The sequence below is a fragment of the Uloborus diversus genome, chromosome 7 (assembly GCF_026930045.1).
Source record: "Uloborus diversus isolate 005 chromosome 7, Udiv.v.3.1, whole genome shotgun sequence".
NCBI lineage: Eukaryota > Metazoa > Arthropoda > Arachnida > Araneae > Uloboridae > Uloborus > Uloborus diversus.
This window is the reverse complement of record NC_072737.1, coordinates 101,523,165-101,961,845: the sequence shown is the minus strand read 5'-3', so window position 1 is coordinate 101,961,845 and position 438,681 is coordinate 101,523,165. Positions and strand designations below refer to the sequence as shown.

The following is a 438,681-nucleotide window of genomic DNA, read 5'->3' as shown; positions in this document are numbered from 1 at the left end:
AAAAAAATCTTGTATTTCTTTAACATTTTGGACAGAAAAAAAAGAAAAAAAAAAAAAGAAAAAAAAACAGAACAAAACATACATGACCACTTAAAAAGAACTGATGTAGCATTATACTTTTTTGGACAAATTAGCTTAAGATCATTTGGTGCAGAGTTTAAATTAAAAGAAAATTTTCGACAGGATTTCATTCAATGTGATTTTACAATCAACATTGCATTAAGGACCGCGATTTGTAACTGCTTCATCGTTAAGGGCCGGGGAAACATAAGATAGCGTTGCTTCAGAGCAACAGTAAACGCCTACAGTAAGCTATCCTATTTTTGCTTTGATGCGATGATATAGGCAGTAATTATTCCTGATTTATTCAATTCTCATGAAAATGCTTAAACTACTCCTACCAACATGAAAATGCTTAAACTTTAGCTGTGCTATTTATTTAAAATTTCAAATGCATGAAAATGCTTGAATGACTTTCAGTTTAAGCATTTAGCTTTATGTTCTGTCACTGCAGAGAGGCTAAATATCTGCATGTGTGGGGACAACGAGGCAGCTGTCCTGTAAATGGTATTGCCAGGGCCGGATTTAAGGGAAGGCAGGCGTGTCCCGGGGCCTCCACAACATAGGTGCCCCCACAATAAAATTTTTACAAAATATCCTAACTTTCACGGGTTGAAAATATCTGATATATACATATATATCAAAGTATCGAGTATTTTCGAACCCTGATTAAGGGCCTCCACTCCTTCGTTACGCCGGGGCCCCCACACTTCCAAATCCAGCACTGGGTATTGCTCTATTCAAAATGGGACTGTTCCGTCCAAAACGGGATGTATGGTCAGGTCACCTCAGGGATGACTGGGAAGAATTTCTTTTTCAGAAATTTTGCTTTTCAGTTATGAAACAATGTTCCTACAAATATTCAAACCATAAGTTACATGCAAGTAGTTATATTTGTTCAGTTTGCTGTCATTTTTACTAGCATAAATTTTTATTTAGTGCATGTGATTTTTGTTTCCCATGGTCCTTGAAGGAGGGAGGGAGAGAGGATGAATGAGATTGGAATAGGGAAAAAAGGTAGGATTCAAAAAGTAAAAGAAAAGTAAATTTAAAGTGTTTTTGTTTTGAACCAGGGGTGATTAACCTATGGCCTATGGGCCACATCCGACTTGCAATCCTGATCCGTGTGGATCATTTTATGGAAATGTTACTTATTGAAAAGAAAATTTGATGACAATGTTACAAATTTGGAGCCAAATATTTAGATATATTTATAAATAAATGTAAAATTCAAAACATTAAAGCTTTAGATTAGCTATAGCCAATCGCTAATGGGTGACCATTTCATTGAAAATGGCTACCAAAAAATCAAGTCTTAGACGCCAAAAGTGTCTTTATTTGTTTAAAATTATATCGTATGTTGTGATACGACAACACATTTCCAATCCTGAGACGTTCAGTGCATCCGTCATTTCCCCTTTTTTAAAAAATGGCTACCATTTCTTTTCACTAGTTTCCTGGTCTAGAGCTTTATAAAAACAGCATGATATTGTGAAATTAGTTTTGAATATTTAAACATTTTTAATACAATTTTTAGTAGTATTTATTTTGATTTTTAATAATAAATTTTGCTAGCAAAATAGCTAACGAGGAATGGATCTACCTTCTGTGTAAATGCATGTAAACTTAATTTGATTTTTGAAAGTCATTTAAAATAACGACATTCAACAAAATTAGAGTTTATTGTTACAGATATAAAACTCCTAAGAATTTGAATTACAAATTTCATTCTTGAATAGAAAATATATTTTAAAAAAAACAAAAAACAAATACTTATGAACTTTGGTTGACAGCAATGCTGTCAACAAAAGTTGCTATCACAGCATTCATGTCACTAATAAGTGAATCTCTAGACTAGTTACACAAATTCCTATTCCTTTGATTTGTAATACTTTCTTTAAGGCCCCCGTGACCCAGGAAATCTTCTTCAAGTACTTTTAGTAACTTTCTTTCAATATCGCAACATGGTTCAGATAGGAGGCTTCTTTTCCATTCCACTCGGAACACAACCACGAACCTCCATCTCCAACGAGCAAGTGAGTCAAAACGGAGAGGTTCTTTTGGCACTCAATTCATTTTATATCAGGTCCTGAGTTATGTCACACTAAACATTTGCATACACTAAATATAAGGAAATATTGTGTTAGTGAATGAAATAAAGGCATGCGGCTAGAAAAAATGTTTTTTCGAATTATCTAGCCGCAACCAAACTGCCGGGGATAAATTTAGAATTGAAATAAGCTGGATTTTTTCCCCATCTGCTGGAGGGACAAGAACGAAATATTCGCTAACAAATTTAATGAAGTATTAACTAATCAATTGATTTCTGAATTAAAATCAAGGGAAACTAAGACCAAAAATTGCATTCATAAAATTTTACAAATTTACAACTTAACTCTCAATGTCTCTCAAAATAAATGAAGATTTCTGTCAACTTTTGTTGTTGAGCTAAAATACATTTCTTGTCTTTCTAAAAAATGGCAAACTATGCATGGACAAACATTGGAGTGCAAAATAACACATTTCTGGAGAATCGGCTTGCTGTGCTTTAATATTTATAAATTAATTATCTTTACAGTTTGCAGAATTAAAGAAGAAAAAGTCTAAAAAAGTTAAAGTTAATGCTGTTTCTCAGTCTGATGTTTCTTCAAATGTACAGGAGAAAACATATCCTGTTGATCCTGGGGTAAGGTTCCTTATTTTTTCTTCAAATTTATTTGTTTTTACTGCATTATATTTTCTGCAGTATGAAAATACAGCTCTGCCAGGAGCAGGTAAAAGGTAGTAACTGCAAATATTTAATGTTTTTGCATTTTTGTCATCTATTGCAAATTAGCTTTATTGCACAAGCTTGCTTATTTGGTTCCTGCTGATTGTTAGTATTGAACTAAAACATGTTTCTTCAAATTTCCCAAGGGCAGATTTCTGCAGGTGCTGCCCATTAAGGAGTCCACTCCCTATTTTTCGAACTCTCCAAACTTGTGGCTTAATATTTTAATGTTAAATAGAACTGAATTTCACAGCAATGTTTTATTGCGAAAGTCTGGCTAACATTTTAAGAAGTTGTTTAGGCAGGATTAAATTTTTCTTTACTGCTGAAATATATTCAGTAAAGTAATGAAAATGACAGAAAATGTTTACTGTAAGAATTTTCAACCAGCAATAATAGGCTGGTAGACATTTATGTCCTACAGTCTCTGCCTGTCATAACCAGGCTCTCAGTATTCTGCAGGTAGCTCTGCCTTAGTAGCGATAATGTACTGCTTATCTCCTAAGCTTTTACCTTTAGTTTACAAGTTGAACCACGCCATTGCTTGGGAACTTTCATTGGTGTGCTACCTTAATTTTAGCTACCAGTTTGTTGGTAATCTCTGCTTCAAGGAGAGAACATTTGTCTCTGGCTTGGTTATTGACCAGTCCTGACTGATGAGTCCATAACAAGGATGAAACTTCAGTACCTGGATGTCACATCTAGAATGCAGTGTTTCGTATTTGGCATGTAATTCACTGGTTATTAAAATGAAAATTTTGGTTGAAATTTGATTGAGAAATTTTTTTGAATTCAACGCTTTCTTTACTTAGCACAAGAAAGTAATAAAGAGATTAAATTGCCTTTATTATTTTTCAAAAGCATATCATATTCAAGAAAATAGAAAGAAAAAAAAAGCTTTTTTATTTATTTCAATAGGGAGAAATTAGAGTAAAAGAAGATGCTTCAAACTCAGAGAGCAGTAGTACTGTGAAAGATGATTCTCCCACTTCTACTGAAAGCATAATGAGTCTAGGAAATTCATCCTCCAGTATTTCAGATCTGGTAATTTTGCTTCTTTATTTCAGGGTTGGCAAGGTTTTGCACACTAGGGTAAAAACCACGGTAAAAACCCTGGTTTTACCGTCCTGTCCAAAACTGTCCGAAAGTGTCCAAAACTATATTTTTAGAGAAATTGTACTTTGTGAGAAAACATCAAAAACACAATAAAATGTATCAAAGTAATGTTTTATATTGAACATTTATTCAATGTGAACATTCAACTTATTTCTGCAGCTGATTTTAATCTAGTGACATATAAGTTGAATTCTTGATTAAAATTTCAATTTGTATGCATGAGTTTATTTATTTATATTTTAAATTGATAATAGTAACTAAATTTCTCTATGTTTATGCATGTGCAAATTAAAGCAGGGTTGGCAAGCTTTTTACCATCCTGTTCAAAACCCTTGTGTCCAAAACTGTCCAAAACTATTTTTTGGCAAACTAAATTTTATGAGAAAATATTACCAAAAAGAACAAAATGTATCAAAATTATATTTAGTTAATATTTTTATTCAATGTGAACATTCAAGTATAAATATATGTGTAACTTATCTATGCAGCTGACTTTAATCTAGTTAAGTAGAAACTAAATTCTTCATAAAAATTTTAATTTGTACCCATGAGCTTTTTCCGCCCCATAAACCAGATTTTTCAACATTTATGCAAAAGAAAGTGTTCAAAATATAGTTCAGTAATTGACTTGAATGCAATAAATCATAATTTTTTGTATTTACAAAATGTATTATATTCAAAATATGAACTAAAAAAAAGAGTAGCATAAGTTTTAGAATATAACTGTTCAATCATCAATTTCTTGTTCTTTAATCTAATTTAAAAAATAATTTTCATTAAAACATCATGTAAAACTTAATTTCAAAAGCCATTAAAAAAATTAAACATTTTTTTTTTTGACCTAAATATTGCACATTTAATAACATTCCTTTGAGTTATAAATAGAACTGAAATTAGCTGTCTTGGTAGTGTCGTAAATTTCCTTTCATAACTCTACCAACAGTTACATAAAGAAGTTTTTATGTAATAGAGTTATTGGCAATTTGTTTAAAGATATTTTTAAATGAACATTTTGGAGATAAATATTACCAAATATTCATCAATTAAACCTCATTAATATCTACTTTTATGCATCATGAATTAACTAGATTACACCCCTTTAACTTTAGCATACTTTTGGACAGTTTAAGACACTTTTGGACAGTTTTGAATGGTAAAAACCACCTGTCCTGTACTAAACCAGTTTTGGACAGTCCAGAACCCAACCCTGCTTTATTTGAATCCTTTTTGTACATGTCACCTAGTTAAACATTTGATAAAACATTTTATTCAGACTATTGATTGCAATGCCAATATACCAAATGGTGGTATTTGGAGCTATTTTGCAATTTTGTAATACCGGTATTTGATGGAGTAGAATACCGGTATTTTCGGTATTAGCTAAAAATAATTAATATTTAATTAAGGAGATTTCAATTGAACTAGTTAGATATCTACTGTTATTTTAAACATAAATTTCTATATCGATGACACAGTTGCAAGATCAGTCAATAGATGTAAAAATTTGGTTTCGAAAGCACAAATTAATAGAATACTAATGAATAAAAGTAGCGGAAAGATTACAAAATGATATTTTCATCATCAAATGGAGTGCTGAATCGTACGTTCGTGAGTTTATGTGAACCACGTTTTTATTTTCTCCATTTCTTTGACTAAATTAATTTTAAGTTTAATACGAATGTGCAGGGCTCCCAAATGGTCCGCTTTTCTTACCAAAGTCCGTTTTTTGAGGTAAAGCCCGTTTTAGACCGCTTTTAAACATTTTGTTCCGATCAGCTCACTTTTATATTGTTTGTACTTAAAAATCAGATTTTAAAAGTTTTCATTACGTTAAAAGATACTCTGTGCTGATGTTTGTTACACCCTAACACGCAGCAGCGGCGCCTTTTTCTATTGAACCTGACTTTCCCGTATTATTTCGCTTCAGATTGACGTCATTACTCCCCCTTCAATCACTGCAGTGTGGAAATCTAGCAAATGGAGAGGTTTGGGGGAGGAGTTATGAGGTCAAATTGAAGCAGGGTGCCACCGATATTTCTCCAAGGTTCGTATTCCCTTGAAAAACCTTGAAAAGTGCTGGAAATAAAAATTTCGTTTTCAAATGTTTGAAAACGTTTTAAAACCTTGAAAAACTATTTGGATTTGCATTACTTTAGATAAGCTTATTTTATGTTTCATTTCAATAGATAATAAACTACTTTTTTTTTTCGGAACCATGGCAACATCAAACTTACTCGGACTTTGCCGAAAATTGCTTGTTGTGTTTGAGATTTCAATTTCTTTGCACCTTGTAAATATTTTGAACTATAGCTTACAAACCTAAAATGTAGTTATCTTATTGATGTCAACTGTGAAAGCCTTAGTTATTATAGATAATGTTACTGTCAGTTAAGTTATCAAAAGATTTTTTAAAACTGTTTTCTAAAATGCAATTCTGATGCTGCTAAAAAATATGCCTTCAGTGCAAGAACATGATAGTATTTTTATTTATTTTGTAAATCTGTTTTTTGAGCTTTGATATTGTTTGAGAAGTTAAAGAGTACATTCACTTTCTACTTCACTAGTTATTAGCATTGTTAATTGGGTGACCTTCCGAAACTAGTTGCTGACTTGGACAGTCTCTTTCATTCACTGTTTTCTCTTTAGGCTGTTTCATTAAAATTTTTAACTGAATCATTTTTCATTTAAAAGTCTTGCTCCGGCGATGTCATTTATACTGGTTATACAGTCGGACTCTGATTTAACAAATTTCGCTATGAATTTTTATTTTCCCCCAACTAAAATGAAAGAAAAAAACCCCTATTGAATGATTAATAAACCCTGAATTAATGAATCATTTCAACAGCCAAAAAAATTTTTTTTGCCAATTTAAGTTAGGAAATATTGGATAGTTTTCTAAATGTTACATCCATATTGTCCGAAGCAGAAAAAGACCTTTCTTGGAATCAGCATTTTTTGATGGGCGAGGGCGAGGGGACAACCAACGAATAGCGATTCTGATGCAGAAAGCGATAATGAAACTCCCATTAAAACTTACTTTTTCAAATGCTTTACATGGCCTGGAAACTGTAAAAACATATTTCATACAAAAAGCTTCAGAAGACACAGTGTTTTCTTCTTTCCATAAGGTTGTGAAAGAACTATTTCCAGTCAAGCATCAAAGAAATTGTCAAAATCTATTACTCAGTGACTTTAAAATTTCGAATTAACTAGTGCGTAATAATTTGTGGAATGCTGAACAAAAAGCGTAGTTTTTTCTTTTGGATATTTATGCGCAATTGCTTAATAGGGTTATAGATAAAGTAAGAGTATTTTTTTTTCACACCCCGATATTACGAATAACTCCGATTTAACTTATAAAAGTTTTAGTCCCAATGAATTTGCTAAATCGGGTTTCAACTGTAACTGTTTATGGGTGATTCCGCAGTATTTGTAGCCTGATATGCTTAGTGGACATGACAAACAGAAGAAATCTTTTTTATTTTTTGTTATAACACTTAAACTTTCTAATTTAACCTGACAGATTAAAGCAAGTAATGTATTTGCATAATTGATGACTAAAAAAACTGCATATTTAGCTTTTGTGTTTTAATATGGGGTGCATTGTCGTTTTAATGAAAAATTTTCGAATTTTTATTTCAACTTTGCAATTCATTGGTATATTTGCTTCATAATTGTATTTTTTCTGTCTGTTCACTATGTTATAGACATGTGATAACTATAAAATTATAATTTTTTAAGTTTAGTTTTCAAAAAAAATTATCATGCCTGCAACATTGTGAACATGACTAACCATGCCTAACATAAAGTGATTTTTCAACCAATAACATTCATTTCATCAGAACACTCGATAAATTTTCCATTTTCATCTTCCCAAAATATGCATCAGAGCACATTATTTTATAAAATATACACTGAACTTGTAACATAAAAGAAATTCTAATCTATTTATAAAATTCATACAGACTCTTTCAAATGCGAGCTTTTCTGTATCATGTCTGTAACACTTGCCATTTTTAAATTTTTTTTTTAAAGGAGTTCAAATTTATTTTAATGCTTAAATATGTTCCGCTCTATGAAATGTAATATGTTCTGACTTCATAAAAAGAAAAAGCATTTATATTGTTCAATTTTTTGCTGATCTATGATTAATCAAAGTTTACAAATGTCATGTCTGCATTCCGCAACGCGTGCAATACTGCAGAATCACCCTTTTAATGTATCAGGTTTGATTTCAATGTATGACTTTTTGTAAAAATTGTTTTCACAGGGTGAGGTAGAGCTAAAGATAGATGCTCCTGCATCTAAAGCTTCCCAGAAGGATTCACCAGTTCCTATTGAAAACACAATGAGCGCAACTAATTTACCTGAAAATATGGCTGAAGCGGTAATTTTGTTTGCAATTGTTTATCATAAAAAATTTGAATGCAAGTTTTTAGTATCAAAAGAAAGAAATATGTGTTTGCATCATTCAGTCCCCTTAACATTATTTCTTGATTTCGTGTAAAAACTTTGCTGTAGAGAAAGTTTGTTAGATAGAAATTTTTAAATTAATTAAAAAAAAATTTTTTCTTTAAGATTTTTTCATACATTTGTAAAGAATAAAGTACCTTTGATTTCGATAAAGTACCTTTTATTTTTATCATTTTTTTAGTATTCTAATCCTGTAGTGTTTAAGGTGTTGCTATATGCTGTAATGATCATATAACTATTGCATGATGTTGTACTTGTCAATAAGAATATATGAGGAGTCCTGTTTTCGACTGGGTCCTAACTACAACCACAGACATGTGTGAAGACATCCTGGACTATGTTGGGGTGATCTCGCATTTTTTAAACCCCTAGCTACACAGGCATACAACAGGATGTTATAGATTGGGATACTCTCTGATTTGATAGATGCGCCCTTTTGTAACTCACTACTGGTGCACTTACAACGCAGCAATACATTAAATGAAATACTGCAACAGTTCACATTATTGTTCATGTTGTGGTTGTAAAAATTGTCCTCCTGGATTTAATTATCAGCAACGTTATGCCCACCCACACATGACTCTTATTGCTATGAGATGTCTTCAAGCTTGCCGATCACTTCCTTTGCCGACTAGGTTTGCCTGATCTCTCTCTCTCTTATTCAGTACATGATACTCACATGAAAAAGGGATTCAGGCCTGGATCTATAAATTTTGGGCCCCTTGCAACAAAATCTGTAGGGCCTCTTCCCAGAGCCCAGCAATGGAAATTTGCAATGTTAATAAGTCTTGTGCTAGTTTTTTTTTTCAACTTCTTGGGCCCTTAAGAAAGTAGCCCCCCTCGCCCTCCCTAGCAGTGTGGAGTCGATGAGCACGCAGATCCGGACCTGGAGGGATTAAAACCAGAATTCGCCAAAATGAGTCCCCATAAATCCTAAGTGGAGTTTTTACGCAGACCCACTTGAAAAACCCACCATCCCTGTAAAGTGTTTTTTTTAATTAAAATTTCTACTTTATATATACTTTGGTATTAATACTAATTTAGTTTAGACCGCAGTCAATACCTTTCACTCTTAAATTTTTAATATTTCAGGTCTGTGATGATCACATATCAATTTTGAATGAAGAATCTGAATTGATGACTTTATATGATCAAAAGGTATGAAGAAAAGATAGAATTCCTATTTTATGTGCTATTTTTTTTTTTTGTTTAAAAAATCATTTTGTCAATTTTTTTTCTATATTTTGTTTTCTATATTTTATAATATGTTCTATGCAAAATGTTAATTGCTATGCAATTCTCTAGCTACAAAAATATCAAGATGCTGTTCTACAAAAAGATGTCCTTATTAAGTTACTCACTGAGCAGCTGGAGTCAGCTGTTCAGGTTCGTAAAGCAGCTGATTCTGCAGATAGTATTGAGATAGAAAACTTGCAACAAGAAATCAAGGTTCTTCATTTACAAATGAAAGAGGTTTGCACCATTTTAGACTTATATTATTGTTTATAAAATTGAATAGTTGTGTATATTAGGCATTTAAATATTTCTATATTCTTTTTTTTTAGGCTTCAGAAATGTTAAAAAATCAGAAAATCAGAAATGAAATTCAGGGACCAGACTCGGTAATAGAATTTTTTAAATACGGTATATGTGTTTTAGTTATTGCAGGGGTCTGGCCAGAGCAAATTTGGGTCCGTTAACCGACGCTTCACAAAAATTCGATCAACCAAAACGGACCTTTCACAAAAATCCGATCAACCAAAATGGACCTTTCACAAAAATCCGATCAACCAAAACGGACCCTTCACAAAATTCAGGTAAACAAAAACGGATCTTTCACAAATTGTTTATTGAAAGAGCAAATCTCAAATGAAAATAATACAGCATATTTAAAGTTAAATTAGAGGAATCAACTTATACAAAATCGGCTAATTTTGCAAAAGGAAAAAAAAAAAAAAAATCGGCACTCTTGTGATGCTCCTGCAAGCCATAAATAATTACTACCGCCAAATAAATATAATGCCTGTTGTTGGTTTCTTTGAAAGAAATTAACAGCTGAAAGTCAGTTTGGTTTATAATTTTGCTTGTTTGTTTTATGCAGCGGTGTTGTTGTAAACTTCTTTGGAAAAGCGTCAACATTCTCTGAATAGGCGTAGTAAGCACTTTTCTCCCCACTCATGATTTAATCATCAATAATATACAGCGAAATGAATTTAGAACTACAAAGGATAGTATGGGTGGGGCAGATGTGATCGCTTCAGATAGGATTACAAAATTTAAACTTATCGCCACTTAGTGTCTGGTGGTGCAATGTTAAACTGTTATTTTGGGAGAAAGTTATATGGGTTTGGTTTTTCGATATTAAAAAGGATAATTAACTTTAAATAAACTTTTATTTACCGTTATTTTTTTCTATAGATGTCTATATTTTGAAAAATGCAATCTTTTTACATCCGATATGAGAATCATATTTTATTCTTTTTTTCATGCTAACTTCGCTTTATTAGGATGCAAATAAATGAAAAGTCTCTTTACTTTTGTAACAAAACTTATTTCAAGTTTTTAAAAGGGAATTCCATTTTCTTTTATGAGTCAATAATTAAAATGCTGAATCGATGGTTTATTTTTTATTTTATTTATTTATTTATTTATTTTTGCTTCAACTGTGTCCAGATATTAATGATATGTTTATCATATCATATTTGTATCAAAAATATTTATTTTACAAGCCGTTTTTATACTTTTGATTCCTTCACTTTGAGGATTGCAATCTCTTTGCATCCGCTATGGAAATCTGATTTTTCGAATTTTCGATGTTTAGTACGCTTAGTTAAGAGGTAAACAAATAAAATATTTTTTTTATTTTTGTGAAAATCACGGAGTTTATAAGGTTTGAACAAAACTCTCTGCTCTTAAACAGTGTCTTGGGTTAAAAAGTTAAATGCTGAACCCCTGCCTAATTTTTTTTCTTACAGTTATTTTAAATACTATACAAAAAACATTTCTAGTATAATTTAACATGATGTAGAATGGTAGATAAATATTGATACTTGAGGGGTGCCCATCTCCTAGGGAGCGATGCCTCCCCCCTCTCTTAAATACTAGAAAAACACTCAAGAATGATATTCTCAACAGAAAAGAGAGAAAACACTCAACTTTAAGTGTCAATGATGCAGTTTCCACCATCTCAAGAGTCTAAACTTTCGTTTTTACAAGAAAAAAAAGTTTAATTATTTGATTTTTCACAAAAATAATTGATTTTTCACAAAAATATTTTATTTTTCACAAAAAATGGACCCTGTGAAAAATCCTGGACAGACCCCTGTATTGATTCCTTTCAAAAAGTTTACACCTGCTTTTTCTTGTGCTTATTTGATGCTGCATTAATGTTTTTTTCTCAGGCAATTTGCTGTATGTAATCTATTCCAATTGGGCCTTTTTTTAGGCTTTTATAGTTTATAAAAAAAAATTCAAATTATTTTCCACTGAAATATATCCTTTCATCTTCATGCAATAAAATTTGCAAAATCATTGCTTCCAAAAGATTTATGTGATACAATGTATCAAGAATTTGGGTTTTAAAAGTTTTTAAAAATCAACTTATTTAATTTTCTTATTATGGATGTTGGTGTGTTTGTGATTCATTTTTGAATTATTTTTTTTCCTTTTTGAGTAAGTTAACGTTTTATTCAATGAATAGCTACATTACTCTTTAAAGTATTTCAATGTTTGGGCTACAAATATTAACTTGGTTTTAATTAATTTTTTTTTCAAAATTATTTGTAACCGATTAGGATTTTATCATCAGAATGATAGTTTTATTAACTAATATTTTAACAAAAGAAAACTATTTGTTAATATCTATGAAATAATGCATAATGCTCAATATATTTTGTAAAGGTAAACATATAATTTTTATGTTACATTCAATGCATTTTTGTAATCTCGTTTTTTTTGGCATGCCGTAAAGGACCTGGCATGGAATATTGAAAACCTGGTGAACCCTGAATTATTATTAACATCCCTCTGATGCGAAGTCATACAGTATTAATGTGGAAATTTTAAAATAAAGTGGCTCCCAAAAGTGTTCGTACACCTACGACTTTCAATGAAATAGGCCATTATCCATTGGTTAGAATTAATATTTCGGAATCGGTATTTTATTATAAGATCTATGATCTATTTTTTACAAAACTACATGACAATTTTTAATAAAACATTAAAACTTAATTTTTTAAAAATCAAAAACCAAAAAGTGCCCGAAATTTTATCTCACAAAAGTCTTCGTACACTTTGAAAAAATGTCAAAAAATTAGTAAATAATCTAACTTTTTACTAACTTATTATTTAGTAGAATATCATTCACTAACAACAACAGCTTTTAAACGTCTGGGAATAGATTTCATTGTTTTTTCTTACTTTTTTTTGTGCAATTTCTGGATTGGAAATTGGCTCACTGACAGGAAGCAAAGAGTAGTTGTGAGAGGAAATCATTCTAATTGGAGTGATGTTTTAAGTGGGGTTCCTCAGGGATCAGTTTTAGAGCCTCTTTTGTTTATTATATTTATGAATGATATCAATGAAAATATTTTTGGAAGCATGAATTGTTTTGCTGATGATGTAAAAGTTATGGGGATTGTCGAAAATGAAGAACAAGTAAAACAGCTGCAAGAGGATTTAGATCATATTACTAAGTGGGCAGATAAATGGGGTATGGCAGTTAATGTAGGGAAATGTCGAGTGCTACACTTAGGTCATGGAAATAAGCGTATTAGATATTGTTTACAGGGTTCAGTCATAAATCAGGCAGAAAATGTTATGGATCTGGGTATCTTTATAAATCAGGATTTCAAGTTTAGTCAACAGTGCAGTATTGCTAGTAACAAAGCCAACAAAATGCTTGGGTTTATCAATAGATCTATTTCAAACAAATCTAAGAAAGTTCTTCTGCCTTTATATAGGAGTTTAGTAAGACCTCATTTGGAGTATGCTGTTCAGTTTTGGTCGCCTTATCTGAAGAAAGATATTTTTGTATTGGAAAGGGTTCAAAGAAGGGTAACTAAATTAGTAAGGGCACTCTCAGATTTAGATTATGATACCAGACTTAATAGGCTTAACATGTATAGCCTGGAGCAAAGGAGAGTCAGAGGGGACATGATTCAGTTATTTAAATTTATCAAAATGAAAGATGTAAATGGATGAAATTTTTGCGGGGAAAGCAGGACAAGGGGTCATTGTTTAAAGCTATTTAAATCTCAGGCTAACTTGGAAATCAGGAAAAACTACTACTTTAGCAGGGTCGTGGGCACTTGGAATAGCTTACCGGAAGAGGCGGTAATGAGCAAGGGAGTGAATAGCTTTAAGAGGGCCATTAATCTTCATTGGGGACTAATTAATTGACTAGGACCAGCCTAGTTGGGCCCAGAGCCTGTTGCTGGTCGTCACATTTGTATTTGTATAAGTGTTCAGCCGCACTACGAGTCTTACTGTTTCTAGTTCGCGTTTCGTTTCAATGATGTATTTTCGTAATCTAGCCACCAAATATCTCCAAATATGTTCCATTAAGTTTAAATCTAGCGATTGAGGAGATATTTCTAAGCTTAAGGACAAATTTTGAGGCACCAAACGCGAACGTGTGCTTCATATCGTTATCTTAATAAAAAACAAAGTTGTTTCCGAATACCAAATTTTGGGCTAATAGTTTAAAATGGTTTTTTAAAATATTTAAATGAACAGCATAATTCATTATTTCATCAAAAAATTCCAAATTTCCAAGTCCTGATGCTGTTGTGCACCCTCACACAAAAACACCTTCACCGTCCTGATTAACTGATCCAGCTAAGTTCTTAAGATTAAATTCCTTATTTTTTCTTCTATTCACAGTTATACAACAATTTAACCCAACATATTGAATTTATTTTCATCTTTAAGTAAGACATTGTTCCAAAACGTTTTGAGCTTATTTATCATTGATTTTACGACGGAAAGCGTAAGCTTTCTGTTTTTCGCACGAACAAGAAAATTTCTGCGGGATGAGGTCCCATTTAATCCAGCTAATCAGAGAACTTGGCGAGCAAATTTAGGTAAAAATTAAATGTAAAATGTTTCATTCAATTCTGCGGAAACTCTTTCAGTTCTGAAATGTCTATTTTTCATATTTTTTTTAACTGTAAACCTCCGATCACGCTTTGTTAACTTTGCCAGTTGACCTTTTCTTACCTTGTTTTCGATCCGATTTTTGTCTTTAAAGCATTTTATCAAGCCCTTCACTATCAAATGGTATAAAGTAACCGATTTAGAGACATTTCAAACCAATTTACGGCTACTGTGAGGGAAAAAAAATCAAATTTCGAATCGTGTTTGTTGTTTTCTACACATACCTGCCATTTTAAATTAATTAGCAGAATATTAGGGAATAAATACACAAAAAAATGAAGGCAAATGACTTTATAGTGTTATTACAATGCAAAAATAATAAAAAAAACACATGATTATTTTAATTATGAATTTATTCGAAAATATTTCTTTGTACGATGACTTTTGTGGCGTATTTTTTCTCTGTCTCTTCGTTTTTTGACAAATTTCAAAAATAAAATCTGGCAATATTTTGAAAAAAAAAAACTACTGGGTCTTATTCAGAACGGTATAGGTATGATGTGAAAAAAATTGGACTTCATATTCAAATTCAGTTTTGTGTTATTTCGGTTTTACTACAAAATTTCAAGGTGTACAAACACTTGTGGGAGCCACTGTATATAACTAAATAAAATTGATCATCAACCTGTACATTTTAATTAAGTCAAAAAAAGTATAAGTACAAGGGATACAACATGAGAATGATGCTATCAATCTAGTAGCATTCTTTTTTTTTTGCAAAATGTTGTTTTCATTTTCTTATCTTCTATTTGTGCATGATCAAAATATATTAATTAACCAACTATCTTTTTCGTTTCATGCAAAAAATTATGTGTGCACTCACAGACTGATGCAGTTGAAAAGTATGAGGCAAGTACTCAGATTACTCCTGATGATGTTGTAACTATTCCAAACAATATTCCTGCAATCGAAGATTATTTTTTCAAACATTTGGATACTTCCCAGTCTTCCCAAAACGTTGCTCTTGACTTGAGTGAAATTTTACAGAAAGTATTACCTGTTGACTGTGTAGTAGAATTAACAAAAAAGTTGAAGCACAAGGTGGATAGTGAAGGAAGTGCACAAAGTGACCTTGAAACGAGCTGTCTTGCAGATTTCATTACAAAACTTAATGAAACTAGTGATTTTTCTCTTACTATGATTCAGGAACTAAGCAGTATTTTAAAAGGTAAATTTTCGAAAAAGGATATCCAAGAGCTTGTGAAGTTATTGACAGGAAATGAAAGTCAGGAGATTCAGTATAATGCAGATGCAAATGTGTCAAATGATCAAAATAGTGTGCTAGAGCTTGAAATGGATAGTGCAGTAAAAAAACTAGCTTCTTTGAACAGGATAGCCAAACTGATTGAGTGTCTTGTTAGCATACCTAGTGGTATAAGTGATTTTGTGCCTGATTTCTCTCCTAGTAAATTCCAGAGTTTTTTCTTGAAGCGCCTTGGTTCTTCTGGGTCTGGAGATTTGCATGATGTTTCAGAGAGTGAAAGTCAAGTTTCTGACATAAATTATGCAGATGATATGTTGTGCCAGATGACTCTAACTGAAGAGCAGTCTTTTGAAAAACTACGAGACAAAAATGTGTCTGAAGATTTTACATTTGTGACGGATTTCCTTTGGAGGGAAATGGAGCAAATATGTTCTCTGACATCTCTCAAAGTTGGACCTTGTGGGGATGCTGTGGATCAGTGTGCTAAAGAGCCCTCTAATGTGCAGCAGATCAGTGATGGAACACCAAGCCATGGACATCGAGAAATCATTTTGCAGAAATCTTATCTTACAGGACGACTGCAGCATTTAAAAGAGCTTGTGAGTATATTTTGAATAGTGCAATTTGTTAAATTTAGTTTAATGTGTTTAACTTCAAATGCTAGTGATCAAAACTTGAGTTTTATTGCAACTAGAGAGATTTTAATGATATCTGACATAGAGAGAAGGAAGAGAGAAAAAAAGACCTAAAATTTTATTTATTTAACAGTTTAATTTTTAGTCAAACAATATAATGTATCATAAGTATGAAGTTCACTTCAAGGGCGCCCATTTGCAAAATTTTAAAGGGGTCCAAAGATTTTCCCCATGTTATAGCAGAATATTTTCTCCATGGAAACCAATTTTAGTACAGATTAGTGACATTAAAATTTGATATTTATAATAACTTATTCATTAATGGTTAGAAGAGAAACTTCTATACATTTTCGCAAAGAAAAAAGCTCTAAAAGCAAGGAAGTTCTCATTTCTAGGGGGGGGGGGGGGTTGAGAACCCACTTTCCCTCCTATATGGGCGCCTATGGTTCACTTCAAAGTATCTTAGAATTTCTTTCCAAGATATTTTGATTCTTTAAATAATCCAGTAGTTTCTTGGATCATTTAAAGAATTGTATCTTAAAACTGAAAAAGCAGTTGGTGTATTAAAATGTTAACTTATTTTCTTTAAAAAATGTATTTTGTTGATTGCTAAGAATTGGTTGTAATGAATTTGGAAAATATCTTTTCAATATTGTAAAACTACCTTCAATATTCATTAGAATTTGCGAAACTGATGTGATATACCCCACCCTTGGCGACATTTTCCTGTTGGCGCCAGGAAAGCGTCGCCAAGAAAACGATGTATGACGACATATGTCATACATCGTTCTTAGCGATGCTTTTTTAGTGCCAACAGGAAAAAATCAGATAAAAAAACATGATCAAAGCACTTCAGAACACAATATATATAAAAACAACAAAAAACATCACGAATATACGCTTCAAAAATACCAGAAACTAGAAAGTTTTTGTACACAAAGAACAATTACTAGAAAGTATTTAAAATGCTTCAATTGACAAATTACTAAAACAGCTCACCAATGAAATATGTACCAATAGAAATAAAAGCTATTTTCCAACATTCATTTCATCGAACAAAAACTTTTCTCATACTCTGCTAAAAAAGAGCAAAGCGATTCTAATTGCGATGTTTAAAGCAGAAAACATCCCCAAAATCAATAACTATTTCAGCCAAAAAAGCGCTTAGTTACTCAAATGTATGATGTATGAAAAGTAAAAATCTCTCAACAGAACCATCCTAAACATAAACAATACAAAAATACCATACATTTATTTGCTATCCAAACATGCTTTCAAAATACCTATTATATTTTACATAAAACAACACCTTTATATTTTTATAAAATGCTGTCAACTTATTTTCAGAAATTCAGTACCTAAAAGAGGCACGTTCATAGAATGTCTAAATAATTCGTGGCATCGATAAGAATTAACTTTTAGAACAAAATAACCGTACTATTTTTGTAAAATTAATTTATATACAGTAAAAATAAAGTTAAAAACTACAAGAACCCCTCAAGGATTTGTAAAAACAAAGAATTTCAAAAGTGAGAGTTTTTTTTTTTGAATTCTAAAATAAAGAACTTACCTTTTTATATGGTATAAATCCTCACACTCAGTCTAAAACAATACATTATATGACAATGGCACGTTACAGATACACACCACGTTGGAGTTAACTTTTAATTAACGTTCAAGTTTGAAGAAACTGGCATTTTCTAATGTTTTTACTTCAAAACACAATTACTGAATTTAAACTAACACAAAATAAGCTTTCCTGTAAGGTATATTGCACGAAACAACACCTATCTCTCCTGCGTGAAACCGAGTAAACAACCCAAGTAAACAAATACACTGCCAGCTCAGTCATTGCCAGCCGAGGACTGCAGTTTCGTGCTTATTAGCACTCATCAGCCCGGCATAGGAAAGTGACCGAGCTGGCGATGGAAAACCTCTTAAGGAAGCCAAGAGTTCGAAACAAACTGGTAGGTAATATAGAATTAACAGACCAGACGAATGACCGAAGCGATGGTTCGGTTCAACTCGAAGATTGAATGCAAGGCAAGGTATATTCAATAAATTACTGCCCAATAGCCAGGGCTAAAGCAGAAATACACCGCCAGCTCAGTCATTTCCTGCCGAGGACTGCAGTTTCGTACTTATTAGCACTCATCAGCCCGGCATTAAGAGGTTCGCCAGCTCAGTCACTTTCCTATGCCGGGTTGATGAGTGCTAATAAGCATGAAACTGCCGTCCTCAACTGGAAATGACTGAGCTGGCGGTGTATTTCTGCTTTAGCCCTGGCTATTGGGCGGTAATTTACTGAATATACCTTGCCTTGCGTTCAATCTTCAAGTTGAATCGAACCATCGCTTCGGTCACTCGTCTGGTCTGCTAATTCTATATTAGCTACCAGTTTGTTTCGCACTCTTGGCTTCCTTAAGAGGTTTTCTATCGCCTACTCGATCACTTTCCCATGCCGGGCTGATGAGTGCTAATAAGCACAAAACTGCAGTCCTCGGCTGGAAATGACTGAGCTGGCGGTGTATTTCTGCTTTAGCCATGGCTATTGGGCGGTAATTTACTGAATATACCAAGTAAAGTTTGAACAAGATTGCCTTCGGGTTGCGAAACACGGGTTAATTTCGCCAGGGATGCCATGCTTAAAAAGTTATCGCCTCATTGGCGAGAAAAATATTTCAATTTTGTGCAAAAAATCGGATGTCGCCAAATAGGGGGGGGGGGGGGTATATCACATCTGTACCGAATTTGCACCTCACTGCTCTAATGTTGACACTAGCCTTGAGCTCAGAAATCTTGTTGACACCATGTCGTTCTGCGTCTCACTAGTTATGAGTAACTTTCCCCCAAGAAGGCTCACTAAAAGTGTGCACAACAGCCTGTTTCTCCCTATTTTTAACTATTTACAAAAAAAAAAAAAAAAAAAAAAAAAAAACCTTCATTTTGCAACAAGAAAGAAAAGGAAAAAAAGACTGCTGGTGTATCACGTATTTCGTGAAAAATAGTTAACCATACACTTGATTTATCCAAGCAGCATGTTTGATTCAGATACCCAGCAGTTTTTCAATGTCAAAGATAGATTTTGTTTTGAGGTTTTAAGGCAATTAACCACACCTGGCGCTCACTGTAATTGATTTTAAACTTAATGTTTATATTCATCTGTTTCGTAATCATGCTACAATTAAAAAAAAAAAAAAAGAAAATATTCAACTGATCAGTATTTCACGTAATAGTGAGTACATATACAACTGCATATGTGACAGTTTGATTTTAAAATGTTCTTTCAATGAGAATAATCAATATATTTACTTTTTATTCATTTTTAGTCAAGAATTTTTTTATTCAGTAAAAAAGTGCAGAAAATGCTATTTTGTCTGGGACAATTTTTTTCTGGAATGGAGAAAACTGGACAACCCTGTATGTAATATTTAACAGTAAAATGTAATGTATGATTATCTGTGGAGTATATGTTAATGAGCTAAGCATTATCTTAAAGTATTAAAATCTTCTGTGTGGACGTTTGTCACCATAAGGCTTGACCGATTTTGATCAAATTTTTTGTGTGTAATTAAGTTGTGGCGAGCATGGTTTAGAAGCGAGATGGATTGAATCAGAAACGTTTTTTTAAATTAATTTAAGCAGACAATGTTTATATCTCCCAAATGATGAATTTTTATTTTACCCTATTGTTGAGCGAGAACTGAAATAAATATTTAACCCCTTGCCAAAGGACAATAAAAAAGCCAGCTCTGCTTTTTATAATGAAATTTCCTACTGGATCGGTGCTTTAGGTTTTCCTAACCAAATGATCAGATAGTACCGTACCTAGCAACATTTGTTTCTCGGCTCAAATCCATCTGAGTTTTGGCACCAATGTCAAGATTACTTTAAGGATTATCAAACTAATGAGTATATTATTAAAGGAAAAGAGGATTTAATTTAAAGACGAAACAAATTTTATTTTCTTCCAGATTAATTGCAACAGGGTAGTTCTGTACACAAAAGATCGGTGTAGTGGAAGATCTTTATCTTTGGTGGAAAGAACAAACTAGGCTATATATGAAGTTTAAAAAGTTTTCGCTCAAAAGATCATACCGCGAATCGGTCAGAGTTAGCTTCGCTCACTGATCGGCTGGATTACTGTAACATGGTGGCTTGGTGACTTTGCTATAAACAATAGAGTTGCTTGATCATTTGTTTGCATTTTAAAGCAACTGTTATTGTAATTTGTTGTATTTTTGTTTGTTTGACGAAATATTTCAAATTGCAAAGAATGGTTTTTTTTATTTTTAAAGAGTGATTAGTCATTTTAGTTGAAGAATATTTATTTTACATTGGGAGGGGGCTTCGCTTATTCAGCGAACTGTTTTTACCTTTATCATTTTTTAAAATGATATCTTTTCGATTGTTTTGTTCTTTTTCATATGGCGGACGTTGCAGCGAGATTTCCCATTTGTTCTAGATGGGTAGTTAGTTTTTTACTCTTAATATCTGACGACACTTTTTATCTTTTGAGTATGGCTAAAGGAACAAACCAACAAGTATGGGAGAAAAAATAAGCAATAAAACAACTGCTCAGTGGGCATTCGATAAATCAAGTTGTAATAAATACTATACGCATTCTGACACCAAGCAGCTTAAAACATTTCCTATTTACTTTTTTTTTCAACCAAACGGTTCAAACACTTGATAGTTTATTGAATTATTTTAACGTTTCAGTAAACAAAGTTTGTACAGAAGAACGTCTTTCGGGTCCTCTGTATGAAAGCATAGCTTTATAAGTGATATATGAAATGAACATATTGATGTATCCCAGCATTCTGTGGACTTTGTTATTTGCTAAGTTACCCTGGTGGCATGATTTTAAGACCTGACTAATTATGGAACACTTAGATCAACTTTTTATTAGCTAATGATAGATCTCTGAAAATAATACCTTGCATGCTTATTTCCATGATCTAAATGAAGCACTTGACATTTGTTAAGATAGAATGACGTATACCATTTAACTGCCCAATTAGAAGTATGATCTCAGGGGTCTGGCCAGAGGATATTTGGGTCCGTTAACGGACCCTTCACAAAAATCCGATCAACCAAAACGGACCTTTCACAAAATCCCGATCAAACAAAACGGACCTTTCACAAAATCCCGATCAAACAAAACGGACCCTTCACAAAATTCTGATAAACAAGATCGGATCTGTCAAATTGTTTATTGAAAGAGCAAATCTGAAAGCAAAATAACGCATAGTTCTGTGTATAAACCGATAATTTTTGGAACCTTTTTTTAAGTCAAATTAGAGGGATCAGCTTATACAAAATCGGCTAATTTTGAAAAAAAAAAAAAAAAAAATCGGCACTCTTGGGATGCTTTTGCAAGAGATAAATAATTGCTACTGCCAAATAAATATAATGGTTGTTTGTTTTATCACAGCTAATTAGCAGCGGTGTTTTTGTAAACTTTTCTGAAAAGGCATTGGTTAGTACTTTTCTCCGCTCATGATTTAATAAACAATAATAATATATATCTGCGAAATGAACTTAGAACTGCAAAGGGATAGTAAGGGTGAAGAAAAAATATGATCGCTTCAGATAGTGTTACCAACTTCAAAATTATCACCACTTAGCGTCTGGCCTTGAACCTTTATAATGACTTGATTAGAAAATATTCTCATCATTTTGCCAGCTTGTCAATATATGCGGTGCGATGTTTAATTGTTATTTTGGGAGAAAATTATATGGGTTTTGATTTTTCGATGCTAACAAGGATGATTAACTTTAAATAAACTCTTTTAATTGCCGTTTTTTTTTTCTTTAGATGTCTACATTTTGAAAAATGCAATCTTTTAACATCCGATATGAGAATCATATTTTGTTCTTTTTTCAAGCTAACTTCGCTTAATTAGGATTCAAATAAATGAAAAGTCTCTTTATTTCTGTTAGAACTCTCATTTCAAGTTTTTAAAGCAAAATTCCATTTTCTGTTATGAGTCAAAAATCAAAATGCTGAATAGATGGTTTATTTTATTTTATTTTTTGGGTCAACTGTGTCCACAGATATTAATGATATGTTTGTCATAGGACTCTAAAATGCAATTTTAAAATAATTTTATCAAAAATATTTCTTTTACAAGCCGTTTTTATACTTTTGATGCCTTCACTTTGAGAATTGCGATCTCTTTGCATCCGCTATGGGAATCCGATTTTTCGAATTTTTAATGATTATTACGCTTTTTTAAGAGGTAAACAATTGAAATATCTTTTTATTTTTGTTAAAATCACGGAATTTATAAGTTTTGAACGAAATTCTGTGCTTTTTAAGAGTGTCTTGGGTCAAAAAGTTGAATGGCTGAACCCTATTCTGAATTTTATTTTATTTATTTATAGTTTTGTTACAATTATTTTAAGTACTGTACAGAAATATATCTAGTATAATTTAACATAATGTAGAATGGTAGATAAATATTGATACTTGAAAGAGCGATGCCCCCCCCCCCCCCGCCAAATATCAGAAAAAAAAATCCAGAATGATTTTCTCGACGTAGAAGAGGAAAACACTCAACTTTAAGTTTAATTGATGCAGTTTGTGCCATCTCTAAATTCTAAAATTTCGTTTTATAACAAATTTTTTTTTTTTTTTTTTTTTGCGAAATTTTTTGATTTTTTTACAAAATTAATTCATTTTTCACAAAATTATTTGATTTTTCACAAAAAACGGACCCTGCGAAAAATCCTGGACAGACCCCTGGATCTAAATTCTCTTGAAGCTTTTTCATTTGATCTCAGGGGCGGGCTTGCCGATGGTCTGATGCGCCCTCAAGTCTGAACACCTTTAATAGAATTTTTTTAAAAATTTATTCTATTTTTTGATGCAACTTCCTTGTTTTTTAATTTTTTTTATCATTATTATCATAATTTCTTTTTTTGCGCTAACAAACCTGTGAGACTTCACTTCCCCTTTTTTTCTTTTCTTTAAGACCGTAAACCTGTCTACCTTTTTTCCCCCTTCTTTTCTTTCTTTCTTTTCTTTTTTCTCTTTTCTTTTTTTTCTCTTTTCTTTTTTTTCTCTTTTCTTTTTTCTTTCTTTTTTTAAAGTTGGTGCCCTCTTGCGAGACCCAGTCCACCCCTGCTTGGCCTTCATCATCAGCAATCCCCAGAGCTTTGACATCATCTGCAAAAATATTCATTGATACTCCTAGAAAGCGACTACTAAAACTGTTAATAAAATGATTTAACAACGACCCTAAAATTGAACCTTGTGAAACAACACTTATACTTTGTGATTAGATATGTATTAAGTTTGAAATCCATCTGTCCTGAAACTCATCATAATTTTTAAGTAAAACAAATTACTTATTTCTCAAAAAAATTTAAGTTGCTTTGATTTCAGCATAAATGTATTGTTTTTAATGTTTTTAGAATGCAGAATTGCAAAAAGGCGAAAGGAATATTCGTCAAAAGTCAGTTGAAAGCGATAATTTTACTAATTCAGAGGATAATTTGTTGATGGAAGAACCTCCCTTATCTAGTGTAAGCCTAATGTCCTTGACAGATAGTGAATACAGAGCTGAATGCATGACAATAGATTCTGAACCCAATCCTAGCAGAAAAACATCACTAGATTTGACTAGGCCATACCCAGAAAGAGAGTTTTGTCCAAAGTGCGAAAGGAATTTCGAGTTAATGAAGGAAAGCTACGAAACCGAATTAATTATTTTTAAAGAGTCTCTAGAAAATTGTGCTAACAATCAAAGAACTGAACTATTAGAAACTATCAAAAAATTAGAATCTGATATTGAAATTTTAAAGCTAGAAAAAGATGATCTTACGGTTCAAATGAATAAGCAAGTCGAGTTTCTTTGTCAAGAGAATGAAATGAAAATTCAACACTTATCTGTTGAAAATGATAAGGAAGTGAAAGAGCTTAAAAATGTGTACAACATGTGTGTGGAAGAAAAAGAAAATGCAATCAAAAAAGCGGAAAATTTAGAAGAGAAATTGTCATCTGCCAATCAGAGAATTGTAGAAATTTTAGACGAAAAAGCTCAAATTGAAAATCAAATTGCTGATTTGGTTCAAGAACATGAGCAAGATCTTCAAGATGTGACTATAAACCATGAAGAGCAATTTAATCAAGAAAAAATTAAATTAGAAAATAAATATGAGTCTGTGATAGAAACTTTGAAAAAATCTCATATTGACCAATTAAATGAATTGAGAATTCAAATGGAGCAAAGGCTCTCTGAAAACGAACATGAGCATTCTAAAATGTTGCACCTCATTGAAGCTGCACATTCTGATGAGTCTGCTACCTACCAGAAAAAGATTGAACAGCTTCTTGAAGAAAAATGTGAACTCTTAACCAGAACTACAGCAGAATATGAGACAATACTGAAAAAGAACCACAAAGCTTTAGTAATTTTGTGCAAACAGCTTCTGTCCAAGATCAATTCAGAAAAAGTTAAAATTTTTGAGACCTCAAAACTGTCAAACAATGGTTTGGACACGAGTTTTTCTGACACATTGAATGAATTAAACCGAAGCATTGAAAACGGCATTGTCAAGTTTTTGAACCAAAGTTACTTTATGAATAATGACAACAGAGAATTCTCAACTGATGATACAGAATATTTGGAACTGAATTTTGGGTAAGTTTGATTTTTTAATAACTGCTATTTCAATGTTTTTGCAAGGAATCTTGTTAAACAAGGGAAACCTTAATGAACCTTTTTAGAACTTGGTTCTTCAAACAACATGCTTATGTCATGAGCAAAAAAACTGAAAGTTCAAAAATTAATATTAACTTAACAAAAGTATTTTTTATCAAAGTTTAAATAAAAAGATTTACGGACAAGTCTTGAAACCTGTCCCTTGTGTAAGTCAAGACTCAATTGTACAGCCAAATGTCAATTGTTCAAACACACTTAAAACAAAACATAACACTATTTAATGTTTTTAAGGTAAGACAAACTAAGTTGAAATTATTTTAAAAGGTTCCTTTGAGTTTGTTTTAGTGGGGTTTGATTGTAAATAATTTATTTTAGTTCAACTATGTATTTAACTTTATCAATAATATCAGTTATCTTGTACAAGAGATTCATCAGATTGCTTTAGTCCTCTGGATGCATTGCATAAAAAATCATTCCTAATGAAAAAATTTATCTACAGGGCAATTCTCGAAAAAATGTCCTGTGAGTAAAGCTAAGTTTTTTATTTTATTCAAGTAACTATTTATTAAATATGTGATTAAATGATATGCTTTGACTGTATATTAAAGCATGTATTATTCCTCAACAGCATTATTTTTTGAAGGCTTTGGTTAGCTGGAAAAAATAAACTTAGCGTTACGCACGGGACATTTTTTTGAGAATCTCCCTACAGTTATATGTGATATTGGGATTTACTAGCCATAGATCCTGCCAGCCTTAAATGACATACAAAGTTTACAAGTAAAACTCAAAGGGCAAGTAACTCTCAGGCATTGACCCTCCAAAAAATATGTTTGCCCCAGAATCTAACTTGGCTTCAGTCAAGAAAATAGTAAAGTTAAAATTGGACATGGAATGATAGTACAATTTATATGTATGCTGTGCTAATTTATTAGTTGTAAACTTTATTGTTTGAAATGTAACAGTAGTAAACAACGCAGAGGTAAAGCACAGGTAAGCAATTAATTGAAGACGCGTTTTTTATACTTTCAATGAACCCCGTTTTCAATGCAAAGAAAAGTGAGCTTAAGGATGTAACGTAAAGCTTACCCTTCTTTGCATTGAAAAAGGGGTTCCTTGAAGTCCCGAAATAGGTGTCCACACTCAACTGCTTCTATCTCTCTACGTTATTTACTACTATTACTTCGTCCCACAAAGGACAAAGGTATTTATTCATTTCCTAATTGAAAAGTAGTTTTTAAGAGGTATGTAAACAATGGTATTTGCTTTTAATATCCGTTTTAAGAGCTCTGTAAGTTTCAATTTGATATTGTTATTTTTGACTGATTTATTTTTGAATTTAATCTCTTAATAGACTTCCTGTATCAGAAGAAGATTTTCCAAACAAAAAATATAAAGTAAGTGAGTTTGGGTGTAAGTTTTTCTTTTCATAAATAAGCATTTTTTTTTTTTTGTTTCTGTTGAACAAGTGGTTCTAAAGAAGAGTGGATCCAGCTTTTGGTTTTAGTTGTGTGAATCTCTGTTACATATATAACTAGCAATACCTGCACAGCGATGCCTATGCAAAAATTCAAAAGAAGTCCGTTGAATAAAAAAAATCCATGTCCCCCCTCCCCCTTGTGATGTGAAAGGATCATTTTTCTTCTACTAAAATGCATACACATCTTTTCAAAAACACCTTTTCTATTAGTCCTATAAGTCTCTTTGGAATTTAAAACTATTCACCAAAGCACATAAAAAGATTAACAGTAGCTTTAAAACTCAAAATAATCCTTTGACTGTATAGTTTATCCCTTAATACGTCAAGCAACCACGCTCTCCTAACCTTGCCCTTTAGCGAGTGAACCCTTTTTTTTTTTCAATTTAAAATGTTTCACCAAATAAACAATACAAAATAGAAACATTATTATAAAGAATAATAACAATTGAATAATGCGACAAATCAAATTGTTTACTTAGATGCGTAACTATCTTCAACTATAAGAACAAAAACAAACAAAAAAGAAATATGGAAAACAAAACCCAATAGAAAAATTGTACAAAATCAAATTATGTACCTGAATATTGATAATAGAACTAAACTTACCCTGCCATCTATTGGAATTTATAGAACTAAACAATTTAATTAAACATTTAATTTGCTATTACAAATATTTCGGTCAATCTGATTTTTTTAAAAAAATAACCTACAGCCTTCCTTAATCTCAGTAAATGGACTATTCAACACAAAAAGAATTTTTCAATTTGAACCAGTAGTTTCTAAGATTAGTGCTTTCAAACGAAGAAACAAACTCTTCAGCTTTATATTATTAGTATAGATTAGGGATGGAAGTTTTAGTTCCTTTCGAGGAACTAGTTCGTTTAGTTCATCTCAACCTTGTGAACTAGTTCAATGAACTAGTTCAAATGAACTATTCAGAGCTTTTTGGCGGGAAAATATAGTCACATGTTGCCAGATAGGTAGTTCTCCCTTTTTAAAGGCCGGGGGGGGGGGGGGATAAATTTTGCAATTTGCCGGGCTGTGGAAATTTGGGCTGATTGAATTTTCGCATATTTATGTATATTTTTTGGCGAATTTCCGCGTATTTATTCATATTTTTCGGTTTAATTATCAAAACTAATATTTTTTAACAATCAGGGGTTCCAACCTGGGGGAGAGGGGGGGGGGTCATGGCACAGGCTGCGCCATTGAAATTTTTAGGAAGAGGGGTAGTAGGGGTATTTTTTCTTTTTTTCGGGGGAGGCTCCTGCTTTGGGGGGATTCGTGATTTTTAGAGGGTTGCGCCTTTGCTCAGAGGGGGGGGGGACCCTTGAGCAATACATTAGTGCATATATACATCTTTACAATTATTTTCAACTCATTTTCTTTTACCATTAAGTATTTATGTTGATTTTTAATTTTTTGCGTCACACTTCATGTTCTGTGTTAAAGTTTCGTCATTTTAGAGATTCGTTGGTCTTGTTACCAAAATTAATGTTTCAGAGTTATTCATTTTTGTTTTCATCCTCACATTTACTGTCAAGAGCATTTTTTAATTCTCAATCGATAGCGTACACAGACTTAGCCCCCCCCCCGCTTATAGAATAGAAAAGTGTGCAGAAGTTAAAATTAAATAATAATAATAATAAATTTTAACATAGTATTATTTCAGAACGTGCGGCCTCCTACCTCTTGCCCTCCCCCCCCTCGCGCCCAGGATTTTTATTTAACTACTCAAGTTATTCTCCCCCCCCCCTCCCTTCATTTCGCCACTAATTCGCTAAGAATATTTACTGGTTCTGCTCTGCAAACAATTCATGGCGACAGAGCTGTATTAACTGAAATGTGTTACTGTATTGATTTTTAATTCAATGTATTTTATGATATGATTGTGTTCCTTTTTCATTTTCTTTTGAATATTTTAAACTCTCAAATATTTTGTTGAAATATTTTGCCTTGAAAGCGACTGTAGGAATTCGGAGGTACAAACTGACGCCCTCTTTTGCCTCAGGCAGCAACTTTTTAAGGGCACCCTCATTTGTGTTTTTCTCGTTGAAACTCCTTATAAAAACTCAAAAAAAAAAAAAAAAAAAAAAAATTAGACAAGGCGCCAGTTTCAAAAGATATACAACGATGACTAGGAAAGATTGTAGAGCCAGCACTGAAAAGTGATAATTTACTTAACACAACCAAAACGATATACTACATGTTAAAAAAAAAATAAATAAAAACTTACGGAGATTAATTCAAAAACTATAAAAAAAAAAAAAAACTTAAGGGGTCAACAAACTTGACTAGTTGCGAAGTTTTCAAAACACATTGAGCAAATGATATTGTACTCATTTTATGAAATATTGTATTTGAAAACAATGATTTTTACGTTGTTGCGGACGTAACACGTACAAGTCAATATTTGTATACTACACAAATTGTTTTTAGAAAGTTGATGCTTCGTTTATGATACATATAAGGGTTCCTTTTATTGGAATATACCACAATAAAATGCCTAAAAATTCCAGGGGAAAACTGCAAATTTATGCGCAAAAATCTCACACCCGTGCAAATGGATTGAGAAATAAAATAATAGTTTAAAAAACTAAAAAAACACGCTTTCGTAGCAAAATGAACTAAAAAGTGAAAAATAATCTTTGGATGATAGTAGTTGACCAATCAATTAATTTTAATGTAATACAAAAAAGCGCGGGGGGGGCTTCTTATCAGTTGTCTTGAATTTCCTCCATTTGTTGTCCAAGTAAAAATGTAAATAGATAGCACCCCACGCTCTTTTGTATTACATTAAAATTAATTGATTGGTCAACTACTATCATCCAAAGATTATTTTTCGCTTTTTAGTTCATTTTGCTACGAAAGTGTGTTTTTTTAGTTTTTAAAACTATTATTTTATTTTTCTGTTTTTTAGTCTTATATGTTGGAGAATTATCAGGCGAAGAAACTATTTATAAAATGAGTGCGAGGTAATATCTTAAAGTTAAGATAAGGGCACCCCGATGGGAAGCTACTGTAAGTCATTGATGTATGTTTGCGGAAATCATATTTATACTTAAAAATTTGAGATGCATTTAAATAAAAGTTTTGTTCATCAATGATCTGATCAGCAATGAATTTCCAATTGAAGGCTTACCTAAATTTTGGCATGAAATTAGTTAAAAACAATTATATTTCATGTTCTAATTACCTTGGAACATTTTGGAACAAATTTTGTCTGATGCAGAAAAATTAAAGGTTTCTGTAGGTATTTAAAAATAATTTTTGCGAGCATTTTTTAATGTATTTTTTTAAATTTTTCCTTTTTCACATTGTTGGATTTATGCCAAAATATAGATTAAAACTGGAGGAAACTAACAATTAAAAGAGTTAATTAATTAATTTAATTATAGAATATTGCATTGTCATCGGGTGTGAGGTCGCGTGCCAAATTTCAAAAGAATCCGATCGCAGGAAGTGGGCGAAATTTGAGCTGCAAGATTCCGTTACAAGATACATACATACATACATACATACATACATACATACATACATACAGGTGAAGCTAATAAAAGCGTGTTAATAAAAATATGAGTTTTAAGAAAGGCAGAACATTTTTATTAGAAAGCACAAAAAAGTCGTTCCTAATTTCTTTTGCACTGTCGGAAGTGGAAAAAAAATTCTTTACAAAGCCTTTTTCTTTTCATTTTAAAGTCCATTTGTGCAATGGAAATAATTTGAAGTTTAAATTAAAAAACAAAATAATAATCTGTCAATTTAATTCTGAAATAAGCGCACCCAATGCATGTGACGAGGCGCACATACTCCGCCTATTTCACTAATCACGCCACATCCATCGTGCATCGCGATTGAATTGAAAGGAAAGTCAAGAATATTCCCGAACTTTCCCCCACCCGCCTCTGCTAAACAATAGCTCCATTGAATCTTGAATGACTGAACGAAAAGCAGATGCACTGCGAGAGACACGCAGGAAAACTGGTCGAACTAGATGCAATACTGAACTAAACAGTCAGCTTTTAGTTCAGGGAACTAGATTTCTAGTTCAGTGAACTAGATGAGGAAAAGAACTACTGATGAACTAGATGCCAAATCGAACTAAAGAAATCGAACTAAGAACTAAACGAACGAACTAGTTGCCAAATCGAACGAGAGAAAGAGAACTAAACGAAATCGAACTAAGAACTAAATGAACTAAGAACTAAACGAACCTAAGAACTAAACGAACTAGTGAACTAGATTGTTTTCTACTGAACTAAAAGCTGAACTAGTTCGATTGAAAGACCCGTTCACTGTGACCGGGTCCGAACTAAACGTTCCATCCCTAGTATAGATGATCTTTTACCCTTAGTTTAAACGTTGACAATTTGTTTACTTTTTCACCTTTTTTTTAAAAAATCTACTTTCAACTGAAAATTGAGTGTACTAGACGAAAAAACTTTTAATATTCCATAAAATGTTTTCTGCTTTTTTATTTAACAGTGAAGATTTTTTTTAAAAAAGTTTTTATAAGTTGGTTCTAAGTCATCAGCAGAGCATGTAGAAGCAATGCAACTTTAAATATTAGTTGACATTTTTATAACTGTTTAATGCTTTGTATTTCAGATTAGCTCTGATAAAACTGACAATAAACTGAACTTTGCTGAAGAACATGTTGTGGAAGCTCCAGATTCGTTAGATCCCCAAGATATTCAAATGATCCATAGTGAGATTAATAAACTTCAGGAGGAATTCCAAAAAGATGTAGCCATGTATAAGGAGGTGAACGACCAACTTCATCAAGAGCTACAGACCTTAAGGAGACAGACTCAAGAGGTACTTTAAGTTTCTGATTACACTAATAAGGCTTAATTATTATTATTATTATTATTATTATTTCGCTCTGAAATCTCACTTATAAACTCTCTTTGCTCTGTCGAAAAATGCTTATTAGGGTGGTGTTATAGATGGTTGTTGATAAATTAGTAGCATTGCCGAATTTAGGACAAAAGGCTGTAAAGTACCGATTTGTATTTGATTTTGCAACACCACCCTAAATTCCAGGGGGGAAAAATCTTAACTTTTTGGGGCAAAAATTTGCATTGATAATAAATGAGCTAGAGTTACAGTGAGATATTTGTAAAAATAATATGAAACTATTTTTCATGGATGTTTTAAATTGAATAGTAAGACATAGCCTGTACGATTACATGAATTGAACTAAGTATCATACTTAAAACTATAAAGAAAGAAATAATTGCTTTAGTTTGGGGGGGCAGCAAATTGATGGTTGAACAAAGGCCAAGGTAATATTAAAATGTCTTTACATTCATCCCTTGCCACTTCTCACTTCGACTTTAGCTGCTTCACTTTATCTTGGTCTTTTCAAATGTATAGGTTTTGGGCTTTCCTAATGGCTTTGTGTTGGCTACTTGTTTCAAAAGATTATCAAAATATTGTTTTTAAATGAGGCAAGTTCTTCTGAGGGGCTGTAATAGAGCTAGTTGTTAGGGGAGGAGTTATAATTGCAAGGGGATAAGTGCATTTTTAAATATTCATCTACTTCTATTTCTAACAGTAAGAGAAATAAAGAATGCAAGGCTAATGGGATAAGGGATATTTACTCATTTGCACTTATTTCATCACCGTACAAATTGTATTATTTTCATTGTTTAAAACAGGGGTTCTCAAACTAGGTGCTTAGGAAGAGGTGAGGGGTGCCGCGAAGGGCTCATAGTATCAATATATTTGTAAGATGAATGTGCCAAATAATGCCCAAATGACCAGTAAAGATATCCTCCATTTTTTGATGCAGTAGAACAAAAATTCACTATTGATCCTCTTTCAGCGTCATCAAAAATCCTAACTGATGATAAAGTGCCATCAAGCCATGTTCAACTACCAGACAGCATTGCAACAGTGTTGCAAATGTTGTTACAGAAGAGTGTTGTCAAAACCAACTGATCTTATTTTACAGCAAATTTTGTTTCTACATGGTTTCTTGAAGCTTAAGTAGAATAAAAGAAGCATACTGTTCTTGAAACCTAAACTATGTAGTTGACAAATTGAAAAAGAAAAATGTTGTTGTGTGTCGTCATTTTCCCTGCACTTTGATAACCTCGAAAAGTAGATTGTAGTACGATAGAACCATGGTTCGCCTTACTAACACGAGTGTCCTTATTATAATATAACACCAGAGCATTTGGGAGGAGGATATGATCCTATGCTGCACATATATGTGCACAAACTGTGCTAATGTGGGAACCCCCTCCCCCCTGAAAATAACTACTTATTAGTTGTTTACATAATAGAGATGGACTAGGGTGCCCTGAGAAAATTCTTAATCTTCAAAGGGTGCCACGAATCGAAAAAGTTTAAGGACCCCTGGTTTAAAGGGTAATGTATAAAACTGTGTGTGTAGTTTCTTACACACTAGTATTTGTAACCTCTAATATGTCTTATTTTCCTATATGGTGTGTAATACATTGAGTAATAGGAGCGCCATGGTGACTATAAAGTGTTATTTTGTGTCTAGTGTTGGCATGTTTAATATTAGCTACTGGAAGTTCAAAGAACTAAAAACGGGAAAGCCAATTAAAATTTGAGGACTTCTGATCTGCCAGAGATAGAAGAATACAGACTCATTTTATTTAATTAACAACAATTATTTAAATCTTTTAATTTAATTCCCTCCAATAAACAAGTGATAAGAAGAGACTTCGTTGCCCCTGAGACCGCTTTAGACAGTGAAAGAATTTAAATTGACGTTTTTGGGAACTAAATGACATTCCTTTAAAAGAAAAGTAGAAAAAATCATTGCATTAAAAAAACACTTGATATACTTAAAGCTAGCCATTCAAATTATCACTTCTCCTAGTGCATCGAAAAACAAGTTTCTCTATGCCACTCAAAAAACATTCGTTTCTTTCTGCATTACCTTACTTTCTGCAAGCCACTTCCGCTTTGGCCTCTTGCCAGTAGAGAAAATGCAAATGCCCTGCTGGTAAAAGCAAAAATGTCGAAAGGAAAAAGTAGCTAAAAGTTATGCCGAGAGAAGAACCAAGAGGAGAAAAATTACGTTTTTGATTAATATCTTAGCTTATTGAAGTCTCACAACTAAAATACATAACTAAACATATAGCCAGGAAGATAATGAATCTATCGATGCCCAGGGAGGAGGGGGGGTTCAATGCTCAGTTTCATGTCGTTCATCAGGGGTAGCAATGACATAGATAGTCACATACAACGATAAAACACAATATTAGATAATCTGTATTATGTTCTTAAAGTTCATAAAAAATATTCAACAAAAGAATAGTATCTTATATTATACAGAAAAAAAGTTAAATGTTCTTGACAATGAAAACTAACTGGCTAAAATTGTTGGTTTAAGTGTTTATGCTTCTTTTTCAAATTTTACTGTACATTATTTTTAATTTTTATAACAAAATTGTGGCTGTAACAAAACTTTCATTGAGTCCCTTCATCTTTCCTTTGCAAAAAATTGCTACATGATAAGTTAAAATTTGTTAAGCATTTTCATGGTTTTGTAAAATGCATTAATAATGTTCCGTGAATTTTTTAAATTTAATTATTAGGCAGAACAATATTACTGCAATAAATTATTTTGTTTGGTTTTAGTTGGAGGATCATAAAGAAAAGCTTGAAATGCAGTTGCATGAGAAAGAGAAAGAATTGGCATCTAAAGAATCACGACTAGCTGCTACAGATTCAACAGCTGTTAAGTAAATATGCACTTTTTGTAGTATATACCTGCATCTTAAATTTAATATTACAATAAATCAGAACCTTGTAGCATATCAAAATGTAATATGTTTTCCTGTATTAAAAAAAAAGAAAGTTAATGATGTGTAGATTATACACTGCCGCGGATTATCTGTGTTTTTTTTTCTTATTAACAATGCATTGCACCTCAATATTTGCAGTAGGATTCACCAAGATGCTGTTACTGCTGTCTATATGTTGCTTATTTTACATAGCTTAAATGTCTTTAGCTGCCGATAGTTTAAATTTTTTTTTTTTAAATAGCTTTGAATGTTCCTGTTACACGATTCAGGGTATGTAAGATAAACAACATACAGTTACAGACAAAGCCTTCATTTGTGGACTAATACAGTGTTCACGCTCAACTATCCGTAACCTGAGTCCCAGGGACCCATTAATGAAACAGATTTGGGTCCTTTAGTGGAAAAAATGAGTCCCTTAAATTTTAAACAGAAAATCTTACCATATAAATGAATAATATAAAAAGGTTAATACTTGGGAAAAAAACTATCCACAGAGTGATTTAAAAAAGTTATGAAATAAACTAAATTGGCTTTATTTTCTCTGATTATCATTGTAAAATTATTTTCAAATAATACACTTGCAAGACTTAGTTATGTGAGAAACTATTTGGTCAGTTACAATGAGATAATCACACTCAAAATTTACTTAAAAAAAAAAGTTGGATTTTACCATAAAATACTAAACAAGTGCGATTGATCAAGCAGAAAGCACTCCCTTTACCTTTATTTTCCTGGAATTTTTTCTAGATGAAAATACCAAAAAGCCCCCTCCCCCCTATCCAGCATGAACTATCATCAATTATCATTGGGAATTACACAGAAATAGAAGAAAAAAATCGCAAGCGAATGAACCCAACGCAAAAATCGCGATCGCAAAAACCGAACCATTCTCTCACATGAGTGTGAAAACTGCTCATTTGCAATCTTAAATCAGTACATTTGACGTAATTTTGACTCTTTTAAAATATCTGTTTTGGCTTTCGTGCTATTTTTAAAATCGCGCCATTTTCAAAATGGCGCGGCCGATTAATACCTGACTTTTGCAAGTCCAAATAAAAAAAACCCATTAAAAAGAGATGAATTACTAGAAAGAGGACAAGCTTGAAGTGCTTTTGTATAAAGTTCAAGTATTCATAAGCAATTTAAAAAGAAAAATGTGTGAAGTTCAGAACTTTGTGTTCAGCGCGATCTTGAAAATGTTCGCCATTTTTTTTTCTCCTATCATGTTATTGGGGATGCATGATTTTCAAAAATAATTCTGGTTACATGAGTGCAAAATAGATATGCTTTTACTGTACAGCTGTCTTGTATTAATCCTGAAGATTACATTGAAACCACACTCTTACTTTTAGTCTTGATTACTGTTTTCAGGAAAGATAAAAGTTGAGGGAGAGCTTGTTCTTAGAATACAGTTTACAGTACAATGGACTATTTATGAACCTGCAATATTTTGCTCCCTGAGCTCAGCCCAGGAGGTCACTGTAAGTTCCAGTCTTATCACTAATAAAACTCCATTGACTGGTCAACAATAGGGGTGTGTTTGAATAGCTGATAAAGAGATAGGGTCATTTTAATTCCTTTCTGCTGATTCTCCTGGTTATTGAAGCTTAAAAGCAATTACTAAATGGATCTTCAGCATTTTCCACATTTTCTTTTTGTTTCTTATCTTTTGGGTTTTCTGGGTCCCCAGGACCCGAATTTTCGCGGAAGTTGCATCCCCTTTCCACGAATTTGCGTAAAAAACCCGCTATAGCGCGTAAACGCGAACCTTGCTAATAAATTGATTCAAACTTGTCTAGCTGAACCCAGAGCCTGCTGCTGGTCGTCACTTTTCTATTTCTATTTAAGCAGAAAGGTTTTCTAAAATGAAGTTTTCAGTTTTTGATCTATGTATTATTCTATTTACTGATTGTGGGTGTAACAAAATTTAATATTTAGATTAGATTATACTTAGAACTAATACGTAAAAATTTTGAAAAAATATTTTTTGAAGAGTGTTTTTTTCTTATGTTTGGTAATAAATTTATTGCTTTCAAGATTAGTACTTTGTAAGTAGGGATATTCACTCTCATTTTATTGCTTGTACTGATTTTTGAAGATGTTTTAAGTTCCTTCAGAATGCTTCCCCCCCCCCCATTAGAGTTTAATAATGCACTAGTTATACAGTTTATTTGGACGTATTTTCAAGAATGAATTTTTGAAATCTTATAATTTATTTTCCCATCAGTTTCAATCACTCTTTTTGAAAGTTCAAGATTGTTTTACTTGAATTTTTTCAGTATACTTTATTAATTTTTAGTTTTGTTGAACTCTTATTACATTTTAATTTCTTGTGCTTTTTGTGCTCATTTTTATCCATGGCTACCTATGTTTTTGCTTCTAGGGGTGGCATATCAGGCTCCCAACTTTCATCCACTGATATTAGATCTTGGCAGGTGTAAGTGTAATGTATTATTTCCCTCTACTGACCCCCTAACAAGTGGAAATCTATTACTTTTGGTTTTCCCTTTTTACTAAATTTTGCTTTTTAACAAACATAATTTTAATTGCTCTTTAACACGTGAGCTATCAAAACTAATTCTTGTAACTAATTTCACTTACTAACAAAACAATTTGAATTTCTTACGCATACTAACAATTTTTTTAATAGTAAGAGCAATTAAAAAAATCCAACATGATGAGGCTCAAATTTACAATGCAAATTCTACACATGTGTTTTTGAAATTTAACAAAGTTTGATTCTCTTTGCATAAAGAGATAACTATGGTAAAAACAGCAAAAAATTTCATACCTTACTTGACCACATTGGATTTCTTTAATTGTTTAGTTGGTACAAAGGTAATCAGTTATTTCTCATTCAAATTCATTATATTTGAATTTCAAAATGTAATTTTCTGTGTCAGCATAATAATTTTAGAAATACTTTGTTTTGAAGTTTTTAATTTTTGTATGAAAAGTTATGGAATTAGGAGAAATGTGATAGTATTTACTTAGAAGGACATGCATGAGCTATGGTCTAAATGGGCATGAAATATCCATTTTGGCCTTTCTCCTTGGCCATTTTGACATTTTTGGTTGTGACGTCCATACATATGTACACAATTATTATGTACACATACATGTACAGTAAAAACCCTGTAATATGGACACTAACGGGACAAAAAATTTTGACCACAATAGAGTGGTGTACGCAGGACAGGGGTTTAATAATGTTATTTACCTTGGAACCAGGGAATTAAAAATTGTTTGCATAAGAGATGTGCCTGCATTTGAGAGGTGTCAGTTAGGAGGGGTTTTACTGTATTATGTATGTATATACAGTCTTACCCTGCTATAGCGAATGAGGGATGTAAAGTCAAGACTAGCAGTCACCACTTGCTAGTGGAAACTGAAAAATGCTTTTTGGCAATGAGAGAATATCATGTCAGTAGCTAAAACTGGTAACCTACATTTTTTTCCCCCTGAACAAATGCATGGGTAGTGTTTTTTTTTTAAGGGTATTTTCGTTGCCGACCGATGTTCACTTAAAGGGAAAATCAGCTCATCTACCTTTAAAAAATCCAATGCCAATGTTTTTTGTTATTGGGGGGGGGGGGGGGGGAATACTGAAAAGTATAAAACCCAGGCTTTTTTACTTATTGTAATCCTAGTGCGACAGCAATGTCAATGCTCAAACAAGGAAGGTTCTTTAGTGGGACAGTAGTTAAACCCCTGCATGTTAGTCTTAGGCTAAATGCAGTGAATGCCAAATTGTTACTATACTGCCTAAGAGTATTGGTTTTTCAATTGTCAGGGGAAATTTTGTGCAAATAATGGGAGATTCTTGCAGAAAATTTAACATTTATTTTTTGTTCTCTTTTTTCTTTCTTTCTTTCTTTCTTGTGCATAATAAATTTTGATTTCCTGTAGGCATGCTGCACAAACAAATTCTCGTCTTCTTCACGTCCTATCTGACTTGGTGAAAACATTCCTTGATATTGAACATGATATTAATACTCATCTTCTAGAGCATGGGCTGATACCTTCACGTACTCCTGTTCTATCTCACCAGGATGATGAAACCGGTGAGAATTTTGAAATTAATTTGGAAGATTACTTTTAATCTAACGTTTATAAAATATTGAATGCATGGTTTCCTTAAAAAGTGCTTCCATTGGATCAGTAAGATGTTTTTAGATACTCAAACTTTTGAGGCTCATTTCTGAAACTCAGATTATTATACAGGGAGGGCAACATTGATGAAGAAAATTAAAATAAAAAAACCCTATTTAAGATTTATGCATACATACAGGGTGGAGCATGGGAAATTCCTTTTTTGAATTTGGCATGCGAAAAATTGAGTATCACAGAGTGATGGGGCGAGGCTCAATGGAAAGTTCTGAATGGAAAGTTGTGTTGCATCATGCTCTCAGTCACCATTATGCTTTGGTCGAGACAGCATTGCAGTCCTACTGTGGAGACGTATTTTTCTACCAACTGATTGATCGGAATGGGGACTTAATCTGGCCTGCATGATCACCTGACTTAGCTCCCTGTGTCTATTTCCTGTGGGGTTATCTAAAGTTGCGGGTGTGTAACCATCGTCCATGAACCCTGGTGGACCTGAAGAACCGCATCCGAGTCGAAACTGCCAATATAGCGATTGACATACTCCAAAGAGTTGACCAAAACTTCTGAGATTGACTGAATCAGTGTATTGGCAGTAGAAGGCAGCACTTACAAGAGATATTGTTTTCAAAACAGTGTCATGATCTCTTATTATGTGGGACAGGAAAAAGATAATAATGAAGAGTTTTTAGGTACGTAATTTTGTAAATTAAATTTTCAAAAAAGAAAGTCTCCGTGCCCTACTCTGTACAGAGTGAGTTTGACCTAATCTGCCACAAGCAAAAACAAAGCACATTTTTAGAATTAATGGTAAATATTTCTATTTAAAATATTTTACTCAAAGTTAGGGTAAGTTGTGTGTAAATCCATATCTGTAGATTTTAAAAAGAAAAAATATAATAAATAACAGTTATTGAGCAAACCTTTAAAGTTGTTCACCAATTGATAGAATAGGAAGTTCATTGTACCATATCTATTTCAGTTCATTGCTATCCAACTTTGAAACATGTTTTGATGATTTAGTTTTTTTTCTTTAAGTTCACAAATGTAAAAATACTTTCTACTATGCAAAAAAAAAAAAAAAAATGAAATTTTGATTTTGGCACCTTAAAAATTATTTGCCAATTTCATCCTTGTAGATATGTTCTTATACATTGTGAAATATTTTTGGACTTACATCCCCATTAAAAATAAATAAAATAGGTGTTTCATTATAACATTCCAGTTTCAATTTTGTGTTTATTATAATTTTATGGAAGACTTGAGATTTCTAGAATAATATGCACTCCTTGGCCCTTCCATGAGAAAGATTAGCTGTAACATTTTCTGAAATCCCTCTTTCAAAATTCAAACTCCTGAGATTGCAGATGATATGTAATAAACTGCCCTTTGCCGTGCTAATAAGCGATCTTGGATCACTGGAGACATTTTTTGAGATTTGTTTCAAAGCTCTTTCCAGAAATAAAATTATTACACTCATACAATTCATAGCTCACTGGAAGAAGAGCTTTTAGAAGTGACAAAAGAGAACAAAACCAACCGGGATACCAACATCGATGACATGCAACTAAAAGCTTTCACATTGGCAATGGCAAATGATCTTTCTGATTTGTTAGCGAAAGAAGATCCTGTGATGGAAATCTCACCTGTGATTATGAATGTTTTAATGTTTACAAATAACAACAGAAAAAAATAGTTGATGATTTCCAAAAAGAATATCAACAACCAGGGTTGTAGTTTTGGCCGGACAAACCCATTTTGGCAATGCCATTGGCAAAAACTGGTTAAAACCAGCCAAACTGGATTTAACCACCATAGAGCTGACCAAAACTGTATTGTATAAAAACACGCTAATATCTGTACATATACAGACTTGCCAACCCTCCGGATTTAGGCCTGAGTCTCCGTACTTTACGTTATTTTCGACACATCTGGATTTAGCGCTGATATCTCCGGATTTTTGTTCAAAAACTTAACAGCACCAAAAATTAATACATTTCTTCAAAAAAATATTCATTTTGATTGAAAAGAGAAAAAAAAAACCGCCCGCAAAGCTCTCAAACAGTTTTTTGGCGTTTTGCCAAACTGCCGAAACGCAGGTGTAGCCTACGAAAATGCAATGCAGCACAGAGGTTAACGGACAGAATTTTCGTAGGCTACGACATGGGACTCTCTTGTTTCTACGGAGTACGTCGTTGATCACGTAGCGTGTCTCATTGGAAGAAACAGGTGAACTAAAATAACTTTAACTTTGACGGTTTTCCTGCTAGCTCACGTGGTCAGAACTTGTTTGTTGTTTGTGTCGGCCGGTGCGAGTGTGAATTGTGTAATGTAAATTGTAAATGTACATGTATGTTGTGTTGCGTGTTGAGTAATATAAATTGTAAAGTGCGAAACGATGTCAAAAAAATATCGGACGGCATTCAGCAAAAGCTACACTGAACAATTTCCGTCAATCAAATCGTCAAGAAAAGGCGAACACTTTGCGTTTTGCTCCACCTGTGCCTGTGACTTCTCCATTTTGCATCGAGGTAAAGCTGACATAGAAAAACATATAAGCACAGAGAAACATACACGGAACTCGGCTAGCTTAAAAAATAATAAAAAACTTGATGCCCTTAAGTCTAATCAAGACTTGAATGTTATCCGTGCGGAAGCTCTTTTTACTACGTTTATTGTGGAGCATAATGAGTAATTATACTGAAAAAAAATATGATCTGCTATGTAAATTTATGCTCTCTCTGCTTACTTTACCACACAGTAATGCAGAATGCGAGAGAATTTTTAGCATGGTAACCAAAACCCACACTCAGTTTCGTTCTCAGTTATCAAATGAAAATTTAGAAAGCTTGCTGACAGTCAAGTCCAAAATGAAAGCTCCTTGCTTCGAAAAAAAGTTTGATGATTTTTTTTTAAAAAAGGCAAAATCTTGCACTTTTAATTCTTTAAAATCATAAAATATTTTTTTTAAAGCAAAATTTTCTTATCAAATGTAATATCTTGACAAGTATATGCTTATTAATTGTTTAGAAATGCTTTAGATTAATAGTATTCATTTTGCTATTATACCTCAACAGTTAATTACTAGTTCTATTAATAAAAGAATAATTAAACTTCAAATTGTTTTATTTCTGTGTATAAAATCCATATTTTCTGTGTAAAAAAATTCGTTTATAACACAATGCCATCATTTTAATCTTAGCATATTATGATTAAAACTTTTCTGTTCTGAAAGTAAGATATTATTGCGATTTTGATATGTCGGTACGTTGATAAATAAAATTGCAGGCTTTATCATGCAAATTGCAGGATTTTTCATTTGTCTAGGTTGGCAAGTCTGCATATATAAGTTGTATGCATAATATTGCACATTTTAATGAATGATTCAAATGTATTTATCATAATTGAAATAATTTTTTTAAATGATTTACGGATAAAATGCAACTTTTCTTTAACATTAAAAGTTATTCACAATGAAGACAAAGGACACTTGTTTGTTAGGACTACTAAACAGCCTACAGCGTAAACTGATAGCTATTCTTCTCAAAACTTGTAACATGTTTTTAATGTATTAAAAAATTAGTAATATACCTTGATTAAATTTGAAATTCATTTTGTATGCTAAAAACCATGAAACAAGTAGGTATATATTGTGATTTTTACACTGTTCAAAACATATTTTAAAAAAATATCACATAATTCTCCTATGAGGTGACTAACCTATTGAAACATGCCGTCATTTATTACTTGCATAGGGTGTAAAATGAACTGTTTACTAAAATAAAGAATAGTGACTGATTATGGGATTGCTGTTTCATGTTTCTTTTATTATGTATTCATTTATTTTGATTTTAAACTTTATTATTTCCTATATTCACGCCCAATGGCCAAAAATGGACAAAACTAATTTTATCCAAGCCGGTTTTAACTGGTTTTATCCGTGGTTAAAACCACCACTGCCCGAAACTCTAACAACCCTGATTCACAACCAGCTCTTTTTTATAAACACTAAGTTAATTCATGTTTTCTTCATGCATGTTGTGCATATGTATCAGAATGAGTACACATTAAGCTTTTTATTTATCACTGGAATGCTTTTTTTTTATCTGTAGAACCAAACTCCTACTTTAACAATACTATTAAGTCTTTCTCATACCTACCAACTCTACTGGTTTTTCCGGGAGATTCCTGGATTTTGATCATTTCTCTTGATTGTGTATATGATGTAAGGAACATTTGGTTGCACTAAGAAGGATCATAAGAAATCCCTTTTCTTCCCTAAATAACAATGAAAAATCTATTGTAATCATCCACTGGATTTCTTAAACATACCTGTCAACATCTACTGGGAAAAAATCCAGTAGATGTTGACAGGTATGCTTTTATTTACGCGGCATTTCCGTGGATTTGAACTCCTGTGTAAAATGAGGGTCTACTGTATCTCAATATGCATGCTAGCATTTTGCATGTTATTTGTTTGTAATGTTATAATTTCCCCCTCTCTGTATGCCTCTTTCAAACTTTTCATGAAGTTAAAGTTTTAGTTATTTGTTTTAAGTTTAATTTATTTTCTTTGGAATTAGGTCAAAGTGTGGGTTCACGTGAAGATTTCACATCACTAAGTTTAGGAGATTGCCCAAATCTTGAACTAACAGAGGATGGACCTGATCTTACACCTCGAGCATGGGACTTATTTTCATCTGTTGGTGCCTATGATACTGACATTGAAGGAGAGGATGTTGTTTTAGGTATGAGGGTCAATCAATAAATGACGAGGCAGAGGTTATAAAACACTTTATTTAATGTTCTTCAAAAATACTGACCGAAACTGTTTAAACACTTATCCCACTGGCAAATTAGTCGCATATTTCCGTGTTCATAAAAGTGCTTTGGCTGCTGCTGAATCCAATTACGCAAGCACTCCTTTACTTCGTCCAAATGAAATTGTTGTCCCTGAAGTGCTTTCTTGAGTTCCCCAAAGATCTGGGATCACATGGGGATAGATCTGGACTATAAGGGTTCAAGAGTTCCCACTTAAATTTCTGCAAAAGTTACTTTTTTGCAGTGGCTGTGTGTGGTCTAGCGTTATCATTCAACAGGATGACAGCATATGAAAGCAAAAAGGGAACTTCTGTAGAAATTTAAGTTGGAAGTCTTGAATCACCTCCCTTATAGTCCAGATCTAGCCCCATATGATCCCTGATCTTTGAGGAACTCAAGAAGGCATTTCGGGGTTAACGATTTCACTCGGACGATGAAGTAAAGGAGTGTGTGCGTAATTGATTCCAGGAGCAGCCAACAGACTTTTATGAGCATGGAATTATGCAACTAATTACCCAGAGGGATAAATGTTTAAACAATTTCGTTCAGTATTTTTGAAGAATGTTGAATTTTTCTGTTTTATAGCCTCTGCCTCGTTATTTATTGACTAAAATATTTCATTTTAAACACAGTTGATGTACTTCCTATAGTACATAAAAACATCCGAGTGTGTTTAAGTGGAAAAGATTATGTACTTTATACCAAAAAAAGTCTATACCGTAGGCAGCTCTTATGGGGGAAGGGCAACTCTGCTGTGGGCAGGTAAAGGGCAGTAAGTACACATTTTTCATTTTTACTTTTTTTTGCATCTTTCTCATCTGTTGTACGTTAGCTTTATTGTATTTATTGTACAAGCTTGCTTATTTGGTTCTTGCTGAAAAAAGGCACGAAAAAATGTCTTCCAACATTTCCTTACTGTTAGTATTGAATCCAACACAATTTCTTCAACTACCTGGAAAGTTCATTTCTGCAGATACTGCCGTTTACCTGCCCACTGCAGAACTGCCTCCTCACTTCCATAATAAAGGAACCTTGTCCCCTCACTTTTCAGAGCTAAAAGTTAACCGCTGATTGAAAAATGATTTTTCACTCGATGAATTGATTGTTTTAACGAAAATAAAAGCTAAAAATTCTAAATGAATGGACTTTTCTCGCGTTGTTTCAAAAAAATTGAACTTTAAATTTGAAGGGGATAGTCTATATCGTCGCCTCATAACAACAGTAGGATATCTTAGTGTTATTCCTGGGATTAGATGTCTTAGTGTTGCTGTGAACCGACGATATGGTGACCATCCATTCTGAATTTTGAGACCCTATTCCACATCTTCTAGAAGTTATTGAAGCATTAATGTTAAAATTCCAAATTGTAGAACAATTTTACGGAGAAAAAAAGCTTTAGGGGCACTCCCTTTACCCGAACGCTTCACACCTCATTGAAACGCCACCCCCTTTCTTTGTGCACCAGCTGCCTGTGGCTCACATTTATTCATCTCTTTTTGGTAATTTATTTTTTGGTGTCAGTAATGCTGCTTATAGCAATCAATTTTGCTTGTCTTCTCATAAAAGTTGCCATGGGTACCTTGGGAGTATTTACATGCATAAAAAAAAATTCTGAAAATATAGTTAAATAATCTTTCTAACTCCATTCAATTAAATGTTTATGAAGCAAACCTTAGAAATTGGCCAGGCGTGTCATTTTGGGGATCAAGAGAAGGCAATTGCTCACCCCTCCCACGGGCTTTGAGAAACAAATGTAGTTACAGGGTGTTCCGTTTTAACCTGCAAGACCTCTATTTTCGTAATTGTTAGTAATAGATCCATACTTCCAATTACAAAAATGTTCAGAATCAGATGCAGATTTTAGGTATTGAAAGTTTAAAGCAAAAATAAAAATGAGTCAAAAAATACAAAATTTTACTTTTTATACGGGCCCTAGGTCCCCTAACTTATATTTAGGGAAATAATCTCCATTGAAAAATACTCTTAACACAAAAAACCTTGACATTTATGCGACCAAAACTCAAGGAGACATTAGAGTTTAAAGTTTTAAGGGACCGTACAGAAGATGAGATTGGAACTTATTGCCCTTTCAGAAGAATGACAGGTTGTCGAAATAAAAGAACAAAGTATTTATATTTTTCAATGCTATGCCAAAATAAATGCAAATGTTATGTAATGATATGCAAAAACTCACTGCAAAACCTCGAACAATTTGAAAAACCACACTCTATGCACACATATAATTTTAAACACTTGTTAACCGCTATATTTCCCCTTAAAAGGTGTTATTGAAGGCAAGTGTAAAGTGGTGTTAGTCACAAAACGCTGCATTTCATATGTGTCGCCCAGTTGCAAAACCGGCCACCTCCAAAAGACTAAATTTTTGGGGAAAGCTATTTTACTATTACATCAAGCATAATCGAGGTCAAAACTGTATCTCTTCGGTTTTTAGTGAAATTAGGGAAGGGTGTTGTAAAACGTTTATGTAAATGATAGTGGTGTGTGGAGGGGGGTATTTACTCATATTTTCATTTTGGATTTGGCCACTTTTGCAACTCATTTTGGAGTTGGCCGGTTTTGCTACTAATTTGAACTTAAAAATTGCTGTACCAAATTTAGATATTGAGATTTTGGGGTACGATATATAACTTTCGAGAATAAGACAATATAATTTGAAAAAGCAAACAAACCAGAACAGATGACCAGAATTATTTTTAAGTATAATAAAATAATATAAAAAATAAAATAATATCAACATTTAAGAACTACAGTCTCATACTCTTGCAGCATTATCGTCTTCAACAGGCTCACACATTTCTTCCTGATGTTCTTCATAACCACTGTTTTCTTCCTCTTCGCCTGTGCTTCCATCACCTTGAGCAGATGACGCCATCAAGATGTTTTTGTAAAAAATCAAGCGCTCGTCAGTCTCCCAGTTTGACCCAAAATTTTTGGTCAGTAAGTTTTGGATATCACGCACTTTCTGAGGCTTCACCACTAAACCTGGAAATACACTCGTAACCTTACTGGTTGCAATGCTTCTCTTAGTTTTCACAACAGACTTTTTTTGCTCCAACCTCAGATCTATAGAAAATCACTCCTTGAACCAGCACCTTATTATTCTGCTTGGTTATGAAAAATCTCTTCGTTGATGCGAATTTGAAATGCCATTCCAATCCTTCCAATCAAGATCAGTGTAGTCTCTTCCTGACTTGTACACTGTTCCTCTTTCTGAGACAACGTCGTCAAATTCTGAAGGCTGAATGAGGGTCTCAATTTTTTTCAACTTCTTCTCAATTTGGGCAAAAACACGATCTGGAGGAATGAAAGAATGACCAGAAATGAGGAAAATGATTTCCACTTTTTTAGATGGGTCAGGTAGGGTGGTCCAAAAAAGACCCTTTTAAAAAAATTCCTGATTTTTATTGGTCCTACCCCTTTATTTGGTTCCATCTGAGTAAAAAATAATTATTGTGAAGTTTCAGCTCATAATTTTAACATTTAGAGGTAGCTCAACAGTCTCCAAGTTCCACATTTTACCATTTTATGCCATAAATGCAGATAGAAATAAAATTGACGCTAGGAAAAGTATATAATTTATTTAATTAAAATTGCCAGCATTTTGTAAGTTAAAAATAGCTACATAATAATAATATTTCAACAGTTATGTATACGACTTTTCTTAAAACACATTACAAACTCTTTTATTTACATCCGGGATAAGCTCGTCAATGTTCTGCGACAACTTGCAACAAGAATTGGAATTGTTCTTCTTTGCATGTAATTTTTCCATTAAACTCTTTTATAAGGGCTATACCCCTTTCAGCATTATCATTAACCACTGAAATTCCTTGAAAAATCCTTTTTGCTTTCTTAAAATCCCCCTGAAGCTCCCAGAGTTCTGGATCTACGTGAATGAAGGTATCAGGTAAACCCATGCTTTGAAAAAATGAAATTGACCCCTTTGTCACAAGTTCTTCAAATTTCATATCCATAAAATGTTTTTGCAAAATCTTAGGGCGCTTCACCACATTATTTTTCTTGTTTACTTCATTCATCGCCTTCACCATCTGTCTTTTAATGCAGTGTGCACTTTATTGGCAAAAAGGGCTAATGCCATGAGCTCTTCTGACAAATACCACAGCTGATTGTCAAATTTCTGCGTTGCAGTTTTGCTTATGTTTTCATCAATCTTTTTATACTTCAATAAAGATTTCATTAAAATCGTTTTCGGTGCATTTTGAGGCATAGAAGCAGTCATCCAAGCCTTTAAATACACACGTACAACAAATATGCTTATTTTTTGAAATCCCTTTTCTTCTATTGATGTGATGGTAAATTGACAGCTAAACATCCATATTTTGAATCAATACAAAATTTCGAGCATCTGTCTAGCATGATGCATAGCCCCAGGTGCTACAAATTTGATACCATGTGGAGGAGCTTTACCGAGAAATATTAAGCATAGTTCAAGACATTCTCGATAATCATCTCTCGCTTGTGTGTCATGTAGTAATCCTTCAGCAAATACTATTGTATCATCCTTTTCATCTGCCACTTGTGCTAGAATGTCCTTATTGTTGATGCTTATGATGTATTTGTCTTTGTCTATAAATTCCCAGCAGGGCTGGAATCGTTTAAAAAGAGGTATGTCTAGTGCGGAAGCAAAACCCAAACATTTATTAAACACTGCACCAATAATTAATTCCATAATGTGATGTCAAAATGGAAAATATAGTAACCTTTTTAGTTTTTGCTCTAATAAAACACGGGTACCCTTGCTTTCCCCGGTATTGACACTCGTTGTATCAAAGCACATTGCAGAAACTTTGTGAGTTAGACCCCAGTCCTGCAAAGCTCACCTTCTTTATTTTTTTGTGTCATTGTACTTCTGCTTTTGGTTTTTTTCAATAACTTCCATTGTTAATTAAGTTTTTCTAACTTGGGGCTGACAGTTTTGGGGTCTTTGTACGGGTATTCTGGCTTTCGGCCAAAATTTTGTTATTTCTTCTATTGTATTTCTTGAAGATTCTCTGACAGTTTTCTTTAATTCAATATGGTTATGAAGAAACATATCCAATGCCATACGAATTGAAGGCAGTTTACTACCTGTCAGCTCACTTATGGTTGAACTAAGAATATAAACCTCTGATTTTGATCTAATTGATGTATTTGCCATGCTCAGTTATTTTAAAGTCAAGAGACATAGGCATTTCAAAAATAAGTACAAACTGCCATTCCAACAGTGGTGAAATCAAATCCAAAACAATTAAGAATACATAAATAAGCAACAACAAGTTGAAAATTTATTCGATCACGACTGTTAAAGGAATAGATTTTATGTATTTACTTGTATTTACAAAAGTATTTTCATAATGGCTATTGTTAAGTCTCTATATAAAATAGCTCCATATAAAGCAGTTGTTTTCTTGTTGATAAAAATAGCAATTGTATTTTACCTTAGTGAGGTCAATGGTCGTGTGTCGTACGCGTTCTATTCAGCAATGATGAAAACTTTATCTGCGTTGAGCTACCTCTAAATATTATCGAAATGTTTTCAAATTTTGTCTGATTTATTTTTTAATACATTGGAACAAAATGGGACGGTAGGACTCAAAAAATTTTCACCTTCAAAATTTTGGACCACCCTAGGGTCGGGGCATAACGAGTCATCCATATTGAAGCATGAACATCATTGTTGCATTTTTGTTTTGGCCCCCACAGCCGTCAAGCAACGCGCACCACTGACCAATATTAAACACGATGACTATAAAGCACAGGGAAAGGTTAACAGATTGCTGCAAGCTGAAAAGGAACATTACAGATCTGGATCGGCAGCACCATCTAGCGGATATGGACATGGCCGGTTTTGAAACTCACAGACAAGAGGATTTGGCAGGGTTTGCAGCACATCATGGTTTTCAAATGCATGTTAAATGAGGATTTTGCCAGTTTTGCAGTGACTTCAGGTATCAAATAGGTGGAACATGTATCTTAGTACCCCAAACACTGAAAAAACATGTTTCCCAAACTTGAGGAGTTGGCCGGTTTTGCGACGACACAACACATATCTAGGTGAATATTGGTTATATTAATTTCTAAGATTTTGAGTTAAAATTATTTTTCAATGGAGATTATTTCCCTGAACATAAGTTAGGGGACCTGGGGCCCATCTAAAAAGTTAAATTTTGTATTTTTTGGCTAATTTTTATCTTTGCTTCAAACTTTCGACACCTTAACTCTGCATCTGATTTTCAACATTTTTGCAATTGAAAGTATGCATCTAGGACTAACAGTTGCAAAAAAAGAGATCTTGCAGGTTAAAACGGAACACACTGTATATCTGTACCTCAGAACCAAAAAGCTGTAAGCCGCACCCAAAAATTGTAACTTTCGGTTTACTTGTACATTGTATGTAGGAGCCAATTCTGCTTCAAGCCATGTGAACGTAATGCTTGAAAAAAATCCTATTCAATTTTTTACTAGGGTTAAAAGAGCATGCACCCCATCTTTTGCATGCGCCAGAAAAAAGTTTTTCCTCTCTCCTGTAAAATCAATATAATGTGTCTCCTGTCCTCCTGGCTCTGAGGTACAGATATGTGGTTGAGGTTTTTGTTGTGTTTCTATGAATATGCATTCGCTTTACCAAGATACCTTTTGATCCCACAAAATTTTTTTTGAATAGATGGGCCTGGAATTTGTCTTTGAATATTTGTTTATTTTTTAATGTATTAATCATTTGACTACTTATTTTTTGATAAATTTATGACTTATTAAATTTAGGAGCAAGTAAGAGGCTTCGTTCAGCGGTTGACCATGTCTTGAATCTTCTAACTAGGACTCTTGATAATCAGCAAAGCCAGGATTTTAAACTACTTTTAAAACGTAATGAGGAACTCTCACAGGAATTACAAGAAGAAAGTCAGAGCAGGGACTCGATTCATATGCAGTTGCTCACTGCAGAAGGTATGGTGTTCAGATTTTTACTTTCTTGATGATTGTTATTCATGGACGTTAATAAATAACTAAACTTTGACTTGTATGTAAGATAATTGCTAATAATGCTTAAAAAGGCAAATTTTATTTTAAGCAGGTATTTCTTTGGTGGTATGTTTTCCTTTCAAAAAGTATTTTATTATCCGTTGATTAAGGTAAAACACCAGTAGTAACCCGTGCTTTAGTAGTGGCCACTTCAAATTTATTTTTGTGCTTTGAAGAAAGAAATGAACAATAAAGATGTGATTTTTTTGTTGGTACTTAATGTAACTATCACATTGAATCAATTTTATTCATTAGTTATTTGAATTTAAAGTAAGTAATGTAAATACTTCGGATGGGAGAATGTCAGATGGCCACTACTGAAATTTTCGGATTTTAGAGTAGCCACTGCTGGATCAAATCGGAGGTTTGAGAACAAATTGAAATTCTGGCATTTTTAGAAATTTACTAGGTTTAAAAAGCTTTGGGCTATAAAACACTCATTGAGCTACAAGAGGGGCAAGTAATATTATAGACCTACAGTTTAAAAATGTACTTCACTGTGACCACAACTAGTGCATTTTAAACCTTGAAGTGGCCACTACTGGTGTTTTACCTTACTTGGGAATAATATATTGAAAATCAGAGCTTTGTACGAGATTTCTATTTAAAAGATTTATATTGTGTGCAACTTCCTTTATCGACTTTTATGCGTGATGCAAGGCAGTAAATATGGTTTGATGTTCCCCCAATTTTTAAATTTGGGGAAAGCTACTTATTATTATTATTATTATTTTTTTTTTTTTGGATACAGCACACATTTGAAAATAGTCTATTACAGAACCTTTTTAGTGTAGCATAATTAGAAATCGGATTTATGCTTTGTTACACAGTTGCAACTAGCTTCCTAAAACAAATGTGTGCAATTAATGTGAATTCATTAAAGGGTCATTCCATACGAAATGAGCAAAATTCACAAAAAAGTGGTGGCCGCATGGTAACAGATTTTTATGAAATTTGGTATACAGGTTCCTTTTATGCCTGTATAAAAATATCTAAAATATTTTTGCTCAATATTTTTTATTTGAATAGTTACATGCGATTGAAAATTGGTCAAATTGAACAGCATTCTCATTAATGCTAAATGTTGCATTTTTGAAGGCTTGTATCTTATTAACTATTTAATGAAAACATGAAAGTTATATGTTGTTGCAATTTATGGAGTAGAGTAATTAATCTGATATCAGTAAAATTTTCAAAGTTATTATAGTTGACTTTTAACCGAGTTCCAAAAACTGAAAATATTTCAGTTTTGTCATAATTAAGCATTTTATTTTCCAATCTCAATCTTTAAGGAATGCATTAGCTTTGCTGAAACTAATACCCAATAATGTGCTTAGTATCATAAAAAAACTACCTTACTTTTGAAGTTGTATTTTAACTCCTTTGTCTTCAAAATCAGTTTTAAACTTAGTGACATTTTGTAAAATGATGATTTTCTCCTTCACATAGACACAAAAATTCAAATGAGGGAAAATTCAGAAAACTTTAAAATTTTGCAAGAATATAGAGCTGTGTTTCTACTATTTGCTTAAAGAAACTCGAAATTGGTTTTCAATTTCCAAACTTAAAATAAAATTCAGAAAAATAGCATTTTCTTTATGTTTTATTGGTCATCCATACAGATTTGACGAGTGCGTGCGCTCGACCATTTAAATTTTTTTTTTTTTTTGAAATTCATATCCCTTAAAGCTGCATATGAAAGATGTTTAAAACCACTTTTATTTTTTCTCTCAACTGGACCTTTGATTTTTTAGAGGTCATCAAAAGGGATTTTCGTAGTCAAAAAAGGGACTTTTTGCATTTTGACCAAAATCTATTTGAATTACATTTATGGCAGTTAATTTAAAGCTTTGATGTTAAAGTGCATAAGTTGATAGTCTTACATGCTGAGTTACGTAGCTGTAAGTTAATAATTAAAATAATAGCAACAGGTTGAAGTTCAAGGTCAAATGTAAAAATTTTACTCATTTCAAAGGGGGATAACTCGCGGAAACACAAAAAGAAATACGGCAAAAACTAGTCACTGGAACCATGTTAATAAGAATATGTAACTGTTGCTGTGTGTTTGTGAGTCCTTTAGAGATTACAGCCCCTCAAAAATCGGAAAAATGACAAAAATGACATTTTTAGACCCCTGTAAACCAAAAGGGGATGAAGTGTATTTCGTCAAATATTCATGGATAAAAACAAATGTCCTCAAACTCATAGCCCAATCTCAAATGCTATTGTGAATTAGACGAGATGGTCCTCTGCCCATATCTTTAAACTTAGTATGTTCTCTAAGAACTATTTTTTTTCCTATATCACGAATGGAGAGGAAAATTCAACACAATAATTAAGGAAACATTTCAGCAAGTACTTCGTAAACATGCTTTTGAGAAAATGAAACACGAAAGAAATGGTTAGTTTTGCTAAACTTACAATAAAAAGTAACTAATGAAATTTTTCCTTAGTTCAAGTTACTCTAGCAACAAAAATACGCTGATACCAATGATTAAAATTTAGTAGCATCTAAAAGACACTTCAATGTGTTACGTAAAAAAAATTGAGTAAATTTAGAGCATTCCCTCATCTTCAAAAAAACATCTAAAATAGAGGAAAAAATGAAATTTTCGGAAATTTTTGATTTTTTAAAGTACGATTTCGTCATCAAGAAATTCATAAACAATTACTAAATTAGAGCAGATAGTTAGTTATAGATAGTTTTTCAATCTGAATCATTTTTACTGTTATGTTTTCATTAAAAGAGCTGATTGATAGAAGAATGATTTGAAATTTGAAGTAAATTAGCAAAATTTCAATATTTGTTAATATCTCAGATTCAAAAAAAGATCCGAATAAATTTTACTTTGCTCTTTCCCAATAGAGATTTGTTTATAGAATATGGAGATATTTATTTTTCAAGTGTATGTTTATAACTTATGGAGTTATTGAGTCACAAACTGTCCGCCATGAACTCTGAAAATTTAGGCTTAGCGTAAGCATCAACTTCTAATTTCAATAACAAAGCAACAAACCGTTTTTAAACTTCCATACTTTGCATTCCCTCATAGATATGCATGGTTTACCTAAATAAAAATTTTCATTGAAATCTGTGACATGTCAGCCACAGCTGATTTGCTCATTTCGCATGGAATGACCCTAAAATGTGTTCTGTTTTCGGAAAATTAGTAGACACAAAGACAACTTGCCCTGTTTTCAAAAATTTGTTTTAGTATTGTTATCTCAAATACCACCTGCACTTTTCCAAAAAATAATCATATGAAATTTGAGTGTAATTGAGCCCTTGATCCTCTGACTACCAATGGAATTTCTATTTGCCAGTCACAAAAACAAACACACACAGAAACACATATTTCAGTGTTGCCAGATGGTCAAATCCAGATTTCCCCAATTCCCTTCCAACTTTTCCCCAAAAAGGGATGTTTTCTACCAAAATTCCCCAAATGCAAAAATTATTTTTCCACTAATATTTTCATAAAATGAATCGACTTCTTCTAATATTTTTGTCTCTTGAAAAAATTTCCCCCCCCCCAAATAGCCAAATTTTCTTATAAAATTCCCCAACTTTTTTTTCTTCACATTTTCTCTTTTTTTTTTTTTTTGTCTTCTTGATCTTTATCTTTACTGATAATAAAGCTGAAAGTCTCTCTGTTTGGATATCTCTCTGTCCGGATCTCTTTCTGTCTGTCAGGATCTCTATCGCGCATATAGCGCCAAGACCGTTCGGCTGATTTTCATGAAATTTGGCAAAGAATTAGTTTGTAGCATGGGGCTGTGCACCTTTAAACGATTTTTTGAAAATTTGATTTTGTTCTTTTTCTTACGGGCAAAGCCGTGCGAGTGCCACTAGTCATAAATACAAGCGCCTGACCAAGAGATAAGAAGTAACCAAATATTTTTTTCTACTCGCATTTACTACTCTGCTTCTCTATGTACATTTAAACTATGATTTTTGTATATATTTATCCAAGAACACTTATTTTTAACTGTTTCACGTATCAACTAGTTACTCACGCAGAACATTAATGGGAATTCCATAGCATAATATTCCACATAATGCGAAATGCGAATTCCATAAAGTTGAGCAAAGTTAACCCAACGCTGTTTGATACACAAACAATGTTCCCACCACTTCTTGACGCGAATTTAAGTACGAAAAAAATCTTTTTTCCCGAGGTTTTTTCCCTCGGGTTTTCCCCAAGGAAAAATGTTTTCCCCAAAGAATTCCCCTCAAAACTCATTTCCCCAAAATTTCCCCAGAGAGCACCAGATTTCCCCAAAATGGGGAAATTTCCCCCAATCTGACAACACTGACACATTTATACATGTTTTATCTATAGTTACCTAGATGGCATTAAAATTTTATAAGTAAAAGTTTCAATACATTTTTTTAGAGTGGGTGATTTGATATGAGTGAACATGTGTCCCAGCATTTACTGTGAGAAAAATGTCTCTTTCTCTTTTAGGTATGATACGAAAGGTTGAAAATGAGAAGCAAAGATTAGAAGACTTAAATCATGAACTAATTGAAAGGGAAGAAAATTTAAAGCGAGAAATTTCATCTACAAGAAACAAGCTTTCATTTGTGGAGCAAGAAAAAGATGCCATATGTGATGAAGTTCGAGCTTTGAAAGAGCAATGTGAATTATTATCTAGTCGGCTTGGTGATCCGGAAAAAAGTAAGCTTTTCACGATTCACACTTCGCTTATAACATTTCTTTCTCATAGTTATATTTTTAAGTTAATGTTTGGAGTGTATTTTTCTTCTTAAAATTCTTTCTGTTTAAAATATTTGGGGAAATTTTACTGTTTTTAGTTTGAATTTTGAAACCTTTCGATTATTCTAAGTACATGTTCATTTAATTATTTGGTATGTGCGAGCCAGCAATGTGTTGCACTGTTTTGCATGGCTTCTTGTCCTTCCTTTCCAACACATGCTCATTTTGAGTTTTGTAATTAGTCTTTACAAAATGGCAACATTTTGTACAGTGTAAAGTTGGTTTCACAAAATTGCAAAAAATTAAGTTTCATTACCAGTGAATGCTATAAATGTTAATGCTAATTTTAAATTATAAAAAATGAAAAGAAAAAAAAAAGTCATGTTGAAAAAAAATTCTAGTATATTATTATTCTTTAAATGAGCAATGAGCATGCTGTTCTACATTCAAAAACAAGATCATTTTCTTTTCCACCTGTATTTATTGATTCTTTATTTTAGCACATCTCATCTCCTGTTATCTTTATGCCTTGCTTTTTAGCTGCACCATGTTTGCATGCATTTTTCAGATTTCTAAAAATTCAATTAGAAAATAAATCAAAATGATGAAAATTGCTTTGTGGGGGAATATAAGTAAATAGAAAAACCAATAGAAATAAAGCACAAATTAGTACAAAAAGTCTGCAAGCAGCTATTTCAAGCTATTTGCAGCATTTAGCAGATCATTGATCTCTATGAAGATGGACAAGCAACTATTTCATAACATTGTCTGTATTCTTAAAAGGAAAAACTGTACATCTTTCAGTTTATTATGGTAGAACGTTTCAAACAATTAAGCTGATGTTCTGTAAGGTATTTTTTATTCTGTGTTGATGTAGGACACAATGATATGTTCTATGATAAGCCTAAGTATATTACAAATGGGTTTAATGTTTTTATATTCTCTGAACAACACATTTTTACCCTTTCCATGACAAAAGGGACATAAGGGAAAGGGAATTGTACATTATTGTGTAGCTACATTTTAAACTTTTTTTCACTTGTGTTCTGTTTCTGTTAAGAAATTAATTTAATATACATTTTTGAAATCATTTTTTAAATTAATTAATCAGAGTACTTGGTACCATCACATACTGCTGTATGATCAAAAGGATTTGAATCTCCCCCCCTTTTTTTTTGAATTCTGCATCCATACAAGCAAGTTCTTTTTTCCCTTCTTTTCTATTTTCCCTCTTTCTTTTTTAGTATTCCTTTTTTAAATGTATTGTTTTTATTTAATGAAATTATTTGTTTTATTATTCTCAAACATTGTAAACCATTTATTCTTTCTCCTAATGCAAAAATGTTTAGGTTTCAAGCATGCACGTTATTATTAAGTTGTATCAAGGTTTTTTCTCCCCAACTTAATATTTAGTATAGATGTAGATCAAGATCATATAATGCTGTATTTCAAAATTTGCTTCATTCTTCATCAAATTTTGTCAATGTCTTGTTTTTGAATTTGACACTTTATAACATATTCATAAAAATTGTACCTCAGAGCCAGCCTAACGTAAGTCATATAATTTCTACTTTACAGGAAAGAGGGAAAACATTTGCCTGATGTATGCAAAGGATGGGACTATTTTAACACTGGTTTCACTTTTTTTTTTTTTTGAATTACTTTCAAATGCCTCAATGTAGAATAGGATTCTGCGTACAATACCTTCGTATTCTACGTACAAAACAGCAAATATTGGACTTACGTTAGTCTGGCTCTGAGGTACAGATACAGTTAAAAAAAAAAAAAAAAAAAAAAACTCAACTATTTTTTTACAAAACAATCCATGTTATGTCATGCATTTCCTACCCTGCTTACATGAAGATATTCATTAATCTTTTTTTTTATAATGTTACTTTTTATGATGAAGCATACAAACACTAATAATATGCTGTAAATTATTGTACAGTGGGACCCTGATTTAACGAACCTCTATTTAACGATTTTGGTGATTTAGCAAATTTTTATTTTTCCCCGACTAAAATGAAAGCAGAAACCCCTATTTAATGAATAATAAACCCCGAATTAACGAATCATTTGAGCAACCAAAGAAATTTTTTTTATTTTGTTAATTTGAGTTAGGAAACATTGGATTGTTTTCCAAATGACATATCCATATTGTCTGAAGCAGAAAAACAATTTTATTAGAATCTGAAATTTTCGAAGGGCGAGGGGGCAACCAATGAATAGCGGTTCTAATGCAGAATGCAATAATGAAACTGCAATTAAAAGTGTTACTTTTTCAAATGCTTTACATGGCCTGGAAACCAAAAATGTATCTCATGCTTCATGTAGCAGGTTGTAAATGACACAGTATTTTCTTCTCTCCATAAAGTCACAAGAGAATTATTTCAAGTCAAGTATCAAGGGAATTGTCAAACATCTATTACTCAGTACTTTAAAATTTCAAATTGTAACTAGTGTGCAATAATTCGTGGAATACTGAACAGAAAGTGTAAGCTTTCTTCTATTGGATATTTATGCGCAATTGCTTATTAGGGCTTATAGATAAAGTAAGTGCAATTTTTTTTCACACCCCGATATTACGAATAACCAGAGTCTGATTACCGGAGGGGCATGTGGGGCACAGGCCCCTCCTCTAAAATTTCTGGGGGGTCCCAAAATCCCCTTAAATTATCATGCTAATTAAAAATAAATAATGATTTCACTCTGGAGTATCAATCTGGAGTACAATGATGTCATTGGTATTTTTGCAAATTCCAAGATAAGGAAAAAATCTCTTATTTGTTGATAAAAATTCCTCTTAAAAATTTGATCTCTTTACAAATCTTAAAACCACAACAAGTTTAGTCAGCATTTACTATTGAAAGTCATATCATGGATAACTTTGATATTTACCGTAAACTGACAAAGTTTAACCACGTCTTATATAATTATCTTATACTATATATCTTCTACTTTTTAAATATTGTGATATGAGGTACCACCAAATTTTGCATAGTTGTGTTAATATGCAAGTATGAAAATATTTTACAGCCTTCAGAATAAGCGGAAATAGAGAGGGAGGGGGGCACAAAATGAATTTCATGCCCAGTGTCTTCAAAAAGCGTAGTCCCCCTAGGGGGGCCCTGAAATAGAAATGTGCCCCATGTCTAATATCAGAATGATCAGGCTCTGCGAATAATCCCGATTTAATGTATAAAAGTTTTGGTCCTGATGAATTCGTTAAATCGGGGAACTACTGTATTATCATTTCAGTAATTGATTTGAACAATTAAAAAAAAAAGCGTTAAAACGCTTTGCATTTAATGATTGGCATTATTTTGCTTATCGTTTGAAATTAAAATTATTGCAAAAATGTTTTTTATTGATAAAAGTAGATTGACTTTGAAGTATTTGCTTTTACGCTATTTAGCATTATATTTCATAAATTACTTTTGAAGCTTTGCATTCTAAACAATAACAATTTAAACAAAATATCCAGTGCATAATTATGCATTTGAGGAATATAGTTAGGATCTACAAAGTTTATTTCCATTGTCAAAGTAATTAGAGTTAAAAATAAATAAAAGAAAAGAAAAACAATAGATTTCATTTAGGAAGCTATGATGTGGGTTTTTTAATTTTCAAAAATTCAGATTTTCTCCTTACTTTATGACTGTCTCAAAATACTGCATGCAATTAACTTTACTAAATTAGTTGCTTTATTAAATTTCTATCCAACTAATTTTCTCTTATTTTTTAGTTTTACTATTTATTTTCTATATTAGCCTAATGATGTGTTTCATGTAGTCAAAGTACATTATCTTTACAAGCTAACCAAAGCTAGGCAGTAAATTTAACTCATAGACTCATGCCATTTTTTTTTAGCTTTAATTTATTGAAATCTAGTAATAAGTTCAAAATTCATGAAATACACCGCCAACTCAGTCATTTCAGCCAAGGACTGCAGTTTCGTGCTTATTAGCACTCATCAGCCCGGCTTAGGAAGTGACTGAGCTGGAGGTGGAGTTCAAGCTGGAGTTGAACCATTGCTTCGGTCACTCGTCTGGTCAGAGCTAATTCTATACTAGCTACCAGTTTGTTTGGCACTATAGGCTTCCTTAAATGGTTCTCCAGCTCAGTCACTTCCTAAGCCGGGCTGATGAGTGCTAATAAGCACGAAACTGCAGTCCTCGGCTGGAATGACTGAGTTAGCGGTGTATTTCATGTATTTCTGCCTTAGCCCTGGCTAATTGGGCAGTAACTTACTGAAGTTCAAAATTGTCAAATTAAAATTATTTTGATTATGAAAAAAAAATTATCCTTTTGATTTTAGGTAAGGCATTTGATAAAAAAATAATAAATAATAATAAAAATAAATAAATAAATAAAAAAGGAATGTATTAATCATTCAGAAACTAAATAGATTGAAATCAATTTTTACCTAATTCAGTAATATTAAGTTGGTGAAGATAATGCAAGTTTTCTTTATTCTAGTTAGTCGAAACATTTCAATCTTGAAAATTACTAGCCTATTTACTAAACTCAATTACATTGTGATTATTATTATTTTTTTTCATAGCTGTTGTCTAAAGAAGATATAATTAAACATGCTTAAATTGCCTTTATTTGCACCAGTACATTTTATTTGTGAATAGTTACCAAGATTTTCAAATTACTAAAAGAGTTTTTTGAAATCATTTGGCAAAAAAAAAAAAAAGAGAAAATAAATGAAAATATTAATTTTCTAACTCTTTTGATTTATTTATTTATTATTAGTCTTTTTTTTTAGTTCATTTTTGAGGTAGACATTTTTTTTCATTAAATGAACTGATTTAATGATGTTAACACTTTTGTTGCTCATTTGTTATGCTTATGGTGGTGGTTCTAAACTGGCTGTACATAACATTAGGATTTAAAAGCTCGCACATTCCTTACTTGAGGCATTTTTTTATGTTCTTACATTTGCTTTCTATTTTTCTTTTCTATGTTTTGTTTTCGGGCGTAATTCAGCTGGAAATGATAAAATGTTGGGTTCATCTGAGATCTGTGTGCATGACAAAACAGGTTTGTTTTTCTAGTTATCTTTTTGCATAACATATTAGTTTAATGTAATTTGCATTGTGTTAATTATACAGAATCAACTTATTTCATTAGGGGTGAACTAGCCTTAAAGTTTCCGTACAGAAAAAGTAGTTTACGGGCCCAGCTCAAGCATAAAAATTTTCTTTATCCACCCACCAATACTACAAGTGAATCTTCTTAAAAGTATGGCGTTTTAAAAATTTACAATACTTTAACCACATACTTACAACACTTTATTTTTCATGTGGAAGTTTGTGTCCTTGTGAACAACAGTATTAATGACATCAGTGGTTGTGCTTAGCTGCCCTCGGGAGAATTTAAGGATAGGCTAACTTTAAACGGTGTTCATAGAATCGCTCTGTCTTCCTGGGTTTTTTTTTTTTTTGAAATTGAGGTTCCAAAAATAAAATTTCAGAGGATGTTTGTTGATGTTACTTAGGGGGCTACTCTGTAGTAAGTTTTCAAAATTGAACTTCTAAGTAGGCTGCAGTTCAGTTTGTTTTCCTACAGCAAGACATTAATAGAAGCTCTACTAGCTACTAAAACTCAGAATACCAGAACTTTGGAAAAACCTTAAAAGATATGAAATAGTCGATCTGAAAATTCAAAAAGCAACAAGGGAAATTTTAGAAAATCACTTGTGGTATATTTCTGATGAATTAGCTTGGATTTGTTTTCAGACTTCTAGCTGTAGAACATAAATTATTACAGGGATTTAGATTTGAAATGTAAGAGTTCTAGCATAGTTAAAATTATTAAATGATGATGCTAACTAACCTTGTAGATTTTGCAAAAACAGTTGAGGCAGTGAGAAGCAAAGGGATGCAAGTGAACTATTTTAAGTTTCGAGTAAAACACGTTTAAAGATCAGATCCTAGGTAGACTTTCATTGATTTTTTTTTTCTAAATCATGCTGTATAGCATCAACTACCAGGGCTACTAGTACAATCTCTTGCTCCACGACAGAGGAGAGGTTCACCTACTATTTGTACTAGTTATCTCCAAATTTTTAATTTTGCCACTTGCATCCCTTTGCTTCTCACTACCTCAATTGAGCATTTTCCTTATATTGAATATTTGAGGGTTTTTTTTTTTTTGCATCTAAGTTTGAAGTTCCTATTTCAAATATTTTATTTAAGGTTTTTAAGTTCAAGTACTCCCAAGAGATTTAGCAGCTAGTGGAGTTTTTATTAATGCCTTGCTATGCAAAAGACAACTTAAAAACAAAAAACTGTACAAATTGTTGTACCTGAGTTTGTTCTCTCATTATTAAATGAAAAACTTCTTACTGGTTTCAGAACTAAATTCAACCTCCCAATGAATGCAAATATAGTATCAACTATGTTACTGGTCTAGAAATAAGTAAAATATGTAAAGAATGATGAATGACACTGCTAAGAGAATGTTCAGCTGATTCAAGAATTTAACAGAGCTTTTTGAAACATTGAGAGCAAAGCAGTTTCTTTTACAAGTTGTTGAAGAAAATCAAAAAGATATAATTAAGACCCTGCTGCCGCAACAAAGCAGTGGATGTTCAAATTCTCTCTGACAAAAAAAAAGCTGAAACTGTAAATTCAGTTATAAAATATTCTAAGTGACTAAATAACGTTAAATGTGTTTAAATATTTTGGCTTTAGTTATAAACTTTTTGCAAATTCCTGTATAAAAACCTAAAAAATACTCAAAATTTGAGCATTATCTTTTCGTATGAGTAAGAGTTTGTAATTTTGCCGGTATGTTAGGATAGATAAGTGTAAAATAAATAGAGTGCATCCTGTCTTTTCTGTGGGGCAAAAAAAAAAAAAAAAAAAAAAAAACTGTGGTTCCCCCCCCCCCCTAGGGCAAAAAAATCCCCCACAGGTTTGTGAACTACCACCCTAATGTACAGGTTTGGAATGTGCACATAAACAGAAAAGCTTTTTTTCTTCTTCTCACTCTTTCTGTACTTTGCATCAGGCTAACACTGTGACCCCCCCCCCTTTTTGAGCTTGAGGTTTCCCAGGGGCCTACGGACACCACTTGAGAAATTCTATCCTAGTGTACATCCCCCCCCCAGGAAAAATTTGAATTGACAGACCTGCTAAATAGGTAATTTAGATCCTTTTGGTCTTTTAACTTGGGAGAATGCGCACTTCATGGGCAAACTTAAGATGCGCAGGGGTCATATTGAATTACCCAGATCAAAACCCAGTCATACGCTAATAAAAGCATCATTTTTCGACTTATTTATCGTCAAAACCCTAACGTCTTATAATTTTTGACATTAAAATTAAATTTTAGATGAAGTGCGATTTAGAAATGCACTTTATATTGCATTTATAATGAAAGGATTTCTACGCTTATTCTATGAATCAAGTTCAAACACATAGCGGATAATAACGCTTTTTGTGAAATTTACAAAATTTATAACAACTATAATGCTGTCAGCTTAAGAAATCAGTAAAAATTCCTACTGGTCCTTTGGACCAGTCAACATGAATGTGTACTGGTCCCCAGACAACATCACTGGTGCATTTTAAATTTGGCAGTAATATGTTTGCACCTGAAGTTATTTGCACATTATGATTACATTTATTAAGTTAAATATAACTTTCATTTTCAACTAATGTATTTAGCATTAAACAAAACACTATAAATTGTGACTATTAATATAGACATAAGTATAGATACTTGAAAGTGCATAGCTACTGTATTATGAATTAAGTTCAAAATGGTGAACTAAAAATGCAAAACAAATAAGCAAAGAGTAAAACATTCTTCTACTGATGAGAATTTTTGAATAAACTTAATGTTTCAAAATTTAAAATATTTTGTTTGGTACAGTTTGGCAATAAAACATTTAAATCTTTTGTCTTAAACAGTGAAGTGTACAGTTTGAAAACGAATTTCATTATTAAGCAACCCTTAAAATTGACTACCAAAAAAATGGCATAATAAATAACCAAACATCGGCTAGACTAATGATTTTGAATTTTTTCTAGCCAATTGTGATCAGAAATAGCCAGCGGTTGGTGGTCCCACAGACCATTGATTATTTTTTATAGTGGTCCGAGGCAAGTTTCACTGGTCTGGGACCAGAGGACCAGCAGTAGTTTCTAACGCTGGCTGTAATTGGTATTTTTGATGCAGAAACTTGTAGAATTAATGATAAAAATGTTTTGATTTTTATTAAGACTAAAGAAAAGAAAAAAATTGCTGCATTCAAGGCAATCTGATCTAACTTTACTCTACTTTACATCATATTTTGCAATAAAAAAATCACAGTTATTCATTTAATTTAAAGTATTTCCATCCTTTTTCAACTCTGTATTATTTTCGCTGAAATTTTCATGATCTAAGAATTTATCTTCTAAAAAATATTTAACTCCATATTCTTCATTGATGAAACAATTATTTCGTTCAATTTCGGCTAAAAGTGTTCGAAGGTTCTTTCTTGTATTGTATTGGCATTACTATTTACATGAAATGACTTCAATATTGATGGGATATAAATAAAGTAACCGTATTGGCCATCCGAAACAGTTGGTCTGTGAAACAAACGGCGGGACAAGCGGGTCATTTTATGACCCCAGTAACTAACAAAACGTATTTTAGTGGAGCATAGGTCCCAAATCCATTCAAACTGCTAGCAAAAGGTAGATGGGTAGACCAAACTTAGCTACTGATATGAAAAGAATGAAATGGTGGCTAGTTTTTTGGCAATTACTACTTGCAGAAGACTTGGGGTCATAAAATGACTCCCCCCCCCCTGCCCATCCTCCCGGGTTAATGAAATCTTGCCAATTTGTCACCCTCAGAAGTTGTTGCACGGGACACAAGCACCTAGATCCACCACTGTAACAACACTGAACAAAATTAAGAGGTCATGAGATAAAAGGAAAAGCTTCAAAGAGTGTTCAATGCTGTGCAAATTTTTAATTGTTAGGAGAGTTTTATTTTTTGAAGAACAAAAATAAGTATGTGTAGAAAGAAAACACATTTGTACTTTTTCTTTGAGCAGGGCTAATGAATTGTCAAGGTGATTTAGCCTCCTTATCCCCCCCCCCCTCCAACTCTGCCCATGATTGTTGCGTACCTTTTAGAACTAATTTGTAGCTTTTTTTGTAGTAATTTTAGTTATTAGTACGTGAGGAAAATGAGCACAATGTGTAGAATGATGATTAACTTTCCAAAAACAATGTGAAGGCATGAGTCAACATATTAATGTAACCCTTAACGAATACGTGAAATACATCATCTGGTCTGCTAATTCTATGTTAGCTACCAGTTTGTTTCGCACTCTTGGCTTCCTTAAGAGGTTTTCCATCTCTAGTTCAGTCACTTTCCTATGCCGGGCTGATGAGTGCTAATAAGTACGAAACTGCAGTCCTCGGCTGGAAATGACTGAACTGGCAGTGTATTTCACATATTTCTGCCTTAGCCCTGGCTAATGGGCGGTAATTTACTGAATATACCTTAAGGAATGGTTTGCTTTTGTATTATTGGAAAAAGGTATGCAAGTAAGTGACCTAATGTTAAAGTGCAAAACAGAACTCGCTGGAAAACTGCCTCAATAATTTCAAAACTGTAGACTATTAGTATTCTTGAAAGAAATGTGACATGACATAAAATTCAAGAAAACACATGGTGGCTAATGGTGCTGAAAAATGAAAATCTATAAAATTGCCCACCTTTCTAAACAATTATCCAGTAGGTGACATCTACATTGGCAACCAAACTGGGCTGTATTATTCTGCTACATGGGACAGCTTCTTACATTACAAACATGTTGCATTCTTTGGCAAGCATCATTTAACTTTCTTGTGACATAGCAGTTATTCCTCCGAATTGTGTTGAAATGCATTACACAATCAGGAAAGCAATGTGATGCTTCTAATTTACCGTAGCAAGTGACTACATAAGATGCATTAACTTTGTTATATTACTTGATACAGAAGGGAAGTGGCGTCATTCCCATTGCTACTCTATATATTTAGCAAGTTGGTTCAGGTGCAACGTGTCAAAAGAATGCAATAATTAATATTGGATAAGTTGACTGAGGTTTAGTAGGATGTTTTTAAAAGTGTACAGGGTCTGTTCAATAAGTATCAGGATTGGTTTCAAAAATACAAATTTATTTCAGGTATGATTACAATTGCTTATTAATCTTCAAAATACATTCCTCCTGCATTGATATATGAAGTTTGGCACGTCTGCCGCTCGTCAAAAGCCTGCTAGAAGTCGGTTTCCCGAATGCTTTTGAGAACCTTTGTCGTCACCTCACTAGCCGTCTTGATGGATTCGAACCAATGTCCTTTGAGCTCCCTTTTCATTTGCGGAAACAAGAAAAAGTCCAGTGAAACCATGTCTAGGCTGTGGAGGCCTCAAGCCTATGCTATCCAAAATTTCCACCTGTGACAGTTTTGTTCCTCACTCAAGACTTTCGCCACCAGATTTGCGCACACTTTCCTCATCGCAAGATCTTCTGTTATAATAATGTGGATGGTTCTGACTGAAAGATTTGTCTACTCATTAATATGTGTGATGGTTAAATGCCTGCCTAAGTCCAAAATTGCTTTCACTTTGACCACCTTGAGCAGTTTGAGCAGTCGGTGATCGTCTTCGACGAGCTCCCAGCCTTCCTTAAATATTTTGTGCCACTTAAAAACTCTTGTGAGGCATGAGGCATCATCCACATAAGCTTATTTAATAAGCTCAAGGGTCTCGGGTCGGATTTCCCGAGTTTAAAGCAAAATTTCATAGCGTTCCATGCTGCCGCGACAACACCATATAAAATATCATGTGTCATAAAAATCCACTCCATGCCCGCAGGCAACTAAATTAAAGTGTGCCTGAGGAGTGGAGGACCCCTTTATCAAGGCCAACGGATCGGAACGCCCTCTACCGCTCTGTTTAGGATACAGCAAGTCAGTCCCGATACTTATTGAACAGACCGTGTGTCATGCTTCTCTTGTTGAGTATTGTGTTGATTTTCTTAAAATTTTCTTTACAACGAATCAACTTTATAAGCTATTTTTTTCATGTTTGTAGTTCATGAAACATGTGTTCCTCTCTATAATCAGAATGAAAAAATGTGTTCTATATATCACACACGGTTAGGCTTTGCAATGCAGGACCTATTTGTGGGTTTGGACCAGCCAGTTATTGGCACCAAAATGAGTACTTACTGATGTAGTCCAATTAATTAGAATCAACTGTAATAGCAATAAATTTGAAATTTTAAGCAACACAGCAACTTCAAATGATAAAAATTCTTCTATAGAATTCTGTATCTATTTCTGTAAAATACATAGTACTATGATTAGTGTAGTTTTTATATTCCTAAGTGTTACAACAAAATGTGCAAGGTATTTTGAGACATCCTTTTTTTTTCTTTTGAGGGAGGGAAGGCGTTTAAATTTGGTACCATTTGAATTGTTTTATGCATAAACATGCTAAAATACTAACAATTTTATTATGTGTAAGAAATAAATCTTATGTGTATGAATTATATATTCAATTTAAATGTTGGACTTATTTTGAATGAACAAAATTGAAAAATCACCAAATACCGTGACACATGGTTCTCTCACAAAAAGCAGAATGTTACGCTTTTTAAAATGTATTATTGTTTTAATTCAAAATATAGCAAATTTCTAAACATAAAATTCAAGGACATTAAATCCTTTTTATCCGTTCAATAATGCTATAATATTTATGAAACATAAAGTGACAGTAATTTAGGTAATAATATAAATTCTGTATCATCTTATTTTAGTTCTTTTTGCATATGCAGAACCGATTGGCAGCTTTCTAAACTGTTGAAATAAAGATAAAGATTGCCAGATTACTCTTTTTGTTCACATTAGTCAGTGATATTTTATGTATTTAGTGTAGTGCTAAATGTAATTGTATAGCATAAAAATATTTCATAGATTTAGTTGTAGTCTGTGTTTTGTATTGCTTAAACTGGAATGAAATTCTTCATGAAACAAGCTTTGCATTAACTCGCTATGTTATAATTTCTATTCATGCTCTCTGCCCCCCCCCCCCCCCCTGCAACTATTCAATTTTGATCCCATACTTGTAGAACTTCTTCAAGAAAACTCAAGGCTATCATCTGAAAAACATGCAGTTCAAAAGAACTTAAGTAGAGAACGCCAATCTTTTATGGATCGCATGCAGGAAATGGAGGTAGAAATAGAAGAATTGAAGGCAGAAAAAGATGATCTAGTTGAAAATAAATGTAAAGAAATTAGAGATTTGAAAGCAGAAATGGAGGCCATGGAGAAGCAGCTACAGTCTAATAGAAAATTTATTGATGTAAGTGACTTTTTCAATACTTTATATGAACTAACTATATTAGCATCAAAATTAATCTAATATAAAATTCTCAGATGACTGATTCCTATCATTTAAGATTGATAAGAAATAAAAATACCATAATGGTATAGGTGTAAATATTATCTTATTATTGTAAGGGTGCAAATTGGCTATATTATCTTTATTACCACATCCTGATTTCCCTTTCTTTTTTGTATAGACATGCCTCATATAACCTAACCTAGAAAATCACCGGTCATAATGTGATGGGTGGGAATTTCTTCTCCATTTCCATTCCATTTGTAGAAACAAGAATCCCAACGTGTTGAGTTTTATTCTCGATTTGAAAAAACATAATTTGAATTCTAGAAGTTAAAACTCAAATGAATACCAAGGGCTGGATGTTATCGTATTTATATATATATATATATATATATATATATATATATATATATATATATATATATATATATATATATATATATATATTTATTTATTTATTTATTGGCTGTTTTTGTAGTTTTAGCTACCAATTCTTCTGATTCACTCAAGAAACTGCTAGATTTTGATGTTTTATCTCAAGCTCTTTAACTAACTATAACTCTCCTGAATCTTTACCAGCAATCAGGAAATTCCCTAAAAACGAGGATTTTTGCAATTTGAAGGAATTTAGGAAAATGATGGAGGGTACAGTAAAACAGTAAAATTTTGAACAAAGGGAAAAAATAAATAAATAATCTGGAAACCTGAAATTATATCTGGAACTTAAAAGCATTTGATGTCTTTGAAATTAACCTTGGGGTGACACATAATTTTATGCATATTTTTTTATTGGAAAAACACCTACTTATTTTATAACAAAAAATTATTATTGTAAATATTAAGGTGTAATTCTAAAAAAAAAAAAAAAAAAATTCATTATCAAATGTTTCATTGTCAAATTCACTAAAATTGCATCAAAATTTTTCTATTATGCCCACCCATAAATGAATGCTGAACAGCTTTTGACCCATATGCAAATGCATATGGGCAACGGAACTATTCACTTTTACCACCACTGAGTTAAATAGTATGAGTATTCTGTGACATCTGTAAGTTCATTTGTATATGAATATATTGCATAGCTCCAAGTCCTAACCTGGTAAAATCACTGTGTGATAGGAACAGCTGGCCCTCGGAGAGTGATGTAGAACAGGGGTCCCCGACCTTTTTTCACCCAAGAGCACATTCTAGAATACCGGCCGGATCGCGGGCAACACTTTTTTTTTAAATATGAGTTCATAATTCGGCAGTATAATTAAACCTATAAAAATTATTGATGGTAATATTTTTGTGTAAAATAAATAATTAATCAATATTTAAGACAAAACCTTTTAAGTATAAATTTTTTGAACTAAAAATTTGAATCTTAGAGTCAATATGAGTTTTTATTGCATTTCATTGGCTGTTACTTCGTAACTGAAATATTTTTATTGTTGTCATACAACGGTGGGTGGGCATACATAAGTGTGTGCCATGGTGCCCATGGGCATAGGTGAGGACGCCTGTTGTAGAAGGTTAGAACTTCATACGCAGAATCTGTGGGGTCTTGTGCTCCACCTTTTGGCAACTTGTCAATGTATCTCTGAAGTTGGAGATAAAAATGAGATGCTGAATTCTCTATTCACCTAATATAATGGCATGCACACAGAAAAAAAAGGCAATTTTTATAGTCAGTAAAGTTTTTCTAATGATATAGGAGAGTTCAATCTGAAATTTAAAAAACTTCAACAATGCCCCCCCCCTCCCAATAACCACTACAGTTGTGAGACACAACAACAACCAACATAATGAGTTTTGTTTTCTACTTCTCAAATATTTCTATATTTTGTATTTAATTTAAAAATCTATAAATTTTCTATTTCAAAACTTTTGCTTATTTAATGAAGCAAAAATTGTGATTTAGGAGCAAGCTGTAGAAAGGGAACAAGAGCGTGAAGAATGTTTGAAAGAAATTAGTAAACTGCAGGAATTTCTCAGAGAAAAAGAAAGAATTCAAAGCAATGAAGCTCAAATGACTAAAGAGGTAAGTTGGACATTGTGACAATTATTTTAAGCAAAGAAAAATATCTTCTTTTCAAGCTAGAGTTGGCAGGTTCCTGCCAAGGTGTTAAAAACCACTGGTAGAAACAGGGTGAACTAATGTCACATTGTGGCAAAAACTGATAGAAACTCAGAAAATAGCATTCAAGTAATTATTAGCGTACAATAGATAATGCTCAGGGCAAATAATTAAATGTTAACCAAAGTAAAATTTATTTGCAATATTATCACCATTTAAAATTAAGAAAATTCTCTCAGTACTGGTTGAACTAACAAGCTTTGTGGTCAAGGAAAAAGCGAAACTTGAAACTTTCATCTATTGCTTAGATTAATAAACTAGGCCACCATGTAGGGACTGCAGTAGTTATAAAACTTGACTGGAAAAATGTTTCAGAAAACAAGCAGGCCCAACTTTTTTTGAAAAGCTATGATTACTTTATTGTGCAAAATCTAGATTACTATTGGCTAGTAAAATTGGCACTTTCTTCTTGACCTTGTGATAATCAAAAAATGTCTTTTTAAACCTGTATAACACTTCTTTTTCATAAGCATCCTTAAGATTCTCCTCCTTTGTTACATTAATCTGAACACATCATTTATCCAGAGATGAAAACAGCCCAAAGTAAAAAAAAAAAAGAAAAATTGCGAGACTTAAAATTTGAATATATATATATATGTATATTTTACATTATGCGAAATTATATTGATACTATACTGTCTTTTAAATATTAATAGATAAATTTTTTTGTTTTTCCTACACTAGGTAGAAATGCTAACAAATGAATAAATAAAATAAGCTTGCATTTATTTAAGATTTTAACAGATATATGAATTTCATCTACCACTTTCAATTTCCCATAGCCCACAAATCTGGTGAAATTAAAACTTTATAATGTGGCATCTAACGCTGTAAAACTTCTATATAATTAAACACTTTATCCAAGCTGAATCATTGGACACTATAATTACGAAATGACGTTATCAGTGTGGCTAACCTTGGAGAAACAATTTGAGGAGCATTTTGAAATTTTGTGGAACAGCTGCGTACATTCTATAAAAATCATTAAAAAGCTAAACCCAATCTGAAACTTTTTGAGCTTTGATGGTCATTTTAAGCACAAACATTAAAAATAAATATTTTTAAATTGATAAAGTTTTAAACACTATGTCATGATTTGAGAATATAAGCATTTTTAATTTCCTATATTTTACATGTTTGTCATAATAAAATAGTACAGTATAATTAAAATAAATTTGAATTTATTAAGATCTTCAAAAGTTATATCTTTGGTAAGCGTGATAAGCATTAAAACTAGATTTGAAGAATGATGTTGGCTTAAATTAACTCGGATGGAATAGGATAAACACTTTTGAACGGCCGTGGCAGTCTTCATAAAAAAAAAGTATAAGAAGGGTTGAAAATATCAGTCTTCAAAAAGGTATTAATGTCTAAGCAGCAGAATAACATAGCAGATAAAAATGAGAGAGTGTTACAGAAGCGGATGCAATTGGATTTCAAAGATTGCACCCACTATCACTCTTCAGCATTTCCCTCTTGACTCCTATTTCACCCTCTTCGCCAACAGTGAAAAATTCCTTACTTCTTCTACTCAAGAAAGAACGTGTGCCTCAGCAAGAATCCTGATGGGAAGGTTGGAGCAGAAGGGAGGTGAGAGGGTATTTACGTGATTAATCGCTAGAAAGTGCCTGTAAAATGGGCGTGGCAAAACAATGCGCGTACAAGTCTTCAGCAAAAAGTAAAATACATACAAGAAGGGTTGAAAATAATAGTCTACAAAAAGTTATAAAGGTTTATAAATGATAGGATGGCATAATAGACAAAAATAAGCGAGTGTTATGGAAATGGATGCAATCGGATTTCAAAATGCATAAACGCTGACGCTTTCTATGTCCTTCTTGAGTCTTTTTCCCTCCCCACCCACCGAAACAAAGTTTCTTTCTTCTTTCTACCTTAGAAAGAACACGCGGGTCAGCAAAAATCCTGACGAGAAGAATGCAATCGCGATCGATCGCTTGAAAACATTCAGCGGCCGTGAAATGAAAAAAAAATACAAAAAGTGGAAAATCACGGATCGGTGAAAGATTTTCATTGAAACTTGGATTAGAAGTCTGCTGAAGAAAAGAAAAACATTAAAACTATATTTTTCAGCCTGGATTCAAACTCATACCCTTCTTATTATAAGCATGATGCTCTATCTTATCAAGCCAACGTATCTTCATTGTCACACGCTATTCATTGAAGTAATATGTAATAAAATGTAGGAAAATCACAGGTCTATTTTTTGTCATTAACCAGCACGATAAGCTTTATAATGAGGAGAAGTCGTGTAATTTGATAAAGGAATCAGAATGATTTTGTGCAGCAACAGGAAAACATGCTAGAGAAATATCTATCATTCATAGCTTGTATAATAAATAAATATGTTACATTTTATAAACTACAGTAGACTCCCGATTATCCACGGGCGGATTATCCGCAAATCAATCAACAATCACGAACATGTATTTTCGCAGTAAAAAGCAGATACCAGTGGCTCTTTCTTTTTTTTTTTTTGAAAAATTGTAAATTTACACTCAGTTGTTTTTGCTTGCTTGATTGATTTGATTTAATTTTATTATTATTAGTATTATTATTATTTTTGTGCGTTCTTCATCGTTCATACACTTGTTTGTTATTGATGTTAAGTTCGGTTGTGCAAAAATACAAAACATTTGTACTGTACTCTATATATATTTTCACTGTTTGCAGAAATTGTTATGCATCAATACAGTTAAGAATTTGAGATAGGACAATTTTTACCTGATTTGTCCCCCATTTTAGTCTTTTTGCGGTTATCCGCGATTTTTATTATCCGTGGCACTTGTGCCACCCAATTCCGCGGATAATCGGGAGTTTACTGTATAGCTTCTGTTAATATGAAAAATTATCTCTGCATAAGATCATAGAAGTGGGTGTTATATGTTTAAATTTATACAAGGTAGGCATTACATTCTAACTAATGTGTGATTTATCAACATTCAAAATATCTCTAAAAATGTTTCTCTGTTTTGTGCTAAATTTAACAAGGGCTAACATAAAAGCAAGGTATATGCAACACTATATTTTTTGTACCAACTCAAGAAAGCCAAAAAAAAAAAAAAAAGGCCTCATTAAAATGTCTAACTTTTATAGTAAGAACACATATATTGTGATATTAGTTTCTACACAAATGTATTTGCTTCTTAGGAACCAACTAAAACAATCTTCTGAACATGTGCTGTGCTTGATTTTACTCAAAATTTATTACATTTTCATTTGGGCTGGAAAGTTTCTATCCCTTTTCTACATTTTTTTTAAACACATATTCAGAAATTTTTTTTAAATCGTGAAACATATGACTTATTTATGCACACAAATTTTTTATGTTTTTGTTAGTTTATTTATTTTTTCGAATTGAAAGCAGAACAGGGCTGAATGTACAATTAATAGATTTTTTTCTCTTTTCTATTTCCTGATTTCAAAAGTTATTTTTCGGTGGTTTTTAGGTTCAATGGTTAAGATAAAATTAAGGTGTTTGATAATGAAAAACTTTCCACAATAATTTAACATTTTGAACAATTGCAAGATCTTTTAAGGCAATGTGCTTTTCTGAGTTGTCAAAACAGTTTGTCATACTTATTATCATGTAGTAGTTTTATAAATGAAACCTATAACTTTACCACTTTTGATCAAATTTTTACCAGAGTAGGCTTATTTTGCATCAGAAGTGAGCAATGTCGTTCTTTTTCATGATCCGTTCATTAGAGGTTCATTCATTTTTTTGATCTGTTCATTCAACTCGTCCATTTGAACGACTTCATTCATTCAAAAAAGTTGCAGGTGATCTCTCTGCACGACATACTCATGTACATCCGAAATGTTTCATTATATCAGTATATTCTTTGAAGGAAAAATAACCTAAGCCATCTAAAAGTAAGATAAGAAAATATGCAATTATAGTTCATTTTGTAAGATATTTCTCAGTTGCGAATGGTAAGCTATGTTTTCCGTTCCAAAAGTCTCAGGTTCCATTTCAGCATGTCAAAAAATTAAGTTATTAATTTTTTCCAGCTACAGCACTGTATATATACATATAGTATTACCAATAGCCAATAGACCACGTATAAATAGAAAAAAGTAACAAGAAATGTATCGGGTTTTTTTTAACCAAGTGTTTTTGTTTCTAACTCAACATATTGCGTTTATTTTACTTTGATAAACTATTATACATTTCACCCCCTCCCCTTGTACCACAGAACTGCAAATTGAGAGAATGAGGGATTATTTTGCCCCATGGTTTGCATATATTTCATTTCTTTCAAGGGGGAAAATATCAAAAATATCAGATGCTATTCCCCTCTCCCATCTGTTCTTCTGCAGCACCTGCTGCACAGCTATTTTTATTTTCTTAATAATTTTATTTTTATATCTTTTTCGCAGACCAGGAATGAATGCAAAAGTTATAAAGTATAGATATAACAAACAGCTTTATATTGAGCATATGTTTTGGCTAACTGTATTTTTTAGAGAAAATTTCTTAGAGTATACCAAGTTTATTTTACCCTTAAATATAGGCAGATCATCATGAAAAGTTTCATTTTTAAGTTAAACTTTCTTTTCTGCACAAGTATGGAATAAAATAATGAAAATTTTAGGAATTTTAGGACAAAACTCAAATTTTTAGGAGTTTTAGGACCAAATTTGAAATTTTAGGAATTTTAGGACAACTCCTATCCCTGGAAAAGTGATAATAGGTGTTTTTAGAAATAATTTTGGCGACAGAAAGCGTGAGAAGGATTTTAGCAGGTGCATGGGACAGGAAGTGGAAAATTCAAACATTTTGTTTGTCTACTAAACAAGTTACCCAAAACATTATTAAAGGATTAATTTGAAAATTGCAAATGAACTGCAATGGTTAAATAAAAATGATGAATAAAGCAGAAAGTAAAAAGATTCAAGATGAATATATTTTACTGCACTGAAAAAAAGAAAATTGAGATTGATTAAGAGTTAAAGATTTGAAGATGAATGTAATTTTTTAAAAAAAAGCGATTTTATCACAAGTGCATCAATGCGATGTTCAAAACTGCTCCCTGTTCAAAAGAATGGCCGATCATTTTTTTAGTGAACGAACAGATCTGTTCATTTTAAGGATTCGTTCTTTTTGACCCGTTCATTCATGAACGACACAACATCTCTATTTTACAAACTAGGCATTAGCCTACATTACGAATAAAAAAAGCATCCATTTTTCAAAGTGTAAAATTGTTAACTATTCTAAAGTTTGCCAGTATTCTAAAAATTTGGTCAGTAAAATCAGTATTTTTGACTTTCCTAAGGGTTTTACCCCTGCATTTCTACTCTTTAAAATTCTGATTTTGTTTATATCTTTTGAGATTTTCTATTCAAATTTTAGATTGAGTCTTTAGAGCAGCTGTTAAGATCTAGAATCGAAGACCACAAGAACACCATGGCGAAGAAGGATGAGCTTGAGAAAGAGCTGAGACAGTCAGTTGACAAAATTCGTGACTTGAGAGAAGTCATAGAAGAATTAGAAAAACAACTTGATGTGAAAACAAGAACTGAGAATGAATTAAAACTGGTTAGTCCATCGTATTTATATCTATTTATATTGCTCACTTCATTGTTACAGATGTGACATTTTTATGCGTATTTGCATGTTAAACCAGGAATTTTAAAACTTTCACTTTTAATTTTATATATTTGAATAGAAGTAATTATTGCATATCTCAACATAATGTATCAATTTACTAAAAAAAGGGGTTTAAAAAATAATTTATATGTCTTTTGTTTTTGACATAAAGTGATACCCAGATCACATAAAATCAATATTTGGATGCTATGATTTCTCCTCCAAAGTTCTACAGTTTAGGGTTAGTCACTTAGCTGACAAAATGGTATTTTAGCCAGAACAGAAATAAAAACTGGAAAATTGGCTGGATTTTAAAGATGTACCAAAGAACAATTTTTTTTATATTAATTCAGCCGAGATTCAAATCAAAACAGACCATTGAAAGTTAATTATATTTTTCATTAATATTAATTTAATAGTTAAAATACTCGAAGAAGACTTGGAAATGGAGGGAGCAGAATTGAACATAACTAAACAATTGAACATAAAAAAATATTGCAATAAAATGAACAATGGATTCTCAATCTGTCAGGCTCTACTCCCCTTCCCCTCCCCCATCAGACCATCATATTTGAACAATACTAGAGTACAAACAAAATTTGAAATTGAAGCCAGTTGGAATAGCTGAAACTGGTTATTAAATTAAGATACAGATTATTTTGTAAACAAAATTAAATAGTACTACACATAACTTTATTTTAAACATATTCTTATTAGAACACATGAAATCAAAGAACTAAATATAAAGAGGTTAAACGTAATCTAGGATCTAAATGAGGTAAGCATGTTATACCAGGCAATGGCATGTTGTAACATCAGGAAGATGATTACCACTGTTTGCGTTTGATACTGTAGCATACATAGACTTAGTGTGCCCCCCCCCCCCTCCTCGCACAAGATTTATAAGTTCCCCCTCCTTCCTCTTCCATATTTTTTAAAAAATTTTCAATGTGTTATTTTTTCAGAGCGTCTCCCACACACCGCCAGGGTTGCCGGGGTGCTATGTTTTAACACATTTTTTAGGAATATGGATAAAAACTTCAAAAACAGTAATAATGTCAAAAATATTTACATGTGACCCCCTTGAAATTCTTCTATGTCTTCTTTGGAAAAGCCCCAAATCGTGAAACTTTTTCTTTCACGAAATAGTTTATTAATAACTATTAAGTCTTTATACATTTACAGAAATTATCAAACATATTTGAGTCTCTTGCTAAACAAGAAAAGAATGTTATTGGTATTGATGATCTAGAAGAATTGAAGAATACACAATTTAATTCAGAATCAATTGAGCAGCTTCAGAACCTACAGGAGCAAGTGGCATCTCAGAACCAAGAAATTCAGACGATGTCCCAAAGTCAGACTTTACTGCATGAACTCAGAGGGCAGGTAAACCTCTTTTATTTGTTTAACTTTAAATGCACTTGCATTGCTTAATTTCCATTTTGCATTTGACTTTCTGTAGGTGAAATAAACCAAAACTGTTTACGTGAATAACATTCATATATTAAACCTCATTTTAGTGAATATTAGCGAACCATTGCTTGCAAGAAACTCTTCAATTAGCTTGAGCTAAACTTTGATTTTTTTAAATGTATCGTTTTATGATTAACTAGCAAAAATACCCGGCGTTGCCTGGGTCTGTAATAGTTATGAGAAACAATCGTTACTTGCCCTTGTTTTCTGTTTTAAGCGAAAGAATTTAAAACAAACCTTTTTGACGTGATTAAAAATCGAGCTTCTTCCTTACTCATTAAACTAAAATAGCAGTAAGTATAAAGAACAAAATAGTATTCATTTAGAAACGAAAGCACGACGTTTAAGCGTATACAAATTTGAAGAATTTCTGAAATATGAAATTAAACTTTACATGTTTAAAAAGATTTATCTGTTAGTACTTTTTTTACATCTAAAACCTTCTCTGTATGGCTATTGATGTACGAACTGTTTTAAAAAATGTAGCCGCCCGTGTTCCCCTTACACTTGCTTTAGTTTTTTTTGGGAAATTTCAATTATTGTGGGCACTTGGTGCGGTTTAAAATGTTACCAAATTTGCGAGAATCATTTTGGGACACCTTCGATAATACTCCCCCCTCTTACTAATTTTTATTATACAAATATTGTCGCCAGATGCAGAGATACTTTTGGTCAAAATAAAATGGCGCTACACGGTTTCAACCGAAATGTTTCCAAAATAAGTAGGAAAATTTGGCGATTGTTTGAAATTGTGCAAAAATAAAAATTTATGGAAGTTATTTTGCTCTTTATGGATTTGCCTTATTTAGTTGCTGGATTATTTTACACAGTAAAAAAAGTTTTTAAAAAAGATTCTTCGATTGGCGATATTTTGTTTAATGCTGTAAGCTGAGAAACATTATTACCTAGCCTTTGGCTTCAAAAACAGCGACAGTTGGAAAAACTACCAAATGCATCAGCTACTGAAGCTTTCTGCAAAAATTTTCGCGATATTTCTGCTGATTGATCGGATAGTGAGTAAGTGTCCAATCGGCATAAATAATAATAAAAAAACCATTAATTACATTTAAGTTTCATTTAAATGGAAAATGTTTAGCCAAATCTATTAATTTTTAGCCAATCTTGTGGAAAAACGTTACTTTAAGATTTGACTTGAGAAAAGCCTCAAAAAGTCAGACGAAACAAAAAAATATTCAACAATACAACAATTCTAGCTATCGACTGGGAGTTGAGATGATACACTAAATAATGAATTGGATTGATGAAAGCCTTCGAACAGGGAACAAAAAAGCTCATTACTCGTTTTTTATACTACTTAGAAACTTTGAACAGATGCTATCTTCAGCAGAAAAATTAGCGCTTTCGATAGACACATAATGTTAATATGTGCCCGTTTTTTTCTACCCCCATATTGGGGCATTTGTGCGAAAATTTGGACAAATTAGAATAAAAAAGGAACTATCAATCGGATTTTTTTCGAACTAGTCTATAAACCTTCCCAATACCAAACTGAACAAACGGTGAAAGTTTCAACCAAATCTGCCTGGTAGTTTCTGAGATCTTAGGGAACAAATTTACCAAACTCCATTTTTATATATATAGATTACCAATAATCAATGTGAGAATATGTGGTATATGTCAATGCAGTTGGGCAATTGTAAAAGATTACAATTGAATTGATCGCTTTCTTAGTGTTGGAAGGGATACTGGAACTGAATTTTTAGAAAAAGATCTTCCAGCACTACCAAAATTGTGTCCTCTCCTCAAATGAACCATTCAATGATGTCAAATCAATCAAAGAAGTTAACTGTGATGATGTAAATAAAAAGATTCTTGTTCTTATACCTAGAGAAGCAAAAAGTTATGCAAATTGAACCAAATAATAACTGGGGATAACTATTACATCAGCAAGCAAATACAGAACAGTTCAGTTACGGCAGCAAGAGGCAGCAGTTTCACCCAGATCCGTAACTAGAAAATAATTTCGGGGAGGGTTTAAAACTTTCATGCGGAGCTTCGCGCTATTTGTGCTAATGTTCAAGTCGTTGGGTTATCTATTATAAAAGTGTTTTATGCAATATATATACATATGAAAGACATTTCAGTTTTGGAACAATATTTTTTGGGAATTTTTAAATATAAACGAACATTTAAATGTCAAACTGAACTTTTCCGAAGGGGGGGGGGGGGTGAACCCTAAGACCCCCCCCTGTATATGGCCCTGATTTCACCCTTATTTTGGGTTTGTCAGTATGGAATACCCATAACCAAATTGCAGGTCAAAAACCTCATATAGAAGCAGTCTACACTCCGTTAGCTAAAAGCATTTTAGCACACCAGTGTTAGGATCTGCAAGAGGGCCTGATTAAAATATAGGGGGCAGGGGTCCAAGGCCAAATGCTTTTGTGGGGTCCCTTTGTATACAAAAATTACAATTTTAGCCATTTGTAGGTCCCCTAAAGGGGCGGGGTGAATGCCACGAATAGTTAGCCTATCCAATAATCAGGCCCTGTTTGCATGCATTGCTGACATATTTTTCAAGAAGTTACATGGAGAACTATCTGGTACTATTCTCACCTTACAACATTATAAGGCATTACTTGTATAGCCTTTAAGCATAAGAATTTTTTTCCCTCAAAAGTCAGGGTTTGTTGATTTTAATCAGCTTGATTTAAATCATGATTAAAATTATAATTTAAATCAAGTGGTTTTTTTTAGAAAAATCATTGATTTGAAGTAATTGATTTAAATTATAGTAAAGTCATATTTTAAATATGATTTGTCAGTCATATTTAAAAACCTTCAGTTTTAATTGAAGCCAACATTTAACAGCAAATAATTGCTATTTAACACCTGTATGCTGCTGAAATAAATTGCATTTTACGTTCTAAATGAGAAACTGTCTTCTGGTCTTATGCGAAACTTATAGGGTACGTTCACTCTGGCCTGCTCAAGAGGTCTCTGTTTTCCTTGTTTTGGCAGCAGTGACCTGGCCACTCTGTAACTCTTACAACATCTCTATGATGATAGTGCCCATCTTACTAGTTTCAATAGCATATTCACATGCCTTTTCTTATAAATATTTTCTATTACAGAAAGTAGCTGACCATTCATTATTTGGATTCTAAAGCTTGTAATCCGCAGTTCATATCCTCCTCCATTATTGTATTCTTTCAGATCCATTTCTTGGAAGCAAAAGTAGACCAGCGAGTTTGTCAGTTGGAATCCTCTCAGAGGACCAGTCCGATACAAAGTGAGGATGCCTCTCCATCCAGCTCCCAAGACAGTGAGTGCTTGCATATCCCTTGCGAGGATGGTTGGGAAATGTCTCCACGATCCGTCCACTGGCTGGAAGTGAGGAGATTAGAAGAAAAAATTGGTCGCTTAATTCATGTTGACGAAGACCTTCTCAGAAAGAATCAAGATTTAGAAGTTCAAATCAAGAAAATAAGGTCATCATATAGTGTGAGTGCTTTTTCAATATTTTTTTAGCTTTTATGTAGTTCTAGTCGGCAAATTTTGGACAATACAAGGTCGTAAAACTTTAGATGTTGAAAACTTGGGGACAATTGGAAAATTTCTGAGAGTTTCAGTTATTGAAATCTTCCTGCAAGTTTATCAAGAATCGGGGTTGACTGAGTAATACATTATGGCCAAGAAGTAGAAGTTGTTGATATATATATATATATATATATATATATATATATATATATATATATATATATATAAAATTAAGCAAACAGAATTTCAAATATTAAACAATTTATATATAATTAATGATGATAAAAAGGAAAATTGCAAACAGCTATTAAATAGGAAAAGATAAAGTATGAATCCAGAGCTCATCAGCCGTGGAGGATTCATTAATTATGGTCAAAAGACCAAAAATTTAACTATGAACTAAAAGAGAATGTTTAAGTTCCCTTACATTCAATATAGAGTGACATTGGGCAAAAGCACCACTTGCTAAACTAAAAACAATAAACTAGAGCTCAAACCTAAAACTAAAAGCAGGGGGTTTCGCCTCGACTAATTAGGAAAACAAGTTCCGATAATTAGCCATCCACGGGACAGTACCTGCCTATAACAAAATTATCTTACCTTGAAATCCATATAATAAGAGCCAGATCCGATGTTCAACCTGATAAAAATCCTTTCCAGTTGTCAACGTAAAAATAAAAATAAAATCATTCAAAAGATCAATCCAGAGACATACCAGTCGCCTGTTTCCCACGTGTAAAATTCATTCACTCTGGTGATTCATAAAAAATGGTTTGTCATGGTTGTATCATACGTTTACACAGTTAAACAGTTTCAAAAGAAGCAAAATGCTCATCAAAGGCTATACTTAAGCAAATGTTTTCAACCAGATTTTTAGGGAAGTTATTATTAAAAAGTATGTTTTTGAGTACTGAAATTTCTTGATTAAATGCTGAAATGGTATTGCAAATTCTTTTTATTCTGATAGCTTGCGAAACAATGATTCCAATAAAAACCTTTTTACTTAAGCAGGAGAAAAAATCTTGTAAGCTGTTAACTGTGAAATTAAATTCGCGCCTTTTATCATAGATTGTAGTGGAACAATTTGAGTCAATTTGTATGTTGATATCCAGGAAATTAAAGCTATTTTGATTCGAACTAGTCTTTTTGAGCGTTAATGAACTATGATAAATAGTTTTGCTAAGTTCAGAAAAATTCGAAAAATTTATACACAAAAGGTCATTGATGTACCTGTAACAAAGAGGTGTAGAGGAAGGATTGTCAATTAAATATTTTTTCTCATAATATAAAAGAAAAAGGTTGGCTAATGTAGAGCTAAAATTAGCTCCCATGGCAATGCCATTAATTTGTAGAAAACATGAATTACCATTTTTGAAAAAATTATTGAAAATACAAAATTTAAAAAGACCAAGAAAAAACAATTCATTAAAATCAAGGGAATCCTTGTCCGAATTAAAAAGTTCTGACACAGAGGAAAAAAGTTCAATGAATGGGATATTGGTGAAGAAGTTTTCAATATCAAAAGTTTCTAAGTTATTTATATCAAGCATATTAAGTAAATTGATCACTTCTACACTATTATTAACAATCCAAAACCAATTCTTTTGTTGAAGTTTAAGTTGTTCTAGAATTTTTTTGAGAAACTGTTCAAGTTTTACACTCAGATTTTTTCCGATGGTGTTGGTGGCAGAGCATATAAAACGAAATCCAACAGGTGTTTTATTAAATTTTGGAATTGCATATAAGTAAGGTAAGTTAACAGAATCAGGACGTGGCAATTTAAAAAGTTTGTAAGCAGCAGCAAATTTTTTTATGATGGAGGATTCATTAAGTTTGGAGGAATTATAAGTGGTGGTTTTTTCTAGTTTATTTTTCAAAATATTAGCATATAATTTTTTGCAGCATATAGAGTAATTAGAACTGGCTTTATCAACAACTGTAAAGACAAAGGCTTTTTTAAACTCATTAATGGCATTATTTTCATCAGCAGAGAGATGGAAGTATGAAGATTCTGTGTTGACAATATCATGTAAACGTGAATTCAATTCAATTAAAAAGTGGTGTCTATATTCAAGAAATGCATTAAGTGGAACATTAAAACTGTAGGAGATTTTTCTTTAAAAATATTCAAGTTCAAATGTAAGCTTATTATAAGCTTTCAGGAAATTAATACGAAAATTAGGCCGATATTTAGTACCCAAACTAAAACGCTTAATGAGTTTCAGACCTCCCAACTCTCCCGTTTTTCACGGGAGACTCCCGTTTTTTACTCCATTCTCCCGGTTGTACGTTTGAGTATCCATTTCTCCCGTTTTTTTTTTATTCTTTTCGGGTTTTTCCTTTTTTTTAAATTAAATTAAACTTAATTTTCTTCCTTAAAATAGTTACTCACAGCCCTAATAGATGGCGTGGCTAGCAGAGCAAACCCGCACTGCTCAGTGAGCTCACGTTCGACGAGCACGACCGGTTAGTTAATCACGTGACAGCTAATGATCATGTGCTCCAATCAACTAATCAACTGCTTAGAATGGTAACAGATGCGGTAACCGGTTGATCATAGAACCCGGCGGTTAGTAACTGGTTACTTTCCGATCGACCGATGAGGTTCGTCGAACGCAAGGTGAGCGGCAAACATCCGATGGGTGCATTCGGAGTGTCGACCGAAATGCTTCCGGAGATGATGTTTTGGTTTAACTCTACGTTCGCACTTCCACTTCTATCTCACGCATGCGCTATTGCCGTTTTCGCGGTATTGTTCAGTTTTCAGACGCATGCTAACTAAGCCGCGTGTTTTCATCTTGATCTACAGCGTGCGTTGTAGTTTAACATTCATCTTTAGTGATGCCTGAAAGAAAGAAATATCTACAAACAAAAAGAGCGATTGTACGAGTGAATTCTCTTTCATGAAAAAATCAAGTAAATACTTGTTATAACAGTGTGTTTTACTTATTATAGCATCGTTTAAAATCTCCCTTTTTCTCCCTTAAAACTTTGACTGGATCTCCCGTTTTTTTTTTTTTTCATAAAGTTGGCAAGTCTGGAGTTTTTTGTTTTGTAAAAAATTTAAATCACCGGTCAGAATATGACCAAGAGTTGAAGAAGATGGAATTAGAGAAATTAGCACAGTTGCAATCAAAGTCCAAATATTTATCAAAATTTTTAGCAACTTCTTGATAGTTTAGAATTTTTTTCGAGGAAGGAGGATTGAATTTGTAGCTGAAGACAAATTTGTAGATCCTTGATGGGAAAAAAATCCAAAAGTTTACTGTGTAGTTTTGAAAATTTTAAATAGTCGAAGGATTTTTGCAAAAAACTAAAAGTACAGTAGTAGGTTTGATGTTGTTGAGTAGAACCCACTTTGTAGATCAGAAGATCATAACAAAGAAATTCAAAGTGTGTATTTTTAAAAAGGTAGTTTGGAAGGAAATTTTTGAGTTTTTTTAGAAATTTAAGTTTTAGACTAAAAAGAAATTTCCTTACATTTTCTGTGTCATAAGAATGACAAAATGAATTTTCAAGCTTATCTAGAATATCAATGGGCGAAAAAATGCGGAAACGAGGAGGAGATTTTCTAGATCCTCTATTAAAATGAGAAGTACTAGTATTATTTCCAAATCTAAACAGTGAATAAATACTAAGATTTTTAGATGAGTTATGGTATGCTGTATATAATTTATTATCAAGGGAAGAATTTAACCCATAAGAGAAAATAGATTTGAATTGCAGAATAAAATGAGATTCTAGTGAAAGTCTCTTCTCCAGAGAGTGTTCAAAACCTAGAATTGAAATCGAAATATTGTCAAAACTGTGAAATTGAAAGTGCTGAAGTTCTTTGTCTTCTTTGTTTTTGAACGAAAGTATATCATGTCTGTGATTGTTGATACGAATATTTAGTGAATTCCTAGTTTGTCCAATATAACAGAGATTTCAAGAAAGACATTTAATAAGATAAACAAGATGATGTTGCTTTCAAAAGTTACCCTCAAAATGAACACTAGCTTCAGTGTCAGCCAAAGATCAAATTTTACAACGATTATTTGTACATAAACCCATAATAAAGAAAGAAGGTGCGGTAAGATAATTTATATAGCAACAGGACAAGTACATCGTGGAATCGACGAAACCCGAAAATTAAAAGAACAAAACAGAAGCACAGCAAACACCCAGTATGCAAATTAGAAGGCGCAAAGCAGCACAAAATTAATTACATACAAGATAATAATGATAATAAAAATAATAAAAGTGAAAAATATTGAAAAGACCACACCAAAAGCCCATAGATGCGCAACGCAGCAAAACTAAAAAGCCAAGTAAATATAAAATTAAGCAAACAGAATTTTAAATATTAAACAAATTATGTATAATTAATGATGATAAAAAGGAAAATTGCAAACAGCTATTAAATAGGAAAAGATAAAGTATGAATCCAGAGCTCATCAGCTGTGGAGGATTCATTAATTATGGTCAAAAGACCAAAAATTTAACTATGAACTAAAAGAGAATGTTTAAGCTCCAGTACATTCAATATAGAGTAACATTAGGCAAAAGCACCACTTGCTAAACTAAAAACAATAAACTAGAGCTCAAACCTAAAACTAAAAGCAGGGGGTTTCGCCTTGACTAATTAGGGAAACAAGTTCCGATAATTAGCCATCCACGGTACTGGAGCTTAAACATTCTCTTTTAGTTCATAGTTAAATTTTTGGTCTTTTGACCATAATTAATGAATCCTCCACGGCTGATGAGCTCTGGATTCATACTTTATCTTTTCCTATTTAATAGCTGTTTGCAATTTTCCTTTTTATCATCATTAATTATATATAATTTGTTTAATATTTGAAATTCTGTTTGCTTAATTTTATATTTACTTGGCTTTTTAGTTTTGCTGCATTGTGCATCTATGGGCTTTTGGTGTGGTCTTTTCAATATTTTTCACTTTTATTATTTTTATTATATATATATATATATATATATATATATATATATATATATATATATATATATATATATATATATATATATATATATATATATATATATATGCATATATATATATATGCATATATATATATGGTTTTTTTTTTCTAAATTTAAAATAAAATAAAAAGGGTTTGAAATAATACCTTCTCTTTTTTGTAACGTAGAGATGACAGTTTTTTTTTTTTTTTTTGGCAGTTTATAGCTTCCAAAATGGTTACTATTCAATTCCAAATTTTATTGCATGTATTGCATATAGGGTAATGAATTAATTGTTTTAGAGCCTAAAAGCCCAAAGTAGTTTGTACTAGACTCTTATATATAATTCTAAAAGAATATTCATGCATTTGTTTTCAGCAAAATATAATCTACTAACGACAAAATGACTCCCTGTCTTGACGAAAACATGTCGCAATGTAAGTAAGTATTTAAAGATCAAGATAAGCTTTGGTTAAGAAGATGAAAACAACTTTAAATGAGAAATTAATGGGTGTTCTAATTATTCCTCAAACTTTCAGTCTTGTGCAGCTTTTTGGGGGTTTTAATATGATGCAAAAATTGAATAAGTATGACATTTCTTCAATAAAACAGTCTCAAGATTAGGATTTTCTTTAAAATTGGAATACAAATCTAAAAGGAAAAAAAAAATCTAGATGAAAGGTACCCTATGTCTTATTCTGCACCCCTACAGCATGTATACAAAATTTCAATGTGATCAGTTGTGTAGTTAAATCGTGAAAACGTAACAAGAAGAGAAGTCACTTTCTCATTTATAATATAAGTAGGAATTTATTTACTACAATAAGTAAATATTTTTATAAAATAACAATGATGCATGATACATTTTTGGAAAAATAGCAGTCCATATTTGAGAGATTTTGATATCGGTAAAAGTCTTATAATCATACTTATTTATTTTTCTTTCAGCTTCATAATTTTATATATTTAGTTCTGACTTCCTGTGTAATGATTCTTCCAATATGATAATTTAGGAATGTGAGCATGAAAACATGGCCCTTCAAGAGAAGTTGTCTCAACAGTTACTTCAAATATCTCGTTTGACCTCACTCATAGATGAACAGAAATATCGAAGTGGCACTCCTCAGAAAAACCCGTTTACTGCTGAGAAGTTGGAAGAGCTCCAGGAAGCATTTGAAAAGCAGCTAGAAATTAACAAGAAAATGATGTCAGAGGTATATGTCTTTTATTTTTGAGAATCAACCAATGCCTCCATAATACGGGGGTTATTAGGTGGTTATGCTTATTGGCCTTTACCGCTTCTGTTTCAGTAACAGAAAAGTTACTGGATCTACTTCAGCCCTGAGTAATCAGATGTATCGTAGTAACCAACTTATGTCTGACACATGATATGCAACTGATTTAGGGTTGACTGGTTAAATTGTGAAGGACGACTATAACTTAAATAACTTTAATATTTACATTAATATTATGAAAGAAAACTAATACAGTGAAACCTGTGTAAGTTGACCACTTGCGGTGCAGTACTTTGGTGGTCAACTTAGACAGGTGGTCAACTTATAAAGGGGGTAATTGTTTTTTTTTTTTTGACATTTCTTGCACCATGTATTCATTTTTCGACTAATTGACACTTACTCTTTCTGTTCAACTCACTTTAATTGTTTAACATTACTTCGAAACAAAAATTTAAAATGTTATTCAAATATTTTTAGAGAATTTCCCCAGAATGACGTATAATGAATGAGTCATGTAAATTTAAAATTTCAGTAAATTGATCAAAAAAAAAACCTTATATCTTATTGTTTATGAAAAGTTACTTATTTGATATTAATAGTTCTTAAAAATCCATAGCTTTTCAAAAATAACAAATTTTTCCCTATTTTTTTCTCATATACATTTATAACCATGACAATCTATTGTTCAACAAAATAATTCCTTATTGAAGTTTGGCGCACTTATTAGACACTAGTTTTAGAATTTCCATATGTGTCAGCTAATTTTCTCTCGATTTCTCCCATTTCAATTAATTTTAATATTTCATACTTTTTATCAATCTCAAGTTCAACTAACTTTCTTTTTGAAACTATTTTATGTAAAACTATAACACAAAGAACAACAAGATGGACTCTCATAGTTCAAAAAGGCAATTGAAAATGAAAATGTCCTATGTCTTAATCCCTTGCGCCAGAAATACTGCAATGCAAGTAACTTTACTCTTCAGCATAATTCCAGTGTTGCCACAAAATATCACAACGGGGAAAAAATACTTTTTACTTTTCTACTGACGCATGTTTAAATTGAACAAATAGTACAAAAGGCCATCTCAAACAGAACAACAAAAGAAAAATAAGTTTGGAGAAAATAAGTGTTCTTAGTAGTTTTCCCATGTGGTTAAACTCACAAGTAGGTTTAGTTATGCTGCTGTTTTATTTAGTTGGTAAAATGCTTGTCTGGCATTGAAAATATTCTTGGAAAGCTATAAAATAAATAATAATGTAAAATAAAATAATTTGCTACATTATGTTTTAAAAAATAAACCAAGTGGTCAACTTACAAAGGGTTTTTTACAATACTACGAACCAAATTTGGTGTACATTAGTGGTCAAGATAGACAGGTGATCAAGATAGAGAGGTGGTCAAGTTACAAAGGTTTTCCTTCATTACATAAGATAGGGTAAATTCCGTTCCTGACAAAAGCGGTCAACATAGACAGGTGGTCAACTTACAAAGGTGGTCAACTTTACAGGTTTTACTGTATTATAATTTTTTTCCTATTATTTCTCATGTGCTATTTTTAAAAAATTGAGAAATTTGTGACCAATGTTATACAAGGAGAATTGTGAGCATTAAAAATGAAGGTATCATTTCCAAAGAAGAGTAAAAGGGAACATCTTGAATAGAGCTTTATTTGCATTCACCACATTCTTTTATAATACATTCTAAATGGCATTTCGGATGCCATTCACAATTACCCCAAAAATCATGCGATTTACAAATCTGTTCCGGGTAATTGTGAATGTCTTATACAATTTTTATTTTTGCAAAGAATTTGTTAAAATTTTGTGTGGTACATTCTAAATGATGTAAAAAATTGAATATAAGTTCTAAAATATTGTAACGGATTCGGTGCGACTTCCACTTTCTTGAAATGAAGACACAGTTCTTGATAAAAACACAGGAGCTTTATTTACACTATGTACAGGAGAAATGGTTAACAACTGCTAAAATAATCATCAGCAATTAAGCAATTATCACACAACACCGTAAACTCAACATTTACACCCGTATTTACTTCCAAATACGAAAACAACACAGCGAAATGCCTCGCAATAAACAGAGCAAATACGCTCTCAGTTCGAAATCTCAATCGAAACTGAACTTTTTATCACGCGGGATCCTTTATAAACATCGAAAGAAATCTCTCAAATATTCCAAACGCTTCTAGAAAATAGTAGACCGTTATCAAATTTTATCAATGAACAAAAAAGAAATAGGGGGGTCGTATACTTTAGCCGAATGAAAAGGGGTTGTATATTCATTACGGGAAACTATTTACAGGTTACGTTACTACAATAATTACTATTTACAGAATTTGTAACATTGCCCCCTTCCTAAGGACTGCACGTCCCGGGCAGTACAATCCCCAGAAAGGGTGTAAACTTCTATCACAAGTTCACAAATACAGACATTAAATAATATCCAATAATGCATAGGAAACACAATTATAACAAGAAATACAGTAGTACCTCCTGTAAGGGACACCTCCGAATAAGGGACACCTCTATTTAAGGGACACTTTTGCTGGTCCCAGTCCCTTTGAATAGAGACTCCAATGTATTTACCTCTCATTAAGGGACACTCTATTTAAGGGACACTTTTGCTGGTCCCAGTCCCTTTGAATAGAGACTCCAATGTATTTACCTCTCATTAAGGGACACTCTATTTAAGGGACACTCAAAGAAACGAAAAAACAAAAATTAATGCATAAATGGATAAAAAATATTGAATTTTCTAGAATTCAAGTTCCACTTTTTCTGAACAAACTAACTGGGGAATAATGGTATAGGTTTCAAAACATGAACAAAGAAAAAGTACTATTATCACACTAAAATGTTAGCTGAAAACTACTCCCAAATGCTTTCCCCATTCATGTGGGTTCAGCACTGACAACTTGAGCACCGACCTTGACATTTTCTATTCATAACAGGAAAGTGCATACTATTGCTCTAGAAGGGGCAAGGGGTGAAATTATCTGCAAGGTGTTTCTTACAAAGTGTGGATCTGGATTACTTCTGGTTGATTTTGCTTTTGTTCTCACCCTCACTCATACTCATCTTTTAAATTCTTATCTCAAGTTTTGAGAATGCCTTTGAAAAAGCTCCACAGGTGTCTCAGAATGTACACTGGTGTATTCAACTCTAAGCAGATTTCACTAGCAAGTCAGGGGGGAGAGGTGTTGTTCAGAAGAGTTTGATAAGGTTTCTTATGAGAAGGAAAAGGCTGTATGCATAGAATGTTGCTTACTAACAATCAAGAATGGAGAAGGCAGGGATTATCTTGACTGATTGGCCTAGTCACTATTCTAAATGGCTAAATTTAGATTCGGTAGGAAAAAGGAGATTTTTTGCTTTTAATGTCCTGTCACCAGTCAGGTAGGTCATATAGAGCTCTGTTGCTGAGAGGAATTTGTTTAGTTTTCAAGCTTTAATTCTAGCCATGGCTTCTAAAAGAAAAAGATTAACTTTGAAAGAAAAGATTGAAGTAATAAATGTGGCAGAAAATGAAAAACTAAGCTTAAGGGATTTAGGTGAGAAATTTAAAATAAGTAAAAACCAAGTAAGTAATGTGCTAAAGGAAAAAGAAGAAATAAAAAGATTGTGGATTACAAATTCAAATGAAAATTCTAAAACTGTTAAGTTTAGGAAAACTGAAGGAGAAGATATTGATCAAATAGTTTTTAAATGGTTTTCGGCTATTAGAGGAAAGAACATTCCAGTTAGTGGAGTACTGTTGCAAGAAAAGGCGAAAGAAGTTGCCGAAAGTTTAGGATTGCAGAACTTTAAGGCCTCTAATGGATGGCTGGAGAAGTTTAAACTACGTCATAATGTTACTTTTAAAACTGTTTGTATGGAAGAAAAATCTGTAGATTTGCAGTGTGTTACAGAATGGCTGGAAATATTGACAGAAATTTGTGAAGGTTATGAAGCTAAGGACATATACAATGCTGATGAAACTGGACTGTTTTTCAGAGTTTTGCCAAATAAAACCTTATGTTTTAAAGGAGAAAAGTGTTCTGGCGGAAAAAGTTCAAAGGAACGGTTAACTGTGTTACTCTGCTGTAACTCGGAAGGAGAATATGAAGTACCACTTGTAATTGGTAAGGCAAAAAAACCTAGATGTTTCAAAAACATTAACCCAAAAACCTTGTCAGTTCAGTGGTATTTCAACAGAAAGGCATGGATGACTCAAAATATAATGATAGAATGGCTAACTGCTCTTGATGACAAAATGTGCAAAACAAATAGGAAGATTTTGTTATTTCTTGACAATTGTAGAGCACATCCACAAAATTTAAAATTGAAGGCTGTGAAATTGGTATTTTTTCCACCAAATGCTACATCTGTGTTGCAGCCTTTAGACCAAAGCATTATTCAAAACTTTAAAGTTGGATATAGGAAATTGTTTTTAAGGCATGTTATTTCGCAAGCTTCCAGTGAAAACAGTGCTCAGCTCGCAAAGTCCGTGAATGTATCGAATGCAATCCAGTGGATCACTAAAGCGGTTTCCTCAATATCCAAAAGTTGCGTTCAGAACTGTTTTAAAAAAGCAGGCTTTAAAATCCAAGATGTAATAGTCAATGAAAGTAACAACGAAGAAAATGAACTCTCCGAACTTGCTCGAGTCACTGGCTGTGATATTCCGATTAACGATTATATAGCGATAGATGAAAATTTATGCACTAATGACACCAATGAGGATATCACTGATTTCATCTCTGAGAAATTTGAAGATGCAGGAGGAAGTCTTCCAGAGGATCTTGAAAGTAGTGAGGAAGAAGAAGAGCCAGAAGAAGATTGCAAAATCAAAAATTATAGTGATGCTTTAAGACATATCACACAGTTGCAAAAGTTTATGTTGATAAATGGTGACAGTGAAGGACTCGGACTCATTAGCGACTTTAGTATACATGTACAGAAAAATGCGTCTAAATTACGTGCTGCAAAACAAACCCTTGTAACAGATTACTTTAAATAAATATCTGTAAGTACTTTTCATCACTAAATTTTTGCTAAAATTAATTTTTTCTAAATAAATAACTTAAAATTCAAAATATTTTCAAACTTTATTTAATACTAGCGCTACCCGGACGACTTAGCCTGTACTAGAAAATTAAAAGGGCATTTTAAAAATTATTATTGAATTCTTATTAATTATTATTGTATAACGTTAATGCTCTATTTAATGTTTGGAAATCTTGATTTTTGTACCTCCGAATAAGGGACACCTCTATTTAAGGGACAAAATTTCTGGTCCCCTTCGTGTCCCTTATTGGGAGGTTCTACTGTATTACTAAACATTAAAAGCAAAAAAAATTATCTACAACTTTTATGTTATCAACCATGGTTGTTTACGTAATACTCATGAACTATGGCCATAGTATGGGGCTAACCGATCATAATGTACAACCCTAGGTTTTGCATTAGGTGGTTTTTGGATCCTCACTACGACGTCATTTAGTCGGTTAAGGACTTTGTAGGGTCCATCCCAATGCGACTGCAATTTGGGTGACAGACCGCTCGTCGGATAGGATTCCATAACCAAACCTTGTCGCCTTCATTGAATTCATGTCCAGTAGACCTTGTGTCGTATCGGGTCTTCTTCTTCTCCGCCGCGATGTTGATTCGCTCTCGTGCGAAGTTATGAACGTCTTCCAACCGGGCCTGGAGATCCTGGATGTACTCCTCAGGCGATGAAGGCGCATCCGGAGGGCGACCGAAGACGAGATCACAAGGTAGCCGAAGCTCTCGTCCGAAGAGCATCTGAGATGGGGCAAATCCGGTAGTCTCGTGGACAGCACTGCGGTAGGCCAGCAGGAACAAAGGTAGCTTCTTGTCCCAATCCTGTTGATTTCTGGATACCATAAGCGAGAGATTATTTAGGATTGTGCGGTTAAATCTCTCCACCATGCCGTCCGATTGTGGGTGTAGTGGTGTTGTCCTAGTTTTCTCAATTCCGAAAATTTGACATAGGCCCTTAAACACAGCAGAGATGAAATTCCTCCCTTGATCGGAATGAATCTGCAAAGGTGTTCCATATCTCGAGATCCAATGTTGGACTAGAGTCTCTGCTACGGTGGTAGCTTCTTGATCTGGAATGGGATACGCTTCGGTCCATTTGGTGAAATAGTCGATGGAAACAAGAATGTATTTGTTCCCATCAGCAGTTCTTGGTAGAGGACCCAGGATGTCGATCCCAATTCGTTCGAAAGGAGCTCCAACGTTGTACAGATGAAGCTTCCCTCTGCTTCTCTTCTTCGGTCCTTTACGAGCAGCACAGGCACAAGAATGGCACCACTTCTCCACGTCATCCTTCGCCTTGCTGCAGAAGAAGCGCTCCCGAACTTTATTGAGGGTTTTCAAGACACCAAAATGTCCTCCAGTCGCACTACTATGTATTTCTTTCAGAACATCTGAAATCCTTGATCGGGGAAGTAGTAACTGCCACCTAGACGTTTTGCCGTCATCAGATTCCCATTTTCGGTACAGTACGCCGTTCCGTAAATGGAGTGAGTTCCATAAAGCCCAGTATCTTTTTGTTGCAGGGCTGAAGATGGAAACGTCCTGCCAGCTAGGGCGCCGACTGTCACTTTCCATGAACTCCAAAATTGGTTTTATGTCGGGGTCTTCAAGTTAATCTTTTCGAACTTGGTCGTCACTCCATGTATCAGATTCTGATGATATTGGAGTCACTGTCACCTGATAGGCGGTAGGGCTAGTCGTTTCATACTGTTTCTCGATTCGGGAACAATAATTGCAGTTCTCAGGACAGGGTCTCCTTGATAAAGCGTCTGCATTACCGTGAGACAACCCTTTTCGGTGCTTGATCTCCATGTCATATTCCTGGAGCCGCTGTATCCACCTGGCTATCTGGCCTTCTGGATTCTTGAAGTTCGAAAGCCAAGTTAACGATGCATGATCTGTCCGAAGCAGAAATTTTCGGCCGTAGAGGTAATGATGGAAGTGTTCTATAGCTTTTACTATGGCCAGTAACTCCTTTCTGGTGACGCAGTAATTTCGCTCCGACTTTGATAAGCATTTGCTCCAGTAAGCGATGACATGTTTATTTCCGTCAATTTCTTGGGATAAAACAGCTCCGATGCCCTCGTTGCTCGCATCAGTGTCCAGGATGAAGGATTTTTCAGGCTGAGGATAGGCGAGGATAGGCGTTGATGTTAAAGCCTCCTTCAGTCGTAGAAATGCATCTTCGCATTCTTTGGACCATTCAAACTTTTGCTTGCTCTCCGTCAGCTTATGCAAAGGTCGTGCAATGTTGGAAAAACCCTTTGCAAACTTCCTGTAGTACGTGCAGAGCCCCAGGAAACTTCGCAGCTGATGGATGTTTTCGGAACGACTCCAACTCTTGGCCGCAGATACCTTTTCTGGATCGGTTTGTACACCTTCAGAAGAGATGATGTGACCAAGGTAGTTCTCTTCCCAGCAGAACAAATTACATTTGGACGGGCTTAACTTCAGATTGGCTTCCTTAAGCTTTTGCAGCACCTTCCTAAGATTTGCCAGATGTTCTTCGAAACTGCGTCCCACGATGATGATATCGTCTAAGTAGACCAGACAGGATTCGTAGGAAAGTCCTCTTAACACTGTCTCCATAAGACGCTCGAACGTAGCTGGTGCATTGCAGAGGCCGAAGGGCATCACTTTAAACTGCCATAAGCCTTGTCCAGTTGTAAACGCTGTCTTCTCTCGGTCATCAGGGTGTATCTCAACCTGCCAGTAGCCGCTCTTCAAGTCCAGGGTCGAAAACCACTTGTGTCCGGAAAGAGTGTCCAAGGTGTCGTCTATCCGTGGAAGAGGGTAACTGTCTTTCTTGGTGATTTCATTCAGCCGTCGGTAATCGACACAAAATCTAGTGGAGCCATCTTTCTTTCGAACCAAGATGATGGGAGAGGCCCAAGGACTGGATGAGGGTTCGATTACATCATTCTCCTGCATTTCTTTCAGGAGGGTCTCAACCTCTTCCTTCTTGGCAAACGGTAGTCGTCTTGGATGCTGTTTAATAGGGGGGTGTTCTCCAGTATAGATCCTATGCTGCGTTAAATTCGTCCGGCCCACATCCTCCGATGTAGATGAAAACAGATGCTTAAAATCATCCACCAATTGTTCCGCAGCAGTTCTTTGATCTTTCGATAATGGCGCACTCCCAATTAACTTCGATGTCAAGGATTCAGAAGACACAGTCTCGGGGGAATTGATTCTTCTAATGATGCAGTTTACTGGAGTACAAGTTGCCAACACTTCACCTTTTCGGATATTCCTTGGCCTTTCACTCACGTTGGCGACTCTCACAGGAATTACATCCAAGAAAGGTCCACAAGCGTAGATGCTACCAGCACTCCTTTTAGGTTATTGCTTAAGTTGGGGTATTCAATGAGTCCAAATCGAAAACTATTGCTTTCTTCAATGGAGCCAGGTATTAATGATTCTGACCTTGAGGGAATCGATAAATCTGTTTGGGCTATTATTTGAGAAGCGGATTTTACATCATTTTCTGTGGGGAAAACGGCTATGTCTTCTCTTATCGAGTGCAGCTCATTAGTCTTGAAGTCGAGGTTGAAGTCATACTTCTTTAAAAAGTCCAATCCGAGAATGAAGGGGTCGGTGATATCAGTAACGAATGCCGTATGATGGTAGGTGGCATTCCCAACACTATTTCTAAGTCCACTTTACCCTCAATCTCAATTTTGTCACCTGTCACAGTCTGTAGACTTATGCGTGGCGATGTCCACAACAGTTTCAATCCAAATTCACGAGCCACATCTGTCCTAACGATTGTCACATTGGCTCCAGTGTCGACAATCAGTTTGCAAGGATTCCCATTTGCATGTGCGTAAATGAAAAGTCCATCACTGCCACTACTAGAAGAGGAAATCTGCAGAGCTCTGGTGGTGGTGTTTTCCTTCCCTCGCGTAGCTTGGCTAGCCGGACAACTCCTTCGCAGGTGCCTTGCATTACCGCATTTCCAGCACTTCTGCTCTTGTTTCTTTTGGGCTGTTATGCTGTTCGCTGTTTTGCCAAGTCACCGAGTTGTCTCTCAAGTTCAGCGAGATGGGACGACCTGGAATCAGACTCCTCAGCTTCCAGAGTCCGGATGGGATGGCGATCCACACGGGTTGCTCCTTGGGCGGCCTCGTATCTCATCGCATACACCAAAGCAGATTTCAGGTCGTTTACATCCGCCATCCGGAGGGCTTTCTGGATTTCAGGATTCCGAACTCCGTCGATGAAGTAGTTGAGTGCTAAGTTGTCTCGAACATCCGCAGGGCAGTCGCAAAAAGCAAGATGAGACAGTCTCTCGATGTCCGCCGCTAGCTCTTGCAGTGTTTCCCCGGTTTTCTATAAACGGGACTTCAACTGGAGTAGGCTGAAATCTTTCTGGCACTTCTCACCGAAGCGAAGCTCCAACGCAGCTGTGAGGGCGGCGAAATCCAGACGCTGGCTGTCCGGAAGGGTCTGAAGAATGTCCGCTGCGTCTCCTCTCAGGGATGCTGCAAGATAGCAGGCCTTGGTAGCAGAGTTCCATCCGTTCCCTTCCGCCACTATCATGAACTGAGTTTTGTAAACCTGCCACGAAGTTTTCCCATCAAATGTGGCAAGTTTAATGGACGGTCAAGCAACAGATGTGGGAGCGCAAAACTGTACAGAGCTGCTTTCCGCGGTCGCCAATCTCCTTTCCATGTCTTTAATTTTCTCATCCACATGATTCTCAACTGTTGCGATACGGTTTTCTACTGTTTCAAATTTTTTATCAAAAGCATCAACTCGATGCTCTATCTCATTAAATTTATTTTCCATCACAGTCTTTACCGAAGTAAGGTCGCTTTTAATTTCCTCTTGGTTAGAAGCTAAATCATTTTTCAGCACCATTAAATCACTTTTCCATTGTTCTTGATTAACCGCCATATCATTTTTTAATTGTTCTTGATTAGCCGCCATATCACTCTTCACAGAGTTGATTGCATCAAGCAGTTGTTTTAATTTGTGGCAACGGCCTTAACTCAGAGAAACAGCGCATGCAAATCTGGCAAAGTTTATTTAAAAGTCTCCAGCTGAGTTGGCAAGCGCGCGGTATCTGGATTGATGTGTTATGTGTAAATATTAGATTATTCCGAGATGGAACTGATTAATTTATATTTATTTCTTTTAATGGTAATGTGTTTTGTTGCAATTTACAATAAATGTTCGCTTTTAACAACTGGATTACCCGTCTCTACATTGGTGACCTGAACACGCAGTTATCAGTTGGTAGCGAAATGATTTCAAGAAAGAATGGGTCGCAGCAATTCGCCGGAAGGTAATTTATTTCGACGAAAAACTTCAATTTTTTTCAACTGTCTTGCTTTTCTGTGCATGTGTCCTTTGAGGTTCTTGAGTGTAGCATTGTGCCTAAGCTATTAGTTGTTTCATGTTAGTATGGAAACAAAAGAGAATTTAAATTTGACTCAAAAGGAAGTAAGTGCTGAAAACTTAAGTTGCAATAGGGTTTCTGTAAAAGTACCTAATTTTTGGCCTAATAATGCGAAGTTATTTTTTGTACAACTTGAAGCTAGTTTTAGGTTAGCTGGCGTTACGGTTGAACAAACGCAATTCGATCATTTGGTTGCGTCGCTAGATGCAGAAACTTTGTCTCATGCTACCGATATTTTATGTCAGCCGCCAGAAAAACCATACACCGCACTTAAAGAAAGATTGTTAGCGGAGTTCGAATTTTCTCAGAGTCGTAAAGTAAAGACATTAATTGAAGACTTAGAATTAGGTGACAAATCTCCATCTATGTTATTACGAAAAATGAAAGAATTAAGTGAGATGCATGTAGATGAAGATTTTTTAAAAAATATTTGGCTTCATAGGTTACCGGTACCAGTGCAAACAATTTTAGCGGTCAGTTCTGAAAATTTAGAAAAGTTAGCGGAAATGGCAGACAAGATTTGCGAATATACTGGGTTGGTTGTAAACTCAATTGATAAGCAAACTTTTAAATACCAAACTGCTAGTACTGAAATTCAGTTGGAACAATTGCAACTGAAAGTAGACGAACTTACTAAAATTGTAAAAACGCGCAGTCGCTCAAGGTCTCCAAATCGATCTCAGGGCCGTAAACAATTTAATTTGAGAGCTGAAAAGCGGAATAATTGGTTATGTTGGTATCATTTTAAATTTAAAGACAAAGCTACCAAATGTGTAAAACCATGCGCTTTTGAAGCGAAATTTTCAAATTTTTCAAAATCGTCGGAAGTTTCTATGACTTTTACTAAAAAAGGATTTAGTCGCAGACTGTATATCACTGATATTTTAACTCAAACGAGCTATCTAATTGACACAGGTAGTGATGTTTCTTGTTACCCAAAATCCTTTTTGAATTTAGACAGCGGAAAAAAAGAATTCACTTTGTACGCTGCAAATGGATCTGGGATTGATACTTACGGTACTAAGTTATTAAATTTAGATTTCGGGTTAAGACGCAGATTGAGATGGCCGTTTATCATAGCTGACGTTACAAAGCCTATAATAGGGGCGGACTTTTTGCAGCATTTTGGATTGCTAGTCGATTTAAAGAAAAGGCGTATTTTAGATCCGGTGACTAAATTTAGTGCAAGCGGTCGATCGATATTTTGCGAGATTCCGAATGTAAAAACAATTTATGGGAATTCTGAATATCAAGAATTGTTAAAGAAATATATTGAGATTACACAACTTAATGTTCTTTCACAAAAGGTAATGAAACATAATACAGTTCATTTCATTCCGACTGAGGGACCCCCTGTTTCAGCTAAAGCGCGTCGGTTACACCCAACGCAACTTCAAATAGCTAAACAGGAATTTGAATATATGCTTGACAAAGGGATTTGTAGACCGTCAAAAAGTAATTGGGCTAGTCCTTTGCATATGGTCCCAAAAGGCGAGTATGACTGGAGACCAACTGGCGATTACAGAGCACTAAATCGTATAACAGTTCAGGACAAATATCCAATTCCTCACATTCAAGATTGTGTTAGCATTTTACACGGGAAGAAAATATTCTCGAAAGTTGACTTAATAAGGGCGTATCACCAGATTCCTGTGAACCCCCCTGATATTCCGAAAACGGCTATAATAACACCTTTTGGGTTATATGAATTTCCGTTTCTAAACTTCGGGTTATGTTCAGCAGCACAAACATTTCAACGCTTTTTGGATGAGGTTTTGAGAGGGTTGAATTTCTGTTTTCCATACCTGGATGACATTTTAATCGCGAGTGAAAATCACCAGCAGCATAAAAAGCATTTAGAAGAAATTTTTAAACGTTTCCTTAACTACGGGATCGTTATAAATGAATCAAAATGTGAATTTGGGAAAGAAACTATAATTTTTTTAGGACATATGATAAACAGTAAGGGGTGTATGCCAGATCCAAAAAAGGTGAAGGCAGTGGTAGAGTTCCCTAAACCCAAAACTATTTCTGAACTTAGACGTTTTTTGGGTATGGTAAACTATTATCATCGCTTTATTCCAGATATCGCCATGATTTTAGCGCCACTTCATAGGTTTTTAATTAAAGCAAAAAAACGAGATAAGAGGGAAATTCCGTGGGATACTGCTTCAGAAACAAGCTTTGAAAAAATTAAAAGTGCTTTAGCGGAAGCGACTTTGCTTTATCACCCTTCTACTAATGCAAAACTTGCTTTAACAACTGATTGCAGTGATTTTGCGATGGGTGGTGTATTGCATGAATTATCCCCTGAAGGTCCCAAGCCTTTAGGTTTTTTTTCAAAGAAACTATCGGCTACTCAATGTAAATATTCAACTTATGATAGAGAATTGTTGGCAGCATATAGTGCAATTCAGTATTTTCGATACATGTTAGAGGCAAGGAAATTTATTTTGTATGTAGACCACAAACCTCTAACTTTCGCATTTCGGCGGAAACATGAAAAATCCTCCCCCCGAACTATCCGTCAGTTGGATTTCATATCTCAATTTACTACGGATATCAGATATTTACCTGGTAAGGGAAATTTGGTTGCGGACAGCCTATCGCGAATATCGGAGATCACATTTTCATCTCTAGATGATATAGAAATGTGGGAAAAATCACAATCTGAGGATGAAGAACTTCAGGACGTTTTAGAGGGACGAATTAAGTACAGTGGTAAATTAGCTAAAGTTCCTATGCCTGGTACCGATAAATCTCTATATTGTGATACATCAGGAAATTATAATAGATTCTTTGTTCCGCAAATTCTAAGGCGTAAAATTTTTGATACAATGCACGGTTTGTCTCACCCCGGCATACGTGCTACAAAACGTCTTATCGATAGCAAATATGTCTGGCCAAATATAAACAAAGATATAACTGCTTGGTGCAGAGCTTGTGTTCCGTGTCAGCAGACTAAAGTACATTTGCATACTAAATCCCCGTTAGTTCAATTTTTAGTTCCGGATGAGAGATTTTCTCATATTCATTTAGACATAATAGGTCCACTAACACAAGTTCAAAATTTTAAGTATTGCTTGACTATAGTGGATAGATTTACGCGGTGGCCTGAAGTTGTGCCAATTACTGAGATAACAGCAGAAACGGTAGCTCGTGCTTTCGTACAATCATGGGTTTCTCGATTTGGTACTCCGCAAAGGATAACATGTGACAGGGGCAGACAGTTTGAATCTGAACTTTTTACGAGTCTATCAAAGATGCTTGGCATAAAATTAGCAAGGACATCGCCGTACAGACCCCAAAGTAACGGTCTGGTGGAAAGATTGCACCGACCATTGAAGCAAGCTTTGATGTGTTACAAATCCGATTGGTTTGAAGCACTTCCATTAGTGCTGTTGGGACTTAGATCTACGTTACGTGAAGACCTTGGCGCGTCCGTGGCACAGCTGACTTATGGGTCAACTCTACGGTTACCTGGACAGTTGTATGAAGAAAAAACTTTATCTAATATGCCTGACTACGTTGCACGTCTTCAAAGACTGATTAGCTCGCTAAGTCCATCTACTCCTATTCGGCATGGTCAACAACGGATTTATATCCCTAAAGATCTGCAAAACTGTACACATGTTTTTGTGCGCTTAGATGCTGTAAAAAAGTCATTGCAGCCGCCATACGAAGGGCCTTATGAGGTCCTAAAGAGAATGGACAAGAACTTTTTGATTTCGGTGAACGACAAGGAAAAGATCGTTCACATCGATCGCTTAAAACCAGCATTTTTAATTGCTGGAGATTCCAATCCAAGGACTCCTGGAGTTACAACAAGGTTTGGCCGCAAAGTACGTTTTCGTCTCCCAATGGTCTTGTGAGACTGGTGAGGGAGTCTGTGGCAACGGCCTTAACTCAGAGAAACAGCGCATGCAAATCTGGCAAAGTTTATTTAAAAGTCTCCAGCTGAGTTGGCAAGCGCGCGGTATCTGGATTGATGTGTTATGTGTAAATATTAGATTATTCCGAGATGGAACTGATTAATTTATATTTATTTCTTTTAATGGTAATGTGTTTTGTTGCAATTTACAATAAATGTTCGCTTTTAACAACTGGATTACCCGTCTCTACAAATTGTTCATCCATTGCACGAGTAATCACCATAAAAATAAAGTCCAAATTTAAAAAGTCTTTATGAAAAAATGTCCAAAGTCACACTTACTGCAAGAAAGTCCTGAAGTAGCCCCACGCTGGGCGCCAATTGTAACGGATTCAGTGCGACTGCCACTTTCTTGAAATGAAGACACAGTTCTTGATAAAAACACAGGAGCTTTATTTACACTATGTACAGGAGAAATCGTTAACAACTGCTAAAATAATCATCAGCAATTAAGCAATTATCACACAACACCGTAAACTCAACGTTTACACCCGTATTTACTTCCAAATACGAAAACAACACAGCGAAATGCCTCGCAATAAACAGAGCAAATACGCTCTCAGTTCGAAATCTCAATCGAAACTGAACTTTTTGTCATGCGGGACGCCTTTATAAACATCGTAAGAAATCTCTCAAATATTCCAAACGCTTCTGGAAAATAGTAGACCGTTATCAAATTTTATTAATGAACAAAAAAAGAAATAGGGGGGTCGTATACTTTAGCCGAATGAAAAGGGGTTGTATATTCATTACGGGAAACTATTTACAGGTTACGTTACTACAATAATTACTATTTACAGAATTTGTAACAATATATTTTTACATTTTTTTTTAAACTTAATAATTTTTCTTGAAAACATCAAAAAACATTCACAATTGCCCCAGTCAACCCTAATTTGCTACTCTTTGCTAAAAATAGAAATTAATTTTGAATATATATGGTTAATAATGTTCTAAATTTCTCAGGAACTGCTGATCACAGCAAAATAAACTTTATAAATCAATGTCAAATTTTTTTTTACTGTTTTGCAGCTATTAAATTTGAAGAAAAGTCATGAGACTTTTACCTTTTGAAAGCAAATTACTGAGTTTTAGGAGCTCCAACAATGAAATAATGCCCTAGCGCATTTCTGGTGTCGCAAGTTTCATTGTTGATGGCATCAGAACATTACTCGATCAGTGATTTTAGCTATTATGTATGTGAGGACGATTAAATTTGAAGCCATTAAAGATACAAGGTTTTAATAGGACCTTTATTTTTATATTTCTTATTGAAGTAGTTCAATATAATATATATGATTATATATATATAAGGTCAAATAAGTGAATAACTTAGAAAAGTGTGACTACAAAGCACAAATGGGAGGGAGTAGGGAGAAGGAATGCCAATATATGTCAAGTTCAGCTCCTTGCTTTATCCTGCACCAAAAATGTGAAAACCATGGTTCTTACCTTTCTGAAACATATTACAAATTTTTTTGACTCACATGTCTTGCTATTTATATAATTCCAAATGCAGTATTTTGGAAATTCTTTTGGTGTTGCTTGCTTTTATCTTACATCTTCTGCATATTGTCAATTTGTTTTGCAAAGAAAAAAATACACTACCTCTATTCCTTTTTGTTTTCTGTCCCACTTGCAACTGAAGAGAAGTTATCATCATGAGAAATCTAAAGTTTTTTTTTCCTTAAGTTTAAAATAGCTGTTTCTAACTAAGTTAGAACGGGAGTGGGAGTGTAAAAATTTACAATCAAGTACTAAAATAACAGACTGGAAAGTACAAATGAAATGAGTTAAATAGTTTTAATGGTTCTAGAGTCCTTGAAAATAATTAGATAAGTTTTTGAAAATCTGAAGCTAAGTTGGGGGCTCCAATTTTATTTCTTATCAAGTATATAAATTATGAGTTGTTCAAATGGGCAGTGTGTTACTCCCTTGTTACCTATTTTCTAAATCTGTAAACCATTCCTTTTAAAGCATATTTTACAATTAAACATTTTATATTTAATTCATTGTTGTATTTGTCGTTGGGTTGGAGCGGTGATAAAAAACTAATTGTACCGAAAGCCAATGTGAACAAGTAACAATGCATTGTCTTTTCTCTTTCTGCGCTCTTCTCTCTGTCAACTGCTATCAATGATTTGTCAAATCAAAAACAAATTTTCTGTGCATTATCTTAATTTGCAAAAGAATATGTAACACTGATGTAAAAAGGACATCAGGGAAAAAACGATCAAAAAAGTGAAATATTACTGTATGTATCAGAGGAAATAGACAAACATAGTAAGGGGGGGGGAATAAAAAATTGCCTCTTACACTACTGACAGAAACATTGTTCTAACTACAAAAGGGGGCACCATACCTTGTATTACTGTAATATTACACAAATATAAAATACAATAATCAAACTTGTCACATGTTGTGCAAAGCAAACATCTATATAGAAAAAAACTCTCAACTAACCCCAACTTGTTTAAGTGGTACTAAACTGAAAAGATGTTTATTCCATCTGGTGAATTTTCCTGGAAGTAACAGGACTGCAGACTGACTCAAGGGAAAATATATCGAAAGCAATCCTTGTTTCAGAAGCCTAAACTTGCTTTAGAAGGGCATTTAATGGAGCTACTGAGCACTTTAGTGAAACATCATGCTAAAGCCAAACGAGAATGGATAGACAAACAATTTATATTTTGTTTCAATGCCATAAATATATCTAAAATCAGCTCTAAAACTCCAGTCACCAAGGAAAAAAACTTTTTTTTTTGTTACTCTGTGTTATTTTTCTGCTAGTATTGTTTAAAATGTATGCAAGAATGTCAGTGTACAATAATATTTTTATTTCTGTTATTAGCTTCAGGATGCAAGAAAAACTATTAGTGCTCTTCAAGATGAGATTTGTCACAAGGAGGATGCCATTGCAGTACTTCAAAAGAGTTTATCAGCATTATCTACACAAAAGTCTAATGAACAGCAAACGGTATGTTCTTATTTCTAAATGAAATTAACTCAGCAGAAGCCAGGGCTGCAGAGTCGGTCAGACTGACCGACACCGCCTCCTGAAATTTTTAAACCTCAGACTTGACTCCGACTCCTTTCCCCCAGAATCAGTCCGACTCTTTGATTTCATAGCTCGTGCAGAGCTATGGATTCTTTGGGATAATAGCGGACACTAACTCTGGCTCCTAGAATGATAAATCGTCGGACTCCAACGCTCTCTACTGGAACTGTAAAATGTCCTATTCCTTTACCCAAAAATCAGTTTGACTCCTACTCTGCAGCCTTAATGGAACCATCTTGTCTGATCTGTTTTCCCTATCCATGCAATGAAATGTGTCTGTCAATGAACCGTTCCTTATATTCCTGCAATTGAATTATTTAAAGAACTGGTTGAGTGTATGCTTTTTCCTCATTTTCGAAAATCAAATTTAAACAAATTATATTACTATTGAAGCAAAAAATTGCAAAATATTGCATGGTGTTTCGTACTAGTAGCCCGGTCAATTTAGACATAAAAATAGTGATCAAATAACAAAAATTCCGGGAAAGCTAAATTTTTGTACAGACCTTGGGTTTAGCATTACAAATAAAATGCCAAAAGTCCCCGTCGATCCCTTGTGCGCTAAAAAAGTTATTTGGGGTCAAAGGTCAAAATTTTAGGTTTTTTGGATTTTTCTCAAAAACGGTAAGTTTTATCGAAAAGTAACTCAGACCAAAGTTGTAGGCCTCAAAATTCTCTATAAAAATGGTCCTCATGATTTTCCTCCAAGACCAAACCATTTCCCAGATATTGCCTACTCTCAAAAGACAGCCAGTCATTTACAAAATCCCCTCTACTCGCATGGCCTTGAATAACATCTGGCTATTCTAGTCCGTGTGGCGTCGTTCACATACCAAGGGATGCCTAACCCACTAAGGGCATGGGAGCACCTCTCAATATCGCGGAGTCCCCCCCAACCCATTCAAAAGCAACAGCCCCCTCTAAAAACTGAGAAAAATACCCCTCAAAACAACCCCTTTTTAAATGTTTTTTGAGCTCTCAAACTGTAACCACATAAAACATAGTTTGGCTGGTGAGTCGCATTATTATCTTGACTCCTGACAATGTTTGGCCTTAGTGATACATTGTGGGTAAGATTTCTGGATTCTAATATGACTCTAAGTAATCTATCTCTCTTGGTTAGACAACAAACCGTGGTTGACGCTTCTTCATCTAATTTTGCGCATCATCTCACTGCTTTAGTATAATGTGAGGTATTGGAAATCATATAATTCAGTAGTTATGCCCTCAAGCACCATTTCTTTTAAAGTTTTATTTGATATTCCTTTTTTAAGAAGATGATCCGAGTTTTCACACTTTTGCTTATAAAAGAACTCAAGTTGAAATCTGGAATTGTAAATTTTCGCTGTACAATCGAATTCTTCAAACTTGCCATCATACTATGTTTCGATCATCAGCTCTCGTTCTGCAAATTGGTTACTTTGAGAATCTAAAAAATATAACACTAGGCATTGCGGATGACCATCATGAGAGAACTTGTTTTGAGACGGATTACGACGACCAGTTCGAAGATGGACAATGAACATTTATAATTCCAGATTTCAATTTTGAAGCTGAGAGTCTACTATGGAGCTCATCGATAAGCAGAAGTGGTAAAACTCGGCAGCTCCCTCTTTCAAAAAGGGGATTTTCGATAAAACTTTGAAAGAAATTGCTTGATGGTGTAACTACTGATTAGTATGGTTTTCAAAACCTCACATGTCATACTAAAGCAGTGAGACGATAGGTAAAATAAGAGAAAGAAGTGTCAGGTACAGTTTGTTGTCTAACACAAAAGGGATGATTTATTCGAGTCCGATTAGAATCTAGAAATATTAAGCCACAATACCATCAAGCCACAATTTCAATCAAGAATGAAAATTATGAGAAGTGTTATAGTTCAACTTGCACGCCAAACTTATGTTTTATTGTAATCAATGTGGTTACAGTTTGAGGGCTCAAAACCCATTAAAATTTCTTAACGTCTTTTGTTTCTAAGGGTGACTTATGTGGGCTGTTGCAAGCATTTTTTTTTTTAATTTTTATACTTAACCTTTGTTCTCTATCATAGGTAAATTTGACATTTTGAGCCAAAGTTATGGGCTAAGTGGAGAATTAACATTTTTTTTTACTAGATAAGAAATGCTTTTATTACTTATTTTTTCCATATCTATGTAAGAATTAATTAATATGAAAGCAAACTTTTACAAATCATAATTTCTAATATTTTTTCTCTAAGTACGGAGCAACACGATGTTATTCAATTCTGACACTATATTCGTCAAATTCAAGATTCAACACATGTGTGGAACTTTAAAATACAGTTTATTATTAAAATGATCTTATGCATTGTGTAATCTACAAAAAAATCTGCTCTTAAGAGCGATAACATCAAATTTATCAAATTTTGATATTTGATGAAATTATTGTAACTTTTTTCAGTTTTAAAGTATTTATGGTCAACTTCAAGGTGCGAGCGACACCTCAAGATATTTTTGCGGTCAAAATCCTTTTGCATAACCAAATATCTTTACAAAAGGCAACTTTTCCGGGCTATTACTTAGCGTTTATCAGATTTTGATTTTCTTCAATCCACCCTAATGAACATGGCCAGTACTTCAAAAGTAAGTCCACCTCGTACTAGAGTGGGATTAAGTGAATCCAGCTTTTGTTGTAAAAAACACTGTTTATTTTGTGGCGAGAAAGCAGATGAAGAGGCTGAGAAGAACAAAACGCAGAATTATCGCAGAAAAATTCATAAATTTTCTACATTTGCATTCAAAGAATCCCTTTTACAATTAGCTAAAGATTGTTCTGAGGTGTGTCAAAAGCTGCTCTTGCACGTTTTAATTTTGAGTATGATTTAGTCAATGCTTTATGAATTTTTCTGCGATGATTCTGTGCTTTCTTCTTCTCAGCCTCCTCATCCACTTCACAGCCACAAAATAAGCAGTGTTTTTAAAAACAAAAGCTGGATTCAAATTCACTTAATCGCGCTATAGTACGGGGAGGACTTACTTTTGAAGTACCGGCCTGTTCATCCTCACGTTGCTGCAGAGATTGAACTTTTCTGGGTATATGATTTTATGCAATCAACGCGACTTGTAACGGACTTTTGACTTCTTAAATAATCAGCATTCTTATAACTTCTCCCGAGCTTGCATCGATTAAAGTTGGCATTCCACGACTGCCCAGCACAACAGTTTCACCTTCAGTCCAAAGTTTATTGCAAATAAAGCAAAATTGTGACATTTTTCTTAAATATTGATCAGCACAAACAACAGTAGACGCTTGTAATAAATACGTTTATTCACTCGAACTGCACGTTTAACTCAAAAAGAAGCAGGTACGTCAGGGGTGCCCACCTAGGAGGGGTCATGGCCTAGGTTGCGACATCGAAATTTTTAGGTAGATTGTTTTGAGTGGTATTTTTTCATTTGGGGGAGGAGTTTTGCTTTTGGGGGGATCTCTGCGATGATGAGGGGGTGCACCTCTACCCTTAGTGGGTTGGGCACCCCTGGGTATGTGAACGACGTCACACGGACTAGAATAGCCAGATGTTATTCAAGGACATATGCGAGTAGAGGGGATTCTGTAAATGACTGGCTGTCTTTTGAGAGTAGGCAATATCTGGGAAATGGTTTGGTCTTGGAGAAAAAATCATGAGGACCATTTTTATAGAGAATTTTGAAATCTACATCTTTGGTCTGAGGTACTTTTCGATAAAACTTACTGTTTTTGAGAAAAATCCAAAAAACCTAAAATTTTGACCTTTGACCCCAAATAACTTTTTTAGCGCACATGGGATCGACGGGGACTTTTGGCACTTTATTTGTAATGCTAAACCCAAGGTCTCTACAAAAATTTAGCTTTCCCGGAATTTTTGTTATTTCCATTGTCTAAATTGACCGGACTATAGTGCAAATCCGATTTTCAGTGCTGCAAATATTTTGACCTTATAATGCTCAACAGCAGTTGTAAAAAATGGTGGTTTTTTTTTTTCACCTTCTATTGCTTCTTTTTCCCCCCCTTTGTGATGGTTGCTTGTTGTTGAAATACCAAAACATTTTGCATTGAAAGACTGAAAGGACTATTCTTTTAATAGATATTAAACTTGACATGAAAAATATTTTAGAATAAAAAAATTTGAAATTATTCTTTATGCTCCTTCAGCTTTGTGTACTTTGCTATGTACCAGCATTGAATCAATTTCTTCTTTGCAAATTTTCGGCTGTTTATCATTTTTGATATTTCAAAGAAAATAAGCCCAACAATGTGAACTACGTGAACTCAGAGCTTTTTCTTTATTTTCATTGCTATGCTAAAAATTTTGGTTAATAAGTCTGTTATTAATCTACACTGTTAAAATCTTAGTGGATTTATCTTTGTATGTACATATGTCATCCTAACTCTTCTAAAATGCCAGAGAATCGACCTTGAATGAAAACAAGTTGAGTAAAGCTTGTTTTTTGATATGATGATTTTTTCATCTTCTCCTGAAAAAGAATGATTTCTGTCCTAAAAGCGTCAATTAAAATTCCTTTCCTAACTTCAGCTGCCTCTGGGGACAAGTATGGGGCGAAGCCTATGAAGTACGCTGCCGAAAATGGTGTAACCACTCACCGTAAGCGGGTCTGCTGTGGGCAGCCGATGTAACTGCCGTTGCGGTTAATAATCTTTACTAATAATAAAGCTCAAAGTCTCTCTGTCTGGAGAATGTCTGGATCTCTGTGACGCACATAGCGCTTAAACCGTTCGGCCGATTTTCATGACATTTGGTACAAAGTTAGTTTCTAGCATGGGGGTGTGCATCTCAAAGCGATTTTTCGAAAATTCGATTTTGTTCTTTTTCTATTTAAATTTTAAGAACATTTTCCGGAGCAAAATGCGGAGTCTTTTAGTATCTTCTCCTTAGCATTATTATATTTTTATCATTACAAATATTCATTTTGTGTTACAAAATAAACAAATAAAAACAAAATAAGTTATTGTTGATTTAAATTTAAAATATGTTTTAAGCGCTGCAATTGTTTAAAAGGTGATTTTTTTTCTATGCTGTTAAATTATAGGTAAATTTGAAAAAAAAAGGAGAAAAGGGGGCACATGTGAACATTTTATGTTTTACAATGATAGCTGGAATCAGAAAATCTTGAAAAATTCTCCAGTGATTATAGTGCTAGTCCTACCTTTTGGCAAAACGTTTAGAGCAAAGGGCCATTTTGGTTTTGTAGTAACAATTTCTTTTACTTAAAATACACCACCAGCTCAGTTATTCCATCCGAGGACTGCAGTTTCGTGCGTTTTAGCACTCATCAGCCCGGAATAGGAATCACATGAGCTGGAGGCGAAAAACCTCTTAAGGGAGCCAAGAGAGCCAAACAAACTGGTAGCTAAACTACTACAAAACTAACTTACTTTATTTTGTAACTTACTACAAAATACCGTGCCTTGCCAACAATCTTTGAGTTGAAACGCACCATTTCTGCGGTCACTCATCGTGTGCTAATTCTACACTAGCTACCAGTTTGTTTGGCTCTCTTGCTCCCTTAAAAGGTTTTTTTGCCTCCAGCTCATGTGATTCCTATTCTGGGCTGATGAGTGCTAAAAAGCACGAAACTGCAGTTCTCGGATGGAATAACTGAGCTGGTGGTGTATTTTAAGTATTTCTGCCTTAGCCCTGGCTTAGGGTGGTAACTTACTACAAAATACCATGCCTTGCCAACAATCTTTGAGTTGAACCGCACCATTTCTGCGGTCACTCATCGTGTGTGCTAATTTTACATTAGCTACCAGTTTGTTTGGCTCTCTTGGCTCCCTTAAAAGGTTTTTCGCTTCCAGCTCATGTGATTCCTATTCCGGGCTGATGAGTGCTAAAAAGCACGAAACTGCAGTCTTCGGATGGAATAACTGAGCTGGTGGTGTATTTTAAGTATTTCTGTTTTAGCCCTGACTTAGGGCGGTAACTTACTGCAAAAAAGACAATTTCTTTTGTTTTAGCAGTTATTGTATGTAATTTCATCCCTGCCTTCTTCAAATGAAGACATTTTAAACTGACTACTAAGCTAAACTTAATCATTGCAAAAAATTGTTTGAACATTCAGGCAAATTTATGATAATTATTTATAATTATTTTTCATAGTCAATTTATAAATTTATTTTTAAAAATCATTTTGAATACAGTATCATAACCTGTATGAAACTTAAAAGCAGTGTATGATAAGAATGATCTTTACATAGTAAAACATTCTTTGTAATACATAGTCTTTTTTTCTCTTTCTCTCTCTCATTTATCTATATCCAGATCAGAACAAACTGTGAAACTTCACTGTCACAGCATAGGTCACAGACCTTTCATTGCAGATAGTATGTGTATATGTTTTGTATCAAAGAGTTATTCTTTCAAATATAATGTCTGTTCTGCTTTTTTTTTTTTTTTCAAGTTTTTAATCTTGTTTATATGTGTCCCCTATAGGGACACATGTTTGTCTGAGCACTGATAAGAAGATTTCCATCCGAAAAGAAGCAAAACATCTGAAAAACTGCAATTTAATCAAATACATTTGAGCTCGGTTAATACAAAATGTCAATAATCCACAAATTTGTTCGTATTAGCCATTATTCGTAACAACCATAAATAAGTGATGCTGTTAAAAAATGAAGAAATACTTACCTGTATTTAAAAAATATTACTACTAATACACACATTGTAACTATCAGTGCATTCAGAAAAAAAAACACTGATTTCTTACAAATGAATGTTTTTGGAAACTATTGAAAAAGGAAGATGATAATCGATAATCACAGAAAGGTTGTAATTCCTGATCTGAGGATGAACAGTTTTATCTCTGAGTAATTTGAAATGTCCGCAGGTAAAAAAATACACGGACTTTTTTCTATACAAAATTTTTTATATTTTCTTTCGATACACAATGGGACTTTGATGACCTAACAAAATGATGAATAATTTCTAAAACAAAAAATTACAGTATTCAACCACGAACATTTCAAGTAATGAGGTCAGACGGTTTTGTTCGTCTCAGCTGATACTTTAAGTTTAATGTATGTATTGTACATGTACATAAAAATTTTAATGTAATTAGACTAACAAAATGATTGTGTTACTGAGATATTGTATTAAAAGTGATTGTAATAAAAGAATTCAACTGTATATTGATATTCTGATATATAACTGATATTCTAAAATGAATCAAATTACATCCTAAACATAGCTCCTTCTTTATCCTTTTTTAATGTATTCAACTCTCTCCAGAAGCCTGAAATGACTCAAAAGGACTTTAATGAAGAAGATTGGCCTGAATGCTTTGAATTACTGTTGGCGGAGAAAAATGAACACATTGATAGCCTCACCGGTGAATTAGAATGTTTGCAGAAAGAATTAGCCCAACTGAAGAAAAATAAAAACGAAGTAGCTGTAAGTTCTTTTCAATTTTTGTCAAAATAATCTTCTCTTTTGAATAAGTAAATGTATTTTGTTTTCCAAACTATAACATATATTAAGGTTTTTTTTTATTTCTGCTCTAATCAAGATCAAATCTTTTCTGATTGCAAAGAAGCAAAATTTCTTGGTTTTAATACAAGCAAATGTTGGTTTAGCCTATAACATCAGCAAAAGCATTGAATTTTAAGCAATTGCAATTGATAAAGATATTTCTTATGAAAAATGTTCAAATATATAATGATAACAAGGTTATCAAAACTTGACAAGAAATCTGGCATGAGATTAAAGTTTCTTGCTTTCAATTTCAAAAAATATCTTGAAAATGTTGCAATATAAAGTGTAGCTAAAGTAGTTTACAGTTTTATAATTTTTTCCTGCATTACATTGCAAAAACAAAATCCTATGTATTTCTCTTCATTTCTTTTGTGTTTTCCTTTGATTACATCAGTATAGTTTATTGTGTTGTTTTTAATATTTGAAGCTGTGAGAAGCAAAGGGATAGTAGTGGACCTTTTTTAGTTTTGACTATAACACATGCAAAGTTCAATCCCTAAGGCTCGTTCAAAAATGATGTCTTTGAGGAGAGCTCCTGAAATTGTAACAGTTAGTGACTATGCAAAGAGACACAGTAACAAGAAGTGTCGTATCACATACTTTTTATAACATTATGTGTGACATGTCACAAAGGGCAGGTTATGAGTTGCAGTGTGACGCTTGTGACAGGAGTGGAGGAGGAGCCAAATATAATGAAAAAAGTTGTGACATTTTTGGAACTTAAGTATACTTTTAGAGATATATTTTTTTCTAAATAGTTCCATATAGCAGTACCTACTGGGGATAGTATTATCATTTCTTGCCCCAAAACACATAAGAGTTTCTCTTACCATTTGTGTACTAGTTACCTTCAAATGTTTTATTTTGGCTCTTGCATCCCTTTGCTTCTATGTGTATCATTTATAATTGTCAAAACTGCATATTCCTTCTTGTCTGGACAGGTAGTAATTGAAAATATGTATAAATAGTGCTTTTCCTTCTTTCTGTACAATGTTGCAAGTGAAAGAAATTTTATAATAAGGATTTTTGTTACTCATAGAATCGGATTCAGCTACATATGGTTAAGACAAGGGAGAACCATAATCTCCCTCGTCAGTATAATTACAAATTCCTTATTACCTTCTAGTAACCAAGCTTTTTTATATTATTACTAGCAAAAATACCCGGCGTTGCCTGGTCAGTAATAATTATGAGAAACAATCGTTACTTGCCCTTGTTTTCTGTTTTAAGCGAAAGAATTTAAAACAAACCTTTTTTGACGTGATTAAAAATCGAGCTTCTTCCTTACTCATTAAACTAAAATAGCAATGAGTATAAAGAACGGAATAGTATTCAATTAGAAACGAAAGCACGACACTTAAGCATATACAAATTTGAAGAATTACCGAAATATGGAATTAAACTTTACATGTTTAAAAAGATTTATCTGTTAGTACTTTTTTTTTAAATCTAAAACCTTCTCTGTATGGCTATTGATGTACGAACTGTTTTAAAAACTGTAGCCGCCCGTGTTCCCCTTACACTTGCTTTAGTTATTTTGGGAAATTTCAATTTTTGTGGGCACTTGGTGCGGTTTACCAAATTTGCGAGAATCATTTTGGGACACTTTCGATAATACTCCCCCTCCTTACTAATTTTTATTATAGAAATATTGTCGCAAGATGCTGAGATACTTTTGGTCAAAAAAAAAAAAAATGGCGCTAAACGGTTTCATCCGAAATGTTTCCAAAAATAAGTAGAAAAATTTGACGATTGTTTGAAATCGTGCAAAAAGAAAATTTAATGGAAGTTTTTGTGCGGTTTATGGATTTGCCTAATTTAGTTGTTGAAGTATTTTTACACAGTATTTTTTTTTTTTTTTAAAGTATCTTTGATTGGGGATATTTTGTTTACATGGTGAAAGTTGAGAAACATTATTACGTAGTCTTTGGGCTCAAAAACAGCGACAGTGGAAAAAACTGCCAAATGCATCAGCAACTGAAATCTTTCTGAAAAAATTCTGGCGATATTTCTGCTGGTTGGTTGGATATAGTGAGCAAGTGTCCAATCAGCATAAATAAAAATAATAAACCATTAATTACATAAGTTCCGTTTAAAAGTAAAATGATCAGCCAAATCCATTTATTTTTAGCCAATCTTGTGGAAAAACGTTACTTTAAGATTTGACTTGAGAAAAGCCTCAAAAAGTCAGACGAAACTTTAAAATATATTTAACAATACAACATTTCTTGGGAGTTGAGATGACACACCAAATAATGACTTGGGTTGATGAAAGCCTTCGAACAGGGAACAAAAAAGCTCATAACTCGTTTTTTATACAACTTAGAAACTTCGAACAGATGCTATCTTCAGCAGAAAAATTGGCGCTTTTGATGGACATATAATGTTAATATGTGCACGTTTTTTCCCACCCCCATATTGGGGCATTTATGCGAAAATTGGGACTAAAATTGGAATAAAAAGGGAACTATCAATCGGATTTTTTTCGAACTGGTCTATAAACCTTCCCAGTACCAAACTGAACAAACGGTGAAAGTTTCAGCCAAATCTGCCGGGTAGTTTCTGAGATCTTAGGGAACAAATTTACCAAACTCCATTTTTATATATATAGATTTCTTGTCTGTATAAATTTGGAACAGCCAGTCTTGAAAGGGAGGTGTGTGTAAGCACACCAAAATGCACTTTGGCATAGCATTTGTATGATTATATACATACTCTTCCTGAAATTGACTCAATTGTTTCAAAAAAAAAATTTAATGCTGCAATTTCATAATAGAAATCTAGGGTTTTGGCCAGAAGAAATTTGGGTCCGTTAACAGACCTTTCACAAAAATCCGATCAACCAAAACGGACCTTTCACAAAATTCCGATTAACCAAAACAGACCCTTCACAAAGTTCTGATAAACCAAACGGATCTTTCTCAAATTCTTTATTGGAAGAGCAAATTTGAAATCAAATTAAAGCATATTTCCATGTATAAACCAATAATATTTAGAACCTTTTTTAAAGTTAAATTCGAGGACCAGCTTATACAGGTGGATCAGCTGTTTTTGCAAAAAAAAAAAAAATAAATAAATAATCGGCACTCCTGTGATTCTCCTGCAAGCGATAGCTATTTTGCAGTGGTATGTTATAAATTTCTCTGAAAAGGCAGCGTTAGCACTTTCCTATCCGCTCATGATTTAAACAGCAATAATAAGAATAATAATAATATATATCAGTGAAATGAACTTGAACTGCAAACTGATAAGGGAAAAAATAGGATCGCTTCATATAGGGTTACCAGCTTTAAAATTATTGCCATTCAGCAGTGTCTGGCCTTAAACCTTTATAGTAACTTTGTTATAAAATACTCCCATCATTTTACCAGCTTGGCAATGTTTGCGTTTTTATGGTGTGATGTTTGAACGTTAATTTGGGAGAAAATGATATGGGCTTGAATTTTTGATTCTAACAAGGATGATTAACTTTTATAAACTTTTTTATTTACTGTTTTTATACTTTTGACGCCTTCATTTAAAAAAATGCAATCTGTTTGCATCCAATATGAGAATTATATTTTATTCTTTTTTCAAACTAACTTCGCTTTATTAGGATGCAAATAAATGAGAAGTCTCTTTATTTCTGTTACAACGCTTATTTCAAATTTTTTAAGCGAAATTAGATTTTCTTTTATGAGTCAAAAATTAAAATGCTGAATCGATGGTTTAATTTTATTTTTGCTTCAACTGTGTCGGTAGGCATTAATTATATGTTTATCATAAGCCTCTGAAATGCAATTCTAAAGAAAGTTTACAAAAATAAGCTCTTTTACAAACCGTTTTTAAACTTTTGATGTTTTAACTTTAAAGATTGCGATCTTATTGCATCATCTATGGGAATCAGATTTTTCGAATTTTCGATGTTTAGTACACTTTGTTAATAGGTAAACAACAAATATATATATATATATATATATATATATATATATATATATATATATATATATATATATATATATATATGTGTGTGTGTGTATATTTTAATTAAAATCACAAAATTTATTAGTTTTAAATGAAATTCTGAGCACTTTAGGAGAATCTTAGGTCAAAAAGTTAAATGTTGAACACCTTTCTTAGTTTTATTTTTTTGTTTCAACTATTTTAAATACTTTACGCATAACATTTCTCAAAAAATGTAACATTATGTGTATAATGGTATAGATTGATACTTGAGGGGCGCCCATCTCTCAGAGAACTCTTCCACCCCCCACCCCCTCAAATACTAGAAAAACTTTCAAGTAAAAGTACTCTCAATGAAAAACAGGAAAATAACCTGTTAACAGTTAGATATCTAATTCTAAAATTTCTTTATGCGTTGTTCTCTTCTTTATCTCTTATATGTTTCTGTTACAATAATAACCTTAAGCAATTATGCAAACACACTGCCATTGCAAGTAGTGTATATATAGGTATCTATATTACTAGATTAATCTATTGAATTTTCCGTCTGATTTTTAGAATCAAGAACTCAGCAAAACTTTGAAATTTGATGTAGAAGCAAAAACTAAAATTCTTGAAGTAGAGGAAGAAAATGAACAACTAAAGTCACAAGTAGATCATTTGAAAAAAGAAATTTCTGGTTTGAAGAATCTCCTTGCAGAAGCTGAAAAGCAGATTGAGGTGGGAAAAATCCAAGTTGATACTATTTGTGAAGAAATGACTGATCAAGCTAATAATATGGTGCAGTATATTTTTCTTGCTTTTACACAAATTTGTTTTACTGTAGCAAGACAGATTTTGTTTTACAGTTGCCCAGTGACATGGCAAGCAGCAGATTAAATTCAAATATATTATTACAAACTAAGAACGGAATGTAAAAATCTCTTACCTTTCCCAATGCTTTCAAAAGGTCAGCCTTGCTCATTGCTCACCTACTCTGCTAAATGTCCAGAAACCATGCCTTTTCTGAGATTTTGACTCGTTGCTATTACTTTCTAGTCAAACTCGCAAGACTAAATTTAAGTGATGAGGAGAAAAGGGTATATACAGATTGATAATTACTTTATTTCACTTACCATGTGGTAATCTTGTTTGAGAAAAAGGTAGAATATTTCATCTAAAATACAATTAAGCATTTTAGTTAATGCATAAAGTAGTAAAAACTACCCCTCCCCTTTCACCACTTAGTAGTTCAAAACTTAAGGACAGTGGTGGCCACTAAGTTTTTGGAGTCTAGTGGCCACCAGCAGCTTAGGAAATTTCTGAGTCTTGGCCCTTACCGAAGCAGCTGAACCATAGCTCATGATTCGGTCAGAACTGAAGCATCTGTGGTATGGCCAAAGCTTCGGCATCGCCAAAACATGATTCCATCTCCACAAAAAAGCACTAGGAAAATATTTCATCATATATGCTTCTGATGGGGCCCTGAAGGCTAAAATTTTAAAATGAATTTTAAAATTACTTTTGAATTTTTTTAAACTACTGATAGTACTACATAATGATTTTTTTTTTTTAAATATTGCTTATATGTTATTTTAGGTCAGAGGTAGGCAATCTAATCCTTACTGCAACTGTATTAAATTGATTTTGATGCTTTTATAGTGTGGTGTAAAATGTTTTGTCTAATGCTAAAACTTTTTTTTAAAACTGAAACTGGATCAGCCCTTATTATTTTTCTATTTCAAAAAAAAAGTTGATGCTATCATATAGTTTAACCTAGTCCTTAAAAAAGCTTATTTTATCCTTGAAAAGTTCTTGAATACTCCGTGAAAACAATTTCCAATTTATGTTACGAACCATAGAGGAGGATGAACTGGAAGTCGAAGATACTCCTTTAAAGGCAAAAAAAAAAGCATAAAATTGAGCCAAAAAGATTCACAAATTTCCAGTATGAAAAAAAACGGTTACAGTCACTTTAGTTAAGACAGGCACATGTATTAATATAACGATGTCAGCCAATTTAGCAAATTTATTTCATGATTTTGATTCATTTTAGTTTATTTGTTCCATATAATTCTATGAAATATGTTTTGTATTTTTGTTGTGTACCTCTGTATGTATATTTTTATTCTTTCATTCCTTAACTGCACTTTTTTTTTTTTTTTTTGACACTTTTTATTCTAAAGTGTAGTTAGTTTATTAAAAGAGCTAATATTTATCTCTGTACCACAGATTGAAAGCAAAGATGTTCAGGTCACCGAAAATGAGACAGTGACATCACGTAATGTGCACTTATTATTTAATAAAAAGTTATCTTTTTATGAAAATCAGTTAAAGGAAAAAAACCTGGAAATTTTAATGCTCAAATCTGCAGTTACAAAACTTGAATCATCTCTCCGAGTTACTCAGAAAGATTTGGAACATGAAAAGGTACTCTTGGAAACCTTGCTTGAGGAACTTGGCAGTTTAACTAGCTATCAGGTACAGGTGGTGGGATTTTTTGCCGCATGTTGCATGGAAGAAATCTTTCCTGCCTGCCAGTGGTGCTAATTTCTAGTTTCCATAACTTGATTTCATTACTGCATTTTAAACGTTTCCTAAATCAAACTTGCTGACGCTAACTGATCTGAACATTATAAGTGCTTATACCAACTAACCTTTTTCTCAGCATAGAACTTTCAACATGGAAATTATCCATTAATACATAGCTTGCTTTCTTCAACATTCAACTGAATCACTAATAGTTCAGTCAATGAGCGCTCAAAAGAGAGGTGTAGCATGCATGGAATATGCGATAATTTTTGACTTCAGAATATTGTTAGGGGTAGATAGTAAGTAAACATACTAAAAGTCCACGACCCTGGGGGTGAGCTAAAGATGGGAGGGAGGGAGAAGAAAATTTTGGGTTTTTCGAGAAAATGTCGAAAAAAGGTGGAAAAAATGCGTTCCAAATATAAATCCAAGCCAAATAAAGTTCCTATAGAACTGCTTCTACACATATTTGTCAAATTTCCAATAATTTTCAAGGTATATGTTATGAAAAATTTATGGTTTTCCGAGAAATTCTCTCTTTTTGTCAAACATTTGCTTCTAGTGCCTCCCAGGATCAGTATTCACAAAAGTTGTCAGTGACGAAGTTGTAGAGCTTTAAATTTCCTTCACTTTGATATGCTACTTTGTTACATTTTATTCAACCAATCAAAAGTTATAGAATTTCAAACGAGCAATTTCATGACAAAAAATGGAACACTTGCCATTTACAAATTTCAATCTGACTCAAAAGGATCGCGCACCTCCTCTTTCCTCAATGAATTCGACAATCCTGATTGACAATGAAGAAGTATTTGAATTACTACAACAAAAATGATGTCATGCTTCCAGGGGAAGGGGGGAGGGTTTGTGAGGGAAGAAATTGTGATTTTGTGACAAGATTGAAGAGTAAAACGATGTGTGACATCAAGCATTTTTTCAATGAAAATATGTTTATGAAAAGTAACTTATGAAAAGTACTTTGTGACTAAGGTGGAAGGGGTCAAAAATGTTGAAAAAAGTGTAACATCATTTATGGCCAGCCCTTTACCAAGAAATCGGATGAAGATTTGCAGAATTACATATATGCAGAATGAATTATCTCCATACCCATGGCATTATTTAATGAAAGAGGACTAAGGAAGTGCAGAAAGTCAGCACTTCCTCCAGTAATAAATTTGTTAGAAGGAATTAATAGGTAAACATTCCGAAAGCCCCAGACCCTGGGGGGAGGGGGATTTAAAAGCAGGAAGAGGTACCAATTTTTGTGGTTTTCGATTATATCTCGGAAACCGGAGAAAAAATGTGTTTCAAATAAAAGTGAAAGTTAACTACATTTATAGTGAAATTTTTTTCATACGTATATGTCACATTTTCACTGGTTTTTAGGTATGCGTTCTTGAAAACCAATAATTTTAGAGCAAAAAAAATGCCTTGTTCTTTTTGTCTCAGAGTGTGTGTGCCAATTGGGCACGCAAGGGATCTGTAATGAGCGTGCATTCATGTGACATAGACCTTCAGTTTTCTGTGTCTCGAAAACCCACCAGCTGAACACTTGAACTGATTCAAATTTGATACCAAAGAAATACAAAATTAATGCCCAATCACTGTGACACCGAGCTGACAAGCAATGAAAAACTATAAATTTCTAACAAGTACACTCAATTTCATTATTCTTATGCAATGAATATGGGATGATATAGCATGATAATGATTAACCACCCTGCAGTATCTCGTCCATTTAACATGTAATCCTGGGACTATCCAACCGCAAGGGGGTTAATAATAAAAATAAGGTAAATGTAATTGACACACAGCACCTCTTTGTAATTATAGTTTTTATTACATTATCACTAATCATATTTTGAAAGTGTTTACATGGAATATGGACTGACACTAATTAGAAAATAAAAAAATCATCCTTTAAATTGACGTCTTGGTTTTATTCTGAGGCGGAAGGGTCGAAGCTCATTCATATCCACCAGCAGTGGAAAAGTTGTTCTAAAAAATTGGTAATGTATTGATGTCATCGTTGTCCCCTTCGTCCTGGATAGATATTTTGATCCCGTTGTTGCAACTGCCTTTGCAATGCAAACATGTGGCAGAGTAGTGTAAGGATGATTTTCTACAAGTGACCTTCCGGTCTCACATCCTTTCTTGCATCGGCTAAAGTCATCTTCAAGATTCCGTCAAGAGCAACATGGCCAGCTTTAGTACTTCAGCCGCCCTAAGTGATAATAATATAAAATAATATATTAATAAAATAAAAAATAATTAAGTGCTTAAAATTAAAGTGAGTTGTAGTTAAATTTTAAACTGGGTTTTGCATATCCAAGCACTGGTACACACTTTAAATTATCCTTTTTAACATTAAAGTATTGCAACTTATAGCACTGAAACAGATATTAATGTTTTCAAAAGACTTATAAATCACGCAATATGCCGCCTCTAAAATTAAATTGAACTTCTTGTGAAATTCCAAGCTATGTTTTGCATATCCAAGCACTGGTACACACTATAAATTATTATTATTTTTAATATTGAAGCAGTGGTGGGCCTGAAGCAACATATCCCATTCCAAGAGATTCAGCACAAGTTGGTCATTCCTCGTTTCTCAAACCCCAATCCGGTACTTCACCATTAAGTTTCTAGCTACAGTTGTACCTGGTGGTACGGGAAAGTTACAGATCAGTCTTTATGTTTGCAGTTACTTTGATAAATGGTTTGTAACAGAACTTGTTGAGGTACTTTTCTGGGGTTGGAGCACCATACCGTGAGAGATACATATGATCCCAGATGCCCTAATGGATTCAGGGGAAGAAGAACTGTTGGTATTTACCTTAGATACATGTTGTGTGATTTTAGATTCCTGGTACATTTTGAGAAGCTATTTTCTCCTGAGATATGCTGCGAATCTTAAGTTCCGCTTCCAGATTTTACCATCAGAATGTTGTGATCAGTTGGAGATTTGGCTATAAGAGAACAACTAGGAAGACTTCTCCTCAAAAAATAACTACCAAAGAATTTTTCCATCTGATGATAGCTGTTTTCTCAATATTAACGTCAGCATCTCCTAAAGCTCGAAGCGTATTTGTCTCGTTTTTCTACAGCTTCATCTTTAACAGATTTGTCAACTTATTATGAAAGTTGGACAGAAACTTTCTTGTTTGACCGTCATTTCAATTTTCTTACTGATGTTGATGTCCACATGGTCAGTTTATACATTCGTCTCTTTTTGCCAAACAGTTTTGTAGACTAGGTATCCTCAGCAACAACAAATTCAAGCTTGATCAAATCAATGTCCTTAAATAGTGTATATAGTACAAGCTTTCTGCACTCACTCAGTCCACTAATTCATACTGCATATATGTAATTCTGCAAATCTTCGTCCAATTCCTTGGTACAGGATTGTCCATAAATGATGTTACACTTTTTTTCAACATTTTGAACTCCCTCCACCTTAGTCACAAAGTACTTTTCATAAGCTAATTTTCATAAACATATTTTTATTAAAATACTTGATGTCACACATTGTTTTACTCTTTCCTCTTGTCACAAAGTTACAATTTCTCCTACCCCCCCCCCCTTCCCCTGGAAGCGTGACACCATTTTTGTTGTAGTAATTCACAAATACTTCTTCATTGTCAATCAGGATTGTCAAATACATTGAGGAAAGAGAAAAAGCGTGATCCTTTCGAGTCAGTTTGAAATTTGTGAATGGCAAGTGTTCCATTTTTTGCCATGAAGATGCGTGTTTGAAATTCTATAACTTTTGATTTGGTTGAATAAAATTTAACAAAGTAGCATATCAGATTGAAGGAAATTTAAAGCTCTACAACTTTGCCATTGACAAGTTTTAAGAATACTGATCCTGTGAGGCAGTAGAAACAAATGTTTGATGAAAACAGAGAATTTCTCCGAAAATCATAGCATATACCCTAAAAATTATTGGAAATTTGAGAAATATGTGTAGAAACAGTCCTATAGGAACTTTATTTAGCTTGAATTTATTTTTAACGAATTTTTCCTCCGTTTCCGACTTTTATTAAAAAACCCCAAAATTTGCTTTCCCCCTTCCTCCCACCTTTAGCTCAGCCCCCCCCCCCCCAGGGCGGGAACTTTTAGTATGTTTACTTACTAACAATATTCTGAAATCAAAAATTATTGCATATTCCACCCAAACTACAATGTGTTCATTCACGGAACTATAAAGCTTTTGTGCTGATTATTTATTTTGAATGTATCTTTTAAACATGTCATAATTATAATAATCAAAATATAAAAATGTGCCAAACAGTTCTGAAATTTTTCATGTGAAATTTTTTATATTGCTCCATGTCCCTGTTACTTGTTTGTGTGTGCAATAAAATATGTAAAAAGTATCTAAATGTCACGAAATTGATCAAACTTATTTTTGTTAAAAATTAATGTTTTTGAATTTTTGATTATTTTATTGGTGTGAGAGAATTACCAGTCAATTAGAAATAGAATTAAAATTTGAGTTTTATTTGTAACATTATTTAAAATATTTATTAAGTTTTGAAGTTTTTGTTATTGATATTAGTTAAAAGTCAGTAACTGTCAAGAATTTGAATTAAATTAAAAGTCTTTCATGTAAATGAGTTTGTACAAAATCCACCCGTAGCTTTCCCTACAATGACCATCGCATTTTGTTATTTGTTTAGTAATGAAAGTTAGAAGACTAAATTTTCTTTGAATCTCACATGTTTCTCTTGTTAGGTGCACTAAAAGCCATAAAAAATTTATATGAACGTCTGAAAATGAAATGAAAATTTTAAGAACATGGACATGGAATTTGAGCCTAAAATTTTTTAATGAGAGAAGAATATCAAAGAAAGAAGTCACTATATTGAAGCGTGAATATGTTGCATTAAGCGAGTGTAAGGAATACAAATTGTGTGGAATTAAAATAAAGAGGGAAATAAAATTTTACTTTAAATTAAGCTGTATTGCAATAATTTAAGTGAACAAGATGGAAATAAATTTTGTGAAGTGCAACTTTATTGAAAGAAAAAGCCTGATTCAATTTGCTGAAGTTATAAAACTTTGGTGTGCTTACTAATAAGACTAGTGTTTTTAATTTGAACATGGCCAATTGTTTTGCATTTCAAGCATTGTAAAATTATGATGCTACATTTTCATTTAAACCGTTAAATTTTTAGTTTCAGAGTGTTTCTTCTGCTTGTTTGAATATCTTTTAATAAAGTGCTTATGATTATTATGAACTATTATGTAAGTTAGAATTTTTATGAGAATATTTTTACTCTGTAGAAACGATTAGAAGAAGATTATAACCTTGTTCAAAGTATGATGCAAGAGAAGGAAAGAGAGCTTGCTACATTACAGGAAGAAACGGATACACAGGTTTGGCACTTAGTCATTGTTTTCTCAGTAACAGTCAAGCTGTTTAGGTGCTAATTATCCTTCTGAAAAATATATCAACTCTAAATTGAATTAAAGTTGGATTAATTTGTTTTCTGTAACTTAAAAAAAAATTAATTATAGCTTCTTTTTTTACTAATATTTTATATATCAGTTCTTTATTTTGCTTTTTGACTTCACATAGTACTTTTTAACTAATGATGTTTTTATTTTTGTGTGATTTATGAAAACATTAATCCGCTGTTCTCGACCTTTTTTGGATTGAGGTACTTTTTCAGAAATTAAGATTTTTCTCATGTCACTCTTTCCCAAGTATGACTAATCATATAACTAAGAGACAAAAATAAATAAAACTTGTATCCCAGCATTTCATATCCCTTATTTATCCTTTTCTCCACTCACCCCTCCTTTTAGCAGATAATCCTTTATACTGCAGCAGGGTCGACGGCAAAGGGAGGATGCTACCCCCCCCCCCCAGTTTTTCAAACGTGGGGCCGCCAATTTCCTTTTAGCAATGCAAGAAACAAAGAAAAAGGGAAACTCTTCGTTGTTTTAAAAAATGAAAGCTGTAATTCTAAATGAACATTTGAAATAATAGTGACAAAAAGTATTTTTTCTGTAAAATGGAAAATGCAATTTCTTAAAATACTATTTGGGAACATCCGTGATTATCTTTTATTAAGGTTATCTAGGTAAGGGCTGCAGAAATGTACACGTCAAACATTTTTTAACACAAAAAAAGTATTCAGTGCACTATTCACAAGGCCGGTATATTTGCCTAGTCGGAAACTATAGATCCGACTCAAATCAAAGTATTGTGCATAGAGTAAAATTACCATAATGGAAGGGAGGACGGGTGACAAAACGCATGCATGCCTTGTCTCTCGGCGGCCCTGGTTATACAAAACCATGCTGCATGGTTCTTCAGTTTTAAAAAAATTGATAAATAAATAGGATGGCTTCATAGGGGCCACTGAAACATTCCCATGTGTAGTTGTTTTCATGAAAAATATTGTCCTGAAAATCGTTGCTAAGTGGAGAAAAATGCATGGGTCGCTGAAATATGTTTGAAACAGTGAGGGGGGAGTGGGGCAGTTTTATGCAGAGACAAAATATTGTAATTAATTTAAATAATCAATTAACCAACATTTTGAAGCACAAAAATTAGAAAATTCTGCAGACGGTACCTTTTACTTTGAAAAAGTATTCCATGATTTTTATTTCAATTTTAAAGAAAATCAAAAATTTGCGAAGATCTCATCGAAAAAAGTCATATTGGTTCGATTTTTGCAGTATGTTAAAGCCCTTGAAAAACTGCATGAGGTGATCTTCACCCGAAGTTCGAGAGATAATTGGAACACCCTCTAATTCGTCATTTTAAGTTGATTTCATAATCCAAAACAAGGCTTATCTTGATTTTTGGACTTATATTCTGAAGTTTTCGCCAGGACAGGAAGAAGTATTTTCATATTACGAGTACAAAACAAGGCTTACCTTGAGTTTTTTTGTATTGCAACGTGTTTTCGCCGAGACAGGTAGTCATTTTGACGCCAAAATAAAATGTTTTGCTTGAAATAAGTGCATGAATATTTTCTTTTAGAATTAAATTCTAGAGTCTGGTACAAGATATTTTTGGCTCTAATTCGTTACCTTGTGTTGCATTAGATATAATATAATTTAAAACCATTTTGAAAACTATAAATCATCAAGAAAAAAGATGAATTGCATAGGTTTGTTGTGCTCCAGATTAATAATTACTGACCGAAACTTCTTTAATTGACTCTTAGGGTTGCCGTTTCACCATTTCTATGAAGGGAATGTCTTCAATTTATATTAAACTTTTTTTTAAAGTATGGTATATCAACACCTTTTGCTTTTTGGTCCATGCTTATTACTGGGTTAACCCTGAACTTCATGGAACTTGCACGAAGATTTCAAAAACAAATTTTTTTGCCAATTTTTCCAGCTGTTGCCAAAGAATTGTTTCATGGCTTTGTTGATGTGTGAAAAAAAAATGATAATTTTCCGAAATTTGCGAACTCAAGTCTCAATTAACCAAATTACATTCCCAGACTTTCAAAAAAAAAAAAAAAAAACCCTAGGAAAATGGTAAATATTTTTCAAAACTTTAAATGGGTTCCAAAAGGACAAGCTTAACATTTTCGATAGAGTGTAAAATAATCCGGTTACTAAATAAAGCAAGCCATCCCTCCCCGCCAACCGCTACGTCAAAAAAAAAAAAATTATTTTTTTCCCCCAAATTTCCAAATAAGAGCAGAACATCCCTTTTGTTTAAAAAAATTATACCTGAACATGCAAATATTTTATGCAGTATCATAAACTTGGCAAGTTTCCGGTGAATGTGTGGTGGTGTAGTTTTCTTGTATATTTGGAAGACTATTTTGCTTTACAGTGCGACTTTAAATGATATACAATTGCAAAAATGGAAAATGGACCTAAACTAGCACTTTTTATTTATTTATGGGACGAGTTACAGTAACGAGGTTGATACGAAAAGTAGAAAATCTTGGTGACCCAGCCTTTTTAAAAGTTTCATTAAAATGGTAAAAAAAATCTGCCAAATCAATTAAGGTAAAAATATTATTAAATTCCATATTAAAGTTTAAGATAATCTGCCAAATAATCAAAATGTTCAAATAATATTTAAAAAATCTATTAAAATGGACAGTACTTGGTGGATGCCAAGTTCATTTTTATTTCCAGTCTTGCCAAGCAACCACTTTAGCTTTTTAGCGAATTGGTGAAGTATTTAAAATTTTTATGAAACGTTTAATGGTCATCTGTGTTTTTGAGGATTAATGATGCCAATTGGAGTTCTGTGGGACTAATGTCCTTATTCTAATGGCGACAATGGGGAATACAGTTCTTATTTTTAAAGGATTTTTTTTTTTTTTTTTTTCAAATTAGAACTTTTCTGGTGAAGATTTTGGGAATTATTCCTGGCAGAATTTTTTGAGGGAGATCATTGTTGTTTGAAAAGGCTGATGTCATTTTTCTAATGGGGATTTTAGGGAACATTTTTCTTTACCTCGTGCAAATTTTTCTGTACTATTTATTGTGCTTACTTAAATGGGAATTTTCAAAAATTGCTGTGTTTATTCTGATTTTAACGGGATCTTTTCTCCGATCTTTTAGATGTTTTGAACAGAACCATTGACGTTATTTCTTAGAAACTGTTGACTTCCTTTTGATGGTTGTTTTAAAGATTTGATGTTCTCACTCTAAAGGGACATTTTAGGATTTGTAGTGACTGCTCACTCTGTTTTGGGACTATTGCCTTAGCAATTTTAGGCATATTTCTCCTTATTCATTCAGGGAGAACATGTGTCACGTGACTTCCGTTCCTTTCTCTGGCAGAAAGTTATTAAACAATTTACATAGCCGGCGTAGTACTGGGCACTCTGACGAAGATCAGGATTTAAGAGAAATGTTGACTTTATTTAAGAACTGTTAACCTTATTTGAATGGGAGTTTTTAAGAATTGCCCATGGCTAACCTCTTTTCTACTCTTATAAATTTTCTTCATTTATATCATGTAGTTTGTTTGTTTTTTTTAGTATTTGACCTCTGCCTATATTGACCTGAATCGATTTACAAAATCTACATCAACGCGAGCAAAGCCGCGGGTAAAAGCTAGTTTAAAATAAAATGAAGTGGCAAAAATAAGACCTAAGGTAGCACAGAAAATTATCACTGTCGTGATTAGGTTACAATTATAGAATAAAAAAAGGATGAAATTAGCCGTAACATTGCGATGTGAAAAACCCAAAAAAACTTAAGTTAAATATTTTTCCTGCTGCAAAAAATTCAGAGGAATCCGGCAGTGACATGCAAAGCACCCAGGGGAAACACATAGATATATTATGAATAAAAGACTTAGTATGTGACTCGTGTGGATAAAACAGGGTGAGCAAACCCAGGACAATTTAGAAATTGCATTTTGAAAACAAAAGATTAAAATAATTTACAGGGGCAAGTTAAAACATGGAAAGGGGCTTTGCAATTATTACCAGGCTCGTTACTGCATGGAGAAGAAAAAAACAAGGGGACACTAAATCAAAGAAAACAAACTCACCCATTTGGCAGAAGTGTTCATTTAATCCGGAGAATTTCACTTGTATAAAATACACAACAGTTGTAGTTCATTAAAAAACGTAAATCAGGTTACACAACGCTAAAAAAGGTCCGTTCCAAAAGGGGGCGACGTACAGGCTTGCATCACCATCCATCCAGGCGAAGGTGCAGGCGTCTTGAAAAAAAGGCCGAAAGCAGTTCATGCGACGCGCAACAGAAAAACATCTTTGGAAGCTTGGTACAACGCATCGGCGGCCATGTCTACCCACGCAGGTCAGCAAAGACGACGAAATTTTAGCGGCGTACTTCAGTGTTGACTCATCCAACTTCGTTAGGGGGCCCGAACCGAGCAAGAGCCGCGGGAGTAGAAAAAACTTTTTTACCGATGCCAATCGACATCGTCCGAAGTCCGTTTCGGGTGCCGGTGACTCCCGTCGCCCGCAGAAGAAAAAGAGATGGAGATGACTCACTGCTGAAAAGCTCTCAAAAGACTTTTTTCCAGTCCGAAGAGTCAGGGCTTTTATAACCTCTCAAAAATCTATAGATGCTGTTGCCACTTTCATCGTTGCTCAAGCAGAAAACAATTAATTTAATCCAAATGTGGGGAAGAAGTGGCATTCGAATGTAGGTCAATCGCCGAAGGCACTTCCTGTTTACAGCGAGTTCACAGCCAAGGTTGGCCAAGGTTGCATTCCAAACTGCTAAAACCCAGCTAAAAAGCGACAGTTATTTTGAAACGGACATGAAAAAGGAACCAACTCAATGGATTTTCCAATTCAGTCTTCTTAAAATCTGGTTATTTGTCATTTAACACATGACTTTTTATGCATATAATATAAAAGCATGATTAATATATTTTAAATAATGAAGGGTATTTTCTTTTTAAAAAAGAAAAGGTATAAGAATGAGTTAATTATAATAAAACATGTCGCAACATTTTAATAAATCATAAAACACGTTGTGACAATCACATCCGTTCAAAATGTTAAAAGTTCTTCTTCTGGGGCCGCAGATGCTTGTGTTTCAAGAAAAAAAAAATATTTGGCTGGAAATTGAGAATTTTACTATGGGAAACCCAAGCAAATAATCACGTTTGTATAAGGAAAACTGGAAGAAAATATTACCCCAATATGTTTGTCAATAATTAAAATTGAGAATGAAAATAAGGACATAGCCAAACTGAGGATAGAGTGAAAAACTCTGAATCCTTTTATTTATGTCACCAAAGCTGTGGCCTCAGAGAAGTTTCAAAACCCGAAACTTCGGTTTTGAAAAAAATCCGAGAAAATGTTCTCAAACCCCATCTGTTGCCATAACGTCATTAAAGATGGCCTACACATGAGTATTTGGGTCTGTACTTTTGAGAAACTATGAGAGTGCATCCAACATAACTCCCGAGAAATGCCCAATTAATCATTCATCATCATTCACGGTCGAATTAATTTCGTCTTTAGAAGACTTTTTTTAAAAAATCTCCCTGAGTTTTCCCGAAGCTGTCCTCCTAATATTACTGAAGATCTTTAAAAGTTTCATTGTTAAGCATTCAGTTCAGAAAATTTTTCGCGGCAGATCTCCCAATTCCTCTAACACTATTGAAAATCGCTTACGGTTGCATTAATTGAACTTCAATTTTGAAAATTTACCAGTGGACGACTCTAAATCTGTCTACTCATTAACATTACCAAAAATCTTCTAAAACTACATTTTCTACAGATCGAAATTCTTTTGAAACAATGCCGCCTCTCTCTCTCTCTCGCCAACATCATCGGAAAATGTTTTAAATCTCGCTTTTAGTGCTTCAAATAGGAAACATTTCTGTGCCCCTTCAAACCCCCCTCCCTCCATTGAAGATTGGCTTAAACTAAGTTTTTGGAGCTTTAATTTCAAGAAACTGGCGGTACATTCAATTTTAAAAATAAGCCTACAACCACATATTTAAGGCTTCAATTTCAAAACATTTCGGGGGGATGGCCCCGCATCTCTCTTCTCCTTAATATCACCATAGATTGTCTAAAACTGCATTTTTCAAACTACAATTTTCAAATTTTTCCCGGGGGGGAAACCTTTGACCCCCCCCCCCCCTCCTTTACCTGTCGCAATCACAAATAATTTCATGATTGCGTGCTTGGAGCTACAAAATTTATCCAGAAATGACCCCCGAGTCTCTTCTTCACTTAACTAGGGCTGGCTTTCTGCCGGCATAAACTAGTTTTTGCCGTGCCAGTGGCAGAAGCTGGTTGTAACCAGTAAAAACTGGCAAAAGCTTGAAAGTGTCTTTAATAATTCAAGTAATTACTAAATGAAACTCATTTAAGTAAACTTAAAAATTAAACTTCATTTCATCATTTTAAAAAATTTAATTCTATGATTTGATCCTATGATTTAGTTTGGAAAAGCAACTTTTCAATTCCATTCCAGATGTTCCTAATATTTACCTACTAATTGTAATTTGCTCGCTTATATGCTTCATCTAAATTGCTTGTGATTGAAATTATCAAGTTCTTCAAGAAGAAAGTGCTAGAATTTTACTTGCCAATATTAACATAGATTTTATATCTAATGTGACAGCTTTGCGAAACAAATTGGCCACATTTCTCAAAACTTAATTTTTCAGTCAAATTTTTGCCACTACTACAGTTACTACCTGGTGAACCAGTTTAAAAAAATTACAAGAGATGAAAGTTTCACGAACAATGCTTGTTCCTTGATGCATTGCCTGCTAGCTCTTCTGTTGTAAGAATATTCTAAAGTTTCTCATATGTGCATAAATTGAGAAACTGTTTAGATTTTAGAAACCACCTTTTCTAAGAGGCAACTGCAAGGTCCAAACAATGCAGCAATTTATTTTGAACTGTGATGATATTGTAATTAAATTGTGCGTTGGTTAACAATTAACTATTTTTTCATGCATTTTCTATTGTATGTCAATAATTAATTTTTTATCATTTTTTGAGTTTTTGCCAGTTTCTGCCGCAAATATGGCAGAAAGTGGATTTTCCCATGCCGGTTCTCACCGGTTTCTACCAGTGGTTTTAACCACCTTGGCAGAAACTTGCCAACCCTGTTCTTAACATTTTCAAAAAGTGTTTCTCAAATAACAATCTTGAAAATTTCCTCTGGGAGAGCTCCCGGACTCTCTCTCAATACATAATCAAATGTAAGTACGATTGTGTTTTGGTAACTTAAATTTAGGGGAGGGGGAGGGATTAACGGGAGTGGCTATCGGACCTCCTCTTTTCTTCCTACCCAACTTAAAAATAGTCTAAAGCTGCGTTTTTATATCTTCACTTTCGAAAAAATGCCAGGAGAAAGCACCCCTATTCCTGACTGAATATTTTTCTTCGGATTAAATTTATATTGCTATTACTAAGGTCTAGAAATATGACTATCCCTGCTAAACCATAAGCTAAATCTTCTATCACTGCATATATGGAAAATGCGTTTGAAACAATTAAAGGGCCGCCAAATGCTTACCCCCCCCCCTCCCAGTTTATAGGTCTAGCGACAGCTCTGTACTGCAGACACATCATGAAATCTCGCTTAAGTTTCCCGAATAATAAGTCTCTACTTATTGAAACTTATTGTAAAATTTTGCTGCCATCCACCGCCCCCTGTGTAGAACTTTAGGCCATCCCAAGGAGCAGCAGCGATTTTTGTTGTAACTGTTTATTGCCTAGTTTTTCTAATAGTAACTTACTATTTAACAATTTAATTTGAGTTGATAAAGACATGCTCCATTGATGCTGATACATTATTTAATATGCAGTGCAATTTGAAATTATTGTTGTTATTTTATGTCTTATATTTTATTTATTTTAAAGTTTTATTCTAATTATATATATATATATATTTGACATTTTATTTAGTTAAAATTAGAAACAGAGTTGGAGTCACTAGAAAATGTTCTGCAAGAGCAAAAAATTTATGTTAAAGAACTTGAGGTCACCATTGAGGAATATAGGAACTCTGCCAGTAATGAAAATAATCAAGCACATATTTTGATGCAAGAAATTGAGAAAGAATATTCTTCCAAAATAGAAGAGTTAGAAGAACAGGTCAAGATTCTAAAGAAGCAGCTTTCGTCAAGTGATAATATTGACTGTCTGGACATTTCTCAAATTAAAGCAGATATAACGGTAGGTTTTATTTGTTGCTGGTTTTCCCAGATTAGCTAGCAGTTTATAGCAGGGTTCGTATGCTCCAGGAAAACCTGGAATAGTTAGGAAAAATGACATAGTTAAAAATGTCAGGGAAATTTCAAGTTTTGCCCCAAAATTTGTTTTCCTTTTTTTTTTCTCAGGGAATTTTGTACCACAAGATCTAATATTTATTTTTGTTGATGTTTCCTGAAATTTTTTTTTAATTTTGAGGTAAAATAACGTTGGCAATAAAAACTTAGCGACGCAAAAAAAAAACTTCCGCAGTCGCCATTTTTGCCCCTCAATAGTTCCCAAGAAAAAATTCCTAAAGTGAACAGGAATTATGCACCAATTCAGCAGGGGAAAAGACAATTTACTGCTTTCGAAGCACGATCTTGAGAATGGGAAGGTTGATGGGAGAAATTGTTTTTGATCGGAAAGCAACGTAACCTCTTTTCAGCAACGTATGAAACGTAGTCGCCTATTTTGGTCATTTACAAGATGGAAGTAGACACAACGCTTAAATGCCTAAGTTTCCAAAAACAGAGCAGAATTGGAATTTTTTTTTTTTTTTGAGAAAGGAAAAAGTTTGTTCTTAAAACTTAATCTTATCTTCATTGCCTTGTATGCAAATGAGCTAAAACCTTTTCAGCTGAATTGTAGTTTCATGAAGATTTATTATTTTAAAATTGTTTTCATGCTACAAACTCAAAAAAATTATTTCTTAATTTTTTTGTGTAGCCGCCATATTTGGTCATTCCCAAGATGGAAGTACACAATGCTTTTTAAATGCCTAGATTCAGTGGCGTAGCTAGACCCGACTTTCCGGGGGGGGGGGGGGTTACTTCCAGGGTTCATACTCTATTTCGATTGAAAAATTCCATGACTTTTCCAAGACTTTTTCATGACTTCAATAAAAATTTTCATGACCTTGTTATACAAAGAGAATAGCACTATTTAATATAAAACTTGCCAATTTCTGGAAATAAGCATTAGCAAAACTTCTACATGAATGCCACTGCCTCATTGAAGCACTTACTCATAGCGGAAAAAATATCAGTTTATACTTAAAAATCTAAACGATTCTTATTTGTCTTCATCATATAAATTTAAGTAAAGTAAAAATGCAGTGAATCGAATATGATGATGCTTAAGATAAACAAATTAAGATAAACTCTGATAAATTCAACAATCAAGTTTTTAAGAGTGATGGAAACGAATTTTGATGCAATTGAATTGCTTTTTTTGAGTGGGCGTAGCAAAACCAGGAACGTGCAAGTTCGCTACTACAGAATATATAACATAAGAAATGTTGAAAATAATAGTAAATTCAAAATGAATGATGCTCAAGCAGTAAAATCACCTCGCAAAAAAAAAAAAAAAGACAAGTGGCTGCGACAGAAGTGGATGTAATGAGATTTCAAAATTCAGATTTGATTTTGGGATCGTTCAATTCTCCACTTTTAATAGCTTTTATGTGTTACTAGCTTTTACCCGCGGCTTCGCTCACGTTGATGAAGTTTTTTTCAATCGATTCAAGTTAACGGTCAACACAAGCAGATGTCAAATAGTTACCAAAAAATGATTTGTCTCCAGTTTCGCTGACATTTCAAATTGCCCGCCCCTTTAAATGTATCAATAAGTATGATTAAAAGTGATAATCAGGGGGAAGGGGGGTAAATGAAATGTCGGCGAAAGTAGGAAGACACCAAAAAAATCACACAAAATAAATCACGCAAACGTTCAGGATTTCTAAATAAGTTAGTTTGGGTAATTCTCAAAAAATCCAATTCAAGTGAGGTCAGCTATTCACAAATAAAGTGAAACAGCTCCATTATAATCCCGATCTCCGTCAAATAATATCCAGCGCTACACCGATTATCTGAATTATTGTATAATGTATAGCTTCTTACCGGAGATATCGTCCCAAAATAGGGTCAACATCACTACAAATCCTGATTCTAATAATGTCCCTTTAGAGTGAGAACATCAAACCATTAAAATCCCCATCAAAAGGAAATCAACTGCTTCTAAATAACGTAAACGGTTCTGATTATAATACCAAAAAGTTCAGAGTGAAAGTGCCATTAATATCAGAGTAAGGACAACTGTTTTTTTAAAGCTCCCATTTAAATAAACACAATAGTACAAAAAACTTCTCATTTCGCAAAGAGAAAAATTCCCAAAAGTCTCTTAGAATGGTCTGTATTAGCGTTTTTAAATAACAATTCCCTCTGATGATCTCAGCCATAATTATTTCCAAAAATCTTCATCAGTACAGGTCCGATAGGATAAAAAACAAATAAAAAAACAAAATAAAAAAACAAAATAAAAGAAAAAAAAAGAAAGAAAGAAAGAACAATATTCTCCATTGTCGCCATTAAAATAGGGACATTAATTCCACAAAATCCTAATTAGCATCATTAACCCTAAAAAATACACAGAAAAGAAAAAAAGAAAATGAAAAGTTTTATAAAAATTTTAAATAATTCGCCAATGCACTAATGAAGCCGCCTGGGAAGACTGGAGATAAAAAATGAATTTGGTGGATTAATTTACATTTTAATAGTAGTTTTAATGTTATTTAAGAGTGTTGTTTTGCTAATTTGGCGGATTAATTTTAACTTCAATACCTCATAGTACTTAATGATCTCTTTACCAAAATTAATTTGGCGGAATTTTTACATTTTAATGCAACTTTTGTAATGTTGTAGCGTTAAAATTTTTGAACACTCGTCCCGAACACGTTATCATAACTCTTCCTAGCAGGGCCGATCCTAGCAGGTGTGCAGAGTGTGCACCGCACAAGGGCGGCCAAAGCAAGGGGCGGCCGAAGGCCGCATCATATAATTCTTATAATCAAGCAAAATTCCTCAAGAATTTCTCACAAGATAACTTATAATAAGTAGAATAAATTATGCTGATTTTTAAATGTTCAATTGTCAAAGTATGTGTCGATTTCCCGACAGCATAGCATAGTTTAAGAAAAATAGAATGTTAGGGAACATTGTGTTAGTTCATTGTCCATTAATATCTACTCTTAACACACATGCTTCATTTGGTTGCAAAGTTTGTGACAAAACCGGTAATCAGACATGGATACAGGGGGAGGGGAAAGGCCCCCTTCTGAAGCATGAAATCGTGCCGTCTAAAAGGAGCACCGAGGGCGGCCACTAATGTCCCTTACCCCCAAGCTTCTATAGACCTAAAAAATGAAGACATATTTTATTTATTAAAAAAAAGTTATACAGACTAAATACTCTCGCAAGCATTTCAAACAACAAACTATGTAACAAACTCTGTGTTTAACAATCGTGGACTCGTATAGAGAAAGTGGAAAATTGCGACTCCCTTGAAAGTAACATATATGAATGACGAACTAAAATGTTGTACTTTTTCCCTTTTACGACAATTTTTCTGATTAAAATCTTGAATGAACTGTAGGTAGGAGGACAGGGCTCTTGCCCCGGGAAGCAAATTTAAATGTAGCTCCAAAAGGATGCCATGACCTCCTTGACGAAACTAAAGAAGGCTTAAAATTGCGTTTCTAGGACTTTACTTTCGGAAAATTTCGCTGGTCGAACCATCGATCTTAAGGACCTAATTAAGTCTCTGATTCACCTCTTCCACCTTAACTTAATCAAACATAGGCAAAAAATGTTGGCTCCAAAATCCAAAACGTGTTTTCAGACGACAGCCCTTCCTATCATCAAACGTCATATAAAATTGCTTTGGCATTTTTCGAAATGTTTGCAGTGGAGGACCCCGAAATCTATTCTCAAACATTACTACCAAAGACAGTCTCAATTAGCGTCTTTAGAGAAGCCCCTAATTCCACCCCCTCTCACTTAACGTGTTGAAAAACAATCTAAAATTGCGTTTTTCAAACATCAGTTTCAAGAACTTTTGGGGAAAGACCCCGGATCCCCCTTTTCTCCAACGCAATCACTATACCTGAAAATTTCGTTTTTAGACGGTTCCGTGGAGCCACAGCTTCCTGCACTAAACTAGCCTGAAATTGACTTCAGTTTCAAAAACACAGTTCGTGAGGGCACACTGAACCCCAGCCCGCTCTTAGTCCCATCGTTATCAAACAAAGCTTAAAATACGATTTTGGGACTTATATTTCTAAAGAATTCCGAAGGAGAACTGCCAGGCTTATGTAATTTTAAGATAATATAAAATTGCGAATTTAGAAATATCCGCTTAAGAGCTCCAAAATCCTTCTTTCCCCAAAATAGCCCCAAATATAATGGATTTCAGTTCCGAAAAATGTTTTGGTTCGGAATATTTTCACGTTTCCCCTATTGTTTTCAAATCTAGCCAAAAACGGCTTTTTGAAAAAAATAATGCCGAGGAATTACCGGAGGATAACCGCCAGATCAACTACCGTCACCAAAGTCGGCCTAAATTTGCGTTTTCTTTATCTTCTTTACCAATAATAAAGCTGAAAGTCTCTCTGTCCAGAGGATGTCTGGATGTCTGTAGGATGTCTGGATCTCTGTGACGCGCATAGCGCCTAGTCCGTTCGGCCTATTTTCATGAAATTTGGCACAAAGTTAGTTTGTAGCATGGGGGTGTGCACCTAGAAGCAATTTTTCGAAAATTCGATGTGGTTCTTTTTCTATTCCAATTTTAAGAACAAAAATATCATAAGATGGACGAGTAAATTCCGAAATTATCATAACGTGGAACCGTAACGTGGGCACAAGCCAATTGCCGAGATACGAAATTATCATAACGTGGAACCGTAACATGGATACAAGCCAATTGGCAAGAAAATTCACCATACATTAATTGTAAATATACAGGCGAACCAAAAGACCTCTTAATTTTTCTATTACGGGCAAAGCCGTGCGGGTACCACTGGTAAACTTATATTTCAATCGTCTCCCATCGAAAGATTTCGAATCTCCCTCCCTCTTGCAACGTCAACAAAGGTAAACCAAAGAATTGCGGGTTTAAAATTTCAGTTTCGGAGATTTTTCGGGAAGAACGCCGATCCTTCCTAAGCTACGGTCTTAAAAAATAGCTTCAAATTGATTTCAATTTTGAAAGAATTTTAGGAAAGAACTGCAACATTACTTTCACCTAAAGTCTCGAAAAAGTTCCTAAAATTGCGATATTTGACGTCAATTTCGAAAATTTCTCAATGCACCTTGAATATACTTGACTCTTTTGTCCTTGCAACCAAACACAACTAAAGATTAACTAAAAATATTTTTCATACGCCAATTTCGATAATTTTCTTGGAGCAATCCTCCTCTCCTGAATCCCTGACACCTCCCCCCACGCTTCCCCTTCTTCTGTCCCTTCTCTGATGTCACCGAAGAAAGACTATAAAATGCGAAAAGTAACAACGTATAAAAAGCACAAATTCGCAGATTATCATCTGCGAATTTGTGCCTTTTATACGTTGTTACTTTTCGTTTCTTTACAACAGCACAAAGGTATTTATTTATCTTACTATAAAATGCGTTTTTACGACTAGTAAATTTTGGTATCTATTACTTTCTTCAAAGATATAAATTGTACCTAAGGAGTTTCTTACACTAAAAATTTCTTCCTTTTTATAAGATCATTCTTCTGTCCCCCCCCCCCCTTTTTAAATTAGAGTTTGGCATAGAAATTTAAAGAAAGATTTATATAGACGTTAAAAATTAGTCAAAATATGCAAATTACTCTTGAGGGGCGGCATATTTTGTCTTTGCGCACGGACGGCCGACACCCTAGGATCGGCCCTGCTTCCTAGCACATAAGTTTTTAAAATGTCATTTTGTTTATTCTCATTTTATACTTTTGCAATTAAAAGCAGCGTTAAAATGTAAAATAATAAATCCAAATCCATTATTAATCGCCAAAGGAACACGATACCATACATTCGCCAGAGACTTGCCAAGTTTATGAATCCTGGCGAAAAATAAATCTTTGTTCGACGGTAACTGGTGGTAGGGGGACTGACTCTGTTTCATAACTTTATTTGGTTACCTGATAATTGTACGTAGCAAACATACCCGGTGTTGCCTGGGTCTGTAATGATTATGAGAAACAATCGCTACTTTTATTCGTTCTCTGCTGTAACTGAAATAACTAAAAACACCGCTTCTACGTGATTAAAAATAAAGCTTCTTCCTAACCCATAAAAAGTAAAATGGCAATAAGTATGAAACACAAAATAGTACTCTTTTAGAAACGAAAAAACGATACTTAAGCATATACAAATTTGAGGAATTTCAAAAATATGAAATTAAACTTCACTTGTTTAAAAAGATTTTATCTTTTTTTTTTTCGAACATAGTCTAAAACCTTCTCTATATTGCTATTGAAGTACAAACTTTTAAAAAACGTAGCCGCTCGTAATCCCTTACTGCGATTTAAAATGTTATCAAATTTGCAGTGATCGTATTGGGATACCTTAAATGAGGTTCCCTCTCCCTACTTTGTAAAACTTCGTGTTACTAATTTTCATCGAAGAGATAGTGTCGCTAAATACTGAGATACTTCTGGTGATTATAAAATGCTGCTACCCGAAATGTTTTCATTGAATAGTAAAAATTTGGCAATTGTTTGAAATTTTGCGCAAAGACAAATTAATGGAAGTTTTTGTGCTGTTTATGGATTTGCTTTATTTAGTTGGCGAATTATTTTACGTGTTAACAAATTTAAAGAAAGAAATATTAAAGAAACGGCGATATTTGGTTACATGGTGAAAACCGAGAAACATTATGGCGTACTCTCACAAACAGCGACAGTTGAAAAAACTGCCAATGATTCCACAAAAAACGTTTGGCTAGATTCCTGCTGATCGATTAAATACCTAGTCAACACAAATAAATAAATGAAAAAAAAAAACGCATTAATTGCCTCAAAGTTGCATTAAAATGGAAAATAATCGGCCAAATCCATGTATTATTTGCCAATCTTGTGCAAAAATCTTTCTTCAAGATTTGACTCGAGAAAAGTCTTGGAACAGTCACGAAAAGCAAAGATAATCAACAATACAACAATTGTCGCTATCTACAGGGAGTTGAGATGATACAATAAATACTGTATTCAGTTGCGGAAAGCCTTCGAACATGGAACTAAAAAGCTCATAACTCGTTTTTTATTCTACTTAGAAATTTCGAGCAGGTGCCATCTTCAGCAGAAAAATCAGAGCTTTCGATGGACATATAATTTTAATATGTGCAAGTATTTTTTCATCCCCATATTAAAGAATTTATATGAAAATTGTTTTATTGCCCCCCTACAGGGGTTTTGCCCCCCATAACGGGACAAAAACTACCCTATGTGTTATTCTGATGCATAAGCTATATTATTGTAAAGTTTCATCAAAATCCGTTCAGTAGTTTTTGCGTGAAAGAGTAACAAACATCCATACATCCATACAGACAAACTTTCGCATATATAATAGTAGTAAGATCCATACATCCATACAGACAAACTTTCACATATATAATAGTAGTAAGATATTGTTAAATCACTCAAGGTTTCTAATGCTCTTTTAATTACTGTTACTTTCTCTTTGTTCAGAACATTTTTCCATGACTTGAAATAAATTTCCATGACCCGTACGAACCCTGTACTTCTTTTATATATATATATATATATATATATATATATATATATATATATATACATATATATATATATATATATATATATATATATATATATATATAAATATATATACATATATATACATATATATATATATATATATATATATATATATATATATATATATACATATATATATAATCGCTTGGAATTTTTTCCTTTTCTTCTTTTTTTTTCTTTCTCTTCTCTCTTCTTTTTCTCTTTTTTTTTTTTTTTTTTGAGACTAACTTTTCGGGGGGGGTGGGGGGGGGGGGGGGGGGGTTTGTCCCCAAAACCCCCCCCCCTTAGCTACGCCCCTGCCTAGATTTCAGAAAATGGCATTGGATGTTTATTGCAATGCAAACTATTGAAAACAATGCAAAATGTGCCTTTTTTCTGGATAATTCATATTTATGTTCTGGAAAAATGCAAAATTTTATCTTCAAAACATTTTTTTTATTCAAATGGATTTAGACGCTTATGCGCTAAAAACTATTTTGTTTTAACTTAATTGTATTTTTTAAGGATTATTAATTATTTATAACTACTTTTGTGCTACAAATATAGAACTCTACTTATTAGCTTAAATTTTTCACTTAGTCACCATATTTGCAAGATGGAAGCAGACAGAAAATTTCCAAAAACAGAATTGGATGTTCATCTCAATGTAAACTATTGAAAATAATCTAAAATGTGCAAAAAATTATGAATTTTTAAAAAGTAATTGTTTTCTAGAAAACAATGATTTAATGTAAGCACCCTTTAATATGCAAAAGAAAAAAAACTGATTATTAGCATTGGCCTATGATTGGCACATATTGATTTTTATTATTATGCTTTGTATGGTATGCCGATCAATGCAACAAGTTAATCATATTTATACTGAAAAATAGCTTTTTATTTTGCTCAATATGTTTTGTGTTATTTATATAATTAGAAAATAAATAGAAGTATTGCAAACCAAAAGCGGATGCTTAAAGATTGCTGCTCAATTACAGCAAAATTCTAATATTACGTATGACACGTGGCATCAAAGAAATACTAAAATAAGTTGAAAGTACTTTGTTTTCAACAAGTAGTAAACAAATGAAAACAATTTTGAACAAAACATTTAAAAAAAGAAAAAAAAAACTTTGAAAGAAAAAAAAATTTCAATTTTTTTTTTTTTTTTTTAAATCTAAGGGGGGAATAGTCTCAGTTTTTTTTGCATTGCTACTTTAAACAATTTTAATTATTTTGAAAATATTGTAATTTAAACTTAATTTTGAATGAAATGAGTAACCTGGAATTTTCTACAAAACAACCTGGAAGTCAGGAAATTTTTTTTTAACCACAAGTGTATAAACCCTTTTATAGTTTGTTGCAGGTTATTGTTTTAATTTTAGTAAGAAAAAGAGAACATGCAAGTGATATTATAACATAGCAGCTGCTTATCGTTTTTTGTACATTTTAAGGTCATTAACTTATTTTTGGAAGTAGAGTTAGGATGGCAATTGATGCGAATTTTTTATTAGTCCCTGTAGTCAATGGCGACCACTAATTTTGCCCTTTGCTCCATTCGCACCCCAGACCCACCAAATCATTGTTTCTTTTGATTCATAACAAATGGCATTGGCAATTAGATAAATAATAAGGCTTTAAATTTATGCTGCATGCAGTTAATTCTTAATTGCTTATCATGTTGTGAGAGTACATCTATGTATGAGACATTTACTTAGCAATTGAGATGGACGCTCTTGATCATATGTTGCAAATAATTAATTCTTAACTGCTTTTCACATTGTTGAGTACAACTATGTACCAGACATTAACTTAATAATTAAGATAATGTTAAAAGCTCCTGGGCAATCACTTTTCATGGATTATATTGCATGATTTGGCAGTTGATTGTTTTGTTTTTTTTATATAATTTGTACTGTAAATTGCTGCTTTTTCTATTATTTGCTTTCGAAGGAGTTATTTTTTATAATTTTCATGAATAATCTTTACAATGGTGTTTGGAAACACAATTATTGGTTGCTGTTCAAATTCCTCTACTGTGAGCAAAATCATAAAATTTTTAATCAGTCATTATTTGTGATAATGATTTGTGATATGAATTTCTTCCTTTTCTTATACAGTTATTTCATTTTCAGGAGGCAGTGAAAGTTTTCCATACAAGTGCTGAAGAGGAAACATTTGAAGAGATTTTGTGTGCAATTTTGAACAAAGCTTTTGGTTTGCAAATAAATCGGTTGGAAAAGCAGCATGCAATGAATGTGAATGAAATAAACCAAAGCTGGGAACAAAGAATTCATACAGAAATCGCTTCAAAAGAGAGCGAGTTCAAGGAGTTGAATGATAAATTGAAAAAAGAAAATTGTTCTTTGAAAAAGAAACTCAAAAAAGAAAGTGAAAAAATTTCTGCTGAAAGAAATAAGTATTGGTTGGACAAATTACAAGTTGTCAAAAACACGCTTCTAAGTGAACAAGAGAGAAACTCAAAACTTACCAAGTGCTTAAAAGAGGTAGAAACCCAAAATGAAAGTCTTAAAAGTTCTCTTGAAGAAACATCGAGAGAAAAATGTTCTTTACAAACAATTGCAAACAACTTGAGTTCTGAAGTTCAAAAATTAAGATCAGAGCAATTAGAAAAACAAAATGAGTGGTTAAATGAATTTGAGAAAAGAAAAGCAGAAATGCAGAAAAATTTACGTTCAAAATTTAAAGAAGAAAAAGATTACATAGAGTCTATTTATAGTGATAAAAATAAGAAATTACAAGCAGATTTGAAACTCAGACTAGAAATGGAAAGAATAACAGAGCTGAGACACAAGGAAGAATTAAAAGCATTGCATAAATATTTGGAAGCAAGATGGGTGAATGAGATTCAAAAAATTCGACTATTTCAGAGTGAAGAACTGAAAAAATTTCAAGATAGTAAGGACAAGAATGTTGAAACTTTTTGCAATCACTTGTTTTCAGAATATGATGACAAGTTCAAGAAAGTTCAACAAGAGCTACAGTTTGCTGAAGAGCAGAATAGGAACTTCTTGCATCACAAGCATGAGTGGGAAAAAGTAATAGAAGCCATGAAGTCCAGATTTGAAATAGAAAAGAAAAATCTTGTTGAAAATAAAGAGAGAGAATTCAAGTTGGCATGCGACTTGCTGAAAGAGAAGTACCAAAAACAGCTTCTTGAGATTCAGAACCTTATCTCTGCCGAAAAGGAAGATGTTGCGAGGGGAAAAGTTCAAGAGAAAAGACAACTGATGGCCCAACATCAGAGAGAAATGTTAAATTTGAAGCAGGAGCTTCAAGAAAAATATGAGAAACAACTTGCTGAAAAAGATGCTGAAGCACAGCGTTTGGAGGAAGCTTGCAGGAAACGGGTTGAAGAAGTTTATGCACTAATAAGAGGTATTTATATTCTACATTTTCTTACTCCTTTCTCTGTGGATGTCTATCATGTGATGAAAAAGAAAAATTGCATGATTGAAAGGAGATAGTCGCAACTTAAGTCTAATATCACAATTTTCTTTCTCTTTTTTCTTTTAATTTTATTTTTTTATATTTTGTGTATGAGTCTGTGTAGTAGGGTGGTTCAAAAAAAAAAAAACTTTTTCAGCTAGAGTTCAGAACACCCCCTATTTTTATAATACTTACAATTAGTATTATGCTGTAAAAGTTTTAGCTTCTTACTCAAATTTTAAGAGGGTGCTCAATGACTCCTTGTTTTAACATTAGCCTTTTTTTTTGTAAATAATTATTTTATTACAATGTATATGCATATTACTAGTGTATACTACAATATGCAGTATTGTTTTTTCAGTTCAATGTATTTTTTTAAACTCCCCCGTTTGAAGTTTGGGGGAGGGGGTTGAGCACCCTCTTTCAGTTAAAATAGGAAGTTGAAATTCTTCCAGTACATTACTATCCACAAGTCTAAAAATATTGAGGGGTCTCTTGTTATCTAGGAGAAACTTTTTTTTTTTACATGTATTTCTGAACCACCTTAGTGTGCAGAGATGCCCATCCCCCTAAGAGCATGGAGGTGCCCCCCTCAAATATCAAGCAGATCCCCTCCCCAAAAGCAAGAGCCATCCAAAAAAGTAAAAAATACCCTTCAAAACACTCCTCCCCCCTAAAAATTTTAATGGCGCAGTCTGTGCCATGAACCCTTCCCCCTTCCCTAGATGGGCACCCCTGGTGTGTGTGTCCCTCAATATTCTTTGTTATTGTGACTGGACTTACTTTCTTCGCATGTTCTCTGAGATTTGCCCTCTATTGTGACAAATACAGGATTTTGTTTTGAGAGGGGCCGAGGTCATAAAAATTTTAAATTCTCTTATTGTTTCTAACTTTCATTTAGGTGAATAAAGGCATTTTTTCTAACAAAGCTATTATGAGGTCAAAAAACTGGGAGGAGGAGCCTGGTATTTAACAACTAACTACTCGATTGTTCCAAACGAATATATATCAACAGAGAGGGATAGAGTTCCAACTTTTGATTTGGGGGAGGGTCATTACTAACATATAAACACCAAGTTGCTCCCAAAAAGATCCTTTAAAAAAAAAATCTTAATTTTTACTAGTCTTACCCTCCTATTTTGTTCCATTTATGTAAAAAAATATTTATTGTGAAGTTAGTTGTCATTATTTTAACTTTTAGAGGTAGCTCATCACCCTCAAAGTTGGTAGTTTTTTCATTTTATGCAATAAGCGCAAAAGAAAACAAAACTCAGACTAGGAAAGCAATGCAATTGAAGGGCTCGGGGCAAGAATGTGATAAGCGACATGATATGAATTTTCAGTAGGCCAATTTCCAACTTTTACAAAATTTTTGTAGAATTTTTCAAAGGTATTATACATCCTATATTCTGCAATACTAAAACCAGATATATTTTTCTCCATTTGACATTATCCATTATCATGTTTATTTTAACTTTAGCTATGGGGAACAAAAATTGTGATCAGAAAGTCACTCCTTGTGGCGTATCACATTTCTGCCCCAAGCCATTCAGTTCTATTACATTTAAATCTTTAGCATTTCGGAAGTTGAAAATTGTAATACAACAATTATATTAAATCACTGAATGTGATTATGCTTACCTTTCAAACTATTTCTCCCTATTGGTATAGGTGTGGCAATATTTTTACCCTCCAAACAATTTCTCGCTATTGGTATAGGTGCCGCAATGTTTTTCGACAACCTGCAATAAGAATTGAAATTAATCTTCAATGTTTAGTATTTTCTCATTAAACTCCTTTTAATACATTAATTCCTTTCAGCAAGGTTATTAACAGCCGCCTTTCTTGAATAATTTTCAGTGCTTTGGGATAATCCTCCCAAAACTCGCAGATTTATTTGATCTCCCAAATTTTGCAAGATAAAATGTATTAGGCAAATTCATTCTTTCAGATAATGAAGCGGATCATATAGTTAGGAGGCCCTAAAATTTCATGATATTTTTGGGCATAATCTCAGGTACTTTGCAGTGTTATTTTTTCATTCAATTCTTTAGCAGTTTTAGCCAATTGTCTTTTATTCAAAACTGGCACTTGACTGTCAAAAAGAGCCATGCAATTTTACTTATTCTTCTTCATCAATATTTTTATATTACACTAGCGAAAGTACCTGGCGTTGCCTGGGACAGAAATAATTATGAGAAACAATCGTTACTTGCCCTTGTTTTCCGTTTTAAGCGAAAGAATTTGAAACAAACCTTTTTGATGTGATTAAAAATCGAGCTTCTTCCTTACTCATTAAACTAAAATAGCAGTAAGTATAAAGAACAAAATAGTATTCAATTAGAAACGAAAGCACGACATTTAAGCATATACAAATTTGAAGAATTTCCGAAATATGAAATTAAACTTTATATGTTTAAAATGATTTATCTGTTTGTACTTTTTTTTTAAAATCTAAAACCTTCTCTGTATGGCTATTGATGTACGAACTGTTTTAAAAAATGTAGCCGCCCGTGTTCCTCTTACACTTGCTTTAGTTATTTTGGGAAATTTCAATTTTTGTGGGCACTTGGTGTGGTTTAAAATCTTATCAAATTTGCAAGAATCATTTTGGGACACTTTCGATAATACTCCCCCTCCTTATAAATTTTTATTATAGAAATATTGTTGCCAGATGCTGAGATACTTTTGGTCAAAAAAAATGGCACTATACAGTTTCATCCGAAAGGTTTCCAAAATAAGTAGTAAAATTTGGTGATTGTTTGAAATTGTGCAAAAAGAAAAATTAATGGAAGTTTTTGTGCGGTTTATGGATTTGCTTAATTTAGTTGTTGAATTATTTTACACAGTATTTTTTTTAAGTATCTCTGATTGGCGATTATTTGTTTATATGGTAACGCTGAGAAACATTATTACGTAGTCTTTGGGCTCAAAAACAGCGACAGTGGAAAAAGCTGCCAAATGCATCAGCTACTGAAATCTTTCTGAAAAACTTCTGGTGATATTTCTGCTGGTTGGTTGGATATAGTGGAAAAAACTGCCAAATGCATCAGCTACTGAAATCTTTCTGAAAAACTTCTGGCGATATTTCTGCTGGTTGGTTGGAAATAGTGAGCAAGTGTCCAATCAGTATAAATAATAATAATAAACCATCAATTACATAAGTTCCGTTTAAAAGTAAAATGATCAGCCAAATCCATTTATTTCTAGCCAATCTTGTGGAAAAACGTTACTTTAAGATTTGACTTGAGAAAAGCCTCAAAAAGTCAGACAAAACGCAAAAATATTCAACAATACAACAATTCTTGGAAGTTGAGATGACACACTGAATAATGACTTGGGTTGATGAAAGCCTTCGAACAGGGAACAAAAAAGCTCATAACTCGTTTTTTATACAACTTAGAAACTTCGAACAGATGCTATCTTCAGCAGAAAAATTGGAGCTTTCGATGAACATATAATGTTAATATGTGCACGTTTTTTTCCATCCCCATATTGGGGCATTTGTGCGAAAATTGGGACTAAAATTGGAATAAAAAAGGAACTATCAATCGGATTTTTTTCGAACTGGTCTATAAACCTTCCCAGTACCAAACTGAACAAACGGTGAAAATTTCAGCCAAATCTGCTGGGTAGCTTCTGAGATCTTAGGGAACAAATTTACCAAACTCCATTTTTATATATATATATGTAGATGTACGAAATTTAGATTTCATTAAATTGAAATCATAGAAGCTGTCACCCAAGATATTAGACAAACACGTTCTGCAAATATATCATATCTTTTGCAATCCAATTTCTTCTACTGAAGTGTTGGTGAACTAGTGGTTAAACATTTATATTTTAAAAGTGCATAGTTTTAACCATTTGTTAAGTATGATGCATAGCTGTACAGCTTTAATACAAACCTATTTTCTACGAGAAGGCAAGGATTTGTTTTATGCAAAACTATTAAAATCAGTTCTAAAAATTCTCGATAATTATCTATTATATGGGAGTCAAACAGCAGTTTTTTTAGCACATTGTAGTTTATTGTCTTTAGATCAGCCACTTTTATTTTTATAAAGTTTTGTACAGTGTTCACCAATGAACTCCCATTAGGCTTGAAATCATTTACAGAGAAGTAGCACTAGTTGGAAGAGAACCCCATAAAGTTATTAAAAACAGCACCAATAAACAATTATATATATATATATATATATATATATATATATATATATATATATATATATATATATATAAATAATAATAAAAGTGAAAAATATTGAAAAGACCACACAAGAGCCCCTAGATGCGCAACGCAGCAAAGCTAAAAAGCCAAGTAAATATAAAATTAAGCAAACAGAATTACAAATATTAAACAAATTATAAATAACAAATGATGATAAAAAGGAAAAATGCAAACAGCTATTAAGTAGGAATAGAAAAAGAGTGAATCCAGAGCTCATCAGCCGTGGAGGATTCATTAATTATGGTCAAAAGACCAAAATTTTAACTATAAACTAGAAGAGAATGCTTAAGCTCCAGTACATGTAATATAGAGTAACAATGGGCAAACGCACCACTTGCTAAGCTAAAAACAATAAACTAGAGCTCAAACCTAAAACTAAAAGCAGGGGGTTTCGCCTCGACTAATTAGGAAAACAAGTTCCGATAATTAGCCTTCCACGGGACAGTACCTGCCAATAACAAAATTGTCTTACCTTGAAATCCGCGTAAACAAATCCTGTCTGTTGTTCAGCCTGATAAAAAAGCCTATCCATTCGTCAACAAAACATTAAAAATATAAAAAATATAAAAACATATCCGGAAATCGGTCCAAAGACATACCAGGTCGCCTGTTTCGCACGTGTAAAACTTATCCACCACGGTGATTCATAAAAAAATGGTTTGTCACGGTTGTATCATACATTTACACAGTTAAACAGTTTCAAAAGAAGCGAAATGTTCATCGAAGGCTATACTTAAGCAGATGTTTTCAACTAGTTTTTTAGGGAAGTTATTATGAAAAAGTAAGTTTTTGAGTACTGAAATTTCTTGCTTAAATGCAGAAATGGTATTGCAAATTCTTTTAATTCTGATAGCTTGCGAAACAATAATGCCAATAAAAACCTTTTTACTTAGGCAGGAGGAGAAATCTTGTAAACTGTTAACTGTGAAATTGAATTCACGTCTTTTATCATAGATTGTAGTGGAACAATTTGAGTCAATTTGTATGTTGATATCCAAGAAATTAAAGCTATTAGTCATAAGAATGACAAAAAGAATTTTCAAGCTTATTAAGAATTTCAAAGGGCGAAAAAATGCAGAAACGAGGAGGGGATTTTCCTGATCCTCTATTAAAACGAGAAGTACATGTATTATTTCCAAATCTAAACAATGAATAAATACAAAGATTTTTAGAAGAGTTATGGTATGCTGTATATAATTTATTATCAAGGGAGGAATTTAACCCATAAGGGAAAATAGATTTGAATCGCAGAATAAAATGAGATTCTAGTGAAAGTCTCTTTTCCAAAGAGTGTTCAAAACCTAGAATTGAAATAGAAATTTTATCAAAACTGTGAAATTGAAAATGCTGAAGTTCTTTGTCTTCTTTGTTTTTGAACGAAAGTATATCATGTCTGTGATTGTTGATACGAATATTTAGAGAATTCCTAGTTTGTCCAATATAACATAGATTTCAGAAAAGACATTTAATAAGATAAACAAGATGATGTTGCTTTCAAAAGTTACCCTCAAAATGAACACTAGCTTCAGTGTCAGCCAAAGATCAAATTTTACAACGATTATTTGTACATATGCCCATAATAAAGAAAGTAGGTGCGGTAAGACAATTTATAGCAGCAAGACTGTACATCGTGGAATCGACGAAACCCGAAAATTAAAATAACAGCATAGAAACAAAGCAAACACTTAGTATGTAAATTAGAAGGCGCAAAGCAGCACAAAAATTAATTACATACAAGATAAAAATAATAATAAAAGTGAAAAATATTGAAAAGACCACACCAAGAGCCCATAGATGCGCAACGCAGCAAAACTAAAAAGCCAAGTAAATATAAAATTAAGCAAACAGAATTACAAATATTAAACAAATTATAAATAACAAATGATGATAAAAAGGAAAAATGCAAACAGCTATTAAGTAGGAATAGAAAATGCAAGCACTAAAATTGTAAGGAAAATCAAATTTTGAAATAGTTTCTCATCTTTCCCTCTTAATTCAAAGCTTTTAAGGGAAAATTAGTACTTACAGTAAATAGAAAATACCAGATGACTCTTGAAAATGCAGCTGTTATGCAAACCATGAAGCTAGCAGACGTGCAGGATAATGCACTTTCTTTTGATTGTGAAACATATTTATTTGTGAACAACTAATTGTAATATTGTTGCTTTAATACTCATTCCAGATAAAACTCATTCTGAAGTGCTAATATATAGATAAATTCTGTATATTAGTTTCAAAATTTGTGAAATGATCTATATAACACAAAAACCTGTATAACGCAAAAGCTCTGGTCCCAAGGTGTGCGTTATAACGGTCTTCTACTGTATATATATATATATATATCTTTACTAATATTATAAAGGGAGAGGGTGGATTTTTGTGTGTTTATATGTTCGATTTAATCTCCGGAACCACTGCGCCTGTTTGAAAAATTCTTTCACTATATGAAAGGTGCTTTCTTACTGAGTAACATAGGCTGTAATTCGAAAAAAATCCGATAAATAGTTCTTTTTTTATTCAAATTTAGGCGCAATTTTCGCGTAAATTGCCTATTATTGGCTATTAAAGGGGTGAAAAGTTACTTGCACATATTAATATTATATATCGTTGAAAAGGGTAGAATTTTCCGCGTTCTAAGCAATTTGTTTCAATGCTCTAACGTCATTACGACAGGAGCAATTTGCGTTTTTATCTCGAACTTTTTTAGGCTTAGCTGAAATTTTAGCAATACTTTCTACATTAATTCTATCAGTAAAAAGTGAAGGAATCGTCCCACAGTTTTCTTTTTGACACCGTTGGAAAAAGCGACATTTTTTACTCCAGAAACATCTCGACCTATGGTCAATACTTGCACATACCTATGGTCAAAAAAGTAACCTTCTATCTCCAAAGGGAAAAAAGTTACAAGCCGTTCAAAATAAAGTTCGAATAAGTCTAATCTCCATTAAAATTACTGATGTTTTGTTTCGCATTGCCATGGTTACGTCTTTTAGCTTCGCTTCATTTTAATTTCTTAAAGGTTCACAAACTTGGCGCCGTGGAATTATAAGCAATGAGGAAATGTTTTCGCCAATTCTGGATATTTTACGATCTATGTTATGATAATTCCCCCAAACAATGTAGAAATTGCGAGAAGAGTTTGAAAACTAGGAGTCTTAGCAATTTTCCCAATTGTCGCCAAATTTGTCGACGCCAAAGACCAAGGGCTAATGTACTTCGGCCATGGCCTTGCTGATAGTGACAGAAGCAAACAATTATAGCCCATAATTGACGATAGCGCCAAGTCCCCAGTTAATAACCATGGAAGGATTGAGGGCCATTGCCTCGAGATTTTGGACTTTTTTATTTATTTACACATAAGACAACATGAGAAAGATTTTCAGCGTAAAGAAAGGAAATACACCACTCAGAGCATCCGAGGTTATCGAACAAACGTTTACCGGCATTTGAAGCGAAGTTTCTACCACAAAGCCACGAAGGCCCCCAACGCATTATGAATGATATAGTTTGCATTTTTCTTTGCCAAAGAAAAAACATCCGCCTCACTTGCAAAAGGTCTGGGTTCCAGTAGCGTGGTCGCTTGGCGCTGAGCAATTCAGTCTAGGATTATTGCTTTAAAGCAACCGTAAATGTAATTCATTGTTTTGGCGATTGGTTTTGGAAGAAAATAAACTTTTGATTTGTTTTTATCCGAGTGAAATGTACGACATTTTCTTCTTTTTTTCTGACGATGATTTTTAAATGTTCCACTGGGTGTTTTTTTTTTTTTTCGTTAGACAGATGGATTATGAGAGCGTGGTTGCTGGGCGAGTTTGGCGATAAACAATAGAGTTGCGGAACTATTTTTACATTTGAAAACTATTTTATCATTTTACATCAGAGGGGGAGGCGTCAATTTTTTTTTATTCAGCGGACTTCCATTAAATTTTTAGCACGGGCATCGCTGTGCGGGTACTGCTAGTATATATATATAACTGTTGTGTTAATATTCCAAAATTAATAATTTCTCTTTTTTTTTCTGTACCAGTAAAACAAGTGCTTTTGCTAATATTGATGCTTCTTCTGTCAAAGCACAACACTTAATCAACTTACAAAGAATTGTACAGAATTGCATAAACTGCAACATCATACCAAGGACGGATATAAGGGTGGGGTGATCGCTCCTCCCATGAGGGACCTATGACTAACAAATTTTTCTAAATTGAAGTTCTCAAAACACAAGTCGAAGTCAGCTTTGACGACATTAAAGGAAGAAATGAGTTCATTAGATTTCCTCCTGTATTTTTTTAAAGTGAAATTCCAAAAAAAAGGGCAATTTCAGACAATTTTCAATCATATTAGAGAAAAGGGGGAGGATTGAAACATTGCCCCTGAATCACTATGAAATTAAAGTTTGAAAACAGTGTCATAAAATAGCAATTTTATTATGTAATTAATTTTTGTTAATGGAAATAGCAATCATTTTTATGATTAGTGTGGTCCTTTGTCAATACACTTGTGTTCAGCTATGATGCAAACTTCATCTGCTTTAGTTACCTCCAAATATTATTGAAATGTTATAAAATTTTGTCACTATTGTTTTCTAATGTACTGAAACCAAATGGGAGGGTAGGACTCAAAAAATTTTCACCTTTACAATTTTGGAGGTGCCACCCTGATGAACATACAAATCAGGAGAATTGCATTACATACATGGAGAAAGAGAATTAACAATATGAACCTATAGTTGTACATGTAACATTGGGGAAGAAAAGTGGGTTCCATGTGCTCTCATCCAGAAAATTTTTAAAACTGTTGTTCTAAAAATGAAATTTAGAGGATTACTAGTAATGTTTAAAAGTAGGAGAAAGTTCATGGACTTTTATGAAGGGTTCGAGTTTAGAGACTCTTGGAAATTTCTCGAAATTGAAGAACTAAAAACAAAGTTAAAGACATGGATTTGTCTGTGAAGCTCCCTAATTTTGCAAAAAGGGAGTCCTAAAATTTGTTGTAGACAATCTTTGATAAGTTAGGGCAAAGAATGGGGGGTTTGGAACTCTTCCCCAGAATGTTTTCAAAATTGAGGTCCTAAAAATGCAATCAAAATTTTTGACGAGTTTTAATGACAAGAGGGGAGGAGGGTTGTGGGCATGTTTATTTGCAATGTTTCAAATGTGCGAAATTACATGTGAATTATATATTAAAAAATGTTTCTCATGTGAAATAATTTAGAAGCAAAGAGTGCAGCTTCTCATGGACATCGATCTGACTCTGGATCAAACAGAACCATGACCCCGTCTTCAGACATCACTTCATCTGATGAAGCTTGCAGTTCCTGCCAAGAAGACATGCTTTTACGAAACAAGCATATTCTAGTCAATAAAATTCATCAGGATGGGAAAAGAGTAAGTTTCTATTCAATAGAATTTTCAAAAAATATTCATCTGAAATAGTAATGAAAGTTTCAGTAGGAGGGAAATTAAAGGAAAGAAAAGTGGGCTCCACTGAACCAAGCATTGCAACTAAAAGTCTAACTAGTCCCCTAGCAGATTTTTCAAAACGGACCATTAGCTGAAGCAAAATTCAGCAAACACCTAATGGGAATGTTGCGAATCGCCCAATATTCTTGCAAATGATGAACATGGTGTTCAAACCTATGGGCCAAAAACTCATGGAGAACACAATCATACAGTATATGAGTAAGTTTCCACGTGAAAAATGCAATCCCTGCAAGTTGGGTCGGTACTTGCATCCATATCAATAGGAGAGAGGAAGAAATACAGTTGGCGTTTCTTTAATTTTTTTATACAAAAATGTAACCCTTTTCATTTTAATTTCTTAATCCTCATATAAATAATAGCCGATGAGAAAGTAACCCGCATGTTTGATAATATGTTTTGGTAATGTTTAACATGCAGACAAATGCTTTATCGTGACAAGACTGAACTCGATCCGGTGACTTTACTGTTTTACTGGTAAGACTCATTTTAGAAGAATAAAGAAACGTCGTAAAAATGGTCAACAATGACAGCTAGCTACTGGAGTTAATGTTTAATCCACTGGAGTTAGGGTTAAACTGCAAAATTTACCTTAAACTACCAAAATATCACCAAACAGGCAATCGCTGCGTTCAAATGTACATAGAAGCAAATTTTCACCCGTTGTACCATGAGGGGCGACTTTCTAGTTTTTGTTAATGGCCATGTTTGGCAGATCCTGATCTGAGGAGATTGGGTGTTATTTAACACCTAATCTCTTCAGATCAGGGTTTGCCAAACTGCACCCAGCCTTGAAACACCTTCTGAGTTTTTGATGATTTGGTAAAATCCCGAAAGTAACCCCCTATCGATTATAGCCCCCCCCCCCCCTTTTTGTGAAAAGTGAAATCATTCTATAATCCCAAATGTACAAATGTCCCAAAAAGGGGGGGAGGGGCCTTTACCTAAAAATTTTCCAATCATCTTCATTTGCCACTCCCTCCAAAAAAAAAAAGAGCATCTCATGACTTACTTTTACTCCAATCTAATGTCATTTTCCCATTACTGGCATTTTTAATGTGATTCAATAGTTTACGCTCTAAATATCACCAACAGTGGCCAAATTAAAACAAATTTAACAAAAAAAAATCTGATAAATTTGTTGCCAAGTTGGCGACCAAAATGGCGATATATCGCCAAGTGTCCGCCAAATTATAACACCACTTGAGATTACATCGAAATTAACAATGATTTCCCCCCAAAAAGGGGCAAAAGACCCTTTAGAAACACCCGATTGCAACCAAAAGGGGAAGTGCAGGACTATACACCACTAGGAGTCTACGTACCAAATTTCAACTTTATTATGACAAGGCTGAACTCGATCCGGTAACTTAACAGTTTTACTTCTAAGATTATGTCATTTCAAGGAAATGTAGAAACGAAAAAGGTCAACAATTAATGCTACTTACTGGAGTTTAGGGTTAATCCACTGGAGTTAGGGTTACAATTACAACTGTCGAAATATCACCAAACAAGAAATGGCTTCATTCAAATGTAGAAGCAATTTTCACCCATCATACCTTGAAGGGCCACTTTCTAGTTTTAAAATAATTAATATTATTCATGTTTATGGTTTATGCTTCCCCCTTTTTTCCGAAACTACATCATATGTTATAAGAACAAACTGCAAAAAAATATATTACTCCATAAAAAGTTTCAGGATTACACGGAGTGCTTTAAAAAATATATTACTCCATTTCGTATTTCCTTGATTCCTTGTGATATTCAATAACTTTCTTTTCAGCAATTAGATTTTAAAAATGCATTATTATAACATTATTTTTGTATTTAGGTACTTTCATTAGTAGAAACAGTCCAAAATCCAGTTGCTCTTGAAAACGAAGCGCGTCTCTGGCTGGAGGAACGAAGCTGGATAATCAATCGACTTAAAGAGGTTACAAAAGAACCGGTAATCTTTATTCATTTATTTGTTTAAAGTAATACTAACAGCAGAATATTCCTCTCAAATTGTTGTATTATGACACAAGATTAAGGAGCGGCAAAAACACTTAGAAGACATCAAAGCACTGAAGAGATTGAAACACAAGATTTTGCAGTATATTCAAAGCTTTTTATAAATTCTGCATCATCATAAACAAAAGCTCATGTTTCCTCCCCCCCCCCCTTTTTTTTTTTTTGAAAATATAACACATTTTAAGAACATGTTTTTCCTAAAAGTTTAAATGTTTTATATCGAGCCAAAAAAAAAAGTCACTAAGCTTTTTAAAAAAATTAAAACCTTTTCATTATACTTTTTCTCTATGCTAATAAATCTTAAAGACTTTTATTAATTTCTCTACTATTCTTTCTTTTTCAGATTAACGATAAAGTGAATTTGAAGAAAGTGATCAATGATTTAATTGAAGAGTTGCAAAAAGAAAGATTAAATTTTAAGCTTTCAACAGATGAAGTGCTTGAATTAAAGACAGCTTATGCTCAACTGAAGCATCAATTTAATATGCAACGTAATTATCAAATTTTCTTATTAATTTTCAGACCTTCAGAATGTTTATTGTTCTGATTTTTCTACAAATATTTCTGTTTGCACCATAACTTTAACAGATAATGCTGAAAGACACGAAATTAATAGAACAAATCTGCTTCCAAGATGGGCCTTGTTAGAAATTTATGATGTGTATAGCAATGTTTTGAGTTTCCAAAATGCATAATAATTTGCACAGTATTGTGTGTAATACAAAGTTATTGACACTCAGAGAATTTTTGTAAAAAATATTCAATCTAAAGAAAGGATTTTTAGAAAATCAAATGAATTTGGCTGCCTGCATCTGAGCAATTGCTTTGCTACCACCTCCCCTTTCTTCCTTTGAGGAAGAAAGGAGAGCTAAATAATTATGTTTAATGTAAATTAATTTAGGATGTATTTATATTTACTTTTCACAAAAGACACAAAAAAAAGAAATACCTTCTATTTAAATTGGCATAAAATAAAAATGCAAATATTACTGTTAATAAATGAATCGCTGATTTTGAAAAGGGCGTAAGTCACCAGTAATTGATTTTGAGAAAACTTGATAAAACCGTTTATCTCAAGTTACAAATTAGTTATTATAAATCTATAGCAGTCGTTCCAAAGGCATTGCTTTTACATATGTTCTGTGACGTTTTGGTTAATTTCTGATTTAATTTGGATCAAATATCGAATTTACAAATTAAATGACTTACGCTCTTTTCAAAATCAGTCGGTTTTTGGCAGTAAAAAAATATTTTATTTGCACTTATTTTAAAGATATTTTTAATTGTATAAATGTTACAAATTGGTTGGCTTTGTTAGAAGCGGTATTTTTCCCAAGAGAGGATCATTTTATAGAATCCATGGTGTTATTCGGGAATGTGAAAGAGGAGCTTTCTAATGTTAGTCAACTTCTTTTCATTGATGGGCACCTGAGATCGGGGATGTTCTTGACTTTCAGAAGTTTGTAACTGTTGTAGTTAAGACCGTCAATCCGGTCAAAAGCAATAAGGATCCTAGGTGTTGAAGAATCAAACACGTACATCTTGTTGCAACTGACCGGAGAATAAATTGTGATAATCTCTCTTCTGGCCCGGGCGGGTCTTTTTCAAAGAGAAGCAGGATTTCTTATAAAACTCTGGCCACTATTGACTGAAATCTTTGACTTCTTTGGGGCGTAGCACTTTGACAGTGAAGGGATCCTTTCTGGTAGCCAGAATCAATGCATGATATTCGTCAGGGACGTAGATGTTTTCTCTGCTGGAATAGTGGTACGTTTTTGTGGGAAGTGATTTAATATACTCCACTATTCGGTGGGCGAAAATCTTAAAAATTTGGTCGAGGAGCTTGAGCGCGCAGTTCTTTTGGAGTGTCTCCTCCTCTTAACAATCCATGTAAACGCCTTAGCTTCTTTTCGGAGACGCTGTGAAGACTGAGAAAAACCTTTTGTCAAACAGATACTTTTTGGGAGCCTTGCATGACATGATAGCTGAAATTGGACTGCCTTACTCGTGGTTTTCTTTTATGGGACAATGTTTTACGACTTCATGGTGATCAACGAGGGATTGAAAATAGACGTCTTGTATTGTCTTTCATTACATAGAGTGCATATTAGCAAGGACACCGTCACGTTTCTCTGAAAAAATGAATCAAAGCATGTTTCTGACTCCTTTTTTTCATTTACTTTGTCCATCATTAATGTTTAAAAAAAATACCTAAGCCAAAACAACGTAGATAATGACAACGTAATATTGGTAAAATAATGATGCAATATTGCGAAATAGTGACGGAAGATTACCCACTACAGTTCATAAAACACTGTAATACAAGAGAAACAAAAAATATCACCTTACACAACCAGAGACATCTATTTGAATTTGCCAATAAGTTTGAAAAGGGCGTAATTTCAATGACTAACGCCCTTTTCAAACTCATCGCAAATTTCCCCTCCATTTTTCTCAATCACTTTTCATACAAACTTATGCCATTTTTAATCTCATTTAGTAGGTTTACGTTCACAGTACCGTTTCCCATTATTATCTCGATTTGTCAAAAATGGTGACTTACGCCCTTTTCAAAATCAGCGATTCAAATATTAATCGAATATTCAGTAAGAATTACATCTGAATTTCAGTATTCGGCAAAGTATGGTGTTCAGTGCATTACTAATTATAATACTGTAAAGCCTTCTTTTTCAAATGAATATTATTTTCTTTTTAGAGTCCAAAGTACATGATTTGTATATACACTTGAACCAACAGAAATCGGCCAATTTCGAACTTGAAACATTGCTGAATAGCAAAACTTCTGAACTGATGGACTTAAAAAGGAGTTTAGATACCGAAAAGCTTTTAGATAATGAAAGGTAAGGCTTTGAAAAAACAAAAATAATATTTATGTGAAGTTTTGCTTATTTTTCCAATGTTCTGATAGGTTTTTTTTTTTTTTCAAACCTATCTAGTGATTTGTTTTGTCAAACTCACTGATACAAATTAATTGCTGATTAAAAACCAATTCTTCTATCATTATTCAGACAGAATCCTAATACAGTTAACAGAATGATGGTTAATTGAAGCAGTGGTTAACTAAATCAACTGCTTTATTGAATCAAATCGTCAAAAACAGAACAAAATCCACGTTATTGAAGTAGCCCAGGGTGGCGACAGATCAAGGAGATCAGGGAAGTTTTATTAGGGAATTTTGAAAAAATAACAAAAACTCAAGAAAAATTGATTAAATGAAAAAAAAATCTGCTTTGCAAAATTAAGTACCCCTATTCTGTATGTGTTCTTCACCAATTATCTGTTAATGAAGTGCAATTATGCACTGCCGCATATTTGTGCATCTTTTTTCCCTCAACGTCAAAGTATTGAATCTTAACTTATCAACCACAGGATGATCTTCCTAAGATTGCTTCTGTCTGTAAAGTTTATTTTACATAGCTTGAATTTTCATTTCATGCGTTCCATGCTATGTAAGATAAACAACCCTACAGGTAAAGAGAAAGCCGTCATGGATGCCTTAGCTTTCTGACCTTTACTCATTGTCTTGAAGGAATTAGCGTACTGTAATTATGATTTCTAGCAGAAATCTTTGTTTTTGAATTAATATTGATAAAAGCTATTACTTCTTTGCGCTTTTAATTTAATTGCTAAAATTGAATGTTAAATCCAAATAAACTTTTTTTAAAAGTTTTTTGGCATTGTATTATTTGCTGTTGCTGTTTGAAATTTCACAAAGGGGTTTTTTTGTTTTTTTTCAGGCTTTAAAAGTTCTTTCTAAAATGTTGTTTGTTACAAAAGTAATCTAAATCTTTTTTCAACAAATAATGAAATGATTTGAAATTGAGTAACGTTGTGTACATAAGTAAATATTTTTATTATTTTTTATTGGTTAAAATACTGTATTCATTTATTAAAACCAAAGTTCTTGATTAGATAATAGCTCAACATGACTGGTTGTTAAAAGGTTTCAATTTGTTTTACATTATTATGTCTATTATTTATGAAAGTTATGTCTATTATTTACGAAAAGTGTTCGTACACTCCTTACAAACTCCTTATAAACTCCTGCTTAAAAAAAAAAAAAATAAGGGCCCTTATTACTCCTGAATTTTGCTATTATCGCCTTACAAACTCATTATTTTTTTTATTCTACATGACCTTAAAGATTTCTTATACCGCCAATCCAATACGAGTAATTATGCTGACGAGTATTATACCAAATTTTACCGGACTTCCGCTGTTTTTTCGTCTGTTAATACTGGAATTCCGATTTTTTGTTAGACTATTTTCTTCCTCACATCCAAATTTTTTTTCCAAATTTCAGACGATTATGTCAATAATTATTAATAATATAACATCTTATAGACTTGTTAAAGTACTAGTTCTAAAGTTTTTTTTTATTTTTTTTTGCTTTAATAAATTCTGTTATTTGCCGTTTTAAGAATTTTGATGCCTTTATTTTGATTAAAGCAATGTCTTTGCGTCCAACATGAGAATCGAACTTTTCTGATTTTTGATGCTTATTATGCTTTTTTGGAGGGCATATAAATGAAATTTCTGTTTATTTTTATAAAAATCACAGTTAAAATTTTCAAGCCAAATTCTGTGCCCTTTATGAGAGTTAAAAATCTAAATCGCTGGTTTAATTTGATTTTTGCTTCAACTATGTCGATTGTTGTCAAAAATACATTTATTGTAGAGCTCTAAAATGCAGTTTGGAACTAATTTACTTTTGCCGTTCTTTATACTTTTAACGCATTTACTTTGAAAATCGCAATCTCTTTACGTCCACCATGGGTATGAAATTTTTTGCATTTATGATACTTACTCTTCCTTGTGAAGAAGCAAGGAAATAAAGTTCATTTGTATTTTCTTTAAAGTCATTAAATTGAAAAGTTTTTAACGAAATTCATGCTTTTTTAAGAGTTGAATGTCAGAAAGTTAAGTATGGAATCGCTAGTTGATTTTTTTTTCTTTTTTTTCAACTTCTTTAAGTGTTTTAAAATCAGGCCCGCTGTAAGCGGGCGTGAAAGGCGTGCGCCGCACGCCTGAGGAGCGCCGAAGTCAGTTTCAACATGCTAAATCAAAGGTAAAAAAATTAAAACAGTTTTGACTTTCCAAAAAATTTTATTTGCTTAAAACAAACCATCCCCCCCCCCCTCCTTCCCTCATAGGAGACCATTCAGTGTGAGAAAATTTAATAATAGCAAGAAAGAGAGCTCTTTTAACTTCACTCTTAGTACCACCTGTGGCCAGTGCTCAATAAAAAGGAGGTGGGAGGGTGTCTCATGACCTTTTCCAATGTTCACTCAACCAGCCCAAGCAGACCAGATAGCCCTGATGTTCTTGGAAGTATATCAAGACAAGAGGAAAAAATAAATGAAAAGCAACCCTCGAGGCTGGAGAGGGGCTCACGGTTTATTCAGTGGCATTTTAGTAAAAACTTGTTCGGTCACTTTGCCGCCCTTGTTGGGACATCAAGCCAAAACGGTAGTGACATGCAGGATTGGGATGTGAAGTAAAATGGCTGGTCTTCTAAAGCCCGATATCTTCTTCCCGTAAAAGCAAGGTAACTTTTAACATAGGATCAAAACAAACCAAAGATCCGAAGAGGGGGGGGGGGGGCGCCAAGAGATGAGAGGGAGAGCCATAAACTGAGCTTCTACTGTGCATTAAAATTTAGTTTTCTTTTTTAATTTTTTATAAAATATTTTTCTTAATCTTAAATAATTTTCAAAATGCTAGCACATTATATTTAATTTTTTGATGCAAAAAAAAAAAGTGATGTGTACAATTATGTTATAATTAAAATCTGATATTATTAACAATTAAAACGCGAAAATATTCGGTACTTTTCCATTATACTCTCACTGTTGTTGTTAGCTTGAGTTTGGCAGCATTAAAATAAGGCCAATGTTTATTGACCACTGGAGTATTTTTGTTTTACGGGTAAAACCAGCTTCCTTTTACGTGTGAGTGTGAGCGTGTGTGGAGCTAACTTAAGGGCCGACTGGTCTTTCAGCCCATTGCGGGGCGGTGCGCCCTTGAACATCACCACCTACACATTTTTTGTGCCCTCTAAACTCTGCGTCCTCGGTTTTTTAGTGCCCTCTAAACTCTGCGCCCTCGGCTTTTTTTTTTTTTTTTTTGAGCTCTTGAATCTGTGTGTCTTTGTTGACTTATTTATTTATTTCTAATTTGCCTGCTTTGTGAGTCAAGGCTGACGCCCTCTTGAGGACCCAGTTCGCCCCTGTATGCACTGTGAGGAAATTAATTTATTTCATGAAATGCATCTGTTCCTTAGCATTAGTTGAGCAATTTATAAAAGCTTCGTGGGAGTGCCTTCGAATTTTGACCGTCTACTGCAATATGCGTTGACAAATATGTATCTTTTGAGCCCCCCTTTGAATTTTGAAATGATGGACATATGTGATACATAAGGTTCGAATTTAATGCAACTTTCCAGGACATTTGCCGAAAATCTGCCCTTCCAGAAGGTCGGGGGGAAGACTTATGTGCTGATTATCCCAGCTCATTGGAGTCCGGGCACCAGCCGGGGATGAGATAAACTGTGTTTCACAATTTCCATAATTCTTTTCCATATCATCTGTGACAAAATGCGGCCCGGATAAGCTTGAAGGGTTGGATAGATGTATGCGTCTGAAAGGATTTCCCTGAAGTTTGGCGGTCCATCCACGGTCCTTATTCAGGTTTGCTGAAAGAAGATGATCCCGTTACCGACTCAAGGCAGTTGAAACGCGAAGGGTCCCCAAGAGAGTCTTTTTCAAAACCAACCCTGTTGTAAAATTTTTGGCAACAATTCAAGTAGTTTCAGCGTTGCAAAAGGCTTCTCAAATTGGCAGCATTTATCATTGAATTTAAAAAGGCATGAAACAAGTGTTTCCCATAATCAAAACGTAAAATCCTGGGTACAAATGAATAAGATGTGAAAAACTAAAACAACCGTAAATCAAATGCAACTGAGGCTATTAGATTCCGAAAAAAAGTATTGGTGCGATGTGCTAGAAAAAATAATTGCAGTCGTCAAATTTTTATCGCGTCAATGTTTGGCATTTCGGGGTTCATCGAAAATTTTGTTTGAACACAATAATGGAAATTTTTTTAAACCAATAGAAGTGATTGCATCTTTTGATTCAATTATGCGGGAACGCATTCTTAAAATTGAATCCTCTAGGTCGGATTCAACTCGTATGGCTCATTATTTGGGAGGCGATGTTCAAAATGAAATCATGGATTTACTCGGCAGGACATTAAAAGGTTATATTTTGGATAAAGGAAGCGAAGTATTTTTCCGTTATTTTCGACTGCACAACAGATGCAAGTCACACAGAGCAAATAACAATAATTCTGAGACATGTTTGCTTAAATAATACAAACAAAAAAACAGAGATATGCGAAAATTTCATAGGTTTTTGTCCGATAACCAGTTCTACTAGCGAGGGTCTGTTAGATTTTGTTTTAAAATTATTTTCAGAGATAAAACTTGATATTCAAAATTTGCGTGACCAAGGATATGATAAGGGCTCTAATATGCGTGGAAAACATACTAGATTACAATAGAGAATTTTAGAAATTAATAGTCGCGCATTTCTTGTTCCTTGTTCAGCTCATACTTTGAATTTGGTAGTCAATGATGCAGCAAGGATTTCGCACGAAACTATTAGTTTCTTTGACTTGATCCAACAACTTTGTTTTTTTTCTCTTCATCTACAAAAAGATGCTCCATTATTTGCAGACATTCACCCGACATAAAACCAAAATCTTTAAGTACTATGCGATGGTCAAGTAGAATTGACGCAATCAAACCTTTGCGTTATCACTTCGACAAAATATTTGATGCTCTGCTGGAGATATCAGAAAATTCCTCGGATTGGGACAGCACTACAACACACAAAGCTTATTCACTTGCATTAAACATGCAAAATTATAAATTTTTTTGCTCAATTATTATTTGGCTTTTTGTTAAACGAAATAATTCATTAAGCCAAATGATGCAAAGCCCGTGCTTAAATACACAAATGTGTATAAATTTGTTAAAAAATTTAGTTGCAAAATTTGAGGAATGTCGCACTGATGAACATTTTGAAGTAGTTTTAGAAGAAGCTACCAAACTAGCTCACGAACTCAACATTGAAGCCGATTTCCCGCCTGTAAAATCACTCCGTCCAAAACGAAAACCCAAACAATTTGAGTATGAACAACGCGACCAAGTTCTGTTAGATCCTAAAACCAATTATAAAGTAGAGTTTTTTTTAGAATCTTTGATCAGACATTAATTTCTTTAAAAGGTCGATTTGAAGAACTACAAGCATTTGACAATGTGTTTGGTTTTTTCGGTAGCAAATTATTTAGCCTCACAAAAGATGAATTACTAAAGCATTGTAATGATTTATATTCAAAACTAAAAGACGATTCAAGAAATGAAGCAGACACTGACGGCGTGGACTTATTTGATGAGATTAATGATTTAAAACTACACTTTCCAGATAATGAGTCTAATGATCCACATACAGTTTTACAATATCTCTTTACAAACGAATTAATTTCAATTCTTTTCCCAGTACAGCAATAGCATTAAGAATCTTATTAACTCTGCCAGTTTTGCTCGCATCAGGTGAAAGAGCTTTCTCGAAGTTAAAATTATAAAAAATTGTTTAAGATCAACTATACATCAGCAAAGACTTAATAATTTGTCAATTTTGTCTATAGAACATGAAATTTTAGACAATTCGGACACACAAAAATTAATAGCAGATTTTGCGAGCAAGAAAAGTTCAATTTGTGTAGGATGCTGCATTAGCACATAATATTTATAAGTCCTAACAAATAGTATCTCCCTCTCTTTGTTCTAGAAGTGAAGTCACATTCATTTTTAGGCACTACCTCACCCTATAAATTCTCCACTTTCCTGAACCATTCTGTTTATTACAGGTATTTTATTTTAGCAACGATCTAAAAAAAGATTGGTTTCATTTTTCTCGCTCTTTTTTTAAATTCGTGCTTCGAAAAGCTAGACTTGACATATCAAAAATTTTACAATTTCAATCATTTTTTAGATATTTGCTCACCAGAGTGCTTTTTGCACTTCTCATAAATTGTACTGTGCCTTATCAATGATGTACTTATTTATCCAACATTTGGTTTACTTCAAACCGTTTATTTACCGACCGAATGTGCTAAACATTAGGTTATCCTATTCAGAGCAATGCAACCTAATCGAAATATCACATGTTGCTGGTAATTGAACATGTTCTATACTAAACAACTTGCAAGAAAGCAAAAAATATGCCAATTTCTGTGCAGGTATTTTTCATTTCTTTCTTTCTTTCTTTTCTTTTTTTTTTTTTTTTAATGTCTTTTGCTTTGTACATTTCGCACGAAATAAGGAATAAAATGTTGTGTTTTCTTGAACGAATTTGACAATCCGAAAAAATTAAGATTTACGGAGAAGTTCTTTTTTTTGTATAGCTTATATTTTTCATTTTAAATCAAAAAATGCTATTACTTACTCCTTTATGTTTTCTACTTGATATGAGTATTGACTCCTTTTCTGCACCCACTCATAATCATATTGGTTTTTGTAACTGTTTTAAAACATTTTTAGTGGGTTTGAAAATTTGTAATAGAAATGTAGTATAAAAAAAAGTTCTCAAAATAAACATACAACTAATTGCTGTACTTATTTCTGTTACTGTTTCATGTCTCATTAATTATGGATCTGTTTTTCATATTTTCGATCATAAACTAACATATTACTCGCTTACTAAGCGTATTACCTTCATTGCTGACATTTAATCTCCGAAGTTATTTTATACATGCCAAACTCCCTCTCCAGAGAAACATTAGATCAAAAATATGACATAATTTTATTCTTTTTTTCTTGAAAAGTTTCATTTAAGATACTGAAGTAACAGGTCGCTTACTAGTAAGCGTTACGTGCTAGCTAATCACCAAAATAAGCTAATTGATAGAAGTATCTATAAATTGCAAAAGTGGCAAACTATCATTAATCTTCTGCTTTCTCACGTAGCAATAAAAGAACAACTTATGTGTCTTGTGTGTTAAGAAGCACAGAACGTGGAAATTTTTGCGCAGGCAAAGAGATTTCTTTTTTTGGGGGGGGGGGACGAGAGAGATCGCTGGGTAAGTAAAGCTACTAAGTTTTTTCAACCTACTTCAAAAAAATAATAATAATAATAAATAAAAAATAAGAATAATAATAAAATAAATAAATAAATACATTTTCATAACCCTCGGGGGAGGGGCCGAATATCCCATGATATGGGGGGGGGGGGCGACCAAAATAGGTTTTGCACATGGACGCTCAGACACCTAGCAGCGGGCCTGTTTAAAACACATGTAACATCTGCAGTTGGCTACATTTGTGGTTTTCTAGATTTAAAAAAATTGAATTTTTAAATTTAAACTAGGGGGTTTTTTAATTTTAAAAATTTGTAGATTTTAATTACAAAACATGAATAAACATAACATATTTCACACAATAGATCAAAGAGCAACATAATATCTGAACAGTAGTACCACTATTTCCTAGAATTATAATTGTCATACTTTTTAGAAGAACAATTCTTAAAATTAGTCAGTTTTCTATGTTTATCAGCATAGAGTCACACAAAAAATTTGAAATGGTCTACAAAATTTTGATTTATTTTGAAGATTAAAATAATTTGTACAATTTTTTCAAAAGAATCCCTAATATTTAAATTGAATTTTCTGTATTTTAATCTCTTACAGTAACCTTATGTTTCTATACCAAAATCAAACAGAAGCCTCACCAAAAATTGTTTGCTGTGTTTGAAGTTTGTCCTCTTGTATCCTGTAAATATTTCAATTATTTCGATAGTTGGAAGTTATTTTGGCCTCTAGTACTTTCAGTTGGCTTATTATACAGGCCTGTAGTTTTTATTTTAGCAAGTATTTTATTTTTTAAAGTCTCTTTTTGGTTACAAATTGTTTATACGTATTTTGTTTTTTAGACAATACTAATTTTCAATCAATATTTTTATTCATTTTCAAAATATAATGTATTTCAATGGTTAGCCCCCCTCCCCCCCCCCCCTTGTATTTGAATTTGATTTCGAGATGGCTCAAGTCTAATAAATAAATGCATATTTTAGTGTAAATTTAGTACGTTTTTGCATTCAATGTTTTGAATGAAAGCAAAAGTAAATAATACTAGATTTGTGCATATTTTTTCTTAAAAACGTTTTAAAAAATGAATCTTTAAAGAAGAAACTAGTCCTTAAAAAGTAAAATAGAACTCCTGAAGAACTCCTTAAAAACTCTTTACTTTTGATTTTCAAAGTTGAACTCTGATTTACATTACTTCTATACTTTCGCTATTACTTGTTATTCTTGCAGCAACAATTATACTGCTTGAAAATTCAGTTAAAGGTTATACAAACTTTTTAGTTTTATCATGATTAGATGTGTCTTTAAGAGTATTTTTAATAATTTCTTGGAATTCTTATGCTAACTGGTTACTGGAAGATTTCGATTTTAGATCTCGTACAATATTTAACTGTAGATAATTTAATATACTATATTTACTAAAAAAAAGGAGTATATTTTAAAAATATATTTTTAATTAATAGCTTAAAATATTTTAAACACTGCATTTTATTTAATATAAAATGGTTTTCAAGTGGAGCAAAGAAAGGAAGCCATTATCTTGAGTAGCGTAAATCAGGGAAATTTGGTGGACTTAATCAGGGAATCTTTGAATTATGACGCACTGAAAGATTCGAGCTAAAAGAAGGTTAACAAAACTCATGTATTAATTTTTCGAATCTAAAAAATTTTAGTTTAGTAATAATTATGTAATTCTTGTCACAGGGGGGTCAGCTGACCCTTTGACCCTCCCCTGAATCCGCTCTTGCAAGGGAGTTTAAAATCTATTGCTCGACATAGATAATTTCGAATTAAACATTCATTAAAGGTTTTTGTTATCACCAACCAGGAGGGAAGATTTTCATTCCTTGCAAGTTCAATTGTTTGACGAAGCTTTGCTGATCATGTCTTTTTACAACATGTTGAAACAAGGCTCTTGAGCATGTCTGTGATAGACTGATTGAGCAGTATTTAGTTATTGAACATTATTTCAATATATATCTGTTTAGTATGAAAGTGGCAATTTAGAGAGATATAATAGAACTGCAAGTTCATTGAACAATCCATTTTCACCTGTACACTTACATTTTGTCTCATTTCTCTTTGATCTGCCCAAAAAATATGCACTACTTTTACAGAAAGAAAGCCCAGTTGTTCATTTTTTGTACCTAAAATGGAACAAACTTATTAGAAGCATATTTTTTTATGTTCATGAAATCTAAAGTAGTGAGAGACAAAAAAGTATGTATCTGTATAATGATATTAATTTGTGTGCTTATTATAAAGTCAAATTCATTAGAGGAGTTTCCTTTAAATTGCCTGTTTAGATTAACCAGATTCAAATTTAAGATAAAATATTTTTACTTCATAATGTTTCACTGTGTTGAAGAATAAAAGATTGAATGCATTCTATTGTAGTTTTCAAGATTGAATTTGTAACTTTTGATCACCCACTACAAAAATCAAGCTTATAAATTACATTATAATAGCTTGATATATATTATTTATATAAAATATAAATATTATATTTTATATAAATATTATATAAAATATAATATTTATATTTTATAATATAAATTAAACTAAGTTATGATATTTGTTGTCCTAAAAACAGCCTACAATTTTACCAAAATTGTGTCCTAAAATTTTTGAAATCACCACTCTTTGACCCCGGTATATTGTAAATAAAATTTAAAAAATGCTGTTTCGAAGGTATCCTTACTGGGACATTTTAACCCCTTTTCTTTTTTTCTCCTCCCGCTTGTAGATTTTTTTCTCACCATCCTGAAGAAGATTCAAATGTGAGTTGTATAATTTCATTTTTGTTTAGTTTCATTTATATTTGTTTCTAAACTAGCAAAAAATAACGTAAGATATTTTAAATATAATTGTATTTAATTGTTCGTTTTTAGCTCAACACTATTTCATCCTCTTATGAAATAGATCAACTTAGAAGTGCACCTGAACCAAGGTATTTATTTGTTCATTAATAGTTAACTGTCAAATTAATTATCATCATTGCAGATTTCCTCCTTTTTTTATTTACTATTTTTTGTTTCATTCTGTAATTTTTGTTTCACTACTTACGTCGTCTGGCTTTGCACAGTCTACCTTGAAAATAAAAGTTAGATTTTTATTTTTTAGTAAGATAAGGAGTCAATTTAATGCTTTTTCTAAAAGAATAATTTGGTATTCAGATTAACTGCTTAACCACGAGCATAATATTTCTTTAAAAAAAAAAAAAAGATTAAAGCAAACAAAATTTGTCCCCAGGAAATTTTAACTTTAACAAACTTTTGTAGATATAAAATTATTAATTTGTAGAAGAGATTTCCTTAAAAAATTGACTATGTATCCAAAAATATTAATGAAAAATTTGAGGTTATTCATTCAACATAGTTTTAAAAGGAAAAGGTATATCTGAAAGAAATACAGTGAATGTAAAATTTATAATACAATTTACAACAATTTATTTATTTCTGTTATTGAAACTAAAAGTAAACATACCTGTATTCCTTGTTTCTCTTGAATACAGTTTTGTAATTGGTGTTATGCTAATAATTTCATTCATAGGTCTACGGAAAAATTATCTTTGTTTCTGCCTGAAATTGAAAGTATCCCATCAGTTCATGAAAATACAAGTGTAAAAGTGAGTTCAATTTGTATTGCTTTCATATATGTTACTGCTATAACAATAGCAACAAACTGCTGTATTTAAACATTTTTCTGCAATATACTGCTACGAAACCACAAAACACCAAATAAAATGAAAATTCCGACAATTTCCCAACCTTTCTCTGAATGTTTTTTATTAATGATCCTTAAGATTATTTCTAAACAGTATGCTCTCATCCTTCAGCCCCTTTTAACTTCCTTTTACAAAAAAGTAAGTATTGTACTCGCAAAAATATTTTCTCTCAAAAATCAGCCTTAATTTCCATTTTGCTCAACCCCAAATTAATGTTGAGTTTTTTTCGACCCGACCATATGTGGATATATGCCTAGGAACGTACAGACACCCGAAATATCCATTTTGACAATCCACGAGTTAATTATGAGTTTTCTCATGATGTACGTATGTAAGTGCATATGTATTTTGCATAACTCAAAAACAGTACGTCCTAGAAAGTTGAAATTTGGTACATAGACTCCCTGTAGGGTCTAGTTGTGCACTTTTTTTCCCTTTTGGTTGCATTTGGATGTTCCTGAGGGGGTCTTTTACACCTTTTTGGGGGGAAATCATTGTTATTTCAATGCTAACTCAAGTGGTGTTATAATTTGTCATAAACACTTGGCCATATATCACCAAGTTTTATCGCCAACTTTGCGAAAAATTTGACGATTTTTTTTTAAATCTGATTTTAATTTTTTCAATGTTGGTGATATTTAGAGAGTTAACCACTGAATCACATAAAAATTGCCAATAATGGGAAAATCTGTTTAAAACATTTTTTGTCTTTTTTTTTGCTTCGGTTGGCAAGAAAATAGGGGTGACAATATTTAGTGTTTTCTTGCTTACTCCAAGGCGCTATTATCAATAAATTAGCATAAAAAGAAGTCATATGATGCACACATCAGCTCTTTTACTGTGAAGTAAAAGGTTAAATGTGAGAGGTATACATTTGCTTGATTATCTTTTATAGTAAAATTTTCAGTAGTGCCAGTGCTGTTGTTAGGAAAAAAATATTTGGGGACCACATTTTTTTAGAGTGGTAATTGTTAAGGGTGACAAGTTTTTGTTAGGCCAAAGAAAGTCAGTTTAGATTACTTAACTCAGGGGTCCCCAACCCTATGCTCGTGGACAATGCCCACCAAGCGTTTTACATTTACCTGCTACATGGGATAAGGATTTTAAAAAATTTAGTTTTATTTATTTGTTGTACACACATTCTTCTAAATATTTCCCGTGTTCTTTTTCACAGGAATTTTTGTTGGGTGTGAATTAGACTTTGTTCAGAGTTATAAAATTAAACAATTTGTCATTAATTTTTATTTCAGCGACCAGTTGATTTTGGTTCTATATTAGAAGAAAATGCTCTCAAATCTCCCGAAGAATGCTGTTCTCCTATTTCTGATGCCCAAGATGCAGAGAGCGAAATCATGAGCGTCAAGGACAGGTTCATGACGAATTTTCGCTCACAAGAGAAAATTTCAGATTATGAGTCCAAAGTAAGTTTTAAATGTTTAATTACATAATCATCAAATTTTCTTGTACTTTGATGCACTATATGTTAGTATGTGATTCATGATATTGTATAACTGCCGAAACTACTATTTTGCACCGGAGCTCCCCCCACCCCATCCCCCGTGCAATCTTTTAATCACCTGATTTTCCATTTAAATATGACTCTTTCTGTTTTTAAAATAATTTGCCTCAAATCATCTAAGCTGTTTCAAACCCTCAAAGGATCAAACACAAAAAAAGAAGATAAACTATAATTTGGAAATCTTAGTTATGAAACCAATAAAAATTATTGTTTTATCTTGAGAAAACAAAATTTAATGCCAACTTGCCTTGAGCATATCCAGAAGGGGGCAAGGTGGGCAGTTGCCCCCTCTTCTGAAATAAAATGCAGCATTGTTAGTAACAAAGCCAATAAGATGCTTGAGTTTATCAATAGTCTATTTCAAACAAATCTAAAGAAGTTCCTCTGCCCTTATATAGAAGTTTGGTAAGACCTCATTTGGAGTATGCTGTTCAGTTTTGGTCTCCTTATCTTAAGAAAGATATTAATGTATTGGAAAGGGTTCAAAGGCGGGCTACAAGGCTAATAAATGGACTTTCTCACTTAGACTATGATTCCAGGCTTAGAAGGCTAAAAATGTACAGTCTTGAGCAAAGAAGAGACCCAGGGGACCTGATTCAGTTGTTTAAATTTATTATAATGAAAGATGTTACGGGGCTGAAGTTTAGCACTGCAAAAAAGGACAAGGGGTCATTGTTTTAAGCTATTTAAATCTCAGGCTAACATGGATATTAGGAAAAATTATTTTAGCAGGGTAGTGGAACCTTGGAACACCTTACCCGAAGAGGTGGTAATGAGCAAGGGAGTAGAAAGTTTTAAGCGGGCCATTGATCTTCACTGGGGATTGTAAATTGACTAGGACCAGTCTAGCTGGGCCCAGAGCCTGTTGCTGGTCGTCACTTTTGTATTTGTAAAATATTCATTTTAAAAAAAATAACAATTTTTAAAAATTGATCACTTGGTGGTTGCTTTAATTTCTATTTTTATCAATGAGTTTGGCTGTATTATTTTTATGACTGACTTTTAAACTATATTTCTTCTTTTTCTTCCTTACTGAAAAGGAAAAGTTATTGGTGTTAAATTGCGTTAGTACCACCATAAAGGTAATGCAAAGTAATTCAGCACAAATAACAGTTCTCTTTTCCACAAACTCCCCACAAAAAAATATTCTTTCTTTTGTAAAACTTGAACCTTATACTCAAAATAAGACTTTTATCTTTAAATGGAGCATAATTCTTTTGATCTTATGAAAAGAAGAAGCTTTTCTGTTGGTGCAATTTCCATGTAATTCATTATGAGAAGACAAATTTAGAGAAAAAAATCTTCTACATAACAGTTTTTTGTTGGGGGGGGGGGGTATTAGTGTTTATTTTTGTTGATATTTGATAATTTTGGCCTATAATTTTATCAAAGTTGTAACCTATTTTTTTTTTATTGCCTCTCGTTCCGACTTCTGTGACAATCAAAAAACTTCTTTTGTTTCTTAAATGTTTTGATGGTTCCCTAAATGAATCAGTGATTTAATTTATATTAAAAAATGACAGCTAAGGCATACCTTTTATGTGACAAAACTTGCAGAATAGTTAGTCTCTTATTTCTCGAGAAATTTGTAAAATTGTTAATTTTTGGAAGTGCCCCAATACTTTTGGTTTGATAGTGTATGCAGGTCCATTTTTGTTTTGTTCACAGTACAGTAGACCCTTGTTTTACGTAGGGGTTACGTTCCTCGGAAATGGCGCATAAATTGAGACCTAATACTAGTGTTAAAATAGGGGTTTGGTTCCGTAGATAACAAAATACTTCATTCTATTGATGACTAATTGTATAAAAAGTTTAGTGTGTACTTATATCGACTTTTATGCACAACATGCATAAAGAAAATGTAAATTAATTTTGTGCCTTGTTTATAAAGAGGAGCTGGCTATGATAGTCTTTTGGCAGTCATTAAGAATTTTTCTCTGTAATTCTTTGCAGAGCATTAACACATCCATGATCACTTGGGTCATTTCCATGATAGAATCTTCCTTCACTGACAAATCAGAAAGATTATTTCTATTGTCTAGGAATGGCTAAAAATTTTCAATGTGAACGTTTTTGGTTGTGTGTCACCGACGTCGGTATCCTCGTTAGTTTTGGCTTCCTTTGTCACTCCTAAAAGCTATTCTTCTAGTGAGTTCTGAATTGTGTGAGTTTAATAACTTTACTTCTGGAAAGAGCTCTGGAACCAATCGCTAAAAATGTCACCCCAACTCGATTATTAGCACGCCAAAATGCAGTTGATTACGCATAATCTGCAATCTTTAGAAGTTTTGTTTTTGAAAGAGGGAAAATTTTATCTGTTTGCATTGCCACATCCGCGTAAAACCGAAACTCATCGGCGTAAAATAAAATAAAGGTGTTAAATTGTTATAAAAATACCATATTTTTGGTTCTTGAAGACAATTCCTAAAGCTTTAGAAGGTTTTTAAAAGTTTTACAACTTACTTTCTTCGTTTTTGAACTTAGAGAAAATTTCCCCGTTAACTAACTAGCAAGCAAATTGTTCCACAAAGTTAAAATTCCAACAAGATTCACGTGTTGTTTACCATGCGATAGGATGACGTACTGTCTGTCTTTCAGGAGAAAAGCTCCCGCCTTCAAGTCTGAGACTGTCTACTGCCATAGAAACAAACTTCGTTCATTTTCTGCAAGGGTTAGCAGGAGGGCTTTTTGGCGCCATTTCGCCACTCTTCTTCCCACCTTTGTGCAGTCGTACAGGTTTTTCCCAGCATTAAGCTTCCCTTGGAAAAATGAGACGCGCCTCGTTGTATAGCAGTAGACAGGCGCATAGATTTCGGCGGTGGCTTTTCTCATGATGGTCGGACAGTAATTGGCATAAATGTGGAGTAACTTTTTGCTGAATGCATGATGGAAACTATTTTAAAAGTTTTAGTTTAAAATGTTAACTGTGTTGACATTTTAAACTAAATTATATTTGTTCTGACAACTAATTTATGCATTGAATTATATTGAATCACGCCATTGGGTAGTTGGAAGGTAAACATATAAAGAGGATTGTCAATCAATCAATCACTCTCTTATTTTTTCATCTCAGCTCTTTGCTGTTTCCGGTGCCGCAGCGGCTGTTCACCGGTTGTTTTGGTGCTAAGATTTGCACCTGGGAGCGATGGCTCCAATCTAAATTTTCCATGCTGAGGACATGGTTGTAGTTTGAAATATGTAAGTAAAATTTCATTTTAATCCTGCTAAAAGGCACGGGCTTGTTCTAAAGTTAACCTTGAGTGCTTTTGAAGGTCGTTTTATAATTGAAGTTGATTTTTGCCGAAGATGAGCTGAATAGGGCTGTTTGAAGGCTCGTGTTAGTCAAATCGGATGTCGGTCCAAAACGGAGGATACCACCTGAGGATAAGATGGTGTCCGTGAGTCTGGTCGGGCTGGATGTTCGTCAGTAGGGTTCTTCAATGGATGGAACGGACTTAGCGACTTAAAATTGAGTCTTACTGAGAAAAAGGCATGACTGCCGTCCCAGAGGGAAGGAGTAGTATCAACTCTTCTAGATATTCAATATGCGTATAGGTGCCTTCATATGTTGTGTGTGCCATCTTTTAAGAGTAAATTATCCTGTGGTAGACTTTTTTTTAATGTTGTTTTACCAGGACTTTTTCATATTTTGGCATGAACTCAAGGTGGTACTAGATAGATAGTCATTTTGAAAATATTTAGAACTTGAACAAAACTTGCTTTGAATTTTGTTTGAATTGTATGAATATTTGGGAGGGGGGGGGGGCGGGTTCTAGTCATAATTGTTTTGCGATTATGTATTGTGATACAATTGTCATTGTCTTTCCCTGTTAACTATTTAATAAAATGTTTTTGACTGTTAAAATGTGTCAGTTATTCTTTTCCCCCAGACAGATGGTTCCACAATTTTCAGTTGGGCTTGCTTTTAACCTGCTTTAGTTCCTCGAACTTCAGGTTCTCAATTAAGCTATAAGAATAAGTCCAACACAAATCTTAAACCACATACAGTCAAAACCGCTTAAAATAAACCTGCATAAAACGAGGGTCTACTGTATTTAAAAGTAAAAGGAACTGAAAAATTTAAAGCACTTTATAAAAATATTTTGCATGTGAAGCCTTTATTTTATTATTTTTTAATACAGTATAATTGCGATTTAATGATACCCAATTTAACGATTTCCTCAAACTAATGATACATTTCACTGTTCCAGATTTAACTGCATTAAATGTATATGCTCCTCAATTCAACGATATTCTTGATTTAATGATAACTATTTCCAGTCCCTTAATAGTTAAATTAAGGTTATGCTGCAAAAGTTTTCTGTGAAAAAAAAAAAAACTTTCAATTTAATAAAATTTAAGTTTTTAAAAAAGACTAGTAATTATATAAAATGACTTGTCAATCAATAATTTCACCATACAACTTGCTGTTTTTCTCTTGTTTTTCAAAGTAAGAACCTCTTGTTTATGTTTCTTTTAAAAACAGTAGGCATTACATTTCTTTATGTCCAATATGTTGTCGACAAATTGCCCCAATTCAGCCAACATTATTACTTTCAGCTGCTCCATATCTGTCATAGCATCTATACTATCAAAATATTATAATAAATCAAATAATATAATTTTTATTTTATTTTAAACTGTAAAAAAAAATCTTAACTTACCTTTTTGTATAAATCCTGCTAAAATATGTATTGTATGCCAGCCGGTGCAGTTCAAGAATTAAGTAGCTTCAATATTTATGAAAACCAAAACAATTATTGCAGGAAATCTTAACCACATTTTGGATTTCAATTACAAGATTTTTAGAAAGCAACAACCATTATAACTTGTTGCTTTGGAGTACCAAACTTAAGTTAGTTCCAACCTCTGTTTTATGGCCACTTAAGAGTGTTAGTGACCCACAATTTCCGAATCGTTTGGGTTACCGTTTCCAAAAATTTTGATCTGGCAACATTCTAAAAATGAAAAATTCTATTAAAAAGAAAATTAATGGTTTTTTTCGATGATTTTTGTTTGCATATTTGAAGAGGTTCCACAGGGGAGGGAGTTGAGCTTCCGAAAATTTCACTTGAGTTCACTTGCACCCCTGTGGCCACTCTAATACTCTTTATTAACCCCTTCAGGACGAACAACACATCTTTGCGTCAGCACTAGGTGGTTCTTCAGAGACGAAAAACGCATCTGTGAGTTACAGTAAGTACAGGGGTGATTGTGTTCCGGTATTTTACCGAATTTCCGGTATTTTTGGACATATTTCCGGTATTTTTATGTCCGAAAATACCGGAATTATGTTTTTTTTTTTTGCTATGCTTTTATCTCTCTACCTCCGCAATTTTTTAAAAATTATATAATACTTATCAAATATACCTGCAAGAGCCTTAAGATGGACACCTATCCCTTAAGATGGACAAATGTCAAGATAATTTTGTATAACACCAGCTTAAAAGTAACTTTGTAACCCATTAAAATTTTAATCAAATGTACACACACTATTTTGACTCTTATTGAACTATTTAATGCTATGGCATAGGTGCACTTAAGTAATAGCGGCCAAAGATTACTCCCCCCCCCCCCCCCCCGTTCTCGCTTTGAAACTTTCAGGTATTTTTTGATGAACTCACAATCACCCCTGTAAGTAGTACGCAGCCGGCCGCTTATCTGTGTTTTGGATTTGGAATGAAATGTTTACTATTAGATGGTGTTACTTATCCATGTTCAGTTTAAATGACTGCTCTCCTGCATTAGTATTTCTCTCTCTGACGTCAGAATGGGGTCTGTCAAGTGTCTGTGATTTATTGGATTTCGTGAAAGAAAATATAAACATGTGCTGGCAAGTGAGAAGGGAAACGTATACTCATTTTGAAGTGGCTCTTTCTAGTTTCGGTTCCATTTATAATGGGATTGGAGGGGAGATATTCTAGCAAGGGGTTTTACTTTTATGTTCATTTGGTAGCCATAGTGAACACGTTATCTTTCCGAGGAGGAAATATCTTAATTTATGACTGATCCATCTATGGATCTTTTGGGTCACATTGAAACAACTATAAATTATTTTTGTTGGAGTTCTTCATACAGTAGTTACTTTCGAAAATCATACGCTGAAAAAGAAGGCAAAGAACTTAAATGGAGATGTGTAATTTGCTCAAAGCAGAATAAAAGACGTAACACTACGTATGAGTGTAAAATGCTCAATGCGCATTTATCTGTGCTTTGAAATTTTTCATGCGGCTTTAAAATATTAAGCACAAATATTTTTCCTGTTTTGTAGAAAATATATTATATAATTTTGGTACTTTTAGTTATTGTAAAAAGCAATATATTTTGCATTTTTATTGTTAAATATCAATTATTTTCTCCCAATTTTTTGTTATGATTGAAATTTTGATATATTTTATCATATATTAAAAAATGGTTTCATTTCTGCTTAAAGTATACATTTTATCCATTATTATGTATGCGTACTTTCCGAAATTGCGTATTAGGCTTAGCGGGAGAAATTGCCCCGGCCTGTGCCCACAGTCCACGTGTAACAGCTGCCGTCCTGAGGGAGCGTATCTTCTGCGGACTGCCGTCCCGAACGGGTTGATGTGCTCTTTTTTAAAACTCTTTGTTAAAAGTGACCAGACGTGCCCAATTTTGGGCACAATCTTGCTTTTCATCTCACAGTCTCGCTCTTATCTACCCAAGTTCCACCAAATAGGGGGAAATATAAATAAATTAGATTTCTCAAGGAATTTTTAAATTTGTGAGAGGTAATAAAAATTGCTTCTAAACTTTGCAGGTACTAATTACTGTAAGTGCTCTTGCACCATAGTGAGTTATGTTTCAATTTAAGTTCTTTACAGGAAAAATATTTGAATTATATTATGCTCTTGCTTAAAAATTAAAGAATAATTGCTGTGGTTTCATAAAATCTGTATCTACCATAAGAGGGGCGGCAGTAAACTCGTGTGAAATTTGAAAATCTTCGATTTGGTGAACATATTGAGCCTTTGGAAAAGAAAAAAAAAAGACATTGCATCCCTCTTGTCAGTGATAGGTCCTGATTTTTAGTTTGAAAATTCTGGTCAAATTATCTTTGTTATAATCTGACGTTACTCTGTGATTCAGTGTAACATTTTGTTTTAAACGTAAATTTTGCAAATTCATCTCAGAAAATAGCTATAATACTCATTTTTAACCTAAATTTTTCAACTGTCATTATATCAATCACTTTTTCCTGTAACTGCAATGAATGTTTATGGTGTACTTTAAAACTTTCACAGCTGCATGGCTTGTACTGGATTTACCGAAGAATTAAGAGCTACAATAAATCTTTAGTCTTTCAAAAGGAATACCTCATTGGACTACTGCGAGGTTTCCAAATGACAGAGAAAGTGACATTAGCCTGGCTAAGCTGCATGAATGATGGCAGCAGTGGTGGTGACATTGATGCTAGACAAAGGGGACGATCTCGTTTCCGAGCCTATGCCTTTGCTGTGATTGCACTGCAGCGCATGAAGTTTTGTGTGAGGCGCCGCAGGTTCTTTTTAGCTAGGATTCCTTCTTCTCAAGTCATCCATTCCAGGGTGCAAGAGGCATTTCAAGCATACCCATTTCTCTCTGCAAACTTAATGCCGGGTAAGTATTCATATTTACAGATTAGAATCGTGAAAAGTGAAAGAATCAGTCATAGAATAGTTTTTTTTTTTTCTACTGAGTTGTTTTTATACACGAAACAAAGAAAGAAGGGTTGGTGTAAATTGCCAAATAGGTAACTTTCTTCCATTTTTAAAAAAAATTACATAACAATGCTTAAAAGATTTTCTTACAGTAACTTATAAAAATCATGTTCATTCTTGCTTTTTTATGATGAAGTAGACAAAACAGCTTGTAGGCTTCAAATTGATTTTCAAAGTTAGTAGAAACATCTAATGTTGTATTGCATCTAGTGTGATGTTCAATTTTTAATTGCTTGCTGGAAGTTCTAAGGCCTGCTTGTCAAACCTGTCTTACCTCAAAATGGTTGGTTCTATTGATTTTAGCAAGAGCTAGAATAGGCACAATTGCACCAGATGATACCTAGAAAATTTCTCCTGAAGGAAGGGAAACTTCTGAAATTGTTGTAGCTTAAATCCGAAAATTAGTGTAGCCGGAACTCAAGTTTTTGAGAAGAACATTTATTCCAGACAAACAGGAAAATTTTATTGAATTTATGCTAGAAATGCACGAAAAATGAAAATTTTCAACCCAAGCATGTTTTTGGGATGAAAAGATTCATTATGTATCAACATTTTAGTTTATCTTTATTTTTTCTTAACTTCATTCAAATCAACTTTCCCTTTAACTTATAGGTGATGGCAGCTCATCATCATACTCTTTAGCTTCTGTTCCAACATCCCTTCATGAAAATGGAAATCATTTTAAAGAAAATCATCCTTCAAGCTTTTTAAGGTAAGTACAGTCAATTCGCGATAGCTCGAATATTACTATAACTCGAAGTTTTTATCAAATCCCGATCCCTTTGTCTTAACTTCCATGCTAATTATTCTCAACATCTCAAAGTTAACTTCCTTTAACTCGAAGTTTTTTCAAAGATGACTCGAAATTTATTTTGGAAGAATGGGGGGAGGGGAGAAAGAAAGAAACAAGTGACTTTGAGAGAAAAATTCATTCACCTTCAGTTGCAATTCCTGCACATTAGACTTCTAAAGCAAGAGTGCCCCTTTTGAGCCAATGTGTGATAAAGGTGTAACACGTATGGAAATGAGTATAGCTTGTTTTCTTTTGTTGTACTGCACTATTTACACTTAGACATGCTGATAGACTACTAATCTGCTTTTAAGCTGTCAATTTGTCAACTCAACTGATTGTACCTGTATTTAAAGGCTGACCTAAGTTAAGATGCGTTCCCCTTTATTCTTTACTAACACTACCCGCACCATACTAAAAATTTAATTGAAGTCCACTGAATAAAACAAATTGACGCCCCCTCCCCCTGTTATGTGAAATGATCATTTTTCTTTGTATGAAACACGTACACACCTTTTCAAAAAAGAACTATTAAAGCTATTAAAGTTTATTTGGAATTTAAAACTTTTTGTCAAATCATTAAATTAGATTTACAGTTGCTTTAAAACTCTATTTAGCAAGTGAAGGGATTTTTACTGAAATTTAAAATATTTCGCCAAATAAACAAAAAAAGATATCAAATTATATCTTTCAAATGTAAAAATAGTTCCGCAACTCTATTGTTATCGCCAAACTCGCCTAGCAACCACGCTATCATAATCCACCCATCTAACGAAAAAAAACATCCAGTGGAACATTAAAAAATCATCGTAAAAAAAGGAAGAAAATGTCGTACATTTCACTCGGATAAAAACAAATCAAAAGTTTCATTTCTTTCAAAACAAATCGCCAAAACAATGAATTACATTTACGGTTGCTTTGAAACAATAATCCTAGACTGAACTGCTCAGCGCCTAATGCGCTAAGCGACCACGCTACCGGAACCCAGCCCTTTTGCAAGTGAAGTGGATGTTTTTTCTTTGACAATAATAAATGTTTCGCCAAACAAACAAAAAAGTACAAAATCACATTAACAGTAGCTTTCAAATCTTTATATATTAAGAGCTGCATTGCCCGGTCTACTTTGAGAATAAAAATTGTGTCAAGTGACATATATTCAACAATCAGGCTTAAATAAAAGAAAAAAAATAAATAAAAATTAATTTGAATTTTGTCATCTTGAATTCAAATTATGTTTTTCGCAATCACGAGTGTGTGTTTGTATGTGTGTGTGTGTGTAAGCATATGTGTTTGTGTGCAGTCATGAGTGTGTGGGTAGTTGTGTGTATGAGTTTTGTGTGCGTGGGGGCAAGGTATGTGTATGTGTGTGTAAGCATATGTGTTTGTGTCTGTGTGCAGGCATGAATGTGTGGGCAGTAGTGTGTATGTGTGTATGTGTAGGTGTCTGTATGCATGCGTGTGTGTATGTGTTTGTGTGTATGTGTAGGTGTCTGTATGCATGCGTGTGTGTATGTGTTTGTGTGTGCGTGTGTGTTGGTGCGTGTATGTATGCGTGTGTGTGTAGGATATGGACGCAACCTGGAGACGGTTTTCGCTAGAGGAGCAGCATCGTGAGGCCGGCCGCCGCGACGGGTGGTGCTGGCAGAGGGTGGCGCCGTGCCAGTGGGAAAAAATGATAGCACGCCAAAAACAGTCAAATGAAAGCAATAAGCAATCGTGATTGCTCAAAAAAAACACCATGCAAAATTACCCTTCCAAACACTGACAACAGATATTAAAATACTTTTAAAAAAGTAAAATGCAAAAGATGGATTTTAAAAGTGTAACCATGGAAACACGAAATAAAATAAGTTTAAGAAATTAAATGCAAACTAAGGAAAGAAACAATGGAATCAAAAAGCCTAACCGTGGAAACAAAAATAAAATGATTGACAACCTGAATCAAAATGACATTTTTCGAATTCGATTTAAAAACGCTTGTAACTTTTTTTCCTTTGAAGATAGAAGCTAAGTTTTTCGACCAAAGGTCGAGAGAGACTTGGAATAAAAAATGTTGCTTTTTCCAATGGTGTCAAAAAGAAAACTGTGGGACAATTCCTTCACCTTTTATTGATAGATTTAATGAAGAAAGTAGTGCCTAAATTTAAGCTAAGCCTAAAAGGGTTCAAGCTAAAAACGCAAATTACTCCCGCCGTAATTAAGTTAGAGCATTGAAACAAATTGTTTAGAACGTGGAAAATTCTACCCTTTTCAACGATAATATTAATATGTGCAAGTAATTTTTCACTCCCATGTACGGGAATTTATGTGAAGTTTGGGCCTAAATTGGAATAAAAAAAGAACTATTTATCAGATTTTTTCGAATTATAGCCTATGTCACTCAGTAAGAAAGTGCCTTTCATATAGTGAAGGATTTTTCAAATAGGTGCAGTGGTTCCGGAGATTACCTCGAACGTATAAACACACAAAAATCCGCCCTCTCTTTATAATAGTACAGATTTTGATCATTTGCTGATGAGTTCCCGAGAGAGAGAGAAAGATTTGTCTTTACTAATAAAGACGTCTAATCGAAAACTAAACCCTTAGATTTGGAAAGTAAAGTAAATCTTATTTATGACATTGAAAGGAATCTAACAGTCAAAAAGAAAGATTCTTCAAAAGCTGTACGAACCAATGAATCCGAATTTGAAACGTATGAAGATGTGCACCTTTCCTGAAGTAGAATCAGCTCTATTAAAGTGTTTCCAGCAGTATCGAAATCAAGACCATGCCATTGCTATAAGTGGATCTTTGCTGCGTGAGAAAGCAACGAATTTTGCTATATTGAACACAGAAAATTTCCACGCCAGTGCTGGATGGCGGGATAAGTTCAAGACCAGACACAACTTGTCTTCAGAACTCTTCACGGAGAAACTACATACTGTGCGAAAAAACCTTTAAGTTCTGTAATTTTGTCTGTTATATGTTCATATTAATTAAAATATTTGATGGTTTTTAATATTAAAATGTTGAAAACCAAAAATAGTGGTAAGTCGAACTTCCGATAAGTCGAAGTTTTTTGTCGTTTCCTTTAGATTCAAGTTATCGCTAATTGACTGTTTATCTTTTCAACTTTAAACCATTGGGTGAAATGCATCTTGCCCAATCTCACAAACAAAAAATTATAGATACGGCTGTGCCAGATCTATAATTTTTTGGAACTAGGGCAAAAACCTTGAACCTGCCGCCCTTGCCCATTTTCGTCAAGGTTTTTTACCCCTATTTTCAAAAAGACACACAGGAGTAGTATTTATTCTCCCCCCCCCCAGCAGTTGCCTCTTGGGGCTACAGTCCCCTGGCTTGCTCCCCCTAGATTCAACACTGGGTACAGGTAACCCCCAAAGAACACAATCTGTTTGTTCTGTGTTCTTTGAAACTGTATTATTCGAGACTTGAACAAATAGGATTCCTTTTCAAGCATACGCGGCTCGTACGAGTGGACAACTCCCCCTTCACTTTTCAGAGCTAAAGATTAATGATTGATTGAAAAAATGATTTTTTACATTGTGAGTTGATTTATTTCACGAAGCTAAAAACTAAAATTGCCAAAAAAAATGAACTTTTCTCATTTTATTTCTTTAAAATGGAAGGAATCTTAAAGTCTGCGGTTGCGATTCATCCCAGTTTTTTATGCCATATTTCACCGGAATGCTAGTATTATATTTATATTATTATTATTTATCAAAAGAATTAATCAAAAACCATGTTGTTTAAAACCATGTAATTCGGAGGAAGGCCCACAGCTTTAAAATTTGTGTTCTTGAAGTACATGTTCTTCCAGAGTTTGTCTAATGTTCCACGATAACCTTATGGGATTCTCAAATGGAGACTACTCAAAAAAAAATTTTTTTTTTTTATTTGAATCTAACAATTAGCTTATTTGAGCTCCTTTAAATGCTAAACAAGTGCATAAACATCAAATCATTTTCACATGACCTTGTCTGTATAATGCTTAATTAAGTTTTTTTTTTTTTTTTTTTTGATAAAAATAGATTACATTTATAGTTGTAGCAGCTCAGTTTTAGCAATGTTTGTAATGCTCATCATATTTTTTAAATTTTCAGTTCAGAGATGAAAATGCAGCAAAATTCTCCTACAAAAAGCCAACTTTCAGAATATGTACATAGGTTGAAATTCTTACAAAAAGAGTTGGGACTTGACAATTTTAGATGATATGGCATTCACTTTGTACATATGAAATTGTGTGCCTATTTTTTTATTTAATACATAATGCCAAAGATTTGTAAATTAAATATATTATGCATTGTTCAGAGTCTTAGAAATTTTTATTTGATTATTTTGTGTACAACTAAAAAATGCTTGTATTTTGGAACAAAAAAATAATCTGGTGATATTTATGTTTTTCCTTTTGTGCCTTATGCTTGAATAATGTGTTTAGTTACTATGCTTTTTTAAACTTCACTGAAACTTGAAAAATCAATACAAATACAAAAATGAAGAACAGCAACAGGCTCTGGGCTCATCTAGGCTGTTCCTAGTCAATTAATTCATTAATCCCAGTGAAGATCAAGAGCCCTCTAAAAAAATAAACTATGAATTACAAATGTATGTGTTCAAAATTGCTTCAGTGCAGTATTTCCAACACTCCTATCTTCTTGTATGTTAATGTGTAAGTTTTTAATTTTGTTTCAAAGGCTTTGAACCCTCATAAAACAAGTGCATTGTATGTATAAAATTGTATTTATATTTTTTCGTGTGTTTTAGATAAGATTTTAAAATTACATTTTTGTACTAGAAAAAAAAAATTAATAAAATTCAGTATTATGTAAATTTTACGTAAAGTGATAAGTTGTAAGTTTTTGCGAAAAACTTTTCTTAAATGATTAATTTTGTTAAGTTCATCAATGATATAATCATTACTAACTTCAAACTACAGTTGGACCTTCTATTTTTTTTTTTTTTTTTTTTTTTTTGAGAGAAAATAAGAATTTCTTTATAAGATATTCTCCAAATATAGCGAAGTACATTCTTCATTTAGTATTTTTTCTCCACATTTCCAAAAATATTTCCCTCTTTTTCCTACATTTATGGTGCTCAATTATTGTGGAGAAACTTGCTTTCTTAAGAATAATAATTCAGTTGCAATCCTCTAAAACTTGCAAATGACGCTGTCATTCTTCGCATTTCCTTAGGGATGTGACATGTTTAAATATTTCGTAACAGTTCAATGTAGATTATAATTTGAAGAAAACTTGCCTAAAAATCTTTTAAAGCACAGGAAAGAGGCATGACTTATTACGAAGAAAAACTTTTTCTGACACATTATTTTCTTACTTTTTTTTTTCAGTAAAAATGAAATGAAAAAATACTGCTTTTAGTTTCAGTTATATGACGAAACTTCTTAATTTTTAAGCAAGAAAATGTTGTATGCAATGTATTTTAACACAAAAAATTTCAATTGAAAGCCACAAATTAGAATTTTTTTTCTTTTATCAAATTGATATGTTTTAAAATGTGTGTTTCAATATTTTATCACATGATGATATTGAAATCCACAAATCAGTATTTTTTCTTTATCAAATTGATATGTTTTAAAATGTGCATTTCAATATTTTAACACATGAGAGTGAGTACATATGCATTTACAATTTGTCTTTACTTAGTTCAAAGGATTATAAATTGTGAATCTTTTTTAAATTGTTGTTTTACTTGTAAAAACTCTTCAACTAAATTTTTCAATTCTATTGTCTAAAGACAAAGACCCAAATGTAACAAAGGTAATTTCAAATTACCTATTGTTTTTTCTCTGTTTTAACACTAATAAAATAGTGTAAATTACAGCATGCTTAAGTTCTTAGGAAGCAAAAAATGTCAATGTTTATTGTTGGCTTTATATAAGTTAAATATAAATTGTAGGGTGGTTAAAAAAAACTTTTTTTTTTAGCTAGAGTCCAGGACACGCCCTATTTTTTTTTTTTTTTTGACTTACTAATAGTATTATGCTGTAAAAGTTTTAGCTTCTTGCTCAAATTTTAAGAGAGTGCTCAATGACCCCTTAATTTAACTTTAGCCGTAGCATAGAAATAGTCACAAATTTAGAAACATTTAATTTCCCTAGCTTTTTTTTTTTGTAAATTATTTTATTGCAATGTCTATGCATATTACTCGTGCATGTTATAATATGTGGCATTGTTTTTTCAGTTCAATGTATTTTTTTAACCCCCCTTCGTCATACTAATGAAGTTTGGGGGAGTGGGTTGAGCACCCTCTTTCAGACGAAATAGGAAGCTAGAATTCTTCCAATATATTACTATTCACAAGTCTAAAAATATTGAGGGGTGTCCTGTTATCTAGGAGAAATTTTTTTTTTTTTACATGTATTTTTGAGCCACCCTAATGAATTAGCAAATAAAATGATGTACCAACTGTGCTCTTACGTAGCTGCTTTGAAACCTTGTTATAAACTAAACCAATTGCTATTGTACATAACTTGATTATCACTGATGTTGATTCTTTCAAATTAAAAAGTTATTTTTTATTCCCTTGTCCTCTTTAATATATGATTTTTTTTAAAAAAAAAGCTTCAATTATTCATTGGATTTACTTAACATTTATAGTAAAATAACTGATAAAAATTTTGAAAAGTTAAAACTTTTTTTTTTTTAAACTTTTTTCTGATTGTTATTACCTTAATCAAATTTGAATGAGTTGATAATAAAATTGCTTATCTTTATTCTTTTCTTCTCTTGCAGAAGCTGAAAGGTTTCTTTAATAAATTTCATTGCAGAATTGTGGACAAACATATGCTTGTCTAAAATGTGTTGTGAAAAGAAAACATATTGTGTCCTCAAAGCAACACTTAGACATTAATCCCAGGAATAACACTAAGATATCCTACTGTTGCTCTGAGGCGACAATATGCCTTCCCACATTTTCTTTTCACTCTTCTAGTATATTTTTTATGTTTTCATAGCTTGTAATTTATAAATTATCAACTTTTTCTTTTGATTTTTAACTTTGAAATAAAATGCATCTTTTAGGTAGTTATATTACAAAATCTACTATTGTTGAAATTTTAAATCAATTAAAACTACCGTAATTTCCTACGTATTATCCGCAGCAGCATATAATCTGCAGATAATATGGTAAAAAAACAAAGTTAATTTAATTTAACACAAAATTTCAGCAACTGAATTAAAAACCTAAAGTAGTAATGTTTAAGCTATAATCAAAATTACTCTAAACAAGTCTCCTTGAAATCCTGATCATAATATGCTAATTACTTAAAGACAAAGGCAAAGTAACCAGTACAAATGGGTAGTGCAAAAGTTGCCTGTAGGATTGTTCATTTTAGGTAGCCTGAATTGCATAAAACCGATTTCCAAACTTTTCTGATTCGTTGCACCCTATTCTGTCTCTGTTACACACCCAGTAGCAAATTTTTTTTTCAGTAGTCTACAATGAACATTAAAAACCCAAATTTAGTATGCAAAGTAGATCAGCATTTGATTAGTTGTTATACTTACTATGAAGCAGCAAAAAGGAAAGCTTGAAAATAAAATGCTAAATTTAAAAATTACGAGTAAAACAAAGACAAAAAAGCTTCAAAATAGAATAGAAGACTGAGGCACCAGTAGCTGCAGGAACAAATTCTTTTGACCTTTTAACAACTAAGGACTCCTGAACAGATTTAAATGCCTTTTGTCTTTTCTTTTTTCACTTAGAACTTGATTTTCCTGCTTTTAAATTTGGGAAATTCGTGCAGAAAGCGAAAAAAAAATCTTTCCAATTAAGAAATAATTTGCAGACCTCCTCAAAAATCTGCAACAGGTGTAGCAATGTTACACTGTTTCAACTTACCATAGTTATACAGTGGCTTCCAAAAGTCTTCGTACACCTACGACTTTCAACGAAATAGGCCCCAAATCATTGGCTAGAATGAATATTTCGGAATAGGTATTTAATTTTAAGATCTATGATCAATTTTTAACAAAAATGCATGAAAAGTTTTTAAAAAATATTAAAACTTAATTTTTTTAAAAATCAAAAACCGAAAAGTGCTGGAAATTTTATCTTACAAAAGTCTTTGTACACTTTATAAAATGTCTATATATTATTAAATAATCTAACTTTTGATTAAGTTGTTAATTAATAGAATATCATACAGTATTCATAACACCTTTTAAATGTCTGGGAATAGATTTCATTCTTTTTCTTTCTTTTTTTACCGTAATTTCTGAGTAAGTGTTCTACCACACTTTGAGTATCACTATTTCTAGCTCTATTTTCGTTTTAAAGCCCTATTTTCGTAATCTAGCCTCCAGATATCTCTAAATACGTTACATTAAGTTACAATCTGGAGATTGAGGGGGTATTTTCTAAACTTAAGGACAATTTTTGAGGCACTAGATGCAAACGTTGAAAACCGTGTGCTTCTTATCGTTATCTTGATAAAAAACAAAGTTGTTTCCAATAACCAAATTTTTGGCTAGGAGTTCAAAATTGGTTTTCAAAATATTTAAAGGAACAGCATGATTCATTATTTCATCAAAAAATTACAAACTACCGAGTACTGATGCTGATTTGCACCCTCACACTAAAACACCTTCACCGTCCTGATTAACTGATCCAACTAAGTTCTTAAGATTAAGTTCGTAACTTTTTCTTCTACTTACAGTTGTACAACAATTTAACCAAAAATGTTGAATTAATTTTTATCTGTAAGTAAGACATGATTCTAAACTGTTTTTAGCTTATTTATCATTAATTTTGGGACGAAAAGCGTAAGCTTTCTGTTTTTCGCACGACCAAGAAAATTTCTGCGGGAAGAGGTCCCATTTAATTCAGCTAATCAAAGAACTTGGCGAACAATTTTAGGTGAAAATTAAATGTAAAATGTTTCATTTAACTCTGCAGAAACTTTTACAGCCCTCAAATGTGTATTTTTCATAAATTTTTTAACTTTAAATCTACAATCACGTTTTGTCAACTTTGCTGGTTGACCTTTTCTTACCTTGCTTTCGGTCCGATTCCTTTCTTTAAAGCATTTTACCAAGCACTTTACTATACAAACAAATAAATTAACTAATTTAGAGACATTTCAAACCAATTTACCACTACTGTGGGAAAAAAAATTCAAATTTAGAATGGCGTTTGCGGTTTTTTACAAATACCAGCCATTTTACAGTAATAAGCAATTTATTAAGGAATAAATAAACAAAAAATTAAAGCCAAATGACTTATAAGGGTCAACACAATGCAAAAATATTAATAAAATGGCATATGATAATTTTAATCATGAATTTATTCGAAAATATTTGAGTGTACGATGACTTTTGTGGCATGTTATTTCTCTGTCTCTTCGTTTTCTGACCCATTTCAAAAAGAAGATCCGTCAATATTTTTAAAAAAACCAATGGGTTATATTTAGAATGACATAGGAATGATGTGAAAAAATATTGGACTTTATATTCGAATTCAGTTTTGAGTTATTTTGATTTTACTAAAAAATTTCAAAGTGTACGAACACTTTTGGGAGCCACTGTACATATAGATTGATACAATGTACGCTTCGCGGCACTCAATTTGGAAAACCAGGCGCAAAAGGCAAATTCAGGCTACATGAAACAATAAACATCCCTACACGCAATGAAGCAGTCTATTGGTGAATCATGCTGTAAATTGACATTAAATACTTTTTGACGTTTAGGAGAAAAAAGCAGATAATGTGCAAGAAATTACAGTATTGTTAAAATTGTATTTCACAAAGCAGAACTTGTCAGAGTATTTTATTAAAATTCACATCCCAGAAGCATCTAACAGTTGATTGTTTTTTGTGGAATATGTGATTGTGTAGTTGCTAGAAGAACTAATTTAATCAAGCAGAGTTTGAAACATTTATGTTGAAATAAAAAGTTAACTTATATGCAATAGAACAGGAAAGAAGTAAGACACACTAAATAGCATTTGATCTATTTCTCAGAAAGGAAACATGTTGCTTGATAGAAAAGGGTAAGCCATTATGGATTATGTGACTTAACTGTAAGGGGGCATAAGAGTTTAACATTCAAATGTCAGCTAAGACAATTTTAAAGCAAGAAGTGGAAGAATGGGATTCTCTTTCTTTCTCGGATATTTAAAGTGAATAATAATTGAGAAAGGAAGGGAAAATAAAGAAAAAATCATTCTAGAGAAAAACATTTAAAAGAGTTTCAACTCACCAATACATGATAAAGCTTAATGAATCATACCATTTTTAATGAATTTAGCATTATAAACATCACAAAACTGACAATTTTCAGGGTTGATGTTTTTCTTAAATAAATTTATGAGTAACTTATTTTTCCTAGTATTCACTTACAGTTTTATTAATACATTAGAAATGCTTAATTCAGTAATAAATGTTACGATTGGCGAGTGCATCATCAGAAACTAAAGGATAACTGTAAAGAATATATTAAACAGGACAGTTTATTTCATGTTATATGCAAATAAGCGGGGACCAAAGAATTTTATTGTCATATTGGGTATATATCAAGTAGAATATATACTTGATAAAGGGGAAAAAAAATAAATAATCTACAATATTTTGATTTATAAAACCCATCATACAGATTTTCTTAAGAAAATGTTGTATAAATATAATCAAGTACCCAAGATTATTTATAATTAGTTTAATAATAAAAAAGTGAGTGTAACATTTTGACTTTTGCATACATTAATATTCAAAAGGAAATGCATTCTAAATGAGATGGTTGAAGTGCATAGCATTAAAAAATGAGTAATAAATACGTGAAATGAGAACATTTTAGGCTGCTAACCATGGATGAAACTGTAGAGACAATTTGCTGCGATCCCCATAGTCATAGCTAAGCTCTTCGCCCGCTCGGACATCTCGACAGGCGAAAAATCCCAAGCGAGGCTGATCTTTGACAAAAATAATACGTGTTTTCAGGTTCCCTCTTTTGCTGTGATTGATGAGACGGCCCAGCCTGTCCGACTCTTCAGTTGCATCAATACTATTAATTAAAATTTCATAATGTAAGTGAAAACAGACTGCTTTAAAGTAAGAGGATTCAGAGAACAACATACAGTAAACTCTTGATTATCCGTGGAATCAGGTGGTACAAGTGCCACGGATAATAAAAATTGCGGATAAACCGCAAAATGAAGGAAATAAAGGTAAAAAATATTCTTCCTCAAAAACATGACTGTATTGATACATATACTTTATATAATGAAAACATTTTTGCAGAGCAGTAAAAATGTTCTGTATTTTTGTAAAACAGAACTTAACATCAATAAAACCAAGGGCATGTACAATGAAGAAAGTGTAAATAATAAATAAACCTATAGTTGTTTTTGTTTTATTTAACTTTACAATTTTTTCGAGAAAAAAATCAGCCATTGTTTTTTGCTTCTTGCTGCGAAAATACATGTTCCTGATTGTTAAATGACTTGGGGATAATTGATAGTCTACTGTATATGCAATAAATATGAATTTAAAGAACAAAGTAAATAAATTTTGAAATTATTGAGAGGTTCTCCTAACACATCCATATTTACAACAAAGTTACGCAGAAAAATGTACATCAAAGCTTTTTGCATAACTAAAGGGGTAAGGTTTTTTGAGAGTTTTTGATTATTAAAATTATATACTTTCATATCTTAAATGTTTCGCGTAGTCGCCATGTTTGGTCATTCGTAAGTTGGAAGCAGACAAGGCAATTTCATTGCCTAAGTTTGCAAAAACAGCATTGGATGCCTATCTCAGTGCAAGCTACTGAAAATAACATAAAAAGGGCCTGAAATAATGTTTTTTTTTTTTTTAATTAGTTATTTTCTGGAAAAGTGAAATTTCATCAGCAAAATTGTATTTTTTGTAAATTTCATTTAAAATTCAGTTTTCTGTCAACTTTTCATTTATTTATTTATCTATTTATTTTGAAGAAAAAAAAAAGTATGTTTATAGCTTTTAAAATGTAATTCTGTAAAGTTCTATTTATTTATTTCTTCATGAATGTAGTAAAAACTCCTCTCCCATTTTGTACTTCAAAACTCGACGACAGTGGTGGGCACCAAGTTTTTTGGGTCTGTTGGCCACTGGCCACTTAGAAATTTCCTGAATCTTGACCTTTACCCAACCAATAAAGGGGTTTCCAATATTTTCTGGATTTGTTCTTTGAAAAAAGGGCTCAGGGGAGAACTGGGTATTAAATTCAAGTCAAAAAAATACTACTATCCCTTGAATAAAACAAGCATATCTGTTTGTACCAGGAGGGTTTTTATCATTTTTTTTCTACCATTGGGGGGGGGGGACATGCAAACCCTACTACTGACATCATTAAACATAATGTGACCAACCTCCTTATTAACTAGTCAACCTTAAAAACAGTTTTTTGAGTGACATTCAAGGGCTGAATTATAACTCTTACCAATAGCATTTGTTTAGTTTAAAATAATACATGTAGCATCCGACATTTTTCTCTGCATAAAGCATTTCTCGCCTTTTGGCTTCTCGGTAATCTATCAATTCTCCGTGATACTCCATCACAAACTGACCACACATTAAAGCTCTGGTTGTTATAATGCCACGGCCTTTATCAGGAAAGTGTTTCACCTGCAAGAAAGCAAAATTAATCACATTAACTATTTTAATTGATGAAGTAGAAATTTTATATAACAAGTACAATTTGTGGTGCATGATGAACAGGTGTACTATTTTTCATACGTCCAGATTTAGGACAGTAATACAATGTTTTATACCATTGAATATACAGTAAAATCCCGCCACAACGAACTTCAAGGGACCGCAAATTCTGTTCGTTGTAACGAGAATTTCATTGTAATGGAATTCAAATAATATAATGTCAGTTAAATCGGGACTGCAAATGTATTTCATTGAAACGGAAATTTCGTTGCATTGTTATTTGTTTAACAGAATTTCACTGTATACCAAAATAAACAAATCTATCTAGTACTCAATTTACTAGAATTTATTCCTTTTGTCTAAATTTTTCAAACCTCCAAAAATAAGGTGACAATATTTCAGAGAGTGCTAATACATAACTCTGGCTCCCCCCTCTACTTGCAAGTTTTCATTTCAAAAAAGGAGGTGGGGGTGTACAAAATCAGCATAAAACCATCAGGGGCATAGCCAGACCTGCCAATTTGGCAACCACTCCAATAGAAACCACTCCTTGTTATATGTAAATACAGTCAAACCTTCTTTAACACGAAATCGACGGAGACGCCAAAATATTTCGCATTAACTGATTTCCACATTTACCAGATTTTGTGTGAGAATTTTTTTTTTTTTTTTTTTTTTGCAACTTAGAAAATATCGGAACCAAAGTAGGTTTGCACAAAAATGTACACTAGGTTAAAATTTAATTGCTCCCACCATCTTATCTTGTTCCAATGGACGAAAGAACAGCCTGTGCAGAATTTCCCTTCAATCGGACAATTTTTAGGGGTGCCTCAAATGCCTTGAAGTTCAGTCAGTCCTAGAAATCTAGTAAACATTTTTAAAAAGTTGCATTTTTCTTTAACATCAGAACAATTTCTAGAGAATAAATACATTTTATTAGGACTAATAATTTGTATAGAATCAAAACGTAGTAAAATAAACCAATGTTGAACATTTTTTTTTCACAAGTGAGGATTTAGTATCAGTAGGGCAGTTTTTACAGTCTTCAGCAACGATGTGTGAAACAATTTTTTTTTCTTCACTTTCATCTTCTGTGAGAATATTATTGTGTTCCTGAATTAATATTACACCTCTTTCTACAGCATCATTCACAAAAATTGTTTTGTCAGGTTTTTTTTATTCCTCTTATAATATACAAATTCATCCTTCCAGGTTGAAGCCTTTGTTAAGGAAATCGGAACTGATAGAAAATCGGGTAAAGAAATATTAGTAACAGGTATTACAAAATTTTTATCAGCTTCTAGTATAATTTGCATCATTCTCTCAACCGTATTCAAAAAATTGCCTCCCTATAGCCAGGGCTAAGGCAGAAATACATGAAATACACAGCCAGCTCAGTCAATTCCAGCCGAGGACTGCAGTTTCGTGCTTATTAGCACTCATCAGCCCGGCATAGGAGTAACTGAGCTGGATATGGAAAATCTCTTAAAGAAATATAGAGTGCCAAACAAAGTGGTAACTAATACAGAATTAGCACTGACCAGCCTTTTCCACTTCCAGCTCAGTCACTCCTATGCCGGGCTGATGAGTGCTAATAAGCACAAAACTGCAGTCCTCGGCTGGAATTGATTGAGCTGGCGGTGTATTTCATATATGTCTTAACTGTAGTTGGAATAATATCATCTAATAAGAAAAGAGCATAGTTTTATGAGCCAAATTTAAGCTATGATTTGAAACATTTTTGAGAGTAACTTTACTGATTTCTGGATCAATATCCTGATAACTGATCAGTTGCCGCATGAATAGAAAATACGGATAGGGAGCTTTAACAGCTTCCGGGGAGAGAAAGCAGGTTTGAACATAGACTCGAGCACAAGAAAAATACATAATGTTCTTAAAGCATTCCTAACCCTTTTAGATAATTGAAATTGACCCTAAAGTAGTTAAATCTTGACATCTACCTAGCACTCGATGATCATCACGCTGTTGTTTCTGAATAGAAAGGTGTTGGTGAAGATATCCAAGCAATGGTTGAGAATATATCATCAAGTATTTTCATCGTTATCAGATATATATCTTTTTTGTCAAATTTTGTCCTTTCTATAATATAGGACATTTTTTGAAAAAAATATAGGATACATTATGGGAAAATATAGGATTTATAGGACACCAAAAAATTGATTAAATTTTGCATACACATCATAAAACAAAGTTACCTTTTAGTGCCACGGATGAAAAAATATGTACACAAAAATTTTTAGACCTTATTGATTCTTTATTGTCAGAATATAAAAATTTAAATTTCTCACAGAAAAAAAATAAATATAAAGGATAAATAATATTATGGGAAATAATTTATTTCAATTAAAAATCAAAATGATTCAGCAACAAATTATATAGAACTGCTTGACTCTTTCTGAGCAGCCTTTAAATTTTTTATTAACAGCAAATATTACGGTTTGCCCAGCCTCAATGTCAACCATGCATTTACATTCAAGTCCTAATTTTTAATTTTGTATCCCCCTCATCCATCATTGCCTGAGCAGAATTAATGCTTTACTTAAATCCTTTCAGTTTACCTCAAGAAGATTTTCAACATCATTCGATTTAAGTTTTATAATTTTCCTTCTGCTTATTTCTTCCAGATTTTTTTTTCTTTCTGTTCCTTATATTTCAAGTGGGCTGCTTTGCACAACTGCATCATTTTTAAAATTACATCAACATTTTTCACAGTGTTTTACCGAGTCTTTTATCACGCTGAGAGCAACAATTGTGTCTAAACTCGTGTATGGTTTGTCAATTCTCACTAGTCACAATTTTTTTGTTAAGCCTGGATTTGGAACTTTGGCCATGAGAGAAAGTCAGGACAGCCTTAACAAGTTTGGTCAAATTAGGGTAGTGCAGCTTTTCAACCTTCAGGTTAAAGATGAAATTCCAATACTTGTTGAGGGGGTTATCTGCAACATTCTTAGGAATATCTTTGTCATTGATCTACATTTGAGTGTATCCCCAAAAAGAACGAAAATTGTTTTTTCAAGTCGTACACCCTCTTATGTTTTTTCCTTTTATGTCAAAATAACTGTAAAAATTCAAATAATTTTAACAACGTCAACTCATGCCGACTTGCGTCTGAAATTGTGAACCAGCACTTAAGTACTAGGCTGAATCGATACATTTTTTTGAGGGAAATTCGAAATTTCATGTTGATAAAACGTTGCCCCTATAGCCCCATATGTACCACAAAAACATTTATAGAAACTAAAAAATATTAAAGTATACAGCAGGAGGCCTTTTTTCAAAAATTTGATTTTTTTCTATAAAATTTTTAAAAATATAATGCATAAATTTATATTAAAAATCTATTTTAAAAATTATTAGCGAACACATATTTAAATCAACATTTGCAAATGAATAACAAAGAAATAATTATTTAAAATGAAAACTTTAACAGAAACATGAAAAAACCCATATGTTTGTGTACTCTGTGGGAGACGTAAATATTGCACGAGACCAAAATCTTCTACTTAATGCTAATTACCTACTTTTTTGTTTATATTTTTCAGCTTTATAATTTCCGAAAATTTACCAATGTTTTTTTTTTTAAATATATAGAAAAAAAATACTGTTTTGAAGAAAGTTAACTTTTAGACTAAGTGCAGGATACTTTAATATTTTTTAATTTGAAGAAATGTTTTTGGGGTACATTTGGGGCTATCAGGGCAATGTTTTCTCAACACGAAATTTCAAATCTTTTATTAGATCTAACTCAAGTAAATTTTCACCAGTTTTTCCTTTAAGAGCTTCTTTTTTGATGAAGAAGAGCATAACTTTCCATGAAAGGTCGCATAATTCATTATGCATAAGGTGTAGACATCATCTGGGGTACCAAAAATAAAAGATATTTTTTGGAAATGTAGGATTTATAAGAAATATAAGACGACTTTGATTCCTGCTTGCACCATCAAGGGGCCTTACGCGGCCGGATAGTCCGCTTACCTTTAAACCAGCTACTGGGACTATAATATTATCTCATGTCAAACTGATTTCATCTTATCTGATAAATTATTAAATGATTGATAATTTGTGGGACCAAATAAGCATTTCATGTAAAGCAATATTAGCCCAGTAAATTTAGGCCAAAAATAGGGTCGATGCGCCACAAATTTATAATTAACTGAATTTTTCAGGATTAGTTCCTGAACATGTGTAGAAGAAATGCTGAAAAGTCCCCTAAGTTTCCATGTGAGCTTCTATTCGAAATAGCGGATCAAAAATGGCCGCTTAGCAGCACTTTTTGTTTTTCTTATAAGGTCAAAAATGAAAATTTTTCAGTTCTGAAAAACAGTAGGCTCTAGAAGTAAGATTGTTTCAATGCAAAACTTAAAATAACCAATAAAAATTTTCTAACGTTTGTTTTTGACATCAAAAACTGAAATTTCTGTGTTCTATGTAACATGAAGCAGAACACATAAGCTACTAAAATAAATATTTTTAAAAAATTTTTGAGGTATTTTTTTTTTAAATATTTTCCCTCATACATCAGTCAATAGTTATTATTTTTCAGTTTAAAAAAAAAATGCTATGTATGTTTGAATTGGTGCTTGTGTTTTACCGACGTTTCCCCATAAAAAATTATAAATATATATGATTTGCAAATTTTGTTTTTTGTCTGAAATGCAAAATTTTCGGTGTGAAAATTCAATGCTGATCTGTTTAGCTGTTTGAAACTACCATGAATCGTAAAGTGGCTCCAAATTCCTTTTGTAATATTAAATGAATTTAAAAAGAAAAAAAAATCACTGTAATTAATAGAAATTCGTCAAAAATCGTTCAAAACTTTTTTTCTTTTTATTAAAAAGATCATTGTTATCTCAATTTTTTTTTTTTTTTTTTTTTTTTTTACATTTTAGGTTGCAAATAGTTACTCAAAAATGTGTTTTTTTTTTTTTTTTTTAAATGTTTCCATATTATGTGACAATGGAAAAAATGTAGGTGAAAGATCACTACCTTCAACTTTAGGAAGTTCTTTTGGGGAAGTTAAACTTCAGAAGGAAAAGGCAGTTATTACTAAGAAATGATTGTTCTGTTGAGTCTTCCACAGTTTGTGACCAGGATGCTGCTGTTTTTAAATCAAACCATAATTTACGAGATATCTCAAATATAAATTAGCCCCTCAACTACCCTCGCTTTTTGGTTGGGTTTCTCTGGGAAAGGATAAAAACGCAAACGTGGCAGCTATTATTGAATTAGTAGAGCCTTTTGTTAAGCCAAACACCACCAATCTCTTTATCCATTAAAGATGAAGGATTTCTTATGCACGGATTGGCATGTGAAGAATCACACATATAATAAAAAAACATATTCCTCAAATACTTCAGGTGTCTTCAGAAAAAACTTCTTTTATGTGAAGCAGCGGTTTTTAATAGATACGCTGATGCATTACCAACTACCATTGGGAAGAAACAAGTGTGATGTCGAAAATGTCTCAGACTACTGCTTTTTAAAGAAAATGTAGTGGGAACGACTTTATAGACTAACTTTTTGCGGAATTCTGAGAACAAATCAAAATTAGTTCAAATTATAATGGAATACTTTCGATTAGGAGGAATGGCTGCTGTACAAGTGGATAGGGAAGCCAATGTATTAATTTGCTCAATTGCGATAACAACATGCCAGAATAGCTCCAGACCAGTCGCAGTAATAGGTACAGATACAGGTCTGCTCTCGATTCTAAGTGAAAGAGGTATGTCTGGAACATCTCTGTATTTTTACCTTCAAACCAATTTAATACAGAGAAAAATGTTACAATATATTAAAAGTACAAGAAGCCTTCTGTCCCTTGAAGAATTCTCTTCTTTTGCTCCATACAGCCACAGGATGTGACTCCGACTCCATGTCAGCTATATTCAGAAAGAGTAAATCTTGAGCTTTTAAGTTGCTAAAGGAAAATCTTAAACTGCCTTCTCTGATCTCACAGCTCAGTAGTTTTCAGCTTGATCCATCCAGAAAAGGTCACCCAGATGGTAGAAGTGTTGCTGAAACATCTTTTTGGTGGGAGTAACACTTAATTCTCCAGGCATCTTACGATGCAACCAACTGCTATAATAATTAAGTAAACAAAACTCCATCTTCAAAATTTAAAACTTGGCAACACTTCCACCCACAAGTGCAGTTTTTTCACAGCATCCATTTTGTGTTTATCCAATCGTACAACAGTCGCTTAAGAAAAACATGAATTCAATTAAATGGGGATGTGTTATGAAAGGAGGTGGACCGTTCACAACCCTTGCTCACTTCCCGAAGCTTACACAGGAATTCTTCATTTAATGTTTTGTGATTACAAATTAACAGTAATCAAGGCCGTATCCAGAAATTTTTTTCGGGAGGGGCCCGGATTAGCATATTGCCCTAACACACACTCACTCATATAGTATATATAGACAAAACAAACGCATAAAAATGTTAACATAGAAGACTTTTCGTCTCGATTTTTAATGATTCCACTGTTTGGACGTTTTTATTTTAATTTCTTATTATTTTTCTTAGTCACTTTGTAGTGGTAAGGATAACAGGAGAGTGTCCCTTTAAGTCTGATGTAGAACATCCATAATTTCAGGGGGTCCAGGGGTTTTCCCCCGAAAAATTTTCAGAAAAAAAATCTGTATTTTGAGGCCTTATATTAGGTTATTGAGACGACAAAAATATGAAAAAAAACTAGGCACACAAAATCTTTTAAATTCTTTTGCAAATCAAGATCAAACAAAATAAAAATTGCTTGCTCGACAAATCATGGAACTTAATGGACAGAGAGGAAAAACGAGAGAGGAGAAAAGAGAAGCACTTCGTCATCTGCTCATATCGCCTTTTAGTGAAGTTTGTTTTTGATCAGTTCCCCTGTCCCCATTTTTTTTTTTTTTTTCATTAAATGCCCTACAGTATGAAAATTGTACAAAATAGTTTAAAAGAAATGCTGTAGACATTCAGAAAATAAGAACTAAAGAGTAATATTCTGGCCATTTGGACAGTTCATACTTTATTTTCTTGATAAGATACAAAATTGAAGAACTTTTCAAAGAATTTCAAAAACTTAAATAATTTTCAAAGACTATCAAACAGTTGAAATTATTTTAAGCTCTTTATTTACACTTTTCAAAAATTGATTGCACAGTCTTACAAAATGATTATAACTTTGTAAGACACACCCGTTTTAAGTTAAAAATAAATGCAACGAAATATTTCTCGAAACAAACTTTTTTTTTTCAATCACAAGTAGTGCAGAAAATGAAAAAGAGTAGAGTAAGTGTATTTTTTTTTCTTATACTAAAGGTATTAACAGTATGCAGTAGAAGTAAGAAAAAAAAAAGCAATAACAAAAGAGCTTCCATGATACTGAATTCGGCATTAAATAAATGCAAGACAAGAAACATATCAGTCACAAAAATGATCTTGAAAATTATGCTACAAAAACGCGAGAGTCGTGATTTTTGCATTTTTTACTCAGGATGTATCAAGGAGCTGAATTTGGCACATCTTGGTAACAAGATACTCGCCTAATCGGAAACTAGGGGCCCAGCCTTTGGGGAGTCCCCGGCTCGAAATCAGTACAGTGCAAGTTTTATAAGAGCTTTAGGGGGAGGAGGGCAGGGTCGTGCACAGAGGGGAGAAGGGACACCTGTTGGCCCGGGCCCGAGCTTAAATGGGGCCCAATATTTTTAAACCTAGGGTTGAAAATATGGGTAAACAATATGGAGAGGGCCCAAAAAAAGCATTCGTGACAGCCCCAAAATTTCTGTGCCCCTAGAGGAGGAAGTGCACAGAAGTCTACCGAACTGACGAAGGGCCTGCTTTAACCCTGGACTGCCCTGAATTGAATTGGGAAAAAGAGCAGGAAGTCCGAATTAAAAGTCTAAATTTCAAGTGTGCCTTGCAGCTACTTTTTCTGTATTTCTGCAAAATATTATAAATTTTGAATAGTTGCAAAATTAAGAATAAAAAAAAACTTTGTTATTTTCCTTTTCTGACATTAGGAATTCAAAAAAAAAACCTTCTTCTGTTTTACGGTACAAAACATTTCGGGTTTCGGGGGGGGGGGGGGGGCCCAGGCCCGTCAGGCCCCCCCTCTGGATACGGCCCTGACAGTAATTATGTGAGACTGTGAACTAGATGCCAATGAAAACACAGACCTTTAATGTTCCAAGTTTTGCATGCATTGTTTAGGTGAAACATGTAAAAATTCAACTTCTGCGCACAGTTTCGAAGATGAGGATGATGATATTGAATGTTGATGTTTTTTTTTCTCTAGATTTTTACTGATATTACTATCTTCTCTTTATGTATTTTGCATGCTTTTCAATAAGATATTATATGTCAGTTTTTAAAGTACTAAATAAATGATATTCTGCATTTTTTTTTTTTTTTTTTTTTGAAAATTCATTTAAAGTCACTATTTTTCTCTAATTATATTCTCATTCCAAAGCTAGAAATAGCAATATTTCTTTCAGAAATGGAATAAAATCTACTTGATTATTCAATTAATGCAATATATCAATCATTTTTCAGTTCATATTTTAAAAAGAATACCATAAAAAATTCTTTATTTTAGCAGCTTTTTCGTTCTGCTGCATATTATGTAGAAAATAGAAATTTTAGCTTTTGATGTCAAAACAATTGTTTGAACTTTTTTATTGGTTAATTTAGAGTATATATTGAAACAGTATTACTTTTAGAGCATACAGTTTTTTTTAGAACTGAATTTTTTTTATTTTTGACCGAGTAATGGGTCATTCTCACAAAAAGGTGACTTTTACAGTCCCTTAGTAATAAATAATAAAAACTTCAGTATATTCCTTAATATTTTTTTCATGTGTTTTAGTTAAGTTTTGAACTAATTAATTTTATGCATGACAATTAAATAAATTTAATATTTCAGTTTTATTTTTTAATAAATGTTGCTTTAAAATCCCCTCCGTGGACGTCCCTAAGTCTGTGAGACAAAGCAATTTGTAATTGGTCTCACTCTGTTTAAATTGGTTTTAAATATCTTTGATTGTATTAACTAGCTAAGAGTTCTAAGATGTTTAAACTTTGTTCCTAAGATTGAAGTCTCCCTCCGTGGACACTTAAAATAACTTAATAAATACATAATAGAGGGCAGCAAAAGTCAAGTCCATAATAGGAAAATGGTAGGATACTTAGTCATTTTGTTTTCTAGTGGTCAACTTTAGTTCTCTTGCACACGTGTTGGATTGTTGTGTCTAAATCTGGTTTGGCAAAGTTCTTAGTGTATTCTCCGTGGTCATCATACAAAAGGTAAAATAAAACTGTTTTGTATTTGAAACATCATTTTTAGATAGCAAAAGTAGTATATTTGATTAAAAAAAAAGCATTCCATTTTTTTAACTTTAAAATCAAAACTCTGAAAAATTCTAAAGCTTACTTTTGTCTCCTCCCTGAACTTCCCCTCCGTGGACGTGGCATGTCCACGGAGGAGATGACATGGTCCACGGAAAATACAAAGCCTTAGAAAAAATCATAATAAATTTCAGTTTGCTGAACAAAATATAGGACAATTTTGTTTTGCATTTTTTATAGAAAAGAAATTAAATTCGACTCTTAAAGAAGTTCATTTTGTCAGTTTTTCTTTTAAATGATTTCTGTAATGTTTTATATATACTATATATATATATATATATATATATATATATTCTTTTAGTAGTAGAAAAAAATGGCAAAACCAAAAAGTAAAAAGAAGTCAGACGTTCAAATCCAAAAGAGGAGGGAACAAAAGAAATTTAGCATGAGACGTGCTAGACAGAAATTAAAAAAAAATCCTCTTATGTTTGAAGAAAGTAAGAAAAAAGAGAGAGAACGTTACTACTACAGAAAGGCTAGAGAAAAAATTAAATGCGTTCAAGAAATGAATGAACGTGAAAAAAGAAAAATAAGAAAACTTTGGAAAGAAAAAGCAAGGAAATATCGTAAACAAAGAAAGTTGGAAGGAACTGAAGAATTAATTATAGATACACCTCCAAGCACCTCTTCTCAATTGGATAATAGTAACAGTGCCAAGGAAAACAAGAATTCTGGAATTTTGAGAGGGAAAAAAACAAGAAGAAAAAACCGTTATAAACTAAAGAAGAAGATAGAGGAATTAGAAGAAAACAAAAAATTAAATACTAGACTTGAAAAATATAAAAAAAAGATTCAGCAGATCTAAGAAAAGTGAAGAATAGAAAAAGCAAATCCAGTGTGTTTAGAAAATTATTGTTTGCTGAAGCTATTGGCAGACAAATACAAACTAACTTTAAAAGCCAAAAATCTCACAAAGTGAAAAAGACAATGCTAGAAGTTCTGTCTGGTAAAATTATGAAAAAGTATCGACTACTCAATAAGGTAAAAAAAATAACCTCAATCAAAATGCTTAGCAATTATGGTAGTAAAACTTACAAAACTGTGTCAAAAAGAGATTTCACAGAAGAAACACAGCTAAATGTTCAGAAATTTCTAGAATCTGACAAAGCAAGTCGCTTGTGCCCAGGGAAAAAAGAAACAATTACAAGAAGAAAAGAAAAAAAACAGAAGCGTTAATTAAATGATACTATGTATAATTTGCATAAAATGTTTATAAAGGAATGCCCACAACATCAAACTCTTAGTTATCAAACCTTTTGACCACTCCGACCTTTTTGGATCTTATTTCCAAAAGTTTCCGATCGGGAGACATGTTTATGCAAAGTTCACGAAAACATAAAGCTTTTAATAGTAAAACTACATAGGCTTGTTATTATAAATGAAAAAAATATATCTCAAGTTCTTAAAGCAACATCTTGTGATCCTCAGAGAGAACTTTGCCTAAATCGTAAATGTGATGCCTGCAAATTAAAAGAAATGAAAATAAATGACTTGCAAGATGAACCTGTGCTACTTCCCAAATAGATTAATAAAAAAGTTACTATGAAGATTAAAGGTGAAACAAAAATTTGCCATAGAACCATGAAAGTGGATATTGAGAGTACAAAAAAAGAATGTGAAATTATTTTTTTCTGATATCATCAAATTTTTTAATCATACATCTAACATTGTACACCAATACCAAATGATTTCAGATATAAAAACAAATTTGAAAAGGAATGAAATCCTAATGCATATTGATTTTTCCGAAAATTACATATGTAAGTTTCACAGAGAAATTCAATCAGCCCACTTTGGTGGTTCAAAGCCACAGGTAACTATACATACTTGTGTTGTATATTGTCATAAAGATATTAAAGAAAGTCCAATTTCATATGGAACAACCAGTGCATGTAATATGCATGATGCATCAGCTGTTACTGCTCATTTGCTTTCACTCAAAGATAATTTAAAGTCTCTTATACCTGATTTTAAAAAAAATCATTTTCTCATTGATGGTCACAGTGCTCAGTACAAAAACAAAACAATGTTTCAGTTAATAGGTGGATATTTATCCTTTCAGTTTATTGTGGAGGAAATTCACTGGCACTATAGTGAAAGCTCTCACGGAAAAGGTGCTCCAGCTGGAGTTGAAGAAGCAATAAAAAGAACAGCTGACAATTCAGTTGCCCAGAAAACAGATATCCCAGACTGAAACTTTAGTTTCGGTACTTCAAAAAAACTGTAAGAATGTAATAATAAAAAATGTTGAAGAAAGTTTTATAAGTGATGTAGATAAACAAATTCCAAAGCGTACTTCACCGTTTCCAGGAACAATGAAAATTCATGAATTTGTATTTAAAAAAGGCCAAATAAATATGGAAACAAGATACCTCACCTGTCTAAGTTATGGTGATCAATGTAAACATTACCATTTGGGATTAATTCATCGAGAAAGGATAAGAAGCAAACCAAAAATCGATTATGTTGTTGTACAGCAGGGATGCACAACCTATAACCTGCGGGCCAGAAGAGCCCCGCGAAGCTTGTTAAATCGGCCTTTGGCAAGTTCTTCAAAAAAAAGAAAATGAAATTTTTTTTTTGAATTAAAAAAAAAATCTTTTGATTTATTAAGTTTTTTTTTTATTCACCAATGAAACTAAGAACATGCTTTCGATATTTTCTTTTCCAACTAAATTAGGTTGCACTTTATTGATTTTGTTACAAATGCTAAAATGTTGATTTTTTTTCAATAAAATAGAATATTCATAAAGAGCGAGGTCCTGAATCTTTATTTCAAAAGCCTCCACATTTTAATTTTTTAATGTTAAGTAAGAGTCACATAATAGTTCATATAGCTTTAAAACGCATGTTTACTTTCATAACAACCTTTATTGACACTTTCTTACATAAAAAATATCCTCCGTTGACTATTGTATCCCCTCCGTGGACGAGGTGGGATTTAAAATATTTGAAATCTTTTTAAAAATAAAATAGAAAACTTAACCACTACTATAGGGACATAACTTATAAACAAACAAAACCATTTATGCAATTTTTATTATTTTTTTACTTAGTTTTGTTAAAAGAATTTTTTTGGCCTATTTGTACCTTTTCTGTGAGAATGACCCTTATAAGGGAAAAAACAGTACTAGGCGGCCATCTTTGAACTGCTATTTTGGATAGAAGCTCACATGGGATCTTAGGGGACTTTTTAGGATTTACTCATGCTATGAGGAACTAATTCTGAAAATATTTCTTAATTATAAATTTGTGGTGCAAAAATTCCTAAATTTACTGGACTATGTTTCACGTTCAGCAATTTAATGTTAATGAGGATTCACTGTATATAATATGATACATGTACATGTGCACAAAACATAGGTTTTAGGAATGATGTACATTTTTTTTAAAAATACATAGACTTAAAATAAAAATAATTTTACACATAATACATATGAGGCAGTGAGAAGCAAAGTGATGTAAGTGGCAAAATTAAAAATTTGGAGATAACCAGTTCAAATGGTATGTAAACCTCTCCTCTGTCTTGGGGCATGAGATGGTACTAGTAGCCCTGGTAGTTGATGCTATACAGCATGATTTAGAAAAAAAATCAATGAAAGCCTACCTAGGATGTTATCTTGAGTAAACACGTTTTACTCAAAACTTGAAAATGTCCACTTACATCCCTTTTCTTCTCACTGCCTCATATGTGAATTTTAAGAAAGAGAGCATACAATATACGAAATTTTAAAACTTTATGTTGTAACATTTTACATGCCACTCTTTAGAAAACAGATAAATATTTTGAGTCTTATTTTCAACATAAAAAATACCTGAAAACCATTTTTTCTTTCACCATCCACACCGGATAAAATTGTTTCTTCTATGAGTTTTTGGTTTTCTTTCTATAAAAATAGTAAATATATTCAAAATATTGAAAGTGAACAGAAAAATAAATGTCTTGTCAGATATTATTTATTAACATTTTTATTATTTATTCACATTTTTTTTTTTTTTTTTTTTTTTTTTTTTGAGGGAGAACAAATATTGGTTTGTACAATTTACTGCTTTTTCTCTTTTTGATAGTATACATGGTTTGCTTGCTTTTTCAAAAAGTCTTTGAAAACTGCCAAATAAAAAAGTTTGATTTTCAAGTGCTTGAAAAACTTTAATATGTATCCTTAGTGCTTGAATTTTTAGATATATTTTTAAAAAGGTCTATTAAAAAAACTCATCAAAAATTTATTTGGTGTCATTTTTGGCTACATGTCTCTGATTTTATTATGCTTCAAAAATTTGATTATTTCGGGAAACTTAAAAAAATAAAGAAATACAGCGTCAAATTTAGGCCACTGAAGAAATTGAATAGTATAAGATTTGCACTTGATTGAATTTCACAATTAAAAACTCATCTTTAAAAAATCCCTTTTTTGGAAACTTGCTAACATTGAGCTTGTGTTTCAGTGTTTGCATTTCAATCCTTTTGCATCTTGTAAATCTTTCAATTATTTTAAAATTTGGAAGTTATTTTAAAACATGCTACCTTCAAACTACCTATTTTAGTTTATATTAAATTCACTTATTTTTAAAAGTTGATTTATGTTATTATCTGACTGTATATAACTGACCACAGCAATCAGCGCCATTGTTTGCTAAATCTGCAGCTTCAAACAGTGGTACTCTCCAATGGCATAGATAGCACATACAAGATGACATCTGCCTTCAGCTTGGTCATATCTTATTCTAGGCTGACGAGTACATAACAAAGGCAAAACTTCCCACCGTCAGTCATAATCCAGGTGTCAGTAAATTGCATGTAGTTCTGGATTAGCATTTGCTTAAGCGTGGTAACTTATTGCTTATCAGCAACAATATGTTCACCTAAAATATGTTATTTCAAGGTAATGATTCATTGCTAGTGTCATACAATTTAAAAATGAGTAAATTTTGTACCTTTACAACATAAACAGCCTTTCTATTGCTTCTTCTAATAGGAAAATAATCTGTTACTCTGAATTGTTTTCTAAAAAATATTAAAAAAACATACATAAAAAACAAGATATCAATATTTTTTACTTTTTTCAAAGTGAAACAAATTTTTAATCACACACAAAATATTTGTTTTGTGCTTTCATCTTCTGTACAAGAAAAGTAATGAAATTAATATGCTTTTTTCTATTAAAGTATTATCTTTTAAGCATAAACAAACAAACAAAAAAAAACAGCAGACTATTTAGGAAGAACTTTATTGATAAATCTCTTTACTAAATTATTTGCATAGAGAAATAAAAAAAAAAAGATTTTTTTAACAAGTCATTATTTCAGTGCATGATTAAAATTGTGCTTTGAACACACACATCTTTTGAAGAAATACTGAGATAAAGTTTAGGATCAGCGATTCTCAACCAGTGGTCATTCGGACCGGCACTGGTCCACAGGGATTTTCACTCCGCCGCATAAAAATTTTTTCCATACTCAACAGAAAGAAAAGAAAACACGATAATAATCATAATTTTTTATACGTTATCAATAACCTGAATTTTGTGATTCATTTTCGTAGTTTTCTATGATCTTTCAGTAATGTTTATTAAAACAATAATTACAGTAATTACTTACATGCATTTGGTTTTCTTGGCGGCCTGGACGATCTCATGTCCCGTGATCTTATTCTAATCATTGAAATATTTTCATTACTTTAACACCAAATAAAATTTAATTTATAGATTTATTTATTTCAATTATTGTTATTATTATTATCGTGTAAACAAGACAAAAAAAACCTGAGTCGTTTGCAAAACATTTTCACAACTGTTTGACGGTCCCCAAGCGATAGCCTTTTTTTCTTTTTTTTTTGCAGAGTATAAAAAAAAGAAAATTAATAATTTGATTAATTTAAATTCAAAAGCTCTTGCGGATCCGAGGGTCAAAAAAGGTGGAGAAACGCTGGTCTAGATCATAGTAGTTTTTAGAAGTTTCATAGTCTCTTTTAACAAAGATCACTTGTTAGTGAAAATACACGTGAGTAATCAGAAGCTTTGCTGACTATCTTAATAGGAAAATTTTTATCAATTAATTTGTGGAATACTTATTGTTTAACTAACTTTATTTTTGAGATGCTTAGAATCACATATTGCCGAATGAATTTATCTATACATAAACAATCTGACTTTTTTTATCTGTATTCACCGAGACCAAAGACAATTAGAAGAATAGATAATCCGGGTCATATGGATAATAAGCAAAACAAGTCCTTGAAATTGTTTACACATTAAAAAACAACCAAAAATTTTTCAAAAACAAGTCAGTTGAAACAACTGACTCACAAAATTTTACAATATCTTTTTAAAAGTTATGAAAATGGGGAGAAAAAAAATCTTCATAAAGGGAAATAAACTATTAAACAAATTTTTTAAAGATTTCAGAAATTCTTAGAAAACATTTAGAAATAAATAAACTCTGAAAACTTAAAATTTAAAAAAAAAAAGGAATGATGGAGAAATTGTAATATCAAAAATCATTAAAATCATTGTAATTAATCACTTTCCAATTATCTTCTTCCACAAAATCAACACTTGGCAGTTTGCAACAAGCTGAAGAAATATATGAAGATGAGGTAGTTAATAGAGATGAGTTTGGGCTCATTTTTGGAAGCCCGAGCCCAGGTATATTGTCTCGTATTAAAGTCAGAGCCTGTGTCAAAAACTCTTAAAACCAAATCCACTAGAGTCTGACATGGTTTCTCAGCTATGGTGTTTTATTTTAACGTCAAGGAAAAATGGGTTGGGGTACTCAGGGCTAGCTTAAGGCATGGGCACAGGCCCAGGGCACCAACATTTGGGGGGCACAAAATCTGCAGGCAAAATTTTGATTTTGGACTTATTCCATATCGCACCCTATAGCAAGATGTAAAAATAAATCTTTAAAAAAAAACCTGTAAAAATTTAAATCTTTTTTTTTTTTTTTTGTAAATCCCAAAACTACTCCAAGTTTGTTCTATATTTACAACACTTTTTAAACTTATACCATACATAATTTTGATATTAATGGTTTTTTTTTTTGAAGGGGCAAAGTTTGACGATATCTTATACTATTATGTTTAGTTATTGTAATACTATGTCACTTCTATTTTTTTAATATTAAGTACCACCAAATTTAGTACACATATGTTTATACTCAAGTTCAAGATATTTTACAGCTTCTGCATATAAAAGAAGCTCAGGGGAGGGGAGGCACCAATTAAATTTCATGCCCAGTGTCTTCAAAGTCTTTAGTCGGGCCCTGGTGGTATGGAATCAGCAATTGGCTCAAAACATTTTTAATAAATCTGTCTATTAATAAAGATCATTTTGTTAAAAATTTTCTCAAAATGCTCTATTTCAGATGAATTAGCATATTATATTTTGTAATAGTAATCACAAACAAACATGTTATAAATAACTTATAATTGATTTTTTGTTTTATTTTTTTAAATTTTCATGTGAGGCAAATATTAATTCAAATATTTTACAGCATTTTGTTTTTTTTTTTTTTTTTGAAAAAGTAATATTAATTTATTGCAAAGAGGAAAGTCCAAAAAAGAAATTCTAAAATTAAAATGGAAATAACTTAGGAGTCATTCCATTTCAAATCAGGCAGGCACGTATGAAAAGTGTCATATGACTCACCGATTTTTTTGAAAAAAATACAGTAGTTACAACTAAGGGACATATAAAATATCCCAAAGATTTTGCTAGAAAAATTTTTTTTCTTCAGTTACAGCCTATTAAAATTCTGCACAAAATCCGCCATTTTGGAAAAAAACGGCAAAACACTCCATTTGAAATAGACACTATTTCAAAAGTATTTAACCTATTTGAATAATTCTTTTTTCTAAAAATAAATAAGGACCCATATAGCCTCTAGACATCGTTTTTGAAAGTTTAGTTAGGTTGTTTGATAAAGAAAAAAATTCATTTTTGCCGCGAAAAAACTGCATTTTTATCGATTTTATGATTTTTTTTCTCCATGAAAAAAAAGTTTTTTTTACTAAACGGAGATGGCAGTCTAAAGCCCTTATATGATAGTTTCATAACATATTTTATTATAATCATTGGATGCATACAGCCTCGGAAATAAAAATTGAAATTTTGAAAATTTTCAAAAATTAGCGATTTTTGAAGTGATTTTACTTAAAAAACCCATTTTTTAAAAATCTAAAAATCAGCTCATTTGAACCCCATATAATGCTTAACAAGTGGATAGACACCGCATCCAGTATTTTTTCCCATAAAATGTTTTATGATTTTTTTTGAAAGTGACCTTATCACCCATTGCATGCATGTAAAATAAAAATGTCCAATAATTTCAGTAACTGAAATTCTGATTATATTAATGCATAATAGCTACAATAACGGTGCACTTTATCAGGAACAACTAAAATCTTACTGACTTTTAATAATATATCAGTAACAAACCGCTTTTGATGATCCAGTCAATTCTTCTTTTTGTAAGACTCTGTGTGTAGCCTTTAGATAGAAGAGCCTTTGGTGATTATATTAATGACTAATAGCTACGATATAATGATGTACTTTATCAGTAACAGTAAAAAAATCTTTCCTTTTTTTTTATAAATATTAGTTTATTTTGTAGCCAAAGCTATGCATTCACCGTTACTTTCATATGCAGCAACAAATCATATTTTTTCTCTTTCAATTCTCTTTCTCTTCAACTCAATTACGCGACAGGGGAAACCATCAAAGGGAAGAACAATACAATGCATTTAAAACAATTAATTTTAATTTCGTGCTTTGGTTGTCATTGGCGAATGTTGTCACATAATTTTTGGATCCTACCTCGTATGATTACTTTTATACGTTAGAATATATATACTAAATTCAAACTGCAAAACTCACTTGTAGTTTAAGAATTTAAAAAGCCCACCTATTTTGTGAGAGAAGTAATCAATTGAACATGGTTGTAAGTTGAGGTAACCAAACAGATCTCACCAAAGGTAGCTATTATAGCCAGGGATCCAATTTCTAACAAAAGAAGTGCAGGATCCCTGTAGTCTTCAGAACTTATTTTAATGCTTATGTGGCCTGAATTAGGTCAAAAATACAAACATTTGAGTGAAACAAATAAGGAAGTATGGGAGCTCAGCTCCCATAACAATTAGGCACTGATCAGCAGAAAAATATATTTATATAACGAAGTACAAAAAGACGAATTGACTGGGTCATCAGAAGCGGTTTAATACTGCTATATTATTAAAAGTCAGTTAAATTTTATTTGTTTCTGATAAAATGCACCATTATTGTAGCTATTAGGCATTAATATAACCAGATTTTCAGTGACTGAAATTATTAGAAATTTTTATTTTACATGCATGCCATGGGCAATAAGGTCACTTTCAAAAACTCATAAAACATTTTATGAGAAAAACATATGGGATGCGGTGTCTATACACTTGTTAAGCATTATATGGGGTTCAAATGAGTCAATTTTTAGATTTTTAAAAAATGGGTTTTTTGAGTAAAATCACTTTAAAAATCACTTAATTTTTGAAAATTTTCAAAATTTCAAATTTTATTTCCAAGGCTGTATGCATCCAAGGATTATAATAAAATATGTTATGAAACTATCATATAAGGGCTTTAGACTGCCATCTCCGTTTAGTAAAAAAACTTTTTTTTCATGGAGAAAAAAAATCATAAAATCGGTAAAAATGCAGTTTTATCGCGGCAAAAATGAAATTTTTTCTTTATCAAAAAACCTAACTAAACTTTCAAAAACGATGTCTAGAGGATATATGGGTCCTTATTTATTTTTAGAAAAAAGAATAATTCAAGTAGGTTAAATACTTTTGAAATAGTGTCCATTTCAAATGGAGTGTTTTGCCGGTTTTTTCCAAAATGGCAGATTTTGTTCAGAATTTAATAGGCTATAACTGAAGAAAAAAAAATTTTCTTGCAAAATCCTTTTGGGATATTTCATATGCCCCTTAGTTGTAACTACTGTAATTTTTTCAAAAAAAATCAGTGATGGTCATGTGACAGACCCTGCCTGATCTGAAATGGAATGACTCTTAGTTCTTAAGCCCGAGCTGAGCCCGTCTCATCTCTGGTAGTTAATTTTGGCGTTTTTAATTCTTTAAAGAATAAATTATGAATTACATACAATAATCAAGTTCCTGTATTAAACATTATTTTTTGCCAAACAAGCATTATAGATAGAAAAAATAATAAAACAAATAATTGATTGAAAGAAGAAAAAGGCAAGCCTTTTCTTTAAAAAATCTAATTTCATTTTCTGTATTTAATTTTGGAACACAAAGATATATTATTAACTGAAAGATGTCAATTTTATTGAACATCTCTTTTAAACATATAGATTATTAGTTTAACAGGATTCTTTTCTTTTTGGAATTGATTCATATGATGCAATGAAAGAAAAATATAGCTTTTTTTCCCCAGCAAATATTGATGTAACTACATAAAAGTGACATGTGACTTATTCTTGCAGAACTTGGTGTTATATAAAAATGCTCAGAGCATTTTTATATCTCCAAATATCATTAAACACATCTTTTGCTAATTTTGATCTGTATTAATTTTCGCATGAATATGCAACAATTAATATCTCTTTTGATCTAAAATAAATAATTGTGTACTAATGGTGAATGCTTGTTTTTAATTAAAGATAATTTATTAACAGGGGCAAATCCAGAATTTTTTTTCTCACTACCTATTTTTGTGAAAGTACTGTATCAATAATCTATTTTTGTGAAAGTTTTTTTTATTATTAGCATTGTGTTTGGGATCTTTCACAGGCACATTCTACTTTTTGTTAAGAAAATTAGAGCAATTTAAATGGTAGTTAGAAAGGTTCAAATGTTGTTTACTATTATTTCTAATTTTTTTTTTTTGGAGGGGGGAGGGCTAAGAGGTAGGAAAATTACCATTATATCTCAGCTCAATAGGTTTTGTACTATGTACAATTCAGGAAATTATCATCCCCCAAAACTGATGCTACGTTGCGTAAATGCAATTTGGCGAAAAACAGCTAAAAATGAGTTTAATACTATGAAAAAGTTGTTACCTAAGCGATTGTTCATATATATCATCTTAGCATTTCATTTTATGAGTAAACTGTGTTTTAAACAGAAAAACAAGTTTTCTACTTTAGAATACAGATTTTTGTAAAATTTTCGATTTTTTAATATTGTTTCTAGAATGTGCAGATTTTCAAAGTTAGTTTTGTGAAGCTGCTGATTTTATAACTTGATTTTTGTGAAAGTATCGATTTTAAAATAAGATTTTTGTGAAGGTACCGAAAGAAGGTAATAAAATCAGCCTGTATTGGGCCCTGATTAATCAAAATAAATTTAATATTGATCATTGAACTTTAACGTTTTTTATTCTATACCGAAAATAAAATCAGTTAGTGACAGTACTGGATAATATTTATTGCTTAAATTATAACAGTAGTTGTTTTTGTAATGCTATCTGACGTGCCCCACAAGACAGACCAACTTACCCTGTGTGTGGGGCACATTGGTCCACTTTACAAAGTTTTATTGAAAAATTAATGTAAAAAAAGTTAATCAATTCAACGTTTTTAAAAAAAATCTGAGATAATGCGAAATGTTTAGTGAAACTTATTGTGAAAAATCTAACAGCTCACTAAATTTTTTGATGAGATAAAAATTGAAAAGTAAAAAAAAACGGACCAACGTGCCCCACCTTCCCTCCATAATAGAGTGAACTGAATAATAAAAATACTGTACTGTTCTGAATTTTCTTTATTTGAATGCCTTTTTCTTCTGCGTAGACAATCTTCTTGCACATTCATATTTAAAATGTTTCTGTATTTACCTAAAAAATATACTGATACAATTCAAACAATTATACACAACACATAAACAGAAATATACAGCAGTTGCTCAAGCTTTTTTATCTGAGGCCCATATCTCATCTTATATAAAACAAGGACATTGAAAGAAAATTACAAAGTAAGAAATATTATCACTCTACATGTTACATTAAATAAAGTTTTCATTATTTTTTAGAAGCCAATTTCTGACTATTTGACTTGAAATTTACGACAGTCATTCTAAATATCCGCCTCTGCCTCAGTCAACTTTTGTAATATAATCCAAATTCTTAAAATGCTTTCAGAAGTACAATTTATGCCACACATTGTTATCCATACCAGCGCCGTGTCCAAGGGGAGGGTTTTAGGGGTTAAGCCCCTCCCATTGGGGAAAATATAATAAAAAACCAAAAAAAAAAAGTACATATTTGACTTAAAACTAACTTTAATGTTGAAGTTTGTATACAGCATTAAAAAAAAATATCTTTGAAGTTTTCCGACATTTTTTCTTTTTCTAGCTCATCTGAAAGGAAGAAAGTCTTCAAAATTTTACTCCTCCCCCACCCCCTCCCCTCCAAAAGCATTACTCAGCATCAATTTTGTTTCCAAATCTTCAATTTCGCAAAATTTTCAGAAAAAGCCCCCGAATATCTAACAAAATCGCTTAAAATTCCATTCGAAAATCGCGTAAAGTTGAATTTGGTTCAGTTTTGTTATGGCCCTAATGTTACCAAATATGATCTTACAATCACATCTTTAAGACTGATTTCAGAAAAAAATCGGGCAAAGGCCCTCGAACCATCTTTCTTTAGCATCATCAAAAATTAGGTTTTTTAAACACTTCCGAAAAATTTAAGTGGAATAGCCTCTGAACCCTTCCTTCTAATATCTTAGAACATTGCTTAAGTTTTTAGCACTTAAATTTAGCACAGGGGACAGCACCAGAATCCCCTTCCTGTAAAAATCTTCAAAGTTTGTCTGCAATTGCATTTTTCAAATTTTAATTCGAAAAATTTGAAAGGGAGAGGAGAAATTGATTTCTATCTTTTTTTCAAGGGAAAAAAAACGATATGGGGGAGTTTCTGAGCTTACCCCAACGTCAATAAATATGGCCTCTAATCGCGTTTTAAGGCGTAAATTTCTACAAATTTCCACTGGGCCAAGTACCATCTAAAATTCCGTTTTTAAACCTAAAAATTTCAAAAAATTTCCGGGGGAGGACTCCGACCTCCCGTTATCAGATTAGAATTTTTTTCAATGTGCCCCCCTTAAAACTATTTTCTAGTTGCCCCGCTGTTTTGCACTCATAATTTTAAATCGTTATATAAGTACATATTTTTAACTACAAATTTGATAAGGATAAACAGGGGCTGAATAAAAACTATGCTCTACTGCAAAAAACACAATAATACAATTGATAATATTACTTAAAACGACGTCTGAAAATTTCTAACCCCTCCCCCCCCTCCCCAACACAAACCGCTATACCCCTCATTGTAACCATTTAACAGAAATGAAATGCAAGTAAGAACGAAGAAACATTGAAACCAAAACCCCTCCCTTTATGAATTTCTGGACACGGGCCTGATCCATACATTTCTATCATTTCTGTAATGTTCAATATGTTCTGTGGCTATTCATTTCTTCATAGTGTTTAGTCTTTCTGTAATTATTCAACTTACATTAGTAACCCAGATATAATTATGATTAAAAATGAACTCATACCTGATGCTTATAATGTAGCATTAATATATGTATTTTTATTTCTGGGAATGCACCAGCTCCATTGGTTATCACATCTTGATATAGTGAAAACAGTGCATCTCAGGAAATATAAATATTCACTAATGCTATATTGCAAAAGCATACTTAAGTTCATTTTAATCCTAATTTATAATAATGGAAGGTTCTCACTGTAAATCTGCTATGGGACACTGACTATATAAAATGTTATTTTTAGAATTAGATCTGTACACAACATCAATCAGGAAAAACAAATTGATTACATATCTTGTGTTTTTCAAATTAGACTTTTCTGACTGATGCAAGATTTCAAAAAAAAAAAAGAAATTACATGACTCGATCCTACGCTAAAAAAAGGATCTTGTTTGCCCACATTAATACAATACAAATACAAATACAAATGTGACGACCAGCAACAGGCTCTGGGCCCAGCTAGGCTGGTCCTAGTCAATTAATTAGTCCCCAATGAAGATCAATGGCCCTCTTAAAGCTATCCACTCCCTTGCTCATTACCGCCTCTTCCGGTAAGCTATTCCAAGTGCCCACGACCCTGCTAAAGTAGTAGTTTTTCCTGATTTCCAAGTTAGCCTGAGATTTAAATAGCTTAAAACAATGACCCCTTGTCCTGCTTTCCCGGCAAAAATTTAATCCATTTACATCTTTCATTTTGATAAATTTCAATAACTGAATCATGTCCCCTCTGACTCTCCTTTGCTCCAGGCTATACATGTTAAGCCTATTAAGTCTGGTATCATAATCTAAATCTGAGAGTCCCCTTACTAATTTAGTTACCCTTCTTTGAACCCTTTCCAATACAAAAATATCTTTCTTCAGATAAGGCGACCAAAACTGAACAGCATACTCCAAATGAGGTCTTACTAAACTCCTATATAAAGGCAGAAGAACTTTCTTAGATTTGTTTGAAATAGATCTCTTGATGAACCCAAGCATTTTGTTGGCTTTGTTACTAGCAATACTGCACTGTTGACTAAACTTGAAGTCCTGATTTATTAAGACACCCAGATCCATAACATTTTCTGCCTGATTTATGACTGAACCCTGTAAATGATATCTCATACGCTTATTTCCATGACCTAAGTGTAGCACTTGACATTTCCCTACATTAACTGCCATACCCCATTTATCTCCCCACTTAGTAATATGATCTAAATCCTCTTGCAGCTGTTTTACTTGTTCTTCATTTTCGACAATCCCCATAACTTTTACATCGTCAGCAAAACAACTCATGCTTCCAGAAATATTTTCATTGATGTCATTCATAAATATAATAAACAAAAGAGGCCCTAAAACTGATCCCTGAGGAACCCCACTTAAACCATCACTCCAATTAGAATGATTTCCTCTCACAACTACTCTTTGCTTCCTACCAGTAAGCCAATTTCTAACCCAAAGTAAAGTTTTTCCTCCTATTCCAATGTCAGCTAACTTGCTGAGAAGAGCAACATGCGGTACCTTGTCAAAAGCTTTTTGAAAGTCAATATAAACAACATCCACACATTTTTTGTTATCTAAAGCTGAGGTAACCTTGTCGTAGAAATGCAATAAATTAGTAGTACAGGATTTACCTTTCCTGAAACCATACTGCAAACTAGTCAACAGACTATTAGTCTCTAAGAACATCATGATCTTAATTTTGATCAAAGTTTCGAAAGTCTTACAAATAACCGAAGTCAAACTTACAGGTCTATAATTCCCAGCAAGACCTTTAGACCCCTTCTTGAAGAGTGGCGTTATGTTAGCCAGCTTCCAGTCCTCTGGCACCGTCCCCGAGTTATAAGAAGCATTGAAAATATTCAAAATAACATCCACTAATTCCTCTGCACATTCAACTAAAATTTTTGGATAAATATTATCTGGTCCCGGAGCTTTAGTTGCTTTAATCTTTTTCAAATGAAATAAAACCTCCTCCCTGGAAAATACAAAATAATCAAGCTGTATAATAGCTTGTGTCTTGCTAGTGTCAACTGTTGAGATACAGTTATCGTTAAACACACTGGAAAAAAAGTTATTCAGAACATTTGCAATATCCCTATCGTTTTGGATTAAATTTCCATACTCATCAACCAAAGGCCCAATTTGACTGTTTCGAGCTTTCCCAGAATTAGCGTAAGCAAAAAACCTCTTAGGGTTCCCATCAATGTCATCTGCCAGCCTTTGCTCCAATTCCCTTTTCTGAATCCGTACCAAATACTTAAAATTTCGCCTTGCCTTACCATACTGGAGCCTCTCCGCACTCTGACCAGTTTCTTTAAACTTACGAAAAGTGGCTTGCTTATAATTAAGAGCTTCTTTAGTCTCCCTGGAGAACCACATGGGCCAAATTTTGGTATTAACACCTTTTCTCCTAAATGGAACATAGTCCCCAACGGTTTTAGCAAGTTTATCCTTAAATTCCGTCCACTGCTGATCTACGTCGCTATTTTCCAACCCTGACGAAAAAACCTCTTTCAAGCTCTGTCTAAGTGCAACAAAATCAGTGTTTCTGAAATTGGGCACAAACCTAAAATTATCATCTTTGCACACTTCAAATTTAACCCGGAACCTAATGCTGTTATGATCACTATCTCCAATATGCTCCCCTACACTCAACCCCTGAACAAAACTACCTATGTCACAAAAAACTAGATCCAAAATTGCCTCTTGAGTTCCCTGAGTTACAACTTGATCTAAGAAACAGTCACCAATTACTTTTAAAAATTCCTCTTCTTTGCCATTACCAGGATAAAAATTATTCCAATCAATACCCGGAAAATTGAAATCCCCCATTATGATAACGGATCCCTTACTGGACATGTCACTAATAATACGGTACATCTGTTCATCTTGTCCCTGGTTTGAATTAGGTGACCTATAAATGTTTCCAAAGCGTAGCTTTTTGCCCTTACTGCTCATCAACTCCAGCCAAACCATATCAATATCAGTAGGCTTATCATTTATGACCAATTCATTGCAAATAAAATTGTCTCTAACATAAAATAAAACCCCACCACTTCTTTTACCTACTCTATCCTGTCTGAACAAATTATACCCAGCAATATGTAATAACTCTGCATCAGATTCGGTAGCCCATGTCTCTGTAATTCCAATAACATCCAACTGCTCATCCATAACTATGCTTTTCAATTCATCCATCTTGTTCCTAATACTGCGAGCATTGGTATAGAAAACTTTAAGCATGCCTAAGTTGCTTTTATTTAACACCCTGAAATTTCCTAAATTACAATTGTTAACATTACTACTCTTGTTCGTCACTTTATTTCCATTTCTAGCAATACCCAAAAAAATTTCATTCTCTCGATACCTGATGCTTGAACCATCCCCCCCCCCCATTCCAACTTAGTTTTTTGACTCCGAATCCCTTAAAATTAATCCACTAACCATTTTCAAGAGCTCAGATGCAGGCCATCCCTAGCAATCCAATCCCGTTTACAATGACTCCATACATCAATGAACCTGCTACTGCGCTTTTCGCAAATTGACTTCAGTAGCAAGTTCATACACCTCGCACGTTGATTTAGCCAGCTCCTTACGCTTTACTCTCCCAACTGTGTTACCCACCTCCCTTACCATAGAGTCCCCCAAAATTACACCCTTAGTTTCCCAATCTAACTCCTCATTTGAAACTTCCCCCTGAATCTCTGGAACATTTATACCCTCTACAACTGGCCTACACCCTAATGCTAACTGGGCTTCCAAAACTAGCATCTTAAGTCTTAAGTCTGAGAGTTCAGCACATTTAGTGCAAATATAATCCTCCTCAAAAACAGACTCATTTTCCCCTTTATACAGGCAGAACATATGACATAAATCACAAGAGATCCACCTGTCCCCCTTCCCACTCTTTACCTCTTTCATAATGCATATAACACCCATTTCTACTTAGTGAATATGTTCCAAAAGGCAAAACAGAAAGATAAAAATGCAAAAAAACTTAGAATAAATACTAAAAACAGCAGTAAATAAACAGAGTTGCTACACCCAATAAAGCACACAAGATCAAAAACCAGGAGATCACTACATGTTAGGCTTAGCTCCAAAAAATGCAAAAACACTTCAAGAATACAATAACAGCTAAAATGGGTTTGGGGTCAAAATATCGCCACCGAAATGTCGCGGGACAAAATGTCGCGGCAAAAATGTCGCCGTTCCAAAATGTCGCCGGGCCGAAATGTCGCCGGTCCAAAATGTCGCCGGTCCAAAATGTCGCCGGTCCAAAATGTCGCCGGGCCAAAATGTCGCCGATCCAAAATATTGCCGATCCAAAATGTCGCCGGGACTAAATGTCGCCTGTCCAAAATGTCGCCGGGCCAAAATATTGCCGATCCAAAATTTCGCCGGGCTAAAACGTCGCCTGTCCAAAATGTCGTCGGGCCAAAATGTCGTCGGGACAAAATGTCGCCGGGCCAAAATGTCGCCTGTCCAAAATGTCGTAGATCCAAAATTCGTTTATTCAGTTGGTAAGAAAAATTTAAATGTACAAAAATGATGTTTAACACCAAATTTGCAGAATAAATGGTTACTGCCTTTAATGAATGTCTCCGTTAAAATGGGACTGGACTAACTGAGTTTCATGATAAATTCTAAAAAGATTATTCCGTTTTGATTCGCAACTCTCGGCTGTTTTTCAGCAAACAAATAGAATACAAGCGTTACGTTATCTTATTTTGACACTAATATTAGGTCTCAATTTACGCGGTTTCGATTTACGCAGCATTTCCGCGGAACATAACCCCCGCGTAAAACGAGGGTCTACTGTACTAGGGTTAAGACAAAATTTGGTCTACAGTTATATCTTAAAGGGCGAGTTGCTCATTTATTTTTGGCTTCAGTCATCCCAAAAGGATGGATCACAGAATAATTTTTATCGTTTTATGTGACTGCTATATCTCAAGAAGTAATGCGAGGATTCATACAAAAATGTAGTATACAAGTGAAATTAAACGAAAACAAGCCTTATTTTCGTTCTAAGTTGAGTTTCATAATCGTTTACGTGAGTCAGTGTAATTAAATAAACAATGAAAAATATACTGAATTTATATATGAGAGGTTGAGCAGGATATCAATAAAATCTAAATTAGCCGTGTATTCCTCTCATTTTTGTAGCACTTTAACTAGAGTGAGTGTTAAATAAAAACTGAGTTTGCATTCTTATATAATTTGCGTAGTAAAAATTCACTAATTAAAACAGCAATTTTTTCTGAGAGAGAAAAACTTATTTGTTTATTATTATTATTATCAATATTCTTTTCTTTCTGAATTACCAAGCTATATTGAGCTGGAACTATTACTTTTTGAAACTCATTTTAAAAATAAGTCTAGGTCAAAATTGATCTGAATAATCTCATTGATATCAGTTATTTCACCCTACATTATGAAAAATTTTCTTTTCTATTTAAAATTGGAAAATGTGATTAGCTGACAAGCGCTACTTCGCATGCATGAAAGTATCCTCTTGAAAACCTTCAATAAAATAGCTGTTCTGAAATTGTCCCTTGATGTTCTATCGAACATATAAAGTTCATGAATGTTGAGAATTGAAAATATTTGTCATCGCGTAGAGTCGTTTTTCAAAAATCTGAGTGAAAGACACCTGTTTTAGCAGTTACGAGTTTCATTGATTTCAAAAGATTTGACGGTGAACATTTCGACGTAATTTCAGAATTTCACTCATAAGAGATGGGAGTTCCCACGGCAGTTTTGATCTTACTTTAACCAACGTTTATCTCACTGAAAACGGTTTTTTTTTTTTTTTTTTTTTTTTTTTTTTTTTTTTTTTTTTACAGTTCTTAGGGTAATGTTGATAAATGTATGAGAAAATTAAATTTCATTAAGATACTTTTCTACTTTATTTCCACCCTGGCCCGTGATTTCGAATTTTTCCAGTGAAAGGGGAGAAGGAGGATAACGGATGTATGTATAACCAATGCAAATTTCATAGGATTGCTATAAAAACCACTCCCACTTGTATATAAAAAAAAATTCAAAGTCGAGGGCCATTCCGCCTCTCCGCCTGATCCCCTAAATGACTGACCTGTCGCTACCGTAATAATATGCTAGAGTGAAGGAGTTATTTGTTTTTACTTCATTACGCCAAAAAATACAAACCGCCCATTCTCTTGCCATATTCAAATTGCGCCTCACTATTCTTTCATTCGCGTTTAGAACAGTTTAGTTTTACTTCGATACCAATATTTTGTCTGAATCCTTGCGTTACATCTTGATCCTTTATGTTACATCTTGAGTATTATTATTAATCAGATTAAACGAGAAAGAGAATTCCGTTGCAGCAGCCTTTCACATGTTTACGTTTGTAATAGTATACAGAAAAACGTATGTTTTTCTGAAAACTATTAATTTTCTGGAATTAATCTGATGTTTACGAATTAAGACAGGAGAAAACGTTTGGAATTTTTGAAGGAACTTACTTTGAAAGGAAATTAATATTCTTTCGCAACTTTTATGCTGGGAAGCATCGACGTTCATTTAAATTTTTCGTACAAATTGAACTAGCGAATTTTAGGCCGGCGACATTTTGGACCGGCGACATTTTGGACTGGCGACATTTTGGGCAGGCGACATTTTGGACCGGCGACATTTTGGGCCGGCGACATTGTGGACCGGCGACATTTTGGGACGGCGACATTTTGGACCGGCGACATTTTGGACAGGCGACATTTTGGACTGGCGACATTTCAGGCCGGCGACATTGTGGACCACCGACATTTTGGACTGGCGACATTTTGGGCCGGCGACATTTTGGCCGCGACATTTTGTCCCGCGACATTTTGGGCGTATACCCTAAAATGAGCCCCCAAAGTTAACAAAGCTATATTGTTCAGAAAATCCATTTCAAAACACTAAAATAAAGAACATTTGAAAAAACCCAATGTTTTATGAAATTGCTGTCACGAATATGCTGTTCTTCACAAAAGTGCAATTGGGAAACTTTTCTTTTTAAAATTTGAAAGCATTTAAATTGATTAATGCTGAACAGAAAAATTAATTCTTTCCGATTTTCTAGGCACATCTTGATTGCATTCTTTCAAACATTTGTTCAGATTTCAAAAGCATGAACTATATCAAAAAAATGCAGATCAGTTGGTTAATGTCAGAATCCTCAACGACAAAAAATGAAAGAAAAAAAATCCGTAAATGATGGCAACGAAACTCGTGAAACTATATAACTGTAGGCATTGAATTTGATATCAAAAAAAAAAAAAAAAAAATCACTTTTAAGATAAATACCTGAAGTTGTTGTGTAAAAAAATGCAGCTAAAAGCTAAGCATCACACACAAAATTTCCGTTATAACATCTTACTTAAATTTTGTTGATCAACAATACAGCATGTGTCTTACAGTTGCCATTTATTTCAAATAAACTAATGCCGGCATGCGAACAAATAAGTTCGAAAAACAGTAAAAAAATTCAAAAATTAATTTGAATTCTGAAATTTTGAATTCAAATTGTGTGTTTCGCAATTCCGAGCTGGGGACAGGACCCTACTCATTGGAGTTGTTGTTTCTAGAAACGGCTCTTGTCCCCCCAAGCCTGCCCTTCCTCTTGGGCGATTACGTGTGTACAGGTGTGTGTGTGTAGGCTTGTGTGTTTGAATAGACCTGTGTGTATGCACCACGTAGTTGTGTGTGTGTATGAGCATGCGTGTGTGTGTAAGACATGGACGTCACCGACTAGGAGAAGCGGAATCTGGGGGACAGTTTTTCAGGACCGGAGCAGCCGCGCCTGCAGAGGACGGTGGGCGGTGGTGCTGCAGAGGCCCTTGGTTCAAAGGGATTCTAGTTCAAGCTGAAAAAGGCACGGACACCAAAGACGGTCAAGTGAGAACAATAAGCAATCGTGATTGCTGAAAAAAATACCCCATCACCATAATAACAGTTTGGTAACAAGAGATCAAAAAAAAAATTTCCACAGAGAGAATTTTGAAAATGTCTCCAAGGAAATTTAACCTTGAGTCCCTATATGAAAACAAAGTCCGGGACTCTAGTTTAAGAAGTTTTTGGTCCTAATTATGGGTTTATATGGGAGCTAGGGCCTCCGTGGATTTGTTGTAGAAGCTTCGTCTTCTAAGCCGGAAGCCGGAGGTCGTGGACTCGATTCCCGCTGCTGCCCTGAGTGTTATTTCCTTCTCTTGTGTTGTTGTAAATCTTTCCTGAGTGTGTCCGGAGGCAAGGCGTTTGGCATGCAGCTATATGTACAGCTGTTTAGCTTCTAAATAAATAAATAAATAAATATTTTACGCTGGCCGACCCAACTTTACCCGATATTGGCCAATCTACCAAACACCGTGGTTATGACATTGGCCGATACTGCTGTGCTGCTGGGGAGGGTAAGTAGGGGCTCATGCTCCCCCCCCCCACCCTAGAATTTAAAACTTCCTTGCTTTCAGTACTTTTTTCATTGAAAAAATGTAAAAACATTTCTTCTCCAGTCATTAATGAATTATTAAAACTAAAATTTTAATAACTCTAATCTGTACTAAAATCGGTTTCAATGCGGAAAATATCCAGCTAAAACACAGGGACAATATCTGACCCCCCACCCCCACCCCCACCCCTTTAAAATTTTGCACATGCACCCACGTAGGGAGCTCGCATGAGCTCAGTTCGCGTACCAGAAGGGGGGTCTACTCCGGAACGGTCTAGGAAAATTGGACGCCGCACATTGGGCGCCCCTTTCTCTTCCCCCTCCTCTTATAGGATTTGAAAATCTTTTTCTTTACAGCAATGGATCACGTCTATATTAAATCATCGAGCTATAAAAAGTAATAAGCTACTTTTTCGATTTTCTCTACATTTTCTTGGCCAGTCATAGTTATGATTGACCAAGTCCTTTTCTTCAAGGATTTCACCTTAACCTTTCCCTTATTATCATCAATCACCCTTTCTACAAAATATTGAAGACCGCAAGAAACATTTTCCGCACAGTGGGCTCTCTCTATTTGGAACAATCCCTAATGTGAACACCTCGATATTCTGAATACATTTTGACAGTCTTGTCGAAGCTCCATAGACTTAGCATAGGATACCCATTAACCCCATAGGATACCCATTAGGGGTGTCCACTAGGGCTCGACCGATGGCAATTTTTGGGCGATGCCGATTGTTGGTCAATGGTTCAAAGACGGCCGATGGCCGATGGAAACATCTAACTAAGGTACGTTTTAAACATTTTTCAAGGTTCAAGGAATCAGTACATTGTAGAAATCGATGACAAGTCATATATATTAAAAAATAGATGAATAAATAAATATGATAATTAGGCAACTGACATATTCATATTTCTTATATTTTCCATAAAAACATGATGTCGACAATTACAGCGAAGTAGAGAAAAATAAATGGGCCACAGAAAAAGGAGAGGGTGGCTCGCTGGTAGGGCGCCCAAAGCGGGTAGTCATTCGTTTGCCGCCGCATGGTGTGCAAGCGGCGATGCATACGTCTGTCGTGTTTACCCGAATACCATGGGCGTCGCTGGCTCTTTGTTCTGGGAGGAGGGGACGATTGATGCGATGCAGAACAATCACCAAGAAGTTATACTCCTCCCCCCTTTTTTTTTTTTTTTTTTTTGAAAATAGGAACTTTAGTTTGATGATGTACAAAGAAACGGGAAGCCTTTCATCTCAAAAATAATAATAATGAAATAGTGCATATAAGTGAGAATTAAATACTGTGTGCTGAAAAGTAAAAGAAGATAAAACAAAGTTAAGAGGCACAAATTTTCAGGAAACAGCAAGCATATGTTTCGGAGCTACAAGAAACCCTTTTTCCATCTTAAAGAAGGGAGTTTATGGATAGCTCATTTTTATCGGTCGTGTTTGTTCATCAACATGATTTCTATATATATTCTCTGGGAAATTTTATCAGCATTAAGCTAAAAAAAGTTTTAACAATGAAAATAGATAAAAACGGATTTTTTGCTAAGTTTTGTAGGAACAGTATTAATGAAAAAGTTTTTCTTTTAAAAAACTAAATCTACTTCAATAGATAAAAATAATTTTTTGAAAATACTCAAAAATAACAATGTACGTGAATTCACACAAATACCTAATACACACAAAAACCTTTTTCTTTAAAATAACAAATTAAATCAAAACTTTATATATTTCACTTTTCTTTTATAGTCTTATATCATTGTTCATTTTGTAAATGAGTTTATTTATCTAGAGAGAAAATATTTAGATTAAAATTAGATGCGCAAGGAAGGAGAATTCTCTTCACATTTAGGTGAGTAAAAACTAAAAGTTAAAAATTCAGCTTTTATTTACGTTTTATAATTCTCTGGATATTTTATAATCCTAGATTGTCATTAATAATCTTGATCAATGACTGGGAATTGAGTAAATTTTTATTGCTACATAAATATACTTAAATAAATAAAACTGAAATTTTATACTAATAACAAAACAAAAAAATATATAATTTTAAAAGACATTTCTTAATGGTTCTCACTGCTGCGACATCTGTCCGGGTAGATTTTGAAAACTGGTACTTTTTTTTATTTTTGGAAGTTTCAAAGCTAGAAATGTTTCAAGAATGTGATATTTTTGACTTCTTCATTTTGAAGCAACTTAAGTTGTTCATATAATTGTTAACTTTATATCATGTAATGTAACTTATTTATTTCTTGGGAACTTTCAAGTTAAATAGAATATATTATCAATTATCTTGCACAGTTTCTGATTCCAAGGGTTCAGCACACAAACTTTTTAATTAAATATAATTTTCCACTACATCTTGTTATAGTTGTGTATAACTTAAAGAACAATCTATATATATAAAAATGGACTTTGGTAAATTTGTTCCAGATCTCAGAAACTACCCGGCAGATTTGGCTGAAACTTTCACCGTTTGTTCTTTTTGGTACTGGGAAGGTTTGTAGACCAGTTCGATAAAAATCCGATTGACAGTTCCTTTTTTATTCTAATTTGTCCAAATTTTCGCATAAATGCCCCAATATGACGGTTAAAAAATACGTGCACATATTAAAACTATGTGTCCATCGAAAGCGCTTATTTTTCTGCTGAGGATGGTATTTGTTAGAAAGTTCTAAGTTGTATGAAAAACGAGTTATGTGGACTTTTTTTTTGTTCCATGTTCGAAGGCTTTCTTCAACCCAATTCATTATTTAGTGTATCATCTCAACTCCCGGTTCATAGTTAGAATTGTTAAATGTTTTTGTGTTTCGTCTGACTGTTGGAGGCTTTTCTCAAGTCAAATCTTAAAAGTAACGTTTTTTCCCCAAGATTGGCTAATAATAACTATAGATTTGGTTGATTATTTTCCATTTAAACGGAACTTTAGTGTAATTAATGGTTTTTTTTATTATTTGTGCTGATTGGATTTTTTTAATCATTATCCAATCCAACAGCAGAAACCTCGCCAAAATTTATGCAGAAAGATTTCAGTAGCGGATGCATTTGGCAGTTTTTTCAACTGTCACGGTTTTTGAAGTCAAAGACTACGTAATAATGTTTGTCAGCTTTCACCATGTAAACAAAATATCGTCAATCAAAGAATCTTTAAAAACTTTTTTTTACTGTAAAATAATCCAGCAACTAAATTAGGCAAATCCATAAGCAGCACAAAAACTTCCATTAATGTGACTTTGTGCACAAATTCAAACCATCGCCAAATTTTACTATTTATTTTGGAAACATTACGGATGAAATTGTTTAGCCCCATTTTATGGTGACCAAAAGTATCTTAGCATATGGCGACAATATCTCTTTAACAAAAATTAGTAACATACCGTTTTACAAAGTAAGGAGGGGGAGCATTATCCAAGGTATCCCTAAACGATTCCCGCAAATTCGGTAATATTTTAAATCGCACCTAGAATCCACAATAATTAAGAATTTCCAAAATAACTAAAGCAAGTTTAAGGGGATCACGGGCGCGTGGCTACATTTTTTTAAACAGTTCGTTCTTCAGTAGACATACAGAGAAGGTAAAAATAAGTATTAAATGATAAATCTTTTTAAACATGTGAAGTTTAATTTCATATTACGGAAATTCTTCAAATTTGTATACGCTTAAATTTCGTGTTTTCGTTTCTAAATGAATACTATTTTGCTCTTTTTACTTACTGCTACTTTAGTTTTATGAGTAAGGAAGAAGCTAGATTTTAAGTCACGTCAAAAAGGTGTGTTTTTAGTTCTTTCACTTAAAACAGAAAACAAATGCATGTAACGATTGTTTCTGATCATTATTGCTAACCCAGGCAACGCCGGGTATTTTTGCTAGTATTTTATAAAATTATAATTGTAAAAATGAATGTTCTCAACATAAATTATTACAGGCCGAAACGGCCGAATCACACCTCATGATTCGACCAGGTCGGATGCTTCATTCAATCCCTTCATTGTAGTGCGGTTTTTTACTAACAGAGACCCCCCGCCCCCCCCCCCCAAAAAAAAAAAGATTTGTGAACCATTTTAAATTTTCCAATTATTATGTATTCCAACCAAACTTCGAGTTTTCAGTATTTATACCAGTAACGTCTTCCTCCAGTAATGTACCCATTCATATAAATGCAAATTTTACTGATGTTTATAACAATGAAATTTTGAAAAAAAAATTCTACAATAAACAAGAAAAAATTTGAATTTTAAGAATTTGAATTCGTAATTTTTAGTGCATTTTTCATCACTATTCTTGCAAGCCAAAAGATAGTCAAAGAACGAGATTAAGATATTTCTTCTATATGGTGGAGAGGAAGAGAGAAACCAGAATCCTCTCTTTAGTTGTAATATATCTTAGAAGTAATGTAATGTATTAGAAAAATATGGATAAAATATTTTATGATGTGAATTGTCAATAAATAGTTAAATACTTTTATTTTCATGTAGTCGAAAATTTATACTATCAATAGCGCAATATCATTATTTTCGTCTGAAATATTCTTCTATTAACTTAGCTCGTAGCATGTTGATGAAAAGTATGAAAAATAAAAATGAAATACCGAAAACTTGTGGGCCCCACTTCTGAAAAACTGGGGGGGGGGGGGTATAGCACCTCCTGACGTCGGCCCTGTATCGGATGTGCGAGGGACAAGTAAATAAAAAAGGAGCAAAATTTGCTTGAAACCGCTTGAATCAGAGACTTCATCAGAAACAGGCATGTTAAAACTCCGCCTATTCCTATTCCTATTCAGAGTCACAACTGACTACAACTGTGTTTATGTCGAGGACTGCATACTAAGTGCCTTGCCTCCATTATTTTATATACCGATAGATGGTAGCACCATCACCGGATCGAACAGTTAATGAGAATTTAGAACTAGTCCAGGAGCTAATAGCTACCTGGTGCTAGCACCCCCAGAGGTATCGTTTCACTTGGAGGATATTGAGACCACGAGCAGGGCCGATCCTAGCAGGTGTGCAGAGTGTGCGCCGCACAAGGGCGGCCAAAGCAAGGGGCGGCCGCAGGCCGCATCATATGGTTCTTATAATCAAGCAAAATTCCTCAAGAATTTCTCACAAGATAACTTATAATAAGTAGAATTTATATGCTGATTTTTAAATGTTCAATTGTCAAAGTATGTGTCGATTTCCCGACAACATAGCATAGTTTAAGAAAAATAGAATGTTAGGGAACATTTTGTTGGTTTATTGTTCATTAATATCTACTCTTAACACACATGCTTCATTTGGTTGCAAAGTTTGTGACAGAACCGGTAATCAGGCATGTATACAGGGGAGGGGAAAGGCCCCCTTCTGAAGCATGAAATGGTGCCGTCTAAAAGGAGCACCGAGGGCGGCCGTTTACCCCCCAAGCATTTATAGACCTAAACAATGAATACATATTTTATTTATTTAAAAAAAAGTATACTGATTAGATACTCTCGCAAGCATTTCAAACAACAAACTATGTAACAAACTCTGTGTTTAACAATCGTGATGCGTGGAGAGAAAGTGTAAAACTGCGGCTCCCTTGAGAGTAACATATATGAATGACGAACTAAAATGTTGTACTTTTCCCCCTTTATGAACATTTTTCTGATTAAAATCTTGAATGAACTACCCGGTTTCAGATCAGGTAGGAGGACAGGGCCCTTGCCCTGGGAAGAAAATTTAAATGTGGCTCCAAAACGAAGATACAAAAAGATGCCCTATCCTCCTTGACGAAACTAAAGAAGGTTTAAAATTGCGTTTCTAGGACTGTACTTTCGGAAAATTTCGCTGGTTGAACCATCGATCTTAAGGACCCAATTAAGCTTCTGATTCACCTCTTCCACCTTAACTTAATCAAATATAGCCTAAAAGTGCTGGCTCCAAAATCCAAAACGTGTTTACAGACGACAGCCTTTCCTATCATCAAACGTCATATAAAATTGCTTTGGCATTTTTCGAAATTTTTGCAATGGAGGACCCCGAAATCCATTCGCAAACATTACTACCAAATACAGTCTCAATTAGCGTCTTTCGAGAAGCCCCTAATTCCACCCCCTCTCACTTAACGTATTGAAAAAAAAAAACTAAAATTGCGTTTTTCAAACATCAGAGTCAAGAACTTTTGTGGAAAGACCCCGGATCCCTCTTTTCTCCAACGCAATCACTATACCTGAAAATTTCGTTTTTAGACGATTCCGTGGAGCCACAGCTTCCTGCCTAAACTAGCCTGAAGTTGACTTCAGGTTCAAAAACACAGTTCGTGAGAGCACACTGAACCCCCGTTCGCTCTTAGTCCCATCGTTATCAAACAATGCTTAAAATACGATTTTGGGACTTATATTTCTAAAGAATTCCGGAGGAGAACTGCCAGGCTTATGTAACTTTTCACGGCGCTGGGTCATATCCATCAATCGTCGAGGTGAGGTGGACAAAAGTCTATAGTTATATTTTTCAGATACTAACGTTGAAAAATATCCGAAAGATCCACAGAAGCTTCCCAGTTTTGTTAACGTCACCAAAGATAATATAAAACTGCGATTTTAGAAATATCCGCTTAAGAGCCCCAAAATCCTTCCTTCCCAAAAATAGCCTGTAAAGGATTTTTGTTCCGAAAAATATTTTGGTTCGGAATATTTTCATGTTTCCCCTATTGTTTTAAATCTAACGGGTTTTTGAAAAAATAGTGGCGAGAAATTACCGGAGGATAGCCGCCAGATTCCCTACCGTCACCAAAGACGGCCTAAATTTGCGTTTTAAACTTATATTTCGAAATCTTTCGATGGGAGACGATTGAATGTCCCTCCCTCTTGCAACGTCAACAAAGGTAACCCAAACCTGCGGGTTTAAAACTTCAGTTTCGGAGATTTTTCTGGAAGAACGCCGATCCTTCCTAAGCTACGGTCTTAAAAAATAGCTTCAATTTGATTTCAATTTTGAAAGAATTATAGGAAAGAACTGCAACATTACTTTCACCTAAAGTCTCGAAAAAGTCCCAAAAAATTCGATATTTTCACGTCAATTGTGAAAATTTCTCCATGCACCTTGAATATACTTGACTCTTTTGTCCTTGCAACCAAACACAACTAAAGATTAACTAAAATTATTTTTCATACGCCAATTCGATAATTTTCGTGGAGCAATCCTCCTCCCCTGAATCCCTGACACCTCCCCCAACGCTTACCTTTCCTCCGTCCCTTCTCTGATGTCACCGAAGAAAGACTATAAAATGCGTTTTTACGACTAGTAAATTTTGGTATCTATTACTTTCTTCAAAGATATAAACTGTACCTAAGGTGTTTCTTACTATAAAAAATTTCTTTCTTTTTATAAGATCATTCTTCTGCCCCCCCCCCTTTTTTTAAATTCGAACTTGGCATAGAAGTTTAAAGAAAGATTTATATAGACGTTAAAGCTTAGTCAAAATATGCAAATTACTCTTGAGGGGCGGCACATTAGGTCTTTGCACACGGGCGGCCGACACCCTAGGATCGGCCCTGACCACGAGCATATTTAACGTCGCCCAGTCCCCTTTAATGACGACGGGGGGGGGGGGGTCTTCGACGGGGGGGGGGCTTCGACGGGGGGGGGGGTCTTCGACCATCGAGGTTCGAACCCAGGATCCTCCGGTCCCGAATCCGACACTCTACCGATCGGGCTACCACGGCCCTAAAACTCCGCCATTACCAGGCCCGTGTCCAGATTTTCATAAAGGGAGGGGTTTTAATCTTACCTGTGTGTGTGTGGGGGGGGGGGAATTCAACCCCTCACAACCTTTAGTTTTACTACGAATTGACAATCCCAGTATGGCGTTTATACACCTGTAAGTATTGCTGCCCCCTCCCCTTCCCCTAGAAGGATAATTCTGGCAGGTAACCAAAGTATTCCTTCATTTTACAGGTTCACTTTAACCAAACATTGTTTGTTTCTTTTGAATTAAACCTGTTTACTATGCGGTTTATTGCAACAAGAATTAAAAACTCCCCACAAATTATTTTATAATGTAGAATGTACAGTAGACCCTCGTTTTACGCGGGTTTATTTTACGCGGTTTCAGTTATACGCGGTTTAAGATTTGACACCTTTATTTTATTTTACGCGGACGAGTTTCGGTTTTACGCGGATGCGGCTATGCAAAGAGATAAAATTTTTCTCTCTTTCAAAATCCAAACTCCTAAACATTGCAGATTACGTGTAATCAACTGCATTTTGGCGTGCTAATAATCGAGCTTGGGCCACTGGAGACATTTTATACGATTGGTTTCAGAGCTCTTTCCAGAAGTAAAGTTATTAAACTCACACAGTTCAGAACTCACTGGAAAAAGAGCTTTTAGGAGTGAAAGTAGGTCAAAATCAACGAGGATACCGACGTCGGTGACACACAACCAAAAACGTTCACATTGAATTTTTTGAGCCATTCCTAGACAATAGAATTGATTTTTCTGATTGTTTAGTGAAGGAAAATTCTATCTTGGAAATGACGCAAGTGATCATGGATGCGTTAATGCTCTGCAAAGAATTACAGGGAAAAATTCTTGATGACTGCCAAAAACAATCATAGCCAGCTCATCTTTATAAACAGGACACTAAATTAATTATGCATGTTGTGTATGAAAGTCGATATAAGTATACATTAAACTTATAATATAATTAGTCATCACTAGAATGAAGTATTTTGTTATCTAGCGAACCAAATCCCTATTTTAACACTAGTATTAGGTCTCAATTAACGCGGCATTTCCGTGGAACGCAACCCCCGCGTAAAACGAAGATCTACTGCACATCAGATTTTAGGTTCTGAAATAATGCTTGATACCTTCTTACTTGTAAACTAAACAAGAACGAGCTTTTTGTAGATTTAAATTACATTACTAAACACACTCGCCAATACATTTTCATAGCTCAACATATACCAAATTCATCATTACCTCCTTACAATAAGCAATATTAATGCTTTGTATTGGTAGCTCATTCAGCGGTTCTACCACCACAGTTTTTCCAAAATATTATTTCAGTCGGTAAAGCTTTAACAATTGTAAATTACATAACATTTGAGTGGAATGTAAAACTTTTCAAGTCAAAAAAAAAGAAAGAAATGTAAGCGTTTAGGGTTTAGGTCCAACTGAGTTGAGTAAGAGAAAAAAAAAATACAGAATTACTGAGTTAAATTACAGAAAAACTTCAGAGAAAAAGAGAAAAAAAAAACGCTAAACGCAGACTTTCACATTAAAATTAATTTAAGTCAATCACTTTCTTCATTTGACACATATTTGTTTCCCCAATGGGAGGGGTTTAACCCCTAAAACCCTCCCCTTGGACACGGCTCTGGCCATTACAATATTTTGTTCGCAAACCGCCTGAAAACCTCTGGCGAAACCCCAAGGGTTCGCGAACCACCGGTTGGAAACCGCTGATATAGATTAAAATCGCGAAAACATAATCAAAATGAAAATATTTCAAATGCTCGTAGTTACCCAAAAAGTCTAAAAACAAATGCAAGAATTTAATTTCTTTACGCTCAAGCGAGAGAAATGGCAACACATATAGTCCAGTCAATAGGTAGAAAAAAACGGACTTGCCTTACAAAAAATGGGGTCAAAGATTTTTTTTTTTAATTTGTATATACTAGTGCCAATATGAAAAAACCAAGTTATCCAACACGAAAGACCTCGGGAGAAGTTTTGGGGGCCGAAAACCCCCAAATATTTGTGACTTTTTGTGGTATTTCCAAAATATCTCAAAAATGGTTAAAATTAGAGAAAAACTTCGAATATAAATGTTGGAGATGATTAAATTTCCTTCAACTTTTGTCATTACAACATTTTTGTAGCATGAAAAGCAAGCGAGTTACAACTACTTGAAAGTCACACTTTTTCTGAACGCCTCAGCAAAGTGCGTAAAGGCGCATCGGATAACGAAGGAAAAAAGGAGAAACGCCGGTTGCCTGACCTTGGAAATGATTTGTCTTTCGCAGTTGAGGGTAAATCAGCCTCTGTTCCCTTTAACATAAACAAAACATCCCCATTCTATCCTTTTTTTTTTTCTCTCCAAATGCGATATATCGACTCAATAGCTACGCGTATTGGTCATTTCAGAGTTCGAGCAAGAGTATGTTTTATCAATCTGTGTGTTCTGTATTACAATTTTTTTTGTAGAAATGATTACGCCTGACCAAGATGTTTTTTTTAATTGCTAAATCAGTTTGAATGAAGGCAAAATAAGGATTGTGAAGGAGAAGAGAATAGAAAATCTTCAGAGATTCTTCAGAGCAAAACGTCAAAATGGAGGAACATCAGTGATTTTTGAAGGACTTAAAAGAAGTGACAATTCACGCTGCCTGTCACAAATGCTATATCAATGAGCAATCAATTTCTTCCCTTGAAGTAATGGTTTAACCCAACTTGGTAAGCTAAATTCCTGAAGAAAGATTTCTGGCAAATAATAACAACAAGAATCGCCTTATCCAACTTCTTAAGACGTATTTCGAAGAGGGTGACATTGAAGCCAGGCAGGCTCAAGAAGATGCCGACTTACTTACTGTTCTTTCAAAGGTGAAGGAAATTGAAAAGATTGTTATAGCGGGCGAGAATATGGATCTGATGGTGCTGATGACAGCTTTAGGACAGCCTTTCAGCAACTTGTTCTTTTTAAAACCTGGAATAGGGAATACTTGTGATTTGTTTTCTTCCCACTAAATCCTTTAAGTTTGACCCCAGCAATATTGTTTTTATCTATGCGTTTAGCGGGTGTGATACGACATCGGCAATCTTTGGACAAGGCAAAATTAAGTTGTGCAACATAGTCAAAAAAATTCCTGAAATTTCGGAAGCTATTGAAGTATTTATGGATCCAATTAGTCATCATGATGCTGTAGCTGCAGCTGGAGAAAATATTTTGAAAATATTATACACAGGTTTCGTAAGGTATTTGAACCAATCTTTGGATACTTTGCGATTTAATCTTTTTATAAAACCAGTATACAGAGCCAAAATAAATCTCGCATGGCCACCTACAGAGTGCAAAAAAAAAAAAAAAAAAAAAAAAATGCTGGATGTTATCATTCATATTGGTGCTACCAGCAAATTCTAAGTTGGTTGGGCAACATAATTGATCTAGGGAAATGGGGTTGGGAACACAGAATGCAAGGTCTATTGCCTGTTGACTTGAAAAGAGATTCAGCTCCTCAGACTCTTTTGAAGATTGTATCTTATTGTACCTGCAAGAAAAATTGTACTAAAGCCTGTTCTTGTTGCAAGGTGGGTTTGAAATGCTGCAGCATGTGCAAACACTGCAGTGGCATAAATTGTGAAAATGTTGCACAAATTTCATCTTTGGATGAGACTTTAGAAGATGATTTGTTCTAGGAGCTTTTGGAATCACAGCAGCAAGGAGATGAACAATTCAAGGACCACAGATTCAGGGGCGGCATTTCACCATTTCATTTGGGGGGTCGAGTTTCTTAAATATGTATAACCCCAAAACGAAACCAAACACACATTAGCTAACAAGAAGTTGTCATAAAATCGGTTTAGTATAAATAAAATTAGTGTTTAGAAACAATTAAAATTTTGATTCATTGACTAAAAAGTTATAATACTGTTACAAATCCTGTAAATAGTAATTATTGTAGTAACGTAACCTGTAAATAGTTTCCCGTAATGAATATACAACCCCTTTTTCATATGGCTAAAATATACGACCCCTATTCCCTTTTTGTTCATTGATAAAATTTGATAACGGTCAACGCATTTCGAGAAGCGTGTGGAATATTTGAGAAAATTCTTTTCGGTGTATTTAAGCCGTTAGCGATGGATAAACAGGGAGTTTTCGATTCAGATTTCGAACTGAGTGTGTGTATTAGCTCTGTTTATAGCGAGGCATTTCGCTGTGTTGTTTTCGTATTTGGAAGTAAATACGTGTGTAAACGTTGAGTTTACGGTGTTGTGTGATAATTGCTGATGAATAATTTAGCAGTTGTTAACGGTTTCTCCTGTACATAGTGTAAATAAATTTCCTGTGTTTTTATCAAGAACTGTGTCTTCATTTCAAGAAAGTGGAAGTCGCACCGAATCCGTTACAATTGGCGCCCAACGTGGGGCTTCTTCTGGACTTTCTTGGAGTAAGTGTGACTTTGGACATTTTTTCATAAAGACTTTTTTTGAATTAGGACTTTATTTTTATGGTGATTACTCGCGCAATGGATGAACAATTAAAACAACTTCTTGACGCAATCACCTCTGTGAAGAGTGATATGGCGGCTAATCAAGAACAATTAAAAAGTGACTGGACTGCAAGTTTAACAGCTAATCAAGAACAATTAAAAAATGATATGGCAGCTAATCAAGAACAATTAAAAAATGATATGGCAGCTAATCAAGAACAATTAAAAAATGATATGGCAGCTAATCAAGAACAATTAAAAAATGATATGGCGGCTAATCAAAACCAATTGAAAAGTGATTTAACGGTGCTGAAAAATGACCTAGTTTCTAACCAAGAGGAAATTAAAAACGATCTTACTTCGGTAAAGACTGTGATGGAAAATAAATTTAATGAGATAGAGCATCGAGTTGATGCTATCGAAGAGAAATTTGAAGAAAAATTAAGTTCCGTGGAAGGCCGATGCAATGCTGTAGAAAATAAACTGGAAGAAGAAGATAGAAAATTTCATCAACTTAAAGAAGACATCTTTAAAGACCTGGAAAGGAGATTGGCGACCGCGGAAAGCAGCTCTGTACAGTTTGGCGCTCCCACATCGGTTGCTCGACCGTCCATTAAACTTGCCACATTTGATGGGAAAACTTCGTGGCAGGTTTACAAAACTCAGTTCATGATAGTGGCGGAAGCGAACGGATGGGACTCTGCTACCAAGGCCTGCCATCTTGCAGCATCCCTGAGAGGTGACGCAGCGGACATTCTTCAGAACCTTCCGGACGGCCAGCGCCTGGATTTCGCCGCCCTCACATCTGCGTTGGAGCTTCGCTTCGGTGAGAAGTGCCAGAAAGATTTCAGCCGACTCCAGTTGAAGTCCCGTTTCCAGAGAACCGGAGAAACCCTGCAAGAGCTCGCGACGGACATCGAAAGACTGTCTCATCTTGCTTTTTGCGACTGTCCTGCGGATGTTCGGGACAACCTGGCACTCAACTACTACATCGACGGGGTTCGAGATCCGGAAATCCAGAAAGCTCTACGGATGGCGGATGTCAAAGACCTGAATTCTGCTGTTGTGTATGCAATGAAGTTGGAGGCCGCCCAGCAAGCAACCCGCAAGGATCGCCATTCGATCCGCGGCGTCAAAACTGATGAGCCTGATCCGGTTTCGTCACGCTTTGCTGAACTGGAAAAGCAAATAAAAGAAATTGCAGGAATCTTCAAAAGGACTTCGGCTCCCAAGGACCAAAATGGACAATCACTTAAGTGTTGGAAATGTGGCGGCGAGGGTCACTTGCGAAGAAACTGTGAAGCTCGCCAAGAAACCAGAGGGAAGAGCACCTCTCCCTCACAGGTCCAGGAAAACTAAGCCATGGCAATCTCGCGGGGCGGAGGTCGCCAAATTGGAATGAGCCCCATCTTAAAGTTTTCCAGATTTCATCGACGAGTGGCGGCAGTAATGGACTGTTTGTTTACGCATATGTAAACGGGTTTCCCTGCGAACTGATTATTGACACTGGAGCCAATGTTACGATCATTAGAACAGATGTGGCTCGTCAATTTGGACTCAACATTCTGTGGACGCCGCCCTGCGTTACCCTCCAAACTGTGACAGGTGACAAGATCGAGATTGAAGGTAAAGTGAACTTAGAAATTGTGTTTGGAAATGCCATTTACTATCATACCGCATTCGTTGCTGCTATCATAGACCCCTTCATTCTCGGATTGGACTTTTTAAAGAAGTATGACTTCAACCTCGATTTCAAGACTAACGAGCTGCACTCGACGAGAGAAGACATAGCAGTCTTTCCCGCAGAAAGTGATGTAAAATCCGCTCATCAAATAATTGGCCAAACAGATTTATCAATTCCCTCAAGGTCAGAATCATTAATACCCGGCTCCATTGAAGAAAGCAATAGTTTTAGATTTGGACTCATTGAATACCCCAACTTAAGCAATAACCCAAAAGGAGTGCTGGTGGCATCTACGCTTGTGGACCTTTCCAAGGATGTAATTCCTGTGAGAGTCGCCAACGTGAGTGAAAGGCCAAGGAATATCCGGAAAGGCGAAGTGTTAGCAACTTGTACTCCCGTAAACTGCATCATTAGAAGAATCAATTCCCCCGAGACTGTGTCTTCTGAGTCCTTGACATCGAAGTTAATTGGGAGTGCACCCTTATCGAAGGATCAAAGAACTGCTGCGGAACAATTGGTGGACGACTTCAAGCATCTGTTTTCATCTACATCGGAGGATGTGGGCCGGACGAATTTAACGCAGCATAGGATCTACACTGGAGAACACCCCCCTATTAAACAGCATCCAAGACGACTACCGTTCGCCAAGAAGGAAGAGGTTGAGACCCTCCTGAAAGAGATGAAGGAGAATGATGTAATCGAACCGTCATCCAGTCCTTGGGCCTCTCCCATCGTCTTGGTCCGAAAGAAAGATGGCTCCACCAGATTTTGTGTCGATTACCGACGGCTGAATGAAATCACCAAGAAAGACAGCTACCCTCTTCCACGGATAGACGACACCTTGGACACTCTTTCCGGACACAAGTGGTTTTCGACCCTGGACTTGAAGAGCGGCTACTGGCAGGTTGAGATACACCCTGATGACCGAGAAAAGACAGCTTTTACAACTGGACAAGGCTTATGGCAGTTTAAAGTGATGCCCTTCGGCCTCTGCAATGCACCAGCTACGTTCGAGCGTCTTATGGAGACAGTGTTAAGAGGACTTTCTTACGAATCCTGTCTGGTCTACTTAGACGATATCATCATCGTGGGACGCAGCTTCGAAGAACATCTGGCAAATCTTAGGAAGGTGCTGCAAAAGCTTAAGGAAGCCAATCTGAAGTTAAGCCCGTCCAAATGTAATTTGTTCCGCCGGGAAGTGAACTACCTTGGTCACATCATCTCTTCTGAGGGTGTGCAAACCGATCCAGAGAAGGTATCTGCGGTCAGGAGTTGGAGTCGTCCCGAAAACATCCATCAGTTGCGAAGTTTCCTGGGGCTCTGCACGTACTACAGGAAGTTTGTGAAGGGTTTTTCCAACATTGCACGACCTTTGCATAAGCTGACGGAGAGCAAGCAAAAGTTTGAATGGTCCAAAGAATGCGAAGATGCATTTCTACGACTGAAGGAGGCTTTAACATCAACGCCTATCCTCGCCTATCCTCAGCCTGAAAAATCCTTCATCCTGGACACTGATGCGAGCAACGAGGGAATTGGAGCTGTTTTATCCCAAGAAATTGACGGAAATGAACATGTCATCGCTTACTGGAGCAAATGCTTATCAAAGTCGGAGCGAAATTACTGCGTCACCAGAAAGGAGTTACTGGCCATAGTGAAAGCAGTAGAACACTTCCATCATTACCTCTACGGCCGAAAATTTCTGCTTCGGACAGATCATGCCTCATTAACTTGGCTTTTGAACTTCAAAAATCCGGAAGGCCAGATAGCCAGATGGATACAGCGGCTCCAGGAATATGACATGGAGATCAAGCATCGAAAAGGGTTATCTCACGGTAATGCTGACGCTTTATCAAGGAGACCCTGTCCTGAGAACTGCCACTATTGTTCCCGAATCGAGAAACAGTATGGAACGACTAGCCCTACCGCCTATCAGGTGACAGTGACTCCAACATCATCAGAACCTGATCCATGGAGTGATGACCAAGTTCGAAAAGATCAACTTGAAGACCCCGACATAAAACCGATTTTAGAGTTCATGGAAAGTGACAGTCGACGCCCTAGCTGGCAGGACGTTTCCATCTTCAGTCCTGCAACAAAAAGATACTGGGCTTTATGGAACTCACTCCATTTACGGAACGGCGTGCTACACCGGAAATGGGAATCTGACGACGGTAAAACATCTAGGTGGCAGTTACTACTTCCCCGATCAAGGATTTCAGATGTTTTGAAAGAAATACATAGTAGTGCGACTGGAGGACATTTTGGTGTCTTGAAAACCCTCAATAAAGTTCGGGAGCGCTTCTTCTGGAGCAAGGCGAAGGATGACGTGGAGAAGTGGTGCCATTCTTGTGACGCCTGTGCTGCTCGTAAAGGACCGAAGAAGAGAAGCAGAGGGAAGCTACATCTGTACAACGTTGGAGCTCCTTTCGAACGAATTGGGATCGACATCCTGGGTCCTCTACCAAGAACTGCTGATGGGAACAAATACATTCTTGTTTCCATCGACTACTTCACCAAATGGCCGGAAGCATATCCCATTCCAGATCAAGAGGCTACCACCGTAGCAGAGACTCTAGTCCAACATTGGATCTCGAGATATGGAACACCTTTGCAGATTCATTCCGATCAAGGGAGGAATTTCATCTCTGCTGTGTTTAAGGGCCTATGTCAAATTCTCGGAATTGAGAAAACTAGGACAACACCACTACATCCACAATCGGACGGCATGGTGGAGAGATTTAACCGCACAATCCTGAATAATCTCTCACTTATGGTATCCAGAAATCAACAGGATTGGGACAAGAAGCTACCTTTGTTCCTGCTGGCCTACCGCAGTGCTGTCCACGAGACTACCGGATATGCCCCATCTCAGATGCTCTTCGGACGAGAGCTTCGGCTACCTTGTGATCTCGTCTTCGGTCGTCCTCCGGGTGCGCCTTCATCGCCTGAGGAGTACATCCAGGATCTCCAGGCCCGGTTGGAAGACGTTCATAACTTCGCACGAGAGCGAATCAACATCGCGGCGGAGAAGATGAAGACCCGATACGACACAAGGACTACTGGACATGAATTCAACGAAGGCGACAAGGTTTGGTTATGGAATCCCATCCGACGGAAAGGTCTGTCACCCAAATTGCAGTCGCATTGGGATGGACCCTACAAAGTCCTTAACCGACTAAATGACGTCGTAGTGAGGATCCAGAAATCACCTAATGCAAAACCTAGGGTTGTACATTATGATCGGTTAGCCCCATACTATGGCCATAGTTCATGAGTATTACGTAAACAACCATGGTTGATAACATAAAAGTTGTAGATAATTTTTGCTTTTAATGTTTAGTAATATTTCTTGTTATTATTGTATTTTCTGTATCTGTTAGTTATTAATTAATGTGTATATTTGTGAACATGTGATAGAAGTTTGGCACCCTTTCTGGGGATTGTACTGCCCGGGACGTGCAGTCCTTAGGAAGGGGGCAATGTTACAAATCCTGTAAATAGTAATTATTGTAGTAACGTAACCTGTAAATAGTTTCCCGTAATGAATATACAACCCCTTTTTCATATGGCTAAAATATACGACCCCTATTCCCTTTTTGTTCATTGATAAAATTTGATAACGGTCAACGCATTTCGAGAAGCGTGTGGAATATTTGAGAAAATTCTTTTCGGTGTATTTAAGCCGTTAGCGATGGATAAACAGGGAGTTTTCGATTCAGATTTCGAACTGAGTGTGTGTATTAGCTCTGTTTATAGCGAGGCATTTCGCTGTGTTGTTTTCGTATTTGGAAGTAAATACGTGTGTAAACGTTGAGTTTACGGTGTTGTGTGATAATTGCTGATGAATAATTTAGCAGTTGTTAACGGTTTCTCCTGTACATAGTGTAAATAAATTTCCTGTGTTTTTATCAAGAACTGTGTCTTCATTTCAAGAAAGTGGAAGTCGCACCGAATCCGTTACAATACAAAACATCCCACTACTAAAAATTTTATACCTTTTGGAAAAGTTATAATGCATGATTTTTGGAATTTGGAAGAGCAGGGGAGTCGTGTTACTAATCTATCAGTGCCCAATGTCGTGCTGTTTTGCCAATTCAGCTAAATGGAAAAAGTATCCCCCCCCCCTTGTGTTTCGAAAAATCTTTCTGTATCAGCTGAGCTGATTGTAATAGTTAAAAAATAATTGAAGTAACACAAAGTTATGAATTAAAACACTTTTTATACCTTGCTCTTCAAAATCACTTTGGCTACTTCAAAAACTGTGAGGTGCTTAAACTTTTCATCACTGAATAATCTAGTCATGTCGGCGCTCTCAGATCAATGGGATATCATCTAGCTCTGTTATTCACTATTCCAGACTTATGAGTCCATAACAAGGACGAAACTGCAGTCTCTGGATGTGAAAACCATTCTTTCGGTATATTGCTTGTAATTTTTCTTGCCTCACGCTAAAAATTTTACTCACTGTTGAAACATTTTATTTTTCGTTTTCATAATCCAATCCAAATAACCATAATGCCAGTCGACCATACAAACAAATAATTATCATCAAATCTCATTATCGTGTTAATTTCATTCGAAACTGAATCTATTACTTCATACAAAATATTCAAAAATCAATGTTTGACTTCACATCATCATGTGGATTTTTTTTTTTTTTCGCCTCTTTAAAATTGGCTTAGAGGAAGGATTTTTTTGAAAAATTTCACGATTGATTGCAATATACATCTATAAAAAATCTATTTTCAGTTTCAATTGTAGATTGAACTGTGGTAGAATGGTGCACACATCAATTGTAGACTGAACTGTGGTTTGAATTGTCGAGTAGCGGATTGTAGATATAGATTTTGATAGAGTAAAGCATTTTTCAAAAACTTTTTCCCGATGCAAACAAACTGGATAAAAATTCAAACAAAGTCATACATGCTAAAGGGCATGAGCTTTTCCACCATTGAAAGAATCGTTTTGCAATAATTCTTCCAGTCGCCAAATCACTGCTTTGAAGTTATAGAGAAATGTTTTTATCGTTTTAACTCTTGGAAGATTATCGTGTGTCACTCCGCGATTGCATAAATATAGAGCCCCATAAATGGTATTTGGTTGATATGTCTTTTTTTATTCAATAATCATATGCATTTTTAAGAAGTTTCTCTGAAAACCTTATAATGTATTGAGCAGCTGAAACGTGTTTCTAGCAGAAGAAAGCAAAAAGCACTCACTAAATAATTATACACTTAAAAAATGAGCGTAAAAGTAAATGTAAAATATTAAGGAATTTTCTTGTGAAAACCATGCTGCCACACCACTTTTCACGAGCCTCTCATATTGGACATACCTTCGTTACACTGGGCACACAAGTGTGAAATATTTAGCCTATATGAAGCAATGTCTTCTTTAGTTAAAATTAACCATGGTTCTCTAGTTTTCTTCGTTCTGAAAAAGCCGAAAATACTTCATGAATTTCAAAGTCATCATCCAAATAACGAAAAACACTTTTTCTAGTGTGAGAATGTGTCGAGTTTTATCAAATAGTTGCTGAGAACCAGCGAGATTTCCTTTAATTAACATTGATTTCCGACTAACATACTTTGAATTCACCCATTTTCTATTATTCTGCTCAAAAAATTTGGGGGTGCGACCGCCCCCTCTTGACCCCCGTATTTGCCGCCCCTGCACAGATTCTTTCTACCCCCTACAGATTCTGAACAAGGAGAACCTGGGCCTTCAAAACGGCTTCGAAGAAGATAAACAACGTATTTTGTTGTCTTTTCTCTATTTGCTCTAAGGTCGAATGAATCTCCCTGTAATTTAGATGTACGTATTAAATTTCAACAGTTGTATTTCCATTTTGAAAGGTAATTCTTTTGGGTTTTTCATGCCTTAAAAAGTCAGTTTCTGCAGAATATTTTCGAAGTGTTCATTACGCATTACTATTGTACCTTCATTTGTGCATTATTGCGTCTATTGTTTACTTATTAGCACCCTAATATTTATTAATTCACATTTATATTAAACTATCGCATTTTCGCTTGTAATAGTTAGAAAAGATGGTACGAATTATGTGCTTTAAATGAATGTGTAGATTATGTAATTAAATTACAAACTGAAATATAAATGAAATAATATTGGAGTCTGATGAAGACTACCTCTATCAGATCCGAAATATTAGTTCATGAGCGGTTGGGGGGAGGCTTTATTATTATTATTGTATCAACATAGGATGCATGATTGTGTTGATTGTTTGCTTATTAGCTGCCTAATATTCATTCATTCACATTAATATTTAAAGATCGCATCTTTGTTTGTAATAATTAGACTAGAATGTACGAATTATATGCCTCAAATGAATGTATATAATGTATAGTCCAGTTACAAACTGCAATATATCATCTGTTATTTGAGTCTGATAAAGACTACCCCTGTCAGACCGGAAATGTTAGTTCGTGAGCTGTGGGGAAGGAGCAGGAAACTCAAAACTGTCGATAAACTCTCTGAAACTAAAGTTTCTATTCGAATTCTAATAATTGTGACGCCTTGTTTTCGGTGTGAATGCTTTTTTTTTTTTTTTTTTTGCAGAGTGAAGGAAAACTGCCTATTTTCAAAGAGCTATAGCAAGCTTGTTATTTGTGCTACAAAAATGTTGTAAATACGAAAGTTGTAGGAAATTTAATGTTCTTTAAACTTTGTATTTGACATTTTTTCCTAAGTTGAACCATTTCGGAGATATTTTGGAAAAAACAAAAAAAGTCATAAATTTTTGAGGTTTTTCGGCCCCCAAAAGTTCTCCCGGGGTCTTTCGTGTTGTATAATTTGGTTTTCCCATGTCGGCATCAATATGTACAAATTAAAAAAAAAATCTTTGACCCCATTTTTTGTAAGGTAAAATGTATCTATTGACTGGACTAATAATATTATCCAGAAATTATTTTACGCTAACTGAATCGATTATTTAGGGGCCTCAGTGGCCGAGCGGTCTGAGTGACTTCTTGACATTGGCACGCTTGAGGCGGTGGGCTCGACTCCCGCTCCGGTTGCACCCTCCATTCTTTGTGATGTAAATTCTTCCATGCGTTGTTTATACGTGTAATAAAAATATATCATGCATAAGGGAGGCAAAGCACTCAGATAGTTGTCCTCATCAAAATAAAACTGTGCAATTAAGCACCAAAAGAAGAAGAATCGATTATTTCAGAAAGGGCATAAGTCCAACTAATGCAATTTTTCAGGAATCAATAGGGCAATTCCACGAAAAGTGGTCCTGACCCACCCAAATATTTTTTTTCGCACAATATAGAAACAAAACTTATTTTTTTACGAAAAAATATCTACTTTTCAATTCTAGCATTAATTTTGAGTTTAAAACATTTTTATGTCAGATTTTTGCCTTATTTGATAACATTTATACGAAGTAAGAAAAATGCAGTGTTAATGAAATAAATGTAAGAGCCTTTTTTTTGCTTAATCATTCTTTTTTTTTTGGGGGGGGGGGGGACTATCAAATATCATGAACACAGATGCTTTATTATAATTATGTTTCAATTTTTATTAATAAAGACTTTTGATAAGTTTTTAACCCCCCCCCCAAATATGCAGATTATTTTTCATTGGTCACACACGTATAGCAAAAGGAAAAAAAAATTCCTCCAAAATCAAATTGGGGGACTAAGAAGAAAAATATCTCAGATCATAAATTAACTTGATACATAATACCTGTAACCAGACTTTCATGTTCAAACATTCGGTAGAAAATTTTTAACGAGGTTTTTTGAAAGATGACACACAACGTAACGTTCCTGAGTGGTTTTCCTTATAAAACCAGTTTTTCGTATCATATTTACGGAAAAAAGTACTTTACATAGTTCAACTAAAAATATTGTGTGTTGGCAAAGAAACAAAGACTCAATGAGTGTTTAAAAAATAATTAATAATAATAATAACAACAATAATAATAATAATAAATAAATAAGTAAGAATTGCTTATTTTATACCCAAAGAGCAATTCAAACTAAGTATTCGCAATCATATGTTTGTACAATCGCAATCTTAAAGTATGTACTTACTTTAAGATCAAAAATACAATGATCTATTTACCTTAAATTGAATTAATATTTTTTGATAATTTTTGGTTTTTGAGAAGAGAAGTGAATAAATTCTACAGATAATTTAAAACATTCCAAATAGTTTTAAACCACATAATAAGTGTTAGAAGTTCGTGATAAATTATAAGCTTGATATTACTATTTAATTCGTATACAAATAAAAATTAATTTCACTTCATTCTTTGTTTTGTGAATATATCCTTTCAGTTTAAGTATTTACTGGCGTCGTTGCAAGGTCTACCTCGAAAACAAGAGCTGTGTCCAGTGACACATTTTCAACAATCAGACTTAAATAAAAGAAAAACGAGCTGATGTGTGCATCACATGACTTCCTTTCACACCAATTTAATGTTATTTCCCTATTATTGCAATTTTAATGTGATTCTCTCTCTAACTCTCTAAATATCACTAAGAATGGCCACATTAAAACCAGATTTTAAAAAATCGCCAAATTTGTCGCCAAGTTGGCGACCAAAAGACTGGCGATATATCGCCAAGTGTCCGCCAAATTATAACACCACTTGAGTTTGCATCGAAATTAACAATAAATTCCCCCCCTCCCAAAAAGGTGCAAAAGACCCCTTTAGAAACACCCAAATGCAACCAAAACAGGAGATGCACAACTAGACCCCACTAGGAGTCTACGTACCAAATTTCAACTTTCCAGGACATACCGTTCTTGAGTTATTCGACATACATACACACATACGCACATACATACGTACATACAGACGTCACGAGAAAATTCGTTGTAATTAACTCGGGAACTTCAAAATGGATATTTCGGGCGTCTATACGTTCTTAGGTACATATGTACGTGTGGTCGAACAAAAAACTCAACATTGATTCGGGGGTGAGCAAAATGGAAATTAAGGCCGATTTTTGAGTGAAAATTTTTTCGCGAATACAATACTTCCTTTTTTGTAAAAGGAAGTAAAAATAGTATAAAACTTCCCGCCAATGTGTAGAAAAGAGCAATTTTATGTCTCAAAATTTAAATTCAGACGTCTTAGGCTTTTTTTTTAGATTCAAAAAATGTTATCATTGTTTATAATAGGCCTAACTATCCCTTTTCACGGACTTTCTAGCAAAAAACCCCTAAGGTGGGTCGAACCCCCCATAGGGATGTAAAAATATCCCTAAGTGAATTCTTGAGCATCAAAGAACCTCTGCCAAATTAGGCAAAGATCCGATGTTAACTAAATTTGAATTAGGAAGATCCCCATGAGGGGGGGGGGAGTCACATACCCCTTTCCCCAGGGGGACAAAATCTCCATGTGAGTTCCTGAGCACCAAAGAACTTCTGTGCGCAATTTGGCAAAAATGCCACGTAAACTGGATTTTTATTAGGAAATCCCCCTCAACTTCTGCACGCAGTCACACACGTAACGCTAACAAAATATTTTTTATTGCTACTGTACGAGCTTTAGAAAAAAAATATTTATGGAATACTTACTTGGTATACTTAGACACATGTGCAAAAAATACTGTTCATTTACCTTTCAAAACTTCACAAGGAGTTACAAAAAAATAAGAGGTACAGCTTATTATCAGATTTTCCGAGTCACACACGTAACGCTGCATTTAAAATGCTATAAAAAAAATTTGAATTATCCTAGGAAAAAACACTGGCACCTAAAAACTCTTACATATGTTCTGTAACTCCAATAGAAACTATTAAGAGATATTTAAAAAATATCATATTGGTTTTTATTGTTTTTTGTTAAGAAATGGTGTGAAAAAGCCACACACACTGTAAAAACGATTCAGAAACGTTACTGGAAAATAATAGGCAGCTGATGAGCCCAATTTCTTCCAGTAACATATCTTGGAAAAACCAGGAACGTTTTCCGCTAAAAGTCAGTAACCTCTCTGAAATTAACCTTAAAACTCTCTGAAGAAATGCGAAATATCCCCTGTTAAAGCCAATCATGTCTCTAGAACCTTTTAGAAAAATTAAGTAGGTTTAGTGTTATTGATTAGAACCTTACTGACGGTAGCAGGGGTGACGGCGCTATCTCCGGTAGGGGTATTTATATCAGAGAAGGAAACGGCATTAAGATTTGTATTAAAAACCCCAATTTTTGCTCCGTCTTCCGGGCCGAACTTCTAGCCATTGAGGAGGCTCTGAATTATTGCGTCACAGAGAGTGTCAGTACTGATATTTGGATCTTGAGTGATAGCCGAAGCTCTATTCAGCATCTGTCTGAATGATGGAAACAAGGTGACAGAACGACTCTGAACATAATCCAACATCTAAAACACTTGAGTAAACGTCTCACCATTACTTTTCAATGGATACCGTCACATGTTGATGTATTTGGAAATGAGATTACTGATGGGCTGGCTCGTCAAGGGAGCCGAGAGATTTCTCCTCATAACGGATGCCTTTCTTTTTCAGAAATTGCAATTCGTGTTAAGCAAAGCATCAGTTCCTCTTGGAGACAGCCTCCTATTCATGAATGGTACAAAGCATCCCGCCCTAGTGCTGCTTTACTTCGGGCAAGTAGTAGAGAACATCATATCGTCCTAGCCCGACTGAGAAATGGACACACTCGAGCACAGCGACATGTTGCTGGTATTAAGGTTTTTCCCTTGTGCCCAAAATGCAATTTGACTCAGGCTGCTCCCGCCCATATTTTCTCTTGCATCGATTGTGACCTGAATCAGCTGTATTCCGACCCTTCTGCTGTTTTGGAGGGACTTTGTTCGCACGGCTTCATGGACTTGATATGATGTTTCGGTCTGCCAAGTGGGGCAAGCAACAACAACAACAACATAACCTTCTTGATTTACCAAGAAGGCTCCATAGAAATCAGATCGACCACGGCCAAAGCTATGCAAGAAGGAACCAGCCATATCTCTTGCCTGCAGTTCCTGTTTTGCAAAGCTGTAGCCATCCACTGACTTTGTCGCTCATCATTAAGAGCTTAGTCAACCTGGACAAGTCGTAAGCAATCATAGGCCGATACACTTAATAAACACGCTCATTCAATCTTTAAACTGGTTGCTAAAAATATTTTCCACAACAGTGAAAAGTCTGCACGCGTGCAATTGTAGCGATTCAGGAAACGTTTTTGTGAATGTACTTGTTTTTATGGGGAAATAGGTGAAAACGTGTGAAATCCCGAGATGTTCCACGGAAACAAGCAGTAACGTTTCGGAATTTTTTTTACAGTGCACGCAACGCTGGAATGGCCCAATAAAAAGTGATTATTTCATTCAGAAATGAACTAAATTCTTCGAAAATATTTATGACTAATGTAGCCACAAGTAGGATCATTACCTCACCTTAAATTACGTTTCATTTCGTCACTGAAATTAATTATTATTATTATTATTATTATTTTTTTTTTTTGGACTTATGTCCTTTCTGCGACAAGCGTTACTTTGTAATACTCTTTTGAAAACCTCTATAAAATAGATAGTTTGAAATCATTCTTTTAATGTTCTATCTAATGTTTAAGCATCATGAATGTTGATAATTGAAAACATTTGTCACCCAGTAGAATCTTTTTCCAAAATCTCAATTTGGGGGATAAGTCCTCTTAAAAAATGAAAGTCACCTGTCCTGTTTAAGCAGTTACAGATTTCATTGTTTGCAACAGATTTGACGGTGAATCTTGATGTATAATAATTACAGGATTTCGCTTATAAGAGATTGGATTTCACATGGTTATAAAAATCTGTCATATCTGTTGAACATTCGCTTTACTGTCCCAAGATCCCGATCGCAAAGGACAAACGAATGTCCTCTCAGAGGAAAGTCATCAGCAATCTTATTAAATTTCTTCATTGTTATTTCTAGAAAAAGTCTCCTGCAGCGTTGTTCTTATTTTGACCAGCGTACATCTCATTGAAAGCATACAGTTTTTTCTCAGTTCCTAGATTGATGTTAATAAATTGTTAATAATGAGAAATTAGCGAATTTCATTCGGATTCCATGATTTCGAATCCCTTCCCCTAATCCCCCGATCTGACGAGCCAACCATTACCGAAATTATGTTAGATCAAAGGAGTTACAGTCAAACCTCTATATATCGAACTTCCACATATCGAAATTTTCTATGTATCGAAATCCCAGCAAATTGCTATGTTCATTACATAGAAAAATTGTTTCTATACATCGAAAAAATCTCTATATATCGATTTTTTTTCCGAGACATTCGTAGATTTTTTTTCCACTGTAAACTGTTTGTCTCATGAAAGATGAAGGTTAGGGGACAAAACTATGTTCACTGAAGGTTACTACGATACTCATAAGGAATCCGGGGTTGAGGGGTGTGTGTGTAGATAGGTCGTTGTTCCGTTCTGGAGTTCTTAAATTCCCTCAAGTTATTTCCAATCTTAGTTGTTACAAGTAACACTATAAAATCAGTTTCAAGTTAGCCCTTTTGTCTGTTGATTATCATTCCTAGTCTTATTTTAGCTAAAAATCATTCAAGTTAAGTAGATTGATTTTTTACTTTTCTCTAATTACATTGTCAAAAGGAAAAACCCCTAATGTTGCGGATCAGATTGAATTGCCGAAGAATGAAGATGTATGAAGGCGCAAAAATGTAATTTCTGTTAATTTTTTAATTATTAACCTTCATTTAATCCGATGCTCGTATAAATTAGAAATTGGGTTTCATGCACGAAAATTAGCTTTAAATTTAATGTTTTAAGATATTTTTATGATAAAATAAAATCGTTCCCATATATCGAAATTTCTACGTATCGAATTTTTTCCCGGTAATTTGCTACTTCGATATATGGAGGTCCGACCGACTGTATTTGTTTTTACTTTATTACGCCAAAAAATCTAGTTAATCTATGATCTTGCCATTGCGTCTTACTATTTCTTCCTTCGCGTTTAGTGCAGAAAGGGCATAAGTCCGGGACTTACGCCCTTTCTGCACTAAACGAAAAATGTGACCCCTAAATAAAATGTTTTGCTGTATAAGAATCAACTTCCCTGCTACACTAGTCGATGTCTCTACATACAAGCATGGAAAAACCACAGTTAACTCAATTTTGGAAAAATTGTGACTTATGCCCTTTCTGCAATAATCGATTCAACTATTTCGCGCGAAAAAGCAAATAAAAATGAATTTTCCCAACTTATAATTGCTTTTAGCGCTTTTTTCTAGTCAATTTTGCGGGTTTGCGTTTTTGCACGGTAAAACCGGATAGAACGTGTTTCAAAGTATTTTTCGGAAGCTTTCCAACCATACCAAGTTCGAAGCATTAAAAAGCACTAGACGACCCGTGCGGAACTCCGCACTGTGCTTCGAATCGTTTCATAAGGCATTTCACTCTTTAAAAATTTCAAAGAAAGAACATTATGAAGAAGAACCGAAAAAAGTAAACAGAAAAAAGTATGCGCACAAGGGAAGGCATGTAATTTAAAGACATCAGTTACAAATCTCGTTAGATACAACGTTGTGATAATTTGATCATCGCTCAACTTTTGATTGTACGCATTTTCAATGCAAACATAAATATCATTAAAAGTGTGGCTGAGTGACTCGTAAAAAAGCAGTAATTGTGCATGTGAAAAAACAGGTTGTGGCAAATACAGTTCTGCCCATGTGAGCATTTGACGGAAAAAAAGAAACATTAAAGAGATATTTATTGGCTCGGATTCGAACTGGCGCCATTCTGATTAACAGCATGACGTTCCAACAAACCTAGCAATTGTGCCTTAATTTTCGAATGCGATTCATTGAAGGAATGCGTAATAAAAAAACAGCAAAAAAGCTTGTTGCCGAAAAAAAAAAAAAAAGATCACGCGTCTTTATAATTTATCATTAGCCAGCATGATACGTTTTAAAATTATTCGTAAAACAAGGAATTTGAATAAAGAATGTCGAAGATCTTAGGTAGCAATTGAAACAATCATTATAGAGAAGTAATAAATTCGATTGAAAATAAGTGTTTTTATTTTTGAATATTGAACAATTTCCCATTGCAGGCTGCTTTAACCGTTACGGCTTAAATGCCCGCTAATGTTTTTCTTTTAATCGGACACTTAAAATTTAAAACCAAAACCAGTTGAACTGAGTCCGTTTCTTAAGTCTAATTTTTCGAACGTAGACAAAATGTTTTTTTTTTTTTTTTTTTTCAGCCGAAAGCAGAGGAGTAGAAAATGATTTCTTCCTAATGAAGTTGATAATAATTTTAATGTTTTATATCGTGTTTTAATAAATAATTAAAGGTTTACTGGGTGAAACTCGTAGTATTAATTTGGCGTAGTATTTTTTCATTTGTACAAAAGGTCGAGCACTGCTATTAGAAAAATCTACATTTCAGCATACAATGGAAATGTTTTTCTGCACAAAAAGGATTCCTTTGAGGTAAATCTAATACTTTTTTATGCTTACATTATGCTTAGTGGTCTGGACGGAGAAGCTTTAAAAAAAAGGAAGATTACCCTTCGATTAACTGTCAACTTATCTGAATGATTACTTTAGACTGCATAAAGGAGTCGAAACACTAAGTAGCATTCCCATTCCATCTATTTTCTTTTGCGTGTTATCTGTTGTATGTTATGAGTACATGTAATGCGTAATATTAATCTAAATTTGCTATTATGCCGGACAGCCCGAGCTTGCCCGAAGTTTCATATAGTTTATAACCGAACGCTCTACAGAAAAAAACTTATTAATTTAACCGAACAATCAAATCCAGTGCTAATAAGCTTTATTAAAACACACACACACACACAACACACACACACACACACACACACGCAGGCTAATTTTAAATATTTTTCTTCTTGCCGAAAGCGACGCAAAAAATTTGGAAAATTGTATTTGAACTTTTGCTTTAAAAAAAAATGCATAAGAACTACAGGATGCATCATGGTTTTGAGACAGCAAGGGGCGTTTCCAAAAACTTGATTTTTAGACCATAAGTCTATTTTTTCCTCATTAGCCAGCCTGATAATTTTAAAATGAGGGGGAATTTCTTCAAGAGATAAGAAACATCTCGCATAATTGACAGAAAAACACAACGACAGAAATAATATATAAGATAAAGATATTGAAGAGAAGTGTTTTCATTTTTGAAAATTTTTACAATTTGTAATCCCAGGCTGCTTGAACTGTTATGGCATTAGAGGGCAGCACGTGTTCATTATTTTAACAGCACGGTTAAAATAGAAAATATATTTGAACTAAATTCTTGTTTATGCATAGCTTTTCGAATGTAGTAAAAATGTGATAAGTTATTTTTTTTTTTTTTTTTTGCAAAAGGAACAAAAAATGTATATTTTTCCCTTCGAATCGAGGTAGTATTTTTTATTTGTACAAAGAGTCAAAAAACTCATTAGAAGAATCTATATATTCAATATACGATTTATTATTTTTTTTTCTGAACAAAAAACAATTCCATTGTAGTTTGAAATCTTAAACCTGATACTTATATTTTCGCTTACATTATGCTTTAATTTTCTTACTGGAGCCAAAACTTTAAAAACAAATAAAAAAAAAAAACCCTTGCAATTTAGAAGTAATTTAGCACAATGTTACATCAAGTTTTCATAACAGCAAGGAGCGTTTCCTTCTCATTTATTCTATTCCCTCATATTTGTTATTGACTTTATTAAGTGTTTATGTAATGCGCGATATTTCTCTAATTTTTTTGATGCAGATTGTCCGGACGTGGACCCCGAACACTTATTCTCCTGGTTGCCAGTCGAACGCTCTGCCGATCAAGCTATTCAGCTCTGTCGGTCATCGTGCAAGTTAAAGTTATAAATGTAACTGAAAATCTCATTCTGGTTCAGGGGCATAGATAAGGAGGGGTTTTGGGGAAAACCCCCCCCCCCGAAACGTTAGTCTCAAAAAAAAAGAGAAAAAGAAGAGGGAAGAGAAAGAAAGAAAAAAAACATCAAAACGACTTTTTTCTGAGTAACAAAGGTCAAAAATTCCCTTCGCTCCCCCCCCCCCCCCAATGCCATTGAAAATCTGCTCCATGTGTGACCCTCAAGCATAAAGACGTCTCCCCTCTGCTGCGACATTTTTTTGATAATTGAGTGAAATTTGACACTTCGGTTTAGAAATGAGATTGATTTGTTAAATCCACGTATATGCCAGCCTTTCTTTGTCATAGATTCTGCAAATTGTTAAATATATTTAATTGGAATGAGCCGCGCAGTGGGAATATTGCATACAGTCGAATCTGTATATTTCGAATTTCACATTAAAGAAAAAAAATCGAGATTTAGAGTTTTGCAATACGGGGGCTTAAGAAACTTTTTATAGAAATTTTGAAATATGAAAAAATGATGGTGAAAATTTGAAATCGATGCTAAAGACAATATGGGCTCTTGATTAAAATTCCTCTTTTTTAGTTTTGTTAGGTATTTATTCTATTATTAAATTATTGAGTGCTTTATTGCGAGTTTAAGGAATCATTTTGACAGTAAAAGAAACTTTAAGCATATCTTTTTCAAAAAAAAAAAGTCTTTTATTGCTTTTTGGTCCCTGATTTTTTTTTTTTTCTTTTTTTGATTCATCATTTATTCTCTTGAGGTTAGCTATTGCAGAAAATCTAACTTGGCCAGTATTCTACGATTTTCCTTTTTTCATCACTTGAAAAAAACTCATAGTTTCTTTTCACTCCTATCAATTTCGGTTTTCTAAGGAATCGCAATTTTAAGAAAGAGAGCAACCCAAAGAACAGTACTAATCCAGATAACAGCGAAATAGCTTTTAACTTGAAGGACCTTTAACCATGAACTTGAAATGTTCATCTTACATATGCAAAACCTGTGAATTTCACCCCTTTACTCTTCTTCCAAGAAAGTGCGCGAAAACGACTGTCCCTTTGGTTAATCTTCCTGGAAAGCCTTTTCGTGGAACGCATTTCAATTTTTTTTTTCCACTGCCTCCTCAGCTCTTGAAGACAATTCCTCTGTTTCTGAGTTGAAGAAAATGTTTTTGTTTGCTGCTTAAAGATCATTCGGCTTCGAATCCAAAAACGATAGCATAACTGGAATTCGAGACGATAGAGGTTTTTGTTGGTCTGGTCTCGTGTGTGTCATAGGTCATAGTCAAAACAACCTTTGCTAACCAGAGTATCCATTGCAATCACATTGATTTTTTCAGTCAGTATTTACTGCATTTTCTTTTGGAAACGTACAGTCTGTTTAAAATAGTACATTCTAAGTGAAAGTTGTTGCATAATGAAGCGAGAAAAACCGATAACAAAGCTTTTTTTCAATCCAATAGAAAAAAAATTAAAAATGACGAAAAGGATTGCTCTAAAGAGAGAAAGTTAACGTCGTATGAAGAAAACGAAGTACAGTCTGCAAAGCAGCATTAGTCCCATCAGACCCTTCTGAAGGTAATTTTATTTTAATTCAAAAGAAAAACTGCATAGCATTACTTGAATAAAAATGTTTAAAAACGAAATGAATCTAGATTATTTCTATTAGCTTGGTTCGGATTAAAAAAGTAGAATATAAAAAAAGACTTCTGTTTATAATACCCCGAAATTGCTGTTGCTCTCTCAAAAAGATATTTATGTAAATTCTGAAGCAGCTAATAAAATTAAAAATAAAGACTTGAAAGGAGAACTGATGGTATGATGTTGAGCGAATAACTTTCTACCCGCCAATATTTCTTCCCTAACTTTTTTATTAAAATTTTATTAACTGCTTTAGAATTAGCATAAATGTAAATACATAAAAAGCAACATAATAAATATAACGTATGAAAATCAATTTCATTTTTTGCGGGTTATAATTCAAAAAGTCTTTTTTTATTTTGTTTCATACTTTTAGTGCAAACCAAGTTAGTAAAAATAGTTTTTATAGTCTGACCACCGATGAGATTGAAAGCCAAACATTCAGTTTACAGGTGGAAATGGAAGTATCTATTAGCTGTCAGGGAGCGCTGAGCTCCCTGAAAGCTTAATTTCTAGCTAAGAAAGAAATTTCTAGCTAAGAAAGCTGAAGCCCCTTCGCCAGCTTTTGTAGATGTGTGTTAGCCTCTAAATTAAGCAGTCACACTGAAATGAACGGAACACGCTCATCAGATATTTGATTTCCCCCTGATTTGGATAGACTGGTTTTGACAAGACGTTGCTAGAAAATTTCACTTTAAATTAAATGGAGGGAAAAGAAAAAAAAAGTTGAATTTTCCAAAACATTAAAAAAAATAAAAAATTCTTAGGTTTTGTTTTGTTTGACACAAGTATCGGAATTGGGGCACCCCATTCCAAAGTATGTAAGATTCACCTCCCTCTTATTTTTTTTAATACTAAAAAAATTACATATATATATATATATATATGTACATATATATACACACATATACATACATATATATATAGATAGATATAGAAAAGAAGAACCCCCCCCCCCCCCCCCCCGAAAGTCGGGTCTAGCTACGCCTCTGTTCTGGTTCTTTAAAACAGGTTTTTTTGGCAGAAAAAAAAAAACAATTTTAAGACCGTGGGTCTATTTTAGTACTATCAGTAGCCAGCCCGATAAGCTTTAAAATAAGGTGTAAGTGAAAGAAATCGATCAAGAATTGAGGAAAATCTCGCGTAGAAACCAAAAAACAGGCTACAGAAATAATATATAAGGATTTTTCGTGTAGAAAGAGCGGTTTAAAAAATCATTGAAACTTAATGTTTCACGCTTCTAACAATGAATTTCTACAATGAAAAGTCGTCAAAATTAAAATTTTTGAGTTACGCTAACTAAAAAACGCTTATAACTTTTTTTCTATTGGATTTAGGTTATTGGATCTTGGATGCCCTTACAATTTTTTCGTTTGGAGTATTTTTTAAAGACCTTTCCAACCATTTCAAATTCGAAAAAATTAGACCATCCATTTCGCTTAGAAAGAGTCATTTGAGACGAAAATGCGTTTTTAATTTATATCTCCTTTAATTAGTGCCTGATTTCAAAAATTTTATTGATGGCACTAAAACTCGGCAATAGCTACTGAACAAAAAAAAAAAAAAAAAGAATGATGGAAATTGGTTCACAAACAGAGGAGAAAATGGTACCGAATGAAAACGACTTGCCTATTAATATATAAAGAAGATAAGTCTGTATTATTAGACTGCTATAAATCTTAATATATAAAAATTCAATGTCCTGAGATAACATATATATATATATATATATATATATATATATATATACACTACTGGCCATTAAAAATGCTACACCAAGAAAGCGACATGATAAGAACATGAAATTTAAACGACAGGAAGAAGATGATGTGATATGCAAATGATTAGTTTTTCAAGCGCATTCAGACAACGCAGGCGCCCGCAGCGACACCTACAATGTGTTTAAATGAAGATATTTATACGGCCAATTTATCACGTGCAAATTCAATTTTTAACGCTGCTGCGTGGGTGGAAAATTATTTTGATGCCTCGTGTAAGAAGTACAAATGCGTACCAGCACGTTTCTGCCTTTGATAGAGGTCGCATTGTAGCCCAACGGGATTGCTGTTTATCCTATCGCAGTATTGCTGCTCACGTCGGTCGAAATCCAATGACAGTTAGCAGAACATGGATTCGAGGGATTCAGGATGGTAATACAGATCGCTGTGCTGGTGCTCAACGGCCAGTAATCACTAGCAGCCGAGAGGATAGGCATGTTATCCGCATGGCTTTAATGGATCGTACAACCACATCGTGAACTCTGGCTTTAATGGATCGTACAACCACATCGTGAACTCTGAGTCAAGAAATGGGGTCATTTGTAAGACAACAAGTGTCTGCACGAACAGTTCGGTGACGTTTACAGCAGCATAGACTCTCAGCTCGGAGACCATGGCTGCGGCTACCATTGACGCTGTATCACAGACAGGAGCGCCTTCAATGGTGTGATCAGCGACGAACCTGGGTGTACCATGGTGAGACGTCGTTTTTCTGATGAATTCAGGTTCTGCTTACAACATCATGATTGTCGCATTCGTGTTTGGCGGCATCGTGGAGAACGCACACTGGCAGCATGCATTCACCATCGTCATACTGGCCCATCGCCTGGCGTGATGGTATGGGGTGCCATTGGATACACATCTCAGTCACCTCTTGTTTGCATAGACGGCACTATGGACAGTTGGCGTTACATTTCTGATGTGTTACTACCCGTGGAACTACCCTTTATTCGAGCCCTTTGAAACTCTGCGTTTCAGCAGGATAATGCACGACCGCATGTGGCTGGTATTGTGCAGACTTTCCTTGATACAGAAAATGTTCAACTGATGCCCTGGCCAGCACGTTCCCCAGATCTCTTACCAATAGAAAGCGTCTGGTCAATGGTTGCTGAATAACTGGCTCGTAAGCAAACCCCAGCCTTTACGGTCGATGAACTGTGGCATCGTGTTGAAGCTGCATGGATGTCTGTCCCCGTACATGTCCTCCAATCTCTTTATGACTCAATGCCCTTTCGTATAAGCGCTGTTATTGCTGCCAGAAGTGGTAGTTCTAGGTACTAAGTTCTCAGAATCTATTCACCCAAATTTCTTGAAAATTTAATCATTTGTTATTTCCAACATAATATATGTGTCCAATAAATATCATTTTGTTATCTGCATTTCTTCCTGGTGTAGCAATTTTAATGGCCAGTAGTGTATATATATCAACGCACAGTCGAAACCGCTGAAGCTTCAGACTTGAAATTTGGCAGGCATGTCCGCATGATTACACAAGTAACCAATAAGAAAGGATTTTTCGAAATCTCAGTTAGTTCGGGAGAAATTAATTAAAACCCCTTAATTTCTGCGAAATTAAAAACCTGTCATTGAAATTCAAATCCCTTATTTTCGAAGGCTTTCCTCCATTCAAATCATTATTTAGTACTTCATCTCAACTTTTGGCCGATAGTGAACTGTAATTTTGATATTGTTTTTGTTTCTCACGTGATTCTTCGAGGTTTTTCTCAGGTCTAAAAAAACCCTGGCTAATGGGCGGTAACTTATTGAGTAATAATGTTTTCTGTCTTTCGTTTTCATTTTTTCAAAACTAGAAACGATGTTTTTAAGAACATCCTCACAGGCGGACTATCCTCTTAAATTTGGAAGAGTGCAGTTTCCTGTGAAAGTTTGCTTTGCAATAACCGTTTATAAGTCACAAGGACAGACATTAAAAGTAGCAAGGATCGATTTAAGAGAAGACTTTTTTTCACACGGCCAATTTTATTTAGCTCCAAAGTCAGTTCATCAAGCAGCTTAATAATTTTAGCACCAGAAAAAAAAATGTTGTATACAAAGAAGTTCTTGCTTAAACATAGGTATAACAATAAAATGTGGATGACCTGTGTTTGCAAAGATAATCAATACTTTAAAAGGATCGTTAATAACAGTTAAAGATCAGTTAAGGACAAGGGCATATATATAAGGAGTCCAGGGGCCCCGGGATCCTCCCAAAGTTAGAAAAAATTATTGGTAATAAGTAATTATTATAGGGCATTTTCGAAACTAGATGCACCAAGCACTGTTAACCCCAGCTAATTCCATTACCCGAGCAATGCCGGGTACGGGAATGCTAGTAAATAATATAGACTTAAAAACACTTATTACTAATATGCACTAGAAAGTCGCCCGTCATGGTATGACGGGTTAAAAAAATGTTCTACATTTCAACGCAGCAATTGCCTGTTAGGTGATAGTTTGGTAGTTGAAATTGTAACCCTCACTCCAATGGATTAACCCTTGACTCCAGTAGATAGCGGTCATTGTTGACCATTTGTACGTTTCTTCAGTCCCCTGAAATGAGTCTTACCAGTAAAACATTTGAGTTACCGGATCGAGATCAGCCTTGTCACAATCAAGCATTTCTCTGCACGTTAAACTCTACCAAAACATATTATCAAATTATCATACCGGGCGCGAGTTTCATTGTTGAAAGACGGGAGTTACTTTATCATTGGCTATTATTTATATGAGGATGTTAGTGGTGTGGAGCAGCTTAGTACAAGAAACGGGGCTCAAATTTGGGGGAACAACCAATGTCGTAAGACAAAATTTCCGAAAATTTTCCTTCCCGAACAGAAACCGAAGGCCTCGATATTTCCCCTGATTTTAGCTAACCCCATTTAGCTTAACGCTAAACAAATAAATATTCTCATATTCTGACATGTAATCTGGTCCTTAATTGAAGACTTTAACTGCAGTAAATGCTCAAACGTGAGAACAGTGCGGGAAACGCTGAATTTCAGAGTTTGTATGGTGATTAAGAGTTTTTTTTTTTTTTTTTTTTTTTTTTTTTTTTTAAGCTGGACAAAGTGAATGGGGGCCTGATAGTTGACACCTTCAATTTTCCTAAAACTTTCAGGATATTTTACTAGTATTGTGAATGTGATAAGAAAACTTGAAACTTCTTTCCTCTCTAATTTGACTTGTTGGCCCTTGAGTAGAGGTCAAAGTTTAGGGTCGTGAGAAAAAAGAGCTAAATATATGATTGCTTTGCTTCAAAAGCAATGAGTGAACCGAGCCAATTCTTTTAAATAAGGATACTGCTTGATACTAGGTACATTCTAGTATAATATTTTGTTGACTCACACATTTCTTTGAGGACAAAGGTCAATTTAAAATGCAATTTTTTAAACTTTGTTTTGCCTTGTTTGGGCCTGGATACCTGCTAAAGCCGTGAGTAACCCTCGGAAATAAGTATATGATTAACTACTCACCACATTATAGTACTAAGAAAAATATAGAATAGTTTTCGTTTCTCTTGGCTTTAGTAGTTAAACGGTCTCAAAATCGATGAATTTTTTAAAAAAATGGCCAAGTTTAGAGGTCAATGACTTCGATCGCAACGGGTCAACAGCTTTGAGGCTCAGCTGTAGTTATAGCCCGAGTGGTGTAGTTTAAGGTTCAGGTTAGAAACCCATGGCAACTAATTAACTTTTTGAATTACGCTGTCTCAAAATTGATAATTTGAAACAACAAGAATCAAAGTTTTAGGTCAATTACTCTATAACGCCTGAGTCAATAACTTTGTGCAAGAGCTGTAATTATGCTCTACGTGGTGTAGTTTTAGACTCATGTCAGAAAAATATGAGATCTAATCATATTACTTAATTAAACGGTCTCAAAAATGATGATTTCAGTATAAAAGAGCGTTTTTACACAAATTAATATGCGTGCTACACAAAATCTTATGAGCTCAAACTCACATAACTAAATAATAGAACGAATCAACAGTCAAATGTATTTTAAGCTCCCAAAATTTTATGCTTGCAGTGTCATAAAGTTTAGTGTAATAAGTTACTCGCCATCTACCAATTGCAAAGAGAGTAGATTTTGTCAAATGTAAGGCATTGGGCAATGTGACCACAATAAGCAATCTTAATTGCGGAATCAGAATCAAGTGAAATGTCCCAACCCAAAGAATAAGGGTTTCTTTTTCTTTTTTTTTTTTGGAAATACTCAGTACTATAAGAACAAAAAGAAAATCCGTGTCTCTCCAGAAGAGAAAGTTATTTAATTGGAATATCTGTCACAGAGTTACAACGAAGGAAAATCATCCCCCCCCCTTCCCCACCGAAGAAATGAGTTTTGTCATTAAAATGCGCACTCCAGTTGAAACCACATACATATTCTTACCAAAAAGATGGATTTTATGAAAAAACGCATTTTATGCATGCTAAAACGCATTTTCACTGTGCCTCTAATTTCAGTGAAGAGCAATTCCACGAAAATGACAACTTTTATGAAAGAACTTCTTTTTTTTTCCATTAATTTTATTAGAATGATTTTGTAAACTATACCACCCATTATGCCTCATTCAGCACCGCTTCGGGGGCCTTCGTGGCTTTGTGGTAGAAACTTCGCTTCCTCAACTCGCGTTGGTTAATACGAGCGTCAGTAGTATTTCCTTTCTTTGTGCTAAAAATCTTTCTCGTGTATTCTTATGTGTGAAAAAATAAAAAAGTTCTAAATCTTGAGGCAATAACACTCTATTTTTCTATGGTTATTAACTAGGGACACGTAAACAACAATAACAGTATTGTCATTTAAGCCAAAGGCAACAATTTTTTACTTAATTAAAAATATGGTCACTTTTATTTTAATAAGTGGACCTTAAAAGTTTGTCACTCCACTACAGTCATTCCGTCACAACGCATAAACTTGGAGTTTTTCAACCCAATGCATGAAACATTATTTAAATTAATAGTTTCTTATTACTACTTCTCTATCATAAAAGTATATGAGTTAAAAGATTGAATTAATACAAAATTTTACAAAAATATCGTTTTGTTCTAAGAAGTGCAACAACTTGGTTCAAAAAAGCGTCATTTCGTTACGAAGCAGAAAACAGCATTAACATTGAGAAAAAGGAATAAAAATTAGTTTTTTTTGTCCTGTTTTGTTTTTCATATTTTAACAATGAAGTGAAAAAAAAAAATGTCAGCTTTAATGAAAATAATTTCACTGTACTCGCATAAACCTTTTTTTAAAAAAGTCAAAACTGTCTTTCCGTTTTCATGAATTGCCCTAAACTAAAAAGCATTGTTTTCCCTTTTGTTATTAAAATAGCAGGGCTGTGGATCGCTGGAAAATAAAATCTCAAAAAAAAAAAAAAAAAAAAGCATGAATGTGAAAAGGAGCCCAGTTCGATCGAAATGCAATCCTGGGTAGACGGTGTCCCCAATAAAATATTTCAGATCTAAACGGGTACCAAGTTCCATAGCTGTTCCTTATAGAAGTTGGATAGTCCCATGTTCTTCAGTTCATTTAGCAAACAATTTTTACTTTGTTTGATTCCGGATTTCAAACTTGCGGCATGTTTGGTCGTCAATGAACTTTTTTCAAAACATCTGACTACTCCAATTGTACAGTAACTTGCCAAGTTTCAAATCCGGTATCAAAGAAAGTAACAAATTGTTTTCCAAATGAATTGAACAACATTGGACATTCCAACTTCTATGAGGAACTGCTATGGAACTTGGTACCCGTCTAGATCTGAACTTTTTTGTTGATGAAATCGCCTACCCAAGACCTCATTAGGATTGAACGCGACTCCTTTTCACATTTATGTTTTGTTGAGATATCAACAATTATTGAAAGTTAAATCATAGGTTATGTTCTTCTTAAAAAAAATTAATGTAAAAGCACGTACATGACTTCCTTTTTTCCCCTGTTTTTACGGTGCACTGATTTTTTTTTTTTTTTATAAGCAATTTCTAAGATATTTCGATAACTGAGGGTTTGATGCGATCGTCAATATAATGGGCAATTCTCGTTTGCTTCTATCACTATCAGTAAGGCCAAGGTCGAAGTATTAGCTCTTGCCCAGTAAGCAAAATATCTTGCCTCAGTTGCATAAAGGTTGACATGCAAGAAAAATCATCTTGCATTAATACTGCCTCAATGTTGTTATGTTACTCCCTTTATTCTGTCAGCAGGCTGCCACAATATTGACTGACAAGGTGTATGCAGCATAATATCAGGAAAATATCAAGGTAGGCTGCTTTTTTAATACGCTTTTATTAACTTCACCTGTATGTATGTATGTATGTATGTATGTATCAGAGCCGTGTCCAAGGGGAGGGTTTTAGGGGTTAAACCCCTCCCATTGGGGAAAAAATAATAAAAAAATAAATGAAGAATTGTGCATATTTGACTTAAAATTAGCTTTAATATTGAAATTTGTGTACAGAACTTTTTTCAAAAAGCATTCTCGTTAAAGTTGCCCGGTAACTTACGACTGTCTTCTCTTAATCAACTAAAATCATATTTTGGAAAAACAGAGATGGAGGAACGGTTGAATGAGCTATCAATACACGTGTAATATTGCCTCTCATAAGGGGTTTTGATCTGGGGCGTTTCACCAAAAACGATGAGTGTTGCCTCTCCGTAGCTGCATAGTAATTGTGTTTGTTAATGTAATTTACATCTGTATCGAAACTCTTCCTATTTAGTTTGCTAAGCATTATCTTAGAATATTAAAACCTGAAAACATATGTCATAAAAGAATGCGAAATTTTCTCAGTACTTGTTGCAATATACTGCACAGTAAACATATAATAGGTTTGAATCTAAACAAACAGTAAAATGGATAAATACTGAAGTTTTCTTGCCCAACCAGAAAGTTCCTTCTGGAAGGTGGGGTTCATAACGATCCTTACATGTACAATATAACCTCATTTATCCGAACTGGATGGGACCGAAGGCAATCCTAATCAATGAAAATCCTAATAATAATCAATAATATTCTTAAATATGCTCACTTATCTTTTGTTAAACCAAAAAACAATGCTTTCTAACAAAACTATATCATACCGTTTTTTCTCAATTACTTCATCAGTTATAATTCAGCTGCAATAATATCGGGCTGACATCCAAAATATATCATATCGTTTTCTAAATTAGTACTATGCTTTAATGTATGTCCTATGCAGGAGTAGTATGCTTAATCGAAAAAAAAAACCGAGTATTTGGCGTATTTAAACTTCCGTTTTTGAAATCATAATTTTAAATGATTATTTACGTAAATATATTTTTTTCTACAAATTTAATTTGGATAAACGGGGGCTGGATAAACGAGGTTCTGCTGTGTGTAAAATACATTAATAGAATAGGTAGTATATTACTTAAAACCTAATCTTCTGTGAATTTGAACCATCCCCCCTCCCCTCCGAACCGCCAAGCCCCTCATTGTGACCATTAAACAGTGAAGAATTATTTGTACACTGTTGTGTTTTCCGGACAATGCAGCTAAGAATAAAAATAATTGAAGCCAAAAGCAGGCTCTTCATTTGTTAGATCAGGGGGGGGGGGGGTCAATCACTACCCCTCTCCCTGGATTTTACAAACACAGGGATGTGCCATCCAAAACTCGCTTTTGGAGCAATCTTGGGAGCAGGAAAATGGTAAATTTGGAGCAGTATAACCGTGAATTTGGAGCAGCCTGGAGCAGTAAAATTGCAAATTTGGAGCAGCATGGAGCAGTAAAATTACCAATTTTAAGCAGCTTGCAGCAGCAAAAAGTTAAATTTTGAATCAATTTGGAGCATGTATATTTCACGCACAGAAACATGTGTGACATGATAAAATAATAAAAAAGGAGATTAAGAATGCAAAAAACCACTAAGTTCTCTTAATTACATTTATTTATCTTGTTTGAATTTTTATTTTTATTTATTTATATTTTTTTGTCTAATATTTTTCGCAAAAAACAAGTCATATCCTGCTCTACTTTTTTCTTACACTGATTTAAATTTAGTTCACATATTTACTTTGCTTAATACATTACTGCTTTTGTTCACATTTAAGTTTTGGTGCTTTGATATCTATTTTTAAATTTTGTTTGCTTTTATGTAGTTCATACATACATGTAAACGACATAAGATATATACAGTAGGCACCGCTTAATGTGATCACTTTGGGACAAATACAATTTGATAACAATAACCGACTGATAACAATAACCGAAAAGAATCCAGGAGACACAAAATAATGATTTTTTTCCCAATTAAGGTGCATTTATTTTGGCAACCTCAAATTAAGATCACAATGACTCAACTGAACGCAGTTTTAAATTATAAATTAACTGAATGGAAATATCTGAATTATAAAAAGTTAAAGCTAAATTATGCAATTTTTAATCACATAGTAATAAGCGAAGTAAAATATGACCGTTTTCCCTGACATTCGTAAACCAGTTTCAAAGAACATTCAGCTTTTCTATCTTTTCCAGCATAGTTTTGCTTGTTGTTTAAATTTTAACTTAACTTCGCTTTGTCTTCAATCTCGACACAATTCCTTAATAGTTTACAAAGTAATGGCAACAATGGAGGTCCTACATCAATGCCTGCAACATGTCCAGCGATTGAATTTTTTTAGGTGCGTAAAAACAAGTTCCAAATGCAAAAACTTGATGATAATCTGCAAAAACTGCCAAATATGCAGAAGGAACTGCAACATTAAATGCAAAATCGAACTTTTGGCGCAAGTTTGTCCGATTTTGGAGCAGAAAAATTCATTTAGCAGTCTTTTGAAGCAGTTTGACACAGCTGGCACATCCCTGCAAACATGATGAATTTAAGCATTTTTATATGTATTTTGTTGTTTTTCTAAATAAAATGTATTGAGCAAATGCTTTGCCCTCCCCCCCCCCAAAAAAAAATATTTTGAACTGACAGGCCTGCAAAAACCCCTCCCTTTATGAAATCCTGGACACGGGCCTGGTATGTATCTTGTAACGGAATCTTGCAGCTCAAATTTCTCCCACTTCCTGCGATCGTATTCTTTTGAAATTTGGCACGCAGCCTCAGACCCGATGACAATGCAATATTCTATAATCAAATTAATTAATTAACTCTTTTTATTAATACGCTTTTGTTAACTTCACCTGTATGTATGTATGTATGTATGTATGTATGTATCTTGTAACGGAATCTTGCAGCTCAAATTTCTCCCACTTCCTGCGATCGTATTCTTTTGAAATTTGGCACGCAGCCTCAGACCCGATGACAATGCAATATTCTATAATCAAATTAATTAATTAACTCTTTTTATTAATACGCTTTTATTAACTTCACCTGTATGTATGTATGTATGTATGTATCTTGTAACGGAATCTTGCAGCTCAAATTTCTCCCACTTCCTGCGATCGTATTCTTTTGAAATTTGGCACGCAGCCTCAGACCCGATGACAATGCAATATTCTATAATCAAATTAATTAATTAACTCTTTTTATTAATACGCTTTTATTAACTTCACCTGTATGTATGTATGTATGTATGTATCTTGTAACGGAATCTTGCAGCTCAAATTTCTCCCACTTCCTGCGATCGTATTCTTTTGAAATTTGGCACGCAGCCTCAGACCCGATGACAATGCAATATTCTATAATCAAATTAATCAATTAACTCTTTTAATTGTTAGTTTCCTCCAATTTTAATCAATATTTTGGCATAAATCCAACAATGTGAAAAAGAGAAAATTAAAAAAAATACATTATAAAATGCTCGCAAAAATTATTTAAAAATATCTACAAAAACCTTTAATTTTTCTGCATCAGACAAAATTTGTTCCAATGTTCCAAGGTAATTAGAACATGAAATATAATTGTTTTTAACTAATTTCATGCCAAAATTTAGGTGAGCCTTCAGTTGGGAATTCATTGCTGATCAGACCATTGTTGAACAAAACTTTTATTCAAATGCATCTCAAATTATCAAAGTAATATAAATATGATTTCCGCAAACATACATTGATGACTCACAGTAGCTTCGCATCGGGGTGCCCTTATCTTAACTTTAAGATATTACCTCGCACTCGTTTTAGAAATAATTTCGTCGCCTGATAATTCTCCAGCATAAGACTAAAAAACAGAAAAATAAAATAATAGTTAAAAAAACTAAAAAAACACGCTTTTGTATCAAAATGAACTAAAAAGTGAAAAATAATCTTTGGATGATAGTAGTTGACCAATCACTTAATTTTAATGTAATACAAAAAAGCGTGGGGGCTTCTTATCAGTTGTCTTGAATTTCTTCCATTTGTTGTCCGAGCAAAAATGTAAATAGATAGCACCCCACGCTTTTTTGTATCACATTAAAATTAAGTGATTGGTCAACTACTATCATCCAAAGATTATTTTTCACTTTTTAGTTCATTTTGATACGAAAGCGTGTTTTTTTAGTTTTTTTAACTATTATTTTATTAACATTGCATACGTATTGATATGACAGGATAATATCAAGATGTTGTCATGACAGCATGAAATCAAGGTCTAGGCAAGATGATCTTGCTTTTGTAATCTTGTATACGTATTGATATGACAGGATAATATCAAGATGTTGTCATGACAGCATGAAATCAAGGTCTAGGTAAGATGATCTTGCTTTTGTAATATTGCATACGTATTGATATGACAGGAAAATGTCAAGATACATTGACATGACAGTATGAAATCAGCACGTTTGCAAGGTGTTTTATCCATTTACTAGCATTCCCGTACCCAGCATTGCTCGGGTAATGGAATTAGAAGGGGTTAACAGTGCTTGGTGCACCTAGTTTCGAAAATCCCTATAATAATTACTTATTACCTATAACTTTTTCTAATTTGGGGAGGATCCCGGGGCCCGTGGACTCCTTATATATATGCCCTTGTCCTTAACCGATCTTTAACTGTTATTAACGATCCTTTTAAAGTATTGATTATCTTTGCAAACACAGGCCATCCACATTTTATTGTTATACTTATGTTTAAGCAAGAACTTCTTTGTATACAACATTTTTAGTTTTTTTTTTTTTTTTTTGGTGCTAAAATTATTAAGCTGCTTGATGAACTGACTTTGGAGCAAGCTACATAAAATTGGCAGTGTGAAAAAAAGTCTTCTCTTAAATCGATCCCTGCTACTTCTAATGTCTGTCCTTGTGACTTATTAACAGTTATTGCAAAGCAAACTTTTACAGGAAACTGCACTCTTCTAAATTCAAAAGGATAGTCCGCCTGTGATGATGTTCTTAAAAAATTCGTTTCTAGTTTTGAAAAAAATGAAAGCAAAAGACAGAAACATTATTATTTGACTTGAGAAAAGCCTCGAAGAATCACGTGAGAAACAAAAACAATATCAAAATTAAAATTCGCTATCGACCAAAAGTTGAGATGAAGTACTGAATAATGATTTGAATGGAGGAAAGCCTCCAAAAATAAAGGATTTAAATTTCAATGACAGGTTTTAATTTCACAGAAATTAAGGGGTTTTAATTAATTTCTCCTAAACTAATTGATATTTTGAAAAATCCTTTCTTAGTGGATACTTTCGTAATCATGTGGACATGCCTGCCAAATTTTAAGCCTGAGGCTTCAGCGGTATTGGTTGTGCGTTGATATATATATATATATATATATATGTGTGTGTGTGTGTGTGTTATCTCAGGACATTGATTTTTATATATTAAGATTTATTTGTATTATTTTCACTTCAAACTCGAGAATTAAATTTCATTCTTTAATTATTTCTGTTATTCTTCAAGATAGTTTTTTAGTTTGAGAATATTTTCTTAAAACTGACATCTGATCGGAAATTCATATAAAGATATTAATAGTACTCGCAATTTAGTTTAAAAAATGAAAGTTTCTTCGTTTTGCGTAATACTTGACTTATTTTTTAAATTCATTCTTCTAATTGTATAATCAAGACATAAAATGCCTAGTTAGGAATAATTGCGGAAGTTTTTATAGCACATTTAAGAGTAAAGGTAGCAAAATAATAAATAAATAAATAAATACAATAAAGTACATTTTCAAATGGATGTCAGCATTGAAAATATCCCATGGACAAAACATATGAATTTATCTTAAAGAATAACATAAATACCATTGAATAAAATTAATCTTACGAGAGATTGAAGTGATAATACGAAATTCTGGGCTTCATGTCCTTTGTTTCAAAGTCTAGGGACGAAAAAAGTTATTTTCGGCCATTTCTAACGTTGATCGCACATCGTCTGCGATATGACTTGTTTAGTACTATATTAATAAACAAATGCAGTTATCAGTCATTCATAAGTTTTTCCTAAAACAATACTATTCCCCACTAATAACTAAGCAACCAACTTAACGAAGCCTAAAAGAATGCAACGCCACGTGCAGCACCTCTGAACCGATTAGGGTCGAAGCAGGAAGAATGTGCTAGCAATGCGAGGGACGCTGGGTAGAAAGAACTGCGCGCATGCGCAAGTATCAACGAAGGTCCACCTGTTCTATTGTGTACTAATTACCTTGACGGCGACAGCATGAAATCAATATCATATTGACGGCGTCAACATGTATGCAATGTTGTTATTGTAAGGTAATATCAATATTGATATTTTACGATGAATGCAATGTTGCATACGTGTTGTTATTGTAATATTGCTTTTTAATCTTTATGCAAGCTTTATGCAGTATGAAACACGTCAATATTGACACCGTCAGTATAATATCAAGATCTGTCAAGGTTGATGCAAGAAATTTTGTTAGTAGGGTGGACTTTGACGTCAATTGGGAAAATTGCTAAGACTGCTAGTTCTCTGAATCTTCCCGCAGATTTTATATTGCCCGGGGAAATTATCATAACGTAGATCGTAAAATATACAGAATTGGCGAAAACATGTCCCCATTGCTTACACAGTGAAGCACCGTTTATACGTTTCTCTTTTATACGTTTTTATCAATTATACGTTTTTAAAATTAGTCCCTGCAAAGTCTAATACACGTTAAACTGTACCTATTATACGTTTTTTCGTTTGTGCGCTTTTTTCATACAGTATCTTTAAAAACGTATAAACGTTGCTTCACTGTATGACTACATAACTTTAAGAGAAAAATGCATGGAATTTAGGACAATAGGGTTTTCTGGGTTCAACAATACCAGGGGACAATAGGGTTTCCATTAAACATGCAAAATTCCAAGCATGTAGATCTAATAGTTTTTGAGCAATGACTGGGTCGAAAATAGCTTGAAATGGTTCGTGTTCTCTGGCAGATACACACTGACAGATGCGTCGCCAAATTTGTGCACCTTTAGAAAATTTAAATGAGAAAAGGAAGAAAGCTAAAAGACGTAACCATGGCAATGCTGGCAATGCAAATTAATGCATTAATTTGCAATGAAAATTAATAACTTGAATGCACAACAGATTTTGGAACTTCAGTTAAAAAGGTCTGTAACTTTTTTCTTTCCTTTGGAGATAGAAGTTTAGTGTCTCGACCAAAGGTCGAGTCAGATCTGGAGTAAAAAATGTCGCTTTTTCCAATGGTGTCGAAACGAAAACTGTGGAACAATTCCTTCACTCTTTATTGATATATTTAGTGAAAAAAGTAGTGCCTAAATTCCAGCTAAGCCTAAATAGTTCGAGCTCAAAACGCAAATAACTCAAGCCGTAACTTAAGTAGAGCACTGATTCAAATTGCGTAGAACGCGAAAAATTCTAACATTTCCAACGATATATAATTTTAATATGTGCAAGCAATATTTCACCCCCATATTCGGGAATTTAGTCTACAAACCTGGTCTACAAACCTTTCCGGCGCTCAATGAAAGATACTGTGAAAATTTCAGCGAAATCGACCGGGTAGTTCTCGAGTTTTGTGCGCTCTAACAAACAGCCGTTTTTGGAGACTTCATTTTATACTATGTAGAGATTAGTATTACTATTAACTAGAAAGTCGCCCGTCATGGTATGACAGGTGAAAATTTGTTTCTATGTACATTTGAACGCAGCAATTGCTTAAATGGTAATATTTTGGTAGTTTAAGTTAAATTTGGCAGTTTAACCCTAACTCCAGTGGATTAAACATTAACTCCAGTAGATAGCAGTTATTGTTGACCATTTTTACGTTCCTTTATTCTCCTAAAATGACCAGTCTTACCAGTAAAACAGTTAAGTCACCGGATCAAGTTCTGCCTTGTCACGATAAAGCATTTCCCTGCGTGTCAAACCAAGGCTTCACTTGATACGCGTCTTATCAGGCTCAGTCATTTCTATAAAAGTTGTAGTATAATAACCAATCAATCAAACAAAAAACCCGGTCAGACTCCAGCGACATCTGTTAGATTTTGTGGCAACTTTTAACGTATAAACATCAGATAAGTTCATTTTTTAAACAGAATAGGTATTCAAAATTTAGTTCAAAAGATTTGAGTTAATTTAAAAGCGGATTTTTTCTTCCTGAAAAAAAGTGCTTGAAAAGATATTTTAGGTTAAAAGGGAAGAAATATGAAACTTTGTTTTCAAGAAAAATTGATATTTGAAATAAAATCACATGAATAGAAGCTGAGGAGGACGTTCATCTAGTAGATAAATCAATGTAAATTCTGTGTATGAAAAAATTTTGTGATAAATTATTCCAACTTTCGAAATGAAGCATTTTCAAAATTAGGTATAACTTTGATATACACCCCCAAAAATTACGCGCCAAATCTGGCAATTCCTACGGACTTTTTAGGGTTGCTGTTTCTTATTTTGGTGTTGCCAATTTAGGTTTTTTCAGCTTTTAGGTTTTTGCTGTTGCCAAATTTAGTATTTTCTTGTATTTTGTACCATTTTTTGAGTTTTTTTTAAAGTTTTGTGACAACAATTTTTGTGGCAACAAAGTTTTGTGTCAACAAAAGCAAAAAAAGTCGCCAAATTTCCGATTTGGGGGGGGGGTATATCAAAGTTGTTCCCAAAATTATTTGCGTAATGTAACTGCAAACCTTCAATAAATATAAATAGGAGTTGGCATTTATTGCAATTTATACATTAAATAACAATTTCAAACGAGCTTAAAAAGAAGTTTTCTGTTTGAAAACGTATGTGAATAAAATGTTTTGGAAAAACTTTTTTTTTTGGGGGGGGGGCGTGATTTCTGCTTCCAATTAATAAAAAACACATATTGGAAATTTGGTTCTGAATGAAATTATGCGTTGTATTATAAAATTAAACATTAGCATCTTATGGACGAAACCATACTGTCTGTTGTCACTCCAAACAAATTTTGTATTTCTTGTTTTCGTTGTATCATATTCAAACTTGAGATCTGGCAACCCATTTCGGTTTTGAAAAATGGTAACAAAAAATTATTAGCGTTCTTGTAGAATTACGTTACGCTCACGTTAAGAAAAGAGTTGTGTTATATATTCATCTTTAAGATGTACGGATCACATGATCAAAATGAGTCATCTTCATCACTGTAAATATCTTCATCAAACTTTCTTTCCTGTGCTGTGAAATAAATTGTGTTTAAAAACAAAAGCCGAGTCTGTAGTTACAACAACTGGCGTCCGGTGACAGGACCTTGTTCTCTGCATTACGTAAGTGAGTGATCGTTTGTTATTCATTGCAGTTAATGTTCAAGGTGATTTTAAGATAAATAAAATGGCTACAGATTCGAAATTAGACGAGACTGATCGCAAATTAATTGCTGAGCAAGAAAAATTACGAAATGAAAGAACTAATTTACGGCGCCTTTTTACAATAGCAGCAAATGCATTTGATGATATCCATAGTAAGGCCGATAATGAAAAGGATATTCACACTCACCAGGAAACATCACGAGTTCAGTAATCATGAAAAAAGTTAAAAATGGTCGCATTCGAAAGAGTATCTTTAGAAAAAAATTTGACCCAAATATTGTGTGCCCTCGTCCTTTTGTTTTTGAAATATGGGGGGTCAAAGTCTGTAGAAATCTTACGAAAATTCGCCAAATTTAAAGACTTGGCAAGAAATGGAAAATACCACGTGATTTCATCGCCTGCGTCTAGCAAGACTCTCATTTCCATTTCTGGTCATCTGCAAAGCGCGTAAACGATGTTTCGAATTAACCCTTTACTTGTGTGGGTAAAATTAAAAAGTAACTATGAAGCCTGTGAAATGGAAACTAGAGAGCTTTAACCAGAGGAGCTACAACTTTATAACGAAATTGAACGTAGGATTTAACTTTGTAATCGTGATAATAATGCATTTCAGAATTTAAGTGCATTTCGAGTGTGTTTTACTTAACTAATTTAAGTTTGTACTCTTGTAATGAAATGTGTTGTAAGTAATTAATAATTATGTACGAGAATTAATATGAATAAGTAAAAAAATCATGCTTATTAAAGCTTATATATTGAAAATAAAATGGATAGTTTTTGACGTTGAAAGAACATGATCATGGATTGTAGAATCCCAGCTCTTATTTTTTCAAAAGTTATTATCATTCATGAAGTTTTATTGTCTGACCACTGCTAGCGAAAATGTTTAATTTAAAATCGAAAAAAAAATAATTAAAAAAAAGAAAACAACGGATAGTAAATGTCAAAAATTTGCACAGCAAAACTAACGATGTCGGAAATTACTTCATAACAGATTCTTATCAAAAATTTTATAGTCAACTTTCATTACAACAACCCCTGTAGTTCGAAAAAGTCTGTCACTGCAACTGAAAGTCGTTATAACGTAAATGCACATCATATTGCATGTTATTTAGTCATTTTTAAAAATACTGAAGTCACTTTTACCAATTATGTTTCACGTTAAAAGGGAATTCAAATACGGAGCAAAATAAAAATTAATACAGTTTTTTTTTTTATTTGACTTATTAGAGGGTTTACACATAACTTGAAAACGATACGCATAACGAAAAACACACTGGAAATAACTGACAGAAATCGTTTTTTTTAATTTGAGAACATGGTTTGAAATCTTTAAAAATGTCGTTTTCTTCGTATTTAGATACTGTTGAAGACTTCAGATTTACGACTTTTCAAAAAAAAAAAAAAAGACTTTAAAGTGTGTTTACCGTTTCTCTACGGTTATCATATTTTTTTTCAAAACAGTTTCATCATCGAATAAACTCTTTCAGTGGAAATATTTCACCCGCAGAAGCATAAAAGTTTTAATCAGTTTTTTAACAGACAGTCTTAAGAATAACAAAAAATTCCATTGTTTTTACAATAAAATAAAACAAATATTTCGGGCGGTGGCGTTTTCCCCTATACAGTTGCACATTAATATCCCGGAACACAAGCCCCTAAAAATTTCAATGCCGCAGTCTGTGCCACGACACCCCGCGCCATGGTAGTCACCCCGAGTAAAGAATTAATACGATATTTCTCATGCGCTTTGGTGGTGACCAAATATGGAAGTGAAATGTCTTGTCAGATGCAGATGTTGAATTTGCGCCGTACCTTCCATTTCTGAACAAAACTCGCTAAATTTGGCGACTTTACTAAAAATTTCGGCAATTTTTAAGACATCATATTTCGATAACGTGGTCACGAGGGCACGTAGTTTCAGTGCCATAAACATGTTTTCCAATGCTCTTTCGAATGCCACCAATTTGGAATTTTTTTGAATTTCCTTGATCGTGATGTTTCCTGGTCAGTATAACAAAGTCGTTGAGAAAGCGGAGCGTTTATTTAAAGTAGATGAAGAGATTAAAGAAGTCATTAATTTCACGGATGAAGATTACGATACGATAGAATCTTACAGAGACAGATTCACAGAAATGAGAGTTATATATGAAAAACATTATAATCAACAGGAAGAAAGCAATTCTGTTATTTCAAGTAAATGTACACCTGATAATTTGAAATTGCCTAGATTACGCCTAAAGGAATATGAACTAATGCCTAGATCATGGGTGGCTTTTTGGGGACAATTTTGTAATATTCACGAGAATGAAAGTATAAGAGAAGAAGACAAATTTCAATATTTGTTATCATCATTAAAGCCAAAAACGAAAGCTCGTGATATTGTAGAAAGTTATCCGCCATCTAAAGACAATTATCCGAAAGTTATTGAACATTTAGAGTCCAGATTTGGTAGAAAGGATTTACTGATAGAAGTTTATATACGGGATCTTTTATCACTAGTAAACAGTAAATCAAACATTAAGCTAACTGATTTATACGATAAACTTGGTTCGTATTTACGGGCATTAGAAACATTAGGTGTGACAACGTCTAATTATGCAGCGATTCCCGGTTGTGGAGTCATGTCTTCCTGTCGAGATTTTAAAGGCTTGGGATAGGTATAGACTCAACAGAGAAGTCATAGAAGAGGATTCTGTTCTCACAAAGGAGAAAGTTCTTGAAAATTTGATGACTTTCTTACGTCATGAAGTCGAAGGAGAAGAGCATCGTGCTTTAGCAGAAACTGCATTTGGAAGTGGAATAAAGCAAAAAGATTCCCATAAACCAGTACCGAGAGATGAGCCTACAGCTGCTGCACTAACTTCAAGCACAACCGCAAGACAATTCAGTTGTGTTTTCTGTGATCGTTCTCATCCAAGTCAGGAATGTCAGAAAATATCGGACATGAATTATGAGGACAGAAAATCGCAAGTAATGCGTAAGAGATGCTGCCTCGTTTGCCTCAAACCAGGTCATATGGCAAAAAGGTGCCACAGTAATGTAAAATGCAAAATTTGTGGTCGCCGACATTATGCCTTACTTTGTCCGGATTTGTCAGGGAAGGAGAAGCGTAATTTTGAGACAGACGCTATGACAGATGTGAGGAACACTACAGCCTTATTTTCCTTACAACCAGCAGATCATGAAATTTATTTAAAAACTATCATGATAAAAATACGAAATAAAGGGAATCAAGCATGTGTTCGTGCACTTATGGATGACGGATCCCATCGTTCATATATTGAGAAAAGTTTAGTGCAAGAACTTAAACTCATTCCTTCTGGACAAGAAACCATAGCACAAGGGTTATTTGGTGGAGGAATAACTCCAGAAATGCAGCACGGAAGATACACTGCTCTTATTGAAAGTTTAGATGGCAAATATAGAAAAAGGGTATCATTTCTTGACCAGCATAAAATTTGTACTACTCTACCCCGTATTAGGGATACAAATCTAATTTATGAGCTAGAATCTCGGGGAGTAAGATTAACGGATTTGGGAAATTCTACACCAAATGTACAAGTTCTTCTAGGAGCTGATATACTGGGATCATTATTTACTGGACGAATTGAAGCTACAAAGACGGGAATTTCAGCAATAGAAACCAAACTTGGTTGGACAGTACTTGGTCTGGGAAGCAGAAAAGAAACTTTAAACATGGTCACGTTAACCCTGCAGAATACCGAGTTACCAAAATTTTGGGATTTAGAAGTTTTAGGAATTAAAGATCCAATAGAAAGAAAAAATAAGATCCTTCTTGAAGAAGAAACTCTAACCCATTTCAGAGAAACCTTAGAAGTTCTAGAAGGCGGACGATATGAAGTAGCTTTACCTTGGTTGTCTGGACATCCACCTGTATATGATATGTACGATGTCGCTGAATCCAGACTACGTTCAGTAACAAAACGTCTATTAAAAGAAAACATCTACGATGTGTACGATGATGTTTTGAGACAGTGGCAAAGAGAAGGTATAATTGAAGCTGTACCGCAGGACGAAATTTTGAAACCTGGTCATTATCTTCCTCACAGGCCCGTTATCAAACCATCAAGTGCTACAACTAAGGTTCGACCAGTCTTCGATGCCTCCTTTAAACGACCAGGTTATGCTTCTCTAAACGAATGCTTGAGTGTTGGACCTAGTCTTTCGGAACAGATTCCCCCACTTCTGTTGAGATTTCGCACTGGTTCTATAGGAGTGATTGCTGATATAAAAAAAGGCTTTCTTACAATTGAGTGTCAAACCGGAGGATCGTGATTTTTTAAGATTCTTGTGGTGGAATTTCAAAGATCGATCAAAATTAGAATTCTGGAGGCATTGTCGAGTAGTCTTTGGAGTGACTTCGAGTCCATTTCTCTTGAATGCTAGTATTCGTCACCACCTTAATTCAAAGGAATACCAACTTGAATCTCTTCAGCCGATTGTCGAGAAACTTAAAAAGGGTTTCTATGTAGACAATTTGACTACCAGCGTTGAGGACCAAGAAGAGTTGGTGGAGTTCAAGACTGAGACGATGAAGATAATGAATGCTGCTTCGTTTGAATTAAGATGTTGGGCTCACAGTGGAGATCAGAACCAGGAACGTCAAAATGTTCTTGGTCTCGAGTGGGATACAAAGACTGATGAGCTGTACTGTGTTGGTCCTGATATAAGTTCCGTTGAAGTTGTATCCAAGAGAAAATTACTTTCCGTTGTTAACGGCATATACGATCCTGTGGGTTTCGCATCTCCTGCGACACTGTTACCAAAATTGTTACTCCAAGAGGCTTGGCGCAATAAGTTGGACTGGGACGAACAGTTGCCTTCCGAAATGCAGTTACGCTATCAACGATGGGCAAAGCATTTAGATCTTATCCAGAAATGTAGGATCCCTCGTAGGATATTGCATGGAACTTTCGAAAGGGCCAGTTTACACATATTTACAGATGCATCGGCTCATGGGTATGCCTGCTGTGCCTTTCTACGATGTGGAGAAGAGGAGGAAGTGAGAGTCTCATTAGTTTCAGCAAAGGCTAGAGTAGCTCCTCTTCAGAGACCAACAATTCCACGATTGGAGTTTTTAGGAGCCGCTATTGGAGCTAGAATTGCTTCAACAATATTAGAAACATTTAATTTGCCTTTAAAGACGTATTTTTGGACAGATTCCATGATAGTTCTGGGATGGATTACTAAAACAGAACCCTGGAATACGTTTGTAGGTAACAGAGTGAAAGAAATACGAGAACTTACAAACATAGAAGATTGGAGATTTGTCCCTGGAGATGTCAACCCAGCAGACTTACCTCCCCGCTCATGTGATTGGTCTGAACTTTTACGGAGTCAATGGTGGGAGGGTCCAAAGTGGCTTTATGAACGTCCAGAATTTTGGCCTTACACTGAGATCATTCTTCCTGACGAAGCGATGTTAGAACGACGGAAGTCAGTAGCTGTTAATCTAAATATTGAAGCAAAGGAGCATTTTGGAAATAGATTTTTATACTTTTCCAGTTATCCAAGGATCATCCGCTTGACAGCCTGGGTATTGAGATTTTGCCAGAATATCAAAGTGAATTCTTCCAAGTTGACCAAGGAGCTGTCATACGAAGAAATTCGAAGGGGTGAGGAAACTCTGATACGAATAATACAATCAGAATGGCCAACTGACATTAGGGAGAAGTACTCTCAGACAATTCCGTTTTACGAAGAAAATGAAATATTGAAAGTTCGATCAAGGCTAATCCTAGGGCAAGATCCAGAAGATTTTGTACGACCCATAGTTTTGCCAGATCATCCAATTGTCAGAAGACTCATAGAATATACTCATAAGTCACTTCACCATGCAGGCGTACAAACTACCTTGTCTCATCTACGTGACCGATTTTGGATTCCTCGGGGACGGAAAGTTGTTAGAGAAGTTTTACAGAAGTGTATGACATGTAAGAGGTATACATCAAAACCTGTAGTACCAGTTGTTCCTGCTCCTCTTCCTATTGATAGGATCAATCGTGTAGCTGCATTTCAAGTGACTGGGGCTGATCTGGCAGGTCCTGTTTATTTGAAAGGAAGGCAAAAGGCTTGGATAGTGCTTTTTACGTGCGCAGTATATCGTGCTATTCACTTAGAGTTGGTGACATCTCTGTCTACTGAAGCATTTATGCAAGCCATGAGACGATTTTTTGCTAGAAGAGGACGTAGTTCTATTATGTACACTGATAACGGAACTAATTTTTTGGGAACAACTAGAGCTCTCAGCTCCCTCAACTGGCAAGAAATAACATCTGAATGTGCTATCCAACAGATTGAATGGCACTTCAATCCCCCTACAGCACCATGGTATGGAGGTTGGTGGGAAAGAATGATCCGCACCGTTAAAGAACTTTTGAGAAAAGTATTAAGTCGTGCTTCTGTCACTTACGAGGAAATGGTGACTTTACTATGTGAATGTGAAAGCATAGTTAATGGACGTCCTCTCACATATGTTTATGATGATCCGAATGAGTTGAGGGTTATCAAACCTTCTGACTTTATACAAGACATAAAAGGAAATGAAACTGTGGATTTGGACATCGTAGATACCAGACATCTACGTAATCGCATTCGATACCTGCAGAATCTACGTTATCAGCTACGTCAACGATTCCAAAAGGAGTATTTAGCAGAACTTATACGGAATCCTCATTTATCTACCAAACGACAGAACCTGTCGCCAGGTGATATTGTTCTCATTGGCTCAGAAAACACAAAACGTTTAAATTGGCCTTTAGGACGTGTCATCAAACTATATCAAGGTAAGGATAACATCGAACGAGTAGTTAGATTACGTGTGGCTAATGGAGAAATCATCCGTCCAGTTCAAAGAGTCTATCCTTTGGAAATTAGTTCTCCTGATATCTCCAAAGATATGCCCGAAAATGTGGAAGGTGCTTCTGATATTATTGATGATGCTATTGGAGTACCTGTTGCTTCAAATGAAAAATGCTGTCAATCTGAAGCATTCCCTCAAGAAAAATTACAGGCTGTGAAACAAACGCGGTTTGGTCGACGAGTTGTTCCTGTGAAACGCCTGGACTTATGGACTGGACTAAAGACTTAAATTTTAATTTATCTCATTATTATAGTTATATCTAAGTAGTTTAGTATTAGATATTATATTCATTAGTAGTTATTAGTCAAATGTTTTCATAAGTATTGAAATTTCATGTCTATTGCATTATACTATAATTTCTGGTTTTCATTTTGTATTGGTTTAGCCGATATGTGCACAATACAAAAGGTGGGAGGATGTTGTCACTCCAAACAAATTTTGTATTTCTTGTTTTCGTTGTATCCTATTCAAACTTGAGATCTGGCAACCCATTTTGGTTTTGAAAAATGGTAACAAAAAATTATTAGCGTTCTTGTAGAATTACGTTACGCATACGTTAAGAAAAGAGTTGTGTTATATATTCATCTTTAAGATGTACGGATCATATGATCAAAATGAGTCATCTTCATCACTGTAAATATCTTCATCAAACTTTCTTTCCTGTGCTGTGAAATAAATTGTGTTTAAAAACAAAAGCCGAGTCTGTAGTTACAACAAATGTCAATATTAAACATATGAACTGTGCTCAATAATTTGCATCAAGAAAAAATATTTTTTTTAAGTTTTATTATGCAAAAGTTAATTACATATGCTTCATCAAGCACAACTGATAAATATATTTATCAGTTAATATATTTATCAGTTAGTTTAACTGATAAATATATTTATCAGTTAAAACAGAAAACAAATGAAAGTAGCGATTTTTTCTCATAATTATTACTGACCCAGGCAACGCCAGATATTTTATTTAGTTGATAAATATATTTATGGAAACATTCAAAAAGTTTTAGTAATCTTTTTTCTTACTTTAATGTTTAATTCAAAATTAGTTATTTTAAAGACATATTCTGAAAATGGTGAATAGCTCAATTTGATATCTTTATTTTTTTCACAATAAGAACTAATAAAATGCACAAAAAATGCATAGAGATACAATTATTTTAAAGAAAATTATATAGAAAACAATATCAAATAAAAATTTTGCCCTTAAACTGATCGTTAGTATCGATCAATTTATATCAATTACATTACAATTTATATCATTAAGGAGTACGTTGTATGTTAACGAACAAGAAATTTAAATCATTTAAAAGTACATTGAAACAATAATGAATTAGCTCACCAAGAAAAACATGCCAATAAAAATTTCAAAAAAGGAAAAGATGGCAGCTTTTCATTTCAAGATTTTTGTAAACCTACATTCCAGACTTTAAAAAAATAATAATAAAAATTCATTCTAGTTTTTTTTTTTTAGAACAAAACTTTTGCTTGTTGAAAAAATAAATAAATAAAAATAATAATAACAGCTAAAAAAATAAAAACAAACCTGTTAAAAAGGTAAACGGTATTTAAATATTTTTCGGATTGTGAGGAAATTTAAAGGGGAGAAACATCGCCACATAAATTAATTATGCCCCAAAAAAACATGAAAAGTTCCACAAAATTTTAAATTATTTGTTAAAGATAAAATTAAAAAAAAAAAAAAGCCATTAAGTAGCATAAAAAAATGACAGAATGAAAAAAAAATTATTGGAAAATTAAATTAAGATATTTAGTAATCCGCCAAATCAAAACTAAACATTCTTAGGAAGCAACAACGTTTCTGGAATCCAGACAAAGATCAATTAAAGTGCAAAATGATTCGCCAAATAAATGTATCAATTAATTAAAAAGCAGTAAAAGTTCCATCAAAGTATCAGAAGAACAAACATTGGCGGCAGCAATTTTAGCAATAGAAAAAGTTTTCGCCAATTTCACATGTTCCGCGAGGAGATAATTCCCCCATGATTTAAATGTGAATATTAAATGGCAAGAAATATAATGCTGTCAAATTTTGTGACGCCAAAGGATTACACATGTATATGTGCGTCACGATGCATTTCAAATCTTGGCGATTATTGAGCAATCACGATTGCTTATTGCTTTCATTTGACTGTTTTTGGCGTGCTATCATTTTTCACACCGGCACGGCGCCACCCTCTGCCAGCACCACCCGTCGCGTCGGCCGGCCTCACGATGCTGCTCCTCTAGCGAAAACCGTCTTCAGGTTGCGTCCATATCCTACACACACACGCATACATACACGTACACACAAACACATACACACACATACACAAACACCACCATATACACACATACCCCTACACAAACACATACGCATGCATACAGACACCTGACATACACACAAATACACACAACTGCCCACACATTCATGCCTGCACACAGACACAAACACATATGCTTACACACACACACACACATGCACATACCCCGCCCCCACGCACACAAACACTCATACACACAACTACCCACACACTCATGACTGCACACAGACACAAACACACATGCCTACACACATACACATACCCCCCCCCCCACACACACAAACACACACTCGTGATTGCGAAAAACATAATTTGAATTCAAGATGACAAAATTCAAATTATTATTATTTTTTTTTTCATTTTATTTGTTGCCCCCGTATTTTGTTTTTTGGTTTCAATAAAATGAAGCTTTTTTTTATTGTCAAACATAGTTTGTTTAGCGGATTATTCTACATTTTACTGAAATGTCGTTACTTTTAATGTCGTTTCGTGTCTCGTTTCACTTAATGGGAGGATTATGTAATAAAACTTTGAATGCTTTTCGATGATCTAATTTATTTATTTGTCGAAACAATATGTTATATATGTGCTACGAAGTAAAATAATTCGCCAAATAAAAAACGAGCTTTTAAAATAACATCCGAAACCTCGTTAAAATATTTCGCCAAATCGATTTAAGTTCTCCATCATTATGTGACATAATCAGCTGAATAAGTTAACCGAGTCATAAATAGAAATTGAAAGTGTGTAAATTTTTAAAATTAGAAAAAGGAGCAATCATAACATGAGAATGACGATGCAAGCTTTACCTTTTAATTTTCGCCGAAGATGATGTAAGTGTAATTTATTTCAGTTTTCGCCAAGGTAGAGAGAAAACTCACCAAGTCAAGTAACGTGCCTATAACGAAATAGCTTATATAGAATTAGCAGACCCGACGAGTGACCGAAGCAATGGTTTGGTTCAACTCGAAGATTGAACGCGAGGCAAGGTATATTCAGTAAATTACCGCCCATTAGCCAGAGCTAAAGCAGAAATTAACTTACCCATTCATGAATAACGAGTTTTAGTCTTTTTAATTTGCATGCGTTCATTTTTCCCGACTCAGGGACAAGTTTTGTTCAAACAGTTCTGATATTCTATTATTTTGAATTGGAGTTGTATTTCCAGTTTGTCTATAAAACACGTTTGCAAACCATCTTTGGAAGCGTTAGGATAAGAGAGAGAGGATTTTGGCACTCCTCTGCGACAATTTTCCGATAATAAAATTCCAAATACGAAATGTTACGCGATATTTGATGATGTTAGTGATAGGGGGAGGGAGTTAAAGGATCCTTCGACAGAAGAAATAAAAAAAAATAATAATAACTTGAATTCTGAAATTTTGAATTCAAATTATGTGTTTCGCAATAACGAGTTGCCTACTCATTGGGGGCTATTGTTTCTAGAAACAGCTCCTGCCCTCCCCAAGCCTACCCCTCCTCCTGGGTGGTTACGTATGTATAGTTGTGTGTGTATGTGTAGGCGCGCGTGCGTGCGTAGACGGGTGTGTATGCACGTAGGCGTGTGTGTTTGTGTGTAAAGGTTTGTGTGTATGAGCGTGTATGTGTATGTGTGTAAAGGATTGTGTGTATGAACGTGTGTGTGTATGTATGTGTGTGTGTGTGTGTGTGCGTGTGTGTTTGAGCGCGCGTGTGTGTAGGACATGTACGCCTCTGACCAGGAGAAGCGGATAGTTCAGGACCGGGGGACAGCCGCGCCTGGAGGACGGCGGACGGTGGAGCTGCAGAGGCCCCTGTCCAAGCTGAAAAAGGAACCACAACGTCAAGGACGGTCAAGTGAGAACAATAAGCAATCGTGATTGCTCAAAAAAAAAAAAAATTAATGTGGGGTTCAGGGACCCGTCCGGAGCAATTTTCGGTAATTAAAGTTCCAAAAACACAACTTTAGAGAATCTTCGACGGTATTAGTAACACTCCACAGGAATATTTTCGAAACAAAAACTTTTAAAAATACGATTGTAAGCTATTTTGGCAACGTTAAAGAAAGGGATTGCGTTCAATGATTCTCCTGTAGCAATCTTTCAAAATGGAATCGTCTAATCGCAATTTTAGACTGTCCGAAGATGTTATAGGTGGGGGGGGGGGGGGTAATTCAGTAATTGTTTTAAATTGAACTCCTAAAATAATTAGTAATATTTTAAATTTTTATCCCTTTGTTTGTTAAAATACAATTAAATAAAAAAGTTTTGTTTTGCTTCTGTTTTTATCTTTCTCTGATCATTTAACTACTAGTGTACTGCTGTAACTTTTCATTACAATTCTTTAAATTCCTCTGTCTTTCTATTTTATGTTAGAAACATATTTCTGCAGCCTATACATTTTTCTCTATTTGGTTGTGGTTTTCGACATAATATTTTCATAAAAGAATGAGAAATGCCATGTTCCTATACCTAGCTATCATATTTATTTATTTTTTTAAACATGATTTGCCATCGGTTTCTATAACATACTGAATACTTCTTTGTTCTTTGAAAAATGCTTTGAAACCTATATTTCGGTCGTTATTAGGAAGGTGCCATCAGCCATCGGCCTTTTGAAGCAAAAAACAATTGCCCATCGGCCGATCGAACCATCGGCCCCCAACAATCGGTATCGGTCAAAAATTGCCATCGGTTGTGCCCTATTAATTAGAGACCAAAAAGCTTATGGGGGACGAAATATGGGGACTGTACCCTATCATTTTGCAATATTAGTAAAATGCTGGAATGACATTTTCAAAATCGTGGCACGACCAGAATTTTTCGAAGAGGAGGTTGGTTCACAATTTTTATATCCATACTAGCTTTTACCCGCGGCTTCGCTTACGTTGATGTAGATTTTTTCAATCGGTTCAGGTTAATGGTCAGCACAGGCAGGGGTCAAATAATTACAAAAAATTGGTTTGTCCCCAGTTTCGCCGACATTTCAAATTTCCTTCTCTCCCCCCCCCCCACCCTTAATATATTAAAAGTTCGATTAAAACTGAAAACCTGGGGGGGAGGGTAAATGAAATGTCGGCGAAACTGGAGAGACACCCTAAAAATTACACAATATAAATCAGGAAAACGTATAGTAGTAAAGAAGTTAGTAAGGGTAATTCTTAAAAACTCCATTCAAATGAGGTCAGCTATTCTTAAATAAAGTCAAACATTTCCCTTATAATCCCGACCCCCGTCAAATGGTGTCCAGCGCTACGCCGGCTATCTAAATTATTGCATATGCTTCTTGCTGGAGAAAGGAACGGAGCTCAGGTGACGTATGTCCCTCCTGAATAAATAAGGAGAAATACGTCTAAAATGGTAATCGTCCCAAAATAGGGTCAACAGTCAGTACAAACTAGTAAAGGGACAGTATTAAAAAATCAATATATTTTTTAATACTGTCCCTTTAGTGAGAACATCAAATCTTTAAAATCCCCATCAGAAGGAAATCAAATGTTTCTAAATAACGTCGACGGTCCTACATGAAATACACCGTCAGCTCAGTCATTCCAGCCGAGGACAGCAATTTTGTGCTTATTAGCATTCATCAGACCGGCATAGGAAGTGACTGAGCCTAGCCTAGCCTTGTAATATTTAACAGGCGGAGGGGGAGAACCCCCTTTTACCTGAAGTGAAGTAGAAGATGAGTAGAGAATTGTGCCGAAGCACACCTAAAGAAAAAGAAAGGGGGGGGGAGGAGAAGCTCATGGCCGCGCTGGGGCTGCGAGGCCGCTTACAAGGGCTTCGATCGTCCTTTGCTGGGCTTGGAGTTGATTTAGGATCTGGAAAAGGAGCGACATCATGGGGTCTTGTCCTGGGGTGGTCCGTTGCTGAAGGGCAACCGGTCTCGGGATGAAGTCCGTCGTTTTCTTGGGAGCAGCTCTGGAGTTCCTACTGGTCCAGGCGTTGTCCTGTTGAGCCGGAAACGTCCGTGGGGGGGACGGCTGTCGGGGCTTGGGACGTGCAGGGCAGATGGGAGCGTTGGCTGTATGGGCTCCACCGCAGAGGGCGCAGCAGGCGGGAGTGGACTTGTCTTTGCTGCATTCAAAGGAACGATGCTCCTGGGCGCATTTTAAACATCGGGGGGCACGAAAACACTTTGAGGCGGTATGTCCAAAACGCTGGCATCGGAAGCACTGTACAGGGGTGGCCTTGGGCTTGAGTCGCTCGACCGTGATTCGCAGGTGTCCTATGTTGCTGATGGCAAAAACATCTTCAGCAGTGTCATCCTTGATCAGCACGGCAAGGAAGAGTGGTAGGGGTCTTTTGTCAGGGCCGGTCTGCATCCTTATGACCTTGGTGACATTGAAGCCGTAGCCTTTCAGGTCTTGGAGGATGTCATCGGTGGGGTAGTTCAGGGGCAGCCCCCGGATGACGGCTTTCAGCGGTCTTTTGCTGGCTTGGACACGGCTATGAAACTGATGCCTGTGGTCCTGGAGATAACTCTCGATGAGATCAACGTCATCTGCCAGCGAGGGGAAGATGTGTAGGTCTTCGCCTGACAGTTTACCTTGGATTTTCCCCGCACACATCTTGTTAAGAATGTCCAGGAGCTGGGTGGGATCTGGAGGATTCGCTACGGTGATGGGTGGAGGGGGTCGCGTCTTCGGTTTGGTGGTGGAGGACTTGTCGATTTTCGGGACGTCAACCAAACTAGGAGCGGACGTTTCATGTGTCATAGACTCCACTTCTGCTGGGGCAAGAGGGGAGAACTTGTTGCTGGTAGGGATCGTCGCCTCATCTGATTTGGGTGGGGTCTGCTTGGCTGGACTTGCCCTTTTTACTCTCTTGAATTTTGATGGGCTGGTTACCTCGTCGTCGGTGTCGCTGCACGATGATATTTCCATGTTCTGGAGCAGACTTTCAAGTTTGTTATGGGTAAGTTGATAGAGACGAGTGATGTTCATAGAAATTTGCATTTCTTCCTTTGACAAGTTGTCACCGTCCGTCTTGTGGAGTTCCATTTGCATTTTTGTAAGATAGTTGTTGATTCCTCTGATCGTAGGTAGGTCCGTTGCCTCTTCTATTTTTGCACGGGTAGCCTTGAAGTCGTACTCGTAGCGGCTGAGTGTTTTCTTGAACGCCGGGGAGATCCCATTTATCGAAACATCGCTGCGAGCCTTCCGGGAGGAGGAGATCGTAGAAGCGGTTGAAACAGGAGAAGACGAAGCGCTGGCCTGGGGGACGGTTTCGATGACGGGGGAAACCCCGCCGGCCCTGAGAAGGGCCTCTACGCCGTTATCCCCGGGGGCGCTCGACTTCTTCCGTGAGTTGTGCTTTGACATAGCACCACGGAGCAGGGAGAAAGAAACACGTCTAACTGGTTCGGACGCTCAGCTCGGAATGGAATTGAAATGGAAGTGACTGACTGGAGGTGGAAAACCTCTTGAGGAAGCCAAGAGAGCCAAACAAACTGGTAGCTAATAGATATGCCTGGCTGACGAGTGTTAACAAGCGCGAAACTGCAGTCCTCGGCTGGGATGACTGAGCTGGCGGTGTATTTCATGTATTTCTGCCTTAGCCCTGGCTATAGGGCGGTAACTTACTGAATATACCACGCCTTGCCTTCAATCTTCGAGTTGAACCGAACCACTGCTTCGGTCACTCGTCTGGTCTGTGCTAATTCCATATTAGCTACCAGTTTGTTTGGTTCTCTTGGCTTCCTTAAGAGGTTTTCCACCTCCAGCTCAGTCACTTCCTTTGCCGGTTTGACGAGTGCTAATAAGCACAAAATTGCTGTCCTCGGCTGGAATGACTGAGCTAGCGGTGCATTTCATGTATTTCTACCTTAGCCCTGGCTATAGGGCGGTAACTTATTGAATGTGTCAACGGTCCTGTTTGAAATACCAAAAAGTTCAGAGTAAAAATATACCATTAAAATCAGAGTAAGCACAACATTTTTTTTTAAAGTTCTTGTTTCAATGAGGACAATAATACAAAAGACTTCACATTTCAGAAAGGGAAACATTTCTTAAAGTTTCTATTAGAATAATGATATCAACGTTTTCAAATAACATCGACCTCCAAAAATCTTCATCAGTAAAAGGTCAGATAGCATAAAAAACGAATTTAAAAAAAACATTATTCTCCATTGTTGCCATTAAAATATGGACATTAATTCCACAAAATCCTAATTAGCATCATTAATCCTTAAAAACACACACACAAAAAGGAAAAACTAAAATTAAACGTTTCATAAAAAATAATCCGCCAATGCACTAACGTAGTCGCCTGGCGAGACTGGAGATTTAAAAAAAATGGATTTGGCGGATTAATTTACATATTAATAGTAGCTTTAATGCTATTTGAGCGTGTTGTTTTACTAATTTGGCGGATAAATCTTAACTTCAATACTTTATAGTATTTAATGATTTTTTTTACATTTTAATGCAACTTTTGTAATGGCTGTAGTGCCAAGATTTTTGAACAATCGTCACAACCACGTTATCGTAACACTGCCCATCAAATAAGTTCTAAAAATCATTTTATTTAATTTCCTTTTTTATTTTTGCAATTGAAAGCAGCGTTAAAATGTAAAGTAATAAATCAAAATCCATTATTTATCGCAAAAGGACCATACATTTGCCAGAGAATGGCCAAGTTTATGAAACTGCGTAAAATGTTTGCTCAATCTAATTCATAAGATATTATTTTTAATTCCGAATAGAAGATAGTACATTTTAAGAAAACGTTCTGCACATATTTGGCCGTTCCTGGCGAGAAATAAATCATTCTTTGACAGTAATTGGGGGGGGGGGGGGGCAGGTTCAATTTAATGGCTTTTTTTATTTAGTTACCAGATTACTGTACATTTCATCGAAAGTTTTAAGCTTGTCTTTTTGCAGCTTTTGAAATTCATCGAAAGTTTTAAAAAATCTTTACCAAACAGTTTTTTTTTTCTTTTCAAAGTTTGGGAATGTATTTCGATATTTGAGACTTGAGTTGGCGAATCAAGAGCAATGATTTTATATATATATATATATATATATATATATATGTGTGTGTGTGTGTGTGTGTGTGTGTGTGTGTAAATACGTGTATGTTTTTTTTAAGTGTAATATAAGCGTAATCTGAAGACCTTCCCTTCTTTAAAGCGCTTAAACAATAGGCCTGTTCAGGTCTTTTAAAGTTATTTCCGTCAGTAACTGAATCTGGGAATCTGGTGCAAGACAAACTTTGCAGCTTTTTTTTTTTTTTTTTTGAACGCGATTTACATTTTTCAAAACGGCTGCGATTCAATCCTAAATTATATTGCAGCTGTTGCATGCAAGACAATAAATTAATCCTTTTAGGGTAAAAAAAAAAACAGTTTGTACCAGACCCATGCATTTGTTTTCAGCAAAATCTATCATTTTGGCGACAAAGTGACTATCTGTCTTGGCGAAAACGCTTTGCAATATACCTCTTTAGAACTTAAGAAAAGCCATGTTTTATAATATAAAATTATTACTTCCTACCTTGGCGGAAATGCGTTGCAATATAAGTGTTGAGACTCGTAAATACTGAAAACAGACAAATGAATTTGAATGTACATTTACAGATGAGAATATGTACAAATGCTTGGTTATAATACGTATGTGTAAAAGAGGAATATCGGAACATATTTTTTGACTTTCTTATCCAACGTTACGTAATCGTAAGTAGTAGCTTCTTTAACTCAAAAATCTTAAGAACTCAAAATAAACAGTAATAGCTGCGCGACCCGGCTTCACACGGTCCACCTTGAAAATAAAAGTTATGTCCAGTGACGCGTGTTCAACAATCAGGCATGAACAAAAAAAAAAAAAAAAAAAATTGAATTTGGAAAATTTGAATTCAAATTATGCTTTTCGCAATCACAAACTGCGACAGGACCCTACTCATTGGAGTTATTGTTTCTAGAAACAGCTCCTGTCCCCCCAAGCCTGCCTCTCCTCCTGGGCGGTTACGTGGGCATAGTTGTGTGTGTGTAAGTGCGTGTAAGTGTATGTGTGTGAAGTCGTGTGTGTGTGAGTGTGTGAGCGTGCCTGTGTGTAGGACATGGACGCCTCCGACCAGGAGAAGCGGATAGCTCAGGACCGGAGCAGCCGCGCCGCCTGCAGAGGACGGTGGGCGTTGGTGCTGCAGAGGCCCTTGGTCCAAGCTGAAAAAGGAACCACAACGTCAAGGACGGTCAAATGAGAGGAATAAGCAATCGTAATTGCTCAAAAAAAAATAATTAATTTGAATTTTGACAGCTTGAATTCAAATTATGTTTTTCGCAATCACGAGTGTGTGTGTGTGTGTGTGTGTGTGTATGTAGGAATGTGTGTATGTGTGTTTGTGTGTGTGGGTGTTTATGTGTCTGTATGCATTTGTGTGTGTATGTGTTTGTGTGTGTGTAGGATATGGACGCAACCTCAAGACGGCTATATATATATATATATATATATATATATATATATATATATATATATATATATATATATATATATATATATATATATATAATTTTGAGGCAGATTGAGGAAAAATAACTAAAAAGGAAACATTTTAAATCCCCTAATTACAGGAAAAGCCTTAAAACAAAACCCAAATTTTGTTTCTTCATATTCGAGAGAAAAAAAAGGCAACAGATCTTGCTTTTCACTGATTTTTTTCACGCTACAAATTTTAATGAAAGCATTGTTATGGAAAGTTGAGTTGAAGCACTGAATAAAACTTTGAATGGAAGGAAGCCTTCGTAAATTAGGGATTTTATGTCGAAATCCAAGTGTCCTAATTAATATATAGTTTTTAATTGATATCTCCGCAAATATCCGCTTTTATTATCGGAGGGTAATGTTAAATAGCCAAACATGAAGACGGGAAGATTACGAATCCATCGATACCTGGTTCGATGGTCAGTTCACTGTCGTTCGAGAGAAGAAGCTCGGACATACATACATACGTACATACATACATAGGTACATACGCTCAGTTTTTAATTACATAAGATGTACAGAATGTATAAAAGGTCTAGCATTGATAAGAGAATTCATTAAGCGGGAAGTAAAAAGTTTCTGTACAACTTGTTTCTTTGCCAGCGCAGTGTCAATGCGAGGAAAACAACATGTCTTCCCCATTGCAGCAAAAAAAAAAAAAAAAAAAAAAAAAAAAAAAACCCGCGGGATTTTATTTATTTTTTTGGGGGGGGGGGGGGTGAGTTTATTTATTTATTTATTTTTAATCTTCCACCGATTTGTAATAGCAGTTTAATTGACGGGTGACAAAATATCCGTGGAAAAGGCATGGTCCACAGATGTGATAGTAGACTCAAGCAAAACTTTCTGAAGACAGTGTAAAATTTTTGAAAGCTATAAGGAAGCTCTCCCTACCCCTCTCCACCCCCCCCTCCCGTAAAAACTCTTCAAATATTAACGGGTCATTCCGATGAACATGGTACATTTCAGTTCTCAAAACTTTTTTTTTCAAATTCATCTAATCCAACACAAATTAATGTCAAATAATGGCAAAAGGGTTTAATTTATCTGAACTATAAAAATTAATTAGCTCATCTTTGTATTAATATCCAATTTTCTCAGTTCTTTCATCAGAAATGAAAGATTTTGTCCACTCTGTTACACTTTAAAAAACAATAACAATTTCAAAATTTTCAATTATTTTTTATATTTTTTTTATTTAATGCAAACAAATGGAACATATCTTTCATACAAATGCTTAAAATGTCATTGTAAAAGGCACATTTAAGTTTAATTGCTAATTATCTTACTCAAAAATACAAAATTTTAAAAAATCATTTGCAAAAGTTAGATTATTATATGAAACAAACTTGAAAAAAGATTGAAGTTGGATTATTCTAGTTAGTAATTGTGTAGTTCTATGCAAATTAACCTTTAAATTACATATTTAAAAAAATACAATCAAATCAATTAAAGTATTCCTGTAACAGAATGAACATACCTGTAACAGAGTGCACACTATTATTGAAGATAGAAGTAATCTCTATATTTAAGCAGAGAAAATAGACAATGTTTCATGTTTTAAAATTTTGTATTTAATTCAATTTTTGTATAAATTTGTTAAGCTAAGCTTTTTGAACAACACCATAGCATATGGGACTTGTTTACTATTACCATAAATATTGTGGTAATAGTAAACAAGTGATAGTAAACAAGAGTGGACAAATAATTAGTTAAAATTTTTTTTCTAAACCTAAATATAAAGTAACAGTTAAAATAGTTATACAGAAGCAAAGAGTAACTCTAAAATTACTACTTAATATGAAACTTAGATTTTTTTAAATTTTAATTAGTAAAATTAATGTAACATAGTGGACATTTTGTTACTCAAATTTAGTATCAGAGACAAAGAATGAATCTTACCTTGCTTGTTGACTGTTGAATCCACTAAGGTTAGCTAAATATGGAGTTTTTACCATCTGGTCATCTAAAAATATTGCTAGATTTTTTTGTAAAAATATTTTTTTATTCTTTAATGACTGTAACAGAGTGGACATTTCAAAATTTGTAAACTGTAGACACAATTGTAAATTCCCTGCATTTTCTTTAAAATATTTTTTTTTTTTTTTTTAAATTTATTGTTTAAATTGTTACAATAAAGGTGTTGCTATATAGTTGGAATTTTTTTTTTTTGTTATTGCATCTAAGCAATTACTTAAATCACTTTTTAACTGTCACTGTTTTGAAACTGGGACACCAAGAGTTTGCCTTTTTGACTAACATAATTTTTTTTTAAATTCCTAAATCAAAATATTAAAAACAAAAAATACCTCATGATACAAAATTGCATGAAGAATAAAGAAAAAAATATGATTAATTCATATTAGCTATCAAATTTTCTGTAAAAAATCCAAAAGTGCCGGACATGAAATGTACCATTTTCGTCGGAATGACCTTAATATAAAAACCATTGAAAAGACCCAAATTAAAAAAAAAAAAAAAAAATCTGTTCCCGAAGATGTTAGAGGTAGGGAGGAGGGGGCTTTTCTCTAGTAATTTTTCAAAATTGAATTCCTAAAATAATTAGTAATATTTTAAATTTTTTCTCTTTTATTTGTTAAAATACAATTAAATCATAAGTGAAAGTTTTGTTTTGCTTCCGTTTTTACCTATGATCATTTAACTACTTTTCACTTTTGACGTAAGTCCAAAAATTGCGATTTTCTTCTATTTTAGTGCATTGTATGTAGAATCTTATTCCACTGCGAGCCATGAACGCAATTAAAAAAAAAAAATCTTTGTAATTATTTACCCGCGTTAAAAAAAGAGGGCGCGTCCCATCTTTTGCATGCGCCAGACAAAAGTTTTCCCTCTCTCATCTAAAGCAGCGATTATGTGACTTATTACGTTGTTCTGGCTCTGAGATACAGAAATAAGGAAGGTAAATATTGTATGCATTAGGAATCAGGGCATACCATTCTGAGCTTGAGGTTCACGAATTGTTTAGGATTTAGGGGAATTTTTTCTTTTGTCGCGAATACTACTGTGAGTGGTTGAAAGGCAAAAACTGAAATGTTTTTTTTTTTTTTTTGTCGTCTATTTTACGCTAGCTTTATTGCGCAAACTTGCTTATTTGGTTTCAGCTGTGAAAAAAAGCATGGAAAAGGCGTCTAATTCCCCTATTGTTAGCAGGGTTGTCCAATTTTATCCACCCCGGAAAAAACCGCCAGAAAAAACCTGGAAAAAAACGTTCCGGACAAAATGTCATTTTGTCCATTTCGTCCACTTTTTCGGTAAATTGAAAGGTTTTAGTTAAAAGTTTGAAGATTGAAAATGATAAATATAGTATATAAATATAGTATTGAAAATAATAAGTTTTCAATATAGATTCTTCCTATTCAAGCAATATTTTAATTTAAAAATAGCATACATAAATATATATATAAACACAGTTAATTGAAAAATATTTTATATTGAAAATATCAGTTACAGTTTATGTAAGTATGCATATAAATCAAATGAGTGTTAATAACTTATGATGCATGTAATAGCATTTATGAAAACAAACACATCAGCTGTACATTTTAAGATATTTATCTGTAATGTGGAAGTTTATTGCCCATAATAAATGCATTTATACAATTAAAAAGCAGAAATAAAAAGTTTTTAAAGGTTGGAGTCCCAAAACATTAAAAATCATATTTAAAATGGGGGGGGGGGGGAGGGGACTACTAGATATTAATAAAGGAAATGTTGACATGAAGTTAAATCTGTTCTTGTAATACAAATACAAATGTGATGATCAGCAACAGATTCTGAACCCAGCAAGGCTGTACCTAGTCAATTTATTAGTCCCCAAGGAAGATTAATTTCCATTTTAAAGCTATCTACCCCCTTACTCATTATAGTCCCTTCCAGTACATTGTTCCACAATCCTACTAAAGTAGTAATTTGTATGACATTACATTTCCATAAAAACATGCAGTGTACATAAATATTTTACTATGGGTTGACATCAATAAAACTCGAAAAACATCAGTTAAATGTTTTTAGTCTATAAATCTTCATTTTGTATGTATGTCTCCAAGCATTTCATTTGACTTTTTCATGTCGAAAAACACACACACATAAAACATATATTTCAATAAAGTCCCTTTGATTTTGTTTTGAGGGCAATATTGCAGTCAGAGGTCAGTGCAAAAAAATACATAAAGCTCTCAAATTTGGAATTCAAAGGTACAAATTGTCACGATTCCTTCATTAATACTTCGTTAATAGAAAAATTGATTTTTCTGTTTTAACACCCTCTTGTTTTAATTACAATCTTTCAAAGTAATACAGAGCATTATTATACCATTTTGGTGAAATTATTTAAGATTTAAGTGACTTAAAATGCTAAAATATTTTACCACCACATTTGAAGTAAATTAGAACATAAGAATTATGTACTTTAAGTAGATTAATCTGCTTTAAGACTTCTTTTAAAACATTTTAAAGGAACCTCACAAAAACTATTTAACAAAACATTATATGGGGGAGCGGACACTTTTGATTTTTTCATGACCCTCCCGAAAACTATATCTACCCACCTCTGATAGCTAATTAAGTTAATTTCGGTAAAAAAATTAATATCTTGTTACAACTAATATGCCTGCAGCAGAAATGAATGGTACATAAAACGAATTCTTGCCCTTTTTTTTATCAGCCCATAATTGTTTTCTTACCTTTCTCATAGGAAACTCCATGATTCTTAGAAAAGTATTTCAATATCGTTGTGCTTTAATGCTTCATTTGTAGAGCAAAAAAATAAACACGTCAATACTAGTATAAAATATCAACTCGAAAACCAGCTTTATACAAGAATTCCACTTTAAAGTTAGGTTACCATGCACATATAAAAACTGAAGAGGACCAGGAATTCGTCAGAGTGAAACCTCTCTTCTAAAAACCACCACCTTTCATTCTGGGAAAAAGTGGTGCAAAAATGAAAAAAAGAAAAGAAATGGTTTGCAGACGTCTAACCATAAGCTCCTATAGAGAAAGGGTGTAAATAATAAGTGGACCAGAGTACATTATCTCATGAAGTGTTCTTCCAAAAAAAAAAAAAAAACCGCTTCGAATTTCCGCAAGTGCTTAAAAAGGGACACACACAACGCGCTCAGGTTTTAAAATAGAAACTTATTCGTTAGAATTCGTTATATTTTATTATGACGATCAGAGACGTAAGAAAAATAGCGTTACTGAAAAATTCTCGATCCCTTCCCCTCCCATGCATGAAAGTTTGACAATCACTATAAATTTATGAAATTTGCTAAGTTTGGAACCCTATCACTCGTTATTAATCAGGTCTTTAACAAATTTCCGCGAACATAAATCTCTGCTTTTTGTGACATTTCTCTTAATAATGTGTAACGAGTAGGAAACTGGAGCATACTGCTGATAACTGTATCCCCCATTCCAGATCCTACTCCTTTTCCGGATTTTCCCTTTCTTTCAGGGATTTTCTCTTCTCCCCGTGTCAGGTGGTTTAGGGAGTGCAATATGATACTTTCTTGCAATGAGCCAAGGTTTGGTTTTCTCGTACGGAAGTATGGCAGTAGGCCTCCCTTCTCTCCACTCAGGGCCTGTTTACTTAATAGGAAAATTAGACAGCTCGGCCTCTGCTATTTGAGACCCCCAAATGGCTAAAACTGTTTTGGCAAATGGAAAAAAAACAATGTTTAGCTACAAGGGGGCCCCGAAAATTGTTAAGCCTAGGGCCCGCGATATCTTAATTGGGGGCCCTTGATTAAGGTTCTTGGGCTCTAGGAATCCCAGAACTAATATAAGCATTTGAAACTAAGTTTGATTTACGGAAAAATTTAATAAAATTGAAAACAAAGCTAAAAAATTTTTGGGGCCCTTTCCAATTCCGACCCCCCCCCCCCTTCCCCAATCCAGGTCCACCAAAGAAACTTCTCTTGGCTGCTTTTTCCGGGCTCCGGTACAACCAGGACTTTTTCCTTTTCTTTCAGGATTTTCACTTCTCTCCATGGCAGGTGACCTAAGGAAATCCCCGAGCCAAGGTTTGGTTTTCGCACATGGAAAGAGTGACCGCGGGCCCTCTTCTCTTCTCTCTACTTAGGGCCTGTTTACTGAATAGGCCTACTAAGCCGTAGCAAAGCCCCTGCTATTTGGGGGCCCTAATTGGCTAAAACTAATCTAGCAAATAGAAAAAATTTTAATGTTTGACTACAAGAGGGTACCGAAAAGGTGTTTGACATAGCGCCCCAATATCGTAATCGAGGCCCTTGGTCAATAAGTTTTTGGGCTGTAGGGGCCCCAGAAAAAATATTAGAGTTTAAAACAAAGTTTGATTTTTGGAATTTTTTTTAAAATTGAATGAAAACAAGGAAGCTCAACAATTTTTGGGTTCCTCCTGACTCTCCCCCCCCCCGTGGTACGGTGTCTTGGGGAACGTAGGCACGCCACTGAGTTATGTAGTTTATCGTTAGCCAACTTTTAATGGTCTCTGGATGTCATTGGGCCACAATGACGTATCTACTCACTTTTTTGGTCTAACTTGTCTAACGTAAATATATTTTTCATGTTAAATTTTATTTCCTTCTTGGGGTCCTTATGCTGTGGGGGCCCTCCCTCATGCGACGTTTGAGATATGGAAAATCTGCCACTGTCAGCCCTTTAGCAGCTAAAATAAAAGGCCATGGTCTCCATGACCTTTGAAAAATGAATAGCGAAACCTTTTGGTAGTGACCCCATAGCTGTTGTCTGTGCCCCGGATCCCACATGCATGAAAAATCTCCTGTTTGACAGCAGTAAAAGATGAGATAGAGAGAAAAAAAAGGAAGGGAGGCCCCCCCCCCCCCCCCCCGTCTTTTTATTTTTTTACTTTTTCCTTCTTTTTTTGTCGAAAAGAACTTTTTTCTTACATATTTTCAACTTTAAGATTTTTCCGGGGCCCCCCTCAGAGCCTCGGGGCCTCTTGGCAACTGCCTACACTGCCTATGTAGTAATCCGGCCCTGCTCCGGCGCCTAAACGGATGGACCGATTTTGAAGAAAAAATTTTTGTTCGAAAGGAGAGTTGATCGAGTGTTCTTACCTTGGTTGCGTCTTTGGATGACATTAATTAACGAAGGTATTCATCAAAAACTTCTAAGAGGATTTTTGCAGTGAAAATATAATTAATTCTTTTTAATTTAGCACCAAAATAAAGAGTATTTTTTCCTGCGTCTGATAGAATGTGTTTGGAACTTCCATGCTATATAAAATTCGAATTATAACGCTTTTTAAACAGATTTTAACTACGGCTAAGCCTTGAGCTGATGCTTCGGCCTATCTATATAGCGGCTCTACCCCCGACTTAGTCGCAACTGTAGAATTAAGAGGGAAAATTGAAAATCCTTTTAAAAGCCTTATATTATTAAAAAGCAATGTCAAGTATTTTACTTGCTATTAAATAGAAACTGGCAACAGATAAAAATTTTAAATCATTGCTTTTAATTTCTTGTTGGCTAACAATGAATTCGGTTATCAATCGCGTGAATAAAGGATTAGCCGTTATTAAAATCTGCTTTAAGAAAACGTTGTAATTCCAATTCTATGAAACATGGAAGTTCCAAACACATTCAATCAGACGCGGAGAAAAGTTCTCTTTAGTTTGGTATTAAATTAAAAAATTTTAACTATGTTTTCAGTGCAAAAATCGTGAAAAACCTTTTAGAGATTTTTAATTAATATCTTCGTTAATTAATGTCATCCAAACATGTAACCTAGCTAAGAACACTCTCGATCAACTCTCCTTTCGAACAAAAAAATTTTTTTTTTCAAAATCGGCCCATCCGTTTAGGCGCTAAAGTGCCACAGACAGACACACAGATACATCAAACTTATAACCCCCTTCCTTTGTGTGTCAAGGGTTAGTAAAATACTTGTAATTGATTTTTAATAGCATAAGGCTTTTCAAAGGCTACATTTGCGACCCAGTCGGGGGTTTTTAAAATTTTTAATTTTTATAAGTTTTTGTCAATCGCCACTTTTGCACACTAGCGACTGGAAAATAATATTTCGTTGTTTTTCACCACCTTGTGAGTATATATTCTATATAATAGTGAGTAAAATTGGAATTTCATTCGGCAAATCGAGAACTTTAATTCCCTCTTCCAAATATCTGAGTTCGGAGCGCCCCTGACACCCACACATGCGTTTTTTTTTTGCTTCTATTTCGAAAAACTTCAGAGGAGGGTGTGCAAATTCCCACCCTTTCCCTAATGTTTTACAAACAAAGATAGTCTGAAATTGCATCTTTAAGAAAATGATTTACTTTTGAAATTTCGTCTAACAAGATACTGCATCCAGTGTCAGTTTGGCGATAGATTCAAAAATAATTTCTGTGCACGCCCCTGCTTGGCTATTCCCAAGAAATTATTATAGGGGCGCCTCAGGGGAAGTATGATAATACTTTGTGACAAAAAGAGGAGGGGGGGGGGGGGTGAAAAAGTTTTTAAATAGGGAGCACCTTGCCCCTGTACTAAGTTAAACTATTTTGAGTATAAACAAATAAGGCTTTATGCTAAAAGATGTAGAGAGGTGGGAAAAAAGTTAAAACAAATGTGCAGAATCTGGATATATCGGCACATTTCTGTACTTTTTTCCACAATCAAAATTATTCATCTTGAATCCTTGACTCATAATTCTTAAGCAAGTACGAACCACATGATATAATCATTTGCAAATTTTACACGTAAGATGTTCTTCAAGTTCAAAAACGCATCCAAAGGCAGTTGATACTTTTGTTTCAAAATAATAATAATAATAATAATTAAGTCATTAAAAAGGGCGAACCCTTATTGAAGTACAATAAGACGCACCCGCAGTTTAACTTGTACAATCGGCGCATTATACAAAGCTTGAAATTTTTATCGAGCATGCAAAGCCCTGTTTCAGAAAACAGTCGATTTCGACCGCGCGTGGGAAGAACGGAGAAAGACTTTCCATTAAAAATCGAGAAAAAAAAGAAAGAAAGAAATTGCAGAAACAGGAATCGTCTAATAAGCGCGAATTCCTCCTCGGTCCAAAACTGCTCTTATTCCTCCCCCCCCCCTTTTTTTTTGAAGGCGCAAGGTACGGGCGCGCAGAGAGACACACAGCAACACCCCTGGGGGGAGCCAAGACGCGCTGAATGACGTCTTTGTCATTAATCAGTCGCTACCAAATGGCCTCACACTCACACCATCGGTGTATATACCTCTCCGAATGTCTGCGGACCACCGATTCCACCGCGATCCGCCGGTTACCATGCCAACAGTACTACACAGCCGCTGCTGCATACTTTGATTACACCGGCGCTACTCCGAAACTGGAATCCCATAGAACATAACCCCCCCGCACTTCATCCAATCATCGAAAGCAAAGATGTTTACAATAAACAATTGTTTACTTCGCCCGTGCTACTTTTAGCGAAAACCCCGTGCACACCGAGTCGAGTGTGTGTGTGACGAGACGAAGTAAAGAGAGAGAGGGAGAAAGAGGGAACGCCATGTTGTATAAAATTGTTTGAGTTAGTCTGATGTGACGAGAGGGCCGAAGTCAGCTGATACGGAAGTAAACAATTTCGGATATTCTATTAGAAAACTAGTCCTGAATACCAGTACTAGTACTGAGGTATCCACAACAAAAGCAAAGGATTATGTGGTTTTTAAAATCGCCGATCAATTCACAGGAATATCGCCAACTCGATCGGAAGACTCTTGTGTAATTAGTCCCCAGTGCATAATCGAGCTGGCGGTAGCAGCTCGAGTTCGGGGAGAAAAACAAGCGGAGACACAAAACATCGCGATTGTTACCTGACCTTCGTTTGGCTTTTCCGACATTTTTGTCTCCCGTCATCGACGCTGGCTTTTTTGGAAATCATCATTGTCCAAGAATAAGGAATCATATTAGAGGTAAGTGATCCCTCTCTTTTCTTATCTCGTGGTATCATAAGCACCGCTAGGTAAGAGAAGCCTAGTAAGACTCGGCTCATCGCTAATGTGGCGCCAGCAGCTAGAGCTATTCTACGTCCCGTGGCGATTTTTACTATGGCGGTTGCGCGAGCACTGATCCTAACCCTCGCAGCTGAATGTGCTATGGTGACGTTCCATGTTCGGCGAATCGGAGCTCTGCTTGACGGAAACTACCCCATACACGGAACCCTTTGATGGACAGCTATACTAAAAACTTCCTAACATATATTATTCTAACAACCGTTTCACGTTTATCCATATTTCTAATTCACAACGGGCGGTTTAAATTTTTTTTTTTTTTTTTAAATTCTTAATCGCACATAAACCTGTCTAGTTGACAATCGTGTACGATTTTGTAACCGAGTTTACATTTAGTGCACTATGATTTTCGCATATGAATGTTTCAGAAACAACTCATTTACAACACAGAATAAAGAAATAAAATTCATATAAAATTTGTTAGTCGGATGTAATTAGTAGTGTCACACACTTGATTGCTGCATAACCTGGTCTATTCGCATGAGGATTCTATAATCCATGTTGTAGTTAGCATAAATATATACGTGAATGATATTTTCACAGTTATTTTACACAATTACATTATAATTAGTCCAAAAGAAACGTTAGCTATGCCACTGTTTTAATTGCTAATGAGTAGGCCTAGTCGAATATTAAGCACCTTGACTATTTCATATAATACGTCTTTATGATTTGTTGCATTGATGTTCGATGTATTTAAGAAATATACTTAGGAAATTGGGAGGGTTGATATTTGGCAGCAATATCAATTGTTCTAGTGATCGTGCTTAATTGTTTCATTAACCTTAGCGTTGTTGCTTTCAAAAACCCATCATTTTGACGTGAAGTTTTTGTTAAATTTTACTTTTCTGCTTAAGTTTGTCATATCAGGGGTCGATCCAGGTTTTATTTTTTGTGTCCGCATTTTGTGTAAAAGTAAAATGTTTTTGTGAATTTTCTTCATTTTTGTAAAAGAGAAATTTTTATGAATTTCCCTTTTTTTCTGGAAAAACGTCATTATCAAGGCATTTTTAGTCGTCATACTTTATTAAGAAAGCCTTAACAAGTATAATGAGAGCAAATGACGTAATGTGTAAAAAAATATGCTTAAAATTCTTATATTATATCAAAGATCTTAAAAAGTGCCATGCATTCAAACAAATTTTAGTTGCAGTGTATCTGCTACAGGGCAGTTCCATGATAAGGTCAACCAGATGATCAAATTTTCAAAATTAAAATCTGTAAACAAATGAGGTGTCATTTTAAAGGTAAAGAGTTGTATATTTTGAAATGTCTGTCTAAAATTTGATCACTTCAGTTATAAATGAGTTACATCAGGTTAAACCAAGGTCAACATCTTGAGTATTTTCAAACCATATTTGGGGACTTTCGAAGAAATTCTGTTTTTTCCAAAAAAATACATGCTAATATTATGAATTGAGATGAATAACCATTTAAAGATACCGAGTGTTGCTGGTGGTGTTGCAAAAATGTGTCAAAACATAATTAATTTTGATTTGTAAAAGAATTCTTCTGGGGTACATTAAGTGTTTTACGTCCGACACCAAAATTTGCAGTTAATTATGCTGAGCCAATAATTTTAAAGCTACATACATGTATTTTTAAAGGGTACAGAGTAAGAATTTCAATCTCTTTGATGTAACCTATTTTCATTTTGTAACAAGTGAATGTTTTTTACTAAAATTTAGGTGTCGGACGTAAAAATTTTTTTACGTCCGACACCATTTACGTCCGACATCTTACATTCCTTTAAGTAACATATGTTTTCAACTGTGTTTCTCCTTTTTTTGCTTTTAATTTCAAAGTTAAAGTGAAACATGCATAAAAAACAACTTAGTGAATTTAATGTATATAAGGATTGATAGGGGTAAGTAGGACCCCTTTTGAGAAAAGTTGTGTTGAATGAACATAATACAGTTGATTAAGATATCAATTTTGGCAAATTTGCTAAAACTATAAGTGTAAAAAGAAATTAGAACCACTAAATGACTGCGTTTATGCAAAGTTGGCTAAGAAAGAACCATTATCAACATTCAACCCATATAAATCTTGATGGTTTTCTTTCATGTAAGTTTCACAATTAACTAATCACCAGCTTTTGTAGCTGAACTATCAATTCCTACTAAGTCATCACAGTTGTCTTGTATTTCACTAATACAAATATTTCATCCAAGTTGCTTTTGATTTTCAAATCCTCACTGTTAGGGGGGGGGGGCTACTTACCCCATAATGTGGGGACGTCTTATAGCAAAATTTTACGGGATAAGTGGGGCCCCTCCTCTAAAACAATTTGTAATAATATTTTACTCAAAAATTCTGACTGCAGTATGCACTTTAAGTTAAACTGTACATGAATGTTTAATGATCATAAAAAATAAATGCTAACCGGGAAACACGTCTGAAAAATGCTGCTTAAACTCGCCAAAAAATATTGTTCAGATTTTTTTTTTTTTTTTGACTGAGATCTCTGACCTAGAAAAAAATTCCACTTAACCCAAATATATGCAAAACTAATCACTATGATGAACCATGGCATGATCAATGTAAAAAAGTATAAAAACCATATGGATATTTCAGTTTTTGTGGGGTGACCCACTTACCCCAATGTCCCACTTCCCCCAATCAACCCTACTTTTGAATTTACTTGGTAAATTTTATTTCAGTATATGTAACCTATAATTTACATATTTATAACTCTAATCATTGTTATGTATTTACATTTAAGAGCAATAGTTTACATCCAATATGAACAATTTACGTCCGACACCAAGCTAAAAATATTTTTTTAAAATAATTTTATTCCTTATAATATCATTTGAAAACTGTGATATATGCTTCAATCATAAGTGTACTTTAGAATTATGCTGTTTTTAAAATTAAAATGTAAGCCAATTCACAGACTTTTAATAATTTTTAAGTGAACCATCAATTTTACTATTTGTGTGTTTACGTTCGACACCAACTATTTTAAATTTTTTTAATTTATACTTTATGGATCTATTTTGAAAAACTAACATGATTTTTTATTCAGTGTGATGTATTAAGTATCTTGTAAATAAATTTGATCATTTTGGAACAGTTTATATTTGGTAAATGGAATTAAAACTGAGAAATTTTTCTTCATTTTTTACGTCCGACACCATGGAATTGCCCTACACATAGCGATTGGGGCCTCTTTTAGGATGCAGAATTTTGTGAACGGGGTCGCTTTTACGATGTGAAATTTTGTGAAGAATCACCTTGCATATTGAATCACCTTGCATATTGAAAAACATTGTTTGATCTCGTAGATGAGCATTGTGTTGTAAACGCAGAGAGAGAACATCCCGAACTTTTCCCCTAACCAAAGAATTCACTTTACATAATGATCTTCCGGAAATTAACCAATATGATTCATGAAACCATAAACGCACTCTTAACAAGACCAACACTTTTCATGTAAATTTCAAAATAAGAAACTGAAATAAGTTTTCCAAGCAACATGAAAATGTCACTTACATTGTTACTATTATATTTGAGCACCGTTTATACGTTTCACTTATATACTTTTTTATCATTTATACGTTTTTTTAAATTGGTCCCTGCAGAGCCCAATACACATTAAACGTGTACCTATTATACGTTTTTTCCCTTTATACGCTTTTTTCATACAGTCCCTCCAAAAACGTATAAACGGAGCTTCAGAATTTCAAGTAGCTTCCAAGAAGAGGTAGATACAAATACATTCCAAGCAATGTATGTATTTAAATTAAGAACATTAAAGCTGCTTTTGAAAACAATATAATAAATAAATTTAAAAAAAAAGTTAAAAATAAAACTTGTTTTGTAATGGATTGCTTTTTAAAATACTCTTTTATGAGTTCAAATCATATTTTAGTTGTTTTAGGACTATAATATGTTTGTTTTCAGTACAATAATTTTAAAAGATTGAAATGTTTTGAAAAATTTTAGTTTTTCACACATGTGCTTTTTATAAACTCTATTGCATAAATTTGACACAACTAAGAGTACAAAGGAATGATCGAATTGCATTTAAGCCAAATTGTTTCTACCTTGTATGTAGACGTTGGGACTGGGCAATGCATCAATGCATCTCAAAAAAAAAAAAAAAAGGTGTACTTCCCACATCATTAAACCGGTTTGTTGCTATTTTAATCTCTAATTCTTAAACACCACTGTTAAATTAGCAGTCTGTGAAACAAATCTGTCCTAATAACAAAGGTGTGGAAAGTTAATAGGAAACTTTAGGAACCAGGAGACAAGCACTGGTGGAAATATCATTAGCAAACATAGACCTTTACTTCTCCAAAAGTGTGCAAGAAATGCAATTTTTTTTAGCTCTTTTCAAAAAAAGAACCAAGTTTATCAAATAAATCACTCACAAAACTATGAATAAAAAAAGTTTAAAGCGCAAAATAGTAACCAAAATTGCAAACATGTATTTTTGTGTTACAAGCAGTGGGTGTTCCTAGCACAGGTGTCAAACCCCTCCTCCTAAAAAGTTTAATGTAAACATTACATTCATACAGTTTTCAGAATTTTTTTTTTTTTTATTTTTGTGGTATAATTAGAGTTCAAATTAAAAAACAAATATAAACTGAATCCATTTCCATTTTATGCAAAATTTGCCCTAAACTCACATGCAACTGTCTCCTTCTCGTCATTGTCGGATCCAGCTTCTAGTTTTGGAGGGGATTTATTCCCAAAGAAGGGGTTCATACCTGTTTGAATCAGATTTTTCAATTGCAGTTAAAAAAATATATATAGAAATGCATTGGATGTTACAATAGTTATTTTAAACTACAGTAAAACCTGTAAAGTTGACCACCTTTGTAAGTTGACCACCTGTCTATGTTGACCGCTTTTGTCAGGAACGGAATTAGCCCTATCTTGTATAATGAAGGAAAACCTCTGTAACTTGACCACCTTTCTATTTTGACCACCTGTCTATCTTGACCACTAATGTACCCCAAATTTGGTTTGGAGTATTGTAAAAAACCCTTTGTAAGTTGACCACTTGATTTGTTTTTTAAAACTTAATTTAGCAAATTATTTATTTTATTATTATTTTTTTATAGCTTTCCAAGAATATTTTTGATTCCAGACCAACATTTTACCAACTAAATAAAACAGCAGCATAACTAAACCTCCTTGTAAGTTTAACCACGTTGGAAAACTACTAAAAACCCTTTTATTCTCCAAACTTGTTTTTCTTTTGTTGTTCTATTTGAGATTACCTTTTGTACTATCTGTTCAATGAAAACATGTGTCGGTAGAAAAGTACAAAGTATTATTTTACCAGTTGCAATATTTTGTGGCAACACTGGAATTGTACTAGAGTAAAAGTTACTTGCATTGCAGTATATCTGGTGCAAGGGATTAAGAAATAGGACATTTTCATTTTCAACTGCCTTTTAGAATTATAAGAGTCCAACTTGTTGCTCTTTGTGTTATAGTTTTACATAAAATGGCTTCAAAAAGAAAGTTAGTTGAACTTGAGATCGATAAAAAGTATGAAATATTAAAATTAATTGAAAAGGGAGAAATCCGGAGAAAATTAGCTGACACATATGGAATTTCCAAAACTAGTGTCTAATAAGTGCGCCAAACTTCAGTAAGGAGTTATTTTGTTGAAAAGTAGATCATCATGGTTATAAATGTATTAAATATATATGAGAAAAAAAATAAGCGAAAAATTTGTTATTTTTGATTAGCTATGAATTTTTACGAACTATTAATATCAAATAACTTTTTATAAACAATGATTTTTTTTTTTTTGATCAATTTACTGGAATTTTAAATTTACATGACACATTATACGTCATTCAGAGAAAAATAACCTCCAAAAATATTTGAATAACATTTTAAATTATTGTTTCAAAGTAATGTTAAACAATGAAAGTGAGTTGAACAGTCAAAAAATGACATGGTGCAAGAAATGACAAAAAAAAAAAAAAAAAAATTACCCCCTTTATAAGTTGACCACCTGTCTAAGTTGACCACCAGAGTACAGCACCGCAAGTGGTCAACTTACACAGGTTTCACTGTATCTAGTTTCAATCCCGAACAGCATCAAAGATCTCAGGGAGCTTTAATTTTTATGACTTCTTTTTGAGTTTTTTTATGCAAGCTGAGGGGCCATTTATTAATTACGCAAGGATGATTTTGGCAACTTTTGTCCCCCCCCCCCCCACCCACATGTAAGGGTACGTGAGATTTTTCGAAACCCTTCCCCCTATTCGAATGTAAGATTCCGTTTCGTTTTTCAAAACAATAAAATGTTAGTTTTTAGAAAAGGATCACTTATACTAAAACTCTCTGCTTGACTTTATAAAAGATTTTTATTTTTCAACAGATACCTAAGTTATATTATTTTACTGAATATTAAATAAATATCTATTCGTTTTTAATACCATTTAAAAGTAATTAAAAATATGTTTTTAAATAATCTTAGACATAAATGAGTTAAACTAATCTAGAAACCAATAATAGTTTTAAAGTAATGATCGACTAGTTTCTAATTAATTTCAAAGAAAATAAATTAAAATAGTTAAAATAAGATCAATTCAAATTATCTAGACTGAATGTTTTTTCGACATTTTTTGTTATGATCAGGCAATTAGAGCAAAGAGAAGGGGTGTAGTGATTGAGTAGAGTTCCTTTTCTGGTTAAAGCAGATAATTTTCAATATCTTTGATTTGAACAATAATTTGATGAAAATATAGCTTCGCCCAGGGGCAGACAGCATGGGCGGATTTAGAACTGAGTTCCTGTGTGTGTGGGGGGGGGGGGGGGGCAGCATTTTTTTTTTAATTTTTATTATTAGCATTATCAGTTGTATTGATTACAACTGGCTGGATTTAGACATAGCGTGCTTCTAAGCTATTCCAGGGTTTGGGTCTCTTTAGTAGTCTGGTCAACTTTATCGGCGTTAAAAAAGGCCATTTTTTAAAGCTCCCTCCCCCCATGCATTTTACATAAGGTCTAAGGTGGAAAATGAAGTCCCTTTAAAGTACGGGATAGAATATCTCCAATTTTAGGGGATCCAGGTGTTTTTCTCCCAAAGAAGAATTTTTGTAAAATAGATATAAAATTCTGCATTTTGAAACCTTAGAAGGGGTAATTGGAACTACTAAAATCTCGGAGACAAATAGCAAAACACTCTTTTGCAAATTACGATAATACAGAGTAAAAATTGTTTTCGGGTTGATAAATCAATTACAACAGTTCTCAGAGAGAAAAAATAGAAGATTATGCATTGTTATTTGCTTACTTTGGCTGTCGGTTCAATTCAATCAGTTTTTGATCACACCTCCAACCCACCGACAAATACAACAGTGAATTAAATACAAAATGATCAATAGTAAAAAAATGCTTTAAAAGAAATGGTGTATAGATTTAGAAAATAGGCCCATTTGGACAGTTCATAATTTATACACTTAATAAGAAATAAAGTTGTAGCACACTTTGCTTAGACACTCATCTAATCCGTTTCAAGGACTTGAGAACAGTTAAAATTATTTAAGGCACTTAAATTGGCCTTTCCAGTCTCTGAAATTTAGTACTTGATTGTACTGTTTTACAGTATTGTTCTAACTTTGTAAGAAACTATTTTAAGCTTTGGGCTTCGGTGGCCAAGCGGTATTGCTGAGCAACTGCTTGCATGCATAGAGGCACAGGTTCGATTCCCCCTACTGGCCCTGGGTGTTCTTCTGATTTCCTTGTATTGTAATAAATCTGAATTGTGCTATCTGTCAAATGTGTCTGAGCAAAAGTCGGACTTCCATCTAAAATGGGGCTCAGTCAAATGGAAGCCGCTCATATTAGCCTCAAAAGTGGAGCCTCTGTTATTCATTACCTTGGGTGCTCCAAGGGCCATCAGGAACAACAACAACATTTTAAGTTTAAAAGAAAAAAAAACTATTGTTTTCTCATTACAACTTTTTATTTTCTATTACAAGTAGTGCAAAAAACAAAAAAAAAAATACAGGTAGTGTTTTTTTTTCCTTCTGGGCTGAACAGATTAACAATATGAAGAAGAAGTAAGATAAACGCAAGTTATCTATACATATAATAAAACAAGATGTTTGTGTGTGTGTGTGTTTGTGGCGCGCATCCTGGGAAAACGGTAAGGCCTAGAAAGATGAAAATTGGTACACAGGTGCAGTTTTTGCTGAAAATGTGCACCTCGGGCTTCGATTTTTAATATTTTAATTAGGAAAAAAGTTATTTAATGTTTTATGTTATTTTTAGCACTTTTTAGTACTTTTGACTTCACAGATCCCGAACCAATCGCGCCAGACGGATATTTTTTGTACTATTGTGTAGGAAATTTTATTTTAAATATGATGAATGAAAAAATTTTGAAAATAGAGCAATTTTTGTATTTTTTATAAATTTTTGAAAAAACCTTTATTTTACATTTTTTTTTTCTGGGTTTAGTTTTTTTCGAAACCCATCCTGCGACAAGTATTGAACCCTCAATTCTAAAATTTTAGTTGGTAATAGTAAAAACATTCCGCCCCCTTCAGAAGAAAAAAGTTTTGAAAAATACGCAATAAATTTTTTTTAACAATTTTTTTAATGGCAGAACACAACGCGAGCTGTTCGCTTGCCGGCTGAGTTCCGAGCTTACCTCATCACGTGATCCAACTGAAATCGTTTGCCTTCTCTTCAACTTTTTTTTTCTGTGCAAGCACTACTTTTTGAACACTACGGGGAACATAGAGCCTATATTTTTGAGGGCTATTTTGATTAAATAAAGCCCGCGATTTTTTGCATGATCTTCGTTTCTGTTACGAATTGGCGGTTAGGTTAGGTAGATACAGAGATAGATAGAGGTTGAGTGGATAAAAAATGTTTTTGTTTTCGAATTAATGCTTACATAAAAGATTGATAGATAGACAAATATCGAGTTCGATATAGCAGATGGACAGCAAGAAAGAGGCATGCCCGTCATTTAAGGAATTTCAACAGGGTGTCAGTGCCCCCCCCCCACACACACCATGACTTTGAAAAAACAATGCTTTCACATAAAAGTGGAAGTGCTTTTTGTTATTTTTCGACAAAATTTGCATGAAGAGTACGTCGTTTGTGTCTCCCCCTCCTTTAAAAATATTCCAAACGACGGGACTGGAGATAGATCTAGAAAATATTTTATTCAAACTACTAATGATATAGATAGATATAGATTGATTGATACCGCAACGAAATTTGTTTAAGCAGCTGCCGAAGGCGGCAACATCGGTGTAAAAAGGCGAATGATAATATTGAGAAAAAAGAGAAAAACATTGATTAATACCGTCGCTAAATTGTCTAAGCAGCCGCCAAAGGCGGTACTCTGGCGCAAAAAGCGAATGGCGTGAAAAGGCGGACCAGCTGGTCGCCGCAGGCGGCTAGTACAAAATAATTTCCAAAATTACTGCATTCGGGATTAAATAAACAGCAATATATGAAACAAGTGAGTCACAAAAATTTATCTCAAGTAATATGCTACAGAAACGTGAGAACCATGATTTTTATATTTTTGATGCAGGATGTGGCAAGGAGCTAAACTTGACACATTTTGGCATTTCTCTCCCCCCCCCCATCATTTGTTATAAATTTTTAAATTTATGGTTTGTATCCACACTTTTCCAAATTTTCAAGGTTTACAAGCACTTTAAAATAGAATTTATTCTTTCAAGTACTTTTCTTTTCTTTAAAGAACAAATCATGAAATTTTCTGGAGTTGGGGGCCTTCAACAAAGCGGGTGCCCTCAACTATAGCTTGTTTAGTTTATAGGTAAATCCAGTTTTTTAAAAAAAATCTTTGTTTTAGTTTCCAATTTGTTGAAACAGTCGTTGATTATTTTAAATATAGCGGCTGATTACTTATATTTTCTCTCATATGTTTGCTCTAATGGTTTTCAATTCAAAGTAGTCCTTTTCAACACATTTCAACAACCCGGTAACAGCTTCACTCTTTGTAATACAGTGTACAGTGCCCCCCTCCCCCCATCAGAAAAGGACAGTCGCTATTATCTTCATTTTCACCTCTGAACTTTTCAAAAAAAGAAAAAAAATCATGATTTTTTTCTTTTCACATTTTTGAAGGTGTGTTGTTACCTTGTATAAAGTTCTCCCAAGACTGGGGGGGGCATTGACCCCCCTCGCCCCCCCCATAAATCCGCCCATGGCAGACAGGGTCCTCCAAGAGGGCGTCAATCTTGACTCCTAAAGGGTGCACAGGTTTGAAGACGTAAAAAACCCCCACATAGATTTGAAGGCCGGGGGGCGCCCCTGGCTATGCACTAGTAAAAACCATAACCTAGAAAAGGTTCAGTTATAAAACCTTGTTACGGAAGCTATTTTTCTCTTGATGTCTTTAAATTACCTCAGTCAGTATATGTTTCGCAATTAATAATTTATTAATTCATACTTGTTTATAACTGCCAATCATCAGGGGCGCCCAAAGTTAAAAATTTTTAGGAGAGGGGAAAGTATCAATTTACCGAAACTTCAAATTAGAGACGTACCGAGTACTCGGTAACTACTCGGTACTAGGCCTACTCGGCCCTCGGCCAAATTCTGATCAGATACTCGGCCAATACCGAGTAGTTGCAAAAAATTGAATATTGTCCAAGACAGATACTAAAATTTATAAAAAAAGAGCAAGCATTATATTCTGCAATCATTTACAATTAAAATTTTTAAGTCAAATTTTAATTTTGAGAATAATGAAGTTTGTAATGCTTCAATAGAATAAATCTTTATTTTAATGTCCCCAAAGTTAATGAAACTTATTTATTAAAAATTATGCAAAAAAGGTAAGTATAGAAAATATGGAATTTTTATATTAAAAATGGATTTTTGCTACAAACCAAAATTAGTTATAAAAATATAAAAATTCCTTTGCTTAAAAAATAAAAAGAAATAAAACCTTAAAAGCACAGTGCAGGAACACTGCAGACACGTGTTTTGGTGTTACGAGGAATTCCTTTTTCAATGCACAAAATGGGAGCTCGTGAATTTAAAGTCATCTGACGAAAGTCGGATTTTTTTGTCGAATGTCTTTACATTCTTTAGCTGACATGTTATGCACTGAAAAAGACGTTCCTTGGTTCCTTGTAACGGGGGGGAGGGGGGGGGGGGAACACGTGTCTGCAGTGTTCCTGCACATCTGTTTCATCTACTTTTAAAAATTATTTATGTTTGGCGAACTAGAACTATAATTGATTGGTATACAGTGAAACCCCTCCTAACGGACACCCCTCAAAGGTGGACAACTTTTAATTCCACAGTTCCAATGCAAATAACATTATTAAGCCCCTGTCCTGCGGACACCTCTCTATTACGGACAAAAAAAATTGTCCTGTTAGTGTCCGCATTAGAGGGGTTTTACTGTAATTTGTTTTAATTCCAACTTGGTTAATCATACCTTTTGTTTATTTAATTTTAGTTTTAAAAATATTTTTTTTTTGAAACAAACAAAATTGTTTACATAGTGCATAATTAAATTTCAGCAGGAATTTTGTTTTAAAAACTTTTATATGGACAAGGAGGTCTATATTACTATTCCAATAAGTTCAAAATTAATCACATGTGTGTCGGTGGTTCTTCTTAAAACATAATTGGTACTTGGTAACTCGGCCGAGTACTCGGTAACTCAGTACTCGGCCGAGTAGTGAAAGGTCGGGTACTCGGCTACTCGGCCAAAGTGCTACTCGGTACGTCTCTACTTCAAATCTCACCGAATGACAAAATGTGAGCATGCACACGTACCAACATCAAACGAAAAGAAAAATTAGAAATCCTATTTTGCTCAAAATATTCACCATAGACTGCTTTAATTCTCTACACACACATGCATTGCATGCAAGTTCCTAATAAATAATTTATTATGTACAATTGTATGTATTTTTACTTATGATGTAAGTTATCGGGATTTGCTCCCAACATACTAATTTTATGAATATTTTATTCAAAATTTCACCACCAAGATCAGAACTGAACTAAGTGGATAAAAATGCATGGGATGCCCCGAAGTATGTTTTAAATCAGGGTGGCGACAGATCAGGGAAATCAGGGAGATCAGGGAAAAGTCAGGGAACTTTATTAATCAGGGAAAAGTCAGGGAAATATCAGGGAATTTTGAAAAAATAAGAAAAAATCAGGGAAAATTGATTTTATGAAGAAAAAAATTTTTTTTGCTTTACAAAATTAAGTACTCTAATTCCCTACGCATTTTCTGCCAATTAACTGTTCAAAAAAAAAAGTAAAATTAATGAGGTGAGATTATACACTGCCGCATATTTGTGCATCTGTTTTCCTCAACGTGAAAGTATTGAATCTTACTTATTAACCACAGGATGAACGTCCTAAGATTGCTTTTATGTCTGTTAGGTTGTTTATTTTACCTAGGGACTTGAAATTTCCTTTTACGCTTTCAATGCTACGTAAAATAAACAACCATACAGGCAAAGAGAAAGCCTTCATTAATGCCTTAGCTCCTTTGCCTTTATTCCATTGTCTCGAAGTAATTAGCGTACTGTAATCACGATTTCAAGAAGAAATCTTTGGTTTTTGAATTAATACTATGAAAGCTTAAAAGTTATTACTTCCTCGCGATTTTAATTTAATTGCTAAAATTGAGCTTTCAATAAAAAAAAACTTTGTTTTTTGCCATTATACTATTTGATGTCACCGCAGATTATAAAGGTTTTCTTTTCTTCAGACTGAAGTGATTCTTTAATTTTACAATCAAGTTGTATTCTTCTTTTATATATTTTGAAATTAACTAATTGTTTTTTTTTTCTTTTTTTCTTGCATTTCAAAGTTGTTTGTTACAAAAGCAATCCAAGATTTTTTTTGTTACATACTGAAATCATTTGAAATAGAGTTAACATGTGTACTTAAATAAATATCTTAATTTTTTTACTGTTAAAATGCTGTATTCATTCATTAAAACCTATGTTCTTGATTAGAGAAAAACTCCCTATGAATAGATGTCGAATGGTTTCATCTGTTTTGCATAAATATGTCAATTAGTTATATAAGAAAAACTACATTACTTCTATTCTTTCACTATTACTTGTTATTTTTGCAACAATTATTATACTCTTTGAAAACTTCGTTCAAAATAATTTCAATTACTTTTTAGTTCTATCATAAATACACATGTTTTTAAGAGTAATTTTAATAGTTTCTTAAAATTCTTATGCTAAGTGATTTTTGAAAGTAAAGTAGTTTTTTTTTTCTATAATCTTTCCATTGTAGAAAAATTTAATATACTGTTTTGCAGGTCCCCCCCCCCCCCCAAAAAAATTGACTTGATATGTTTTTTTAACCATTTTATTAAAAAAAGTAGCATCTTTTTAAAATATATCTTTAGTTCAACAACTTTACACAACTTAAAACGTTTGAAATACTGCATTTTATGCAAACATACAATGGATTTCAAGTAGAGCAAAGAAAGAAAACCATTATCATTGGTAACGTAAATCAGGGAAATTTGGTGAACTTAATCAGGGAAATCAGGGAAAAGTCAGGGAACTTTTTTTCACAGTTCCTGTCGCCACCCTGTAAATGGAAGAAAAATTAAAATATAGAGAGAAAGAGTGATTCAGGAGCATTGTAAGGTAGAGATACCAGCAGTTCTAAATTTTCCTAGGGTAAAAGAAAAGTGCATTAAGAAATTCAAGAGCCCGGATATTTAAATTTAAATAAAAAGGAAAAAACTATATAAGATATCACTGCTGAATATCACTTCAATCCAAAGCGTCCAAAGATTTTTTTCCGGTGCTAAAAGCTTTTGTTTTACGAACAGACAAAAATTTGAAAGGTAAATTTGAAAATTCCATTATAAAAAAACTAAAACAGTTAAAATGTTTTTGGAAAAGAAAAAGTGGAGAGTTCAGAGGAGATTCCATGAACCAGCTTTCACTATCATCTTCAAAGATTATTTAAACATCAATTTCAAAAAGTTTCCGAATGAGGCTCAACGAACCACATCCCTTCCTACAACGTCGTATCAAAGATGCTCTTCAACTGCACATTTAGGGCCCAAATATCGAAAATGTTTGGGGAGGGTCCTAACACTAATTCTCTCCCAAATACCATAAAAGAAAGCAGACAATTTCGTTTATAGAACCTCAACTCTAAAAATTTGTGCCGGAGCGCCCTCGACCCCTCCCCTCGCCCTCCTGTTCCATTTTTTGAAGATGGTCTAAAATTTCAAACCTTTTCCGGAGGAGATTCCCCAAACCCCATCCAGTCACCCAGTATTAGGTTCTACAAATGCATAGAGTTTTCATTTCAAATTTTTTTTAGGGGAAAGACTCTATAACGCCCCACCTTCACATCGTATCAGATAGTCTAAAACTTGTTTTTAGGAACTTAAATTCGAAAACTTTCCCAGAAAGTGATCCGAATTTCAGCCCTCCTCCTCCCTTATTGAAAATTGTCTAAGGTTTTGTTTTTAGGACCTAAATTTTGACGTTCTTTCCCGAGAACGCCACCAATTTCATCTCTTTTCCAACATTATTAATATCGTCCAAAATTTTGTTTTTATGACTTTAATTTCGAAACAAGTACGAAAGAGAGTAACCGAACCCTATTCCTTCTCGTAATGTCGTCGAAGATGGTTTCCAATTGCGTATTTTAAGTTATTAATTTTGAAACCTTTCTGGGGAAGAACGGTTAAACTCCGTCTATGTCCTATAATTTTTTGGTTTTCAGTTTAAAAATGTTTCCTTGCTAGAGCCACCAATCGCCCTGCATCAAAAAAAAAAAAAAAAGATTGATAAAAGTTGCACGTTAAGATCTCAATTTCAAAAAAAATTCAGGAGAGCTCTCCCAACTCCCACCATTCCCCAGCATCATTAGTAGCATCGTCAAAAATTTTAACTAATTTCTATGGGGGAAGGGGGAGGGAGAGTTCCCGAACCTATCCCTTTCTCTAACATCATCAAAGATAACATACAATCATGTATGTAGGACTTCAGTTACGAAAACTTTCTGGGGTGAGTTCCGAATGCCACCATTACTTCCAATTAAAAAGCTTTAGATGGTCAAAAATTGCATTTCTAAAGCTTCAATTTGAAAAAAAATTCAGGGGAGCACTCCCCCCCCCCCTTCTTTTGAAAATCATCGAAAGAAAAACATTTCTCATTTTGTCAAACAGGGGGGGGGGGGGGAGGCAGCACAAAACCTTCAACAGTCACTGGACGCAACTATGCCCCTGGTAATGACCGGGGGGGGGGGGGCACACGATTTCGTTTGAGTTCGGATATGTGAGGTGGGGCGTAATTTCTAAGTTTGGCCTAGGGTGTAAATTATGTTAATCCGGCCCTGTATGCCTGTATATGATGTGGTACTAATTAAAAGTAAAACATGTCATACATAGTGTGATTGTTTTATTATATTACACTGCTATTCATCTTTTGTAAAACAAGTAAAACTTTTTTACCTTCCAGACATGAATGAAATATGATCTTTGCCAAACCACTTGACCGTGGAATTTCCAAGATAAAAAATATCGACTTGGAAAATCTTGAGTAAGAATGGCCTTGACCTCCCTCTTTCCCCCCTCCAAAGTAAGGGAATGTAGAGATTTTCTCAAGCCCCCATCCTCCCTGGGTTGTCCTGTTTTGTTCACCCCGGAAAAAACCGTTCCTGACAAAATGTTATTTTGTTCATTTCGTCCATTTTGTTTGCTTTTCCAGTAAACTGAAAGTTTTTAGTTAAAAATTTGAAATTTGAAAATAATAAATAATTATACAGATCCTTCCTATTCAAGTAATGTATTCATGTAAAAATAGCATACATAAATATGTACTTAAACAATTTGACTGTAAAATATTTTAAAGTGAAAATAAAAAAAGTAAGATCAGTTGAAGTTTGTGTAAATGTGTATATAAATCAAATGAGTGTTAATAAGTCATAATGCATGTAATAGCATTTATAGAAACAAACGCATAGGCTGTAGAGGGTACCCATCGAGACTCCCCGCCCTGCTCCACCCGAAGGCTTTTCAGGGAAAAAAAACGTTGCTTTTGAGCCACATGGGCGGATTTATGGGGGATGGCAGAGGGTAGCAATGCCCCCCCCAGTTTTGGGAGGACTTCATGTAGTAACAACACATCTTCCAAAAATTAAAAAAAAATATTCTTCTTTTTTGAATATTTCAGAAGGTTATGGGTGGATTTTTAAGGGGGGGAGGCATAGGGGGCAATGCCCCCCAGTTTTGGGAAGATTTTATACAGTAACAACATATCTTCCAAAATCTTAAAACAAAAAAAATCATGACTTTTTCTTTTTTGAATAGTTTAATGAAAATGAAGAGAAAGCGAATGTCCTTTTCTGATGGGAGAAAAGAAAAGGGGGGGGGGGGAAACGAACGTTAAATACAAATAAAACAGCTGTCACTGGGGTGCTAAAAACGTGTCTAAATTCATTATTTTGGACTAAAAACCATTTGGGCAAGTATATGAATGAAAATATAGGCTAAACGAGCTTTACATTAAGCTGCAACACTTATAATAATTGACGATTATTTTGACAAATTAAAACCGAAAGCAAAGGGGGGGAAACTCCCCCTCCGCCATTCTCGCTAACAGAACAATCTACTCGTTATGATTTGTGTCCACATTTCAAGTATATTTGTGCATAATATTTATGTTCTAAGTAGATTAGTTGGCCCTTTAAGAAATTCTTTCTCTCTCTATAAATACTATCGCAAACTGAATAAATTTCAGTTATCTGAGTATTCTGATTAAATGAATCTTTTTACTTGGAGGGAGAGTACAATTTTACTTACTTTATAAATGCTGTTTAAAAAGTAAGGTTAGTCATAATCATCTAAGTCTAAGTGAGTCAGTCCTTGCCATTATTGAAATCTAAATAATTGAGTTTGATGTTTGAGTCAAAAGTTTTTGAAAATTTTGCTGAAATTTTATAAGTCTATAAAAACCTAACAAAGATTGGTAAAATCGTAAAAATCCTTTAACCGTATAAAAATTGACAAATTTTCGTAAACATTACAAAAAATCAAGCAAAAATTTGCAGGTAAGAGTGAATTACAAACAGGGTCAAATTTGCCTAAAGATAAACAAGCTATTGCTTAGGGCCCCAGCTTTGAAGTGGGTCCCTAACTCCAAAAAAAAAATTCATGATTCGTTCCTTAAAAAATAGAAATTGCTTGAAAAAACTAATTTCATTTTTAAGTGCTTGAAAACCTTGAATATTTCAAAACGTGCGACTACAAACCTTAAATTTTAAAATGTCTAACAAATGGTAGAGGAGAAGGAATGCCAAAATATGTCAAATTCAGCTGCTTGCCACATCCTGCATTAAAAATGTAAAAATTATGGTTCTCACGTTTGTAACATTATTTGAAATAAATTTTTGTGACTCATATGTTTCATATCTTGCTAGTTATTCAATCCCGAATGCAGTAATTTGGAAATTCTTTTGTATTGATTGCTTTTATCTTACTTCTTCTGCATATTGTCTATCTGTTTAGCACAGAAAAAAATACACAATACACTACTTCTATTTCTTTTCGTTTTCTGCCCCACTTGCAACTGAAGAAAAGTTGCTGTCATGAGAAATCTATGGTTACTTTTCTCTTTTAAATTAAAAATAGCTATTTCTCAAAGTTAGAACAGGACTATAAAAATTTACAATCAAGTACTAAAATATCAGAGACTGGAAAGTAAACGAAGTGCATTAAAAATTTTATTTATTCTAGAGTCCTTGAAAATAATTAGATAAGTCTTTGAAAATCCTAAGCTAAATGGGCTCCAATTACTTCTACTGCATATTGTTAATCTTTTTAGCCGGAAAAAAAATGATACACTACCTCTATTTTTTTTTCGATTTCTGCACTCTACTTATAATTAAAAAAAGGTTGTTGTAATGAGAAATCTATAGTTTATTTTTTCTTTCAAACTTAAAATGGCTGTTTCTTACAAAGTTTGAACTAAATTATACAACTGTATAATCTAGTTATCAATTTCTATGTCTATCCAATTAACCTCTATAAGGCTTCAAAATGCAGAATTTTATATCCATTTTACAAAATTTCCTGCGGAGGAGAAACACCCGGCCCCCTAAAATTGGAGATCATATTCTATTTCCCACTTAAAAGGGAGCCCTGCATCACTCTTTTGATACCGGCTCCCTCTCTTAAGGTAAATTCAAAAAGGACAGCATGAAAACACACATTAATCAAAATGACTAGAGGCGTACCGAGTAGCACTTTGGCCGAGTACCGAGTACTCGGCCTTTCACTACTCGGCCGAGTACCGAGTTACCGAGTACTCGGCCTTTCACCACTCGGACGAGTTACCAAGTACCAATTATGTTTTAAGAACCACCGACACACATATGATGAATTTTGAACTTATTGGAATAGTAGTATAGACCTCCTGGTCCATATAATAGTTTTTAAAACTAAATTCCTGCTGAAATTTAATTACGCATTACATAAACAATTTTGTTTGTGTCAAAAATTTTACAAAAAAATTATTTTTAAAATTAAAAATAAATAAATAAAAGGTATGATTAATCAAGTTGGAATTAAAACAAATAACAATAAAATCCCTCTAATGCGGACACTAACAGGAAATTTTTTTTTTGTCCGCAATAGAGAGGTGTCCGCAGGACAGGGGTTTAATAATGTTATTTTCATTGGAACTGGGGAATTAAAAATTGTCCGCATAAGAGGGGTGTCCGCCTTTGAAGGGTGTCTGTTAGGAGGGGTTTCACTGTATATCAATCATAGTTCTAGTCCGCCAAACATAAAAATTCTTAAAAGCAGATAAAACAAATGTGCAGAAACACTGCAGACACGTGTTTCTGCCCCCCTCCCTTCCCGTTACAAGGAACTTCTTTTTCAGTGCATAACATGTGAGTTAAAGAATGTAAAGACATTTGACAAAAAAACCTGACTTTTGTCGGATGCCTTTAAATCCACGAACTCCCATTTTGTGCATTGAAAAAGGAATTCCTTGTAACGCCAAAACACATGTCTGCAGTGTTCATGCACTGTGCTTTTAGCGTTGTTTTGTTTCCTTTTATTTTTTAAGCAAAGGTATTTTTATATTTTTTATAACTAATTTTTGTTTGTAGCAAAAATCCATTTTTAATATAAAAATTCCATATTTTCTATACTTACCTTTTATACATTATTTCTAATAAAAAGTTTTATTTACTTTGGGGACATTAAAATAAAGATTTATTCTATTGAAGCATTACAAACTGCATTACTCTCAAAATTTAAATTTGACTTACAAATTTTAATTGTACGAGGGCTATCCAGAAAGTAGATTACGTTTTGGAATAAAAAATAAACAAAGTATAGGAAAATTTTTTTATTATATACAGATGAAAGCCACACTCAAATACTACTTTTCGACATAGTCACCATACAAATTAAGGCATTTATCGTAGCGATGTACGAGCTTGGAAATTCCTTCGTCGAAAAATTCGGCCGCCTGCGCCTTCAACCACTCCGTTACCTCTTCTTGCAGCTGTGCGTCGTCATCAAAACGCTGCATAGCCAGCCACTTCTTCATTGCTGGGAATAGGTGGAAGTCGCTCGGTGCCAGGTCGGGACTGTACGGTGGATGAGGAAACAACTCCCACTTAAAAGATTCAAGAACTTTACGAGTGACATTTGCCGTGTGGGGCCGGGCGTTGTCGTGAAACAACAAGATCTTAGAGCTCAACATTCCTCTGCGCTTGTTTTGAATTGCTCTTCTGAGTTTTTGGAGAGTTTGGCAATACCTTTGAGAGTTTATTGTAGTGCCTCTTTCCAGGAAGTCCACCAAAATCACACCTTTTCTGTCCCAAAAAACAGTCGCCATGATCTTCCTTGCCGACATTGTTTGCATGCATTTCTTGGGTTTTTGGGGAGAACTTGTGTGCCCCCACTGCATTGATTGCAATTTCGTTTCACAGTTCACGTGTTTCACCCATGTTTCGTCACCAGTAACGATGCGATCGAGTAAAAAGTCACCATCCTTATGGTAAGCGTCCAAAAAGTTCAACGCTGCAGCCATTCGCTGATTTTTGTGGTCCTCTGTCTAGATTTTTGGAATCCATCTTGCACAAAACTTGTGGTAACCAAGCTTTTCGCTGATGATTTCGTGCACCAAACTTCGCGAAATTTGTGGAAAACTTAAAGAAAGTTCCGTTATTGTGAAATTTCGATTTTCCCGGACTTTAGCATCGACTTTTTCGAGAAGTTCGGCGTTCACTATGCTGGGTCTCCCACTTCGATCTTCGTCGTGAACATTGGTTCGGCCATTTTTAAATCTTATGACCCACTGACGCACTCCACCTTCAGTGATAATGTTGTCCCCATACACTTCACAAAGCTGCCGATAGATTTCTATCGGTTTACAGTTTTTTGCAGTCAGAAACCTTATTACTGCGCGCACCTCACAGCTCGCGGGATTTTCAATTAACGCAGACATTTCAAACCGTCACAGTATCTGAACGAACACAGCACGAACCTCTCACTAGCACGGCTAGATGCAGACTGAGCTGCGCAACGCTTTGACCCCAAGATGGCCGCGCTAGCCCCGCCCCTAGCGGACACAGACGAAAACGTAATCTACTTTCTGGATAGCCCTCGTAAATGATTGCAGAATATAATGCTTGCTTTTTTTTTAGACATTTTAGTATCTGTCTTGGACAATATTCAATTTTTTGCAACTACTCGGTATTGGCCGAGTTTCTTATCAGAATTTGGCCGAGTACCGAGTACTCGGCAAATTGGCCGAGTAGGCCGAGTACTGAGTAGTTACCGAGTACTCAGTACATCTCTAAAAATGACACACAAAAAAGTAAAGCATGGACTTATGCATCACAGGAAAAAGACAAAAACATGAGAGTGGGGGGGGGGGCAATAAAAATGTTGCTTAAAAAAAATCCTGCCCCCCCCCCCCCCCAGGAACTCAGTCCTAAATCCGCCTATGTCCATTTTCTTTTATGAGTCAAAAATTAAAATGCTGAATCAATGGTTTAATTTTATTTTTGCTTTAGCTGTGTCCACAGATATTAATGATATGTTTATCATAGGACTCTAAAATGCAATTTAAAAATAATTTTATCAAAAATATTTCTTTTACAAGCCGTTTTTATACCTTTGATGCCTTCACTTTGAGAATTGCGATCTCTTTGCATCCGCTATGGGATTCCGATTTTTTGAATTTTTGATGTTTAGTACGCTTTGTTAAGAAGTAAACAAATCTATTTTTATTTTTGTTAAAATCACGGAATTTATAAGTTTTAAACGAAATTCTGTGCAATTTTAAGAGTGTCCTGGGTCAAAAAGTTAAATGCTGAACCCCCTCGTCTGAATTTTATTTATTATTATTTTTTTTTGTTACAATTATTTTAAATGCTGTACAGAAATATTTCTAGTATAATTTAACATAATGTAGAATGGCAGATAAATATTGCTACTTGAATTAGCGATGCCGCCCCCCCCCCCCCTGCTAAATACTAGAAAAACACCCCAGAATGATATTCTCAACATAGAAGAGGAAAACTCTCTACTTTAAGTTTAAATGATGTAGTTTGTGCCTGCTCTAAATTCTAAAATTTCGATTTAACAATTTTTTTTTTTTTTTTTTTTGCGAAATTATTTTATTTTTCACAAAAATAATTCACTTTTCACAAAATTATTTTATTTTTCACAAAAAACGGACACTGTGAAAAATCCTGGACAGACCCCTGGATATTCTATTTCCCACTTAAAAGGGAGCCCTGCATCACTAGACACTTTAATTTGCAATGAATTGGTAATTAATGATAAACCTAATGAGATTGATATGATTTGGCTGGAGTTGATTAGTAATAAGGGCAAAAAACTACGTTTGGGGAATATTTATAGGCCACCCAACTTAAGCCAGGGTCAAGACGAACAGATGTTTAGTATTATTAGTGACATTTCTAGCAAGGGGTCAGTCATCATAATGGGAGATTTTAATTTTCCAGGAATTGATTGGAATAATTTTTACCATAGTAATAGCAGAGAAGAGGATTTTTTGAAAGTAATTGGTAACTGTTTCTTAGATCAAATTGTAACTCAGGGTACTCGACAGGACGCAATTTTAGATCTAGTTTTCTGCGACATGGAAGGCTCTGTTCAGGGGTTATGTGTAGGGGAACACATTGGAGATAGTGACCACAACAGTATTAGGTTTGGGATTAAATTTGATATGCACAAAGTAGAGAATTTTTGGTTTGTGCCCAATTTCAGAAACACTGACTTTGTGGCACTTCGGCAGAGTTTGAAAGCAGTTTTTTCTTCTGGATTGGACAATAGCGATGTGAATCTTCAGTGGGCAGAGTTTAAGGAAAATCTAGCGAATATGGTTAGGGATCATGTTCCTTTTAGGAGAAAGGGTGTCAACACTAAAATTTGGCCAATGTGGTTCTCCAGGGAAATATGATTCTCATATCGGATGTTAAAAGATTGCATTTTTCAAAGTGTAGACATCTAAAGAACAAAAAAAAAAAAAAAAAAAAAAAAAAAAAAAAAAAAAAAAAACGGTAATTAAAAGAGTTTATTTAAAGTTAATCATCTTTGTTAGCATCGAAAAATCAAAACCCATATAATTTTCTCCCAAAATAACAGTTAAACATCGCACCGCACCGCACCTTAAAAACACAAATATTGACAAGTTGATAAAATGATGAGAATTTTTTCTAATCAAGTCATTATGAAGGTTCAACGCCAGACTCTAAGTGAAGATAATTTTGAAGTTCATTTCGCGGATATATATTATTATTGTTTATTAAATCATGAACGGGGAGAAAAGTGCTTACCAACGCATTTTCAGAAAAGTTTACAACTACACCGCTGCTAATTAGCTGTGATAAAACAAACAACAAGCATTATAATTATTTGGCAGTAGCAATTATTTATCGTTTGCTAAAGCATCACTAGAGTGCCGTTTTTTTTTTGGCAAAATTAGACGATTTTGTATAAGCTGATCCCTCTAATTTGACTTCAGAAAAAGTTCCAAAAATTATCGCTTTATACACAGAAATATGCGTTATTTTGCTTTCACATTTGCTCTTTCAATAAACAATTTGTGAAAGATCCGATCTTGTTTATCAGAATTTTGTGAAGGGTCCGTTTTGGTTGATCGGGATTTTGTGAAAGGTCCGTTTTGGTTGATTGGGATTTTGTGAAGGTTCCGTTAACGGACCCAAATATCCTCTGGCCAGACCCCTGTCATCATAATGAAAGTTTCAGTTTTTGAACTTTTCCAATGAAAATTTTATCTATTTTTAAATTCTGCAATAAAAAATAGAGGATTTATGAAGTACGTGAATGACCTTATATACTGGTCTATAAAATAATAAAATTTTGTTATGGTTTCGTCGAATCCTTGGCAATTTTTGCCGCCTATTCGTTGCGATCATAACTTGAGTTTCTACTGTTATTTATGTAATGTTTGATGCATGACGTTTTAATCGTGCAAAATAACGATGGATTAAAGAAATTAACATTATAATAGCCTTTTTTATTAAGGTTAAAAGACAGAAGATCATATTATAATACTAGCATTCCCGTATCCGACATTGCTCGGGTAATGGAATTAGCAGGGGTCAACAGTGCTTGGTGCACCTAGTTTCGAAAATCCCCTGTAATAGTTACTTATTACCTATATTTTTTTTCTAATTTTGGGAAGATCCCGGCGCCCCTGGACTCCTTAAATATATGCCCTTGTCTTTAACCGATCTTCAACTGTTATTAACGATCCTTTTAAAGTATTGATTATCTTTGCAAACACAGGCCATTCCCCTTTTTATTGTTATACCTATGTTTAAGCAAGAACTTCTTTGTATACAACATTTTTAGTTTTTTTTCTGGTGCTAAAATTATTAAGCTGCTTGATGAACTGATTTTGGGGCAAACTACATAAAACTGGCCGTATGAAAAAAAGTCTTCTCTTAAATTGATCCCTGCTACTTTTAATGTCTGTCCTTGTGACTTATTAATGGTTATTGCAAAGCAAACTTTTACAGGAAACTGCACTCTTCTAAATTCAAAAGGATAGTCCGCCTGTGATGATGTTCTTAAAATCTTCGTTTCTAATTTTGAAAAAATAAAAGCAAAAGAAAGAAACATTATTTGACTTGAGAAAAGCCTCGAAGAATCACGTGAGAAACAAAAACAATATCGACCAAAAGTTGAGATGAAGTACTGAATAATGATTTGAATGGAGGAAAGCCTTCGAAAATAAGGGATTTGAATTTCAATAACAGGTTTTAATTTCGCAGAAATTAAGGGGTTTTAATTAATTTCTCCCGAACTAATTGAGATTTCGAAAAATCCTTTCTTAGTGGTTACTTTCGTAATCATGCGGACATGTCTGCCAAATTTCAAGTCTGGAGCTTCAGCGGTTTCGGCTGTGCGTTGATATATATATATATATATATATATATATATATATATGTTATCTGAGGACATTGATTTTTATATATTAAGATTGAATAAATGGACAGAATTATCGGCGTCTAGATCGTAACGCAATTTGGACATCTCACATATATGTTTAAGAAAAATGATTTTGCTTCAAAGATACTGCATAAAAAAAACATATGAAAACACTTTAAAATGATTAAAATTTGATTTTGAGGATCAAAAAATGCCTTTAAAACATATAAATCATATATTTAGTACTCAAATAATAGCATTGTCAAGATCGTAACTTTTGGACATACATGAAACTTTCAACTTCCTTTTTTTCTAAACTTTTTTACAGAATAAATAATCTGTCTTTAATTTTTTAATTTGTAGAAAATATTATCAAAAAAATATTCAGTTTGAGATTTATACACTTAATTTTGTTTTGAAACGTTTGGAAATAATTAAAAAAAATTTTTTTTTGATGGTACATTTGCTCAGTTAACGTTTTGAAAGTCCAAAATTGTGCCTTTCAGCAAAGAAAATATTTTTTAAGGGTATTTGAAGAGCATTTTTTCCATAATTTATGTCAATTCTTGTCTCTATACAGTATTATTATTTAACTCAAAAATTTTTGAGTCAATTAAAATGAAAGTTATTTTGTGTTGAAGCTTCAAAGTTGAGGTCTGTGTCTGCTCCCACCTTTTGAGAACTGCCCTAGATTTTAAGATGTTCATCTGTGATATGGATGTTTATTGCCCATAAAAAATGCATTTATAAAATTAAAAAGTAGAAATGAAAAGTTTTTAAAGGTTGGAGTCTCAAAACATTATAAAAATCATAGTTAAAAAAAAAAAGAAAAAATACTTGATATTAATAATGGAAATGTTGACATGAAGTGAAATCTGTTCTTGCAATACAAATTAGGCACAGATCCATGGGAGGGGAACGAACTGGGGTAACATCCCCCTCCCTGAAATCCCAAGTGAACCTAAAAATTTTCAGAACAGAATACAGCAAAATTCTTCCTTTTTTTAAAACTTGAACTTCAAGAATGGTGCCAGGAAAAGTGAGGAGAGAATTGAAAAAGCAGATCCAAAGAAGGAAACTGTGGGAATGTCCCCCCCCCCCCTCAAAAAAAAAAAAAAAAATCCCAAGTGTATCTAAAACTGTTCAGAAAACAGGAATACAGGAAAAAAATTTCCGTTTTTAGAATGTGAACAGGATATTTTAGAATTGCATTAGGAAAAGCAATTAGATAAAAGCAGAAGCAGAACCACGGAGGGGAACTGAAAGAATGTCCCCCCCCAATTCCCATATATACCTAAAAATTTTCACAACACTGTGCAGGAAAATTCTTCAATTTTTTAGAACTTGAAGAAAAGCTCCAGGAAAAGAGATTACAAAATAGCAGAAGCGGAACTGGAGGAATGTTCCTCTCCCCCTAAAATCTCATGTGTACCTAAAAAGTTTTAGAACAGAGAGCAAGAAAATTCTGTTTTATAGAACTTGAACTTGAAGAAAGGCACAAGGAAAAGCGAAGAGAGAAGCGGATCCAAGGAGGGGAACTGGGGAATGTTCAAATACAAATGTTATGATCAGCAACAGGCTCGGAACCCAGCTAGGCTGTTCCTATTCAATTTATTATCTCCAATGACGATTAATGGCTTTTTTAAAGCTATCTACCCCTGAACCGGTCTGAAGCTTGGGAACTACTGAACTAGACCTTGTAGCCTCTACCCACCCTAGTGCCGCTTAACATTCCTTTCCCCAGAAAAGTTACAATATAGTTTCAAGAAATTTTCAGAATGTTGAATTTTTCAAATAATTTGAAATTCAAAGTCAAATTTTTTTGTTTAATCTGAGAAGAAACTCCATATGAAAATATCCACCCTTCAATATCTGAGATATGTATAAACTTAATTTTTCCATAATCTAAACCGTCGAAAACTAGCACATAGGATTCATGCATATCTAAATGTATCAAGTATTTTGAGAACTAGCCCAGTAAGCACTTGTAATTTTCTTTTAACTTTTAAATTTCAAGAAATCCACCTGTGAAACAAATTTGTTCATGTGCACTTTCTTTACAAATTTTCTGTACTTTGACCGTGTTTACCATACATATGAATTAAGGATGGTTTTAGTTGCTTTTCAGTAATTTGAACTGAAAATTGTTTTAAGAGCAAGAATGTCTAAAAAAATATTAAAAACATTACCAAGATAAATAATCGACATTTTTTAGTTTTCTGTTTTTTTTTTTAATCAGAGAAAACCAAAACATTCTGAATATACTTTTTTGTATGATCCTTTTATTATTTTTTTAATTTTGAAACTAAATGATAGATGATTTGATAAAAATGAAAGTTTTATGTATTTAGAATATACAAATAATCTAAAATCATCTGAAAAATGGAAGATCTGAAAATGCCTAATTTTGGTAATGGACATACTGGTACATCCATTACCATTGATTTACTCAATTTTCATCAAATAATAATTATTTTTTAGTATAATGTTATTCAACTAGAACAAAAAGTAAACCTACAATTTGGAAGTTTTCTGCTAAAAAATAAATAAATAGCATCATTTTAAACCAAAATTAGTAACGGACCTACCAAAGTAATTCAGAAAAATATTCATCAGCATTTTTAAGACATATTAAATCTATTGTTGAAAAAACTGTTTGAATTATTCAGAACCTTTGAACAATAATGCAAATAAAACAGGTGAAAAGAAAAAATATATTTGATATTTTCCTTTTTAAATACGTAGTCTAACTTATTACTCTTGTGTACTGCTGTTTCAAACCAATTAATAGATGCCTAAACCAGGGTTGGCAAGTTTCTGCCGAGGCAGTTAAAACCACTGGTAGAAACCGGTTAAAACCGGCATGGCAAAAACCACTTTCTGCCACTTTGCAGCAGAAACTGGCAAAAACTCGCAAAACAAAAAATTAATTCTTGATATGCAACTGAAAATGCATGGAAAAAATAATTAATTATTAACCAAAGTACTGTAATTTTATTACAAAATTTTCACAATTCAAAATCAAATGTTACATTGCTTGGGCCCTGCAATTGCCTCTTAGAAAAGGTGGTTTCAAAAATCTAAACAGATTCTCAATTTACTACGCACAAATGAGAAATTTTAGAATATTCTTAAAACAGAAGAGCTAGCAGACAATGCATCAAGGAGCAATCAATGTTCATGAAACTTTCATCTATTGTATAACTGGTCCACCGTGTAGTGACTGGGGTTGCAGTAAAAATTTGACTGGAAAAATAAGTTTTGAGAAATGGGGCCAATTTGTTTTGCAAAGCTGTGACATTAGGTAAAAAATTTAGGCAAGTAAAATTCTGGCACTTTCTTCTTGAAGCACATGACATGATAATTTCAATCACAAACAATTTAGAGGAAGCATATAAGTGAGCAAATTACAATCAGTAATGCCTGTTTAATTTTGTATGTCATTCCTCTTTTCCTAAGCACCCCTGTATGATTTTTTATCCTTTGTTAAATTAATCCAAATACTACGAGCATCTGCAATTGGAATGTTCCCTTTCTGAACTAAATCAAGGGTACTAGTATGGGATTTTATTTTTTAAAATGATGAAATGATGTTTAATTTTTTAGTTTATTTAAACAAATAATCATTTACTAAATGAGTTATTAAAGACATTTTTAAGTTTTTGCCAGTTTCTGCTGGTTTTTACCGGTTATAACCAGTTTCTGCCACTGGCACGGCAAAAACTAGTTTCTGCCGGCAGAAAGCCAACCTTGGCCTAAACATAAACTTAAAACCAAAAATCTATTGCAAGTATAAGGGTCATTCTCACGAAACATGACAATTTACAGTCTTTGACTCCAAAATCTAATACTATATTTACAAAAAAAAATTTTTTTTGTTTCTTTTAATTAATAGCATTATTGTTAACATTTTAAAATGACTTGGTACTGATATTACCAGTTATTTATATTTTAAAAATTAAATTAAATTTCAAAATGTCATTTTCCTGGTATGTCGCAAACAATATTTTCAGTAGTAACTAGCTTCAAAATTCACTATACATTTTTCTCTGTCTAATTTTTTTTATCTCAACTGATGAAAGCACTTCTAAAGAAAATGCAAAAGGTAATATTTAAAAAATAACCATTAAAAATTATGTTTTGTGCCAATAATTTGTTTGTCACATCAAAATAACGTCATTTTCCTGGCCACTTAATTTTAGTTACCTGTAACCTATACAGATGGCGCTAGCACTTAACATCTTATGTTAAAAGATTGATTGGAATGCCATCTTGTTAGAACATGTCTTCTTGCATGGCTCAAGAGCAAATTTTCTAAAGAAAAATCTATTTAAAGAAATTTTACAAGGTGAGTAGGTTTTTATGCTGTCATTTTCCTGTCTTCTTGAAATCATTAATAACATAAAACTATAAAATTCAGCCTGAGTTATTATTAGAAACCCTGTTGTTTTCAGCACAAAGTAAAAGTGTTAGGCCTAAAAGTTGAAGAAAAGTAATGTGAAATGCAATAAAATAACAAATTGTCATTATCCTGGCTGTCATTTTCCTGGCTTACAAATGCCAGGAAAATGACAAAAATAGAAATAATTTTGTTTCAGATTTTTTAAACTTTACAACACAACAGTGATTATAGGAACAAAACAGTTAGGTGAGGGAATTTGTATATTTGCTTATAATTTTGAGTTGTATGTTTGTTTTTTGAATGTACATCAATCATTTTATTGCTGATAGTAAATATGTGTCCCCAATTGAAGTGTTAATAATTTTGCAATATTTTACTCATATTTCTGATAAAAAGGCTTCAGTTGATAAAAAGCTTTAAATTAGTATGTTTGTACAAAGTCGAGGTAGATAAAATATAAAGAAAAATCTATAAATATCAAGTATATATATAGTTAAATAATTAAATCTTTAAAATCTGCTGTTGAGTAAAGAAATAGAAGACTAATGAAGATGTGAAGTAGAATAGTTTAAAATATTTTTAATTCTAATGTAATAAAAATTTTATAAAACATTTTTAATTTAAATATAATAAAAATTGTAAGATATATTTTTAATAAAATTAAATTTTTAGGTTGTTCCAAAAAATGGGCCCTAAAAAACAGTCAAGGGAAGAAATACTGAGAAAAAAACGAGAAGCTGAAAAGAAACGGTACGAGAAAATTAAAAATGATAGAGAGCTCTGTGAAAAAGAAAAATCTAAAAGAAAATTGAAGTATGCTGAACAGAAAAAAAAAGGAGTTGTAAAACCAATTGCAAATATGAGTGAAAGAGAAAAACGAAAGCAGCGTAAGAAGTGGAGATCAAATACTACTAATTACAGAGCACGCTTGAAAAAGAATGCCCTTTCTGAAAAAGAAAGGACTTCAGATTCAGAGTCCATTGATAGTTTATGTACCCCACATACAGATGAAAGAATATCTTCAGGTAGAAAAAAAGTTCGTAGAGACAGAGCAAAAGCATATCGAGTATTAAAAGAACAATCAATTAAACTGAGAAATGCAGAAAGAAAATACCAGAAATATCGACAGAGGTATTACAGGTTGAAAAACAGTTCCAGCAAGAACAAGGAAGATACTCCTAGGAAAAGAGTGAAAAAAATTATTGGAGGTAGCAGGATCTCACGTCAGATAAAACAGAAATTATTATTTGCAGAAACATTATCCTCTCAATTAGAGAAAAATTATAAGAAAATGAAAACTTACAAGGAAAAGCAGTTATTTGATAAAGTTGTAAGAGGCAAAATTCTAAAATAATATAAAATGCTGAGAGAAAGTAAGATGTTTATGAAGCGCAAAGCTTACTTAGCTAATCGCATAAGGTCAGATTTAATTTATGAAAGAAAAATGAATTTAAAGGGTTTTAAAATTAAAAGTGATGTACAGATTTTTTTGGAAAAAGATGAAAATTCTCGCCTATGCCCCGGAAAAAAAGATACTGTCACTGTTAATAAGATTAAGATGCAAAGAAGACTATTGAGCAGTTCTTTAAAAACTTTACATCCAAAATTTAACAAGGAGCACCCTTACGCAATAAGTTACAGTAATTTTTGCAGATACAAGCCATTCTGGATTCTGCAGCCAAATATCGATGCCCGTAATACATGCTTATGCATTAAATGTGAAAATGTTGATTTATTAGTAAAGAAACTTCATAGTCTCAAAGTAATAAAAGAAAGGAATTGTGATGAAATATTTAATATTATGTGCTGCACAAATGTAACAGAAGATTGCTTTTTCCGAAAGTGCAAAAACTGCGAAAGTCAAAAGTTACAATTTAATATTATTTCTGACGAAATAATATCATATCAACAATGGAACAGGAAACCTGAAAATATTGTAATAGAAGGAAAAGAAAAAAAAATAGTAAAATACAAGAAAGAGACTTTGTCAGATAGAATTGAGAGTGTTACTTTAAAATTAGAAAATATATTGAAAAATCATCTGAGTCATATTGCCAGAATAAAACATCAATTTCAAATGATCAATAAATTAAAAGAAGAACTTTCTGAAGCATCAATTTTAGTTCACATTGATTTCAGTGAGAACTACAATATCAAGTTTGCATCAGAACCACAGGCAGTACACTTTGGAGCTTCAAAAACACAATTTACTGTACACACAGGAGTGTTATATCAAAAACCAGCAGAAAAAACCATAAGTTCTTCATTCGCAACTTTATCAGAATCCCTAAGACATGACTCATGTGCTATTTGGGCACATATAAAGAAAATTTTAATCAGTGTTCCAAAAAGAGAGAAGATAAAAGAAGTACATTTTGTGAGTGATTCGCCTTCCACACAATACAAAAATAAAACAAATTTTTATCTTTTGAAATTTTTTTTGCATCAAATTTTGCCCAATGCGTCATCTGCGCATTGGCATTTTACAGAAGCCGGGCATGGAAAGGGTGCACCAGATGGTGTTGGTGCCGTTGTAAAACGTTCTGCTGATAAATATGTAGCTTTTGGTGGAGACATACCAGATATGAACACTTTCATTTCTGTTGTAGAAAAAGAGTGTAATATGATAATTAAAGAAGTAAAAACTTCTGATATAGAAGAAATTGATAAATTCATTGAAGGAAAGAAAATCATTCCTTTTAAGGGATCTATGAATGTACACCAGGTGTTTTGGATAAAGGATTCAACCAGCCTCTTTTTTCGTAAAATGAGCTGTAACTGCCACAGTAACATTAAATGTGATTTTGACATTGGCTTGTTAGACTACTCTGAATATACCATAGTCGGAGTACCAGCTCTTAATTTTGGTAATGCATCATATTCAACTGAGGCAGACACTACTGAAGCTAATGATTCTGAGACAATTCAAATTAATCGTTGGGTGGCAGTTCAATTCGAAGATGAATGGTTTCCAGGAGAAGTTGTTGAAGTTATTAATGATGATATTGTAGTTAATTTCATGGCTCGGGGGTGCAGGCAAAAAAAGTGTTAATCATTTTAAGTGGCCAGTAAAGAAAGATTGCGTCAAAATTCCTATGAGTAACATAATTTCAAAAATGTGTGCTCCCTACCCAATTTCTTCCAGACATTTTGCTTTTTCTGAAAGCTTCAAGATTAATAAAATCTTAGAAGAATGATTTGTTTTTATTGTATAATGTTTTTTTGTAAACTATAAAGTAGTCAGATTAAATAGTATTCCATTATTATATGTGTCACTCTAACTTTTATGACATAATTTGTTCAAATTATTCACAATATTTATGTTATGAATTATTTGATGTGTATATATTTTTACAAAGCCATGAGATAAATTTATTTTCATAAAACGTTAAATTTTACTTTTCATCTTTAACTTTTTTAAGGCACATGAGCTGAAAATAACTGTTTTCTGGACTTCTTAGTTAATTTTGTCATTTTCCTGGCATCTGTGTCATTTTCCTGGCATTTAAAATTTGGTGAATTTTTACTTCAGTTATTTTCTTCTGCAAATGTCAATAAACTTCACTGCTCTCTGCAAGGTATTAATAAAGGTAACTAAATGAATATACAAAAAAATATATAAGTTATTTTGACGACTTTAAATTTGGAAAAAAATTTTTTTTCAAGATGTCATGTTTCCTGAGAACTACCCATAAGCATTATCAACACATTTTCAAAATCTGAAAGCTTTCACCTTTAAAATGAGGTATCATTCAAGTTTTTACGGCCAATTTGAATTTTTAAGAAAAATTTTAATTTGAGATGATTTTGCTCAGCCTGATTGTTGAACACGCGTCACTTGTCATAACTTTTATTTTTGAGGCAGACTGTGCAAATCCGGGCGACGCAGCTAGTTTATAAGTAAAGCAAAGAATATATGTGTATGTATATATATGTGGGTATGTTTTCTATAGAAATCTAATTTAAGTTGGATAATGATCAAATGCAGCAGGGAGTTACTTGGCCACCCAAAAGGAAACTTAGGGTGTTATTTAAATGTCAAAAAAGTACCAAACCTTTCCAAATTTTATTTTTTGGAACCAAAAATGGCATTAAATGGCTCTTTCTACCCCAGAAAATCATCTGATTGATCTTAAATTCAGTCGCATTCGAAAGCCCGCGAAAAATCCCCCTGAAGTAGGTTTACTTACTTCGAATTTGAAAATAACTAAGGCTGTAAAATCACCTGCATTTTTAAGTAATGAAGCATCAATCTCAAATGAGTAATTTATCGTCTACCGCAAGATTACTACCAAACACCACGACCTTGAGGTTCATGAATCTGGACAAAATTCTGGATTTCGGTCAATTCCCACTAGGTAAGAGCCGGGGTAAAGCTGTTTGACTGCATAGGGCCTAGTTCGGCCGTAATGGTGGGCCAAAGTTTCTAGTTTGGCTCCAGAAATGTAATGGTTTTTCCTTCGAAAAGAACCATTTTTTTACTCTTTTCTCAATATTGCATTGCAGTATCACCCAACTGAATGCATTCACATTATAGAACAAATTTCACCACCCCTATGTTGTACTAACAAGCGACAGATGTAAAGAGAGTAACTAGTTTGCCAAAGTTTCAAATTCCAAAGAAAACGCTATTGCAGTTCCGGAGCCAAACAAGCAAATTTAGATCCTAATTGCAGCCGAACTAGAGCCTATGTATTGAAATTATTTTACCAGGGCTCATATCCAGTACGAATTGACCTAAATCCAGAAGTTTATTCCGATACTCGTTTCTCAAGTTTTTGCTGTATGAACCACACTGATCTGCAGGATCCCAGAATTGTAATGGCGTTTTCTTAGTTGGAATTTGAAACTTTGGGACTGTATCTCTACTTTCTCAAGACATTCGGCATCTCTTTTCAGTACAGCGAAGGGGGAAGGGGGAGATTTATTCTATGTTGAGATGCATTTAATTGGCTCTTACTGCAATGCAAATGCAAGAGAAGCATAAAAAAAGTTTAATTTCAAATGAGAAACCATTGCTTTTCTGGACTCAAATAACAACTTTGGGGCCTATGTAGTCAAACGGCTTTACATGGGTTCATATCTAGTGCGGACTGACCTTAATCCAGAATTTCATCCATATCTGTGATCCTCAAGATCGTGCCGTTTGCTAGTTAGTTTTAATTAGCATAAACAGCAATTAAAATCATTGTGAAGAAAGATCTGTTGCCATTTTTTTCTCAACTTTTGACAAATAAAACTTACTTTTGCTTTGCCGGTAAAAATTTCCCCTTTGACTATTTTTTGGCCATTTATCTTTCTCTTTTCGGGACGAATGGCTACCATAGACTTTCCCATTCCATTTCAAACTTCAATTCTTATGAAATAAGATGAGAAAAGGCTATTTATTTGGAATTTTAATTTTTTACTCTCTACTCTTATTATATAAACCAATCTACCCAATAAAATAAATTTTTCAATCGATCATTAATTGTTAACTCTGAAACGTGCGGGAGCAGCTGCTCCCCTGCACTAGTCGCCTATGATCTATTTATTGTTTATGAACTCATTCAGCAGTTTCTTGTTTCAGGCATACGCAATTTTAATTGAAACAATTATTTTTCCTCTGATTAATCGACGAATTAAAGAAACGCTGGTATAGAGAAATATAATGTCTTGTTTCAAGAATGCAATTTGTGAGACACCAGCCCTGTAACGTAGAATTTTTACTTCCTTTTACAAAAAAGGAAGTATTGTATTCGCCAAAAAATTTTCACTCAAAAATCGACCTTAATTTCCATTTTAGTCATCCCCGAATGAATATTGATTTTTTTTTTTCCGACTCGACCACATGTGGATAAGTGCCTATGAACGTATAGACACGCGAAATACCCATTTTGTCGATTCTTGAGTTAATTACAACGAGTTTTCTCGTGACGTATGTATGTGCGGATATGCGGATGTGCGTCGCATAACTCAAGAACGGTATGTCCTAGAAAGCTGAAATTTGGTACGTAGACTCCTAGTGGGATCTAGTTGTGCACCTCCCTTTTTGATTGCATTCGGATGTTTCTAAAGGGGTCTTTTGCCCCTTTTTGGGGGGAAGTCATTGTTAATTTCGGTGTAAACTCAAGTGGTGTTATAATTTGGCGTACATTTGGCGATATATCGCCAGTGTTTTGGTCGCCAACTTGGCGACAAATTTGCCCCCCCCCCCCCCTTTTTTATTGAATCTGATTTCCATTGGGCCACTGTTGGGGATATTTAGAGAGTAAACTATTGAATCACATTAAAATTGCCAGTAATGGGGAAATGGCATTAAATTGGAGTAAAAGGAAGTCATGTGATGCACACATCAGCTCGTTTGTTAGTATTTTAAACGAATGCTGCTTTTACGGATTTTGTTTTTCATTCAAATTTTACTTCTGTAACACGTCGTAGGAACTTTTGGCCATTATTCAATTAAAGGGCTCGGGGCAAGAATGTGATATGCCACATGATGTGAAATTTCAGTAGACTAATTTCCAACTTATAAAAAATATTTATAGAATTTTTTAAAGGTGTTATACATTCTAGACTCTGCAATATTAAAACCAGATAGTAGTATGTTTTTCTCCGAATGACATATACATTGTCATGTTTATTTAAATTCTAGTTATGAGAAACAAAAATTTTGATTGAAAAGTCACTCCTTGTGGCTTGTCACATTTCTGCCCCGAGCGGGGCCGCGCCGATGCTCCCTCCTGCCTGTGCGCCCTCTGAGCACCTCTGTTTTTTCCCCACGCCCTCGTTTTTTTTGTGACCTTGATCCTAAACGCCTTTGTTTTTGTTTTCTGACCTCAAGCCTGTGCGACTTTGCTCTTTCAGCTCTCGAACCCGTGCGACTTCGTTGTTTTTTTCCCCCCTCAAGCATGTGCGACTTTTTTTTTTTTTTTTTGTACGCTGCACAAAATGTGCGATCGTTTTTCCTTTTGCGTAGTCGAGCGTGCGCGCCCTCTTTGTGCGCGCCTTTTTTTATGCTCCCTCAAACCTGTGTGCTTTCGTTTTTTTTTTTTTTTTACCGCCTTCGGTTAATTTTTATATATTTTTTATTTATTTATTTATTTATTTTTTGCACCTTCGGTTATTTATTATTATTATTATCATTATTATTATTATTTTTTTCCAATTTACTTTTTACCTTTTTTTCGTGTGGATTACAGCATTTTAGTCTGAACTTCATTTCATTCTCAAAATAGATCGAAATAAAAATGGCGTAAATTTTCGCCTGTTTTTAATTTTCTTCCCTCCCCCTCGCACTGCCCATCTTCGTCTCTTCATCTGAAATCTGAACGCCCTTTTGTCAACCTCGATACGCACACATACAGCATACAAGCTAAGTCGGATCTATTTTTAGAATCGCGGAGGGACAGATTATCTCCCCCGTTGAGCTGCGTAGGGATTCCACGATTAAAGGAAACGTTTTTTTTTTTTTGGAAAGAATATTGCTGAACGCTACATCCGTTGAATCTAATCGTAATAATAATTCGTTAGATATGTTTCGTCAAAATTCCCCCCCCCCCGCCCCCGACTCTTTCGAAGCTCATTTACTTGCTCGTTATCAGTTTTCTCATATTCTTCGTGCTGTGATGGAACATTATCATTACGAGTAGGTAGAGCAATTTTAGCAAAGTTTTTTTTTTTAATGGTGGTTACCTTCGGTTACTCCATACCATCACAGTCGTGGTCTTCGTTTTCTATTGTGCTCTTGAACTAACTTTTTTCTTGAATTTAAATGTGACAGATTATTACCGGTGTTTCGCAGAGAACCGCTTTGAATATCGTATGCATCAGGGCAGGGCCGCACTGTCCCTGTGCAAGGTCGTGCGGTGCACGATGGCGCCAAAGTCAAAATGGCGCCGAGCCCTACCAATTAAAAATGCTCTAAATGGGGGGGGGGGGGGGAATCTTCAACCCAAAAAAATAAATTGAACTTTTCATTATATCTAATGTGGCGGTGAAATTATCTTGCTTATTAAAACAAACAATCCTCCTCGCTGCCTATCTAAAAGAAAAAAATATTGTCTTTTTGTGTCTAAACATGCTATTCAAAAGCGCAATCGTTTACAGTAAAAACATATGATGCTAATTAATGCATAGTTTTGAAGTTTTCTTTACATTTGGAGCCGTGAATGCCATTACGGTATGACTATAATTTCACAAGGTTGAGCATACGAAGCGCAAGAAATGTGCTATTCCCCAGTTTGGTTCTTAAGATGAATATGTTGTATTATAATTTGTGCAATATTCCTTTTTGTGATTTTTAACTATTGTAATTGGTAATTCCACTGTTCTGTATTTTTTATGTTATCATACTTAAAAAAAAGCGGTAAACACATTTGCATATCATTTACTTGAGCATTATACACATGTATTGTAGACAATAATTTAGGTTAATTTTCTAGTTCCTAAAAGTAACGACTTGACCATAATTAACCAATCAGAGAGGGGGGGGGGGGGGGTCAACAGGGAACCCATCTGGTTGTCTTACCCCGTGCCCCCTCCCCTCCAGGATGCTGAGTTAAATGTTTTTCAAAAATATTCTTTAATATTGAAGATAGAAAAACACGAGTCTTAGGAAAACAAATTGATTTTAATAAGAAAAAAATAAACTTTAATTTTTTTAAAAAAGAAATCTTTGTTTTAAAAGTTTTCAATAGGAACAGCTAAATTGTCAGCTACTCCTACTCGTCCCCCTCCGTCCAATTTCTTTTTTTTTTTCTTTATTATTTTTCTTTTTTCAAGTTCGTTAGAAAATAAGAAAGTCTTAAAATGCTACTCCTCCGAATCATCCCCTCTCCCCCCGCCAAAAGTATTACGGAGCATCTCAAATTTCGTTTCCAGGTGTTTAATTTCGCAAAATTTCCAGGGAGAGTCCACGAATACCAAACATTATCACTTGAAACCGAAAATCACCAAAAACTGCGTTTTTTGTAGCCTCAGTTTCGAAAGATTACCTACCCTAATGTTACCAAATATGGTCTACCATCTCGTTTTTAAGATTTCAATTTCAAAAAATATTCGGGCAAGGGCCTCCGAACCGCTGTCCTTTAACATTATCAAAAGATAGGTTTTTAAAAAATGATTAAAAAAAAATCTTAAGTGGAATAACCTCTGAACCTCTTCCCCTAATATCATAGAATATTGGTTAAGTTTTTAGGATTTTAATTTTCAAACTTTTTCCAGGAAGGAGCTCCAGAATCCCCTTCCTGTAAAAATCTTCAAAGTTGTCTACAATTGCGTTTTTGGCAGTTCAATTTCGAAAAATTGGAGGGGAGAGGAGGAAGTAAATATCGAGTGGAATGCCAGAGTTTCATCCCTTGTTCTAACGTCAATAAAAATGGCCTATAATCCCGTTTTAAGGCTAACTTTTACAAATTTTCGCAGAGCCCCTTGTACCTTTTTTTCCCTATAACACCACCGAAGACCGTTTAAAATTGTGCTTTTAAAACGACAAGTTTCAAAAATTTTCCGGGGAGAGTCCCTGGACCCCTCTTTTTAAAAGAGAATTTTCTTCCTATGTGCTCCTCTAAAACTATTTTCTAGTTGCACCACTGCTCCTGTTGTCATGTTTTGATGGGCATAAAAGTTTTATTAATTATGCATCGCTTAAAGATTAGATAGATATTCAAATTGGCGTTAACTTTCATCGTTAAAATATTTTCCATTTCCAAAATGCATTATTAGCATACCAGAGGAGTTGCTGAATTCCAAATAATTTCGGGACATGAAGTAAAAGCGTGCACCATATTCCAAAATTAATATTCATGCATGATTTTTTATATAAATTAAATGTCAAACGCATTTTTTTCCTTTTTATATTTGTCTACGAAACCTCTCTCAAGGTGTTAACTATATGTTCCTTGAACGCTAGAGCACTGCCCCAAACCTTTCCGAGTCGTGGCATTTGGGCGGAAATCTTAAAGGGGGTTATTTTCGTAATTTTTGAGGGGATGCACCACCGTTCTAGCAGAATGAGCACCCCTGCTTTCTTAAACGTAATGCATACTAAACATGTATATACAAAGAATCATCATGTTCATATATCTGTATGATTTTATGGAAAAAAATCCAAGTATGTATTAACATGGTTCCACTCTTTATTTGCTTACTGAAATTTGAAATAATTGCTTTTTAAACTTCTTATGACAGAGTAACAGCGGCGCCACTCTCTGAAGTTACTTTTTTGACCTCCCCTCCCCCTTTTGTCATAAAATCACACCTCACCATACCCCCTCTCCTCCATTTGTCATATGTCACGCTATTTTTTGTTACCTATTTTTATTTAAAAAAATGCTTGTTGTCACATTTCTAGAGATCCTTTCCCTCCCCTTTGTCACAAACTCACAATTTTATGAACTCCCTCACCCCAAAAAGCTTGAGATTATTTGTGGACAGTTCCTTTCGGAATGAAACTCCGAATTTTACCGAATGATAAAATGATAGTTTAGTTTTGCACATTTTCACCTTGAAAGGAAACATTAGTCATCAGAAAAAAAAATATTTCAATACAGCCTTCAAATTTTCCAAAAAAAGGGGGGGGGGGCGAAGATTCATGTCTCATTTGGGGGAATTGGTGGACTCGGATCACCCCTCCCCCCCCCCGGATTTCATAAACCTATTGTTAACACACAATTGTTTATGTACTTTGTTGCTTTCTTCCTATAATATGTATTGAGTATGAACCAACGCATCCCCACCCCCCGTAAAATGCTTTTAAATGGCAGGTCTGCCAAGCCCCTACACCCAAAAGTTAACCCCCACTGAAGTTAAAAGAGGAAAAGAATGTGTGGCAAGTTCGGTAGGACGATTAAAACCTTAAAAATTGAAACTGCCGACGCGACGTAGCCCTCTTCCTTCACGTTTCATATTTCAAGGCTTTTACAGAAAGTAAGAAATAGGTGAACTTACAAAACATAAGATAATTTTAATACGGAATTTTTCTCATGTGCAATTTATTGCTCTTAAAGAAAGGCTATCTTTCAATGACGTCAGATGAAAGGGGGGGGGGGGATCTTTGCTCCTCGGAATTTTTTCCAAAATTGGAGTCTTAAAAACGCAATATTAGTCAATCTTTGGTGCTGTTAGAACTACACGGTCAATGTGTGTGAATAGAGGGGAATTCAAGAAAATTTCAAAATTGACGTTAGAAATCGCACTCTCAGCCAACTTTTGGCTCCCTTACAAGTTATTTTTTATTTAATTTTTAAATTGAAGTCACTTTTACGCTGTCTTTGGTGACTTAGGGGGGTTTGGGGCTTCACCTGGAAACTTTCTGCAATCGAAGTCTTAAAGAACTGAATTTTAGGTTGTGTTTGATAACAATGGAGGAAAGCAGTGGCGCACACAAGGAGAGGGTCCGGACCCCTCCCATCGCTCTTAATTTTTTTTTCATTGACAATAATCCTTTGTATGTAGTACGTAAAATAAAAGTATTTGTAAAACTAATGAGTTTATTTTATTAAGTAATGCTAAGTAATTATTCAATATTTAAAAAAATGTTTTGTGTTTCCAACAATCGATAAAAACAAAAGAATATGTTTGGATACGCATAGGAAAAATTCCTGTGTGCGCAACTGAATAGGAGGTTCCTTTCTGAAATGGTGTTCAAAACTCAAGTCAGTTTAAGCTATGTTTGAGAAGAAAGGGTTTGAGAATTCTCCCTATGATCATGCTGAATGCAAAATTTCAAGGTGGAGTTTAGAGAAAGGGATGGATGGGGTGACCGACCCCACCCCCGCCCCGAAAGATTTCGAAATTGAAGCAATAAAATGCGGTTTTGGGCTGTCATTGGAGAGGGGGAACGGGGACGTGCATACTGAACTGCTTTGTAAAAGGTTCGAAAGGTTCAGGATTTTTTTTTTTTTTTTCTGTATTGAAAATTCAAAAACGCAATTTTAGGCAATATGTTGAGATGCTAGGGAAGTAGATGGGTGCTTTTCTTTGGAAATGTTTCGAAACCAAAAGCTTAAAAATGCTTTTTTATATTTGGTGTTAATTATGATAGGTAGGAGAGATAAGGGAAACGAGAGTTTAGGGGCGCTTCCCCGAACCTTTTTGGAATTGAGGTTCTAAAAACGCAGTTCTAAAGCTGTCTTAGGTACAGGGCTGTGTCTTCTATAGTTCTGTCAGGGGAGTAAGTAAGAGAAGGAGTGGTAGATTGAAAAGCTCTTAAGAGCACTAATGGGTCATTCCATATCAAATCGATCAAAAAAGCAAGATTGTCAAGCTGACCCCTTCCGAGTTTTCTAAAATTTCATACAGAGATTATTTGGTAACAGCGTTGTGAGGTATTTTTAGAAGAAAAATTGAATCTACGAAGTTGCCTCATTATGAAGACAATGGAATACTCCAGTCAACGAGTTAACAAGCAACTGTTTTGAAAAGTTAATTCAACCAACCGCCCCATGTTCATAAAGTCCTAATAGAATGCTACTAGTAATAAAGTGCTTTTAGAACTTCCTTTACCTAACCATGTGATTGCATTGCAGTTTTAGTCTGTTGTAAGCAAAGGCAACCCAAACTTTCAATTTTTAGGAGGTCAGAAGTTCTTAATTTGCTGAATGGAACTTTGAATTTCGCCGAATGATCATAATTTTGCCAAAAAGAATTCCAAATTTTGCGGAATGATGATAATTTTGCTGAATCATCAGACAAAATTTGTTGAATCAAGACATTTTTGGAAGCTCATTACTCAAGTGCAGCCACGGGAATGAGATATAAAATTGCAGAAGCAGAAAGCAACCTAGCAAAGCATTGTCAAGATGAAGTACGCATATAACTGTTAAGTCAAGTTTGACTGCATGGATAACTTGTTTAATTATTTTATGTAATGTTACTCATTGTACGTCACATTGAATGAATTTTTCATTTTTCTAATGTTGTATTATCAGCATGATTATGACACTTTTTGGCACACATATTTGACTTTCAATTGATGGCAATTGATTTTTGGCCACTCGGTTTAAATTATGCATAATCCCGTGTTGTCCCAACCTGAAACTTGGCAGAAATAAAAAAAAAAAAAAAAATAACATTTTATACAAAATATTTTTTTTTCAGATTTTTAAAATTATAACTTTTGGAAATACTCAAGGTCAAAGGTCAATTCAAGTGACCTTCAAATAAAGAAAATTACAGTTTATACATAATATATTTTTTTCAGATTTTTAAAATTATAACTTTTGAAAATACTCAAGGTCAAAGGTCAATTCAAATGACCTTCAAAATGAAAAATTGTATTTTTGTATCATGTTATATATCATTTTAAAGCTCTTAATGTAATCTTTCAAAATATATAAAGTTCAAGCTTCTAACTTTATTTGTTCCAGAGTTATGGTCAGTAAAGTATGAGCCGGTGGAGCAAAACATAAAAATTTCGACCCCTTAATAGCTAAAAAGCTACAACCACTAAGTAAATGGGTATGAACCTGCAAAATATTGTTATAATCTTTGAGCACTCACTTTTGTGTGAGTTGACATGGAATGACCCTAATCCTAACAACACATTGATTAAAGTGAAAAACCAACGTAAATAAAGCACCAATTCTACAAGAAAACACAACATATAGTTATTTCATGAAATCGCTGTATGCTGGTTGCATTTTCTTGTAGTATTAGTGCTTTAATTACGTTGGTTTTTCGCTTGAATCGCTTTGTAGCACAAAGCTTATTTAATCATTTTTCGTCTAATAACACATTGTTTGAAAATATATTTTTTAGTCATCTTCAATGAGGGTTCAGTTTGTCATCCTCAGAAGTTTCCAGTCTGGGACAGGCTAAAGGACAGGCGTCCCTAGATTCGACTCTGTAAACATCAACGTGTAAAAATTGAGAAGGCATGAGATAAGATGAAAGTCTCGTAGAATGTTATTGGTTAATAAACACTTGATTAATTGTTAGGAGAATATTATTTTTTGAGTGTCTTATGTTTTAAAAACTGGGTATCTTTGTATGTAAGTATTAGTGATGTTCCGGATACCCGTATCCGTATCCGCTGATATCCGAGGGAAAATAAAGATCTGTATCCGTATCCGTTACTTTTTTGACGGATCTTAAACGGATCTTTTCCATTCTAAATTTTTTTTAAATATTTAAGTAAAAGACTTAAATTTCGTTTAAACTAGTTTTTATTTCCTATTTAAATTATAAGGTATCATTTCAGAAGCCAATTTGCCCCCCTCCCCCTTCAAACTTATGCACAGTAGGAACTATAATCTTGTTAAGAAAATTTCGAATGCAATTCTAAGCCTTTATACGCGTGATTGGTAGCGATTTCATAGTCGGAAGATAAGGAGAAAAAGCTCAATGATTTAAAATTTTTACCTGCTGTCAGTTCATATTTGTTAACAAATATGTGTTCTGAATCACGAAATTCATCTTAATATGAGGTCGGCTCTCTGGAACATGTTTTGTTTTTTTAATTTTTAATTTAATATTAGTTTTTATTATTGATTTGGGGTTTCTGTTATTCTTCATTTTTGTTTTTCTCTGCATCCTTCAAAAAAAGTGAGACTAAATTCTCTATTTACTCTTTGTAAAGGTGTTTCCGGCTCTGTATTTCGTCGGTCGGAGAAGTTCGGTGGAATGGGTCAGCGCGCTGCATTTATGCTGAAATAAAATGCGAAAAATTATTTCTAGCCTGTCCAGTAGCAGTTTTACACTCTTTCTCTTGTACGCTACATCTACCGAGTAAGCTAGAAATAATTTTTCACATTCCATCTAAGCATTAATGCAGAGCTGGACCATTCCTTCTAACTCTCCCTCAATTTTAACGGAGATTTCTTTAAAGAGTAAATCATAGTCTTGATTATATTTTTGCCGCAGTTGACATTTTTTGAAGAAACTGTTATTATTCTGGCGGGACTACCTTCCGTAACAAATTTTACACTTTGATAGTTGAATTGGGTAAAAAAAAAAAAAAAAATTAAAAAAAAAAAAAAAAATTGATCCGTATCCGCGGATCTACTTTTTTAACGATCCAGCACATCACTAGTAAGTATGTATCTATGTCATCGCTACTCCTGGTGAACGACAGAAAACTGAGCATCGAACCTGGTATCGATAGATTCGTAATTTTCTTGGCTACATGTTTAGCTATATGGCATAGCTGTGCCGATTTTAATTAGCGGATATATACAGTAGAACCTCTCAATAAGGGACACTATGGGGACCAGAAATTTTGTCCCTTAAATAGAGGTGTCCCTTATTCGGAGGTGGATGTATTGATGTATGCTGTGTACTTAGTAGTATAATATCACAATAAACATTGACTTATAATTAAATACTGAAAATGTTTTATATATGCTAAATAAAAGTAATAATTATTCAAATTTCTAAGTTTATATTATTTTATTAATTAAACTTTAATTTAAAAAATTTATAATGACAAAGTTTTGTAACATACAGAAATAATTTTGAAGTGTAATTCGTTACATATATTTGCTTTATGTTATGTAATTTACAATGTAATACTATGTGAATTACAATTAATGTTCAAATTTTACGTTTTGCACTCTCCGTCGGTTGAACCTACTTGAATAAGTTTTTGAGAGGGTAAATCATGCATGTTAATTTCAGCATTTTTTTTTACAATACATTACTTGTTTCCTTCACATATGTTTATGTCAAACTTACCTCAATTAATATTTAGAGGAAAAGTGAAACTTGAATTCCAGAAAAATTCACTATTTCTTATGCGCTTTTACATTATTTTGGCTTTGCAACTGTCCCTTAAACAGAGTGTCCCTTATTTAGAGGCAAATACATGGAAGTCCCTATTCAAAGGGACTGGGACCAGAAAAAATGTCCCTTAAATAGAGGTGTCCCTTATTTGGAGGTGTCCCTTAATGGAGGTTCTACTGTATTAATAAAAAACGATTCAAACCTAACTTTTTCTCATATCAGTTCTGCTTTTGGAATTACTTTTCTTCATCATTCTGGCAAGGGCCCAAAGCACAAGTGACTCGCTTAGAGAAGGTTTTTCTTTCTCATGGCCACGTTGCATTTGTAATTTCTTTCGTTTTTTCTGCTTAAAGCGAAAGTTATTGAATAGTTCGAGTTATAAGGTTCAGTTATAAGGTGCGCGGAACGGAATCGAATGATGCTGGAGCTGCGCCGCTCAATAAATTAAAACATTGTTTATTAATTAATGCACCGACGCAGGCGATATGTTTTTTGATGCGATCATTTTTTCATCTTTTCCTTTGAAAGAATGTAATTTACGTACCGAAAACTTCATTTGAATTTTTTTCGTTAAGCCGCTTTGGCGGCTAGTCTTTTATTATTAACTGCAGCAAGTACGTCGTTTGATTCGTAATTTTGTGGAGTGCAGTGGTGGCGCTAACTAACAACTTTAGGTGTCTCCCGAAAAATGCATGAAGGTGCACTGTTCAAATATATTGCTGCCTGTAGGGGTCCAGAAGCAAATATATAGCTTCATCCGGTTGCGACCAAAAAGGGTGTTACACAATAAGACCTCAAAGTGATCCTACATACGAAATTGCAAACTTGTACAACGATAGTGCCCAACCTTACTCCACCTGATTGTAATGCCAAGCTCATGGTTGCCACACTTCCGTTCAAGGGACGGAATTCCGTCTTTTCAAAAATTTCGGCCATCGGATTTTTTTTTTCCATGTTCAAAATGATTTTTGTAGATGAAACAAATCTTTACTTTTGAATCTCTCACTCTCAAAAAAAGTCTTATTCTTCTGAGGACAAAAAACTGGCCCATCTGCTAAAGTTAAAAAGATAAGCTGTTTCCCCCCCCCCCAAAAAAAAAAAATATTTAAAAAGTCACTCAATCTGTCGATTTCAAAAATTCTTATCTTAATCTGGAAAATTTTATTAAAGTTTTTATCACAATGCATCTTAGCCAAGAATCTCATACCTGAATTTTTTTTAATTACTATTTTTTTGTATGAAATATGAACTATTTATGTAACATGAACTATAAAATCTGAAGCTTTTTTTCTGCAGTAGCAAATAGTAAGATTTTTTAATGTATTTTATTATTAAGTTCTTTTTCTGCTTTTACCTCCTAAAAATCTTGGACAATGATATGTTATTTTTTATTTAGGTTTTAATTTTTACTTAATCTTACAATCTGGTTTTACTATATAGTTACTTCATCAAAAATTAGCATTATATATGTCTGAAACACCAAACAAACTAAGAGCTAACATTTTGGTGTCGCGAAATGGAGCCACGCGCTTTTCAGTCCTGGCCAATTTTTAGAGTGGCACCCATGGCCAAGCTGATTCTCACCGTTCAGCAGACCCGTCATTTAAGCTATCAGGGGGGGGGGGGGGGAGGCGTCAGTGGCGTTCATAGCACCCTTTTGGGATGGAAGAGGGGGGCGCAGAGGTATGAGGGCTTACGCTACGCTTCTTGGGGTCCCCTGGATTTTAGAAACATAATGTAATTGTGCATTTTTGTATGTATTTTGTTGTTTTTTTCCGTAAAACGGCTTCTAGTTTTCAAACAGTTAGGCATGCTGAAATGCGTCGTTTAATTGAAATCCAGGGTGACGACAGATCAGGGACATCAATGTAAATTCAGGAAAATTCATTACCCATTGAAATATCAGGGAAGTTCGAAAAAATAATAAAATTCAGGAAAAATTGATTGAATGAAGAAAACTTTTTTTTTTTTTTTGCTTTGCAAAATTAAGTTCCCTACGCATTTCCCACCAATTATCTGTTTAGAAAAAAGTAAAATTAATGAGATACGATTATACATTGCCGCATATTTGTGCATCTTTTTTTTTTCTCGACGTCAAATTATTGAATTTTAACTTATTAACCACAGGATGAACTTCCCGAAATTGTTTCTGTGTCTGTAAAGTGTTTTATTCTACCTTGCTCGAATTTTCTTTCACGCGTTCGATACTACGTAAAATAAACAACCCTACAGGCATAGAGGAAGCCGTCATTAATGCTTTAGCTCCCTTGTCTTTACTCATTGTCTTGCATTAGTTAGCGTACTGTAATCAAGATTTCAAAAAAAAAAAAAATCTTTGTTTTTTAAATCAATAATGATAAAAGCTTAAAAGTTATTACTTCTTCTCGTTTTTAATTTAATTGCTAAATTTGTTAACTGAAATAATCAGCTTTGTTTTTTGCCATCGTATTAATCGCTGTCGCCTCAGATTAATACATTTTTTTTCCTTTTATTTTAAAACCAAGTTCAATATGACTGGTTTTTAAAATGTTTCACTTTGTTTTACATAAATATATCTATCATTTACGTAACGTAAATAAAACTACATTACTTCTATGCTAGAAGTAGTATTATTTCTATACTACTTGGTATTCTTGCAGCAATAATTAATGCTTTATACTGCTTGAAAATTTAGTTCAAAATTATTTCCATATTGACTTTTTAGTTTAATCTTATTAAATATTTCTTTAAGAGTGGTTGTAGTATTTTTTTTAGAATTCTTATGTTAACTGGTTACTGGAAGAAATATTAGTTTAAGATTTTCTATAATATTTCCTAAAGCGTATAATTTAATATACTATTTTTACTAAAAAAAAGGCATCTTTTTCCAAATGTATTTTTAATTAACAATTTAAAACGTTTTAAACATTGCATCTTATTTTATATGCAATGGTTTTCAAGTAGGGCAAAGAAAGGAAACCATTATCACTTGTGACGTAAATCAGGGAAGTTTGGTAAACTTAATTAGGGAAAAGTCAGGGACATTTTTTTTTCAGTTCCTGTCGCCACCATGAAATAGTTGTAAAATGTAATGAATATTGTCGATTGCAAGTTTATATAAAGTTAAAGCAATTAAGAAGGTTATATGCTAAAAAAAATAATGCCATAACTTTAATTTGCCAGTGATGAGTGTTGAGTTCCGTTTATCGGATTAAAACAGTTCAACAGACACAAAACAAAGTTTGTTAGTTAATATGTTTAAATGTGGTTTTGAGAGATTATCTGATATCACTTATAAAGAAATGTTTTCATTTAACATTTAGTGTTATTTATCTTTTTCTTGCTAATGCAGTCGAACCTCCCGAAACATAAGTCGTCTTCCTTTTTACTTCCTTTTACAAAAAAGGAAGTAGTATTGTATTCGCGAAAATGTTTTCACTCAAAAATCGACCTTAATTTCCATTTTGCTCACCCCCGAATGAATGTTGAGTTTTTTTTTCGACCCGACCACACGTGCATATATACCTAAGAACGTATATACGCCCGAAATATCCATTTTGACGATTCCCGAGTTAATTACAACGAGTTTTCTCGTGACATCTGTATGTGCGTATGTATGTCGCATAACTAAAGAACGGTATGTCCTAGAAAGTTGAAATTTGGTACGTAGACTGCTAGTGGGGTCTAGTTGTGCACCTCCCCCTTTTGGTTGCATTCGGGTGTTTCTAAAGGGGTCTTTTGCACCTTTTTGGGGGTTAATCATTGTTGGTTTCGATGCACTCTAATGGTGTATTAATTTGGTAGACACTTGGCGATATATCGCCAGTCTTTTGGTCGCCAAGTTTTGTCGCCAACCTGGTGACAAATTTGGCGGTTTTTTTTAAAATCTGGTTTTAATTTGGCCATTGTTGGTGATATTTAGAGAGTTAATTATTGAATCGCATTAAAATTGCAGTAATGGGGAAATAACATTGAATTGGTGTAAAAAGAAGTCATGTGTGGGGAAATAACATTAAATTGGTGTAAAAAGAAGTCATGTGATGCACACATTAGCTCGTTTTTTTTTTATAACTGGTCTTTGAACTAATTCGATTAAGTATAAGTTTTGCGAAAAACGTTTTAGCGAATGTTCTCTTCAACTAGTTGGTGATTAAGTAATCGATGGGGATTCTTATAAAAATTTTACTTGCTAGTTATTGAAGGACTGTTTGAAAACGCAAAGTTTAAGCGAAATTTTACGATTTTTTTTTTTTTTTTTGGAACTAGATTATTTTAGCGGACAAAAAAACTTGAGTGTATTGTAATATAGTGTGCTGTATACGGGTGACAAGTTTCATTACTCGGTAAGTTTTAATTACATATTATTAAAAGTGTTTTTTTTTTTTTTCTTCAAGCATACCAACTATTTTAGTGAATGCATTTTCATCTCAAGCTCTTTTGGTATTATTCATCTTTTTACCAGATATAGTATTGCGAATATTATACATTACAATATTTGCAATTTGTGTACCATAAGTTAATACTCTACTTCTATATGTTTCTAGCTAACATTGAATTAATTTTGATGTTTTGATTCTCAAGCATTTTATATATCTGTGCCTCGGCCATTTTTTTCCAAAGTGATATTACAGAGTTAAAATCAGCTTTTCTCATATTTCTTAGAGGCATAGAGCACTATGTCCGAAACCAGTTATTAAGTAATGGATATATAGCGTATTTTAAAAGAACACCAAGTCCACTTTCACTTAGAGCAGTGGTTCCCAACCTTTTTTACGTCGCGACCCCTTTTTCGGCATTTAAACAACCCGCGATCCCCTACGTGTGCTCCTCTCTCTCTCTATATATATATATATGTGTGTGTGTGTGTGTGTGTGTGTGAGTAGACAGTATATATTTTACATAATAACTCAAGGAGTTTGAGGTATTTTATTCTTTATGAGTAAAACACAATTATTGTAAAAAAAGCAGTCACTGCAATGTTAAACATGCATTTCGACACTTTGAAAAGTCATGCGTCCAGCAGTGGCGAATGCAGGATTTGGTGTTCGGAAGAGCTGAGGTCATGAAAAAATCTTATTAGTCCAACTTTCATTGAAGAGAATGAAGACATTTTCTTTTAACAAGGCCGTTGCGATGTCAAAAACTTGCGAGGAGGGCCTTGATAGTCACTCATAATTTTTTAAACGTATACGTATATAGCAAGAAAAGGAGAGAGTTCAAAATGTTGCTTGGAGGGGTAGAGAGTCATTAATAGCATGCGAGCAATCAAATTAATAGAATTGCGTTATAAAAGCGGAAAAAGAGAGTTAACAATATAAACCTAGAGTTGTAAATGTAACATACGCAAAGCTCCTAACCCGGAAAATGTTCGAAATGGAAGTTCTAATATTGCAGTTTACACGAAATCTGGTGATGTTAGGAGAAAGAGGAGAAGTTCCAGAGAATTTTATGAACGGTTGAAGCTCGTAGACTCTACCTCTGAAATTTCGTGAAATTGAAATCCTAAAGATGAAGTTTTAGACAATTTTTCACTATAGGGAAGGGGAGGAGAATTCTCTACTTTTTCAAAAATAAAAATAAAACTCCCTAAAAAGACGCAGTTGTAGACCGTTTAGGCTACCTTTCGCGGAAAATTTTTGAATTTAAGATCCTAAAAACGTAATTACAGGCCATCTTTGCAAACATTAGGAAGAAGGTTTGGATTTGGAGCCTCTCCTCCGGAGTTTTTTCGGAATTGAAGTTCCAAAAACGAAATTTTAGAAGAATTTTGATGACATGGAGGGAAAAAGGATTAGCGGTAATCCCACAGAAATGTTTTGAGTTTTAAGTCCAAAAAACAGAATAGTAAGTTATCTTTGATAACAAAAAGAAATGTTCGGAGACCCTCTCCAGATTTTTTTTGGAAATTTAAGGCCAAAAAGCGAAAATTTATACAATGTTTAATGATGTGAGGTAGACACTCCTCCGGAATTGTTTTCAAAATCAAAATCCCAAAAACTCATTTCTTGGCTATTTTTGATGAAGTCAAGTGACAGTGAAGTGACAGTGAATATTTTCAAAATTAAGTCCTGAAAACGCAATTAAAGAACATTTTTCAGGATAAGGGTTGAGGTGAAGAAAACCTCTCAAAGAAATTATTCGGAATTGGGGTTTCAAAAACGAAATTTTAGACGATTTTAGGTGACATTAGAGGGAGAAAAATTCGCCACTCTTTCGTGGAAATTAGTAGATATTGAAGTACCTAAGCCAAAATTCAAGATAATCTTAAAGGACGTTGGCAATCAGCTACTCTAGTATGGGGGGGGGGATGCTACGCCCCACAGTTCCTCTCCTGAATTCGCCACTGCTTTCAAATATTGATACTACTCCAAAATGCTATTATTTCCCTGTATATTTTATTTTTTTTTATCTATGCAGTGATGTATTTTTTAATTTAGGGATAATGTCGCTACCCCCTAAGAAATGCTTCGTGATCCCCTTGGAGGTCGCGACCCACAGGTTGGGAACCCCTGACTTAGAGGGACAGAACACCATGTGGTTAAAACTACCCTCCTGTAAAGTTATGAAAATGGACATAGTGTTGTATCCCTCCTAGGTACAGATATAAACGCTTTCTGCAGCGTTCGTTTTTGTAACGAAAAACGATACATTTGAAAAAAAAAAACAAAGGTAGACTATTTGTATGATTCATTTAAGGTTTGATTCTCATTCGGTTGGAATGAAATGCTTTTTAACTGAAATGTACTAATGTTCCAAGTCTACTAGAAAGGATATAAAGGAACGCAGGATTTTGATACCCCCTCAAACAGAAACTAGGCAATGTTAACTAAATTTTTAAGAGTATTTTTGGCAGTAGTAACCTCACTGATTAAGATGTGTTCCTGTGACCATAATGTTTGCGTTTGAGTCTCTTAGGATTTACATTTCTTAGAATGTACTGTCCGGCTCTGGCAAGTTGAGCTCCATTGGCCGGCGGATTAATCGATTCCATTTGCAGAAATAGGGGTGAGGAAAAACGGGTGAAGGTTTTGACCTTCAGGCTAATAGAGCTAAACTCTGCGCCTGAAAACTCTAACCTTCCTCTAAACCTGAAGGCTTGATAGAGCTAAACTCTGTGCTAACAATTCCTCTTCTTACTGTTTGCTCTCCCTTGAAAGAAATGGACTTGCTCAAGGCCACAGCTCAACTTCTCAGAGGTGGACAGTAATTGCCCGTGCAAGATTTGTTTTTGTGATTACTTGGGTGACAGAAGGAGGACAGAGTCCTGATCGAGCGATCGCATATCGGGAGATTCGACTGTATTAAGTGTTAAAATGGATTCCTCAAGTTCATTGTATGTTTGTTCGGCCAACAAGTTTTACATGAGGTGTTCAAAATTTCAGGAGGGCCGAGGAGCCCCGTTCCTGTGTTGTCCATCCAGGTCCTCGAAATGTGCCATTCTATAAAGGAGCGCAACAATGACAGTGCATTGCAGACCTTTCTCACAAGACATTCTGATGGTCCTTAAGAGTTCTTATGAAACTTACTACAGGAAGGAGCAAACATGAATTGGATTGAAAATTTTGGTAACATTTTATTAAAATCTTGATGTTTATTGTGCAAAACATGGCTTTGGAACATATTTCCTCTTCTTGCCTCGATCATGGATATGAAGCTTGCAGAAAGTGTATAAGTTGAACTGAATACTACCAAAGCTAAGTAAAGAGGGTTCGCAATATCGCTAAAATTCTATAACGATTTTGGACAAAATGTGTTTCAGAAAGAAAAATAAATATACGTAATATTTTAACACATTAATTTTAACTGTTTTTTGTCGACAGAAAAGCGAATACCTCGACAATGGATTGCTGTAATTTAGCTAATTCTGTTATGTCGTTTAGAAATGAAATTTATGAAAGATAACATCTGCAGAAGATTTGATGAATTTAAAAATTTATTCACTTCGCTTTATTTGATTAATACAGAAATTTTCAATAGCTTGAAATGCCACTTGAATTGCCGGGAGAAAATCGAAAAATACTTCTGTTTGTTTCTTGCCGGATTAATTTAAGATATGTTAATCAGATTCAGTTAATGGTAGAATTTACAAAGTGGATGCACAGAGTTTTGAAATGCTAGCTATTTGTTTGAAATGGCTAATAATAGCAACAATGATGATAATAACAACAATCAGCGTAGAACCCTGTCCCTCAAAGGAAAAATGGAAGTTATTGATTATTCTGAAGCACACAAAATAGGAGTGCGTGCTCTTGCCAAATTATTTAACATAGGAAGAACCCAAGTTTGTTGCATCCTGAAACAAAAGGATACTTTGCGGAAGGAGTGGCTCCAAAACGGCAATCAAGACAGAAAGAACAAATTTCCAAAGGCTGATGGATTTGTTGTGGATAAGGTTGTTTATGATTGGTATCTTTTTGCAAGGAGCAAAAACTTGCCAGTTTCTGGTCCCATTCTGCAAGAAAAAGCAAGAGAAGCTGCTGCCGAAGCTGGATTTGGGGAATTCAAAGCCTCGAATGGATGGTTGAACCGATTTTGCATCCGGCATCAAATCGTATTCAGGAAGATACGTGGAGAGTCTGCTGTGTTCGATTGTAGCGATAGCGAAGAATGGATTAAAAAAATGAGAAGTACTATAGAAGAATATCAGCCTAGAAATGTGTATGCAATAGATGAAACTGGGTTGTTCTTTCGAGCCCTTCCGGATAAAGCGATCAACTTGAAAAATGAATTTTGCATTCTTGGTGAAATGGCCGAAGAACGATTAACATTACTTCTGGGAGCGAATATGGAAGGTGAAAAGTTGATACCTTTGGTAATTGGAAAAGCACCAGCAAATGGTTTTAAGGAACTGAGTGTACTTAAGGCATCCATTGAGTGTCAGTTTAACAGAAGAGCGTGGATGAATGCTGATATCATGATGGAATATTTGAGAAATTTAGACGAACTGTTTGTCAAAGAAAATAGGAATGTTTTATTGTTCGTGGACAATGCTATATGCCACCCTAGGGATATTCGCCTAAAGAATTCTAAGATAATTTTCCTTCCTCCACATGCATCAAATTGTCACCCTCTTGATCCCATAATCAAAAACCTGAAAGTTCAATATCGACAATTGCTGTTAAAGCATCTTATCCGGAAAACGAAAAGAAATGTATCTGCTATAAATGTTGCTGAAAAAATCAGCCTTTTAGATGCAGTTGGGTGGATCAAACAGGTGTGGAATAAGGTTGATGAAGAAACAATAAAAGATTGCTTTCAAAAGGCTGGCTTTACGGAAAGGGTCGTTCCAAAATCTGATCCCGAGGAAAACGAAAACTCCCGAGTTTTGCAAGATTTAATGGGGAAATGTGGATTCGGAGAGGTGTTATCTGAAGAATTCGCTACCATGGATTCAGATCTTGCAATAGAGGAAGAAGTTAAAGAAATAGCAGATATCGTGAAAGAATTTTCCGCCGAGCATTCTCAAGAAGAAAATCAAACACCTCAGTGTGACGAACTTGGCACCAATATCGAAGAAGAAAATGAAATTTGTAGCATATTAAGTGAATCAGAAACGTCTCGTGTACCACTGCATTCTAATACTTATGGCGATATAAAGCCCTGCTTAGCGCTAAATGTTCCTAATGATTGCACTGCTGCAAACGAAATGGGTAGCATTGAAAAAGAGATAAAATCGTCCTCTCATCTGTTTCAAGTGAAATCTGAAGTCGAAAACAGTGATGACGAGTCCCTGAATGATCAGTCTGCTCCCAAGGTAACGATTTTGGTTCGTTAAACAATGAATTCTTTCAGGTATTCTTTGGTTTGTGTTTGTAAAAAAAAAAAAACTTCTCCGAATTGTAATGCTCTGGAAAATAAGTTACTTGAAATAATTTCAAATTCATTTTAACTGCTTGTAACAGTTCTACTTAAAGTAACCAACGTTATTAATACGACATTGTTCTCCTACATTAATTGGCCAAGTAATCTTCCGTTGGTTTCATAAAATAATGTAATTCGATAGGAAAATACTGGTGCACTTTCACAACTTTTTTTGAAATGGAAAAGACGAGGGGTGCCGCGAACTGCCGCGGTAACAATTTTTAAAAAGAGGTGAACTGGGGTGCAGTGAGAAAATTCTATTTATTTAAAAGTTGCCGCGAATCAGAAGAGTTTAGGAACTAATCCCAATAGTTCAAAAAGTGTACAAAAGCAAGAAAAAAAACACCCGACTCACTTCCAACACGCACAAGTCCTCATTTCTGCCGTCATTTTTCTGTTTCGCTCGCAGAAGCAATCCATCTTCAGATCACCGTTTATATGCAGCAGTCTCGAAATTTCAATTTCTTTCGAGATGGCGGTGGGGGGGGGGGGGCATTAATCACATTCTAAGACCAGAATTTGAACTTTACCGCCAAAATCATCTTAAATGAGGAGCGGCCCTCGGGTGGAAAAGGTTGGACACTTCTGATATATGGTAATATGTGCAGTAGTTTCGAAAATATGATTTTTCAAATTCGGATCATCATTTGTGCTCAGCCTGTAATCTGTAATGTAAGACAAAACCAAGATGACATTTTGCCAAGTTCAAGTTAATAACAGTTTCGAACTTTCGATGAGAAATTGGAAAGAAATCAAGAAGCATTTAAGCAACCGGACAAATAGATAATACCTGGTTCCCTGAGATAACTATTTTAAAAGGGTGGTGATGGTGTAATGTCGCAAACATGTTATACAAGCAAACATGAATGTGATTTTCTTAATTTTTGGGCCTTTTTTCCACCTTAATATGTATGTTCTTTTAAAAAAGCACTAATTTCCATATAATTAACGAATAGAAATTTCCGAGTCATGCTGGACGTTTCCCACTCTGTTAATATGGTTCAACTTTTACTTCGTTGAAAGTATATAATTAAAAGTCAGACAGTACAGAATGCATTAGAAGGTGTTAGTCTTTATGTGTTAGATAAAATGATTAAGTATAAATTGAGAAAAATGTCCAGATTTTCAAATATCTTTCTGGAAAATTTTTTGGAAGCATTTGCTCCACGATCTTCCAAAACTTGCTCAATTCGTACGTCGTTATGTAAGATGCAATTATTTCCATGAAAATGTATAACCTTTCTAAAACGCTCATTGGACGATCGTTTCATGTCGTCCGTCCAGTTGAAACTTTCGGTTGCGCTTCGAAATTTCGCATAATTGTGAAACTTGAAATTGCATTTACTCCATAGTTGCCCAAATGTTCGGTACATTATGAAACTCGGAGCTGTACTGTGCCCATTCTTGCCGAAATTAAGGTCCTGTACTGTACTTGCGTTCAATTATGGAGTTTGAAAAAGCTCGATTTATAAAAAGCTTTTACTGCTCCCTTTCCCTCTCCTTTTATCAGCATAAAATGTTTTTTTTTTTTAAACACAGATCTCGATGGCCAAATCAAATACTTTCTCACACAAAAGGCGTTATTTCATTTGAAAAAATTTTCTTTTGGCAGGGGGGGGGGGGGTATACTGAAACTTCTTCGAGCGACCGCCCATCTAGCGGCCAATTTTTAGCGGCACTGATTTTTTAGTCCACAGACTTAATGTTAAAAACACTTCTAGCGACGGCAACCCAACCCTTCTTTCTGAACGGCCACCGAGTGGGTGCGTCCATCCCATTTTTCAGGACAACTTAGCATCCGAAAGCTCACTATTTTGCATTGAAAAAAGGGGTTAACTGAAACCCCGAAACACGTGTATGCAAAATATTCTGTTAGTTTTGGGCGTCATAACGTTGTTGATTTCCCTTTAATTCCATTTTCCTTTCCTTTTTCTAATCTACAGCCTTTTAGTGTAAGGAGAAGTCTGACTGCTAACGAATTCCGATAATTTTGGAGTAAAAATGTCTCTCACGTTTATTTTATTAGTTGGTCAGTGTCTGTGTATGATCTGGGTTGTAAGCAACGCTGTCAAAAATCATTTTTATGAACCTCGAACAACGTATTGTTCTGCGCAATATGAGCACGGAAAATCGGCGAGAAACTAATACAGTACGTTTTCAAATTCTTTCCAACACGAAACAGCAATAGAGTGCTGTGAATAGGGCCGTCGCTAGGTCGAAAATCTGGGGATTATACGCATTTGGCGGCCCCTTAATTGTTTCTCAAACGCATGTTCCAATATGCAGAGAGAGAGAGAGAGAGATAAGATTCAGCTTCTGGTTTAGCAGGGATAGTCATATTAAAGCATAATATTCAATCAGAAATAGGGGGTGTTGGAGGTTTACCTCCTGGAATTTTTTCAAAACTGAAGATATAAAAACGCAGTTTTAGACTATATTTTAAGTTAGGGAGGAAGGGGAAAGGAGGTCCAGGAAAGTACTCTTCCGATAATTTTTCCAAATTTAAGTTCCCAAAACAGAATTGTAAGTTATAATGGTTCTGTTCAGGAGAGAAGGGGTCCGTGGGTTCACCCCCCGGGAATTTTTCAAGATTGTTATTTGAAAAACGCAGTTTTAGACAACCTATGGTAATGTTAAGAAAAGGAAGAGGCTCGGGGTCATCCCCGATAATTTTCCAAAATTCAATCTTCAAGCACGCAATTGTAAATTATTTCTGATTGTGACAGGTAAAGGGGGTACGGGGGCTCTCCCCCGGGAAAAATTTGAAAATTGTAGTTCGAAAATGCAGTTTTAGACGATCTGTGGTGATATTAAGGTAAAAAGAGAAGCGGTTGCCATCCCCCCGAAAGTTTTTGAAGTTGAAGCCATAGAAACGCGGTTGTAGGCTTTTTTTTGTTAAAATGTGCACCGCAAGTTTTTTGAAATTAAGCTCCGAAAACGTAATTTAAGCCAACCTTCGATTAAAAGGGGGGGGGGGGGTATTGAAGGGGTTCGCGCACAGAAATGTTACAGCAATCTAAGATACATCGAATACGTTTATAAATACACTCATAACAAACTACCTATGTTTATCAACAGACACACGTGGAACGCAATGTATTACCGTTTTCTTTATTTTATAAATCACCGCAAGGTAGCGTATTCGAGCGCTATGTTGCGAATTCGAGCGCTGTAGTTGCGAATTGATTAATATTAAATGTAAGATATTTTAGACGAAGAAGAGGAAGAAGGGAGTCAGAAAAGTATTCCGAAAAAAACCTTTAGCACGCAATCCCGTATTATGATGGCATTTTTGAGAAAATAGTGTCTCAAAAAAAGTGTGAAAAGGATTTCATAACTGGAGTTCAAAGGTACTTTTTATCATTTTCATACGTACTTGTAAATACTAATTATTGAAATATTTTGTTGTTTATTTAGCTTATTTCAAAAACTTTTTAGCAATAAGATTAATTATTTCCTTTGTATAACTATTGATTCATTATTATTACGTTTTTAGACAAATGTTGTCAATTTAGAAAGGTATTCGAAATTTCCCCTTTTCCCCCATTTAAGTAAATACCCCGCTTTATCGAATAATTCAGGGTTCGTAAGCTCCGGGAAAACCTGGAATTGTCAGGGAAAATGAGATGGTTAAAAATGTTAGGGAATTTTCCCAAATTTGCCCCCCCCCCCAAAAAAAAAGAAAGTTTTCCAATATTTTCTAAGGGAGTTTTGTATTATGCGATCTAAGCAATAAAAAAGTGGCGACCAAAAAACAAACTTTCGCAATCGCCATTTTTGGTCCTCAATAGTTCCTCGGGTGAACAGGAATTATGCACTTACTTAACTGGGGAGAAAACAATTTACTGCTTTTTGAAGCACAAGCCCGAGGATGAGAGGGTCGATCGGGGAAAACCATTTTTTTTTAAAAATCGAAATGTCTTTTCAGCAAGGTGTGAAACGTAGTCGCCATTTTTACTTTTTTCTATACCTAATATATAGAAGAAAGTATTGGATTCGTGCAAATTTTCGAATTTTGACGGATTCGAACGTTTTGAGGTGTGCTGAGTTCATTTCGACTATTTTTGGAAAATGTCTGTGTGCGTGTTTATGTGTGTGTGTGTGTGTGTGTGTGTGTGTGTGTGTGTGTGTGTGTGTGTGTGTGTGTGTCACGTCTGTGTGTGACCAGTTTTTTGTGGTCGCTCTACAGCAAAAACTACCGCATGAAATCGAACGAAATTTGGTACACATATGTGCCCCTATGTAAACTTGTGCCCATTGGTTTTTGGCGCGAATTCCTCCAAGGGGGGTGAAGCAATGGGACATTTTTTGAGTTACGCCTGCTTGCTATTCCTCAGGAAGTAACTGGCAGAATCAAACAACATTTGGTCCATATGTTGCCATTAACAGGAACAGGTGCTGTTTCAATTTTGGTGTCAATAACTCAAACGGGAGTTGAGCTATAGAACGTTTTTTGTCGTCAATTGTGACTGGAATTTTGTCCCTGCGAGGGACAAAATTCCTGGGGAAATGGGGAATCTATTTTGCATTAAATTTTGCTGCTTGTTTTAAATTCAAATGCATTCAAAATTGTTACTTGCTATTAATAACAGTTAAATAAAATTTTCATCTCTAAAACCTATTTTGCTTATTTTTAAGAAGATCTACATATCAATTTGTAAAACTTTTTCAGCCTCCTCAGCTTTCTGGGAGTAAGAAGAGGGGGGGGGGGGGGTTGAGTTTGAGGGCAGTTGCTGGGTGTATTTTTAAGGTGTGATACAAAACCATGTTGAAAAAGCTTTCGGAAGATTCCTTTCAGAATGGTTATGAGTGAGCACATTTTTAGAGAAACTCTAACTCAAAGAATAACGCAAGCAACAGAACGGAATTCAGTATTTAGATCGACGTTGATAGCAACAAGTGCTAATTAGTTTTTTACTTGCGTTCGCTATAAGAACAACGGTGCAATCGAAATATTTTCTTGTTCAATGTGACAACTTTATCTGAAATAAAAATGCAAGGAATCGGGGAGCAAAACTTGTTTTTTAATGCCACACCATCCAATGGGGAAATCTGAATGAGAAAAATAATTTTAATGTACTATTAATAAACTTGTGGATTTTACAATTGATCAGACATAGAATTAAATCTTACAATTTAAACGAGTTAAAAGAAGGTAACAAATACAAACTAAATTTCAAACTCTTAACATGTTATTAAAAAATCCCCATTTTTGAGTTTTAAAATAGGGATGATTTGAACAAGAAATTTAGCCAGCAGAAAAAACCATTTTGGTACAACTGCCGTCCATAATCATTAAAGACTGTAATTTTTGTGGTTTTCAAGAGGAGATTTTTTTTTTAAAATGTTTTTAATTGGTGTCTTTTTTTTTTGTGTGGCCACCATGTCAGAAATGATCAATAAATAAAATTAAGAATTAAAGAAATGAATTAGTCAATGAGAAATGACCCTTTCTATGCCTTCAAAAACCATATTTGCTATTTGATTTTAGTCCTGTAACAATTTTTCAAAAAATTTTATGTGTCTTCAAGTTGTTATAAAATTTATTGTAACTTACGTTTAGTGAATTTATAGCCACAATAAGTTCTGCTTTAATTAACTGAACAGAACACCTGTTCGTACGTCAGTCCACTTCAAATTCAGATGTGAAAATACTCATTCAACAAATTAATAAGATGGTGGAATGCTAAGCCAAAAGGAAACAACTGTAAACAAATTTACTTTGTTGATGAAAACTCATTGTACAGATATAGATCATCTACTGATACTTTATTTTCAAAATGTTATTGTTCTACAATAGCTGACGAGTCAGAAAACTGTACTTTAACCATTAGCCATTGGTCTAAAAGCCAAAAGTGGATTTGTATCTGTGAAATCAAACCACTTTTTTCTCGCGCGGATAATCACAGCTGTTTCAAGAAATTTCTGGTATCCTTCAGTCAGACATTGTACGTTTTTACCATTCAGGCAGACTTTTTCTACCGTCTTATTAATGTTTTAAGGTTTTAGTGACAAACGATCCATAAAACTTACCTTCCATTTCTGCTCTCTAGCTACTTTAAAACTAGTATGTTGTGGCCATCACGAAACTTTCTTCTATATTTTTTTTTTTCTGATCCCTCCCCATGCTTGACGAGGAAGCAATATTCCCAACAAAAACAAAATTACACATGCAAAAACTTGACGACCATCCCAATGTCTGAATTATTGCAAAAGTAAAGCAAAGAGCGAAAATTGAAAGTTATTTTAAAAGCCTTGCTTGAATTAATTACAAATATTTTATTTGTTAACAAACATAAGATGGCAACAGTTAAAAATTTTAAATCATTGAGATAATATCATAGACTAATAATAAGAGTAGACCGAGCTTTCTCATTCTTGCTGATAAAGAAAATTGGTTCATAGATGTATCATGTGACTAGTGGAAGGGCTTGGCGAAGACTTTGGCAGCATGGTTGCTAGATGGCAGCATTATCTATAGTTTGGCACTCGACATGTATTTTAAGACAATGTGTTTTCATTAAAAAAAACTTCCAGGTGCAGAGATTGAACTGTTTTTCTTTTAGTTATGCATTATTTTGACATTAGTATTAGTTTTTGATCAGTTTTCGGTAACTTTTATTTCATTTGGAGCTATCAGCGTTGGCGTGAACGAAATGGCGTAAACGTTTTGCGTTAACGCAAAAACGTACTAATCGGTATCTTAAATTGAAACTGTAGGTAAAAATCTTACCGTTTGCTGATTCTTCTTGGTCGCTTGCATCTTTTATTGCTTAGAGAGTTATTGAAATTGACTAAAGAAAATGCACAATGCTATCTAAACGAAAAACTCACTATATTAACAAAATATTTACGACTTAGAATAACAAATTTACAAATCGGACTCCATAAAAGATCATTCTTCCGTGTTCCATCAATTCTATTTATTTTATTTCGCGCTGGCGTTGATCGTCTGCTACGATTAACGCCCGCTGTTGCTAGGATATCCACCAGTCACATGGTTTGGTTTATGAGCAGCAAAAGGGTTGCCATAGCTCGGTCTACTCTTATTATTAGTCTATGGATAATATTTCCTATCATTTCCATACAATTAAAATCACGAGAAATACGCAGACGACAATCTATTACGATTTATCTTTCTTATTGTTGCATTAATAAAAATATTTTTATTCGCAAAAAAAAAAAAAAAAAAAAAAAAAAAAATCAACTCCTCTTGGAGCGATCGGCGTCAAAATTGAACCAAAGCCTGTTTACATATGGATTCACATATATTCCAAATTTCAACCAGAACGTAGCATTACTTCTTGAGATAGGGCACTCAAAATGGAAAAAAAGAACGGGTGATTGCGCTACCCCCTTTTTAGCTGTTGACACAAAAATAAAATCAGTTCTTATACCCACTAAGGGCTACTTGCCGATAAATTTTTCTTTCATTCCGTTCATTATTTCTTGAGATACAGCAGTCACAATTGACGACAAAAAACGTTCTATAGCTCAACCCCCGTTTGAGCTATTGACACCAAAATTGAATCAGCACCTGTTCCTGTTAATACAAACATATGGACCAAATTTTGTTTGATTCCACCAGTTACTTCCTGAGGAATAGCAAGCACGCGTAACTCGAAAAACGTCCCATTGCTCCACCCCCCTTGGAGGAATTCGCGCCAAAAACTAATGGGCACAAGTTCACATAGGGGCACATATGTGTACTAAATTTCGTTCGATTTCATGCGGTAGTTTTTGTTGTAGAGCGGCCACAAAAAACTGGTCACACACAGACGTGATACACACACACACACACACATACACACATACACACACACAGACAGACAGACATTTTCCAAAAATGGTCGAAATGGACTCAGCACACCTCAAAACGTTCGAATCCGTCAAAATTCGAAATTCGAAAATTTGCACGAATCCAATACTTTCTTCTATATATTAGATATAGAAGAAAGTAAAAATAGTCACATGATTTTCTTATCGCTCTTAATTTCATATTTGTTGTTTTGCTTTGTTTTGTTCCGTTAAAATAATGTCTCGTTGTGTTAAATATTGTTATTAGCTAGAATACGGGACTTTAGCCGTCCCGTATGGAAGTTCCCCGGGACGCGGGACAATTTTTCAAAATACGGGACTGTCCCTTGAAATCCGGGACGCCTGGCAACCCTGTACTAGTTGGTTATTCACAAGATGGAAGTAGACACGATGCTTAAATGCTTAAGTTTCTAAAAACAAAACAGAATTGGATGATTTCTTGAACTGTTAATTGATGAAAATAACGGAAAATGTGCTGCAAATTGTTATTTTCTTTTTACTTTCTTCTATATCTAATATATAGAAGAAAGTATTGGATTCGATGCAAATTTTCGAATTTCGAATTTTGACGGATTCGAACGTTTTGAGGTGTGCTGAGTCCATCTCGACTATTTTTACTTTCTTCTATATCTAATATATAGAAGAAAGTATTGGATTCGTGCAAATTTTCGAATTTCGAATTTTGACGGATTCGAACGTTTTGAGGTGTGCTGAGTCCATTTCGACCATTTTTGGAAAATGTCTGTCTGTCTGTATGTGTGTGTGTATGTGTGTGTGTATGTGTGTCACGTCTGTGTGTGACCAGTTTTTTGTGGCCGCTCTACAACAAAAACTACCGCATGAAATCGAACGAAATTTGGTACACATATGTGCCCCTATGTGAACTTGTGCCCATTAGTTTTTGGCGCGAATTCCTCCAAGGGGGGTGGAGCAATGGGACGTTTTTCGAGTTACGCGTGCTTGCTATTACTCAGGAAGTAACTGACGGAATCAAACAAAATTTGGTCCATATGTTGGTATTAACAGGAACAGGTGCTGATTCAATTTTGGTGTCAATAACGCAAACGGGGGTTGAGCTATAGAACGTTTTTTGTCGTCAATTGTGACTGCTGTATCTCAAGAAATAATGAACGGAATGAAAGAAAAATTTATCGGCAAGTAGCCCTTAGTGGGTATAAGAACTGATTTTATTTTTGTGTCAACAGCTAAAAAGGGGGTAGCGCAATCACCCGTTCTTTTTTTCCATTTTGAGTGTCCTATCTCAAGAAGTAATGCTACGTTCTGGTTGAAATTTGGAATATACAGTGGCTCCCAAAAGTGTTCGTACACCTTGAAATTTTGTAGTAAAACCAAAATAACGCAAAACTGAATTCGAATATGAAGTCCAATTTTTTTCACACCATTCCTATGCCATTCTGAATAAAACCCAGTAGGTTTTTTTTTAATATTGCCAGATTTTATTTTTGAAATTAGTCAAAAAACGATGAGACAGAGAAAAAATACGCCACAAAAGTCATCGTACACTGAAATATTTCCGAATAAATTCATGATTAAAGTTATCACATGTCGTTTTTTTATTATTCTTGCATTGTGTTGACTCTTAAAGGTCATTTGGCTTTAATTTTTTGTGTATTTATTCCTTAATATTTTGCTTATTACTTTAAAATGGCTGGTATTCGAAAAAAACCACAAACACCATTCGAAAGTTGAATTTTTTCGCCACAATAGCGGTAAATTGGTTTGAAATGTCTCTAAATTAGTTAATTTATTCCATTCTATAGTAAAGTGCTTGATAAAATGCTTTAAAGAAAGGAATCGGATCGAAAACAGGGTAAGAAAAGGTCAACTGGCAAAGTTAACAATGCGTGATCGGAGGTTTACAGTTAAAAAAATTAAGAAAAATACACATTTGAGTGCTGAAAAAGTTTCTGCAGAATTGAATGAAACATTTTACGTTTAATTTTCACCTAAAATTGTTCGCCAAGTTCTCTGATTAGCTGGATTAAATGGGACCTCATCGCACAGAAATTTTCTTGTTCGTGCGAAAAACAGTAAGCTTACGCTTTTCGTCGTAATATCAATGATAAATAAGCTCAAAACGTTTTGGAACAACGTCTTACTTATAGATGAAAATAAATTCAACACTTTGGGCTAAATTGTTGTATAATTGTAAATAGAAGAAAAAATGAGGAATTTAAACTTAGGAACTTAGTTGGATCAGTTAATCAGGACGGTGAAGGTGTTCTAGTGTAAGGGTGCATTACAGCATTCGGACTTGGAAATTTGGAATTTTTTGATGAAATAATGAATCATTCTGTTTATTTAAATATTTTAAAAACAATTTTAAACTATTAGCCCAAAATTTGGTAATCGGAAACAACTTTGTTTTTTTATCAAGATAACGACAAGTAGCATGCGTTTGCGTTTGGTGCCTCAAAAATTGTCCTTAAACTTCGAAATATCTCCTCGATCGCCAAATTTGAACTTAATGGAACATATTTGGAGATATCTGGTAGCTGGATTACGAAAATACACCATTGAAACGAAAAGCGAACTAGAAACAGTAAGACTCGAAGTACGTCTGAACACTTACTCAGAAATTACACAAAAAAAGAAAGAAAAAACAATGAATCTATTCCCATACGTTTAAAAGCTGTTGTTGATACTGTATGATATTCTACTAAATAATAACTTTGTAAAAAGTTAGATTATTTGCTAATTTTTTGACATTTTTCCAAAGTGTACGAAGACTTTTGTGAGATAAAATTTCCGGCAATTTTTGGCTTTTGATTTTTTAAAAATTATGTTTTAATGTTTTATTAAAAATTTTCATCTAGTTTTGTTAAGAATAGATCATAGATCTTATAATAAAATACCTATTCCGAAATATTAATTCTAACCAATGGATAATGGCCTATTTCATTGAAAGTCGTAGGTGTACGAACACTTTTGGGAGCCACTGTATGTGAATCCATGTGTAAACAGGCTTTGGTTCAATTTTGACGCCGATCGCTCCAAGAGGTGTTGATTTTTTTTTTTTTTTTTGCGAATAAAAATATTTTTATTAATGCAACAATAAGAAAGATAAATCGTAATAGATTGTCGTCTGCGTATTTCTCGTGATTTTAATTGTATGGAAATGATAGGAAATATTATCTCAATGATTTAAAATTTTTAACTGTTGCCATCTTATGTTTGTTAACAAATAAAATATTTGTAATTAATTCAAGCAAGGCTTTTAAAAAAACTTTCAATTTTCGCTCTTTGCTTTGCTTTTGCAATAATTCAGACATTGGGATAGTCGTCAAGTTTTTGCATGTGTAATTTTGTTTTTGTTGGGAATATTGCTTCCTCGTCAAGCATGGGGAGGGATCAGAAAAAAAAAAAAAAGAAAAATATAGAAGAAAGTTTCGTGATGGCCACAACATACTAGTTTTAAAATGTCTGTCTGTCTGTGTGTGTATGTGTGTCACGTCTGTGTGTGACCAGTTTTTTGTGGCCGCTCTACAGCAAAAACTACCGCATGAAATCGAACGAAACTTGGTACACATATGTGCCCTCATGTGAACTTGTGCCCATTGGTTTTTGGCGCGAATTCCTCCAAGGGGGGTGGAGCAATGGGACGTTTTTTGAGTTACGCGTGATTGCTATTCCTCAGGAAGTAACTGGCGGAATCAAACAAAATTTGGTCCATATGTTGCCAGTAACAGAAACAGGTGCTGATTCAATTATGGTGTCGATAACTCAAACGGGGGTTGAGCTATAGAACGTTTTTTGTCGTCAATTGTGACTCATGTATTTCAAGAAATAATGAACGGAATGAAAGAAAAATTTATCGGCAAGTAGCCCTTAGTGGGTATAAAAGCTGATTTTATTTTGGTGTCAACAGCTAAAAAGGGGGGTAGCGCAATCGCCCGTTCTTTTTTTCCATTGTGAGTGCTCTATCTCAAAAAGTAATGCTACGTTCTGGTTGAAATTTGGAATATATGTGAATCCATATGTAAACAGGCTTTGGTTCAGTTTTGGCGCCAATCGCGCCAAGAGGTGCTGATTTATTTTTATTATCATTATTTTTTTGCGAATAAAAATAGCTTTATTAGTGCAACAATAAGAAAGATAAATCGTAATAGATTATCGTCTGCTTATTTCTCGTGATTTTAATTGTATGGAAATGATCGGAAATATTATTTCAATGATTTAAAATTTTTAACTGTTGCCATCTTATGTTTGTTAACAAATAAAATATTTGTAATTAATTCAAGCAAGGCTTTTAAAATAACTTTCAATTTTCGCTCTTTGCTTTGCTTTTGCAATAATGCAGACATTGGGATGGTCGTCAAGTTTTTTCATGTGTAATTTTGTTTTTGTTGGGAATATTGCTTCCTCGTCAAGCATGGGGAGGGATCAGAAAAAAAAGAAAAATATAGAAGAAAGTTTCGTGATGGCCACAACATACTAGTTTTAAATTTTTAATAATGCAATTTTCTTGAGAAATGAAAACATTTTGCTCTTAAAACTTAATTTTATCCTCATTGCCTTGGACGCAAATGGGCAAAAAACTTTTCAACTAAATTGTAGTTTCATAAAGATTTATTAAATTGTTTTCATGCTATACAAATTCAAAAAATTATTTCTTAACCTTTGGCTTAGCCGCAATATTTGGTCATTCCCAAGATGGAAGTACACAAGGTTTTTTAAGTACCTAGGTTTCCGAAAACGGCAATGGATATTTATTGCATTGCAAACTATATTCAACATTCATAACTATTTTCTGGAAAAATGCAAAATTTTATTTTTGGAACATTTTTTTATTGTAATTGTTTTTGACGCTCATGTGCTAAAAACTGACTATTTTGTCCTAATGGGTTGTTTCCTTTAGTCAAAAGTACTTTTTGTCACTGAAATTGATGGAATAAGCAAATAATGATAATAATAATAATAATAGCGTGTTTCAACAATAAAACTCGCATTACGGCATGATAATTTCATAATATGTTTTGGTAATGTTTAACATGCAGGGAAAGACTTAATTGTAACAAGGCTGAACTCGATTCGGTAACTTAACTTTTATTGGTAAGACTTTCATTTTAGGGAAATGAAGAAACCAAAACAATTAACGCTAACTACTCATCACTACACTAGAGTAAGGCCCCTATATATACGAGCCGACGCATCAGCTTAATATCAGCCTTTTTGGATCGTAGCGCGTGTTTGAGTGGTTGCCTTTTCTGGTAAGTTATCGCCTTTGTTGAGTTTTCACTGGGAACAATTATTAGCGACACATGAGTTATTTATTAAATAAAATATTATTTTTGGCGAAACACGAAACTTTTCTCTGGCACCCCTAGCTCTGCAACAATGAAAAATCCGATCCAAAATGGCTAAACTTAAGCTGATGCGCCGGCCTATCTATATAGCGGCTCTACACTAGACATGATATACTGGAGTTTCGGGTTAATCCACTGGTGTCAGGGTTAAAATTTCAACTATCAAAATATTATCAAACAGGCAGTTGCTTCGTTCAAATGTAGAAACAATTTTCTCCTGTCACGCCTTGGTGATTTTCTAGTTTTATAAATTGTAGAGGGAAGGGGGGTTGGGGGCTGCCACTAACATGACAAGGGGCTCGTCTTGCGCCTTGGTTCTTAGCCGCCCTGTCTGGGGGGGGGGGGTATAGAAGAATTTCAAGAAAGGTGTGAATGTATAAAAAAAAATGATTAAGTTTTGCTCATTTTGCTTTGCTCATGTGAAAGAGTTAAATAAGTGTCAGCCCTTTTATTGGGATGTTGTGAAAGTAAATGATGAGGGCCGCACGGCCAACCTCAGCTATATCCTGGAATACCTTGAAAAAAAAAGCGATTTTTTTTTTTTTTGAATTTCGTATGCTCAACAAAATAATGTATTGTAAAGTTCAAGTTTGCTTGTGAAATCATCTAAACTTTTACTTTTTACTAGTTTCTGTCTTCTTAATCAGCTTTTGTTTACCATTGTATAACTTAGATTAACAATATATAGTGGGGTTTGGGGGAGGGGGGACATGACGACCTCATGTCAGAAATCAAAGGCGGGGGGGGGGGGGGGGGAGACACCGAGTCTGAAGGATTAAGAACCCTGATTTAACGCAAAAACGTTATATTTCTAACGTTCAACTTTGAAAATTTGAATTTCAATACTGGAACTTGTGCATCAACCCAATATGTCTCACCACATTATACGTTGGTGTCAGGTGCGCAGCGAGGGGGTGTATCTTGACGCTTTTTTTTTAAACACACTTTACCGATTTAATATGGAAGTTGATTTTATATAAGTAAGGACTTTTGTGCATTCCTCCCTCCCCGGTAGGGCTGCGTTATTGGTCCGCGTTTGTTAAATATGGAATATTTTTATTCGTAACTATTAATTGAAAGTGTTTTTGTGCTGTTTGTATTTCGATCGCTTTATTCCCTGGCAGATTTTCAAAAGCATACAGCCTCTGCAATTTGTTTCAGTGTGTGAACTAAATTTTTCTACTTTTCTTAGGTAAGATATAGTAAAGGGGCCAAATATCGTATCCGAATACGAAGTTTTATAGAGTTGGAGCAGTAAACGTGACTACACGAAATGCTATTTCTTTAATTTTAATCAAAGCTATCGAGCACCCTATTCAGCACCACCCCTCCCCTCCCAATTTCGTATCTGCACGTATTTATGCACGCTTATCTTATTAAATGATTGGCGTCTTTTGAAGAATTATTCCAATAAGAATACGATTTTAAGTGTAACATTAAAAAGTTATATAAAATTGAAAAATAATATTTTAAAACAGTTGGTTTTTTATTTTTTTTCCATTAAAAATATTTACTCTCTTTGACTTTTATCTTGAAAATTTTTGCGAGTAATTTTGAATGTTTCTAAAGAACCATCTACTTTCATAAACGATTCGATCTTTATGAAGTTCTTGTGTAAGCTTTATTTAAAAAGTGAAAGAATGGAATAAATATTCGATTACGTTTTTTGCCGACAGCGAAAGCGTATCGGCAGCGGAAATGGTATTCTAAATTCGTGAGTTTTATTTATTCCAAGTTTAAAATAGCCGAAAGGTTGAAAATGTAGGGCGACGTGAATCGGGCGAGAAAGTCGAAGAGATCAGCGAACCAGAGATAATGCGACAAATGAAATAGAAAAATTTCGTAAACCTCAGACATGCCAATACGTTCATTCTCATTCCGTTATTAACTGACTAAAAACCCCCGCGGCGCGGTGTACGGGTATAGCTTGCAAGGCGTGCCTCCTGGTGCAAGATTCCTGGTAAATAAATGTCTGGCGCGCGTCTTCGCCGATAAAAGACAACGATATAAAGATCGATATTTTGAGCCACTTCTTTCTCCGCATTTAACTGTGAGAATCAGGGATTACGAGGGAATATTTAAAAGGGGGGTGGGGGGAATATCTGGAAGGAGATCGATAGGGAGAAAAAATGGGAAGGGACGGGTGGCTGCGCCTGGGGCATTCTGTGGTGGAAGATTGACTTTTTTCGTCTCCTTGTTTCTTCAATTTCATAATTTCCATTCTGAATCTGAATTTGGGAACTCTGCTCTGTGACCACTCATGAAAAAGGGGAGGGGGGGGGTAGTGTGTGCCCACTGGTTGATCCAGGTCGGTCAGTCACGTGACCGCTCGGGCTCTACCTTGGTCTGGTCATGTGACCGTGCATTTAAAAGTGGTGGTCGGATAACAGAGATCAATAGCCCTAAGCCCTTTGTTTCTTCCCGTTCGCAGCGAGGGGGAGGAGTCAGATAAAAAGAATAACAGAAAAAAAAGTTGAGCGGAAAACGAAGCGCTCAAGATGGCTGCTCGAGATTCTTCCACTTGTCTTTCGTTTGCGTTCTTTTGCCTGATACAAATTTTTCGCCTCCACCCACCTTTTTCTGAAAACGTGTCACTGCTGTGGCTTTCGATGCGTTTCTTTTTTGTTATCGTTTCGACCTCTCATGAGAGGAATGTTTGTTACGGCAGTTCATAAATTCTACAAATGGCTATTCGTGCTCTTTTTCACATCTCATGAGCATTCGAAAATGGAATTCATTTTCTATTCTCTCTCTTTGTAACAATCGAAGTCAATAATTTATATTGTGCACCCTTTTTTGTGAGAGTAAATTTTCATCCTTTTTTTCACGCAGTGAATGGAAAAGAAATTACGAAATGTGGAACACAGGTGTCCACCAATCCATGTAAGAGTTGCAAGAATTACTCTAGTAAAAAGATTACATTTACAGACAAAATTGGTTTCCAAAAAAAAAAAAAAGTTTCAACTGAGTTCGTTAGCAGGTGCCCTCTGGCAAATTTTTGGGAGAGGGAGAGTTCTTAATTTTGCCTATTGAAACTCCGAATTTTACAGAACGATAAAATACAAGCATGTTCACATACTACGTAAAAGAAAGGACATTAGGCGTTATTGAATAAAAAAAAAAAAAATAATATTACTGCTGTCTAGGTTCATCATTTAGATTTTTTTTAGAGGGTAAGAAGTAAAGGGGTACTGTTTGCAGTTATTTTCGAGAAACAGCCAAAATTATGTCCATTTATAAATTTATGTTTTAAAAGCAAGTATTCATAACAAAATCTCTATAACACACCACAGGTTTTATATATTTCTGAATCTTAACATTTATGGATGACAGAAATTATCTTTTTACCATGTGAATTTACTTCAAATTGATTTTTTAGTATTTTCTCAGTTTCTTTTCATCTTTCCGTTATAAATTCTTTTTGAACTTTTGATATCCATCTCGCCCTCCCTCTCTGCGCAAGCTTCTTTAGTACAAAGGATGTAAAATACTCCCCCTCCCCCGACACATTTGATTTGATTCGTTACCCTCTGCAATCCTTTTAGGAACTGGTAACGCTAAAAACTTGTGTGTGTGTGTGTTTTTTTACCCGACTGCGCGTGCGTGAAGCAAAGGAGGGTAATGTGTTTATGAGTCTATGTATGTATGTTTGTTCTTATGTGGCATTGTTGGGGCTAAACGCCTTGGCCGATTTTGATAAATCTTACGCCAATCGATTTGTCTTAACCTTGGGAGTGTCACTGAACACATGACAGTAATCAAAATGCACCATATCAATAACCAGTCGCCATATTATCGCACGCTACCTGCGTGGGGCAAATGCAGGTAGCGTTTTCACTGCCTGAATTTTTTGTTGACAAAGTCTACGAATTCGATTTTCATCTCTAACATGTTGCATTTGTTTAGGTCGTGATTCAGGGGACTGAATTTCGCGACATGTTTTTTGAAGAGCTTTTTTAGTTTTGGGAAAAAGATTTGATTGGCGACTTTTACGCGCTGTTAATGTAGCTGTGGTTGACTTAAGTTCGCGCATTTTTGCTAAAGGTCCAGCCTATGTAGCTTTAAGCCGAGTAAGGTCCCTAGTGGGACTAATAATCAGTAGTTTAGACCACCTCAAGTTACTTAATAATCCTCACAATATAAATTCTCTCAATGAAATGACAAGATTTCGAAATTTATAGTCTTATAATTATAATAATTAAGCCAATGAAAATTAACTAAAAGGTGTAAAATAAAAAAATGATTATTAAATAAAAACAAACCCGATTGCATATATATATATATATATATATATATATATATGTATATATACCCAGTAGCCCAGTAGTTTAGAATTTTAATAAGTATTACTGAATAACTATTCCATTAAAATAGTTTTAAAATCGATATGCACATTAGGCCCATTCAAATTTTACGGGGTTCCTTGACTGGTATGGAATCCTGACTGTTGATCCTTCGATTTTGCTTTTGAATTTATGATTTGTCTTATGTGTGTATCGATTATAAAACTATTTCAATGGAGTAGTTATTCAGTAATACTCATTAAAATTCTAAACTACTGGACTTATATATTTTTTCTTTTTAGTTTTTACGCAGTGGGAATTTTTGTTTTTATTTAATAATTATTTTTTTATTCAAACATTTTAGTAGGAATTGCTTAATTAAATCAACCCCATTTGTTTTATAATTACAACTGTAGATTAGGGTTGGACATTTCCTCTTCAAAATGATATTTTTGCCAAGCAATGGCAAAAACTGGAAAAACCTGATTAAAGCCACCAAACACTAAAAAATTGGCTGAATAAAAAAATATAAACTGGATAACAATGTAATTTGTATGTAATATGCAATTGAAACTTAAATTAGAATATTAATTAGATATTTCATTGTGTAAATTTGATAGTTAAAACAATCTTAAATAATTCTTGGAACAAAAACTCAAGACGCTTAGGAATAATACATAATTGAAATCCTTTTTTTTTGCTATGCGATGTTGAAAAAAAAAAAAGTTATGTTGGAAATTCAATTAATTTGATTAGATGTAGCTATTTTGTGTCAGTTTTACTGTTAAAGTTATAGTTTGATAAGAACTTTTCTTTTTCATATCTATTTAATGTGCTAATTATAGTTTGTTTGACTTCAAATTTGTAGCGTTGTAATAGAACAGCAAAACTGACATTACTTCTCTGTTAAAAACTAACTGGACAATAACAATTTGTTGTTTAGTAGTTGGGATTACTAATGGAGCCAAAATTCACCCTCTGGAAGGGGCCCATAACAATCCTTATATGTTTTTAAATACCATATTAGAATCGGCAAAACATGTTGAAGCAAAAGGCCCTGTGGAGTTTACCCCCCCCCCCCCATCCCCCTGGCTGTGCCCCTGGTTATGAGTTTTGTTCATTAGTTAAAAACTTTAATGCAAAACCAGTGAGTAATTTTGTTGTTACTTATGCTCACCTTCTGCATTTGTACAATTAACTAAAAAAGGCATTTTACTAAAAGAATAGCACTAACTTAACATTTAGATTTGTGTTTCAGTTATGCATTGAATTTTCTTAGCTACAAAAACATTTTGCAGTTTAAAGTTATGGTAGTTTTTTCCACCTTTTTTAGAAATGCACCAACCCTACTTTAGGTCCATTAAATGAATACCACCCAATGTATAATGTGTAATCCATTATTTTTTAACACAATCTACAGGTCCCCCCCCCCCCCCCTAGCGCGCCGTAAGAGCGATGTAAGTTTAGTAAAAATATGCTTCAACTTTTTTTTACCAATGAAGTGAACATTCGATTTTACTAAATGAATAAGTTGGAAAATATTCTTTTAAAATTAGAGATGCACCGAATATTCGGTCCGGCCAAGTACTTCAATATTCGGCGACCAAATTGTAAACAAATTTAAATGTTTGATAATTGGTAAACATTTTTTTTTTTTACATTAAATGAAAGTTAGTGTATAGTTCCACAGTGCAAAATTGTTGCTTTTCAATTTTCCTTAAAATTTACGACGCATGACATTAGCCTTACTATTGCTAATTCACTTAAACTCATAGTAATCAGAAAGTAGTAATACATATATAAAGTCAGTTTGTTACTTCTTAACATTAACTGCTTATTTTTAAAATAAAGTACACAGCTAGAAAAAGAGTATAGAATTTTTAGTACTCTAATTTCTAAAGTTTTAATAAACCATATGAATGATAAATATTATATATTGTTCGAAAGCAACCTCGTTAAAAGTAATCATTGTAAGCAAAGTTTAATAATCCTTTGCTGTTAAGAGAAAAAATTAAAACATCTGGCAATGGGTTAGAATCTTACTCCTCAATTTTGTTGATGATACTATGTTTTATCAGTTACCAAAGAGGTAACAAAGCAGAAATCACTTGAATAAATCTTAATTTGAATGATATTTGAAAACTCTACGGTTTGAATTTGTACGTTTGGTCTTTGTTATTCTTGTACTATATTAATTTGTTTTTGTGTATGGAATGATTTATTTTAAATTAATAATTATGCCTAATTTATACATAAATTTACAACGTTAAATAGAAATGCATTTATACTTCCCAAAATAGATTAGCATTTTTTATTTCATATAGGCTTAAAATTAAAGTGTTAGTTTGAAATTTTTAAACAAATATTTGGTATTCTGCCGAATATTCAGTTTGAATTTCGACTGAATATTCAGCATTCGGCAAAATATGGTACTTGGTGCACCTCTATTCAAGGTATTAAAATAGGAAAAATAAGTAAATGCACTCTGCAAGAAGAAAAGTAAGTGTTCACATAACATGACACTGACTCAATATAACTTGATTTATTTCATCTTTCAACAGTGAAAGAGAATTCTAATTAAAATTAGTACTCTTTTTTTTGTTGCACTGTAAGTATATTGTTATTCCTGGTGTCTCAAAGGTTAAATGTGATTTGAGTCATATGCATTTGTTTTGAAATTTGGTTTATTTTAACATCTAGTGTAAAATCGTTAAAGTCAATTTTATAAAACCCAAAAAACTCTGACGTAGATCTTTGAAAATCTGGTTAAAAAAAAACGTGACATAATTGGTTTGAGAAAAAAAAAAAAAAAAAAGAAAAGAAAAATCACAACCCTGGATGCACTTATCTGTAGCAAATAGAGAGGGGGATATCATCCATTCATGGCACAGTGTGCGCATGTGTGTCTAGGTTATTTTGCTATGGGCAGCTAGTGTTTCAAAAAAAAATGTGGGGGGGGGGGGGGTGCTGCAAGGGGGAGCAGGTTAGGGGGTGGCGCACCTGAAGCTGTCTTATTTTAAAAACAAATATTGAGCAGTTAAATTTTAACATCATTGTTGATCAAATGACCTTGACGAAAAAATTTGGGACATGGTCTCAAAAATCAAGTTTTACCACTCATAGACAACCAAGGCATTCATTTTGGTGATCCTAGAATTGATTTTCTTGCTTTGTCTGTCTATTCCATGTGAATATATGTTTCTTGCAAAACTTGAAAACAATATGCCTTAGAAGGTTGAAATTGTGCGTGTAGACTCTTTTGAGTAGGGTCTAGATGTGCTCCCGAAAGTATTCTGATTTTCCATAAGGGGTCTTTTGCTCTTTTTGTTGAGTAAATCAGAGTTAATTTCAGTGCTGATTTAAGTGTTGTTATAATTTGGCTACCGCTTGGACAAAATATCACCAAGTTCGCTATAAAATTGGTGACAAAATTTTTTTGAATCTGGTTTCAATTTCATGTTATTTGGGATATGTTCATGTTAAAAGTGTCAATATTTAGGAAATGAACGTCTATAAAACACTTGATTGCATCGTATTGTGACAAACTAAAGTTGGTGTTATTGCTTAAAGTGTTTTCTTGTTTTTTTCTAAGGCACTATTATATTTTATTGCTTTTCTTTGTATACATTTCCTACAGTTTTTGAGTAATTTTAGATAAGAGATGCTAATAAAAACATCACCTTTCGTTACAATTGAAAGTGCACAGGTATACAGTGTACCTTATTTTATAGGTGTAGGAAAAGGTTTTAAAAGCTTTTTATTTAAAGTACTGCTTCTAATGTGCATACATGAATACATGCACTCATAGCTATTCTTTTGAGTCATTACAAAAACATAGATTCAGTAAATGTAAAAGAAAATAGTTTGGGGTTAACGTTAGATTTTTTTAATTTGTAAGACAGGCTTTGTTAGTAAACAGATGAAAGAACCTCATGTCCCTCTTTTAAACTTAAAAAGTTAACTTTCGGAATAGTTTAGTTTTTAATACCCATGAATCATATTTTCCAGTGATGCAGCAAAGGGGGGGGGGTATCAAAACTTCCCCCAGAGGCATTGGTTTTAACATAAATCCAGTAGTTTAAATACATAAAAGGACTGTTTGGATCAAAAAACCCCTCTAGAAGATATTTTTGATCAAAAAAACCAACCCCAAAAGGAGGTATATTTGATCAAAAAAAAAAAAAAACCCTCCAGAAAGTTTTTCTGACTGTTCTAGTGACATTTCCTCATGAATGTTCTGGCTGTGCAATTAGATTTTTCATTCTCATTTGACAGCATTTTTTCAGAATGTTTTCATTTCACCTATTTGTCAATCCTGTCTTGCAGTAAACAAACTATATCATCTTTTTAACTTTATATTTTTCTTTTCAGCTGTGTGACAGAATAATGCCTAAAGAATGGAATGGGCCATCAGATTACTTTGCTGCTGGAATGTTTGCAAACCAAAATAGGTGAGAGTCAAACTATTTATTCTCACAGGGTTATATCCATTGTGGAGATATGACGTCAATATCGATGTTTTCGACGTGGTTACCAGGGTTGCCAGATTTAAGAACAGTAAATACGGGACAGTCAGTAGCGTAGCCAAGTGTGTGCGTGGGGGGGGGGGGGGTCCAGGCCCCCTCCCAAATGACTAAGTGTAAATATATGATTGAAGAAAAAATGCATTGTGTTGAAAACAAGCATTTTACTCAAGTAAAAAAAATGGAACACGAAAAAATATGCATATATATTGCTCTTGTACAATATAGTATAACATACAAAAAATATTTTGAAGGGAAAATTGATTAAGTAAAATGGGCGGGAGAAAGGAGGACGAAATGAGGGGGAGCTGTAAAGCATAGTGCTTTATTGCAATGATTCTCGATGTTTCTCTAGTGTGAGAAAATATTTCTCGCTGCAGTCTCCAAAACATTGGTTTCCCTTGTATCAATGAACTAGATGCAAATTCTGAAAAAATACCTGTTTAGAATCTATCAAAAGATACTTCTCCTTTGTCTAGTTCCCTCCAAATTTCGTGGAATTTTGTCCCTGTGAGGGCTTTCTGGGGAAATGGGGAATCTATTTCGCACTAAATTTTGCTGCTTGTTTAAAATTCAAATGCATTCAAAATTGTTACTTGCCATTAATAACAGTTAAATAAAATTTTCATCTCTAAAACCTATTTTGCTTATTTTTAGGAAGATCTACATATCAATTTGTAAAACTTCCTCAGCCCCCTCAACTTTCTAGGAGTAAGAAGAGGGGGGGGGGATTTTTGATGTTGAGGGCAGTTACTGGGTGTATTTTTAAGGTGTGATACAAAACCATGATTAAAAAGATTTTGTAAGATTCCTTTCAGTATGGTTATGAGTGAGCACATTTTTAGAGAAACTCTAACTCAAAGAATAAAGCAAGCAACAGAACGGAATTCAGTATTTAGATCGACGTTGATAGCAACAAGTGCTAATTAGTTTTTTACTTGCATTCACTATAAGAACAACGGTGCAATCGAAAAATTTTCTTGTTCAATGTGACAACTTTATCTGAAATAATAATGCACAGAATCGGGGAGAAAAACTTGTTTTTTTAATGCCACACCAGCCAATAGAGAAATCTGAATGAGTAAAATAATTTTAATGTACTATTAATAAACATGTGGATTTTACAATTGATCAGACATAGAATTAACTCTTACAATTTAAACGAGCCAAAAGAAAGTAACAAATACAAACTAAAATTCAAACTCTTAACAGGTTATTAAAAAATCCCCATTTTTGAGTTTTAAAATTGGTATGATTTGAACAAGAAATTTAGCCAGCAGAAAAAGCCATTTTTGGTACAACTGCCATCCATGATCATTAAAGACCATAATTTCTGTGGTTTTCAAAAGGAGCAATATTTTTTTTAATGTTTTTAATTGATGTCTTTTTTCTTTTTTTGGTGTGGCCACCATGCCAGAAATGATCAATAAATAAAATTAAGAATTAAAGAAATGAATTAGTCAATGAGAAATGACCCTTCCTATGCCTGCAAAAACCATGTTTGCTATTTGTGTGATTTTAGTCCTGTAACATTTCTTTTCAAGTTTTTATGTGTCTTCAAGTTGTTATAAAATTCATTGCAATCTACGTTTAATGAATTGATAGCCAGAGTAAGTTCTGCTTTAATTAGCTGAACAGAACACCTGTTCTTACGTCAGTCCACTTCAAATTTAGATGCGAAAATGCTAATTCAACAAATGAATAAGATGGTAGAATGCTAAGTCAAAAGGAAACAACTTTAAACAAATTTACTTTGTTGGTGAAAATTCATTGTACAAATATAGATCATCTACTGATACTTTATTTTCAAAATGTTACTGTTCTAGAATAGCTAGTCAGAAAACTACTTTAACAATTAAAGCCATTGGTCTTAAAGCCAAAAAGGGATTTTTATCTGTGAAATCAAACCACTTTCTCGGGTAATCACAGCTGTTTCAAGAAATGTCTGGTATCCCTCAGTCAGACATTGTACGTTTTTACCATTCAGCCAGACTTTTTCTACCGTCTTAATGTTTTAAGGTTTTAGGGACGAACGATCCATAAAACTTATCTTCAAAGTTGCTCTCTAGCTACTTTAAAAAAATAGTCACATAATTTTCTTATCACTCTTTATTTCATATTTGTTGTTTTGCTTATTTTATTCCGTTAAAATAATGTCTCATTGTGTGAAATATTGTTATTAGCTAGAATACGGGACTTTAGCCGTCCCGTATGGAAGTTCCCCGGGACGTGGGACAATTTTTCAAAATACGGGACTGTCCCTTGAAATCCGGTACGCCTGGCAACCCTGGTGGTTACCGTCATTTTTTTTTTTTTTGACATCAATGTTTAAGATTGTGTTCACATTGGGTTACTGTTAGCCGAGCATATAAGAAAACATTTAATGGACACATCATACTAACCACTAATGTCATGAGATCAACCGCTCCAGGTTAACTGCAACTCAATGCGAACACAACCTAATTGAACAAAAAATGTCATGAAGAAATGTGAATATGTTCTGAGTTATGATGAAAGCTTCATTATTGCTTCTGACTGCAACATTTGTCACTTTGGAAAGAATTTTCTATAGTTAGTTGTCTATAGAAGTAGGCATATGACAAAACGTGAACAGTAATTTTTTCCAATGTACATTTAGCAATGATATTGAGTGTTACTACTGTTTATATTAGTTTTTCTTCTATATATATATATATTACTACTATTATATATGCGAAAGTTTGTCTGTATGGATGTATGGATGTATGTTACTCTTTCACGCAAAAACTACTGAACGGATTTTGATGAAACTTTACAATAATATAGCTTATGCATCAGAATAACACATAGGGTAGTTTTTGTCCTGTTATGGGGGACAAAACCCCCTTAGGGCGCTATAAAATACAATTTTCGTATAAATTCTCTAATAGGAGGATGAAAAAATACTTGCACATATTAACATTATATGTCCATCGCAAGCTCTGATTTTTCTGCTGAAGATGGCACCTGTTCCAAATTTCTAAGTAGAATAAAAAACGAGTTATGAGCTTTTTAGTTCCATGTTCGAAGGCTGTCCTCAACTCAATACAGTATTTAGTGTATCATCTCAACTCCCTGTCGATAGCGACAATTGTTGTATTGTTGACTATCTTTGCTTTTCGTGACTGTTCAAGGCTTTTCTTAACTCAAATCTTGAAGTAAGATTTTTGCACAAAATTGGCAAATAATACATGATTTGGCTGATCATTTTCCATTTAAACGGAATTTTAATGTAATTAATGGTTTTTATTTTTATTTATGCTGATTGAACACTTACTCATTAACCAATCAAGCAGCAGATCGCCAAAATTTTTGCAGAAAGATTTCCATAGCTGATGCATTTGGCATCTGAAGCCGAAGACTATGCAATAATGTTTCTCAGCTTTCACCATGTGAACAAAATATCGCCAATCAAAGATTCTTTAAAAAACTTTTTTTACTGTGTTAAATAATCCAGCAACTAAATTAGGCAAATCCATAAACAGCACAAAAACTTCCATTAATTTTCCTTTTTGCACAATTTCAAACAATCGCCAAATTTTACTACTTATTTTGGAAATATTTCGGATGAAACTCTTTAGCGAATTTTTATGGTGACCAAAAGTATCTCAGCCTCTGGCGACAATATCTCTGTAACGAAAATTAATATCATATCGTTTTACAAAGTAAAGAAAGAAGGGGGGAAGCATCACCGAAGGTATCCCAAAATGATTCCCGCAAATTCGGTAAAATCGCACCAAGAGCCCACAATGATTGAAATTTCCCAAAATAACTAAAGCAAGTAAAAGGGGATTACGAGCGCAGCTACATTTTTTTATAAACACTTCGTACTTCAGTAGCCATACAGACAAGATTTTAGACTCCATGCTTAAAAAAAAATATCAACAGATTAATTTTTTTAAACATGAGAAGATTAATTTCATGTTTTGGAAATTTGAATATGCTTTAATATAGCGCTTTCATTTCTAAATCAATACTATTTTGTTCTGTATACTTATTGCTATTTTAATTTTATGGGTAAGGAAGAAACATGATTTTTAATCATGTCAAAAAGATGTGTTTTAAATTCTTTCACTTAAAACAGAAAACAAAAGCAAGTAACGATTGTTTCTCATAATTATTACTGACCCAGGCAACGCCGGGTATTTTTGCTAGTATATATATATATATATATATATATATATATATATATATATATATATATATATATAAACATCAATAGAACAACAGACAAGGTTACAAAACAGACAAATGACAGAGATGAAGCCAGTACTCTTCAGCAGTGGAAACTTCATCCTATGGTCGAAAAAGCAAAAATTTTATACTAAAACTAAAAATAGATGTCCAGTTCCGAAAAAATCAACATTCAGGATTACATTGGGCAAAACGCACCACATGTGAAAAATGAATGCAGATTTTTGGAGCTAAGACCTAAAATTAAGTACAGTGAAACCTGTGTATAATGATACTGTCTATAACAATAAACCTGTCTGTAGCGATATTATCATTGGTCCCAGCAAAATATCAGCATGAATAATCAAACTGCCTATAACGATAACCTGTCTATAACAATAGTTTTTTAGGTCCCAACAGTATTGTTGTAGACAGGTTTTACTGTACTGGGGTTTCGTCTCAGACATTAGAAGCCTATGTGTCCAGGTGCAAATTTAATTCCGTATTCATCAGTTCCATTTTTGTGCCAGTCGATAAAAATAAAATTAAAACCAATCTAATGAATAAAAAATAAATAAATAAAAGTGTTTTTACATGACACTTTTTTTATTTATCAATTTATTTTGAAAGAACGAAAAAAAGAATGAAGAAACACAAGTGACTATGAGAGAAAAATCAATTCTCCTTTACTTGGAATCCCTGCAAAATAGACCTCTAAAGCAAGAAGAGCACTTGTTGAGCCAATGTGCCATAAAAGGAGTTACACTTGCAGAAATGAGTTAGCATGTTTTCTTTTGTGGTACTATATGTTTACACCTTGACGTGTTCCTGGACTGCAAATTTGCTTTGAAGCTGTCAAGTCAAGTAAACTGATTGTACCTTTATTCAAAGGCTGTCCTAAGTTAAGATGCGTTGCCCTTCATTCTTTAGTTTGATCATTTTCTGATAAGTTCCTGAGGGACAGAGTGAGTTTTCTTAACTATTAAAGATGCCTTAGTAAGTACTCTGTCAATGATATTAAAGAAAAGCCATAAATCGCACTTAGGATTAGTCTTAAGTTTTTCATCGGTCCCTTTAGATTCTAGTTAAATTGCGAATTGACTGTATATATTTATATATCAATGTGAACCCATAGCCGTACACCGTACTGGTCAAGATTCACGGTCGCCACTTGCCACGTGGCAACCTAGCTTTTAAAAGTGGTGACCAAAAAAGTCGCCATTCTTTTCTGCTATAATCCTCAAGAAAAAAGTTCCTGGGGTGATCAAGAACTATGCACAAAGTAAACTGGGGGAAGATAGTTTATCGCATTGAAAACATATGCTTGAGGATAAACACTGAAGGAAATGGTAGATCAGGGAGGATTGCTTTCTGACCATATTTAAATATTTTGAATGATTACTTTTTGAAGAAAAAAAATCAGATGGGTGTGTCTATCCCACTTAACCCTACTTATGGGGTAAGTGGGCCCCCCACTTTTTATTCAAATTTAAAGCAAGCATGCTTAAACAAAGGGTTTATGGCTCTAACTTGATAAAATATGTAAATTTTTAGTGTGAAATATTTTTTGTAGATGCATCCATTAACTAAACATCTGCTGACTTTTAAATCTGTTTGATGGAAAATTACAAAACAAAATGCGAAACAATTATGAGTTGATTAAGATCAATCTTGGTAAACTTATTTGAATCTCTCTGAAACAGGAAACTTATTTGAATGATTTGTGAAGCAGAAAAACATACAAAAATATTTCTTGCCTAAATGTTTACTTCCTTCAAAAGAAAAAAAAAAAAATCTACAAGTAAAACAAAATATTTAAGTTTCATTTCATATGCAACATTTTACCATTACAGTATTCATTAAAATATAGAGCTTTTGAAAATAATCTTAACTTTGCGTTTTTTTACTCACGCCCTTGTACTTTACTTGACAATTACTTATAAGATGTGTGCATACCAAGACCCCTTGCTTCGTAAGTGCAATTCTATACGTACAGTGTGCAATGATAATGAAATGTAGCACTAGTATGCTTAGTGTACAGTAGATATAGATAAATAATAAAACTGATTTTAAAAATGAAGATGGTGGTTGCTGTTGTGCAGCTGATCAGATCAATATCGGTGTTCTGCATATCGAGTTTAGCTCAATCATTGCACTTATTGCTATGTTAAGTTACTTCCTCATTTCAAATAGGAAATACAGTATGGTTTTTTGTTGCACTAATAAAGTAATGTTTAGACTAGTAACAACATAAATACAGCCTGTATCGTGTTTTTAAGGCTTTAATTTCTATAAATTTCAGCTGAATTGCTTGTACTTTTCTTCCTCATACCCATCAAAGGTTGTCTGAAACTGCGTTTTTATATTACAAGTTTAAAAGTCCTTTTATCCCACTTAAGAAATTACTTTCTCTTCTCCCCCTCTCCCTTAAGTGACAAGTAAAAAATTACTTTTTGGTTTGTGTGTTTGTCTACTCTGCTTTTGTTTAGCGACGACGACATCCATCATCCATGACATCCATTCTTAGTAAACATCTGCTTTTATTTTCTTTTTCGAATCCTATTGGATATATTTTCGAAATTATTTATGTCATGATGTCTTTTGCAATGCTGGTTTAATGTAAGCACTCGGTTTGAACTAGGAAATCCTTTTTGTTATGACAGATTAATGAGAAAAATCAGAGTAAATTTCCGCATTTTATAATGGGAAAAAATTCGAGACTTACATCTGGATCTCGTCGTTTGACTCTTTCTGCACATAGAAAAAAGAACAGAGGACAGAACCTGAAAATATGGCGTGAAAAGTAAGCAAGCTTCTTTTTTCTTTTTGCTGATAGATAAATTAGTGTTGGTAGATAGGGTGACGTAATTATAGGGAAATTTTACTCATGCTGTTGTAAATAATTTTATAAATGAGTTGGCTATTGGAGCTAAACTTCAAAATATTAAATAATACCATCAGATTTAAGGAGTTAATGTGAATTAAGTGCAAAACCACTTTTTGAATCAGCTCTTTAAAAAAAAATGAAGTTGATCACAATGATGAAGTTGATGTTAATGTTGCCAGCTGAAACAAAGATTTTATAATCCTTGAACAATTATAATCTAATTTGGCAATTGAAACCTATTCAGTGACTTTAGATATGATGCAAAGAAGTTCTTCTAATGTAGCTGATGCTAGTAATTTGGTGTGGCCTTCTAAAAGTGATGAATTAGAACCACACAATCAAAAACAAACAATTTGCTTTTACTATGCCATCTAAGTGCATATTAGCTACATACATCCTTAGTGCAAGAGAAAGCTTTTAAGTTTTGATCGAAAAGAGAAATATAAAAAATGGATGCAGCAAATTAATCCTGACTCTTGACTATACATCTATTAATGTAATTAATTTTGAGTTGAAGGATGATCAATTAAAGTCTTCTTAATTTTCTGAAAAAGTTTTAAAAACAGGCAAAGCACAGAAATGGTGGAAAGAGAGTTGCGAAATGAAGTGCAACATCTAAAAATATCTGTACACTAATCACAAATCTTTAATCATATTCTCGGATCAGTGCAGCGATGAGAAAATCAAAAGTCATTGATCGTTTGTCAACAATTACGCTTACAAAACTAGCTTATTGTAATGCAGTGATGAAACAATAACAATAGGGTTTAGAGGAAAACTTTATAGACAACAATGATAGCTATAGTCCGACCGTGAACAAATAACCATTGTCAATAATTTGAGAAAACAAATTCCTTAAAGTTCCATTCCATTCCTCAAATAAGTAGAGAAGGAATGTAGGACACGTGCCATATTTTGGAGTTCCAGAAACATTTTGATGATATGAAAAAAATATACTCCTTGCATATTTTCGTTATGTGATTATTTAGACCTGAAAGATTTAAGTTGCAGCAATAGCTGCATTGAGTTGGTGAAGAAGTAAAATTGACAAGCTTTTTGCACTCTTTATTGCAACCCTACTCTTGCCAATATTCAACTTAATTATAAGAGGAGTTGTTATCTCTGACCAATGGCTGCTGAAGGAAGTAAAACCAAGATCCACCCACTTACATAGGATATGACCCGTCCAATGAGACATCTGCTTGGACTTTGCAAATTTAAAATGTTGTACCTCTTCGGCTAATTTTGTAAATTCCAAGGTGACACATTCAAGCTCTAGAACCAATGGCACACTTGCAAATTTCGTGCCAACTTTCCTCTCCATATCGCCCCTTTAGGAAAAGAGACAATTCTGACATAAGCAGGAGAAGAAGGAAACTCTTCACGATCAGACTAAGTGTTAAATGAAAATAGTTGTTTTGCTTTCCATTTATCTCTGTTTCTTTTATTTTATAGTTTAGTATAGATTTAACTGGTGCAAAATTTCTAAAAATATGTAATGCACTGTATCAATTTTTGTAATAAACAAAATCATTACTTTTACATTAGAAGTTAACGATTATTTCCCTGTCTTAGATACAAAATAATCAATTTTGTTTTTGCATTTAAAACGTTTTATGTAAACACTTTTGCAGATTAATTGTTACATTTACTTTAAAATAAAAAGCGAATAAAACCAAGCTTAACATGTTATCAAAGTCTTTTTAATGTTTTTACTAACTTGCTGAAAGAGGAAAATTTAAAAAATGTGTCCAAAAGTTGTTAGCACAAATTCTATGTTTGCCACTTTAGTAAAAACTGGCAAAAACCTATTTTTGCTGGGGCATTTTTCCCAGTGTAGATTACTTTTTAAACCTATATGCTAGAATTACATTTTTTGTTTCATTTTGTATCATTGAATAAAATTGTGAATTTCCTTAGTTTTGCTGTCTGATTGTTTGAGTGTTTTCCAAATCTCTTCAATGGGTATGAGTTATATATTTTTAAATTATTTTTATTTGAATAATCATTTTTTATTATAGAAAATTGTTAGTCACATACACCTCATGTAATTACATTAATTCATTATGTTTACATTAATTCTAATATCTATCTTTTAACAAGGAATTTTTTTTTAATAATAATAATTTAGTTTTGCATAATTGGATTTGATAACAATGTTTTAGTAAATTTAATTTTATAAAAATATTACTGTTGGAAACAGTTTTCTTTTATCCTTAAAAAATAAGTGAGAAAATTCAAAATTATTAAAGTGCTAAATTTCAAAAATTTTGCACACAAGTAACACCTTTTTTAATGCAGGCAAAGTTAAAGTTGGAGGCTCTGATGGCTCAGCAGCAGTCACAAGAGAGACTGCTTATTCAGCCTGAGAAGCTCAAAACATTTCCTGCATTGAAAATATTCAACCTTTTACCCCCCCCCCCCCCCCAACTTAGTCATTTAATGAAAGGAAAAAAATATATCTATGTATATACACTTAAATGTTTCCTTTGTTAATTATTATCAGCAAAATACTGGGACATTGGGCCAGGCCCATCATTTTGCATTTTCTAGGGGGTTGGGGGTAAGGGTGTGTACTTAATTCAAATTTATATGGGGAAAAAAATAACATGCTCACTTATACTTGTAAATACATCAATTTTTCAAAGCCAAAGAGTGGGGAAAGGCAATTGTCCCCTTCTGACCATTCCTAAAAGGCAGGCCTGCATGCAACCCTCCACTGGTGTGTCTGTAATTTGAGTGGCCTTTAACTGAATAAAGATTTTGCACCTCTAGGGTATGGTAAGTATCTGTCTGAATTCTTTCCAATGTTATAACTAGAGATGCACCGGATAGTGATTTCTCCGAACATTGGATGTCCGGTGTCGCATGGTCTGCCGGATTCAGATATCCGGTTTTACGGTTGCTTTTAGGCACACATTGCATTTTTATTTATTTTTATGTATGCTGCTTCAAAATAATAAATCAAAACTTGTTTTCCACATCATTTCTTTAAAAACATATTAAACACATTTTAATGTATAGTGTAGTGGGGTAGTGCTGCATTTTAATGAAATACTAAAATACTGTGTTTTAAGTCTGCAGGTTTATTTAAGTTTTTTTTTTTTTTTTGAAGGAGACAAACTTTAGGCAAAAAATATTTCTCTATATACCCTTAGTTTAAACTTATAAATCATTGTTTGCCTACATTTTGGAGTCTTTCTGTTTCAGAGATCATTCAAATAAGCTTTATGTGTACAATACTGGCATCAAATATTTCCGTACCTCAGAGCCAGATGGATTGAAGCCAGCAGTCCAAAAATTGCTATTTTCTGTTCTTTAGTGCATTGTATGTAGAAGCCTATTCGGCATCGAGTCATGTGAACATCATTCTTAAAAAAAAAAGAAAAAAACTTTTCAATTTTTTACCTAGGTTATAAGAGCGCGTTTCCGATCCTTAGCATGGGCCAGAAAAAAAGTTTTTCCTCTCCTCTGTAAAAGTATCATAATGTGACTTACGTTCATCTGACTTTGAGGTACAGATTTTACAAATAATCCATCCATGTTTAGTTGATTTCAAAAAAAAAAAAAAAAAAAATCCCATGCTGAGTATAAAATATAGAACTTTTAAAAGGCAATAAATAGCATTATAGATTTGAACAAATTTTTTTTTTCCTTTTTTCAGTCTTTTTCATTTGAGGCAACATTTTACTAAATATGTTTTGGTTTTTCAAATTTTTCCCTCTTCTAAAAAGTGTTGGGAGCATTTCTTTACTTCTAAGAATCTTAGGCTCCTGAATTTATCTTTTAACTCTTATGAAGTTCCACATGAGCTTTGTTAGTGAAACGGAGAATATCAATCTGAAATTCAATTTTGTGCCAAGTGTTTTGCAGTATTTCAGCAGGCATTCCTGAATGACTTGGATAAATCGTTTTTGCTTTATCAATATCCAGAATTAAAGCTGCATACACTCGGCTACAACAAATTTGTGAACCACACTTTGTTTTTTTCTGTACGAAAGCAGTTTGCAGACAATCCGTAAGTTTTTCTCGAGAAAATTTGTCATGCCATGTTCCAACTCATGTAAGATTTATTTGATGTGTAAAATTATGTTGTGTCTGAAGCTGTTTTTTCCCTAGTGCTGTAGTTGGCAGGGGGAGGTCATGCCCCGAAAAGAAAATTTTATTGAAAAATAATGCCAATATGTAAATTGGTTCCGAACTACCTTTTCTTTTGGTGGTTCCCTCAATTATTTTTCCTACAGGACTCATCTTTTTAATGCAAAAAAAGAACCCACTCTGTATGTTCTGATGTTGTTTTTTGTCTTGTATCAGTTAACTGGCAATTTCGGGGTGCACTGCTTTATTTTTCATTCCAACTATACCTTAATTTAGTGTGAAGTCAGACTTCCTCGCTGCACACTTGCTCATAAAGACTCTTTTGTAAGACAGGCAGCACATTCACACAAAGAAAGGACACAGACAGGAGATAAAGTACAGCCATGCCCGAGCCGGGATTCGAACCCGAAACCTCCCCATCACAGTCAGACTTCTGACACACTAGACAAAGTCAGCCAGCTGTATATTCTGATAACTGGACAATTATATCCTTCAGCTTACCTTAAACTTTTTAAAGATTTTGAACATCACGAAATTAATTCTATCCTCCTATCTATCATCACAAAATATTTAAGAATTATTAAAAAAGGCATTTTTAAAAGCTGCCATATGGACTCATACTTTTAATTTGTCAACATTATTACTTACTCATTATTCTTAAAATTTAATGTGTAGACTGATGCTGTATTTTAAAATCTCTATAAAGGTTGAAATCTCACCGAGCTTTATCTATGTTAGCATGTCTTATGGTACATTTAAGACCCTTAATTTATTTTATATTTTCTTTTTCAGAAAAGCCATTTTTCGGTCCATTCTCTCTCCAGAAGGCCATGCTCGACCCTTTAGTGCAATGGAGTTTGAAGAAGCAGCTGATCTTTCTGTAAAGTATGTATTGCTTGAAACTTGGAGAATGTTTTGAATACTCTTTTATTAAAATGCTCAAGTTGGCGGTTTTGTTGGGAGCTCTTTTTTTGCCTACTCTCGGAGTTTATTCAGACTAATGACTATAAGACCAGTATATTCACTTTGTTATATGCTTACTTTATTTTGTACTTTTTAATACTGAGGCTTCAAAGCAAAATACATATGCTGAAGAATTTTCCGAGATGACATAGGTGCTTTTTTACCTTTTAAGAGTATCTTTCTTTGATGTAATATTTTTGTCTCAGCGTTCTTCTATTTTCTAGCACTTTTTACTTTTATTCCAGCACAAATAATCTGAGTATGGTCAAAACCATGGGCTGCATGTGCCTCATTCCTTCATTTTTGTTGGCCCTTGCTCTTACTGAAAAACTATTTAATTTTTAAATTTCTAAAAAAAACTTTTTTTTTCTACTTTCTGCTTCAAGTTTTTATGTAAGTAATAATTCTTTTTTTTTTCATGTCAGCAACACCTTGCAACCTTTATTTTTCCCTAATGACAACCACTCCTAAATTTACATTGGACATTGATAAACTTCTATATGGAAAACTGCGAATCATTACATTGATTTTTTGACTGTAAAATAAAATGGTGAACTAGTGTATGAAACTTATAACTTTCCGCAAAAGTATTTTGCATAGGATATGTAATTCATTTGTTTCCTGGAATGTGAATGCTCTTATGTTCCGTTGCTAAAGTTTCATTGGTCGTCAAGTCAATAAAAGTTGGACCACACGGATCTAACTAATGCCATCTATCATAACATTTAATTTCTTTGGAATTTTTCTATTATTTTCTTCTAAATCCAACCTAACTGAAGAGTCTTTTAACATCTAAAGAAAGAGACATGTGCTATATTTTCCCCACCATCCTTTTTCTTCAAAATATGTTGGGTTATCAGGGTTTATGCAGTGCTCTCATTTTTAAGACTACCACATGGTTGATTTATATACATACCTCCAATGTGGCATCTAATTCAAATAATTTTATACTCTGAAGGACATGCATGTGTTTTTCCATATTTTATTTTAAAAGGTAATATTTTTGCATTCATGAAAATCTGTGGCTGAAAACATGGAAAGAAGTTGCCCCAATTTCAGATTCTGCCAATCTTCTTTCAATATTGTGGTTTATGTTTTACTTTAAATTATACTTATTTTTCCGAAAAACATACTGCGTATGAGAAGTCTTTTATCTCCTCACCAATATCCGCATTTATCTAAATTTGTATGTCTCAAGATTTCCCTGTGCACTTCCATGGCAAAATTGGTAGACTAAAAGAGTTAACAGTTTTTCAAACTTGATCCTTCCTGACTTTTTTTTCTGTTGCATTTTTGAACATCCAGTGATAGAATAAATGCAGACATGAGCTGTTAATCAATTGGAAAGCAATCACTAATACTTCTGTGGACATTGCCCTAAATTTTTTGAATTATTTTGAAAATTGGAAGTTTTCCTGTTCTTAAAAAAAAAGATTTCTAGCTGAAAAAAATAATTTTCAATATTTCTAATTCTAATGTATACAAGCAAGGTCCCTTTTTCTCCTCCTTGGAAACACGCCAACATCCAACATGTGCGTTGCTGCTATTTACTTGCCTTCTTTGAGATTTCAATCCTAATTCATTCCTTAAACATTTCAAATCTTTAGTAAGTTAAAAATTATTTTAGCACATGCCATCTTAAATCTGCTCTTTTTATGCTCTCCTTCAATAATTGATCTTTTTTTCTTCTTATTATTTATTAATAAATTATTGGTAGTTTTTTTTTTGTGTTATTGTTTCAGTATATGCCTGAAACGAAAAAAAAATAATAATCCTCAACAACAATTTGGTCTATGTTTTTTCAGAGTTTGGTATTAGTGGATACTATTATTATTAAAATTCTTGCTACAGATGCTTGGAAATTTAAATAGTACTGGTTTAGAATCTAAACCTATGCCTAGCAGTGCTGTAGCATATCTATTATGCACTGTTGTATTAACATTTACAATATTGTTACCATTTTTTAATTTATTTCTTATTGAAACTTAATAAAAACAAACATTAACTTCTATTCTGTTTAGTTGATTTACTTCAACGCGTAAACAATTCCCCTAAAGACCAAAAATATTTCAAATTTCAATACATTGGTGGAAGGATAGTATGGAAGGAAACTGCGGAGGCGGGAGGCGACTAGTTTTGTATGCAAGCATCTTTTTTCTCTTTCTTCCCATTCTAAAAATATGCTGCATTTATAAAAATAGTTAAATTATAAAAATGTAATGCAATGTTTGGAAACTCATTACAAAAATCAGGCATCGCAGCGTTCCTATATTCCTATATTTTCCTATAGTTCTGAAAAAGTTCCTATTTTCCTATAATTCCTATATTTTCAGTTTCCGCTTCCTTTTTTTTTTCTTTTTTACTTTTCCCCCCGACTTTTTGCTACTGCCTTTCCCCGAGCCACGCCCAGTCGCCATTTTATCTTAGCAGGGCTCCCAAATGGTCCGCTTTTCCCGCCAAAGTTCGTTTTTTATGGTAAAGTCCGCTTTCGACCGCTTTTTAACATTTTGGTCTGATTAGACCGCTTTTATATAGTTTTTACTTAAATATCAGATTTTAAAAGTTTTTCATTTCGTTAAAAGTTACTGTACACCCAAACATGCCGCCGCAGCGCTTGTTAAACCAAGTTCGTATGCCCATAAAAAAAAACCTTGAAACGTTCTTGGGAAAAGAAGGTCCTTTTTTTTTTTTCAAGTGCTTGAAAACCTTGAAAATGTATGCAAAGTTTCTTTATTGCTTGAATTCTTTCAAAAATCATTGGATTAGAGACGTACCGAGTAGCACTTTGGCCGAGTAGTCGAGTACCGAGTACTCGGCCTTTTACTACTCGGCCGAGTACCGAGTTACCGAGTAACTCGGCCTTTCACTACTCGGCCGAGTTTCCCAGTACCAATTATGTTGAAAGAAGTACCACCGACACACACCGATGAATTTTGAACTTATTGAAATAGTAGTATAGACCTCCTTTTCCATATAATAGTTTTTAAACTAAATTCCTGCTGAAATTTAACTACAAAATTTTGCAAAAATAATATTTTTTAAATTAAAAATGAATAAATAAAAGGTATGACTTATCAAGTTGGAATTAAAACAAATTACACAAATTTATTCATTATAGGTCTAGTTCGATAAACAAATAATATTTAAAAGCAAAAAAACAAATGTGCAGGAACACTGCAGACACGTTTTTCTGTGTTACAAGGATCGTCTTTTCAGTGCATAACATGTGAACTAAAGAATGTAAAGGCATACGACAAAAAATTCGACTTTTGCCGGATGCCTTTAAATCAACGAGCTCACATTTTGTGCATTGAAAAAGAAATTCCTCGTAATGCCAAAACACGTGTCTGCAGTGATCCTGCACTGTGCTTCTAACATTGTTTTATTTCCTTTTATTTTTAAAGCTAAGGTATTTTTATATATCTTATAACTAATTTTAGTTTGTTTTACAAAAATTCCATATTTGCACAATTTTTACCAAAAAAGTTTTATTAACTTTCGAGACATTCGAACCAAGATTTATTCCATTGAAGTATTTCAAACTTCATTATTCTCAAAATTTAAATTTGAATTGTAAATGGTTGCAGAAAATTATATATGCTTGAGCTTTTTTGTAAATTTAATTATATATTCATTTTTTTGCAACTACTCGGTATTGGCCGAGTATCTGATCAAAATTTGGCCGAGTACCGAGTAGTTTCCGAGTACTCGGTACGTCTCTACATTGGATTGTCTATCAATAGTGCAATTTTCTGATTATACAGTGGCTCCCAAAAGTGTTCGTACACCTACAACTTTCAATGAAATAGGCCATTATCCATTGGTTAGAATAATATTTCGGAATGAGTATTTTATTGTAAGATCTATGATCTATTTTTAACAAAACTACATGAAAATTTTTAATAAAACAATAAAACATAATTTTAAAAAAATAAAAAACCAAATATTGCCGGAAATTTTATCTCACAAAAGTCTTCGTACACTTTGAAAAAATGTTAAAAAATTAGTAAATAATCTAACTTTTTACAAAGTTATTATTTAGTAGAATATCACGCAGTATCAACAACAGCTTTTAAACGTCTGGGAATAGATTTTGTTTTTTCTTTTTTTTTGTGCAATTTCTGGGTAAGTGTTCAGCAGCACTTCGAGTCTTACTGTTTCTAGTTCGCTTTTCGTTTCAACGGTGTATTTTCGTAATCTAGCTACCAGATATCTCCAAATATGTTCCATTAAGTTTAAATCTGACGATTGAGAAGATATTTCTAAGCTTAAGAACAATTCTTGAGGCACCAAACGCAAACGTGTGCTTCTTATCGTTATCACGATAAAAAAAACAAAGTTGTTTCCAATTACCAAATTTTGGGCTAATAGTTTAAAATTGCTTTCTAAAATATTTAAAGGAACAGCATGATTAATTATTTCATCAAAAAATTCCAAATTTCCAAGTCCTGATGCTGTAATGCACCCTCACACTAAAACACTTTCACCGTCCTGATTAACTGATCCAACTAAGTTCTTCAGATTAACTTCCTCATTTTTTCTTCTATTTACAATTATACAACAATTTAACCCAAAATATTGAATTTATTTTCATCTATAAGTAAGACGTTGTTCCAAAACGTTTTGAGCTTATTTATCATTGATTTTACGACGGAAAGCGCAAGTTTACTGTTTTTCGCACGAACAAGAAAATTTCTGCGGGAAGAGGTCCCATTTAATCTAGCTAATCCGAGAACTTTTCGAACAATTTTAGGTAAAAATTAAACGTAAAATGTTTCATTCAATTCTGTAGAAACTTTTTCAGTTCTGAAATGTGTATTTTTCATATTTTTTTTAACTGTAAACCTCCGATCACGCTTTGTTAACTTTACCAGTTGGCTATTTCTTACCTTGTTTTTGATCCGATTCTTGTCTTTAAAGAATTTTATCAAACACTTCACTATAGAATGGTATAAAATTAACTAATTTAGAGACATTTCAAACCAATTTTTGGCTACTGTGAGGGAAAAAAATCAAATTTCGAATCGTGTTTGTTGTTTTCTACGCATACTTGCCATTTAAAAATAATAAGCAGAATATTAGGGAATAAATAAACTAAAAATTAAAGGCAAATGACTTTACAGTGTCATTACAATGCAAAAATAATAAAAAAACCACATATGATAATTTTAATCATGAATTTATTCGAAAATCTTTCAATGTACGATGACTTTTGTGGCGTATTTTTTCTCAGTCTCATCGTTTTTTAACAAATTTCAAAAATAAAATCTGGCAATATTTTTGAAAAAACTACTGGGTTTTATTCAGAATGGCATAGGAATGGTGTGGAAAAAAAATGGACTTCATATTCGAATTCTGTTTTGCGTTATTTTGGTTTTACTACAAAATTTCAAGGTGTACGAACACTTTTGGGAGCCACTGTTTATATATTTGGTTTGATTTATCGCGAAAAATTGCTTTCGTGTTTAAGGTTTCAATCCCTTTGCATCTAGTTAATATTTTGATGCTTTTTACAATCCAAAGTGATTTTGACATGACCTTAGCTTAGCTTATTTTTCGTTTAATTTCAATAATTAACGAAGGAATTATTTTGGAACCCATGGCAACATTGAACTTACTCGGATTTCGCGGAAAAATGCTTCTCGCGTTTGAAATTTCAATCCTTTTGCATCTTGTAAATATTTTGATGTGTTCCACAATTGGAAGTTATTTTAACATATGCTACCTTAGTTTAGTTTATTTTTCGTTTAATTTTAATAATTAACAAAGGAAAAAATTTGGAAACCATGATAAAATTGAGCTTATTCGGACTTCGCGGAAAATTGCATCTTGCGTTTGAAATTTCAATCCTTTTGCATCTTGTAAATATTTTGATGTGTTCCACAATTGGAAGTTATTTTGACACATACTACGTTAGTTTAGCGTATTTTTCGTTTAATTTCAATAATTAACGAAGGAATTACTTTGGAAACCATAGTAACATTGAGCTTATTCGGACTTCGCGGAAAATAGCTTCTCGCGTTTGAAATTTCAATCCTTTTGCATCTTGTAAACATTTTGATATATTTGACAATTGGAAGTTATTTTGACATATGCTGTTATAGAGTAGCTTATTTTTCATTTAATTTCAATAATTAACGAAGGAATTATTTTGAAACCCATGGCAACATTGAACTTACTCGGATTTCGCGGAAAAATGCTTCTCGCGTTTGAAATTTCAATCCTTTTGCATCTTGTAAATATTTTGATGTGTTCCACAATTGGAAGTTATTTTAACATATGCTACCTTAGTTTAGCTTATTTTTCGTTTAATTTTAGTAATTAACGAAGGAAAAAATTTGGAAACCATGACAACATTGAGCTTATTCGGACTTAGCAGAAAATTGCATCTTGCGTTTGAAATTTCGATTCTTTTGCATCTTGTGAACATTTTGATGTTTACGACAATTGGAAGTTATTTTGACATATGCTGCTATAGATTAGCTTATTTTTCATTTAATTTCAATAATTAACGAAGGAATTATTTTGGAACCCATGGCAACATTGAACTTACTCGGATTTCGCGGAAAAATGCTTCTCGCATTTGAAATTTCAATCCTTTTGCATCTTGTAAATATTTTGATGTGTTCCATAATTGGAAGTTATTTTGACATATGCTACGTTAGTTTAGCGTATTTTTCGTTTAATTTCAATAATTAACGAAGGAATTATTTTGGAAACCATGGTAACATAGAGCTTACTCGGACTTCGTGGAAAATTGCTTTTTGTGTTTGAAATTTCAATCTTTTTGAATCATGTAAATATTGAAATATTTTGCCCAATCGAATGTCATTTTCCCATATGCCACCTTAGATTAGCATGTTTTATGTTTAACTTAGTAGAAAATAAATGTTTTATGGGAAACATGCCAACATTGAACTTGGTTCGTGAAAATATGCTTCTGTGAGCTTTCAATCGTTTTGCATCTTATAAATATTTTTATATTTATGACAATTAGAAGTTATTTTGACATGCTACGTCAGATTAACTCGATTTAATTTTTATTTAAATAACTAAAAAATTAATAATTTTTGTGTTTAATTGAAGTTTATTTAGTTTTCCAAACTTAATTTTGATTAGTATTTGCTTATTTTCGTTTATTACTGTTTTTTTGTGTTGGGGGGGGGGGATATTAAATTTAAATAATTGAGTACATAACATTTTAAAGTAGCATTTGTATATGAAACAAAGTTGAATTATGTAATTTTATCAAGTTGAATTTGTGTACATCTTTTCATTGTCATGATGCCTGCTGTTGTTGTCATGTGCCAGCTAGGCTGGCAATTTGGGGTGCGCTGCTTCATTTTTCCAACCGCACTGTCATTTGGTGTGAAGTCCGATTTCCACAGTACACACATGTCATAAGGACCAGTTTATAGGGTAGGCAATTATTCACAGCATAACAAGAGATTCACACAAAGAAAGGACAAGAGAGAGAAAGTAAGTCCATGCCCGAGTCGGGATTCGAACCCGAACCTTCCTGTCGCAGTCAGACTTCTCTGACCACTAGACAAGGCAGTCGGCATGATGCCTGCTAAGGGGGATTTGTCCCCCCCCCATAAAATTTCAAAGCACTCATGGCCCTTCAATCATGGAGTAATTTTTTTAATGTAAGCTTTATGATTCTTGAAAATATACTTTGAATATGAAAATTGCAAAACTAAGCCTCATGTGATCTGCTTCCCTCTGTAATTGAGCATTTCAGATATTTTTAGGAAAACTTTGAATACAGTAGATCGTTTGGTGTGTGATAGATTCATATCGGTTGTGCAGGGATATAATGCTATTAAGAAGCATTACAAGACAGAAGAACACAAAAATAATTTTAAACTAAGGAAAGATGAAGTACAGCTTCATCTATCCTTCTGTGGGACTACCAGCATCCCTGGTTCAATTCAAGATGTATCATTATGCCTATTTAATTCTAAGTAGGCTGCCTTAAGTGCTGAGCTAAGTGCCTCCCCCCCCTCCCATCCAAATGTTTGTGTAAATAATATTATTATTCAATGGATAAAAAGAACAGTTGTGCAGAAGGTGATAAAGGAATTGTATCATTAAAAATCTCAGTATTATGGTTAATTAACAAATTATCTGCATGGATTTAGCAGCAGGCAGCTAATTTGCCTTTTGTTGCTTCCTTGGGTTTAAATGAATGGTCCGCCCAAGGTCATCTTTTTAATCCTAACTGGCCCTCTTTAGCCCTTTTTTTAATTGAAAATGGTCCTCTTTTACCCTTTTCTAAAGCTAAAATGTGTTGGGAGCCCTGTACCGTGTTTCTTCCTGAGTGGAGCAGCGTTCGACTTTAGCTCGTCTGTGCAGCTCAATTCTGCGCTCATGAAGCTCCTGCGCAAGTCCTCAAAACTTCACTTTCGAACTCGGCGTCAATGAACCTGGGCGATCATGAGGGGCGCATGAGCTGTGTAGGTTTTGACGATGTCATTCTAGGAAGGGCTCTCCGGCCACTTACCGTTTCAGGTCTCCACACGCACAATTTTTTTTTCTTTTTTTGGAACTTTGCATTTGGCTACGGCTGCAATTATTGCTACTTGCGGGATAGCTCATCTCAACTGCGATTGTTTTGGTTTTAATTGTGTGGAATGTAGATGCTGCAGTTCGCATATCAACTAAACGTTCATTTTAATAATAATGCCTCCGAAGAGACCGCACAGCCAAGTTTTCAAAAAAGAATACGCAAAGCTGTTCCCGATTTTAAAGGAATTGAGGAAGTTTGAAAGACATGCACACTTTGGGGTCGTTCCAGACCCAAATTGGGTCCGCTTTGCGGCCCCTTTACAAATTTATGCATCGTAAAAGCGGCCCTATTCACAAAATTCCACGTCTCAAAAGCAGCTCATTCACAAAATAAATATACGAACAACATAATAGGGTAAATCTGGAGCTATAATTTTTTTTCCAATCGGAAAGCTACCGGACCAGCAGCTACGTGTGAAACATAGTCGCCATATTTGGTCATTCACGGGATGGAATCAGACAAGATGCTTAAGTGCTTAAAATTATAAGAACAAAGCAGAATTGTATTTTTAGACTTATTTACGCGTATGTATTGCACTTATGTCAGGTAGTGTTATTACATGTTTTTAATCAAATAGTAGTATTGCATTTTGAAAATAAATGTCATACTGGCCAGCCTTGTTATAAAAATTCCTGTATATCCTCTTTTTTTTTATTTTCAAAATGTTCCTATATTATTTCGAAAAATTCCTATATTGTTTGCAGAAAATTCCTATATTTTCCATCGAATTCCTATATTTTTTCAGAAAATTCCTATATTTTTGTTGGCAAATGTCACTTCTATCCCTGAAAAATGCAGCTGAAAAAAGTGAGGATTGTGGCAATTCACAGCTTGTGGTTTTGTTTTTACAGCGGCATTATTTTCAGTCAGATGTTAGGATTTTTTGCTATCGTAACACATTTGAAATAAAAATTCTGGAAAGGTTTTTCTTTGATTTAATGCTAACTTAATGATTTTTTCAACAAATTAACCACTAACATTTTACAACTGGATGCAAAACAATTATTGCCTATATTTTTCTAAAAATAGCTGCCATACTCAACTTTCCTTCAAAGTAGTTGTTTTTGATTTCTTTATAGTTCCAAATGTTGTTTGTATTTCAAAAATGGTGAATTTTATGTAATTACTTTGGGGATGGGGGACAATGCCCCTCCTTGCTGCCCATAAAACAACATATGCATAAAAGACATTTTCATGCTTAGCCCAAAAAAAAAAAAAGACATCTGTATAAAAAATGTTTTAGATCAAACTTTTTTACTAACTCCAAACCTTATCAATTTGCTATTTTAAGGAAAGAGAAGCCCAGTAGTTATGACAGTAGAGACAAAAGTTCATATCAATCTTCATACAGCTTGGACGAAACAATGGATCTGAGTACGAAATGGCGTGCACCCCCTACCTCAGAACGTAAAGCTGCCACCTCAATAGGTTCTACTTTTGCACAACCAGCATCTGCCTCCAGTGCTTCTGAAACCGACAGGACAATGTCAGACCACAAAAGAAGCAAATCTGGACATCATTCACGGATGTTGCCCAGGAAGAGACTCCACATTGCTCCGAACATGGAATCTCAACCACTTCAGAACAGTGCCAGCAGCTGTTCATCTCCGGACGTCATAGTGCTCTCCGATGAGGACAAACCCCGGTTCAATGGACACCTCAATGGGTATGAGAGTGATTCCAAGAACTCTGACTCGGAACTATCAGAGATGCCTCCCCTTCCCCCAGAAAAGTCTTGGGACCCTGAAAAACTAAAAGAAAAGCGAAAGCTGCTGAGGGAACTCAGAGATGAACTGAGAAGTGAGGAAATGAAATTGGTCCTACTGAAGAAATTGCACCAGAGTCAGATGATCAAGGACAACTTGTTGAATCAGGCTGCTGCTGCTGCAGTGGCTGGTAAAATGGTTCCTACCACAAATAGAGGTGCCTCAAATGCTGCTCCACCACCTTTAGTACGTAGTGGCCAAATTCCACAGCCATCAAATAAAATGCTTAGTCAACAGCTATCTCATCAGTCTGCACTGCTGAATACTCCACAGGTGAGTTTTACTGTTTTATTAATTGTAAATCATTTAATTTTATCAAAGTTCTTAGGATTTTCACAAAAAAAACAAAAGTAAGATAAAATTGTAATGAAACAAGATTATGAAATCAATTTTTGAAAGAAAATTTAAAAGGTTTGCACATAGATCATGTGACAATACTCATAATATATAGCCTAATTCAATTGATTATTAAAATGATGCAAAATATCATTGTTAAAAGATAAATAGTTAATTTCAGAAAATTAATGCATACTAAAATGATCCAAGGTTTGATTTTCGAAATGGTATTGAAATCTTTTGGATGAAGTCATTTATGTTATTGTGCTGTCGTTTGATGCTTTATTTCGCCCTCTTTTTTGATCCTTAAATGTAAAGTTATTTCTAGAAGCCTCCTCTAAGTAAATTTTTTTGTTATTTTATCTTATTTATTAATTTTTTTATTTTTGCATGATAAAAAGCTTTCTGAAATTATATGGAATGTTATCAAAAGTTTTTTTACTAAAGTACTCCATAAAAAATAATTTATTACACTATGTGTACAAATGTTAAAAAACTTTTTTCAAACTTATTAAGAACTTTTTCTACACAGGGATGATTTATTCTGAATACGTCAATACATTTGTGGGCACTTTGTATAGTATTTTTAAATCACACTAGACAGATCAGGGGTGAATCCAGACCCTAATTGGATCCACTCTGTGGCCTCTCCACAAAAATCTTCATTGTAAACATTTTAATTTAAAATTAATAAATGTGGTTATGACAAAGTTTCTCTTCAAAAACGTTTTTATATACTAGGTTAATTTCATCGTAAGTGACTATTACTAGTCATGTTTAGAGGTATTTGCACATATAGGACAAAAATAGCGTAGTAAAACATGCTAAATGTATTATTAAATAATACTGAAAACATCTTTATTTGTAAGGGTTGATCCAGACTTTTGAATTGAGTCCGCTTTGTGCCCACTTCACAAAATTCCACATCTTAAAAGCGGCCCTTTCACAAAATTCCACATCTTAAAAGCAGCCCTTTCACAAAATTCCACATCTTAAAAGCGGCCAATTCTCAAAAATTTTCATCATAAATGCGACCTTTGAACCTTGAAGCCTCATCTTACACCAAGACAGAACTAACCGCTGACATTTCTGTTAGTTTATTTTGCTTTAACGTCCAAATATACAGTAAAACCTGTAAAGTTGGCCACCTTTGTAAGTTGACCACCTGTCTATGTTGACCGCTTTTGTCAGGAACGGAATTTATCCCATCTTATATAATGAAGGAAAGTTATTTCTAGAAGCCTCCTCTAAGTAAATTTTTTTGTTATTTTATCTTATTTATTAATTTATTTATTTTTGCATGATAAAAAGCAGGAGAACCTCTGTAATTTGACCACCTCTCTATCTCGACCACCTGTCTATCTTGACCACTAATGTACACCAAATTTAGTTTGGAGTATTGTAAAAAACCCTTTGTAAGTTGACCACTTGGTTTATTTTTTAAAACTTAATGTAGCAAATTATTTTATTTCATTATTATTTATTTTACAGCTTTCCAAGAATATTTTCGATGCCAAACTAGCATTTTACCAACTAACTAAAACAGCAACATAACTAAACCTCCTTGTCAGTTTAACCCACATGGGAAAACTGCTAAGAACTCTTTTATTCTTCAAGCTTGTTTTTCTTTTCTTCTATTTGAGATTGCCTTTTGTACTCTCTGTTCAATGAAAACATGTGTCAGTAGAAAAGTACAAAGTATTTTTTTCCAGTTGCAATATTTTGTGGTAACACTGGAATTGTGCTAAAGAGTAAAGTTACTTGCATTGCAGTATTTCTGGTGCAAGGGATTAAGAGACAGGACATTTTTATTTTCAACTGCCTTTTTAACTATGAGAGTCCATCTTGTTCTTTATGTTATAGTAAAACTATAACACAAAGAACTACAAGATGGACTTCAAAATGGATGGAATGAAAAAAAAAGTTAGTTGAACTTGAGATTGATAAAAAGTATAAAATGTTAAAGCTAATTGAAATGGGAGAAATCCAGAGAAAATTAGCTGACACATATGGAAATTCTAAAACTAGTGTCTAATTAGTGCGCCAAATTTCAATTAGGAGTTATTTTGTTGAACAATAGATCATCATGGTTATAAATGTATATGAGAAAAAAATAAAGCGAAAAATTTGTTATTTTTGATTAGCTATGAATTTTTGGGAATTATTAATATCAAATAAGTAACTTTTCATAAACAATAAGGGTTTTTTTTGATCAATATACTGAAATTTTAAATTTGCATGACACATTATACGTCATTCTGGGAAAATAATCGCTAAAAATATTTGAATAACATTTTAATTTTTTGTTTCAAAGTAATGTTAAACAATGAAAGTGAGTTGAACAGAAAGAGTAGGTGTGAATTAGTCAAAAAATGAATACATGGTGCAAGAAATGACAAAAAGAAAAAATAAAAAACATTACCCCTTTATAAGTTGACCACCAAAGTACTGCACCGCAAGTGGTCAACTCACACAGGTTTCACTGTACTTCGAAATGATGTAGGGGAGACCGGGGCAAGATGATGAGCCGGGCAAGATGACGAATGCCTTAATTTTTCCGTTTTAAACTAGGTAACTGCATCAACTGCATGCTACTGGCTCTCCTATCCGCTCTTCGTTCAGCAATTTTATAGAGACGCTGAAATCGCCATATTTGTGTTAGTTCTGAAGCTCTGATTGCTTACCGTTGCTGCGATATAACTTTTATGCATGTGTAAATAAGCTCTGCTGCATGTACATGTAGGATATATCGTGTCTCTCGAGTATTTATGAGTAACTTAGTTTAAATACTACCTATTACCATTAATTAATGTCAATTAATCGCCTTTTTTTATGGCAATGGAGAAGAATCCGTTCAAACAGGCAGTGTGGGGCAAGATGACAGGCAGCAACGCGGGGCAAGATGACGAGCTTGCCTATTGCCCGTGTTTCGGAATTTATTAAACTAACTATATTGTCCACTTTATTAAATTCCTGTAAACGCTGTGTGTTTGTTCACGCGACCTCGCACTTCTCCTCTGGGGCTAAAGGACGCATTGAATCAAGGGAGGTATCGTTCGAAGGGCTATTTATAAACTAGTTGACCAAATGACTAGTTGAATGAATTAAACCAAGCAAAGAATCTCCTGCTATGCTGATTATTGACAATCATAAATCTCACATAGCTTTGCAGCCTATCTTATATTGCAGTGAAAAAACACTATCATGGTTGGATTGTCATTTCACACATCGCATCGCCTCTAGCTTCTGGTGCATCATTTTTCTGCCCATTAAAAACCTACTATAGCCAAGCATGTGACAACTTTATGGTCATTCATCAAGGACAAACTATCACAGAAAAAAATATATTGGTGAGCTTTTGAGCACCGCTTACTTCAAAGCAGCTACAGTTGGAAATGCCGATAAAGGGTTTAAAGAATGAGGTATCGAATCTCATAATTTTCTTGTTTTTAGCGGACTATGACGATGTTGACTCTGAAACTGAGAATAATAGTGCTAATCCTCAGACCTTGTAAGTAAAAAACCAACATATAAACCCTCCAGACGAAGCAGAAGTTATGGCAAATGCTGATTCCGATACACCAAAGAAGCATGTTAGTGTTTTTGATTTCAATGCATTGCCTAAAGCGACACAATGCGAGAAAACAAAAGCTGAAGCTCAAACATTTTTACAAGCACACCCATCAAAAAAAAGTCAGAACAAGGAGCCAAGAGGAAGAAAAAAAAGAATTATTTAAAAAAAACAGGGAAAATAAGCTCGTGAAGCTAAAAAGGGAGTAAAAAAAACTCAGATCAAGTTCCTGTTGTCCCAAGTGTATTACTGTGGGCCCGTATTCATGCCAAGCAATGCAGTTGCATCAAATTCAAAGAATAGTGTTCTAAGATGCCTTGCTTGGAAAGTGGAATTTTGTGACCCTCCAACAGAAGAATGGATCCAGAGATGTAAAAGCCAAGAGTTGTGTAAAAGCCAATTATGAAAGTTCCAATCATGAAAATGGTATTTTTATTTGTGTCTATTGTTTGCTGTACAACTTAACATTTGAACATTACGCTACAATGCATTACGCTTAATTTGATACTTAGTAAGATGTAAAAACACAGTTATCATTTGTAAAACTAGGTAACATATTCAAAACATAAAATATGTTCAACCTTTTTCAACGTTGTCATCTTGCCCCTATGTCAAAGTCATCTTGCCCCGGTACTAAGGCAAAATGACGATTTGTTAAGGTTATGAAAAAATAAAAATATCATTTGTTATTTTTATTTGAAAAATTAAATGGCAATATATTTAATACTACAAAGGACTACTATAACAGCTCGTGTAAAATTAATTTTACTATCCTTAAAAATAAATTAATAAACCACGAAAATTGTTAGCATAGTCATCTTGCCCCGGTCTCCCCTATATATTTTGCTGGGTGTCCTCGGGAGCTGGGAAGTTGTGGGAAATAATTTATTTCAACAATTATGGAATTTGTGGTAAGGGGAAAAATCGGGTTTTTCAGCAAAAAATGCTTAAAAATCATAAGAATTGAAGTCATGGATTTGGAGTTCTAAAACATATATGCTTAGTAAAGTTTTACTGATTAGTTTTAAAATTTACGCATTTTAGCTGTTTTTTTTACACGTTGGCCCTGATTTTTAGCTCATATCGAAATATGATTGTATCTGCTTCTGGGTCATTCCATACAAAATGAGCAAAATTTTCAAAAAAGTGGTAACTAGATTTTTATGAAATTCGGTATACAAGTTCCTTTTTATGCCTATATAAAAATATCTAAAATATTTTTGCTTAAAATTTTTATTTGAATAAAAATTTTAATTCATGCCATTAAAAATCGAACAAATTGAACAGCATTCTCATCAATGCTAAATGTTGCATTTTTGAAGGCTTGTGTCTTATTAACTATTTAATGAAAACATAAAAGTTATATGTTGTTGCAATTTATGGAGTAGGGTAATTAATCTGATGTCAGTAAAATTAACTGGTAACCGAGTTTCAAAAACTGAAAATATTTCAATTATCTCATAATTAAGCATTTTATTTTTTAATCTCAATCTTTAAGGAATGCATTAGCTTTGATGGAATTAATACTCAATAATGTGCTAAGTATCGTAAAAGAAATACCTTTCTTTTGAAGTTGTATTTTAACTCCTTTATCTTCAAAATCAGTTTTAAACTTAGTGACATTTTGTAAAATGATGATTTTCCCCTTCACATAGACACAAAAATTCAAATGAGGGAAAATTCAGAAACTTTAAAATTTTACAAGAATATAGAGTTGTGTTTCTACTATTTGCTTGAAGAAACTTGAAATTGGTTTTTGATTTCCATTTTGAAACGTAAAATAAAATTCAGAAAAATATCATTTTCTTCGTGTTTTATGGGTCAATCCATACAGGTTCGACGGATGGGTGCACTCGACCATTTTTACTTTTTTTAAAATTCATATCCCTCAAAGCTGGATATGAAAGATGTTTAAAACCACTTTTATTTTTTCTCTCAACTGGACCTTTGATTTTTTAGAGGTCATCAAAAGTGATTTTCGTAGTCAAATATGGGACTTTTAGATCTTTTTATTTTGGCCAAAATCTATTTGAATTACATTTATGGCAGTTAATTTAACCCATTCTTTGCCCCAGCTGATACAGAGTCGGCCGTGCAGTTTGTGTTAAAACTGCCCCGGCCGATTCAGGTTTGTCACAAGAAAATGGTTCCTAACTGCCTTCGACGATACTGTGTCGTCACGGTGTTTCTAGCAATTTTTGCTTCGGCCGAATATGTGTCGGCGATGCTTCCAGGGGCAGAACCCTGTTATTGCGCTTCTCTGTTGGGTTCTAGTGCTTTTAGGGGAGCGGTAATCAAGCTCTTTTCCTTAGACAAGAGGGATGTAACTTGTAGTATTTCACGAAACTTGTTGCAATTTATTTCGTTTTACTAAGATATTAACCTTTCAAGTACTCTTGGATGGCACATGCATAATGCTTCTAATAATCAGGCATTATATTTTATCTTTTCGTGGAAGCTTTGTTTCTTAGCATTCTGGCATTTGAACTCTTGATGAACAAGTGTGGAAATATTTTCTTACACATTTACCAATATTTCTATGCGTGAATAAAGCAAATAAACAGTAGTTTTTTTTTTGTTATCAAAAATCCACCTTCTTATATAAGCATCCTTCACTAAATTGGCCATAATCCTCAAATTTTATAATTTATTTTACACAATATTATTATTTTTTAATTATCTTACCTATCTTAATTTTTTACGAGTATTTTTTTTAAAAATTATAATGTGTTTACTACGCTTTTTATTTATTTGTGTACTATTATTATTTTTTATTATTTATTTGTTTTTAAAACATTATATTTTCAGAAGTAAATTATAACTTTTTATATTTGAGGCACCCTTTGATGGATTTTTAGTGATACGGTTTTGAATATTTTTAATTTCACAAACAAAAATTATGACGACCTCATTGACTATACTTAAAAGTTGATTGTGCAAAACATAAAATAGATACGACAGTAAGAATGAAATGATAATATCTTAAGTTTTTTTTGTTGAACGCTTTACTCATACGAAAAGAAACATTCCTTTTCTCCCATTCTTTTTCAGATTTAAATTTATTGTTTTAAAATAGCTCCAATGTTTTAATTGCACCTTCTTTTATGAGGTTTTAAAAATAGAAATTAAATATTTGGCTTCTTTTCAATAATCAAATTGCCATAATTAGTAAATAATCCTATGAAACTAAATAAAATTTATCCAAGTATGTTTAAAAAAAAGATTAAAAAATCCGACTCGATTTCAAGCAAGATTTCCTTTTTTTTTCTTCTGAAGGCATGTTCCGTCATATAAGCATAAAAGCTTGCTTTGAAATTCCTTTCTGATCTAAACTGTTTTGTTGTAAGAAAATAATGTGGAAGGGTTGACCACCACACACTAAAATTTTCTGACCACTCTTTGAATGGAACTAAATTGCTCGAATGTTTGCGAAAAGCAAACAACTCCTTAGGAAATGGACTTTGTATGGACCTCCCAGTCAGTCTAGTTATCCCTCTCTCCGCTGTGGGCTTTTAGCTGCATGTACTAAAGTATCCTTTAAGGAAATAGGGGATTAGCCGCAAGGTTTTGATCTTTTGTAATCATTTATCTTTAAAATACTTCCCACGCTTGAGCAACTGATATCTGTGCACTCAGAAGGCAGGGTCTAGGGATTTAAAAGTCATTGGAGTTGCGATAATAAAAGAACCGACCAACAAAGGGCTGTCTATGCGTGTATTGATCATTTTGAAGTGTCACAATATATCAAAAGGCACCGAAGAATACTTTTTATCCTCTTAGAAAATCATTCCCACATAAATAAAGCGTTTTTGTCCATTCAATTCCCTCGCTCACAAGTTGGCTCTATCAGTCAATTGTTTGAAGAATGTTTTGTTGGGGCCTTTTGAAAGATAGATCATCTTACATTTACTAGTAAAAGAAAAAAAATGATATACTGAGATAAAAGCAAAAGGAAAATTAACTAAAATAATTCCTGTTATGAAAATAATTGCTTTTCGTACTATTCTCTATTGTTTATTATTTTCCTGTTATGTACTGTGTAAATGTATGAATATTTCAGCTAATATTAGCAACCTTGTATTTTATTGCACTATTTAATTCATTACCTAAAAACTAATAAAGCGAAGCGATTTTCGAATGCAAGCTGAGCAGCAAAAACAACATTAAAATCCCCATAGCAAAATGGGAGAAAAGTGCTATTACAAAGTAACAAAAAGCAACTCTGTTGGTTATCTGCGGCATGCGCGTTAAATGTTTTCGAGCTGGTCATGGAATGGGTTAACGCTTTGATGTTAAAGTGCATAAATTGATAGTCTTACTTGCCGAGTTACATAGCTGTAAGTTAATAATTAAAATAACGCAACAAGTTAAAGTTCAGGGTCAAATGTAACAATTTTACTCATTTCAAAGAGGGATAACTCACGTAGGGAACGGAAACACAAAATGAAATACGGCAAAAACTAATCACTGGAACCATGCTAAAAAGAATATGTAACTGTTGCTGTGTGTTTGTACACCTTTGATAGATTACCGCCCCTCAAAAATCGAAAAAATGACAAAAATGTCTTTTTTAGACCCCTGTAAACCAAAAGGAGATGGAATTTAAAATAAAATTTCTTGGCCAATTGAATATTCTATTCAAGTACTATACATATTATACATATTGGTTTTTGTATTTGGTTTGTAAAAAAGATACAGATCTTTGAAATTGAGCAATTTTGCCAGTCAATTCACACTAAAACAGAAATAAAAAGTGAAAACTTCATTGCACCTTCTTAAATTACGTATATTGTGCCCTATATAATACATTATACTGAAAAAACATATTGTAATTTTCAAAATAATTATTTCAATTTTATAACTTAGAAATATTTGAACATGAATGAGTAGTTTATACTGTATGGAACCCGTATGAATTGACCCTAATGTAAAATTACGAGAATTCAAAAAACTAGATAAATGACTCAATGATTCAAAAATAAGTATATCTAACATTTATTTCGATTTTTAAAAAATACACATTTTAGCAAGTACTTCATAAACATGCTTTTGTGAAAATGAAACACGAAAGAAATTATTAGTTTTGCTAAACTTACAATAAAAAGAACTAACTAATGAAATTTTGCCTTAGTTCAAGTTACTCTAGTAACAAAATACGCTTATTCAGATGATTAAAATTTAGTGTAGCATCTAAAAGACACTTCAATATGTTACGTAAATAAACTTGAGTAAATTTAGAGCATTCCCTCATCTTCAAAAAAACATCTAAAATAGAGGAAAAAATGAAATTTTTGATTTTTTAAAGTACGATTTTGTCATCAAGAAATTCATAAACAATTACCAAATTAGAGCAGATAGTTAGTTATAGATAGTTTTTCAATCTGAATCATTTTTACTGTTATGTTTTCATTAAAAGAGCTGATTGATTGAAGAGTGATTTGAAATCTGAAGTAAATTAGCAAAATTTCAATATTTGTTAATATCTCAGATTCAGAAAAAGATCCGAATAAATTTTACTTTGCTCTTTCCCAATAGAGATTTGTTTATAGAATGCAGAAATATGTATTTCTTAAGTGTACGTTTATAACTTATGGAGTTACTGAGTCACAAACTGGCAGGAATGAACTCTGAAAATTAAGGCTTAGTGTAAGCACCAACTTCTAATTTCAATAACAAAGCAACAAACAGTTTTTAAACTTCCATACTTTGCATTCCCTCATAGATATACATGGTTTACCTAAATAAAAATTTTCATTGAAAGCTGTGACATGTCAGCCACAGCTGATTTGCTCATTTCGCATGGAATGACCCTTCTATAAAACTCCCTGGTTTTTGTTTACTATGTAAAGCTATTGCTTGTATAGTAATGATTCCCTTCTTACATACATATCGTGTAATTGAAAAGTTACACACGCGTCTGCCACTCAGACTCGAAAATATCAATCCATTTGCATCCAAGTCGATTCAATCCAATATCACCTATAAATATTATTATTAAATTTCACCAGTGTTTATCTTAAATTTATAAAGGTTTTGAAAATAAAATTGGTCTAATAAGTTAATTAAGGATTTTCAGAATGACCATAAAATGTGAAAATCATGGAATTTTTATTTGTTTTCTCTATTAATATTTTTTTAGTCAAAAAAAGTTGCAAATTTGAAATTTTTTGCATTATTTTTATTTAGCCTTTCTTAAAATTTCGGTGATTGTATCATGTTTGTAAGTTTATTATTAATTTTTGATCTTTCTTTTTAAAATGACTGTGTGTGAGATTTTAATCCTTTTAAATGCTGTTATCTCAATAATTTGTAGGGATGGAAGTTATTTTGATGTATGCGGGCTTAGGATAACTAATTTTGTTATTTATTCTGATAATTTATTTTTATCTAATTTCATTTTAGTACAGCTGCATACTTTTTTTGAAGACTGCTAGTTTTTAAAATAATAGCACTTAATTTACTTAATTATTTTACTTGTTTTTGAAATAAAATATTAATTTAAAAGAGTTAAAACTTTTAAAACTGCCTTAATGTTTCCCTTTTTGCCAGTTAATTTATTATATCATTATTGTTGCAAATTTGAAGATTCTTATACTCTGAAAATCTAATTTGGAGTAAATACATGTTTTCAATATTTCTTCTATTATTTGCATTCTTCAGCCATGAACCCCCCACCGACCCCCCCAAAAAAGTTTATCTGCCACTGCTGGCAACAATAACTCAATTTCGATAAAACATTTATAACTAATTATGTCTTAACTCTCACGTTAAATTATTTATTTGATTTTAATTATAATAGATCCATTTTTTTATGTATAGTATTTTTTTTAATAGTTTAAGGTTTTCAAACAATATTTTCTCTACAAAATGCTCTACTTATGAGGAAATGAATGATTAGTTAATTAATCATCAAGAAATTAAGTAGAAATGTGAATATTAAACATTCCTTATCAATTAATTCATAAAATCCTCATGACTTTTCAAAAATAAAATTGTTCTTCTTACAAATTGTGCTTTGAAAAACTTTTTTCTACCAACCCTGCATTAAAATTCCATCTTTTGAGAAGAGGCCATGTAAAGTTTATAACTGCAACTTTCCATGGTAGAACTGCTAGAGCCACCCTGATTATGAAAGAGCAAAATAAAACACAATGCATACCTGCCAACTCTACTGGTTTTTCAGGGAGATTCCTGGATTTTGATCATTTCTCTTGATTGTGTATATGATGTAAGGAACATTTGGTTGTACACAAAGGATAATAAAAAATCCATATTCTTCCCTAAATAACAATGAAAAATCTGTTGTAATCATCTTCTGGATTTTTTCCCAGTACATGTTGGCAGATATGCAATGGCAAATAACTAAGTGAAAATCAACAAATAAACAAGACCTCCTACCTTCCGTCAAGCTACAAACTATGGTTAAGGCATATTAATTTTACAGGTTGCTTTGAGTCTTTTTATGAGGTTCGACTGTTAGCTAATTACTTAAATTCTATTTTCTACTGGAAGGAGGGCGAGATTTTCATTTCTTCTCATTGTAACATAGATTTTAATCTGACTCTGTCTATTAGATTTCTGAAGCAATCGAAATCTTTTGCATTCTGACGCAATAATTTATATCTTTACGAACCAAATAAAATTGGAAAATAACCATCAGGGTTTAATCTTTAATGAACATCAGTGGGGCAATGCCCCCTAGTAATGGAACAAAATGTTAAAGAAGGACAGTGATGATTTTAACCCTTAACTATCTATTATCTTAACTCAATAACTTTCCTTATATAATTATTTCACAATTAAATGTGATATTATAGTTTTGTAATTATTATTATTATTATTTAAATCTACAGATGTGCAACCAAAGTGCCCATGGAGGTCCCCCTCCTTTGATTGGTCAGCGGTGCAATAACACGACTGGTGGCAATAGCTCAAACACTTCTTCCTCAAACTTGATGAGTGGAATGATGAGGCCAGGCAGTCACAACTCTGTGTCTAGAACCCCTGTAACAACACCACCAAACATGGTGATGGGATATAATTTACACAATCTCCAACAGTCCGTGCAAAATAACCAACATCAGCTCTCTATGACACAGGTAAAAAAAAATTCAATTTTTAATAGAAAATCATATTTGAGCCAGATACATTTTATGTGTTTTATTGTGTTCTACCCAGAATTACCCAATTGCCATATAACAACATCCTGTTATCTATTCTCTTTTGTACACCTTTCTCAATTATTAATATTTTTTAAAAAAATAATTTTTGATGCTGTCAAAATATTTTTATAAAGAGTTATTTAGTTAATAAGTATTTTAGGTAATTATTGGCCTTGTGCCAGCATGAGAATTCCTCATTTTTCTATCCAAGTACGCATCAACACTTTCAAAGCTGGTTGTCAGACTTATACTATTACATGTTTTATTTTTAAACTAGTGGTACCCGCACGGCTTTGCCCGTAATAGAAAAATTAAAAGGTCTTTTGGTTCGCCTGTATATTTAAATAATGTGTGGTGAATTTTCTCGCCAATTGGCTTGTACCCATGTTACGGTTCCACGTTATGATAATTTCGTATCTCACCAATTGGCTTGTGCCCATGTTTCGGTTCCACATTATGATAATTTCGTAACTTACTCGTCCATCTTATGATATTTTTGTTCTTAAAATTTGAATAGAAAAAGATCCACATTGAATTTTCGAAAAATCGCTTCGAGGTGCACACCCTCATGATACAAACTAACTTTATGCCAAACTTCATGAAAATCAGTTGGACGGTCTAGGGGCTATGCGCGTCACAGAGATTCAGACATCATACAGACACCCAGACATCCTCTGGACAGAGAAACTTTCAGCTTTATCTTAATATATAAAAATCTTCTGTGCGGACGTTTGTCACCATAAGGCTTTTAAACGGCTGGACTGATTTTGATCAAATTTGTTGTGTAATTAAGTTGTGGCAAGCATGGTTTTGAAGCACGATGGATCGAATCGGAAATGTTTTTGTTAATTAATTAATTAATTTAAACATTGGATGGTTATATCTCCCAAATGATTAATATTTATTTTAACCTATTGTTGAGCGAGAACTGAAATAAATATTTAACCCGTTGCCAAAGGACAATAAGAAAGCCAGCCTGCTTTTTGTAATGAAATTTCCTACTGTGATATGTTAATTGAGAATAGATAAAACGTAGAGAGAGAGAGAGAGAGAGGGAGAGAGAGTGATGCATTCATTTCCTGAAAGCAACAATTTTAAGTGATGTAATATATTTTAAAGTAAATTACTGGGGGGGGGGGGAAGGTTCGCGCAAAACGTGTGTTCTGTCGTTGTAGGTGAATCATGTGACCAGAATCGGTGCTTTAGGTTTCCCCAACCAAATGATCAGAATGTACTGTACCCAGCAAGGTTTGTTTCTTGGCTCAAATCCATTTGAGTTTTGGCACCAATGTCAAGATGGCTTTAAGGATTATCTAACTAATCAATACATTATTAAAAGAAAAGATGATGGAATTTAAAGATGAAACAAATTTTATTTTCGTCCAGATAAATTACAACAGGGTAGTTCTGTACACAAAAGATCAGTGCAGTAGACGATCTTTATCTTTGGCGGAAAGAACAAATTAGGCAATATACAAAGTTTAAAAAGTTTTCGTTCCAAAGATCGGACCACTAATCGGTCGGAGTTGGCTTAGCTCACTGATCGGCTGGTTTACAGTAACGTGGTGGCTTGGCGACTTTGGCTATAAACAATAGAGTTGCGTGATCATTTGTTAACAGTAGCTTTAAAATGTAATGTAATTTACTGTATTTTTTATTTATTTGGTGAAATATTTCAAATTGCAAAGAATGTGTTTATTTTACATCGGGAGGAGGGGGATAGGGATGAGTGATTTTCGCTTATTCAGAGAACTGTTTTTACCTTTATCATTTTTCTAAACGATATCCTTTCAATTGTTTTATTCTTTTTCATATGGGGGATGTTGCAGCGGGATTTCCTGTTTGTTCTAGATAGGTAGTTACCCACACAACACAAACTGGTGGAATAGACGTTGAAAAGTCGTCGAATCTGGTCTAAACACTCGTCTATAACTGATCTAAAAACCGTCTGTAACTCGTCGAAATGTCCCCTCAGAACAGTCGAAAGTCGTCTTGTACACGTCGAAAAGACGACTACAATGGATGAAAAATGGTGGAATTAGATCAATAAAGAATCTGAGGACGCTTTTTATCCTTCGAGTATGGCTGAAGGAACAAAGCATCAAGTACGGGAGAAAAAATAGTTAACAAAACAACTGCTCAGTGAAAATTAGATAAATCAAGTTGCAATAAATATGCGCATTCTGACACCATAGCAGCTTAAACTCTTTTTTTTTATTTATTTTTTTCAACAGAACGGTTCAAACGCTTGGTAGTTTATTGAAATTTTTTAACTTTTCAATTTACAAAGTTTGAACAGAACAATGTCTGTCGGGTCCTCTAGTTATTAGTAAAGATAAATGCTATGAAACCTGAGTAAATGCACCACTTGTGAACAGGGTTGGGTTTTTGAGGTCAAAAACCGGGTTTTGGTGTGACTTGTCAAAAACTGGTCGAAAACTCTAAAGACCTGATGAAAACATCAAAAACCTGTCAATACTGATATTATTATCAAATACAGTCATTATCGACTTTTTTTTATAAACTCATATAATTTCCTCATGCTGAAAATATATTTAACTATAATTTACCCTATTAAATTATTAAATTTAATTAAAGTATGTGTAAAAATTTTCGTTATGCTGTAGAAATAGCTATGGATGTTAAAACACTTGAATTCAGTTTTCAAATTTTTTACTAAAACAATTTGCTAAAATATTTTATCAATCTAAAAATCCTATGGCTGGCAGGATTTATATGTATCTTTTTATTCCCTTCTGAGTAAAAGTAAAACTACATTGTTAAGTACTCATTGTTTAGTTATAAACTACCTAAATCTTTTTTTTTCTTATTTTATAATTAACTTTTTCGTTGAGCTAATAAAAAGTTTTTATTCATAAACACGCAAATATTTGCCTGAAATGACCAAATTCATTTAAGTTAATTACAGTTTGTGAAGCTGAATCTGCACCATATGCTGGAAGTTACGTCTTAGTTCAGGATGTCTCTGCAAACGTCTGGTGGAAAGATTTTAGAAAAACCAATATAGCTCATGTATTTAAGCATCAATGGAGAGAATTTTCTCCAGTTTTGAATTGCTCCTTTCCAAACTCAGAAAATAAATCTGTGTACAAAAAGCTTCGAAACTGGTATTTTGTTATCATATGATTGAGGGGGAAAGGTTTAGAATGAAATATAGTATGTAAATCTCCTTTAAAAATGTCTATTTTATTTAGTTATTTTTTAAATATACTGCTATTTATAACCAGACTTAGATAAAATGAAAAGCTTTCTGCGAACACAAATCCTAACTGGAAAATTTTCTGCAAATAATTATTTTTCCTAATTCACCCTTGAATAAAGAATTAAGTTCATATTCAAATATGAAAGAGACAAAAAGTGCTTTAAATCATTTTTTTTTTTTTTTACAATAACATATGGTTTGGGCTTATTTATCACCAACTGAAGAAAACTGCCGAAACCATTATTTTTTTCACACATGTGCTTTAAAAAGCTTTTGAAAAAAGGCTTCAACAGAAGTAAACTGGGATTTTCTTAAATTTCCCTTTAAAAATTTTTTTTTTAGATTAACATTAGCAGTTTAAAAAAATTTCTGCAGAGCCAAAAATTTTCTGCGAACGCCGTTGTGTTCGCGTGATCGTCTATATTATGCAAGACTGTTTGTAACAATAGCCCTTTTCTGCAGACTTTATTTATCTCTTTTATTCTACAGACAGCAACTTGTTGAATCAAAATAAAGTTTGGGATGTTTTATAGCACATCAGTTAAAAAATCTAAAACAGTCAAAAGACTTTGTTTAGTGTATGAAATCAAAATGTGTAAAGCAAAGGATCACTTGTTGCGGTCATTTTGTTGCCAATATTATAGTTTTAGACAGGTTTTGAACAGAAATTTAGGTATGGTCAAAACCATGTCAAAAAGTGGTTTGTGACATGAGGGTAAAAACCATGGTTAAAACCGGATTAAATCACTAACTGTCAAAACTTGCCAACCCTGCTTGTGGGCAGTACCAGGGGTCAATCCAGACCCAAATTGGGTCCACTTTGCAGCTTATTTACAAAATTCTGCATTGTAAAAGTGGCCCCCTTCACAAAATTCCACATCATAAAAGCGGTCCCTTCAGAAAAAAAATTGCATCATAAAAGCGGCCTTTCAAATTTGAAGACTCATTTTGCACCAAGGTAGAATTTATCGCTAATATTTCGGCTGGTTTATTTTGCTATAATGACCAAATACTTTTATATTAAATATATATTTTACAAGGAAGTCATGGGATATCATCAATTTCAACTATGATCGAATTTGGTAGTGCAACGTCAGGATTTTCAGATTTTATGGGTTAGGTTCAAAATTTTAGCTGCTTTTCACATATTAGCCCCGATTTTTAATGCATATCAAAAAATCTGATTGCATTTACTTCTAAATAACTCACTGGTTTTTGTTTTCTAGGTGATTTTATCTTTTGGACATTAATAATTCCCTTCTTACACTCCATGTTGTGTAATTCAAAGGTTGCACATGCATCATTTTGCTACGCCCACTCGAAAATTTTAATCCTCTTGCATCAGAGTCGATTCAAGCCAATACTACTTGTTAAAATTACACCAATGCCAATACCACTTGTTAATTTTCACCAAAATTTCTTATAATTTATCTTAAATTATAACGATTTTTGAAAATAAAATTGGTCTAATTAGTGGAATTCAGGATGTTAGGAGTGGTGATAAAAAATGAATACCATATAATGTTTTTTCTCTTTTTTTTTTCTGAACTGTTGCGAATTACGCAAACTTGAGATTTTTTTCATTATTTTTATGTAGCTTTTCTTAAAACTTTGGCGATCATATTATGTTGGTTAATTACTAATTTTAGATCAAACTTTCTCAAATGAGAGATTTCGATCTTTTTACATCCTGCTAATATTTTCATCATTTGAAAGGATGGAAGTTATTTTGATACGTGCAAGCTTTGGGTGATTAACTTCATTATTTAATCTGATAATTTATTTTTTGTTGATATAATTTTAGAACATAATAAATTTATTGGTAGCTGCAAATTTTTTTGGAAACTGCTAGCTTTTAAAGTAATAAGCACATAATTCTTTATTAATTTATTATTTTTTAAATTGAATATTTATTTTTAAAAAATCTCTTTGAATTAAACAAAAAAAAAAAAAAAAAAAAAAAAAAAACTTTTAAAACTCTTAAAATTAAGCTTATTTTATTCTTGGAATCCATTTTAAAGTAAATACTCTTTTCAATATATTAGTGATTGAAAGAATAGTATTATGTATTGTATCATAGATTTTTCTGAAAAAAAAAGTATTTGTTTAAATTTTTAACTCTAATACATTTAAATTTTTACCTGGAAAATTTTTCCCAGGAAAAAAAAGGGAAATTCACAATTTCTTTTTTACAAAAATAAAGAACATTCAAAAATATTTTGCTTTTTTCACAAAATGAGGACTCAAAAAATAAAATCTGGATCGACCCCTGAGTACTTCAGTGGTCAACTTGTGGAAGCTGATATGTAGAACTAATTCTGTGTCTGACAAATATGGTTCACTTAGACAGGTGGTTAGCACCAGGTGATGTCCATAATAAAGTTAACAAAAAAAAAAAAAAGCATACGCCCTTGGAGTTTGTTTCCTAACTCTTGACATTTGTTGTCCTAAAAATGTCCTAAAATTTTATCAAAACAGTGTCCTAATTTTTTAAAATGACCCTGGTTTTTGTATTACTTATTAATAATCCTTCAGCAGTTAACATTTTTATTTCAAACTTAAAAGTTATACATCAGAAATAAAATCAGGCCGAAGTCAAAAAAGAGGAAAAATTGCGAGACTTAAAATTTTAATATATATATATTACATTCAGGGCCGCGCCGTCCCTATGTGCAAAGTCGTGCGGCGCATGACGGCGCCAGAGTCAAGAAGGCGCCGAGCTCAACCGATCAAAAATGTTCCAAATAGGGGAAAAAATCTCCAACCGAAAAATTAAAATTGAACTTTTCATTATATAAATGCTGGTTGAAATTATACTGCTCATTGAAACAAGCAATCTGTCTCGCTGCCTTAAAGGAAAACTTATTGCCTTGTTGTGTCAAAACATGCTAGTCCAAAGCGCAAGCTTTTACACTGAAAACACTTGACGCTAACTAATGCGTAAATTAGCATTTTTCTTCCTAATGTGCAGCCGTGAATGCTTTCACGCTCTGGGTGAGCGTACGAGGCGGCGCGACGAGGCGCAACAACCATTTTGATTACTGAACTCGAAATAACTTTTAGATATGAAATTAAAATGTACACTGTATTCCAAAGTTTAATGTTTGCCATTCTCCGATTTTCGAACACACGGAAAACCAGAAGCAAATTTTTCATTTATTTATTATGCCTTCAATCTATTCTTCAAATTAGATTAATTTTTTAAAATAAAAAACGTAGAGAGTAATATCAGCATCTTGAGCTACATTTGGTATGTACTAATAGTTCATATCTTTTGTTTTAACGGTTTAAGATGTATTAAAAGTCTGCAGTGTCAATAAAGGGTAGGGATGCGTCTCGCATTGATACCGAAGGGGATACTCGAAAATAATTTAAATGCAAAGTAAAAATTTTATTAGTCAATTAATGAAGATTTTAACTTCCACCATTTTCCACATCAAATGTTTTATGATATTCTTAATCACTTAAATAGGAAAATGTAGAAACATTTCATTTTTAGTGTTAAGATCTTCATGCTTCAGCTTATAAAATGTCGAGGGGGAAATTTTAGATCTTTTAAATATAATTTTTTTAATTAAAAATTTCCATGTTGCAGATTTTTTTGTCAGCTAATTACTCTCCAACCATATTTCTCTTTCTTTTATTTCCCTTTTTATTTTTCATCCTTTTTATTCCGTATCGAAATGAAAATATTTTCAAAAAAAAAACATTACAGATCATTCTCAATTTGAAGAGATCCACCCAACACGCCATGCCCTAACAATATTGAAGATAGTTTCTTAAATTTCAAAAAAAAAAAAAAGTTCTTGGAGGGGTGTCCCAAAACCTGTTATATCACTAAAGAACGATGAAAATTGAGCTTTTAAAATTACAATTTCAAAAAATTAAGAGGGAGAACCTCTGATAATTTCTTCTTAATACCATTATGAACGTCTAAAATCTTCGTTTTGAGGACTTTAAATTTCGAAACATTGAGGGGACACTTAATGGAACAGAAACTTGCTAAGTCTTCGGTAGCAAGAATAGTCTATAATCGCGTTTTTAAGACATCAATTTCGAAAAACATTGGAGAGATTTCCGTAAACTTTTTCTCCCCTTTACATCTCCAAATTGCGTGTTTCGGCTAATGAAGAATTAAAGCTAAGTTCATATGAAAAAAAAAGTGTCGTCCCCCCTAGCGTTAAACTAATTTCTGGTTGCGTCACTGTTTTGTAACTCTTAGCCGATAGTGTCAATCAGTTTAATTAGTACCAGCGGTACCCGCACGGCTTTGCCCATAGTAGAAAATTAAAAAGTCATTTGGTTAGATTGTATATTTACAAATATAATTTATAATAAATTTTTCGCCAATTTGCTATGTTCATTTGCTCACCCATGTTCCACGTTATGATGATTTGCTTGTCCATGTTATGGTAATTTGCTTGTCCACATTATGGTAATTTGCTTGTCCACGTTATGATAATTTGCTCAGTAAAATGTTCTTAAAATTAGAATAGAAAAAGAACAAAATCGAATTTTCGAAAAATCGCTTTCAGGTCTCACCCCCATGCTACAAACTAATTCTGTGAAAAGTTTCATGAAAATCGGCGAACGGTCTAGATGCTATGCGCGTTACAGACATCCAGACAGATATTCAGACTTTCAGCTTTATTATTATTGAAGATAAGATATCTTCAGCATGGTAATATACATATGTATAAATTTGCTTTCAATGCTATTTTTAAAAAATATTCATAAACTTATGTTTTGATAAATGTATTTAAGCGTACATTTTAACAAAACAAAAAATCTTTACATTGTTTTTTAAAAATTAATTAAACGCCTTAGTGTTTTTTTCCCACATTGTATTTGTCTACGAAACCTCACTCCATGTGTTAACCATATTTTCCCCGAACACCATTGAATGAAGACGCTCTAAAGGCATTTGCATGACGGCGCCAATCAGGCTTGGCGCGGCCCTGATTACATTACGCAAAATTATATTGATACTATACTGTCTTTTAAATATTAATAGATAATTTTTTTTTTGTTTTGTTTTTTACTAGAAGAAATGCTAATGAATAAATAAAATAAGCTTGCATTTATTTAAGATTTTAACAGGTATATCAATTTTATTTACCACTTTCAATTTCCCATAGCCCACAAATCAAGTGAAATTAAAATTTATAATGTGACATCTAATGTTATAAAACTTCTGTATAATTAAACACTTAATACAAGCTGAATCATTGGACACCATAATTACAAAATGACATTATCAGTGTGGCTAACAACAACAAGAGAACAATTGTGAGAAACAATTTGAGGAGTATTTTGAAATTTTGTGGAGCAGCTAGGTATCTGTACATATAAAAATTAATGTCCTGAGATAACATATATCCATCAACACACAGCCAATACCGCTGATACCTCAGGCTTGACATTTGGCAAACATGTCCACATGATTACGAAAGTATCCACTAAGAAAGGATTTTTCAAAACATCAATTAGTTCGGGAGAAATTAATTTAAACCCCTTAATTTCTGAAAAATTAAAACCTGTAGTTGAAATTTAAAGCCCTTATTTTCGAAGGCTTTCCTCCATTCAAATAATTATTCAATACTTCATCTCAACTTTTGGTCAAGAGCAAATTTTAAATTTGATATTGTTTTTGTTTCTCACTTGATTTTTTGAGGCTTTTCTCAAGTCAAATAATGTTTCTGGCTTTCACTTTCCCTTTTTCAAAACTGGAAACGAAGTTTTTAAGAACATCATCACAGATAAAATACATAAAGCATTTAAGTTTTATTTCACATCTTAAAAGTAAATGATGAAAATCAATGTCCTGAGATAACATATATATACTAGCATTCCCGTACCCGGCATTGCACGGGTACAGAAAATCAAAACTTTAAAAGGATCATTGATGACAGTTAAGGATTGGTTAAGGACAAGAACATATATATATATATATATATATATATATATATATATATATATATATATATATATATATATATATATATATATATATATATATATATATATATATATATATATAAGGAGTCCAGGGACCCAGACAGGACTTCTTTTCAACACGACCAATTTTATGTAGATTGCTCAAAAGTCAGTTCATCAAGCAGCTTAATAATTTTAGCACCAGAAAAAAAAAAAAAAACTAAATATATTGTATACAAAGAAGTTCTTGCTTAAACATAGGTATAACAATAAAATGTGGATGGCCTGTGTTTGCAAAGATAATCAATACTTTAAAAGGATTGTTAATAACAGTTAAAGATCGGTTTAGGACAAGGGCATATATATAAGGAGTCTAGAGGTCCCGGGACCCTCCCAAAATTAGAAAAAATATAGGTAATAAGTAATTATTATAGGGGATTTTCATAACTAGGTGCACCAAGCACTGTTATCCCCTGCTAATTCCATTACCTGAGCATTGCCGGGTACGGGAATGCTAGTATTCTATAAAAAATCATTAAAAAACTAAACCCAATCTAAAACTTTTTGAGCTTTGATGGTCATTTTAAACACTAGCATAAAATGATTACTTTTAAATGGATGAAAAAGCTTTAAACACTATGTCATGATTTGAGAATATAAGCATCTTTAATTTCCTATATTTACATGTATGTCATAATAAAATAGCAGTATAATTAAAATAAATTTGAATTTATTCAGATCTTCAAGAGCTATATCTTTGGTAAGCCTGATAAGCGTTAAAACTAGATTTGAAGAATGATGTTGGCTTAAATTAACTTGGATGGAATAGGATAAGCATCTTTGAATGGGCATGGCAGTCTTCATAAAAAAAAATAATAATAATAAAAAGTATAAGAAGAGTTGAAAATATTAGTCTACAAAAAGGTATTAATGTCTAAGCAGTAGAATGGCATAGCAGATAAAGATGAGAGAGTGCTACAGAAGCGGATGCAATCAGATTTCGAAAGCTATATCTAACGATTGCACCCACCATCACTCTCCAGCATTTCCCCTCCTATTTCACCCTCTTCACACGAGACCATAAATAAAGTCCTTTTTTGCACGTTGAGTGCTGCCAACTAGTGATACGTTAACAAGTTAACTTCTACTTTGTTACAGTTGACTGCGAAATTAACGAAAAATTATTGACCGAAATTTTGCTATAACTGTTTTTTGAACAAGAAAATTGAGGAAGAAAGCTTTTTTTTTTTTTTTTTTTTTCAGAGAAGGAAGAAGGAATTTTGTTTAAATCAATACAATTTGCTAGCTGTACAAGTTATCCAAAACTCACTAAAAAATATGACATAAAATACAGTTATAAAGATCATTTTTCGAACCCGAAAGAGGTGTAATAGATGAAATAAAGCTTTCGATCCAAATTTTGTTGTGTTCACCGGGGGGGGGGGGGGGATTAATGATATTGAAAAGTGATAAAAATGGAAAATAAAAATAAATGCAAATTTTTCACCTTTTTTTTTTTTTTTTTTTGCTTTTTTACTAATTTTTATATTTAACAATTATAGAAATAAATCGTACGCGAAGAAAACACCTTATACATTAAATGAAAATAATCATATTTTAGATTGTTCATGAGCTAGAATAAAAGTAATGACTCTGCGATGAAAAATATAAACGTTGTAAATGATCAACAAAAATCCATAACACAATAAGAATTTATTTCTTGATAATTCAAACATTTCTTACTACACTACTCAAGAATTTACATTAGTAACACCCCCTTTTTTTAGGAAAAGACGGTGGAAATATAAAAGAAGAAATTAGTTTTACTAAAAAGCATAACTTTTAGTAATGTTATGCTTTTATCATGAAAAATAAAAAGTTTGATATTTTTTCCTGAAAGCGAAAATGAATAAATAAATAAATATAAAAAGATATAAATTTGCAAAAGCTTGTACGGACGTATTTCGGGGTTACAAGGAACAACATGTGAGCTTGCGGATTTTAAAACTTCACATCAGTCGATTGTCTCAGCTCACATCTTTTCTGCAATGAAATAATAAAAAAAGTATTTCTTGAGTTCAAAATGCGTGTCAGGGAGTTTTTGAAAATTTATTCTTGAAAAAAAAAGAAACAAACTTTTACATGAACACTTTAGTCCTTATTTTCCACTTAATATTAGTGAGCTGAAAGTGAATGAAAATGTCTCAGTATCAAAATAAATAATAGAAATAATAACACATTGAAAAGAAGAAAAATCCCTGAAATGTAACTAAACAAATAAATTTTGCTAAAAAGCATAACTTTTAGTAATGTGCCATGAAAGAAAAAAGTTTGAAAATTAGACTTGAAGCAAAAACGAAAACAAATGAATGAATAAATAAATACAAAATTATAAAACATTGCAAAATCGTTGGCACATGTTTCGGGGTTACAAGAAACTCCTTTTTCCTTTTAAAACAGATGTGAGCTTGAGGATTTAAAAACTTCGCCGCCCCAGTCGATTGTCTGTACATAAACAAGCTAAAATCTTTTCTGCATTGAAACAAGAAGTTCTGTCTAGAACTAAATGAGCCTACTTTCCCGTATACCAATATCGACTTTCTAGTATCTGATCAGTATTCTCAAAATTAGCTAAAATCGTAAATTATTTCAAATATATTTTTTTAAATATTTTAAGCTGATTTTGAGAAATATAGTATGCCTCGCTTATCTAAAGAAGTAGATACGTAAAAAATAAATAAAAGAACAAATAAAATAGCAGCACCTTTTAAACAAAGCAGCTAAATATATTTTTTTAATCAAAAAAAAAAAAAAAAAAAAAACTTCAACCGCTTTCAAAGAGGAAAAAGAATTCAAATTAAAATAATCATTTGTTTTTCCCCTGTTACCAAAAAAATTTTTAAGAATTAATTAACGTACTTTCAAAAATGAATAAAAACAAGAAGATGTTAACTTAAAGAAATAATTTTCATCGTCTGCGCATAGCTTTATGTAGAAACATAAAGGACTTCGTACTTCTCCGCCAAAAACTGAATACATAAATTAAAACATATTTAAAACAATTATTGCACAGTAAAAACCATGGCTGTGGAGTCAGAGTCAGAGTCCATCTGATTTTGGAACAAAAGAGTTAGATTCGAGAGCCGAAAGTTTTAAATTCAAAGACTCGGAGTTGAAATCGGTCATTTCCCCAAAAAGTCTGCAAATAGGACTTATTATTTGATACAGGAGTTGGAGTCAGAGTCGAATATCTAAGAGTCGGAGTCAGCCATTTTTCCTCCGTGCATAAAGTTTTGCCAAAGCTACGAAGTCAGATTCAAAGTCGGGAAATGGGAGTCCGAGTAATTTTCGGGCACAGGAGTCGGAGTCAGGAGAGCCAAAATTATCGGAGTCGGAGTCAGTAGTAAAAAGCTATTTCCAACAAAGTTTGTTTGAAGAAAATCCGCCTTTAAGTCCGGAATCTATATTGACTTTCAGTTTCCCCGTAGGCGCTAATGTTAAGAAATTTGAACTGTTCAAAATTGAACGAAAATTTGTTTAAATCAAAAAGATATTCAATACATGTTTTTCATCAAAAGCTTTTCCCTACAAAGTTTGTTAGCCACTTTGCCCCTAAATTCAAGATTTATTTTTGATTTGAATTTCCCCATAGGCGCTAATGTTAAGTTTTTTTGAACTGTTCCAAAATTGAACGAAAAATTGTTCAAATCAAAAAATGAATTATGGGAATGAGATGTCCTCGCCGAGACCTTTCTAACAAAAAAAAATTTGTTCGAATCGGACTATTCATTCAAAAGTTATTAGGGGGGCACAGACAGACAGACCAACAGACGGACCGACAGACATTTTTCCCCATCTCAATACCCTACTTTCCAATTTTTAATTTTTCAATATTTATCTAACTATTTTATTTATTATTGACCTTTTTTTTGTGTGGGGGGGGGGGGTATTTTTAAGATGCATTAAGCCTTCTTTCATGCTTTTTTTCTTCTTTCTCTGACTTTTACTGGGAAAGTAGGCTAAAAAGAGCTCCCTATGACTCCAAAACACGTGTCAGCATGATTTTGCAAATTTATACTTGAAAAAAAAAAAACTTGGTACTTTTAAGTCTTTATTTTCCACTAAACTATTAGTGAGCTCGAAAAGAATGAAGGTAGTGCCACAGTATCGACAAAAGAAAGGTGGGGGAATCGCTTTTTGGCCACGAGTCTTTAAATTCATGGGCTCATACCTATTTTGCAAGGAGAAAGCGGTTCCATGTAACCCCGAAACACGTGCCCGAGAGTTTTAGTAGATTTATGCTTTTTCTCTTACTTTGTTTAATTATTTTTACTTTTCAGAAAATTTTGAAACTTTGCTTCGTTATGATATTTACATGTCTAAAAGTAATACTTATTAGCAAAACTTATTTGTTTAATTATGTTTCAGGCATTTTTTTCATTTCGGTGTGTTATAATTTCTATTATTTATTTTTGATACTGAGGCATTATTTTGTGCTCACTGATGGTTTAGTGGAAAATAAGAACTACTAAAATGTACTAACAAAAGATTTTTTTTTTCAAGTATAAATTGGTAAAAACTCGCTGACACATGTTATGAAGTCATGGGGAACTCTTTTTTATTATTATTTTACTGCAGAAAAGACGTGAGCAGAGACAATGGACTAAGGAAGAGTTTTTTAATCTGCAAGCTGACATTTTTCTTGAAAGGAAAAAGGAGTTATTTGTAACCCCGAAACACTTCTGTACGAGTTTAGCAAATTCGCTATTTTGTGTTAAATTCATCCATTTTCTGTTTTGCTTTCAGGAAAAATGTCAAAGTTTTTATTTTCTATGATATTTTCATTACTAAAAGTTATGCTTTTTAGTAAAACTTATTTGTTCATTTAACATTTGCCGTATTTCCCTTATAGGGTTATTAATATTAATTTTTGGATCACTGTAGTGAGAAAATTTTGAATTATCAGGAAATTAATTTTTGTTGCGCTTTTGTGTTTTTTTTTTTTTTTTTTGATCATTTTACAACGTTTGATATTTTTCATACCTGTGTCATTGTTTTAATTCTAGTCCACGAACAATCTAAAATATAATAGTTTTCATTTTAATGATTTGTTTCAAAAATTTCAAATTGTAAAAGAGAAGTGAAAAGGCAAAAAAAAAAAATAAAAATCCTTTATTTTCATTTTACATTTCTTTTCAATCACATTAATCCCCCCTCCCGCCTCCGCTGAAAACAAAATAACTTGGGTTGCAAGCTTTATTTTATCTATTACATCTTTTTTAGGGCTCTTCAAATGATCTATACAACTGCATTAAATGTCATATTTTTTACATTACTTTTGTAATGACTTATAAAAATCTCTAACGAAATTGTGCAGTTAGCAAATTTCATTGATTTAAACAGAATTAATCCTCTCTTCGCTGAAGAAAGGATAAAAAGTTTTCATCCTTAATTAACCACTTTCGTACTGGAAAAATAGTTTTAACAAAATTCCATTCAATATTTTTTCCGCTAATTTTGCAATCAACTATAATAAATTAGAAGTTGACTTGTTGTTCTATTACTAGATGGCAGCACGAGTATTTGTCGCGGAAATGGACTGCAATTATGGTATCGTCTCTTCACCAACAGCAAAAAGTTCCTTACTTCTTTCTATTCAAGAAAGAACGTATGCCTCAGAAAGAATCCTGGTGGGAAGGTCGGGGCAGATGGGAGGTGAGGGGGTATTTGTGTGATCGCTAGAAAGTGGCTGTGAAATGAATGTGGCAAAACTAAGCGTACAAGTCTTCAGCAGAAAATAAAATATATACAAGAAGGGTTGAAAATAATAGTCTACAAAACGTTATAAAGGTTTAAGTGATAGGATGGCATAGTAGACAAAAATGAGCGAGTGTTATGGAAGCGGATGCAAACGGATTTCGAAATGCATAAATGCTGATGCTTTCTACGTCATTCTCGATCCTTTTTCCCTCCCCACCCACCTTCTTTTCTTCTTTCTACCTTAGAAAGAACACGTGAGACATCAAAAATCCTGACAGGAAGAATGCGATTGCGCAATCGCTTGAAAATGCTCGGCGGCCGAAAAATGAAAAAAATACAAAAAGCGGAAAATCGTGGATCCGCGGAAGATTTTCACCCCTAATACATGCATAGATTATTAAGCATTCTTAAAATAAAATAGTCTAAAAGTAAGCTGCAATAATTAAAAAGTAATTAAGAAAAAAAATTGTGAAACTAGATTTAAAAATCAACTCTATAACTATAGGACCCCAGATCTGAAGCATCTTATTCAAATGATACAGTAGACGCTGGTTACTTGAATCTGTGGTTAATTGAATCAACCGCTTTAATGAATCAAATTATCAAAATCATCATAATATCCAGCTTATGTTGAAGGGTCAAACGTAATTTTTTCTAAGTCGATATTTTGCATTAGAAATCGTGCGGTCAAGTGATTTGGCAGGGATTATACTTCATTTGTGTCTGGAAGTTTAAAAAACATATTAGGATGAGCTGTTTTTTACTTGTTTTACGAAGTATGAATAGTGTAAAATATAATAAAAGAATCGCATTATGTATCGCATGTTTTATTTTTTATTAGTATCGCATCATATAATATGTTTGAAAAATAAAAATCTTTGATCTACCTCAAAACGGAAATTTTAGTGTAACTGATTCTTTTTTAACATTTTATTCTTTTGAAAAACGAAATGAAATCTTATGTAAGAATAGGGGGAAGAAGTTCAAAAAATCTTATGTACCCTCACATGGGGGTAGGGGGGATCGAAAATTGACAAAATCATCCTTATGTAATTAATGAATGGCCCCAAAGCAGCCTGTTATAATATTTTTAGCTTTTTTATCAGCTGGAAGCTACTGATCATCCACTATGTTTTTGTGATTTAATAAATTGTTTTTTCCTGCATTTTTTTTTTAACTTTCAATTGCTCAGGATATTTAAAATTGCTAATCTACATAGTTATTGCTCAAAATATATATTGATTTTTAACGCTGATGTTTATTTTTCAGACTACTCCTCAGGCTTGTCCATCTCCCTCATCTATCCAGCCCTCCCAATTGGAAAGGATGGACAACCAGACTCCAGCTCAGAGGCAAGCAGCTGCAAAACTTGCATTGAGGAAGCAACTGGAGAAAACACTCCTTCAGATACCTCCTCCAAAGCCTCCTCCTCCAGAAATGCACTTTGTGCCTAATGCAAACAATCAAGAGTTCATTTGTTTGCTGGGACTGGAAAAAGTAGTGGACTTCTTGACGGAAGATCCAAACATTAACCGACCTCCACCAGAACCTTTTGAGTGCGTTCAGTGTGGTACAGACTTTAGTCCTGTATGGAAGTGGCAGGATGCTGGACGATCTCGCATGCACAAACCCTCAGTCATTTGCGAAACTTGTGTGACCTCTAATATTAAAAAAGCTTTAAAAGCAGAACACACCAATCGTTTAAAGACTGCATTTGTTAAGGCATTACAACAAGAGCAGGAAATTGAGCAGAGAATGTCCCAGGCTATGCCTAGTCCACCTCCCCCAGTGGGAATTTCCCCCACTCACACACCCTGTTCCACGCCCACTCCAGCAATAGTGACATCTAGTGGACCTTCCCCGCCTGCCCCCCACAGCCCCGTACATGGTTTGATGCAAAAAATGGGTGCTGGAGCAGGTGCTATGGTGAGCTCGGCATCTCTCCTACAGCATCTGCCCAAGTTGAGTGCAGCACATCAGTCGTTGCTCCATGCGCAGGCCCAACAACTCCAGCACTTTGCACAGACAATGCCTCAGCCCCAGCCAGCCCACATGTTGCCCTTTGCTCCTCTATTGGCAGCCCAAGCTTATTCATATCAACTCCTAGGAAAAAATCCCATGAGCTCTGCTGAACTTCAGCGGCAGTATCTGCTGGACATGATCCCACCACGTTCTCTCCCTCAAGGTTCCATCAATTGGAAGACATGATCTTTTTGTAAATAAAGTAGAATTTTCTTTCCGTTTTCATTCGCATAGAAAAGTGAATTGACCTTTCACACCCGCATTTGTGTGAAAGTTGTACAGTTTTCAAGAATCTCCGGTGACTCCTACGTCAGAGATTGAAATGGCTGGTGGAAGTTGCTCTACTTTCTGAAATTGCAGCTGCATTTCCAGTGATGCTGACCTCTAATAAGACGCATTTGTCGTTTCCAGGTTCTTTTCCCCGATGCTCTTCACTGCACTACATTCAGTGACATTCATGTATCGAAACAACTGTAAGAATAGTCAGGAAATTTTCATTATGATATTATACAAAGCCTGTTGTAATTATTACACCTTTCCGTTTCTCACTTTTTGCCTATTTTATATTTTAAGCACTGATTTTCAAGAAGCTTGTGGCTTATGTGTTTTGAAATATTTTATAAGGGAATCAGATGGAAAGTATAAAGAAGTGCAGTTTTTACCCCCTTCAAATGATTGTGATTAAAAATATCCAAGTGGTGTTTTGACCTAGTAAAACTCATAGCTGCAGCTGTAAAATATTTTCATAAAAAATGCCTTTAGGTATGGTGAAAACTGCTCAATATTTCTTCATTTGTCACGATTATAGCAAAGGGTAAATTTTCCCCCCATACAACTGAAAAAGCTCACCCGTTGATTTTCTTACATGAAGAATCTGAAAAGGATATGTAGTTATTCTTAAGATATATTCAGGTTTTTTAAGGTTGGCATCTCTGCATGAATGGAAGACTTGTCCAGCATCAATTTGGATGAAAAAATAAATCAGGTGCAAATGCTTGAAATTTTTATTTTCACTTTTCTTTATTTGCATTTGTTTTTGTTTCTGCCACATGCAGTATTCCGGCAACTTCATTTTTATGGACTATTTTTCAGGCCAAATTTCATTCTCATTTTTTGTTAAGTGTTGTTATACAAATTAATGAATGCTACTTGCATGGCATTTGGTTTTAATTATTATGTGTGAAAAGTTGTGTACAGTAAAGAACTTTGGCTGTATTCATCATTTGTACATTATTTATTGCATTTCGTTCGAATATTTATGTGATTTCTTGAATCATTTTCCCAATGGTTATAGATGGAAGTAGCATCATTTAAAGGAGCAATCCATTTCTTCGACTTTTGGATCCTGTTACCCAAATACTGCCTTCAATAGTTGATCCAATTTTCAATGACTTTTCCATTTCACAATCAATGGAATAGCTTTTCACTTTTTAAAGGCAAAATTTTAAAACTGTGATGTATATTTTTAATCTGCTTGTACATCATGCACCAAAACGGCATTTTTCGAGCTTTTATGTGTAAAGGAAACTTACATTCTGTGTCAAAAAATAGGGCTTGGGAAGCTGTTATATGTAATGCTTTGTTACCTAATGAGCTCAGGGTGTTACTAACTGCTGGATTTTTAAACATCGAATACTGTTGAAAAATGACAAAAAGTGTTTCTTTACATTTTCTTCCATATCTCTTCACAACTTGTTTAAATCACTTGTGATACGATTCTGTTATACTTAAATCGTTATTTTTCTTGTTTAGTTAACAAGGTGATACACTAAACTATTTCTCTTATGAATGTGTTCTTAACCAATTATTTATCAAATAAACCAAGTATGTTTGAAAGATGTTGAGTTTTGTGGTTTTAATTTTTTGCATACAATATGAAAATTTAGTAGAATTTCTATGCATTCACTGGTTACATACACAATATACAATTTATAAAACAAATTCAGGATGTGTGCGCTCCTTAAAAAGTCCGTAAAAGCTGTTACTTTTCACTTCTTTTTTTAAGGACTCTTAAAACTCCTTAAGTTTAGTTAGTTTTGCTGCAATATGAATGTGTGTTAAAGGCTTGCTTAATGCATGGTAAAGGAACCAGTTTAATGCATTCTAAATGAATTTGGTTGGTAGATAAGTTTTAGGATTCATATTTTGCTTATTTTCCGTTTTAATTTTCATTCCTAAAAAGTCATTAAAACACTATTTTAAAGAATGTCTTTTACAGCAAGTGAAGTCATTCTATCAAATGAAAAAACCATGATAAATAACATACTTAATTTCAAAAGTTGTTATTGATATTTTTTTTTTCGACATCAAAAATAAATAAACAAGTAAAATAAAAAGAGTTTCAAAAACGTAACTTGTGTAATGCCATATCTGCATATTAAATGTTCAAAATTTATTTTGTGTACCCCTATTTAGCAATTTAAATTCAGGAGCCTCCTCTGATTGCTGGTTGAAAGTAATACTTTACATAGAATTTAGTTATGCAACAAATATTCAAAGCAAATTTTCAAAAATAATTTCTAAAAAAAAAGAAGGGTCCTTAAAACTCTTTTAGTTTGACTTTTAGGGAAGAGTATGCTTCCTGAAATAATTGAAATAATTTTTAAAGTTTTGCTTTAATACGTGAAATTTATTGTTCCAAACTGAGGAGAGTAGAATATTTTATTTTGTACATAAATGTCAATTTTTTTTTTGAACAAGAAAATGAAAAGCATCCTGAATCAAAATTAAATTACAATTAAATATCTGTATATACAAAAATGGCTTTAAGCACTTAAGTTTGTCGTTAATGCTGTCGTTAATGATAACTTTTATTTATTATTGAATTATTAATGAAACTAGCAGGTTAAAATATTTTCAAAAGGAGAATATTAAAATTGTTTGATGATTGATATCTGATTAATTTATGTTGCTTTTGCTGTTATTTGTGCTCAAATATGTAATATAATTGTTAAATTGTCACAAAATTGAATCACATGTAATCTTTAGTGAAATATAGTGAAATACTTGCTGCACACACACACTACTATTATCTACCTCCACAACATGTATTGTTATAACTTCAAGCAGTTTTACAATTAGGAATTTAAAAAAAAGTATTAGTACATAGTATATTTTTGAATTGTAAATACTTTCTCAACGAACCTCAAGAACGTGCTCATTTTGTATTGGTATTTTGTGAGTATTTTCAAGAATTTGCTTGAGTTTACAAAATTGTAAAAGTACGCTTTTGGACGGTCGCTTGTTTTGAGAGAAATGCTAATATTTACATTGATATGCATTTATGAGTTGTATTGAATTGAAATTCATCACCCTTACTTACATCTGCATCAAAGTGCTGTGGTTTATTGGCTTACATACATTCATCTAAAACAACAGTTTTCTTTTGAAAGCTTAATTTTCTAAATAAAAATAATTAAAAGAAAAAAAGTCCAACTTAATTTACTTCAATGTTACAAGCAATGTAAACGAACATGTATACATTACTATGCATATGTTTTATGCAATTTTATTTGCCTCTATTTTTTCACCTAAAGCAAAATATATATTTAGTGTTATTGGTAATATAAGAAAACCACGTCAAAATTAGTGCAAGTTGATTGCACACAGCTACATACACCTAAATTGGGGGAAGGATTGCACATTAATTCAATTTCCTACATATTTTTGATTTAGTACACACTAAAAATTTGGATTCAATAAAAAGGTAGAAAAATCTAACCAATTTGATAGTCAAAGTTAAATGAAGGCACCTTAAAAGTTTTTATGAGACATTTATTATGGTTTGCTAAAATGCTATAATTTTTAGATTAGAAAAATTAATAAATAAAAGAACATGTAAAGTCATTAAAGATCTCAAAATGCCAGAAAAAAAAATGCAATAGCATTGGCTTTTTAATGTTGTAAATCTGTAACTAAATATCTACAAGCATACCAGAAAATGATGGAAATAAAATAGCATCGCAGATATGATTTCAAGCTTGTCCCATTTTATTAAACTTAATGCTGAAAACCTTTTTTTTTTTTAAATTTAAGAAGCAGGGAGAGAATGGCTTTGTGCGTAAAAATAAAATAATAAAAAAAAACCCATACGTTAATAAAAACTTGACTGTTGACAAAGTTCCATTAGTGTATGCTTTCATTTATTCCTAAATAAGAAAGTTTTTGAACTTATTTCATTGTGTAAAGTTTTCATACAAGGGTCATGTTAAAATTGAAAAATATTTTACTCTGGTCCACTGGTGGCTTACTCTTTTGGTAGAAAATAGAAGATATTTTGCATCTAATTTTATATGAGGCGTTTAGTATGAAAACCAACACTGTCCATGCATTTTCCATAAGTTTTATTTTGCAAAGTCATGGTTCCTGGTCCATACTATCACATTACAAAGCAATTTAAAATGAAGTCCTCTCGGTTAGGTCGAAAACCGGTTTTATTTCATAACCAGCTCAGCACCAATAACCAATGCTTCTGCTGAATGGTCAAAGTGAAACACGCGCAGATAACACCAATAGCATTGTTATAATAAATTTCCTAATTAACTTGCATTTTTATTTTGTAGCATAAAATTGAGATACCACATGAGTTCAATTGGGTTGTTTCCCATTTTTCAAAAATATTTTTCTCTAAAAGAGCATGGTCAAAAAGGGTTTTTTTTTTTTCGTAATTTTGAATTATTCCTCTCTTTAAGAAAAATAATCTTAAAAGACGTTCAGACGTTGTTTTCATTTTTGCTGCTGACGTCCACAAGTGTGCAAGTCGCTAGGGTACTAAAATAAAGTTTCAGGACATTGCCAAACTTCGTCAAATGAATATTTCATTTAACTACTTGCTCACAGTGAAAAATCAGTAAAAGGCAATATCTTGCCAGGAAAGACAACCACATGCTCCGATTCAAGCTGGCTTTCCTCACTTGTGGCGTCACACAATGAAACATTTTGTTTTAGGAATCTGACATTTAAAAAAAATATTTAAAAATTAAATGTTGGGATAGGAAAAGTATTTTCTGGCTCCATCCTTTTTTTTTTTTTTTTGCTTATTTTATCAATTTTAGTGACTAAAAGTATTACTTTTGACTGAAAAAACATCCCCATTGGAATTGAAATGGAAAATTAAAAATGAAAAGATAATACTGCTAAAACGAAACATAAAATAAAAATGAAGTTGTACACCAAAAAATTATTCAAAAGAAAATTCTGTGTAACATTTAGGTGGGTAAAACATGGAATGTTTTTGTTTTTTTAAATGGATTTAGCTGGTTTTGTGACTAAATGCTTCATGTATCAATGTACTTATTTTTTCTCGGTAGATTTCTTAAATGGATAACTTAAATCAACAATGAAGTTAATAGTTGTATGCTTTGTTTCTTAATAATCATCAGCTGGTAAGTAATAAACATGAGTGAATAAATATAGTTGGACTATTCATATACAGTAGCACTTCAATTATCTTAACTCCTACTATACGAATCACTTTCAAAATTTCAGAAAAAAATTCAGTTTACTTTGACTTATGTTCTACAAGTAATGATTTTCATTTAAAGTTCATACATACTGTACTAATGTACAGCACTTGTAAATGCACTTAACAAGTAAATGCTTTGCCTGTTTATTGGATTCATTAAAAGCTCTTTTTCTTTTAAGTAATCGTTTCGCCCACTTTAAACATACATGCAGCTATAAATCAAAATATAGCCTTTTTTAAGAGAAAAGCCGAATTTTTTTATTATTCAAATGGTATTTGATCCCAATTGATTTGTATAATTGGAGTCCTACTGTATGCACAATTTAAAGTTCAATTTTATCACAGTTAACTTTATTATACAGAAGTTGGCATGGATAGTTTGTACATGGAGTAGTTTGTAAGTCAATGATGGTTAATTCGTGTACTGTTCAACCTTTTTTTCCCCCTCGGTAGTCCTATTGCATATTAGGTAGGCAATTATCAAGGTTTTTTAAAAGTGTCAAGATGGTTAGGGCCAGAAATTTAGTGACACATTTACCTTCAAAAATGTCTTTTAAAATGATCCACTCTAACTGATATCCTGAAGGGGTGAAAGCACCCTTTCTAAAAAGATGTGATACTGTTATCTGTGAGAGCTACTACAAATGTGATATCCAGATAAAATGGAAATAAAAGAAACAAAAGATAAAAAATACATACTTTCATAGAAAGAAAAGAAATAAAACTGTTTTAAAATTCAGAAAGTTAACAAAGAAAATAGCCAGATTAAAGATATGTTATAAATTGTCGGGGGAAAAGTGGTACACAAGAACCAAGTAGTTTAAATGGCCCTGATATAAAGCAGTGGTGCCCAACCTATGGCATGTGGGCAACATGCGGCCTGTTATGTTGTTCAATGTTACAAATTGAAAACCACTATTAGTCAGTATGGCACATATTAGGAGCCTAATATTCAGAAAAAAACGTGGTGTATAGGAAAACAGGTTTATTTAATAAAAGAAGCATCGAGTAATGATTAAAACAATTCTTGGTCTGCAATCTTTTTTCTTATTCCATGTTTTCCCATGTTATTTTGAAAGCATTTAAATAGTTTGAAGTTTTATATGTTCTGGCACAGGAGAATAATTTTAATATGAGGTGCAGCCTTCCTATAAAAAAACTGTTGGTCACCACTGATTTAAAGAATCTCATTTTACAATATCATTGACTCCGAAAATAATAGATAAACAGTAAACAAATTCAAGGTTAATATGTTAAATACCTAAGCCCGGCAAAGCTTTGATTTTTTTTTTTTTTTTTTGAAGCAAAATGTCATAATTTTATGTTTTTTAAGGGAAAAAGGATGCTTTTAGTGTGTAATCACTGCTGGTACCAAACATATTATTATGCTTAGCCGGGTTTAAAATTAAACTTTTGGTATTCATTTACTTTGTACGTCATTTTTATTGCTTTTCCAGTGGAGATTTTGATTTAACGGAAGTACTCTTGCTTTTCTATTCACAAAATTTTGGGCATATTTTTTTTAATTAATGTCCAAATGCCTAATAAAGAATTAAATTGTCATCTATCTTTATATGGTATTTAATGCAACCCAACACATTTTGGATTCAAATAGCAGTTCTCAAAGCTGCTGAAGGCTGTGACAGGGAAAAGATATATATATTTAATTCTTTACAAAATATTTTACAGCCATTTTGTGTTCAGCTTTTTAATCGTAATCTTGTAGATATCAATCAAAGGTATTTTACCTGTTCCTATGAGGGGAAAATATGCAGGTATTTATCAGGGTTTCTCAAACTTGTTTTATTTGTAATCAGTTTGATTTTACTTATAATCCATTGCATTGTTAATCGACTAAAACAAATTTTTTTTATCAGTTTAACTGCATAACAAAGTAACTGCATGTAAAAACATGACTAAATAAATGATTTACATGCAGTTTTTCATTTTTATAACGTGGAGTTCCGGTTGTCTGCAGTACCAACTAAGTTTTCTATTTAATTAGCTGATGCAAAAAATTGTTTAAAGCTTGCATGTGTCTGCAGATAGTTTGCGCATGTCAGTGAATGTACCTGTTCTCTTTCTGACGTATCTCTGACCGACAATGATTGAAAGGTTTTTAAAAAAATCCTAAGGCTTTTAAGGCAACTGCAAATTATGCTCTGCCAGTTAAATATTTTAATCAAAAAAGTGCATAGATGAATAGTGACATATTTAAAAGACTGGCTTTTCAAAGAGTTCGTACCATTGACAGAGAGGTTTTTAAGAGGTAATAACCTATCCAGAAAAACAGTTTTAGTGTTAGATAATGCCCCAATTCATCCTGATGCCAATTTAGAGGGTGATATCAGGACCATGTTTCTACCACCAAAATGTGATTGCTAATAGTCAATCAATGAAGCAAGTTTTTTTTTTTTTTTTTTGAATGCACTTAAGAGAAATTATCAAAGAATGCTTCTGTCAAACCTCATGCAAAGAATTGAAGATGGCTAAGACTTAATTCAGAAGTCAAGTTTTTGTATGTAAATCAATGGCTTTAAATTGATTCTCAAATTTAGTTGAGTATTTTTTATTTCTCTTAATTTTTTCTTCCCTTTTTGTCAGCCTGTTTATGGCCGATGACCAAGACTGGACTGTATTGCATTTCAGAACAATTAACAGTTTTTGTATTTATTCAGTAGAGTCTCTTATAATCAAATTGTTTTGTTCTAAAAAAAAAAATATTGTATTAGAGACTTCCACATAGTTTTGTACATTGTTGAATTCCTTCAATTCAACTCAAAAGATATTTCAATTAAAAAAAATCATCATGCTAAAGATAAATAAAACAACAAGTGTTCAAAATAATAAGTGTTCAAAGGTTTAGAGAATTCACAAATTAGAAGGAGAATGACAAAGTTCATATAATTTTACTCTTTTGCATGAGAAATTAAGGAGTCTACTTATACTAGAGTATGTACAAGTATACATGATATCCACCTTACAGGGGAGCTTTATTTTATCTTTTCTTTGACACATTTAGCCTGTGCTAATTCATCTAAATACTGAATTTGGCTTTACTAATTTACAAAAATTTTCAAGCAGTACGTACATTGATAAACAACTAAAAGTGCATTATGTAGTGTAGTGTACTGGTAATAATCCTAAATATACCTGAGTTGACCTACATCTTCCCATGTAGAACACAATGCATTAACAGGTCACTTTTTTCAAGAAATTGCATTTTTAGGGGGTAAAAAGATAAATTTGCTTGAATGATCTATAAAACAATGAAATCTTATAAGTAAACATGTGTTTAATGAACAAAAGTATTTGGACACTACATTTGCATGCAAGAAATTGCTTTGTTTTTGGGTCATTCCACGAAAAAGTAACCGCTTTGTTCCGCATGTGAGGTTTCATGTATTTCATTAAAAAGTAATAATTTTATAAGGTAATGACAACATTTTATGCTTGAGAAATCACATATATGGTTGTAATTTGTTAAGCAACAAAATTTTGTTCATTACCATTTGAAAGTATTACTTTTAATGAAATATATGAGGCGTCGGGTGTGGGACAAAATTACTGTTTTCTGTGGAATGGCTCTTTTATATTTTCAATTGCTTCCTGTAAAGTATTTTACTATCTTAGTACAGTCCCCTTACTTGTATTACAGTTGCAATATATTGAAGCATACCAAGTCCAACACGTTTTATAATTTGACATGGTGTTCTACTATTAGCAAGATAGAAACATTGCCATTTTGTAAGCATAACAAATAATCTGGAACATCAAAAAACATGTCTGCATTTATGGAATCAAGAACTGAAAGCTGTGCACCAAATTCCCACCAAGAAAACCTCACCACCCTAAGATGGACCTTCTCTTGATATTTTAAAAATAATGCATTGTGAATGAAACCATTTTCCATACTGGTCAGCCCATCCAAAAATGTCAATCTGGAATAATTGATATTGAGGTACTAGGACCAGCTTGGCTAGTCCTGGTTAGTTTATAGATCCTTAATGAACATCAAGGGCCCCTTTAAAAATTATTCACCCCAATTGCAAACAACATCTACTTCTGGTGAACTATGCCAGAAACCTGCAACTCTGTTAAAGTGGCTTTCACAAGGGTTGTAATAGCTACTAATAATTTTCTATTACTTCAATATTAGCCTGATGATTTGAAAAAGATGATAAAAAGATCTGCCTTCTGTGCAAATATGTAGCCCATCAACATCTTCCATTTAGGTAAGTTTAAAGAACTGAATCATGTCCTCTGACTTTTTTTTTTCTCTCAAGATGATGTGTATTAAGCCTTGTAAGTCTGGAATGATTATCTAAATTTGTTAGTACTCTTACCAATCTTGTATCCCTCTTTTAGAACCCTTTCTAATAAGCTAAAATCTTTATTTAGGAAGACCGAAACTAAACAGCATGCCCTCTTTGAGGTGAAGGTCTCTTATCAAACTTCAGTACTATAGAACTTCCTTAGAATTATTCAAAACATATACTGATAAGCCCAAGCATTTTGTTACTTGATATGCTGCACTGCTGACTAAGCTTAAAGTCTTGACCAATTAAGATGTCCAGATCAATAGCTGTATATGCTTTTCTGATGAGAGCTAATACAGTCGCTGCCGCTTAATCAGCATATGAATCGGCTTTGCTCTTAACAGTTTTGATTCTATAAAGCAGCAGCTGATTCAATAAACCTGGATTTTATTGTTTTTGATGATTTGATTCATTAAAAAGGTTGATTCAATTAATCACTGATTCATTTAACCTGCGTCCACTGCAGTAAATAATGGCTTGCTTGCTTATTTCCATGAACTATTTTCCAACATTGCGGGACATACACCACTTAACTGCCTGTTTAGAAATAGAACCTCTTTGAAGCTGTTCTTTATTGCATACATTCCATTTGTAACTTAGTCATCATTGCTAAAAATATTGATGGTGTCACAAAACTCATCGCCAACAATGATTTTCAAATTGAATTTTGTAGAAGACACTTGAACATCAATCTATTGAGATATAATAACGTATAACAACTACTCTTTGTCTCTACTTCACGTGTTGTATCTTATATGGTTTGTTTATGCAACACACAATATTTCTTTTTGCTATTGATGCTGTGTAATGTTTTCATCATGCCTTATACTTGATTTTGTAATATCCAGTTAAGTTTGTTCTGATAATATATAAATGGCAGCCCATGATGAGCCCTTGTTGACTGTTCAGGTCGAAGCGGTGTAGCTCCACTGAGGGAATGAATAATTGATACAAGCTGTGTTTAATTTTATCCCATACCATTGTAAATATGGCATGGTACCTGTAAAAACCATAGATCTTAAAATAGAATAGATGTGCCTTCTCCCCACGTTTCTCCTCAGAGCGCGCGTCAACATCCCCCGTTGGACATCACGTGATCAAGGGACTCCCCTCACAAGAAACTGTTTCCCTTATCGAAGAGAATCACTTTGCGCATGGGTTAAACCCCCCTTTAAAGCATGGGTTAAATTAAAGCATTTTACCCATTATTAAAGAAAAACGGAACACTCTGTCCCTCACGTAACACCTCATATTTTTCACTAAAAGTAATAATTAAAAAAGGTAACTTTTTTTTTCATTAAGAAATCGCAAATGTATTTGTTGTACTTTTGCAAAAAATGTTCTTTGTTACCTTTTTAGGGTATTACTTTTTAATGAAATGCGGGACAAAATGACAGCTTTTTCATGGAATGGTCCATTAGATATTTTCCCATCATAACTTTTGAAGCAGGCGCACAAGCTATTTAAACTTTTTTTCAAGTGCTTTAAATACTGAGTAGAAAAAGACGTCTTCAAAAATCTTAAACAAAAATTGACCTTATAAATTTTCTTTTATTTCAATCAAATTTTTCAAATACAGATAAATAGTTTCAATGCGTGCTTTTCCCCACAACTTTTGAAGCCAGTGCAACAACTTAACATAAAACCCGATCTAAAGCCATAAACTAATTAGAAATACAAATGTAAATAGTATCGAATGTCAACTCAATTAAATAATATTCTAATATTCGCATGCGTTTCGCACCAACACGATATTAGCCAAACCAATAACTTTGGTTTGTTCCTAATTTTTAAGCATTTTTTTTTAAGTACTCAGAAAATATATTATTTGCAATTATAAACTACATGAATGGTCATTTGACTTCCGCCCCCTCCCCAATTTTTCTTTTCTTCTTTTTTTTTCATCCCACAGACTATGATAATTTTGACAATTTAAACTCGAGGGTGAAGAAAATTAGTGATTATTGTCCCTTAACAATATTAATTTTGTTACTTTCCTACTTATTGGTCTTTGTGAATTATTTTCATTGTTTGAATTGACTGCGCGATACATTCTAACACTTAAATATTTAGTAACGATTAATTTTATAAACTTTTTAACGAGAAAATCTGCTGCTTCTGTTTCCAACATATGCGTATTTAAATTTAGAAAAACAGAATTCGAAATTTTTCATATAACTCTTGTGGTCTCATGAGTAACATTATATTTTTGTGTTTTATTCCCAAAACTTTTTCACATTCTCGCTCAGTTGTTCTTCACAAATGTACATATTTCAACGGCTGCAATCTTGCAATAAGTTATCATACTTGAATGTGTCCCGAAATTCTTAAATTTTATTAGGTCTATTTTTTGATTTGTTGTAGTTAAGACTGCGTTGCAGTCGTCGCAGTTCACAACAGAGTGCACTTGCCGGACAAAAAATCCAGCGTAGTCAGAAACATCATTAATATACTGCGTCATGTTAATTGAGATGATTTCT

At 33.6% G+C, this 438,681-nt stretch overlaps 3 protein-coding genes across 6 annotated transcripts; 2 read left to right on the top strand and 1 right to left on the bottom strand.

Moving 5' to 3' along the window:
• Nucleotides 1-38,407: 38,407 nt before the first annotated feature.
• On the top strand, nt 38,408-184,067 carry LOC129226818 (A-kinase anchor protein 9-like). The gene is made up of 29 exons (XM_054861445.1): nt 38,408-38,420; nt 43,047-43,211; nt 50,068-50,250; nt 54,795-55,007; nt 60,042-60,095; nt 67,183-67,415; nt 69,361-69,480; nt 74,954-75,139; nt 76,376-76,579; nt 79,844-80,131; nt 86,137-86,337; nt 90,755-91,312; nt 103,609-103,734; nt 111,065-111,226; nt 115,808-116,029; nt 123,050-123,142; nt 131,122-131,391; nt 141,129-142,392; nt 151,886-152,058; nt 153,983-154,099; nt 154,508-154,655; nt 156,881-157,025; nt 167,081-167,114; nt 167,226-167,284; nt 167,887-167,962; nt 169,312-169,482; nt 176,849-177,203; nt 177,917-178,016; nt 182,198-184,067. Exons 3-29 carry the CDS (start codon nt 50,229-50,231, stop codon nt 182,304-182,306), a joined length of 5,703 nt encoding a protein of 1,900 aa, XP_054717420.1. The 5' UTR covers nt 38,408-38,420; nt 43,047-43,211; nt 50,068-50,228; the 3' UTR covers nt 182,307-184,067.
• A 146-nt stretch (nt 184,068-184,213) lies between these two features.
• On the bottom strand, nt 184,214-298,588 carry LOC129226092 (N-lysine methyltransferase KMT5A-A-like). Of its 4 annotated transcripts, none has more exons than XM_054860683.1 (6): nt 298,393-298,588; nt 211,901-211,988; nt 205,090-205,159; nt 203,970-204,041; nt 190,529-190,713; nt 184,214-189,112 (listed from the first exon to the last, which is right to left on the bottom strand). In XM_054860683.1, exons 1-6 carry the CDS (start codon nt 298,433-298,435, stop codon nt 188,902-188,904), a joined length of 669 nt encoding a protein of 222 aa, XP_054716658.1. In that variant the 5' UTR covers nt 298,436-298,588; the 3' UTR covers nt 184,214-188,901. The 4 variants fall into 4 exon arrangements, with proteins under 4 accessions (XP_054716658.1, XP_054716659.1, XP_054716660.1 ...); XM_054860684.1 differs by having other exon boundaries at nt 298,398-298,588; XM_054860685.1 differs by lacking the exon at nt 298,393-298,588 and adding an exon at nt 220,996-221,245.
• Nucleotides 298,589-351,597: 53,009 nt separating this feature from the next.
• Nucleotides 351,598-428,254, top strand: LOC129226091 (transcriptional repressor p66-alpha-like). Its single transcript, XM_054860682.1, has 6 exons — nt 351,598-352,872; nt 374,779-374,858; nt 386,899-386,991; nt 396,933-397,680; nt 409,168-409,413; nt 425,666-428,254. The coding sequence occupies exons 1-6, from the start codon at nt 351,739-351,741 to the stop codon at nt 426,602-426,604; spliced, it is 3,240 nt and encodes a 1,079-aa protein (XP_054716657.1). The 5' UTR covers nt 351,598-351,738; the 3' UTR covers nt 426,605-428,254.
• Nucleotides 428,255-438,681: the final 10,427 nt, after the last annotated feature.

Bases quoted from the DNA above. Each gene is read 5' to 3' on its own strand.
- LOC129226091 (XM_054860682.1), top strand. From the start codon at position 351,739: ATGAGAAGTACTATAGAAGAATATCAGCCTAGAAATGTGTATGCAATA. The intron at 352,873-374,778 runs GTAACGATTTTG...TTTTCTTTTCAG, and splicing joins ATGATCAGTCTGCTCCCAAG to CTGTGTGACAGAATAATGCC. The intron at 386,992-396,932 runs GTATGTATTGCT...TGCTATTTTAAG, and splicing joins GCAGCTGATCTTTCTGTAAA to GAAAGAGAAGCCCAGTAGTT.
- LOC129226818 (XM_054861445.1), top strand. From the start codon at position 50,229: ATGCAGTTGCTCACTGCAGAAG. The intron at 86,338-90,754 runs GTATATGTCTTT...TCTGTGTTGCAG, and splicing joins ACAAGAAAATGATGTCAGAG to CCTTTAGACCAAAGCATTAT. The intron at 142,393-151,885 runs GTATTTATATTC...GAAATAATTTAG, and splicing joins AGTTTATGCACTAATAAGAG to AAGCAAAGAGTGCAGCTTCT.
- LOC129226092 (XM_054860683.1), bottom strand. From the start codon at position 298,435: ATGACGGGAGACAAAAATGTCGGAAAAGCCAAACGAAGGTCAG. The intron at 211,989-298,392 runs GTAACAATCGCG...TATATTTTTTAG, and splicing joins AAAAGCCAAACGAAGGTCAG to GTAAATACAGAAACATTTTA. The intron at 204,042-205,089 runs GTACAAAATTTA...CTATTTTTATAG, and splicing joins AGGCTGTTTATGTTGTAAAG to AAAGAAAACCAAAAACTCAT.